The sequence below is a fragment of the Hemiscyllium ocellatum genome, chromosome 24, assembly GCF_020745735.1.
Source record: "Hemiscyllium ocellatum isolate sHemOce1 chromosome 24, sHemOce1.pat.X.cur, whole genome shotgun sequence".
NCBI lineage: Eukaryota > Metazoa > Chordata > Chondrichthyes > Orectolobiformes > Hemiscylliidae > Hemiscyllium > Hemiscyllium ocellatum.
The window spans coordinates 57320366-57897081 of NC_083424.1; the positions used below are offsets into that span (position 1 = coordinate 57320366).

Sequence of the window (576716 nt, forward strand, 5' to 3'; positions counted from 1 at the left end):
AATTTTTATTAATGACTTGGATGAGGGAGTCGAAGGGTGGGTCAGTAAATTTGCAGATGATACGAAGATTGGTGGAGTTGTGGATAGTGAGGAGGGCTGTTGTCAGCTGCAAAGGGACTTAGATATGATGCAGAGCTGGGCTGAGGAGTGGCAGATGGAGTTCAACCCTGTCAAGTGTGAGGTTGTCCACTTTGGAAGAAGAAATAAGAATGCGGAATACAGGGTTAACGGTAGGGTTCTTAGTCAGGTGGAGGAGCAGAGGGATCTTGGGGTTTATGTTCATAGCTCTTTGAAAGTTGCCACTCAGGTGGATAGAGCTTGTAAGAAGGCCTATGGTGTATTAGCGTTCATTAGCAGAGGGATTGAATTCAAGAATCGTGAGGTGATGTTGCAGCTGTACAGGACCTTGGTAAGGCCACATTTGGAGTACTGTGTGCAGTTCTGGTCGCCTCACTTTAGGAAAGATGTGGAAGCTTTAGAGAGAGTGCAGAGGAGATTTACCAGGATGTTGCCTGGAATGGAGAATAGGTCGTACGAGGATAGGTTGAGAGTTCTCGGCCTTTTCTCGTTGGAACGGCGAAGGATGAGGGGTGACTTGATAGAGGTTTATAAGATGATCAGGGGAATAGAGTAGACAGTCAGAGACCTTTTTCCCGGGGTACAACAGAGTGTTACAAGGGGACATAAGTTTAAGGTGAAGGGTGAAAGTTATAGGGGGGATGTCAGGGGTAGGTTCTTTACTCAGAGATTGGTGGAGGCATGGAATGTGCTGCCTGTGGGAGTGGTAGAGTCAGAATCATTGGTGACCTTTAAGTGGCAATTGGATAGGTGCTTAAACTAGGACAAATCTTTGGCACAACATTGTGGGCCGAAGGGCCTGTTCTGTGCTGTATTGTTCTATGTGGTCAACAATGCCCTCCAGCGCATCTCCTCCAGTTCCCATACCTCCACCCTTGAATCCCATCTGAATGCAACAAGGACCAAACCCGCCTCCACCCCTCTCAAGTCCTCACCTTCCACCCCACCCTCTGTGTACATCGCATCACCCTCCCTCATTTCCGCCAGAAAATAGACCACACCACCAAACCAAACAGAAATAGAGATGTATTTCTCCCTAGCCCTCTGGGGTTGGTGCTGGTGTAGCTGTGGAAGATGGACTGTTCCACATACCCCATGAAGAGGCAGACGTAGCTGGGACCCATGTGGGTGTCCATGGCTACCCCTTTGGTTTGAAGGAACTGAGAAGATTGGAAGAAGTAGTTAAGGGTGAGGACAAGTTCAGCCAGGAGGATGAGGGGTCAGTGGAAGGGTACTGGTTGGGGTGGCGTGAGAGGAAGAAATGGAGGGCTTGGAGTCCTTCGGAGTGGATAGATGAGTACAGAGTGAAAATAAGGTGAAGGGAGCCAGGGAAACCAAAGTCTTGGAGGAAGTGAAGGGAATGGGTGGGTGTCCTGAATGTAGGTGGGGAGTTCCTGGACGAAGGGGTACAGGACGGTGTCAAGATATGCAGAGATTCAGTGGGACAGGAGCAGGTTGAGACAATGTTTCCACCAGGGATGTCAGGTTTGTGAATTTTTTTGGTAGGAGGTAGAATTGGGCGGTGTGGGATTTGTGAATGATGGAGGCTATGGATGGGGGATCCCCAGAGATGGTGAGGTTGTGGATGGTATGGGAGATGATGGTCCTGTCCCACTGGATTAATCTCTGCATATCTTCATACTGTCCTATCCCCCTTTGTCCAGGAACTCCCCACCTAATTCAGGACATCACCCACATCCTTCACCTCCTCCCAAGACTTTTGTTTCCCCGGTTCCCTAAGCCTTATCTTCACCATAGACATTCAGTGGATGAAGGCTTCCAACCCTCAGTTTCTTCCTCTCACGCCATCCCAACCAATATCCTTCCACTGACACCCTCATCTACCTGGCTGAACTGCTCCTTACCCTTAAAAGCTTCTCCTTCGAATCCTCCCACTTACTCCAAACTCAAGGAGTAGCCACGGGCATCCAAATGGGTCCCAGCAATGCCTGCCTCTTTGTTGGGGTACATGGAACAGTCCATTTTCAGCAGCTAAACCAGCACTATCCCCCACCTTTTCCTCTGCTACATCGATGACTGTATCGGCACTACCTCGTGCTCCCATGAGGAGGTTGAACAGTTCATCAACTTCACTAATATCTTTCACCCCGAGCTCAAATTCACCTGGACCATCTCGGACACCTCCCTCCTTCCTGGATCTCTCCATCACCATCTCCAGCAACCAACTAACCACAGACATTTACTACAAATCCACTGACTCTCACAGCTACCTGGACTGTACCACTTCCCACCCTGCTTCCTGTAAAAACACCATCCCTTCTTCCCAATTCCTCTGTTGCATGTGTTCCAGGATGACCAATTCCACCTAAGAAAATCCCAGATGGGCCTCCTCCTTCAAAGACTGCGATTTCTCCTCCATGTCCTGCACCTCTACCCTTGAACCCCACCTCTTCCAATGCAACAAGGACAGGACACCTCCCCCACCCTCCACAACCTCCACATACATCTCATCATTTCCCCACCCCTATCAACACTGCGGAAAGACTACTCCCTGCGTGACTCCCTTGTCAGATCCACGTCTCCCAAAAGCCCTCACCCCACTCCCAGCACCTTCCCCTGCCACCACAGGGAGTGAAAAACCCTTCACTTCCATCCAATACCCAAAGGATGCTTCCATATCCAACAGAAATTTACCTGCACATCCACCAATGTTATCTACTGTATCTGTTGCACCCGATGTGGTCTCCTCTACATCAGGAAGACAGGATGCCAACTTGCAAATTGTTTCAGAGAACATCTCTGGGACACCTGTGCCAACTAATCCCACCACCCTGTGGCTAACTCTTTCCAACCCCTCCGCCGCCTCCATCGCCAAACCTTAACCACCCAATGCCTGGAGAAGGAACACCTAACTTCTGCCTTGGGACCCTTCAGCCACACAGGATTAATGTGGATTTCACCAATTTCCTTATTTCCCCTCCCCCCACCTTATCCCAGTTCCAAGCCTCCAACTCGGCACCACCCTATTGACCTGTGCATCGTCTTTCCCACCTATCCGCTCCACCCTCCTCTCCAACCTATCACCTTCTCCCCCACCTTCATCTACCTATTACATTCCTAACTACCTTCCCCTCTGCCCTTCCCATTTATCTTTCAGCCCTGGCCCACAAGCCTCATTTTTGATGAAAGACTTATGCCCGAAACGTTGATTCTCCTGCTCCTCAGATGCTGCCTGACCTGCTGTGCTTTTCCAGCACCACACTGGGGGGCAGGCAGCACAGTGGCTAGCATTGCTGCCTCACAGCACCATAAAATGGGTTCAATTCTAGCCTTGGGTGATTGTGTGGAGTTTGCACATTCTCCCCATGTCTGCATTGGTTTACTCCCACAATCCAAAGATGTGCTGGTCAGGTGAATTGGCCATACTAAATTGCCCATAGTGTTAGATGCATCATTCAGAGGGAAATGAGTCTGGGCTGGTTACTCTTTGGAGGGTCGGTGTGGACTTATTGGGCTGAATGGCCTGTTTCCACACTGTAGATAATCTGATCACTCTTAACTCTGATTTCTAGCATCTGCAGTCCTCATTTTCTCCCAGTGAGGTCAGAGTCTGTCTGTATCCCAATCTTGAGTCAGACTGGTCCTACTTCCAAAGTGGAATTTACAAAATAATACATGTATTCACTGCCTACAGTTTGTGCATTTCTTGAGCAAAGTAGAATGTATCTGCAAATACACATTCACCCCACAGAAGTATGTGTACACAAAAGAGAGACAGTATGAAAGCTTGGTTGTGTGGGTGTGATGGAGTATAAGCCTGTGAAAGGATTTGTGTGAGAATTGGGGGGGGGGGGGGGGGGGGGAAGAAGAGAGAGACAGACAGACACACACAGACTGCATATGTGTGTGTAAGAGGGTATAGTATAGTGGGAGTCACCTACAGTACGACATGAACCCAAGATCCCGGTTGAGGCCATCCTCATAGCCACGTTCAGTACCCATCAGCCTCTGCTGATGTTTACGTTGTTGCCTATCCCAAAGTTTGCCTTGGAGGACAGTCACCCAAAGGTCCCTGATCACTGAAGTGCTCCTTGACTGGGAGGGAACATCCCTGTCTGTTGATTGTTGTGCAGTGTCCATTCATCAGCTTTCGTAGCATCTGCTTGGTCTCGCCAATGTACCAATGCCTCAGGTATTATATTTTCATGGATTCAATTGAAATGATCACAAAACATAAAAAAATAGATACAGGAATTTTATTTAACTTTTTTGTGTACAAACAAAGGTTATAAATGCCTTAGGATTTCTTCAATTATCTTCAAAATCAAATCCCTTTCATATCTAACTAACCTTAGAAAGTGACAGAGACCTAAATCAAGTTATTCAATACAGAACCTAAACACTGCTTCCTCTTTCCTGCCTGGATGGAACTTCTTACACAGAATAGTTTTGTAAAATAAGAAAATAAAGTACATGAATCAATGAGTAAATAATCATAGTAAGCAGTGCTACTGCAGGTTGCGTCAGCTTGATCAGAACACATTCACAAACTTATAGTTATGTCAATTCAACTGACGATCCAAAAATGCAAGGAACAAAAGGCTTCTACACAAGATTTGAATAAGTACTATTTATATAATTTAATCCTGATTATTTCAATAAATAACTAACCCATGTCCCTAGACTGTGCAGGTGGCTTAACAATTACAACAATACATCAAAAGCGGGTTACAATGGTTTACAGTCAGTTGGTGAAGGGAATTATCACTGTTTAACTACTGCATTATAATACAATATTTTCCCATCCAATTATTTCCTCTAAATTGTTACTGGTTATTGTTCCATACAGTACCTGACAAAATCCCCATGGTTTATTACTCAATTGACTTCACAGTAGATCATGATAAGTTGAAAAATAACGTATGAAATCTAGGTAATTGTTATTACGAAAGCACTGACCTTGGAGACTGAAGTTTGCTAATAAGCCTGCAGTCACTTCAAAGGCATCTGCGTTATGTGAAAAATTGAGGTTCCAGCTATTAAAAGAAATACTTTTTTTTCCCTGTTGTACTGACTTGATAATGACTTTCTACCAGTCTTTTAGCATTTCTAACAGTACATTGTAACTCTGTTTGAATACTGTTTAATTAATATCTCCACTCATCTTACTGAAATAATTAATGTGAACGATAGTGTCACATTCTCCATTTCTTAAACTCTGAGAACTAATACAGCAAACTTTGTTTGAACCAGCACTCTCGATAAACCATCAAAAATTATATACCTGAACTATCAGAAGTTTACTGTATTATTGTGATCTCCACCATGTCAAAGTAGTCAGTTAAGGGCACAAGTAAGAAGGCTCTCTGTTGATAAGTTTATTTATTTAAATGATTTAAGTTGTAAATGAAATATTGCAGTGATGTGTGTTCCCCCCGTATTATGTCTCTCTAATGTAGTGCGTATTTTTACGTTAACTATGTGGACCTCTTGATCAACCAGCATGCATTTGGTCCCATAGGTGCTAGTTAATAAAAAGTGATATATATGGAAAATTTATACCAAAGTATGTTTGGAGAGGTTCATGCCGTGAAGATACCCTTTCATATGGAGTTAGAATGGTGCAAGTTGCTTTGCAGAAGATTTTTATTATCAACAGAGAGGATTTGTATTTTATTACCATTATCCAGACTAGTGTGCAACACAAACTCCTGAGAGGGCAGAGAACCCTCATGAACTTAACTGTCATGAAATTCTACTTGCTCTGCTTTTATAAAACACAAATGTTGAAATGTTATGCACGGAGAAATAGTATTGTCTTAACACTACCAGATTAACTGAAGCATGTTTAAGTATGTAATATTCCATATCACACATTTCTGACCTCAGAATATATGGGTGCTAAGCAAGGGATTTCACCATAAGATATAAGGGAACACAACTATATTCAAAACATTAATGTCTTTTCTGTGTTCCATCTCTAGCACTTGTGATCTTTTTAATGATCCTTAATGCTATTTACAGTACTTGGTGCATTGATTACTGGAATGTCTTCTGACCCAATGTCAATTTATTTTCCACAATTCATCAACAATTTGATTCAACGGAAAATGAACCCTTTCCAACTATATTGTGTGTTTTGTTGACTGGAATGACTTTTGTGAATGGAAACATTTTCCCTCTCCCTAGTCAGAGAACACAACAGAAAAGGGGAATGGGGAATCATTCCTTGGATGTTGGTAAATGTGTAAAACATTTGTATGCATTTGCAATTTGAAGGAGGTACACTACTAATAAACAGATGTGTTCAGTATTTTTTGTTAAATATAATTTAAGCATCGAATTAAGTAAAGTAAAATCACAAAGATTTGCATACTGTAGTCTCCTACAAGAACCACAAATTTTATCCTACAACTAGTTTTGAAAAAGTAATCTGTGAAACATCAATCTTTAAAACATCTGCAATGAGCAACTAGTCAGTGTTGGGGAAGTTTGAGTTAATAAATCTCAGTAACTAGCATCCACTGTTTCATGAATTCACTTAGCAGACTGTCAGCACAAATCCAGACCAAGATGTAATTTACTACAGTACTAACTGTATTTATTGGATTTCTAGCTGAAAGATTGAGCCAAATAGACCAACTTTTACTAATCTATTCTTAGACACGACATTCAAACACAGTGCTTCAGGCCTACATGGGGGTGGTCCCAACACTAAATATGCGATGAATCCCATTAAAAGTAATATTGAAGAGTGTGGCTCTGCTGTGATCCTCAACATTGTGTCCCTGTCAATATTTAATATGTAAACTTACATATTAACATTTGGTGGTGCCTGTGTTAATGTAACCCGGAGACGGCCGTGCCCAGTGACAGCAGTTGTGGGGAGCAAAACATCAGTGATGGTCAGACAGCTGTATAGTAGTGGCAATCAGACTCTGGGTTAACAGCTAGACAAGGGACTTTATCCTCTTCATTATCCCATTTTCAGCGGTAGCACCTCACTGATCAGAACCTGACCTTTGATGGGTTAGTTCAAGGTGCAGATAAAATGGATTAGTGCACACTGGTAAATACAACACTTCAATAATTTAACTGGCACAAGAAAGATGTGCAGTTACCAGCTTATGTAGATTTTATATTGACTTTCACACCAATAACTCATTGAAGAGGACATTTGAGATCTGAAATGCTTGTATGATCAGGTAACTAAGTGAAAGAGTTAAATCTTATTTTGCTGATTTTTTTGTTTTTACAGAATTCTGTGCTGAGCTTTATTCTTCCAATTCGTTGGAAACATTTGCTTTAGACTCTGCAATTTTTTTTATAATCTCATTATTTCTAATGAAAAAAAACAGCATTCAGCATCAGTACATCAGATTCCTATGTTCATTTACACACTAAAGGAAACACCATCAGGAATGTGCAGGCCAGTTGAGTTAACTATGGTAAATGTGAGGTTACAGGGATAGGGTGGATACTGTTTGGAGGGTTGATGCAAACTCGATAGGCCAAAGGGCCTACAACTGCACTGTTGGTATTTTATGATGAAGTATCAAAACCAGCAGTTCAAAATCAGTAACCTTCATTCATCAGAAACTTTGAGAAAGATAATGTTATAATCCCAGCCCAAAAATAACCAGCTTCTGGGAAAAATAGAAAAACAATTATAAAGGGAATTTATTACATAAACTTTAAACTTAACATGCCTGCATGTTAAATTCCAGTGCTAAAAGGGCTGGAATATATAAATGTGGCAAAACCAAACTATTGGAAAGTGATCCTCTTGGAAGTTGCATTCTATTGACCATGTCCTGTGGCGACAGTGGAAAAGCTTTTCACTGCATTTTACTGTCTTTCTCACTGTAAAATACACATGACAATAAAATCATTCATCTCAATAACAGAAGCATAGCCACGTATTGCTCAGGGTTTTAAACCTGTACGTAGCCTTCGGCAGATAAGGAAACCTATAGAACACAGAGTTGCACAAATGGCTGCCAAGTACATTCCTGTTAAAAGAAGGAATCAGAAACCTATCATTATTTCAACCAAGCATTCCACAATGTCAGAAAATAATGCACCGTACAACTGACACAAAATATTTTTCTCAGAAGCTTTTCCATGGTCATGGATTTGCTTTGGGTCTTGTATATATTCAATTCCCATTTACATTCCAATCTATAATTGCTAATTACAATAGCAAACTCCAACAGTATTTCTATTTGCTGAGGAAGTGTTAAAGGAATGAAAAATATACAGAATTATCCGTCGTCTTCATACTTGAGTATCATTAAGATATCAAGTTGTAACATAAGAAGTGTTAAATTATCACTGTTATACACTGCCCTCTGGTGTACATGAACAGGGGAGCTTCTATTCGGTTCTTCTCTAAAACAAACAAGAAGCTTGGTTTGTGACCGTGGATTAAACCAGGGACAGTAACCAACAATATGATGTCCCATGTTTAATTAAACAGTGACAAAGGTCAACATTGTACTGTTAATGTTTGCTTGCTGCTGTGTTCATACTTGAATGACTATGTACTACACCTCTGTTGAGAAAAGGATGCTCTGACGTTTACTGTCTGGTGTTGGAATGGTCTCCAGCTGCAGGAAATATAGCAGAACTTGCACCTGGAAACAATAAAGTGAAATTCATATGAAGTTATCTGAATAGTAAATTTATTGTATCTACATTGTAAATGACCAAAAAGCCTCAAGTAGATCAGAAAGACCAGGAGTTTCAATCATTTGATAAGCAGGGAATTAGACTCATTACATAATTTAAACCTGTAGACATGTAATTTTTAAACACAATACATCACTTACTTTACCACAGCTGGAATCGTAGAATGTCAAACATAACAGAGCTATTCAGGTTTACTAAAAAACTAAGAAAAATGCCTACTCCTGATGGCTAACCATGTAATTGAACTTTGTTGAGGTCAGGATTATGTTGTCTTTTAGAAATGCCAGTGTCGGACATAATCCTAGTGAAAAATCTCACAGCACCAGGTTATAGTCCAACAGGTTTATTTGGAAACAATAGCTTTCAGAGTGCTGCTCCTTCATCCCGAAGCTATTGCTTCCAAATAAACCTGTTGGACTATAACCTGGTGCTGTGTGATTTTCAACTAGGATTATGTTGAGCACCATGTCCCCTATTTTCTTTGAATATCTTAATATTCATCATTTAATCATTAGAATGAATAAACGTGCCTGCCAGGTTGAATGGCTTATTGGTGTTTCTGGTAATAAGATACTTGAAAGGAGTGTATTTGTACGTCAACATCAGAAGTTGGATATTGCTAGGGAGGAATAGATTTTAAAAATCCTGATCTAAAAGAGTAGTGTGGTGACAAACTATATTAAAGTGGAATTAGGAAATGTTCATTCATAGGATGTCACGCTGAACTACCCATCATAAAAGGTATATATGAATGGATGGTTTTCAACAGGAAAGAAAAGCATATCATGTCAGTCAACTGTGATTTTCCAGTTTTCTCCTCACACCAGCCCTTGGGATTTGATTATCTAAGAACAGACAGTTCTTTTGTAGATCACCCAAATTCACATTTGAGCTTTAGCATCTGTCAATGGGCTATGTAACCACTGGGCCAAATCAGGCAAACCCGATTGTTTTTTACCCCTGCCCTAGTCCAGAGGCCATTTGGCTAAGTGTACTAAATTTACAGCAACTTCAGCAGCAACCTCTGAACTTTTGCAGTTTAAAGCAATTTATGGAATTTCTGCATAATATCCACCTAGAAATCACAGACTCTCAGAATCTCTACAGGATGGAAAGAAAGAGGCTATTCAGCCCATCGACTCCACAGCAACCTTCCAAAAAACATCCCATGCAACCCCACTTTTACCATGGTCAATCCACCAAGCCTGCACACCCCTGGAAATTGAGTTAATTTAACATGGCTAATCCACTTAACCTGTGCTTCATTGGACTGTGGGAGGAAACCAGAGCCTCTGTAGAAAGCCATGCAGACACAGGGAGAATGTGCAAACTGCACAAAGACAGTAGCCCTGGACTGAAACTGAACCCTGGTGCTGTGAGGCAGAGTGTGGACCACTGAGCCACTGTACTGCCATGTCACTTGAAAGCAGAGTAGAACTAGATGAACTAGTTTGAAACATTGTGAAATTTTAAACCAAAGAACCATTTTACACTGGAGTACACATGCTGGTCCAAATGCTGGCTCAATAGTTAGCACTGCTGCCTTACAGCACTATGGACCCGAGTTCTATTCCAGCCCTGTTTGACTGTCGATGTAGAGTTTCGTGTTCTCCCCATATTTTGCATCAGTATTTACTGTGGAGAAGGATATGGAAGATTATAGCATGTGGGGAAATAGATGGTGACATCTTGAAAAATGTCCACAATGCAGAGGTGGTGGTACTGGATGTCTTAAAACGCAGAAAAGTGGATGAATCTCCAGGACCTGATCAGGTGTACCGTAGAACTCTGTGGGAAGCTAGGGAAGTGATTGCTGGACTCCTGGCTGAGATATTTGTATCATTGATAGTCACAGGTGAGGTGTCGGAAGACTGGAGGTTGGCTAACATGGTGCCACTATTTAAGAAAGGTGGTAAGGAAAAGTCAGGAAACTATAGACCAGTGAGCCTGACGTCGGTGGTGGGCAAGTTGTTGGAAAGAATCCTGATGGACAGGATTTACACGCATTTGGAGTGGTAAGGACTGATTAGGGATAGTCAGCATGGCTTTGTGCTTGGGGAATCATGTCTCACTAACTTGATTGAGTTTTTTGAAGAAGTAACGAAGAGGACGATGAGGACAGAATGGTGGACGTGATCTATATGGACTTCAGTAAGGTGTTCGACAAGGTTCCTCTTGATAGACTGGTTAACAAGGTTAGATCTCATGGAATACAGGGAGAACTAGCCATTTGGATACAAAACTGGCTCAAAGGTAGGAGGCAAAGGGTGGTGGTGGAGGGTTGTTTTTCAGACTGGAGGCCTGTGACCAGTGGAATACCATAAGGATGGGTGCTGGGCCCGCTGCCTTTCATCATGTATAAAAATGATTTGGATGTGAACATAAGAGGTATAGTTAGTAAGTTTGCAGATGACACCAAATTGGAGGTGTAGTGGACAGTGAAAAAGGTTACCTCCAATTACAGTGAGATCTTGATCAGATGTGCAATGGGCCGAGGAGTGGCAGATGGGCTGCATTTTGGAAAAGCAAATCAGGGCAGGACTTACACACTTAATGGTAAGGTCTTGGGGAGTGTTGCTGAACAAAGAAACCTTGGAATGCACACTGATAGTTCCCTGAAAGTGGAATCACAGGTAGATAGGATAGTGAAGAAGGCGTTTGGTATGCTTTCCTTTATTGGTCAGAGTATTGAGTACAGGAGGTAGGAGATTATGTTGCAGCTGTACAGGTAATTGGTTAGGCCACTGTTGGAATATTGCGTGCAATTCTGGTCTTCTTCCTGTCTGGAAGATGTTGTGAAACTTTTTGGGTTCAGAAAAGATTTACAAGGATGTTGCCAGGTTTGAAGGATTTGAGCCATAGGGAGAGGTTGAATAGGCTGGGGCTTTTTTCCCTGGAGCATCGGAGGCTGAGGGGTGACCTTATAGAGGTTTATAAAATCATGAGGGGTATGGATAGGGTAAATAGACAAAGTCTTTTCCCTGGGGTGTTGCTGTCCAGAACTAAAGGGCATTGTTTTAGGGTGAGAGGGGAACATTTGAAAAATGATCTAAGGGGCAACTTTTTCACTCAGAGGGTAGTGCGTGTCTGGAATAAGCTGCCAAAGGAAGTTGTGGAGGCTGGTACAATTACAACATTTAAAAGGCATCTGGATGGGTATATGAATATGACGGATTTCGAGGGATATGGGGGTATGTTGCTGGAAAAGCACAGCAGCTCAGGCAGTATCCGAAGTGCAGAAAAATTGAGATTTTGGGCCAGAGCCCTTCATCAGAATTCAGGATATCTGGCTGACGTGGACGAGTTAGATCGAAGTGTCTGTTTCTGTATTGTACATCTCTATGACTCTATCTCTGTATGGGTTTCCTCCAGCTACTCTGGTTTCCTCCCATAGTCCAAAGATGTGCAGGTTAGGTGGATTAGCAATGTTAAATTGCCCCATTGTGTGCAGGGATATGTAGGCTAGGTGGATTAGCCATGAGAAATGCAGGATCACAGGGGTAGAGTTGGGGCATGGGTGTGGGTTGGTTGGTCTTTGGAAGGTCAGTGTGACTTAGTGGGCCGAATAGCTGAATATGGAATTTCTATGATTATAACGAAATGGCAGGACCCTGAGAACCACCGAAATACATGGGACCTTGGGGTGCAAGTCCATAACTCCCTGATCTTTGCAACACAACTAAATGATTTATGTTTGCCTCATCAATCGAGGCATTGAGTATAAAAGTTGTCCAATCATTTTTCAGTTATATAATACTTTACTTAGGCCTCACTTGGAGTAATGTGTGAAGTTCTGGTTGCCACATTATGGAAAGATGCTGAGGCCTTGGAAACGGTGCCAAAGGGATATTTCAGGATGTCACTTGGATTGGAGCGTATTAGCTATGAGGTTGGACACACTGGGATTATTTTTGCTACAGCATTGGAAGCTGAGGAGCTACCTGAGAGAAGATTACAAAATTATAAATGTGGATAGGGTGAATAATTGGAATCTTTTTCCCAAGGTAGAAATGTAAAGTTCTACGAGGTATAGGTTTAAAGTGAAAGGGGAAAAGTTTAAAGGAGATGTACAGGGAAAGATTTCTTTCCATACAGCTAGGTGCCTGGAATGCACTGCCAGGGGAAGTGGTTGAAGCAGATACGATAGCAATGTTCAAGAGACATTTAGACAGACACAAACAGGCAGGGAATATAAACATATGGACAACGTGCAGACAGATGGGATTACAAAGAACAAAAAAAAATTACAGCCCTCCAAGCCTGCGCCGATCCAGATCCTCTATTTCATCCTGTTGCGTATTTCTAAGGATCTGTATCCCTCTCCTCCCTGCCCATTCATGTAACTATCCAGATATATCTTGAATGACACCATCATGCCCATCTCCACCACCTCTGCTGGCAATACATTCCAGGCACCCACCACCCTCTGTGTAAAGAAGTTTCCATGCATATCTTCCTTAAATCTTTCCACTCTCACTTTGAACTCGTGACCCCTAGTAAATGAGTCCCCCCACTCTGGGGAAAAAGCTTCTTGCTATCCATCCTGTTTATACCACTCATGATTTTGTAGACCTCAATCAGGTCCCCCCTTAACCTCCATCTTTCTAATGAAAATAATCCTAATCTACTCATTCTCTCTTCGTAGCTATTGCCCTCCATACCAGGAAACATCCTCTGCACCCTATCCAAAGCATCCACTTCCTTTCGGTAATGTGGTGACCAGAACTGTACGCAGTATTCCAAATGTGGCTGAACTAAAGTCCTGCACAACTGTAACAAGACCTGCCAACTCTAGTACTCAACACCCCATCTGGTTAGAATGGCATCGTGGTTGGCACAGACATGGTGGGTGTTATGAAGTCGGAAGCATGTATGTTCATTTTAAAATAAGAGTGTCTTTTTTGAATGTTTAAGTAAACTTAAAGTGCAGGCCCAGCTGCCCGCGACAGGCTGTTCCAAGATAGATACATGTAACAATTGGCTATTAAACAGATGCCTGAGTTTTGGTTGCTGTTTTGACAACATTTCAAATTTAACCAATTAATTCAAATTATGCCCAGGATGCCAGAGGCCAGTTGAATTTGTAATATATTGTTTTGACACCTGCAAAACCAATCAAATTCTAAGAATTTAAAGTGCCATTGAGGTACATAAACACAGCATTTTGAAAATTGGACAGAAACTGCCACCGAATGGCAGAGCAGCTGTTGTAGAGCCGGAAAGCTAACTACCCATCTGACATCTTGCTCTCAAAGAAATAAGAAAGCACTCGATATCAAAAGATACCTTTTCCTGTAAAACATATTTGCTAGAAAAAGAAAGACGACGACGGAGATCAGCAGACGGAAGACCGAACCCAGTGGAGAAGACAGAGACTGTGGTCTTGAGTTTAACTTATTGCTTAATAATCATGGTATTGGAACAACACTTTTTTTTAATAGAGCTGGAGTTGGATAATAAGTACATAGGAACCTCAATTATCTGAACAAGATGGGCGGGCACTATTTCGTTTGATTAATTGATTATTCGGTTAATTGATTTAATGCCTCTCCTTTGAAGCTCAGAGTTTTCCTGTTAAGTCTGCTCCCCATTCAAGAGACTGCAGCACACCACATGCGAGTGCCCACTCCCCACCCCCCCCAACCCAGCCTGCCATCAACCCCATCCAACACCACTCCCACCACAGTCCAACCCACCCCTCCCATCACCACCATCTGCGTATCGACAAGAAGCCAATATGACCAACAGGTCTACATCAGTTAGGGGCTCTTATGGAACAGTAGTAGTGTTCATATCTCTGAGCTAGCAGGCCTGCTTCAGCAGCGTGTGATAACATCGCTGAAGTAGTTGATGAAAATATTTAAATCAGACTCTTGCGCCACTGTGCCCCTACCTCTCAGCCAGGGATCTCGAGTATAAGTCCCACCTGCTCCGGGGTGTGGTGATAACATCTCTCAATAGCTTGGTTAGAAAATATCTGTATGATCCACTGATGCATCAGTTGATTAAACCAATATTTAACTAATTTTGATTCAGCACACTCCACGTCATGTTCGATGGTCTGCAGTGCTCTTAATGGGCTTTGGATGTAATTTAATCAATTGGAAGACATGAGTGGTTGACTGATGGTGGTTAAATGATGAAAATAAAAATCAGGTGATTTTGTGATTTAAAAAAATTCACTTGTATCTGAGAGCATTTCGGGATGAAAAAATATATATCCGTTCGAAGGCTCTCGGGTACAGTGGTCATGTCCCTTCCTCTGAACCAAGAGGCCTGGGTTCAAGTCCCAGAGGTGTGCAAATAATATTCTGCACAGCTTGCTTAGAAATTATCTAGATCAATCAACTGAAGAATGATTCACTCCTACTTCTCTTTATGGTGCTGGAGAAGGCCCTACTCAAGTGAGAAACAGATTACAATCATTGAAAGGTTGAGTTGATTCTTGGCAGATTTAATATTTGGCCTTATGCTGATGCCTTGGCATGGATCTTTCATCTCAGCAGAACTGACACAGTGTCCAGTGTATTCTAGGTGCTATTTTATCTTCTGTTTGATCATTTGTGCTCCATGAAGCTCCATGTTCAGGTGGCTTCCTCATTGGTAATTACCACTGCTTTCACAACTCAACTTGTATGTACCTTAGTGATTACTTGGAGTCAAAATATTAATGGCACTAATTTCATAAGGACAAGTAGCTTTGCACTTGAAGAGTGGTCAACTTTTCAACAATTAAAACAACAAGGAATGAACTACCTGTGACATCACCTCCAGTGACCAGCTATCTGCCATGGAGATTGCTTGTGTGGGGTTTGTCGGTATTTTACTGTCTTTTTCTGAGGGCCTTAGCAGTGTGGGTCCAAAGACAGTGGCAAGGTTATGCAATGACATCTTGTTGATCTGCTCTTTCTCTGCCACCCTGTTGAAATAAAAATGACAATGCATTGGGTGTTAAACTCATTAAAGTCAAGACTCCAGGAAGAATTGTACTGTGTAATTTTTATCGCATTAAAGTAGATCTTTTTAGGTGATCACCTTCAAGATGCTCTTTCAGAAAAATGATTTTTGCGTGAACATCACTGACATCACAAAATCAGGATGGAATTGGTTGTTTTACACATTGGAATTAAAATTTGCAATTGAAATTACTGAAACACGAAGTTAATTCATTTCCACTATGGCTTCAGAAATATCTCATTGATGTGATCGGCATTGAAATGTTTAGAGGAAAGTATTGACAGGCTCATTTTGTAAGTCACTCTTTCACTTTTTGTATCAGCCTGGCTCTATGGTATCATTCGTAAAAGCTGTGGGACTAAGCCTAACCTCAGCATTTGAGCCTTTAACTGAGATTACCACAGACTTGCAATAATGAGGGAGTGCAGCACCCTGCTGAGCCTTAATTTTAGATGGGAGTTTAAATAGAGTCTTTCTCTGCCTAAGTGAACTTAAAAGATTCCATGGAACTATTTAAAGAACAGGAAGTAGTTTGGGTTCTTGTTTGGAGTAACTGTTAACCTCAGACAGTGTTTGTAGTTGCTCAGGAGTGACCACAAACTGTCTGTTAGCACCAGCCTTGAAAGGCATTTGCCATAGATCTGGAAAATTAGGAAGCAGGTGTAGGGTTTTTGAATTTCTTCTTGTTAGAATTAAGTGCAGTTAATTGGAAGGAATAACACTTTCAAATTGGCAGACTTACACATAGCCATAGTGAAAGAAAACATAAAATATTTCATAAATACTTCAGATTTTAATGTGACTCAGTTTGTCAATCCCTTGGACTTGAATTCTGTGGCAAATAAATTCCCCAAAACCCAGTGAGTTTGAGCATATGTATAACTATTAGTTGTAATGTTATTCTTATTTGTTATGAAAGTCACCAAATGCAGTTAAATCCTATTGTTTGTCGAACTCTTAATGTACCAGTTCTCTAAACATCCTATCATACATTTCTCCCACAACCAACACCACCAAAAATGATCATTCATTTCATTGCTGATAATGAAATCTTGTTTTGTAAAATTTAGTGTCCACATTTCCTGACGTTTTAACTTCGATTCCACATCAAAAAGTAAACCATTTTGGGAAACAGAGAATTTGATGCAAATCAAAATTGTTTTTAAGGAACTACGACAGGAAACTTTACCTATAACATTGTATAACATTTAATAAAATTCACCCCCTTTTTTAAAAAATATACAAAAATTGAATTTCATATTTCCTTAATTCTACTTTGGTCCATGTCTAGAAATTTAAGGAGAAACCTTTAAGTAAAAAACCTTCTAAGACTATTACTACTCAGAGTTAACTAAATCTGATGAGTTACTTTATCTTAGATGGGCAGCTATCAGTTCACAACCATTATTCTCAACAACGCAGTAGTGGAGGGAAAGAGGGAAAGAAAAATAATCAAATCAGTGAAGCATCCTGTTTCTCCCCAGTGACCAGTGCAGGAAATGTCATTATAACAGGGTTGGGCTAGTCTGCCACTCAAAGTTGAACAGCATTTAGTCACCACTGTCTAGGATGATAGTGGAAAGAAGGAGTAATTGGGTGAGGAACCAGTCATCCATTCTATTTTGGGAAAGATTGCAAGCTTAAGGGAATTGGGAACAATGACAGGAAAAGAGAGCCCATCACCTGCCAAATGGGGATAGGGAAAGTATTTAAAAAATAAAACTCAAGATAAAACAAGTAAACTGAAGAGGTATTCCAGTTAAAGGAAGAGACAAACTACAAACGGGGGCAGAAGCTCATCAGGTCTGACAGCATCTGTGGAGAGAGAATCAGAGCTAATATTTCCAGTCCAGACCCAATGTCTAAAAGTGTGGTGCTGAAAAATCACAGCCAGTCATGCAGCATCTGAGGAACAGCATCCTACTCCTGAGATCTGCCTGACCAGCTGTGCCTTTCCAGTGCCACACTTTTCGACTCTGATCTTCAACATTTGCAGTCCTCACTCTCTCCACATTGGACTCAATGTTAATGGTTTCTCCCTCCATAGATGCTGCCTGACTTGCTGAGTTTTTCAAGCATTTTGTGTATTTGTTTCACATTTCCAGTATTCACAGTATTCACAGTATTACACCATTGTTTATAAACCATAAACAAGACCTGGATGTGAACAGGAAGGACCAATTTCTGTTCACAATGAAGTCAACAACCAGGGATCATGGATTCAAGGTAATTAGTGAAAGGGAGTTGTTTCTAACCAAGAGAATCTGGAACTCACCTTAAACATAGTTAAGACAGAAACACTCAGCACACTTTTAAAAATTTGCATAGACACTTGAGGTTACACACCAAGTCATTAGATAGAATAGCTCTTTGCAGGAAGCAAGAACACTGGGTCAAACAGCCTTCTCATGGTTGTAAATGTTTCCACAGTTCCATGTTTCCAACACCTCTAGTTGAAATATAGGGATGTGATGCCTGACTGATTGCATGCTAACGCTGAAGATCTTGAGGATTAAGCCTGACACTTCCTTTGTTTGTACAGACAACCAACTGAATGTTTGCAGACTGAATGTTTGGGAGCTAAATTTGCTGATGACACCCAAAATAAGTAGGAAAGCAAGTTGTCAAGAAGTAGTACAGAGATTGCAAAGAGATAGAGATAAGTTAGGTCAGTGGATAAAAATTTGGCTGATGGAATGTAATATGGGTAAATGAACTTCTGTATTTTAGAATTTAGAATCCCTACAGTGTGGAAACAGGCCATTTGGTCCAACAAGTCCACACTGGCCCTTCAAAGAGTATCCCATCAAGACCTATTCCCCTACCCTAATGCTTTATATTTCCCTGACTAATGCACCTAACCTACACATCCCTGAACACTATGGGCAATTTACCTAACCTGCACATCTTTGGACTAAGGGAGGAAACCGGAGCACTGGGAGAATGTGCAAACTCCACAGAGACAGTCGCCCAAGGCTGGAATCGAGCTGGGTTCCTGGTGCTGACAGGGAGAAGTGCTGAACCACTGTGCCACCATTTTGGAAGAAAGAATGGAAAAGCAATATATTATTTTAGTGGAAAAAGATTGCCCAACCTGGCAGTATAAAGGGATCTGGGTAGCCTGGCATGAGAATCACAAAAGGTTACTATGCAGATTAACATGTGATTAGCAAGACCATAAGATCAAGGAGCAGAATTAGGCTATTTGGCTCATCGAATCTGCTCTGCCATATGATCATGGATGATATGTTTGTCAATTCCATTCTCCTACCTTCTCCTTGTAATATTTGATCCCCTCACTAATCAAGTACTATCTCTGTGTTAAATACTGTTATGAAGATGTGGGTGTACTCTAAGAGAGTTAAAAGCAGCAGAACTACCAATCACGGCAACAAGTGTTCTTAACAATGTAACACTTGGTTGAACAACTCGATTAGTTTGTTGCCTGGAGACAAAAACAAATTCGAATTTAGCCAATCAATTTAAATTATACCCTGAAAAATACCAAACTCCAATCCAGTTTGAATTTAGTATATTGACAATCTTAAAAGCCAATCAAATAATCTGATGCTTTAAGGGTATAAGACAGGGGAAATTAACAGGAGAACTGCCAAGACCCAGCATGTAAAAGTCTGCCAGAAAAATAGCTCCCTTAGAAGTACCTTTTCCATTCAGTAACCTGTGAAGCAGAATCCCCAAGAAGAAGAAAAGATGATATAGGAAGATCCGAATAGCAGAATCGAAAGCTGCCTGGTTTTCAAATAAGAAGTTTTGTTTTGTAAATCTTAATTGGGAGTTTTAGCGGACTAGTATTATAGAAGGGAAGGTAAAAGATAGGTTAGAGTAAGGACTTGTAAATAGTTGTTAGTTAATTATTCTCTGTTATACTTTAAGAAATAAAGTTGTTAATTTTTACATTAAATAGTTCTTGGCCACTCGAATCTTTATAGATTACTGCACAGGATATATCCTTTCTGTATTGCTAGTTTTAAATTAAGCAGGAGAGTTTGCCCTGTGTCATGAGTACTAATACCTCAGTAACGGGGCCTCCACAGTTTCCTGCGGCAATGAGTTCCATAGATTCACCACAACGTGGCTGAAGAAATTCCTTTCTCATCGCGGTTCTAGAGTGTTATCCATTCAGTCTGAGGCTGTACCTTCAGGTTCTAGTCTCTCTTACTAGTGAAAACATCTCCACATTCACTCTTTAGAATCATAGATTCCCTATAGTGTGGAAACACGCCCTTTAGCCTAACAAATCCATACCGACCCTCCGAAGAGTAGCCCACCCAGGCTCATTTCCTACCCTATTTCTCTACATTTACCCCAACAATGCACCTAACCTACACATCCCTAATCACTGTGGGCCAATTCACCTAACCTGCACATCTTTCGACTGTGAGAGGAAACAGGAGCATCCAGAGGAAACCCACGCAGACATGGGGAGAATGCGCAAACTCCACAGACAATCGCCCCAGCTGAAATCGAACCCAGGTCCCTGGTGCTATGAGGCAGCCCCAAGGCATCTCAGTATTCTGTACGTTTCTTGTCCATCTAAACTAATCACGTACTAACCCAGAGTCCTCAACTGCACCTCATATGACCAGCTCTTCACTCCAGGATCATTCTTGTAAACCTCCTCTGTATCCATTTCAATGCCAGCATGGGCCAGCATGCTCATAATATTCCAAATGTCTGACTAGAGCCTTACACAGCCTCAGCAGTATATCCCTGCTTTTGTTTTCCAGCCCTCTTGAAATGAATGCTTGCTAACTGCCAACTGAACCCCTTAAGAAAATCCTAAACCAGGACTACTGAGTCCTTATGTGCTTCAGATTTCCAAAGCCTTTCCCCAATTAGAAACAGTCCACTCCTCTATTAGGAAAATTAAATTTTAGCTTTTGTTGCTCTTGAAGGATGGGTTGCACTTAAACTGGAGGGGCACCAGTGTCCTGGAGCACTTTGAAAGGGTTTAAATTAGTTTGGCAGGGGGTAGGGAACCAGAGCTACAGATCAGAGGAGAAGGCTGTTGTTGAAGGCAGAACTAGAATGCAGAGAGTATGTCAGGAAGGATACACAGTTGATAGGGCAAAGGGATGGGTTAAAGTGTGTCTGTTCTAATGCAAGGAGTCAGGATTTTTAATGTCAGGAAAAAGAGTGATGAACTTGGATCAGTATTTGGAACTATGATGTTGTGGCCATGTATAATGATGAGACATGGATTTCACAGGGGCAGGAATGGTTGCTGGATGTGCCAGGATTTAGATCTTTTTGAAAGAACAGTGGTGGGGGGGGGGGGGTTGAAAATAGGAGGGGGAAGTAGCATTGTTAATTAGAGAGTGCATCACAGCTGCAGAAAAGGAGGTTGGTGAGAAGGGTTGTCTATTGAGTCAGTGAGGGTGGAAGTCAGTATCAGGAAAGGAGCAGTCACATTATTGGGTCTTTTCTATAGACACCCCAGTAGCAGCAGAGATAGAAGAACGGATTGGACAGCAGATCTCGGAAAGGTGCAGATGTAACAGAGTTGTTGTTATGGGTGACTTCAACTTCCCCAATATTGATTGGAACCTCCTTAGTGCAGATGGTCTGGATGTCAGGTGTTTCCAGGAAGGATTCCTGACTCAATATGTAGATAGGCCGACTAGGGAGAGGCCATATTGGATTTGGTGGCAGGCAATGAGCCAGGCCAGGTTAGATTAGATTAGATTACTTTTTAGATTAGATTAGATTACTTACAGTGTGGAAACAGGCCCTTCGGCCCAACAAGTCCATACCGACCCGCCGAAGCGCAATCCACCCATACCCCTACATTTACCCCTTACCTAACACTATGGGCAATTTAGCATGGCCAATACACCTGACCCGCACATCTTTGGACTGTGGGAGGAAACCGGAGCACCAGGAGGAAACCCACGCAGACACGGGGAGAACGTGCAAACTCCACACAGTCAGTCGCCTGAGTCGGGAATTGAACCCAAGTCCCTGGCGCTGTGAGGCAGCAGTGCTAACCACTGTGCCACCGTGCCGCCCACGGTGTCGGACCTCTTGGTGGTAGAGCATTTTGGAGACAGTGACCACAACTGCCTCATCTTTACCATAGTCATGGGAAGGGATAGGAACAGACAGTATGGGAAGGTATTTAATTGGGGGAGGGGAAATTATACCGCTATTAGGCAGAAGCTATGGAATATAAATTGGGAACAATTGTTCTACAGGAAATGCATGACAGAAATGTGGAGGCTGTTTTAAGGAGCACTTGTTGCGAGTGTTGGATAACTTTGACAGGCAAGGAATGGTAAGGTGAAGGAGCCTTAGATGACAAGAGAAGAGGAGCTTCTTGTCAAGAGGAAGAAGGAAGCTTACTTGAGGTTGAGGAAGCAAGCTTATGTAAGCTCCCTTCCTTCTGGCACAGCTTTAGAGGAATACAAGGTAGCTAGGAAAGAACTCAAAAATGGATCGAGGAGATGCCACGAAAAAGCCTTGGCAGGAAGGATTAGGGAAAACCCAAAGGGATTCTACACATACATAAAGAAGAAGAGAATGATCAGAGAGAGGGTAGGGCCTGTCAGGGATAGTGGAGGGAACATGTGCCTGGCGTCTGAAAAGGTAGGAGAGGCCCTAAATGAGTTTTTTTTTCTTCAGTATTCACTAGAAAGAGGGACCGTGTTGATAGTGAGAACACAGTGGACCAAGTTAATAGGCTTGATATTAAAGGAAGTGGATGTGAAAATTCTGGGAAGCACCAATATAGATAAATCCCTAGGGCCAGAGCGGATAAATCCAAGGTTATTATGGGAAGCGAGGAATGAGATTGCTGCACCTCTGGTGACGATCTTTGCATCCTCACTCTCCATGGGCTTAGTACTGAATGATTGCAGGGTGGCAAATGTTGTTCCTTTGTTCAAGAAAGGGAATGGGGAAATCCCTGGGAATTACACACCAGTCAGTTTTATGTCTGTGGTAAGCAAGTACTGGAAAGGATTCTGAGAGATAGGATTTATGACTATTGGAAAAATACAGTTTGATTAACAATAGTCAGCATGGCTTTGTGAGGGGCAGGTCATGCCTAACAAGCCTTATTGAGTTCTTTGAGGATGTGGTGAGACAAGTTGATGAAGGTCGGGCAACGAATGTGGTGTATATGGATTTCAGTAAGGCATTTACTGAAGGTACAGTGGTTAACACTGCTGCCTCACAGCGCCAGAGACCTGGGTTCAATTCCCGTCTCAGGTGACTCTCTGTGTGGAGTTTGCATCTTCTCCCCATGTCTGCGTGGATTTCCTCCGGGTGCTCCGGTTTTTTCCCACAGTCCAAAGATGTGCGGGTCAGGTGGATTGGCCATGCAAAATTGCCTGTAGATGAAGGGGTAAATGTAGAGGAACGGGTCTGGGTGGGTTGCGCTTTGGCGGGTCGGTGTGGACTTGTTGGGCCGAAGAGCCTGTTTCCACACTGTAAGTAATCTAATCTAATCATTGATAAGGTTCCCTATGGTAGGCTGATTCAGAAAGTGAGGAGGTATGGGATACAGGAAAATTTGGCTGTCTGCATACAGAATTGGCTGGCCAAAGGACGACTGAGTGGTAATATATTCCGCCTGGTGGTTGATGACCAGTATTATCCCTCAGGCATCTGTTTTTGGGCCCCTGCTCTTTGTAGGTTTTATAAATGACTTCGATGAAGACGGAGAAGGGTGGGCTAGTACGTTTGCCAATGACACACAGGTTGGTGGTGTTGTTGATGGTGTTGAGGCTGTTGCTACAACAAGACATTGTCAGGATGCAGAGCTGGGCTGAGAAATGGCAGATGGAGTTCAACCTGGATAAATGTGAAGTGTTTCATTTTGGAAGGTTGAATTTGAAAGCTGAATATAGGGTTAAAGACAGGATTCTTGGCAGTATGGAGGAACAATGGGATCTTGGGGTCCACGTACACAGATCCCTCAAAATTGCCACCCAAGTTGATACAGCAGGAGAATTGACATTTCGGGCAAGACCCCTTCAGCATTCCTGATAAAGGGCTCCTGCCTGAAACATCGATTCTCCTACTCCTCAGATGCTGCCTGACCTGCTGTGCTTTTCCAGAACCCCACTCTTGACTCTGATCTCCAGTGTCTGCATTCTTCACTTTCTCCTTTTTACCCAAGTTGATAGGGTTGTTAAGGTGGCGTGTGGTGTTTTGGCTTTCATTAACAGGGGAATGAGTTTAAGAACCGCGAGGTTTTGCTGCAGCTTTATAAAACTCTGGTTAGACCACACTTGGAATATTGTGTCCAGTTCTGGTTGCCTCATTATTGGAAGGATGTAAGATAATTTAGAGAGATTTACCAGGATGCTGCCTGGATTGGAGGGTCTGTCTTATGAAGAGAGGTTCAGTGAGCTCGGGCTTTTCACACTGGAGGAGGAGGAAGAAGAGAGGTGACTTGATAGAGGTGTACACAGTAATGAAAGGCATAGATAGAGTAGATAGCCAAAACCTTTCCCCAGGGCAGAAGTGCAGAGTGTTGGGTGTGTGGAATGTACAGCCAATGGTGGTGGTAGCAGAGTCAGACACGTTAGAGACATTTAAGCAACTGCTGGACAAGCAAATGGACAGCAGGTACGTTGAGGGGTGTGTAGGTTCAGTTGATCTTACACAACAATGTGGACCGAAAGGCCTGTGCTGAGCTGTACTGTTCTAGAGTCTGAGTACAGGAACAAGGAAACGTAAAATCACGGTGGTTCAGTGGTTAGCACTGCTGCCTCATAGCGACAGGAACCCAGGTTCAATTCCTTGGGCGACTGTCTGTGTGGAGTTTGCACATTCTCCCCGTGTCTGCGTGGGTTTCCTCTGGGTGCTCTAGTTTCCTCCCATAATTCAAAGATGTGAAGATTAGGTGAATTGGCCAAGCTAAATTGTCCATAGAGTGAGGTGCATGGAGAATGGGTCGGTGTGGACTAGTTGGGCCAAAGGGCCTGTTTCCACACTGTAAGGAATCTAATCTAATCTAATCTAGGAGAAGGAGTAGGTCATTTGGCTTGTCAAGTCTATTCTGCCATACAATATGATCATGGTTGATTCTCTGTCTCAATGCTATATTCCTGCTTACTATCTCCATAACCCTTGGTGCCTTTTAAATCTTAAAAACACTTTCTTGGATATGTTCAGTGACTTTGTTTCTTCAGGCTTTGCTGGTCGGGAATTCCAAAGGCTTTTCTCATCTCAGTCCTAAGTGGACTATCCCGTACCCTGAGACTGTTTTCTGATTCTAGACTCCCCAATCAAGGAAAACATGCTCTCTGCATCTCGTCTCTCCAGCCCTATTAGAATTTTATACGCTTCAATCAGCTTCCCTCTCATCCTCAGGTTATGGGGTAGGCCATTTTGTATTGAGAGGTGGAGAATTTTTTTTCATAGCAGTAAACCTGTGGAATTGTCTATCACAGAAGGCCAAATCCCTCAATATTTCAAAGGTGGAAGTTTTCTAGAAGCTAAACTTATTAAAGGTGTGGAGAGAGAGTAGACACATGGCACTGAAATACAGACCAACAATAACATATTGAATAGCATAGCAATCTGAATGGTTTACTCCTGTTCTCTTTTCTATGTTTAATGCCTCTGTAATTTTAAGCCCCTGACTACAATACTTACTATCCCTTTGTGTTTTTGACGATATTGAATATAACACTTTTTTTTTAAAGCCATTGTCAAATATCATGAATATTGAAGCACCAGCCCAACCACTTACAGAACATCATCCTAACTTCCTTCCAATCAGCACTTCTCTATTATTCCCATTTTCTGCCTGCTGCCCAAACACATGGGGTGCATGAAGCTGTACTTTTCGAAATGGAAAGAATTAGGGTAGAGTAATAAGACGACTAATAAAGCACAGAAGATATTTATTTTGACTCACCTCTTCAAATGATCCAGCAGAAATAGGAAGGTAATGAGATTAGGTTCTGGCAGTGAAAGCAGCAGATTCAGCATACAGCTCTCCTTAGCAACTGGATCAGACAGTGCTGGGAAAAAAAACAATAACGTGAGTTTGATCATTTCAGACCTCCATTCCAAAGGCCTGAACTTCAATTCTGACAAAAAACAGAAATACTTTCAAACATAAAGGATGAAATTTTACTCGGTTTTGCAGCAGTACCGCTTAGGATCATGGAGTGGGAGAACGTAGGTCTGATCTCCAATCCCAAATAAGGGCTATCAGACCTTGCTTTTCTCTGAAAATGGTAGGTAAAAATTGCATGGAAAATGCTGACCTGACTTTTGAATACATCTCTTGCAACTCAGCACCAAGGCTGAATCAGTTCTGTAACCATAACTGTAAGAATATCCTGATGCTGTGCTTTTGTTTTTGGTAATGGTCCTACACAATCTATTAACACACGACTAAATGGTTTCAAAAGTGCTTATTCAAATACATTTCTTTTATAGAATCCCTATAGTGTGGAAACAGGCCCTTGGGCCCAACAAGGCAAAAGTGAGGACTGCAGATGCTGGAGATTAGAGTTGTGAGTGTGGCACAGGTCAGACAGCATCCAAGCAGCAGGAAAATTGACATTTCGGGCGAAAGCCCTTCATCAGGAATTTTGATGAAGGTGTTTCACCCGAAATGTCGATTTTCCTATGCTTCAGCCCAACAAGTCCACACCGACCCTCCGAAGAGTAACCCATCCAGACCCATTCCCCCTACCTTACATTTACCCCTGACTAATGCACCTAATCCACACATCCTAGTGGGTTACTCTTCAGAGGGTCGGTTTGGACTGGTTGGGCTGAAGGGCCTGTTTCCACACTGTAGGGAATCTAATCTAATCTAATCCCTGAACACTACGGGCAATTTAGCACGGCCAATTCACCTAACTTGTACATCTTTGAACTGTGGGAGGAAACCCACGCAGACACGGGGAGAATGTGCAAACACCACACAGTCGCTGGAATCAAATTCAGGTTCCTGGCGCTGAGAGACAGCAGTGCTAACCACTGTGCTGCTGCTAACATTTTCCTACCACCCAAGCTATATGATACATTTTACAGAACCACATTGTGTCTATATAAAATCCTGGCCATATATAACAGTTTCTCGATACTTTCGTTTTCCGTATTCCTATATCTCCTGCTAAAGGAATTTTACAGTCTGTGAGGATTTAACACTTTGGCACATGATTTTCGAGAAGATCTGTAGCTCAGGTTTTGTTCAGGTTGTAAGTTTGCTCTCAGGTGTTCCGTCACCATGTTAGGTAACATCTTCAGTAAACCTCTGTTGAAGTGCTGGTTTCTGTCCCGCTTTCTATTTATGTATCTTGGTCTGTTAAGGTGAGTGATATCATTTCCGGTTCTTTTCCTCAGAGGTTGGTAAATGGGGTCCAAATCGATGTAATATTGATGGAGCTCCGGATTAAATGCCTGGCCTCTAGGAATTCCCATGCATGTCCGTTTAGCCTGTCCTAGGATGGATGTGTTGCCCCAGTCGACCTGGTGTTTTTCTTCGATTGTGTGTTTGGATACTAGTGATAGCTGGTCATGTCTTTTGGTGGCTAGTTGGTACTTGTGTAGCCTGGTGGCTAGTTTCCTGCCTGTCTGTCTAATGTACTGTTTGTTGCAGTCCTTGCAAGGTATTTTATATATGACATTTGTTTTGCTAGTTATTGATACTGGGTCCTTGAGGAGCTGTTTCAGTGTGTGGGTAGTTTTGTGGGCTACCATGATACCAAGGGGTCAGAGTAGTTTGGTCATCCTCTCAGAGATGTCTTTGATGTATGGTAGTGTGGCTAGAGTCTCTGGACATGTTGTGACTTTGGGTTTGTGGTTTAAGAATCGGCAGACTGTGTTTATCCGGTACCCGTTTTTCTTAGGTATTTTTCTTCTGCTGCTTGTACCTCCTCGGTGCTGCAGTGTGTTATGATCCATTTAAATAATGTCCTGATGCAGCTCCATTTTTGATTAGATTAGATTAGACCCTCCGAAGAGCAACCCACCCAGACCCATTCCCCTACATTTACCCCATCACCTAACACTACGGGCAATTTAGCATGGCCAATTCACCTAACCTGCACATCTTTGGATTTTGGGAGGAAACTGGAGCACCTGGAGGAAACCCACGCAGACAAGGGGAGAATGTGCAAACTCCACACAGACAGTTGCCTGAGGCGGGAAATTTGTGGGTGTTGGGATGATTGCTCCTGTAGTTGAGTATCTGTACATGTTGCTTTCCTGTAGACGCTTGTCTGTGGTTCTCCTTTGTTCATTCCACTGTGACTTCTAGGAAGGGGAGTCTGTGATTGTTCTCTTCCTCTTTTGGTGAACTTTATACTAGTAAGGATGTTGTTAATGATAATATTAGGTTTCCACTAATTTGTCACATTTCGTGATGACAAAGGTGTGATCCATATTGAGGACCCAAAGCTTGGGTTGGATCATGGGAAGGGCTGTTTGTTCTAGTCTCTGCATCACTGCTTCTACTAAAAGTCCTGATATTGGTGATCCCATGGGTGTCCCTTTGATTTGTTTGTAGGTCTGGTCAGTGAAGGTGAAGTGTGTAGCGAGGTTCAGGTCCACTATCTTGAGGGTGCTGTCCTTGCTGATGGAGTTGGTGCTGTTTGGTGTTTGTGTACTTGGTTCATCTCGCTGTGACTTCAGCGCTTCTTTGGTCAGGCTGATGTTAATTGATGCGAATAGGGCCATTACGTCGAAGGAGATCATGACTTCGTCTTCTTCTATCTTGGTGTCTTTGATGACATTCAGGAATTCTTGGGTGGAGTGGATGAAGTGGCATGAGCCTTCTACCAGGTATTTCAGTTTAGGGTGAAGTTCCTTTGCTGGTCTGTATGTTAGTGTGCCAGGAAGTGAGACTATGGGTCTGAGGGGGGGCCCTGGTTTCGGTAATCCATTGAAATGGGTTGTGTTGGATCCATCAGGTTTCATTCTTTGAAAGTCTATCTTGTTAATTTTGCCTGATTTGTGGAGTTTCTTCAGTTTTGCTGTGATATGGTTTTCTTAGCCATGGAGTCGGGTCCATTGCCAACTGTTCGTATCTGTGAGTAGTGAGTTCACCTTTTCAGTGTACTGTTATGTTTAGGATGACGGTTATGCGCCTTTTTTGGACCCCATTTACAAACCTCTGAGAAAAAGAACTGGAAATGATATCACCCACCTAACAGTCCAAGACACACACATAGAAAGTGGGAGAGAATACCAGTGCTTCAGTGGAGGTTTGTTGATGATGTTACCTGGCATGGTGATGAAATGTCTGAAAACAAACCTACCAGCTCAGTGAGCAAACTTGCAACCTGAACTATGGGACACGTTCAGTCTTAGCTTCGTTGTGCGCAATTTGTTCTAATTTACTCTGAATCTGCTTCCTGAGCCTGAATTAACAAAGACATGTCAAATACATCTTTTGAATTCTTAAATGGAGTTTGTTATCCTAACATCTGTGACTGTACCATGGAACGCTGGTGATGGATATTGTTTAGATTTTGTTCTGCTCACTACACACATTGAAAAGTTAAGGGGAACCTATTTCTGCAACTGCTGTTTCCTTTGCCTCACTTGGAATTTCTGTGATTATAGCTGACGCTGTAAGTTACACTTCAGCCAAGACATACCCAGGAGTAAATTCATTCTGTTTACAGCTAATTTACTAACTATCACTAATTGAGATAACAAGTCACACTCCCATTGGACTTTGTACAATAGAAGCAAGATGTGAGGATCTAAAATCTGGATTTAGGCTTTTGTCAGGAGCAACCATTTAGTGCATGCTTTTACTAACTACAGTATGGCTTCTTGATGCAAGTAACATAAAATAACATAACAAAATGGCTTCTAGAAGCAAATTGACAATTTTGTTCATTACGGCATCTAACTGCTGAAAACCGCATTTCTGAACTCAATGAAAGAGATTTTGGGCGGCACGGTGGCACAGTGGTTAGCACTGCTGCCTCACAGCACCAGAGATCCGGGTTCAATTCCCGACTCAGGCGACTGACTGTGTGGAGTTTGCACGTTCTCCCCGTGTCTGTGTGGGTTTCCTCCGGGTGCTCCGGTTTCCTCCCACAGTCACAAAGATGTGTGGGTCAGGTGAATTGGCCAAGCTAAATTGCCCGTAGTGTTAGGTTACGGGTAAATGTAGGGGTATGGGTGGGTTGCGCTTCGGCGGGTCGGTGTGGACTTGTTGGGCCGAAGGGCCTGTTTCCACACTGTAAGTAATCTAATTAGCAAACAATGCCCTGTTCGTAGTATGAATTAACTAAGTAAGATATAACATTAAAATATCCTAAATTGACCTCTCCATGCATCAAAATTTACCAACACTGTGGCTGTCAATGAACTTCTTGGAGGGAAACTGAATCCTTTCTAGCAAAGAATTTTGAGTTGTGATGATGTTGTGGCTTCAAGAGGTGTGTTTTGACCTGATTTCTTTTAGAGAGATCGGTGGACAAGTGCCAAACAGTCTATGGAAAGATAAATAATTGAGAGGCCTTGGGGGTTTCTTTAAAAGGCTGGAACAATAGAAGCAGCCTGAGTGGGTGTAGTCAAGCTTTCACAGATCCAGGCTTTTAGTTAGCTTTTAGCAATTGTTGCTGGGATTTCAGCAGGGTTGGAAGGCAATGATTCTCTCCTGGCTACTACACTTTCTCTCAGAACTGTCTTTTGATGTTTTGTCTTCTTGGATTGGGAGAACTGTGGCAGTCTGTTTTTTTGAATTTACCTTTATGCTAAGGGTGTGTTTATGGGATGTTACTATATTAATAGAGTTAATTAGTAATAGTTACTGTATCTATTATTCTGTTAAGTTTTCCAGTAGAGTTAAGTTATTTCAAGTTCTTTTTCCTTTTGTTATATTTTAACTGTAGTGTTTGAATTAATTGTGTAGTTTGACCAAGCGAATTAGATCTAGAAATTGCATCTAACATTTACCTTTAAAATAAGATAAAGTTAGGATCTAGGCTACCTTCAAAACATATTTTGGCAGGTCTAGCCTGATCTATAACAGAGTACCCCGCACACATTGGGTTAGTTACAGGTTTGGTTTCCTCATTTTAAGAAAAAGCGTTTATCTTCTGTTTACACAAAAACCACCATCCTCAATACTTTCTGATCTCAGGAGGAGATCCTGGGACATTCCAGCTATTTACTCTTTCCCCTGGAGACTTGTTTATCTTTCTCCTTCTGCCTCACAAACATGATTGACAGAGGACTGATGAGGGCACAGCGATGGACGTGATCTATATGGACTTTAGAAAGGCGTTCGACAAAGTTCCTCATGGCAGACTGGTTACAGACATCTACTTCAAACCAGACTCCCACCTGAACTACACCTTTTCCCACACCCCCTCCTGTAAAAATGCTATCCCTTACTCCCAATTCATCTCCCTCCATGGTATCTGCTCCCAGGAGGAACAACTCCACTCCAGATGTCCTCATATTTCAACGACTGTAATTTCCCTTCCCACGTGATCAACATGCCCTTCAGCACATCTCGTCCACTTCCACACCTCTGCCCTTGAACCCAGCCCTACCCCCACCAGTCCTCACTTTCCATTCCACTAATCTCATCCTCCGCCTCCTACAATCAGACCCTGCCACCACAGATATGTTTCCCTCCCCAACTCTATCCACATTCCACAGAGACCATTCCCTCTGTGACTCTCTTGTTAGCTCCACGCCCACCACCAGCCCATCCTCCACTTTTGGCACTTTCCCTTGCCACCGTAAGAGATGCAAAACGTGAACCCACATCTTTCTCCTCACCTCCTCCAAAACCCAAAAGGATCCTTCTACATTCGGCAGAGATTTTTCTACACATCCAAACATCCACTGTGTCCGTTGCTCTTGATGTGGTCTCCTCTATATTGGGGAGACAGGAGACCAACTCTCAGAATGTTTCTGGGAACATCTTTAGGCCACAAGCACCAAACAACCCCACCGCCCTGTGACTGACTCGCCCTCCCACTCCACCAAGGACATACAAGTCCTGGGTGTCATCCACCACCAAACCCAAGCCACCCAACGCCTAGAAGAAAAATGCCTCTTCTTCTGCTTTGGGACCTTCCAACTACGTGAGTTTACCAGTTGCCTCATTTCCCCTCCCCCCACCTGATCCCAAATTCAACCCTCCAATTCTGCACCGCCCTCTTGAACTGTCCTACCTGTCCATCTTCCTTCCAATCTATCCACTCCTACCTATCACCATCACTCCCCACATGCACGTAACTATTGCCTTCCCAGCTGCCTCACCCCAACCCTCCTATTTATCTCTCAGCCCCCTTCATCCTCCCCACAATCCCAACATTCCTCACAAAGGTCTTATGCCCAAAATGTCAATTGTGCTGCTCCTCGGATACTGTCTGTCCTGCTGTGCTTTTCCAGTGACACACGTTTTGATGTAGACCAGTTAGCAAGTTAGATACATGGAACAGAGGGAGAACTAGCTATTTAGATACAGAACTGGCTCGAAAGTAGAAGACAGAGGGTGGTGGTGGAGGGTTGCTTTTCAGACTGGAGACCCGTGACCAGTGTTGTGCCACAAGGATAAGCGCGAGGGCCACTGCTTTTTGTGATTTATATAGATGATTTGGATGCAAACATAAGAGGCATAGTTAGTAAGTTTGCAGGTGACACCAAACTTGGAGGTGTAGTGGTCAGCGAAGAAAGTTACCTCACAGTACAACAGGATCTTAATCAGATGGGCCAATGGGCCGACGAGTGGCAAATGGAGTTTAATTTAGATAAATGTGAGATGCTGCATTTTGGAAAGGCAAATCAGGGCAGGACTTCTACACTTAATGGTCAGGTCCTGGGGAGTGTTACTGTACAAAGAGACCTTCGTATGCAGGTTGATAGTTCTTTGAAAGTGGAGTCACTGGTAGATGGGATAGTGATGAAGGCCAGTTTGTATGCTTGCCTTTATTGGTCAGTGCATTGAGTATAGGAGTTGGGAGGTCATGTTGTGGCTGTACAGGGCACTGTTTAGACCACTATTGGAATACTATGTGCAATTCTGGACTGCATGCCATAGGAAGGATGTGTGAAACTTGAAAGGGTTCAGAAAAGACTTACAAGGATGTTGCTCAGATTTGAGGGTTTCAGCTAGAGGGAAAGGCTGAGTAGACTGGGGCTATTTTTCTTGAAGCTTCGGAAGCTGAAAGGTGAAATTATAGAGGTTTATGAAATCATGAGGGGCATGGGATAGGGTAAATAGACAAAGTTTTTTCCCTGGAGTGGGAAAGTCCAAAACTAGAGGGCATAGGTTTACGGTGAGAGGGCAAAGATCTAAAAGGGACCTAAGGGGCAGCTTTTTCATGCAGAGGGTGGTGTATGTATGGAACGAGCTGCCAGGGGAAGTGGTGGTGGCTAGTTACAATTACAACATTTAAAAAACATTTGGATGGTTTTATAAATAAGAAGGGCTTAAAGAGATATAGGCCAAATGCTGAGAAATGGGACTTATTTAGGATATCTGGTCAGCATGGACGAGTTGGAACAAAGGGTTTCTGTGCTGTACACTTCCATGACGTTCTCTTACTTTTTAATTTATGAGGGTGGTAGAAAAAAGATGTGGTTTTTTGGTTCAGTTCATAATTTTCAGCCACTGTCTAGAAGTTGCAACTCTTTGGTCCTAAACATGAGTTCTTAAAGAAGGTAGTGAGCTTTTAAACTTGCTTTAAGAGAATAATTGCCTGGATTTTCTGCTGGCCAAAAGTTGTTACGCCAGTATAGTTAGGAATTGGACATAGGGACCCTACCTCACCACCAGATCAGACCTGCTGCACACAGGACCTGAGCTCCCTAAGTCAAAGGCAACACCTCAGGAAACATAATCCAATCTCTCTCAGATTACTATTCGTAGTGTTCAGCTCTTGATGCTCACATCCACTTGTCAAAATTACTTTACTCAACTCCTTCAAATTTGGTGTCGGTTGCCCAGACCATTCTTTCAGTGTCATTGGCTCAAAACCTGGAATATCCCCAACTATAGCGATTCAAAAAGGCAGTTCTCCATTACCACGGATGGCATGGTGGCTCAGTGGTTAGCACTGCTGTCTCACAGCGCCAGGGTCCCAGGTTTGATTCCAGCCTCGGTGACTGCCTTTTGTGGAGTTTGCACGTTCTCCCCGTGTCTGTGTGGGTTTCCTCCGGGTGCTCCAGTTTCCACCCACAGTCCAAAGATGTGCAAGTTAGGTGAGTTGGCCATCCTATTTTGCCCATAGTGTTAGGTGCATTAGTTAGAGGGAGATGGGTCTGGGTGGGTTGCTCTTCAGAGGGTTGGTGTGGACTGGTTGGGCCAAAGGGCCTGTTTCCACACTGTAGGGAATCTAATCAAATCAAATCAATCTCCTTCCTTCCCTCCTTCAGTATCCAGGGTAATCCCATCAGCCCCTGGGACCCATCTACCTTTATGTTTTTCAAGACATCCAACACCTCCTCCTTAATATCGATATACCCCAGAAGAATAACATAGCCTTTCCTAATCTCAGTATGATCGGTATTCTTCACCTTGGTGAATACTATTGCAAAGTGCTCCAAAGCTTGCCACGCCATATGGCAAGCAGTTCCAGTACAATTACAACACTTGCATTTTACCAACAATGTGGAAAATTGCACAAGTACGTCATGTACATAAAAAGCAGGACAAATCCAACCTGGCCAATTATCGCCCCATCAGTTTACTTTTGATCACCAGTAAAGTGATGGAGGATGTCATCAACAGTGCTATCAAGCAGTATCTGCTCAGTGACCACCAGTTTGGGTTCCACCAGGACCAATCCGCTCCAGACCTCATTACAACCTTGGTTCAAATTTGGACAGAAGGTATGAATTCCAGAGGGGAGGTGAGAGTGACAGCTCTTGACATCCAGGCTACATTCGACTGTGTGTGGCATCAAAGAGCCGTGGCAAAACTGGAATCAATGGGAATCCGGAGACATAATCTCCGGTGGTTAGAGTCATACATGACACATAGAAAGATGGTCATGGCTGTCGGAGATCAGACATTTCAGCTCCAGGATATTTCTGCAGGAGTCCCTCAGGGTAATGTCCTAGGCCCAACCATCTTCAGCTGCTTCATCAATGACCTTTCCTCCATCATAAGATCAGAAGTGGGGATGTTCGCTGATGATTGCACAATGTTCAGCACATTCAAGACTCTTTAGATACTGAAGCAGGTCATGTCCAAATGCAACAAGATCTGGACAATATCCAAGCTTGGGCTGGCAAGTGGCAAGTAACATTCGCACCACATAAATTCCAGGCTATGACCATCACAAATAAGAAACAATCTAACCACTGCTCCTTGACAGTCAATGGTGTTACCATCACTGAATCTCCCACTATCAATATCCTGGGGGTTATCATTGATTAGAAACTCAACTGGACTTGCCACATAAACATGGTGGCTGCAACAGCACGTCAGAAGCCATGAATAATGTGACATTATTCATTGGGCAGACCTGGTTATTATGATGGAGCATAATGTTAAGGTAACTGGAGGAAGGTTTAGGGAAGATGTCAGAGGTAGCTTCTTTACAAGGAGACTGGTGGGTGCATGGAATGCACTGGCAGCAGTAATAGTAGAGTAAGATACATTAGGGACATTTAAGCGACTCTTGGACAGGTTCATGGAAGATACTACAATGACGGGTATGTTGGTTAGTTTGATCTTAGAATAGGATAAAAGGTTGGCAGAAGGGCCTGCGCTGGGCTGTACTGTTCTATGTATGTCCAGATTTCCCAGTGAGATGATGGTTGACTAGCACGTCTGAGCCCAGGGCTTGTCTGTTCGGTCCACTTTTTCTTTCCCCAGAGTTCTGAGGAAGGGTTAACAGACGTGAAACAGTAACTCTGGTTTGTCTTCACAGATGCTGCCAGACCTGCTGAGCTTTAACAGCAATGTCCGTTTTTGTTTCTGATTTACAGCATTCACAGTTCTTTAAGTTTTTATTTAGCATTAACTGTAGCCAATTGGAGGGGTGGGCTCGAAGCTGACTCATGATGGCAGTGGAGTAAAATTGGGTCACTGGTGACGTCTGTATTGGCAAATCCAGTGAGAATTTATAACGGCAAGGGCATCGATGGAGAGGAGATATTGTGGAGAGTGGTACTTATGTTCAAGTGGCGGTGACACTGCAAAAGGGACTTGTGCCTGGCCACATGGTGAAGCACTTCACAAGAAGAACTGTAGAGATGAACACTTTCTTTATTTCTTCATTTTTCTGCCTTTATTTTCTATGTTTTAAGATGGCACTTGATGAAGGAGCACTGCTCCAAAAGCTTGTGATTGCAAATAAACCTGTTGGACTATAAACTGGTGTTGTGTGACTTCTATCTTGTCCATCCCAGTCCCACAGTGGTACTTCAACATCATGACCAGCTGCTTGGCCACACATTATCTTGGTATTTCTGGCCTCACGAGCAAGCGGAACAGGGTCTATTTCTGAGATTACATCCCTCAAGGCCCTGCTTTGTAACTTTATATCTAACTCTCTAAATTTCCTTTGTAGGACGTCACCTCTCACTCTGCCTATGTTGTCAGTACAATATGGACCACAACCACTGGCTACTCATTCTACCTTTCAGTATATACTGTGCCTGCTCAGCGATATCCTTTACCCTTGCAACAGGGAGGTAAAACACCATTCTAGAGTCTCAGAAATGTCTGTGATAGGAACTACAGAGTCCCGTGTTATTGTGACTCTCCCTGCTGTATAACAGTGCCAATCGTGGTGCCACTAATGTGGTTGCTGCTGCTGTTGTTGTTGTTGTCCCGTGTACTGCCTGTCCACATTTATAGTTTTCTGGTGGTCACGTTTCTGTCTGTGTAATCCCTATCTGTGGTGCAGGCAGCTTGCCAAGGTGCTGTCCACAACATTTTCAGCATCATGGATACTCTAAACTGAGGCCATGGCACCTCCAGTGCTCCATATGTCTAATCAGGTGTTGCAGATATTCATGAAAAAGCCAAAGGAAGTGCTCCTGAACAGTGCCTAGTTACCTTACATTGCCCTGGAAGCATAAGCAATTTCAAACTTTTGAGCAATAGCTGAAATTTCATGTTTCAACCTACGCTGTTGCAACAGGAGTTATGTTTGCTCCTAAAAGGAAGTTTTCGAGTAAAAAGTGAGGTCTGCAGATGCTGGAGATCACAGTTGAAAATGTGTTGCTGGTTAAAGCGCAGCAGGTCAGGCAGCATCCAAGGAACAGGAAATTCAACGTTTCGGGCCAGAGCCCTTCATCAGGAATGAGGAGAGTGTGCCAGTCAGGCTAAGATAAAAGGTAGGGAGGAGGGACTTGGGGGAGGGGCGATGGGGATGTGATAGGTGGAAGGAGGTCAAGGTGAGGGTGATAGGCCGGAGTGGGGTGGGGGCGGAGAGGTCAGGAAGAAGATTGCAGGTTAGGAGGGCGGTGCTGAGTTGAGGGAACCGACAGAGACAAGGTGGGGGGAGGGGAAATGAGGAAACTGGAGAAATCTGAGTTCATCCCTTGTGGTTGGAGGGTTCCCAGGCGGAAGAGGAGGCACTCCTCCTCCAGCCGTCGTGTTGTTATGTTCTGCCGATGGAGGAGTCCAAGGACCTGCATGTCCTCAGTGGAGTGGGAGGGAGAGTTAAAGTGTTGAGCCACGGGGTGGTTGGGTTGGTTGGTCTGGGCGTCCCAGAGGTGTTCTCTGAAGCGTTCCGCAAGTAAGCAGCCCGTCTCCCCAATATAGAGGAGGCCACATCGGGTGCAGCGGATGCAATAGATGATGTGTGTGGAGGTGCAGGTGAACTTGTGGCGGATATGAAAGGATCCCTTGGGGCCTTGGAGGGAAGTGAGGGAGGAGGTGTGGGCGCAAGTTTTACATTTCCTGCGGTTGCAGGGGAAGGTGCCGGGGGTGGAGGTTGGGTTGGTGGGGGGGGTGTGGACCTGATGAAGGAGTCACGAAGGGAGTGGTCTTTGCGGAACGCTGATAGGGGAGGGGAGGGAAATATATCCCTGGTGGTGGGGTCCGTTTGGAGGTGGCGGAAATGACGGCGGATGATACGTTGTATACGGAGGTTGGTGGGGTGGTAGGTGAGAACCAGTGGGGTTCTGTCTGGGTGGCGGTTGGAGGAGCGGGGCTCAAGGGTAGAGGAGCAGGAAGTGGAGGAGATGCGGTGGAGGGCATCGTCGATCACGTCTGGGGGGAATCTGCGGTCCTTGAAGAAGGAGGCCATCTGGGCTGTACGGTGTTGGAATTGGTCCTCCTGGGAGCAGATGCGGCGGAGACGAAGGAATTGGGAATATGGGATGGAGTTTTTACATGGGGCAGGGTGGGAGGAGGTGTAGTCCAGGTAGCTGTGGGAGTCAGTCGGTTTATAGTAGATGTCTGTGTTGAGTCGGTCGCCCGAGATGGAGATGGAAAGGTCTAGGAAGGAGTCTGAGACAGTCCAGGTGAACTTGAGGTCGGGATGGAAGGTGTTAGTAAAGTTGATGAACTGTTCAACCTCCTCGTGGGAGCACGAGGCAGCGCTGATACAGTCATCGATGTAGCGGAGGAAAAGGTGGGGGGTGGTGCCAGTGTAGTTGCGGAAGATGGACTGTTCCACATATCCTACGAAGAGACAGGCATAGCTGGGGCCCATGCGGGTGCCCATGGCAACTCCTTTAGTTTGGAGGAAGTGGGAGGATTGAAAAGAGAAGTTATTCAGGGTGAGGACCAGTTCAGTCAGTCGAAGGAGGGTGTCAGTGGAAGGGTACTGGTTGATGCGGCGGGAAAGGAAGAAGCGGAGGGCTTTGAGTCCTTCGTGATGGGGGATGGAGGTGTACAGGGACTGGATGTCCATCGTGAAGATAAGGCGTTGGGGACCGGGGAAGCGAAAATCCTGGAGGAGGTGGAGGGCGTGGGTGGCGTCCCGAACGTAGGTGGGGAGTTCTTGGACTAAAGGGGACAGAACCGTGTCGAGGTATGCGGAGATGAGTTCGGTGGGGCAGGAGCAGGCTGAGACAATGGGTCGGCTGGGGCAGTCAGGTTTGTGGATTTTGGGCAGGAGGTAAAAACGGGCGGTGCGGGGTTGTGGGACTATGAGGTTGGAGGCGGTGGATGGGAGATCCCCTGAGGTGATGATGCTATGGATGATCTGGGAGATGATGGTTTGGTGGTGGGAGGTGGGGTCATGGTTAAGGGGGCGATAAGAGGAGGCATCCGCGAGCTGGCGTTTGGCCTCAGCGGTATAAAGGTCAGTGCGCCAAACTACCACCGCACCTCCCTTGTCTGCCGGTTTGATGGTGAGGTTGGGATTGCAGCGGAGGGAGTGGAGGACTGCACGTTCTGAGGGTGAGAGGTTGGAGTGGGTGAGAGGGGTGGATAGGTTGAGTCGGTTAATGTTGCGGCGGCAGTTGGCTATAAATAGATCGAGGGCGGGTAAGAGGCCAGCACGGGGTGTCCAGGTGGATGGGGTGTGTTGGAGGCGGGAGAAGGGGTCGTCAGAGGGTGGGCGGGAGTCTTGGTTGTGAAAGTAGGCACGGAGGCGAAGGCGGCATTAACCGACACCCCTCTCAACCATTCCAACCTCTCACCCTCAGAACGTGCAGCCCTCCACTCCCTCCGCTCCAATCCCAACCTTACCATCAAACCGGCAGACAAGGGAGGCGCGGTAGTAGTTTGTCGCACTGACCTTTATACCGCTGAGGCCAAACGCCAGCTCGCGGACGCCTCCTCTTATCGCCCCCTTAACCATGACCCCACCTCCCACCACCAAACCATCATCTCCCAGACCATCCATAACCTCATCACCTCAGGGGATCTCCCATCCACCGCCCCCAACCTCATAGTCCCACAACCCCGCACCGCCCGTTTCTACCTCCTGCCCAAAATCCACAAACCTGCCTGCCCCGGCTGACCCATTGTCTCAGCCTGCTCCTGCCCCACTGAACTCATCTCCGCATACCTCGACACGGTTCTGTCCCCTTTAGTCCAAGAACTCCCCACCTACGTTCGGGACACCACCCACGCCCTCCACCTCCTCCAGGATTTTCGCTTCCCCGGTCCCCAACGCCTTATCTTCACGATGGACATCCAGTCCCTGTACACCTCCATCCCCCATCACGAAGGACTCAAAGCCCTCCGCTTCTTCCTTTCCCGCCGCACCAACCAGTACCCTTCCACTGACACCCTCCTTCGACTGACTGAACTGGTCCTCACCCTGAATAACTTCTCTTTTCAATCCTCCCACTTCCTCCAAACTAAAGGAGTTGCCATGGGCACCCGCATGGGCCCCAGCTATGCCTGTCTCTTCGTAGGATATGTGGAACAGTCCATCTTCCGCAACTACACTGGCACCACCCCCCACCTTTTCCTCCGCTACATCGATGACTGTATCGGCGCTGCCTCGTGCTCCCACGAGGAGGTTGAACAGTTCATCAACTTTACTAACACCTTTCATCCCGACCTCAAATTCACCTGGACTGTCTCAGACTCCTCCCTCCCCTTCCTAGACCTTTCCATCTCTATCTCGGGCGACCAACTCAACACAGACATCTACTATAAACCGACTGACTCCCACAGCTACCTGGACTACACCTCCTCCCACCCTGCCCCCTGTAAAATCTCCATCCTATATTCCCAATTCCTTCGTCTCCGCCGCATCTGCTCCCAGGAGGACCAGTTCCAACACCGTACAGCCCAGATGGCCTCCTTCTTCAAGGACCACAGATTCCCCCCAGACGTGATCGACGATGCCCTCCACCGCATCTCCTCCATTTCCTACTCCGCCCTTGAGCCTCGCTCCTCCAACCGCCACCAAGACAGAACCCCACTGGTTCTCACCTACCACCCCACCAACCTCCGCATACAACATATCATCCGCCGTCATTTCCGCCACCTCCAAACGGACCCCACCACCAGGGATATATTTCCCTCCCCTCCCCTATCAGCGTTCCGCAAAGACCACTCCCTTCGTGACTCCCTCATCAGGTCCACACCCCCCCACCAACCCAACCTCCACTCCCGGCACCTTCCCCTGCAACCGCAAGAAATGTAAAACTTGTGCCCACACCCCCTCCCTCACTTCCCTCCAAGGCCCCAAGGGATCCTTCCATATCCGCCACAAGTTCACCTGCACCTCCACACACATCATCTATTGCATCCGCTGCACCCGATGTGGCCTCCTCTATATTGGGGAGACGGGCTGCTTACTTGCGGAACGCTTCAGAGAACACCTCCGGGCCGCCCGAACCAACCAACCCAACCACCCCGTGGCTCAACACTTTAACTCTCCCTCCCACTCCACTGAGGACATGCAGGTCCTTGGACTCCTCCATCGGCAGAACATAACAACACGACGGCTGGAGGAGGAGTGCCTCCTCTTCCGCCTGGGAACCCTCCAACCACAAGGAATGAACTCAGATTTCTCCAGTTTCCTCATTTCCCCTCCCCCCACCTTGTCTCTGTCAGTTCCCTCAACTCAGCACCGCCCTCCTAACCTGCAATCTTCTTCCTGACCTCTCCGCCCCCACCCCACTCCGGCCTATCACCCTCACCTTGACCTCCTTCCACCTATCACATCCCCATCGCCCCTCCCCCTAGTCCCTCCTCCCTACCTTTTATCTTAGCCTGCCTGGCACACTCTCCTCATTCCTGATGAAGGGCTCTGGCCCGAAACGTCGAATTTCCTGTTCCTTGGATGCTGCCTAACCTGCTGCGCTTTAACCAGCAACACATTTTCAACCTAAAAGGAAGTTGCCAATAAGCCAAAAAGATGTTCTGCCCATCACACAAATACATAATGTAGTGCAAGGATTGAATACTGTACATCCCAATGACTGGCGAAACATATCAAACATCATTTCCCTTTGGAGAAAGTGAGGACTGTAGATGCTGGAGATCAGAGTCAAAACATGTGGTGCTGGAAAAGCACAGCCAGTCAGGCTGCATCTGAGGAGCAGGAGAATTGACATTTCAAGCATAAGCTTTTCATCAGGAATGCATTTCCCTTTGACTGTTTGAACAAGCAAGGCATTAACAATACATAACCAGCAATACAGTAACCAACATTAGATGTGATTCAGCAACCAGACATTATTTGCTCAATAGTCCTGAGTGTGCTCAAAATTACCTTGACAAATAGTTGAAGACTGTCAGCTAGGTTCAGAATGTGGTGCATTTGCATGTACTAGAAATTAGATTTATTAATATGCATTAAGAACACACGTGCATGGCACCTATTTCAATTTAACAGGTGACAGCCATTTACAAATTTATTTCTCAGCGCTTGACAAGAGTCAACCTGTTTGGTTCAAAATTTAAACAAGTTTGGCACTTCTGTCAGACATCATCTAATGGTGCATTCGTCATGCCAATACCTCAACTGACCAGAGTTCATTTGCCAACCAACCAATCAGCACTCTCTTCTCATACTGCATGCTTTCCCTATACATCAGTATTTCTTGTGAGTTGTCCTAATGAGTGCGAGATGAAAAGCTTCAACAAAACAAGTCTTTTGTCAGCAATACTCAGGTTCTGTTCCATCAAGCGACTTTTAATGTGTTATATATTGGTCAAATCAGTGAGATGTGTAACACATTTATATTTTCCAAACATAATATTCTATTAGATACAGTTCAATACTTAATTATTGAACTGCATCTAATAGAATATTATATTTCTGAATATTATATTTCATGCCCAAAATGTCGATAAGATTCCTGAAGAAGGGGTCATGCCCGAAATGTCGATTCTCCTGCTCCTTGGATGCTGTCTGACTTGCTGCGCTTTTCCAGCAACACATTTTCAATACTTAATTATAGACAACCATCAGATGAAGAAGTGGCATTCCAAAAGCTGGTGCTTCCAAATAATCCTGTTGGACTATAACCTGGTTTTGCAAAGTTTAAGTTAGTATATTTATGCACAGCAAACATTATGTATCAATTGATATATTACAGAAATGCAAGTTCATCAATCTTTACTTTTTAACTATTTCTCTCTTCAAAGATGCTGCCTGATCTGCAGAGTATTTCCACAATTTTCTGTAGTTATTTAAGATTTCCAGAATCTGAAATGACTGATTATCCAACTCAGTACAGGTGCACAATCCTTTTTCCAAAATGCTCAGGACCAGCTGGTTTTCAGAATTTTTGGACTTTTAGAATAAGTGACAGTTTGATTGTGAGATTTTTAAGAAATCTAACTAGAGGAAAACGAGCCTTGAGACAGAATTGAGGCCTGCTACTGCTGGGCCATGCTCCCCACTCCGTCACATCTGAGTGACATGCATCGAGTGGGTGTCGACTTAGGTTAACTGCTTGCACGCCAAACAGCCTTCACAAAAAACCTTCCACCTTTGGAGCTTTTTGGATATCGGGGTTTCGGATAAAGGATTGTCTACCCTACACCTTGTTCCTGCTTTTTCACTATACTCTTTGATTCCTTTAGCCTTAAGAACTATATCCAACTTCTTGACAACATTCAATGTTTTGGCTTCAACTACTTTTTGTGGCAGAGAATTCCACAGGCTCACCACATTACTCATCTCAGTCCGAAATGGCTGACCCTGCACCCTTAAACTGTAACTCCCAGTTTTGGATTCTCTGATCATTGGGAACATCCTTCATGCATTTACCCTGTCTAGTCCAGATAGAATTTTATAGATTTCTATGCATTCCCCCCTCATTCATCTGAACTTCAGTGAATATAGTCCTCACTTATTCATACATGACAGGGGAAGAGTGCTATTGTGAGGCGTTGCGTGAGAATCAGAATAGCATAGAATTGTGAAAAGGAGCTACGTTAACAGCTGTTGGTCAGTTCTCAAACGACCTGAGTTGTTTTCAGGGATCAGGTTGTGTTATCTCCCTCTTAGGTAGGATACAATGTACAGGATATTCAAAGACAATCTACCAAACAGAAAGAAGAGTTTCAGATTCATTTCTAGTGCAAAGCCAATAAGATCAACAATATTTTTTTAAAAAGATCAGCTTTTCCAAGACATTCAGGAAACATTCTAACTGTGACTTACCAATTCCTTCAGCAAAATTAGGGTATAACTCATCTGTGAAGAGGGGTTCAGGCAACTCACGGAAATAAAGTTTCAAAGTTCCCGCAATAGCATTAACATCCATTTCACTCATCATCACAGAGACATCTTTATTATCTGTAACAAGAATTACATTTTCAGGTATGCACAGGTAAATGAACTGAAACATGGATAAACAAACTGTACATGGATAAATAATTTGAACACAAATACACGAATTGAACATAGATCATCTAAATAAATGAGGCAAACACAGATGCAAGCATAATGCACTGATTATATGAGATCCCTTTGACAGGGTCAGAAATGCATTTCTGTAGCAGTCATTGAGAGCTTTGTTTCCCTCTATTCTTTCATGGGACTTGGGTGACATTTGGCAAAGCCACCTGCCCATCCCTATCTACTCTTCAGAATGGCTTGCTAGTCTTTACCAGAGGGAAGAATCATTATTGCTGTTGGTCTGGAGATGCACGTAGACCAGTCCAGAGCGATGACAGATTTCTTTCCCTAAAAATCAAATGGTTTTTCAACAATCGATTATCGTTGTCATGATCACCATTACTAAGAATATCTTTACATTTCAGATTTATCAACTGATTTCAAACTTCACTAGGTGTTTTGGTAGGATTTGAAGCTATGTCCTCAGAACCTTAGTGTGGGTCTCTGGATGACTTATCACCACCTGCATCATATAGTATGTTGCCTTTCTGATGCTGCAGTCAGGAAAAAGAGAGACACAATATTGCCACACATTGAAACCAATGCCATAGAGAAGGCATTGAAATTCTTTGATCAAATTTCAGGAGTTAGGGAGAAAGCTAAAAAACTAGAATCTCAAAAGTAATAATAGATGGGATTACCTTTTATGTCACACGCGTACTAGCAAAAACAGGAATGGGAAGACAGGAGGATCAAGGAGGTTTTGAAGCATGGTTCAGGAGAGGGGCTTCAGATTCACCTATTCAAAAAGTATGAGTTGCATCTCAAAGAATTGTAATCAATGTTCTTGCAAGGGGGTCTGTTACTATGGTTGGGGAGGGTTCAAACTATATTGGCAATACAATGGGCACCAGTATATATAATTGCCAAAGAGAAATAAGATGCATAAAATGGAAGTGTTAAAGTGTAGAGGATAAATTAGCACCATATTTAATAGAAGCAGACATGGAAAGACTGTAATGAATACAAAGGTTTAGAATGCATGTATGAAAATGCACAAAGTGTGGTGAGAAAGGTTGATGAGGCGTCATGCAGAAATATAATGCAATAATAAAATGTGGCTTAGAGATTATAAGAATCAAATGCTTAAAATACAAGGATATAAAATATTCAGAAAAGACAGAAAAGAGAAAAGGGAAGTGATTTGGCAGGACCGATTTGGGAAAATGCAGTTGTTTTGGGAAGAAGGATATTCTTACGAGGTAACAAGAATCCATTTGGTTAGAATGAAAAAGCAAATGGGTATGATCAGACCACCAAGGTTATTCCATTGATCTCAATATAGTAAGCAAGAGAGATAGAAGAGCAAATCATCAAGAAGTTTTAGCAGTGAAAGAATTATAGACTACTGATATTTGAAGACTTTAATGACTCTCATATCAGTTGGAATAATGTTAAAGGTATGAAGAATTTCTAAAATGTGGCAAAAGAATCTTCTTCATTAATTTCTTCATGGACCAGCTGGGAAGGAGGGATTGCTCGATCTTGTGCTGAGAAAGGAGGTGGGCCAGAGGGAAGAAGTGTTTGTAGGGGAGCACTTGGATCAGAATGAATATCGTATCATTAGATTTTGATTTACAGTGGAGAGGAACAATGAAAACTGAGCAAGACCATTCCTGTAGCAGTGAGACAAGAGATCTCTTTCTATCAGTAATGACTCAGTGGGATGGGATATGACACAGCCAGGATAGAATCAAAGACTGACAGGAACAAAATACTGGACAGGAGAAGATGCTTCAGGGATAGGTTAGGTGCATTACAACAAAGGCACAAGCTATCCCTGGAATCAATTTGGTAAACCTTCATTCTCTCCACAGCCAAAACATCCTTCCTTAGATAAGGAGACCAAAATTGCACACAATACTCAAGTGTGGTCTCATCACGGCCCCGTAAAATTGCAGCAAGACATTCCTGCTCCTGTACTTGATACCACTTGCTATGAAGGCCAATATGCTATCGCGTTCTTTACCAGCTAATCCCCTTCAGGCTTAATTTCAGCAACTTGTGTACAAGTCTTGTTCTACTTGCTGTTTTCCTAGTCTTTCACTATTCAGATAAATAATCTACCTTCCCATTTTTACAGTTAAAGTGAATGACTTCACTTTGTCCATATTCTACCTCATCTACCACGCATTTGTCTACTCACTCAACTTGTTTAAATGACAATAAAGCATTTGTACATCCTCCTCACGGTTCATCCTCCCATCCATTTTTGTGCCAACTGCAGACCTGGGAGATTTTACATTTAGTTGCCACATCTAAAGCATTTATATTATGAATTGCTGGGGTTCACAACACAGAACATCTCTGCTTTCATCAACATTTCAAGTGCTGTCTGAAATGTTGGCTTCCAATTCACTTGCTTGTTCAATCATTTGGTGGTATTGGGCTCTTGTGATATTATGATATTCAACACCCTGCTAGTGCATGTACCATTGACAAAAATGTAAAAGAGCAGGCAATACTAATTCAATGTGCCTTCAATACAATATACATAAAGGGTTAATTGCATACTGCAATTCCCTGGCCTGTTCAGGGAGAAACTAGTTTCTCCTCCTACCTTGTTCTCCACAATGCAAAAGCCACGACTAATAAATTCAGTACCTTCTGCTCTTCCTTATTACCTCTAAGCATGAAGGAAACAGAGTGAATTGGACAGGAACATGTTATTGTGCCATTTAAAAAATGTTAGTTAAAGTAGGCAATATCCTAATTTCCAAAAAAAAACATACACATACAGATTTCTTTCTGCTGATTTGACTGCACTGCTGGCGAAATGACTCTGGGCCTCAAACATCAGCATAAATAACCAATTTCCAGTTTCTTTGTGTCAATTCATCACAATCTGCACACAAGAGCAGATTTTGTGATAACGCAGAGGTGGGTGGGCTATAAAAATGTTCATTACATGCTAGTTTTACAAGCACTATCTTAGCCTTTGAACACTTCCTGAAGGTAGATCAGGTTGGGACAAGCAACCTGTCTGCAGTTATTTTCTAATCAAATTGTTCAAAAATGTTATTACACATTTCTGAAGGAGGAAGGGCTTGAATCCAGGCCTCCTGGCTTAGATGTAGGGACACTACCACTGCACTACAATAGCCCGAGCAAGCTCCTTCTGATTTTTAAACAAAATTAACCTATTTTCTAATAAAACTGTTCAGAGATGTTATTACACACCTCTGGAGCTGGTGGGATTTGAATCCATGTCTGCCGTTCTAGCGTTAGTGACACTACCATTACACCACAAAAAGACCGAACCTCCCTCTAAATAATGGGTAGTCAATTGTCAGAACTGCCAAATGCTGGCTAGAAAATAAAGACTGTGGTTACTCTCACAATGTCAAAGAGTGGAGCTAACCTCCTGGTGGCAGATGGTACCAGTGTTTCAAACAAACTTTGAGGCCCTCATGCCTGTCTGGTTACATCTATAGCCAACAGGTTACTATGTGGAAACCTCCCTTAGGTGGGCAGCTATGAGTATTTTTTTTCACTTGAAAGTTTTAAAAATGGATGAAAAGAGTTGTTCAAAATGCAGGTGCACTCTGTCTGCAGTTGCAGCATCTTTCAAGCAGAAATGCCACATGAAGGCACTTCAGCTTTAAACATATATCCCCTGCCTTAATTGGATTATGACCAGTCCTTCTAGCTACTAACTGGCTAATTCATGGTAAATTGCTTTCACTTAGTGTTTTTCCAAAGTGAAAGATTCTAAGATTGCTTTCATATTTAAGAAAGCATATTGTAATATTCCTGGGAAATCACTTGTTTCACATCGGGCTTTCATGTGAAATAACAAGAATTTACTCAAATAAAGAACAAAGACAATTTTCAGCCCAGGAACAGGTCCTCTGGCCCTCCAAGCCTGAGCTGATCCAAATCTACTGTCTAAACGTGTCACCCAATTCCTAGGTATCTGTATCCTTCTGCTCCCGACTTACTCATGCATCTGTCCAGATGCATCTTAAATGAATCTACCGTGCCTGCCTCTACTACCTCTGCTGGCAACACATTCCAGACACCCATCACACTCTGTCTAAAATACTTGCTGCGTGTATCCCCCTTTAACTTTTCACCTCTCACCTTGAAATACTAAGCAATATTTTTAATGTTGTTATTTTATGTATAAGCAGTACAAGGTGGTGATTTGGTGGGTTGAGGCCTTTACTATGAAAGGTTTTCTGGACACATTTCCAGTCACAGTTGACAATATCAGACTCTGGACATAGAAAAATCTGGTCTTGGCAAAACTGAAACAGCTGATGGTGATGGGGGAAACCATAGGGCTGTCATGATCAGGAATGAAACCTTTTTGGGACCAAAGAGACGAGAAGAAAGTGAGAACTGCAGATGCTGGAGATCAGAGTCGGTAAGTGTGATGCTAGAAAAGCACAGCAGGTCAGCAGCCCGAGAAGCAGGAGAATCAACGCTTTGGGCATAAATCCTTTGTTGGTACAGTAGTAGAATTCTCACCTGCCACACAGAAGGCCCGGGTTCAAATCCCGGCCACTGCATGGTGTTCCTTTCCAAAGAGACCAGATCACAGTAGAGGACAATGTATTATTATAGGGAGCAAGAGTGACTGGCTTGAACAAAGGTCCCCATCAGATACTGGCTAAATCCCCCAGGGTAATCCAGAGGTTTCCAAAATGGAGATGTTGATGAAAAGTTATACCTGGCAGCCTGGCAGCCAGGATTGGATTCAGACATACTCGCTTTCGAGTATGTGCCCAGTGCCCAGAGTGCTACCAAGGACAATGATTACCAACAGTAGCTCCTCCACATTCTTGGGAGTGGCCTGGATTCAGTTACACATAGACTATGCAGGTCCTTTCACAGACACAATGTTCTTAGTCACTATGGATGCCCACTCAAAGTGGCCTGATGTGAATGGAGTTCATTCATCAAACACAGGGCCAATGACAGAACTGCGTGATTCCTGATGAATGGCTCTGGCCCGAAACGTCGAATTTCCTGTTCCTTGGATGCTGCCTTACCTGCTGTGCTTTAACCAGCAACACATTTTTCAGCTGCGTGCATCTTTTGTCATACATGGACTCCTGGAAGCATTGGTCACTGATAATAAGCCATCGTTTACCAGCAGGAAATTTGGGTATTTCCTAAAGTTGAATGGCATGTGATATACAGGGATAGTCCACACGGTCCATCAACCAATGGTCTGGCAGAAAGAGTTGTCCAAAATTCTAAGGCAGGTTTAAAGAAACAGCCTAAAGTTTCATTAGATACCAAATTGTCCTGGTTCCTAACTGACTATCAGATGACCCCTCATGCAATTACGGGATAGCTCCAGCTGAGTTGCTAATGGGGAGAAAACGTTGCACCAGGTTAAATCTGATCTTCACAAACATAGTTTGGAGGGTCAAATAGCATCAGGAATGCCAATGCCGGACACAAGATTTTGCGAAGCGAAAGAGACAGTTTACTTCAGGGGATGAAGTTTGGTGTAAAGACCATGGAAATGGCCCTGCATGGGTACGAGACATGGTAGACAATTGTTCAGTCCAGTGGTGTACAAAGTTTGGATAAGTGTGACAGTCCTGAACAAGCACATGGACTGTACGAAAGCTGCAAATTCTCTAACGATGCAGTAGCAAAACGTGCTCTGTTCATCAACAGCCTTTCCAACTGCTCCGGAACTTCTCTGTCAAGTGTAGGTTCTCCCGTTCCATCAAACAATGAAGATATTTTGGAATCTAAGATGTTCATGGCCGATGTTGCCTTTGCTGCCTGAAGAAGAGAATGAATTTCTTCTGAGATGTTTCTGGCACAAGAGGTGAGATACTGTTCCTTATATGCTGTCCGTATCAGAAGCGAAGTTGGAGAAACCTGACTCAACATTAAAACAACGGAGGAGGAGTCACAAAAAAAAACTGCCTATGTCCTTGGACTCAAATGGTGGGGGATACAGTGATTGTAATGACTGCCAGCCAGGTGGACATCATAGACTGTGTTTCCTGATTGGTCTAGATAAACAGCACCAATCTGGAAGTCCTGGCTGACCAATAAGAACAGGAGTGTCAGACACCCTGTTCACTCTGACAATTGGCTCTGAGGAAGCTGGATTGCTGTCAAGGACTCACCATGTATAAATAAAGGGTGACTTGGTGACGGGATACCATCCTCTGCGAAGTTATTTCATTCACAGAGAACAGGTAGTTGAACACTGAAAGCATTGTAATGGAAATTCCAGCAGCATTGACATTTGTACTTAGAGTCATAGGAATGTACAGCAGGGAAACAGACCCTTCGGTCCATGGCATCCATGCTGACCAGATATCCCAACCCATATCTCTCCAAACCCTTCCCATTCATATACCCATCCAAATGCCTCTTAAATGCTGCAATTGTACCAGCCTCCACCACATCCTCTGGCAGCTCATTCCATACACGTACCACCCTCTGTGTGAAAAAGTTACCCCTCAGGTCTCTTTTATATCTTTCCCCTCTCACCCTAAACCTATGCCCTCTAGTTCTGGACTCTCCGACCCCGGAAAAGACTTTGTCTATTTATCCTATCTATGCCCCTCATAATTTTGTAAACCTCTATAACGTCACCCCTCAGCCTCCGATGCTCCAGGGAAAACAGCCCCAGCCTGTTCAGCCTCTCCCAATAGCTCAGATCCTCCAACCCTGGCAACATCCTTGTAAATCTTTTCTGAGTCCTTTCAAGTTTCACAACATCTTTCCGATAGGAAGGAGACCAGAACTGCACACAATATTCCAACAGTGGCCTAACCAATGTCCCGTACAGCCGCAACATGACCTCCCAACTCCTGTACTCAATACTCTGACCAATAAAGGAATGCATACCAAAGGCCTTCTTCACTATCCTATCTACCTGCAACTCCACTTTCAAGGAGCTATGATCCTGCACTCCAAGGTCTCTTTGTTCAGCAACACTTCCTAGGACCTTACCATTAAGTGTATAAGTCCTGCTAAGATTTGCTTTCCCAAAATGCAGCACCTCTCATTTATCTGAATTAAACTCCATCTGCCATTTCTCAGCCCATTGGCCCATCTGGTCCAGATCCTGTTGTAATCTGAGGTAACCCTCTTCGTTATCCACTACACCTCCAATTTTGTTGTCATCTGCAAACTTACTAACTGTACCTCTTATACTCGCATCCAAATCATTTATGTAAATGACAAAAAGTTGAGGGCCCAGCACTGATCCTTGTGGTACTCCACTGGTCATAGATCTCCAGTCTGAAAAACAACCCACCACCACCCTCTGTCTTCTCCCTTTGAGCCAGTTCTGTATCCAAGTGGCTAGTTCTCCCTGTCTTCCATGAGATCTAACCTTGCTAATCAATCTCCCATGGGGAACCTTGTCAAATGCCTTACTGAAGTCCATATAGATCACATCTACTGCTCTGCCCTCATCAATCTTCTTTGTTACATCTTCAAAAAACTCAATCAAGTTTGGAGACATGATTTCCCACACACAAAGCCATGTTGGTTTTGTAGGTTGACTGAAGTTTCTTTGTCCTGATTCCTCCAGTAGAAAGGAAACTGGCTTTTTAGTCTCAGTTCTTGTGTATTTTTTCAAAGGAAAAACATACGTAAAATGTGCCTGCAGTCTGGAAAATAATTCACAAAAGATGGCTTGCTATTGAACAGGGGTTTTCAGCTCTTCCTTGACTTCATAATCACAAGAGATCATAGTCCAGTCCATTTGAAGTTGCTTTGATACTAACCACAGAATTCAGATTAATTATCCTAATTTTTGTGATGGGGAAACTGTTGGAGTCAATAATTACAGGTGGGGTAATCCTTGAGAATTTTCAGTTAATCAGGAAGAGTCAGCATGGAATCGTGACTGGTAGGATATGCCTTACAAACAGAATTGAATATTTTGAAGAGGGAACTAAGGTAGTTGACAGGGGAATACCGATGGATGTTTTTCATCTGGACATCCAGAAGGGATTTTATAAAATCCCACATTAACATGGGACGGCACAGTGGCTCAGTGGTTAGCACTGTTGCCTCACAGGTTCAATTCCAGCCTTGGGTGACTGTCTGACATTCTCCCCGTGTCTGCGTGGGTTTCCTCCAGGTGCTCAGTTTTCCTCCCACAGTCCAAAGATGTGCAGGTCAGGTGAATTAGCCATGCTAAATTATCCATTGTGTTAGGTGCATTAGTCAGAGGGAAATGGGTCTGGGTGGGTTACTCTTCGGAGGGTCAGTGTGGACTGATTGGTTGTTGGCCAAAGCGTCTGTTTCCACACTGTAGGGAATCTAATCTAATTACTGTTAGAAGCCCAAGAATTCAGGGCAAATTACCAACATGTCTGGTGATCAAGTGGCAGGCGGCAGAAAGTCGGGATAATGGAAAGGTACTCCAATTAACAGGATATGTCCAGTGGTGTTCCACAATGATCTATATTAGGGCCTCAATTATTCACATTAATTATTTATATAAAATGGCATAGGAAATCATATACCCAATCTTGCTGATGGCATAAAGTAAGGTGGTATTGCAGATAGCATAAAAGGATACTGATAGATTAAGTGAACAGACACACATATGACACATATGACACACAGAGTTCAATTTAAGCAAGCGTGAAATTATCCATTTTGTACTGAAGTATAAAGTGTTATCCAGATAGTATAAATAATAGCGGATGTCCAAAGAGACTTAGGGTTCAGGCGTAAAGATTTTTGAAATGACATGAATACATGCAGAAAATAGTCAGGAAAACTGATGGAATACTAGCCTTTACATCTACAGGACTGGAGTACAAAGATGAAGAAGTTATGCTGCAGTTGGCATACTGTGAGCAGATCTGGGTACCACACCTCAGGAAGAATATATTGCCCATGGAATGAGTATAACATAGGTTTACAATAATGATACAAAAACAAGTTGCTGGAGAAACTACTTTCTCTCCACACATGCTGACAGACCTGCTGAATTTCTCCAGCAGTTTCAATTTGTGTGTCAGATTTCCAGCATCTGCAGTTTGTTGTTTTTTTTGTTTACAAAAATGATACCTGGGCGAAATGTTAGGAAGCACTTTTACACACTAAGGGTGGCAGATGTTTGAAACTCTCTACCAAAAAAATGGCAGCAACTGCTGATTGAGTTGAGGATAGTTTTTTTTGTTAAGTGAGTTCATTAATGGATATGGGCTAAAGGCAGGTACATATGGAGGTAGGCCACAAATCAGCCATGATATAACTGAACAAACAGGCTGAAGGAGCTGATTGGTCTATTCCTGTTCCTATATTCCTACATAGAACATGAAACTATTTGCTTTGTGTTATTTATTTCTGATTTAATTCAGAACCTATTCTTATTTGACGTTAATTACATACTACACCAATACCAAGATACTTACTGACATCAAAAGCAGCTTTAAGGGCCTGAATGTCTGTTGCAACTCCCGAAACTCGATAAATGCCAATTTCCTCCATTCCACGTCTCTCAATCTCTTCCACACATTGTCGCACTATGTAAGGCACCTTAGATCTTTCCCGTCTGTAAAGGAAAAAGAAAGTGTCTTAACATGAATGGTATTCAGTTCTTAGACCTATAACATATACTCCACAACATTTTCTCCAATACAAGAGCTGTTTTTATGTAATTTTCAGAAAAAGCGCTATGAAATATATACTTTCTAAAGTTCCTTTCTGTCATGTTTTCTGCATTGCACACCACTGTTGCCCAAAATTTGTGGGAAGGCTAGATTTGCTTAGACTAGGTATTCAATATTTAGATACTAATCCATATCATCCTGTAGCTATATTTCTCTAATAGCTACGAGAAAATACTTATGCAGTTCTTGTTTGTTTCGATCTGAATGTTACATGCCTTTGGTTTTATTCCATTGCTGTCTTTGTAATTTCTAATCTTATGTGTTGGTTGACTCTTCTGATTCATATTCTCTATCCCTTCCTGTCACAGTCTGATTTCCCGTCCCTGTGTTAATAACTTGCTCTTCTGGGGAAGGTGGGACCCTTGTATGAAGGACGGGTTGCAGCTGAACTGGAGGGGCACAAATGTCCCGAGTGGGAGTTTTGTTCATGTGGTTTGGGGTTTTAAACTGGTTTGGCAAGGGGGTGGGAAGTACAGCTACATATCTGAGAAGGGAGTAGTTGTGGATGGGACAGTGACAGAATATAGTGAATCTATCAGGAAGGTTTTTCATGTGATGAAACAAAGGGATCGGTTAAAGTGTTGCTTTAACGTAAGGAGTGTCAGAAATAAGAGTGATGAACTTACAGCATGGATCAGTACTTGGGACAATGATGTGGCCATAACAGAGACGTGGGTTTCACAGGGACAGGAATGGTTGCTAGATGTGATTTAGAACGTTTTAAAAAGAACAGGGAGTGTGGAAAAAGAGGGGGTGAAGCATTGCGAATCTGAGAGTTCATCACAGCTACAGAAATGAAGTTGTCGAGGAAGGTTTGTCTACTGAGTCAGTATGGGTGGGAGTTAGGAACAGCAAGGGAACAGTCACCGCATTGGGGGTTTTCTACAGCCCTCCTAATAGCAGAAGGGAGATTGAAGAACTCATAGGGTGGCAGATTTTGGAAAACTGCAGATGTAGCAGGGTTGTTGTAATGGGGGACTTCAACTTTCACAACATTAACTGGAACCTCCTTAGTGCGGATGGCTTGGACGGGGCCATTTTTGTCAGGTGTGTTCAGTAGGGCTTCCTTACAGGCTAAAGAGGGAAGAGGCCATTTTGGATTTGGTGCTCAGCAATGAGCCAAGACAGGTGTCCGAACTCGCGGTGGGAGAACACTTTGGTGACAGTGACCAAAACTGCCTCACATTTACCACAGCCTTGGAGAGGGAAAGGAGCAGTTACCAAGGGAAGATATTAAATTGGGGAGAAAGAAATTATGATGCTATCAGACAAAAGTTAGGAAGTACAGATTGGGAGCAATTTTTCCACAGAAAGGGCACAAAAGACACGTGGAGACTGCTTAAGGAGCAGTTGTGAGTGATGTGCAAACTTGTTCCTCTGAGACAAGCAAAAAGGGTAAGCTTAAGGAACCTTAGATAACAAGAACACAGGAGCTTCTCGTCAAAAGGAAGAAGGCAGCATACGTAAGGTGGAGGAAGCAAGGATCTAATGGACCAAGGAGAGCAAGGAAGGGGCACGAAAAAAGCTTGGCAGGAAGGATTAGGGGGAACCCAAAGGCATTTTACTCATACGTGAGGAATAAGAGAATGATCAGGGAGAAGTTAGGGCTGGTCAGGGATAGTGTAGGGAACTTTTGTGTGGAGTCTGAGCAGATAGGGACGGCCCTAAATGAGTTTTTTGCTTTGGTTTTCACTTAGGAAAGGGACCATGTTGTGAATGAGAACTTTGAGGAGCTGGGAAACAGGTTTGAACAGATCAAGATTGATGATGTTGATATGCTGGAAATTTTGGCAAACAAGAAGATTGATAAGTCCCCTGGGCCAGACCAGATTTGTCCTAGGTTCCTCCGGGAAGCGAGAAAGGAGGTTGCTAAGCCGCTGGTGAAGATCTTTGCTTCCTCACTTTCCACTGCAGTCATATTGGAGGACGGGCGGGAGGCGAATGTTGTTCCTCTTTTCGAGAAGGGGAATAAGGAAATCCCTGGCAATTACAGACCAATCAGTCTTACGTCTGTAGCCAGCAAAGTTTTGGAAAGAATTCTGAGGAATAGGATTTATGACTATTTGGAAAAGCATAGAGTGATTAAAGGCAGTCAGCATGGCTTTGTGACGGGCAGGTCATGCCTTACAAATCTTACTGAGTTCTTTGAGGGAGTGATAAGACAGCTCAACAAAGGTTGAGCAGTGGATGTGGTGTATATGGACTTCAACAAGGCTGATTATGTTCCCCATGGTAGGCTTATTCATAAAGTCAGGAGGTATGGGATACAGGGAAATTTGGCTGTCTGGATTCAGGATTGGTTGGCTGACACAAGGCAGAGAGTGGTTTTGGATGGAAAGTATTCTGCCTCGAGGTGAGTGGTGTCCTGTAGGGCTCTGTTCTTGGGCCTCTGCTCTTTATACTTTTTATCAATGACTTGGATGAGGAGGTTGAGGGGTGGGTTAGTAAATTTGCTGATGACAGAAAGGTTGGAGGTGTCATTGATAGTATCGAGAGCTATTGCAGGCTACAGCACGAGATAGACAGGATGCAGAGGTGGGCCGAGAAATGGCAAATGGAGTTCAAACTGGATAAATGAGAAGTGATGCATTTTCAAAGGTCGAACTTGAATGCTGAACATAAGACAAGATTCTTGGCAGGGTGGAGGAACAGAGGGATCTTGGTGTTCAAGTGCATAGATCCCTCAAATTTTCTACCCTAGCGGATAGGGTTGTTAAGAAAGCACATGGTGACCTGATTGAGTATACAAGGTTATGAGAGGCATGGATAGAGTCAATAGCCAGAAACCTTTCCCCAGGGCAGGATTGACTGGGATGAGGGGTCATAGTTTTAAGATATTAGGAGGAAAGTATAGAGGAGACGTTAGAGGTAGGTTCTTTACGCAGAGTGTTGTGAATGCACGGAATGCGTTGCCAGTGGTGGTGGTGGAATCAGAGTCATTAAGGACATTTAAGCCACTGCTTGACATGCACATGGACTGCAGTGAACTGAGGGGTTAGGTTATTTTATTTTAGATTTGGAATAATCCTCAACACAACATCGTGGGCAAAAGAGCCTGCTCCGTGCTGTACTTTTCTATGTTCTATAGACTTCATTGTACTCATTGATTTCCCACAACTTCCCAAAACTGTCCAGTTGACCTCAACTTTTGGTTAAAGCCCTCTCTAAATCCCTAGTTATATAGTTGGCTCAAACCCCTGTCCCAGCATAGTTCAGTTGAAGATGTCCCATTGATCCAGATTCATTTCCCCAATGCTGATACCAATGTCCCATACTACCCTATGTGCACTTGTACCTTTAAGATTCTGCTTCTCAATTAATAAGGGTACATATATCCTGAAACTGACTCGCCAGACCCTCCCTCTTTGTCCTGCCTATGTTGTTAGTACACACATAACCACAATGACTGGATCTTTCCCGTCCTGCTGCAAATTACTCTGCAGCCATGAATCGTGGCAGCACGTATGCAGCATAGTTGTGTGGACTTGCACGCTTTGTTATAAAAAGTGTCAGCCTCCAACACTCCCCCCCCCCCCCCCCTCCCCTTCCCTTATTATCACTAAATTCCTCCTTCATTCCTATTCTTGAATGGTTTCTTGTACTACAGTGCCATGGTCAGTTAGCTCAGCTGCAGCTCTCACTCATCTAGATTAGCTGAAAAAACCTCAGAAATATTGGACAGTAATGAAATGTGAGGCTCCTGTGTCCCTATCCTTTGCTGTCTCACTCACAGTCACATTCTCCAAATCTGATGCCCCAGCTCTAAGTGTAACTGCTTCCCAGTTCAAAGAATTCAGGTAACATTCCCCTTCCCTGATGTATCACATTGTCTGACTTCAGCTTCCAGCTCAAATTCTGAACCAAAGCTTCTAACACTACATCACACCTAGTAGAATATGCAACACTTGCCCATTGACCTCCTCCCCTTCACTGTCTAAGGCTCTACATACACCTTCCGGGTGAAGCAATGGATTTTACCTGCACTTCACTCAATCTAGTCTACTGTATTAACTACTCCTCTACACTGGGGAGACTTAATGCAGACAGTTTGACCGTTTTGTGGAATGCTTGCACTGTAAAAATGACCCCGAACTTCTAGTTGCTGACCACTCCACATAACAGTGTTCTAATGTCAACATTTCTGTCTTGGGATCTGCTCCTGTGCTCCAGTGAAGCCCAGGCAAGCTGGAGGAACAGTATCCTATTTTCACCTTGCAGCCTCAGGACTCAAGATTGAATTCAGTAATTTTAAAACCTGACCATTTCCTTCCAGGTCTTTTAGCCACCTCACATCCCAGATCCTGTCATGACATGGGTTGCTTTCAGTTCACAAACATACCCACTGACTCATGGGATTACACAGCTTGCAACTAACCAAAATGGGAACGGTCCATTTGGGAAAGCACTGAACTTCACTGTAATCATGCACAAACCGGAGGTGACCTCAACAAGCTGGAGAAGGCACAAACGTCCAAAGAGCTCCTTTATTCAACCTGCTAAGCAGGTTGTGTATAGAATTTAATGGTACCTCAAAACCCATCGAGCAAATCATTTTCAATCCTCAGAAACTGCCTTAGATGATAACAAGGACAGGATCATTCAGCATTCCAATATTTGGTTGGAAGAATTTAAATAGTTCAAAGTCCATCAGAAAGTGTTCTCATATCAATTTTCTACAGGTGTGAGGCATATGAGGCAGCATCATATAAAGCAACAGGATGCATTCCATCTTTGCTGCTGAAGGTTTATCTATGACATTAAGTAGCGGGATAAAATCTCTAACACCAAGATTCTTGCATGTTGCAGCATACCCTGGCATGGTCATCAACTTTGCTGCTTTGGTCATTTGGATTACATGGAATATTGTCACATACTAAACATAGAAAACAGGAGCATTCGGCCTTTCAAGCCCGCTCCACCATTCACCATCATCATGGCTGATCATTCAACTCATATCCTGTTCCCATTTTCTCTCCATATCCTTGATGCCTTTAGCCTTAAGGCTATATCTAACTCCTCGAAAATATCAAAGTTTAATTTCAACTGCTTTCTACGGCAGAGAATTCCACAGGCTCACTACTCTCTAGGTGAAGAAATTTCTCATAAGTCCTAAATGGCTTATTCCTTAAACTGTAACTCTAATTATGGACTGCCAGTTATTGGGAACATGCTTCCTGCATTTACAATGCCTAGCACCTGTTAAAAAGGTACAGGTTTCTCTGAGATCCACCTCAGTCTTCTAAACTCCAGTAAATATAGTCTTAATTAATCCAGTCTCCCTTCATGCATCAGTCCTACTATCTCATCCTAACCATCGGTCTAGTAAACCTGCATTGCACTTCCTCCATAGCCTGAACATCCTTCCTTAGGTAAAGAGACCAAAACTACACATAATACTCAAGATGTGGTCCCACTAAGGGTGATATATTTGCAGCAAGGCAAACGCTCCTGTACTTGAATCCTCTTGCTAATGAAGACCAACATGCTATTTGTCACCTTCACCACTTGCATGCTCACTTTCACCAACTGGTGAACAAGGACACCCAGTTCTTGTTGTAGCTCCCCCTTTCACAATCTATCACCATTCAGATAAATAATTTTCCTTCCTGTTTTTGTTACCAATGTTTCACATTTATCCATGTTCTAGCTCACCTGTTATGTATTTGCTCACTCATTCAACTTGTCCAAGTAACACTGGAGCATCTCTGCCTCTTCTTCACAGTCCAGTTGTGTGCTGTCTGCAAACCTGGAGGCGGTACACTTCGTTTCCTCATCTAATCCATCTTGTGAATGGCTGATGCTCAAGCACTGATGCCTGCAGTACTCAGTCATTGCCTGTCACTTGGAAAATGACCCTACTTTGGCATTTGACAAAGAACTACGTAGCAGGATGCCGAGTTAGAAAAGGGCCTGTGATTTTAGTAGCAAGATACATATCTAAGGAGAGATGAGCTGGCCTTGCCAGGAGTCAAGAGGAGGTATACTAGAATGATCCCAGGGATGAAGGGCTTGTCATATGAGGACTGGTTAAGGACTTTGGGTCTGTACTCGATGGGAGTTTAGAAGGTTCAGGGAGGATTTCATTTAAATTTTCAGAATAGTGAGAGGCCTCGAGAACGTGGACATGTAGATGATGTTTCCACAAATTGAAGACACTAGCACATAACGGTATGCTGTTAATTGCATACAAACGTTTTGTGACACATTCACCAGAACACACATATTCCCTTGAAGTCAGAATTCTTCAAGTGTTCTCCTTTGAAGTAGTACTCTGCTTCTTTATTCTTCCTGCCAAAGTGAACTGCTTCATACTTTCCCACATTATATTCCATCTACCAGAGTTTGGATTACTCATTGTAGCTTTAAAAATGAAATCAGGTTAGAAAACACTAGTGTTAAACAATACTGAATTTACTATTTCACACTTCAATTAGCAGCCTCTTTCAAAGAAAGCAATCTTCTGTAGAAGAATAAAACTGATTTTCTCATATCTCTCTCTATTTTGTGGAAGTGACTGACATACATCTTGAGCAAGTACTTTGTTTATGATCTTGAGCTGACTGCTGGAAGCTACACGGAAAGAGATTGGTTCAAATTGCCTTTCAATTTGACTTGCTGTATGACATAACTCGCACATTTTCCACACAAGCTGATTAAAATCAACAACTCAGGGATGAGGAAAACGTGGCTCCACAATTTTCAGCCAGTTGAATGACTCCCTACCACACGTTTTTCTCCTGACTGTCTGACTCATGCCCCAAAATTGCACAGCACTAAATCAAAAAATTAAGTCCACTGCCTCAAGCGCAGGTTATTTCTGCAACCGTTTGGAGATGACGATTAACATAGAACTTCCTCTCTTCTTTATATACTTCAAAGTGAATTTTTAGAAAAGGATTAATCTGGATTTTTATGAGATTCATTGATTTGTGTTCAGGTTGAGTTAAAGACCTCTGTCTATTTATGTTTATACAAATATGCTACGTCCTTGTTTATGATTCTATCTTGCTTTCAGTTGTTGCTCCATCGTTGACCACCACCTCTTGAAGTTCAAAGAATTGAATTTATATTGAATGACAGTAGCTGCAAATTTCTTTGCCCAGTATTTCAGCAGTACCCATTTGTAAATAACCGAAGAAGTATGTTATGTCACATTACTCAGCCATTTTAATGCCTTTACAGATAATACTTGAAACTGAAGAATATGAAAACAACTGGCGAATCACACTATCTACCGGCCATCATCCAACCTCTCGGCCTTCTCTTTCTCAATCACCCCCAGTCCAAACCTCACTCAGGGCCTTCTCCTGCTCAGACCAACTCTTCACATTCCTAACCTTCTGTTGATGAAATCATGCCCCAAGAAAGTCCAGCTTTCAGCCAACTCCTGCTAAAATGAACTTGCCCCCAATCTCTTGCTCAAATCCCATTCCCTTTGGGTCCACTTTCAAAAGGGCAGATTTTTTTTGAAGTTGGAACTCTGTCAAATGAGAGAAATTCTCTGTACCTGATACGCTAACAGAACAACCTTGCTGGATTATGTCCATGTGAACCAAAGCTATAAGGACCATGGTAGAACTATTTTCCATTGCAATCACACTTTAACTTACCATCATCCTCTCAAAGGTAATTAGGGACAGATAACAAAGGCTGGCCATAGCAACCTCTGCCTGGCCTCAGAAAACCAATACTGAGTTCTCTCTTTAATCCGCCAAGAATTATCACTTGCATTTGACTTACTTTGTGATTGGAAGATGGTACACAGCACCAGGGCATCCCAAACTCAACTGTAAACCAAGCTTGGCTTTAGGCTCCAACCCCAAGGGAAAGGGAGGGAGATTACAAGCAGCCATGGTCACAGCTAAATCCCCTTTGAATGCTTAGGATCCTGCTACCCAATTATCCAGGATGAGGATACCTAACCTGCCAAGATATAATCCTCAATGGCCAGAGTTTCTGTTCCGCAAATAGGTAGCATCTTCCGCAGTAGTGCAAATCCAATTGGTACCAGATGAAATTGAGCCATAGTCACCCACTAACAGTGGAAACAGGGGCAGTGACAAGAATCTAAGTGCATGCAAGGTGCAGAAATTCAGGTTTGGAGTTGGGTGGGGAATAGGAGAAAAAGAATGGGATGAATGAGTCAGTCTAGTTGGGAAGCAAGTCACAGAGTCCTACAGCACGGAACCATGTCCTTTGGCCGAAACTGGTCCATGCTGACAAAAATGTCCACCCATTTTAACTGCATGTGGCCCATATCCTTCTAAACACCTCCAATCCCCGCATTTGTCCAAATGACTTTTAAATGTTGTTCATGTACCCACCACAACCACTTCCACTAGCAGCTCATTCCATATAGGTACCATCCTCTGTGTGAAAAGGTTGCCCCTCAGGTTCCCTTTCATTCTTTGCCCTTAACCTTAAACTGATGCCCTCTAGTCCGCGAAACCCCACCCTTGGGAAAAAGACTGATCACATTCACCCTATCCATGCCTCTCTTGATCTCAAACACTCCTGTAAGATCTCCCCTCAGTCTTTGACACTCTAAAGAAAAAAATCCCAGCTTGATCAAACTCTTCTTATTACTGAGACCCTTTAGTCCTGGCAACATCCTTGTAAGTTTCTTCTGCAGTCTTACCAGTTTAATAACATCTTTCCTATAGCAAGGTGACCAAAACTGAACACAATACTCCAAGTGCAACCTCATCAAAGTCCTATACAACTGCAATATAATTTCCCAACCTCGATACTCAATACCTTGACAGAAGCAGGCCAGTGTGCCAAAAGCCTTCTTTGCTGCCCTGTCTACCTGCAACTCCACTTTCAGAGAACCATGCACCTGAACTCCAAGGTCCCTCTGTTCCACTACACTCCTTAAGGCCCTACCATTCACCATGAAACTCCTACCTTGATTTGAGTTTTCAAAATGCAAGACCTCAAGACTTATATTAAACTCCATTTGCCATTTCTCGGCTCACTTACCCAGCTGAATCAAGGTCCTCCTGCAAATTCTGTTAACCTTCCTCACTGTCCACGATACTGCCTATTTTAGTGTCATCTACAAACTTACTAATCTTGCCCTGTACATTCTCATCCAAATCATTGATATAAACAACAAACAGCAATGGGCCCAGCACCGACCCCTGAGGCACTCCACTAGTCATAGGCCTCCAATCTGACAAGCATCCTTCCACTATCACCGTTGGCTTTCTACCACCAAGCCAAACGTGTATTCAATTTGCCAGCTCCCCCCGGATTCTATGCAATCTAACCTTCGAGAGCAGCCTACCATGTGGAACCTTATCAAAGGCCTTACCACCATCTCAATTACACTCACTGTCTGCCCTCGTCAACCTTACTTGTTACTTCATCAAAGAGCTCTAACAAATTTGTAAGGCATGATCTCCAATGCACAAAGCCGTGCTGACTGTTCCTAATCAAACCCTGTTCTGCCAAACGTGGTTCAATAAATTCAGGATGTGTGGGAGTGGTAGAGGTAGTTGGAAAGAGGTGCTGCTAAATGAATGAAAGGGGTTGTTATTTCGTAGAGTTTTTTATCATATATTCCCCAAAGTGTGGAAAGAGGCCATTTGGCCCAACAAGTCCACACCGACCCTCTGAAGAGTAACCTACCCAGACGCATTCCCCTATCTTATTACTCTACATTGCCCCCGACTAACGTACCTAACCTACACATCCCTGAATACTATGGGCAATTTAGCATGGCCAATTCACCTAACCTGTTCATATTTAGACTGTGGAGAAAACCTGAGCACCTAGAGGAAACCCATGCAGACACAGGAAGAATGTGCAAACCCCATACAGACAGTTGCCTGAGGCTGGAATCGAACCTGGGTCCCTGGCACTGTGAGGCAGCAATGCTAACCACTGAGCCACCATGCCAGGCAACTACTTCTTGATTTTCATTAAAAAAAGCCTCTCGCTGCATTATACCCTTTAGGGAAGGAAATGTTTACCAAATGAGAGTAATGTGCAGTTGACTCTTAAATATCTTCTGGATGAATAGGTATGGGCAAAAAAATGCAGGTTTAGTTAGCAAAGCACACATCATGAGATCACATTTTAAAAAAGGATTTAAATAGAGCATGAGCTGCAAGTGTCATAGATTCATTTCACTGAGTAAGAAAAATTCCAATGGACAGAACCATCATCTATGGTAAGGTAGTATCAAACTTTAAAAAAAAAGCTTGCAATTACAGGTGGCAGGTCAGAAGATTGGACAGATACGAAAAAGAGCAATGAATGACAAGAATAAGGCATCTGTAGCCTGCAATATGCAGTGGTGTGTTTTCATTTGCAGGTTACTGCCCGGATTTGCAGCTAATCCTTTGAAAGAGCCAGAGGCAAAGTAGTTTAATAAGTTAGCCACAGTGACTTCAGTTGGCACTGTCAGCTAATGCAAGGGCAAGGCAAGCAGGGCGATGAGAAATGATAACTACCGTGATAAGGCGCAAATCTCAGTGATCATTTGCTTGGATAGACACACTTTCCTGTCATAATTGGTTCTCTGAAATATTCAGGTAGATCCACATTAAGTTGTAGAAATAATGCTTTCCTGTCCCTCAACTCTTTCTCTTGCCTGGTGCTCTGCATCTCCTACACAGGAACTTGCTCTTTTTTGCTACTAGGGTGAAAATAAAAGGAACACATTCCCAATGCCAGCTGATGACTGTCTTGTCCTCAGCTCTTTTAGCTTCCAGGCAACGTAGGGACATAACGACTCCCTGCACCAGCAGAATGCACAAGCTCCACTTCAGCAACGGGAGTCAGGAAACAGGGAGCAGTCGGGAAGGTAAATTTCAATATAAAATACTTACCATGTGAATTGGCAGAGCGAAGGCTGAACATGGGTGGATGTGGGCACTTGGGACTGCTGGGTAAGTGAACTAATTTGGGAGAAGATTTGTAGCTCGGGTGCTCTTTTGTTGTGGTTCTTTTCGCCGAGCTGGGAATTTGTGTTGCAAACGTTTCGTCCCCTGTCTAGGTGACATCCTCAGTGCTTGGGAGGCTCCTGTGAAGCGCTTCTGTGATCTTTCCTCTGGCATTTATAGTGGTTTGTATCTGCCGCTTCTGGTTGTCAGTTCCAGCTGTCTGCTGCAGTGGCCGGTATATTGGGTCCAGGTCGATGTGTTTGTTGATGAATCTGTGGATGAGTGCCATTATGGACCTGGACCAAATATACCGGCCACTGCAGCAGACAGCTGGAACTGACAACCAGAAGCGGCAGATACAAAGCACTATAAATGCCAGAGGAAAGATCACAGAAGCGCTTCACAGGAGGCTCCCAAGCACTGAGGATGTCACCTAGACAGGGGACGAAACATTTACAACACAAATTCCCAGCTCGGCGAAGAGAACCACAACAATAAGTGAACTAATATATACGGGCAGTGGCTAAACCCGAAACACTACACGTGTAGTGCCTCCCAACTGTCCTCCTTGTCTAACCCCAGAAAAAGATTTTGTGGAGGGTTACTAAGTTTTTTAAAAAATCTCCTTTGGCCAGTTAGAACACAGGGGATGGAAGTTCGGGCTGATGCATGCCCTTCTTGTAGAATGTGGAGATAAGGGTCACCATTAGTGTCACTGCTATCACCTGCGAGAAGTGCACCCAAACATCCAGCTCCTCACAGACTGTGTTAGGGAACTGGAACTACTTTGGATCATTCGGGAGGCTGAGGGAGAGATAGAGAGCAGTTATAGGGAGGTAGTCATACCTAACTTACAGGATAAAGGGAGAGGAAAAGGGAAACAGGCAGACAGTGCAGGGATCCCCTGTGGCCATTCCCCTCAATAATAAGTATACCGCTTTGGATACTGTTGGGGGGACAACCTACCAGGGAAAAGCCACAGTGGCCAGGTTTCTACAACTGAGTGTGGCTCTGTGGCTCAGAAGGGAAGGAGGGAGAACAGGAGAGCAATAACGAAAGGAGATTCAATGGTTAGAGAAACAGATAGGAGATTCTGTGGTCGCAAACGAGACTCCCAGATGGTACATTGCTTCTGGATGCCAGGGTCAGGGATGTCTTGGATCAAGTCTACAAGATTCTTAAGGGTGAGGGTGATCAGCCAGAAGGCATGGTACACATCGGTAACAATGACATAGCTAAGAAAAGGGATGAGTACATGAAAAGTGAATATAGGGAGTTAGGTTGGAAGCTAAAAGGCAGGACAAGCAGAGTAGTAATCTCAGGATTACTACCTGTGCCACGGGCTAGTGAGGCTAGGAACAGAACAAATGCAGTTGAACACGTGGCTGCAGAGCTGGTATAGGAGGGAGGGCTTCCGATATGTGGATCATTGGGATACCTTTTAGGGAAGATGGGACCTGTACAAGTAGGACAGGTTGCATCTGAACTGGATGAAAACCAATATCTTGGGTGGGAGGTTTGCTAGAGTTCTTTAGGAGGGTTTAAATTAGTTTGGCAGGGGGATGGGAACTAGAACCACCGATCAGAGGGTGGGGTAGCTGGTGCAACGTGCAGCTAGGAAGGATAGATAGTTAATTGGGCAAAGTTGCTGTCTGTGTGATGGGTTAAAGTGTATCTATTGTAATGCAAGAAGTGTCAGGAATAAGGATTATAAACTTAGAGAATGAATTAATACTTGGAGCTAGAATTTTATGGTCATTATGGAAATATGCAGGGAAGAGGTTTTGGGAATATTGGAAAGGATGAATATAGATAAGTCTCCTGGGCCTGATGGCATTTACCCCAGGATCCTATGGGAAGCTAGGGAGGAGATAGCAGAGCCATTGGCCTGGATTTTTATGTCGTCGTTGTCAACAGGAATAGTACCAGAGGACTGGAGGATAGCGAATGTGGTCCCATTGTTCAAGAAAGGGAGTAGGGATAGCCCTAGCAACTATAGGCCAGTGAGTCTGACTTCAGTGGTGGGCAAAGTCTTAGAGAGAATGGTAAGGGATAAGATTTATGAACATCTGGGTAGGAATAACGTGATCAGGGATAGCCAGCATGGTTTTGTGAAGGGCAGGTCGTGCCTCACAAACCTTATTGAGTTCTTTGAGAAGGTGACCAAGGAAGTGGATGAGGGTAAAGCAGTAGATGTTGTGTATATGGATTTTAGTAAGGCGTTCGATAAGGTTCCCCATGGTAGGCTAATGCTAAAACTTCGGAGGTATGGCATTGAGGATACATTAGAGGTTTGGATTAGGAATTGGCTGGCTGGAAGGAGACAGAGGGTAGTAGTTGATGGATTATGTTCATCTTGGAGCGCAGTTACTAGCGGTGTACCACAAGGATCTGTTTTGGGACCATTGCTTTTTGTTATCTTTATAAATGATCTAGAGGAAGGACTTGAAAGCTGGGTAAGCAAGTTTGCGGATGACACAAAAGTCGGTGGAGTTGTGGATAGTGAGGAAGGAAGTGGTAGGTTACAGCGGGATATAGATAAGTTGCAGAGCTGGGCGGAAATGTGGCAAATGGAATTCAATGTAGCTAAGTGCGAAGTCGTTCACTTTGGTAGGAATAACAAGATGATGGATTACTGGGCTAATGGTAGGCTACTTGGTAGTGTGGATGAGCAGAGGGATCTTGGTGTCCATGTACACAGATCTCTGAAAGTTGCCACCCAGGTAAATAGTGCTGTGAGGAAGGCATATGGTGTACTGGGCTTTATTGGCAGAGGAATTGAGTTCCGGAGTCCTGAGGTCATGTTGCAGTTGTATAAGACTCTGGTGCGGCCTCATCTGGAGTATTGTGTGCAGTTTTGGTCGCCATACTATAGGAAGGATGTGGAAGCTTTAGAACGAGTGCAGAGGAGGTTTACCAGGATGTTGCCTGGAATGGTAGGAAAATCTTATGAGGAAAGGCTGAGGCACTTGGGGCTGTTCTCATTGGAGAAGAGAAGGTTTAGGGGAGATCTGATAGAAGTGTATAAGATGATTAGGGGTTTAGATAGGGTAGATACTAAGAACCTTTTACCGCTAATGGAGTCAGGTGTTACTAGGGGACATAGCTTTAAATTAAGGGGTGGTAGGTATAGGACAGATGTTAGGGGTAGATTCTTCACACAGCGGGTTGTGAGTTCATGGAATGCCCTGCCCGTATCAGTGGTGAACTCTCCTTCTTTATGGTCATTTAAGCGGGCATTGGATAGGCATTTGGAAGTTATTGGGCTAGTATAGGTTAGGTAGGATTCGGTCGGCGCAACATCGAGGGCCGAAGGGCCTGTACTGCGCTGTATCCTTCTATGTTCTATGTTCTATGGAGATTTGGATATCATATGGCAGGAATGGTTGTTGGATGTTCCAGGGTTTAAATATTTCAAATAGAATAGGGAGGGAGGCAAAAGAGGTGGGGTGTGGCATTGCTAATCAGGAATGGTATCACAGCTGCAGAAAGTGAGGTCATCGAGGAGGGTTTGTCTACTGAGTCAGTATGGGTAGAAGTCAAAAACAGGAAAGGAGCAGTTATTTTAGGAGTTTTCTACAGACCCCACCAATGGCAACAGAGGCACAGAGGAGCAGATTTTGGAAGGCAACGTATCATCCGGGAGTCTCATTCGCGACCACAGAATCTCCTGTCTGCTCCTCTAACCACTGAATCTCCTATTACTTCCGCTCTCCTGCAAAAGTAATAGGGTTGTTGTCATGGGTGACTTCCCTAATATTGATCAGAGCCTCTTTAGTGTAATTGGTTTGGATGGAGCCAATTTTGTCAGAGGTTTATCCAGGAAGGATTTCTGACTCAAGATGTAGATAGGCCAACTAGAGGGGAGGCCATATTGAACTTGGTACTTAGCAATGAACCAGGTCAGGTGTCAGATGTCTTGGTGGGAAACCATTTCAGTGATAGTGATCACAACTCCCTGACCTTTATTATAGTCATGGAGCGAGACAAAAGTAGATGGTATGGGAATGTATTTAATTGGGGGAGGGGGAATTACAATGCTATTAGGTAGGAACTATGGAGCATAAATGTTCTCAGGGAACTGCATGACAGAAATGTGGAGATTATTTAGGAAGCACTTGCTGCCAGTGCTGAATAGGTTTGTCCCAGAGGCAAGGATGGTTCGGTGAAGAAACCTTGGAGGTGTGGAACATCTAGTCAAGAGGAAGAAGGAAGCTTATTGAAGAGGCAAGGATTAGGCAGGGCTCTCGAGGTTACACAGTAGCCAGGAGGGAACTTAAGAATAGATTTTGGAGAGCTAGAAATGGGCATGAAAAAGCTTTGGTGGGTAAGATTAAGGAAAACCCCACGACATTCTACACTTATGTGAGGAACAAGAGGATGGCCAGAGTGAGGGTAGGGGCTGATCAAGGACAGAGGAGAGAACTCGTGCCTGGAGTTGAAGGAGGTAGGGAAGGTCTTTAATGAATACTTTGCTGCAATATTCGCTAGTCAGAAGAACCTTGTCGTTTGTGAGGACAGCGTGAAACAAGCTGATATGCTCAAATGGGTTGATGTTAAGAAGGAGGATGTGCTGGAACTTTTGAAACACATGACGATAAGTCAGTTCCCTGGGCCAGACGAGTTATACCCAAGGTTACTGTGGGATGCGAGGGAAGAGATTGCTGCACCTTTGGCGATGATCTTTGCATCCTCACTGTCCACTGCAATAGTATTAGATGACCGGAGAGTTTGATTAGAGATAGTCAGCATGGCTTTGTAAGGGGCAGCTCATGCCTCACAAGCCTTATTGAAGTCTTTCAGGATGTAACAAAACACATTGATGAAGGTAGAGCAGTGGGTGTGGTTTTTGTGGATTTTAGCAAGGCTTTAGTAAGGTTCCCCATGATAGGCTTATTCAGAAAGTAAGGAGGCATGGAATACGGGGAAACTTGGCTATCTGGATACAGGATTGGCTGGCCCAGAGAAGACAGAGGGTGGTAGCAGATGGAAAGTACGGAGCTCAGTGACCAATGGTGTTCCGCTGGGATCTGTGTTGGGACCGCTGTTCTTTTTGATTTTTATAAATTACTTGGATGAGGAAATGGAAAGGTGGGTTCGTAAGTTTGCAAATGACATGAAGGTTGGTGGAGTTGTGAATAGTGTGGAGGGCTGTTGTAGGTTGCAATAGGATATCAACAGGCTGCAGAGCTAGGCTGAGAAGTGGCAGATGGAGTTCAACCTAGAAAAGTATGAAGTGATTCATTTTGGAAGGTCGAGTTTGAATGCAGATTACAGAGTTAAAGGCAGGATTCTTGGCAGTATGGAGGAACACAGGGATCTTGGGTCCATGTCCATAGATACCTCAAAATTGCCACCCAAGTTGATAGGGTTGTTAAGAAGGCATATGATGTGTTGGCTTTCATTAGCAGGGGAATTGAGTTTAAGAGCCGCGAGATTATGCTGCAGCTCTAAAAGGTCCAGGTTGCACCACACTTGGAATAGTGTATTCATTTCTGGTCGCCTCATTATTGGAAGGATGTGGAAGCTTTAGAGAGGATGCAGAGATTTGCCAGGATGCTGCCTCGACTGGAGAGCATGTCTTATGAAGAAAGGTGGAGGGAGCTTTCTCACTGGAGCAAGGAAGAATGAGAGGTGACTTGTTTGAGGTGTATAAGATGATAAGAGGCATAGATAGAGTGGATAGCCAGAGACTTTTTCCCAGGGCAGGAGCATAATTTTAAGGTGATTGGAGGAAGGTTTAGGGAAGGAAATAGGTTCTTTACACAGAGTGGTGGGTGTGTGGAATGCACTGCCAGCAGTGGTGGTTGAGTCAGATACATTAGGGACATTTAAGCAATTCTTGGATAGGCACATGGATGATAGTAAAATGAAGGGTATGTTGATTAGTTTGATCTTAGAGTACGATAAAAGGTTAGCACAACATCGAGGGCCAAAGGGCCTATACTGTGCTGTACTGTTCAATGTCCTACAAACAGCTGAGCAAGGAACAGGAGGAGGCCATTCAGTCCTTCAGGTCTAACTGTAGTGTCATTTCCACATTTCCACCTTCCCAAATAATTTTTCACGCCCTGGAACCAGTACAAAGTCACTGCCTACCTAAGTTGATGATGTAGCCATGACTGACACCCATAATTGTGCCAGCTCAAAGCAATGGGTACACTTCTGACCCAGTGTGCAACTCACATATCCCAATTAACCCCTAAGCATACCCCAACAAATTCTGAACAAGCTCCTTAACAACTTCAATTGACTTAATTAAAGAATTTCTGATGAAGAGCGTATGCTCGAAACGTCGATTCTCCTGTTCCTTAGATGCTGCCTGACCACTGTGCTTTTCCAGCACAACACTTTTTGACCCTGATCTCCAGCATCTGCAGTCTTCACTTTCTCCTAGTTAATTCTCAAATTGGGTGGTTTGCCTGGGTCCAATATCTCCCATCTTGATGAAGCCGATCAATAATGATGAGGAAGTAAACTAGCACACAGGTCATGAGGAATAATTTTAGCACACAACTGCTTCCCCCCTGCCTCTTCCTGGCAGAATCTAAAAATCCTAACCCTCACCCTTAGTCCAATTAATTTATCTAGCAATACTTTATTAGTACGCATTTAGGTCCCTCATTCTTGCTAGAGCCCTGCTTTTCATTATTTCTGAAATTGTTTTGTCTCTTCTACCAAGAAGATAACATCTCATCATTTTCTGATTCCTGATTATGATTTCTCCTGCCTCTGTGCAACCAATTGACATTCATTCACTTTTTCCAACTTATATACAAATTGAACCACTTACATTCTGTTTTACATCACTTGCTGGTCTATTCTCATATTATCTTATCCCTTTCCTTCAATACCTGGATCCTCCATTGCAGAATACTAAAATCCTCCTCTTAGGTTTATTATTCTTTGAAACATCATAAATGTTTTACTATAAACAATATTATAATTTTATTAAATTTAAGTATTACATTTTATTATAATAAGACAAAGAACTCCAGATGTTGAAGATCTTAAACAAACAAAAATGTAGATTGCTGGAGAAACTTAGCAGACCTGGTAGCATCTAGAGAGAGAGAGAGTTAATGTTTCAAGTTGGCATGACTCTTCTTCAGTTCTGGAGAAGAATCATTCCGGACAGCAGCCATACCAGACTCAAAACAGTAACTCTGTTCCTTTCTCCAGAGATGCTGCCAACCCTGTGGAGTTCCTCCAGTAATTTCTGTTCTTGTTGTTATACATCAAGCACTTTAGATGACTTTCACGCCAATGTAAAGGTCATCTTTTTACCATCTAACACCACATCACTACTTCAGCCAATGGATCAGGGAATCATAGCCTTCTTTAAGGCTTACTATTTACTCCCGACCTTCTCACAAGTAGTCAGGACCACCCAAGATGATGCAACAACCTTAAAGGAGTTCTGGAGGAATTACAACATGTACGATGGCATCAAAAACATTGCAGACTCTTGGGAGGAAGTGAATGGAGTCTGGAACAAATTGCGCCAATTCACAGATGATTTTAAAGAGTTTACAGCTGAGAACATTGACAAAGCCAGGCAAGCTGTTGTTGATCTTGGTAACAATCAACTGCAGTTAGACATCACTGAAGATGATGTCTTAGACTTGCTTGAATCCTATGCTGAAGAACTGACCAATGGGGACCTCATGGAGCTGGAGTAATAGATAGCATTTGAGGAAGGAGGCAGGGACCTAGAAACCCCAGAACGCAAGAAGTTTTTGACGAAGGAGTTAGCTGAGGCCTTTCATCTCATTTGGGCGGCACGGTGGCACAGTGGTTAGCACTGCTGCCTCACAGCACCAGAGACCTGGGTTCAATTCCAGCTTCAGGCGACTGACTGTGTGGAGTTTGCACATTCTCCCCGTGTCTGCGTGGGTTTCCTCCCACAGTCCAAAAATGTGCAGGATAGGTGAATTGGCCGTGCTAAGTTGCCCGTAGTGTTAGGTGCAGGGGTAAATGTAGGGGAATGGGTCTGGGTGGGTGCGCTTCGGCAGGTTGGTTTGGATTTGTTGGGCCGAAGGGCCTGTTTCCACACTGTAAGTAATCTAATCTAAACAGGGATGACAAAGCTCAAGGAGCAAGATCCTAATGCAGAGAGGTTCACCAAAGTTTGCTGGATAGTACCGATGGTCTCAGCTGCTACAGGCCATTTATAATGAGAAAAAGAAAAGCTCTGTTCAAACCACCCTTGATGTTTACTTTAAGAAATTGACTTCAGAAGTAAACCCACACTCTCCAGCAGCAGAACCAGACCCTGACTCTCCAACACCAAGGCCATCTTCTCCAACACCAGACTCATCATCCAATTAACAAAGTCATCTTAATTATTAATTAAGGCCCCTTCCGGCATGCAAGACATCAAATGGAACAACAGTCAGTGTTAACCTTTAATCATTATCTTTTCTTTTCTATCTCAACAGTTTAAGAGATGTTTCTTTAATGCTTTTTATACCTGTACACAGACATTCTCGCTCTCTCAATTATAAATACTGTACTTGAGTTACATTTATTATTACTGTATTATTATATTTAAGATGTTTTACATTAAATATGTACAGGTAGACAATCTGATATCCTCGGGACCAGCTGATTTTCAGATCTTGCAACTTTTTGGATAAAGGATTAAATGACATTTTCATAGTAAAATTAAGAAAACATTACCAAAAGTAAAATTTCTGAACAGCAGACGCACTTTGATTACTATGAACAATGAGACAGCATTGATGCCTGCCAGTACTGGGTCACACTGCTACATCACGCCTGAGTGGCGTGGGTCAAATGGGTGTGGAGTTGAATTAAATGTCTATACGCTTATTGAGAAAAAAAGTTCAAGAAAAAAAACGGATTTCGGAGCTTTTCGGATTTCAGGATTTTGGATAAAGGATTGTTAATTTGTACTATATATGAAGACAAATATTTGACTAATTGATGTTAGATGTGAACCACATGTAACTGTTCCAACTTACACACAAATTTGACTTACGAACAAACCTAAAAACGGAACTCGTTTGTAACGTGGGAACCTCCTATAAATGTCTCATTCCTTGATCTAATATCATGTTTAACACCTCAGTAGCCACAGTTGGACCACGTTTCTCTTGGAAGTTTCAGGTCTCATTTTTATAAACTTATTTATTATTGCTTCATTTATTTTATTAGACTTTCCTAATCTTACAGTCAACATCTTCCCTCGTACTTTACGCAGTTTGAAATTTTGGACTTACTAAATTGTTTTCAAATTCAGTACAATATTTGATCATATTACAGTAATTCTTCTTTAGAAACCACTTTACTACTAAGCAATTAACTCTTTTACATTGCACAATATTAACTTCGAAACATTCTGTTTCCTGTTTGGTTCCACTACATTCTGCTCTCGAAGAATATTTTCCATATACCCTGATATCTCGCCCTCTATGCTATTTCCTCAAATTTCATTAGCCTAGTCTATATGAAGATTAAAGTTATCTAATGTTACCATATTATCCTACGTTACATATGCTGTTGCAACTGTGTAGGCACGTAAAGAACTTCCAACAAGTCTTTTGTCCCTTATTTCTTTTCTCCACCTAAACTAATTTACTTTTGATTTTTCAAGATTTTTCCCTCCACAGTACTTACCCTATCCTTTATTAAAAGGTATTCTCTTTCTTCCATTTCTATCTTGCCTAGCTCTTCTAAAAGTTAAGTAGCTGAGAGTATTTGTTGCCAATATGTCAGTCATGCTTCTGCAACAAATATTCTCAGCTACTTCTGCCTTTAGCTCTCCCTTTTTTCAACTTTAATTGTGGTAACCTCTACTGCTTGACTACTCTTGTTATTCTTTCGACCTTTCCCACACTACTTTGCAACTTGGACAAGGTGAGGACTGCAAATGCTAAAGAGTCAGAGTCAAAATGTGTGGCGCTGGGAGAAGCGCAACAGATTTGGCAGCATTCAAGGAGGAGAGTCAATGTTTTGAGCACAAGTCCTTCATCAGGAATGCTTACCTAAAATCTACTATAGAGTCTTGACATTTCTCCTGTTGATTTTGAACCCTAACCATAATTTTTTCCTGCATCTTCTCACCATCAAACTGCACTCCTGCAACCTCATCCAAATTGATGCCAATCACCAATGAAAACCCCTGCCTCCCACACCATTCTTTCAACAATGCTTTTAATCCTCTTATTTGTTTCTCCCTATACTAATTGTTTTATGGCTCAGTATTCAGAAGTTCCTGCCATTGAAGTTATATTTTTAATTTGGATTCTAACTTCTCAAGCTTTCCCAGTAGACTATCATTCCTAATTGATAGATATACGGATTACAACAATTGGCTTCTCACTTTCCACCCCAGGTACTTCTCCAGCTGGATATTGGGCATGTGGTTCTTTTAATGATTGGAATTAGTTGGGAACTACAGACATCCAAGCAGCTTTAAACCACAAGTGAGTAGTCCAGACCTGGGACCCATGTTGTATGATTTGTATGTCACATTATCTCTTCATATTACACTGTAGAACACTGATGCAAGTGTAATATTAGCATTAATTGATTTGCATATTATAATACCAAACATTTTTGTCTGTGATTCATGAGCACAGTTATTACCACTAGACTAATAGTCTTTTGTTGTAACAAGGAGGAAGAAATTGGCCAACATTCTGCACCAGTAAATGGTATATTGACACGTTCCCAGTGTAAGTTCTGATCTTTATATGGTCTGAAATTTCTGACCACATAAATCTGAGATTATAGTTCTACATTCTTCCCCTTTTCAGCTTCTGCTGGATGCAATTCTTGTTCCCTTCCAACATTTCTCCTTTTCTTTACTGGGGATTGGTTAGCTCAGTTGGGTGGATGGCTGGTTTGGATTACAGACTGATGTCAATGTGTGCGTTTAATTCCTACACTGGATGAGGTCACCATGAAGGCCTTGCTTTCTCAACCTCACGACACACTTGAGGCATGGTAACCCTCACGTTAAACTCTCTCAAATCAGAGAGCAGGCTTATGGTCCTCTGAAACTATGGCAACTTTGTGGGCGGCACGGTGGCACAGTGGTTAGCACTGCTGCCTCACAGCGCCAGAGACCCGGGTTCAATTCCCGACTCAGGCGACTGACTGTGTGGAGTTTGCACATTCTCCCCGTGTCTGCGTGGGTTTCCTCCGGGTGCTCCGGTTTCCTCCCACACTCCAAAGATGTGCGGGTCAGGTGAACTGGCCATGCTAAATTGTCCGTAGTGTTAGGTAAGGGGTAAATGTAGGGGTATGGGTGGGTTGCGCTTCGGCGGGTAGGTGTGGACTTGTTGGGCCGAAGGGCCTGTTTCCACACTGTAAGTAATGTAATCTAAACTTTACGTTTACTTCCCTTTCTCTTTGACCTCCTTTAAGTGGTTGTTCTTCATAGAAGTCAAACATTCAGCTGTTCAATTACAGAGGGCTGTGCAGGCATTCTCTATCTGGTTCTTAATTGATGTCCAAACTTAAGAACACCCTAATCTGGGACATTAAATAGTGATCAGGAGTGGGAAATCCTGCTTGAATTTTCTTCTCCTTAGCCTAAGGCACAAAGGCCAATTCTGGCAAACCTCCTATAAACTGATCAGAAGAAGCACTCAACAACCTTGTAGTTTTGAAAAGTTATGGTCCATCTCTTCACTAAACCGTAGCAGGTTTATAATGTGGAAGTGTACAGTAATATTGACAGGTGATACTTTACTCACTTGGTGACTATTGCAATCTTTACACCAAAGACTCCAGTTTGTTTTCGAGATGGCATCCGTTTCAAACTGAACTCCCGACTGGTGAATTTCATTGATAACTTCACCTCAATCTAAGGAAGAGAAAACATTACTGATCTTCGGACATATTGTAAAAAGCGATACTGCAGAATACTAAGAATACACAAGTTTAATAAACAATCTACACTATTTACTAACTTTTGCGTATATGGAATCATCAGTCTGGTACTACAGCAAAAGAAACAGCTAGACACTGTCTTTTCTTATCCATTACCTGGATTTAATTTCAGCCAATTAGAGAAAATGAAATGAGAAGCAAATCTGTCATACTAATGGTTGACTGCAGGGGTCCGAACAACAGTAACATAGAAAATTTTACTCCTACTCCCAGAATGTTTGATCACGAAGTCTATAGAATTGGGTAGGAACCTGACTTTTTGGGAAGCTAATTTCTGTTAGTGAAAATAGAAATGATACACTAGTATAAACAGAATGTTTGTCTCACTATCAAAGGAGCCTTACTTTGCAGCTATCAAATCAACACTGAACGTAATCTAGGAATGCTGAATGCTAACACTGATTATTAATTATACTGTGCGGTGATTTGGTCTCTTAAATCAGAGGGCTACTTAATAAAAAAGAACACTTCTGTGTATTAGTTATAAAAAGATTGCAGCTAAGGAAAAACCTATTCTACTGAGAGTCAAGAATCATCCAACAGAGTCATGAACAGAGCTTATGTTACAACTGCTGGCAGCGGAGTGGATAGTAAGAATGGAAAAGTAACTGAATAATGGAGGGAGTGTGGGGGTTTCGGGGTGGAAGATGTGGTGAAACCCGAAGGCAAGGACAACCTCACTGGTAATGGCATCCTTAGAGTAGTCCCAAAAACCAACTGCAAACAAGAAAACACATACAAGGGAAGGTGGAGGGAATGCTAAATGGACTTGTTCCCCTCTTTATTCACGACAGATGCTCCATTATTTACAGGGTCAGGCCATTTCTAAAGTACAAGGCTATTTTACCCTTTGTAATTTATTGTGTATCAATTTGGTGAGACATGTAAGATAAAAGCAAAACTTTATCAAGTAAACCCGACCAACAATTGAAAATGTGAGTCAGCCACAGGTCCCACCTCAACTGTCCCAGGAGCAGCACATTTAGTCTGCAAATGGGATTGTCATTTTGAGCGGGATGGCCACCTGACCCTGAGAATTGCTAGCTGAAACAGAGTATCATGAGCTCAGTACAATCATGAGGAGCTAATTGTTTAAATAACTGATTTTGGTTTCATCATAGGAGATACAGTGATCAAGGTGGGAATTATAAATTCCAAGGATATGCAACATTTTTAATAGAAATTTCAGAGTGGTAAAGGAGGAGTAGTAGCCCTGATAGTAAGGATATCAGAAAGACATTAGTGAGGACGATACTGGTTCAGAACATCATGATGCAGAAAGAGTATGAGTGGATATAGGAAATAGTATAAATCAAAAAAAGCTGGTGGGAATAGTTGATAAGTCTTGAACAGTAGTTTTTTTTTAGATTCCCTCAAGTGTGAAAACAGGCCCTTCGGCCCAACCAGTCCACACTGACCCTCCGAAGAGTAACCCACCCAGACCCATTTCCCTCTGACTAATGCACCTAACACTACTGGCAATTTAGCATGGCCAATTCACCTGACCTGCATATCTTTGGACTGTGGGAGGAAACCGGAGCACTTGGAGGAAACCCACGCAGACAAGGGGAGAATGTGCAAACATTGCACACACACAGACAGGCACCCGAGGCTGGAATCGAACCTGGGATCCTGGTGCTGTGAGGCTGCAGTGCTAACCACTGAGCCACAATGCCGCCCAATATAATGATGACAAAGACAATGTTAAAATTATGGGGGACTTTAAGCTTCATATAGGTTGGAAATCAAATTGGCAAGGGTGATCTAGAAGATTAGTTGCAGAATGCTTTTGTGACAGTTTCCTGGAGCAATAATTTAAAGAACCAACTGGGACAAAGATATTTTAGATCCAATAGTGGGCAATGAGGCAAAGCTAATTAGTCATCTTGTCGTAAAAGATCTGCTGGGAAACAGGTGATATGAATGAGCTCCATATTAAGTTTGAAAATGACATATTCCAATGATGAACAAGCATCATGAACTTAAAAGTCAAATGAGGGGAGAGCTAATCAAGTTTGATTGAATGAATAGACTAAAAGTTCCAGTGGCAAATAAAATGTGGGAAACATTTAAAGCAATGGCTCCTTGTTTGCAGTTGATTTTTACACAGTTAGGACTACTCCAAGGATGCCATTGCCAATGTCAATGTCCTCGAGATTTTGTCACACTCACCCACACCCCAAATCCCTGGGCTGCAATGGAAATTGTAGAGAGAAGGTTGCACGGCCTAGAAGCTCTCGTTAGTGCAACCTTGGATCAATGTTTAAATACTGCATGTGCCAATCAGGGATCCCAAAGTGTCCCTTAAGCTCAGAGGTAAGTATCGGGAGGCCAAGGATTATTGTCTTCCTAACTGCCTGTTTTATGAGCTGTTAACAAAATTGTAGTTCATGGAATCGGAAAGTCAGTATCAACTTGGACAAACTGTCAGTTTGAGAGGAGAAAACATTCAATAGTGGTAAATAGTACTTTTTTTGGACTGGCAAATGGTAGACACCTGTTCCTCAGGGGTATTAATAGGGCTAAATGAAAAATGTAAATATTGCAATATTGAGTACAATTTCAAAGTATGGTGAAGGTGCCAAACTTGGAGGCATGGCACACAATGAACATGATACCCGTTCACGTACCTTTTAAATGTTGACTCTATCACTTACTCTGGCAGTTCAGTCCATATAATGCAACACCCTCTGTGTGAAAAATTTGCTCCTCAGGTCTCTTTTAAATCTTTCCCCTCTCACTTTAAACCTGTGCCCTCTTGTTTTGGACTCCTCTACCCGGGGAGAAGACTTGACCTATTCACCTTATCTGCGCCTCTCGTGATTTTATAAACCTCCATAAGACTAGCTCAGCCAACTACGCTGCAGGGAAAAAAAGTTTCAGCCTATCCAGCCTCTCCTGGGCCCTGGGCCGGATGGGATCTATCCTAGGATCCTCTGGGAAGCAAGGGAAGAGATTGCCGAGCCTTTGGCATTGATCTTCAAATCATCATCTCCAGGAATAGTGCCTGAGGACTAGAGGATAGCAAATGTGGTTCCCTTGTTCAAAAAGGTTAGTAGAGACAACCCTGGTAATTGCAGACCAGTGAGTCTCACTTCAGTTGTTGCTAAAGAGTTGGAAAAGGTTATAAGAGATAGGATTTATAACCATCTAGAAAAGAATAATCTGATCAGGGATAGTCAGCACGGTTTTGTGAAGTGTAGGTCGTGCCTAACGAATCTTATTGAGTTTTTCGACAAAGTGACCAAACAGGTAGATGAGAGTAAACCGGTTGATGTGGTGTATATGGATTTCAGCAAGGCATTCAATAAGGTTCCCCACAGTAGGCTATTATACAAAATGCGGAGGAATGGGTATGTGGGAGACACAGCAGTTTGGATCAGTAATTGGCTTGCTGAAAGAAAACACAGGGTTGTAGTTTGTGGAACATGTTCATCTTGGTGTCCAGTTACTAGCGGCGTGCCGCAAGGGTCGGTGTTGGGTCCACTGCTGTTCGTCATTTTTATAAATGACCTGGATGAGGGCTTAGAAGGGTGGGTTAGTAAATTTGCGGAAGACATTAAGGTCGGTGGAGTTGTCGGACGAAGCATGTTGCAGAGAGACATAGATAGGATGCAGAGCTGGGCTGAGAGGTGGCAAATGGAGTTTAATGTGGACAAGTGTGAGGTGATACACTTTGGACAGAGTAATCGGAATGCAAAGTACTGGGCTAATGGTAAGATTCTTGGGAGTGCGGATGAGCAGAAAGATTTGTGTCCATGTTGCCACCCAGATTGAAGGGTTGTTAAGAAGGCATACAGTGTTTGGCTTTTATTAATAGAGGGATTGAGTTCCAGAACCAGGAGGTTATGCTGCAGCTGTACAAAGCTCTGGTGCGGCCGCACTTGGAGGATTGTCTACAGTTCTAGTCACCGCATTATGAGGATGTGGAAGCTTTGGAAAGGGTGCAGAGGAGATTTACTAGGCTGTTGCCTGGTATGGAAGGAATGTCTTACGAGGAAAGGCGGAGGGCCTTGAGGCTGTTCTCGTTACAGAGAAGAAGGTTGAGAAGTGACTTAATAGATACATATAAGATAATCAGAGGGTGAGATAGGGTGGACAGGGAGAGCCTTTTTCCAAGTATGTGGACGGCAAACACGAGGGGACACAACTTTAAAGTGAATGGACGATGGAAGAGGACTTGCCATCTGAGGTAGTTTGGGCTGAGGTTAGAAATAGGAAAGGTGAGGTCACCCTGTTAGGTGTTTTCTACAGGCCTCCTAATAGTCCTAGAGAAGTAGAGGATAATATTGCGAGGATGATTCAGGTAAAGAGTGAAGGTAGCAGGGTGGTTGTTATGGGGGACTTTAACTTCCCAGATATTGACTGGGAGAGCTATAGCTCGAGTTCATTAGATGGGTCGGTGTTTGTACAATGTGTGCAGGAGGGTTTCCTGACACAATATGTCGACAGGCCAACAAGAGGGGAGGCTATATTGGATTTGGTTCTAGGTAATGAACCAGGCCAGGTGTTAGACTTGGAGGTAGGTGAGCACTTCGGGGACAGTGACCACAACTCGGTGACTTTTACTTTAGTGATGGAGAGGGATAATCGTGCGCCGCAGGGCAAGAGCTATAGCTGGGGGCAGGGAAATTATGATGCAGTGAGGCATGACTTAGGATGTGTGGATTGGAAAAACAGGCTTCAAGAGAAGAACACTAATGAGATGTGGGGATTGTTCAAGGAGCAGCTACTGCGTGTCCTCGATAGGTATGTACCAGTCAGGCATGGTGTAAAGGGCCTTGTGAGGCAGCTGTGGTTTAGTAAGGAATTGGAGTCCCTTGTGAAAGGGAAGAAGGCGGCATATGTAAAGATGAGGCGTGAAGGTTCAGTTGGGGCGATTGAGAGTTATAAGGTAGCCAGGAAGGAGCTAAAGAGGGAGCTAAGAGAAGCGAGAAGGGGACATGAAAAGTCTTTAGCTGGTAGGATTAGGGAAAACCCAAAGGTTTTCTATAGGTATGTCAAGAATAAAAGGATGACTAGGGTAGGTATCGGTCCAGTCAAGGATAGTAGTGGGAAGTTGTGTGTGGAGGCGGAGGAGATTGGAGAGACATTAAATCAGTACTTTTCATCAGTATTCACTCAGGAACAGGACACTGTTGCTGATGTGAATATGGAATCACAAATAATTAGAATGGATGCCCTGGAAATATGCAGGGAAGAGGTTTTGGGAATACTGGAAAGGATGAATATAGATAAGTCTCCTGGGCCTGATGGCATTTACCCCAGGATCCTATGGGAAGCTAGGGAGGAGATAGCAGAGCCATTGGCCTGGATCTTTATGTCGTCATTGTCAACGGGAATAGTACCAGAGGACTGGAGGATAGCGAATGTGGTCCCATTGTTCAAGAAAGGGAGTAGGGATAGCCCTAGTAACTATAGGCCAGTGAGTCTGACTTCAGTGGTGGGCAAAGTCTTAGAGAGAATGGTAAGGGATAAGATTTATGAACATCTGGGTAGGAATAACGTGATCAGGGATAGCCAGCATGGTTTTGTGAAGGGCAGGTCATGCCTCACAAACCTTATTGAGTTCTTTGAGAAGGTGACTAAGGAAGTGGATGAGGGTAAAGCAGTACATGTTGTGTATATGGATTTTAGTAAGGCGTTCGATAAGGTTCCCCATGGTAGGCTAATGCTAAAACTACGGAGGTATGGCATTGAGGATACATTAGAGGTTTGGATTAGGAATTGGCTGGCTGGAAGGAGACAGAGGGTAGTAGTTGATGGATTATATTCATCTTGGAGCGCAGTTACTAGCGGTGTACCACAAGGATCTGTTTTGGGACCATTGCTTTTTGTTATCTTTATAAATGATCTAGAGGAAGGACTTGAAAGCTGGGTAAGCAAGTTTGCGGATGACACAAAAGTCGGTGGAGTTGTGGATAGTGAGGAAGGAAGTGGTAGGTTACAGCGGGATATAGATAAGTTGCAGAGCTGGGCGGAAATGTGGCAAATGGAATTCAATGTAGCTAAGTGCGAAGTCGTTCACTTTGGTAGGAATAACAAGATGATGGATTACTGGGCTAATGGTAGGCTACTTGGTAGTGTGGATGAGCAGAGGGATCTTGGTGTCTATGTACACAGATCTCTGAAAGTTGCCACCCAGGTAAATAGTGCTGTGAGGAAGGCATATGGTGTACTGGGCTTTATTGGCAGAGGAATTGAGTTCCGGAGTCCTGAGGTCATGTTGCAGTTGTATAAGACTCTGGTGAGGCCTCATCTGGAGTATTGTGTGCAGTTTTGGTCGCCATACTATAGGAAGGATGTGGAAGCTTTAGAACGAGTGCAGAGGAGGTTTACCAGGATGTTGCCTGGAATGGTAGGAAAATCTTATGAGGAAAGGCTGAGGCACTTGGGGCTGTTCTCATTGGAGAAGAGAAGGTTTAGGGGAGATCTGATAGAAGTGTATAAGATGATTAGGGGTTTAGATAGGGTAGATACTAAGAACCTTTTACCGCTAATGGAGTCAGGTGTTACTAGGGGACATAGCTTTAAATTAAGGGGTGGTAGGTATAGGACAGATGTTAGGGGTAGATTCTTCACACAGCGGGTTGTGAGTTCATGGAATGCCCTGCCCGTATCAGTGGTGAACTCTCCTTCTTTATGGTCATTTAAGCGGGCATTGGATAGGCATTTGGAAGTTATTGGGCTAGTATAGGTTAGGTAGGATTCGGTCGGCGCAACATCGAGGGCCGAAGGGCCTGTACTGCGCTGTATCCTTCTATGAGGGGAGATAGGTATAAGACAGATGTCAGAGGTAGCTTCTTTACTCAGAGAGTAGTAAGAGTATGGAATGCTTTGCCTGCATCGGTAGTAGATTTGTCAAGTTTAAGTGCATTTAAGTCGTCATTGGACAACCACATGGACGTACATGGAATAGTGTAGGTGGGATGGGCTTCAGATTAGTATGACAGGGTGGCAAAACATCAAGGGCCTAAGGGCCTGTATTGCGCTGTAATGTTCTATGTTCCTTTTAACTCAAACATGCCAGCCTCAGTAACGTCCTTGCAAATCTGTTTTGCACCCTTTCCAATTTAAAAAAAATCTTTCTTATAGCAGGGTAACCAGAATTGTTTGCAGTACTCAAAATGTGGCCTCATGAATGTCCTGTACAGCTGCAACATGATGTCCCAGCTCCTGTACTCAATGCTCTGACCGATGAAGGCAAGCGAGCCAAATGCCTTCTTCATCGCTCTGTCTACCTGTGTACCAGCACCCACTGACCTCTCTGTTCAATAATATTCCCCAGGGTCCTACCATTAACTGTGTAATCCTGCCCTGATGTGTCTTACCAAAATGTAACACCTTACTTTATTCTTCAAAGAGATCTAGATCAATTGGGCCTAAGGGCTTTGGAGTAGCAGAGTGAACTTAATTTGGATAAATGCGAGGTATTTCATTTTGATAAATAAAACAAGGGCATGACTTATACAGCTCATGGCAGGGCCCTGGGTAGGATTGTCGAACAGAGATACCTAATGGTTCAGGTACATTGTTCTTTGACAGTTGCATCACAGATAGACAGGCTGCTGAAGACGACATTTGGCATGCTTGCCTTCATCGGTCAGAGCTTTGAGTACAGGAGTTGGGAAGTCATGTTGCACCTGTACAGTGTGTTGCTCATACCACTGAGTATAGAAGTTGGAATGTTATGTTGAGGTTGTACATGTTCGGGACGTTGGTGAGGCCACTTTTGGAGAACAGTGCACAGTTTGTGTTGTTCTTCTATAGGAAGAATATTATTAAATTCTTAAGTTCAGAAAAGATTTGCCAGGATTTTGCCAGGACTGGAGGGTTTTAGTAATAAAGAGAGACTGGATCAGCTGGGACTTTTTCCACTACAGGAGGTTGAGGTGTGACCTTATTGAGATTTATAAAATCCTAAGGGACATAGATAAAGTGGATAGCAAAGATCTTTTCCTGGGGAGGGGCGGGCTCAAAACTTGGGGGCATTTTTAAGATTTAAAAGGGACTTTTCCACACAGAGGATTGTTTGTATATGGAATTGTGGAATAAGTGTCAGAATAGATGGTAGAAGCAGTACAGTTACAGCATTTAAAAGACATTTGGATCGATGTATGAATAGGAAAGGTTTAGAGGGATATAGGCTAAATGCAGGCAAATGAGACTAGTTTAATTTGGTAAAGTTGGTCGGCATGGATGAGTTGGACCGAAGGGTCTGTTTTCATGCTCTATGTCTAAATGCAGCATTATTAGAGAGGTGACTGAAGGTGGTTTAACCTGAGGGTCACCACACCTTGGCGAGGGTAGTGGTTGAGAAGGAGAGTCTTTATGGTTACTTTGTCTGGTGTGGGAATTTAATCCACACTGTTGGAATCACTCTGCATCACAAATTAACTGTCCTAATTGACCCCTGGCTGCTAAGTAGGGTCACATTGAATGGTGGAGCAGGCCTGAAGGGCTTACTCCTACTCCATTTTCTATGTGATGCATTTTTGCAGAAAGAATAGGGAGAGACAATGCAGAGTTAACAGCATGGACCTAAAGCATGTGCAGGAACTGAGGGAGCTACAGGTTCATATGCATAGGTCTTTGAAGGTAGCAGGAAATATTGACAGATGACTGAGTAAATGCACATATGTGATCTTAGGATTTATAAATAAAGCTGTTGAGTGCAAAAGCAAGACAGTAATGCCTAACATTTATAAAGCTCTGGTCAGGCCCACAACTAGAGTACTGCATCCAGTTCAGGAAGAATGCGAGGATCCTTGAAATATTGCAGACAAGGTTTACCAGAAAGATGCGTAGGGAGACAAGATTAGATTGAAAAGCTGGAATTGTTCTCCTTGGAGCAAAGTATATTAAGGAGAGATTGGATTGAAACATATGAAATTATGACAGGTTTAGATAAGATAGACAAAAGTTGTTCTCATTTCCAAATGTTGCATGGAGTAGGGAACAAAGATTTGAGATTTTGGGCAAATAATTGTGAAGAACACCTTTTTACATAGTGTGTGGTAATGACTAGGAACTTGCTGTCTTTGAGACTGGTGAAAATGGATGATCTCAAAAGGAAATCAGATAGGCACTTGAGGGAAATAAACTTGCAGTGACACCAATTAATAGTTGGGGAACAGGACTGACTGGATTGCTCTACACAGAGCTGGCATGGACTTGATTGCTGAATTGCTTCCTTATGTGTGGTTATTACTCTATCTACCAGATGCACTGTTGCAACTCAGAGGCTCCTTTGACTAAAGCCTAGATGGACAAGGACGGCAGGTGCATGGGACGTTCCCATGCAAGTTCCCCTACAAACCGCGCACCAAGCTAACTAGGAACTGTATCGCCATTCCTTTGTTGCCATTGGGTAAAACTCCTAGCACTCTTTCCTTAATATCACTGTATGGTGTACTGCACCACATGAACTGCAGTAGTTTGAGAAACAGCTCAAGGGCAAATAGGAAAGAAAAATAAATGGTAATCTAGATGTGGATGCTTATCCCACAAACAAATGAAAATAAAACTGACAATACTTGTTCAGAGGAGATTTCAGTGTTCGGTTTGATACATTTGACCTTACATTCATAGCTAGCCCAACATTAGCCTATAGACTAGCTCCACGTGTCAAATCAGATCATTAGTTATTTTTAATCTTTAATTTTTAACTTAACTTCCGGATGCTCACCATACAAACACATTTACACCATTTTTGATAAAGAAAAAGAATGTCATACATTATCTCAGTGCTACTACTTTCAATTTAACATAGCAACATACCCCATTCATTGTTATGACAGTTCTTTGCCAGTCCTTGTCCTGCAACACTTGTGGTTCCAGCTGAAAACAGAAAAATAAATTGACTTGCAAAGCGATATATAAGTTACAATTTATTCAATGCCTATACTGATTTTGTGCAGTCACTTTCTGAGCAAAAATATGATTGTCATTAAATACCTGATCACAGAGTCATAGAGTCCTACAGCACGGAGACAGGCCCTTTGGCCCAAACTGGTCCATGCCGACCAAAATGTCCATCGACACTAACCCCATTTCCCTGCATTTGGTCCATAACCTTCTAAATCTCTCTCATCCATGTGGGCGGCACGGTGGTACAGTGGTTAGCACTGCTGCCTCACAGCGCCTGAGACCCGGATTCAATTCCCGACTCAGGCGACTGACTGTGTGGAGTTTGCACGTTCTCCCCGTGTCTGCGTGGGTTTCCTCCGGGTGCTCCGGTTTCCTCCCACAGTCACAAAGATGTGCGGGTCAGGTGAATTGGCCATGCTAAATTGCCTGTAGTGTTAGGTAGGGGTAAATGCAGGGGTATGGGTGGGTTGCGCTTCGGCGGGTCGGTGTGGACTTGTTGGGCCGAAGGGCCTGTTTCCACACTGTAAGTAATCTAATCTAATCTACTTGTCCAAAACCCTTTTAAATGTTGCTAATGTACATGCCTCAACTGTGTCCACTTGCAGCTCATTCCATATGTGTACCACCTTCTGTGTAAAAAAAGTTGCCCCTCAGGTTCCCTTTTATTCTTTCCCCTCTCACCTTAAACTGATGTCTTCTGGTCCTCAATTCTCCAACCCTGGAAAAAAGACTGAGTGCATCACCTTATCCATGCCTCTCATGATCTTAGCTAAAAATGTGTTGCTGGAAAAGCACAGCAGGTCAGGCAGCATCCAAGGTTCCTGACCTCTCCGCCCCCACCCCACTCCAACCTATCACCCTCACCTTGACCTCCTTCCGCCTATCACATCTCCAACGCCCCTCCCCCAAGTGCCTCCTCCCTACCTTTTATCTTGGCCTGCTGGACACACTTTCTTCATTCCTGAAGAAGGGCTTATGCCCGAAACGTCAATTCTCCTGTTCCTTGGATGCTGCCTGACCTGCTGCGCTTTTCCAACAACACATTTTTAGCTCTGATCTCCAGCATCTGCAGTCCTCACTTTCTCCTCTCATGATCTAATACACTTTTATAAAATCCACCCTCGGTCTCCTACACTCTTAAGAAAAAAGTCCTAGCTTGTCCAACTTCACCCGATAATTCAGACCACTGAGTCCTGGCAACACCTTTGTAAATTTTTTCTACACTCTTTCGAGTTTAATAACATCCTTTAGCAAGGTGACCAAAACTGAACACAATACGCCAAGTGCAACCTCACCAATGTCCTGTACAACTGCAACATTCAACTTTGATACTCAATACCCTGACTGACGAAGGCCATTGTGCCAAAAGCCTTCTTCACTGCCCTGTCCACCTGTGACTCCACTTTCAGGGAACCATACACCTGAACTTCAAGGTCCCCCGTTCCACTATATTCCTTAAGGCCCTACCATTCACGATGAAACTCCTACTTTAATTTGAGTTTCCAAAATGCATGACCTCACACTTATCTATATTAAACTCCATTTGCCATTTCTCTGCCCACTTCCCCAGCTGATCAAGGTCCTGCTGAAATTTCTGATAACCTTCCTCACTGTCTACAACAGCAATTACTTGAGTGTCATCTGCAAACTTACGAATCATGCATTGTACATTCTCATCCAAATTATTGATATAGATAACGAACAGAAATGGGGCCAGCACTGACCCCTGAGGCACACCAATAGTCACAGGCCTCCTGTCCAACAAACATCCTTCCACTATTACCCTCTGTTTTCTACCATCAAGCCAATTGTGTATCTAATTTGCTAGCTCCCCCTGGATTCCATGCAATCTAACCTTCTAGAGCAGACTACTATGTGGAACCTTATCAAAGACCTTAATGAAATCCATATAGACTACGTTTAGTGTCCCGCCCTCAACAACCTTCCTGGTCACTTTATCAAAGAACTCTAACAAATTTGAGAGGCATGATTTTTCATGCAAAAAACCCATGCTGCCTACTCTGAATCAAACCCTGTCTTTCCAAATGTATGTACATCTTATCCCTAGAACCTTCTCAAGTAACGTAGCTACTACAATGTTAAGCTTACTGGTCAATAGAGTCATACAGAAATACAGCACGAAAACAGCCCGTCAGCCCAGACTGGTCCATGCTGACCATGGTGTCCACTCAGCTCGTGCCAACTGCCCACGTGGTCTATAATTCTCTAAACCCTTCCCATCCATGTCGTTTTTTAAATGACCCTACTGTATCTACCTCAATGACTTTCTCTGGCAACCCGTTCAATGTATGCATCACTCTCTGCGTGAAGAAGTTGCCCCTCAGGTCCTTCTTTATTCTTTCCCCTTTCACCTCATTGGGGCGGCACAGTGGCTAGCACTGCTGCCTCATAGCACAATGGACCCAGCTTCGGGCGACTGTCTGTGTGGAGTTTGCACATTCTCCCCATGTCTGTGTGGGTTTCCTCCCACAATCCAAAGATGTGCAGGTCAGGTGAATTATCATGTTAAATTGTCCATAGTGTTAGGTACATTAGTTGGAGTAAATGTAGGGGAATGGGTCTGGGTGGGTTACTCTTCGGAGGGTTAGTGTGGACTTGTTGGGCCGAAGGGCCTGTTTTCATACTGTAGGGAATCTAGTCTAGTCTAGTCTAATCATCTTGACCCTATGCCCTCTAGTTTTCAATTCCCCATCCTTGGGAAGATGATGATTGCATTCATCTTATCTATGCCGCTAATGATTTTATACATCTCAATAAGGTCACCCCTTATTCTCCTATGGTCCAATGAATAAAGTGCCATTCTGGCCAACCTCTCCTTATAACTCAGCTCTACTAGTCCTGGCAACATCCTCGTAAATCTGCTTTGCACTCGTTCTACTTTAATTATGCCTTTCCTATAACAGGATGACAAAAACTATACAAAATACTTCAAATGCGGCCTCACTAATGACTTATACAACTGCAACATAACGTTCAAACTCCTATATTGAATGCCTTGACCGATGAAGACAGCATGTGTATTTGTACTCCTAGGTCCCTCTGTTTCACAATGCTCCTCAGGACCTCACCATTTACTGTACAATCCTACCTTGGCTTGACTTTCCAAAGTGTAACACCTCACACTTACCTGTATTAAATTTCATTTGAGGAGAAAGTGAGGTCTGCAGAAGGGCTTATGCCCGAAACGTCAAATCTCCTGTTCCTAGGATGCTGCCTGACCTGCTGCGCTTTTCCAGCAACACATTTTCAGCTTAAATTTCATTTGCCAATCTTCAGCCCACTTCCCCACCTGATCAAGATCCCTCTTTAATTTTTGATAATCTTACTTGCTATCAATGATAACTCCTAATTTTGTGTCATCTGCAAACTTACTAATCATGCCTTGCACATTCATATCCAGATCATTTATGTAAACAACAAATAACAAATGTTCCAGCACCAAAACCAGTCGCACACCATTAGTCACAGGCCTCCAGTGTGAGAAACAACTTGCAAACATTATCCTTTGCTTCCTACCATCGAGCCAATTTCGAATATGATTAGCTCGCTCTTCCTGGATCCCATGCAACCTAACTTCATGACTAGCCTGCCATGTGGGACTTTGTCAAAAGCCTTACTAAAGTCCATACAGACCACACCCATTGCCCTACCCTCATCTTTCCTCTTGGTGACCTCTTCAAAAAACACTAAAAGACCTGACTTCCCGCGCACAAATCTATGCTGACTATCTCTGCTGACAAATGTTGGTTGATCCAACCCCCAGTATTCTCTCAACAACTTGCCGACCACTGATGTCAGGTTCATTAGCCTGCAGTTCTTTGCAGCCCTTCTTGAATGAGCACAACATTCGCTCCCCTCCAATCTTCAGGGACGCCACCCGTGGCTAATGATGATACAAAAATGTCATCCGCAATTTCTTCCTTAGCCTCTTGCAGGGTTCTTGAATATATCTGGTCAGGACCAGGAGATATATCCACCTTCATACATTCTAATACATCCAACACTTCCCCTACTGTGATATGGACTGTCCCAAACTATCACAATTAACTTTCCCAAGTTCCCAAGTCTTCATGTCTTTCTCCATGGTAAACACAGGAGAAATATTCACGGAGGACCTCACTGATCTCCTGCGGTTTCACATTCCTTTGGACTTTGAAGGGTCCTATTCTCTCTCTAGTTATTCTTTTTCCTTTAATATACTATAAGTACTTCTTTAGAATCTTCTCAGCCAAGGCTTTCTCGTGGCCCCTTTTTGCCCTCCAATTTCCTTCTTCAGTAAACTCCTGTATCCTCTTTATGCCTCCAGGCATTCCCTTGATCCCAGCTACCTGTGCCTGAGCCATGCCTCCTTTTTTCTGGTCAAAGCCTCAATATCTCGTCATGCAGGGTTCCCTATTCTTGGCAACTTTGCTCTTCACCCTCACATGAACATACAAACTTTGAACTTTAGCTATCTCACTTTTAAAGACCTCCCACTTGCCAGAGGTCCCTTTGCCTGCAAACAAACTATTCCAATCAACCCCCTGCAAGCTCCTGTCTAATTCCATCAAAATTCCCCTTGCCCCAATTTAGAACTGGAACCTGTGGACCAGTTTTGCCTCTCTCCGTAACTATATTAAAATTAATAGAACAATGTTCATTGATCCCAAACTGCTCCCACACTATCATCTTCACAAGAGTAGGTCGAAGTTTTGCCCCTTCCCGAGCAGGACCCTCTATATAGAATACAGAACATTACAGTGCAGTACAGGCCCTTCAGCCGTTGATGTTGTGCCGACCTGTTAAACCATTCTGAAGCCTACCTACCCGACACTATTCCATTTTCATCCATATACTGCTTGAGGAAACTTTTCTGAACGCACTGAAATTCCACCCCATCTAAGCCTTTAACGCTATGGCAGTCCCATGCTGTGTTAGGAAAATTAAAATCCCCTACTATGACAACCCTATTGTTTATGCAGGTCTCTCCAATACCCCTGCAGATTTGTTCCTCTAGTTCCCATTCATTATTTGGGGACCTATAGTACAATCCCAACAACGCCACTATCCCCTTATTATTTCTTAGCTTCACTCGCAAAGCCTCACTGGCTGATCCTTTAGTTATTTCATCTCTGATTACTGCTGTGATGCTCACCTCAGTCAAAAATGCGATTCCCTTTCCCCTCTTTGCACCACCTCTGTCCTGCTTAAAGTGCCGGTATCCTGGCGCACTAAGCTGCCAGCCCTGTCCCTCCTTTAGCCAAGTTTCTGTAGTGGTTTTAATATCCCCGTCCCACGTACCTATTCATGCCTAGAGTTCAGCAGCTTTACCTATCAGCCCTCTTGCACTGAAACAGATGCAATTTAATCCAACAGGCATTCCTCGCTCCCGTCGTATTCCAGTCCCTTCAATTTTGTATTTCAGATTACTGTATCTCCTTCTAGCCTTACACTTTACTCCCTGCTGCTGAGGATTCCACCCACCCCTGCCGATTTAGTTTAAACCCTCACTTACAGCACGAGCAAATCTGGCCACCAAGATATTAGTCCCCCTCCAGTTCAGGTGCAACCAGTCCCTCTTGAACAGGTCGCCTCTGCCCCAGAAAAGATCATAATGATTTAAAAATCTGAATTTCTTCCCTTGCACCAACTATTTAACCAGGCATTCATCTGCCTAATTGTCCTGACCTTACCCTCACTAGCACATGGCACTGGAAGTAATCCAAAGATTACTATTATCGAGGTTCTGGTTTTTAACTTTTCTCCTAGCTCTCTATAATCACTCTGCAGAACCTCATCCATATTTCTACCTATATCATTTGTGCCAATGTGCACAATGACCTCTAGCTGCTCACACTCCCCTTTGAGAGCATTCTGCAGGCACTCGGAGACATCCTGGACCCTGGGAGGCAAAATACACCATCCTGGAATTGCATTTGCGGTCACAGAATCTCCTGTCTGTCCCCCTAACTATCGAGTTTCCTGTCATTAAGGTCCTGTTTACCTTTACGTTTTCCCGCTGTGCCCTAGAGCCAGTTGCAGTGCCACCAAACTGCCTACTGCAGTTTTTCTTTCAGCGGTCATTCCCCGCAATGGCATCCAAAATAGTATACAAGAGGAATGGGCACAGAGGATTCCTGCCTACTTCCTTGGTCTTGCCTGGTGGCCACCCAGCTACTTTGTGCCTACACCTCAGGTGGGACCACCTCACTAAACTTCTTATCTATGATGTGCTCAGCATCTCAGATGCTGCCTCAGGGACCCAGGTTTGATTCCAGCCTCGGTCGACTGTCTATGTGGAGTTTGCATGTTCTCCCCGTGTCTGTATGGGTTTCCTCCAGGTGCTCCGGTTTCCTCCACAATCCAAAGATTTGCAAGTTAGGTACAAGTCAGGATTTGGAGATGCCGGTGTTGGACTGGGGTGTACAAAGTTAAAAATCACACCACACCAGGTTATAGTCCAACAGGTTTAATTGGAAGCACACTAGCTTTCGGAGTGACGCTCCTTCATCAGGTGATTGTGTAGGGCTAGTGTTACGATCGAGCCCTCCACTACCACCTGATGAAGGAGCGTTGCTCCAAAAGCTAGTGTGCTTCCAATTAAACCTGTTGGACTATAACCTGGTGTTGTGTGATTTTTAACCAGGTTAGGTACATTAGTCAGGGGAAATATAGAGTAATAGGATAGGGGAATGGGTCTGGGTGGATTACTCTTTGGAGGGTCGGTGTGGACTTGTTGGGCCAAATGGTCTCTTTCCACACTGTAGGGATTCTGTGATTGTATGATCCTAAGTACGTCCAGCTCCAGCTCCCTAACATGGTCTCCCAGGAGCTGTAGCTGGGTGCACTTCCCAAGGTGCAGTTATCAGGCACAATGCAAGTGTACCTGAGCAGGAAGTCCTGCAGGACGACCATGCTACTGCCCTAACTGCTATCTCAACTGCTCGAGGACTAACGAGGAAAGTTAAAAAGACTTTACCTGAGCTTACCTGTACGTTTTGCTGTACGTGAGGCACTGCTCACCGAAGCCTTTCGAGCCAAAGCCTTACCACTCAGCCTGCCACTAGCAAATTTTCGAATAATATGTCCCCCTAACCCCCAATTTTATTTTGGTTAGAGGAGGAGGACAGGAGGGAAACATACAGTGATGCGGTGTTGCACATAATGTGCAATTTTGACGTAATGTTTGAAGAAGCAGGAGCTAGGGGGAGAAATGTTTTGGAAAGTGTTGCAATATTGCCTGAACTGTGGTGGTTAATTAATGGCCACTTAAGTGTCTCATCCAGTCCCTGCTTCTATTTTACCAGCAGTGGAAAAGAATAAAATACAACTCCCTAGTTTTCAAAAAAATGAAACTGGCTTTATGACTTGAAAATTGTGGCAAATGTTAATTTAGTTGAACCTTTTATGTCAAGTAAAAATGTTGACTTTTATCAGCAAATGTATCATTTAGAAGACAAGCTAAGGGCTTCATTACAAAATTGAGCAGCTAACTGTAAATATTTTTAAATTGCAAAAGCAGTAACGTTAACCCAAAATGAAGCATTTCCATAACTTGATCGATATATATAAATGAACATGTGTAATGGGCAGCTGCATATAACATAACTAATTGTTTGATTAAAATTACTTCATGACTGAACCACCACAAGGAACGAACATTTTCCATTTAAAAGCAAGTTGTTAAATAGCTTGTAAATGGCAACTACTTGTTACAGGCCGATTCCGCTAACTACAAGTTCAATAATCAAACGAAGATAACTGCACCTAATTTTGGATTGTGTGTAACTGAATTCTCCACAGAACGTGTTTTGCAACATCCTATATGAGATCACTGAAAATACATCTGTGGGCATGTTGGCTAAAACTGCATCTTTTAACACTCCATTATCTTCCCAGACATAATTCAAAGAAGTTATTACCTGCTTTATTAGTCAATGACCATCTATAATACTCAAATGGCCACTAATATGGTTGCTTCGTTTAATGAGCAATTGGATTCACAGGCATTATTTAATCTGGAAACTGTACTACTGTAAAACAGGTTACCCCTCTATTCAAAGATCTGAGATTAAACCATTCAATATTTCAAGACTTTAATGGGATTTTATGTTGAGTCATAATAATAGAGCAATTTTGTTGTGGTGCAAGTAGTTTCCAATCTGGAACAACTGGTCTGTTCTCACAAAGTTAGCACTGCCTGCACCAGAGCGCATTTCAGGCCTGTTTACATGCCATCATACTACTCACTCACTCAGAGTCTCCCTGGATGCTCACAGCATCTCAGCCTTACATTGGCTTGCCTTGCCTTTTTGAGCTTGACTCCCTCAACCAGAACCATCAGACTCAAAATACCTTGCCATTTAGGGGAGACGCAAAACCAGGAAGCGTGTCATCATTATTAACAGTAGACAAGCAGAAGGCTGGAAGAATACAGCAAGCCAGGCAGCATCAGGTGGTGAAGTCGACGTTTTGGATGCAATGCTTTTTCAGGACTGGGGGTGGTGTAGGGGTGAGGATCTATAATTTGAACTTAGGCTGTTGTCAAAAGCAACAAGTACATGTCGATTTTTATTAACTACAAAATGGTTTTTCAATTTAAAACAACATAACAAAATAACTTTAAATTTTTCTTTGACACTGTGAACTTGAACTGATGCTTTGCTGAGTTGGTTAGAGGTAAGAGAAAATAATGTAATTTTTATAATATGATCATAAGACAGTGACTTGGTATTCGAACTAACATTGGACTAGCAAGCATGGGATGATTTTGTGCATGGAACAGTCTGTTTCTCAGGAAATATCATTGGATTAACCTGCTGTAAATCATGTCACCTTATTACATTTGATTGATCTTTTCTGGTAATCAAGGCTGTGCTGTCTCTTAAAAAACATAAATAATGTGTAATTTTCGAATGTAATTGCGTCATTTCTCCACAGAAGAAAGAAGATTTTAACCTCTGTGTCGCTGGACAAATCTGTGCCAGGCTGCCTTAATTTATTAAACCGGTAACTTTGCTTTAAACAGACTGTACTCCTAGTGATTCTTTTGACCGATCTCTAACCAAGGCGCCCCTCTGGAGGGGTCCATATCTTCAGGGGTGCTGCAGATAAAGGGGATGGCAGGGCAGGGTGATGAAATGAAGACAGATGGAGGGTATGACCTGGTTGGTCAATGGGAGAAATAAATCTGGTTAGTGGCAGGGAGAAGTGGAAGGGAGGGAGAGGGATTGGGAAGAGAGTCAGTGATGGAAAGGAAGGTTATTTGAAATTGGAGATCAAAAATAGAATGCATTTGCAAATACAATTCTGCAAATGCTGAGAGTGTGTCTCTCAGACACAAATACATACAGTCCCCACACTCTCACCCACGCACACACACTCTCACAGGCTTATACTCGGTCAGTCACTCACACATTCACGCAAACACTTTCTCTCTCTCTCTCTCTCTCTCTCTCTCTCTCTCTCACACACATATATAAGTCTATGGGGTGAATTTGCATTTGCAAAATTGAATTTGCTCAAAAAGAAAACACAACCTGCAGGCAGTCAATCCATATTACATTTTATAAATTCCTACTTTGGAAATAGAACTAGTCTGACTCAAGACATACATTGTCTGAGCTGAGATGTCACCATTTTTTAAAATAAAACCTCAAGTTATCTCAAGAATGTCACAGAATCATAGAGATGTACAGCATGGAAACTGACCTTCGGTCTCTTTTAACATCTTTCCCCTCTCACCCTAAACCTATGCCCTCTAGTTCTGGACTCGCCGACCCCAGGGAAAAGACTTTGTCTATTTATCCTACCCAATCCCCTCATGATTTTGTAAACCTCTATAAGGTCACCCCTCAGCCTCCAACACTCCAGGGAAAATAGCCCCAGCCTGTTCAGCCTTTCCCTATAGATCAAATCCTCCAACCCTGGCAACGTTCTTGTACATCTTTTCTGAACTCTTTCAAGTTTCACAACATCCTTCCGATAGGAAGGAGACCAGAATTGCATGCAATATTCCACCAGTGGCCTAACAAATGACCTGTACAGCCGCAATATGACTCCCAACTCCTGTACTCAATACTCTGACCAATAAAGGAAAGCATACCAAACGCCTTCTTCACTATCCTATCTAACTGTGACTCCACTTTCAAGGAGCTATGAACCTGCACTCCAAGGTCTCTTTGTTCAGCAACACTTCCTAGGACCTTACCATTAAGTGTATAAGTCCTGCTAAGATTTGCTTTCCCAAAATGCAGCACCTCGCATTTATCTGAATTAAACTCCATCGGCCACTTCTCAGCCCACTGGCCCAACTGGTCAAGATCCCGTTGTAATCTGAGGTAACCTTCTTTCTTAAAAGAAGTTCTGGGATTTACATAATAATGAACTGAAATCTGCAACCTATTCTAAAAGATGAAAGACTCAACAGCAATCTAGGTTTGTTCAATATATTGTTTTAATTGCATGATACTGTTACCTTTTGCTATAAATTCTGTGTCTTATGATCCTGCCCCACTAGTTATTTGATGAAGGAGCAGCACTCTGAAAGCTAGTACTTCCAAATAAACCTGTTGAACTATAACCTGGTGTAGTGTGATTTTTAACTTTGTCCAACCCAGTCCAACACATCATAAGTTAAATCATTCTTTCTTTATTAGGTGTTGTTTGGAATTTTAGAAGGATGTGAAGATTCATCACATTAAATTTAGCCATGTTCATTACTTACAGAATGTAATCTTAAAATTCCAGACAACATTTGGGTTGAGGATATGGTCGGGCTTGGGTGTGATGCCTCCCATTGTTGACTAGCCTGCCAGCACTGTATAGTGTCAGAGGACTGCTGAAGTTCATTGAACCGTGTCCGGGCAAGACTCAATACCTTTAGGTGAGGAAGGGAGAAAATGGAAAATAATTTCAAAATCTGTTCCAAGTACACTGCAACTGCTGTAAGGACATTAGCTACTAATCTTCACTTAAAATGTGGCATATTTGCTTTTATATCACTGTATAGCTATTCATTTGTGTTGAGAGGCTGATGTGAGAGAATCATACAAAAATGTCTTTGCTAAACTTTTACTTTCTAAAACCGCATTTGAAATATCTAATTTGATTAGTCACAAAATGTTTGCATCTTATTTTTCTTCAAAAAACACAACATTTTACATCTCATTTCTTTGACTATCAACAGTCTCTGATACCTTGCTTAGAGGCCTCATTAGTGAGCATTAGAACAAGGAGCAATGGAGTCACGTAATCCTTTCCTCAGTCAACATCAATATCATATTTATAGCAGCATTCACCCTAGTAAGTAATAGGGTTTGATTGTGGTGAAGATAATTACTGCAATCTTAAGTACTGCCCAACTTACATGACTCGAATACAGCTTTTCTTTGAAAGCTGTAAACTGTGAAATCTGAGAGATTCAGTTTCACATTGACTCCATCCAGGTGAGCCACAACTGGGAGTTTCAGGGTGGTTTGTACATTCAATCTTCATCAGTCACAAACCAATTTTTGGCCATCGGGACAATGAACGAATATTGAGATTTCCAATACAACTTTAGCGTTGTCCATTTGACAATGTATAACAGAAAACTGAATTATGTTAGTCTGCATTCTGCTTCCTTATATCATTTTCAATACTTTGTCCAGAGTGAAAGTAAATCCTCTAGGTAGAATTCTTTTCATGCCAGAAAGGTATTGATTTAAAAAGCAGCACTTTTGCTTCTTATTTATTCCTGTCGTATAATCCTGAACAGTAGCAGACATTACCTCTGTTCTTTATCAACCGTGTATTTTTTCAATGAGGTTTTTAGAGAGTGAATGAGAAAGAGCGAGCATCAGGGAGAGGGAAAGGGAAGAGAGATGAAAATGCTTCTTCCTAGGCCTTTGGAAAGTCTTGAGATACTTGATGAATAACTTGGTTTCAGAGGAATTTGTTATGGGTGTGCAACTCAGCAGCATTTCTGGTCATACAAGTTTCTTGCGTCATTAGCAAATTTGGATACATATCTTCTAAAACCATCATGCATACTATTAATAAATATAGTAAATATTGACAAATATTTGTTGACAAAATAAATCCTTGCAGGAACCACATTGTGCCAATTAGAGTATATGTCCATAATCCCCACTTCTTTGTCTCCTGCCCATTCAGGCAATTTCCTCACTAGATCAATAGAATGACAGATTCATAAAGTGCAAAAAAGGCCATTTGACCCATTCAGTCTGCACCACTACAACTACCTCAAAGTGTGCCAATCCCAATTTCCTGCACTCGTCCCGTATCATTGAATGTTATATTTGAAGTACTTATCCAAGTGTTTTTTAAAAGGTTGTAAGATTTCCAGCCTTCCCACCTATCCACTCCACCCTCCGCTCAACCTATCACCGTCACTCTGCACCCACATTTACCTTCAGCCCCAAGCCCACCCTCCCATTTACCTCTCAGCCCCCTTCGCCTATCCACATTCCTGATGAAGGGCTTATGCCTGAAAGGTTGTATCCCCTGCTCCTCAGATGCTGCCTGACCTGTTGTGCTTTTCCAGCGCAACATATTTTGACTGATCTCCAGCATCTGCAGTCTTCACTTTCTCCCAGCCTCCACTATCTGTCCAGGCAATGCATTCCAGATTCCCACCACCCACTGAGAGCAACATTTTTTTTTTCCCCAAATCCCATCAATCTCCTGCCCCTTAACCTAAAACGATGCCCTTTCATAATTGACCCCTCATCCAAAGAGAACAGCTGCTCTCTACTCACCTTTGCCATGCCCCTCGTACCCTCTCAGTCTTCTCTATTCTAAGAAAAACAATCCAAACCGATATAGTCTCTCCTTAGAGCTGAATTTCTTCATTCCAGGCAGCATCTTGGTGAGTTTTCTCTGTGCCCGGTCTAGTGCTATCACATCCTTCCTGTAGTGATGTGACCAGAACTGCAAATAATACTTCAGCTGTGGCCTTACCAATGCTCTGTACACCTCCAACATTACCACCTTGCTCTTATACTCAATGCCACAATTGATGAAACTAAGTGTCTCATATGTCTTCTTAGCTATCCTATTCATGTGCACTGCTGACTTCAGGGATGCATGAATAATTACCCCAAGATCCATCTGCTCCTGTAAGCTATCCAGTGTCTTGCCATTCATTAAATACTCCCTCATCTTGTTTCTTCTTCCAATGTGCATCACCTCACACTTATCAGAGTTAAATGCCATCTGCCACTGGTCTGCCCATATGACTAACCCACCATCTGAAATTTTACTTAACAATCCTCCCACAATTTCATCTATATCATTTATGTATATAACAAACAATAAAAGTTCCAGTACTGATCTTTGTGGTACACAATTGGACGCAGGCCTCCAGTCACCTAAATAGTCTTCTACCACCACCCATTGTGTCCTGTTAGTAAACCAGTTTCTAATCCATTTCACCAGGTTTCCCTGAATTCCATGCACTTTAATCTTCTCTATCAGTCTCCCATTTGGGAACCTGTTAAAAGCTTTGCTAAAATCTATATAAACTACATCAATTGAACTTTCGTATCCACACACTTGATGATGTTTTTAAAAAATTCTCAAGAATTTATTAGGTATGACCTCCCCCTGACAAAGCCATGCTCACTATCCCTCATTAACGTTTGCTTTTGCGAGTGGGTATTAATTCGTTTGTTCTCCAGTAGCTTCCCTACCACCGATGTGAGACTCCTCGGTCTATAATTTCCTAGCTCATCTTTACCACCCCTCTTAAAAAGTGGAACCATATTAGTTGTCTGCCAGTCCTCTGGCACTTCCCTTGTGGCCAGAGAGGAATTAAAAATTTGTGTCAAAGCCCCTGCAATTTTCTGCCTTGCCTCCCACAGCAACCTGAGATGTAATTCATCTGGGATTTGTCTTTTTAAGCCTGATAAAGCCTCCAACATCTCCACCTTTCCCACATCAAACTGTACAAGTTTCTCACAATTCTTTTTCCTGAATTCCGTACCTACATTCTCCTTTTCCAGAGTGAAAAACTAAGACAAGTATTCATTCAAAACCCTCCCATATCCTGCAGCTTCACACACAGGTTGCCCCTTGGTCCTTAATGGGCCCTACTCGTTCATTGTTTAATTTCTTCCCTTTCACATATTTATAAATGTTTATATTTTATTTATATATCTTATATTTATTATAAGGTATTTATTAATATTGATTATATTTATACCCATTCAATTCCATGAGCTTCACCTCTTTATGCAGAATGAATCAAATGCCTTAAAAGCCTCTATACACATTCCCTTGTCCAACTCTTTAGTCATCTTTTCAAAAATCCATTCAGATTCATCGACATCTTTACAAATGCATGTGTTTTTTTCTAATAAGCTGAAAAGTTAAGGTGTTCAAACATTCTGGTCAACATTCTATACTTAATTATAGACTAACAATTTGCTGCCAACAGCTAATATGCCCACATAAGTGGTCTATAATTCTCGGAGATACCTCTGTCACCTTGCCTAAATAGCAAAATTATATGCACAAATACTTTTGATCTTATATTAGATTCTCCTACATGTACTCCAATCATTTTCACTGTAGCCTCTTAGTTCAAGTAGAATACTTTGCATTAGAGAAATTTATGAACAATAATGACTATGTTTCTTCCTCCTCAAATGGTAGTATTTTAAATCCAAAAATGGCATAAACCTGCATAGCATAAACGTTAAACACACGCCTAATATAATATATAAACAGATTCAAAGCCAGCGGTCATTCAAGCCTTCATTTCCCCATCACATACAGATCAGATTGTAAGTAAAGTATGTTTGAACACTTCCATGGTCAGAGCAGTAATTGAACAAGACATATTCTGGTTACATCATGTGGAATTTGTTCTGAACAAGTAGTTGTCACCTCAGAAGAAATAATATGCTTCAACTTTTTGGACAGTGAATTTTGATAAACATCTGCAGGATTGATTGGCATGTTAAACTGTTGTAGAAAAATGTGAATCTACAAAATTACAAACTTAGATTGATATGCCTGAACTCATCATTCTACTAACGAGGTTCCCATTTCAAACAAAATAAACGGTTTTACTGCGAGATCTCCATTGTCACCAAAGCTCACAACTTTACGGAAAAGTTCAAACAAACAGAATTTCATCTCCAATCTAAACTGCAGCTTCGTTATGACAACATATATAGTTCTTATGGCTAAAGAGATCAAAGAGTTTTGGGAGAAATTTGGAACAGGATACCAACTTGGATGATCAGCCATGATCATTTGAATGCTGGAGCAGGCTTAAAGAGCCAAATGACCTACTCCACTTCTATTGCTTACGTTTCTAAGAAACATCTACAATAAAAGTTTCACAACTTATCAAAAATTTACATTGCAATTTAATGGATTATCTTCAGACAAGACTAACACATGTTCACCTGTTACTTGCTCCATAATAGCTACTTTTACAGAGACAAGAGTCAGCCTCCCACATATCCGTTTCACTTATGCAGAGTACAGCATGTCCACAACTAAGCCGCAAATTCCTAGTTCATTGTCAAATGGTTCTGCTTTTGTGAATATGAAGAATGCAGTTGAGCTTCTTTCAGTTAGGTTGGACTTGATAAATCGGAGTACAACATGTCAACAGGTATATCAAATCCAACACAACTCAAAGAAGTTCCACTCCATTCTTCATATCCATAAAAACAGGACCATTTCACAATAAACTAGGAATTTGCAGCACAATATGCAATTGAGGAAATAGCTATATCGGGGAAATGGGCTGCAGACCACACACTAGACTGAAGAAACATCAAATCCACAGTGCTTCAAAACCATAGTGAATGGGAGAAGTCAGCTGGCAGCATCTGTGGAGAGAAATCAGTTTATGTTTTGGGTCAAGTGATCCTTGTTCAGAACTCAAGGGTCATTTGACCCAAAATGTTAATTCTGATTTCTCTCCACAGATGTTGCCAGACCTGCTGAGCTTTTTCCAACAATTTCTATTTCTTGTCTCTAATTTACAGGTTTGCAGTCCTTTTGGTTTTTATTCAACATTTTTCATCAGCTTGTTATTCCTTCAGATGATGGACTTCTAGATGGAAGGACTGACATATGAGGGGTGTCTGGATTGGTTAGTACTTTGTACACTGGAGTTTGGAAATGTGAGGGGGTAATCTCATGGAAACACATAAGATTCTGACAGCAGTGGACGCGATTAACATGGGAAGATAGTTCTCATTGGATGGGGTCTGGAACTAGAGGTTACAGACTAAGTTTATGAGGTAGAGCATTTAAGACTGAGGTGATTTCTTCATCCAGAGAGTGGTGAGCTTGTGGGATTCACTTCCGGAGAAAACAAAAATGGTTTCAAGCAAGAGTTAGATATAGTTCTTAGGGCTAAAGGGACCAAAGGGTATGGAGAGAAAACAGGAACAGGGTACTATTCCTTCTTTTCCATGGACAACATTGCAGGAAAGCAGCATCGGAGTATAGGTTTGGATGATCATGTTCAATGGCAGAGTGGGCTTGAGGGACTAAATGGCTTGGTCCTGCTCTTACATTCTATATTAAAGGTAACTGCTGTTTTCAAAGCAAATTTTACATCGCAAAATCATAATGTCATGTGTCTAAGATTATAATTATTTTTCTCCTTAAAGATGCTGACAAATCCAACATGTTCTGTGAACTTTAATTCTTTATTCAATCAAGAATTGTCCCTACAATCGTACAGAATTCCAAATTATACAGCAACCATAATCATCAAACAGCAGCCAAGAAACCCTGTGCACGCTCATCATCCTCATCTGTGTGCATTCTGATCAGGTTTCTATGTACAGTGCACAGTGTTCAGAGGTTCACACTTGAACAACTAAAATGAATGGAAACATTAAAACAGGATGTGATGGAATTTCCCCCACTTGCCTCGAAGAATGCCGCTCCAACAACACTCACAAAGCTCAAAACCATAAAGCAATCTGCCTGATTGGCAGCAGAGATTCATGAAGAATATAGTTAAAGTGTAAGAGCTGCCACATATGGCACAAGGTTTCTACACCCCCAGGCATCAAAGTTGGCATCTTGCTCATTAATTGGCTTGATTTGGACTTTCTGTCTCCACTTGGAAAGAGGTCTCATCTCCAAAAGGTGCCTTCAACAGCTCCAAACATTGTACAATCAAATGATCATGGCATGATCCTCACCTTCTGTCTCCCCCAGACAGTCATAGTGTGACTGCAGAAAACGATTAAGAGCAAGTGTGACTAGTAATTCAGGAATGGGTAGCATTCTACAGCCAATAAGCAAAGCAACCACAATACTATGGTCCACATGTATATCAACTATATAGGTAGAACCAAGGAAAGGGTTTTGATAAGGACGTAAATGGGTCTAAATTAAAATCCAGAACTATAAAGAAAATAATCGCCGAATCAGGACCTGAACCATAGACAAATATGGAGTAGATAAAATCAAGGAGCTAAGTGCATGGCTTAAAGATCGAAATGGTAGAAATGGGTTCAGATTCATGTGGTACTGGCACCAGTACTGTGGAAAATGTGAACTATACTGTTGGGTTGACTTTCCCCTGAACTATCTGGAACCAAAGTTCTGGCAAATTGTACAATCCAGAAAATCTCATCGTTCATGAGGGGAGATTTGCAAAGTTGAAGAGAAAACATAAGGCAATGCAGAATGTGTCAAAAAGGTCCAAATGCTGGACTACACCAGAAAATGTCAGAGTCTGCAAAAATGGTAAAACTAAAGGCTCTTTCTGTGAACATCTAGCTTGTGATTTGTTTATCTTAGAATAGTTTTGGTTTCAAATTTAAATTGTTAAACCCTGATTGAGAAATTGGTTAAACTGTGGAGTAAATGCAATTCACTTAAAAGATTGGTGTCATATCAACACAAGAAGTTAAAGGATAAGCTGATAAAATGGTAGTTGGGCTTACTTAGTTAAAGAACTGGAGACATGGTGTTTGTAGTTACTCCAGCAAAGGATATGGCATTTATGTAGTTTCCAAGAATTAAGGAAAAATGTCAAAGAATCCCTACAGTGTGGAAAGAGACCATTTGGCCCAACAAGTCCACAACAACCCTCCGAAGAGTAACCCACACAAACCCACTCCCCTACCCTATTATACCTGACTAATGCACCTAAACCACACATCCCTGAACATTATGGACAACTTAGCAGGGCCAATTCACCTAACCTGCACATCTTTGGATTGTGAGAGGAAACTGGAGCGCCCATAGGAAACCCACAACACAGGGAGAACAGTCGCCTGAGGTTGGAATCAAGCCCAGGTTCCTGGTGCTGTGAGGCAGCAGTACTAACCACTGAGCCACCGTGCTGCAGAGAGCTTCGGAATTTAAACAAAAATGGTGAGTAACTGGAACTATGCAGAGAAATGAGAGCGAATTCTGGACAGTGTGATATATCTTTTGAGTTGATGCCAGGAAATGTGAATGAATTTTCAAGATTTTATAAGATTACAGAATTATTGAAGATAAATAGAACTGAGTTTATAGCATAAATTTTCTAAGCTATAATGTTAATACTGCTTATTTGGTTGTAAATTGAAAAAAAAATAAACAAAATCTGTTTTCTTAAAAACAAAATCTTGCAATGCAATTCTGATAGTTAATTTCTCAGTGATCAAAATTCTTTAAATGTTAACAGTCTTTCACAGAATCCTAATAATGGGTTTGCAACACATTATAATCCTAATAAAGCATTTGCAACAAGGTGAACAAATTAATAGAACAAAGAGAAATAGTTATCACAGAGACATAGTTGTGACTAAGGCCAAGACATGAATATTTAAAGGCAGCTAATATTAGGAATGACAGGAGGAAAATGGCGGCACGGTGGCACAGTGGTTAGCACTGCTGTCTCACAGCACCAGAGACCCGGGTTCAATTCCCGACTCAGGCGACTGTCTGTGTGGAGTTTGCACATTCTCCCCGTGTCTGCGTGGGTTTCCTCCGGGTGCTCCGGTTTCCTCCCACTGTCCAAAGATGTGCGGGTCAGGTGAATTGGCCAAGCTAAATTGCCCGTAGTGTTAGGTAAGGGGTAAATGTAGGGGTATGGGTGGGTTGCGCTTCGGCGGGTCGGTGTGGACTTGTTGGGCCGAAGGGCCTGTTTCCACACTGTAAGTCTAATCTAATCTAAATGTGTGGAGCATAATGTGTGAAAATGTGAAGTTGTTCATTTTGGAAGGGAGAGCAAAAGGATATTCTTTCTTAAATAGAGAAACACTGCAGAAAGCTGCAACACAAAGGGACTTGGGGGAACTTGTGCAAAAAACACAGGAAGTTGGTAAAGTGTTGTAGCAGATAACCAAGAAGGCTAACAGAATATTGGTCTTTATTTCAAAGTCTTATTGCAATTGTACAAGGTGGCCGATGACACCGCATCTGGTGTACTGTGAGCAGTAGTTGTCCCCATATTTAAGCAAATATACTATTTCCTTAGAGGCCATTCAGAGAAGGTTCACAAGGATGATCCATGGTATGTAGGTTTGCCTGATGGGTAAAGGTTAAACAGGTTAGTACTCTCCTCATTGGAATTGAGAACAATGAGAGGTGATTTCATTGAAGAATATATGATTCTTAACGGCAGGGACAGGGTAAATTCTGAGAGGATGTTATTCCTCATGGGAGAGTCTAGGGTCAGAAGATATAGTCTCAAAAAAAATGCCAATTTAAGACTTAAGGTAGGAGGAATTTCTCCTCTCAGAGAGGTGAGTGTCTTTGGAACTCCTTGACTCAGAGTCCTTGTATCAATATATTTAAAGCGGAGATAGATAGATTCTTGATCAGTAGAGGGCCATCAAGTGATTTGGAGAAGAGGCAGGAAAGTGGATGAGAGGAAAGTTGGATCAACCATGATCCTATTGAACGGCAGAGCAGGCTCGAGAGTCTGAACAACCTATTCCTGTCCCTATTTCTCATAGCCTTATAAAAGCAAAGTAGAAAAGGATAAGGAACATAGGTATCTCTGGTAATAAAGGATAAGATTAGTACTAGAGTGAGAACTGAACTTGGGTTAAAGGATCAAGATGCAACGTCAGTCTGGATGGAAACAAGAAACAGTAAAGTTAAGTCAAAGTTGATTATCGAGCTCTTAACATTAATTCCACCACAGGACAGAATATACAGTGAAGAGTTGTGTAGGCAGGAACAATCACAACATAGCAGAATTTAACATGTAGTTTGAAAGGGAGATATTTGGTCCTAGAATGCACCCAAAGGGCCCTTTAAGCGTGGAGGTAATTAAAGTCCCCACCCTTGAGCCAGGTGGGCTCGTTAAAAGTCCTACCTTCTCTAGAGGCATGTCATAACATATCTGGACAAGTGATTACTAAGAAAATGCTTAGATATATAAAGGGGGAAAATCTGGAAGAGAATGGGTGAGAACTTTTAGACTAGTATTGTGGATGGTCTTTACTGGCTACAAGAGCATGGTGGTTATGTTATTGGACTGGAGAAAGTGAGGACAGTAGATGCTGGAGATCAGAGTCTAAAAGCTGGAAAAACACAAATCAGTCAGGCAGCACCTGAGGAGCAAGAGTGTCAACGTGTCAGGCATAAGCTCTTCATCATAACCTGATGGCTTCAACCAATGATCCTGAAAGATGAATTCAGATCCCACCAAAGAAGTTGGAAACTGTCATGCAGCTGTTAGTGGGGAGGGAGTAGTGTGTTGGCAATGTCACTGGACTAATAATCCAGAGCCCCAGGCTACTGTTCTGGGAATATAGGTTTGAATCCCATCATGGCAGATGGCGATATCTCAAATAAATTGGGCTTTCTTTTGAAAACAAATGCTGAGTTCTTGCCCTAGATTCTGGGTAGGAAAAGGTATAAATCGATGTTTATATTAAATTATAAATTTACAAATTCCACTTCGGGCACAGGAAAGGTGCCAAAGAGCAGGAGGACAGCCTTTGTGGTACCATTATTCAATGAGGGAGAATGGAACAACCCAGGAAACTACAGGCCAGTCAGTCCATCTTCAGTGGTGGGGTAAACTATTGGAAATAATTCTGAGGCACAGATTCACCTGCATTTGGACAGAGATTAATCAAGAACAGTCAGTATGATTTTGTTAAGGAGAGGCCATATCTGACCAACTTGATAACATTTTTGACGAGGTGACCAGGTGTGTAGATGAGGGCAATGTTTTTGATATAACCCATTTGAGAATCAGCAAGACATTTGATAAGGTCCCACGTGGAAAACTGATAGCAAAGGTTGCCCCACGAGATACAAGGATCTTTTGCAAATTGCATTTACAGTTGGTTCAGTGGCAGTGGCAGAGAATAATGGTTGAGGGGTGTTTTTCTGACTGGATGTCTGTATCCAATGGAGTCCCACATGGGTCAGCATTGGGGCCCTTTCTGTTTTGTGGTTTATACAAGTGATTTAGGCTTGAATGTATGAGGGTTCATCAGTAAGTTCACAGAGGATACAAAAATTAGTTGGGGTAAATAGTGAGGAGGATAACCTTACAGTACAAAAGGATATAGACAGACAGATCAAATGGGCTGATCAGGAGCAAATGGAATTCAGTTTGGATAAATGTGAGGCGATGCACTTGGGGCAGGACAAACATGGTAAAGCAATAAGTGATGAATGGTAGGACCCTGGAAAAAACTAAGGGGCAGGGACCTTCATGTGTATGTACACTGACCCCTTAAAGTATCAGAACAAGTGGATAAAAGACACATGGTATACTTGTCTTTGCTAATCAGGTGTAGAGTTTGAGTGAAGGGAGGTTAAGCTAGAACTGTATAAAATGTTGTTTAGGTCACAGCCAAAATATTGTATGCAGTTCTGGAATCCATATTATAGGTGGGATGTGATATCACTGTTGAGGGTGCAGAGGAGATTAACCAGGATGTTGCCTGATTTGGAGAGATTCAGGCAAGAAGAGAGATTGGACAGACTAGGGTTGGTTTCTTTAGAGTGGAGGAGATTGAGTGGGGACATGATTGAAATGTATAAAACTGAGAGGGGCATAAATAGACAGGAAGAAACTTTTCCCCATGCTGGAGGAGTCAAAGACTGGGGGTTTAGACTTAGGGTAACGGGCTTTAGAGATAAAGTGAATAACTATTTGTAAATCTGTTCATAGCGGGAATCGGCAACTCACTGTCTGTAAGGGTATTAGAGTCAGAAACCCTTATTACATTTAAAAGGTCTTCTGATGTACATTTACAATGCCAAGCCATACAAGTGTGATGATACTATGGCATTTAGAGGTGTATTTTGTCCTTATTTTTAGAGGTACTGACCTGTCTATTGAAACCCCATAAACAGCTTGTGAGGCCTTGGGTTTTTTATTAAAGGAGGAACACTGGAATGATGGAGCTGAGGGGAGACCTGATAGAAATCTACAAAATTATGAGAGGCATAGAAAGGGTAGGCATGGTGGCATAGTGGTTAACGCTGATGCCTCACAGCGCCAGTGACCTGGGTTCAATTCCTGCCTCAGGTGACTGACTGTGTGGAGTTTGCACGTTCTCCCCGTGTCTGCGTGGGTTTCCTCCGGGTGCTCCGGTTTCCTCCCACAGTCCAAAGATGTACAAGTCAGGTGAATTGGCCATGCTAAGTTGCCCGTAGTGTTAGGTAAGGGGTAAATGTAGGGGTATGGGTGGGTTGCGCTTCGGCAGGTCGGTGTGGACTTGTTGGGCCGAAGGGCCTGTTTCCACACTGTAAGTAATCTAATCTAATCTAAGATAGTCAGAGGCTTTTTCCCAACATTGACAATTCAATTACAAGGGGGCACAGGTTAAAGGTGAAAGGGGGGAATATTTAAAGGGAGATGTGCGAGGATGTTTTCCATGCAGAGAGTGGTAGGAGCTTGGAACGCACTGCCAGAAGAGGTGATGGAAGCAGGCATGTTGGTGACATTTAAGAGGCATCTGGATGGTTACAGGTATAGGGAGGGAATAGAGGAATACGGACTGAATAAGGGCAGAAGGTTGGTTTTTTAGTTTAGTTAGGACATGATGATGGGCACAGGCATGGAGGGTCGAAGGCCTTGTTCCTATGCTGTACTTCTCTTTGTCCATTGTAATAATAGAGGCACCCTGAATCAGGAGAACAAGCTCCCATAGAACCAGGATTTTTAGTTTTAGTCTTTCAGTAGCAGCAGCTGTTGGGGCCTGGAAGCTGGTTTGGATGCTGCAGTACATCTCTCCCTGCTATGATTTTATGATACGAAAATCGGTGGAGTTGTTGACAGTAAGGAAGGATGTGGCAGGTTACAGTGAGGTATAGATAAGCTGCAGAGCTGGGCTGAAAGGTGGCAAATGGAGTTCAATGTCGCTAAGTGTGAAGTGATTCACTTTGGTAAGAATAACAAGAAGATGGATTACTGGGCTAATGGTCGGATACTTGGTAGTGTGGATAAGCAGAGGGATCTTGGTGTCCATGTACACAGATCTCTGAAAGTTGCCACCCAGGTAAATAGTGCTGTGAAGAAGGCATATGGCGTACTAGCTTTTATTGGTACAGGAATTGAGTTCCGGAGTACTGAGGTCATGTTGCAGTTGCATAAGTCTCTGGTGCGGCCGCATCTGGAGTATGGTGTGCAGTTTTGGTCGCCATACTATAGGAAGGATGTGGAGGCACTGGAACAGGTGCAGAGGAGGTTTACCAGGATGTTGCCTGGTATGGTAGGAAGATCGTATGAAGGAAGGCAGAGGCACTTGGGGCTGTTCTCATTGGAGAAAAGAAGGTTTAGGGGTGACTTGATAGAGGTGTACAAGATGATTAGGGGTTTAGATAGGGCTGACCATAAGAACCTTTTTCCACGTATGGAGTCAACTATTACAAGGGGGCATAGCTTTAAATTAAGGGATGGTAGGTATAGGACAGACGTTAGGGGTAGATTCTTTACTCAGCGAGTCGTGAGTTCATGGAATGCCCTGCCAGTAGCAGTGGTGGACTCTCCCTCTTTATGGGCATTTAAACGGGCATTGGATAGGCATATGGAGGATAGTGGGCTAGTGTAGGTTAGGTGGGCTTGGATTGGCGTAACATCGAGGGCCAAAGGGCCTGTACTGCGCTGTATTTTTCTATGTTCTATGTTACTCTCTCTCTCTCTCTCTGAGCCTGCTCCACCATTCAAGATGATCATGGTCGATATTTTTGTGGACTCAACTTGACTTACCCGCCTGCTCACTATAAATTTTGATTCCTTTACTGTTCAAAATCTATCTTTGCCTTAAAAACATTCAATGGGGTAGCCTCAACTGCTTCACTGGGTAGGAAATTCCAGAGATTCACAACCCTTTGGGTGAAGAAGCTCCTCCTCAGCTCAGTCCTAAATGTGCTCCCCCTTATTCTGAGGCTATGCCCCATCTCCGCCCCATCCCGGTTCTAGTTTTACACACCAGGGGAAACAAATCTCCCTGCTTCTATCTTATCTATTCCCTTCATAATTTTACACGTTTCTATAAGATCCCTCCTCATTCTTCAAAATTCTAGGAAGTATAGTTCCCTTTCTAGGTGACATCCTCAGTGCTTGGGAGCCTCCTGTGAAGCGCTTCTGTGCTGATTCCTCCGGCATTTATAGTGGTTTGAATCTGCCGCTTCCGGTTGTCAGTTGCTGTCCGCTGCAGTGGCCGGTATATTGGGTCCAGGTCGATGTGTCTGTTGATAGAATTTGTGGATGAGTGCCATGCCTCTAGGGATTCCCTGGCTGTTCTCTGTTTGGCTTGCCCTATAATAGTGGTGTTGTCCCAATCGAATTCATGTTGTTTGTCATTTGATTGTATGGCTATTAAGGATAGCTGGTCGTGTCCTTTCATGGCTAGTTGGTGTTCATGGATGCGGGTTGTTAGCTGTCTTCCTGTTTGTCCTATGTAGTGTTTCGTGCAGTCCTTGCATGGGATTTTGTACACTACGTTGGTTTTGCTCATGCTGGGTATTAGGTCCTTTGTCCTGGTAAGTTGTTGTCCGAGAGTGGCTGTTGGTTTGTGTGCTGTTATGAGTCCTAGTGGTCCTAGTCTGGCTGTCAGTTCAGAAATGCTCCTGATGTATGGTAGTGTGGCCAGTCCTTTGGGTTGTGGCATGTCCTCATTTCGTTGTCTTTCCCTTAGGCATCTGTTGATGAAATTGCGCGGGTATCCGTTTTTGGTGAGTACCTTGTATAGGTGTTCTTCTTCCTCTTTTTATAGTTCTGGTGTGCTGCAGTGTGTTGTGGCCCTTTTGAATAATGTCCTGATGCAACTTCATTTGTGTGTGTTGGGGTGGTTGCTTTCATAGTTCAGGCCACTGTAGCAGACAGCAACTGACAACCGAAAGCGGCAGATTCAAACCACTATAAATGCTGGAGGAATCAGCACAGAAGCGCTTCACAGGAGGGTCCCAAGCACTGAGGATGTCACCTAGAAAGGGGACAAAACATTTGCAACAAAAACTCCCAGCTCGGCGAACAGAACCACAACAACGAGCACCCGAGCTACAAATCTTCTCACAAACTTTGAATAGTCCCAATCTATTCAACCTCTCCTAATACGCCAACCCTCTCAACTCTGGAATCAATCTAGTGAACCTCTTCTGCACCTCCTCCAGTGCCAGTACATATTTTCTCAAGTAAGAAGACCAAAATAATCCACAGTACTCCAAGTATGGTTCACCAACACCCTCTACAGTTGCAGCATAACATTCTTGTTTTTAAACTCCATCCCTCTAGAAATGAAGGACAATATTCAATTTGCTTTCTTAAGTACCTGCTGCACTTGTAAACCAACTTTTTGTGATTCATGCACAAAGACACCTAGGTCCCTCTGCATAGCAGCATGCTGTAATTTTTCACCTTTTAAATAATGGTCTATTTTGCTGTAATTCCTACCAAAATGGATAATCTCACATTTATCAAATTGTACTCCATCATCCAGTCTTGTTCACTCACTTCACCTATCTATGTCCCTTTGCAGACTTTAAGTGACCTCTGCACACTTTGCTCTATCTTAGTGTCATCTGTGAACCTTGACACACTACACTTGGTCCCCATCTCCAATTATGTAACTGTAAACAATAACAAAAGCAAATCAAATCAAAGCAAACTATATCATACCTGTTTATATCTTTTTGTACAACTAATTCAACTACTTTATTGTGAGTATTGTGCACACTAAGACACAAAACTTTAAGGCTTGTCCTTTTAAAATTTAGTCCTGTTTGCATTATTTTGCACTGTGGCCCTGGTTAATTCTTTCCCTTGAGTATTTTGCCCATCACTTTTCTTATTTCTCATTCTGCGTATTCTTGTTGCCTTTGTTTCTGTCTCCCTGTAGAGGCTCCCACACACACCTGCCATTTGAGTTTAAACCCTCCCAGCCATGTTAGCAGATACTCCTCGCAAGGCATCAGTCCGAATCCTGTTCAGGTGCAACCCGCCCAGCTTGTGCTGATGCCACCTCACCCGGAATTGGCCAAAGAATCTGAAATCTCCCCCATTGTACCATCTTTCCAGCTACATATTCACCTGATATTTCCTACTACTTTTACTCTTGACTAGCACATGGCATTGATAGCAATCTTGAGATCACTAAGTTTGAGGTTCTACATTTTAACTTGCATCCTAATTCCTTTTAGGACCATATCCATTTCTTTTTCCTTTGTTGGTGGTACCAAAGATGTTTTACCTATGTTGTTGCTTGGAAGGTGGGGAAACTCCAGCCTCTCAGATTGCCTTGATCCACTACAATTCACCTACCATCACAATAAGTCCGTGGCAGATGCCATCTCGCTGGTCCTACACTCATTCTTGTACATCTGAATAACAAGGAAACCTACAAGTGACTTCTATTTATTGATTTTAGCTCTGCCTTCAATACCATAATTCCAACAAAACCTATCTCCAAACTCTGAGACCAACGACTGTGCTCCCCCCGCTGCAACTAGCTCCTTGACTTAATGACCGGCAGACCAGAATCAGTTAGAATAGGCAATAACACCTACTGAATTGAATTGAATTGATTGTCACGTGTACTGAGGCACAGTGAAAAGCTTTGTCTTGCAAGCAATACAGGCAGATCACAGAGTTAAGTAGCATAGGCAAGTCAATAATAGATAAACAGTGGCAAAAACAAAAGCACAGGTACAGGCGAACGTTAATAGTTTGAGAGTCCATTCAGTAGTCCAACAACAGTGGGTAGAAACTGTTTCGAAACCAGCTGGTGCGTGTTCAGGCTTCTGTACCTTCTCCCCGATGGTACAGATTGTAGATGGTGGGATGGATCTTTGAAAATGCTGGTGGCATTTTATTGACAACGGGCCTGGTAGATGGATTCTACAGATGGGTGGTTGGCCTTTGTGATTGTCCTGGCCGAGTTCACCACTCTCTGTAATCATATATGATCTTGAATGGTACAGTTGCCGTACCAGATAGTGATACATCTAGACAAACCTATAAAAGTTGGCAAGAGTATTTGCCGTCATGCCAAATTTCCTCAGCTGCCTGAGGAAGAAGAGATGTTGTTGGGCCTTTGCAACCAGTGCGTCCATATTAAGAGTCCAAGAAAGCGTGTTGTGGATGACCATTCCCAGGAGCTTGACAATCTCCACTCTTCACAATAATCCTCAACACCAGTGCCCCGGAAGGCTGTGTACTCAGCCTCTTACTATACTCCTTATACATTTACTACTGTATGGCCAAACAATGCTGTAACTCCATTTATAAATTGATGATGACACCACCACCAACAATGACAAGACAGAGTATACGTAAACAATAGAGTACTTAGTGGCATGTATAAAGACAACAATCTCTCCCTTAATATCAGCAAAATGAAGGAGCTGGTCATCAACTTCAGGAATCCGACTGCCTGTATCAATATGCTGAGGTGGTGGTGGTTGAGAGCTTCAACTTCCTAAGATAAATATCCATCCACAGTCTACAGTGAAGAAAGCCCACCAATGCCTTTACTTCCTCAGAAGGCTAAGGAGATTCAGCATGCCCACAATGACACTTAGCAATTTTTATAGATGCACCACAGAAAGCATCCTATATGGATACATCACAGTTTGGTATGACAACTGCTCTGCCCAAGGCCACAAGAAATTATGAAGAGTTGTGCAGCTTAGTCCATCACGAAAACCAGCCTTCCTTCCAGTGATTCAGTCTACACTTCATACTGCCTTCGGAAAGCAGCCAACATAATCAAAGACCCCTCCCACCCCTGTCATATTCTCTTCCACCCTTTTCTATTGGGCAGAAGATTCACAAGTTTAAAACGTGTTAACAAATTCAAGAACAGTTTCTTCCCTGCTGTTATCAGACTTTTGAACGGGCTTCTCATATATTAGAGTTGATTTTCTCTGCACTTTCTCTTTGGGTGTAATACCGTATTCTGCATTTTGTTCGATTACTCTGTTGTACTTATGTAAAGTATAATTTGTCTGGTTAACACACAAAACAGTACTTTTCACTGTTTCTTGGTACATGTTACAACAATAAATCAAGCCAAATTAAATCACTTATGATTCAATGGGTGCCCTACCGCCATCCAACTAAAGCCCTTACGTCGGGAATTAAAGACTATCTGATGGTTTCAGTGCACCACTGTTGACATTTTATCCGGGTCAGTGGTGGGGGGGGCAACTGAATATAAAAAAGCCATGCAGCTTTTTCTGTTTAGGCAAGGAGTAAGGACTTTTGTGGGATGCCTGTATCATTGGCGACAACCTTTTCCCTCTTAAAGAATAGGTTACCTTTACAGCTTCCCACTAGGCTCTTGAACCCGGTTTCCTAAGCCTTCCCCTCTCTCAGATTTACCCTGGGACTTTTTTTTTGTTGTGGAGCTGCTCGTAGTTGTCTGTGCTTTCACTGGTGGGAATCCAGAACTGCCAGCAGATCATACTTGTCAACATCTCTCTAAGACAATGCTTTTTTCTGAGATCGTCATGCCTTAAAACAATTATGCAGAATCATAGACAGGCAGCTCACCAAATTTTCAATCAGAGTGGGAACTGTGTCAAAGGCAGCCCTGAGTTTCCAGTCAATCTAATAGTTCTAAAGATGACTCGCAAAACAAGTTGAGTGAAGGACCTACCTGAATCTGTCCTTTCCCCATGATTTTATCAGTAATTTCAGCATCTTCTTTGGTGAGTTTTGTTTTGTTGTAGCATTTTTCATAGCATAAAATTCGTAGTGTTTGAGACCCTTCCAGTTCTATTTCAAATTCCTGTAAAAGAAGTGAGACTGTTAAAGCAGAAATAAAATGAATGAGTGAGAGAAGAGGGTGAGAGAGAGGGAGCAAGAGAGACAGTGTGTGTGCATGCGCATGCATAGTTGCTGCTACTTTCTTACTCTGCAATTAAATGTAATATATTATACTCACCATAAATATTGTTTGTGTCCCTGTGGAAACATGAATTAGTTCCTTGCCAGATCATGGGTGCCATGGTGACATGTCTGATAGGGAGCACCCATAGCAAAAATTCATATCAAACGTGCACACTTTGCAAACAACGATGAATCTATGAATCTTCTACACAAAACAGGCAAGGCCTTATACTAACCAAAATGGTTCATAGACCATAATTGAACTCAGTATTCCAAAAGTGGCCTAACCAATATCCTGTACGGCCACAATATGACTCCCCAATTCCTGTACACATGCACTGACCAATAAAGGTAAGTGTACCAAACGCCTTCTTCACCACTCTGTCCATCTGCGACTCCACTTTCAAGGAACTATGAACTGTCCACACTCCCCAGGACTTTATCATTAAGTGTATATGTCTCGCCCTGATTTGCCCAATCAAAATGTAGCACCTCATATTTGCCTAAATTAAAATCCACCTATGCCACTCCTTGGTCCATCTGAGAAGGGCTTATGCCTGAAACGTCAATTCTCCTGTTCCTTTGATGCTGCCTGACCTGCTGCGGTTTTCCAGCAACACATTTTTAAGCTACCATCTGATCAAGGCCCTGTTGTACTCTGAGGTAACCACTGCACCACTGATTTTGGTGTCATCTGCAAATTTACTAACCAGACCTCCTATATTCATATCCAAATCATTTATGACATAGTGCAGTGGACCCAGCACCAAACCGATGGTCACAGACCTCCAGGCCAAAAAGCAACCCTCCAACACCACCCTCTGATTTCTACCTTCTAGGCAATTTTGTATCCAAATGGCTCGTCCTCCCTGTATTTCACGTGAAAGTGATCTAATCTTGCTTCGAGGCAGCTCTTTCCATACGTGAACTACTTGCTACATGATTATTTTTTTCTCACACCACTCTTACTTCATTTGCAAATTGATTTAAATTTATGCCCTTTTGTGCTTGTCCCTTTTATGAGTGGGTGTAGTTTCTCCTTATCTACAATATCCAGCCTACTCATGACTTTAAAAACGCCTATCAAATCACTTTCCAGCCTTCTTCTCTCTCTCAACTTCTTCAATCCACCCTCCTAAATGAAGATTCTTACTCCTGGGATCATGCTTGTAAATTACTTCTGCACTCCAATGCATTCACATCTATTCTATAACATATTGCTCACATTGTCCACAATACTTCAGCTGAGGGCTGGCAAGTTCAACATCGCCTCCTTGCTCTTGTACTCCATGCTTTTATTAATAAAGCTGAGGGTACTATGTGCTTTATTAACTGTTCTCGCCACCTGTCTTGCCACCTTCAATGATCTGTGCACATATACGCCCAAGTACCTCTACTCCTGCACCCAATTTAGATTTGGACCCCAACATCTGTCAATGTTTTTCCTGTCATTGTATATCATCTCCCACTTCTCTGCATGAACCTCATCTGCCACCCATCTGCCCACAACATCAGCTGTTGGTGTACTTTTGGAAGTCCACATCATCCTCTCACAGTGTATAATTCTTCCATGTTAGCGAGTCTTTGAGAAGATGTAGGCTTGCTCGCTGAGCTAGAAGGTTCGTTTTCAGATGTTTTGTCACCATACTAGGTAACATCATCAGTGAGCCTGCGGATGAAGCACTGGTGGCATGGCCCGCTTTCTATTTATGTGTTTATAAATGCACAAGTAGAAAGCGGGTCATGACACCAGTGCTTCACCCGGAGACTCTCTGCTGATGTTACTTAGTATGGTGATGAAAAGTCTGAAAATAAATCTTCTAGCTCAGCAAGCAAACCTACATCCAATTATTTTAATGCATTAATATATATCAGGAAAAGCAGAAGTCCTAATACTGGCAACTACAAATCTTCCCTCAGCTTGAAAATTATTTATTGACCCTTCCTCTCCATTTCCTATCACTCAGCTAATTTTGTACCCATGTTACTCTTATCTCTTTTATACAATGATTTCTAACTTTCCACACAAGTCTATTGAGGCACTGCATCAAATGTCTTCTGGAAATCTATGTATACCCGCATTGGGCCTTTCTGTTGCCTCTTCAGAAAAAAACCCAACATGTTAATTAAACATGGTTTCCCCTTTAGAAATGGACCCTGACTCTGCCTAAGCAACCAACCTTTTTCTGTGTGACTACTAATTCTACCTCAAATGACTGTAGAAGGCTCCCTACCATCAAAGTTATACTGATGGGTCTGTAATTGATAGGATTATCTTTACAAACTTTCTTGAGTTAGACTATAATGTTTGTAAATATACAATCTTCTGTTGCTTCCCCCGAGTCCAGCGAAGATTACAGATGATCAAAAAATAACATGAAATATTGAAAAACATCAAAGAGCGGTAAGAGGTCTTTCAACACTTAGACTCACACAATTTAAGAGATCTGGAGAGAGAGCCTGAAAACAGACACTGCTGCATCAAGAAAGTAAAAAGATTGTTTTGTACTCGCCACCCTGCAAAATGCTAGGGGGGGGGGAGGGGGGGAAATTCTCTGTTGTAAGAGATGCGACTTGTATTGAAAGATTTAAGAATCATGGAGTCACACAGTGTGTTGCAGTTGGAGGTCAGTTTGAGAATACACAGATGATTGCACAGGAAAAAGCTGCTTGTTGAAAAGCCAGGAAATGTTTCTGACTTAAAATACAAAACTGGTAAGAACATGGCATAATACATTAACATTGTGAAAAGCATTTTCATTTGTTTCAATTAAGGGGGAAGTGTATTTTCTGTGGTTTTATATATTTATTACTTATCGAGTAGTACTCAGTCTATGTTGATTTTGCTTTGTTGTTTGTTACAGTAAAAGTCTTAAAATGTAAAATCTTCACAGAATCACAAAATTACAACAAGCAGGAGGCAACTCAGCTCAGTTTCACACTGGTTCCTCAAATGAGCATTTCATGTAATGCCATTCTCTGTTCTTTTGTTTTGTGATTCTTTTCTTTAGTCACTGGAAAATGTATATTGGGCTCAACAGAAATCGTAGTAAACGTCAAATAGCATCAAAATATTCAAAGTAATTCATAAAATACTGCATACGCTCTTTTGTTAAAGTTCATTTTAACATTGTGTGTATAATGAAAAATACTCTTAGAAGTCCTGAAAACATTCAAACAGCAAACCTGAAAAGATGTACTTTAAATTCTGCCTTCTTCACCCTGCATTCTCTCCTTACCAAAATATGGTCTTATTAGTCAAAAATCACTACCTTCTTTCAATTCCCGCAATTTTCAGAAAGTCCTGGCAGCCTCTTCCACCCACTCTTAGAAATCTGATCACCGACGGTGGGACAATGATCAGTAACAAGGATGCTGGTTTATTTTAACCCTTCATTGCCAAGGTGGAGACAATACAATTGTAGAGATTTGATGATTGAGAACTACCTCCATTAAACAGACCAAGGTATGATTCTGATACCTGACAGTTTTTCTAAACTGTCCATTAGAGATCCTCTGAGTCATCAGATCTACTAATGCACTGAATTAGAGTCTTAACATATAGAATTAGTTCAGTAACTGATGGTTCAAGTCTCCAGGAAACATACAAGATGTTTCCTCACAGAGCGGGAGGGAAAATTCAGAAGGTGAATGACCCAATTCACAATCAAGCATTTGGTTGCAGTTGCAAAACACTATCAGAGATTAAGTTATCAGACTGTCTTCCAACCTGGAAAATTGTGTTAAACTGCATACATGCAACTGCTTTCAAATGGTAGAGTTAGTCAATATGGTCCACTACATACCAGACCAAAACTCACCTCATTCCAGTTTGGTTCCATTGTGTCCCTGTAGACTCTTGTCTTAGCTTTGTTAACAAAGTAGCCAAATGAATCTACTTCTAATGTACAGTACAAATCTGTTCAAAAATAAGGGAAACAAATGTATGGATAATAACCAGGAGACATTTGGATAAGAATTTCCATTTGTGCAAAAACAATTACAAACACACAAAGAGAAGAAAACAAATCAGACCCACCATCTCTCACTGTATTCATTTTAAATGATAATACACTGCACCAGCTCTCCTAGTTGTCAAACAGTGAATTCTAGAGGTTACAAGGAGGAGAATAAAAACCTGCCACTAAGTTCAGGAGAACCTCAGGAATTTGCTTCTCAATTCCTTGTCCATAATATATTGTGACTACAATTAACTAAATCAATTTCTCTCTCCACCATATATCCCATGTATCTAAAGCCAGAACAACAGAGGGCTGTTCAGGATTAGAATAGACTTACGTTTTTTCAAAGAAGCACTCTTAAAAGTTGGAAAATACCACATTTAGTCTCTATTATCCTCTAGCCCACGCTGCCAAAGTTTGACATTCCTTTAAAAGTTATAATATTGCCTCCTATTGTTCTCGTTTTGGTATATTATCCATGCACTCAGCACACGAAGAAGTTAAATGTTAACTGAGCATTAAATTTTCCTCCCTTAAATGTGGATCCAGGTTGCATTAATGCCGCATTTGTGAACTAATTCGACAAGGTTGTTGAATTTTTATTCTAACCAAAACATCTCCAGAGCCACAAAATCTTTCCTCATACCAGGGTTATTTCAATATCATTTATCAGCTCACCTGTATTTCTTTATAAATTCTCCAAAACCAGGATGTAGTTTCCTTTATAAAAGTCTTGATCAACAATGATTAATGCTTGACAAATGTACAAGGACACAGATTATTTCAGAAAAGACAAATTGGAAGGGATGTGTATTCTGTCCTTGATGTTAAAGGAAATTGAAAGCATCCTGTTTTGGACATCCTACAAACAACATTACATTACCACTGATACTCAGCTCCCTCCCCTTGCCTCACTCTACCGCTTTCAAGCTGAGCTAGCCCACTTAGAGTCATAGAGATGTACAGCATAGAAACAGACCCTTCGGTCTAACTTGTCTATGTCAACTAGATCTCCAAAATTAATCTAGTCCCATTTGGCATCACTTGGCCCATATCCCCGTAAACCCTTCCTATTCATATAGACATCCAGACGTCTTTTAAATAGTATAATTGTGTCAGCCTCCACCCTTCTTCTGGCATCTTATTTCATACGCGTACTACCCTCTGCGTGAAAACGTTGCCCTTTAGGTCCTTTTTAAATTTTTCACCTCTCACCGTAAACCCCTAGTTCTAGACTCCCCCACCCCAGGGAAAAGACCTAATCTATTTAGCATATCCATGCCCCTCATGATTTTATAAACCTCTAAGGTCACCCTTCACACTCTGATGTTCCAGGGAAAACAGCCCCAGCCTATTCAGCCTCTCCCCATAGCTCAAATCTTCCAACCCTGGTGACATCCTTGTAAATCTTTTCTGAACCCTTTCAAGTTTCACAACATCATTCCAATAGGAGGGAGACCAGAATTGCACACAATATTCCAAAAGTGGCCTAACAAATGTCCTGCACAGCTGCAACATGACCTTCCAATTTTGGTATCATCTGTAAACTTACTAAGTATGCCTCCTATGCTGACATCCAAATCATTTATATTCCTGATAAAAAGCAGTGGACCCAGCATCTATCCTTGAGACACACCTCTGGTCACAGGCTTCCAGTCCAACAGACAACCCTCCATCACTACCTTCTGTATCATATCTTCAAGCCAGTTCAGTATTTGTATGGCTAGTTCTCCCTGTATTCCATGTGGCATAACCTTGCTAACTAGTCTACCACGAGGAACTTTATTGAACGCCTTACTGAAGTCCATTTAGATCACATCCACTGCTCTCCCTACATCAAACCTCTCTGTTATTTCTTCAAAAAACTCAATCAAGTTCATGAGACATGATTTCCCATGCACAAAGCCATACTGACTATCCTTAATCAATCCCTGCCATTCCAAATACACATAAATCCTGTCCCTCAGGATTTCCTCCAAGAACTTTCCCTCCACCACTGATGTCAGGATCATCGGTCAATAGTTCTCCGGTTTTCCTTATCAATGTTCTTAAATAGTGGCAAAACGTTAGCCAACCTTCAGTATTCCTGCACCTCACCGGTGACTATCAGTCAGACAAATATCTCAGCAAGGGGCCCACCAATGCGTCCCTAGCTTCCCACAGAGTTCTAGGATACAGCAAATAAGGTCCTGGAGATTTATCCACGTTTATGCGTTTCAAGGCATCCAGCACCACCTCCTCTGTAACATGGACATTTCTCAAGATGTCAACTTCTGTTTCCCCACATTCTGTATCTTTCATGTCCTTCTCCACAGTAAACACTGATGCAAAATATTCATTTAGTATCTCCTGCAGTTCCACAAATAGCTGCCTTGCTGATCTTTTTGGGGCCGCATTCTCTCGCTAGTTACCCTTTTATTCTTAATGTATTTATAAAATCCTTTTGGATTCTCCTTAACCCTATTTGCCAAAGCTATCTCATGACCCCTTTTTGCCCTCCTGATTTCCCTTTCATGTATACTCTTACTGCCTTAATGCTCTTTTAAGGATTCAGTCGATCTCTGCTGTCTATTCCTGACCTGTGTTTCCTTTTTTTTCTTGACCAAAACCTCAATTTCTCTAGTCATCCAGCATTCCCTACATCTACCAGCCTTGCCTTTCACCCTAACAGGAACATCCTGTCTGTGGACTCTCATTTTTGAAGGCTTCCCATTTTCCAACACCCCTAATCAACTTTTGAAAGTTCTTGCTAATACTGTCAAAATTAGCCTTTCTACAATTTCGAACTTCAATTTTTAGATCTGGTCTATCCTTTTCCATCACTATTTTAAAACTGATTGAATTATGGTTGCTGGCCCCAAAATGCTCCACCACTGACATCTCAGTCACTCGCCCTGCCTTATTCTCAAGAGGAAGTCAAGTTTTGCACCTTCTCCAGTAGGTACATCCACATACCGAATGAGGAAAATTTTCTTGTACACACTTAACAAATTTCTCTCCATCTAAACCACTAACACTATGGTAGTCCTGGTCTATGTTTGGAAAGTTAAAAATCCCCTACCATAACCACCCTATTCTTCTGATTGGGGGGGGGGGGGTTTCGATATCCAAATCACTTATGACATCCTTTTCTTATTTCTCTGTTCCATCCAAATAACTTCCCTGGATATATTTCCAGGAATATATTCCTTAAGTACAGCCGTAATCAAAAACTCTAGTCAAAAACGCCCCCACCACCACCCAACAACTTCTATTGTTCCTGTAGCATTTGTATCCTGGAACATTACACTACCAGTATTGTCCATCCCTGAGCCACATCTTTGTAAGTGCTATGATATCCCAGTCCCATGTTCCTAACCATGCCCTGAGTTCATCTTCCTTCCCTGTTAGGCCTCTTGGATTGAAGTAAATGCGGTTTATCAGTCCTACCTCGTTCTCTGCATTGTTCCTGACTGGTTGACTTGCTCCTTTTCCCACTGTACCAGTCTCAGACTGATCTCTTTCCTCACTATCTCACCCACACCACCTTACTAGTTTAAATCCTCCTGAGCAGCTCCAGCAAATGTCCCTGCCAGTACATTAGCTCTCTTCCAATTCACGTGCAATGCATCCTTCTTATACTAGTCAAATATACCCCAGAAGAGATTCCAATAATCCAAAAATGTGAACTTTTCTCCCCTGCATCAGCTCCTCAGCCATACATTCATCTACTCTATCCTCCTAGTCATACCCTCACTAACCCATAGCACTGGAAGTAATCCAAATATTACTACCCTCAAGGATCTCCTTTTTAAATTCCTGCCTAACTTTCTATATTCTCCCTTCAGAATCTCATCCTTTTCCCTTTCTATGTTATAAGTTCCAATGTATACAACAACCTCCTGCTGGTTCCCCTCCCCTTTTTGAGAATATACTGCACTCTGTCCAAGATAAAATTGGAGGTGTAAAGCACAGTGAAGAGGGTTTCCTCAGATTACAACAGGATCTGGACCAGATGGGCCAATGGTCTGAGAAGTGGCAGATGGAGTTTAATTCAGATAAATGCGAAATGCTGCATTTTGGGAAAGCAAATCAGGGCAGGACTTATACACTTAACGGTAAGGTCCTAGGGAGTGTTGCTGGAGTGCAGGTTCAAAGCTCCTTGAAAGTGGAGTTGCAGGTAGATAGGATAGTGAAGGTGGCGTTTAGTATGCTTTCCTTTATTAGTCAGAGTATTGAGTACAGGAATTGGGAGGTTATGTTGCAGTTGTACAGGACAATGGTTATGCCACTGTTGGAATATTACGTGCAATTCTGGTCTGCTTCCTGTCAGAAAGATGTTGTGAAACTTGAAAGGGTTCAGAAAAGATTTACAAGGATGTTGCCAGTGTTGGAGGATTTGGGCTATGGGGAAAGGCTAAACAGGCTGGGGCTGTTTTCCCTGGAGTGTTGGAAGCTGAGGGGTGACCTTATAGAGGTTCACAAAATTATGAGGGGCATGGATAGGGTAAATAGGTCTTTTCCTTGGGGTTGGAGAGTCCAGAACTAAAGGGTATAGGTTTAGGTGAGAGAGGAAAGATATAAAAGAGACCTACAGGGCAACTCTTTCACACAGAGGGTGGTACGTGTATGGAATGAGCTGCCAGAGGAAGTGGTGGAGGCTGGTACAATTGCAAATTTAAGAGGCATTTGGATGGGTATATGAATAGGAAGGGTTTGGAGGGATATGGGCCGGGTGCTGGTAGGTGGGACTAGATTAGGTTGGGATATCTGGTCAGCAAGGATGGGTTGGAACGAAGGGTCTCTTTTCATGCTGTACATCTCTATGACCCTATATCCTTCATCCTGCTGCCAGGGAGGTAACACACCATTGATTTCTCGCTGTTGGCCACAGAAACATCAGTTGACGCCTATGACTAGAGAGTTCCCGATCACAAATGATCTCTTGGAACCTGACGTACCTGTCTTTACAATAAAAACAGTCTCTGTGCCAGAAAATTGGCTGTTCGTGCTGCATTCTCTTGAAATTAAAGACCTTAGAGCCCTGGAAATCTTCTTTCAAAATTGTGCTGGGTTTTAAACATAATATTTGTGACTTATTTCCACTTCCACAATATTTCCAACCTCAACACCAAACTCAACCCAAACAACAATGAAATGTCATGCATCCCTTTGTTACCTTCCAAGTCAATTAGACTTAAATTCTAGTCATCAGTCACTCATCTTCCATGAATCATAAATTTCATTCTGTCAAAATTTTTGTTGGTTTAATTCTGGTTCACATGACTTTCCACTTACCTATCTCCTCCAGTTCATTGGGCTACATTGGCTATCCACATCATGGAAATATAGAAAACAGCAGTGGTAGTAGGCCATTTGGTCTTTCGAGCCTGCTCCACCATTATGAGCAAGGCTGATCATCCAACTCAGTACCCTGTTCCCATTTCCTCCCCATGTCCTTTGATCCCTTCTGCCCTAAAAGCTATGTCTGATTTCTTGAAAGATTCAATATGTTGATCCCAAACACTTTCTGCAGCAGAGAATTCCACAGGTTCACCACTCTCTGGGTGATAAATGTCTCCTCACCTCAGTCCAAAATGGCCTACACCATAATCCTTAAACAGTAACCACAGGTTCTGATTCTCCTGTCATCGGAAATACCTTTCCTGTATTTAACCTCTGTTATCTTGTTAGAACTTTATAGTTTTCTAAACTAGATTTTTTTAAACTCCAGTGAATATAGTCCTAACCAAGCCAATCTCTCTTCATATGCCAGTCCTGCCATCCGAGGAATCAGTCTGGTAAACCTTTGTTGCACTCCTTCCTGCACTAGAAACTCTTTCCTCAGAAAAGGCAACCAAAACTGCACACAATACTCCACATGATTTTCCTTGTACAATTGGAGCAAGACATCTCTGCTCCAGTACTCAAATCTTTTCACTATGCAGGGCAATATACTATTTGCTTTCTTTGCCGCCTGCTGACCCTGCATACTTACTTTCAGCAAGTAGTGTACAAGGACACCCAGGTCTCATTGCACCTCCCCCTTTCTGAATCTAAGATCATTAAGATAAATAATCTGCCTTTCTGCTTTTGCTACCAAAGTGGATAACCTCACATTTATTCACATTAAACTGCATCTGCCATGCATTTGCCAACTCACTAAAATGGTCTAAATCATACAGATGCATCCTTGCATCCTCCTCATTGGTCACCCTCCCACTCAGCTTTGTGTCATCTCCAAACTTAAGAGGTATTATATTTATTTCCCTCATCTAAATTATTAATATATATTGTGAATGACTATGGTCCAATCACTGACCGCTGTGGCATCACCGCCCGTCACTGAGAAAAAGAACTGTTTATTTCTATCTACACTTTGTTTCCTGTCTGCTATCCTACTTTTGTCTCCAAATGCTTTGTGCTTTAATTTCATGTTATTCACTTATTTGGAGACTTACCACAAGTCCAAGAAACTACACTTATCAATTCTACAAGTTACATTTGTGAAAAATTTCTGCAGATTTGTCAAGCATGATTTCCCTTTCTTAAATCATACTGACTCTGTCCAATCTTGTCAATGTTTTCTAAGCACACTACTATTAAATCTTTTATAATGGGTTCTACATGTTCCCTACTACATATTTCAGGCTAACCGGTCTAAACTTCCATTTCCTATCTTTTTTAAATAGTGGGGTTATACCAGATATCTTCCAAACTTTGTACCAAAATCTATAGAATCTTTAAAGATGACCAGATTCATTTGCTATTTCTAGGGCTTCTTCTTTAAGTACTCTAGGATGCAGATTATCAGGCCCTTGGGATTTGTCAACCTTTAATTCCATAAATTTTCTCAGCACTCTCTCCTTCCGTTCCTCCTTCTCACTAGGCTCTGTGCTCCTCAATACTTTTGGAATGAAATGCATGTCTTATTTTGTGAAGACAGGAAAAAAAAGTGTATTTATTTGGTTTGCCATTGTTCCCCATTTTAACTTTCCCTGTCTCTGCCTGTAAAGGACCTACATTTGTCTTCACTAATCTTTTTCTCCTTATATACTACAGAAGCACAGAAGCACTTACAATCTGTTTGCATGTTCCACGCAAGCTTTCTCACATACTCTATTTCCTCCCTCTGAAATAATCTCTTTATCCTCCTTTTACTGAAATGCAAACTTTGTCCAATCATCAGATCTGCTGTTTTTTTGGCCAATTTGTAGCCCCTTCCTTGGATTTAATATGATCCCTAACTTCCCAAACAAAAAAAACTGAGGAAATCTGAAGCCCAAACAGAAGTTATGGAAAACCTCAGCAGGTCTGGCAGCTTCTGTGGAGAGAGAGTCACTGGACCCAAAATATTAACTTCTTCTCTGAACAGAGGCTGCCACATCTGCTGAGTTTAAAATTAGATTAGATTAGATTACTTACAGTGTGGAAACAGGCCCTTCGGCCCAACAAGTCCACACCAACCCGCTGAAGTGCAACCCACCCATACCCCTACATTTACACCTTACCTAACACTACGGGCAATTTAGCATGGCCAATTCACCTGATCCGCACATCTTTGGACTGTGGGAGGAAACCAGAGCATCCGGAGGAAACCCACGCAGACACGGGGAGAACGTGCAAACTCCACAGTCAGTCGCCTGAGGCGGGAATTGAACCCGGGTCTCAGGCGCTGTGAGGCAGCAGTGCTAACCACTGTGCCACCGTGCCGCCCACAGAAGTTTCTTCAGTAATTTCTGTTTTTGTGCCTAATTTCCCTTGTTAGCCATGGCCAGGCCTGCTTTCCCATTTTATTTTTGTGCCAGATAGAATAAAACAATTATTGTAGTTTCTCCATGCACTCTTTAAATGCTTGCCATTTCCTATGCATGGTCATCCCTTTAAGTAATGCTCCCCAGCTTGTGCATCTTTACCTTATTTAGATTCAGAAGTCTGTACATCCCAATACATTGAATTGAAAATGATTTATATAATCTGAAAATCTCTGTATGGCTTTGCTGTGTCTAACATTTATAATCTTCTCCTGTTTTCATCGCCATTCAGCCTTACGTACATTCTCCTCTATTTTGAAGACATTTCTGGCAGAAACCTTAGAAAGGTCATTCACTGGACACAACAGTGGACTGTTCCAATACTTAAGTAAGGAACTCATTGTTGCAAGGTCACACAACAACCAGATGTTATAGCACAAATGGAAAACGGAGCTCCCACCTTTAGCTGAGAGTACCGAACTCCAAAAGCTGTTGAAACAGCTGCACACAAGAATAAGCTTTGTTCAATTGAGCATATTCTCCCTGTGTCTTCATGGGTTTCTTCTGGGTGCTTCGGTTTCCTCCCCTCGTCCAAAGATGTGCAGATTAGGTGGATTAGCCATGCTAAATTGTCCATAATATCCAGGGATATGTAGGTTATGCGGATTAGCCACGGGAAATGCAGGGTTACAGGAATTGGGATGGAGAGTTGGTCTGGCTGGGATACTCTTTGGAGGGTAAATGTGGGCTGAATGGCTTGTTTCCACAGTATAGGGATTGAATGATTCAACGGTTTAATGTTTATTTACACAAGATAAAGGAGTATTTGCATGTTGACTGACAACTCTACGAGTGTTGTAATAACAGAGTTTTAAAAGAACGTTATGGCTGTTGTTTCAAGGTTTCCTTACATGGAACCATTCCGATGGTGAAAAAGCAGACATGGTGTCACCTGTGGGAACCTCACAGAAATGCCTCAACTAATAACACTTGACATGTTAGGTTTGATCTTTTATATACTTGGGTTTTTTTTCAATCACAGGATGTGGATGTCACTGGCTAGGCCAGCATTTATTGCCCATCCCTAGCTGGTCAGAGGCAATTAAGAGTCAACCACATTGCTATGGGTCTGCAGCCAGACCAAGTAAGGATGGCAGTTTCCTTCCTTAAAGGATAATGGTGACAGTCAACAACAGTTTCATGGTCATCATTAGACCCTACATTTCAGAATTTTATGAATCGAACTCAAGCCCCCACAACATGAACCTAGTCTCTGGATTAATAATCTAGAGATAATTGGGCCAATACCTCTCTTGTTAACCTGTCTCAGTTACTCCTTGTTACATTCTCCATAGCAACACCACAACCAATCACAGCCCACCTGCCAAACAATCTATTCCATCTTCTTGGGCCATATAATGTTGTTGCTTCCTTTGAAATTTGGAATTCTTGCATTTGCCCTCTAGAGCGCAAGATGCAAAGTTCAGCAATTCTTGTTTTGCTAAGTGATTGCCATGGATTCTGGACAAAGGGCATACTGAGTGAATATAATGGATGTGCCGTGAGCTGCTGTGGAGGGGTTTGAGGGTAGGTAAAGGGGCATGGAAGGAATGGGTAAAATACGTTTTAAGTTATCTTGAGGGATGGACTTGCATTTGGAGTTTGGTCCAGAGTTGTGAGAATTTGCCTGTGAGGAGAGGGTCTGTAAATTATGTCTGGACCCTGCAGAGTTTAGAAGAATAAAAAGTCAGCTTACTGAAGCATTGAAGATTCTGAAGGGGATTGACATGGTAGACAATATAAGGATGTTTCCTCTGAATGGGGAATCTAGAACATAGGGGGAACAGTCTCTGCATAAGGGAGGAATCATTTAGGATTGAGATATGGAGAAATTTCTTCACACAAAATATTGCAGATCTTTTTAATTACCCTTCTTTAGAAGGGTATGGATGGACCATGATTACTTAAAGCCAAGAGAAACTAAGATTTTGAATCTCTGATGGAATCAACAAAGTGGCAAAAAAGTATAGTTAAAGGCGAAAAGCCAGTCCTGATCATACTGAACGGTGCAAAAGGCTGAATAGGCCCCATGGTCCATTCTAGTTTCTACTTCCTACTTGCTACATACTTAGTTATGTTATAGAAATGCAAGGTTGAAACAAAAGGGAACAGGTAAACCAAATACAAAGGTTTACAGAAAAATAAAAATCGTCGCTGCAGAGTGACCTGCAGTATTTAAAAGTGGACAAATGCAATAAGTAAAAAATTAAAATTTTAAGAGAAATGGAAAGAAGTCAATCTCTGATGATAAGAGATGAGGAGATGTGTAATTCAGAAGGAATATTGCCAGAAAAGGTGGCAATATGGGATTCATGGTAAGAAGAACACTCTTCACTTAAGTGGCATTGGAGAATTCAGTGAAAAGTGAAGTCGTGGTAGAGTAATAGAGAATGTCCCGGTTCCAGGCATACAGTTTACAGGTGCAGGTGATGCCTACTGTGGTTGAAAAGCCAGTGGAAAATCAGGCAACTGAGGTGTTATAGGAAGTATTTCCTGGGATGTTTCCTAACTGTGGTAACAGGGTCACAAAGGCACAGATTAAAGCAGGAGGAGAAATCAAAGAATAAAGATAAGGAAGTTGAAGTTTGATTATCATAGACTATGTTTGATCAAATGGTTGTGAAAAAAAACAAGAACAGGTGGAGGACAAGGTGGCTATTTTTAATTCAGATAAATTAGCTGAATTACAACAGGAAGATGCAAAAGTAAAGCAGTTATATCAAAAACCACACACAGAAGAATCTAATTGTATTCCAGAATGTTACTGTTATGAAAATGATGTCTTGATGAGTAAATGGAGATCATCACATATCCAGGTTGATGAGACATGGGCAGAAGTTCATCAAGTTTTTTGGACTAGTTGGACCGAAGGGTCTGTTTCTGTGCTACTTGTTTCTATAACTCTAAGTTGTATTGCTGATGGGTTATAGAAAGGTGGTGATGCAGGAGCACATGAATTACCAGTAGGAGGTCATTTGCAAGTAAGGCAAACTCAAGCCAAAATAAAAAAACAATTTTATTGGCCTACACTGCAAATGGATATGATTGAATTTTGCCGGACATGTCAGTAATAGGAAAACTTTAGACAGTGATAGCACCAGCATCCTTAATATCCATTTTGCATTTGAAGAACCTTTCACAAAAGCCTTAATTGATTGCACTGGATCCTTACCTAAAATGAAAGTTGGAATCACTAATGAATGTGTCTACTAGATTTCCAAGACCATTCCATTATGCGGTATCAGGCTCTACACAATTGTTTTTTACTAAACACGGACTACTCACAGAGATACAATCAGATTAAGGGTCAAATTTTACATTAAAGTCACTCAAGGAAGTTATGGACAGCATGGGAATAAAACAATTCAAATCCACTGCATGCCATCCAGAATCTCAGGGAGCATCAGAATGCTGGCATCAAACTTTAAAGACCATGTTGAGGGTTTATAGTCAAGACTATCCAGAGGACTGAGATAAAGGAATTCCAAGTGTACTTTCTACAATTAAGGATGTACCTAATGAATCACCTAAATTCAGTCCACTTGAATTAGTTTTTGGGCATGAAGTGAGAGGACCACTGAAATTAATTAAGGAGAAATTGGTGAGTTGAAGTTCAGAGACACCATATTTGGACTGTGTGTCAAACTTTAGGGAAAGATTAAATAGAGCAGATGAGTTTGCTAGACAGCATTTGAAAGTAGCACAGCATCTGATAAAACAGGAAGCAGACAAGAAATCAAAAATTCACAATTTTGCTGGTGAAGATTAAGTGTTACTTCCAGTGGTAGGTGAATATTTATAGGCAAAATTTACTAAGCCTTATCAATTGGAAAAGAGGTTAACTGAGGTGAATTATTTAATAAGGACTCCAGATAGAAAGAAATCTCACAGAATGTGTCATGTGAATCTGCTCAAAAGGTATTTTGATAGGGAAGGAAAGCAAAAGAAGAATGTTTTACTGGTTACAATAGAGACTGAAGAACTAAATTCAGATGATTCTGAATTGGATATTCCTCAAACTAAATTGTGGAAAAGAGGAAATTCACAAAAATTGAGATAAATTATTGAGTTACCTTCCAGAGGAAAATCAAAATGACCTGAAAGGGTTATTACAACCACACATTGGAGATGTAGAAAGCCTGTTCCAGTTAACCTCATTGACCTCTAAATGTTAGTGGGTGGCAGGTGGCACATTGGTTAGCATTACTGCCTCACAGAGACCCGGGTTCAATTCCCGCCTCAGGCAACTTGTGAAGTTTGGACATTCTCCCTGTGTCTGCGTGGGTTTCCTCCGGTTTCCTCCCACAGTCCAAAAATGTGCAGGTTAGGTGAATTGGCCATGCTAAATTGCCTGTAGTGTTAGGTGAAGGGGTAAATGTAGGGGAACTGGTCTGGGTGGGTTGCTCTTCAGAGGGTCGCTCTTCGGAAGGTCGGTGTTTCCACAGTGTAAGTAATCTAATTTTAAATTGGCACAGATTCAAAAAGAAGGTGGGACAAGCAACCTGTATTTTTAAGTTGCACTTACTCAGAGGATACTGGCAGGTCCCTTTATTTAGAAAAGTGAAGACAATTTCAGCTTTCATGGCACTGAATGGACTGTACCAGTTAAAATAATGCCATTGGTATGGGTCAGCCACATTTTAAAGACTAACCAATAAGGTCATTTTGGGATTATCCAACTGTGTGACATATATTAACGATCTGGTGATTTTTAGTCACAGATGGAAGTAACATTGGCAGCATCTGATGGAATTGTTCAATCGACTTCGGGATGTGGGCTTAGTGATGAACCTGGTTTAGAGTGAGTTTGTAAAAACCCAAGTCACGTTCCTAGGCCATGTTATTGAACATGGACAGTTGGCTCCCCCAGGATGTGAAAACAAAGGTTGTTGGGGAGTTTCCCATACCAGCAATAAAGAGGGAAGGATACGAATCCTGGGATTGAGAGGTTTTATTGTAAATTTGTACTGAATTTAAGCAGTGTGGTTGCTCCACTGACACACTTATTGAAGAAGTGCAGAAAATGTCAGTGAATGGAGGAACTTCATGATCATAAAGTCCTACAGCACAGAGACAGGCCTTTGGCCCAAACTGGTCCATGTCGATCTAAATGTCTGTCGACACTAACCCCAATGTCAGAAGGCATTTGACAGCCTGAAAACAGTGTTAACCACTGCCCTAATGTTAGACACGCGCCATTATGCAAAGCCATTCAAGGTGACTATTGATGCGAGTGATACGGGTGTCAGTGCTGTACTCTTGCAAGATGACGACGAGAAGATAGAAAGCCCTATTAGGTATTTTTCTAGAAAACCGAATAATCATCAACAGCAGTATTTCACAATTGGGAAGGAGACCTTGAGTTTGTGTTGGTGTTTATACATTTCTATCGCCAGTAATGCATCTGAAATAACTGTATCATAATCCCTTAAAGTTTTTGGAAAAATTTATGGATAAAAATTCCAGACTGTTTAGATGGAGCTTATTATTGCAGCCATCCTATTTGAAAATTACACAAGTGGCAGGACGAGAGCATGTAATTGCTGACATATTGTTGTGACTTTAATGGTGGAAGACAGTGTTCAGTGGTGGGAAAAATGGACTGATGTGGATTGTAGTAGTGCACGTTTGTATGCTTAGATTCAATGTAATGTACATGTACTGTAGTGTACTAATAGCATATAACTAAAGGTTTTTAAAACTGAAGCCATCTTTGTATATTGGTGGTTCTTTTAAGGGGGAGGCATCACAATACTATGGCTTTAAGAGGTGTATTTCATCCTGAGTGTTTTTTTTAATGAATAAAGGTTTTAAGACAGAGGTAAGAATTGACTATTAGATTCCCTACAGTATGGAGCAGGCCATTTGCCCAACAAGTCCACACCAACCCTCCGAAGAGTAACTCACCCAGACCCATTCCCCAACCCTATATTTACCCCTGACTAATGCACCTAACACTATGGGCAATTTAGCATGGCCAATTCACCTAACCTGCACATCTCTGGATTGTGGGAGGAAACCAGAGAACCCAGAGGAAACCTATGCAGACATGAGGAGAATCTGCAAACTACACAAAGATAGTTGCCCGAGGCTGGAATTAAACGCAGGTCCCTGGCGTTGTGAGGCAGCAGTGCTAACCACTGAGCCCATCAAAAACCCATCAAGTAAACAACCTGTGGGATCTTGGTCTTTTTAAAAGTTGGAACAGTAAAAGCAGCCTGAATGGGTGGGGAAAGCTGACACAGAACCAGGATTTTTAGTTGTATTTTACAAGAGCACCTGTTGGGGTCTTGAAGCTGGATGTGAAAGCTGTTTTTCATCTCTCGGTTACAGCTAAAAGCTAGGGGTTCTCTTCCTGTTGCTAGGATTGCATATGAGACAATCTGTTTCCCTGAATTTGCCTTTTGCCAAGGGTGTGTTTATGGGATGTTATTATATTGGAACAATTACAGAGTCATAGAAATGTACAGCATGGAAACAGATCCTTCAGTCCAACTTGTCAATGCCAACCAGATATCCTATACAAATTTAGTCCCATTTGCAAGCATTTGGCCCATATCCCTCTAACCCCTTTCCATTCATATACTCATCCAAATGACTTTTAAGTGTTGCAATCGTATCAGCCTCCACCACTTCCTCTAGCAGCTCATTCCATACATGCACCATTCGTTGCATGGAAAAAAAAAGATCCCTTAGGTCCCTTTTAAATCCTTCCATTCTCACCTCAAATTTATGCCCTCTAGTTTTGGACTCCCCCCTCAGCCTCCGATGCTCCAGGGAAAATAGCCCAGCCTCTCCTGTAGCTCCAACCCTCCAATCCTGGCAACATTCTTGTAAATCTTCTCTGAACTGTTTCAAGTTTCACAATATCCTTCCTATAGGAGAGATACCAAAATTGTACTCAGTACTCCAAAACTGGCAAAAACAATGTTCTGTACAACCACAACATATCCTCCCATGATACTCAGTGTTACGGTTAGTAGTTAAATAATCTTCCAATATAGATTTTCCAATTATTTTCCAAGCTATTCCAATTGCTTCTTTCTTCTGTTTGTATTTTAACTACAGTGTCTGAATAAAGTGTGCTTTACTTCAAATCTGGTAGTTTGATCAATGGAACTGCATCTGGTATGCAATGCCAAGCACTTGCCTTTAAAATATGACAAGGTTAAGGTCTAGGCTATCTTCTTAATACATTCTGAAGTGTTTGCTCTGGCACATAACACAAAAGTTTGATGGAATCATTGGTTCTGTAGGTTCTTGGCTGTGTAATGACATACATTTGGCATGACAAAATGTTATTGTGTGCGATTTTGAAGTGGCTGACTATAACACTGATTTCTGTGCTCTTCTTCTGCATATTTTAATACCTAGATGTCCCCCATGGAATTTTTGTACAATGTCTCTTTGCACTGATTTTGGTACAACCATTCTATGGCTGTACACTAACAATTCTTCTATAGAACCATAGAGATCTACAGAAAAAGGCCCTTTGGCCCATCAGTCCAGATGAAAAGTTCTGACCTGAAACATTGATTCCCTTTCTCCTCTGATGCTGCTTGACCTGTTGTACTTTATCCAGCTCCACTCTGACTCTCCAGCATCTGCAGTTCTGCAAGTTGCTGAAAACTATACTGCGAAGCAGAGTCCTGATGAAATGTCAATTTCCTTTCTCCACTGATGCTACTTGACCTGCTGTGCTTTTTCCAGCTCCACTCTATATCCACTCCATCAATAGTTGCACCATGGCTGACACATACATTATTCCTCAAACACTTATGCCAACTTCAAGTAGACCTCACCACAGTCAGACCTCAGTAGTCTAAATCTTAATCTTTGTATGGATTAAGACATTTTGGAGATTTGTTTCTATACAAATCATCCCTCTAGAGAATTGACATTTTTCGCTTAGTGTAAGGCCTGCATTCTATCATACTTTTAAAACATTACTGACTATTTGGTTGTGTTTTTTCTTCATTTGATCATTCACTAGGATGTCATCAAAGTGGCAGGTGTCTCCATTTCCCTTCCAGCATTGTCCTTCAGAGAATTTCTGGAGGGAAGAATCCAAATGCTGGATAACTCTGTCAAAATGGTGCAATAAATGTAGTCAGAAACAAAACAAAACTACAGATGCTGGAATCCAAAGTAGACAAGCAGGAGGCTGGGAGAACACTAAGCCAGGGCAGGTAGAAAAATCGACATTTCGGATATAACTCTTCGTTAGGAATGGAGGTGGGGATAAGGGGAGCTGAGATAAAGGGGTCAACTTGAGGGTTTTGGGTGGGCAGGGGGCAGAATGGTGATGTAGTAATAGGTGAATACAGGTGGTGGGTACAATCTGGTTGGTCAATGCAAGGGATGAATCAGATTGGTAGCTGGAAGAAAGGGTTGGTAGATGAGATGGAAGGATGGCAGTGGGGCTGTTGAGTCCTCCAGGCTGTAGGCTGCTCAGGCGAAAAACAAGGTGTTATTCCTCCAATTTGCAGTCTGATTCAAGGCGGCAATGGAGGAGGCCGAGGATGGATATGTCAGAGAGGGAGTGGAAAGACAGATTGAAATTGGTAGTAGCTGGGATGTCAGGCTGCCCCTTGCGGGTCTACTGAGATGCTCAGCAAAATGTTCCCTTAGTTTACATGTGATCTCACCGATGTAGAGAAGACCAGATTTGAAGCACTAAACTAGGCTAAAGGAGATGCAAGTGAACCGTTGTTTCATCTGGAAGACCTTTTGGGGCCCTGGATGAAGGTGAGGGGGGTGGTCTTCCAGCAGGTTTTGCATCTTTTACAGTTGGTGGGGAGAGTGGCGTAAACCAAGGAATGGCAAAGGGAATGGTTGTTGCGGAAGGCATAGATGGGTTGGGAGGGGAAGATGTTCTGGGTGGTGGGGTCTATTTGGAGTTGACATAAGTGTTTGAGGATGATACGTTGGATATGGAGACTGGTGGAGTAGAAAGTGAGGACAAGGGGGAACCTGTCTTTATTATGTTTGGAGGTTGCGGGGGGGGGGGGGGGGGGGGGGGGGGGGGGAGCAGTGGAGTGGGGAATGGAGGATGTTCAGTGGAGTCCTGTCTGAATGACAGAGGGGAGAAAAGCGCATTGTTTAAAATAGGTGGACATCTGGATGCTTGGGAGTGGAACATCTCCTGGTCAGAGCAGGTGCGACAGAGACAGAGGAATTGAGAAAATGGGATGGAGTTTTTGCAGAATGTGGGAGACAGTGCATGCGTAGGCAGTCACGTAAGTCTGTGGATTTTAGTAAACGTCAGTCCATAAACTGTCGCTGGAGATGGAAACAGAGAGGGCAAGAAAGGGGAGAGACTTTTGACATAGGCAAGCATAGCGAGGGCCCATGCGAGTGCCCATGGTACCCTCTGGATTTGGAGAAAATGTGAAGAATTGAAGGAAAAGGTATTGACGGTGAGGACTAATTCAGCAAGGCAAAGGAGGATATTGGTGGAGGGGGACTGGATGGGTCTGTTGGAGAAGAAGAAACTGAAGGCCTGTCGGTTGTCAATATGGGGAATAGACATGTATAAGGACTGCACATCCATAGTGAAGATGAATCGCTGGGGCCAGGGAACTGGAAGTTTTTGAAGGTGTGGCTAGTGTCCTGGATGTAAGTGGGAAATGCATGGACCAAGGGGGAGAGAATGGATTTGAGGTAGGAAGAAATGAGTTTGGTGGGGCAGGAGATAATGGTTTGGTCAGGGTGGTTGGGCTCGTGGATCTTGGACAGCAGACAGAACTGAGCAATGCGGGGCTGCAGGTCTATGAGGTTGGAGATGGTGGAAGGGAGATCACTGGAGGTGATGACTTCAAGGACAGTGTGTGTGATAGTGGCCTGATTGATCATGGTGGGGTTACGGTCAAGAGGGAGGCAGGACAGCTGGCGTTTGACTTCTGCAATACGAGGTCCGTCCTCCTGACTTCCACATCCCCACTTTGGTTAATGGGTTTTATGGTGAAATGGGGATTGGTGCAGAGGGAATGGTGCGCTGCTCTTTGGAGGGGGTGTCAGCAATTGTGACTCTTGGTCTCGTGGTATCTGCCAGAACAAACTGTTGGCATCCAGTGAAATATTTGTTTGTTGCCAAATTATCATCAATAGATGAAACAGATTGGATTTCCTTCTAACTTCTTTGTTTATTTGAGTAAGATGCACATCAAATCTTGGTTCTCAGTCTGACTTGGAAACAGTTGCTAGTCCTACACACAACTGTTAGTTCTGTCATTGGCAATATGACTCTGCTTTCCATCATGCCATTTCACTGAGATTTTACTCCTCTCATCAAAGCATAAAGAATTTTCCTGACAAGCAGATGAGTTTAATATCTTCTGGCAAAATAATGTGATACTGTTACTTCAATTTTTCAAACCTTTATATAGCTGTAGAAATTTAAGCTGAAATGCCTCTCCCACCGTCATTCTTAAGTCCTGTATCCACTCTAAGAGACAGAAACAGGTACATATATTTACACTCAACAATGAAATATAAATGATGTTTAATTCATATATTTTCCTCTGACTGAGCTGCGTCATGATCTGCCCACATGCCTAAAACTTAAATCTCCAAGGTCCTGGAGACACGTTCGCAGGTTTGACTCTCACAAACTTCAACCATGGCAAACTACCAATCAGTATTGAGACAGCTGTTCTTGTTTGGAACTTAACTTTTGTTTCAAGTCCCTGTACCGTAAAAGGTTGATGGTCTATAATCTGTTGAGTCTTTTTTCTCCAGGAGTGTTTTGTGTGTCTTTTGTTCTGTATCTTTAATTTAAACAGCTTCCTTGTTGCATCATTTCCATTTCTCTGAAATTTTTCCCTTTTGCAGAACATTTTCTTTGCTGTTTAGGTGATGATGCTGTTGACTTACAATTTTTCTAATATGCTCCAACTGGCCACTAGCACTTAGCTCACCTGCTGGACATTGTGATTCTGTTTGCACCGACAACTTGTACAACCTAACATAGTCAGTGATATTGATTCCCATTCTGGGCATTTTAAGGACCTGTTGGATGCATGAACAATCCCCAAAGGGGGCTATGAAGTTGACTGTGTCAGAAGGATCTCCAATATTTCCCTGAAATACTGAGTGATTAGGAGCACAGATTTCTGCCTGTGTAGTGAGTTGAATTGCCTGGTGCAACATTAAATCCTCCAATGGATTGAAGGAAGTCTGATAACGTCTCATCCTTCACACACCAACTACGTTATGATCTCTAACAAATTCATTCTTCAAAGCTCCGTAACCACAACATCCCAAATCATAGAGATGTACAGCATGAAAACAGACCTTTTGGGCAATCTGTCCATGCCGACCAGATATCTCAACCTGATTCTTGTAAATGCTGAGATCACTGATTTACTTTTTTCAGTGCTGTCTAAATATCTCTTTGGCCTAAGGTAAACGTCAAATGCTGTAATGATGGAACATACTCTGTAGTGCTTTCTTCCCTAATTTGTCTTACCAGAACACTGTCAGTTACTGATTCTACAGCATATAAAAAAATACAGACTTGATTATACCATTCCTTCAAGTATAAGCCTGAAATTGTTCAATAGCACTGAAACTGCTGTTCCCAGAGTTCCAACTTCTGACCTCATTGTGGGACTTCCATATTATCAAGAAGTTGAGAAATGATTAGATTAGATTCCCTACAATATGGAAACAGGCCCTTTGGCCCAATAACCCTCCGAAGAGTAACCCACACAGACTCATTCCCCTATCCAATATTTACTCCTAACTAATGCACCTAACACTATGTGCAATTTAGCATGGCCAATTCACCTGACTTGCACATCTTTGGATTGTGGGAGGAAACCGGTGCAGCCGGAGGAAACCCAGGCAGACAAGGGGAGAATGTGCAAACTCCACACAGGCAGTCATCCGAGACATGAATCAAACCTGGTCCCTGGTGCTGTAAGGCAGCAGTGCTAACCACTGAGTCAACATGCTGCCCACACAGCCCATAATGTCAAGGTCTCTCAAAGTTGAAATTCTTATAGACTGTCATTGTCTGAATGACATGGTTGAGTAATTAGATTATTCCTTCTTGCCATTGGAAGTTTTCAGATTCTGTGATTTTTCTCTTTGGAGGTTGTGGATTCCTGCTCTGAAACCCAGTAATTGAAGACTTTGGAGATTAGATTAGATTAGATTACTTACAGTGTGGAAATAGGCCCTTCGGCCCAACAAGTCCACACCGACCCATACCGCCGAAGCGCAACCCACCCATACACCTACATTTACACCTTACCTAACACTACGGGCAATTTAGCATGGCTATGCTAAATTGACCTGACCCGCACATCTTTGGATTGTGGGAGGAAACCGGAGCACCCGGAGGAAACCCACGCAGACACGGGGAGAACGTGCAAACTCCACAGTCAGTCGCCTGAGGCGGGAATTGAACCCGGGTCTCAGGCGCTATGAGGCAGCAGTGCTAACCACTGTGCCACCCGAGATCTTCCCCCTGCCTTAGGAGACTCCTCCTTTTCCAGCTCTTTTTTTTTTACATGAGTGTTGAGAGTCTTGGCCGGCCTTCAGTGTCTTCCCAGTTTGTTTTGAATGTAGCTCCATCTTCAAAATCTTCTGAGATTCTGTCCTAAGTCAGATTTCCTTATTAGCAGAGTCCCTTGGACTCAGATTTAGCTTTAGTTTTTGGCTGTTGAGGTTTTTTTTTGTTAACTGTCACCATGCTTTATTTTGTGGTTTATACCAATACTACTACATTGAGATACCCTTCCAAAGGATCTTAGGCTGTGGTGTGTCTGCATGTACACTGTTCCTGAGGTTGCCTGTTCCTTATCACTAAGTCAGGGTCTTCAACTTTTTACGTACTGTACGGTCCTTTACTTAGATCGGTTCGTAACAAATTCTCAAATACAGGTCTCTATTTTATTGTCAAAGATCTCCCTCTTCACATGCTCATTCTCGACTGGTGTCTTCTTTCAGATGTCAGATCATATCGTCAGTGATGTCAGATCATATCGTCAGTAATATCAACATAATTTAGACAAAGCTCATCGATTCCTGAAGAAGAGCTTATGCCTGAAACATCGATTCTCCTGCTCCTTGGATGCTGCCTGACCTGCTGCACTTTCCAGCAACACATTTTTCAGCTCTGATCTCATGATGCAACAATTAAGATCTGAAATATGCCGCCTGAGTGTGTGGTAGAGGCTGAATCAAATGAGAGCTACACTGTTACAGGATCTGAACGAAAGAATGTACAGGGTAAGGGGAGAAAGTGTACTATTAAGGCTTGGTTCCTAATCTCTGTTCTCAATCAGGGTCATAACTGTCAGTGCTGCAAATGACCCCAATGAGGTTGTAATCAAATCTGTCTGCTCTCTGACTGGACAGGAGAGATTATGCTCCTAAACTGTACAGTGAAAACCTACTAAAAAACATAGAATAAGAATGAAACTGGATTTAGCTTTGATGTCTTCCTTAATCAAAAAGTCAATTCACGGTTAAGACTTACACATGAAAAATTACCATCTAAGTAAAATATTCAAATATCCTGTACTGCTGGCATTCATGAAATTGTACACAAATGTCAGTCCTCCAGGATTGAAAGAGGGAAGGGTGAAAAATGATGGTTCAGAATATAGAACAATACAGCGCAGAACAGGCCCTTCGGCCCTCATTGTTGCGCCGACCTGTGAACTATTCTCAGCTCGTCCCCCTACATTATCCCAAAATCATCCATGTGCTTATCAAAGAAGTGTTTAAGACTACATTAGCAGGTAGGGCATTCCACCCCCTTACCACACTCTGCGTAAAGAACCTGCCTCTGACATCTGTCTTAAATCTATCACTCCTCAATTTGTAGTTATGCCCCCTTGTACAAGCTGACATCATCATCCAAGGAAAAAGACTTTCACTGTCTACCCTATCTAATCCTCTGATCATCTTGTATTTCTCTATCAAATCCCCTCTTGGCCTTCTTCTTGCCAATGAGAACAGACCCAAGTCTCTCAGTCTTTCCTCATAAGATCTTCCCTCCAGACCAGGCAACATCCTCGCAAATCTTCTCTGCGCCTTTTCCAATGCTTCCACATCCTTCCCGAAATATGGGGACCAGAACTGTACACAATATTTCAAGAGTGGCTGCACCAGTGTTTTGTATAGTTGCAGCATAATATTGCGACTCCGGGATTCAATCCTTCTATAAAGTACCGAAAACTTTCATGTACTTACCCCCACACTCGTGGTTCCTCAACTGTTCCAGAATCTCCTATCGGCCTGTCGGACGCAATTACACATGTGGCTGCAACAGCGCCCGCGGCACCAACGGCCGCTGCCAACCGTGACGTCACTTCCGCCCCCACCGACCTCGAAGCCTCCGCGATCGCCGCCCAAACAACCGCCCCGGCGATCACCGCACAGACAACCGCTTCCACGATCGCCAGGAAGATCGCCGACGGACTCGCGACCCCCGCAGCTACCGGGAATGACTACGGTTCTTTCGTGGCCACAACCATTTCCGCCCCTTCGGTTGCCGTTGCCGCAGCCACTTCCGCCCCCACTGACATCACTAACCTGCAGGACCACAACGCCTCTGGTTTCTCCGCCCCCACACCGTCTTTCGTCACTACACGTAACCCTGCCCTCACACAAACCTTCGTCACCACGCATAACCCCACCCCCACGCCGACTTTCGTCACCACACGTAACCCTGCCCCCACGCTTATTTCCGTCACGACGCATGACCCCGCCCCCACGCATGACCCCACCCCCACACCAAGCAACGTCACCACGTCTAACCCCGCCCCTACGTCGATCTCTGTCCCCGCCCCTAACCCCGCCCCCACCCCCAGCTCCAGTCCCACACCAGGTCCCAGCTCCCAGCCATGCCGGATCTTCACCATCCCTCCAGACCTCCCCCTCTCTGAGGATGAAAGATCAGTCCTCAGCAGAAGCCTCACCTTCATTCCCCTACGCCCTCGGATCAATGAGTTCAACACGCGGCGAGATATTGAACAATTCTTCCGCCGCCTTCGCCTCCGTGCCTACTTTCACAACCAAGACTCCCGCCCACCCTCTGACGACCCCTTCTCCCGCCTCCAACACACCCCATCCACCTGGACACCCCATGCTGGCCTCTTACCTGCCCTCGATCTATTTATAGCCAACTGCCGCCGCGACATTAACTGACTCAACCTATCCACCCCTCTCACCCACTCCAACCTCTCACCCTCAGAACGTGCAGCCCTCCACTCCCTCCGCTCCAATCCCAACCTCACCATCAAACCGGCAGACAAGGGAGGCGCGGTAGTAGTTTGGCGCACTGACCTTTATACTGCTGAGGCCAAACACCAGCTCGCGGACGCCTCCTCTTATCGCCCCCTTGACCACGACCCCACCTCCCACCACCAAACCATCATCTCCCAGACCATCAATAACCTCATCACCTCAGGGGATCTCCCATCCACCGCCTCCAACCTCATAGTCCCACAACCCCGCACCGCCCGTTTCTACCTCCTGCCAAAAATCCACAAACCTGCCTGCCCCGGCCGACCCATTGTCTCAGCCTGCTCCTGCCCCACCGAACTCATCTCCGCGTACCTCGACACGGTTCTGTCCCCTTTAGTCCAAGAACTCCCCACCTACGTTCGGGACACCACCCACGCCCTCCACCTCCTCCAGGATTTTCACTTCCCCGGTCCCCAACGCCTTATCTTCACGATGGACATCCAGTCCCTGTACACCTCCATCCCCCATCACGAAGGACTCAAAGCCCTCCGCTTCTTCCTTTCCCGCCGCACCAACCAGTACCCTTCCACTGACACCCTCCTTCGACTGACTGAACTGGTCCTCACCCTGAATAACTTCTCTTTTCAATCCTCCCACTTCCTCCAAACTAAAGGAGTTGCCATGGGCACCCGCATGGGCCCCAGCTATGCCTGTCTCTTCGTAGGATATGTGGAACAGTCCATCTTCCGCAACTACACTGGCACCACTCCCCACCTTTTCCTCCGCTACATCGATGACTGTATCGGCGTTGCCTCATGTTCCCAAGAGGAGGTTGAACAGCTCATCAACTTTACTAACACCTTCCATCCCGACCTCAAATTCACCTGGACTGTCTCAGACTCCTCCCTCCCCTTCCTAGACCTTTCCATCTCTATCTCGGGCGACCGACTCAACAGACATCTACTATAAACCGACTGACTCCCACAGCTACCTGGACTACACCTCCTCCCACCCTGCCCCCTGTAAAAACTCCATCCCATATTCCCAATTCCTTCGTCTCCGCTGCATCTGCTCCCAGGAGGACCAGTTCCAACACCGCACAGCCCAGATGGCCTCCTTCTTCAAGGACCGCAGATTCCCCCCAGATGTGATCGACGATGCCCTCCACCGCATCTCCTCCACTTCCCGCTCCTCCAACCGCCACCAAGACAGAACCCCACTGGTTCTCACCTACCACCCCACCAACCTCCGTATACAACGTATCATCCGCCGTCATTTCCGCCACCTCCAAACGGACCCCACCACCAGGGATATATTTCCCTCCCCTCCCCTATCAGCATTCCGCAAAGACCACTCCCTTCGTGATTCCCTCGTCAGGTCCACACCCCCCACCAACCCAACCTCCACTCCCGGCACCTTCCCCTGCAACCGCAGGAAATGTAAAACTTGCGCCCACACCTCCTCCCTCACTTCCCTCCAAGGCCCCAAGGGATCCTTCCATATCCGCCACAAATTCACCTGCACCTCCACACACATCATTTATTGCATCCGCTGCACCCGATGTGGCCTCCTCTATATTGGGGAGACGGGCCGCTTACTTGCGGAACGCTTCAGAGAACACCTCTGGGACGCCCGGACCAACCAACCCAACCACCCCGTGGCTCAACACTTTAACTCTCCCTCCCACTCCACCGAGGACATGCAGGTCCTTGGACTCCTCCACCGGCAGAACATAACAACACGACGGCTGGAGGAGGAGCGCCTCATCTTCCGCCTGGGAACCCTCCAACCACAAGGAATGAACTCAGATTTCTCCAGTTTCCTCATTTCCCCTCCCCTCACCTTGTCTCAGTCGGTTCCCTCAACTCAGCACCGCCCTCCTAACCTGCAATCTTCTTCCTGACCTCTCCGCCCCCACCCCACTGCGGCCTATCACCCTCACCTTGACCTCCTTCCACCTATCACATCTCCATCGCCTCTCCCCAAAGTCCCTCCTCCCTACCTTTTATCTTAGCCTGCTTGGCACACTCTCCTCATTCCTGATGAAGGGCTTATGCCCGAAACGTCGAATTTCTTGGATGCTGCCTGACCTGCTGTGTTTTAACCAGCAACACATTTTCAGCTCTGATCTCCAGCATCTGCAGACCTCATTTTTTACTTGACAAAACCATGTTGACTATCTGAAACCATATTGTTACTTGCTCGATGATTATAAATCTTATCTCTTATAATCCTTTCCAAAACCTTTCCTACAACAGAAGTAAGGCTCACTGGTCTATAATTACCTTGGTCATCTCTACTGCCCTTCTTTACCAAGGACACAACATTTGCAATCCTCCAGTCCTCTGATACTGAACCTGTAGACAGTGACGACTCAAATATCAAAGGAAAAGGCTCTTCCATCTCCTCCCCAGCTTCCCAGAGAATCCTCGGATAAATCCCATTCGGCCCAGGGGACTTGTCTACTTTCACTCCTTCTAGAATTGATAACATCTGTTCATAACTAATCTCGATCCTTTCTAGTCTAATATCTTGTACCTCATTCTTCTCCTCTACAATATTCTCCTTTCCCCGAGTGAAAACCAATAAGAAATGTTCATTTAGCACCTCTCTGATCTCCACAGGGTCCACACTCAACTTCCTACTTCAGACTTTGACTGGTCCTATTCCTACCCTAATCATCCTTTTATCCCTCACATACCTATAGAAAGCTTTAGGGTTCTCCTTTATTCTATTTGCTAAAGACTGCTTGTGTCCTCTCTTTTCTCTTCTTAACTCTCTCTTTAAATCCTTTCTAGCTGATCTGTAACTCTCCATCGCCTCATCTGAACCATCTTGTCTCATCAACACACAAGCCTCCTTCTTCTTCGTAACAAGAGATGCAATTTCTGTAGTAAACCATGGTTCCCTTACCTTATTGCCACCTCCCTGCCTGACAGGGACATACCCATCAAGGACATGCAATATCTGTTCCTTAAACCAGCTCCACATTTCCATTGTCTGCTTGTCCTGCATTTTGCTACTCCATCTATGCATCCTAATTCCTGCCTAATTGCATTATAATTGCCCTTGCCCCATCGATAACTCTTGACCTGTGGCATGTACCTATCCCTTTCCATCGCTAAACGAAGCATAACTGAATTATGGCCACTATCTCCAAAGTGCTCACCTACCACTAAATCAAACACCTGGCCCGGTTCATTACCAAGCACCAGTTCCAGTGTGGCCTCCCCTCTTGTTGGCCCTTTGACATACAATGTCAGGAAACCCTCCTGTACACATTGAACAAAAACTGATCCATCCGACGTACTAGAGTTACAGCATTTCCAGTCAATGTTGGGGAATTAAATGACCACCCTGTTCCTTTCACTCCTACCCAGAATAATTTTGCTAATCCTCTCTTCCACCTCCCTGGAACTCTGCAGAGGCCTATAAAAAAACTCCAAGCAGCGTGACCTCTCCTCTCCTGTTTCTAACCTCAGCCCACATTACCTCAGTAGGCGAGTCCTCGTTAAAAGTTCTCTCAGCCACCGTTATACTGTCCTCGACTAACAAGGTCACACCTCTCCTCTTTTACCACTTTACCTGCTCTTAATGAAAGATCTAAACCCTAGAACCTGCAACATCCATTCCTCACCCTGCTATTTCCATGTCCCCAAAATGGCCACAACATCAAGTCCCAGGTACCTATCCATGCTGCAAGCTCGCCTACCTTATTTCAGATACTTCTGGCGTTGAACTTCAAACCACTTCGCTGTCTGCCAGCACATTCCTGTGACCCTGAAAACCTGTCCCTGTCCTCCCTACTCTCATCCTCCTGTGCACTGCAACTACACCTCCGGTTCCCATCTCCCTGCTGAGCTAGTTTAAACCAACCCGAATAGCACCAGCAAATTTCCCACCCAGGATATTAGTACCTGCCACCATTGCCATCATTCAATAAGAAAACACCAAAAAGAAAACAAAATCTCAATGAAAAAGTGCACTTCGTAGAAATGCATGAGACTATCTAAACACCTCGATTAGATTACTGAAATCCAATCACTCTCCTATGTCTACATATTTTAATGTATCTGTATCTCCCAATAATATTACAATTTCACAGTCATTTATAGACATCCATTGCATGCATTTATTGACTTTTGAAATTTAAAATAGATTCATTTTCCAGATATCCCATGATTGAATCATGCAAACTAGCAGAAGCTCAGAATTCAGAAAGTAACATTGATTTAAGCATCAGTAACAGTAATGTATTTATTGGCTTACTTGATATCTGTTTGAATCCAGTAGCTGAATGGACAATTACATTCAGGAACCCATAAAGGCCAGGGGATTCATCATCTGCGAGCAAAGTAAAAGCATAGTGAATTGTATGACTAGCAATTAATTGAAGTTCCATTGTAATTTGTTCTCATCTTTTGATGCTGTTATTATTTGAATAAAATACTTTCATGTAATTGATTTGTCTGGTCAAATTTATTAAAAACTCATCTGACAAAAGTTACTAGATCATTTTAAAGAGGGTTAAATAAATATGATGACTCTCGACAGCCCTCTGAGCAATTAGGGATGGGCAATAAGTGCTGGCCTAGCCTGTGATGCCTACATCCTGTGAATGGATTAAAAAACAGTGGAATTTTAAAAAAGTCTTCTGCTTACGAGGTACAACAATCAATCAGAAATGATGATGAACCTTTAATAGGAATCAACTTTAGGCTGGATGAGCTATGCATACGAATAGGATAAAAACAATGACTGCAGATGCTGGAAAGCAGATTTTGGATTAGTGGTGCTGGAAGAGCACAGCCATTCAGGCAGCATCCAAGGAGCAGCGAAATCGACGTTTCGGGCAGAAGCCTTTCATCAGGAATAAAGGCAGAGAGCCTGAAGGGTGGAGAGATAGGCTAGAGGAGGGTGGGGGTGGGGAGAAAGTAGCATAGAGTACAATAGGTGAGTGGGGGAGGGGATGAAGGTCAGGGAGGAGAGGGTGGAGTGGATAGGTGGAAAAGGAGATAGACAGATAGGACAAGGCCGGACAAGTCATGGGGACAATGCTGAGCTGGAAGATTGGAACTAGGGTGAGGTGGGGGAAGGGGAAATGAGAAAACTGTTGAAGTCCACTGTTGATGCCTTGGGGTTGAAGTGTTCCGAGGCAGATGATGAGGCGTTCTTCCTCCAGGCGTCTGGCGGTGAAAGAGGCCCAGGACCTCCATGTCCTCGGCAGAGTGGGAGGGGGAGTTGAAATGTTGGGCCATGAGGCGGTGTGATTGATTGGTGCGGGTGTCCCGGAGATGTTCCCTAAAGCACTCTGCTCAGAGACGCCCAGTCTCCCCAATGTAGAGGAGACCGCACCGGGAGCAACGGAAACAATAAATGATATTAGTGGATGTACAGGTAAAACTTTGATAGATGTGGAAGGCTCCTTTAGGGCCTTGGATAGAGGTGAAGGAGGAGGTATAATGACGGCCGACTTGACACTGAGATTTTTTACAAACCCACCGACTCCCACAGCTACCTAGATTACACCTCTTCCCACCCTACCTCTTGCAAAAATGCGATCCCGTATTCTCAATTCCTCCGCCTCCGCCCTATCTGCTCCCAAGAGGACCAGTTCCACCATAGAACATACCAGATGGCCTCCTTCTTTAGAGACGGCAATTTCCCTTTCAACATGGTTAAAGATGCCCTCCAACGCATCTCGTCCACATCCCGTACCTCCGCCCTTAGACCCCACCTCTCCAACCGTAACAAGGAGAGAACCCCCCTGGTGCTCACATTCCACCCTACCAACCTTCGCATAAACCACTAATATCATTTATTGTATCCGTTGCTCCCGATGCGGTCTCCTCTACATTGGGGAGACTGGGCGCCTCCTAGAAGAGCGCTATAGGGAACATCTCCGGGACGCCTGCACCAATCAACCACACCGCCCCTTGGCCCAACATTTCAACTCCCCCTCCCATTCTGCCAAGGACATGGAGGTCCTGGGCCTCCTTCACCGCCGCTCCCTCACCACTAGATGCCTGGAGGAAGAATGCCTCATCTTCCGCCCTGGAAAACTTCAACCCCAGGGCATCAATGTGGACTTCAACAGTTTCCTCATTTTCCCTTCCCCCACCTCACCCTAGTTCCAAACTTCCAGCTCAGCACTGTCCCCATGACTTGTCCGGTCTTGTCCTATCTGTCTATCTCCTTTTCCACCTATCCACTCCACCCTCTCCTCCCTGACCTATCACTTTCATCCCCTCCCCCACTCACCTATTGTACTCTATGCTACTTTCTCCCCACCCCCACCCTCCCCAAGCTTATCTCTCCACGCTTCAGGCTCTCTGCCTTTATTCCTGATGAAGGGCTTTTGCCCAAAACGTCAATTTCGCTGCTCCTTGGATGCTGCCTGAATGGCTGTGCTCTTCCAGCACCACTGATCCAGAATATGCATATGAATAGTCATTATGCATCATAAATTAAAATATAACTTCTCTATCACCAGGCTTTCACATGTTACATCATAACTATTGTAGACCTATAAACACTTACTTTTCTCAATGAATAAGACCAACCTAATATTGATAAGGCCAATGCATTTTGAATGGTTTGATGTTTATTCCAGGTTTTCTCCAAAATGTTAGCAAATTGGGCAATAATACTTGAAATGTAGGTTAATTTTCCTTTGCTTACAGGCTTAGCATACTTAAAATTCTTTCAGCCACAGCAACAGAATTTTCTGACATTAATTTTCTTAATTGGTCATCTTTCTCCTCACAAACAGAACATTCTGTGCTGAATGGTTTCTGTTTCAAGATTCCTGAGCTGTGAATAGCTAAAACAGTAAATTGCTACAGCAACTGGACTTACATGGCAAGCAATCAGAGAAATTTAATTAATTCTAGCTTGGAGAAGCACAAGCAATTGTTGATGTTCTTTGTCAACCTCATTCAAAGGAGTAATGGAGTATTAACACACTGTGTTAACAAGCACAGTGACAATAGTTAGAGGATTCACAATGGTTTATTCATATCAGTATTGGTGCCTGTTTATCTACTGAGAGTTCAAACCTATTAAGTTTTGATGCCTGATGATTTGTATTGACCATCCCCTTTGGGTAAGGAGTGTGTACGGGTTATAAGCAGAATGTTTTCAGAACTCAGTTGGTGAACTGATAATAATTCAGTCAATGTGACATTGTACGAGCAGGTTCAGTAATCTGAGGCTTGTGGATTTATGTTTCAGCATGCTGCTAGTGTTTTATCAAACAAACTTATGAAAGGGCTCTCATTAAAAAAAAGAAAGAGAGGCTGCAATACTTTCCCTTCCGATAACCCTGCATTCAAATACACTGGTGGGTATGGCTGTTCTACTTGTACAAGGGGTAGAAACATTCAACAGTACACAATGATAGTAAAATAAAACAAAGAACTGCAGATGATGGAGATCTGAAACAAAACAGAAATTGCTGGTGAAACTCAGCAGGTCTGGCAGCATATGGGGAGAAAGCAGATTTAACTATCACAATGATAGTAAATTGCATACTATCAACAGACTAACCTCTTGCAGGACTTCTTAGAGAACAACAGCATCAAGGGATATGGAGATCCTGTTGGAAAGTGGCATTGAGGTGGGCAATCAGTCATAGTCTGATTAGGTAGTGGGTCGGTGTCAATAGCTACTCTTATTTCAATTCTCCTAGGCTAATGATGAGTTGGTGGAATGAGATGAACTTCAACTTAAATAAATGTGACATAAATAATTTTATTAGGAAGAACATGAAGAAACAATGCAAACTAAATGATTCAATTTGAAAGAATATGCAAGAGTAGAGGGATCTGTGTGTATATGTGCATTACTCATTGAAGACAGTAAGACAGGTTTCAAGCGTGATGTCAATGCAGTCACAATGGGCTCAATGGCTTCCTTCTGCACTGAATTAAATCTTTGATGCTGTAAAGTTCAGAGATAAGTTAATAAAGTATACAATAATCTAAGCTTTATTAGTTGGTGCAGAGCAGAAGCAGGTTAATTGATTGATTTATTGTCACGTGTAATGAAGTACAGTGGAATGCTTTGCTTGTGAGCAGTATGGGCAGATCACAGTAAGCAAGGATGTACAAATCAAAGAGACTAAGACAGAAGCATACAGCTTACACTGCACAGGGCGTGCGCTAGGCGCGATCAACTTTAGCAAGATCAGCATTATTTGAGGCAAGGGAGTCCATTCATCAATCTAATAACAGCTGAGAAGAAGCTGTTGCTGAACCTGCTGGTGTGTGCATTCAGGCTTCTGTATCTTCTGCCTAATGGAAAAGGTTATAGGAGATTATTACTTTGATGATGTTGGCAGCCCTTCCGCAGCAGCGAGCCACATAAGTGGAGTCCATGAATAGAAGGTTGGCTTCTGTGATGGTCTGGGCCCTGCACATCACCTTGTGTAGTTTCTTACATTCCTGGGCCTAGCAGTTGCTATACCAGGCCGTAATGGACCTGGACAGTATGCTTTCAAAGGCGCATCTGTACAAGTTGGTGAGGGTCCTTATAGACATGCCAGATTTCATGAGCTGTGTGAGGAAGAAAAGGCCTTTGTTGTGCTCTCATCTGTCACATTTACTGTGGGAAGTCCAGGACTGATGGTCACTTATCGTCCCTCCAAGGATACTGACATCGTCCACCCTCTCATGCTCAGTTCTGCTAATATATAATGGGCATGTTTTCGTCCTTTCTTTCTGAAGTCAATGATCAGTTTTTTAGTTTTGCCGACATTGAGAGAGAGGTTGCTCTGACTGCACCATGTCAACAAGCCATCTATATTCCTTATATATTTTGACCAATGTCACTGTGAGATATCCGTCCTGCTATGGTGGTGCGGTCAGTGAACTTGTAGATGGCGTTCATTGGGAGTTTGGTGACACAGTCATGGATGTACAAGGTGTACAGTTGGGGGTTGAGGACACATCCTCTTCAAGTGTTACGTGTTATGAGGTGCAGTTACCATTCTTCACTACCTTACCACCGATTGCGACCTGTGGGTCAGAAAGCTGAGGATACAGTTGCAGAGACCGGAGAGAGATCAAGGTCATGATGTTTTGAGATCAGTCTGGAGGGGATAATGGTGCTCTAGGTGGAGCTATAGTAAATGAGCAGGAGTCTGATGTACATGCCCTTGTTGTCCACATGTTCCAGGGATGAGTGCAGGGTTAGGGATATGGTATTCACTGTAGACCTGTTACGACAGTAGGCAAATTTTAAGGGATTGAGACAGGCTGGGAGACTAGAGTTGATGTAGGCAATGACCAGCCACTCGCTGCTCTTCATGATAATTGGAGTCAGAGCCACTGGGTCATTAAGGCACATTGCATGCTCTTTCTTAGGAAAGGGGGTGATGTGGTCTTCTTGAAACAAGTTATTATATAAGTCACTCATTCAACCACAGGGAGAGTACTGTGTACAATTTTAGGCGGCACATATTAGGAAGGATGTGAAGGCATGAAAGAAAGTGCAGAGAAGATTTATGCAAACAGTTCTAAGGGTGAGGAACTCCAGTTATGGAGATAGTTAGAGATGTAAGGACCATTTTCCTAAGAAAGATGAGAGGAGAGTTAATAGGAATTTTCAAAATCATGAGGGATCCAAGCAGCATAGAGAGAGAGAGAAAAACTCTTTCCACTCCTGAAAGTATTCAGAATAAGAGGGCAAAATTAAAGTAATTCATAAAAGGAGCAAAAAAGCGATGATGAAAAACATTTACAGACTGTGAATAAAGTAGCTAAGTTCTGGAACACACTGTCCTAAAGAGTAGTGGTTCAAGTGAGGCTTTCAAAAAGGAGTTGGACAATTACCTGAAACAAAAGAATGTGAAGGGTGACTGGGTGAAGCAAGCTTTTCCAACCAAACAGTAATTATAGAGGAATAAAATTATTCTCAAACCCAAACCTTACAATGTGCAAAACAGCAAACCAACATGTATTGGGGTCCAGTAAATAATATCACATCTCAGAACATCCTGAAAGATTGTGGCTTAGCACGTAAACTGTACCTGCCAATCTGGTCTGGACAGATTATTTTACAACTGACAGCAATACGTTTAATCAAGGTGAGGTATCCCTAGCTCCCAAGCTGATCTTTATGTAAAATAATTTAAATTCCTTACACAAAAGTGTGGAATGCATGCTGTCTAGGACTAGTGATTGTGACAACAACTTCTTCCATTTCTGAATTAGATTAGCCAATGGTGTTCATCCTGTGTCATTGTGTAATGCCGTAAATAGTCCTTTGTTAATCATACCAGACCTGCTCTGAGCAAAGTAAAGATAACAGAATAGTTTATGAAGTTCTAGAAACTCTGTATCGTTTCCTAGGTTAACAGTTGAGATAGTCTTTCTGCCTGTGTAAAAGAAAGGCTGCTTAATCTTTGAATGAAAATACTCTGTGCTGAGTCTCTATCTAAAAATACTTCACTACACAGAGTTGTGCCACTGGGTGAGTTGCTCACTGAAAGAAATGGTGCAGATATAATGGGTCAAATGGCCACCTTCTGTGCCATTACGATTGCAATCCTACCTTGATTCACTGTTTAGAACTCCCAACAATTAACACACATTTTCAATTAAATTCTCAATGCTTGGCTACTTTAGGTCAGACTGCACATTCCATGGCTGACAAATGGAAACTTTATGTTAATTTTCTAAATTATTTAGCTTAGACTTTTTGAAGACTGGTGCTGGGTTTAAAAAATGTGAACAAATCAATTATCTCTATTTACATGACATCAATAATTTCTTTTAAAAGGATTTTTATGAAGGAGCTAAAAATGAACCACACTTTAAATCATCTCCTCTTGCCAATACTGTGGGCTTCAAATAGTTAAAATAATAAGAACAGAATAATTAAGGAAACCGCATTCAGATTTCACATAACTGATAATTAAAAACAAAGGTTTACAAATAACAAGGTAATAAAGCAAGACTGTGACTATAATTCCCCAAATACCAAGATTTTGTTCCTGCTCACAATTACATCAATAGATGTCCAGCGTTACAGTGCCTAATTGGTCTCTGAAATAAACTTTTTTTATTTTTGTGTATAATGTACTCTGAAGCATCTGAACTTTATCTATAGACATCCTATAATGTTAAGTAAAGTATGCTTATAGCTGATCATTGGCTCATAACAATTTTAAAATGCAATAAAGAGTTCTTCATCATAATATATCATTGGCAAAATGCATTACACAATACCTAGTTACTCTGTAGGTACTGCTGTGATGTGTTTCCAAAGTAATTAATCCTTTAAATAAAGTAATGCGACAACTTAAAAAACTTGCTAAAGGATGAATTTGTATCCTCCAAGCTAGTAGTTTCTTTGAACTACTACTGCTACTATTCCAGCTTTCCTCCGAGATCCAAGTACAATGCCTTGTAGATGCAACGGTCAAGAAGGCCGTCTTCTTCCTCAGACAGTTTAGGAAATCTGGCATGTCCATAAGGATCCTCCCCAATTTACAGATTCACTACTGAAAGCGTACTGTCCAGGTGCAAAATGGCCTGGTATAGCAATAGCTCTGCTCAGGAATGTAAGAAACTACAGAAGGTGGTGTGCACAGCCGAGACCATCACAGAAACCAAATTCCCATCCATGAACTCCATTTACAAGGCTCACTGCCGTGGAAAGGCTGCCATCATCATCAAAGACTCATCGCACCCTGGTAATAATCTCCTATTATCTTCTGCCTGGCAGAAAAGGTTAAGAAGCCTGAACACACACACACACACCAGCAGGTTCAGGAACAGCTTCTTCCGGGCCATGATGAATGACCTTTCTCAAACAATGCTGATCTTGCTAAAGTTGATCTCACCTCGCGCACGCCATGTACAATCTAACCCATATGCCTCTGTCTTAGTCTTTTTGATCTGTCCATCCTTGCTTATTATGATCTGCCTGTACTGCTCATAAACAAAGCATTTCATTGTACTTCAGTACATGAGACAATAAATCAATGTGCCATCACATATACGCTCACTTCCTTACTCCATAGCAGCACCAAATCACCAGTTTATTCTTTGACTCTTTCAGTGCATTAACAAAAAACTTTTGTTCCTTTCAGATCTCGAGCATCATGAGCCTTCACAATGTTCTTTCAGATCATTTCACGTTTCGCCAATTCCATCCCTCCTTCCAATCTCATCCTTTGTCATAATTTTAAAATCTACTCTAGGTATTTCTTTTGAACCCACAACAATGGATTAAGTTTCACACAATGCTCTTCTTTCAGCACCTTTGCATCCCCACTTACATTCTTGGTGTGTTTTTCTCCCTGCAAACTCTTTGTTCTGTCTTCAGAATTGCATCCTTCTCTTCTTTTGTCACTTTCACCAATAACTGCCAACAGTACCGTCTCAACTTCTCTATTCCCACTCACTCACTCTAACCTACCTCCTTTTGAACTTGCAGCTCTCCATACTCTCAGGTTCCACCTTGATACTGACATTCAACCTTTGTGAAAAGATCCAAAGTTACCCACACCTCTGAGAAAAACAAAACTCCTTATCTCGGTCCTAAAAGGGTCAACTCTAATTTTTGAACAGTGCCACTAAGATCTGCACTAGTTCACGAAAGGAAACATCCTTACTACATCCACCTAGTCAAGACCTTTCAGCGCCCATTGACTTCAACCAAGTCATCCCTTATTCCTCTAAACCCAGGTGGAACAAGCCTTGTCATCCAACCTATCTTCGTAAGATACCCATTTCTAGTAAACCTCTTCTGAATCAATGCCCAATGCATTTACATCCTTCCTTAAATAAGATGACCAAAACTGTGCACAACATTCAAGATGCAGTCTCAGCAATGCCCTATCCAAGTTAAGCACAACAATATTATTTTTATGTTCAATTTCTCTCATAATAAAGGATAGCATTTTATGAGCATTCTTAAATCACTTGCTGTGCCTGCATGCCAGCAACTCATGAACCAAAGCATCTAAATCCTTCTGCATTGCAGCTCTGTTTAAATAATGCTTTTTTTTCCTGTATGTCAGCGATCGACTTCACATTTTCACACATTAAACTCTATCTGCCAGATTTCTGCCTACTCACTTCACTTATCTATAATTGGTCTGCATCCTTGATATGACATCTTCACAGCATATTTTCCTACCTATCTTCATATCATCTGAAAGTCTAGCCACCACATATCAATTCCCTCATCACTGATATAAATTGTAAAAACGATGTCCAAGCACATGCCCATTCATCACATCATGCCAATCAAAAAAGGCCAATTTATTCACAGACTCTTTACTGCCAGCCAATCTCCTATCCATGCTAGTTATGTTACTGCCTCACTATGAGTTCCTATTTTGCACAACCACCTTTCTTTCATTGAACTTTACCAAATGCCAACTGGAAATCCAAATGTGGTATAATAATAGGACCTCCTTTAACCACAACACTTATTACTTCTCCAAAGAATTACAATAAATAGGTTAAATGCTACTTCCCTTTCACAAAATCAAAGACTTTTCCCGATTGCTTTGAGTTTTACCTAGTGCATAATCACAACCTCCTTAATGATCGACTCTAACACCATCCCCACAACAGATATCAAGCTGACTGACCTACAAGTTCCAATTTTCTGCCTCCAACCCTTTTATTCAAAGGGCTATATTTTCTACTTTCCAGTCTAATGAAGCTTTTACAGAATCTAGGGAGTTTTGGAAAATTAACACCAAAACATCTCTGCCTCATCAGTCAATTTTTCCAAGATTCTAAGGTGGAGTCTACCAGGACCCAGACAAGTATCAACCTTCAGCCCAATCAGTTTGCTCAGTATCATTTTCCCAGTATTCATAACTTGATCAAGTTCCTCTCTTTTGATTTGATTTATTGTCAATGCATGTGCCTAAGTATAGTGAAAAGCTTTGTTTTGCAGGCAAATCATTGCAAACAAGGACATCACAGATCATAGGGTGCTTAGACTGTGACGCTCCTTCAACTCCAGATTTACCCCTGTTTTCATGCCCTGTATAGTGAAGTTACAAGCAAAATATTTCTTCATTACTTCCACAACTCTTTAATACCTCTCAACACGTTCTCAACCTCTAAAGGATCAACACTTCTTTTACTTTTTTCATTTTGAAGACATATATGAAAACACCTGCTATTTGTTTTTTTTACACACATTTCTAGTCAGCTTCTTCTCATGTCCTGATTAATGTTTCAGTCATTTTTGATGTTTTACATTCTGACAAGTCATCTGACTTATTCCTTATCTTTGTACAATTATATGTAGTTCCTTTAAGTTTGATGCTTTTCCTCAGTTCTTTAGCAGATGGCCAGCTGCATTTATTTTAGAAGTAGAAAGAAATTTTTCTGAGTATTCTCAAATATCCCTTCAAAGGTCTGCCACTTCTTCTCAGCCAATCTGTCTCCTCACCTAGTCTTTTTTCATTCATTTGTGGGACAAAGGTATTAGGGGCCTTATTAGTCCTTCCACTCATTTTTTTATATCACATGGAGTGAGTTGAATGGAGATTGAGACCTGTGACGCTGGGAACCTCTGGAAGAGCCCAAGATGAATCGTTCACTTGGCAAGCCTGACTGAAGTTTGTTGCAAATTATTAAGCTTTATGTTTTCCGTTGATGTGCTGCATTCCCACCATTATTGAGGATGGGGATATCTGTGATGAGTTTTACCTAGTGCATAATCACAACCTCCTTAATGATCGACTCTAACACCATCTAACACCACTATTCCTTCGATGAGTTGTTTAATTGTCTACCAACATTCACAAAAGGGTTTGGGAGGACTGCAAACCTTAATTCTGAATAATTGCTTACAGAATTGCTTAGTTTTACCACCTTTTGCTCATGCTGTTTGGCACATGAGTATTGTATAAGTGCTTCATCAGGAATCAGCTTATGCTCGAAGCTTCCAAACTCCTGCTCCTCAGATGTTGCCTGACCTGCTGTGCTTTTCCAGTGCCACATGATTTGACTCTGATCTCCAGCATCTGCAGTCACTTTCTCCTTATATTGCATATTCACTAGGTTGGCGCCTTTTTTTTGGTAGGCATTCTTGGTGCTGCATCTGGCATTCTTCATTGTACCTAGGTTGACCTCCTGGATTGATGATTTTTGTAGAGTGGGTTTTTTTAAAATTATTCATTCACAGGGTCGTCGAAGTCAGAAGTCACACAACACCCAGGTTATAGTCCAACAGGTTATTTGAAATCACAACCTTTCAGAGCATTGCTCCATCGTCAGATGAAATGACTTTGTCTAATGAAGGGGCAGTGCTCTGAAGGGTTGTGATTTCAAATAAATCTGTTGGACTACGACCTGGTGTTGAGTGACTTCTGACATTGTCCCCCCTAGTCCAACATCAGCACCTCCACATAATGGCATCCATAGGATGTGGGCATTGCTGGATGGCCAGCATTTATTGACCAATCACAGCTGCCCTTGAACTGAGTGACTTAGTAAGCCATTTCAGAGGGCAGTTGACAGTCAACCACATTGCTGTGGCTCTGTAGACAAGACCAGGTGAGGATGGCAGATTTCCTTCCCTGAACAACATTGGTGAGCCAGATGGACCTTCCTCTCAATTGGTAAATGGTTTCATGATCAGGATTCTTAATTCAAGATTTTTTTTTACATACATTGAATTCAAATTTTAGCATCTGCTGTGGCAAAATTTGAACGAGGGTCCCCAGAACATTAGCTAAGTTTCTGCATTAATAGTCTAGGGATAATATTACTAGGCCATCACCTCCCTTTAAATATAACAGACTATGAACATAAAGATTGCATTGAAGGATTAGAACGTAGAACAGTACAGCGTAGGAACAAGCCTTTTAGCACACAACATTGCACTGAATTCTACTGATGCTGATGGCCCACAGCACCTCATGGATACCCAGTCTTGAGTTACAAGATCTGTTTAAAATCTATCTCATTTAGGATAGTAATAGTGCCACATAACACATAACAAAGTGAAGGTAGGATTTCATGTCTAGAATGACTATACAATGTTACTCTTAGTGATACTATCATGGACAGATGCATCTGCAGTGGGGAGACTGGTGAGAAAAGGTCAAGGATGTGTTTCGTTTGTTGGTTTCCTCACCACCAGCCGAAGAACCAGACTGACAGCTATGTTCTTTAGGACTCAAACAGCTCCATCAGTAGTGACGTTTCTGATCTACACTTAGTGGCAGATATTGAAGTCCCCCACCAGAGTACATTCTGTGCCCTTGCCATCCTCAGTGCTTCCTCCAAGTTGTGTTCAACATAGAGGAGTACATTTTCATCAGCCAACACAGAAAAGCATTACGTGGTGATCGGCAGGAAGTCTCCTTGCTTAATGTTTGACTTCTGGCTGTGAGAGTAAAAAGTGAGGTCTGCAGATGCTGGAGATCAGAGCTGAAAATGTGTTGCTGGTTAAAGCGCAGCAGGTCAGGCAGCATCCAAGGAACAGGAAATTCGACGTTTCGGGCAAAAGCCCTTCATCAGGAATGAGGAAAGTGATGATGAAGGGCTTTTGCCCGAAACGTCGAATTTCCTGTTCCTTGGATGCTGCCTGACCTGCTGCGCTTTAACCAGCAACACATTTTCAGCTTCTTGCTGTGAGAGTCAATGTTGAGGAATCGTACGGCAACTCTCTCCTGACTGTAGACTGCTACCTTTGCTGGGTCTTTCCTGCTAGTGGGACAGGATATACCCAGGGATGGTTATGGTGCTGTTTGGGGCATGTAAGGTGTAATTCAAAGTATGACTATGTCAGATTGTTTCTTGATTAGATCACATGACAGCTAGCACTAGCACCCAAATCCTAGTAAAGAGGACTTTGCAGGGTTGACAGCTTTATCTTTGCTGCTAACATTTCTGGTGCTTTAGTTGGCGGCAGGCGTATGTCCGGTTTCAATCCAGTGGTTGATTGTGATGATGCTGCTCCTTTAACAAGGTTATGTTGCCCTTGGTTTTTTCTTCAGCAAGTCGAAAAAACACAGGTTCCGACAAGTCTGAGTTGAAGGGCTTGAGGGCCAGTTTGATTATAGCTAACAGATACTGCCTCATGAAAAAGGCTTTCAATTATTTTTTACACACTATTGTACAATGAAAGGGGAGTGGCCAGTTTTCCCAGCTCAGCTTTTCTCTGGTTTGATTTGTTTTTGTAAGTCTGGCTATTCAATGAAAGCAGTCAGTAGTGTTGCAAAGTTGCAGGACCCAACAAAAGCTGATCCTCTCTCTCTGACTTCGCTCGTGTAAGACCCTGTGTTTGATTTTACCTTTTGTACCAAGGGATATTTATGGGGATTGTTGCAGTATTTGAAATAGCATCATTAAATTGAGATAATCTGCTGGGTTTTCGGATAGGTTAAATTATTCAGTATTCTATTCTCTCTTGTTTGTTTCATTGCAAATAAATTGTTTTATTTTAACCTAAGTGGCTGGGCCAGGCGACTTATTCCTGGAATATTTCCTGCTTAAAATAACTAGCAAAGTTAGGATCCAGGCTAGTTTCTTGAAATGTTTTGAGGGGTTCTGGCCTGATACATAACATGATACAGATGAATGACTTCTAGGCTCTTTCACAAAACAATAAAGAATTAACCATTATGCTTTAAAATCACATGCAGGCAAGACCAAGCGAGGAAAACAGTCTCATTTCCTAAAAGATATTTGTGTTTTGATGGGTTTTTATGACAATGGGTTTTACAACAAAATGGTTTCATGGTTGTCATTAAACTTTTAACTCCAAACTTATATTGAATTTAAAGTCCACCATCTACTCCATTGGAATTTATACCCATGTCTCCAGAACGTAAGCTGGGTCTCTGGTTTACCAGTCTAATGACAACATCACTAGGTTGTCACCTCCTATGCGCCAGGTCTCTGTTCAGCTTTCATACCCACACGTTGCCTGTATTTTAGTTTAATATGCTAGTCTTAGATCTACTTTTCACCCTTTCAAACTGATGTAAAATTCAACCATATTGTGATTGCTGCTACCTAGAGGTGGCTTTACTTGTTACATTACGTAATATCAAGTTTAGTATATCCTGCACTCTGGTCAATTCTAGAGCATGTCGCTCTTAAGAACCTCTCGAAAACATTTTACAAACCTCTGATTGAACTTACTACATGGTATCATGGTAGCCCACAAATCCACCAACACGCTAAAACAGCAGCTAATGAACTTAAAAGACGCTATACAGACAACAAGCAAAACTAGTGTTATTTACAAAATACCATGCAAGGACTCTAAGTATTGGACAAACAGGTAGAAAACTAGCCACCAGAATATACGAACATCAAACAGCCACAAAACGACATAACCCTCTCTCATTAGTATCCTCAATAGTATCCTCATTATATGAGGAAGGACACCACTTCGACTGGGACAACACATCCATCCTAGCACAAGCCAAACAGAGATACACACGAGAATTCCTAGAAGCTTGGCATTCAAACCGGAACTCTATCAACAAACTAGTTGACACCATCTACCACCCGCTCAGAAAAAGAACAGGAAATGACATCACTGCAGGAAATGACATCACCAACTCAAAGAAACCCAAACATAGAAATTGAAATCAGGAATTATTGCCCGGAGGCCCACTGAAAATGTTGCCTAGTAGGGTGATGAAACGGTGATGAAATGAGCCTTCCAGCTCAGCGAGCAGAGCTACATCCTGAAATTACTAGGATAAACAGCCATGATTATTACTGTTCCTTTATCATAAGCACATAATATTTATTTTTGTCTGCTACTTCCTATGTTGTGATAACTGTTACGGAGCCTATAGACCAACCCACTAATGATTTATTTCCTCTACACTTCTTTATCTACCCCCATCCTGCATTCTGATCAAATTGTACGAAACCAGCTTTGATTGAGTGCTAGCCATCTACTGACAACAATTACCTAACTTCCTATTATTCTCACATGATAATTTTTAGAAAACTGTACTATGGGCTCATTTTCATGCCATACATACCGTCCAGTGGTCATGTTTTTGCATAGCACACCAAACTTTTCATGTTATATTTAAGCATACCACACAGGTCCTTTGCCACACTCTGATAGGTGCAGTTCTCAGACTCCTGCCTTCCATCTTCCAGCGCAACCATAATCATTCACAGTTTCTCCCTCAGCATGTTATGTAGCAATGTCAGACTCCCTCACAACTGCTTCTGACTCACTGTTTTCAATTTAAACTGGAGGCTGAGCATTAATTACGAATTCACTTGAGTCTCATCTGAAAGATGATACTGCCCGACAATGCAGCACTTCCTCAATACTACATTTAAGTGTCAGGTTCAGACTTTTGTTTTTAAGTATCTGGATTAGGACCTAGGGTAGAAGGAGATTTGTATGGAACATAAAACCTAAATGTAAACTGGTGGGCTCAATAGGCTGTTTTCTGTTCTGCAAAACATTTTTTAGGGGAAAATATGACAAATCATTCGGAAATATCTAGTTCAGAGCCATGCTCAAAATATCATAAAAACACATTTTGTTTCTTACCTTCTTTATTGATAGTTAATGGAATGTTGTGAACGGTTTGCAGCTTCACACATGAATTTGTGAGCATCTGTAGTTCAACAGAAGTGAGTGAAAAACTCTTAAAACCTGAAAAGAAAACATATTTTAGCCACTGTACCGAAAATGCATGATTACCAGTAGGACTTGGAAAGCAAGCAAGTATTTTTATTTTATATTATTTTTAAAGGCATTGTATGATACAATATTGATAAAATTCACAAACTTAAAAGAGCAAACCACTGAAAAGGACAATGTAAGAGGGTTCAAAAATATTAAAATGCCTGGATAGGAAGGGATTAAGCAGCATTCTGGAAGTTTAGAGAACTGAATCATTTCATTTTGATGAGCATGAAAATACTTCCTGTCCACAAGAAATCTTTTGAACATCAGTTATAATTCTATTTTTAATTTCTTAATTATTTCCTGTTACAGGTCTCAACAGTCACTAGGCTGCAGCTTCATCTAAGACAGTGACAATAATAGCGAGTAAGACTAGAGAGAAAGGGGAATGAATAAAGGACAAGAGAAAGTAGAGAGAGAAAGGGACATGAATGAGAGGGGAGCAAGAGTTGAAAGAGGGAACAAGGAGGAGGGGGGAGAGAAGGAAAGGTGAGTGAGAAGAGGGAGGTCAGAAAGGAAGCGAGTGAAGGGAACAGGAATAGGGAGAATGGAACTGAGAAAACTAAGGGTAGAGAGTGGAGCATAGTGCAGAGAGAAACAGAGGAACTGAATGAGAGAGAGAGAGAGAGATATGATTGAGAATGTGCATGTGAAAGACCCTCTGATTTGCCCATCCCTTCATTTAGAGTTACAATCTTGAGCCTGTTGTGGGGAAAATCACCAGTCTCAGAGCCAGAATTGGAATTCAACGACAGAGCTTATTGTACAAAGATACTGGAGCTCTGGGGAAAGAGAGATATCTGACAGCACGGCTGTCAGCTGTGAGCCTTTTCTTAGCCTCAGACAACATCACAATATTTTATACATTTCATAGTCCAGATATGGAGTGTTTGTTTGTGCAACATGGTTTGTTTACAGAAGACATTACAGAAACATTGTCAATTTCAGAGGAATGTAACAGAGTCATTGTCAGTTTCAGCAGCTACGCAGAAGTCCATTGCAGCAGTAATTGGTCGTGATTGTTCTTCCTGAGAAGGAAGATAGATTTGCAGTAATGGAAAACTAAGGTATTAACACTTGTATACAAGCAGTCTCAGGTCGTTAACATTTCTACTGAAGATGGTGCCTGGGCTCAGACACTTTCGCAGGCAGTAGGCGTGACTGACGTGTATCCTCTCCCCCACCTGCCTTCAACTAATTATTTATGTTGTGTGTCTATTGTACTGGTATCCTGTTGGCCTTAGGCAGTATCTGTGTATAGAACATAGAACATAGAACAATACAGCACAGAACAGGCCCTTCAGCCCACGATGTTGTGCCGAACATCTATCCTAGATTAAGCACCCATCCATGTACCTATCCAATTGCCGCTTAAAGGTTGCCAATGATTCTGACTCTACCACTCCCACGGGCAGCGCATTCAATGCCCTCACCACTCTCTGGGTAAAGAACCCACCCTTGACATCTCCCCTATACCTTCCACCCTTCACCTTAAATTTATGTCCCCTTGTAACACTCTGTTGTACCCGGGGAAAAAATTTCTGACTGTCTACTCTATCTATTCATCTGATCATCTTATAAACCTCTATCAAGTCACCCCTCATCCTTCGCTGTTCCAACGAGAAAAGGCCGAGAACTCTCAACCTATCCTCGTACGACCTATTCTCCATTCCAGGCAACATCCTGGTAAATCTTCTCTGCACCCTCTCCAAAGCTTCCACATCTTTCCTAAAGTGAGGCGACCAGAACTGCACACAGTACTTCAAATGTGGCCTAACCAAACTCCTGTACAGCTGCAACATCACTTCACGACTCTTGAATTCAATCCCTCTGCTAATGAACGCTAATATACTTTGCTAAACTTTTCCAAGTAATGACTTGTGTGCAGCAGCCATCTTGTGTGCTAAGTAACCAACTTATGGCTCAGCAGCCATCTTGTGTCTGTGTGCCTCGTGTCAGCATGCCCCGTATCAACTCACATTTCAAGCCTAATACATAGCAACATATAGAATTTACAGCATAAAAACATCTGGCCATAGGTTCATGCAGTTGTCATGCTCCACATGAGATTCCTCCCATCCTCTACACCTCATCCCACCAAAATGTACTTCAGTTTCTTTCTCCTTATGTGTTTATTCAGCTTCCCTTTAAATTAATCCAAGATATTCAATTCATTGATTCTCTGTTGTGGCTCTGTTCGCCGAGCTGGGAGTTTTTCTTGCAAACGTTTCGTCCCCTTTCTAGGTGACATTTTCAGTGCTTGGGAGCCTCCTGTGAAGTGCTTCTGTGCTGATTCCTCCGGCATTTATACTGGTTTGAATCTGCCGCTTCCGGTTGTCAGTAGCTGTCTGATGCAGTGGCCGGTATATAGGGTCTATGTCAATGTGTCTGTTGATCGAATTCATGGATAAGTGCCATGCTTCTAGGAATTCCCTGGCTGTTCTCGGTTTGGCCTGTCCTATAATGGTCTTATCACCACCTTCTCACAAACTTTGATCATTGATTCTCTTCCACCACTCTGGGAAATGAGTTTGCTAAATTTCCTTCTGAATCTACTATTAACCACCTTAAATTCATCACAGGGGAATTCTGATCACCCCAAACTAGAAACATTCCTATTGAAACCCTACTGCACCCATTCTGAATCTTAAAGGCTCCTACCAAGTCACCTCACAACATTCTCATTTTTAAGAAAAAATCACCAGCCCATAAAGTGTTTATTTTCCTGATGGAATCCTCTTACTTCTGGTATCATCCTTGTGAATCTTTCTTGTATCTTTCCAGGGGAATCTCAGTTCCTTTTATTAGAGAGCGTAGAACTGTGCACAGACTTCAAACTTCACTTGGCATAGTTGAAGAATGCAGTCCGGCTAAATCTGCCTTAAAAGAAAATGAGGACTGCAGATGCTGGAGATCAGAGTCGAGAGAGTGGTGCTGAAAAATCACAGCAGGTCAAGCAACATCTGAGGAGCAGGAGAATCGACATTTCTGGCAAAAGCCCTTTCATCAGGGCTTCCTAAAGGAATTACGCCCGAAGCGTCAATTCTCCAGCTCCTTGGATGCTGCCTGACCTGCTGTGCTTTTCCAGCATCACACTCTTAAACCTGCTTTGGCACAAACTAAATAGAATTACAGTCTCATGCAAAGTGCTAGAAGTCTGAAATGAAAACAGCAAGTGTTAGAAGTATCCAGGCCAGGCAATATCGTGCAGAAAGAAATAAAGTTAACAACAGAATAGAATACCACTCTAATACAGCAGATACAGCAGGAAGTCATCCTCTCACAACATGTGAACATGCCATGTCTAAAGTCATAGTTGATCAGTTTACTTTTGTATAACTAACTCATTCACATTCAGACATTTTAAGCTGTTGGTTGAGAAAAATATGTGTAGTATTGAAATAATCCTTTATGAATGAGTCTGGCATAGTAAAATCATAAATTAAAAAAAATTTAACTCTGCCAACAACCGAGTATACCACAACATTTTAGTGCTACACTATGTGCAAACTCTAGGAAACCTCGTGTTGCAGGTTTGCAGACCCTGTCCAAATGTTTAATATAAATGAAATAAAATTACTTACATTTCTTTTGCTGCTCACGGATGATTTCTCTCCATTCAGCCCTCTCATAATCTGATGATATCAGGAATACATAGCTCTACAGATAGAGGATATCTTACAATGTGCAAATTTCACAAAAGTCACCATAAAATTAGTAGTACAAATTATCCATATAATGTGTATAAAACATAGATCTGACAGCAGCCTTACAAAATCAAAATTTAGCATCTTACTCAGATACAAACCGAAACCGTTATCTCAGAAACAGAAGTGGGGGAGAAATACAAAATAAAGATTTGGTGAATTGATGAGATTAGTTCTGATTTTCTCTCCATGTTCTTTCTGATCTATATCATATCAGCTGTCTGTATTAAATTTAAGACCATAATAAATACAAACAGGAGGAAATCATTTCGTTCCTCGAGCCTGCACCGCCATTCAGCAAGATCATGGCTGATTCAACATTCCTCACACCCACTTTCCTGTGTTGTCTCACTAGCCCTTGATTTCACTACTGATCAAGAATCTATCTCAGCCTTAAATATGCGAAGGACTCTGCCCCCACAGCTTTTTATAGCAAGGAGTTCCAAAGATTCACAACCCTCTACAAGAAGAAATTCCTCTTCATTTCAGTCTTAAACGGGCAGCCCTTTAGTCTGAGACTATGTCCTCTAGTCCTCTGCTCTCCAAAGAGGGGAAACATCCTCTTAGCATTTCCTGCCAAGCCCCTTAAGAATTCTATATGTTTCAACAAAATCATGTCTCATTCTTCTCAGCTCCAGTTAGTAGAGTGCCAACCTGTTTAGCCTTTGTTCATAAAATCCCTCCATACCTTCTCTCAACTGCCTTCAATGAAATTATATCTTTCCTTAAGGGGACCAAAACTGCTTAAATTATTACATATGCAGTCTCACCAGCACCTTGTCCAGTTAAAGGAAGACTTCCCAACTCATATTCCCAATCCCCCCTGAAATCGGGCAATATTCTAATAGCTTTCCTGATTACCTCCTCTGTACCTGTTTGCTAGCTTTCTATGCTTGATGCGTTGTAGCTTTCTGCAGTTTTTCTCCACTTTTGTTGTCCAACTTTTCCAACTTGAAAAATTTTACATTTCCCCACATTATATTCCATTTGCCAACTTTATGCCCACTTAATATATTTCTATAAACTGTACACTCTTTGCAATTCGCCTTTCTACATATTTTTGTGAGACCTGCAAATTTGGCTACAGGACATTTCCCTCCTTCCTCCAAGTCACTGATATACAATGTAAACAGTTGCAATCCCAGCACTGATTGCTGTGAAAACCCAGTTACAGTTTGCCAATCTGAAAATGAACCCCTAATACCCAGTTTCCTGCCCATTAGTCAATACTCTATACTTGCTAAACATTACCTCCAACACTATGATACTGAAATTTGACCCTTTTGAGACATCAGACAGTAGTAAGTAGAGACTTGGAGTAAGGAGACTTAGGCTGTGCTTGCCATGTTGAGTTTCTGTATTCATATATAATGTTGTGGTGAAGGCCTGGTGCTTCAGCCCCAAGATGAAAATTAAGTAATCTTCATACTTGGATTAATGCGACACACACTGCGTAGAGTGCACTATTTTAATTCCCACTCAAAATAATTTAACATTCTTAGGATATCCCAGCCTTTGAGGAAAACATGTTTGAAATACACAATCCTAGTGAATGAATAGGGTGGTAATTACCTTGCCATGCCTGTTATGTACTCTGAAAGCCATGTTTGGAGACATCAGCAGTAACAGAGATTCCTGTTCTGATAGTTTCTTTTTCAGCCGTTCAATCACTTTGCTGCCTTTATTGGCTTTCTGAACAAAAAAAGACAATATTGAAGTTAGTACTTAAAGAGCTTCAAGTTTATATTTCAACGAATATTTCCTTCCTCAATATTCAAACAACATAGATAGAAAAAACTCCATTTCAACTGAAACTAACTCTTCACACAGTTTATCAATAACTATGCTGCATTCGTCCGATATTCAAGTCATTGAGCTAATGATGTCTTCCTGTCCCCTGAAATTAGTAATTATAAGTATTCATCATTGTTCTAGATACTCCATAGGATATTTAGAAATAACAGCTGAGAATCTGAGCTCCCAATAGTGAATATTGCGAGGTTTGGCACAGAGGTGCAACAGAAACCTGGAAGTTGTGTTTCTCCAAAATTAACCTGGATAAGTTCATCCTGATAATCAGCCCTGAATCTGTCAGCATGGATACTTGAGGTGATTGGCCTCAATTGTGCTGATTTATTTAGAGATGGTCCGAATTCTGCTGGCATTCCCACCCTCCCACCTCTGTCTCTGCTCACAATCCCAATCCTCCTCCACCAGTTACTTCCAATATCCACACAGGTTCTTCTATCTCCACCTTTTCGTTTCTGCTTACAAGACCCTCCCTTTCCTTCAGTGTCATTGGTGCACTTCTGGTTTTAATCATAAACCCATTCTCATTCTTTAGGTTTGCCTCATGCCACTCTACCTCTTCCAGGCCTGGTACTGCTCACAATCCGTGCTCCTGGCACCAAAATCTCTGTTTAAACTTCTATTTAAATCTCTCACCCTTATCAAACCTGTGGTTCCTCAGCTTTGCAGCAGGGGACAGGGTTGGACAATGTGGCTAGGTCTTATAGGGCTGGAAGCTGAGCTGTTGGTGAAATGGAGATAGGACTACAGGTTCAGGTCTGTGGAATTGGTGGGAATCAGGGAGCTAGAAAAAAAAAGTTGAATAAAAAAAATTGTTGAAAGAATGAAAATATTTAAAACCAAACATTTATTCGTCACCGAGCTAAAGGCAGACCTCAACACCTTGAGCTCATGACTGCACCTCACCGTTCAACCTCCCTGCCGACATCACTAGATTCACTATTCTCCCATAATAATAATCACTAACACTTGACAACAATATAGGCATTTATTTTTATGACAATCTCTCCTGGTCTTAGTTAAATGTGCAAATTGCTTGTCTGCCCAACAAAAGTTATGCAGAATGGACGGAGTCTCCCACTTCCCAAAGGTTTCAATAGAAACACACCTTGACTTTCACCTTTGAGCTTCCTTCCAATAACCCTACCTTTCACATGATGGGGAACTGATTATTCATTGAGTCATTGGCATGTCTATGACACATTATGTAGGCCAATCTATAAGTTTCAATACAAACAGCTACAGTAAACTGCAAAGTATCCTAAAAGGGAAGGAGTCCATATGACCTTTCATCTTCCCATCAGTAAATTCTAACACAGTGAAATTGTGTTTGAAATAAACATTAATTGTTCAATCTTCTCTGAACAAATAAAGAGTCGCATGATATATCCAGTGTTACAATGACCGGGAGAAGGGTCAGAATAACGTTGCTCAATCTACAAACCTTTTTAAAAATATAGTTTGTTTGAAAATCCAAGATCTAAATCAAATGAAATTAACAGATACAACATACAATTCCATAAGCCTGTGTTTGACATCGCATATTAGATTGCTCTAATATTTAAAATAACTCCTAAAGATGAAAAGTTGAGTGGGAAACTTAAGATAAATTAATCCAAATACAGCTTCACATGATGTCTTGAAGTAGAGACGACAGGAAGTAGAGTCACAAATTGCCTGTGATACAGCACATTGAAATTATTTACATCTTTAAACCCGTTAAATTGTATCAGACCATAATTTTTGGGTCATCCAATAAATCCTTGAATCAGTTTAAAATTGTTCTTAAATTAAGCGCTGTTTTGGGCTTTTTGTCACTGAAAAATGGATTGAACTTGCCCTAGTCATGTATATTTGGACCTTGCAGCATATAAGAAAGATCTCAACTTCCATTTCTAGTGGAAGGCTGGAACTCCCTGTAACCATGTAAACCATTCTTCCACATTGATGGCTCATTTAAATAACAGCTTTAACAGAGCAAAACACAGGGGTAAAAACATAACCAAATAAAAATAAACAGTGGGAACCGAAGTAATATTAGAAAGGATGAACAAAAGCTGTATTAAAGAACTGGATTAAAGATGAGAATTTTCCCAAGGGGTTTGAAAGCAAAGATGTGGGTAGGTTTAGGGAAGGAATTCTAGAGTGTGATACTAAGCTACCAACAATGGGACAATAGCATTCAAAAAATGCAGGGTCAGAGGAATACACATGTTGGCAGGAGAGACTCTTATTCATTTTCTAGATGTGGGTATCACTAGCTAGGTCTGCATTTGTTGTGGTTCTGTTCGCCGAGCTGGGAATTTGTGTTGCATTTATTGCCCATCCCAAAATGCCCAGAGTTAATACTCAACCACTTTGCTGTCGGTCTGGAGTCACATGTAGGCCAGACCAGTTTCCTTCCCTTGAAGGAGATGAGTGAACCAGACGGGCTTTTCTGACAATCAACAATAGTATCGTGTCATCACTAGACTTTTCATTCCAGATTTTTTACTGAATTCAATTTTTATCCAGGCCTCCAGAAATTACCAGGTCTCTGGATTAATATTTTGGCAACAACATAATTAGGTCGTTGCCACCCAGGTTGAAAGATACCGTAGAGGACTAGGCTTCAAAAGTATTTAAATACCGGGATGTCAATTTTAATTTGAGGTATTCGAACACAGGAAATTGAAATCTTTTAGAGGTTAAATAATTAAATACAGCGTCACATACTCAAGGAAACTAAATTACACACATTAAATGACAGACTCATTAGAATATTCTGCATCCAGAACTTTTTTTTAAATGCAGGTGACCAGGGCATGGGCTGCTGACAAGTGGAACTTAATGCAGGACATATTTTACAAGAGCAAATAAAGGCAAATAAAGCCACAGGGTGGTGGGATCGCCAAACCCTAACCATTAAACGCCTGGAGGAAGCATGCCTCACAGAGTCATACCACTTGTCCATGCGACCGGATATCCTAAATTAATCTAGGCCCAATTGCCAGCACTTGGCCCACATCACACTAAACCCTTCCTATTAATGTACCAATCCAGATGTCTTTCAAATGTTGTAATTATATCAGCCTCCACCATTTTCTCTGGCATCTCATTCCATATATGCACCACACTTTGTGTGAAAAAGTTGCCTCTTAGGTTCCTTCCCTTCTCACATTTGAAACATTTACAGAAATGGTTTGTCATTCATGTTTTTGTCATTTGCAAATTCAACATTGTGCAAAGTACTCTCTGCACCATATAATCTACATGATATTAATGTTTGATTATCTATGGTTTTCATGAGACATATCGTTACTTGGAGGTTGTTCCCAGACATATGATTATAAGAGGTGTTTTTATTGTTTTAATCTCCTGCACAATACCCCCAATATACCTTTATCTCAAGAATAAAACACAGCATATAGTCACACATTAACTAGTGTAATTTTTTAGATAAGACCATAAGATGTAGGAACAGAAGTAGGCCATAGGTCCCATCAAGGCCACTGCACCATTCAGTAACGTGGAGGTGCCGGCGTTGGATTGGGGAGACAAAGTCAGAAGTCACACGACAACAGATTATAGTCAAATAAGTTTATTTGAAATGATACAAGCTTTCAGAGAGCTGCTCCTGCACCAGATGCAGTGAGAGAGCAGGACAAAGACACAGTTTATAGGCACAGAGATCAAGAGCAGAGAGATCGAAAGATCATACAACTGGTGTGAGTGGAGTGTCAGATAATACAAGGGTGTTAGACGGTATATAAAGTGTCTATAAAGTCAATGTCAGTGCTGTGCTGTCATGATACTCAGACAGAGAGATAGGAATGTACAAAAGGTGACATCTCAGGTCAGACACGGAGTTGTAGGTGTGAAGCTATGTTCAGAATTTGTCGCAGAGTTTTAACTTGGAATCAGGTTGGTTTTATTCCAAAAGCTGTAATTTATAAAATGCCACATTGGCTGACTTTGACTGCAATTTGTGCGCTGTTTGAAAAAACAGAATATATCTGCAAATAAACAAATATCTTGAATAAAATGATTCATTCCATACATTTATATAGGTGTGGGTGTGTGGGTGTGTGGGTGTGTGGGTGTGTGTGTGTGTGTGTGTGTGTGTGTGTGTGTGTAAGTGAGTGAGTGAGAGAGAGAGAGAGAATAATAAGTAATTCAAAACTGCAAACTAATTAAGGTAAAGAGATCATAATTTATCAAGGTGATGCTGTCAAAACAGAAAAATTGCTTTAATTGCAAAGGTTTGGCAGTGGTGGGCAGGGGAAGCTATCAGTGTTACTGTCTTCAGTGAGTTAAGAAACACTCAATACCAGGTTATAGTCCAACAGGTTTAACTGGAAGCACTAGCTTTCGGAGCTCTGCTCCTTCATCAGGTGGTCTTTAGTGAGGGATGTCATTGATAAAAACATTTCAATCAAGCTCCATTCCACAGATCTTATGAGCCATTTAAAATTAATGGCTGCAGGCAAGGTATTCCAGGGCTCCAGAATTCTGGCAACTGAGGGAGGCAAGATCTACCATGTCTATCGAAGTTAAGCATTTTTCAAGTTTTATAAACCTGGCCCATCAAGCAAACTTTGTCACATTACACAATACCAAAGTTCAAAAATCATCACTCCCCAACCAACATGATCTCTCCCTCATAGCTGTCTGACAGAATTACAGAATTGTTACAATACAGAAGGGTGTCAGTTAACCCATTATGCCTGCATCAGTCCTATTACCTTATACTAACTTTCCCACATTTGCATGCACATCACTGCATCCAAACTAACTGTTGCTAACAGGTTTGTTTTTGGGTCAGGGTGGGGGAGTTGGTAGAGAGAAGAGACAGAGGGAAAATAACAAAGTAAAATGCTTTTCATATGAACTGTTGTGAAAAGCTGCCATACTTTGGTCTTCCTGGCATTTCTCAGTTTCTCAGTCACTGAGAAATGTTGCTGCTCCTAGCCCATAAATATTGGGGAGTACAATGTCAGAAAATGAGAAAGTTTATCAGAGAGGGAAAATATGCTTTCACGTTACCTTTTCTCTCTGAATTTCATTCTTGATTTGAGAGATCTTTATTTTCATGGTATCCAATTCTTCATCTGGTACCAGTGGAATGGTTGGAGTGTTGTCTGACTCATCCAAATTTTGGAAACTCAGATCAGCGAGAGGAATGTACCACTTACAGTCATATTGTTGGTTTTTGCTAAGAGAGAAAATACTATTAGTGTAACTCCAAGATCACTGATGAAAGAGAGATCGAACATAGCACATCTTTTTGCAGATTGGTTACCTTGTTACCCTTTAACTCTGGGTGGATAATTGTGGAGTTACTGCTACTATGAGAATGTCATTGCTTATTTGCTGATATTTCTCAATTAATAACACAGAGGTACTCACTGTTGTCTTCCGGTACCAGAAAAAAAGTAGCTCAGGTTCAAACTCTTCACTGTGATTCTGCAAGTACATATGCAATTTTTCAAATCCCTAGTCTTGTCTGTCTACTACACTTGAGGTAGTTGGATGCCACCTGAACTGCTGTGCTCTTCCAGCACCACTGATCCAGTGTCTACTACACTTGCTTTGCTGGATTCAGATGAACTTGAACATGCATTTCAATTACTGATTTAGTATCGCTCATTAGTAATGGTTCAAACTCTAATTTTCTTTCACGGATCTTGAACTCTTGATCTGAACTGTAGGAAAGGTATATAGAACATAGAAGGATACAGCGCAGTACAGGCCCTTCGGCCCTCGATGTTGCGCCGACCAAATCCTACCTAACCTATACTAGCCCAATAACTTCCAAATGCCTATCCAATGCCCGCTTAAATGACCATAAAGAAGGAGAGTTCACCACTGATACGGGCAGGGCATTCCATGAACTCACAACCCGCTGTGTGAAGAATCTACCCCTAACATCTGTCCTATACCTACCACCCCTTAATTTAAAGCTATGTCCCCTAGTAACACCTGACTCCATTAGCGGTAAAAGGTTCTTAGTATCTACCCTATCTAAACCCCTAATCATCTTATACACTTCTATCAGATCTCCCCTAAACCTTCTCTTCTCCAATGAGAACAGCCCCAAGTGCCTCAGCCTTTCCTCATAAGATTTTCCTACCATTCCAGGCAACATCCTGGTAAACCTCCTCTGCACTTGTTCTAAAGCTTCCACATCCTTCCTATAGTATGGCGACCAAAACTGCACACAATACTCCAGATGAGGCCGCACCAGAGTCTTATACAACTGCAACATGACCTCAGGACTCCGGAACTCAATTCCTCTGCCAATAAAGCCCAGTACACCATATGCCTTCCTCACAGCACTATTTACCTGGGTGGCAACTTTCAGAGATCTGTGTACATGGACACCAAGATCCCTCTGCTCATCCACACTACCAAGTAGCCTACCATTAGCCCAGTAATCCATCATCTTGTTATTCCTACCAAAGTGAACGACTTCGCACTTAGCTACATTGAATTCCATTTGCCACATTTCCGCCCAGCTCTGCAACTTATCTATATCCCGCTGTAACCTACCACTTCCTTCCTCACTATCCACAACTCCACCGACTTTTGTGTCATCCGCAAACTTGCTTACCCAGCTTTCAAGTCCTTCCTCTAGATCATTTATAAAGATAACAAAAAGCAATGGTCCCAAAACAGATCCTTGTGGTACACCGCTAGTAACTGCGCTCCAAGATGAACATAATCCATCAACTACTACCCTCTGTCTCCTTCCAGCCAGCCAATTCCTAATCCAAACCTCTAATGTATCCTCAATGCCATACCTCCGAAGTTTTAGCATTAGCCTACCATGGGGAACCTTATCGAACGCCTTACTAAAATCCATATACACAACATCTACTGCTTTACCCTCATCCACTTCCTTGGTCACCTTCTCAAAGAACTCAATAAGGTTTGTGAGGCACGACCTGCCCTTCACAAAACCATGCTGGCTATCCCTGATCACGTTATTCCTACCCAGATGTTCATAAATCTTATGAATCAGAAGAATCTACCCCTAACATCTGTCCTATACCTACCACCCCTTAATTTAAAGCTATGTCCCCTAGTAACACCTGACTCCATTAGCGGTAAAAGGTTCTTAGTATCTACCCTATCTAAATGTGTGATATCTCCTGACATCACACATTCTGCACCACAAACATTTCAAATTCATTCACAGATGTGGGCTTTGCTTGCTAAGCTAGCATTCATTGCCCAGAAAGCAGTTAACAGTCCACCACATACTATGGTCACATGTAGGCCAGATCAGGTAAGGATAGCAGTTTCCTTCCCTAAAGGGTATTAGTGAACCAATGGGTTTTTATGATAAATGACATGGTCAACATTAGACTCCTTTTCTCATTAAACATCAGATTGTTTTCTTCAAATTCAAATTGCACCATGTGCCAGGGCAGGATTTGAACCTGGATCTCCAGAACCTTACCTGGATACTGCTATACCATCATCTCCTTTATTTACTAACAGGGTATGGGCATTGCTGGCTGGGCCAGCATTTTTTTGCCTATTCCCAGTTGCCCTTGAGAAGGTGGGGGTGAACCGCTTTCTTGAACCACTGAAGTCCATTCAGTTTAGGTTTGCACATAGTGTCATCCGGGAGGAAGTTCCAGACTTTTCACCCAGTGACACTAAAGAAATGGCAATGAAATTTCCAATCCAGGATGACGAGTGGCTTGGAGGCAAGATTACAGATGATGTTTTCATGTATCTACTGTCCTTATCCTCTTCAACAGTAGTAGTTGAGAGTTTGGAACGTGCTGTCTAAGGATCCTTGGTGAATTTCTACAGTGTATCTTATAGATGGTATATACTGCTATCATTGAATATTGATGGTGGAGGTAGTGAATGTTTGTGGATGTGGTGCCAAGCAAGTGGGCTGCTTTACCCTGAAAGGTATTAAGCTTCTCCAGAGTTGTTAGAGCTGCACTCATCCAGGCAAGAGTGGAGTATTTCATCACACTCCTGATTTGTGCCTGTGGATAGACTATGAGGAGTCGGGAAGTGAGTTATTTGCTTCAGGATCTCTGGCCTCTGATCCACTTTTGTAGTCTTATGTATTTAAATTGCTAGTCCAATTCAGTTTCTTGTCAATGGTAACCCCATGATGTTGGTAGTGAGGAAATGTCACTGAACAATGTCACTGGAAGTCAAAGGTCAGTGGTTATGATTTTCTCTTATAGTAGATGATCATTGCTCAACATTTGTGTGATGTGAATGTTACCTGCCATGTTTCAGCCCAAGCCTGGATACTGTATCTGGACATGGAAGTCTTTAATATCTGAGGAGTCGTGAATCATGCTGAACATTACGCAATCGTCAGTGAACATTCACACTTCCAATAGTATGCTAAAAGGAAATGTACTGATGAAGCTGCTGAAGATATTTGGGCCGAATACACAGCCCCAAGGAACTCCAAGAGATGCTCGAGAGCAGAAAAAGATGGGTGACTTCCATTTACCACAACCATCCACCTTAGTGCCAGGTATGACTCTCATCAGTGGAGAGTGTAAAACAATTCTCAAAGACTCCACAAAACCACAAGATCACAAGACATAAGAGCAGAAATGAGACCATTCGGCCCATTGAGTCAGCTCTGCCATTCAATCATGGCTGATAAGTTTTTCAAACCAATTTTCCCATTTTCGTCCCATAACCTTTGATGGCAATCAAGAACTTATCTATGTTTTAAATATACTCAATGACCTGGCCTACACAGCCTTCTGTGGCAATGAGTTCCACAGGTTCACCACTCTCTGGCGAAAGAAGTTTCTCCTTACCTCCATTCTAAAAGATCTTCCCTTTACTCTAAGACTTTGCCCTCAAGTCCTCATTTCTCCTGCCAATGGAAGTGCCTTTCCAATGTCCACTCTGCCAGACATTCAGTATTTTGACAGTTTCAACCACATCCATCCCCATTCTTCTAAACTCCACCGAATCTAATCCCAGAATCCAGAAACATTCCACATATGTTAAACATTTCATTCCTGGCATCATTCTCGTGAACCTCCTTTGGACCTGCTCCAAGGCCAATACATCTTTCCTGGGGTATGGGGCCCAAAATTTCTACATGTGTCTGACCAGAGTCTTATAAAGTCTCAGAAGTACATCCCTGCTTTTATATTCTAGTCCTCTCGAGTTGAATGACAACATTGTATTTGCCTTCCTAACTGCTGACTCAACCTGCAAGGTTACCTTCAACCTGGACTAGGACTCCCAAGTCTTTTTCCACTTCTGATGTCTGAATTCTCTCCCAATTTAGAAAATAGTCCATGCTTCTATTCTTCCTAACAAAGTGCATGACCTCACACTTTCCCACGTTGTATTTCATCTGTTACTTCTTTGCCCACTCTCCTAACCTGCCTAAATCTTTCTGCAGCCTCCCCACCTCCTCAATACCACCTGCCCTTCCACCTACCTTTGTACCATCTATAAACTTAGCCAGAATGCCCTCAGTTTTTTCATCCACATCATTAAAGTATAAAGTGAAAAGTTGTGGTCCCAACTCTGACCCTTCTGGAACACAACTAGTCACTGGCTTGCAGTCTGAGAAGGACCCTTTTATCCCTACTCTCTGCCTTCTGCCAGACAGCCAAGCTTCTACCCAGTATCTTGCCTTTAACACCATGGGCCCTTACCTTACTCAGCAGCCTCCTGTGCGGCATTTTGTCAAAGACCTTCTAGAAATCTAGATAGACAACATACATTGGCTCTCCTTTGACTAACCTGCTCATTTCCAGCTCAAACAATTCTAATAGATTTGTCAGGCACGACATCCTCTTGATGAAACCATGCTGACATTGCCCTATTTTACCAGGCACTTCCAAATATTCAGAAATTTCATCCTTCACAACGGACTCCAAAGTCTTATCAACAACTGAGGTCAGACCAATTGGCCTATAATTTCCATCTTTTGACTTGCCCCTTCTTAAACAAGGGTGTTACATTAGTGATTTTCCAGTCCTCTGGGGCCCTCCCTGACTCTAGTGAAAGATCACTACTAAAGCTTCCACTATCTCTTCAGCTATCTCCTTCAGAACACTAGGATGTAGCTAATCTGATCTAGACAATTTATCCACTTTTACACCTTTCAGTTTTACTAGCACCTTCTCCTTGTTAATGGCCACCATACTCATCTCTGACCCCCACACTCCACAACTCTCATGAAGTTTTGGGATATTACTTGAAGACTGACGCAATGTACTTATTCAGTTCTTCAGCCATTTCTTTGTTCTACATTGCTACTTCTCCAGCATCATATTCCGGCAGCCCAATGTTCACTTTTGCTTCTCTCTTGCCCTATACATTTAAACAAATTCTTGTAATCTTTCATAATATTATCAGCTTGCTTACCCTCATATTTAATCTTCTCCCTCCTTACTTCTTTCTTTGTTGTCCTCTGTTGGTCGTTATACGCTTCCCAATCCCCTTCACCTCATTATATGATTTCTCTTTTGATTTTACCCTGGTCAGCCATGGTTACCTCATCCTATCTTTAGTATGTTTCTTTTTTTCTCAGGATGAATTTTTCTGTCTCTCTCAAATTACTTCCAGAAACTTCTGCCATCGCTATTCCACTGTCTTTCCTACTTGGCTCCTCTCCCAGTCAATTCTGGTCAGCCCCTCCCTCATGCCTCTGTAGAAGGCAGGTCGTGTCTCACAAACCTCTGAGTTTTTTGAGAAGGTGACCAAGCATGTAGATGAGGGGAGGGTAGTTGACATCGTATACATGGACTTCAGTAAAGCCTTTGATAAGGTTCCACATGGTAGGCTGATGGAGAAAATGCAAAGGCATGGAATTGAGGGTGATTTAGCAGTTTGGATCAGAAACTGGCTTTCTGAAAGAAGGCAGCAAGTGGTGGCTAATGGAAAATATTCAGTCTGGAGTCCAGTTACTAAGGTGTGCCACAAGGATCTGTTTTGGGACCACTGCTGTTTTTCATTTTTATAAATGAATTTTAGACGCAGGCATAGGTGGATGGATTAGTAAATTTACAGACAAACTAGATTTGTCTTAATTTTGCTTAACTTTGCTTTTTTAAAACTTCTGTATTAATACTAAATAGTTATTTCTTTTACTTAAGCTATAAACTTGTTGTTTGGTATGGGCTATGCAGAACGACTGGTATTAGATATTTAAAAAGTCTGATGAGAAACTACTGGGGCAATTTTGTGTCTCATTAAATATTTTAATTTTACTGTCTTGCAAATGGAGAGGCTGATTTGATTTGGCTGTCTGTCTTTGTGTGAGAACATCAGCAGGCATATTAAACACCTATGGGACTTACCTCAACTACAGTGACAAGGAACAGTCTCTGCTTAGAATGGAAAAGTTCCAAGCAGGAAAGATTTCTTGCTAGAGGCCCAAAGAACAAATTATATATGCTTAGAAGAGGGAGGAACAGACTACAGAGAGAATATGAAAAGTATATCAAACATGATATAAGATACAAATTACTAAGTTTGCAGATTAGACAAAACTTGGTGGTGATGTTGTTAGTGAAGTGGATGGTGTCAGGTTAAAATCTGATATTGATCAGCTAGTACACTGAGTACAACAATGGCAGATGGAATTTAATCCTGATAAGTGCGAGATGATGCATCTGGGAACTCTAATAAGGATGTACACAATGGTACATCCGTAGGGAGCACTGAAGAACGAAGAGGCATTGGTGTACAAGTCCATGCTCTCTACAGGTGTCAGCACAGGTAGACAGGGTGGTGAGGAAGGCATACAGAATGCTTACTTTCACTAGCCGAGGCATAGAATATAAAGCAAAGGCGGCTTGTTACAACTTTATAAAACATTGGTTAGGCCACAGGTGGAATACTGTGTGCAGTTCTGGTCACCACACTATAGGAAGGACATGATTATGTTCGAGAGAGTACAGAGGAGATTCACCAGGATATTGCCTGGAATGAAAAGTCTCAGTTTTGAGGTGACACTAGATAGGCTGAGTTTGTTGACCTTGGAGTAGAGGATCCTCAGGAGGGGAACTGATTGGGTATACAAAATTATTAGAAGCATAGAATGAGCAGATTGTGAAAAGTTTCAAACAGACTCGAGGAAAAGACTTTCACCCAAAGGATGGTAGATATATAGAATGTGCTGTCTGAGAGGGTGATGGAGGCAAATACTCTCACATGTAAGAAGCATCTGGATAAGTATTTAAAATGCCGTGGTATAGCAGGCTATGGATCAAGGGCAAGTGGATGGGATTGGTGTAGTTTGAGTTCATGGGTCAATACAGACATGGTGGGCCAAAGTGCTTGCTTCTATGCTGCATGGCTCTAAGACGTTTTAGGAGAGATTGGACAAACCTGATTTGCTTCCACATAAACTTCAAAGGATGTGTGGTGACTTAAAAGATTACAAAGTTATGAAAGGCATGGATAAAAAGGATAGTTGGAGTCCTTTTAACAAAGTAGAAATGTTTAAGGTAAAAGTTTAAAGAAGATGTGAGAGTCAAGCTTTTTACACAGAGGATAGTGAATGCTGCCAAAGGAGGAGGAGTGGAGGCAGATACAATAGCCCTAACTAAGGCATCGTGACAGATATATGAATGGACAGGAACAGAGGGATATGGATCGTGTACAGGTAAAAGTTTACAAACGCATCGTGTGTCAGCATGGATTTGGAGGGCCTAAGGGCCTGTTCATGTGCTGTACTGTTCTTTGCCCCTCTATGACTCGAAGGGGTCACAAAAATAGTAAACTAACCCAATGGCATCATACAAAAAGGCCCTCCAACCACAGACTGGTCCCATGTAGCTACATGTTTAATAACCTGTAAAAAAAACCTGAATTCTGGATCACTGAATTCAATTACTAAGTCACCTGGTCAACAAATTCATTTCAATGTCTTTGTAATTTGCTGCGAAGAGAGGTATGACAATGGCAAGCTTGTTATTTGCTAAGGTAAATTTGTGCAATGCCACAAGGGCATACTAAACATGAGCTAGAGTAGGCTATTTGGTCCATCAAGCCATCATTTATAAAGATCATGGTTGATCTTATTGTGGCAATAGCAACAGATAAATAGTCTACAGAAAAAACAGTACTTCATCATTGGCGCTGGTGCACTTCACAGGAACCCCCACAGGGAAACAGAAGTCTAGAAGAAGTCCATTGCAAATGATCTGAAAATTCCTTCTTCAGGAATCTTTCTTTGGGCTCATGCCCGAAACGTCGATTCTCCTGCTCCTTGGATGCTGCCTGACCTGCTGCGCTTTTCCAGCAACACATTTTTAAGCTCTGATCTCCAGCATCCGCAGTCCTCACTTTCTCCATTGCATAGGATGCCAAGGATAATAAGAGTCTATATATGAAGGTGAAATTGCTCCATATTTGTCGAAAGAGTGAGCCTACAAAGATTTTTATCTTGACATAGGTACATCAAAAGAATTTAGAGCTTTACAATTGACCTATTTAGCCATTTTATGGCATGTTTCCATGGCCATCAAATCCTGAAGTTGGACCTGAACCTTGACCACAGATACTGAAATGTTACCACTGCTCCACAAGACACCTCTCAGTCAAAATGTCCACTGGACAAACATAAGAACATAAGACTTAAAAATTAGGAGCTGGCGTGGGTCAATCAGACCTTCAAAACTACTCCATCATGCAGTATATTAATGCAGACCTGACTGTGACCTGGATTCTACTTTCCTGTCCCTACAACCCTCACAAATCCCTTGTCAGTCAAAAATCTGTCCAACTTAACCAAGAATATACTCAAAGACCCACACTACAGAGTGCAATGCAGAAGAGAGTTCTAAGCAAGAACATCATGGCCGGATTTGTTCTTTCATACATGGGATGCCCAAAAGGGGACACGAGTGTGGTCTCACTAATGCTCTGTACAGTTGTAGCATGACTTTTCTACTTTTATATTCCACCTCCCTTGCAAAAAAGGCCACAATTCCTTTGGCTTTCCAAATTACTGGTTGAAAGTAATGCTGGTAGTACTGCAAATGAAAAGTAATACTGCAAATGCTGGAGAGTCAGAGTCGAAACATGTGGCGCTGCAAAAGCACAACAGGTCAGGGAGCATCCAAGGAGCAGGACAGTCGACGTTTCAGGCCTTCATCAGGAATGTGGGGGAGAAGGAAGGAGCTGAGAGATAAATGGGAGGACGGGGGTGGGGCTGGGAGGAAGGTAGCTGGGAAGTTGATAGGTCGACGTAGGTGAACGATGATTACAGTAGGTCGGTGGGAAGAGTGGAGCGGATAGGTGGGAAGGAAGATGGACAGGTCAAGAGGATGGTGCCGAGTTGGAAGTTGGATCTGGGATGTGGTGGGGGAAGGGGAGATGAGGAAGCTAGTGAAGTCAATGTTGAAGGATGCCAAGGCAGAAGATGAGGCATTCTTCCTCCAGTGGTCAGGTGGCTTGTATTTGATGATGGAGACAGCTTAGACTTGCATGTCCTTGGTGGAGTGTAAGGGGGAGTTGAAGTGGTTGGCCACAGGGTGGTGGGGTTGTTTGGTGTATGTGTCCCAGAGATGTTCCTTGAAATGTACAGTGCATTGGCATCCTGTCTCCCTGATGTAGAGGAAACCACATTGAGAGCAACAGACACAGTAGATGAGGTAGATGGATATGCAGGAAAATCTCTGCTGAATGTGAAAAGATTCTTTGGGGCCTTGAACAGAGGTTGGGCACAGGTGTGGATGATGGGTTGGTCCTACAGTGTGGAAACAGGCCCTTCAACCCAGCCAGTGCACACCGACCCTCTGACTAACACACCTAACACTACGGACAACTTAGCATGGCGAGTTCACCTTACCTGCATAGCTTTGGACTGAGGGAGGAAACCGGAGCACAGGAGGAAACCCATGCAGACAAGGGGAGAATGTGCAAACTCCACACAGACAGTCGCCCGAGGCTGGAATTGAACCTGGGACCCTGGTGCTGTGAGGCTGCAGTAAAGGGTGGGGAGGGAAACATATCTCTAGTGGTGGGGTCTGATTGTAGGTGGCAGAAATGGCAGAGGATAATGCGCTATATCTGGAGATTAGTGGGGTGCAAGGTGAGGACCAGGTGGGTTTTGTCCTTGTTGCAGTTGGAGGGGTGGGGTTCAAAAGCAAAAGGTGCAGGAAGTGGAGGAGATACACTGGAGGGCTTTGTTGATCACACGGGAGGGGAAATTGTGGTCCTTGAAATAGAAGGCCATCTGAGATGTTCTGGCGTGGAATTGCTCCTCCTGGGAGCAGATACAGTGCAGGCAGAGGAATTGGGAATAAGGAATCGTGTTTTTAGAGGAGTGAAGGTGGGTGGAAGGTATAGTCCAGGCAGCTACTGAAGTTGTTGGGTTTGAAATAGGCTTCTGTGTTGAGTCGGTTGCTGGGCATGGAGACGGAGAGGTCCAGGAAGGGGAGGGAGGTGTCTGAGATGGTCCAGGTGAACTTAAGGCCAGGGTGGAACGTGTTAGTGAAGTTGATGAACACTTTAACCTCATCGTGGAAGCACGAGGTGGCGCTGATACAGTCATCAATGTAGCAGAGGAAAAGGTGGAGGATGGTGCCGGTGTTACTGTGGAAGAGGGACTGTTCCACATATCCTACGAACAGACAGGCATAGCTGTGGCTCATGTGGGTGCTCATGGCTAACCCTTTGGTCTGAGGGAAGTGGAAAGATTTGAAGGAGCGATTTGAGGGTGAAGACCATTTCTGCCAATCTAATGAGTGTGTCAGTGGAAGGATGCTGGTTGGGTCGGTGGGGAGAGGAAGAAACAGAGGGCTTGGAGGCCTTCGCTAAGACGGATGGAACGTGTATAGGGACTGGATGTCCGTGGTCAAGATGAGGCATTGGGGGCCAAGGAAATGCAAGTCATGGAGGAGGTGGAGGGCTTGAGTGGTGTCCTGAATGCATGTGGGGAGTTTCTGGACTAAGGGGCACAGGATGGTGTTGAGATATGATGAGATAACTTCGGTGAGGCTGAAACTGGGCAAGACAATAGGTCGACCAGGACAGTCAGGTTTGTGGACTTTGGGTAAGAGGTAGAATCGGGCAGTGCGGGGTTACGGAACTATGAGGTTGGCGGCTGTAGCTGGGAGATCCACTGAGGTGATAAGGTGGTGGATGGACTGGGAGATGATGGTTTGGTGATGGGAGGTGATGTTGTCGTCAAGGGGGCAGTAGGTGGTGGTATCCATGAGTGGTGTGCCAAACTACCACAGTGCACCCACACCCCCATCCGTTTGCTGGTGTTATGGTGAGGTTGGCATTGGAGTGGAGTGGAGGGCTGCAGGTTGCGAGGGTAAGAGGCTGGAGTGGATGAAGGGATGGAGAGATTGAGGTGAGTAATGACATGGCGGCAGTTGAAGATAAAGAGGTCCAGGGAGGGGAAGAGGCCCGCACAGGGTTGTACTTGCTTGTTGACTTTGTGTGGTCTATGTACAAGGTCACCCAGGCTCCTCAATTCGGCAGTATCTTTCCACTTAAATAATGTTCTGGGAAATGAACCCATACTGTTGCATCACACATTATTGCAAACCAACTGTCTAGCCAACTGAGCTGACCGTAATAGAAGGGAGTGAACCCAGACCAGTGCTGGATATTTATATCCTCACCCTTTCTGAACAGGAAGTTGGAAAGCTATCTGGGGAGTACTATCATCATTTCTGCATCTATGGAGAGACAGGACTAGTGTTATGATCCCAACTGATGTTACTCATGAAAAAGTCAAATGTAGATTGAAATCTGGCTTGATAGATCATATTTTGTTTCTTGTTGGTTTAATGACATTGTCCTTCACAAATACAAAATGCTGCAGAGTTAATGTCAACAATAAAACAGTTAAATGGAATGAACCAAGCTATTTATATAGCAGGTAAAATAAAGGCAACTCCTACATTAATTTACAAGTACTTTATAAATAAAAGGATAATGAAGGAAACAGTAGGGCCAATGGAGGACCACAGTGGTAACTTGCATGGAGCTAGAGGGTCGGGTTCCAAATAAATACTTTCCACTAGTGAGAGGGACAGTGTGGGTACAGAAATCGGGAAGAAGGATTGTTATATATTTAAAGAAATTAGCATAGATAGAAGGGAGGTTCTGAATGGTCTAGCTTAGAAATACATAAATCTCCAAGCCAGGTGAAATGTATCCCAGGTTTGTTGAGAGAGACAAGGGAGGAAATAGCAGGGGCACTGGCAGTAGTTTTCAATTACTTTGGCCACAGGAGACATGCCAGAGAACAGCCAATGTGGTACTGTTATGAAAGAAGGAAACAAGGGACAAATCAGGAAACTACACACCAGTTGGTCTAAACTTGGTGGTGAGGCAACTATTGGAAGCAATTCTGAGGGGCAGAATTAATCTGCACTTGGAGAGGCAAGGATTAATCAAGTCAGTATAGTCTTGTTAAGGGGAGGTCATGCCCAATTAATTTGACTGAACTTTTCAAAAAGGTAACCAGGTGTGTAGATGAGGGCAACTCACACCTGAAGTTCAACAATGCTTTCAAGGAGGTCCTGAATGGGAGACTGAATATCAAGGTAAAAGCTTATGGAATCAAAGGAGATTTGGCAAACTGAATAAGAATTATCTGGTAGGAAGTAGCCAGTGATAGTTGCGGGGTATTTTTGAGACTGGAAGCCTGCATCCAGTGGGGGTCCGAAGGGGTTAGTCCTTGCTATTTACGGTGTACGTAAATGATTGAGACTTAATTTTACACTTGAATATTATCAATAAGTTTGTGGATGATACAAAAATTGGTGGTGTAATAAACAGTGAAGAGGACAGCCTTAGATTACAGGAGGATATAGGTGGGTTAGTCAGAGACAAATGGGATCTAATCTGGCCAAGTGTGAGGTGAGGCGTAGACAAGACAAACAAGGCAAGAGATTACATGATGAATGGTTAAACCATGGGGGAGTACTGAGGATCAGAGGGACCTTGATGTGTATGTGTACTGGTCCCTGAAGATAGTGGAACTGGTAGACAAAGTGGTTAAGAAGGCATTTAGGATGCCTGCCTTTATTATTTGAGACACAGAATTTAAGAGCAGGGAGGTGATGTAGGAACTGTATAAAAACTGTATAAAAAGTCAATAATCTACAATTACAGTATTGTGAGCAGTTCTGAAATGCACATTTTAGGAGAGCTGCGATTGCACTGGCGAGGGTGCAGAGGTTTACAAGGATATTGACAGGGCTGGAAATTTGTTTTTAATTCACTCATGGATGTGGACCTCACTGGCTAGGCTAGAATTTATTTTCCATCCCTAATTGCTCAGAGGACAGTTAAGAGTCAACCACATTGCTGTGGGTCTGTAGTCACATGTACGCCAGACCAGTAGGCAGGCAGTTTCCCTCCCAAAAGGATGTTTCTTTCCATAATTAACAATGATTTCATTAGACATTTAATTATAAATTCTTTTTCAATGAATTTGAATTTTGCCACCTGCTCTGGCAGGATTTGAACCCAGATCCCCAGAACACTAGTAGAGTTTCAAGATTAACAACACAGTGATAATACCACTAGGCCATTGCTTCCGCTAGTTCAGTTATGAAGAGAGATTCGATACTCTGGGGTTATTTCCCTCAAAGCAGAAAGAGATTGAAAAGGTTTGTGAATGAAATGTCTAGAATTATGAGTGGCAGGAAGGAATTGTCCCTTGGTTTTGGGTGTGGCGGGAGGGTCTGGAGTTTTGCCTATGACAGTAGTAGAGGCAAAAACCCTTATAACATTTAAGAAGTATTTAGATATACACTTGCAACACCAAGGGACACAAGACTATGCGCTAAATGCTGAAAAACAGGATTAGAATAATTTGGTGGTTGTGTTTGACAGGTGCTGACTTGATGGACTGAAGGACCTTTTCTCGATACTGGAGACCTCTATGACTTTGCAATATAACACAACTATTTTGAACCACATGGTGAAGTGCAATCCTGTTAATCCCAACATAGTTTATAGTACCCATTCTACAGAAGATTTAACTGTGGTTTCAATTCCCAGCTGGAGAAATTGAAAGCCTCTTCCTTGCGTCTTTATATAACTTTGTACTGACTTGTACAGCTTCAAATAATCCTTTAAGGATTTAATGAACAACTTCTGGTTTGGAACTTTCAAACTAATGTCTGTCCCTGTGGTGAACAATTTCCTAAATCTTCTAATTTATCTCCCTTCTTCAGGATGTGGAGGTGCCACTGTTGGACTGGAGTGGTCAAGGTTAAAAATCGCAGAACGTCAGGTTATAGCCCAACAGATTTATTTGGAAGTAGTAGTTACCTGATGAAGGAGCTGTGCTCTGAAAGCTAGAACTTCCAAATAAACCTGTTGGACTATGACCTGGTGTTCTGTGATTTTTAACTCCCTTCTTCAGAAGCAACTGTTTTAAGCATTAAGCTTCAGCTAAGACTCCGCAAACCTGCCCAACCCAAGCCTTGGTCAAGCTATGAGTGATTCCTGAAAATCAAAATAAAATAAAATTGAAGGCTAATGCATATCACTGTTCATTCCATTCACTTGTAAAACTCTTCCATTGTAAACAAAACCCAAGAATTCTGCAATAACTCTCCTTCTCATACAGTCATAGAGCAATGCAGCATGGAAAGAGACTCTGCGTCCAACTCATCCATGCCGACCAGATATCCTAAATTAATCTAATACTATTTGCCAGCATTTGGCACATACCCATCTAATTCTTTTTTTCATATAACCATCCAAATGCCTTTTAAATGCTGCAATTGTACCAGCCTCCACTACTTCCTCTGGCAGCTCATTCCATAGACGCAGCACACACTGTGAAAAAGTTGCCCCTTAGGTCTTTTTAAATCTTTCCCCTCTCACCCTAAACCTAATTTTGGACTCCCCCACTCTAGAAAAAAGACCTTGGCTATTCACCCTATCTATGCCCCTCATGGTTTTATAAACCTCTAAAAGGTCACCTCTCAGCCTCTGATGCTCAGGGAAAACAGCCACAACTATTCAGTCTCTCCCTACAGCTCAAATCCTCCAACCTGGCAACAGCCTTGTAAATCTTTTCTGAACCCTTTCAAGTTTCACATCATCCTTCCCATAGCAAAGTTGCATGCAGCATTCCAAAAGTGGCCTAATCAGTGTCCTGTACAGCTGCAATATCACCTCCCAGCACCTATCATCACTGCACTGATCAAAAAAAGGCAAACATACCAAACATCTTCTTCACTACTCTGCACTCCACTTTCAAGGAACTAAGAACCTGTACTCCAAGTTCCCTAATAAATAAATTAATCATCATAGCTACAGAAATATTTACAAATTAATTTCACCTTTTCTCATATTCAGAAATCTCAGGCAGCATTAGTTCAAAATACAAAATTCCTAAATACATTACACTAAAATAAATCACATCCCTACATTACACAACATACAGAAAGCCAATGATGATGTCTCCATTCTAATGTTTTTCATATATTCCACCATTCACAGAATCCCTACAGTGTGGAAACAGGCCATTTGGCCCAACAAGTTGTCAGATTTGTAGATATTGTTAGATTTTGGAGCGCATGTCCAGAAACTGATTCATTATTTTCTTCACGTCAGATGCTTACAGTCAACAAAGGAAAAAGATGAGGGAGTTACTGATCCTTCTCATGTTCAAGCTTCAGTTCCAGTTTCCATCACTGAGAGTGATGTCTCCTAAAACTGAAATGGTGCACAGGCATAGCATTCATCTGCACCCTTCCGCACAGAGACAGTCACATTGGTGAGGGAACAGTCTAGATTAAAGATGGGACCAGAATCTGGAAAGTACATCACGGACATCAGCACAGAGGAAACTATACCCGAGTTCCTGACACTTCAAGGTCTGCTGGAGACCATGCAGAAGCATCTGAACTGAGATATAAGCAACATATTAGAGATGAAGAGTGTGGTGCTGGAAAAGCACAGCTAGTCAGGCAGCATCCAAGAAGCAAGAGAATTAACATTTCAGGCATAAGCCCTTCATCATGAGACTTATGAGCCAAGGGGCGGAGAGGAAAATGGGAGGGGGCTGGGGGGAGGGAGGGGGGCGGAGAAGGTAGCTATGAATGCAATAGGTAGATAAAGTTGGGGGTGTAATTGATAGGTTGGAGAAAAGGGTGGAGCAGATAGGTGGGAAGTACGATGGACAGGTAATACCATTCAAGAGGGCAGTGCCAAGTTGAAACGTTGGGACTGGAATAGGTAGGGGGAGGGGAAATGGGCAAACTGGTGAAATCCACATTGATCCTGTGTGGTCTGAGAGTCCAAGATGGAAGATGAGACATTCTTCCTCCAGGCGTCGGGTGGTTAGGGTTTGACGATGGAGGAGATCTAGGACCTGCACGTCCTTGTCAGATGGGATGGGGAGTTAAAGTATTCGGCCACAGGGCAACGGGGTTGGTTAGTGCGGATGTCCCAGGGATATTCTCTGAAACGATCCGCAAGTTGGCGCCTGTCTCCATAACGTAGAGGAGACATCCGGTGCAACTGATACAGAAGATGACGTGTGTGGAAGTAAAGGAAAGGATGTGGAAGAATCCTTTGGGGCCTTGGACAGAGGTGTGGGTACAAGTTTTACATTTCTTGTTGTGGCAAAGGAAGGGAGGGTGGGTTGGTTGGGGGGACGAGGGTGGGGAGAGGAGGTCGTGGACTTGACAAGGGAGTTGCGGAGGGAATGGAGTCTCCAAAATGCATATGGGTTGGGAGGGAAATATCTCACTGTTGGGGTTGGGTCTATTTGGTAGGTTGCAGAAACGGTGGAAGATGATGCGACATATCCAGAGGTTGGTGGGATGGAAGGTGTGGACCAGAGGAATCTTGCTGCAATTAGAGGGGTAGGGTTCAAGGGCAGAGATGCGGTAAGTAGAGGAGATGTGTTGGAGGGTATCGTCAACCAAGTGGGAGGGGAAATTGCAGTCTTTGAAGAAGGAGGCCTCTTGAGATGTTCTGGAGTGGAATAGTTCCTCCTGGGAACAGCTGCGGTGGAGACGGAGGAATTGGGAATAAGGGATAGAGTTTTTATAGAAGACAGTTGGGAGGAGATGTAGTAATATATGTCAAACACTACAATTACAGATCCCAAAAGCTGACATACTGTATGCAGACAATCTTCTGAGACATCCACGGTGTCATTCACATAGTCCCTCTGACAGATCCAGCTGTAGCATTTCTCATATATTCAGATACTGGTCAAAATTCATCACTGCATCTGGTTCCCTGCATCTCACAGTTCTGCAGGCTATTCTCCTGTAGGCTGTTGCATGCAGCTGCCATTGCAGTTCCTTGATCTTACTGGACCAGCTGTGAGGGGGCTACAGCGTGGTTGCAAATGAGGGGGGACTGCAGAGTTTGACCAGCTAAGTGATGACTATTGTGGGAACAGCCAGGAGGGAAATACAGTGTGGGAGCAGCCAAGAAGGTAATTCAGAGTGGAAGCAGCTCACAGGGGAGTACAGTGAGGAGCAGCTAAGTGGGAGGGGACAGCTAAGAGGGGAGTAGCTGAGTAGAGTACATGGAGTGAGAGAAGCCAAGAGGGAGTGCAATTTGAGTGCAGCTGAAAGGCGAGTGCAGAGTGGCAACAGCCTACAGGAGAATAGGATGCAGGACAATCTGAAAGGCAAGTGCAGCGAGGTACCAGCCAAGAAGGGAGTGCAGGGCGGGGGCAGCTGAGAGGTGCGTGCAGAGCGGGGGCAGCCGAGAGACGAGAGCAGGGCTGGGGCATCCGAGAGGCGAGGGCAGGACGGGGGGCAGCTGAGAGGTGAGGGAGAGGCGGGGACAGCTGACAGGCGAGGGCGGGGCGGGGGCAGCCGAGAGGTGAGGGCGGGGCGGGGGCAGCCGAGAGGTGAGGGCAGCGTGGGAGCAGCCGAGATGCGAGTGCATGTGGAAATGGCCGATAGAGGAGTGCAATTCAAATACAGTTTCGGGTGTTGCTGTATTACGTAGAGATTCCATGTACACTTAATATGACTTTAAAACATCTGCTTCTAAACTATTTTTGCCCATAGCTGTTCGCCCAAAATAATTAAAATGTGAGTAAATACTTATTTTTTTCACAGCAGGAGTTTTTGGCTAACCAGTTCACAGCTTTGGGTGTGCAGCATGTACACAGCCAAACAGCAACTGATACTGTTGCACTCCTGCAGCAAATTCTATGGGTGATCTTTTGTCTAGGTTTTAGTTTCTGTACTATAGGGTAACTTCAAGGATAAATCTAATAACTGTGCAAATCATCCCTTTTCTGAAGGACACACACTACACTGCTCAAATATGAACCACCAGTTGCAGCTCACATTGCTAGTACTGTCAAAATTGCTTCCGTTTGAGGTCTTCTATGCCTGTGGTTTCCCAGCTCTCTCAGCTATGTTGAACCACACTTCCTCTACTTCAAATTGAGATGGATAGGATATAGAATCTTTAACTGCACTGTAAAAATTGTTCCTACTCATACACTGGTTAGTCGATGTGCTACTACATGCATCAGGATTTCTCTTCTTGTCAGTTTATAGGCTCTGTTTTCTTGCTAGTTCATCTCATTTTGGATTTTTTGTGGCTGGATTACATGAAACAAACCAGAAGCAAACCATTTAAAATCTGGACAGTTGGCTAAAGGTGCAAAAACTAAATTGAGCTCATGTGTATAATGTTATATAGCACAAACTTTGAGATAAAAACAAGAATTGCTGGAGAATTTCAGCAGCTCTGGCAACATCTGAGAGAGGAAGCAGAATTAACGTTATGAGTCCACTGACCCTTCTTCAAGAGGGTCTGAAGAAATCACGGGACTTGAAACGTTAACTCTGCTTTCTCTCCACAGATGATCCCAGACCTGCTGAGTTTTCCCAGCAATTTCTATTTTTGTTGTGATTTTCGGCATACACATTTCTGTTACATTTTACAACTTTTGAAAAACTGTGTTATACACTTATATTTTAATATCTATATAAAGTTAACTAAAATTGTAATACAAATAAATAAATCCTTCCTTAAGGAAGGAGCCTTTAATTCCCAGAATATTATCTTTTTCACATTTTTGTCTAATAGAAGAAACAGATAACACTAGTATTCTGGGATTTCCCTGCTCCTCGGATGCTGCCTGAACTGCTGTGCTTTTCCAGCACCACTCTAATCCAGAATCTGGTTTTCAGCATCTGCAGTCATTGTTTTTACCAAGGTAACACCAGTAAAATGACCCTGCTTCTGGTAATGGTCTTTCTCACAGCATGATCGTTAATAAATAGTATAGTAAATAGTTGTTTTTGTTTCAGATTTAGAATAATGTTGAAAAGTACATTTTACACAGAACATATTGTTGATGCTTTTCAGCTTGCACTCATCAGGGCATTTCACAAGGATATAAATTCTAAGTTTCTCCAATCTATCAATGTCATTGAAGTCCTTCATCCTGGAAGCAGACTTCTAAATCAACAACTACCTTCTTTTTAATAGTAACCAATGGTCAGTTATAGTTTTATCTATCATTGATGCCAAATTTATCTGGGGCAGAGTCATTCTTACCTTCTCCCAGTTAATTATTTTTATCTTCTTCTTTTGCCTCACTGACCTAAACCTTATGGTACTACAATCACCGTCACTTAAATGCTACTCTAATTATATTTGATCCTTGTGACACTGTTCCCAAACCAAACAATGCCTACTTTCTCACTGACTGGAAAAAAACTTGAATTTAGAAAAGTTTCCGAACACTGTTTTCCCTTCTCTGCTCCTTACACTATCATCCCAGCATATGACAAAAGACCTCTATTGTAATGATACAATTTCTCTTTTTACCTCTGTCAGTTCCTGTACACCTTTCACACTTTCTGATGACATATAAAATACACCAAGTAATGCAACAGTACCTTAGTTCTAGCGTCTCTCAGCTCTAATCATGATTCCTACAGGACCATCCCTCTCTTCAGTATAGAGTGGAGTTGGAAAAGCGCAGCAGGTCAGGCAGCATCCGTGGAGCAGGTAGATCAACGTTTTGGGAAAAAGCCCTTCATCAGGAATCAGGCTTTTGCCTGAAACATCGACTTCCCTGCTCCTCGGATGCTGCCTGACCTGCTGTGTGTTTCCAGCTCACTCTAACCTTGACTCTAATCTCCAGCATCTGCAGTACCCACTTTTGCCTCTCCCCAGTATGGCAACTTGCTCCTTTATTAATGCTGCTACCCCGCTAACTTACTTTTCTTTATAAATTAATTTCAAGAATTTCAGTTATAATGACATCATATTTTTGCATGGCTATCTGCACTTACAGCTCATCAACCTTATTTACCATAGTCCATGTCCTGAAGAAGGGCTCATGCCCAAAACGTCGATTCTCCTGCTCCTTGGATGCTGCCTGACCTGCTGCGCTTTTCCAGCAACACATTTTCGGCTCTCATCTCCAGCATCTGCAGTCCTCACTTTCTCATAGTCCATGTGCTCATGTACATGCACCGGAAATTAATTTCAACATTGCTGCATTTCCTTTTACTCTAATTCCATCTAACAATTAACTAATTCTTACCTAAGCGATATTGGTCTTTCCCTGCTTTTGTACACCCTTGGTATATGTTGGTTCCAACACCCTTCCCCTGGCCAAATTAAACGCTCATAAAACCCTCAAAAACAAACTGCTCCACAAGGGCATTAGTCCCAGCTCAGTTCAGGCATAACACTTTGAGCCTGTCCTGGCCTCAAAAATGTAAAACTCTCCCTCCAGCCCACATTCATCTCTATTATCTTCTTAACACACTCAAAAAGCAATGGGGGTAATTTGGAGACCATTACTTTTCAGGTCCTGTTTTGCTAATTTATTCCTAGGTTGCGATGGATAATTAAACAGGAGGTGGAAGGTCCACAAACATCACATCCTAAATAATGGTACATGATGAAGGGCTGGAGGAAAGCCAGCAGCAGCACAGCTCAGTGCAAAAGGCAAGAGTGAAATAGTCATCTTCAGCCAAAAGTGCCAAGCTAATTAGTCAATGTGGCCTCCTACCAAAGCACCCAGCATCACAGATGTCAAGTCTATTCAGAAGAAACAGCTGAAGACACCAGATACTGTAAAGGTCTTGACAATATTCTAACAATTGCACTGAAGATTGTGCTCCAGATCTAGCCACATCTTGGCTAAGCTCTTCCAGTACAGCTACGACATTAGATCTATCCTAATGGAAGGGATCATTGTCACTATATCAAGTGGCATTTGTAAAGTAATAATCTGCTGAGTGACACTCAGTTTGGGGTCTACCAGGGCTACTTCGCTGCTGAGTTCATTATAGCCATTGTCCAAACATGGACAAAAATGCTGAACTCAGAAGTGAAGTAAGAATGATTGCCCTTGACAGCAAGGCAGCATTCAACAGAAATGGCATCACCGAGTGTTAGAAAAGCTGGAGTCAATGGGAATCACCAGAAAAGCTTGCCGCTGGTTGAACTCATAACCAGCACAAAGGAAGATGGCTGTAGTTGCTGGAGATCAATTATTTCAGCCGGAGGACAGCACTGTAGAATTTCACAGGGTAGTGTCCTAGCTTCAAGTACCATCTGCTACTTCATCATTGATCTTTTCTCCATCATAAGATCAAAACTGGGATGATCGCTGAAAGTTGCACAATGTGCAGCACCATTTATGACATCTCAAATTCTGTAGTCGTCCATGGCTATCTGCAGCAAGCTCTGGACACGCCAACTACCACCCTCAACATTCACTTCGTTCAACACCAACGCACAATGGCAGGAGACAGTATTTTTCTATAAGATGCACTGCAGCAATTCATTAAGGCTCCTCCAACAGCACCTTCCAAAGTCAATTTCTAATACCTAGAAGAATAAAGTCAGCAAGTTCATGGGAACATCACCATCAGCAAGTTCCCCTTCAAATCTTATACCATCTTGACATTTTGCTGTTCCTTCAGTGTCACGGGGTCAAAATTTTGGAACTCCCTTCCTAACAGCACTGTGGGGGTTCCTACACCCAAACACAAGTTTTTCATCATCACCTACTCCAGGGCATCTAGGAATAGGCAAAAAAAAATCAGTGTTGAAAATGTGTTGCTGGAAAAGCGCAGCAGGTCAGGCAGCATCCACAGAGCAGGAGAATCGACGTTTCAGGCATGAGCCCTTCTTCAGGAATGAGGAAAGTGTATCCAGCAGGCTAAGATAAAAGGTAGGGAGGAGGCACTAGGGGGAGGGGCATTGGAAATGCAATAGGTGGAAGGAGGTCAAGGTGAGGGTGATAGGCCAGAGTGGAGGTGGGGGTGGAGAGGTCAGGAAGAAGATTGCAGGTTAGGAAGGCGGTGCTAAGTTCGAGGGATTTGATGAGACAAGGTGGGGGAAGGGGAAATGAGGAAACTGGAGAAATCTAGGTTCATCCCTTGTGGTTGGAAGAGTCTAAGGACCTGCATATCCTTGGCGGAGTGGGAGGGGGAGTTGAAGTGTTGAGCCACGGGGTGGTTGGGTTAGTTAGACCGGGTGTCCCAAAGGTATTCCCTGAAACATTCTGCAAGTAGGCGGCCTGTCTCCCCAATATAGAGGAGGCCACATCGGGTGCAACGGATGCAGTAAATGATGTGCATGGAGGTGCAAGTGAATTTGTGGCGGATATGGAAGGATCGCTTGGGGCCTTGGAGGGAAGTAAGGGGGGAGGTGTGGGCGCAAGTTTTGCATTTCTTGCGGTTACAGGGGAAGGTGCCGGGAGTGGAGGTTGGGTTGTGGGGGTGTGTGGACCTGACGAGGGAGTAGCGGAGGGAGTGGTCTTTTCGGAATGCTGATAGGGGAGGGGAGGGAAATATATCCTGGTGGTGGGGTCCGTTTGGAGGTGGCGGAAATGACGACGGATGATATGATGTATGTGGAGGTTGGTGGGGTGGTAGGTGAGAACCAGTGGGGTTCTGTCCTGGTGGCAATTGGAGGGGCGGAGCAGCGGGAAGTGGAGGAGATGCGGTGGAGGGCATCATCTATCACGTCTGGGGGTAAAAAATGAGGTCTGCAGATGCTGGAGATCACAGCTGCAAATGTGTTGCTGGTCAAAGCACAGCAGGTTAGGCAGCATCTCAGGAATAGAGAATTCGACGTTTCGAGCATGAGCCCTTCATCAGGAATAAGAGAGAGATGACCTGGGGGGTGCAGTGAGAGAGGGACTCACTGAAATCCTTGTAGAGGGAGGAAGAGAGCTTCTTCAAGGAAGGCATCCTTGTAAGAGGATTCGCAGTAGGTTAAAATCTTCGAGTAAAAAATGAGGTCTCCAGATCACGTCTGGGGGGAAATTTCAGTGTTGTCCATATCCTAAGATCAAAGGAAAACAAAACTCCATGCAATCTACCTCATCCCTATTTCCAATAGTGACAGTAGATAATGGAGCACAGCCTAATATATTAGCTGTTCATTCTGCCCCTTCAGAATGTTGTGCAGCCACTTTGTGACATCCTTGACCATCACACAAGGATGGCAACACACCATTCTAAATTCATACATATGGCCAAAAATGGTTGTCTCTTTCTGTAATTATAGAATCTGTAAGCATTACTATTTTCTTCATCTTGCTCCCAGCTATTCCTGTACAACTGAGACAGCTGTGGTGTAGTGGATATGGCACTGCCTATACTTCCCAGAAAAAATGCCATTCCCGCCAGTATTCAAAACAGAATACTACTTAAAGAGTACAATGTACTCAGGGGTCCTACAGAACCACCTCTTCCTCCATGAGTGTTTGTAAGTCAATTATTCCCACTCTGAATTCATATTCTAAACTGTAGGGTGACCAGATGCAGAAACATTAACCACAAAATTCTCAGCCTCACAGATAATAGAGATGCACAGTACTCTCAAAGTCTGAAACCTGATGTGGGAACTGCTTCAGCACACAAGGGTACCTTGCAGTTCCACATGGATCAGGCAGTGCACAGCACAGAACTGGAAGTTGCCACCCAGGTTGACAGTGCTGTTAAGAAGGCATACGATAAGTTAGGTCTAACTGGTAGAGGGACTGAGTTCCGGAACCATAATGTCATGCTGTGTATAGTTCTGGTCGCCCCATTACAGGAAGGATATGGAAGCATTGGAAAAGGTGTAGAGCAGATTTGCCAGGATATTGCCTAGTCTGGAGGGAAGGTCTTATGAGGAAAGACTGAGAGACTTGGGTCTGTTCTCATTGGAAAGAAAAAGGCTAAGAGGAGATTTGATAGAGACATAGAAGATGATCAGTTGATTAGATCGTGTGGACAGTGGAAGTCTTTTTCCTAGGATGATGATGTCAGCTTGTACGAGGGAGCACAGTTACAAATTGAGGGGCGATAGATTTAAGACAGGTATCAGAGGCAGGTTCTTTACTCAGACAGTAGGAAAGGCGTAGAATGTCCTGCCTGCCAATTTGGTTAGCTCAGCCAAATTAGAGGGATTTAAACAATCCTTGGATAAGCACATGGATGATGATGGGGGATGGACTTAGATTAGTTGACAGGTCGGCGCAACCTCGAGGGCTGAAAGGCCTGTTCTGCGCTGTATTGTTCTATGCCCTGCTACGAATCTATTTATTAAATTACTATCTGACTTACTAGAAAGAAGTTAAATGACAAATGAATTGAGACATCATTCAGCAGCTTCCCTTGTGCTGACATCACCTTATATTATATCATGTTTGCTTAAGTCTTTATATCTGTATTTACAAAATAGTGCAGGAAGGTCTTGACTCAATCTCTGCTGTGTATTAGTTTACTGATCTACAGTAAATTGTAGGGTGCTACAAGTAGCTCAAAGTGAGAGAAATGTGCACATGGCCTGTTGGGTGAAATTATTCCAAAGTACTCAAGTGGTCAAAGTGCTCTCACTAACCAAACTCATGCAGGAAGAATGCTCAGTTTAGTGAGAAACTATGAGCTGCAAACAGCAGTGGAATCAAATCTAGCACCTTCAACAGAGAGGCAGCACGGTGGTTCAGTCGTTCACACTGCTGCCTCACAGCACCCAAGACCCAGGTTTGATACCAGCCTCAGGCAACTGTGGAGTTTGTACATTCTCCCTGTGTCTGCGTGGGTTTCCTCCGGGTGCTCCGGTTTCTCCCACAATCCAAAGATGAACAGGTTAGGTGAATTAGCCATGGGAAATTAACCATAGTGTTCAGGGATGTGTAGGTTATGTGCATTAGTCAGGGGTAAATGTAGACTGATTGGGTAGGGGAATGGGTCTGGGTCGGTTACTCTTCGGAGTGTCGGTGTGGACTTGTTGGGCCAAATGGCCTGCTGCCACACTGTAGGGATTCTATGATCTTCTACAAAAACTGCCAAGAGAGAGTGAAAATAAATATGCATGCAGGACCTCAGAAACATCCTGAATTTTTCAGGGTTATAGGAGAACAACACCATATATTTCACAAATATGCACTCTGTATCTTTCATGCAGAAATTACACTATTTTTAAAGCCAGTAATATTTTAGTCCAATTAGTGACATCACACATCAACACAAAATTTAAGACAATATAGTTTCATTAACATTAAAAATGCACCACTATCTTCACCTCTTACCCAGCTACTTGTTTCTTCATCTTTGCACAAAGAAAAAGATCAGTGAAGAGGAACACATGTCGAAGTTTCCTAGCTCCTTCCACAAGTTCGACCAGAAAGCTGTCCTTTATTAGTTGCCGATGCTGCAAAAATCAGAAGGAAAACATTTTCTTTTCTAATTTTTACTTTGGGTTGATTAATAATGCTACTGTTTGAATAAATCAATGTGTTAATTTTACTTGTGAAGCATTTATCTGTACTTGGGAAAAATCACAAAAAATTTGGCAGAAATAACATCTTCTTAATAAAATTCTGAAGCTATCCAATAATCAGAAGTATATCCCAAAACATTGTTATCTAGTGAGGTCAGTTTTTCCATTGGTTGAGCAGAAATCCAGCAGGGACTGCATTTAAAACAATATTAGGAAGAGAAACCTCTCATGTTTTCTGTTGAAAGAAGGTGTAGAAGAAACCAGGAAAGAATAGTCCTATCCTGTTGACACCAATTTGATCCAGACAAGCTATCCAATCTCTCAACAGTTACAGGCATGTTGTAGTCTGGGCGTTATGGATAGTGATGACAGAGGTGCCAATTTTCTTTCTAAATTTTAATGACAAGAAATCTGTCTTGCTCTTATAAACTATCATTAACACACGTTAGAAAGATTTACAAGTTGATACTCAACCTAATTGACATTGTCATAAACACACCTCTACATAGAACATAGAACATAGAAGGATACAGCGCAGTACAGGCCCTTCGGCCCTCGATGTTGCGCCGACCGAATCCTACCTAACCTATACTAGCCCAATAACTTCCAAAAACCTCTCTTGGCCATCAAGTCCTGGCATGGAATGTGAAACCAGAGATTCCAGCTCAGAGGCAGGGATGTTTCCCATTGGACCATAAGATCCGCTGATGACAAACTAGCTAACACTAATACAGTATGTCATCGAAACCACACAGTGATCATGATATAAGAGGAGGCCATTCAAGCTATTCAGTTGGTGCCATTTCCCTGTAGAACAATCAGTCGCATTTCTCTACTCTAACCATGTTCTTTCTTTGAAGATCTGCAGTCTTATTTTCAGGAATGAGAATGGCTGAGGACAAAAGGTCTGAAAAATTGGTGGCCAAAGTAATTACAACAGTAGCAGGTCATTCCGCCTGGTGAGTCTGCTCTACCTTTCAATTCAATAACTGCTGATATCTGTTCAAGGTTAGTTTTCCCATGTTACTGCCAAATTCCCTGATGTATCTAGTCTTCAGAGATCTATCAATCTCAGTCTTGAACATAATGGTGGAGCTTTCACAGCCTTCTGTGGTAGAAAGACTCTTTCAAAGAAGGAATTGCACCTCAACCTCTAAGGTTTACCCCTTATTCTAGATGCACTAGCCAGGAGAAATAACCAAACCACATCTAGCCTGACACAGACTAAGAATTTTGAAGGTTACAGTGAATCACCTCTGATTCTTCCAAATTCTCACTAAGGTTCTACATAACTGTGACTAGAGTTATTGAATCAAAATTCCCTCTGATGGAAGTAACATGCCACTTGTTTATCTTATTGGTTGTTGCATTTGAATGCAATATTTTACTGACTAATGAAAGAGCCTTTGGGTCTCTGGACACATGTATTTCCCAAAGTCTCTTCCTTTAAGAAATATTCTGTCTCTGCTCTTCCTCATTCACTTTACCTGTCCAAGTACACTTGATGTCTCCTTGCATCTTCTTCATATTTTACATTTCCATTTTGTTTTGTGTTATTAACAAATTTGGAAATATTACAATTGATCAAAATAGTTTGAAACTTTTTGTGATAAGGAATTACATTACAGCAATGCAATAAAATTTCTGCAGCATCAAAGACTGGAAAATGTAGATTTTTTTTAATGAAAGATCATTTTTATTTGTGCATTTGCTAATAGTTAAATACAATTTTTAGTCAAATTACATAATATATAGTTTTTTTTATAACCATTTCATCTCAAAAGACAGCCAGCAAAATCATGGAAACTATTCATAATTGACCATGTTCCATGTAAAGGCAACTTTGTGGTCTGTTCGAAATATTACCAGTAAACATTTACATTCTACCATAGTTACAAGTGATTTGATTACTAGTATCAGACACACTAACTGTAGGCAAATTGGTATTGTTGGACTGACAAACCTCTGAACATTACTGAAAGTAACACGTGACATGCCAAAAATTGTAAAATAATTGGAAAAGTGCTGTGAGATGAACATAGTAGGGCTAATCTTTGGACACTAAAGCTAACAACCACCTCATCTGGCAGGATTGCTGACTTTCCAGTTAGCTCATGTAAAGGAACAGAATGTTACATACCCTACAACCAGAGGTCAAACTTTACTGAGTTTTACATTCATTCACAAAATACAACACAAAAAATGCCAGCTCCAAATTCTACATCTCACCACGAGTGTCAAATAGTGCCTTGTCACTTTTTAGATTAAATCAACTATTTGACTGTTTCTTAAAGGAGCACTGTCATGAAAATCTAAATATCAAAGGATGCCGAAGTTATTATCCAATGGCAGCACCTTAATTTATACAGTTAATACAGAATATAAAGCCTTACCAATAAATAACTGACTGATGAGAACAGGCTATGCCTCCTTCACTTTGACAGATAAGTTTGCCATATTACCATAGTCCAGTCAAGAATATCAATCATGAGGGGTCTTGTGGCACAGTGGTAGTCACCCTATTTCTCAAACAGGAGACCCGAGTTCAAGTCCAACCTGCTTCAGGGGTGTGCGATATCAACTCTGAATAGGCTGATTCGAAAGTTTTTAAAAAAGCCAAAACTGCTGAATGCCAACTGCACATGGATATATACAGTAAATAAAATTCAAGATTTAAAACTGAAATCTCACACTTGCAGAGCTGTAAGTGGTGGTCTCATTTGGAAAAGTTATTTTCAGGGGTGATAGTAGGAGAGATGTGGATACGAGGACTAAACTGCAGGACTAACAAAAAAAGGCAAGCAGTATGGTGGCTTCTACAAATATTTGACTCTCAGCTTCCCTGCCACTTTAAATATCAAGAAAAATTTTAAATGCTTTAAACCCTGGCAGTAAATAGCGGTCAAAGAGTAAATACAAATATGCATGGTTGCTAAAGTGGAGGCAATTATTCAATTTGGCACTGCACTTTTGTAAGGCTGGTAGTGCATTGCTGCACTATGAACATCCCATCCTCAGGCAACTGTCTGTGTGAAGTTTGCACATTCTCCCTGTGTCTGCTTGGGTTTCTTCTGGATACTCCAATTTCCTCCCACAGTCCAAAAGGTGTGCAAGGTTAGGTGGACTGGCCATGCTAAATTGTCCATAGTGTTCAGGGATGTGTTGGCTAGGTGGGTAAGCCACGGGAAATGGAGGGCTATAGGGACAGGTTAGGGAGATGGGTCTAGGTGGATGCTCTTCAGAGGGTCATTGTGGACTCAAAGCTTGTTTCCACACTGTAGGGATTCTACAATATTTAGGAACAAGAAACAAGAGCAAGAATAGACAATACAGTCCAATATGCCAGCTCAACCATTCAATATGGTTCTGTCTGATCTTGGGTTTCAATTTTACTTTCCCACATGCTTCCTATATCTCTTCATTCTCTAAGAAAAATCTGTCTATTTCAGCATCAGATAGGTTTAAGAATGATCAAGTTGTCAGCCTGAAAATTGGAAGAATTTTAGAATTCAGCATAGAGGACCAATAAACTGACAAAGAGACAACAGAATACAAATGTAAAACTGGTAAGAGGGGAAAAAATAAAAGGGAACCTATGGGACAACATTTTTACACAGAGTGGTACGCATATGGAATAAGCTGCCAGCCGAAGTGGTTGAGGTGGGTACATTATGAACATTTAAAAGGCATTTCGACAAATACATATGCACAAAAGGTTTAGAAGGATATGGGCCAAGCGCAGGGAAGTGGGGTTAGCATTGATGGGCATTTTAGTCGAAATGAACCAGTTTGGGCCAAAGGGTTTGTCTCCATGCTGTAAGACTCTATGACTCTATATAAAAACAGACTATAAAAGTTTCTATGGGTATAAAAATGGGAAATGATTTAAAAGATTAGCAAAGGCAAATGTAGGCCTATTCCAGGCAAACACTGGAGAATTTAAAACAGCAAACAGAAATTGCAGAGAAGCTACGTAAATATATATATTAGAGAAGTTAATGGGACAGAAAGTTGATAAATCCCCAGGACCAAATGATCTCCATCCTAGAACATTGCTTAAGATGGTGCACAGATCATGATCTTCAAAATACTATTAATTCTACAATGGTACGTGCAGATTGGAAAGTTGCAAATGTAACCCCATTATTTAAGGATGGACAGAGAAACAGGGATCTAAAGACCTATTAGTCTGACATCAATAGTTGGAAAATATTACAATCTATTATAATAGGTGTGATTACCGAATATTTAGAAAATAATTGTCTGGACACAATGAATATGAAGGGGAATTCATTTTTGACAAAGTTGACAGTTTTTTGAGGATGTTACTAGCAGAGTCAATGAGGAGGACCAATGGGTGTGGTGTTTTTGGATTTTCAGAAGGCTTTTCATGAAGATCAATAGGAAGTTAGTTAACAAAATTAAAGTGCATCGGAATTGGAGGGGTATATGCTTATCTCTCCACCCTGGAGGCTTCTTGCCTCTATTTCTGATGAAGGGCTTTTGCCCGAAACATAGATTTTCCTACTCTTCGGATGCTGCCTGACCTGCTGCGCTTTTCCAGCACCACTCTGATCTAAACTCTGGTTTCCAGCATCTGCAGTCCTCACTTTTGCCTATATGCTAGAACAGACTGAGAACGGAGGACAGACAGAAAGCAGAGTGTTGGACATTCTCTGATTTTAGGACCCGATCTAGTGAAACTTCCCTGTACCACTTCCAATACAAGTACTTTGTTCCTTAGTTGGGCAGCTCAGTGGTTAGCACTAAAGATTCACAGCACCATGTACCCAGGTTCGGTTCCCACCTCGGGTGACTGATTGTATGGAGTTTGCACATCCTCCCCGTGTCTGTGTGGATTTCCTCCAGGTGCTCCGGTTTCCTCCCACAATCCAAAGATGTGCAGACCAGCTGAATTAGCCATATTAAACTGCCCATTAGTAAATATGGGGGGAGGGTAATGGGTCTGGGTGGGTTACTCTTTGGAGGGCGGCTGTGGACTTGTTGGGCCGAATAGCCTGTTCCCACACTGTAGGTAATCTTCCTAATCTAAACAATATATAGAGACCAAGACTGCACTCCATATTCCTGATGTGACTCAAAGCCCACCACAACCGTAGCAAGACATTATCGTTGTACTCCAATTCCCTTGTATTAAAGGCTAACATGCTATTTGTCGTCTAATTGTTTCCTGCATCTGCTATCTGATTTTCTGGATTTCTTGTACATGTACACCAAAGTCCTTCTGAACACTGCCACCATTCACACTCTTTCTGAAATAATTTTTACATTTTGCTTTAAAAGAAAGATTAAACATCAATTGCACAACAACTCTTTTATGCCCACTCTCATTCATGCTGGTGACAGTTCTGGGGAAGCTATGTCAGTTTGCTGCAAGGCAAAAGGGATAGTGTTGATCCATAGCAAGTAGTGATATAATGATTGACACAAGTCTCACTATCTGATTCAGCCTTCACACATTGAGAAAAGCAACTTCACCCTAAAGTGTGTTATTAGTATCCAATGGCCAATTGCAGCTCCTCTGTATCTTGGGGATGCCACATTGCTGTGCACTAGATGCACCCCCTTGGAGTATACTTGTACTCAAAACAAAGGGCAGATAGCTCAGTAGCTATACAGTCCCCATTGCTAGCCTGAAACAGCAAGAGGATCAGCACTGGCAATTTAATATTGAAGCAACTTAAAGAGCAAATGCATAAACAGCCCTGGCATGAAGCTGAGAGCTAAGATTAGATTAGATTACTTACAGTGCAGAAACAGGCCCTTCAGCCCAACAAGTCCACGCTGACCCGCCGAAGCGGAACCCACCCACACCCATTCCCCTTCACTTACCTCCCCAAGCCTGTGCCCAGCCTTGTTATTATCAGAGGTTTTCCAGGTTTTCTCAGCCTGTCTCCTCTTGGCTTAAGCAACGTGATAAACAACGGCAGTCTAGCGCTAGTATAGATTGGAAAATAAAGGACGGAATTCCATGAACTGAAAGTCCGAATTCCACCATATATGATAGAAATTTCTCATTCATGTATTTTCCTTGTATCCATCCAATTTCTTTTTGAAGGTTTTTTTATTTGCTTATGGGACATGGATGTCGCTGGTTGAGCCAGAATTTCAATGAACCTACTGGAAAGCGGAGTGAGCATATTGTTGCTTTGTAAGTGCCACTTGATGGCACTGTTGATGACATCTTCCATCACATTGCTGATTGATGGCACGGTAACTGGTCAGTTTGGATTATCCTGCTTTTTGTGTATAAGACATAACTGAGTAATTTTCCACATTGTTAGACCATTAATAATGACCACTCCCAGCACACCCGCACGGGATCTAAGTTCCAGTTCATTAGTGCTTGGTTTTTAAAAAGATTCATCCCCTCATCCTCCTTGTATCACTTTGCTAAAAGATTTAAACCTGAGTCCTTCGTGCCTGTACTAGTAATGAATGTAACACGCCATTTGTGGTCTGACCAGAACTTAATGATAATTCAGTACAAATTCTGTCCATTTGCTCTCTACACCAGTATTGCATTTGTTAATCATTCTTCCAATATGTCCTGCTACCTTGAAAGACCTATGCACATCAGCTTCCAGGTCACTCTATTCCTGTACGTACTTTAGACTTGTGTATTTCAGTCTCTTTCATCTGTCCTCAGCTATTCTGCAAAAACCCAACACTTCATAAATCTAGAAAATTGCATAGGCCACTTGTTTGTCCAGTCTGCTGACCACGTTCTCGTTGCAGTCGACTAGTATCATTCTCACTGTTTACCACAACCAAAAAGTTTGATTACACTGACAAATTTTAGACTGTATTCCAATGCTCAAGTGATTTATAATAAAAGGTGTGTTGTAGCACTAACCCTTGGGAACACTACTGCCTACCACCCATTTACAATAATCCATTGTTTTCTGTTTTTTTTATCCAATGTTGTGGTCAGAGGGCATGAAGAGAATTCTCAATAAAAGCTGTGTTCTCTTCTATCTTACTATTTATTTCCTCCTCTGGGTGCATTCTTGCCTATAATTGCCATGTTTAACTTCTGTTTCTTTTAAAAACAGACAACTTTGTTGGGCTCACAAAATGGCTGAGGCTGATCACATGGTCATATTTCCAGAAACTTCCAATCCTCCTACATTGTATTGACATTCCAGCTAACGCTTACAGAAAGAACCTAGAGATGAGGCACCTGCATCCAGACATCTCTGGAAAAAGGAAAACATCAAGATCTATTTTGCTTATGTTTGCAGTTACCTAGTCACCTCACTCTGGAAACCCTGATGGAGGAGAAAAAGCTGCATTGTTAGCTCACCAAGTTGGCCTATCAACACCTGAAATGCCCGTCCTTGTTAGATGATTGAAAACAGAACTGGCTGAATTGCTTAAATGTACAATTCTGGGATTCTGAATCAGTTACTGGTTGACTTCCAGATAGGGGGTTGGGGAACAGGATTCCACGGTGAAACCTTTCATCTGTTTCTAAGTTGCTAACAAGAAAGAAACTATACTTCACCTGTAAGAAGGAAAACTACTGGGCCCAGCTTAACGGGACACTATTATTCGACAATGACTGCTGTGAAGTTGTAACTGACGTGAACTATTTTTAACACCTCTATCAAATATCTTTCTGAAAATTTATACTTTATAGTCTGTGCCATCCTCAATTTCCTGGAGTGCTTGTGTATGGAATAGTGAAGTAATTCCTCTGCTTTTCACATATTTTATCAGTAAACCCTATCTTTCATTTTATTATAAAGAATTTTATTTTTAATGTTTACCTTTAGAAACTAAAATTTGAAAGCCTGGTTTTATGGAAAGACTTTCAGCTTACCATGATAAGGGATGGATATAAAAATGGAATAGAACATAGAACATAGAAGGATACAGCGCAGTACAGGCCCTTCGGCCCTCGATGTTGCGCCGACCGAATCCTACCTAACCTATACTAGCCCAATAACTTCCAAATGCCTATCCAATGCCCGCTTAAATGACCATAAAGAAGGAGAGTTCACCACTGATACGGGCAGGGCATTCCATGAACTCACAACCCGCTGTGTGAAGAATCTACCCCTAACATCTGTCCTATACCTACCACCCCTTAATTTAAAGCTATGTCCCCTAGTAACACCTGACTCCATTAGCGGTAAAAGGTTCTTAGTATCTACCCTATCTAAACCCCTAATCATCTTATACACTTCTATCAGATCTCCCCTAAACCTTCTCTTCTCCAATGAGAACAGCCCCAAGTGCCTCAGCCTTTCCTCATAAGATTTTCCTACCATTCCAGGCAACATCCTGGTAAACCTCCTCTGCACTCGTTCTAAAGCTTCCACATCCTTCCTATAGTATGGCGACCAAAACTGCACACAATACTCCAGATGAGGCCTCACCAGAGTCTTATACAACTGCAACATGACCTCAGGACTCCGGAACTCAATTCCTCTGCCAATAAAGCCCAGTACACCATATGCCTTCCTCACAGCACTATTTACCTGGGTGGCAACTTTCAGAGATCTGTGTACATGGACACCAAGATCCCTCTGCTCATCCACACTACCAAGTAGCCTACCATTAGCCCAGTAATCCATCATCTTGTTATTCCTACCAAAGTGAACGACTTCGCACTTAGCTACATTGAATTCCATTTGCCACATTTCTGCCCAGCTCTGCAACTTATCTATATCCCGCTGTAACCTACCACTTCCTTCCTCACTATCCACAACTCCACCGACTTTTGTGTCATCCGCAAACTTGCTTACCCAGCTTTCAAGTCCTTCCTCTAGATCATTTATAAAGATAACAAAAAGCAATGGTCCCAAAACAGATCCTTGTGGTACACCGCTAGTAACTGGAATGGAGAAAAACAAACTATACCTCATTGTCTTGGGCTTATGAATGGAAAAATCAATCATGATCTGAATTCACCCCATTTCCACTCCATCTGTGGCACCAAAGTGACAGTGCAGAGACCACTGACTGCATGAGCCTCACTTGTGTTAACTGGCGTTTTACATGGCATATCAAAGAATTTCTTACAATCCTTTTCCGTTTCCAGTACTTTATCCAAAAATTTCACTTAAATTTGTCAAGCATATTCTGCCTTTTACAAATCCTTGTTGGCTCTTCTCCATTAACTCTAAATTCTCTAAGTGCCTGCTGATTCTTTCCTGACTGTTTCTAAAACCTAACTTTGTTCAATTAAGTAAGTGGTTTATAGTTACAATGAATGGAATAAGAGTGGCATGTTTACCACTCTTCAAATCTATGACATGCCTTTCTGCTATTTCCACCTTTACTTTGTGCAGGTATCTGGGATGAGAGCTATCTGGAAGAGGAGATTTATCCAATCTCACATAACCAGCCTTTACAAAACATGCTGCCTCTATCATAAGCATATGTCATCTTTATTGTCCCAAATAAACCCACCCTGTCTCTTACTATCTATTTAATATTTACATGCTTGTAGGAGGTTTGTTGGTTCCCTTAAATTAACTGCCATTCTACTTTCATCTTTTCTCTTGGCCTGTTTTATTTCCTCCTTTGCTTCCTTTCCCACATTATTGTGTTTGACCTGCTTCTTGCTTGAAGAATTCACCCAACACCTGCTTTATTTATTTCATCATACCCTCTACCCATCATATCATCAAAAAGCTCAGCTTTGGCTTCCCTCGCTTTCCTCTTTGTTGGGATGCACCTATCCTGTAGCCTTAAAAACAAGACGCATTACAGATAGACTTTTTCTTGTCAGTCTTTGGTTGCAATTATTTCTGGCTAGAATCCTTACACTTGTTCTTCTTAGGATTGGTGTGTCAAGGAGTGAGAGGGTGAGCAAGAATGGGGCCATGGGTTGGATTGTCAGCTACAGTCCCATTGGGTGGTGCCACAGGTTTGAGGGGCCGAGAAGCTTGCTCCTGCTCCTATTTTCAAAGTTTCTATGATCAGAAAAAAAAAAGGAGGTGATGACATAGCAGTGAAAACACTGGCTTTGCAGTGCTACAGGTTTGACAGTAGTTTGTCAGGTGAGAGTTCAATTCCAGCCTTTGTTGCTGTCCATTTGTAAAAATAAGCTGCTGAAACAAAGCAAAAATACAGCAGAGAATCCTTGTTCTATACCTGCACAGCCATCTTTCTGCTGCAAAAAGGGAGTGGGGGAAGGAGATTTAATTGAAAGAAGGCAGGAACTGGCCAGAGTAGACTGAAACCGCTGTTTGAGGGTAAAATTACAGCCAGACAGTGGGGGACATTCAAAATGCAATTGGGGAGAATATGAGCCCAACATGTTCCCTTTAAGATGAAATATGGGAACAACAAGCCCAGAGAACCCTCGACATCTAGGAATATTCAGGACTCGACAAAAAGGAAAAGAGGTGGATAACAGGTGGAAAGGGAACAAATCAATTAGGGGGCTGAGTGGAGTATAGAAACTGCAGGGGGAATCATAAGAAAGCAATTAGAAGACCAAAGAGGGGGGCATAAGAAAACAATTTTGGGCAAGTTTAGGATGAATCCCAACTCATTCTACAAGTATATCAAGAGGAAGGGAATAAATAGGAAAATAGTAGAACCCATGAGGAACTAAGAGGGTAATTGTGCATGGAGCCGAAGGGCACTGGTAGGCTGATAAACAAGTATCTCACATTTGTCTTTATCAAAAAGAGGATGATACAGGTACAAAATTTGAGAAGGTGATGGATTGTAAGTGACTTACCACAGGGATCAATGGTGGATCCCTTAATGTTATGTATAAATGATGTAGATGAAAATGTAGAAGGGAGGATAAGGAAGCTTGCAGATGACACGATGATTGTTGGGATAGTTTCAAGAGCATATAAATGGATTGGTCAGATGGACAGATCAGTGGCAGATCGAAGTTAACCCAAATAAATATTCAGTGATGCAAGTTGGAAGGCGTAACAGAAAATGGAAGGAAGCTAGAGGGAACAGAGGGATCATGGGGCGCATATCCACAAATCTCTGAAGATGGCAGGACTGATTAATAGGGTGGTTAAGAAAGGCGAGCGTCCCCTATGCGTTATTAGTCAAGGCACACATTAAAAGAGCAGGGAGGTTACATTGGAGCAATACAGAAATTTAGCTAGACTACAGGTGGAATGCTGTGTGCAGATCTGGTCACTGCACTATAGGAAGGATGTAATTGCTCTGAAAGGGGTGCAGAGCAAATTTATCAAGATGTTAGTTACGATGCAGCACTTCAGCAATGGAGAGAAGCTGAATAAGCTTGGGTTGTTTTCTCTGAAGCAGAGAAGTTTGAGGTGTATGAGATTAGGAGAGCCATGGACAGTGGGGACAGAAAGCAGCCCCTTAGTTGAAAGGTCATTAACAAAGAGGTATAACTTTAAGGTGAAAGGGAAGAGGTTTAGAGGGAATTTGAGAAAATTCTTTTCTTCCTGAGGGTGATGAAGGTCTGAAGTGCACTGCCTGGGTGGGTTGTGGAGGCGAGTAACCTCATAACCTTTAAAAGTACTTGGATAAGTGCTTCAACTATCATAACATTTAAGGCTTTGGGCCTAGAGCTGGAAAGTGAGACTTGTGTAGACTTAAGAAAATAGAACAGAGAACAGTACAGGTGCTTTGGCCCTCGATGTTGTGCCGACCTTTTATCCCACTCTAAGTTCAAACTAACCTACATACCCTACATTTTATTATCATGCACGTGCCTATCCATGAGTCGCATAATTGTCGCTAATGTATCTGACTCTACTGCCACCGTTGGCAATGAATTCCCCACACCCACCAATCTCTGTATAAACAATCGACCTCTGACATCTCCCCTACACCTTCCTCCAATCACCTGAAAATTATGTCCCCGAGTGATAGCCATTTCTGCCGTGGGGAAAAGTCTCTGACTATTCACTCTATCTCTGCCTCTCATATTCTTGTACACTTCCATCAAGTCAGCTTTCATCTTTCTTCACTCCAATGAGAAAAGCCCTAGCTCCCTCAACCTTTCTTCATAAGACATGCCCTCCGGTCCAGGCAGCATCCCAGTAAATCTCCTCTGCATCCTCTCTAAAGCCTTCACATCCTTCCTATAATGAGGCGACTAGAACTGAACACAATATTCCAAATATGGTCTCACCAGGATTCCATAGAGCTGCAGCATAACCTTGTGGCTCTGAAACTCAATTCCCTTGCAAATGAAAGTCAACACACCATAGGCCTTCTTAATAATCCCTTCAACTTGGGTGGCAACTTTGAGGGGTCTATGGGCATGGACCCCAAGATCCCTCTGTTCGTCCACACTGCCAAGATTCCTGCCTCAACCCTGTAATCTGCATTCGAATTCAAAGAGCAGAGGTCCCCGAACTGATCCCTGCAAAACATCACTGGTCACTGAGCCTGGGGATGAATAACTTCCATCAACTACCACCCTCTGTCTTCTATGGGCTAGCCATTTCTGTATCCAGACAGTCACATTTCTCTGTATCCCATGCCTCCTTACTTTCTGAATGAGCCTACCATGGGGAACCTTATCAAAAGCCATGCTAAAATTCATATACACCACATCCACTGCTCTACCTTCATCGATGTATTTTGTCACAGTCACAAAGAATTCAGTAAGATTTGTGAGGTATGACCTGCCCTTCACAAAGACATGCTGACTATCACTAATCAAACTACGCTTTTCCAAGTAATCATAAATCCTGTCTCTCAGAATCCACTCCAATACTCATAAGACTGACAGGTCTGTAATTCCCAGGATTATCCCTATTCCCTTTCTTGAACAGGGGAATTACATTTCCCTTCAATCATCTGGCATTACGCCAGTGGACAATGAGGTTGCAAAGATCATTGCCAAAGGCGCAGCAATCTCTTCCCTCACATCCGGTAGTAAGCTTGATTATATCCTGTCTGGCCCAGGGGACTTAGTTATCCTCATGTTTTTCAAATTTTTCAGCACATCTTCCTTCTTAACATCAATCCGTTCGAGCATATCAGTCTGTTTCACACTGTCCTCACAAACGTCAAGGAGAGGCATGGGGCAGATGGAATGGGAAAGTATCCTCACAAACTCACATTAATGAATACTCAAGCAAAATATTCATTAAGGACCACCCCTACCACCTCCGACTCCAGGCACAAGTTCCCTCCACTATCCCTGATCACCCCTACCCTCGCTCTGGTCATCCTCTTGTTCTTCACATAAGTATGGAACGTTTAAGGTTTGCCTAAATCCTACCCGCCAAGGCTTTTTCACGTCCGCTTCTAGCTCTCCTAAATCCAATCTTCAATTCATTACTGGCTACCCTGTAACCCTCCAGAGCTGTCTGATCCTTGCCTCCTTAAGTAAGCTTCCTTCTTCCTCTTGACAAGATGATCCACATTCCTTGTCACCCAAGGTTCTTTCACCCTACCATCCCTTCCTTGCTTCACTGGGACAAACCTATCCAGCACTATCAGCAAGTGCTCCCTAAACAACCTCCACATTTCTTTCATACATTTCCCTGAGAACATCTGTTCCCAATCTAGGCACCTCAGTTCCAGCCTCATAGCTTGGTAATTTCCCCTCCAGCAATTAGATACTTTCCCATACCATCTGCCCCATGCCTTTCCGTGACTATAGTAAAGGTCAGAGAGTTGTGATCACTATCATCAAAATGCTCTTTCACAGAGAGATTTGACACCTGGACTGGTTTGTAGTCAAGCACCAAATCCAATATGCACCCCCCCCCCACCCTAGTCAGCCTATTTACAAATTGAACAGGACTCCTTCCCGGACACACCTGACAAAATCTGCTCTATCCCAACAATTTCAACCAAGGAAGTTCCAATCAATATCAGTGTTGCATGGGTGGTACAGATAGGATGAGCCAAAGTGCTTCTTCTGTACTGTATGATTCTCTGGATCTCCTCCTATGCTGAAGTCAGCCCTTGTCCAATTTAGAAGTTCTACTTCAGACTGTTCCTTGCTCTTCTCAATTAACTCAAAACCTTTGATTGACACTTCTTGGATGCCTTTTGAATAATAGGAGTGGCAAAATTCTCCTTGTTTTTCAACTCTTAAAATAAATTGATATTTTCCTCACCCAGTCAGGTACACCCTTGCTCTAACATCAGTATTGCCACTCCACCCAAATCTTTTACCTTTCTTCTGGTCACTCTATGTCCTGAATACCAAGGACCCAATCGTCACAACTTTTAAGCCATATTTCTGTGACCATTGCATATATTCCACAAGGCTTGTATTTATACAACATCAAACTCCTTTTTAATTCCACATTCGAAACCTGCATTTGGAAAGGCAAGGACTGATTAGGGATAGTCAACAAGGTTTTGTGAGTGGGAAATCATGTCTCACAAACTTGATTGAGTTTTTTGAAGAAGTAACAAAGAAGATTGATGAGGGCAGAGCAGTAGATGTCATCTATATGGACTTCAGTAAGGCATTCAACAAGGTTCCCCATGGGAGACTGATTAGCAAGGTTAGATCTCATGGAATACAGGGATTCCATTTGGATACAGAACTGGCTCAAAGGTAGAAGACAGAGAGTGGTGGTGGAGGGTTGTTTTTCAGACTGGAGGCCTGTGACCAGCGGAGTACAACAAGGATTGGTGCTGGGTCCTCTACTTTGTGTCATTTACATAAATGATCTGGATGCGAGCATAAGAGGTATAGTTAGTAATTTTGCAGATGATACCAAAATTGGAGGTGTAGTGGACAGCGAAGAGGGCTACCTCAGATTACAAGAGGATCTGGACCAGATGGGCCAATGGGCTGAGAAGTGGCAGATGGAGTTTAATTCAGATAATGTGAGGTGCTACATTTTGGGAAAGCAAATCTTAGCAGGATCTATGCACTTAATGGTAAGGTCCTATGGAGTGTTCCTGAACAAAGAGAACTTGGGAGTGCAGGTTCATAGCTCCTTGCAAGTGGAGTTGCAGGTAGATAGGATAGTGAAGAAAACGTTTGGTATACTTTCCTTTATTGGTCAGAGTATTGAGTACAGGAGTTGCAAGGTCATTTTGCGGCTGTACAGGACATTGGTTAGGCCACTGTTGGACTATTGCATGCAATTCTGGTCTCCTTCCTATCGGAAAGATGTTGTGAAACTTGAAAGGGTTCAGAAAAGATTTACAAGGATGTTGCCAGTGTTGGAGGATTTGAGCTACAGGGAGAGGCTGAACAGGCTGGGGCTGTTTTCCCTGGAGCATTGGAGGCTGAGGGGTGACCTTATAGAGGTTTACAAAATTATGAGGTGCATGGATAGGATAAATAGACAAAGTCTTTTCCCTGGGGTGGGTGAGTCCAGAACTAGAGGGCATAGGTTTAGGGTGAGAGGGGAAAGATATAAAAGAGACCTAAGGGGCAACATTTTCATGCAGAGGGTGGTGCATGTATGGAATGAGCTGCCAGAGGCAGTGGTGGAGGCTGGTACAATTGCAACATTTAAGAGGCATTTGGATGGGTATATGAATAGGAAGGGTTTGGAGGGATATGGGCCGGGTGCTGGCAGATGGGACAAGATGGGTTGGGATATCTGGTCAGCATGGGCAGGTTGGACCGAAGGGTCTGTTTCCATGCTGTACATCTCTATGACTCTATTCCTTGCAGTCATTCTTACTCTGCTCCTATTTTTGGATCATTAGAATCTCTTCTGGGGTATAAGATGAATTGCACCTGAATTGGAACGAGACTAATATACTGACGGGGAGATTTGCTATAAGCCCACAAGGGAGCAGGCTATTCTGGACCTCGTGCTTTGCAATGAACCAGACTTTATAAGAGATTTTAAAGTAAGGGAACCCTTAGGAAGCAGCGATCATAATATGGTAGAGTTCAGTCTGGAGTTTGAAAGAGAGAAGGCAAAATCGGATGTAATGGTGTTACAGTTAAATAAAGGTAATTATGAGGGCATGAGAGAGGAACTGACAAAAATAGACTGGAAGCAGAGGCTAGCAGGGAAGACAGTAGAGCAAAAATGGCAGGTGTTTGTGGGTATAATTGAGGACACTGTACAGAGGTTCATCCCTAAGAAAAGAAAGATTATCCGGGGAGGGATTAGACAACCATGGCTGACAAAGGAAGTCAGGAAATGAATTAAAGAAAAAGAGAGATCCTATAAAGTGGCCAAGAACAGTGGGAAATCAGAAGATTGGGAAGGCCACAAAAACAGAGGATAACAAAGAGAGTAATAAGAAAAGGAGAGGATCAAATATGAAGGTAGGCTAGCCAGTAATATTAGAGCTGAAAATGTGTTGCTGGAAAAGCGTAGCAGGTCAGGCAGCATCCAAGGAACAGGAAATTCGATGCTTCGGGCACAAGCCCTTCATCGGGCTTGAAGGGCTTGTGCCCGAAACGTTGAATTTCCTGTTCCTTGGATGCTGCCTGACCTGCTGCGCTTTTCCAGCAACACATTTTCAGCTCTGATCTCCAGCATCTGCAGACCTCACTTGTTCCTAGCCAGTAATATTAGAAATGATAGTAAAAGTTTCTTTCAATACATAAGAAACAATCGACAGGCAAAAGTAGACATTGGGCCACTTCAAACTGATGCAGGAAGCCTTGTGATGGGAGATAAGGAAATAGCAGGAGAACTTAACAAGTACTTTGTGTCAGTTTTCACAGTGGAAGACATGAGTAATATCCCAACAATTAAAGGGAGTCAGGGGGCTGAGTTGAGTATGGTTGTCATTACAAGAGAGATAGTGCTAGAAAAGTTAAAAAGTCGTTAAAATTGATAAATCTCCTGGCCCTGATGGGATACACCCTAGAGTTCTGAGAGAGGTGGCTGAGGAAATAGCGGAGGCATTGGTTGAGATCTTTCAAGAGTCACTGGAGTCAGGGAAGGTCCTGGATGATTGGAAGATCGCTGTTGTAACCCCCTTGTTCAAGAAAGGATCAAGACAAAAGACGGAAAATTATAGGCCAATTAGCTTAACCTCGGTTATTGGTAAAATTCTAGAATCCATCATTAAGGATGAGGTTTCTAAATTCTTAGAAGAGCAGAGTCTGATTAGAACAAGTCAACATGGATTTAGTAAGGGGAGGTCATGCCTGACAAACCTGTTGGAATTCTTTGAAGAGGTGACAAGTAGGTTAGACCAGGGAAACCCAGTGGATGTGGTCTATCTAGACTTTCAAAAGGCATTTGATAAGGTGCCACATGGGAGGCTGCTGAGCAAGGTGAGGGCCCATGGTGTTCGAGGTGAGCTACTGGGATGGATTGAGGATTGGCTGTCTGACAGAAGGCAGAGAGTTGGGATAAAAGGTTCTTTTTCGGAATGGCAGCCGGTGACGAGCGGTGTCCCGCAGGGTTCAGTGTTGGGGCCACAGCTGTTCACATTATATATTAATGATTTGGATGAAGGGACTGGGGGCATTCCAGCGAAGTTTGCAGATGATACGAAGTTAGGTGGACAGGCAGGTAGTACTGAGGAAGTGGGGAGGCTACAGAAGGATCTAAACAGTTTGGGAGAGTGGTCCAGGAAATGGCTGATGGAATTCAACGTGAGCAAATGTGAGGTCTTGCACTTTGGCAAAAAGAATAAAAGCATAGACTACTTTCTAAATGGTGAGAAAATTCGTAAAGCCAAAGTACAAAGGAATCTGGGAGTGCTAGTCGAGGATTCTCTAAAGGGAAACATGCAGGTTGAGTCCGTGATTAAGAAAGCGAATGCAATGCTGTCACTTATCTCAAGAGGGTTGGAATATAAAAGCAGCGATATGCTACTGAGACTTTATAGAGCTCTGGTTAGGCCCCATTTGGAGTTCTGTGTCCAGTTTTGGTCCCCACACCTCAGGAAGGACATACTGGCACTGGAACGTGTCCAGCGGAGATTCACACGGATGATCCCTGGAATGATAGGTCTAACATATGAGGAACGGCTGAGGATCCTGGGATTGTATTCATTGGAGTTTAGAAGATTAAGGGGAGACTTAGTAGAGACGTACAAGATAATACATGGCTTGGAAAGGGTGGACGCTAGGAAATTGTTTCCATTAGGCGAGGAGACTAGGACCCGTGGACACAGCCTTAGAATTAGAGGGGGTAAATTCAGAACAGAAATGCAGAGACATTTCTACAGCCAGAGAGTGGTGGGCCTGTGGAATTCATTGCCGCAGAGTGCAGTGGAGGCCGGGACACTAAATGTCTTCAAGGCAGAGATTGATAGATTCTTGTTGTCTCGAGGAATTAAGGGCTACGAAGAGAACGCTGGGAAGTGGAGTTGAAATGCCCATCAGCCATGATTGAATGGCGGCGTGGAATGGCCTTACTTCCACTCCTATGTCTTATGGTCTAAGTGCTTGGCAGGATTTAAACTAGTAAGGCATGGTGGGTGGGGGTAAGACAGTGAGATAACAGATCAGTCTGAGACTGTTGCAGTTCAGAAAAGGAGCAACAAACAAATAGGGTAGGCAGGGACAAAGCAGAGAACAAGGTATGACTAGTAAATGAAACTGCATTTATGTCAATCCAATAGGCCTAGCAGGTGAGCTAGATGAACTCAAGGGATGGTTGGGAATATGGAACTGCAATATCACAGCGATTATACAGACATGGCAAGGGATAGACAGGACTGGCAGCTTAGTGTTCTAGAGTACAGATGTTCTATGAAGGATGGGTGAGGGGGGTTGCAAGCGAGGAGGGAGAGTGGCATTTTGGATTAGGCAAAACATTACAGCTGTACATCAGCAGGATTTTCCAAGGAATACGTCCGGGGAAGATATTTGGGTGGAACTGAGAAATAAGAAAGGGATGATCCCCTTATTGGGATTGTAGTACAGACCCCCCCAATAGTCATTGGTAAAATGAGAAACAAATTTGTAAGGAAATCTCAGTTAACTATAAGAATAATAGTGGTAATGGTAGGGGATTTTAATGTGCTAAACATAGATTGGGATTGCCACAGTGTTAAGGGCTTAGTGGGCGGCACGCTGGCACAGTGGTTAGCACTGCTGCCTCACAGCACCAGAGACATGGGTTCAATTCCTCACCGTGGAGTTTGCACGTTCTCCCCATGTCTGCGTGGGTTTCCTCCGGGTGCTCCGGTTTCCTCCCACAGTCCAAAGATGTGCGGGTCAGGTGAATTGGCCATGCAAAATTGCCCGTAGTGTTAGGAAAGGGGTAAATGATGGGGTATGGGTGGGTTGCGCTTCGGCGGGTCGGTGTGGACTTGTTGGGCCGAAGGGCCTGTTTCCACACTGTAGGGAATTTATTCTTATCTAAACTTTCAGAAATTGATTAGGGGTGGATGCTCGCAGGTAAAAGAATGGCTGGAAAACGATAAGCCTTTAAAAATGAGATAATGGAAGTCCAAAGAACAAAAAATGAAGAATATTACAGCATCCAGGTCCTTTATCAAAATCGATCGCCTACTTTCCAAGGATCTGTTTCCTTCCCATTCGTGTTTCTGTCTTGATGTGATTGTGCCCACGTCTACCACCTTCATGTTCCAACCACCCTCTGCGTAAAGAACTTTCCACGCACATCTCCCTTAAACCTTTCCCCTCTCACATTGAACTCATGATGCCCAGTAATTGAGTCTCCCACTCTGGGAAAAAGCTTCTGGCTATCCACCCTGTTGATAGCTCTCACGATTTTGTTAACGTCAATCAGGTCCTCCCCCCTTAACCTCTGTCTTTCTATTGAAAATAATCCTAATCTACTCAACCTCTCTTCACAGCTAACACCCTCCATACCAGGCAACATTCTGGAGTAACTCCATTGCACCATCTCCAAAGCATCCATATTCTTTTGGTGTGGCAACCGGAACCATACACAGTATTCCAAATGTGGCCGAACCAAAGTCCTATACAACTGTAAGATGACCTACCAACACTTGTATTCAATACCGCATCCGATGAAGGAAAGTATGCCGTATGTCTTCTTGACCACTCTATCGACCTGCGTTGCTACCTTCAGGATACAATGGACCTGAACACCCAGATCTCTCTGTACATCAATTTTCCCTAGGACTTTTCCATCTACCATATACAGTAGTTCACTCCAGAACTGGATCTTCCAAAATGCATCACCTCGCATTTGCCTGGATTGAACCCCATCTGCCACTTCTCTATCCAACTCTCCAATCCATCTATATTCCGCTGCATTCTCTGACAGTCCCCTTCAAGATCTTTTCCTCCACCAATCTTAGTGTCATCTGCAAACTTGCTAATCAGGTTACCTATACCTTCCTCCAGGTCATTGATGTATATCACAAACAACAGAGGTCCCAGCCCAGATCTCTATGGAACATCACTGGTCACAGTTCTCCATTTTGAGAAACTCCCTTCCACTACTACTCTGTCTCCTGTTACCCAGCCAGTTCTCTATCCATCTAGCTGGTACACCCTGGACCCCAGGTGACTTCACTTTCTCCATCACCCTACCATGGGGAACCTTATCAAACGCTTATGACATCTACAGCCCTTCCCTCACCAATCAACTTTGTCATTTTCTCAAAGAATTCTATTAAGTTAGTAAGACATGACCTTCTTTGCACAAAACTATGCTACCTATCACTGATAAACCCTTTTTCTTCCAAACGTAAATAGATCTGTCTGTGTGGAGTTTGCACATTCTCCCAGTGTCTGAGTGGGTTTCCTCCAACAGTCCAAAAATGTGCAGGTCAGGTGAATTGGCCATGCTAAATTTTCTGTAGTGTTTAGTGAAGGGGTAAGTGTAGAGGAATGGGTCAGTGTGGACATGTTGGGCCGAAGGGCCTGTTTCCACATTGTAAGTAATCTAATCCTATCCCTCAATACCTTCACCAGCAACTTCCTTATCACTGACGTCAAGTTCCCCAGTCAATAATTAGCAAGGGGACACCATTAGCCATTCTCCAGTCCTCTGGGATCTCACCCATGTTCACAATGTTGTAAAGATATCTGTTAAGGCCCCAGCGATTTCCTCTCGCTTTCCCTAGCAACCTGGGATAGATCCCATCCGGACATGGGGACTTGTCCACCTAATACCTTTTCGAATACGTAACACTTCCTCCCTCCTTATGCCAACTTGACCTGGAGTAATCAAACATCTGTCCCTAACCTCATCATCCGACATGTCCCTCTCCTCGGTGAATACCGAAGCAAAGTACTCATTAAGAATCTCAGCCATTTTCTCTGACTCCGTGTATAACTTCTCTCCATTGAACTCAAGTTACCCTTTTGCTCCTTATATACAAATAAAAGGCTTTGGGATTTTCTTCAACCCTGTTGCTAAATATATTTCATGATCCCTTTTCCCCCTCTTAATGCCTCATTTCAAATTGGTCCTACTTACATGACATTCTTCCAAAGCTTTGTCTATTTTCAAATCACTTAGACCTTATATACGCTTCCTTTTTACTCTTAGCTAGTCTCACAATTTCACCCATCATCCATGGTTCCCTCATCTTGCCATTTCTATCACTCATTTTCACATGGACATTCTGTCCTGCACTTTAATCAACGTCTCTTTAAAAGCCTCTCACATATCACATGCAGATTTGCCTTCAAAACAGCTGCTCCCAATCCACATTCCCCAGAGCCTGCCGAATTTTGCTCTAGTTGGCCTTCCCCAAATTTAGCATTCTTCCTTTAGGACCACTCTCGTTTTTGTCCTTGAGTATTCTAAAACTTACGGAATTGTGATCACTATTCCCAAAGTAATTCCCTACTGAATCGTCAACCACCTGGCAGGGCTCATTCCTCAACACCGGTTCAGTATGGCCCCTTCCTGAGTTGGACTATTTAGATACTGCTCTATACCTCCTGGATGCACCTTATACATTCTGCTCCATCTAAACCTATAACACTATATGAATCCCAGTCAATGTTGGGAAAATTAAAACCCCCATCAGCACCATCCTGTTGCTTCTACATCTTTCCATAATCTGTCTACATATTTGTACCTCTATCTCAAATTCACTGTGGGGAGGTCTGTAGTGCAGCTCCAACATTGTTACCACATCCTTCCCATTTCTGACCTCTGCCCATATACCTCACTACCTCTGAGGTCCTACATTTTAACTTGCTCCTACCTCGCTAAATTCTGCTTGTAGGACCTCATCCCATTTATTACCTATATAATTGATGCCTGTATGCACGACAGCTGGCTGTTCACCCTCCCCCTTCAGAATGTCCTGCAGCTGATCTGAGACATCCTGATTCGTGCACCTGGGAGGCAACATACCATTCAGGAGTCTCATTTTCCGCCACAGAAACGCCTATCTACTCCCCTTACAACTGAATCCCTTATGACTATAACCCTTCCATTCTTTTTCCCACCTTTCTGCACATCAGAGCCAGCCACGGGGCCATGTACCTGGCTATTGCTGCCTTCCCCTGGTGAGCCATCTCCCCCAATATTATCTGAAATGGTATACCTGTTTTGGAGGGAGATGACTGCACGGGACACGTGCACTGCCTTCCTGCTCTTTCTCTGCCTTTTGGTCACCCATTCCCTTTCTCCCTCAGCAAACCTTATCTGTGGTGTGTCCAATTTGCAAAATATGCTGTCTACAACCTCCTCAGCATCACGTATGCTCCAAAGTGAGTCCATCCGCAACTTCAGAGTCGTCATGCGGTCTAACAAGACCTGCAGCTGGACACACTTCCTGCATGTGAAGGAGTCAGGGCCATCAGCTGCGTCCCTGAGCTTCCACACTGAGCAAAAGGAGCATAACATGGGTCTGAGATCTCCTGCCATTTTTACTCAAGCTTAATTTAGTCCAACTATAATATCAAATAATAGATAAATGAAATAAAAAGTTTTACCAATGACACTATTTACCAGCCCACGATAAAAAAAGAAAAGCCTTACTTTATCAAAACACCACAGAGTCTTTTTTTTTTAATTACAGGAGGGTGATGGGTGGGAGACACTACACATATAATGTCTCTGGTTTAGCCACTGCCCAAATATATCAGTTTGCTCACCTTCCCAGAGCGTAATTCAACCACTCCCACTCAGCTCCTCTCTCTCACCGTTCCCGCTGTTGCTGTGAAATGGAGGCCGCCGATTCCACAAGATAAGTACTTAAATGGGAAACATACTTTCCAGCAGCCCCCTGGTCCTCAGGGTCACCACTCCCACTGCTGCTGCAAAATGGAGGCAGCTGATTCCATGAGATAAGTATTTAAATGGGAAATTTAACTTGGTCCTCACTCTCACAGCTCCTGCTGCAGCAAAATGGAGCAGTATGTGCCTGTTAGGGTGAAAGGCAAGGCCCGTAGGTGTGGGGAATGCTGGATGACTAGGGAAATTGAGGTTCTGATCAAGAATGAGGAGGAAGATATAGGCAGAGACAGCAGGGATCGAGTGAATCCCTAGAAGAGTATAAAGACAGTAGAAGTATGCTTCAGAAGGAAATCAGCAAGGCAAAAAGGGGGCTTGAGATAGCTTTGGTAAATAAGGGTAAGGAGAATACAAAAGGATTCTACAAATACATTAAGGACAAGTCAGTAACTTTGGAGAGAATAGGGCCCCTTAAAGATCAACAAGTCGCCTGCGTGCAGAACAGCAGGAGAAAGGAGAAGATGCTAAACAAGCGTTTTGCCCCAGTGTTTATTGTGTAGAAGGATATGGAAGATGGAGAATGTGGGAAAATAAATAATGACATCTTAAAAAACGTCCAAATTAGAGAGGTGGTGGTGTTGGATGTTTTAAAATGCATAAAGGTGGACAAATTCCCAGGACCTGATCAGGTGTACCCTAGAACTCTGTGGGAAGCTAGGCAAGTGATGCTGGACCCCTTGTTCAGATATCTGCAGTCACAGGCGAGGTGCCCGAAGACTGGAGGTTAGCTAATGTGGTGCCACTATTTAAGAAAGGTGGTAAGGAAAAGCCAGGGAACTGTAGACCACTGGCATCAGTGGTGACCGAGTTGCTGGAAGTCATTTCGAGGGTCAGGATTAACATGTATTTGGAAAGTCAATGACCGTTTAGAGACGGTCCACATGGCTTTGTGTGTGAGAATTCATGTCTCACTCACATGATTGAGCTTTTGAAGAAGTAATGAAGAGGTTTAGAACATAGAATAAAGAAGAATTGAAGTAAGACTGATGACAACAGAACGGTGGACATGATCGACAAGTCGTTCTGATATAAAGCGTGTTTTGTCAACACGAATTGACTATAATGCGATTGACAAATTATGGACATTGCTGAAAATGTGTTGCTGGAAAAGCGCAGCAGGTCAGGCAGCATCCAAGGAACAGGAAATTTGACGTTTCAGGCATAAGCCCTTCATCAGGAATGGATGAAGGGCTTATGCCTGAAACGTCGAATTTCCTGTTCCTTGGATGCTGCCTGACCTGCTACGCTTTTCCAGCAACACCTTTTCAGCTCTGATCTCCAGCATCTGCAGACCTCACTTTCTCCTCGAAAATTATGGACGTTGTTTGGATAATGCAAAGTTTCTACTGAATTGGTATAGCGCTTTTCTATTAGTGATCTTCTACAGCGCAATTTTCTATAGTGGTCTGTCATAACGCAATTTACTATAGTGCGAGGTTGCAGAGGAACATAACTGTCGCATTATAGCAGAACAACGTATACATGAACTTCAGAAAGGGTTCTCATTGTTCCTCATGGTAGAAAGGTTAGGAAGATTAGATCACATGGAATACAGGGAGAACCAGCCATTTGGATGCAGAAGTGACTTGAAGGTAGGACACAGAGAAACATAGGAAGTATGGTTAGTAACTTGGCAGACGATACCAACACTGGAGTTGTAATGGACAGCAAAGAAGATTACCTAAGAGTGCAATGGGATGTTGATAAGACGGGCAGAGGAGTGGCAGCTGGAGCTTAATTTAGATAAAAGTGAGATGCTACATTTGGGGAAAGGTTTGATCACTGAATAAAGGTCAAGACGTGGGAATCATGATCTGGCAGAGTGAGGTGAAAAAGAAAATAAGAAAGCAAATTTTGTGAAGTTGATATATGTAAAATTGTAAAGTGGGGAAAATATTGCATGGTCCCTTTAAAAGACGGTGTTTTCTCTACTCTTGCAGATCCAAATAGGCTGTCTATGGGTTTGCAGAGCACAGAGCAACTGAATTAAAACATTTGCACCAAAAAGGCTATACTGTTAGCAGGCAAAGTGGCTGTTTTATGAAAACAACAACATTTTTAAATTCAGCCAATCAGGCTATATCAGGTCATTAGCTAGCAAAGCTCTATTAAATTTAAATCTGATGGTTTTGACAATCTAGGACCAATCTGATTATAGGTCATCAAGGGTATAAAACAAAAGGAGCTGTAAGAGAGCAAACTGCCATCTGCCCAAATTAACAACTATCAGCTCGAAAGAATTATTAGCTCTCACAGAATGTCATAAGCCTCAGAGTAAGCATTATTTAAATAAGAGTACCAAACACTCTGAGCTAATATTCCTGACAAAAGAATTTGAGGGAGAGGGTGTCCCTAACCGAAGAAGTTGTTCCTGATTGAAGATTAACAGGGAAGACACAGAACATTCCGGAAGATGTAATCTAGCTCTAAGCTGTAACTTAGAGGGACTCAATTTTGATCTTTACTTTGGTTCATATAAGGGGGACTTGTATTTATTAGAACAGCATACCATTAGAATCTTGTTTTCTTTGGGAATAGTTAGTGGTAGGAAGGGATTTATTCAGTTTCTTAATAGTTCAGTTAACTTGTGCACTAGAAGAGTTAGATAAATAAATTCTTACTTGTTGATTATAGAGTGAATGTCAGGGGTTTATTTCATTTAACCATTCCTTTATAACAGACTGGGAATGAGAAGCAAGTTATACCACTTTTCACACTTCTTATAAAGCAAGACAGGCCTCCCTGCGTGTTGCAGTTTTAATTATCAGAGGGTCATCACACTCCATTCTATAACAGACTGGGGGCTCCTCCAGGATCTGGCAAGCTCACATCTGGGATTTGGAAACATTTGGACAGCTTGAGTCCGGGATTCAGACTAGTTGGGACATATTGGGTCAGGGATTTTGAAGAATCTGAACAGATCTAGAGGGATGCTGAAAGATTTGAATAGATTTAAGGTACATATCTCGTAGAAATAGAAGGAGTAGGCTATTTGGCTAGTCAAGCCTGCTCTACCATTCATTAAAATCATGGCTGATCTATCCATCATCTCAACTCCTCCTACCTGCATTATCCCCATAACCCTTAATTCCCACCCCCATGCAAAAACCCATCCAACTGTGTCTTGAATATATTTAATGAAGCTGCCTCTACTGCTTCCTTGGGCAGATTCACTACTCTCTGGGAAAAGCAGTTCCTTTTCACTTCTGTCTAAATCTACTCCCATAATCTTGAGTCCACTTCTCCTATACTTAGTCTTACCCACCAGCGGAAACAATTTGCATGTTTTTATCTCATGTAAAATTATGAAAGGGATACATGTTTCTAAAAGATCCCCTCTCATTTTTCTAAATTCTAGCTAGTTCAGTCCCAGGCAGCTCAACCTCTCCTCATAGGGTAACCCTCTCATTCCAGAATCAACATGGTGAACCTCCTCTGCGCTGTCTCCAAAGCCAGTATATCCTTCCTCAAGAATGGAGACCAGAGCTGCGCACCATACTCCAGGTGCAGCCTCACCAATACCCTTTGTACAACTATAGCAGATCCTCCGTGCTCTTAAATTTAACCCCTTTAGCAATGAAAGCCAATATTCCATTTGCCTTCCTGATTACTTGTTGCACCTACACATCAACTTTCAGCAATTTATGTATGAGCACTCCTAAGTCACTCTGCATAACAGCATTCTGAAATCTTTCACAATTTAAATGATACTCTATTTATAGAAGCAAATACCTCATATTTACCAACATTATACTCCATCTGCCAGATGCTTACCCACTCACGTAATCTATCTAACTTTCTCTGCAGTTTGCCATTCCACTCAATTTAGTGTCATCAGCAAACATTGGATACATTACTCATGATCTCCTCTTCAAATCATTTATGTGCATCATGTACAGTCGCAGGCCCAACATCAACCCCGCAGCACCCTGCTCACCACTGACCTCCAAGCAGAGAAACACCCATTTATACCAATTCTCTGGAGTATTATTTTTCCAAGATTTAATTGAGAATTAATTAAGCTTGATGTGTAGCTGTAAGTAGCAGATTGGAGGCTTTCTCACTAGAACATTGATATCCAATCTTGCAGCCTGGGCAGGCACATTCGATTCATTTTCCAGCCAGCCTGCTCCCCAAAGAGAATCAGAAGCCTTATGTTAGGCAACGCTCCCTATCCCTGGTATGGATATGTTTGCTGTTATTGTGTGTATTCTTTTTGTGGAAGGAGGGAAGCATTAAAAGACATTAACAGGGGCACATGAGCATTTGCCTGCATTCAAACCGCCAGGTTGAGGTGTCAATTGCCAGAGCTGTATGACTGTTCATTCCATGACAAGCAAGCAGAATATGAGATTAGGGAGTTCGGTAGTAAAGGCTTCTGAATTAAAAGTGGTTCAGTGTTGAGGAACAATAAGGCATTAGATGACATGTGAGGGAGGTGTAAATCCCAAAGTCATCTTTTGTTGCTATGTCCCTGTCCCATATAAGCTTTGGGTAAAAGCTATCAGATGTATACATTCTCCTAGCTGTGAAGAAAGATCTATGCACTGATACAAGTGCAGAATATCTTGTCTACCTGCTCATAAGTTGTGGCTTTTTATCCATGTACAGGCAATGCACTGTGAAGAATGCTTTTGACAATACAAACTGCAACCTGCTCCAGCCCCCATCTAAAATACCACCTGCTTTTGGATGTGCCTCTATACAGTCTCAAGGAAAGCACAATTCTACCCCACAAAACCATGGTTCTTGGCTTAGGAAGTTTGTATTCAAGTAAATGCATTCACAAGTAAAAGACTGGCTTCCATTCTGTCCTTCACCACCCATCCTTTTCGAAAATAAGAAAATCTTTAAACTTAGCTAATAACCCAACAAGCAAATGAACTTAAAGGCTACCTGCAGGATGATACTGTGACATAATAACATATGACCATAAGATACAGCAGCACAATTAAGCCAATTGGCTACTCAATCACAGTTGATAGGTTTCTCAACTCCATTCTCTTGCCTTTTCCATGTAACCATTGATCCCCATAGCAATCAATACATTGAATGACTTGGTCTCCACAGCCTTTTGTAGCAATGAGTTCCACAGATTAAACACCATCTGGCTGAAGAAAATCCTCCTTATCTCAGTTCTAAAGAGTCATCCCTTCATTCTGAGGCTGTGCCCTCTGGTCCTAGTTGCTCCTCCTGGTGGAAACATCTTCTCTAATCCATGCTATCCAGGCTCCTCAGTATTCTGTTAAGTTTCAATGAGATCCCTCCTCAACCTTCGAAATTTTATTAAGTACAAACCCAGAGTCCTTCACCACTCTTCGTATGACAAGCTCTTTATCCTTGGAATTATTTTTGTAAAACTTCTCTGGACACCTCCAATGCCAGCACATCCTTATTTAGGTATGGAGCCCAAAACTGCACATAATATTCCAAATACAGTCTGACCAGATGCTTATACAGCTTCAGCAATACATCTCTGTTCTTGTGTTCTAGCCCTCTTGAAATGAATGCTAACATTGCACTTGCCTTCCTAACTGCCAAATGAAACTGAACATGTTAACCATAACAGAATCCCAAACTTGAACTTCCAAGTCCCTCTCTGTGCTTCAGATTTCCGAAGCTTTCCCAGTTTAGAAAACAGACTATACCTCTATTCTTTTCCACATTGCATTCCATCTACCATTTCTTTGCCTACTCTCCTAGCCAGCCCAAGTCCTTCTGCAATCCCCAATTCCTCAACACTACCTAACCCTCCATTTATCTTCATGTCATCTGCAAACGCAGCACAACAACCTCAATTCCGATATCCAGATCATTAATGTATCACGTGAACAGTATGGTCCTAACACTCACTCATGCAGAACTCCACTGGTCACTGGCTGCCATCCTGAAAAATACCTCTTTATCCTCATTTTCTGGCTTCTGCCAGTCAGCTAACTCTCTATCCATGTAAGCACCTTGCCCTTAATACTATTCTGATAACCATATACTCTGGCTTAATTCTAAAATAAAAGAGTTTTGCTTTATTTATCTACAAAGGATAAAATAATAATTCAATTTGATTCATATTAAAAAGCAAGACTTTCATTTTCGTGATAAAGTTCTCTATCCAGTCACTTTCATTTTTAGTGCTTTTCTTCTTTTCTTTCCCTCAACTTTTGTATTTCTGATTTTGTTGCTGTCATCCTTTGATAGGCCCAGGCTCTAGCATCTTAAGACATATTTTGGGGTAGTTTAGTCTCACTAAATTCACTCCAATTCATCCAAAAGTGAGCAATATTGGGTTATTGAAATCTAAAGCAAGTATGGAAGTGCCTATATGCACAATAAAAATAGAAGTTTGAAATTCAGGAAATCAAATACAGCTGCAGCTTTAAGCTAGAAATGTACTTTTACTATCTAGCTCAGTTGTTATATTCTAACATAAATTAAATTAAATAAAAATGGCACAATTGAAGCTCTGGAAGCATATTTTCCTGGAACAAAGGACAAATAATTGCTTACAGCTATGAGAATATGGTACTGATTTTCCTACTTTTTAACTTGCCTGCATCGTAATCAACACCCCTAAACAGGCTGACTAAACACCAGCTACAATAGAACTCTTTTCTTTTACATATAAAGATGGTTTTATATGTAGACGTGCATGATTGAAATAATGTGACAATTAAACATTCCTAGTCTCACTGATGTCAATTCAGCTGAGTCTTAAGATTAAATAAGTAAAATGGTGTCTGACTTCAAAAGAGTGCAAATCTTGAAAAATTTCAGATTTACTGGCAATAGCACTAAGTGCAATCTTAGCATAGCATCTGGGAGTTAAAATTAAGAGAGAGAGCCTCTAGCAAATTACTCAACAACAAAAGCAACATCTCCAAAATGGCTACTTTAATTTCTCAATCAGGGCAGGAACTGATTGAGTAGCTGCCAAGTATGGACTTCAGGGGAGGCATAGTAGTCACTGGATTAACAATCCAGAGATCCAGATAACATCCTGAGATCCTGAGTTCAAATCTGATCAGATGGAAAAATTTGAATTCACTGAGAAATGTAGAAGTAATGCAATGATGATCATGAAACCATGGGTGACTGCCAAAACAGCAAAGAGCAAACATAATATTTCCAATTTTGCTGATGACACAAAATTGGGTAGGACTGAAAGTTGCAAGGAGAATGCAAGGAGGCTTCAAGATGATTTAGACAAGTTGAGAAAGTGGGCAAACATATGGCAGATGAAGTATAACATGGCTAAATATGAAGTTATAAACTTTAGTGTGAAAAACATAAAGGAAAAGTATTTAGATTAGATTAGATTCCCTGCAGTGTGGAACAGAATAACCCACTCAGACCCATTTCCCTCTGACTAATGCACCTAACACTATGGGCAATTTAACATGGTCAATTCACCTGACCTGTAGACCTTTGGACTGTGGGAGGAAACCGGAAAACCCGGAGGAAACCCATGCAGTCACAGGGAGAATGTGCAAACTACACACAGTCACCCAAGGCTGCAATCGAACTCAGGTCTGTGGCACTGAGAGGCAGCTGTGCTAACCATTGAGCCACCGTGCTTATTTAAATGATGATATATTGGGAAATGTGAACGTACAAAGGGACCTGAGTGTCCTTCTACATTAATCAATGAAAGTAGACAGACAGATGCAGCAAGCAACTAGGAAGGAAAATGGTATTACAGCCTTCATTGCAAGAGGAGTTGAATTCAAAAGTAGGCACTTCTTATTGCAGTTGCACAGTGCTTGAGGAGACCACACCTGGAGTATTATTTGCAGTTTTGGTCTTACTACCTAAAAAAGGATATACTTGCCATAGAGTGAGTGTGGTGGAGGTTCACTAATTTCATACTGGGAATGGCAGGATTGTCTTATGAGGCAAGATTGGTTCACCTGAGCCTGTACTCTTTACAGTTAGAGTTTGATTAAGTTAGTCAATTGTTGGGATATATAACCTAATATACCTGATATCACGCCAGCGTGAAAGTCATGCACTACTCACTTGTCCAAAAGACAAAAAGTATGTTTGGCTTAACAATAGTACTCTGTTAATGGAGAATATCAGTTGTGTGTTTACTGCAAAAAAGCAGTGAGAAATAGATAGCTTCACCTGTTGCCCAAAATTCTGAGTCAACTTTTTCCAGAACAATCTGAAGGAGGCTGGGCACCTATCCGGACCGAAAACATTGGTCTTATGCATGAACTTGTGCAATATACTGCAAGTGGTGATTTGATCAGGTTAACGATTATTACACAGGATGGTTTTGATATCCATCAAGTTTTCACATGATTATGATTTGGCTGAACTTACAGCAGAGGGAATGGTAGGAACCCCAAAGTATGTTCTGACCACAAGCCTGCACCAGATAACAGTACAAGACCCACTGGCCAACTTCTCAGCCACCACAAAAAGGAAGCTGGCTCATGTGTTTCATTACAAAGATGAGTTTGAGTACAGGATGGAATCTATTAAGATGTGTAAGAAAATATAACTGTGAATTGCAAACATGCCATATACATATCAGAGGTATCATTACTGAAATTAGTTCTCAGTTCCAGATTTATTGATTGAATTCAAGTTCCACTACCTGATGTGGTACAATTCAAATCCATGCTCCCAGTGCATTAGCCTAGGGCTCTAGATCACTTGTCAAGTGACTTTATGAGTACATCACCATCTTTGCCAAAAATTGTGTTTCAGCCCGAATGAGGGCAAGACCACAAGGTTTGATTAAATGTCTCTTCAACAGGGTCAGTAGTCATGACATTAATCACCACGTAACAAACACAAGAGGTTTACAAGAGAATTTCAGCTCCAACATTAAAAGCATTAAACTAACAATGCATTGACCTGTTCCTGTCATGTGACCCACCGTAATAATCTCTGCAATTTTGATGCAGAGACTTCAATATCCAGTGTGTTTTTTGTGTTCAAGTTTTCGGTGCTGAAATTCCCAGAACCTTTGACTGTGAGAATTACAGATAGCCAAACTGTTTCCTCTTAGACAGTCTATATAATCTGCTCATCGTTTCCTTAACTTGTGTCATTATCAAAAATCCAACACACTTGCGTACTAGTTAGCTGCGAAAATGTAGTTTGATATAATTTTTAAAAGTTCATTCACAGGGTGCGGGTGTCATTGCTAGGCTAGCATTTCTTGCCCATATCAGAGGATAGTAAAGCGTCAACACATTGCTGTGGGTCTACAGTCACATGTAGGCCAAACCAGGTAAAGATTGCAATTTCCTTCTCCAAAGGGTCAGGATGGGATGCTCTTTAGAGGGTCGGTGTGGACTTGATGGGCTGAATGGCCTGCTTCCACAATGTAGGGAGTCTGTTATCCTAAAGGACACTTGTGAATCAAATAGGCTTTTCCCAACAATGAACGATGGATTGATGGTCATCATTAGCTCTTAATTTCAGAGTTTTACTGAATTCATAGAGGCAGGATTTGAACACAGGTTCCCGGAACACTATCTTGGTCTCAGAATTAACAGGATAATACCACTAGGCCATTCCCACCATTACCTTCTCTCACCCCTCTCCCCCACCCATCTCCCCTCCCCCCCCCCCCCCTCCCCCACCACTACCACCCCACCCCCACTCCCACCCCCACCCCCACCCCACCCCTCCATCTCCCGCAACTTTTAATTCACTCATGGGATATCAGCAATGCTGCCCAGAATTTGTTACCTATTTCTAGTTGATATCAAGAAGGTGATGTCAAAACAGGTGGTATTGGAAAAGCACAGCAGGTCAGGCAGCATCCGAGGAGCAGAGAGTCAATGTTTTGGGCGTAAGCCCTTCATCAGGAATGTGAAGGTCGTGTGGCGTTGTCTTCTTCAACCACTGCAGTCCATGTGCTGTAGGTAGACTCACAATGCCATTATGGAGGGAGTTCCAGGATTGTTATGTGATTGTAATGCTTGAAAGAAAAATGGTTTGGAGTGGGCAAGGGCAGAATCCATTTGATTAGAGTTAAGAGGCAAGGTATGTTCACACTATTGGGAGCACTCTGTCAGCCTACAAAAAAAGTAAGAAGGAGCAAGAAAAGCAAATCTGCAAGGAAATCACAGAGTGTGCAAGAACTGTATTGTGATAATACTAAGGGATTTTAATTATGCAAATACTGACAGTGTTAGGGTGCTGAGAGGGAGGAATTTCTGAATTATGTCCAACTTGTTCATGGTTCAACTTAGAAAGATGAATTACTGGAGCTGCTTTTACGAAAGAGGTGGGCTAAATGGATCAAGCGTCTGTGGGAGATGCACTTGGTCAAGAGTGTTCATATCATAAGGTTTAAGATGAATAATGGAGAAGAGCAAGGAACAATCTAATGTAGATCATTTACATTTGAACACAGCCAACATCAGTAAGAGAAACAGAGATCCACTCCAGATTAAAAGGAACCAAAGGCGGAATGGAAAACTGTAAGGAAACAACTGATGATCTTTAAGCAGCAGATGCTTCAAGTAATGGGTAGGTGAATTCCAACAAAATTGAAAGTTAGGTGAGGCAAGAAACGCAGGATGAATTGAATGAAAAGGTGAATAGATAATAAAATGGAACAGAAAACAAGAGTGTGTGTATGACACACAGCAGATGAATGCTTCACATAAAAACTAAGTCAAAGTAAGGTGTGAGGGAAAGTAAACAAAAACTAACACAAGCCTTATAAAGTATCTTTGGGTCACAAAAGTTTTCAAAACATCAAATGATTGTTGATATACTGCTAGATGCAGCAGCCAATTTGTGTTTAGCAGAATCTAAAAATTCCAAGTAAAGAAGGGATTTACACTTACAACTCTTTTGTCACATCCTCGTAGCAGCACAATGCACTTTGCAACTGATCTTTGAAACATGAACACTTATTATATAGGATGACTGTGAATGACAATATAAAGTTTATTGCGGTGTTGGTTGAAGGAAAATGCTGGCTGGACATCAGCAGAACTTTATCAGACCAAACTGAACTGAGTAACTGATCTGAAAAGTGACACCTCTATGAGTCCTGCACCAAATACAGAAGGCCTTGACTAGCTCCTCAATCTACAATCTTCTGATTCTGAAGTAAAATTGCTACCATCAGATAATTAAACTGCCACAGCCACTACAGAACACATGTTTCATCATATTCTTTAATCAGACAGAAATTTGGCATTTTGTTACCATGTTACTCTGGTCCAGGATTGTGGAACAATTAAATGCTGGTGTAACCAAATTTTTAAGACCTTTAACTCTCACTTTTCTCACACTAGTGCGTGCAGATGTTGCAAGAATCAAAAGAATTAATATTTCTGCTCTCTACACAACTCCATCAACTCACTATTCATGAGCGTGACCAGAACTGAAAAGAATCAATCACTTCAAAAGGAAATTGCATGGGAACTTGATAGAAATAAAATTTTAAAAATGCAAGGAAATAAGTGAGTGACTGATTTTGCCTGCATTGTTCTGTGAAGTGCCAACATGGACTTAATGGGCCAAATGGCCTCTGCCAGTGCAGCAAATTACTCTGTGACAACATCAGTCTATGAGAAGTGATTTGCTTATTATGATGTTTGTGTCAAATATTCAGAGACACTGGTGAATCATTTCTGAAACTAAATTGAAAGGAAAGATAGAAAACAGAAATTAAAATACATTAGTCTAATTGTGTTTGGATGCTTGCTTAGACCTTTGCAGTCTCAAAAAAAGTTTATACATCTGAAGCATTACCTGATCTCATTCCAGATGTCAATAAAGTTGTAGTGTAACCTTAGCACTTGTTTTTTCATTAGATTTCCATTATTAACTGAAAATACATAAACTATTTCCTGCCTGGTCCAGATAAGAGGTTTAATGTCTCTTAGATTGGCTCTTCCTCATTATTAAAGTTCAGAAAATGTTAATTTCTTTCATGTATTAAAACATGACATGCAGAACTCTTGCTCTTATGAACCTTTTGGTTCCCAAGTTCAGCTTCCTGTTCTACCCAAAGTTTTGTTCATGCTTTGCCTCTCTGCCTGTTTTCTGTTCAGTAAAAGTGACCTTTCAGTGTGGAAGTGAAGCTGAAGTAGCAATGTTTTAAAGTTGGATCAGTGTCAAGTGGTTCCACCCTTCCTCAAACTTTTACTTTCCAGCTGATTTACCTACTCTTTTAACAGTGACAGTATTTACTGGAATTTAATTACATGTCAGAAGCAAATAATTACAGATATAGAAACAGAAAACCAGTAAACAAGAAAATTCCAGTCTGGGTGTGGTAATATGAACAAGTCAAGTTTAAAAAAAAGGGACTTCTTATGATCCATACACACAATAGAAAGGAAGCAAGAAAGCAAACAGTAAGTTTTGCATTTATAGAGTAACTTTTACAATCACAGAACTGTCCCAAATAACCTTACAGACCAAGAAACACTTATGTAGTATTGATGCAATGTCAAGTATTCAACAGCCGTTGTACATACAAACAGGAATGAAATAATGTCTATTGTGACAAAGTGCAATGTTAAAATCAGCCTTTAATAAGAAAGCAGAAAAAAAGGCGAGTATCATACGAAGATCTGTTTTAAGAGATTAGGTGCCAAGCTTTTGAATTTAGAAATTCTGATAAAATTACTTCAAATTAAAATAAACATGTAGGATAATGAAACACAGGTTCCATATAATAAAAAGTAACAACCAACCAATACATGGAATGGACAGAGTACTGCTTCAGTTCATTTTGAAGTCAGTGGGGGAGTCAGAAATCACTCACCGTTATTTTATTTAATTCTAGATTTATTTACAGATTTCAAAATTACAAATGTCTGCCTCCCTTAACCAAGAACAGTGAGCAAGAAGAACTGTCAAGTAATGTAAAAATAGTCAGTAAGAGTGTTTTTAAATATAAAAGAGAGGCCAAATTAAACACAGGCCACTTAGAAAAAGAGATTGGGGAAATAATAATGGGGAACCAAAAAAGGGAAGGAGAGGTGAATAAATATTTTGTGCCAGTCTTTATCATAATGGGGAAGGGAAGAAGAGGAGATAACTCATTAACTACCATATGAGAAAAAGTACAAGGGAAACTTATGAGGTTAAGGGCTGATCAGTCCCCTGGACTTGATAGGTTGCATTACAGGATTTTCAAGAAAGAGCTGCAGAGATAGTGGATGCACTGATATTAATCTTGCAAGAATCCTGAGATTCAGGAAAAGTCCCGGAGAACTGGCTTCCTTATTCCAAAAATGAAGGAGGCCAGAAACATGCAACCACAAAGACAGCGCAGCAACTGAAATGGACCTGGGAGTAAATGTCAGCAGTAGAACACCTTGACAAAACCTGCTGTCATTTGATTGGTGACAGCAGAGCTCCCATAAGAACATAAGGTCTAGATTACTTAACCCTAGAGCCTGCACTACCATCAACATGATGATGGCTGATCTGAAATTCCTCATATCCACATTCCTGTGTGTTCCCCATAACTCTTGATTCAGTTGTTGTTTTACACTCAGAAATATCACGTGCTTCAGGCTTATCAATTTTTGGATCTCCTGATCATTTTCATCAAACCAGTTTTGATGTCCTGGTTGAGTGGCCGACTGAGATTTTGCAGGCATTGATGATACTGGTCTTGAGGGAAGACCAGAGACTGTTGGGATCCTGCAACTCGATGTCGCCAAGAATCACTAGGTTTGTCGAGAGGAGTTGGTCATATGAGATTATTTTTCCGGGTTTGAGAGTGCTTCAATGTTCAATGTCTTGCCACTCGACTTCTGCCGTCTTAGCTGTGGCTTGGCTCTAGTTAACTTGAACCTGGCTCAGGCCAGGTGATGCCCATCCAGTAGTCATCAGCTCTTGTGTCTTTAATGTCTTCCCAATCCCTCGCTGTAGCAAGGGCATAGTCAAGGAGGTGCCCGTGTTTGGAGCATGGGTATGATCACATCCTCTTATATTTGTCCCTTTGACAAGGAGGTTGTGTTTGCAGCATTTCATCAGAAAAGGGTGCCATTGGAGTTTTGCTTCCCTACTCCTGCCTTCCTGTTTACATCGCTCCAAAGATTTGCACTTTTGCCAACGCTGGCATTGAAGTTGCCAAGAATGACTAGTTTGTTGGCTGTAGGGACCCATGAGAGAGATTGGTCAAGGAGTAGAATTCTTCTTTGTACTCAACTGCTGCATCATGTGTTGGTGAATATGCATTGAATACTTTGACATACTGGCTCCAACAAGGGTGAGTCAGTGTGTCACGTATTCCGCAGGGGAAGTCTCTGAATTGGTCCACCAGTTCGTTTTTGATGACGAAGCTGACTCCATGGATGTGGCACTCTTCATTGGCCTTGCCATTCCATAGAAAGATGAAGCTACCAGTTTTCTCTCTGAGCTGTCCTTCCCCTGCCACCTGAGTTTCATTCAAGGTTGCCAAGTCAATAAGGTGTGCAACGATTTCCTCACATTAAAAGAACCCATGCACATGCATCTTCCACATCCTTCAGATGAGGTTTGGGACTTTGAATGTCAGGACTCTTATGGACAGATTGCAACACTACACTGCCACCAATACCCAGGAACTCGCACTATGATACTGACATCACAGCTCTGAGCATCGCTGTGTGACATCGAGCAGATTATGAGAAGGTAAGTTGAGGGAGAGTAGGTAAGGAAGGGAGGACAGGCAGGCCGTCAGCTTTGCATTCAGGCAGTTTTGGGCCAGGTTACCACTACCATCTTGAAACTACCTATCACGGTCTTTAATACAGAAGGTCTCTGTGCCCACAGCTCCCTGTGGCAAGGAGTGCACAACTCTCAACTGTCAGAGAAGAAATCCCTCTCTCAACATGCCTGTCCACCTACTTTTGTTCTCATTTACAACTTGGCTACAGTAAATTCACTTCTATCCTCTGAGTCATTCATAGATCTCTGTGGAATCCCACTGGGTACAAATCACCATTCTGGGAAATAATTCCTTATCCTCACTGGCTGCTTCCGGCCCATTAGTCAACTTTTTATTCGTGTAAATACACCAGCTTCAACACCACAGGCTATTATCTTATGACGTAATCTTTCATGAGGCACTTTGTCAAATGCCTTCTAGAAGTCCAAATACAACACTGGCTACTGGTTCCTCTCTAGTCATTCTGGTTGAAACTTCCTCAAAAAACCTGAATAAATTAGTAAGACGCAACTTTCCTTTCATGAAGCCATGCTGACTCTGGTTGACGAGATTATAATTTTCCAAATGTGCTATTGCTTCTTTAATAATTGCTTTCAATATTTTTCTCCCTTCTTGAATAGTCATATCATATTGACAGTTTTCCAATGACCAAGGACTTTTGGAAAATAATAAGCAATGCATCCACTATATCTACTGCAACTACTTTTAGGATCCTGGAATGCAAGTCACCAGGGTCAGGGGACGTACCTGCCTTCAGCTCATTATTTTGTCTAAACCTATTTTTCTAGTGATGGTGACTGCACTTAATTCCTCCCTCTATATTCTTTAGGATTAATGGGACGTTTGTGTACCTTACACCATAAAGACTGATGCAAAATATCTATTTAACTCCTCTGCCATTTCTTTGTTCCCCATAACAAATGGGCCTAGGTTCACTTTGACCTCACTTTTTTTTATATATTTAAAGAAGCTTATTGTCAATTTTTCTATTCTTGTGGTTTATTTTCTCTCTGCTCGGAATAAAAGCCTGAGGGGCAGGCAAGACCTAGATCACGCATAGTGGAAGAAGCAGTAGGAGCAAAGAGGGGTGGAGTAAACCATAACTGAATCCAAAAGCAGAGTCCTAAGGTGAAATCAGGATTCAAAATGTGACACAGGACAAGAGGAAGCAGCTGACTGAATAAGTAAGATCAGGTGAGTACACTATTTTTATTGATTATAATTTGTAAGTTCTTTATTTGGCTTAATAATTTGTAAGGGAAATACTACGTAGATCGAGAGAAGAAGGGCCCTGGCGTAGTTAATATTATTTGATTTTAAGGGCAATCTCAGGTCTAATTTAAAGGGGATAAGTCAGTAAAGGAGAGCTCAAGGTCTTGGCATGCTCCTTCTGCTCTATAGTTCCAGTGCGTAGCACCACATGTGCAGGAAGTGTCTCCAGTTGCAGCTCTACAAAGTCCAGATTTTGGAGCTGGAGAGGCAGCTGGGAACACTGTGCAGCATCCATGAGACTGAGAGCATTATGGATAGCACATACAGAGAAATGGCCACTTTGTAGGCTAAGACTCCATAGGCAGGGAGGGAATGGATGAGCACAGGAAGATTAAGAGAACTAGGAAGGTAGCATAGGAGTACCTTATGGTCATCCAGTGCAAAATACAGATACTGCTTTGGGTACTATTGGAGAGGGGGGGGGGGGAATGGCCTCTTAGAAGAAAGAAGTAACAGCCAAATCCATTGCGCCTTGGTTGGTTTTACTGAACAAGGAGAGAAGAAATAATTGTAGGAATGCTAGAATAATAGAGGGTTCAACAGATAAGTGGAACAGATAGATGTTTCTGTGGTCACAAACGAAACTCCAAGATGACACAGAGTCACAGAGATGTATAGTACAGAAACAAACCATTCGGTGCAACTCGTCCATCCTGACCAGATATCATAACCTAATTTAGTCCTATTTGTCAGTACTTGGCCCTAAACCTTCTTATTCATATACTCATCCAGATACCTTTTAAATGTACGAGGAGAAAGTGAGGTCTGCAGATGCTGGAGATCAGAGCTGAAAATGTGTTGCTGGAAAAGCGCAGCAGATCAGACAGCATCCAAGGAACAGGAGATTCGATGTTTCGGGCCGAAATGTCGAATCTCCTGTTCCTTGGATGCTGCCTGACCTGCTGCACTTTTCCAGCAACACATTTTCACCTTTTAAATGTAATAATACCAGCCTCCACCACTTCCTCTAGTAGCTCATTCCACACATGCACCACCCGCTGTATGAAAAAGTTGCCCCTTTGGTCTCTCTTATGCCATTCTCTGCTCACCCTAAACCTATGCACTCTAGCACTGGACTCCCCCACCCCAAGGGAAAAAAACCTTGTCTATTTACTCGCCCCCCACCCCACCCTCAGATCCTCCAGAGAAAACAGTCCCAGCCTATTCAGCGTCTCCCTATAGCTCAGGTCCTCCAGCCCTGGCAATATCCTTGTAAATCTTTTCTGAACCCTTTCAAGTTTCACAGCATGCTTCCAAAAGGAAGGAGACCAGAATTGCACGCAATATTCCAAAAGTGGCCTAACCACTGTCCTGTATAGCTGCAAGCTGACCTCCCAACTCCTATACTCAATGCACTGACCAATAAAGGAAAGCATACCAAACGCCTTCTTCACTATCCTATCTACCTGCAACTCCACTTTCAAGGAAGTGTGAACCTACATTCCAAGGTCTCTTTGTTCAGCAACAGTCTCCAGGACCTTGCCATTAAGTGTATAAATCCTGTTCTGATTTGCTTTTCCAAAATGAGCACCTCACATTTATCTAAATTAAACTCTGCCACTTCTCAGCCTACTGGCCCATCGCCTCCCAGGTGCCAGGTCAAGTATGTTTCGGAGGGGCTAAAAAACATTCTTTAGCGTGATGGCATATAGCCAGTTATCGTGGTACACACTGGTACCAAATAGATGGTTGGAAAAATGGAATGATTTCCTAAAATCAGAACACAGGGAGTTAAGAAGCAAATTAAAAAGTTGGACCTCAAAGGTAGCAATGTCAGCCTTGTTATCAATGCCACACACTAGTCAGTGTGTTAGGATATGAGAGATTAATATGTGACTGGAGAAATGGTGCCGGGGAGGGGTTTCAAATTCCTAGGGCATTGAGACAAGTTCTGGCAAAGTTGCACACAGGCAGGACTGAATGGATATCTTAAGGGAAGTATTTGCTAGTGTGGGCTGGAAAGGGTTTAAATTAAACTGGCAGGGGATAGGAACCTACATTGAAAGATAAAAGAGAGGAAATCATGGACAAAACAAAAGCCAGAATGGGAAGAAAGAAAAAAATTCAATGATAGAATAAACAGAGCCATATGCGAATAATGTGAACAAAGAATGCTAAAAAGTCTAATCTTAAGATCTTGTGTCTTAATGTGCAGAGCTTTTGCAAATAGACATAATCAGGTGTGAAAAGGATGAGATTATGGATACTTGGCTACAGGATGACCAGGGAAAGGAAGCGAATATGCAGAGGTATTCAGTTTTAAAGAAAGATGGAAGATGGGGCAGCATTGCTGGTTTAAGAGGAAATTAACACAATACTGTAGTGAGAACGGATAGTAAGTTCAGTAAAGTCAAATCTGTCTAGGTAGATCTTAGAAACGCCAAAGGGTAAATTACATTGATTGGCATTATAAATAGACCCGCAAAATGCTATGGTAATATTGGGAAAGACATTAACAGGAAATTAAAGACAAATGCAATGAAAGTACAGCTGTAAATGATGGGTGACTTTAGTGTGGATATAGATTGAGGGAATCAAATTATTAACAATACCATTGAGCTGGAATTCCTGAAAGTGTATTTGGGGCGGTTTTCTGGATCACAATAGAATGGGCCACTGAATAACAGAAAGGAAAAAGTGGCAGGCTAAGTGCACATAAGATGATAGAACTCTTTATTAAGAATGATATAGATGATTGAGACTAGGGAATCTAGTCTCAAATAGACTAGATTTTATCTAGTTTTTCTTATCTTTCTTTTATCTTTCTCTGTAGGTTTCCATCCCCTGCCAGTTTAGTTTAAACCCTTCCTAGCCGCACAAGCAAATAATTCCATTAAGACCCTAGCATCTAAATAAGGGAAACTACAATGGTATAATGTGCAAACTGGCTTTGATAGATTGGAGAATGTTACTTAAAGAGATGATGATTGCAAACAGTTAGGGGGCGGCACAGTGGTTAGCACTGCTGCCTCTCAGCACCAGGGTCCCAGGTTCAATTTCAGCCTTGGGCAACTGTTTGTGTGGAGTTTGCACATTCTCCCCGTGTCTGTGTGGGTTTCCTCCGGGTGCTCTGGTTTCCTCCCACAATCCAAAGATGTGCAGGTCAGGTGAATTAGCCATGCTAAATTGCCCATAGTGTTATGTGCATTAGTCAGAGGGAAAATAGGTCTGGCTGGGTTTCTCTTCGGATGGTCGGTGTGGACTGGTTGGGCCAAAGGGTCTGTTTCCACGCTGTAGGGAATCTAATCTAATCTGAAGAGCGCATGGAGGAACTGGATAGCCAAAAAAATTTAGGATAGTATTAATTCAGGGAAGGGGCAGTAAAATAGACCAGAAAGAAGCAACAGACTTCATGATTGGGAGCAGTTTAAATTTCAGTAAAAGAGGAAAAAGGGATAGATTAAGAGGGAGGAAACAGAGTATGAGAGTAAACTTGTGGGAACATACCTATAGAAGCTTTTGCTATCAGTTTGTATGTGGAGAGAAAAGGATTAGTGAAAACGCATGTCCGTTATAGTCAGAAACAGGGCAAGTTATAACGGTGATCAAAGAGATGGCAGACAAATTAAAAATATGCTTTGGTCCTGTCTTCACAAAGGAAGACACAAATAATATTCCAAAAATGTTGGGTAATATATGGTCTAGTGAGAGGGAGAACCTGAAGGAAATCAATATTAATAGGGAAATAGTGTTGGGAAAATTTAGGAGATTAAAGGCTAACAAAACCCCAGGGTACAACTCAAGAGTACTTAACGAAATGACCCTGGTAATAATGGATGCATTGGTGGTCATCTTTCAAGATAAACTAGGGAACATTCCCATGGACTGAATGATAGCTAATGTAAGAAAGGAGACAGAGAGAAAACAGAAAACTGGACCAGTTAGCCAGACATTGCTAGTGGGAAAAATGCAAAAATCCATTATAAAAGATCTAACAGCATAATGTTCGCAGAGCTGTCACAGAACTGGACAAAATCAACATGGATTTGTGAAAGGGAAATCATGCTGGACAGATCTACCAGGAATTTTAGAGGATGTAACTCATACAGGTGATATGGGGTGCCAACCAATTTGGTTTAATTACACTTTCAGAAGGCTTTCAATAATATCCGACTTATGAGATTACCGTGTAAAATTAAAGTGCACAGGATTGCAGGTTGGCAGAGAGGAAACAGAATCGAAATAAATGGGTCTTATGCAAGTGGCAGCCAGTGTTTAGTGGGGTATTTCAGGGATCAGCTATTCCTCTATATATTAATGATTTAGAGAAGGAAACTAAATTTAATATCTCCAAATTTGCAGACAACACAAAGCTGGGTGGAAGGGTGAGCTGTTAACACGATGCAAAGATGCTTCAGTATGATTTGGACAAGTTGAGTGAGAGGGAAAATAAAATTTAAAAAAAAGCTATTCTAGGAGATACTAATTTAAGATTTTGTACGAAATATACCATTGGATACACTGAAGGACTTTTTTTGAATGCAGTGCATGGTGATGACCTGGAGCTTGCTGCCTATAAGAGTACTGGAAATTGAGATGAAAAATGAATTCAAAAAGGTAACTGGGTGATCACTTGAAGGGAAAACTTGCAAGCCAACAAACAGAAGAATGGTATTCATTGGCTTGCTCTATAGGGACACTGGAGCCAATAGACCACCTTAACCACCTCAAATGTTACTCCACTCCTGATACCTTACGTTGATTTCAAGACAATAAAAAATCAAATTCACAGATAATGTGAATTAATTGGCTTAATTTTGCATACATTGCTGCACAAATCGGCACATCCCATCCAGTCCCTGAAGATTTGAGTTGGAAAACTATCAAATACGGCTGTGACATAATTTTTACAAGATAATAAACGAGAAAACACCCACATTTGAGAGAAATTATTGCTAGTAATTAAACAAAATCTATAAATGAACAGCAAATGCATTCATGCTTTTGACAAAGAAACTCACCTCGCCTTTCTTCACAGTCATAGACTGTCTCCTGGGAGTGATCTCCTCATTAATGCTTGACAAAAAGTTCTGTGAAATACGGAGGGCATCTTGTAGCAAAGGATGATCTGGGTGACTGACTGGTGTGTGTTTTAATAAATCCTACAGAAATATGAGATAGTTACTTAGATTGTAGCTCAGAACAGAACCAAAAAGACAACATAACTGTATCCCAATCTTGAGTCAGACTGCTTCTACTTCCAAAGTATGAATTTATAAAATGTTATATGGATTGACTGCCTGCAGATTGTGTGGAAGTTGACATTTTATAAATTCATACTTTGGAAATAGAACCAGGCTGATGCAAGATTGGGATAGAGACAGATTAACTTCACACCTTTAATGCATTGTCTGAACTGAGATGTCACCTCTTTTTATAATACCTTTAGTTATCTTGAGAATATGACTTAAAATTAGTTCTGGAATTTACATATTAATTAACCAAAACCTACAACTCTTTCTAAAAGATGAAAACCTTAACAGCAATCTAAGCTTGTTCAACGTATCTTTTTAATTGCATAACACTGTGATCTTCTGCTATAAATTCTGTGTCTTATGATTCTGTCCTCCTAGTTAGTTGATGAAGGAGCAGCGCTCTGAAAGCTAGTACCTTCCAAATAAATCTGTTAGACTATAACCTGGCGTTAAGTGATTTTTAACTTTGTCCACCCCAGTCCAACACCGGCACTTTCACATCATTAACAGAACATAACAGCACTGTTGCCTACTTAAAAAATTAACACTATCAGCCCTTGCATAATTCTGGTGAATCCATAAAGCTTTGAGTCCCTGAAACATGACTTCAAGCCTCTTATACTTTCATTAGAGTCACAGAGATTTTCTGCATGGAAACAGACCATTCAGTCCAACTTGTCCATACTGACTAGATATCCCAACCCAATCTAGCCACACCAGCCAGCACCCGTCCCATAACTGTCCAAACCCTTCTCATTCATACACCCATCCAGATGCCTTTTAAATGTTGCAATTGTACCTGCCTCTACCACTTCCTCTGGCAGCTCATTCCATACACGTACCACCCTCTGCATGAAAAAGTTGCCCCTCAGGTCTCATTTATATCTTTCCCCTCTAACCCTAAACCAATGCCTTCTAGTTCTGGACTCATCCACCCAAAGGGAAAAGATTTTGACTATTTATCCTATCCATGCCCCACATGATTTTATAAACCTCTCTGAGGTGACCCCTCAGCCTCCAACGCTCCAGAGAAAACAGCCCCAGCTATTCAACCTCTCCCCTATAGCTCATATCCTCCAACCTTGGCAAACATCCTTATAAATCTTTTCTGAACCCTTTCAAATTTCACAACATCTTTCCAATAGGAAGGAGACCAGAATTGCAAATAATTTTCCAAAAGAGGCCAAAACAATGTCCTGTACAGCCTCAACATGACCTCCCAACTCCTGTACTCAATACTCTGACCAATAAAGGAAAGCATACCAAACACCTTCTTCACTATCCTATCTAACTGCAACTCCACTTTCAAGGAGCTATGAACCTGCACTCCAAGGTCTCTTTCTTCAGCAACACTCCCTAGGACCTTACCATTAAGTGTATAAGTCCTGCTAAGATTTGCTTTCCAAAAATGCAGCACCTTGCAATTATCTAAATTAAACTCCATCTACCATTTCTCAGCCTATTGGCCCATCTGATCAAGATCCCATTGTAACCTGAGGTAACCTTCTTAGCTGTCCACTACACCTCCAATTTTGGTGTCATCTGCAAACTTACTAACTATACCTCTTATGTTCACAGCAAAATCATTTATATAAATGATGAAAAGTAGTGGACCCAGCACCTATCCTTGTGGCACTCCACTGGTCACAGGCCTCCAGACTGAAAAACAACCCTCCACCATCACCCTCTGCCTTCTACCTTTGAGCGACTTCTGCAGCCAAATGGTTAGTTCTCCTTGTGTTCCATGAGATTTAACCTTGCCCACCAGTCTCCCATGGACAACCTTGTCGAACACCTTACTGAAGTCCATATAGATGACGAGCACTCTTCCCTCATCAATCCTCTTTGTTACTTCTTCAAAATAAAACTCAATTATGATTTCCCATGCACAAAGCCATGTTGACATCCCTAATCAGTCCTTGCCTTTCCAAATATGTGGACATCCTGTCCCTCAGGATTCCCTCCAACATGCCCATCACTGACGTCAGGCTCACTGGTCTATAGTTCCCTGACTTGTTCTTACCACCCTTTTTAAACAGTGGCACCACGTTAGCTAACATCCAGTCTTACGACATCTCTCCTGTGACTGTGTGCTGTGATACATTGATACATATCAATGATACAAATATCTCACCTAGGGGCCCAGCAATCACTTCCCTAGCTTCCCACAGAGTTCTCGGGTACACCTGATCAGGTCCTGGGAATTGAACCACTTAATTGCGTTTCAAGATATTCAGCACTTCCTCCGCTGTAATATGGACATTTTTCAAAGTATCACCATCCATGTCCCTGTATTCTATATCTTCCATGTCCTTTTCCACAGTAAATACTGATGCAAAATACTTGTTTAGTATCTCCCCCATCTCCTACAGTTCCACACAAAGGCCACCTTGCTGATCTTTGAGAGGCAATATTCTTTCTCTAGTTACCCTTTTGTCCTTCATGTATTTGTAAAAACCCTTTGGATTCTCTTTAACTCTATTTGTCAAAGCTATCTCATGTCCCTTTTTTACCCTCCTGATTTCCATCTTAAATATAATCTGCCTTTATACTCCTCTAAGGATCCACTCAAACTATCCTGTCTGTATCTGGCATATGCTTCCTTCCTTTTCTTAATCAAACCCTCAATTTCTTTAGTCATCTGGCATTCCCTATAGCTATCAACATTTCCTTTCACCCTAACAGGAATATACTATCTCAGGACTCGTTATCTCATTTCTGAAGGCTTCCATTTCCAGCCATCCTGTTTCCTGCCGATTTTGAAGAATGGGCAGGAAAATGGAAATGAGGCAGAAGATTAGCCAGGATTGAGTGATGGAGTGGTCTTTTCCAAGCCAATATCATTCTTCAAGCAGTATAGTGCCCAAATTTAAACACAATATGTGAGGCACTCCATAATTGGAACTTCAACTGGCCATTGTATTTAGTAGCTGCTTAAATTATGGAAATGAAAGCCACATATAGCAAGGCCTTTTGACAAGGTAGGTTGATGAGTCAGGATAAATCTCATGAGATCCAAGGAGAGCTAGCCAATTGGATGCAAAATTGGCTTGACGATAGAAGACACAGGGTGGTGGTAGAGGGTTGTTTCTCAGACAAGAGGCCTGTGACCTGCCATGTTCCACAGGGATTGGTGCTGGTCCACTGTTATTCATCACCTGTAGAAAATGATTTGGATGAGAATTTAGGATGTTTGGTTCCTAAGTTTGCAAATGACAAGATTGGTTGTATAGTGGACAGTGAAGGAGGTTATCTGAGAATGCAGGGAGATCTTAAGCAACTGGACCAGTTGGCTGAAGAATGGCAGATGAGGTTTAGTTTAGTGGGTGGCACAGTGGTTAGCACTGCTGCCTCACAGTGCCAGAGTCCTGAGTTCAATTCCCGCCTCAGGCAACTGTTTGTGTGGAGTTTGCACATTCTTCCCATGTCTGCGTAGGTTTCCTCCAGGTGCTCCGGTTTCCTCCCACAGTCCGAAAATGTGCAGGTCAGGTGAATTGGCCATGCTAAATTGCCCGTAATGTTAAGTGAAGGGGTAAATGTAAAGGAATGGGTATGGGTGTGTTGCTCTTCGGAGGGTCAGTGTGGACTTGTTGGGCCGAAGGGCCTGTTTCCATGCTGTAAGTAATCTAATCTAGATAATGCAAGGTGGGTCAGACCAGGCAGGACCTACACAGTCAACAGTAGCAACCTGGGGAGTGTTACAGAACAAACAGATCTAGGAATACAGGTGCATAGCTCCTTGAAAGCAGAGTCACAGGTAGAAAGGTTGGTGAAGACGACTTTTGGCACGCTTGCTTTCATTGGTCAGATCACCGAGTGTAGGGAAGTCTTGATGCAGCAGTACAGGATATTGGTGAGGATACATTTGAAGTTCTGCTGAGCTTTTTCCAGCAATTTCTGTTTTTGATACATCTGTATCAAAATATTTTGGTTCATAGTATTCCCTCGCTTTAACGGTTATCAATGACTGGAAACAAAGGACAAAGAAATAATGCGAAGTCATGACAAATTATCAATTTATTGTAAACCAATGCTGCACTTACATGGAGAACAAGTGTGCTTCGGGTGACACGGTCAACAGGTTTATACAGAAGAGCTGGAGAAAGAGACAACAGTAAAGTAAGCAAGACTTTCAAAACAGTCAACACTTAAGAAAAATAAATCCTCAAAATGCAATTTCTTGTCTTTTTACTTAACAATTCAATTTTTCTTCAACATTTCATTTTCCAATATTTATCCCCCTTGTAACTGAAGCACCACTTCAGAGGCATTGCAACCTCTGCAATCTTGACAACGAGGCCATCATTCACGCATGCATCAAAACAATAAATATTGGCAAGTTATGTGACAAATTCATTTCTGCCCATCAGCCAGGAGCTACACATGCACACTATGCAGCACTCCACAGGAAGCAGAAATACTGACAAAGTGCAGTACAATCAGAAGGAAGCAAAAATTTAGAGTAAATCATAGAATCACGCAGTACAGAACAGGTCCTTCAGCCCACTGAGTCAGTATCATTAAAGATATAATACCCACAGTAGGACCACTTTCCCACACTAAGCCATTGAATGTTACAACACTTCAATGCTCACCCAAGTACTTTTTAAAGATTGTGAGCATTTCTGCCTCAACTGCCATCCCAGGCTGTGCATTCCAGGTCCCAATCACACTCTGGGCGAAAAAGCATTTCCTCAAATTCCCTCTAAACCTCCCACCTTCCACTTTAAAATTACGCCCCCTTATTACTGACTAAAGGGAACAGTTGCTTTCTGTTCACAATGTCCATGTCCTCATAATTCAACCTATCTCTACATGGACCCTTTCAACTTCTCTGCTCCAAAGAAAACAATTCAAACTTATCCAGCTTCTCTTCACGCTGAAATGGGCCACCGTAGGCAATATCCTGGTGAATCTGCTTCGCACCCCCTACAGTGCAATCACATCCTTCCTATCGTCAATGACCAGAACTACATAACCAAAGTTCTGTACAGCTCCAACATGACCTCCCTGCTCTTATAATTTATGCCTTGACTGATGTGCCTTTTTAACTGCTATACAAACCTATCCTGCAACCTTCAGGGATCTGTGGACAAGCACCTCAACATCCTTCTGTTCCTCTGAGTTCCCTAGTATCTTGCCATTCATTAAGTACTTCCTCATTTTGTTCCTCCTTCCAAAGTGCATCACCTCATACATTTTCTTTTCATTTCTATCCTCCTGTAGCCTAACACCTTCCTCCATACTATCATTCACCCAGCCAATCTTTGAGAGATCAAAGTACTTGCTTATCATCTCACACATATTCTCATCTACATCATTTACAAATATCACAAAGAAAGACCTAGAACTGATTCCTGAACTTAGCCATTGCAATCACGACTCCAGTCACACAAAGAGCCTTCTACCATCTACCACTACCATTTGTCTCCTATCACTAGGCCAATTTTGGATCCAATTCACCAATTCATGAAAACATCCAGTACCTGGCAACATTTTTCTTACTGTTTAACATATTGGTAGATCAGTAATGAACATCATTGAGCCAAAAGCTTTCCATACAGTGTTAGTATTTGAAGGTTAGATAATTTGAAGTAACCAAGACAGACCTGGTTTCAAAATGTTTCGAAAAATGAAAATCAAAAATCATTGCTTTCCACTTGTCTCTCTCAAAAGTACTGGAATATCCTACCTTCCAGAGAGTTCTTAGTGCTTTGATCTTTCAAGTCTTTTGTACTCCTGACTTTTAAATTCTGAAATAAAAATAACAATATGCTTTTAATGATTAGAAACGTTTAACTTTAACATAGATTAGGAGAGGCAGGCAAGCACCTGTCAGAAAGGTAATGAATTTCTGGAGTGTGTCCAGGATATTTTTCTCTAGCAATATGTCATAGATGCAACAAGAGGTCAAGCTATACTGGATTTAGGAATAAGTAATTAGTCAGATAAAATTAGTAATTGTGCATGAATACTTATCAAATAGTGAACATAACATGACCGAGTTCAATGTAGCTTTTGGAAGTGAAAAGCATGAATCAGCTATTAAAGTTTTAGGTTTAAGCAAGGTTGACTTTAATGAGATGAAACAGACACTGTCCACAGTAAACTGGGAAAATTTGCTAATGGGTAAACAACCAAAGAACAGTGGAGGATGTTTAAAGTACGTAGTTCTTTGAAAATAGTGTCAAAGGTGGATAGCATGGTGAAGAAGGCATTTAGCATGCTGGCCTTCATTGGTTAAGACAGTGAGTAAAGGAGTTGGGACGTTACGTTACAGTTGTATAAGTCGTTGGTAAGGCTGCACTTGGAATATTTATACAGTTTTAGTCACCCTGTTACAGTAGAGACACAGTTAAGCCGTAAAGAGCCCAAAGATGATTTATAAGGATGCTGCCAGGTCTAGTAGATCTGAATTATATGGAGGGTTAGCCAGGATGGGACTTTATTCCTTGGAACATAGGAGAATGAGTAGCAACATTATTTAGGTGTATAAAATCATGAGGGGCTTAGATAGGATGAGTGCACATAGTCTTTTCCACAGGATGGGGAACTGAAAACTAGACAGCAAAGGTTTAAGTTCAGAGGGGAAAGATTTAAGAAGGATGTGAGAGATAACTTTTTCACGCAGAGAGTGGTGCGTTTATGGAATGGTCTGCCAGAGAAAACAGGTTGAATCAGATATAATAGCAACAGTTAAAAAACATATGGACGGTACATGGATTGGAAGGGTTTAGAGGGAGACGGACCAAATGCAGGCAATTGGAACTAGCTGAGTGGGCACCATGGTCAGCATGGACCAGTTTGGACCAAAGGGCCTGTTTCCATACTGTATTACTCTACAACTCTATTTAACACAACACAAACCAGTTTATACCCCTGAGAAGGGAAAGCTCCACTTCATAGGAAAAAAGCAGCCAGGACAACTAAAGAGTTAAGGAACAGCATAAAAGTCGAAGAAAAAACAGTCACTGATCCCACTGAATGGAAAGGGACAAAGATCAGCAGAAGGCAACAATGCAGCTTATAAGAGCTACTGAAAGGGATTATAAAAGAACATCATAATCAATAAGAGAAAATTTCATAATGGAAGGCAGAGGTCGGGAGCAATTAGACTGAAGACTAAAAGATGGGCCATTGCCAATGACTTCTGGGAATGGCAGACATGATGAGTAATTACTTTGCCTCAGTATTTACAGTAGAAAAGGAAGATAGCCACAGGAAATTAAAAGTGAATTAGGAACAAGGACTGAATAAAATTAACTGAAGTAAAACACTGGTAATTAAAAACGTGAGGAAATTAATGCAATAAAAAAGTGACAACTTCTTGGGACTTGATGGTTTCCATCCAAAGCTGTTGAAGGAAACAGGGAAGCACATTGTAGATGCCCTAACTATAATTTTCCAAGTTGAAAATCACACAACATCAGGTTATAGTCCAACAGGTTTATTTCGAAGTACTGGAGTTCCCTAGTCAGAAGTCAAAGAGTGCGGTGCAGGAAAAGCACAGCCAGTCAGGCAGCATCCACGGAGCAGGAGAATTGACGTTTCAGACATATGCCGTTCATCAGGATTCCCACCATTCCTGACCAAGGGCTTATGCCCGAAACATCAATTCTCCTGCTCCTCGGATGCTGCCTGACAGGCTGTGCTTTTCCAGCACCACGCTCTTCGACTCTGATTTCCAGCATCTGCAGTCCTCTGTTTTTCCTTAGATAGAAGGCTCACTTCTCTGGATTGGAAAATTGCAGCTGTCACTTTTTTTTTAAGAACAGCAAAAAGAAGAAAACCAGAGAATTACAGACCAGTTAGCCTAAAGTCTGTGGTGGGGAAATTGTTAGAATATATAATCAAGAACATACATAATTAAGGAGTAATAGAACACCCTGAAAATTTTCAGTTAATATTTTTTGAAGAGGTGACTAAGGTAGTAATCAAGGGTTGTCTATGAATGTTGCTTATATGGACTTCCAGAGGCATCTGATAAAGTCTCACACAAGAGACTATTCACTAAGGTAGATGTCCAGGGAATTTAGGATAAATTATTGACACGGCTAGCTAATTAGTTGAGTGACAAGTGCCAGAAAGTAGGGACAATGTAGATGCTCAAATTGGCAGGATGTGACCAGTGGTGTCCCACAAGGATGTGTGTTTGGGCCTTAATTATTCACATTATTTATTAATGACTTCGAAAATGGCATAGAAAGTCGTATATCCAAATTTGCTGATGACACAAAGTCAGGCAGCAATGTAGGCAGTGTAGATGATAGCATAAATTACAAAGGGATATTGATAGACTAATTGAATGGGCACAACTGTGACAGATGGAGTTCAATGTTGGCAAGTGTGAGGTTATCCATTTCATACCAAAAAAGGAGAGATCAGGGTACTTTCCAGACTATATGAAGTTAAATACAGTGGATGTTGAAAGGTACTTGGGAGTTCAGGTGCATAGATCTTTAAAATGCCTTGAAAAGGTGAAGAAAATAATCAAGAATGCTAAAGAAATGTTGATCTTTATTTCTACAGGACTGGAGTATAATGACACTGAAGTTATGCTGCTGTTATACAAAACCCCACTTGGAGTAGTGTGAGCACCACACCTTAGGACAGATATATTGGCCTTGGAGGGAGTACATATAAGTTTACAAGAATTATACCTGGACTTCAGAGATTATGAGGAGATATCATACAAATTAGGCCTGTTGTCTCTAGAATTTAAAGGTTATGGGGTGACCTGATTGAAGTCTTCCAATGTATTAACAGGAAACAATAACAAAATACATAAACTATTTCCACTGATTGGGAATTCCAGTACTAGGGTGTGTCGTGATTGTAACGAAGCCAGACAAGTTGACCTCATAGAATGAGCTTCCTGATTGGGACTGTTAACCCATCTGACAAAAAGGAAAGGAGTGTCATAAGTATTGCCCTTTTAATCTAACCTAAAAACAAATCATCGGGGTTTGCTTGATACTATTTCATTGGAGACATGAGTGTTTTATTGGTTGTGGAAGTTTTTTGCACACGATGTCTTTTTACTGAGTCACTGCATATACACACGGACATCACATGTGATGTGGGGAGCAAAATAAATGAATAAATAAATAAACAGGCAAAAAGGGAAAAAAGAACAGGAGATTCAAAGAGTCGCCTGAATCTAGGAAGTGTCTCTGAGCTGGCTGGTCAGAGCCCATGCACTTCGAAAAAAAAGAACAGAACAGAGTGTTAGACATCCTCGTCATCCTGAGCGCTAGCTCTGAGGGAGCTGCATCAGCGTCAAGGATTCGCCATGTGCAAATAAAGGGTGACTTGGTGATGGCTTCAGTGGAGTTATTTCAGTAGTCATGGTAGTGGGATTAATGATATAACCATACAAAAGTACCTGCTAGCTGAAGTCCAAATGAAGTACAACTGACTCTATCATTGGAATACGCAGCAAACGGAGCAAATGAGTTGCAGGGTATTCAGATGGAAGAGGACACTCTCGCCAATCCAACTGAGCTTGGGAAACATCCCTTGAGTGAAGGTAATTGCATAGCCTTACACAGGAAAAGTCCTGAACAGAGGGACTCTAGGTCAGCCCACAGCAAAACTCCAAAACAAAGCCAAACCTCCACCGAACAGTCAAAATTTTCTTCAGGACCCAGACTGGCAAGCCATTGTAATTGCTGCTAGCATGCAATTCGTGACAGCAGAAGAGCCATTCAGACCTAAATTGAGTAAAACAATTATAACCCGATATTCAAGACAGTTCACATGCTGGGAAGTCCACCAACAGCTAATTTGGAACAGTTAAATTGCTTAGCAACATCCAAATCAGAACCAATCAAAATAAACGTCTGCTAAAGTGGTCACCCAGTGCTAATGAAGGTTGATACCAGCACGGCCATTTCAGTGACTGCAGAACTAGTCTTTAACAAAATTCGCACTGGACTCCATCCCTTAAGTTTGCATAAGACCGCGGCTAGACTGGAAACTTAGGCAGAAGAACCTTCATAGATTAAGGCAAAGCTTTGGTTCCAGTCTCTTATGAGAAGTAGCTGATTCAGCTACCTTTAATTTTAGTAAAAGGCTCACGCCCAAGCTTCAGAGGAAGAAACTGTTGAGAAAGAGTCACCGAGACTGGCTCAACACTTTTCAATTAGAAAATGGCTGCCTGAGTGAAGTCCTAATGAAAGACCCGGATGTTCTTCAGGAAGATCCAGGGACGATCAAAGGAGCCAAACACACGTTGCATGTTGACCATGAAATAAACCCATGATTCTGCAAGGCCCACGCAATGCCATTTGCATAGCAGGCAAAAGAGGCAGAAGTCAGTGAAAGTGAAGGAATCATCAAATCAATCCAGTTTGCAGAATGGGCAGCACTGGTCATACCAAATGTGATGGGTCAGTTTGCTTTTGTGGAAAATGGACAAGATCTAGATGATGTGTTAGTAACTTGGAAGACCAATAAGGAGCATTTACACATGGACATACCCTTAGATGTTTCTCCCAGATGGGTGTGCCTTGAAAGGGAAAAATTTTTGATCCAGGCAGCCGAAGTGACTTACGTGGGCTAAAGACTTGTCAAGACTGGCTTACACCCATTGGAAGATAAAGTGAGGGTGACCAAAGGTGCCGCAGCTCTCACATCTATACTGGTGCTTAGGTCTTTTCTCAGGTTGGTGAATTAATACGGATGATTTGGAGATGTTAGTGTTGGACTGGGTTGTATAAAGTTAAAAATCACACAACACCAGGTGATAGTCCAACAGGTCTATTTGAAAGCACTAGCTTTCGGAGCACTGCTCCTCCCTGCCAACTACCTGAGCAGCGTTCCAAAAACTAGTGCTTCCAAATGAACCTGTTGGACTATAACCTGGTGTTGTGTGATTTTAACTGAATTAATACGGAAAATTCATACACATCCTGGCACCTTTGCAACTATCATCCTCTAAGGTGTTGGTCCACCATGATTTCAAACAACATGTGGTATTGACATGCGATGCCTCCCCAAACGGCATCAGGGTAGTTTTAGCTCATAGGGAGCCCAATTGAGAGGAATGCCCAACAGCATTGGGGGCATATGTTTAGGATGAGAGGGGAAACATATAAAAGAGACCTAAGGGACAACTTTTTCACGCAGTGGGTGGTGTGTGTATGGATTGAGTTGCCACAGGAAATGGAAGAGGCCAGTACAATTGCAACATTTAAAAGGCATCGGGATGGGTATATGAATAGGAAGGGTTTGGAGGGATATGGGCTGGGAGCTGGCAGGTGGGACTAGATTAGATTGGGATATCTGGTTGGCGTGGGCGAGGTGGACTGAAGGGTCTGTTTCCGTGCTATACATCTCTATGACTCAATGAGGTTTTGAGAAACAGTTGAACATACGAGATACAGCAAAGGCATTGACAACACATCAGCAATAGTACTGGAGCACAAATCTTTAGAATGGGCCAGGCAAATATCAAGCTACTTTACAAGAGCTTTATGGCTAAGAGGATAACTAGGGGAAAAGTAGGATCCATTAAGGACTACAATGGTAATTTGTGGGGGTGGGGGGTGGGGGGGTCAGAGGATGGTGACAGGGTTCAACATGAATACTTTGCATCAGTATTTACTAGTGAGAAGGATGATTTTGGGTAGAGAAATCAGGGAGAAAGATTGTGATATACTTAAATAAATTAGCACAGACAGAGAGGAGGTCGAGTGTGGTCTGGGAGGTTTACAAGTAGATAACCTGCAGGGATGGATGAAATATATCCCAAGTTGTTGAGTGAGGCAAGGGAAGAAAAAGCAGGAGCACTGGCAATAATTTTCAATTTCTCTCCTCCACAAGAGACATGCTAGAGGACAGGAGGACAGCCAATATGCTACTTGTATTCAAGAATGGAGCAAAGGATAAACCAGGAATCTACAGACTAGTCAGTCTAACCTCAGACGTAGTGAAACTACTGGAAGCAGATTAATCTGCACATGGACAGGCAGAGATTAATCAAGCACAGTCAGCATGGTTTTGTTAAGGGGCAGTCATGTCTGACCAATTCGAATAAATATTTCCAAGAGGTGGCCAGATATGTAGATGAGGACAAGATATCTGACAATCTACCTGGACTGCAGGAAGGCTTTTGGTAAGATCCCACGCTTTTGACATGGGAGACTGACAGTGAAGGTAAGATTGTGAGACTGACAGGCTGCCTACTGTTAGTGCTGTGAGGAAGGCATATGGTGTACTGGGCTTTATTGGCAGAGGAATTGAGTTCCGGAGTCCTGAGGTCATGTTGCAACTGTATAAGACTCTGGTGCGGCCTCATCTGGAGTATTGTGTGCAGTTTTGGTCGCCATACTATAGGAAGGATGTGGAGGCATTGGAAAGAGTGCAGAGGAGGTTTACCAGGATGTTGCCTGGAATGGTAGGAAAATCTTATGAGGAAAGGCTGAGGCACTTGGGGCTGTTCTCATTGGAGAAGAGAAGGTTTAGGGGAGATTTGATAGAGGTGTATAAGATGATTAGGGGTTTAGATAGGGTCGACACTGAGAACCTTTTACCGCTAATGGAGTCAGGTGTTACTAGGGGACACAGCTTTAAGTTAAGGGGTGGTAGGTATAGGACAGATGTTAGGGGTAGATTCTTTACACAGCGGGTTGTGAGTTCATGGAATGCCCTGCCAGTAGCAGTGGTGAACTCTCCTTCTTTATGGTCATTTAAGCGGGCATTGGATAGGCATTTGGAAGTTATTGGGCTAGTGTAGGTTAGGTAGGATTCGGTCGGCGCAACATCGAGGGCCGAAGGGCCTGTACTGCGCTGTATCTTTCTATGTTCTATGTTCTATGTTCTAAGGCCAGCCGACCCCAACCCTCTAACCCTAACAAGGACAGAACGCCCCTGGTGCTCACCTTCCACCCTACCAACCTTCACATAAACCAAATCATCCGCCGACATTTCTGCCACCTCCAAAAAGACCCCACCCCTTTCCGCCTTCCGCAAAGACCGTTCCCTCCATGACTACCTGGTCAGGTCCACGCCCCCTACAACCCACCCTCCTGACACCTTCCCCTGCCACCGCAGGAATTGCGAAACCTGTGCCCACACCTCCTCCCTCACCTCTATCCAAGGTCCTAAAGGAGCCTTCCACATCCAAAGTTTTACCTGCACATCCACCAATATCATTTATTGTATCCGTTGCTCCCGATGCGGTCTCTCTACATTGGGGAGACTGGACGCCTCCTAGCAGAGCGCTTTAGGGAAAATCTCCGGGACACCCGCACCAATCAACCACACCGCCCTGTGGCCCAATATTTCAACCTCCCCCCCCCCTCCCCCCCCCCGCCCCCACCCACCCACTCTGCTGGGGACATGGAGGTCCTGGGCCTCCTTCGCCACCAGACGCCTGGAGGAAGAACGCCTCATCTTCCACCTCGGAACACTTCAACTCCAGGATATCAATATGGACTTCAACAGTTTCCTCATTTCCCCTCCCCCCACCTCACCCTAGTTCCAAACTTCCAGCTCAGCACTGTCCCCATGACTTGTCCAGACTTGTTCAACCTGCCTAGCTCCTTTTCCACCTATCCACTCTACCCTCCTCCCTGACCTATCACCTCCATCCCCTCCCCCACTCACCTATTGTACTCTATGCTACTTTCTCCCCACCCCCGCCCTCCTATAGCTTATCTCTCCACCCTTCAGGCTCTCTGCCTTTATTCCTGATGAAGGGCTTTTGCCCGAAACGTCGATTTTACTGCTCCTCGGATGCTGCCTGAGCTGTTGTGCTCTTCCAGCACCACTGATCCAGTGAAGGTAACAGTCCATGGTACCTAAGGAAATGTGGCTAATTGGGGTATACATACACAATTTAAACTTGAATATAGGAAAGTTGATCAGTAAGCTTGTGGATGACAAGAAAATTATAGTCTGATAAATAATGGGCTTTAGATTACATCTCTGATCAGTGGCAAATGGAATTCATTTAGATAAGTGTGAGGTAATGCATCTCAGCAAAACAAATAAGGCAAGAGAATACTTGATGAACATAGGACCCAGGAAACCAATGAAGATCAAGGCATGCATATCTACCGGTCCCCGAAGGTTGCAGAACAGGTAGATAAAGTGATATGGGATACTTGCCTTTATTAGCCGAGGCAGAGTTTAAGAGAGGGGAGGTAATGCCAGAACTGTTTAAAACATTGGTTAGGCAGTACTTGTTTGGTGCAGTTACGGAATCCACATTACAGGAGGAATATCATTTCACAGGAGAGGATGCAGAAGAGATTTAGCAGGATATTGCATGGGCTGGGGGGTTTCAGCTATGAAGACAGATTGGAATGACTAGGGTTGTTTACCTTCGAGTCATAGAGATATACAGCATGGAAACAGACCCTTCAGTCCAACTTGTACATGCCGACCAGATATCCCAACCCAATCTAGTCCCACCTGCCAGCACTCGGCCTATATCCCTCCCTATTCATATACCCATCCAAATGCCTCTTAAATATTGCAATTGTACCAGCCTCCACCACTTCCTCTGGCAGCTCATTCCAAACACATACTACCCTCTGCATGTAAAAGTTGCCCCTTAGGTCTCTTTTATATCTTTCCCCTCTCACACTAAGCCTATGCCCTCTAGTTCTGGACTCCCTGACCCCAAGGAAAAGACTTTGCCTATTTACCCTATCCATGCGCTCATAATTTTGTAAAGCTCTATAAGGTCACCCCTCAGCCTCCGACGCTCCAGGGAAAACAGCCCCATGCTGATCAGCCTCTCCCTACAGCTCAAATCCTCCAACCCTGGCATCATCCTTGTAAATCTTTTCTGAACCCTTTCAAGTTTCACAACATCTTTCCCAGAGGAAGGAGACCAGAACTGCATGCAATATTGCAACAGTGGCCTAACCAATGTTCTGTACAGCTGCAACATGACCTCCCAACTCCTGTACTCAGTACTCTGACCAATAAAGGAAAGCATACTAATAGAGCAGAGGAGATTGAGGTGGGGGTCATGTCAGAGATGTATAAAATTATGAGGCATAAACAGGGTAGAGGGGAAGAAATACTTCAGCTTGGTGGAAGGATCAATGACCATGGGCACAAATTTAATGTAAAAGGCAAAAGGGGATGTGAGGGAAGATTTTTTAAAATCATGGAGCGAGTGGTGAGAATCTGGAACTCACTGTCTGTAAGGTGGCAAACGTAGAAATCCTTATAACATTTAAGAGGTATTTGACATACACCTACGATGCCATGGCATACAAAGATGGCGATGATACAGACAACAGAGGGGAGGTGGAACACCTGGAAAATGGTGCACTGAGAACAACCTAGCTCTCAATGCCAGCAAAACCAAGGAACTCATTACTGACTTTCAGCGGGATGCTACTCATGTCCTCCTCCACATTAACACCACAGAGGCAGAACGAGTGGAGAGTGTAAGACTCCTGGGAGTGGTCATTAACAACAAGCTTTCTTGGACTCATGTGGACGCACTGGTTACAAAGGCCCAACTACATCTCTTCTTGCTCAGGCAGCTGAGAAAATTTGGCATGACAGCAAATACCCTTGCCAACTTTTAAAGGTGTGCCATCAAGAACATTCTGTCTGCATTTATCACTACCTGGTCTGGTAACTGTACCAGTCAAGATGGGAGACGGTTACAGAGAGTGGTGAACTCAGCCTAGACAAAGGCCAACCTCCCATCTATAGAATCCATTTACCAGGCCCACTGTCAAGGAAAGGCTGCCAGCATTCTCAAAGATCCATCCCATCCTGACAATGCTTTTCTGCAACCTCTGCCATCTAGAAGGTACAGAAGCCTGAACACATGCACCAACTGGTTTTGAAACAGTTTCTACCCTACTGTTGTTAGAATACTGAATGGACTCACAAACTCTTGGCATTCACCTGTACCTGTATATTTCTTGTTTTTGCCGCTGTTTACCTACTATTTACTTATCTATGCTATTTAACTCCGTGATCTCCCTGTATTGCTCACACGTGACAATAAATTCAATTCAATTCCATTCAAAATGCTAGAAGATAGATTAGAATGCTAGGTGATTATTTTTGACCAATACAGATTTAACAGACAAAAGAACTTTCTCTGTGCTGATACTAAGAGCGACTGCCCGTGACATCAAGGTAGTACTCGACCAAGTTTGGCATCAGGAAGTCAAGTAAAACTGACATCAGTAAAGATGAGGGGGAGAATTCCACACTGGTTGCAGTCGTAGCTAACATAGTAGAAGACGGCCATGGTTGTTGGGAGTCAATCTTAGCTCCAGGACATCACTGTAGGAATTTCTTAGGGAAATAGCCTCAGTTCAACTGTCTTGAGTTACGTGGGGTGAATTGAATTGAAGTTGGCATGTGACACTGGAGACTTGAGGAGATGCTGAAATGGATTATCCACTTGGTACTTCTAGCTGAAGATGGATGAAAATACTTTATCTCTGGTATTAACGTGGTGAGCTACCCCATTACTAAGGTCATGTTTATTTGCAAATCCTCTTCTTCCTGTTAGTTGTTTAATTGTTGATCCAACCACCATTCACAACTGGAAATGGCTGGCCTGCAGAGTTTAAATCTGTTCCGTCAGTTGTAGGATCATTTACCCTTTTAATATATGCTTCCATTATTTGACATGTTTCAAACTGATATATATCCTCTGTTTTCCAAGAATGACGCGAATCTCATTTAAACATTGAAGGTTGGGAAAGGCCCTGGCTGGGAAATGCAAAACAAGTCAAGCTCCATATCCAAAAATTGTGTTATCATTTAGGACCAAGATAAAGAGAAATATTAAAAGGGTTGTGAATCTTTGGAATTCTCCACCCTAGAGGTCTGTGGAATTCATTACCACAGAAAACTATGGAGGCCATGTCGCTGAGTATATTTAAAACAGAGGTAGATACATTCCTGATTCAAAGTTTGGGAGAAGATTTGTAGCTCGGGTGCTCGTTGTTGTGGTTCTGTTCACCGAGCTGGGAATTTGTGTTGCAGACGTTTCGTCCCCTGTCTAGGTGACGTCCTCAGCGCTTGGGAGCCTCCAGTGAAGCGCTTCTGTGATCTTTCCTCCGGCATTTATAGTGGTTTGAATCTGCCGCTTGATTACCAAAGGGATCAATGGTTACGGGGGAAAGCAGGAAATGGAGTTGAAAAACCTATCAGCTACATTTGAATGGCGGAACAGATTCGAAGGGCCAAATGGCCTAATTTCTGCTCCTATGTCTCATGGTCTTAAGGCCTAAGGATACACAATATTTAAGGCTGAGATAGGTGAAACTTTTGGTCTCTCAGAATCTGGGAATCAGGCAACAGGGAGAAAAGTAGAGTTGAAGCTCAAGATCATCTAAGATCATAATGAATACCAGCATGAAGGGCCATATGATCACTCTCTGTTCCTATTTCTTACGCTCTTAGAACGACAAGGGTAGCAAATGCATGGGATAAGACTGTCAGAAAGTGACAGTAACACACAATCATTTGAGTTTTAAATTGCTCTATCAAAGAACTGGTATTGACCAAATACATTAAAGATCTCAATTGGTGCTGGTAACCTCATTCTTTCAGTCTTTTCTCTTCTCTCAAGTACACTGACTCATGCTTCCTCACAACTCATGTTTTTCTTTTCTGCGCTTGAATGGTTCAAATTATAAATAAAATGTATCTAATAATTAATTGTAGACAGTACCTCGGAAATTTCTGAAAACTGCGTGTTGGCTTGGCAACACTTCTCTGCTGTCTCCACAGCGACTTCATAGTTATCCACAAATGCTCTGTATACCCCAAGTTGGCTGGCCTGAAAAAATATATAACAAAGTTGATCACGATTTTAAACAGCTCTATTTACCAGTTAGAATGAAATAATATGCACTTATTTACAATATCTCAAAACATGTTACATTTTCTGTTCATATTTCAGATTTCCGGCCCCAACAGAATTTTAGCTTTGTCAGTCACATTACTTCTTTTGAGTCACAAAGTGCCAAGTTCAAGTTCTGCTCCAGGATTTCAGCGCAAAAATCGAAACTAACACTCAGTGTTGCCCTGGCAAAGATGCCATATTCCCATTAAAGCCCATCTGACTGTTTTGGTAGTCAGCACTATTCCAAAGAAAGGCATGGGAATTTTCTCCACTGTCCTGGCTAATATTCATCCCTTTATAAACATTATAAAAACAAACTGAATTATCATTATACAAAATATAGCAGATGCTCAATATCAGAAATAAAAATTTAAAAGTGTTGGAAATATTCAGCAAGTCTGGCAGCATCTGTAGAGCCAGAAACAAACACAGTTAATGCTCTGAGTCAAATATATGCCTGAAAAGTTATCCCAATCAATCATACTTGACTTGAAATGCTAAATGCTACTCTTTCCACAGATAGTGCCATAAACTGAGTTTTCTAGCACAATCTGTTTTTATTGCAGTTTATGGGAGCTTGCTGTACCAAAGTGGCTGCTATTTCCTCCATTAAAACAGCGGCTGCACTTCCAAATAAATTTCATTGGCTGAAACACTAAAATATCCTACCGCTGTGAAACCCTTTACTACAGGTGCAATCTTTTTACAATCACTATCGTTCGATTGAGAAATGCGGCAGCCAAGCAAGGAAGGCAAATGCAACTTTGGGCATTTATTTTGAGAGGACTTGAATATAAAAGCAGGGATGTACTTCTCAGGCTCTATAAGGCTCCAGTCAGGTCACATTTGGAGTACTGTGTGCAGTTTTGGGCCCCATATCTCAGGAAGGATGTACTGGGCCTGGAGAAGGTTCAGAGGATGGTCACGAGGATAGTCCCAGGATTGAAAAGCTTTGCATATGAGGTACATTTCAGGACTCTGGGTTTAGAAGGATTGCGGGGGGGGGGGGGGGGGAATGACCTGGACAGAGTGGATGTTGGGAAGATGTTTCCACTGGTAGGAGAGACTAGGACCCAAGGGCACAGCCTTAGAGTAAAGAAAGACCTTTTAGAACAGAGATAAGGAGATACTTCTTCAGCCAGAGATTGGTGAATCTATGGAATTCATTGCCACAGAAGGCGAGGGAAGCCACGTCATTGAGAATATTTAAGACAAAGATAGCTAGGTTCTTGATTTTCAAAGGAATCAAGGGTTATGAGGAGAAAGTGGGAGAATGGGGTTGAGAAACTTGGCGGCACGGTGGCACAGTGGTTAGCACTGCTGCCTCACAGCGCCAGGGACCTGGGTTCAATTCCCACCTCAGGCGACTGACTGTGTGGAGTTTGCACGTTCTCCCCGTGTCTGCGTGGGTTTCCTCCGGGTGCTCCGGTTTCCTCCCACAGTCCAAAGATGTGCGGGTCAGGTGAATTGGCCATGCTAAATTGCCCGTAGTGTTAGGTAAGGGGTATATGTAGGGGTAGGGGTATGGGTGGGTTGCGCTTCGGCGGGTCGGTGTGGACTTGTTGGGCCGAAGGGCCTGTTTTCACACTGTAAGTAATCTAATCTAATCTAAAACTTATCAGCCATGATTGGATAGTGGAGCAGATTCGATGGGCTGAATAGCCCAATTTCTGCTGATATGTGGTATTGTATAAAATAAGATAATGTGATGAATAACTAATTGCTGTATACTGGATGAATTGGTTGAGGAATAAACATTGGCCCAATGCTGAGAGAGATCTCTAACCAAGTGATATTTATGCCTACATAACCAATCTATAGTAGTTCAATATGATACCTGAAAAATGGCATTCCCAGCAATGCAGAACACCTTACTATTTGACTGAACTGTCAGTCTAGTTACACCATTTGCAATACAAGTTAGGCTATTAGTGGAATCTGACACAGCCCTCTGAAATACAAGCAATAACTGCGTTGATAGCAATTTTAAAGATAGTTTTGAAATGTATGGTAAGCTTCAATATGGTCATATGTTGGTGAGAGATAGAAGCAATCCATGTGGCTCTTAGTTTTGTTAAATATATATGCTATATTTAGCATGAACTAGAGCATATATATTATGAGTAAAAGTATCAATATTCAGCTTCCTTCATCAGAGCTACAATAAAATGCAAATATTATGTACAATAAAGGCAGGGAACAACATATCAATACAAGAATTCATCAAAGAGAAAATAACAGCATTTAAATCTTCTTCAGATAAACCTAATATATTTTGGATAGTTGTTTCTTGTATATATTTATTCTTTTTATTACATCTGTTTAATTCTGTAGGACATTAACACTTTAAAGTTCCAAGTGTTTACTTAATCTAACTTGTTCTGCAAAACAAAAACAGTGTAAAATTACTGTTAAAAAGCTGGGTAGAATAATCATGAATTGAACAGTAGTATGTGGCTCCTTTAAGAGGTGAAATGCTTTTTATACTTTTTATAGTTAAACAGAGAAGGGTTCGGTGAGCAGATGGGGAATAGTACAGATAGCTTGAAAATGGAAACATGTAACAATTGGATTTGTTAATGGATACCTTAAGGCTTGTTTTGACAATGAGTTTTAATTTGGCCAATTAATTTAAACCAAACACTCAGCAATTCAAAGCCAATTGAATTTTAAAACTGATGGCATTGACAGCTGGAAACCAATCATATTGCAAGAATTTGGTCCATCATCGGTAGCATTTAACAAATTGTTTTTGTTTGAAAACTGGGGAAGAGCCAACTGTCATCTGAAGAGGAGAGACCAAACTCACCATCTGAGAAAGAAATCGCCATGCTCTCAAAAAAACACTATCTATAAAGGTTAAAAATCACACACTAGGTTATAGTCCAACAGGTTTATTTGGAAGTACAAGCTTTCGGAGCGCTGCTCCTTCGTCAGATAGGTATTGGAGCAGGGTTTGTGTCCTATGATCCTGCTCCACTAGCTAACTGACGAAGGAGCAGCGCTCCGAAAACTTGTACTTCCAAATAAACCTGTTGGACTATAACCTGGAATTGTGAGATTTTTTAGCTTTGTCCACCCCAGTCCAACATCGGCAACTCCACATCACATCTATAAAGGTATATGGTACATCTAGCAAACATTCTTGACATTAGAAAATGACTGAGAAGATGACAGAAGAAGATACAGAAAGTTCAGAAGGATCCATTCCATGTGATCTTTGAGAGACTAAATTTTAATTTATTGTTCTTATTAATGTTCTCATTCAAATGGGATCTGTATTATAGAAACAGCATACCAACGGAATTTTGTTTTATTAGGGAAGTAGTGGTTAGAAGAGACTTATTTTGTTTGTTAGTAATTCTGTTAATTTGTTCTCTATTGGAGTTAGATAAATAAATTGTTACTTGTTAATTGTAGAGTGAGTGAAAGGATCTCATTCCATTTAACCACTCCTTTATAACAGATTGTGGGAGTGAGAGGTGGGTTATACCATTTGTTGCACTTCTTTATCAGATTATGAGGCAAGGTACTCCGCTCTGAGTGTTTCAGTTTTAATAATCAGAGGGGTGTCAACCTCCACTTCATAATGTTTCACAACCTATCCATTGTTTTGTCCTTATCGAGTGAAGATCTCAATTTGTCTAAAAGTAAAAAATGCTGCGCTAGAACTGAAAAAAAGATGAACGTGATGCACTTTAAAATACTGTTACAATCTATTTAATGATGGTCTCTCTTATTTACAGCAAAATATTATCCACAACCATAACAGGAGAGTTTTCTAATGCAATTAAATAATATTCCATCCTATGTTGCTAAATAGATGAAGGTCCATTCACAGGGTCTAGGTGACTTCTTACAGAACTACGTAGAGTCTCAGAGATCAAATCAAGGAAATGAGTTGAGTTGATGTTTACAAGTGGTAGAACTGGAGCATGGGACTGGAAAACTAGCTTTCCTGCAACTGAAGTGATCACTTACGCCTCTGAGAATTTATATTTTGCTGGTCCATCAGAACCCGAATTGCCTCAAGATTGTTTTTTTTTAAATTTCTGACACTTTCAAATTAGGAGTGAGGGGCTGAAAAGGAGTGAGATGATACTGTACCTCTAATAACAGACTCTAGCGTCACCAGGATGGATAGCATTTCTTGCCCACCGTTAATTGCAGAGTGGCTTGCTGAGCCATTTAACAGTCAACCACCTCATGTGCATGGAGTCATGTAAAGGCTTGACCATGGAAAAATGGCAGATTTCATTCTCTAAAGCATTTTAATCACTTTCAGCAAAACATGATTATCCTTCATCACCTCATTTTGAAGTTCCCAACTGATTTGCAACCAAAGTTAGAGCTCATGGAACAGAAGCATCCCATGAATAATCTATTTTATAAAACTGAGAAATCCACTTCCTCCAGTGTCACTCAGTTAACTTTATCTCCATGTACTGTCCTTTTCACTCCATAGGCTTTGCTGTCATCTATCATTTTATCAATCTTATTTTTGAAGTTCATATTATTAACATTGTTAACATTTTCAAATTGTTAACAATTTCAAATTTGGCTAACTGGCTATTAACATTGCCCCAGATTATCATTTCTCAAAACTTTCCCACCATGAACCAACAGACCCATAATCACTAGGTTTATCTTTACGTCGATTTTTTTAAAAAGGGATTTTGCGAAAATTCAACCCGCTGGCACTTCAGGAAGTTTGGAAGGTCATGACAAGTGCCTCCATAATTTTCATTTTTACTACGTTCAGTAATCTCAGATGCATATGATTTGTCATTGTTATTCCTTATTGTTTATTAGCTAAGTAAAGCTAACCTTTCTAATATCTCTTGCCAATTTTTAGCCCATCTAATTTCTTAACGCCTTGCTCTCTCACGATGACTTGACAGCATGTTTTTCCTTGGTAAAGACTGATGCAAGGTATTTATTTAGTACCTCAGCCATACCTTCTTTGTAAATCCCTTTGCCTCTACCTTTTCAGAATCCCAAGTGGAACTTTGTGAAAGGCTTTGTCGAATTCTATATAAACTACATCAACTGCTTTACACATCTATACACGACATCACATCCTCAAAAAATTCAATCCAATATGTTAGGCATGGTCTCCCTTTGACAAAGCCAAGTTGATTATCCTTAATCAATTCTTAAGTCTCTCCAAGCAGAGACTAATTCCCTCCTTCAGAATTTTCCTCAATAATTTTCCTAGCACAAACGAGAGCCTCACTGGTCTGTAATTCCCAAGTTTATCCCTACCATCCTACTAGAGAAGTGGAACCAAATTAGCTGCCATGCAGTTCTCTGGCACCACTCCTCTACTCAGAGGGGAGTTAAGAATTTAGGTCAGGGCCCCTGTGTTTTCCTTCCTCGCCTCCCAATGGCAGCCTGGGTTACAATTCATCTGGACCTCAATTGTCTATTTTTAAGCTTGCCAAAAACTCCAATATATCTTCACTCCCTATGTCAATCTGCTCAAGAACCTCATAGATCCCCCTTCCCAAATTCTTAGATTAGATTAGATTCCATTCTTAGATTAGATTCCATGATAACAGGCCATTTGCCCAACAAGAACACACTGGCCCTCTGAAGAGTAACTCAGCCAGACCCATTCCCCTACCCTATATTTACCCCTGACTAATGTACCTAACACTATGGGCAATTTAGCTTGGCCAATTCACCTAACCTGCACATCTTTGGATTGTGGGAGGAAACTGGAGAACCCAGGGGAAACCCACACAGACACAGGGAGAATGCGCAAACTCCACACAGTCGCCCAAGGTGGGAATCAAACCTGGGTCCCTGGCACTGTGAGACAGCAGTGCTAATGACTGAGCCACTGTGCCACCCGAAATTCTGCACCTACATCCTCCTTCACCCGAGTGAAGACAACACTTTACCGATGTCCTCTTGGTCCACACACAGGTTGCCCCTTTGGTCCCTAATAGGTCCCTGGTTATCCACTTAATATACTCACTAAATGTCTTGGGATTCTCCCTTATTTTAGCCACTCATGTTTAAGCATGAACTCTCTTTGATCTCCTGATTGTGTTCTGAAGATCCACATTGCACTTTCTATATTCCACCAGGTCCTCCAATTATTTGCTGCTAATAGCTTCTCTTTTGCTTCTTATCTAGCCGTGAACATGCTTAGACATTCAGGATTCTCTGGGCTTGCTGCTTCGACATTTCATCCAAAAACGAATGATTTTGGGCCTGCATTATACCCATTTCCTTTTTGAACCATCCCTCACCTTGGTTTTCCCCACAAGTCACTTAGTTGGGCCAAATCTTGTCTCATTTTAATGAAATCTGCCCTTCCCCCAATCCAAAACCCTTTTTTTTTGCAAACTACCTACATCTTTTTCCATAATAAGCTTAATTTGTATGGTGTTATGCTCACTATCACAAAAATGCCCCCACAATACCACCGCAACCAGCTGTTCGTTTTGCTCTTCAGAATTAGGTTCAGCACTTTGCCACCCCTTGTTGAACCTTCTCTACATTGACATAAAAGGTTCCCCTGAATATATGACTAGAAATCTGTCCTCTCTAAACTCTTTCAACTATAACTGTTCCAATTAATGTTTTGTAAATTGAAAACCCCAAAATAATTCCCTTATTTTTATTATTACGACACACCACTGTAAAATAATCAAATATATACATCCCTCTACTGCCATGACTGTTTAGAAACCTACAATAAACTTTCAGCAATGTGACTGTTCATTTTTATTCCTAAGCACTACCCACTAACCTTCATTTTAAGTATCTCCCAAAATACTGTGCCTCCTTACCGCAGTTATTGTGTCCTTCATTAGTTATGCAACACCACCTCTCTTATAACCTTCCCGTCTCACCTGAAGATTCTACACCCTGTAATGCTGATTTGTCAGCTCTGCCCCTCCCTCAACTAGATATCAGTGATGGCAACAAGATCATAATACCATGAGTCCATCTATGCCAATCCCAAAATGCTATAGAGGTGGTGAGTGACTGCCTTCTTGAATGCTGCAGTCCTTGGGGTGCAGGGAGATGCATCATGTTGTTTGGGAAAGAGTTCCAGGATTTTGACCGTGTACTAAAGGAATATGGATGATGGGCAGGCAATGCAGACATTAATGAGTTACTCAGTGCAGAACTCCCAGTCTCTGACCTGCTATTGTAGCCAACCGTCTTAATTAATTTCTAGGTAGATAGCTGGCCTTGTTGCAAAATGGTAGAATCCTTAGTTCTGGACAGAAGGTCTGGATTCATGGAGCTGGAGCTGCTTCTGAACATCTGATCAAGTTGATTGAAAATATTTGTTGAGGGGGGAGAATTGGTAGGACTGACATATGAAAGAAGGGGCTAATCAACTCAATGCACAAAGAAAGGTGTCTGGTTTCTGTCTCACCAACTACCTTGGATCTAAACTTATATGTCTGGTGTAAATCTATCTAGCTGCCCGAACTTATCAACTAAAAATTTATATTAATTGAGATGGGTCAATCAGCTGTTTAAGGTGTGAGCAAAGCACTGATATTGTTATGAAGTTGAAAGAGAGTATGTTCACTTTTGAGACAGAATGTGTTTTCTGAATTTTAAAGTATAGCCTGAGTTGTCAGGACAGAACAGTTAAGTGACGGGCTGTTCCAAAATAGATACATGTAACAATTGGCTGTCAAATGGATACCTGAGTTTTGGTTGCTGTCTTGACAACAATTCAACTTTAACCAATTAATTTAAATTATTCCCAGGATACTACAACTTGATTGAACTTGAATTTATTGTACTGACAACATCAGACCAATGAGAGGGAACTATGTTGGGGATATAAAACCAAGGCATTTTGAAAACTGGTCAGAGCAGCTGCCACTGAACAACACAGTAACTGCCATTGAGCTGGGGAGCACAAATAAATATCCTGCTCTCGAAGAAATTTCAGAAGGCACTATCTACCAAAAGGTACCTTTACCAGCAAAAATTACGTACTAAAAAGTACAGAAGCAGCTACCCCAACATCCACAAACAATGCTGCATCAGAACATTATTTCAATGAGCCCACACAAACTGCAGCACAGAGGAACTTCGCAGAGCAGAGGAAAATCACCTACACAGTGTATTCAAAACGAATGGGTACCTAACGAACACAGTCCACCGATTTCTCAGCAACAAACACAAACAAGCAGACAAAACACATCCAGAAACCCGAGCCACCATCTCGGAAATGACTGCCAGATTACTCAGACCCCTTGGCATCTGGTAGCCCACGAATCCACCAACACACTAAAACAGCAACTAATGAACTTGAAAGACCCTATACAGACAACAAGCAAAACTAATGTCATTTACAAAATACCATGCAAGGACTGTAGCAAACACTACATTGGACAAACAGGCAGAAAACTATCCACCAGGATACATGAACACCAACTAGCCACAAAGTCACTAGTCACTAGTATCCTTACATACGGATGAGGAAGGACACCACTTCGATTGGGACAACACATCCATCCTACGACAAGCCAAACAAAGACACACATGGGAATTCCTCGAAGCATGCATTCCAACCGGAACTCTATCAACAAACACATCGAGTTAGACCCCATCTGAGAAAAGGAACAAGAAGTGACTTCACCACAGGAAATAACATCACCAACTCAAAGAAACCCAAACATTTAAACAGAATGCAGGTAATTTCAGCAGTGCTTCGACTGAGGCCCACTGAAGATGTTACCTAGTAGGGTGACGAAATGTCTGGAATTGAACCTTCAAACTCAGCTTAAGGGATAGCGGTTAGTTAGGGGAAAGAGTGTACAGTTTGTTAATAGTTCTGTTTAGTATTTACTATTAGAGTTAGGAAAACAAACTGTTATTTTTCTTTAAACAGTGGAAATTAGGAGTTCTCTTTCACTCACTCACAATTGCATTTTAACAGATTGTGAGGCGAGGCAAGGTGAGCTTTTCTGGGTGTTTGGTTTTAGTTAACAGAGGGGTTGACCACTGCATCGTAACAATATTATATATCTAAAGGTATGTTCTTTGGATTTTCACATTTAATCACCAACCACTTTCCAGTTACTTCACAGCTTTAAAGGACTACTTTTTCTTTTATTCCAACTTGACAATAACTCTTAAACTGTTTACTGAACTCAACTAGACTTCTTCAGATAGGTCAGTGATCCTGAAGTGGTAACTATTTCCCTCCTCACTTAGAGCTGCTTAATATTTCTATCATTTCAGTTTCTATTTGAGAATTCCAAAACCTGAGATATATTGCTTTTGTAGCTAAGCCCTTCGAGGTGTGCAAAAATAATAATCCATCTGTTCACTGTGCTGGCTCCAAGGCAAAATCAGCTGGGAAAGTATTGAATAGATGGATCCAATTTGAGGTTCAGAAGCAGAACAGTAGGAACAAAGTCAGCATTTACAGCCTTATTCAAATTCTAGTGACTTTAACTTGATCAATTTCATCACTAAGGTTAACACATGATGTAACTGTGAGTGTACAAGACATTTAATTACATCAATGGAAGTATGTGGTTGTTGATCTGTGAGAAAAGCTCCACCAAACTGCTGACCATTCAGCTATTTTATCTCTGAAATCTGTACACCACTAAGTAATAGATCTCAAATGAATATTTCTCATCTGGATTCACAAAAGAGAAAAACATTACAGTAGGTTATGGCAAAAATGCAGGTAAATGGGATTAAGATTGTTTGTTGAGTGAAAACAAAAAATGCTGGAGTTTGCAGCAAATCAGGCAGCATCCATGGAGAAACAGCAAGCTAACATTTCGAGCCTAGATGACTCTTCATCAGAACTAAAGTGGTGTGGAGGGAGACATATTCATGCAATAGTGGAAGGAGGAAAGCAAATCCATAAGTTGCTGGAGCTTGCGTGTCTTGATGCCTAAAAATAAAGAGACTTTTGTTGAGGTGGTGGATGAGACAGAGGATGAAGTGAAACCGGGGAACAGAATAGCTTTGCTGTCGAGTCAAACATGCACATATAATGGCTTTCCATTCACTGCTAGCGTTCAATAAGATGTTTGCCAAAACTCACTATCACAGTCACGTTTCCTTTCTCAGCAACTGCCAATGACTCAGATTTACCTCTCATGGATTACAATTCAAGTTTCACCTTTCGTATTTCGAATCCACCCAGGATTACAAGCATCTTCAGGACATACAACATTCCTCAGACTGCTGTCCCTGCCACATCCTGCAATCCACGATCAGTGTCATACGCCACCACATGCACACAATCGACTCCACTCTATAGCAACATCAACTCATCCTCTCCTAAATCTGTGCCATTCCCCAGTTTCACTTCATCCTTCATCTCATCCGTCACCTCAACAAAAGACATTTTATTTCAGCATCAAGTCGCACAAGCTCCAGCGACTTATGAATTCCAATATCCAACCTCTGCCACCCTCCTGTTTCATCTTCTCAGATCCCATTCCCTTCCATCACTCAGAGCCAATCCCTTTCTATCATCCAAAGTTACTTCACCCCAAACTTTGCCGTGTTTGCACAATACCTCCTGACCATCCCCTTTCTGAGACTGAACATACTGTCCTTGGCAAAGGACTCAGCTTCATACCCACACACCCCGACCTTAACGAATTTCGAGCTCGCCATGACGCTGAACTGTTTTCCTGCTGCATCCATCTCCACGCTCACTTCTTCAGACAAAATTCCCTCCCCATTCCACGGATCCCTTACTCACTGGCAGTATTCACCCTCCACTTAGATCCCTTCCCTGGCCACTTATCTGCCCTCAATCTTTTTGTTGAAAACTGCCAGCAAGACATTGGCCATCTCAATTTCTCTTTTTCTCTCACCCACTCTAACCTGTCCCCTTCAGAAATTGTCACACTTCACTCTCTCAGGTCCAATCCTGACTTTGTTATCAAACCCACCAACACCAATGTCGTCTGGTACACTGATCTTTATCTTTCAGTGACTCAATGCCAATTCTCAGACACTTCTTCCTACCTCCCCCGGACTATGTCACCACATCCAAACGGCAAGTCATTGTTGTCACCAGGACCATCACCAACCTCTTTACATACAGTGATCTTCCCCCAGAGCCTCCAACCTTACAGTCTCCCAACACCGGACAGCCCGCTTCTACCTCCTTCCCAAAATCCACAAACTAGACTGCCCCAGTAGGCCCCTTGTATCAGTCTGTTCCTGCCACACTGTGCTCATTTCCTCCATCTTTTCTCCACTTGTCCAGACCCTGCCCACCTACATCTACAATTCCTCTGTTGACCTCTATCATATTTACAACTTCCAGTTTCCCAGCCCTAATTGCCTCCTGTTCACCAATGTCCAACCCTCTCTCTATACCTCCATTCTCTACCAGAATGGCCTGAGAACTCTCGGCTTCTTACTCGATCAGAGGCCTGAACAATTCCCATCCACCACTACTCTCCTCCACTTGGCTGAATTTGTGAACAGTAAACTTCTCTCACTGAATAATTTTTCTTATAATTCACCTCACATCTGCCAAGTCAAAGGAGTGACTATGGGCACCTGAATGCATCTTTATGGGGTATGTGGAACAATCCTTGTTCCAGTCCTACCCTGGCCTCCTCCCACAACATTGACGACTGTCGCAATGCTGCTTCATGCTTCTGCCTTGAAAAATTTGCTCATTTTGCTTCCAAGTTCCACCCCTCTCTAACTTTCACATCATCTATTTCTGACACTTCATTACCTTGATGGCTCAGTTTCCATTTCAGTGAATACACTGTCCAGTGCCATCCACAACAAATCCACTGACTCTCATCGCTAACTTCACTACATCTCCTCCCAACACACTTCCTGCAAGGATTCCATCCCATTTTCCCGCCGTCTACATCATACCTGTTTGGATGCTGCCATCTTACAAAACAGTGCTGGTAGGATAGCTTCCTTCTTCCATAATTGTGTTTCCTGCTCGCTGTGGTTGACAAGGCCCTCAACCACAACCAACCAGTCACCCGTGTTTCCACTCCTGTCCCTTTCCATCACTCACAATAGCATGATTGTGCCTCCCTTGTTCATACTTTTCACCTTACCAGCCTCCGCATTCAAAGGATCATTTTCTGCCATTTCAGACAACTCCAACAGAACGCCACCACCAAGCACATCTTACCCTCACTCCCCCATCTGCATATTTCAGGGATTATTCCCTCTGGGAAACACTAGTCCATTCCTCAACCACCAACACCACCCTCTTTCCCACTGCACCTCCCCATGTAACCAAAGGTGCAACGCCTGTCCTTTCACCTCTTCCCTGCTCACCATCTAAGGGCCTAAACAGTCTTTCCAGATGAAGCAACGTTTCAACTGTATCTCTTCCAATCTTGTGTATTGTATTCACTGTACCCAATTAAACACAGACTGGGTGACTGCTTTGTAGAACACCTCCTGTTTGTGTGCAAACAAAACACCGACCTTCCCGTAGACAGTCATTTTAATGTCTTGCTCGCATGACCACTGCAAACTGGAGGAACAACATCTTCAAACCAGGCAGTTCACAACCTTGAGTTGAAATTGTGAATCCATTCCTTCTCTCTCTTTTATATTGTCCCCCCCCCACTCCCCAATCCTTTGCTTGCTGCCCAACCCCCTACCCCTACTAGCCTCACAGCACCAGGTTCCCGGGTTCAATTCCAGCCTCGGGCGACTGTCGGTGTAAAATTTGCACGTTCTCCCTGTGTCTGCGTGGGATTCCTCCAAGTGCTCTAGTTTCCTCCCATAGTCCAAAGATGTGCGCGTCAGGTGAACTCGCCATGCTAAATTGCCCATCGTGTTAGGCGCATTAGTCAGAGGGAGATGGGTCTGGGTGGGTTCCGCTTTGGAGGGTCAGTGTGGACTTGTTGGGCCAAATGGCCTGTTTCCACACTGTAGGGAATGTAATCTTTAACTTTGCTCCGTTACATTGTCTGTCACCCTCTCTCCCCTTCCCCAATCCCAGTGGGACTTTCCTTTCCAGTCTGGCAGTTAGACACACTATTGTTCTGCCCTTCTCACATTTGATCACGTACTCTGAACTATCAACATCCTCTCTCCCCCCAGCACTCCAACCACACACCCCTCCAACCACACCTCCCCCCAACCCCAATTACTACTGCACCCTCTACATTTCACTTTAGCTCTGATGAAGTATCATTTAGACTTGAAACGTTAGCTTGCTTTTTCTCCATGGACACTGTCTGACCTGCTCTGTGTTCCAGCATTTTTTGTTTTCAGCTCAGATTCCAGCATCTGCAGCAATTTGCTCCTACTTCATTTAGTTGGTCAGTATAGACAGGGTGGGCTGAAGGGATTGATTCTATGCTGTATAACTCGAGGGCTTATGACTATAAGAGTCATAAATTTCTTTGCTCTGAAGAACACATTTTCCCTTTATAAAGGGTTATTGGGTCTCCACTAGTTTGAAGCTAATTCAAGTTAGTATTGCTAGAAAAAGACACGTCAATAAAGCTTTTCATCTTGCATTCCTCAGGACATTGCACAAGAATACAAATTCCAAGGGAAAAACCAACATTTCTACATGAGAGAACAGTGCTGATTGGTCAGCAAGTGGATTCTGATTGCTGGAGACAGTGCCATGGAGTATACACCAATTAATATTAAAAGCTTCAACAATATTTGATGGTATGTTCACATGCAATTTACCCAGTATCAGACAGGACCGTGTCCATGAGTCTGTATGAAGGACGTCAAATGAAGAAAATTCCAAAATTTGAATTACCAACATGTGATGGACAATAATTGTATTGACCCAAGACACACCTGGTTGCACTGAAAATATTCAACTTACATATCCATCTATTCCTTCATCTTTGAAAGATGCTGGCATAGTTAAGGCACGCAGCTATACTCAACTATGGTGAACTTTGGTCAGCTGTTCGACATTCTATTGTAATCTTGTATCAAATGCTTTGATACACGTGATTGGCATACTAAGTCCACTAAACTATAGACAGCTGCAGTTAACAGATGTACAATGTATTTAGGTTTTATTTCCACAACTCTCAAAACAGAATTAATGTGTTTCAAGCCAGTTTGTTTCAGATTACAATTGCTTAACATCCATTATAAACTGACTAAAATCATACCATAATTCTTAATTTTAAGTGCAGATTGAAATTCTGTTTATTTTCAGGTTTGCATTAATCATCCATTTAAAATCTCTTAGCTTCTGGAAGACTGTTCATGACAATTACTGTTTTGAAATGACTTACCAGGTGTATGCAGTGGGGCCCAGGTCTCTGGCACAGAGCCTGTTCCTGTTGCACAGAAGGGAAGGAGGGAAAGGAGGAGTGTGTTAGTCATTGGGGACTCAATAGTTGGAGGGTCAGATAGAAGGTTTGTTGGGAATGAATGAGACTTGTGGTTGATGTGTTGCCTCCCAGGTGCCAGGGTCCGTGATGTCTCGGATCATATCCTTGGGGTCCTGAAGGGAGAGGGTGACCAGCCTCAAGACGTGGTCCATGTAGGTACCAACGACATAGATAGAAAGAGGGATAAGGGTTTGTAAGGCAGGATTTCAGGAAGCTAGGGTGAAAGCTGAGAGCTAGAACAGAGTTGTTACCCATGTCACATGATAGCGAGGCAAGAAATAGGGAGAGGTATCAGCTGAACACGTAGCTGCAAGGATGGTGCAGGAGGGAGGATTTCAGGTTCTTGGATAATTGGGGTTCATTCTGGGGAAGTTGGGACCTCTACAAACAGGACGTTCTTCACTTGAACCAGAGCGGTACTAATATCCTGGGTGGGAAATTTGGTGGTGCTAGTAGGGTGGATTTAAACTATTGTGGTGGTTCTGTTCGCCGAACTGGAAATTTGCGTTGCAGACTTTTTGTCCCCTGTCCTCAGTGCTTGGGAGTCTCCTGTGAAGCGCTTCTGTGTTATTTCCTCTGGCATTTATAGTGATTTGTCTCTGCCGCTTACAGTTATCGGTTCCAGCTGTCCGCTGCAGTGGCCAGTATATCGGGTCCAGGTCGATGTGTTCATTGATAGAATCTGTGGATGAGTGCCATGCCTCTAGGAATTCCCTGGCTGTTCTCTATTTGGCTTGTCCTATAATAGTGGTGTTGTCCCAGTCGAACTCATGTTGCTTGTCATCTGTGTGTGTGGCGCTACTAAGGATAGCTGGTGGTGTCGTTTCGTGGCTAGTTGGTGTTCATGGATGCAGATCGTTAGCTGTCTTCCTGTTTGTCCTATGTAGTGTTTTGCGCAGTCCTTGCATGGGATTTTGTACACTACATTGGTTTTGCTCATGCTGGGTATCGGGTCCTTCATTCTGGTGAGTTGTTGTCTGAGAGTGGCTGTTGATTTGTGTGCTGTTGAGTCCTGGTGGTCGTAGTAGTCTGGCTGTCATTTCAGAAATGTTCTTGATGTATGGTAACGTGGCTAGTCCTTTGGGTTGTGGCATGTCCTCATTCCATTGTCTTTCCCTTAGGCATGATGAAATTGCAGGGGTATCCGTTTTTGGCGAAAACATTATAGAGGTGTTCTTCTTCCTCTTTTTGCAGTTCTGGTGTGCTGCAGTGTGTTATGGCCCTTTTGAACAGTGATGCAACTTCTTTTTGTGTGTGTTGGGGTGGTTGCTCTCATAGTTTAAATTAGCTCAGCAGGGAGATGGGAACCTGAGATGTCTTTGCAGTGCAGAGGGGGATGACAGCAGCGAGGACAGGGACAGGATTTCAGGGTCATAGGAATGTGTTGGCAGACAGCATGCTGGTTTGAATTGTGTCTATTTCAACACCAGAAGTATCCAAAATAAGGTAGGTGAGCTTGTGACATGGATAGGTACCTGGGACTTCGATGTTGCGGCCATATCGGAGACATGGAAATAGCAGGGTAAAGAATGGATGCTGCAGGTTCCAGAGTATAGATCTTTCATTAAGAACAGGCAAGGCGGTAAAAGAGGGGGAGGTGTGGCCTTGTTAGTCAAGGATAGTATAATGGTGGCTGAAAGAAGTTCTGACGAGGACTCGTCTACTGAGTTAGTGTGGGCTGAGGTTAGAAACAGGAGAGGAGAGGTCACACTGCGTGGATCTTTTTTAAAATAGGCCTCCGCAGAGTTCCAGGGAGGTAGAAGAAAGGACTGGCAAAATTATTCTGGGTAGGAGTGAAAGGAAAAGGGTGGTCATTATGGGGGACTTTAACTTCCCCAACATTGACTGGAAATGCTGTAACGCTAGTACATTGGATGGATCAGTTTTTGTCCAATGTGTACAGGAGGGTTTCCTGACAGTACGTCGAAGGGCCGACAAGAGGGGAGGTCACACTGGATCTGATTCTTGGTAATGAACCGGGCCAGGTGTTTGATTTAGTTGTAGGTGAGCACTTCGGAGAGAGTGATCATAATTCAGTTCCGCTTAATTTTGTGATAGAAAGGGATAGATACATGCCACAGGTCAAGTTACCGAAGGGGCAAAGGCAATTATAATGCGATTAGGCAAGAATTAGGATGTATAGAATGGGGTAGCAAAATGCAGGGGATGTAAACAATGGAAATGTGGAGCTGGTTTAAGGAACAGATATTGCATGTCCTTGATAGGTATGTCCCTGTCAGGCAGGGAGGAAGTGATAAGGTAAGGGAACTGTGGTTTACTACAGATATTGCATCTTTTGTTGAGCAGAAGAAGGAGGCTTGTGTGTTGATGAGACAAGCTGGTTCAGATGAGGTGATGGAGAGTTACAGATCAGCTAGGAAGGATTTAAAGAGTGAGTTAAGAAGAGCAAAGAGAGGACACGAGCAGTCATTAGAAAATAGAATAAAGGAGAACCCTAAAGCTTTCTATGGGAATGTGAGGAATAAAAGGATGATTAGGGTAGGAATAGAGCCAGTCAAAGTCTGAGTGGGAAGTTGAAGGTGGACCCTGTGGAAATCGGAGAGGTGCTAAACATACACTTCTCATCGGTTTTCACTCAGGAAAAGGAGAATATTGTAGAGGAGAAGAATGAGGTACAAGATATCAGACTGGAAAGGATCAAGGTTAGTTACGAACAGGTGTTATCAATTCTAGAAAGAGTGAAAGTAGACAAGTCCCCTGGGCCAGATGGGATCTATCCATGGATTCTCTGGGGAGCTAAGGAAGAGATAGAAGAGCCTTTTCCTTTGATATTTGAGTCGTCACTGTCTACAGGTTCAGTATCAGAGGACTGGAGGATTGCAAATGTTGTGCCCTTGGTAAAGAAGGGCAGTATAGATGACCAAGGTAATTATAGACCAGTGAGCCTTACTTCTGTTGCAGGAAAGGTTTTGGGAAGGATTATAAGAGATGAGATTTATAATCATCGAGCAAGCAACAATTTGATTTCAGAGAGTCAACATGGTTTCGTCAAGGGAAGGTTGTGTCTCACAAACCTCTGTGTTTTTTTGAGAAGGTGACCAAGTACGTAGACGAGGGTAAGGCAGTTGACGGGATATACATGGACTTCAGTAAAACCTTTGATAAAGCTCCCCATTGTGGGCTGTTGGAGAAAATGCAGAGGCATGGGATTGGGGTAATTTAGCAGTTTGGATTAGAAACTGGCTTTCTGAAAGAAAGCAGTGAGTTGTGGTTGATGGAAAATATTCAGCCTGGAGTCCAGTTACTAGTGGTGTGCCACAAGGATCTGTTTCGGGACTACTGCTGTTTGTCATTTTTATAAATGACTTAGACACAAGCATAGGTGGATGGATTAGTAAATTTGCAGATGACACAAGTCGGTGGAGGAGTGGACAGTTTGGAAGAATGCTACAGATTGCAGAGGGACTTAGATAAACTGCAGGATTGGGCTGAGAGGTGGCAAATGGAGTTCAATGCAGCTAAATGTGAGGTGATGCACTTTGGGAAGAATAACAAGGAAGGCAGAGTACTGGGTCAATGGAAAGATTCTTAGTAGTGTGGATGTGCAGAGGGATTTTGGAGTCCATGTATACTGATCCCTGAAAGTTGCCACCCAGGTTGATAGTGCTGTTAAGAAGGCATACGGTGTGTTAGGTTTCATTTTTAGAGGGATTGAGTTCTGGAGCCACAATATTATGTTGCAACTATACAAAACGCTAGTGTGGCCGCACTTGGAATACTGTGACAGTTCTGGTCGCCATATTTCGGGAAGGATGTGGAAGCATTGGAAAAGGTGCAGAGGAGATTTACCAGAATGCTGCCTGGTCTGGAGGGAAGGTCTTACGAGGAAAGGCTGAGAGACTTGAGTCTGTTCTCATTGCAAAGAAGAAGGCTAAGAGAGGATTTGATAGAGACATACAAGATGATCAGAAGATTAGATAGGGTAGACAGTGAAAGTCTTTTTCCTAGGATAATGATGTCAGCTTGTACAAGGGGGCATAACTGCAAGTTGAGTGGTGATAGATTTAAGACAAATGTCAGAGGCAGGTGCTTTACTCAGAGTGGTAAGGGCGTGGAATGCCCTACCTGCCAGTATAGTTAACTCAACCACATTAGGGAGATTTAAACAATCCTTGGATAAGCACATGAATGATGATGGGATAGTGTAGGGGGATGAGCGGAGAGTAGTTCACGGGTCAGCGCAACATCGAGGGCCAAATGTTCTATGAAATCATGCCAGACATGATGGAAAAATATGTAGAGCAATTGAGGTGATATGACCTGCAAGATAAACTGACCAGAGTGAGAGGACAGCCTTACATTTTTGGATATATTATGTGGTGAGTTTTGATAGGTCCTTATTGGGTGGCTCCATGGAAAAACAGCTGAAATGTCTCTCATCTCTGGAAGGAAACTGCTACAAAAATAGACAATAAGGTCAGCAGGGTGCTACTGATCAGAAATTTTCCCTGAATGGATTAATATAACCCAACGGATTCCAGGAGACAATATGGATAAAAGAGAAATTCTTGGGTCATTTTCAATTAAGAGTTTGTAGGATCAGTAAATTTATCAGTGGTTGAATAGGAAGAATAAAAAAGACAGGTCAACTATTTGTAAAGATATTAAGGGATCATTATTGATGCTCTTTACTGTCAGTCATTCACATACCAATTAAAGTAAGTTTAGAAAATAGAAAAACCTAACAGAAAAACAGAGCATTTCTATGTAAGACAGGAGGAAAGAAATGCTTCATTAAAATAGATCATAATCAGATTCGTTAAGGGAAGTAATAATAAGGAAATGATAGCTAATGGCAGGATAAAATCACTTCTCACAAAGTAGTCTATGGGCAATCCCCAGGTTGCAAACCGTTTCTGTACTGGAGTCAGTTTATAAGTCAATTTGTACACAAATGAGAACACAATGAAGGACAACATGAAGCAGTTGTTCGTAAGTACAGGAAATGTTTATATGTTGAGTCCTTACCACTATGAATGGGATCACAATCATTAATACAAGCCTTCATAAGTTGCATGTTTACAAACTGCATGTTTGTTAAATACATGAGCTGTATCTGCGTACTTCAGCATTCCAAGGATGCTGTCCTGGGCAAACATTTTGAGGAACAAAGTCCTTGTGGAATGCTGTCAATTATGAGTTGTTTGTTTTTACATAATTATTATCAATACAGATCCTGGATCATACATCAAATTTTGAAAGCTGCTGCAATTCATTATTGATGCAACTACATCTGTAGACATAATTACATAATTATGATCAGAAGGCATTCAGGAAACTGTATATGGAGTCTTTTAAAACTAAAGTAATAAATAGAAAAGGCTTCTGCTGTGACTATTTGATTAAAAATTGAGAAATTTTGCAGGTTTTTTTGTTATGCACCTTCCAACGATCACAATATTTACTGATTACATGGAAATAAATCCTAACGCCCTTTTGGGAAGAAATCTATCATTCTCGTTTACGTGCAAATCCAGATCTACAGCAATGTGACTGACTCTTAACTGCCCCCTGAAATTGACTAGTAAGAACAATTTGGAGTGGACGAAAATGTTGGCTTTTGCCATTGACACATTGAACGAAAGAGTAAAATAAAAGCTGTACAATTAAAATTTTCATCTGGACCAATCAGTGGATGTACTAAAGAATCTCAAATGGATGTTAACGTGGACAAACATGCAGATGGTGAAGTCCTCCTACTTTAAACGCTGGTAGTTATGCAAACATATTTGGACGTATTCGCTGAAAAGTTTTCAGTTCATGTTAAGTTCAATAAAGCTAATTAAATGTTTGGGAACTCACTGTAAGTACCTTATGAGTTCAAAACAATTAGTCTTAGGTTCACATAAAGCCACATATTGAACATATCTCATAGCTTTGGACATTTACTTCTGAAAGGACATCAAGGAACAAGGAACTTCTGAAAGGACATCAAGGAACTGCAACTAACAAGGATGCAACATGAACACTTTGCAGGTAGAAAATGGATGTATGTTTAGAAACACTTTGAAAATAGGGAAAGGGAGACTTTAGAATTCCAAAGGCAAGAATAATGCTTGAAATACAAGTTTCAAATTTCACAAATTTCCACAATTTTCACAATCTCCAATTTCCCTAGCCCGCCACTCGTCGCTGGAGTCTGGATAAAAAGGATACCTATGTCCAGCTCCTACTTATTGACTCCAGCCTGCCTTCAACACTATAATCCCAACCAAATTAATCCCAAAATCTCGAGAGCTAGATATTGGCTCTGCCTTCTGCAACTGGATCCTCAGCTTCCTGCCTCTCATATCACAATCAGTGAAGATAGACAACAGCACCTCCTCCACAATAATCCTCAATACCAGTAGCCTGCAAGGATGCACACTCAGCCCCCAACTCTATTCCCTGTACTCATGACTCAGAGTACAGGAAGGAGATAGTATTTGATGTCTCTCCCTCTCTCACTGTCAGCTAAACAAAACAACTGATCATTGAATTCATGAAGAAACGAGGACATGCTCCTATCTACATTAATGAAGCTCAGGTGAAAAGGTCAGAGAGCGTCAAATTCTGAGGAGTGATGATAACCAAGTGTGTCCTGGACCTTCTCATGTATCAGATGGGCCAATGGGAGGAGAAGTGGCAGATGGAGTTTAATTTAGATAAATGTGAGGTGCTGCATTTTGGAAAGGCAAATCAGAGCAGGATTTATATACTCAATGGTAAGGTCGTGGGAAGGGTTAGTGAACAAAAAGACTTTGGAGTGCAAGTTCCTTGAAAGTAGAGTCACAGGTAGATAGGATAGTGAAGAAGGTGATTGGTGTGCTTGCCGTTATTGTTCAGTGCACTGAGTATAGAAGTTGGGAGGTCATGTTCCGGCTGGACAGGACATTGGTTAGGCCACTAATGGAATACTGCATGCATATCTGGTCTCCCTGCGTTAGGAAGAATGTTATGAAATCTGAAAGATTTACAAGGATGTTGCCAGGGTTGAAGACTTTGAGCTATACGGAGAGGCAGATTAGACTGGAGTTGTTTTCCCTAAACGGTCCAAGGCTGAGGGGTGACCTCATAGAGGTTTATAAAATAAAGAGCAGCACGGATAGGGTAAATAGACAAGGTCTTTTTCCTTGGTTTGGGGGGGGAGGAGTCCAAAACTAGAGGACATAGGTTTAAGATGAGAGAGAAAGATTTAAAAGGGACCTAAGGGGCAAATTTTTCACACAGTAGGTGCTGCGTGAATGGAATGCTCTGCAAGAAGTGGAGGAGACTGGTATAATAACAACATTTAAAACACATCTGGATGGATAGATCAATTGGAAGGATTGAGAGGGATATGGTCCAAAAGCAGGCAAAAGGGACTAGATTTATTTAAGATATCTAGTTAGCATGGCCAAGTTGGACCAAAGGGGCTGTTTATGTGCTGTATATCTCTATGACTCTACAGAAATGTGGTGGTTAAAAAGGCAGCGCCTCTTGATCGTCAGGAGGCTTAGAAAATTCGGCACATCCATAAGGATCCTCACTGGCTTTTAGAAATGCACCACAGAGAATATTCTATTAGGGCGCATAACAGCTTAGTATGGCAACTGGTCTGCTCAGGACCGTAAGAAACTACAGAAAGTTGTGCACACAACTCAGATCACCACAATAGCCATCCTCCCATCCATGGACTCCACCTCGTTGCTGTCGAAAGGCTGTCAACATCATTAAAGACCCCTCCCACTCAGGTAATACTCTCTTCCAATCTCTTCCATCAGGCAGACAATACAGAAGTTTGAACATGTACCAACAAGTTCAAGAACAGCTTCTTCTCTGCTGTTATTAAGAGTGCTGAATGGACTTGATCTTGCTATTGTGCACCTCCTGTGCATTTATAACCTTGTCTGGCTTGGTCTATCTAAACACTCTATGATCTGAGCTGGGAGGTTCAACCCTACATCCAGAACCTCAACCTGAGCTACAAATCTTCTCAAAACTCACTAACCCTATGATCTGCCCGTACTATCTGCAAATCAAGACCATTCCACTGTACTTAGGTACATGTGACAACAATAAATCAAATGAAATCAACAAATAGAATGGAGTGAAATGAAAACTAAATTTGAAAATGAGGTTTAAAATCAAAACTAAGTTGGCAGGTAAAAAAGCCAGCACAGCTAGGCAAGAATGGAAATAATGCACTTTTGGAACTTTGCTTGTATGGAAAGGAATTCAGTATGCAGGATTTGGGCTGAGCTCAAAAATGAAGATGTACAAGCTGTTTAAGAAACGTTTCAAGAAAACAAATTAATATTGGACAACATAACTCATAAACCCCTCTCAGGCAAAGACAGATCAATTTCAATGGTTGTGAGACCACCACATCCAGATTAATTAGCATAATTGGAAACAATCATGCCAGATACATTCTACTTCCACAGATATTTGCTCCATCAACTTGATTTTTAATCACAGAAATATTCTTCTCAGTGAGAAACAATCACAAATAACAGAGCCACCACTCCTAAACTAGGAAGAGGAAACGCAGATTGGGCAGTCATTTTGGGGAACACCTACATTCTGTTTATAAAAATGTCCCTGAGTTACCTGCACTTCAACACGCCAACACGTCCGTCTCATGCCTGCAGCAGGGCTCCAGCAAGGCTAAGCGCAAGCTATAAAAATATATTTTCCACTTGGAGATCCTACAATGCTCAGGACTCAATACTAAGTTCAATAATTTTAGAACCTGAACACCATCTTCTATGTCCTTTACTCACCCCTACACCCAGGCCGTGTCATGACGTGCTATCAGCACAGCCAATCTATTTTCACCAATTTCTGGTCCTCATTGTCAAGTTTTCTTTTCCTCTGGCAGACTGTCATCCACCTCTTTCTCTATGTCATTCTCTCTCTGATATCCATCATTGCACACTTCGTGCAAACCACCTGCATGCCCCGGTGCTATCCCTTCAGGTTATATATGACTTTTTCCTAGCTACTGTAAGTTCTGCAGAAGGGTCATTGGACTCAAACATTTAACTCTACTTTTTCTGCTGTCAGACCTGCTACATTTCTTTAGCAATTCCTGTTCTTAGTTCAGAACATCAGCAAGCACAGTTAGCGTCCGAATCATAGGGATGTACAGCAAGGAAACAGACCCTTCAGTCTAACTCATCCATGCCAACTAGATATCCTAACCTAATCTAGTCGCATTTGCCAGCACTTGGTCCCATATCCCTCTACTAAACCCTTCCAATGCATACACCCATTCAGATGACTTTTAAATGTTGTAATTGTACCAGCTGCCATTACCTTCTCTGGCAGCACATTCTATACGGCTACCACTCGCTAAATGAAAAAGTTGCCCCTTAGGTCTCTTTTAAGTCTTTCCCCTCTCACCTTAAACCTATGCCTTCTCATTCTGGTCTCCCCCACCCAAAGGGAAAAGGTCTTGTCTATTCACCCTATCCATGTCCCTCATTATTTTATAAGTGACTATAAGGTAACCCCTCAGCCTCCGACACTCCAGGGAAAATAGTCCCAGCCTACTCAGCCTTTCCTTATAGCTTAAACCCTCTAACCCAGGCAATATCATTGTAAATCTTTCTGAACTCTTTCAAGTTTCACAATATCCTTGCTATAGCAGAAAGACCAGTATTGCATGCAATATTCCAAAAGTGGCCTTGTACAGCTGCAACATGATCTCCCAACTTCGATACTCAATGCAATGATCAATAAAAGCAAACATGCCAAAAGCCTTCCTCACTAATCTGTGATTCTACTTTCAAGAATATATGAACCTGCACTCTAAAGTCTCCATGTTCAGCAACACTCCCCAGGACCATACCATTAAGTCCTACCCTGATTTGCCTTTCCAAAATGCAGCACCTCACAATTATCTAAATAAACTTGATTTGGCACGCCTCAGCCCATTGGCACATCTGATCGAGATCCTATTGTACTCTGAGGTAATCTTCTTTGTTGTCCACTACTCCAGCAACGCTGGTGATCATCTGCAAATTACATCTCCATACCTCCTGTGTTCACATCCAAATCATTAATACAAATGACGAAAAACATTGGACCCAGCATCAATCCTTGTGGAACACCACTTGTTACAGGCCTCTAGTCTGAAAAGCAACCCTCCACCAACATTGTCGGTCTCGCACCTTGGAGCCAGTTCTGTATCCAAATGGCTGGTTCTCCCTGCATTCCACGTGATCTAACCTTGCTAAACAGTCTACCATGCTGAACCTTGACCATGGACACCTTACTGAAGTCTATATAGAGCATGTCTACTGCTGTTCTCATCAATCCGCTTTGTTATTTCTTCAAAGTTCAATCAAATTAGTGAGACACGATTTTCCACACACAAAGCCATGTTGACTATCCCTAATCAGTCCTTGCCTTTCAAATGTAAATCCTATTCCTCAGGATCCCTTCCAACACCGCCCACCACTGATGTCAGGCTCACCGGTCTGTAGTTCCCTGGTTTTTCCTTACCAACTTTCATAAAGAGTGGCATCACGTCAGCCAACCTACAGTCTTTTAGCATTCACCTGTGGCTATCGACACTACAAATATCTCAGTGAGGAGACCAGCAATCACTTTTCTAGCTTCCCACACAGTTTTAGGGTATATCTGATCAGGTTCCAGGATTTATGCACCTTTATGAGTTTTAAGACATCCAGCATCCTCCTACATGATATGGACATTTTCCAACATGTCACTGTTTATTTCCCTAAGTTCTATAGTTTCCACAATAAACACTGAGGCAAAATACTCATTTATTATTTCCCCCATCCCCTACAGGTCCACCTATAGGCACCCTTGCTGATCTTAAAGGGGCCCTATTCTTGAGTTAATACAACCTCATATGGTTCTCCTGACCAGACATTTGTTAGTGTCCCAAATGATTGAGGTTGACAGTTATTATTCCCTACCATTTATCTAATACAGCTGCCCATTCCTCTCAAAATCACACGGATTCCAACTACAATTCAGAACTGATGGGCTTCGCAGTTCATAACATGCATCATTGACTGAATTTTGCCAAGGGTTCTGTTCAGGTTTTCATGTAACGGATCATGTCAAAATTTAATAAGCAAAACTCAGATGAAAGTATTGACAGGTATAAACAACAAAATGGTTAGTGCAACAAGAAGCCCGTCACAAAACCCATAGGCAATGTCAAGAATCATTGAAGAGTTCAGCATCAATATTTTGCAAGGCTTTGGGTTAGTTTGGAACCTATACAGTCTAGCATTAAAATAGGGACAAACATCATCTACACACTGTTGTGGTTCTGTTCGCCGAGCTGAGAATTTGTGTTGCAGGTGTTTCGTCCCCTGTCTAGGTGACATCCTCAGTGCTTGGGAGCCTCCTGTGAAGCGCTTCTGTGATGTTTCCTCCGGCATTTATAGTGATTTGTACCTGCTGCTTCCAGTTGTCAGTTCCAGCTGTCCGCTGCAGTGGCCGGTATATTGGGTCCAGGTCGATGTGCTTATTGATTGAATCTGTGGATGAATGCCATGCCTCGAGGAATTCCCTGGCTGTTCTCTGTTTGGCTTGTCCTATAATAGTAGTGTTGTCCCATTCGAATTCATGTTGCTTGTCATCTGAGTGTATGGCTACTAAGGATAGCTGGTCGTGTCGTTTCGTGGCTAGTTGGTGTTCATGGATGTGGATCATTAGCTGTCTTCCTGTTTGTCCTATGTAGTGTTTTGTGCAGTCCTTGCATGGGATTTTGTACACTACATTGGTTTTGCTCATGCTGGGTATTAGGTCCTTCATTCTGGTGAGTTGTCTGAGAGTGGCTGTTGCTTTGTATGCTGTTATGAGTCCTAGTGGTCGCAGTAGTCTGTTCAGAAATGTTCTTGATGTGCGGTAGTGTGGCTAGTCCTTTGGGTTGTGGCATGTCCTCACTCCGTTGTCTTTCACTTCGGCATCTGTTGATGAAATTGCGGGAGTATCCGTTTTTTGCGAAAACATTGTAGAGGTGTTCTTCTTCCTCTTTTTGCAGTTCTGGTGTGCTGCAGTGTGTTGTGGCCCTTTTGAACAGCGTGTGTTGGGGTGGTTGCTTTCGTAGTTTAGGACTTGGTCTGTGTGTGACTTTCCTGTATACCTTTGTGGTGAATTCTCCGTTAGGTGTTCTCTGTACCATCACATCTAGGAATGGGAGTTGGTTGTCCTTTTCTTCCTCTCTAGTCAATCGGCTTCCTTTGAGTGTGGCATTGATGAACTGGTGTGTGTTCTCTATTTCTGTGTTTTTAATGATTACAAAGGTGTCATCCACACTTCTGACCCAGAATTTGGGTTGAATTTGTGGTAAGACTGTTTGTTCTAATCTTTGCATTAGATTAGATTAGATTAGACTTACAGTGTGGAAACAGGCCCTTTGGCCCAACTAGTCCACACCGACCCACCGAAGCGAAACCCACCCATACCCCTACATTTACCCCATACCTAACACTACGGGCAATTTAGCATGGCCAATTCACCCGGCCTGCACATCTTTGGACTGTGGGAGGAAACCGGAGCAAACCCATACTGCTTCTGCTCTGAGTCCAGAGATGGGTGAGCCCATGGGTGTGCCGTTGATTTGTTCATTTATTTGGTCGTTGAATGTGAAGTGTGTTGTGAGGCACAGGTCCAGTAGTTTAAGTATGCCGTCTTTGTTGATAGGTTCAACGTCCTGTTGTCTGTTCTGTATGTCCAGCAGGTTGGCTTTTGTTTCCCTGGCTAGGGTTCTGTTGACAGAGGTGAACAGTGCCATTACATCGAATGAGACCATGGTTTCTTCCTTGTCTATGTATATATTTCTGATGATGTCTAAGAATTCCTGTGTTGATTGCACAAAACACTACATAGGATCCACATCCATGAACACCAACTAGCCACAAAACGGCACGACCAGCTATTCTTCGTAGCCACACACACAGATGACAAGCAACATGAGTTCGGCTGGGACAACACTATTATTATAGGACAAGCCAAACAGAGAACAGCCAGGGAATTCCTCGAGGCGTGGCACAAATCACTATAAATGCTGGAGGAAACATCACAGAAGCGCTTCACAGGAGGCTCCCAAGCACTGAGGATGTCACCTAGACAGGGGACGAAACGTCTGCAACACAGATTCGCAGCTCGGTGAACAGAACCACAACAATGAGCACTCGAGCTACAAATCTTCTCCCAAACTTTGATCATCTACATACTTCGGGACTGTCAATTTCACAAGGTGTTGGACCCTTGCTGTTTGTGGTGTATATAAATAATTTAGATCTGAATGAGAAGAATTGATCCGGAAGTTTGCAGATGATATGAAAATTGGTGTGGTGGTAACTAGTGAAAAGGACAGCCTTACATTTACAGACTGATAAGATGGGCTGATCAGTGACAATAGAATTCAATTGGATAAATGTGATGTGGTGCACTTGAGAAGGTCAAAAGAGGCACGGAATACATGATGAATGGTCACATCTTGAGAAGTATTGAAGATCAGAGGGACCTTGCCCATATTCAGAATTACTATAAGGTAATGGAGTAGGTAGATATTGTAGTTAAGAAAGGTTATGGGATACCTGCCTTTATTAGCCTGGGCATAGAGCTTAAGAGCAGGAAGGCAATGCTGGAACTGTATAAAATGTTGGTTAGACCACTAAAGTACTGTGTGCAGTTCTGGAATCCACAATATAGGAGGAACATGATTGCACTGGAGAGGTACAGAGGAGATTTACTAGGAGGTTACCTGGGCTGCAGAGTTTCAGTTATGAACAGAGATTGGATCGACTATAGCTGGTTTCCTTGCAGCAGAAGAGACTGAGGGGTACATGATTGAGGTGTATAAAATTATTAGGATAGACAGGTACGAACTTTCTCCATTGTTGGAAGGAGCAATGAACAAGGGAATAGATCTGTAGGAGGCAGAGGGTTAAAGGGGACACAAGGAAAGATTCTTTTCATTGAGAGAGTAATTGAACTCTGGAACACACAACCAATAACAATGGTAGAAACATAACATTTAAGAATTACTTAGAGGTGTACTTATTATGAAAAATAGAATTAGAATACTTAGGTTGTCGTTTTCGTCAGGCACAGACTAAATGGACTGAAGGGCCTTTTCTGTGCTGCAGACCTCTATTACTCAACCACAATGCAGCTTCTGAAAGGCAATGTCCATTAAATATTAATTACTATTGAAGTTTAACTAGTTTGTCGTCTCAGCTTAGCTTGCCTCTATTTAAAACAGGATCTGTTGAAAACACACAATCAGGAAGCTTCAAACAATCAGAAAGGAGAGATCCCATCCAGAGTAAGGCATTGCTGAAGCGGCTGTATATTTGTAAGATTTTGGATCAGAAGGGGAATTCAGTGTAGAAAGAAAGAGGTGTTTTTTGCTTCATTTCTTGGTTCATTGTTTTTAAGGTCTGCTAACAGGATAAACTGAAGCTTAGGGTCGAGAACCCAAAACAAAACAAAGGGTGACATCACAGGAAAATCATAAGGTCATTGGTTGCTAATAGTTGCTTATCAACTATTGTAAGCTACTGTCAGATTAAAGGTAAGTAGAATACATATTTCATAGATGAAAAACTAAATTTAAAAAAAAAATGAAGAACTAAGAACGTAAGATAGAGATGTGGGCTTCAACTTTGTACCTGCATGATATGGGAGCCGGAGGACCCCACCATAGTTATTAGTGACCACATCTGTAGCAAGTAAGCTGCATTAGGAACTCTATTTCAGAATTGATGATCTGGAATCCAAGCTTCAAAGACTGCAACATGTTGGGGAGATGGAGAGTTACCTAAACACCCAATTCGGGAGGCAGTCACCTCTTAAATTAACTACCCAGAATTTGGTCACAGATCATGGACAGGAGAGTCTGATTAGAAGCGAGGCAGGAGAGGGATATAGGAGGTAGTGCTACAGGAGCCTCAGCCCTTGAGCTTATCTAACAAGTTTGATATTTTTGCTTCCTTGTGTGGATAGTTTAGGCAAGGGAATACAAACTATTCCCCATGACCAGGTTTGAGGGACCCAAAGGCTGTTTGTCTGGTGCCCCAGTTCAGAATACCTCATCTGGGCTGCAAAGGAACGTGAAAGCGGGAGAGAAAAGATCCAATTGTCATGGTCCAAGTTGGCACCAACAACAGAAGTTGAACAAGGAAAGAGGTTTTCCTGAGAGAATATGAATAGCTAGGGGCTAAATTTAAAAAAGCTGAGCCAAAAATCTAGTAATTCCTAGATTACTACTGAGCCACAAGTTAATTGACACAGGGTCAATAAGATTAAAAAAGCAACCATATGGCTCAGAGACTGATGCTGGAGAAACGGGTCTAAATTCATGCAACATCAGCACTAGTATCTGAGAAGGAGGGAGCTGTTCTAATGGGACAGGAGCACATGAATCTTGCTCAGACTAAATTCCTGGTGAATCACACAACCAGAGCTGTAGATAGGGCTTTAAACTGAATAGTGGTGGGGTGGCCTCAGTTGCATGAAAGAGTAGAAAATCAAAGGTAAACGAGAAGGTAGGATTGCAAGTTCATAATAGGGCTGTTGTTACCAGATAATAAAAGTAAGGGCCAGTATGTGTAAAAGTTGTATTACACCAAGGAAACACAAAAGTGTAGGAAAATTTGATCATAGAACAAAGTTAAAGACTTTGAATCTTGATGCATGAAGCATTTGGAATAAGGTAGACCAACTGACAGCATAAATGGAGATAACTGAATATGATTTCTAAGTAATTATGTGGTTCCAAGGAGATCAAAATTGAGAACTTAACATTCAGGGATATTTGACGTTTTGGAAAGACAAGTGGGTTGGGAAAGGTGATGAGGTAGCACCATTATTAATGGGTGATACGAGGACAGTTGTGAGAGATGATTTAGGCTCGGACGATGTAGACTCCATTGGTGCAAAAGTAAAAAAAACAGCAAGGAAAACATTGATAGGAGTAGTATACAGTTCCCAAATAGTAGCTACTCCATAGGAAAGACTATAACTCAACAAATAATTGGAGCCTGTAAAAGGAAAACAGCAATAGTTAGACCTTAATCTTCATGTTGATTGGGTTAATCAAATTGGAAAAGGCAGCTACAACAACAAATTCACAGAGTATGTTATGGATAGTTTCCTAGAGCAATATGCCATGGAGCCAACCAGGGAAAGCTGGCCATCTTCAATCTGGTGATGGGTATCGAGACGGGTTTAGTAAATGAACTTGCATTTAAAAAATCCCCTGCATAGTAGTCATCATAACATGGTAGAATGTAATACTGAGTTTAAGAGTAAGAAGCTCGGATCAGAAACAACTGTGCTTAGCTTAAATAAAGGAAATTACAATGAAATAAGGATTGCGTTAAAGTGAATTGGGCAAATAGATAAATAGAAGTGACAGTAAGCAAGCAGTGGCAGACATTCAATGAGGCAAATCATGAACCTCATAAAAATACATACCAATAAGGAGGAAAGATTCTAAGAGAGGGATAAACCAACCATAGCTAACCAAGGAAGTTAAGTAGAGTGCTCAGTGGAAAGAAAAAGCATCAGGAGAGAAAAGTCAGTGAAAGTCCTGAAAATTTGGATAAATTCAGAATCTAGCAAGGGAGGACTAAAAAGGTAATAAAGAGAGAGAAAGTAAACTACAACAGCAAACTAGCGAGGAATATAAAAGCTGACAAAAGTTTCTTAAAAGATATAAAAAGAGAGAAGTCAAACGGAGTATCGATCCCTTCCAAAACTGAATCTGGGTAGATGGTTGTGGGAACAAGGAAATGGCAGAGGAATTAATCTGATCATTTGCATCAGTCTTTACAATTGAAGATACTTCAAACATTCCACTAACACTGTAAAATATTGGGGGGGGGGGGGGGGGGGGGGGGGAATTAAGTACCATTACCATCACTAAAGATGATGACAAATGAATGGGGCTTAAAGCAGATAAGTCCACTGATCCTGATGGCTTGCATCCTTGGATCCCAAAGGGTAGGGGGGGTACAGAAACAGTGTATACATCAGTTGTAATTTTCTAATAATCATTTTTTCTGGAAAAGTACTGGAGAACTGGAAAACTGATGTAACACACCTTATGAAGAAGGCAAGCAGGCAAAAAGTGGACAACTAGACATCAATTTGCCTAATATCTATCATTGGCAAAGTATTGGAATCAATTATTAAGCAAGTAATCGCAATACATTTGGAAACTCAATCTAATCAAGCAAGCGTCAGCATTGTTTCATGACAGGGAAACCATGTTTGACTAATTTATTAGAATCTTTTTTCAAGGAAGTTCCAATCAGAGTAGATAGAGAGGAAGCAGTGGACTTGTTATACCTGTACTTCCAGAATGTGTTCAAACAAAATACTTCACAAAAGTAATAAGATAATAGCCCACGGGGTTGGATTATTATATTGACATAGATAGGCTCATGTTTTTTCTAGCAATTATTGTTGTTGTTTCAGACTTCCAGTATGTACAGTTTTTTTTTTGTTTTGGTTTAACTTAGAGATATTGATAGGTTAAATGTGCAAAACGTTGGTAATGGAATATAATGTGGGGAAATGTGAAGTTGTCCATTTTGGAAGGGGTAAAAACAATGACTGCAGATACTAGAAACCAGATTCTGGATCAGTGGTGCTGGAAGAGCACAGCAGTTCAGGCAGCATCCAACAATCGGCGAAATCGATGTTTCGGGCAAAAGCCCTTCATCAGGAATAAAAAAGGGCTTTTGCCCGAAACGTCGATTTCGCTGCTAGTTGGATGCTGCCTGAACTGCTGTGCTCTTCCAGCACCACTGATCCATTTTGGAAGGGGATACAAAAGAACACTTATTTAAATTGGGAAAACTGTAGAAAGCTGTAACACAAATTGGATTTGGGGGAGTACTTGAGCACAAAACACAGAAAGCTAGCACACAGGTACAGCACGTAATCAGGAAAGCTAATAGAAAGTTGGGCCTTATTTCAAGGGGTTAGAGTATAAGATGAGGATGTTTTAATGCAGTGTACAAAGCACTGATGAGACAGCATCTGGAGTAAAGTGACAATTTTAATCATCTTATTTAAGGATAGAAATCATCGAAGGCAGTTCAAAGAAGGTTCACAACGATGATCCTCAGCACGGAGAGACTGTCTTACGGGTAAAGGTTCAACAGGAGTCTACTCATTAGAATTTATAAGAAAAAGTGGTGTTCTCATTTAAACATGTAGAATTCTGAAGGGGCTTGACATGTAAAATTCTGGGAGGATGTTTCCTCGCATGGGAGAGCCTAGAACCAGACAGCATAGTCTCAGGATAAAGACTATGATGACAAGCAATTTTTTTCACTGAGAACTCTAAGTCCTTGCCACAGGGAGCTGTATATATTTAAGGCAGATGTAGATATCTTGATCAGTTAGGGATTGAGAGTTAGGGAAAGGCAGGAAAGTGGACATGAAGAGTGTCAGATCAGCTTTAATTACCTTGAATTGTGAAGCAAGCTCAAGGGGCTGAATGACCTACTTCTATTCCTATTTCTTATGGTCTTACAAACCCTGTTTGATTAATACATAATTAGAATCTTGACAAAATATGTTGAGTGGCAACAACACAGGTTACAATACTGAAAATCTTCTGCTTCAACATTCTGCAAGTGAAGTTGTTTATGTCCTGCAAAGCCTCAAGCATTGCAGCTCACATTTTCAAATCCAGCAGCTTCAGAACAGAGGCCATGCTGAATTTCAGAACTTGCCGGTTTTCAGAGAAAAAAACACAATCAAAACATGTTAATTCAAATCAGAACACTTTAATCCAGAGAATAGGGATCCCTGGAAAACCAAAAGAGATGATTTTTTTTTAAAAATCATTCCTGTACATGTTTCCATCATAATCAACATTTATTACTCATCCCTAGTTGCCCTTGAGAAGATGGTGGTGAGCTACCTATGAATCACAACAGTCCATTTCATTCATTAAAAAGCACTTAAGTTATCAGGCAAGTCAATTCTCTTGCACTGGATTTAACAATTCTTTCATGCATCCTTCACTTCCCAATCAGCACTCAGCAACACTCTGGCATTTTCTGAATTGACTCAGATGGGGGTCAAGGTTTGTATTAACACGGGAAACATCAAATGCACCAAGCCAATTAATACTCAGTAAGTTCCCAAAGTTGAGAGGGGGTGCTTAAATTGGATGGCCATGAGAAACCATCAGATAGCAGCAGCAAGAATTAAGGGAGTTGGCAACATAGTAGTAAAATCACCAGACTGGTAATCCAGCCTGATGCTCTGGTCACATAGATTCTAATCGCATCATGGCAGCTGGTGAAATTTAAACTTGAATGACCAGAATTGTAAAACAACTACCAGTAATGGTGTCCATTAATTGCCAAAAGAAATCATCTGGCTCACTAATATGCATTAGGGAAGGAATCTGACATCCTTATCTGGTCAAACTTTCACCTAACTCCAGACCCACAGTAACATGGTTGATTCTTCACTGCAGTAAAGATACATTACAATTAATACAGCACTTCAAGAAGATGGCTAATAATGAACATTTCAGGAGCAATTAAGAACAGACAATAAATAGGTGAAAGTGAGGATTGCAGATGCTGGAGATCAGAGTCAAGATTAAAGTGGTGCTGGAAAAGCACAGCAGGTCAGGCAGCATCCGTGGAGCAGGAAAATCGACGTTTCGGGCAGGAGCTCTTCGTCAGGAATTCCTGATGAATGCTGCCTGACCTGCTGTGCTTTTGCAGCATCACTCTAATCTTGAACAGACAATAAAAGCTAAACTTGTCAACTAAGTCCACATCCCACAAAAGAATAAAACAAAAATGGTATTGGAAACATACTGAGCGATATATAAATGCATGTCTGCATGTGCTGGACATTTCATCTCAAATATCACAACCCGAGGCTAATTCCAAATTTTACCTTCTAGGTATATGGAAATGCAACAAGTAAAATGCTGAATGTGCACCAGTACTATTCTTTAGATACTTGTAACATTGCCTTAGCTTCTCTTCTTCAGAGACTTCAGAGTCAACTATTGAACTATTGTTAATAGTTGTTTTTTTTTATTTTTTTCATGGGCTAGGCCCGCATTTATCAAAATGCAGTTAAGAATCAATCACATTGCTATGGGTCTGGAGTCACTGATCAGATAAGAATGGCAGATATCTTTGCCTAAAAAGACATGAGTGAACCAATGAAGATATTGTGACAGCTGACAAATGGTACGTAGTCGCCATTAGGCTAGCTCCTAATTCCAGATTTTATTAAAGTTGAATTTCACCACCTGCCATGGTTGGATTTGAATCCATGTCACCAGAACACTGACCTGTGCTTCTAGATTGCTAGCACCTCCATGTCACCACCTCCCCCCCAAGTGTACTGACAGTTTGATTCCTCCTGCAGAATTTAATTAAACATTGGACGTAGTCACAGAACAAAATACTTAATCTACTCTACTGTCAAGTAAAAAAGAACTGGGAATTAGAGGGAAGCAAATACTGCACTAAATTAATTTAAAAATTAAATCATTACTATAAATAAAATAATAATGGACAGTTGACTTAATTAGTGAAAAATACTCAACAGTATTTTGCTTGATCCCAATGTTTATCTGAAGAACGCGCAGCTGTTTAAAATACAGTGTATGTTTACATATAGTTGGTCAAAATTGGTGAAAATGTCCTTTGAGGAATAGTTATTCACTGCTCAGAAATGCAGTTGATATAATTCTATTAATATATTTAGAATAATTAAATTTAGTTTCAAATCTGAGAATAGCAAAAGTCATCATTAATGTTACCAGTTTTTGAAAGAGGTCTCCAACACACTGATGGTGACTCCATTGCTGAACTCTGGGGAAAAGTCCATCATAGAAATCTTTGTGTATCTCATAGAGCTCAGGCACTTTGAAGAAGATGGTTTCTATTTGTTGGCTCGTGAGGACAGGCTGAGATGTGGTAGCAGCTGCTTTAAGAGGTTTCATAGGCTGTAACAAAAAGATAAAATGAAGGACCAAGTTCACGTAAAACTCAAGGATTACAAAATACCAACAAACATTTCTGTAACTGCAGTAGGTATTACAACAAAACATCACTTTTCAGCACAAGTTAGAATAAAGCAGTTATTCCAATATAAGAAATTCCAGTTTATATAATTTTATTATACATTGTAACGTGATCAAGACTGCTTTCTTACAACTTCCATATATATAGACCAAGTCAGAGATTTTTGGATTATAGAATGATATCGGAGTGCTTAACCACAAGCGAATAAACCAGAAAACATTGCAGACACAAATACTTAACTGAAATATAAAAGTGAGAAGATTATAAAGTAGTTAATAACAATTGTTTAACTTATTAAAATACTGTAATATTCACATTTCCACTTCCAAAGTACTGTACTAAAATAATGCTGTGACTTGCTTGCATCTGCTCAATATATTTCTGAACAATTGATGCTTCCAAACAATAGATTTTTAGGTTACACAGATTGCAGTCTATTACCATTAACAGAAAAAAATTTAGGAAACTTTTGAAGGAAAGCACTTGGCAGGCAAAGTAATCTGGAAGGGAAATGTAGAGGCTCATGAAAGTCACTGTGGCACAGTAGATAGCCATTTAGATCATCAAGACTATGATGGATCTCTATAAAGCAAACCAGTCAATAGCACCACACCTCTCTATTTTCTTAATCCCACAAATTTATTTCTCTCAAGTACTGATCTAATTTCCTGCTGAAAGTATTGATCGACTTCATCTTAACCACTGTATAAATAACATTCCACTTCCTGCAAAACATTCCTTCTTCACATCCTTCTTGAATCTCTACCCCAAAACTGTAAATCTTAGAATCTGTACTGTGTGGAAACAGGCCACCTACTCCAACAAGTTCACACCAATTCTCAGAAGAGTAACCCAGCCAGACTCATTCTCCTATCCTATTACTCTACACTTCCCCTAACTAATGCATGTACCCTCCACATCCCTGAACACTATGGGCAATTTAGCATTGCCAATTCACCTAACCTGCACATCTTTGGATTGTGGGAGGAAACCACACAGACGCAGGGAGAATGTGCAAACTCCACACAGTCACCTGAATCCGGAATCGAACCCAGGTCCCTGGCACTGTGAAGCAACAGTGAGCCACTGTGCTAACCACTGAGCCACTGCGAACCCATAATTAACTTATACCTCTCCATGTGCCTGAGATTATCATTTCTAAAACCCAACTCATCACTGATGTTAAACTAAAGGGATATGCATCAAACACAGGCAAGTTGAACAAGTTTAGCTTGGGAAACTTGGTCAGCATGGATGTGTTGGACTGAAGGGTCTGTTTCCGTGCCAAATGACTCTATTACTTGGATAGGTTATTTTGTCAGGTTAAGTCCATAGCAAAAATGGAGACAAAGTGATCGGGCCTTGCCTCTGAGCAAGGCAATAGCTGCAGATCTTGCCTTTCAAGCATACCAGGTCATTGATGAAGCAGCCAAAGATGGTTGCGACTCGACCAGCATCTGAAGAGACTCCTGCAGTGATGACCGAGAACTGGAATGATTGATCTGCAACAAGCACAAACATCTTCCTGTGTGCTTGGTTTATTTCCAATAAGCAAAGAATTTTCCATGATTCTCACTGATGTCAGTTTTGAGGACTCCATGATGACATACTCAACAGCTGCTTTGCATCACGGACAGTTATGCTCACTTCATCTGACAGTCAACAAAAAGAACAAAGAACCTTTCAGCACAGAAACAGGCCCTTTGGCCCGCCAAGCCTGCACCAATCCAGATCCTCTATCCAAACCTGTCATTTATTTTCTAAGGATCTGTATCCCTTTGCTCCCTGCCCATTCATGTTTCTGTCTAAATACATCTTAAATGACGCTATCATTCCTGCCCCTACCACCTTGGCTGGCAACACACTCTAGGCACCAAATACCCTCTGCATGAAGAACTTTCCATGCATACTTCCTTAAACTTTTCCCCTCTCACTTTGAACTCATCACCCCTAGTAACTGAGTCCTCTCGTCTAGAAAAAAGTTTCTTGCTATCCATCCTGTCTACACCTCTCATGATTTTGTAGGCGTCAATCAGGTCCCCCCTCAACTCTCTTCTTTCCAATGAAAATAATCCTAATCTACTCAACCTCTCCTCATAGCTAGTACCTTCCATACAGTCAACATCCTTGTGAACTTCCACTTCATCCTCTCCAAAGCATCCACATCCTTTTGGTAATGTGGCAACCAGGATATGCAGTATTCCAAATGTGGCCAAACCAAAATCTTACACAAAGGTAACATGACCTGCCAACTCTGGTGTTCAATACTCCGTTTGATGGAAGAAAGCATACCATATATGCCTTCTTGATCACTTTACTGATCTGCGTTGCCACCTTCAGGGAACAATGGACTTGAACACAGAGATCTCTCCGTACATCGATTTTCCCCAGAACTTTTCCATTTACTATATAGTTCACTCTTGAATTGCGTCTTCTAAAATGGGTCATCTCACATTTGTCTGGAATGAACTCCAGCTACCATTTTTCTGCCCAACTCTCCAATCTATCTATATTCTGCTGTATTCTCTCAGTCCCCTTCACTAACTGCTACTCTACCAATCTTAGTATCACCTGCAAACTTGCTAATAGGGCAACCTACACCTTCCTCCATATATGTTTATCACAAACAACAACTGTCCCAGCACAGATCCCTATGGGACATAGGTCACAGGTCTCCATTTTGAGAAACTCCCTTCCACTACTACTCTGTCTCCTGCTGCCCAACTAATTCTCTATCCATCTAGCTAGAACACCCTGGACCCCTTGCAACTTCACTTCCTTCATCAGCCTATAATGAGAAACTTTATCAAAAGCCTTACTAAAGTCCATGTATATGACAACTGCATCCCTTCACTCATCAATCAACTTTGTCATCTCTTCAAAGAATTCTATTAAGTTTGCAAGACATTACCTTCCCTGCACAAAACTATGCTGCCCATCACTGATAAGCCCATTTTCTTCCAAATGGGTATATATCCTATCCCTTAATATCTTTTCCAGTAGCTTCCCTACCACTGACATCATGTTCACAGGTCTATAATTACCTGGATTATCCCTGCTACCCTGCTTAAACAAAGGGACAACATTAGCAATTTTCTAGTTCTCAGGACTTCCCCAATGTTCAAGGATGCTGTAAAGGTATCTGTTAAAGCCCCAGCTGCAAGCTGGGATAGACCCCATCCAGACTTGGGGACTTGTCCACCTTAGTGTCTTTTGGAATACACAACAATTCCTCCCCATCCTTATGCCGACTTGACCTAGAGTAATCAAACATCTATCCCTAACCGCAACATCCGTCACGTCCCTCTCCTCGGTGAATACCAATGCAAAGTACTCATTAAGAATCTCACCCATTTTGACTCCACGCATAACTTTCCTCCTTTGTCCTTGAGTGGGCTGATCCTTTCCCTAGTTACGTTCTTGCTTCTCATATATGAAAAAAAGGCTTTGGGTTTTCCTTAACCCTGCTCGCTGAGGATGCCTCATGACCCCTTTTAGCCCTCTTAATTCCTCATTTCAGATGGGCCCTACTTACTCGATATTCTTCCAAGGCTTTGTCTGTCTTCAATCGCCTAGATCTTACGTATGCATCCATTTTCCTCTAAGCTAGTCTCACAATTTCACCTGCCATCCATGGTTCCCTAACCTTGCCGTTTCTATCCCTCATTTTCACTAGAACGTATCTCTCCTGAACTCTAATGTAAAACTCTTTAAAAGCTTCCCATATACAGAATGTGGATTTCCCTTCAAATAGCTACTCCAATCTACATTCTCCTGCTCCTGTCGAATTTTGCTTCATATGGTCTTCCCCCAGTTTAGCACCCTTCCTTTAGGACCACTCTTTGTCCATGAGTATTCTAAAACTTATGGAGTTGTGATCACTATTCCCAAAGTAATCCCCTACTGAAATTTCAACGACCTGGCCGGGCTCATTTCCCAACATCAGGCCCAGTAAGGCCCCTTCCTGAGTTGGACTATTTACATACGGCTCTAGAAAACTCTCCTGGATGCTTCTTACACATTCTGCTCCATCCAGACCTCTAACACTAAGTGAATCCCAGTCAATGTTGAGAAAATTAAAATCTCCTATCACTACCACCTTTGGAATTGTTGTGTATTCCAAAAGATACTAAGGTGGACAAGTCCCCAAGTCTGGATGGGGTCTATCCCAGCTTGCAATTGGGGCTTTAACAGATACCTTTACAGCATCCTTGAACATTGGGGAAGTCCTGAGAACTAGAAAATTGCTAATATTGTCCCTTTGTTTAAGCAGGGTAGCAGGGATAATCCAGGTAATTTGTACCTCTATCTGTCACTCACCATTGGGAGGCCTGTAGTACAATACCAACATTGTTACCGCACCCTTCCTATTTCTGAGTTCTGCCCACATTGCCTCCCTGCTCGAACTTTCCATAATACCCTCCTTCAGCGCAGCTGTGATATCTTCTTTGATCAATAATGCAACTTCTCCACCCTTTTTACCGCGCTCTCCATCCCACCTGAAGCATCAATATCCTGGGATATTTAGTTGCTAATCATGCCCTTCCCTCAACTAAGTGTCAGTAATAGCAGCAACATCATACATCCAGGTACTAACCCAAGCCCTAAGTTCATCTGCATGACCTACTATACTTCTTGCATAAAAATAAATGCACCTCAGACCACCAATCCCTCTGCGTTCATCCTCCACTTCCTGCCTACTCTTCCCCTTGCTCACACTGACTTCATTATCTAGTTCCTTACAGACTTTATTTCCTACCTCCTTCCTGACCACCAACCTCCTCATTTGATTCCCATCCCTCTGCCACATTAGTTTAAGCTCTTCCCCAATAGCGTTAGCAAAAGCACTCCCAAGGACATTGGTTCCAGTCTGGCCCAGGTGCAGACCATCCACTTTATAACAGTCCCACCTCCCTCAGAACCGGTTCCCAATGTCCCAAAAATCGGAACCCCTCCCTCCTGCACCATCTCTCAAGCCACGCGTTCATCTTGATTATTCTATCATTCCTACTCTGACTAGCATGTGGCACTGGTAGCAACCCTGAGATTACTACCTCTGAAGTCCTACTTTTTAAACTTGTTTCCTAACTCCCTAAATTCTTATCGTTAAAAAACATCCTACATGCACCACGACAACTGGCTGTTCACCCTCCCCATTCAGAATTTTCTGCAGTCAATCCAAGAGAGCCCTGAGCTGTGCACCTGGAAGGCAACATACCATTTGGGAGTTTCGTTTACGACCACAGAAACGCCTACCTACTCACCTTACAATTGAACTCCCTATGACTATTGCCCTTCCACTCTTTTTCCCACGCTTCTGAACAGCAGAGCCAGCCACGGTGCCATGAACTGCTGCATTCTCCTGCTGAGTCAACTCCCCCAGTACTCAAAACAATATACCTATTTTCATAGAAGCATGGAATCTCACAGCCTGGAAACAGGTTAGCCCAACAAGTCCACATCTCTAAAGAGTAATTCACGAGACCCATTCCCCCTACCCTATATTTAACCCTGGCTAATGCATCTAACCCACACATGCCTGAACATTATGGGCAATTTAGTTTGGTCAATTCACCACCTGGCAGAAACCCACACAGATACGGGGAGAATGCGTAAACTCCACACGTGCTCCCTTCTTCTGCAGTGCTTGTGTATATGTCCCATGTATTCGTCCTTCCTGCTGTGTAGTAATGGGGTTTGAAGTTGGACTCTAGCATAACCAATGCTGACCAAGAGGTCCTCACACTTTTCCCATACTAATCTACCTCTTTAATTTTGTTGACCCTGTGCTAATTAGCTTATGGCTCAGGTCGTAATCTAGATATTATCTTTTTCGTTCTGATTTCAATTTAGCCCCTAATTGTTCATACTCCCTCAGCAAAACCTTTTTCCTCCTTCTACTCTGCATGATGCCTACATGGACCATGACAACTGGATCCTTATCCTCTCAATCTATGTTCCGCTGCGGCCCAGATGAGATGTCCTGAATCGGGGCAAAGGACTTGAATTTAGCCTTCAGGATTCTCGATCATGGCCAGCAAGAACAGTGCCCATTCCTGTGATTACGCTAAAGCTGATTACAACTACATTTCCTTCTCGCACCTCTGCCCCCTTGAATGACTATGGTCAGGTTGGTCATCCTTCAGGCCCCCGAACTTGTCCACACAGTAAGCAAGAATCTCAAACCTGTTAGACAATCCCAAAAGCTGAGATTTCTGAAGCACTACCCCCTGGATCCCTCTGCCTGCCTCACTCAATCATACCTTCCTGTCCCTGACCACTGACCAAATTTGAGATGTGACTGCCTCCTGAAACACAGCATCCCCCTTCCTGCTGTGTAGCAATGGAGTTTGCAGCTTGAACTCTAGCTCATCAATGCTGACCAAGAGTTCCTCAAGCAACTAACACTGGCTGCAGTCTTACAAGTCTTGTATTAGAGCCAGAATGCTGTTAGGGCCATTGCATTTGAAATATCCAATACTTTTAGCCATGCGACATGGGAGTGAAGTGAATCACCCAAAAGCTGACATCTGTGATGCTGTAGACTTTAGAAGTAACCCAAGATGGATCATCCACGCAGAACCTCTGGCTGAAAGTCAGCCTGGCCTTTTGCACTGATGAAATGGGGTTCCGCAACATTGACGAGCATGATTTTTGTTGAGCTTCCTCCAGTGAGCTGTTTAACATATATCCCCATAACTGATAAGGTAGAACTGCAGAGCTTGCATCTAATCCACTGGTTGTGGGATTTTATCATGTCTATTGCATGCTGCCTCCAATGTATGACATGCAAATAGTCCTGTTCTGCAGATTCACCAGGTTGACACTTCACTTTTAGGTATACATGATGCAATGACTGACAAATTCTCCTGCACACTTCATTAAACTAGGTTAGTTCCATGGCCTGATGGTTGCAGTAGAGTGAGGGATATGCCAGGCGACAAGGTTACAGATTGCCATTGAATGCAATTCTGTTGCTAATGGCTCACAGAACAACACTATTACCCAATACTGAGGTACTAGGTCCGTGCAAAATCTCTCTTATTTACTGCAATATTTCCTCTAAGTTGTGTGGCCACGAGGATATCTCATCATACCAATCAGCTTCTGCATGCATAAGATGCTGTCGTACACAGTCCTCAGAGATCTGCGCAGTGGAAAAATAATTAGGGGGAATCATAAATGAAAGGTATCTTCAATGGTCATTTCTACCAATACTGTCACAGACAGATGTATTAGTAACAGGTTGATTAGTAAGGATGAGGCCAAGTTGGTGTTTCCATTTTATTAGCTTCTTCACCATCTACTGCACACACAATCTTGCAGCTATGTCCTTTAGAACATGGTCAATTCCTTCTATAATGATACTACCAATCCACTCTTGGTGCTGAATACTGATGTTCCTCACCCAGGGCACATTCTGTATCCCTGCCATTCTCAGTGCTTCTCCCAAGTGGTAGGGTGAAGTGTAAGTAGGTGGTAATGAACAGCAGATTTGTTGCTTGTGTTTGAGCTAATGTTATGAGACTTCATGGCACCCACAGACAACTGAAGACTCTGAGGGCAACTCCATTCCAACTTCTAAACACTGTGTCTCTACCTCGGCAGGTGTGTTCTGCGGTAAGACTTATCCACAGATGGCAATAGGGACATCTGGGACACTGTCATGCTCACGGAATCATACCTTGCAGACAAAGTCAGGCTATTATGCAACTGGTCTGTGGGCCAACTCTCTCAATATAGTCAAAAGGCTTCAGATTCTAGCAAGGAAGACTGTGCAGGATCAACAGCTTTCTATTCTCGTTTTAAGTGTCTTAGACAATGCAAAATCGTCTGCCCGTTTCAGTGTTTTCCTTAGACATTGCAATACAATGAATGGCTTGCTAGGCCATTGCAGAGAGCACTCTAAGAGCCAATCACATTGTTGTGGGACTGGTCAGCAGATTTCCTTACCTAAAGCGAAGATAAGTTTTTACAACAATCACTAATGGTTCCACAAACAAAGATAAAGAAAATCTTCCAGGGTTATTAATTGGTAGAATTTTCTTTTTTAGACTACAGTTGAGGCTGGATTGTTGAATTTATTTATGGCTAAGTTGGATAGATATTTGATAAACAAGGGAGTCAAGTGTTGGGGGAGCAGAACAAAAGCGTCATAAGTTCATAAGACAGCAGAGCAGAATTAAGCCATTCAGCTCATCAAGTCTGCTCCTCATCTCCATTTTCCTGCCTTCTCTCATATGCCTTCAACCTATTACCAATTAAAAATCTGATTAACCCCTCCTTAAATTTACTGATTGTCCCAACACCTCGAGGCAGCAAACTCCACAGATTCACAACCCTTTGGGAGAAGTAGTTTCTCCTCAACTCGGTTTTAAATTTGCTACTCCTTACCCTAAGACTATGACCTCTCATCCTAGAAAGCCCCACAAGAGGAAGCATCCGCTCCATGTCTATTTTATCTACACATTTTAACATCCTGAATAGCTCAATTTGATCTTCCCTCATTCTTCTAAATTCCAGATCATATAGAACTAAACTGTCCAACCTCTCTTCATATGACAAACCCCTAATCTCTGGGATCAATCTAGTGAACCTCCTCTGAACGGCCTCTAAATTTTCCTCAAATAAGGGGAAGAAAACTGGAAACAATACTCCACGTGCAGTCTCTCAGTTGCAGCAATGCTTCCTTACCTTTACATTCTATTCTCTTTGCTATAAAAGCCAACAGTCTATTCACTTTATTAGTTACTGTACCTGCATACTAGTTTACTTGGATTCATGAACAAGTACACCTAGATCCCTCTGCACCGGAGTACCTTCAAATCTCTCCCCAAGATAACAGGTTGCCTTCACTTTAATCGACCAAATGCATGACCTCGCACTTATCCACAATGAACAACATTTTGGCCCACTCTTCTTATCTATCCATATCCATTTATAAGGTTATTTCTTCATTGCAATTTACCGTCCCACCAATTTTTTTGTGTTGTCTGCAAATTTGGCAATAGAGCCTTCTATCCCAATGTCAAAGTTGTTACTGTAGGTTGTAAATAACTGGGGTCAAGGACCAAACCCTGTGGCACACCACTAGTTACATCTTGCCATCCAGATAAAAATCCATTTATCCTGACTCTCTGTCTTCTGTCCATCAGCAAGTCAGTCAGTCATTTATCCAGACTAATAAATTACCTCTAATCCCATACGATCCAACCTTGTGAATTAACCTTTTGTTTGGCTTCTTATCAAATGCTTTCCAGAAGTCTAGATAAATTACATCTACATTATCCTCAACTATCTACTTTGTTTGTTACTTCTTCAAAGAACTCTAGCAAATCAGTGAAAATGATTTTCCCTTCATAAAGCCGTGCTGACTCTGATGGATAGTGTTTTGACTTTCCAAATGTCCTGATATTGCTTTATTGATAACTGATTCCAACACATTCCCAACAGATGTTAAACTAACTGGTCAGTAATTTCCCACATTTTGCATTCCCCCACCCACTGCCTTTTGGAATATGGCATTATATTAGCCATTTCCCAATCCACTGGAACCTTTCCTGTGTCGAGGGAATTTAGGAATATTGTAACCAATGGATCTACTATCTCTGCTGCCACTTCCATTAACACCCTAGGACATAAGCCATCACACCCAGGTGACTTGTCTGTCCTCAATCTTAATTTGCCTAGTAGTTTTTCTCTATCGATGTTGATTCTTCTATGTTCCATCTTATTTTTGCCTCTGACTTGCCTTTTCCGACAGGAATCGCACTTTTGGTCTCCACCATGAAAACTGAGGCAAAGTGTTGATTCAGCATCTTTAACACCGCATTGAGAGCAGAATCAAAAGGCCATTCTATAGAAGGGTCACAGGACCTGAAAAATGAACTCTGCTTGCTCTCTACATATGCTGCCAGACCTGCTGAGTTTTTTTCCAGCATTTTCTGTTTTTGTTTCTGGCTGCTTTTTTTTTGGTTAAATGGCTTACTCACATTGTTAAGGTTTGACTCGTGTCTTGTGGAGGTAATGCGAGGGTGTACATTGTGACACAGACTGCTACTCAAGCTAAAAAAGGTAGAATTTAATCACCAGGTAAGGAGGCACTGCCATAACGGTAATATCACCAGATTAGTAAATTGGAGCAAGGGCTAATGCTGAAGGGACATGATCAGAATACCACCATGGCAGACAGAGAAATTTGAGTTCAATTAAAACCTGGAACTTAATGACCATCATGTAATCATTGTCAATTGTCATAAAAACCTATCCGTTTAATGATGGCCTTTACAGAAGGCAATTTGTTATTCTTATCTAGTCTGGCCTACATACAACATAACAGCATGATACAGGCCCTTCAGCCCACGATGTTGAGTCGAACTGTGCAACCAATCTGAAACCCAACGAATAAACACTATATCATTTTTATCTTTATGTTTATGCAATGACCATTTAAATGCCCTGAAAGTTGGCAAGTCTTAACTCGGGTTGTTAAGGCGGCATACAGTGTTTGGCCTTTATTAATCGAGGGATTGAATTCTGGAACCAGGAGGTTATGCTGCAGCTGCACAAAGCTCTGGTACAGCCACACTTGGAGCATTGTGTACAGTTCTGGTCACTGCATTATAAGAAGGATGTGGAAGCTTTGGAAAGGGTGCAGAGGAGATTTACTAGGATGTTGCCTGGTATGGAAGAAATGTCTTACGAGGAAAGGCTGAGGGCCTTGAGGCTGTTCTCGTTAGAGAGAAAAAGGTTGAGAGGTGACTTAGTAGAGACATACAAGATAATGAGAGGGTTAGATAGTCACCCTTTTTCCAAGTATGGGGACAACAAATACGAGGGGACACAACTTTAAAGTGAGGGGAGATAGGTATAAGACAGATGTCAGAGATAGTTTCTTTAATCAGAGAGTTGTACGGTTATGGAATGCTTTGCTGCAATGAAGTAGATTCGCCAAGTTTAAGTGCATTTAAGTCGTCATTGGACAGGCATATGGACATAGATGGAATAGTGTAGGTGGGATGGGCTTCAAATTAGTATGACAGGGCAGCGCAACATCAAGGGCCAAAGGGCCTGTAATGCACTGTAATGTTCTATGTTCTACCTCTGACATCTGTCCCATATCCATTACCCCTCAATTTCAAGCTGTGTCCCCTCAAGTTCATCATCACCATCCAAGGAAAAAGGCTCTCACTGTGCACTCTATCTAACCTTCTGATTATCTTAAATGTCTTAAATTAAGTCACCTCTCAACCTTCTTTTCTCTAGTGAAAATAGTCTCAAGTCCCTCAACGTTTCCTCATAAGACCTAACCACCATACCAGGCAACATCCTAGTAAATCTCCTCTGAACTCATTCCAACACTTCCACATCTTTCTTATAATACGGTGAACAGAACTGTACACAATACCCCAGGTGTGGCCGCACCAGAGTTCTGTACAGCTGCAGCATGACCTCTTGGCTCCAAAACTCAATCCCTCTACCAATAAAAGCTAACACAGCGTATTTCGTCTTAGCAACCCTATCAACGTGGGTGGGAACTTTCAGGGATCTATGTAAATAGACAAGATCTCTCTGTTCATCTACACAACCAAGGATCTTACCATGAGCCCAGTACTCTTTATTCCTGTTGATCCTCACACTTTTCTGCATTAAACTCCATTCACCACCTCTCAAACCACTGTCGCCCCATTCCTCCCCTTCCCCCACCCCACTCCTCAATTGAAGCAAAATGCTCAGAGACACAGTATAGTTTTACCTCCTTCATCTTTATTCCAGAGAGAAAACGATCACCCATGTGCACAGGGACATGAGTTCCCTGCCTTCTCTGAAACAGCAGTTTCTCAATGAAGTATTTAGTTATTTTACAGAGCATCCAGATAAGGTAACACACATATTAATTGGGTGACCGTTACAATGAACAAGTATCAATAGTAAAGATTAGGGATCTAAGATGGTGGCGATCTGAGAAGATCACACTGCAGAGCTTCGCATTGCAGCAGGAGCAGGACAGTCCTTTAACCCACCCAACCCAGGTCATCAGCATTTCTTGGGGCGTTGGAAAGACTGTGGAGCCCCAAGAAACATTTCAAAATTGACTTACCTGTATTTTCAGCTGTCCAGAAATGCCTAAAAAGGGAGGATGAGCAGCAGAGGCCGGGTCTGCAGCTCAGCCTGCAGCAGCCTCGGAGCAGATTACTCTCCAGAACCTGGTGAACCAGCTCTCGAAATCTCGTAAGATATGGGGAAACAGATTGAAGAGAAGCTGGCTCCAGTCTCTCTCGTGCTGCAGAAGCATGAGCAGCAGCTGGGAGACCTGGAGAAGAGGATGGATGAGGTGGAGCACAGGGGCACAGTGGTGGAAGCTGATGCCAGTTCATTCAAGGATGAGATCCAAGTCCTGAAGACGCAGGTTCGTAATTTGCGTGACCAAGTGGATTATCTTGAAAACAGGGGCAAGAGAAAAAAACATTTGTATCATCGGTCTGCCTGAGGGTAAGGAAGGTGAGCGGCCTACGGAATTTGTTGAAGATTGGCTTCCGAAATTCCTTGACTTGGAGACTGGCATGAGAGGATTGAAGATAGAGAGGGCTTATCAGGTCACAGCGCGGAGGTCGGGTCTGGGTCAATGTCCTCATCCTTTCCTGGTACAGTTCCATCATTACCAGGATAAGGAGAGTGCCATGGAGGCTTCCAGACTCCAGAGGAAGGATCCAAAGGCCCTAATTTATGAGGGGTCTAAGATCATGTTTTACCAGGACTTTTCAGCGGCAGTGATCCAGAAACAAAAACAAAAAAGAGAAGACTGAAGGAGCTTGGGATTCAGTACTCCCTGAGATATCCGGCAGTGCTTTGGATCATCTTAAGATGGATCCATGCATCTCTTTGACACATCGGAGAAGGCAAGAGACTTTGTGGACAAACTAACCTAATTTAAGCAATTGTAGAATATATAAATATTATTGCTTGGGTATGTGTTTATCATTCCGTAAAGGAAATGGAGGAAATCTGATCGGAGCTTTGTTTTTCCCCTTTTTTTGCCTCTATTGATAATAATTTGGTTCAAACTATGTCTGGCGGTGATATAGATGTACATTTTAAATATCTAAGTTAGGACATACCAAAGGATGGATTTATTCCCCTTTTTTTTAAATAAAAGAATTTTTTTATTGATATTGATATTTAATGGGGTGTTTATTCTTTTTAGCTTGTGCTTGCGATGCGGCTCTAGCTGGGAGAAGTGAAGCTGGTTGAGATGTTTAGATGCTTATTTATGGGCAGTTCGGGACGGGTAGTTGCCCCCTCTGGGCAGGGGGTGAGTTCCCCTACTCAGCGCTATTGGTACTTTATATGTTGACTTGTTTTCTGGTTTTTGTTGTTATTTATTTTTAATAATTTTGTATGTTTGTTAAATGTAGTGGCTTCAGTTTATGTAGTTTTTATATTTGGTGGACCATGCAACATAAGGCTCAGCAATTTGTGGTTCAGGTTCCTCCTCTCTGGAATTTAAATATAATTGCAGAAGATTATACCTAATGATTTGATTAAATGGTATACCTGGAATGTCAAGGGAAGTCACTCACCAATTAAGAGGAAGAAGGTACTCTTGAGTCTTAGAAAGGAGGAGGTGGATATTGCTTTGTTACAGTAGACACATTTGGATGACAAGGAGCATCTGAAATTCCAGCAGAATGGCTTTAACCAAGTTTATTTTTCATCATTTAATACCAGAAGTAGGGGAGTGGCTATATCGGTTAGGAAAAATCTCTCATTTAAATTGTTGGAATGTGTTAAAGACACATACGTGAGGTTTGTAATTCTTAAAGCCTTGATAAATGGGGAAGAATATGGTATTTTAAATGTTTATTGTCCCTCAGCTCATCCTCTTAAATTCTTGGTAGATGCTTTTTCAAAACTGATAAGTCTCAAGTCTCGGCACATCATTATAGGGGAGATTTTAACTGCCTCATGGACCTCACAATAGTCAGGTTGCCTAAAGGTCCCTCGATACCCTCTGCACAAACTAAACAGTTATTGGGTTTGTGTGGGGAATTAGGGTTGGTGGACTTCTGGAGGTGTCTCCATCCTACAGGTAGGGATTTCACATTTTTCTCCAATCCGCATAGATGTCACTCGAGGATTGATTTTTTTCTGACCCCTGCGGTAACCCTGGATCTGGTGGCATCCTGTACGATTGGTAATATTGCCATCTCTGATCATGCTCCAGCGTACCTCATGGTTAAGATTAAGGATGTTACAGTGGATTTAAGGTACTGGCGAATGGACCCCTTTATTCACATGGACAGTAAGTTTGTGGAGTATTTCTCTAGGGAATTTCAGGCATTCCTAGACATCAACATAGGCTCGGTTGATAGCTCATCTGTTCTCTGGGAAACTACCAAAGCTAATGCCATGGGGTTAGTTATTTCATATTCCACCAGTAGGAAGCGGCAGAAGGGTGAACAGCAACGTCTCCTTGAAGCACGGTTGAAGGCAGCCGAGAAGGCCAATTTTGACAGACCCTCGTTGGTCAAACTACAGAGGATTACGGCACTGCGGTCTGCACTAAATTCCGTGCTCACGCAAACGGCTAAGAAGGAGCTGGCTTTTGCAAAGCAAAGGTTATACGAGCATGGTGACAAGCCAGGCAAATACTTAGCATACCTTGCCAGAAAGAGAAGTGCCCCACAAACCATCACAGCGATTAGGAAAGGGCCTGGGAACCTAACATGTGATTCTAAAAAGATTAATGTGGCGTTCCAGAGATTCTACCCTAAGTTATATCAGTCTGAGAATTGTGAAGAGGGGCAGGCCAAAATGAAATCCTTTTTTTAGAGGTCTGAAGCTCCCGGATGTGACTCCCGAACAACAGTCCTTTCTCAATGCCCCATTATCAGAAATGGTGGGCGGCACGGTGGCACAGTGGTTAGCACTGCTGCCTCACAGCGCCTGAGACCCGGGTTCAATTCCCGACTCAGGCGACTGACTGTGTGGAGTTTGCACGTTCTCCCCGTGTCTGCGTGGGTTTCCTCCGGTTTCCTCCCACTGTCCAAAGATGTGCGGGTCAGGTGAATTGGCCATGCTAAATTGCCCGTAGTGTTAGGTAAGGGGTAAATGTAGGGGTATGGGTTGGTTGCGCTTCGGCGGGTCGGTGTGGACTTGTTGGGGCGAAGGGCCTGTTTCCACACTGTAAGTCTAATCTTATCAGAGCAAGAAGTGCTGGAAGCTGTGAGGCAGCTTCAGAATGGAAAGGCACTCAGTCCTAAGGAACTTCCCAGTGAATCCTATAAGGAATTTATAAGTATACTGTCAGGCCCAATGCTGAATATGTTTAATGATTCATACAGTCATGATTGTCTCCCACCATCTCTGAGAGAGGCCAATATCTCACTTATCCTTAAAAAAGGGAAGAATCCGGAAGACTGTGCTTCTTACAGGCCCATCTCACTCTTAAATGTGGACTTTAAGATCCCCTCTAAGGTTCTCGTATTAAGGCTGGAGACTGTGTTACCCTCTATTATTAAAGAGGATCAGACTGGCTTCATAAAGGGTCGCAAATCATCCAATAATGTTAGGAGGCTGCTTAACAGAATTCAAGCATGCCAGCAGCAGTAAATACAGGGATTGGTGATTTCTTTAGATGCAGGGAAGGCATTTGACCGAGTTGAGTGGCCGTATCTTTTCTATACTCTAGACCGTTTGGTCTGGGCGAAGCATTCATAAGATGGGTAAAGGTTCTCTCGTGGCGGTCATTACCAATGAGGTACAATCAAGCAATTTTAATATTTCTAAGGGCAGTTGGCAGGGCTGTCCCCTTTCGCCATTACTTTTTACATTGGTGATTGAACCGTTGGCAGAGGCCATTCATGGGGATCTCAATACATCAGCTCCAGAAGTGGGGTCAAAATTACATAAGATCTCACTGTATGCAGACGATGTTCTAATTTTCTTGACAAATCCAGCAGTTTCAGTGCCTTGCCTGATACAATGCATTCACGCGTTTGTCGCTTTTTCAGGGTAGAAGATTAAATTGGCTAGATCAGAGGCTATGCCTATGGGTGGTCTTACGAAAGAGTTGGCTCTTGAGAGTGACTATAGATTCTCATTTTGGTGGTCACAGGGGGAGTTGTGTGTATTTGTGCATATTCCAGTTCATTACTCCAATTCTGGATTGGCTGTTCAAAGCCAATTTTACTCAATTATTTGAAAAAATTAAACAAGATCTCCAAAGATGGGAGGCACTTCCAGTATCATGGTTGGGTCTGATGGCGCTTATTAAGATGAATATTCTCCCTCGTTTGCTATACCCTATACGGATGCTCCCCCTGATTTTCAATAAACACTCAGGAGACTGAACAGTTGGTTCAGCTCCTTTATCTGACACCGTAAACGGCCCCTCATTAAATTAGCCAAATTGCAGTTGCCTCAGATTGGGGGGAGTAGACCTTCCGGACATTAAAAATTACCAATAAAGCTTTTGACCTACGTGGGTGATTGGGTTTATGTGGACTCTCTTTCAATATAGCTAGATATCGAAGCCTCCCAGGCAAGGTGCCCCCTTACCAGTTTGCTGTTTTTGGACAAGGTGAGGACAGTTAGGGAATATTGCCATAACCCAATAGTCATCAATACTGTTAAAGCATGGAGGGCAATTCGGTAGAGGGAAGGTAATATTGGCAAAACATCTTTGTTTACACCTTTAGTGGGTATGCCGGGTTTTCAACCGGATATGATAGATTCAGGATTTAAAAGTTGGGCAGCTAGGGGTATATCTTGCACGAGTGATTTATTTGAGGGAGATGTAATGACGTCCTTCGATCAATTAGTACGGAAGTACGAGTTACCCAATAGAGACCTCTTTTGTATTTTTCAAGTTAGGGATTTTATTCAAAAAAAGACCATACTTTTGACTTATCCCTACAAATCTGACATAGAAAGAGGGGTACTAAGGACTAAAAGTGCACACACTGTCAGTGGGAAGGTGCCACCTCAGATGAGTCTGATCGACTCTGCAAGATGTGGGAAAGAGAGCTGGGTGTTAAAGTTTCTTCAGAGGTATGGGAGGATATCTGGAAGAATGCAAGGAAGATATCAATTTGCAATAGGACCCATGCTTTACAGTTGATGATTTAGGGTGTAGGTTTGCTCACTGAGCTATAGGTTTGATATCCAGATGTTTCATTACCTGGCTAGGTAACATCATCAGTGGCAACCTCCAAGTGCCTCCTGCTTTCTATTTATATGTTTGTCCTGGATGGGGTTCCTGGGGTTTGTGGTGATGTCATTTTCTGTTCGTTTTCTGAGGGGTTGATAGATGGCATCTAGATCTGTGTGTTTGTTTATGGCATTGTGGTTGGAGTGCCAGGCCTCTAGGAATTCTCTGGCATAACTTTGCTTAGCCTGTGCCAGGATAGGTGTGTTGCCCCTGTCAAAATGGTGTTTTTTTTCATCCATGTGTAGGGCTATGAGGGAGAGGGGGTTGTGTCTGTCTGTGGCTAGCTGGTGTTCATGTATCCTGGTGGCTAACTTTCTTCCTGTTTGTCCTATGTAGTGTTTGTGGCAGTCCTTGCATGGAATTTTATAGATGATGTTGGTTTTGTCATGGGTTGTACTGGGTCTTTTAAGTTTGTTAGTTTTTGTTTGAGAGTGTTGGTGGGTTTGTGTGCTACTAGGATTCCGAGGGGTTTCAGTAGTCTAGCTGTCATTTCTGAAACTTCTTTGATATATGGTCAGGTGTTTAGGGTTTCTGGCTGTGTTTTGTCTGCTTGTCGTGGTTTGTTCTTGAGGAATCTGCGCTCTGTGTTTTTTGAGTATCCGTTCTCCTTGAATTTTGACTGGGACAAAACATCTGGCCTGGGACAAGCTAAGCAAAGACATGCCAGAGGATTTCTAGAGGCCTGGCACTCCAACCACAACGCCATAAACAAGCACACAGATCTAGATGCCATCTATCAAACCCTCAGAAAACGAACAAGAAATGACATCACCACAAACCCCAGGAACCCCATCCGGGACAAACATATAAATAAAAAGCAGGAGACAACAGCTTCACTTCACTTGGAGGTCCCCACTGATGATGTTACCGAGCCAGGTAATGAAATGTCTGGATATCAAACCTACAGCTCAGCGAACAAACCTACACCCTAAACCTCAACCTGAGCTACAAACCTTGCGAGTTGAAGATCCTCCACAGGGTCCACTTAGCCCCAGGCCGTTTGTCAAAATTTAAATCAGGTGTATCTTCAGCATGTCCCAAGTGCAAGGTCTGCACAGGCACTCTTACTCATTGTCTTTAGTCCTGTGACAGGCTTCAAACATATTGGAGCACTGTGATGGGTGCAATGGAGAGGATTTTAGGTGTAGGGGTGGAGGAGGACCCTATTTCTCTCCTTTTGGGCCTACTCATTGTATTTCCTGCAGACATGCACAAGAAAAAAACGTTTCAATATCCTTACGTTCTGTGCAAGCAATATCTTGCTAGGTTGGATATCTGAAAAAAACCCCAGGCCTGTCAGGTTGGCGGAAGATTGTTATGGACATATTCCCCTGGATTTTCTCACAAATATGGTATACCACAAAACTGAGAATTTTTACAAGACATGGCAACCCTTTTTGAAATACCTGGACAGAGATTTATCTGCCACACTAACAAGGGCTTTTATATAGCTGTAACGATTGTGTTTCATGAGTCCAATATCCAGGGAGGAGGAATTGTGAATGTATGAGTGTTTTGTTTGGCTGGGCTGAGTTATTACTATTTGCTTGTTTGTTGTTAGGTATTTATTTATTTAGTTAAATAGCTAGTTTAGGTTTTTTTTAAATTTTATACTTCTCTATATATGTTTATACATTCGTATAGGAGGGTGGGTTGAGGAATTTCTTTTATTATTTGGGTTTAGTTTTGTATTATTTTTGTACTGTTTTGAATTGCAATGTTTTGTATTTGTTGTAATATTTAAAAATATATTTTTTCTTAATAAAAATATGTTATAAAAAATGTAAAGATTAAGCCATCTGCTATTACACAATGAATAACTAGCTTCACATAATGAATACTTTCACCTCGTTAAAGTGACCTTGCAATATTGTTAAATGGCTCTACATAATGAATGCTTTTCCACCTTGTTAACCCATTACTCTTGCCTCCAGCACTTCACTGTTAACTGCAAGTTATCTGATCTGAGTCATGCTCAGCTGAACCTCTTGTTTAATAAAACACAGAACTTTACTCTTTCCCTGCCTGCTTATACCCTATGCACAGTCTCACCAGCTCTGCAGTTTATCTACACCCCTCTGTAACCTGCAACATCCTTTGGCACTATCCACAACTCCACCGACCTTAGTGTCATCTTCAAATTTACTAATTCATCCTTCTACACCTTCATCTAGGTCATTTATAAAAATAAAAAACACCAGTGGCCCCAAACAGATCCTTGCAGTACACCACTAGTAACTGAACTGCAGGATGAACATTACCCATCAACCACCATCTGTCAACAACCATCTGTCTTCCTTCAGCTAACCAATTTCTGGTCCAAACCGCTAAATCACCCTCAATCCCATGCCTCCGTATTTTGTACAATGGCCTACCATGAGGAACCTTATCAAATGCCTTACTGAAATCCATATACACTACATCAACCACTTCACCCTCATCCACCTATTTGGTCACCATCTCAAAGAACTCAAGAAGGTTTATGAGGCACGACCTACCCTTCACAAAACCATGGTGACTATCCCTAATTAACTTATTCCTTTCCAGATGATTATAAATCCTATCTCTTATAATCCTTTCCAACACTTATTCCATGCAAGGACTGCCACAAACACTACGTAGGACAAACAGGAAGAAAGTTAGCCACCAGGATACACGAACATCAGCTAGCCACAAAAAGACACGAGCCTCTCTCCCTCGTAGCCCTACACACGGATGAAAAAAACGACCAATTCGACTGGGACCACATTTCTTAGCCTGTCCAGGATAGATAAGACATGCCAGAGAATTCCTAGAGGCCTGGCACTCCAACCACAACGCCATAAACAAACACATAGATCTATATGCCATCTGTCAACCCCTCAGAAAACGAACAGGAAATGACATCACCACAAACCCCAAGAACCCCATCTAGGACAAGCATATAAATAGAAAGCAGGAGACAACAGCTTCGCTTCACTTGGAGGTAGCCACTGATGATGTTACCTAGCCAGGTAGTGAAATGTCTGAATATCAAACCTGCAGCTCAGCAAGCAAAGCTACACCCTCATTTAGTGTTTCCCCTATCTCCTTGGATTCCACGCACAACTTCCCACTACTATCCTTGATTGGCCCTAATCTTACTCTCATCATATTTTTATTCCTGATATACCTATAGAAAGCTTTAGGGTTTTCCTTCATCCTATCTGTCAACAATTTCTCATTTCCCCTCCTGGCTCTTAGCTTTCTTTCTTTCTTTCCTGGTTAACTTGTAACTCTCAAGCGTCATAAATGAGCCTACACGTCTCATTCTAATATAAGTCATCTTCTTCCTTTTTGACAAGAAATTCAACTTCTTTAGTAAATTATGGTTCCCTCACTCGACCACTTCCTCCCTGCCTTATCGACAGGTACCTACTTATCAAGGACACGCAGTAACTCTTCCTTAAATAAGCTCCACATTTCAAGTGTGCCCATCCCTTGCAGTTTTCTTCCCCATCCTCCGATTCCTAAATCTTGCCTAATCACATCATATTTTCCTTTCCCCCAGCCATAACACTTGCCCTGCAGTATATACCTATCCCTTTCCATCGCTAAAGAAAACTGTAATCAAAATGCTCACCTACCTCCAAATCTAACACCTGGCCAGGTTCATTACCCAGTTCCAAACGCAATGTGGCCTGGCCCCTTGTTGCCCTGTCTACACACTATGTCAGAAAACTCTCCTGCACACACTGGACAAAAACTGACCCATCTAAAGTACTCAAACTGTAGTATTCCTTGTCAGTATTTGGAAAGTTAAAGCGCCCATAACAACTACCCTGTTACTCTCACTCCTATCCAGAACCACCTTTGCTAACCTTTCCTCTCCATCTCTGGAACAATTCAGAGGCCTACGGAAAACTCCCACCAAGGTGACCTCTCATTTCCTGCTTCTAACCTAAGTCCATACTACCTCAGTAGACAAGTCCTCAAATGTCTTTTCTGCCACTGTAATACTATCCTTGACTAACAATGCCACATCTCTGAAATGGTCACAACATCAAAGTCCCAGGTACCAACCCATGCTGTTGGTGTCCTCTTGCAAACTTGAAAACTTATTTCTGACCTCACTACTCTCAACCTCCTGGGCACTGAAACTACAATGTAGTTTCCCAACCCTTTGCTGAATTAGTTTAGACCCTCCCGAAGAGCATTAGCAAATTTCATGGTCCAGGTACCCCTCTGGTTCAGGTGTAGACTGAAGATTCCTGAAGAAGGGCTTATGCCAGAAACGTCGATTCTCCTGCTCCTTGAATGCTGCCTGACCTGCTGCGCTTTTCCAGCAACTAATTTTTTAACTCTGTTCTCCAGCATGTGCAGTCCTCACTTTCTTTAAGGTGTAGACCATCCTGTCTATAGAGGTCCCACCTACCCCAGAATGAGCCTCAATGTGAATCCAGACATGTGAAACAAGACTTTTAACAGCCTCCTGGGCTAGGAATGGTCAATAAATGTTGACTGAGCCAGAGGTGCCCACATGACATGATTTTTTTTTTTGTTGCTCACACATGAGATGTGGGTGTGTTAGGTTGGACCAGCATTTATTGCCTGTCTCAACTTGCCCTCGAGAAGATGTTGATTAACTACCTCTTGAACTGCTGTAATCCATGTGTTGCAGACAGACCCACAATGCCATTATGGAGGGAATTCCAGTACATCAAACCAGTAGCATTGAAGGAATGCCAAAATGTTTCCAAGTCAGAATGGTGAGGTGGTTGGAGGGAACTTGCAGGTGATGGTGTTCCCATGCATCCGCTGTCCTTACCTTTCTAGATGGAAATGGTTGTTGGTTTGGAAGTTGTTGTCTAAGGCACATCCCTGTAGGTATCAATGGTACTGAGATAGTCAACAGCATCATGTTCCTGGGAATGATGATCACCAACAATCTGACCTGGTCCACCCATGTTGATACAATGTCAAAAAAAATCTCTACTTCCTCAGGAGGCTAAGGAAATTCAGTATGTCCAACAAGGACTTTTATCAATTTTTAAAGTTCACCATAGAAAGCATTCTATCTGAATGCACCACAGCGTGACTTGGCAAATGCTCTTCCCAAGGTCATGTGAAACTACATGCAAATCATGAACATAGCCCAGTTCATCACGCAAATTGGCCTTCCACTCACTGACTCCATCTATACTTCCCACTGCCTCGGGAAAGCAACCAACATAATTAAAGACCCCTCCCACCCTGGTTATACTCTCTTACTCCCTCTTCAGTCAGGCAGAAGACAAGCAAGTTTGATACACATACAAAGAGACTCAAAACAGCTTCTTCCTCACTGTTATTAGACTTCTGAATGAACCTTTCAAAATTTAAATGTAATGCTGATCTCAACCTCTTTGTACCTTGTCCACTGGTAGCCACGGGGAAGGTGATGGAAGCGTGGAGGTCGGCTAACGTGATGCCATTATTTTAGAGAAGTGATAAGGAAAAGACAGGGAACTATAGACCGACGAGACCGACATCAGTGGTGGGTAACTTGCTGGAAGGGATTCTGAGGGAAGGATTTACATGTACTTGGAAAGGCAAGGTCTGATTAGGGATAGTCAACATGACTCTGTGCATGGGAAATTGCGTCTCTTTAACTTGAGCTTTTTTGAAGAAGTGATGAAGAGGATTGATAAAGGCAGAGTAATGGACTTCAGTAAGATGTTCTACAAGATTCCACATGGTACACTGGCTAACAAGGTTAGATCACAGGGCATACAGGAAAAACTAGTTATTTGGATATAGAACCGAATCAAAGATAGGAGGCAAAGGGTGCTGGTGAAGGGCTATTTGGACTGGAGGCCTGTGACCAGTGGTGTGCTGCAGAGATCGGTGCGAGATCCACTGCTTTTTGTCATTTATATCAATAATTTGAATGTGAATATAGAGGGTATGGTTAGTAAATTTGCAGGGAACACCAAAATTGGCAGTGTAGTGAACAGCGAAGAAGGTTACCTCAGAGTAAACAGGACCTTGATTAGATGGGCAGATGGAGTTTCATTTAGATAAATGCGAAGTGGCAGTTTTTGGGAGGGCAAATCAGGACAGGCCTTATACACTTAATGGTAAGGTCCTGGCAAATTTTGCCAAACAAAAAGGACCTTGGAGCATAGGTTCATAGTTCTTGAAAGTGGAGTCGCAGATCGACAGGGCAGTGAAGAAGGCGTTTGATACGCTTGCCTTTATTAGTCAGTGCACTAAGTATAGGAGTTGGGAGGTCATGTTGCAGCTGTGCAGGACGTTAGTTAAAGGTCACTTTTGAAATGTTGCATTCAATTCTGATCTCCTTGTTATAGGAAAGATTCTGTTAAACTTGAAAGGGTTCAGGAAATCATGAGGGGCATGGATAGTGTGAATAGCCACGGTCTTTTTCCCCTGGGTAGGTTTAAGGTGAAAGGGGAAAGACTGAATAGGGATCTAAGGGGCATTTTTTTCACGCAGTGGGCGGAGTGTGTATGGAATGAGCTGCCAGAGGAAGTGGTGGAGGCTGGTACAATTACAGCATTTAAAACACATCTGGATGGGTACATGAATAGGAAGGGTTTAGACAGATATGGGCCAAACACTGACAAATGGGACTAGATTAATTTAGGATAACTGGTTAGCATGGACAAGTTGGACCGAAGGGTGTGCTATGTATCTCTATGACTATGATTCTGCAGCTATAATGTTGTATTCTTAGCTTTGTTCTATTACCCTCGGCACTTTGTATGGTATGATCAGTCAGCACTGCACGCAAAACAAAACTTTTCACTGTACCTAAGTATGTATGACAACAATAAATCTTTTGCAAATTTCTGCAATGCATCTTTAGACAGTATACAGTGTTGCTTCTGTATTGTTAGTGAAGTGACTGAATGATCGTGGATGTGGTGCCAATTTCAATGAATAATAAAAAAGGTAACCTCAAAACAACTACTACTTCTGTGATGAAGCTTTATTTCAGAAGAAAGTAACCAAAATTTTTTTTTGTTATCCTCATCAATATAGCTCAGATTTTACTTTCTGCAATATTCAGAACCCTTTAGTGTGACTGTACTTTATTATTTTACTTTTAATATCAGCTAGATTTAATTAACTCCACACTGTTTGCAATTATATAAAAAAGATCGAATTTGCTTTAGTTTTTATACCAATTGGTTAACCTAGTACACGACATATTTTGGATTTCAACATTAAAGTTGGTCCCTGCAGCCTTAAAAATACTTGCCTAAAATGTGGGTCAACTTATTCACTGAGAAATACAAAAATATTTTATTTGAGGCTGAAAGATGGAGTTGTCTTCTATGTAGGGTCAAAACATACAAATTAGGCATACAAGGTGGCCACTTGGTTCTTTCAGTCAACTCTACCATTCAATAAGATCATGGCTGATCTGATAATTCCATATTCCCACCTACCCCTAATAAACTTTCCACCCCTTTCTTACCAAGAATCCAATTACTTCAGTTTTAAAAATATTCAAAGGGTCTGCCTTGACCACCTTTCAAGAAACAGTGTCCAAAAACTCAGCACCACCTGAAAGAAAACATTTCTCTTCATCCGTCTTAAATAGACAACTTCAGATTTAATAGTTGTTTTGTTTAGATTACAAAATCACTGAAGAGTTCAGGCACAGAAGGTCCATCATACCTGCACCAGCTCATTAAATGAGCATCATTACCCAGTGCCAAACCTACCATTATCTCATATCCTTGCACATTAAATTAGAAGCTTTATGGTATACTCACCCACCTGACTCCCTGATCTATGTCATCACTTCATGATTATTTTTCTCTCACTGGGTTCAGCCTCACAGTCCAGTAAAAATAATGCCTGTTACAGGACCTTCAATATTTTTCTATTCAATTACAACAGCTTTGGATATCTTAGAGCCAACAGCTCAGAAAAAGACCTTTCAGCCCATTGCATCCACATCAATCAGAAGCAACCACTTACCTAATCTAATGCCCTTTTACAGTACTTGGCCTTGTATGCCTTGGCATCTTAAGTGATCACCTAAATACTTGTTAATTGTGTTTGTGCATCTGCATCGACCACCCTTATGGGCAGTGAGCTCCAGATTCTCACCATCCTCTGGGTGAAAAAGCTTTTCCTCACAGTTCCCCAAAACCTTCTGCCCCTTATCTTAAATCTCTGACCCTGGTCAACAATCCTTCCATCAAAGGAAAATGTTTCTTCTGTCAGTGCCTCACATACTTCTGAAAATTTTCATCACGTCCCCTCTCAATCTCCTTTGCTCACAGGAAAACAAAACTGGGTTGTCCAATCCCTCTTCATAAAATTCTCCAACCCAGGCAATATCCTGGTAAATCTTCAATGAAACCTGTCCAGTGCTACCACATCCCTCCTACAATGTGGATTCCAGAACTGCATTAATACTATAAGATTGTGGCATAACAAATATTTTATTCTTTTCCACCATAACTTCCCTGCTCTTAAATTCTGTATTTCAATGCTTCTTCTTCCTCAGGCAGCTCAGGAATTTGGCACCTTCGTAAGGATCATCACCAACCTTTACAAATGCACCACAGGAAGCATACTGCCTGGGGCATAATGGCCTTGTATAGCAACTGCTCTGCGCAGGACCGTAAGAAACTACAGAAGGTTGTGTACATAGCTCAGATGCCAACCTCCCGTCTCTGGACTCCACTTACATGTCTCGTTGCCACAGAAAGGCTGCCAGCATCATTAAAGACCCCATCTCACCCTGGTAATGCTCTCCTACAACCTTTTCCATCAGGCAGAAGATACAGAGGCTTGAACATGTGGACCAGCAGGTTCAAGAACAGCTTCTTCCCTGCCATTATTAGACTGATGAATGGACTCTCTAGCTTCAAATAATGCTGATCTTGTTAATGTTGATCTTGCCTAGAGCACATTCTGTGCAGTGTAACTTGTATGCCTTACTCTGTCCAAGTTTTTCTTTCAACCTATGAACTGTAGGCCCTTGCAGGCTAAGATAACCCCCATTAAACACACCACCAATTTTTGTATCATCTGTGAACTTATCAATCAACCTTCCTACATTAGAGTCTGAACATTTACATAAACCACAAAAGAGCAAGGACTTCAACACTGACCTGTGCATAACCCCACAGGACACAGCCTTAGAACCATAGAATCACTATAGTGTGGAAGTAGGAAATTTCGCTCTCCGAAGAGCACCTACCCAGAGCCACTCCTCCTCGCCTATCCCTGTAATGTGCATTTCCCATGGCAAATCTACCTAGCTTTCATATCTTTGGACAATACAGGCAATTTACCATGGCCAATCCACCCAACGTACTCATCTTTGCACTGAGGGGGGAAACCAGAGCACCTGGAGGAAAGCCACACGGAGAATATGCAAACTCCACACAAACAGTCGCCGGAGGCTGGAATTGAACCTGGGTCCCTGGCACCGTGAGGCAGCAGTGCTAACGACTGAACCACCATATCGCCACTTTTTAAGTTCTAGATTTAAAAATTCCCTTAATTATCACTCTATACTGACTGGGACTCACTTCGTGCTAGGGGCTTCGATGGGGCAGAATTTGTAAGGACCATTCAGGAGGGTTCCTGTTTTGGGAAATGAGCCCATCCAGGTCAGTGAAGTTTCAGTCGCAGAGCATTTTGGGAGAAGTGACCATAATACCAAGAGTTTTAAGATATTCATGGATAGGGATAACAGCAGTCCTCAGGTGAAGGTAATAAAAAAAGGGAAGGAGTACTACAACAATATTAGGCAGGAACTGGAGAATTTTGATTGGAGGCAGCTGTTTGAGGGTAAATTTACATCAAACATGCGGGAATATTTCAAACAGCTGATCATAAGAGTTCAGGAGCAGCCATATTCTTGTAAGAATGAAGGATAGGTATGGCAAGTTATGTCAACCTTGGATAATCAGGGATGTTATGGCCTTGGTCAAAAAGAAAAAGGAAGCATAAGCAAGGTGTAGGAGGATGGAAACTGACGAAGCCCTTAAAGTACGTAAGGAAAGTAGGAAAGAACTTAAACAAGAAATTAGAATGGCTAAAAGGGGTCATTAAAAGTCGTTAGCAAATAGTATTGAAGAGAATCCTAAACATTTTCATACATATACAAAAAGTAAGAGGGTAGCAAGGAAAGGGTGGACCCATTCAAGGACAGGAGGGAATCTGTGGATCCAGAAGATGCAGGTGAGGTCCTAAACAAATAATTTGAGTCAGTATTCACCAAGAAGGAATTGGTAGAGGATGATTTCAGGGAAGGGAATGTCGAATTTCTAAGCCAAGTTGTTATTAAAAAGGAAGAGGTGTTGTGCATCCTCAAAAGTACGAAGGTAGATAAATCCCCAGGTCCTGATGGGATCTATCTCAAAAGATTGAGGGAAGCAAGAGGACAAATTGCTGGAGAATTGATAAACATTTCTGTATCCTCTTTGAGGTCCAGGAGGAGTGAAGAATAGCCAATGTTGTCCCATTGTTTAAGAAGAGGAGGAGGGATAACCCAGAAGATGACAGGCCTGTGAGCCTCATGTCAGTGGTAGGAAAATTGTTAGAAAAGATTCTCAGGGACAAGATCTATACGCATTTAGAAGCAACTGCTCATTAGCGATAGACAGCATGGCTTTGTGCAGGGGAGATTACGCCTCACTAACTTGATCAGGTTTTTTGAGATGACGATGAAGATGATTGATAAGGGAAAAGCAGTTGATGCTGTCTAAGTAGACTTCAGTAAAGCCTTTGACAAGGTCCCTCATGGCAGGCTGGTATAAAAGGTAAAGTCACATAGTATAAGGCGTGTGCTGGCAAGATAGATACAGATTTGGCTTAGTTGTAGGAGATAGAGAGTAGTGTTGAAAGAATACTTTTCAGAATGGAAAGTTGTGACTATGATGTTCCATAGGAATCAGTGCTGGGACCATGGTCAACATAAATGATTTGGAGGAAAACATAGTTTGCGGATGACACAAAGATTAGAGGAGATGCAGATCGTGAAGAGAATTGTCAGAGGATATGGATCAGTTGCAGGCATGGGCAGAAAAAAGGACAGATGGAATTTAATCCAGACAAATGAGAGGTGATGCTTTTGGAAGGTCAAATCCAGGTCTAAATTATACAGTGAATGGCAGAACCTTTAAGAGTATTGCTATGCAGACAAATCTGGGTGTGCAGCCCCACAGATCAGTGCAGACGCCAGCACAGATAGATATGGTAGTAAAAAAGACCTATATAGCATGCTTGCCTTCATTGGAAGGGGCATTGAGGATAAAGATGGACAAGTTATGCTGCAGCTTTATAGAACTTTAGTTAGACCACACTTGGAGTATTGTGTACAGTTCTGGTTACCACACTACCAGAAGGATATGACTGCTTTGGGGAGGGTACAGAAAATGTTGCCTGGTATAGGGGATTTTAGCTATGAAGAAAGGTTGGATCAACTGAGCTTCTATTCACCGAAATGCAGGACGTTGAGGGGGTGACCTGATAGAAATGTTTAAGATTGTGAATGGAATGGATAGAGTGGAAAGCATAATGTTTTTTCCCCGGGGTGGAGGGGTCAATTACTAGGGGACACAGGTTCAAGGTTTGGCGGGGCGGGGGGGGCGTTTAAAAGAGATGTGAGGCATGTTTTTCACACTAAGGGTGGTGACTATCTGGAGCACACAGCTAGAGGTGGTGGTGGAAGCAGACAAATAGCAGCATTTTAGAAGAACTTGGACGAATACATGAACAGGAGGGAATAAAAGGATATGAATCCTGCAAGTTAAGATGGTTTTAGTTCAATGCTATTTGTTCTATGGGCAGTAAGTAAAGTCGCCATAGTCCCAGAGGACCATAGGGCTGCTCTCTCATTAAAGACAAACAACTGGCGTGGAGTTTAATATAAGGGTCACCACACCCCAGTCAAGCAGTAAGATTGAGAAGGCAGGACCTTCAATGACAGGGCAGTAATCCCGGGAGAAATCACATCTATTGCATGTTTGCCACTTTCATAGTTTCTGTTCAGGGTTGAGTGTGTATAATTATGTGTCAATTATTTTACTATGCAACATCCCTCCAATTGGGTAAGTGGAATTAGTAGAGCCAGTGTAGTGTTCAGAAAGCCCAGAACATGCTTTTGAATTGGCCTTGTATAGTCTGTTGTGTACAGTGCTTCAATTTACCCACCCTTTTCTCAATTTTTCACTGGACTATATCCTTTGAAATGTAAAGAGATTTGTCTGACAGAGATAGGGTACTCTTATACATACCAATAAAAGTGCCTCTAGATGATTCAAGTATATTTCCTCACTGGCTAGGATTCCAGATAGAACCCATTTTCGCATCTCCAGGCCCTTTTCCAAATCTGGTTCGCTCTGTTGAGAAATAGAAATAATATCATGTTTCTATTAGAATTTATGGACATAAAGTTGACCTCACAGATAAAGTCAAAGAAAGCTATCGCTAAGTTACGAGGAAATATGATAAATACATTGAAATACCTTGAATCTGGTATTTCTTTTCATTTCAGATGCCAAGTAACAATGATAGCTTACCATATTCAATGCAAAAAAACACTGCGGCGCTATGTTTGAACTTATGATTCTTGTTTTAGAGAGATGAACCTATCAAATATCCTATACTGTCTCGAAATGCTGCTCACTCCGAGTTATAGGATGCAGAGAGTACATGTAGTCTAAGCTGCAATATCCCAAGATTCAATAACCTGCTGCTGTTCGTTGTGGTGCTTCATGGAGTTGGTTGGATAAAGTAGGAAGTGCTCATTGCCAAATACAACATTAAACAAAATGTATAGTAAAGGAGGGCATAAGAAATTTGGTACAAAGATAGCTGTTGTTTCAGTCTCCAACAACTGTGACTCCATCCATGCTGGCAGATGTGGTGAATTTCTAGCAGTTTACTTTCACTGCATACACTTGTAAAATCTGTAAATTGAGGCTGTGAACCAATCAAATGTTCACTGCCATTTTCTTTCTTTATTACTCGTGCAATGAAAACAGCTCTGTCACTAACTACTGGAACTCTTTTACAAGTTCTGGAATAGCTTCAATAGGTTGCAGAATGCTAACAAGGTCCCTGCAGAGAAAAAGCAGGGGCCCTCAAATTTTCCATAAGTGATGTTTATTCAGACAATGAAGTCTCCCTCAATTAAGACACTTTTGTCACGTTGGGTGGAGATCTACCCTAGCAACACTACTACCTAAATCTTGCTCCAATTCCACAGCAACTGAACTAAAAGTGTGAATGGGGGAAAAAAAACACACTATCATCAATGAGTCCTAAATTACATAGATAGATAGAACATTGCATAGATCATTACAGTGCAGTACTGGTCCTTTGGCCCTCGATGATGTGCCAATCTGTGAAATCAATCCGAAGCCTATCGATCCTACACTATTCCATTTTCATCCATATGTCTCTCCAATGACCATTTAAAACTTCTAAAATTCTAACTTCTCCTGAATGAGCTGCCAGAGGAAGTGGTGAAGGCTGGTACAATTGCAACATTTAAAAGGCATCTGGATAGAAACATTAATAGGAAGGTTTTGAGGAATATGGGCCAAATGCTGGCAAATGGGACTAAATCAATTTAGAATATCCAGTCAACATGGACTGAAGAGTCTATTAGCATATCGTACATGATTCTATGACTTTAAGAATGTTAAGCATAGTTGATGAGCTGAAATCAGAGCTTCAGACACTGTGGCATATCCAGGAGGGGGAGAGTTAACATGATGCTGGGTTCCTATTAATGATATCCTGTAGCTTAAATATTTCAACTTTGGCCACTGGTCAGGGTCTGGAGGATGTGACAATAAGTGAGGCAGGGATCCTGAGCACAAAATTGTGGAGTGTCAGCTCTTGACCTTGTCCAATAGGTATGAGGTGCTTGCTCCTTATATGGATAGAAAAGAATCTGCAGGAAGGATAGTTAAACTGACCACTGTGATCCAAGAAGCCATTCAAACAGGGGAGCACAAAGTGACAGTGGTGGGGGATTCTATAATCAAGGGATCAGATGCAGAATCGTGAGACGTACATGTGTGTTGCCTACCTCAAAACCTTCCTAATCATGTTTCCATCCAGATGCCTTTTAAATGCTGCCAAGGTGAAGAATGCCTAGAATCTCTCAGGAAGGAGAGGGAGAATCCAGCTACTGGGGTACCTACTGGCACCAATAACACAGACAAGAGGTCTAACTGGGGACTATCAGGAATAATATTTAAAAATAAGAACCACAAAGGTTGTAATCTAAGCATTATTGCCAATTTGCACATAGCTCAGATAATGTGATAAGTAGCTGAGGGAAATAAACATGTGACTAAAGGAGTGATGCAGGAAAATGGGTTCCATTTCGTGGGGCACTGGTATCAGTATTTGGACAGAAAGGAACAGTGCTCTTGGGATAGGCTCTGCCTGAACAAGCACAGGCCAGGATACTGGTGGAAAGTCTAAATAGGGTGGTCATGAGGACTTTAAACTAGGTAAAAGAGGGGGAGGGTTCTGAAGAGGTTATTAAAGTTTCCAGAACAAGCAACAGGACACACAGCATGCAAAGGGTCAGGAGTCTAATTTCTGGTACAGCACATAAGGGAACTATTTTGAGAAGCCGGTGGGGGCAGTTTATGCAGGATTGAGACTGATGTATTAAATGCTTGCAATATACAAAGCAAGGTAAATAAGTTTGTAGCATAGATTGAAATTGGCAGATAGTGTGTTGTGGGCATCACAGTGACATGGCTGCAAGGGGATCAGGCTGGGAACTAAACATGCAAAAATACACATCCAAACGAAAGGGCAGGCAGTTTGAAAGTGGGGGTGGGTAAGAAATGAAATTAAATCAATAGCACAAAGATATAAAGGTTGGAAGGGGTAGAATCTGTAAGGGTAGATTGAGGAGCAATAACAAAGAAAAAAAAGAAACAAAATCAGAAAATCCTCTTCAGAGAAGGGTCACTGGACCCGAAACACGAATGCTGCTCCCTCTACAGATGCTGTCAGACCATTTCCAGCAATTTCTAATTGTTTCTAATATGCAGCAACCATCATTCTTTGTTTAACGAAGAAAAGACCCTAATGTGAGTTATGTATAGACTCTCGAGCTGCAGTCAGAATGTGGAGCAGAAACTAAATCAGGAGATAGAAAAGGCATGTAAGAAAGGCATTATTACAAGGGGATTTCAATATGCAGGGGGACTGGGAAAATCAGGTTGTTGCAGATCGCTAGAAAATACATATATGGAATGTTGAAGAAATGGGTATGGGGGGGGGGCATCAGCTTAGAATTACATATAGTGTACAAGCAGGCTCTTCGGCCCATCAAGTCCACACCAACCCTCTGAAGAGCATCCCACCCAGACCCAGATTCCTTACCCTATCCCTTTAACCCTGCAAAACCACCTAACTTGCACATCCCTGACACTACAGGCAATTTAGCATTGCCAATCCACCTAACCTACTCATCTTTGCACTAGGGAGGAAAACCGGAGCACCCAGAGAAAACCTATGCAGACACTGAGAGAATGTGTGAACTTCACACAGTCGCCCGAGGGTGGAATCAAGTCTGTGAGGCAGCAGTGCTAAGCACTGAGCCACCGGGTTACCTCTTTTCTTGTTTAAACAAAAAACACCCCTCAACTATCAGCCTTTGCTTCCTGTCACTTACTGACAATTCTAGATTCAATTTGCCAAATTCCCTTGAATGCCATGGGCTCTTACGTTTGCTACTAGCTTCCCAACTGGGACCTATTCAAAAACTTGGCTGAATTCCAGCTAGACTACATCAAAAGCACCGCCCTCATCTACATACCCGGTCAGCTTCTGGTAGAGTCCACTAAGGAACAGGCAATTCTGGATTTGGAGATGTGCAATGAGGCAGACTTGATTAGGGAGTTTAAGGTGAAGAAACTCTGAGGGGGCAGTGATCACAAAATGAACAAATTCACACTGCAGTTTGAGAGCAAGAAACTTGAATCACATGTAACCATATTCCAAGTGAGTAAAGGTAACTATAAACACATGAGAGAGTAGCTGGCCAGTGTTGGATGGGGAGTCTAGTAGGGAACATAATGGGGTAACAATGACAAGAGTATCTGAGGATAATTTGGAGGTACAGCAGAAATTCATCCCAAGGAAGAAACAGCTTACTAAGGGGAGAATTAATCAGCCACTGCTAACAAGGGGAGTCAGAGACAACATAAAAGGAAGAGGAAAAAGCATACAATCTGGTGAAGACTAGTGGAAAGCCAAAAGATTGGGAAGCCGGGGGAGACTGGAGAGGTGGCTGGTGAGGGAGCAAGGGTCTGGCAGATGGAGTACAATTTTGTAGTTAAAGCATAGGTCACAGTATTATTTAAATGGTGAAAGATTGCAGTTTGATGTCATGCAGAGGGACTTAGGAGTCCTTGTACATGAAGCACTAAAAATTGATTTGCAGGTGCAACAAGTAATCAGGAAGGCAGATGGAATTACTAGAGGGATTGAACTTCAGAGCAGGGAGGTCCTACTGCAATCGTACAAGGTGTTGGTGAGGGTGCACCTGGAGTATTGTGTGCAGTTCTGGTCTCCTTACTTGAGGAAGGATATACTGGCTTTGGGGGCAGTGTACAGGATGTTCACAATATTGATTCCAGAGATGAGGGAGTTACCCTATGAGGAGAGGTTGCACCATCTGGGACTGAACTCGTTAGAATTTAGAAGAATGAGAGGGAATCACATAGAAACATATAAAATTATGAAAGGAATAGATAAGATAGAAGCAAGCAAGTTGTTTCAGCTGGTGGGTGAGACTAGGACTAGGGACATGGCTCAACATTAGGGGAGTAGATTTAGGACAGAGATGAAGAGGAATTGCTTTCTCTATAGAGCAGTGACTCTACGGAATTCTCTGCTCAAGGAAGCAGTAGAGGCAGCTTCATGAAATATATTCAAGACACGGTTGGATGGGTTTTTGCATGGTAGAGGAATTATGGGTTATGGGGATAATGCAGGTAGGAGAAGCTGAGACAATGGATAGATCAGCCGTGATCTTAATGAGTGGCGGAACAGGCTCGATGGGCCAAATGGCCTACTCCTACATCTGTTAATATGGAACTATGAAGGCTCAGCAGCAGCAAGTGTCTGCGGTGGCAGCGTTGAGAAATGATATTAAGCAGAGGACTCATCAAAGACTGTTGAACTTTTAACTTATTCCTTTTCCTATTTTAAACTATTTTCTATTATTCTATGAAGTAATGCTTCACTTTTTAACTCTCGTTACAACTTTTTTTGTACTTGTGTGCCTAAGATGGTGTCACGTGTGGCAACATTATAAACTTTTCACTGTACTCCTGCGAGACTCTCGGATGGTTTGTTGCCTCCAGGGTGCCAGGGTCCGAGACGTTTCGGACCATGTCTTCAGAATCCTTAAGGGAGTGGGTGTGCAGCCAGAGGTCGTGGTGCACATTGGCACCAACGACATAGGTAGGAAGAGGGGTGGGGTGGTCATTCAGGAGCTCAGCGAGTTAGGCTGGAAGCTAAAAGCTCGGACGGACAGAGTCGCCATCTCTGGGTTGTTGCCACTGCCACATGACAGTGAGGCAAGGAATAGGGAGAGAGTGCAGTTGAACACGTGGCTGCAAGGATGGTGTAGGAGGGAGGGCTTCAGGTATTTGGACAATTGGACTGCATTCTGGGGAAGGTGGGACCTGTACAAACAGGACGGGTTGCACCTGAACCAGAAGGGCACCAATATCCTGGGGGGTAGGTTTGCTAGCACTCTTCGGGGGGGTTTAAACTAATTTGGCAGGGGGATGGGATCCGGACTTGTAGTCCAGCAAGTAAGCTAGCTGTTTGTCAGGATGTCCAAGAATGTAGGGAGGCTGTGGAGAAGATAGCGCTGACAGGGAATACTTGTGGACACAGAGATGGGCTCAAGTGTGTATACTTCAACGCAAGAAGTATCAGAAATAAGGTGGGTGAACTTAAGGCATGGATTGGTACTTGGGACTACGATGTTGTGGCCATCACGAAAACATGGATAGGAAAGGGACAGGAATGGTTGTTGGAGGTTCCTGGTTACAGATATTTCAGTAAGATTGGGTGGGGGGGGGAGATAGGTGCATGCAACAGGGCAGGTTTTACAATTGGGGGAAGGGTAAATACGATGCTGCAAAACAGGATCTGAGGAGCATAGGCTGTCAGGGAAGGATGTCATTGAAATGTGGAACTTTTTCAAGGAACAGATACGACGTGCCCTTGATATGTATGCACCTGTCAGGCAGGAAAGAGATGGTCGTGTGAGGGAACCTTGGTTGATGAGGGAGGTTGAATGTCTTGTAAGGAGGAAGGAGGCTTACATAAGGTTGAGGAAACAAGGTCCAGGCAGAGTGTTGGAGGGATACAGGATAGCCAGGAGGGAGCTGAAGAAAGAGCTAAAAGAGGGCATGAAAAATCTTTCGCGGGTAGGATCAAGGATAACCCCAAGGCCTTTTATGCGTATGTGAGAAACAGGAGGATGACGAGAACGAGGGTAGGTCCGATCAAGGACAGCAGAGGGAGACTGTGTATTGAGTCGGAAGAGATAGGAGAGGTCTTGAATGAGTACTTGTCTTCAGGATTTACAAATGAGAGGGACCGTATTTTTGAAGAGGAGAGTATGAAACGGACTGGTAAGCTAGAGGAGATAGTTATTAGGAAGGAAGATGTGTTGGGCATTTTAAAAAACTTGAGGATAGACAAGTCCCCTGGGCCTGCCGGGATATATCCTAGATTATGTGGGAAGCAAGAGAGGAAATTGCAGAACCATTGGCAATGATCTTTTCGTCTTCACTGTCAATGGGGGTGGTACCAGGGGACTGGAGAGTGGCAAATGTTGTGCCCCTGTTCAAAAAAGGGAATAGGGATAACCCCGGGAATTACAGGCCAGTTAGTCTTACTTCAGTGGTAGGCAAAGTAATGGAAAGGGTACTGAGGGATAGGATTTATGAGTATCTGGAAAGACACTGCTTGATTAGGGACAGCAGCACGGATTTGTGAAGGGTAGGTCTTGCCTTACAAGTCTTATTGAATTCTTTGAGGAGGTGACCAAGCATGTGGGTGAAGGTAGAGCATTGGATGTAGTGTACATGGATTTTAGTAAGGCATTTGATAAGGTTCCCCATGGTAGACTTATGCAGAAAGTCTGGAGGTATCGGACAGTGGGAAGTTTGGCCAGTTGGATAGAGAACTGGCTAACCAGTCGAAGTCAGAGAGTGGTGGTAGATGGTAAATATTCAGCCTGGAGCCCAGTTACAAGTGGAGTTCCGCCGGGATCAGTTCTGGGTCCTCTGCAGCTTTGTAATTTTTATTAATGATTTGGAAGAGGGAGTCAAAGGGTGGGTCAGTAAATGTGCAGACAATACGAAGATGGGTGGAGTTGTGGATAGTGAGGAGGGCTGTTGTCAGCTGCAAAGGGACTTAGATATGATGCAGAGCTGGGCTGAGGAGTGGCTGATGAAATTCAACCCTGTCAAGTGTGAGGTTGTCCATTTTGGAAGGACAAATAAGAATGCGGAATACAAAGTTAACGGTAGGGTTCTTAGTAAGGTGGAGGAGCAGAGGGATCTTGGGGTCTGTGGTGGATAGAGCTTGTAAGAAGGTCTATGGTGTATTAGCGTTCATCAGCAGAGGGATTGAATTCAAGAGTCGTGAGGTGATGTTGCAGCTGTATGGACCTTGGTAAGGCCACATTTGGAGTACTTTGTGCAGATTTGGTCGCCTCATTTTAGGAAAGATGTGGAAGCGTTGGAGAAGGTGCAGTGGAGATTTACCAGGATGTTGCATGGAATGGAGAATAGGTCATATGAGGATAGGTTGAGAGTGCTAGGTCTTTTCTCATTGGAACGGCGAAGGATGAGGGGTGACTTGCGGAGTGGACTCGATGGGCCGAATGGCCTTACTTCCACTCCTATGTCTTACGGTCTTGATAGAGGTTTAGAAGATGATCAGGGGAATAGAAAGAGTAGACAGTCAGAGACTTTTCCCCGGGTACAACAGAGTGTTACAAGGGGACATAAATTTAAGGTGAAGGGTGGAAGATATAGGGGGGATGTCAGGGGTAGGTTCTTTTACCCAGCGTGTGGTGGGGGCATGGAATGTGCTGCCTGTGGGAGTGGCAGAGGCAGAATCATTGGTGACCTTTAAGTGGCAATTGGATAGGTACATGGATAGGTGCTTAAGCTAGGACAAATGTTCGGCACAACATCATGGGCCGAATGGGCCTGCTCTGTGCTGTATTGTTCTATGTTCTATTGAATACATGTGACAATAAAACCTAAAATCTAAAAAAAAAGCAATAATGAGAAAGCAGATGAAATATCAGGGAAACCACTAGTAATATAAAATACGTGAGCCACACAACAATAGACATTGCACGAATGGAAAATGAGGCTGTGGAAAGACTACTGATGATATTGTGGAAGCGTTGGTGATGTTTTAAGAATTACTGGAGTCAGGGAGGGGTCCCAGAGGACTGGAAAATGACTAATGTGGCACTCCTGTTTAAGGAGGGAGGCAGAATATGGGAAATTATAACAGTTGTTACTAAGACTTTAGAGTCCATTGTCATGATGAGATTGTGGAGTACTTGAAATGCATGGTAAAATAGAGTGAAGTGAATATTGCCTCATCAAACAAAGGTCATGCCTGACAAATTTGTTAGAATTCTTTGTGACTGGAATCTGGAGGCTTTGGAGAATGTGCAAAGGAGGTTTATCAGGATGCTGCCTGCACTGGAGGGCTTGTCTTATGAGGAGAGGTTGACTAAGCTCGGACATTTCTCTCTGGAGAGTAACTGATCACCTGATTGAGGTGTATAAGGTAATGAGAGGCATGGCTAGAGTCGATAGCCAGAGACTTTTCCCCAGGACAGGATTGACTGCCACGAGAGGTCATAGTTTATATGGTGTTAGGAAGAAGGTATAGAGGAGATGTCAGAGGTAGGTTCTTTACACAGAGTTGAGTGTGCATGGAATACATTGCCAGCGGTAGTGGTGGAAGAAGAGTCATTCGAGACATTGAAGCGACTGCTGGACATGCACATGGACAGCAGTGAATTGAGGTATGTGTAAGGTTAGGTTATTTTCTTTAAGATTAGAATTAATCCTCGGCACAACATCGTGGGCCGAAGGGCCTGTACTGTACTTTACTTTGACAAGGTGCCAGGAGGCTGCTAAATAAGATTAAAGTCCATGGTACAAGGGGGAAGGTATGGGCATGGAAAGAGGATTGGTTAACTGACAGGAGGCAGAGAGTGGGGATCAAGGTTCTTTTTCAGGATGGCAACTAGTGACTACTGGAGATCTGCAGGGGTCAGTACTTGGGCCACAACTATTAATGTTATATACTAAAAATTTGGTTGAAGGAACTGAAAGCATTTTTGCAGATGATACAAAGATATGTTGAGGGACAGGTAGTGTTGCGGGAGCGGGGAGTTTGCAGAAGGACAGGCGAGGAGAGTGGGCAAAAAAGTGGCAGATGCAAAACAATGTGGAAAGTGTGAGGTTATGCACTTCAGTCGTGTGACAATACTGTCACCCTAGTAAGGTTATTTTGACATTGGGGCTTTTTTTTCAAGTGAGGTCATAAAGGCAGAGGTGGTGAAATGTTTAAAAATATCTACATTAACAATAGCAGGGGAGTGGCCAGTTCTCCCAGTTCAGGTTTTTTTTCTAGTTTGGTTTTTAGTTGTTGCAGAGAAGCTGTCGGCAGATGTAGCATAAACTACTACAGTGAAAAAAGGTTCCAAGCTTCAGCAGATGAAACCTGGCTGACTTTTCTCTCAAATCTCCCTGCCTGTAAAAACCTGGATTTGATTTTATCTTTTGCCAAGGGATGTGTTTGTGGGATATTACAAGAATTGGAACAGCTCCGTAATTAATTTGTAGCATTGAGTCGGTTCAGTTTTCCAATAGCTAAGTTATTCTAAATTCTGTTTTCTTTTGCTTGTGTTTTGACTACAGTGATTAAATAAATTGTTTTTCTTAAAGCTGAGAGCTGCACCACACCTGGAATATCCACTACATATTTGCCTTTGAAATAAGAAAAGGTTAGGGTCTAGACTACCTTCTTAAATATTTTGAGGGGATCTGGCCTGGCCCATGACAGATAGGAAAAATACAGGTGTAGACTATTTCTAAATGCATTAGACTTAGGAAAACTGAAGCACGAAGGGGCTTGGGAGTCCTAGTTCAAGATTCTCTTCAGGTTGACATGCAGGTTCGGAAGGCAAATGCAATGGTAGATCAAAGCGAAAGAATAGTAGATGCTGTAAATCAGAAACAAGAACTGGAGTTGCTGGAAAAGCTCAGCAGCTTGGGCAGTATCTGTGAAGAGAAATCCAAGTTAACGTTTTGGGTCCAGTGATCCTTCCTGGAATATTGCATATAATTCTGATCACCAGAAGGATGTGGATGCTTTGGAGAGAGTACAGAATTGTTTACCAGGATGTTGCTGATATGGAAAATTTTAGCTATGAAAAAGGTTGGATAGACCTCATTTGATTTCAGTGGAATGCAAGAGGTCGAGGGCAATCTAACTGAAGTTTATAATTCTATAAATGGTATGGACAGAATGGAAAGTATGAGGCTTTTTCATAGGGTGCAGTGGCCAACTACTAGAGGGTACAGGTTCAAGGTGCAGGCAGCAGAGAAGTTTAAAAGAAATGTATGAGGCAAGTTTTTCCACATGAAGAGGGGTGAATACCTGGAACATGCTGCCAGATGTGGTGGTGGAAGCAGACACAATAGCAGCATTTAAGAAGCACCAAGACGAATACATGAATAGGAAGGGAATAGAAGGATACAGATCCTGTAAACGAAGACAGTTTTAGTTTGGAAAGGCAAAATAGATTGGTGCAGGATTGGAGGCCCTCAGTGCCTGTTCCTGTACTGTCTTGTTCTTTGTTCTAACCGAAGAAAATCTTTATCAGTCAGGAAATTATATTTAGGAAATTGATGGGATTATAACCAAGTCCCCTGGGCCTGATGCTCTGCATCCCACAGTACTTAAGGAAGTGACCCTAGACATCACACATTGGTGATAATTTTATAGACTCTGGAGGAGTTCCAATGGATTGGAAGGTAGCTAATGTAATCCCACATTTTAAAAAAAAAGGGAGAGAAAACAGGGAATTATTAGCAGGGAGACAAGTGAGAGGCTCAAACGAGGTACAGTGATCAGAAATAATAAGTTAATGTGACAGGTCAGGCTGGAACAAGACAAGGAGCAAGGAATGACTGTTGGATTAAAATGCATCTACTTCAATGCAAGAAGGCTGACAGGTAAGGCCGATGAACTCTGGGACATTATCACCAATACAGAAACATGGCTAAGGGAGGGACAGGACTGTCAGCATAATGTGCTTGGGTATAGGTGCTTTACGCAGGATGGGGGGGGGGGGGGGGGGAGAAGGGAGGGAGAGTTGCATTTTTGATTAAGGCAAGTATGACAGGAGTAGTCAGAGATGAAATAATTGAAGGATTATCCAGTGAGGCTTTGTGGGTGGAGCTATGAAATATAAAGGGGATGGTGACATTATTGGGATTGTACTATAGGCCACCAAATAGTCAAAGTGGAACAAATATGCAGGGAGACTTGCAGAAGAAATAGGGTTGTCATAGTATGGGATTTTAATTTTTCTAACATAGACTGGGACTCCCATAGCGTTAAAGGGAGTGGCATTTGTTCAGTGCATTCAGGAAAGTTTCCTCAAGCAATATATAGAGGGTCTTACTCAGGAAGGGGCAAAATACGACCTATTCTTGGGAAATAGAGGAGGGCAGGTGACTAGGTGACAGTGGCAGAGCACTTTGGGTCCAGTGACCATAGTCCTATTAATTTTAAAATAATTATGGAGGGGGACAAAACTGTTTCACAGGTTCAAGTTTTAAATTGGGGCAAAGCAAATTTTGATTGAATTACATAGGAGCAGCTTGTTTGCAGGCAAAGGGACATCCAGCAAGTGGGAGGCCTTTAAGAGTGAGATAGCTAAGAGTTCAAGGTCTTTATGTGCCTGTAAGGGTGAAGGGCAAGGTTGGCAAGAATAGGGAATCCTGGGTGACAAAAGACTTTGAGGCTTTGACCAGAAAAAAGGAGGCAGCATGGCTCAAGTACAGGGAGTTGGGATCAAGGGATATCCTGAAGGTATTTAGGGGATATAGGAGTTTAGTGAAGAATGAAATCAGGAGGGTGAAAACAGGCAAAAGATAGCCTTGGCTGAGAAGTTTAGGCTGAATCCAGAGAGGTTCCAGAAGTATATTGAAGGAAAATGAATAACTAGAGACAGAATAAGACCCATCAAGGGCCAATGTGGACATGTATGGCTGAATCCACAGATAGTGAAGGAGACTGTCAGAGAATACAACAGAATATAGACAGATTGGAGACTGGGTAAAGAAATTCAGGCAAATGCGAGGTGATGCAACTTGGAAGATTTGGAAGATCCAAATCAAGAAGGAACCATACAGTAAATGGAAAAGTCCTGGGAAAATTGATGTACAGAGATATCTGGGTGTTTAGATTAGATTAGATTAGATTACTTACAGTGTGGAAACAGGCCCTTCGGCCTGTTCAGGTTCGTTATATCCTGAAGGTAGCAACGCAAGTCGATAGAGTGGTCAAAAAGGCATATGGCACGCTTTCCTTCACCGGACACGGTATTGAGTACAAGAGTTGGAAGTTAAAGCGCAGCAGGTCAGGCAGCATCCAAGGAACAGGAAATTCGACGTTTCATCAGGATTCATTCGTCTAATTTCCTGTTCCTTGGATGCTGCCTAACCTGCTGCGCTTTAACCAGCAACACATTTTCAGCTCTGATCTCCAGCATCTGCAGACCTCACTTTTTACTACAAGAGTTGGAAGGTCATGTTACAGTTGCACAGGACTTTGGGTCGGCCACATTTGGAATAGTGCATACAGTTCTGGTCGCCATATCACCAAGAGGACGTGGATACTTTGGAGAGGGTGCAGAGGAGTTTCACCAGGAAGTTGCCTGGTTTGGTGGGTGCTAGCTCTGAAGAGAGGTTGAGTAGATTAGGATTATTTTCATTAGAAAGACTGAGCTTGAGGGGGAACCTGATTGAGGTCTACAAAATCATGAGGTATAGACAGGGTGGATAGCAAGAGGCTTTTGCCCAGAGCAGGGGACTCAATTACCAGGAATTGAAGGGGAAAAGTTTAAGGAAGATATGCATAGGATGTTAGGTGTCTGGAATGTATTACTAGCAAAGGTGTTAGAGGCGGACACGCTAGCATCATTTAAGATGTATCTAGACAGATACTTGAATGGGCAGGGAGCAGAGAGATACAGAACCTTAGAAAATAGATGACATATTTAGATAGAGGATCTGGATCAGCACAGGCTTGGAGGGCCGAAGGGCCTGTTCCCGTGTTGTAATTTTATTTTTTCTTAGATATGGCCACAACAGAATCGATCTTCATTCAAACCGGATGACCACTCAATCAGACATGTGTAAATGTTTCTGAATTTGATGTTGCTAAGCAATATAACTGTTTCAAAACAAATGTAGGAAGATGATATGAACTTTGCTGGATCCAGTTTATGATTTCTCTTACTCCATCGATGCCTAGTGAGATTCGTTCACTATCTCAAGTCCACGTACAAACAACAACTACAACGGCTTGCAGGCCAGGAGTCTGAAGTAACTTTAACTGTTTGGCTGAGGCTTGGTTTTGCTTGGCTGACCCACAGTCCCTCTGATCAGCATTTGTCCTGACTGAGGTTATGCAATTGCCTCCACTAAGTGGTGTTCCACAAGCTCTGTTGAACTAAGCTCCCCTTGCCACATTTTTCCAATATAAAGCCAGTTATAATGTCTGGGTGAAGTCCAGTTGGGCTTCAGCTAGTAGGCATTTTTGCAGTTACATCCATTCATCCCGTATACCAAACAAAGTCTAAGCATTTCATTCAGGATTAAACAAAGTACCTTGCTTCTGCCACTCATCTTAATCTAGTCAAAAATCTCGATAAGGATTCCTCTGGTTCTCAAACTGTTAATAGAAGTGATAGTGCCTCAGAATTGGAGGTGGCTTGGGGTCATAATATTCCTCAACATCAATTCTTAAAAGGTTTAGCATCTGGTGCCTCAGGAAAAGTTAAGCTCCTAATGAGAAAGCTTCAGCTCAACAGGCTGTCAAGACTAGTATCTGTTGGTTTTCACCTAAAACAATGTCATTTGCCTGGGAAAACTTTCCACATACTGGGCTCAGCCCTTGATGACAGAGTTGAACAAATCAAATTTCCCAAACGAAGACATGGTGTAAGAAGTGCTTACTCCAACTCAAAGGTGACTGTTGCGATTGATTATCTTCAGGATTGTACTTTACTATCATCATCACTGAAACAACTCCACAGAGGTCACCAAGTCGGCTTTTATTTACGAATGAACAGTCCTTGACTATATTACTGCCTCATTCAGAGTCAGGTATCACAGCCAGTATATTCCTTTCTGTGGTCAGCCAGGGATTCCTGGACCAAATTAACTGAGCCGATCAGGGAACACATATTCTAAGACATCCATCTTGATGAAATTGCTATAATCACCAAACGATCAATCATTAATTTTATTACAAAATATTTCAATTAATTATACAATCATTTTTATTGTTATGTTTGTGTACATAAGTACCTTCACCAAAGAAAAAGAGAGGAAGAGTCATTATTTGGGGGTGGCACAGTGGATCAGTGGTTCGCATTGCTGCCTCATAGCTCCAGGGACCCAGGTTTGATTCCAGCCTCAAATGACTATCTGTGTGGAGGTAGTCCATTCTCCCTGTGTCTGTTCCTGTTTCCTCCCACAATCCAAAGAGATGCAGCTTAGGTGAAATAGCCACAGTAAATTGCCCACATTGTTCAGGGATATGTACAGTCAGGTGCATTAGTCAAAGATAAATGCCGGATAATAGGATAGGGGAATGGGTCTGATTAGATTCCGTACAGTGTGGAAACAGGCCCTTCGGCCCAACAAGTGCACACCGACCCTCCAAAGAGTAACCCACCCAGAACCATTCCCCAATATTTACCCCTGGCTAATGCACCTAACACTACAGGCAATGATCCTTCAGTTATTTCATCTTGATTACTGCTATGATATTTGCCTTAATCAAAAATGCAACTCCCCCTCCCCTTTTTCCACCACATCATACCTGCCTAAAGCGCCTGCACCCTGGTACATTAAGCTGCCAGTCCTGTCCCTCCCTTAGCCATGTTTCTGTAATGGTTATAATATCCCAGTCCCACATACTTGTCCATGCCCTGAGTTCATTAACTTTACCTGCCAGCCTTCTTGTAGTGAAATAGATGCAATTTTGTTTTAGTTTTTAGCAAGCAATCGGTTTGAAGTTGCTGATCAAAGAAAGTTGCTAGGGAAAAAGATTCCCTGATTCAACAGATATTCCTGGCTGACTCACTCTCTCTAATATTTCTCATATAAGAACCTGTGTTTGAATTTACCTTCTTTGCCAGGGGTTATGTTTATTGGGGTGATGCAGGAAATTAGAACAGCTCCTTTGTAAAGTTGCAGGAATATCTATTGGTTGGGTTTTCAAATAGTTGTTATTCTAAATTCTGTTTTCTTTTGCTTGTGTTTCATTCGGTGGTGTGTAAATAACTTGTTTTACTTGAAGCCAAGTGGCTTGACCAGCTGCATCACTTATGGAATATCCACCTTACATTTGCCTAAAATAACTAAAATGTTAGGGTCTGAGTTACCTTCTTAAAATGTTTTGAGGGGGTTTGGCCCAGCCTGCAACACACCCCACTAAAACTCTTGTCCATGATGCGCTCAGCAACTTGGATAATCCTGAATGCATTCAGCTCCAGCTCTAGCTCCCTAACATAGTCTCCCAGGAGCTGTAGCTTGGTGAACTTCCCACAGGTATAGTCACCTGGGACAATGGAAACCTCCCTGATCTCCCACATCCTGCAGGAAGAATATGTGACTGCCCTAAATGCCATATCAACTGCTTTAAGACTAAAGAGGAAAGTTAGAAGTACTTTACCTGAGCTTACTTGTACTTCTTGCTGAGCCACTGCTCTCTGAAGCCTCTTGAGCCAAAGCTTTATTACTCACCTTGCTACCAACCATTTTTCCAATAGCATATCTATCTACCCCACCTTTTTTCTTGGTTAGAGGAGGGGAGGAGGGAAACTCTACAGTGATATAGTGTTTGGTCCTTAAGTACTCCTTAATACCAGGCCTGAGACAATCACTCTTCAGTGCAGGTAACTGCTTCAAGGTTGCAACGTATGTGCCGAAGTGATGCCTATCCGTCTCGGTCACCCTCTGCTTGATTTCAAGGAGGTGACAAAAGTGACTGATGAGGATAGAGCTGTGGATGGCCATAGATATGAATATCTGCATAGATTTTAGTAAGACTTCCCACAGTATCCCTCATGGTAGGCTCATCCAGATGTGTAAGATGCATGGGATCCATGGTGACTTGGCTATGTGGATTCAGAGTTGGCTTGCCCATAGATGGCAGCAGGTCGTGGAAAACTGTTTTTCTGGCTGGCGGTCCATGATTAGTGGTGTTCCACAGGGATCCATACAGGACCTTTACTGTTTGTAATATATGTAAATGAGTTGGACAATACAAAGAGTTGTGGTTAGAGTAGAAGGTTGTCAAAGGATACAATGGGATATAGATCGGTTGAAGATATGGCTGAGAACTGGCAGATGGAGTTTAATCTGGGTAAGTGAGAGGTGCTGCACTTTGGAAGGTCAAATGTCAAGGCAAAGTACAAAGTTAGCGGTAGACCCTCAACAGCATTAATGTGCAGAGGAATCTTCAGAATCAAACCCATAGCATCCTGAAAGTGGCCACTCAAATAGTTCAGGTGATAACAAAAGCATATGGCATGCGTGCCTTTATTGGTAAGGAAAGTGAGTACAAGAATCAGGACGTCATGTTGCAACCTTACAAGACTTCGGTTAGGCCACACTTAAAGAGTATTGTGTTCAATTCTGGTTTCCACATTACTGGAAATATGTGGAGGCTTTGGAAAGGGTGCAGAAGAGGCTTACCAGGATGCTACCTGTCATTAGAGGGTATGAGCTATGAGAGGCTAGAAAAATTCAGGTTGTTTTCTGGGGTGGTGGAGGCTGAGGGGAGACTTGATAGAAGTCTATAAAATCATGCAATGCATAGACAGACTTGATGGTCAGAATCTTTTTCCCAGAGCTGAAGTGCCTAATAATACGGGGTATGCATTTAAGGTGAGAGGGGGAACATTCAAAGGAGATGTGAGGGACAAGGGTGTAATATACAGAATGGCAAGAGTGTGGATCACACTGCCAGGGGTGGTGGAGCAGACAGATATTGGGATAATCAAGGCACTTTTAGATAAGCACATGAATATGCAAGGAATGGAGGAATATGGACGAAGGGCAAGCAGAAGGAATTAGTTTAATATGGCATAATGTTTGGCACAACATCATGGGCTGAAGGGCCCATTCCTGTGCTGTAAAGTTTATGTTCCATCGAAAGTTTGTGGCTTCACAAAAATTGGAATACTTCTAAGCTCACATTTGGGTAGTTTAAACAACAAAATAATGTGAGTTAATTGGAATACCCCAAGAAACAAATTTGTTGCAAATAAGTATACATGTCACAGCTCCCTCAGCATCAGCAGGTATCGATTTTTTGGCCTTTCTTTGAAAGGAACTAAGTCGTTTCAATATCAAAAGAATTCTCTCAACTTTTATTGAATGAATTGACAGATACTTCTATCTCAGAGTTACTCTTCATTTAGCAGTGGAAGGATTGAAAGATCAGTTGAAAGGGGCAGATAGGTGGCACAGACAAAATCAGATTACAGTCTGAATTCTGCCATGGATATTAGAAAAACACTCACATTTGCACATAAATTCTACTCCAATTCTCTTAGTTTACAAATGCATATGTTAACAATTATGGTCACATGTATTCCACTTCAAAGCCAAGTTAAGTTACATAATAAGTAGTAAAATTCAAATACTAATAAGTTTAAGATAGGCTTAGCTTTGCACCAACATCAAATTCTACCTCAAAACACTGTACATTAGGCAACAAATACAAACCTAAGTCAAATTCAACCAGATTGTTTCAATAATCTACAGAAGTTTGTAACAGTTTTGCATTTTGAACAATATGTATTTTCTTTCAACAGAATAAAGACACCTAAATAGTGTTCAAATCTATATTTATTTATTCAAAATATACATTTCTACATATAAGATTAAAATGTAATAGTAGCATAAAAAGGTAGCGCTTGTACTTGGAATAGAACCCTTGCAAGGATAAGAGTCCAGTGATGACAATGGCCACAAAAGTTTTCAAATTGCAATTCTGCAAATTGGACCTACACCCTGACAACCCTGAAGCTCCAGTTTCAGACCAATATGAACACAGAGCCTTGAGTGAGAACATAGGTCCTGAAACCCCTACCCTGGTGGCACTGTAGCTCTCATACTGATAGTAGGGTTCAGGAAGGGAAAGCAACAAGCAGCAGAATTGGGAGCACGAGGATTAGAATGAAAAAGGATCAGCAAGAGAGCAAGACTGGCAGTGGCAGACACTGAAAGCTGGAGAGTCAGCAGCAAAAGGGTAGGTTAGGGTGCGAAATTGTATCAATTGGTTCATACAATCTAATGTTATATCAACACAAAACTACTTAAAATCAAATTGCATTTTCAAATGTTTCAAATGACCCCAGTTTCTGAACGATGGTGAAATGAAATAACATTAAATAAGGCAATGTCAATCTTGCACTAATGGTCATGCACACATACAAAAAAAAGAAAATCATTGGAAAGCAAGTCATTTTCAGCAGTCATCAACCCAAAATGACCTGTCTTGCAACACAGATTTCCTTATGTATGATATTTTATTAGCAATAATCTGAAAATGCCAACATTGCATTGCTTTAACTGGCTACACTACAGTATGCAATGTTAATTAACATTTATTTGATCTCAGTTATTTTTGATTCATTATGTAGTGATGCTAAGAAGCTACCCTACTCATTCTCTAATGCAACAACATATTCTTTCACAGTTTAATCCCTTCACATCTTTGCATTCTTCTCTAGGCATTGTATTGGGCTTTACCATTTCAGAATAAATCTACTCACGGACTTGGTGGATTCCAAGGATCCAGATGAGATAGTGTCCCTGCTACCCCGACTTTTGGAGCTGAGCTGAGGTGATGACGAAGGTGAATCATCTATGTAGGGCATGCTTTCCTGGTTCCGTCTTTGTTCTTCAACTCGATCGGCATCATACGCATAGATTGGCAGTGTGCTGCTGTAGAGTGTGTCTAAAGAATTGTAAACACAAAATGGGAAAACTTCATTGAAGGAGAGCATCAGGCAACTGATTCAACATACAACATACAACATACAGTTTAGGACATGTAGGTAACTTGGTCCCTTGAGCTTGTTCCACTATTCAATAAAGTCATCATGGCTGATCTGATTACACCACTTTCACATCTACCCCAGATAAATTCTCACCCCTTGGTCACAAAAAACTACCAATCAATATGACTCTTCTTCGTTTCTCCAAAGTTAACTTGAAGCATTAACTCTGTTTCTTTGTCCACAGAGGATGCCACACTTGCTGGGTGTCTCCATCATGTTGATTGCTTTTCAGACTTTCTTTTATACATTTTCCCTCAGAATAGACAATAATATTCCATTAGCTTTCCTAATTATTTGTACTTGCATACAAAGCTTTAAAATTCAGGCATCAGAACACCCAGACACCTCTGCCTCTCTGAGCTCTGCAATCTCTCACCATTTAGCAGACACACTTCTTTATAATTCTCCTGCTAAAATAGACAATTTCACAACTTTCCACATTATACTCCATTTGTCTGATCTTTGCCCATTCACTTAAATGATTTATACTGGTTTATAGACTCCATGTCCTTTTCAATATTTACTTTCCTATTATTTTCATCATCAGAAACTTTGTCAACATTGCCTTCGATCCCTCCTTCCAAGTTATTTACATAAATTGTAAACAGTTTGACAACCCAGCATTAATCTGTGTGTGATACGCTACTTATTACTTCTTGTCTACCATAAAATGACTCCGTTTTGCCTGATTAACTAGCATATTCTATCCGCTTTAATGTGTTACCCCTACACCATGATCTTTTAGTTTCCCTAATGTGGCACCTTATCACACGTTCTCTGGAGATGTAACTATAGTACATCCTCTGGCTCCCCTTTAGTCACAAAACATGTTAGTTCTGAAAGAATGCAAATAAATTGGTTCAACATGATTTCCCTTTCACAAATCATGTCAGCTGCCCCTGATTACCTTGACTTTAGATAAGTGGCCTGCTTTTACTCCATAAGAGCTTTAAAAATCTTCCTTATGACAAATGTTAATCTAAATTCCGAAAAGACCACTCCCTCCATGACTCCCTCGTCAGGTACACACCCCCCCCACCAACCCAACCTCCACTCCCAGCACCTTCCCCGCAACCGCAAGAAATGCAAAACTTGCACCCCCACCTCCTCCCTTACTTCTCTCCAAGGCCTCAAGGGATCCTTCCATATCACAAATTCACTTGCACCTCCACACACATCATCTATTGCATCCGCTGCACCCGATGTGGCCTCCTCTATATTGGGGAGACAGGCCGTCTACTTGCGGAACGTTTCAGGGAACACCTCTGAACACCCGGACCAACCAACCCAACCACCCCATGGCTCAACACTTCAACTCCCCCTCCCACTCCACCACCAAGGACATGCAGATCCTTGGACTCCTCCATCGCCAGACCATAACAACACGACGGCTGGAGGAAGAGCGCCTCATCTTCCGCCTGGGAACCCTCCAACCACAAGGGATGAACTCAGATTTCTCCAGTTTCCTCATTTCCCCTCCCCCCACCTTGTCTCAGTCAAATCCCTCGAACTCAGCACTGCCTTCCTAACCTGCAATCTTCTTCCTGATCTCTCCGCCCCCACCTCACTCCGGCCTATCACCCTCACCTTGACCTCCTTCCACCTATCACATCTCCATCGCCCCTCCCCCAAGTCCCTCCTCCCTACCTTTTATCTTAGCCTGCTGGACACACTTTCCTCATTCCTGATGAAGGGCTTATGCCCGAAACGTCGAATTTCCTGTTCCTTGGATGCTGCCTGACCTGCTGCGCTTTTCCAGCAACACATTTTCAGCTCTGATCTCCAGCATCTGTAGACCTCACTTTCTCCCCATCCAAATAGCCTGTAAATTCCGACTTTCTGTCTCCCTTTTTGACTAAAGGAGTAACATTCATAATTTTCATATTAAAGATCCAAAGAATTTTTAACATTTAAAACCATTGCATAAATTACCTCACACAACACTTCTTTTAAGACCCTAGGACGTAGACAATCAGGATCCAGTACGTGTCAGCCCACAACTCCAACAATGTGTTGAATACTACTTTGCTAGTGATTCTAATTTCCCCCAATAAGTTTGTATTATGAAAGAAGCCAATTTAACCAAGCTTGAGTTTACAAAAGAATGACCTTATTACTTATTAGATGCCAGAAAAAAAATTATATTGCAACAAACTTGCACACAGAGAAGACAAGTTCAAAAAGAGATAAAAGTTAAAAAAAAAATATGGATCAGTCTCAATGGGTAAAGGTAGATAGTTTACCATTGTGGCAGTTACCTTGCATGTTACTGGTAGTACTGACATTGAAGTACAGAAAGGAGGTAGTGCACTTAACAGCATGATGTAAAAACAAATATCTCTCCATCTACAACATCAAAACAAAGGAGCTGGTCATTGACTTCAGGAAGCAGAATGGAGAGAAGTGGAGATGGTTAAGAACATCAAGTTTCTGGGACTGCTGATCACCAACAATCTGTCCTGATCCACCCACTGACACACTATGGTCAAGAAAGCACAATAGCACCTCTAATTCCTCAGGAGGCTAAAGATTTTTAGCCTATCCATAAATATTCTTGCAATTTTTTATTGTTGCACCATAGAAAGCATCACATTTGGAAGCATCACAGTATAGTATGGTAACTGCTCTCCCCAAGACCGAAAGAAACTAGAGTTGTGAACACAGCCCAATCCATCACGCAAACACGTCTTCCATCCACTGACTTCACCTATATTTCCTCCTGCATCGGGAAAGCAACCAACATAATCCCAACCTGGCCATACTCTTTTCCATGCTCTTCTATCAGACAGAAGATACAAATGTTTGCATACACATATGAATAGATTCAAGAACACCTTCTTCCCTGTTATTAGACTTTTGAACTGACATCTTTAACATTGATGTTGATTTCTCTGATTTGGAGGTTGGACTGGGTGTACAAAGTTAAAATCACGCAACACCAGATTATAGTTCAACAGGTTTATTTGGAAGCACTAGCTTTTGGATCACTGCTCCTTCGTCAAGTGGTGGTTGATCTCTGTCTGCACCTTCTTGCAGCTGTAACATTGTATGCTGCACTCTGCTCTGTTACCCTGATGCACCATAGTATGATATGCCTGTAAAGTATGTAAGACAATATTTTTCACTGTACCTCAATGCACATGATAATAATGAATCAAAACAAATCAATGACAAGACTCTGCTTACTGACTGAAATTAATTTGACCTGGTTGCACTCAACAGTGCCTGACTGGCAGCATTCATTGGGACATAATGTTTTCCCTTTCTTTAAGGTTGTGATACTTGCAACACACCAGTCCAGACACTAGGACTTAAGGCACAAAACAGCAAGTGCTAGAGAAACTCAGCTGGTTGAATAGCATTTGTGGAGAGAAAATCAAAGGGTTCTGATGAAGAGTCACAGGATTACAAGAGAAGAGGAGTACAGTGAAAACTGTACAATGTCACCATCACATGGCACTATTTCAGATACAACCAGTACCCAACTACAAAAAAAAATCAGAAAAATATAAATGTTACACTACATGACAGACATATATATAGTATAAATTAGGAAAATAAGAAATAAAGCTAAAAAGATAGACATTACAATCTTTCTAAGAGACCCTCCAGGTGGTCTGCCCGGGCTCCACTGGATCCCAAAAAGTAATCGTCTTCATTCCAGGCTGTTGGCTACTGTCCATCCTGCTCTCATCCAGACCGCTGACAGAAGAGGGATAAAAAACAGAGGAGAAAAAAAATCTAGAGAGAATAAAAAGAAAAGGAATGGATGGAGCAGACTTTGCCGAATCTCAAAAGGGTACCTTTTGACTGGATATCCTTTTGTAATGAAAAGTTTCAAATGCCTGCAGGTGATCCAGGGTTGTGATCCCAGCCATGACACTTTCCCCAAAGTGAAGAATAAAATGAAACTTATTATCATTTGATTACAAAAGGGAAGTACATCTCCTTAAAGGCAAAAAAAACAACAGACTTGGGAACATGGGGAAGTTAGTGGTGATATCTTGGGGACAGTCCACATCACAGTAGAGGAGATGTTGGATGTATGAGAAGGTGTGAAGGTGGATATCCTGGTCCTGACCAGATATATCCAAGAACACTGTAAGAGGCTAGAGAAGAAATTGCAGGGACCTGGCAGATATTTTTGCATCACTGTGAACCACAGTTGAGGTCCTGGAAGGCTGGAAAGTAGGGAATGCCGAATTTCATTCAAGAAGGGCTGCAAAGAAAAACATGGGAACTATAGAGCAGAAAGCCTAACATCTGTGGTCGGTAAGTTACTTGAGAAGATTCTGAAAGATCTTGTGGTGGAAGAACACTTTGGTGGCAGTGACCACAACTGCCTCACATTTACTGTAGCCTTGGAGAGGGAAAGGAGCAGTTACCAAGGGAAGATATTTAACTGGGGAAAAGGAAATTATGATACTATCGGACAGGAGTTGGGAGGTACAGATTGGGAGCAATTGTTCCACAGAAAGGGCACAACAGACATGTGGAGACTGCCTAAGGAGCAATTGTTGCAAGTGATGCACAAAGTTGCTCCTCTGTGACAGGCAAGAAGGGTTAGGGTTAAGGTTAAGGAGCCTTGGATGATGAGAATAGAAGAACTTCTCGTCAAAAGGAAGAAGGCAGCACACATAAGGTAGTGGAAGCAAGGATCTAACACAGCTTTAGAGGAGTACAAGCTTACTAGAAAGGAGCTCAGAAATGGACTAAGGAGAGCCAGGATGAGCACGAAAAAAGGCTTGGCAGGAAGGATTAGGGACAACCAAAAGGCATTTTACTCAAACGTGAGGAATGGGAGAATGATCAGGGAGAAGGTAGGGCTGGTCAGGGATAGAGTGGGGAACTTGTAAGCGGAGTCTGTACAGATAGGGAAGCCCTAAATGAGCTTTTTTGCTTCGGTTTTCACTAAGGAAAGGGACTTTGTTGTGAATGAGAACTTTGAGGAGCTGGGAAACAGGTTTGAACAGATCAAGATTGATGTGCTGAAAGTTTTGGCAAACATTAAAATAGATAAGTACCCAGGGCCAAAACAGGTTTGTCCTAGGCTGCTCCGGGAAACAAGAAAGGAGGTTGCTAAGCCACTGGCGAAGATCTTTGCTTCCTCACTTTCCAAAGGAGTCATACCAGAGGATTGGAGGAAGGTGAGTGTTGTTCCTCTTTTCAAGAAGGGGAATAGGGAAATCCCTGGCAATTACAGACCAGTCGGTCTTACATCTGTGGTCAGCAAGGTTTTGGAAAGAATTCTGAGTGATAGGATTTATGACTATTTGGAAAGCAGCCAGCATGGCTTTGTGAGGAGCAGGCTATGCCTCACAAATCTTACTGAGTTCTTTGAGGTGGTGATGAGACAGGTCGACCAAGGCCGAGCAGTAGATGTGGTGTATATGGACTTCAGCAAGGCATTTGATAAGGTTCCCCACTGTAGGCTCATTCATCAAGTCAGGAAGTATGGGATACAGGAAGATTTGGCTGTCTGCATTCAGAATTAATTGGGTGACAGAAGGCAGAGAGTGGTTGTAGATGGAAAGTATTCTGCCTGGAGGCCAGTGGTGAGTGGGGTTCCGCAGGGCTCTACCCTTTGTGTTTTTTATAAATGATTTGGATGAGAAGGTTGAGAGGTGAGTTAGTAAATTTGCTGATGACACAAAAGTTGGAGGTGCCATTGATAGTATCGAGGGCAATTGCAGGCTGCAGCGTGACACAGGCAGGATGCAGAGCTGGACTAGAAACGGCAGATGGATTTCAACTTGGATAAATGTGAAGTATTGCATTTTGGAAGGTCGAACTTGAAAATTGAATATAGGATTAAAGACAGGATTCTTGGCAGTGTGGAGGAACAGAGCAATCTTGATGTTCAAGTTGCCAAGTGGACAGGGTTGTTATGAAAGCAAATGGTGTTGTGGCTTTCAAAGTTGCCACCCAAGTGGATAGGGTTGTTAAGAAAGCATATAATACTTTGGCTTTCATTAACAGGGGGATTGAATTTAAGAGCCATGAGGTTTTGCTGCAGCTCTGCAAGACCCTGGTGAGACCAGAAAGGAAATTTCTAGGATGCTGCCTGGACTGGAGGCTTGTCTTACGGAGAGAGGTTAACTAAACTTGGACTTTTCTCTCTGGACAGAAGGAGGCACAGAGGTGACCTGATCAAGGTATACAAGGTAATGAGAAGCATGGAGAGTGTCAATAACCAGAGACTTTTTCCCAGGATTGACTGCCACGCGGGGTCATAGTTTTAACATATTAGGAAGAAGGTATCGAGGAGACATCAGAGGTAGGCTCCTTAAGCAGAGAGTTGTGAATGCATGGAATGCGTTGCCAGCAGTGGTGGTGGAAGCAGAGTCATTAGGGACATTTAAGCGACTGCTGGATATGCACGTGGACAGCAGTGAATTGAGGTGTGCATTTGGTTATTTTATTTTAGATTAGGAATGATCCTCGGCACAACATTGTGGACCAAAGGATCTGTTCTGTGCTATCCTTTTCTATGTTCTATAAGATACACACAAATTGGTGAGGCATTTGGAAAGATAGCATTTGATTAGGAGTAGTCAGTATGGCTTTGTGCATGACAGATCATGCCTCACCCATTTGTTAAAGTTCTTTGAAGTGACCAGGAAGGTTGAATTCCTGTACTCCTTCTTAGACAATACTCTCCAGGAGGTTACCATTAAATCTATAAGTCCTGCCCTGATTTGCCTCTCCAAAATGTAGCACATCATATTTATCTAAACTTAACTTCATCTGCCCATTTGCCCAACTGATCAAGGTCCCACTGTCCTTAGAGATAACCTTCTTTGCTGTCCATTACACCACCGTTTTTGGTGTCATCTACAAACTTACCAACCACACTTCCTACATTCACATCCAAAACATTTATATAAATGACAAAAAGCAGTGGACCCAACACCAATCCTTGCAGCATACCTTGGTCACAGGTCTCCAGTCTGAAAAGCAACCCTCCACCATCATCCTCTCTCTCTTGCTTTTGAACCAATTTTGCATCCAAACAATTAGTTCTCCCTGTATTCCTTGTGATCCAACCTTGCTAACCAGTCAACCATGAAGAACCTTGTCAAACACCTTACTGGAGTCCATATAGACAATATCCATTGCTCTATCTTTTGTTACTACTTCAAAAAACTCAATCAAGTTAGTGAGACAATTTCCCATGCACAAAGCCATGTTGACTATCCCTAATCAGTCCTTGCCTTTCCAACATGTAAATGCTGTCCCTGAGAATCCACTCCAACAACTTTACACCATTAACATCAGGCTCACCGGTCTATAGTTTCCTGGCTTTTCCTTACCAACCTTCTTATATAATGGCACCATGTTAGCCAAACTTCAGTCTCCCGGCACCACCCCCATGGCTATCAATGATATACCAATATCTCAAGAAGGGACCCAGCAATCACTTCCCTAGCTTCCCACAGAGTTCTAGGGTATACCTGATCAGGCTCCGGGAATTTATCTACCTTATGGGTCCAGCACCTCCTCTTCTGTAATATGGTCACTTTTCAAGATATCACTCTGTCATCCTAAGTTTTCCATCTTCCATAACTTCCACCACAGAAAACACTAATCCGAAATACCTGTTTATTATCTTACCATCTCCTGTGCTTCCACACATAAGCGGGCTTGTTGATTTTTAATAGGCCTTATTCTCTCCCTTGTTACTCTTTTGTCCTTAACGTATCTGTAAAATCCCTTTGGATTCTCCTTTTAGTGGGCGGCACGGTGGCACAGTGGTTAGCACTGCTGCCTCACAGCGCCTGTAGACCCGGGTTCAATTCCCGACTCAGGCGACTGACTGTGTGGAGTTTGCACGTTCTCCCCGTGTCTGCGTGGGTTTCCTCCGCCGGGTGCTCCGGTTTCCTCCCACAGTCCAAAAATGTGCGGGTCAGGTGAATTGGCCAAGCTAAATTGCCCGTAGTGTTAGGTAAGGGGTAAATGTAGGGGTATGGGTGGGTTGCGGTTCGGCGGGTCGGTGTGGACTTGTTGGGCCGAAGGGCCTGTTTCCACACTGTAAGTCTAATCTTAACCCTATCAAAGATATCTCATGTCCCCTTTTTACCCTCCTGATTTTCCTTGAGTATACTCCTACTACCTTTATACTTTTCTAAGGATTCACTCAATCTCTGCTGTCTATACCTAACACATGCTTCCTTCTTGACCTAGAGTTTCAATTTCTCTCATCATCAAGCATTCACTATACCTACCACTTACCCTTCACACGAACAACACACCGTCTCTGGTCTCTCGTTCTCATTTTTGAAGGCTTCCCACTTTCCAGCTGTCTCTCTGCCTGCAAATATTCACCTTCAAATAACTTTTGAAAGTTCTTGTCTAATACAGTCAAAATTGGGATTCCTCCAATTTAGAACTCTGACTTTTAGAACAGGTCTACCCATTTCCATAACTATTTTAAAACTAATAGAATTAAGACCACTGGGCTGAAAGTGCTCCCCCACTGACAGCTCAGTCACTTGGCCTTCCTTATTTTCAACAGGAGGTCAGGTTTTGCTCCTTCTCTAGTAGGTTCATTCACATACTGAATGAGAAACTTTTCTTGTACACACTTAACAAATTCATCTCCATCCAAGCCCTTAACACTATGAGTGTCCCAATCTATGTCTGGAAAGTTAAAATCCCTGACCATTACCACCCTATTATTCTTAGAGATAGCTGCAATCTCCTTACAAATTTACTTCTCAATTTTCCACTGATTACTGGCAGGGTCTATAGTACAATCCCAATAAGGATTCAATTCTGGCCTCGAGCGACTGTCTATGTGGAGTTTGCTTATTCTCCCCGTATCTGTGTGGGTTTCCTCCGGGTGCTCCTATTTCCTCCCACAATCAAAAATGTGCAGGTTAGGTGAATTGGCTGTGCTAAATTGCCCATAGTGTTCAGGGGGAATGGGTCTGGGTGGGTTACTCTTCGGAAAGTCGGTGTGGACTTGTTGGGCTGAAAGACCTGTTTCCACACTGAAGAGATTCTATGACTGGCTGTACTATTAGTAAATGCTATAATTGGCGCTTATGAGTTAGTGCATTAGTCAGGGGTAAATATAGGATCAGGGAATGGGTCTATATGGGTCACTCTTCGGAGGGCTGGTGTGTTCTGGTTGGACTCTATAAACTCAGAACTTATTTCTTAATTCTACCTAAATAATTTCACTGGACATACGCCCCAGAATATTCTAAGTACAGCCATAATGTTCCTCTTAATCAAAAATGCCATTTGCCTTGCTCTCTTGACCCCCTTTCTATCTTTCCTATAGCTTCTATACCCTGAAGTCCTATCATCCCTGAGCCACATTTCTGTAATATCTATGATATCCTAGTCCCATGTTCCCAACAATGCCCTGAGTTTACTTGCCTTGTGTCAGACCTCTTGCATTGAAGTAAATGCAATTCCCACCTCACTCTCTGCATTGTTTCTATCTGTCTTGACCATTTGACTGTCTCGTATTCTCAACTCATTCACTCAGATGAGCTAACCAGTGGCAAACTGAATTCAATCCAGATAAATGTGAAGTGATACACTTGGGCAGGGCAGGGCAAACAAGTTAAGGGAATACATAATGAACAGTGGGATCCTGGGAAACACTGAGGGTCAGAGGGACCTTGGTGGGCATGAAAATTGGTCCCTTAAGATATCAGGACAGGTGAATAAAATGGGTAAAAAATGAGGTCTGCAGATGCTGGAGATCACAGTTGAAAATGTGTTGCTCGTTAAAGCACAGCAGGTTAGTCAGCATCCAAGGAATAGGAAATTCGACGTTTCGGGCATAAGCCCTTCATCAGGAATTTCCTGATGAAGGGCTTATGCCCGAAACGTCGAATTTCCTATTCCTTGGATGCTGCCTAACCTGCTGTGCTTTAACCAGCAACACATTTTCAAAAGGTGAATAAAATGGTTAAGGTGACATATGGGATACTCAAACCCTCCATCCCCAGCAACCCTCTCCAGTTTAATAATATCCTTCCTATAATAAGACGACCAGAACTGCACACATAACTCGAGAAGAAGCCTCATCTGTTATTAAACTATACATCTACATTTCTATGAAAAGGTTGATAGGACTGTGTAGAATTGCACAAGTACATCTGAAACTTCCCAAACCAGAATGAAAGAGTGGGCAGATAAACATACAACTATAAATTTCAAAGCAGCTAGTGAAATGTTGGTACAGCATTTGTGGTGAAGGCATAGAATTTAAGAGCGGGGGATTATGCTGGAACTGTATAAAAAGATGGTTAGATCACAGCACATTACAGGAGGGATGGGATCACACTGGAGAGGGTATAGAGGAGATTTACCAGGATGTTACTTGGGCTGGAGGGTTTTAGGTATGAAGTGAGATAGAATAGACAAGGGTTGTTTTCTTTTTCCTCAGAACAGAAAATTGACAGGGGTCAGGATTGAGATATATAACAGGGGCACAGAAACGGTAGACAGGAAGAAACTTTTCTCCTTGATAGATTTAAAGTAAGTGGGGGCAGATGGTTTAGAGAAGATGTGAGGAAAAACATTTTTTACCCAGTGGGTGGTATGAATCTGGAGCTCACTATCTGTAAGAGTGGTAGAGGCAGAACCTCTCAACATTTAAGTATTTAGATGTGCACTTGCGATGCCAAAACCCACAGTTAAAGTTCACTTCAGAGTGTAACTTTAAGAAAGTTTTGGAATTTACATATGAAGAACTGAAACCAACATGCCCATTGTAAAAGATGAGAGACTTGAATAAACAATCCAGGTGTTTTTCAATGTATCATTTCAGTTACATTATACTGTAAACTTCTGCTATAAATTCTGTGTCCTACGATCTTATACTCCACAAGCAGTGCTCCGAAAGCTAGTGCTTTCAAATAAACCTGTTGGGACTATAACCTGGTGTTGTGAGATTTTTAACTTCATACATTCCAGTCCAATGCCGGCACCTCCGAATCATGACTACCTGAAAACAGGACTAGAATAGCTGGAGAGTGCTTTTAACCAGCACTAGTGTTAACAAGCCAAAGGGTCTTTTACTATCCGTCTCTGACTCAAAATGAATCGACTGGCTTTAGCCCATCTGAATTAGCACATGGCCATGAAACAAGAGGATCATTTAAATTGATTAGCAATAAACAGTAAAGCCAGAAAAATGAATCTTAATTATAAAGTCATACAACATGGAAACTGATCCTTCCATCAAACTAGTCCACACTACAGTGTTCCCAAATTAAACTGGTCTCATCTGCCTGCATTTGGCCCATAGCCCTCCAAACATTTCCTATTCGTGTGCTTACCCAAATGTCTTTTAAACATTGTAATTGTAACTATACCTGCATCCACTATTTCCTCTGGCAGTTCAGACCACACACAAACCACTGTGTAAAAAAAGGTGGACCATGTGTCCTTTTTAAATCTTTCTCCTCTCACCTTAAAAATACACCTCCTAGTTTTGAACTCTCCTACAAGAGGGAAAAGATCCTTGCTCTTCACTTTATCCACATCCCTCATGATTTTATAAACCTGCATAAGGTCACCCAATTTCCTACTCTCCAGTGACAAAAGTCCCAGTCTATTTTTATAATTCAAACCCTCCATTTCCAGCAACATCCTGGTAAATCTTTTCTGCACCCTCTCCAGTTTAATAATATCCTTCCTATAACAGGATGACCAGAACTGCACACATAACTCGAGAAGAAGACTCACTTGTTCTTAAACTATACGTTTACATTTCTATGAAAAGGTTGACAGAACTGTGTAGAATTGCACAAGTACATCTGAAACTTCCCAAACCAGAATGAAAGAGTGGGCAGATAAACATACAACAACTATAAGTTTCAAAGCAGGTAGTGAAATGTTGGTACAGCTGCCTTTACAAGGTCAACTATTAAAAGTGAAGTTCAATGGTTTTCCATAAAACGATTAAAGGGGTGTATCTAATTGATACTCCGGATTATGGGAAAAAGAATCAATTATGTCATGTGAATGTGTTAAAACAGTACTATCATTTAGAAGACAATGGGAAAGTACAGGTATCAGGTTTTAACTATAGTAGAGGAAAACGGAGGAAAGAAGGATGAGAGCAAAAGAAAAAATACACAATTCCCAAAGCAAACTTTATTACATTAACAAATTTGGAGATAAGAGGCTTTAGACACTGTTTTCATATCTGGAAAAAAATCAACAGGGATATATAGTGAGATTACTTAGGAAGTACAGAAGAATTTGCAAAGACTTGGATTTACCACATTAACTAAACATAATATTGATGTAGGTAATTTGAACCTGATAAAACAAAACTTGCATTTGTTAAACCCAGAGAAACAGGTCCAAGCAACAAAAGAAATTCAATATATGTTGGAGAATTATTTGATCGAACCAAGCCAGAGTTATTAAAGTTCTCTGGTAATAGACAGTAGCCAGACGGTTCAATTAGATTATGTGTAGACAATGAATGCAATCACAAAAACAGATTTGTGTCCTGTTCGCAGACTAGAAGATTACATTGATCAGGATGGCAGTGTGCCATTCAAAACTAAAATTGATTTTTTTTTAAAAATGGGTACTGGTAGGGACTATTGACAAGGGCTGGGGAAATTTCTGCTTTGGTCACATGCATCAATGGTTCCTGATGAAGGGCTTATGCTCGAAACGTCGAATTCTCTATTCTTGAGATGCTGCCTAACCTGCTGTGCTTTGACCAGCAACACATTTGCAGCTGTGATCTCCAGCATCTGCAGACCTCATTTTTTACACATGCAATGGATTGTATTAATGTCAGTTATGCCACTTGAATTTAAGAATGCCCCAGCCATATACCAACAATTGATGAATAGAATTATAGCCAACGTATCTAATCGTTTAGTTAACTTGGATTATATCACAATGCAGGTTGTTCTGTTATAACACATTTCATTAATGTGAATTCACTATAACACAATTGACGAATTGGGAACTAAAGTGCAAACTTTTAAAACCTGTTGGCTGTAACGCTTGAAACGCTGTTTGTAATGCTTTTTCCTTAAGGCAGGGTTACACAAGAACACAACCAACACGTTATAGAAGAAATGACTGTACATGGTAACATGGGAGGAACGTGTTGAGCAGCTAGATAACGTACTTAAACAATTGCAGTTAGCTTGGTTGGTGTTAAATCTAGCAAAAAGTCAATTTGCAAAAGCAATATTGAAATATTTGGGACATATTGTAGGTCCAGGACAACTGTTACCCACAACAGCCAAAAGATCTTTGACTGACTTCATAACCCCTAAAATGAAACAAGATATAATGAGGTTTTTGAGAATGTACAGCTTATCAAAGGCTTATCTCTAATTCCAATACAATTGATATACCCTTAACTAACTTGCTATAAAAATAGGTGCAGATGGCATGGTCAACAGAATGCCAGACAGATTTTGAAAAGCTGAAAGGAATCTCAACAAATGAACTTGCATCAACAGCACCTAACTTGAGCAAATAACGAAGAAAATTTACAGCTGAGGAGCAGGCCCTTCAGCCCTCCAACAATGAGCTGATCCAAAACCTATCACCCAATTCCTAACCATCTGTATCCCTCTGCTCCCCACCTACTCATGCATCTGCCCAGATGCACCTTAAATGAATGTACTGTGCCTGCCTCTATCATCTTTGCTGGCAACGTGTTCCAGGCACTTACCAGCCTCTGTGTAAAGTACTTGCTGCGTGTATCCCCCTTAAACTTTTCACTCTCGCCTTGAACACTTGACATCTCATTCCTGAATCCCTCAACATGGGGAAAAAGCTTATTTCTATCTACCCTGTCTATTCCCTTCGTGATTCTGTAGACCTCAATCAGGTCCCCCCTCAATCTCCTTTTTTCTAATGAAAACAATCCTAACCTACTCAACCTCTCTTCATAGCTAGCACCTTCCATACCAGGCAACATCCTCGTAAACCTTCTCCACCCTTTATGTCATGTGGCGACCTGAACTGTACATCGTATTCTAAATGCAGCCGAACCAAAGTCTTGTACAATTTTAACATGACCTGCCAGCTCTTATACTCAATACCCCGTCCGATGAAGGCAAGCATACCAAATACCTTCTTGACCACTCTATACACTTGTGCAGCAACCTTCAGTGTACAATGGTCCTGAACTCCCAGATATAATTGGCCTTGACCCAGTTTAGTACTCACCCCTTAGGACCACTCTCATCTTTGTCTACGACTATTGTAAAGCTTAGAGAATTGTGGTCACTATTCTCAATGAAATCACCCACTGCAACTTCTACCACTTGGCTTGGCTCATTCACCAACACCAGGTCCAAAATGGCCCCTTCCCTTGTTAGACTATTGACATACTGCTCTCGAAAACTTTCCTGGAAGCTCCTCACAAATTCTGCCCCATCCAGACCTCTGACACTAAGTGCATCCCAATCAATGTTGGGAAAATTTAAATCTCCCATCACCACCACCCTGTTGCCTCTACATCTTTCCATCGTCTGTTTACCTATTTATTCTTCTACCTCATGCTCACTGTTGGGAGGCCTGTAATACAGCTCCACCAGTGTAATTGCACCCTTCTTATTTCTCAGCTCCACCCATAATGCCTCACTGCTCAAGCCCTCCTTCCTCCTCCAGCACCACCATGATATCATCCCTGACCAGCAATGCAACTCCTTCCCCCCTTTTACTTCCTTCCTGTCCTGTCTATATCCTAGAACATTTAGTTGCCAATCATGCCCTTCCTTCAACAGAGTCTCTGTGATCGCAATAACGTCATACTCCCAGGCACCAATCCAAGCCCTAAGCTCATCTGCCTTATCCACTATACTCCTTGCATTAAAGTATATGCACTTCAGGCTGTCAGTTCTTTTGCAAACCATTTAAACCAGTAGTAGATGGTGGTGGTCTGGGGACTGGAGTAGTTCTCTTTCAGGTTAACAAGACCAGATTGTTGAACCAGTGGGTTATTTTGCCAAGAAGCTGAATCAGCATCATAAAAGGTATTTCACTATAGGAAAGAAATCACTGACAGTATTGGCAGCTCTTCAGCACTTCAAAGTTTATATTCAACATGGAAACTATGAAACTTTAGGTTTTAACTAATCATAACCAATTAACTTTTATCAAGAGATTTATGACTAAAACTCCAATATTGTGTAGCTGATGTAATTGGCTTGCTATATCCCTATTTCGTAACATAACTCATGGCCTGTCTTCCAAGTGCCTGTCTATCACCAACAAAGAACAAGAGAAGAGTGTGATGGGCTACAATGCCCTTACCTGGATGTGTGTACCTTCAGCAATAGTCAAGAAGCTTAACATCATCCAGGTCAAATCAGTCACTTGATTGGCATACCCTCCAACACCTTCAACATCGACTTCTTTCACCACTGATACACAGTCGCAGCAGTCTATACCATCTACAAGATGCATAGCATCCAGACTCCTTCACCAATAACTTGAAAACCCACAACTCAGAGGACAAGGTCGGAAGCATGGCAGCGCCACCACCCGCAAATGTCATTTCAAGCCACAAACCATCCTGACTTAGAATAAGTCCATTCCTTAATTGGATTTGGTACCATAACCATGAACAGCATCTTGTGACAAAGTAATCAGTGAAATTACTTGTCATCCCTCTATTTCTTCTTGACCTTTGCCCAAGATTGAGTGAAACACTTATTTCAGCCTAAACAAGGTTTGTTTAGTATCACCACTCAGGGCAATAGGATACTTAGTTTTCAATTTCCCCAAATTTGAGAACAACTTTGAGCACTCAATGCAAAATCTGTTTGCTTGCTCTCATCTGCAAGCTCATCAACTTTACAGATTAATCTCAGCTTTCAGTATGCTTTTTTTGATTCAGAAATGCAGGGTTTTAAGTGATTTCTCTTCCCTTACACATAAGCTTTGCTATGACTTAGCCATCTACTATTAAAAATGTTTCTCCAGGAACGAGCAACTTCACAAATACTACTTATAATTTGCCTTTATCTGTTTGAACCATTTAAACTACCCCAACAGTATCAAAATGACAGTTACTGCACAGTCTCAATTGGTGTTCATTTACTTCCAGGTTCTCATTCCACTGTTTCTTTTTTCAGCATCATTGACTCTCCACAAGCTTTTTTCTCATCTTGTGGTTTTTAAATCATTTACATGTGACATTTCTTGAAGAATTGTTCCTTTTACTTTCCATTCTATTTTCTGCACTTTAAATAATGATCTACTTTAAACTGATCCAAATTAGGGGAGGGAAAATATGTCTGCATTAGTCGGGAGCACCGGTTATCAGGCAAGTCAAATGTGGGAGCTGTTTACGCCAACTGATCAGAGTTCAGGATGAGCATGTTCCAATAAGGAGGAAGAACAAAAATGGCAAGGTCATCCTTGGAGGACGAGGGAGATTGTGAATTTCATCAAAAAGAAAAATGATGCATATATAAGGTTTAGAAAGCCAGAAGAGGACAAGGCACGTGAGGAATATAACAAAAGCAGAAAAGAACTCAAACAAGAAATTAGGAGATCAAGGAAGGACCCTAGCAAGTAGAGTAAAAGGGGCAAGACATTTGTACATACATTAAAAATAACAGGAAAGCTAGGGAGAGGGAAGGACCACCCAAGAATAAAGGAGGGAACTTGTGTTTGGAGACAGTGCATATGGGCAAGATCTGAAATCAGTACTTTGCGTTGCTATTCACCAAGAAGAACATGGAGAATGCTGAGATTAGTGTGCAGTACACCAATATCCTAGGGTATTTTGACATTAAGAAAGAAGTGGTGTTGGGTCTCTTGAAGAGCATTAAGGTGGATAAGTCCCCAATGCCCGAATCTACCCCAGATTATCGAGAAAAGAAACAGAGGAGATTGCTGAGGCTTTTACCAAGAGTCAAGTGTGTGATGCTGGAAAAGCACAACAGGTTAGGCAGCAACCAAGGAGCAGGAGAATCGATACTTGGGCCTTTGTATCCTCACTAGCCACTGGAGAGGTCTCGGAGGACTGGCGAGTAGCTAATACTAATCCTCTGTTCAACAAAAGAAATAGGGAAAATCCAGTGAGTCTCACATCAGTGACTGGGCAGCTACTGGGGGGATTCTTAGGGATAAAATTTACGTGCATTTGGAAAGCATAGGGGCAATCAGATGGCTTTGTGCAGGGCGACTCAGCACCATCCTCATTGCCTGTCCTACCTGCCAATCTCCCTTCCCACTTATCCACTCCACTCTCCTCTGTGACCTATCACCTCCATCCCCACCCCCATTCACCTATTGTACTCTTTGCTACCTTCTCCCCAGTACCACTGCCCCCATTTATCCCTCCAGCCTGGAGGCTCACTGCCTCCATTCCTGTTGAAGGGCTTTTGCCCAAAACATCGATTTTCTTGCCCCTCGGATGTTGCCTGTGCTGTTCTTTTCCAACACCACTCTAATCTAGACAGTGTCTTTTGGTGGCCCGTTGGTGTTCATATGGCCTGGTGGCAAGTATCCTGCTAGTTTGTCCAATGTAGTGTTTTTTTTTAAACAGTTCTTGCGTAGTATCTTGTAAATGACATTAGTTTTGCTGGTGGTATAAACTGGATCCTTTAGGCCCATTAGTCGCTGTTTACATATGTTGGTAGGTTGTGGGCTACCATGGTGCCAAGGGGTCTGAGTAGTTTGGAAGTCATTTCTGATACGTCTTTGATGTAAGGTAACGTGGCTATAGTTTTTGGTTGCGTTGTGTCCGCTTGTTTGGGTTTGTTTCTGAGGAATCAGTGGATTGTGTTTATTGGGTACCTGTTTTTCTTGAAAACATTATATAGATATTTTTCTTCTGCTTTTTGTAGTTCTTGCGTGCTGCAGTGATGAAAATGTTACCTAGTATGGTGATGAAACGTCTGAAACGAATCTTCAAGTTCCGTGAGCTAACTTACATACTTATCATCAACCCTGAGCTACAAATCTTCTCAAAAATCACTATCATTATTATATTATGTATGCTAATGTTAAGTCCATATTGCAGATCACAGTAAACCAGCATTTCCATTGAGGAGAAAGTGAGGACTGCAGATGCTGGGGACCAGAGTTGAAAAATGTGGTGCTGGAAAAGCGCAGCAGGTCAGGCAGCATCTGAGGAGCAGGAGATTCGACGTTTCGGACATAAACCCTTCTTCAGGAATGGAGCTGGTGTGCCAAGCGGGTTGTGATAAAAGGTGTTGTAGGGCGGGGGGAGGAGGAGGTGTAATCTAGGTAGCTGTGAGAGTCGGTCGGTTTGTAGTAAATGTCTGCGTTGAGTCGGTAGCTCAAGATAAAAATGGAGAGGTCTAGGAAGGGGAGGGAGGAGTCTGAGACAGTCCAGGTAAATTAGAGGTCGGGATGGATGGTGTTGGTAAAATGGATGAACTGTTCAACCTCCTCGTGGGAGCACAAGGTAGCACCAATACAATCATTGATGTAGCGGAGGAAATGGTGGGGGATGGTGCCAGTGAAGCTGCGGAAGGTGGACTGTTCCACATACCCAACAAATAGGAGGCATAGCTGGGGCCCACAGCTACCTAGATTATACCTGTAAAAACGCCATCCCATATTCCCAATTCCTTCGCCCCCGCTGCATCTGCTCCCAGGAGGACCAATTCCACCACCGAACAGCCCAAATGGCCTCCTTCTTCAAAGACCACAATTTCCCCTCTGACGTGGTTGACGATGCTCTCCACTGCATCTCCTCCACCTTTGAACCCCGCCACCAGGACAGAACCTCACTGGTCCTCACCTTCCACCCCACCAACCTCCGGATACATCGTATCATCCTTCGTCATTTCCGTCACCTCCAAACAGACCCCACCACCAGGGATATATTTCCCTCCCCACCTCTATCAGTGTTCCAGAGAGACCACTCCCTCCACGACTCCCTCGTCAGGTCCTCACCCCCCACCAACCCAACCTCCATTCCCGGCACCCTGCCCTGCAACCGCAAGAAGTGCACCTTCCCCCTCACCTCCCTCCAAGGCCTTAAGGGATCCTTCCTTATCCATCGCAAATTCACCTGCACCTCCACACACATCATTCACTGTATCCACTGCACCCGATGTGGTCTCCTCTACATTGGGGAGACAAGCCGCCTACTTGCGGAACGTTTCAGGGAACACCTCTGGGACACCCGCACCAACCAACCCAATCGCCCCATGGCTGAACACTTTAACTCCCCCTCCCACTCCACCAAGGACATGCAGGTCCTTGGCTTCCTCTATCGCCAGACTCTGGCCACACGATGCCTGGAGGAAGAGCGCCTCATCTTCTGCCTAGGAACTCTCCGACCACACGGGATGATTTCTCCAGCTTCCTCATTTCCCCTCCCCCCACCTTATCTCAGTCTCAACCCCTGGATTCAGCACCACCCTCTTGACCTGCAATCTTCTTCCCGACCTCTCTGCCCCCACCCCCTCTCTGGCCTATCACCCTCACCTCCTTCCATTTATCGTATTCGAGCGCTCCTCGGCCCCCCATCCCTCTTTTTATCTCAGCCCGCTTTGTACACCAGCCTCATCCCTATGCCCGAAACGTTGATTCTCCTGCTCCTCGGATGCTGCCTGGCCTGCTGCGCTTTTCCAGCACCACACTTTCAACTCAGCATTTCCATTGACAAAAACAAAATACTGGGCATACTGGAAATCAGAAATAACAACATAAAATGTTAAAAATATTCAACAGATGAAGCAACATCTGCGGACTGATTGATCCAAATGTAAAAAGGGTCGACCAACTGTGTTGTACAATCAAGCCATTTGGCATGAAAAAGAGGCCGCTTTAGTTATATAATCACTATAATCACAAATCACAGTATTTGCTTCCCTTATTCTAAATAATTCATTTTGATGATAATAATAATGACTCTTAAAATTTGATTTTTACCAAAAATATATCTTTGCTTACATTTGCTTAATATTTTGAGCGCTCATATCCAGCACCCCACATCACCTATACAACTTCCATATCCAGAGATGGTCCTCCAGTCATTTTCTTTTTGCTAATCCCGTTCCATTTCATGGTCTTGTACCAACACTGACATCTGCTGAAGATGTATTTTAAATATCCAAAAACAGAGAACGCTGATCAAATTGCTCAGCTACTGATTCTAATGGTTTAGTCAAATTGTGCCAAATAAATGACCTTTGATGCTTGGCAAGATCAGTAGCTTCAAAATGACAAACATGTTGGAACAGGTTGCTACAGTGTTTTCTCCTTTGTGGAACTGTGTGTTCTTAATCAATGTGCCTGAGCCAAAGCAAACTTAAAGTAAAGGCTCTTTATTGAGTTGTGCAGACAGATGTGGCAACTTTGGTCTCAAATCTAGCTCTGAGAAATGAAAAGCTGCCAGTCATGACTAATTCACTCCATCAAGTCAGGAAATTTAGTTTAATGAGAACGAAGACTTTACTTCAATGGTAGAGACATTGCAGTGACAGTCTAGGGATCCTTGTCTAACAAAATGCACAACAGAATACATTTGTCATTTTTATTCATTAGGCAGAAGTTGAACATGATAGAGCCATTCTCAAATTCACAGATCATATAAAAATGTGATTCAGTACTTGGATTCAAGTCTCATCAGCTCCAGACATCTCTTAACAAGTTGATTGGAAAATATCTGCCCTGACGAACCATGGGGGCTCTTTTGTGGTGCAGTGGTACTCTCTCTACCTCTGACATGAAAGGACTTGCTGCTACCTGAGGCTCTCCTTGGACAGTAGTTACTGCTGCTGGTTGGAGCTCCTCTTGGACCACTGCTGCCGCTAGCTGAAGCCTGCTAATTGAGTGGGAGATGCAGACAAAGAGCAAGAGATTGATCCAGCCATCTGACTGCCATCCAAAGACACTCAGCTATAGTGAAGCAAAAACAGAAATTGCTGAAGAAACTCAACAGGTCTGGCAACATCAGTGTAGAGAAAGCAGAGTTAATGTTTCAGATCGAGTGACTATTCTTTAGAGTTACATAGTAGCTAAGTGAAGATGGTTTATATGCTGAAGACAGTAATTCTGGGGGGAGGTTTAAAAGGAGCAAATTATAGGTGGAAACAGCCTCAAAACAGAGGAAGATAGACAGAAACACAAAGCGATGGAGATTTGTAAGCCAGGGAGATAGAAAAGCTGACAACGGGGACCAAAAGTGGGTGAAAATGGGCTGACTGTGCTGAAAGTAGCCCATGTGTGACAAGGCCTATGTAGTGAGTAAAACATATAGGTGGTGGGTGTTCAGGTCCTAAAATTACTAAACTCAATATTTAGTCCTGAAGGCTGTAGGGTCCCCAAGCAGAAGATTAGATACTATTCTTGCAGCTTGCATTGATCTTCGCTGCAGCAAGCAGTAGAACATGGTGGTATGAAGTGAAAGGCAATCAGAAGGACAAGAACATTTTTGTGGATAAAATGCAGGTGTTCCACAAAGCAGTCCACGTTTAGTCTCCCAACAGTAGAGGAGACCAGGTTGTGAGCAGTGAATACAGCAGACAAGATTGAGTGAAGTGGGGGTAAATCAATGCTTAGCTCAAAGGTGTGTCTGGGGCCTTCAATAATGAGGAAGGAAGAGATAAATGGGCAGTATTACATCTTTTGCATTTACGTGGGAAGCGACCATATAGGCTGTGGGGAGGTGTTAGGAGTGAAGGAGGAATGGAACAGGGTGTTCCGGAGGCAATGGTCCCTGTGAAAGATTGACAAGGGAGGAAAGAGGAATGTGTGTCTGGCAGTGAAATGTGCTGGAGGTGACAGAAATAGCAGCTTATGATGCAGATGCTGGTGGGTGGAAAGTATGGAACACTGTCAGCCATGGTGGTAGGGAATCCTTAGTTGAGGAAAACAGTGATCATTTATGAGACATCCCCCTGCCCTTGCAGAGGGCAACACCATCAGAACAGATGCAATGGAAAAATTAGAAGAATAGAATTTAGTCTTTACAGACAACCTAGCTAAATAAAAAAACAAAGCACAGATGGCATCAGGGACTTGGGTTCAATTCTAGACCCGTGCGACTGTCTGTGTGAAGCTTGCACATTCTCATTTCTGCATGGGTTTCCTCCAGATGTTCCGATTTCCTCCCACAGTCCAAAGATGTGCAGGTTAGGTGAATTGGCCATGTTAAAATGCTCACAATGTTCAGGGATGTGTAGGCTAGGTGCATTAGTCAGGGGAAATGTAGAGTGATAGGGGTAAGGAAATGGGTCTGGGTGGGACTCTTGGAGGGTCGGTGTGGGACTTGCTGGGTCAAATGGCCTGTTTCCACATTGTAAGGATGCTATGATTCTATGATAATAGAAGTTGAGGGAGAGAAGAGAGGAGCCAGATGTGGGCCAGATGAAGGGAAGAATAGGTTAGAAATTGACAATGAAATTGATAAATGTTTCCAACACAGGCAAGAACAGGGAAGCAGCACTGTTTTTGTCATTGATGTACCAGAGGAAGAATTGTGGGAAGGAACCAGAATAGGATTTGAACAAGAAATGGTCCTATAACCCCACAAAGTGATAGGCATAACCTGGGCCCATGCAGGTACCCATAGCCACACCTGTGACCCTGAAGAAAGAGTAATTAAAGGAGTTGTTGTTCAAAGTGAGGATGCTCAGCCAGATGGAGGAGGATGGTGACAAATGGGAACGGTTCAGGCCTTTTTCCAAATAGATGTTAAGAGCCCTGAGACCATGCTGATTGGGAATGGATGTGAAAAGCGAATGCATATCAGTGATCAAGAGCAGGCAGCTGGTGCTCATGAAGCAGGAATTCTGAAACTAATTAAAGCTTCAGAAGAAGCATGGCTGAAAGTGGGGAGGGACTAGACAAGGAAAAAGTAAAAGGGGATGTAGGAAGACATAAATTTCAATGAGGCAGAAACATTAGGTCTGCCCGGGCAGTCTTGTTTAAGGCTTTTGGGAAGAAGGCAGAGGCAGCTTATACGAGTTTGGTGATTATGAGCTTGGAGAGGTAGAGGTGTGTGTCATCAGAAATAACCACCTTTTTCCTCAACCAAGAATTTCCTGACACTATTGTTGATGGGATGCCCCTCTCCTCTGTGTCAGGGAGACTAAACGCAGTTGGGCGGCCGCCTTGTGGAACACCAACTTTCTGTCCACAAAAATTACCTCTACCTTCCAGTAGCCTATGACTTCAACACACCCAAAGTGTTCCCCAGCCAACATGTATGTCTTGGGCCTGAGGCAGTGCTCCACGCTTCAGGCCCTGTCATGACATGGGCTGCTTTCTGCACAACCATTTTCAAGGTTCCCCTAAGCACCTCTTTTTTTTTTGCCTGCATGATTGTTTTTCTCTCCCTCTGGCTCTGTCTCCATTTATCATTTACTTATTTACCACTGCCGCTCCAGTTTTAGCAAATGTACTACCCTTCCCTAGCTACTATCTAGCTCTGAAGTATGCTGCCAGACCTGATGAGTTCTCCAGCAATTTACATTTTTGTTTTAATGTCTAGCATCCACAGTTCTTTGTTTTATTCCACACTCCTGGTTGAGGAGGGACAAAGAGAGAGAGCAGAAGAATCATAGAATCCCTTCAGTGTAGAAGCAGGCCATTTGGCTCAACAAGTCCACACCGACCCTCTGAAGAGTAACCCACCCCAGACTCTCTTTCCCTACCATATTACTCTACATTTACCCCTGACTAATGCACCTAACTTACACATCCCTGAACACCATGGGCAATTTAGCATGGTCAATTCACCTAACCTGCATATCTCTGGATTGTAGGAGGAAACCGGAGCACCCAGACAAAACCGACACAGATACAGAGAGAATGTGCAAACTTCACACAACCAGCCAGTTGCCCAAGGTCCCTGGCACTGTGAAGCAGTAGTGCTAACCACTGAGCCACCATGCCTATCACTGTCAAGAAAGAAGAAAGAAATGGGTTGCAAAAGTTTTTGACTGGAGCTGGAGCTGCTGTTGCTGTCGGCTGCTGCCTGAAGCTGGAGTTTCTTACTACTTGGGATCTGCTGATTGGGAGTGAGTGGCCACTGAGTGCTGGGAAAGAGGATTGTTGGTTTAGGAGGGAGAAGAAGAAAAAAAAGGAGCATCAGTGAAAGCCTTTTGATTTTGAGTCTGTTGCTGTGAAAGGAAGGAAGAAAAGCACTACAAAGGTAGGTGTTGTTCCTGCTTGATATTAACACAAAGCTTTGACAAGAGAAGGTCAACAAAATGATGGAGAACAACATCATCCCACTCATTCTCCCCTCCCCCCCACCACACACATATGTACATATGCGCATGCATGCACACACACATATATACACACACACACACACACACACACACACAATTGATTGATTGTCTAGAAATCCGGCGCTGAAGACCAGTGAACTCACTCAACACTCGGAATACAATTAACATACTCTATCTTGTCTTTGACCTCTATCTCGTTCCCTTTGAACTCAGAGGTCCAGTATTTGATACTCTCTTCATTATCTTCTTGAAGAGATGGGTATCACTCTGCAAAGACCCATCCTAGCCACACCATATGGGTGACATGAGCTCCGAAAAGGTTGATGGAGCCGATAACATTATTTCGTGACTCTATCAAAGGGAGGGCTGAAGCGTGCTCAGTGCCCATCAATGACGTTAGTGTCTGAAAACAGAACTGTATGAAGGCAAATATATAGTTAAATGCAACTCAGTACTGGAAAAGGAAGATCAACATTAGACAAAAACAAACTGTCACACTTCAAATGCAACAAGAGTGAAAAGCAGCAATTATAGAGTGATTCCTACTTCACTACTTAAACAATGGAATTTCACATCACTTTATAATCCACTACTATATTGAGGAACAGCACAACCTTTTTATGCCTTCCACTCAAATGTTCATTAGGAAGTTCTTTGTTCCAACATTTGGTTTCCAGTTATTCAATCAATTCTTTACCTTGTTGTTCATTTTTTTTGACTTATAGAACAACATGCATGTATTAAACCACTTGGAAAAAAGTAAACCATATTAAAGGTCTCACAGGTGCATTATTGTATAGAATGTGACATGGAAATGTTAGAACCAAGGCTTCTTTAAAAATGGAGGTTGTGAAGAGCACTTTAAAAAGAGCAGCAAAGAGACAGAGAGGTTAGGCGGATAGCTCCAGAGCTTATTGGTTACACTGACAGCTGATTCCTCTCCCACAAATGTCAGAGCTATGACTATCAAATATGCACAAGAGGCCAGCGTTGGAAGAGCATAAATATCAGCATGTTTAAAGATGGGCGGGCATTACATAAAGGTTATTTAGTTAGCGCAGAGGATGGGGACGTGGGGTTAAAAATGGACTAATTGCCAAATTAGGATCCAATACAATTAAGCATCATAGAGGAATTTAATTTCTCTCACCAAGACTGTCTTCCATGGATTGGCATTCATCTCCACCCCCTTAAGTTGAATAGAAGGATACTTGAAGGGAATATGAGCAACAACTGGTATAGCCATCCACTGTCAGATCTGACTGGACCACAAAGCATTGTCAGCACTCACCTGCTGAAATTGCTCACTATTCAAGGATAATCCTGGAAGAATGCAAAGATATCCTAGATTCTTTTTCTATTGCAAACTGTCTTCTTAAAACTTTCTCCCCTCTCTTGTAATCTCAGCTCCAACAATTGATCTAAGGAACATAAGAACTTGGAGCAGGAGTCGGCCATTTGGCCTTTGGAACCCACTCCGCCTTGCAATAAAATCATGGCTGATCTTTCTGTGGCCTCAGCTCCACCTTACTCTCACTATAACCCTTAATTCCTTTACTGTTCAAAAAATTATCCATCTTAGCTTTAAAGACATTCAATGAGGAAGCCTCAATTACTTCACTGGGCAGGGAATTCCACAGATTCACAACCCTCTAGGTGAAGACGTTTCTGCTTAATTCAGTCCTAAATCTGCTTCCCCTAATTTTGAGGCTATGCCTTCTTGTCTTAGTTTCACCTGCTCGTGGAAACATCCTCTCTACTTCTATCTTATCTATTCCCTTCATAATTCTATAAGTTTCTATAAGATCCCTCCCTCATTCTTCAAAATCTCAATGAATATAATCCCAATGAATAGACTCAGTCTCTCGTCATAAGCCAACCCCCTCAACTGTAGAATCAACCTCATGAGTCTCCTCTGAACCACTTCTAGTGCCAATACATCCTTTCTCAAATAAGGCGACCAAACCTGCACGCAGTTCCCCAGGTGTGGCCTCAATAGGACCCTATACAGCTGCAAAATAACCTCTCTGCTTTTAAGCTCAATCCCTTTAGCAATGAAGGACAAAATTCCATTTGCCTTAATTACCTGTTACACCTGCAAACCAATCTTCTGTGTTTCATGCACAAGGACAGCCAGCTCCCTCTGCACAGCAGCAAGCTGCAATTCTTTACCATTTCAAGTAACAGTTCTTTTTACTGTTATTCCTACCAAAATGGATGACTTCACATTTATTAACATTGTACTCCATCTGTCAGATCTTTGCCCACTCATTTAAACTATGTCCATTTGCAAACTTTTACAGTCTTCATGGAGCTCATGGATTTCTTCTTCATTAAGGTCAAGGTGCCTCAGCCTTTTATTTAACTAGCCCACTAGTACAAGCTTCCCTGCACTTTCTCTCTTTGTTGCAGCTGATCAAGAGTTTGACGAAGAAGGGAAAAGAGGTTCATAGAATATTTAACTGAGAAAAACGGACATACACACGAATGCTGATATGGTATTAGCTGGCATTTAGTTGTACCAGAGCTGAAAAATATGTTGCAGGAAAAGCACAGCAGCTCAGGCAGCATCCAAGGAACAGGAGAATCGACATTTCGGGCATAAACCCTTCTTCAGGAATGAGGAGAGTGTGCCAAGCAGGCTAAGATAAAAGGTAGGGAGGAGGCACTTGGGGGAGGGGCGCTGGGAATGCAATAGGTGGAAGGAGATTAAGGTGAGGGTGATAGGCCGGAGAGCGGGTGGGGGCGGAGAGGTTGGGAAGAAGATTGCAGGTCAAGAAGGTGGTGCTGAGTCCAAGGGTTGGGACTGAGACAAGGTGGGGGGAGGGTAAATAAGGAAGCTAGAGAAATCTGCATTCATCCCTTGTGGTTGGGGGGTTCCTAGGCGGAAGATGAGGCGCTCTTCCTTCAGACGTCATGCTGCTATGGTCTGGCGATGGAGGAGTCCAAGGACCTGCACATCCTTGGTGGAGTGGGAGGGGGAGTTAAAGTGTTCAGCTACAGGGTGGTTGGGTTGGTTGGTGCAGGTGTCCCAGAGGTGTTCCGCAAGTAGGCGGCCTGTCTCCCCAATGTACAGGAGGTCACATCGGGTGCAGTGGATGCAGTAAATGGGATGTGCGGAGGTGCAGGTGAATTTGTGCCGGATATGGAAGGATCCCTTAAGGCCTTGGAGGGAAGTGAGGGGGAGGGTGTGGGCACAAATTTTGCATTTCTTGCGATTGCAGGGGAAGGTGCAGGGAGTGGTGGTTGGGTTGGTGGGGGGGTGTGGACCTGACGAGGGAGTGGTCTTTCCGGAACGCTGATAGGGGAAAGGAGGGAAATATATCCTTGGTGGTGAGATCTGTTTTGAGGTGGCGGAAATGACGAAGGATGATACGATGTATCTGGAGATTGTGGGGTGGTAGGTGAGGACCAGTGGGGTTCTGTCCTGTTGGCAATTGGAGGGGCGGGTTCAAGGGCGGAGGTGCGGGAAGTGGAGGAGATGCGGTGGAGAGTATCGTCAACCACGCCGGAGGGCAAATTGCAATCTTCGAAGGAGGAGGCCATCTGGGTTGTTCGGTATTGGAAATGGTCCTCCTAGGAGCAGATGCGGCGGAGGCAAAGGAATTGGGAATAAGGGATGCCGTTTTTACAGGGGGCAGGGTGGCAGGAGGTGTAATCTAGGTAACTGTGGGAGTCAGCTGGTTTATAGTAAATGTCCGTGTTGAGTCGGTCGCCTGAGATAGAAATGGAGAGGTCTAGGAAGGGGAGGGAGGAATCTGGTCCAGGTAAATTTGAGGTCAGGATGGAAGGTGTTAGTAAAGTGGATGAACTGTTCAACCTCCTCATGGGAGCATGAGGTAGCGCCGATACAGTCATCGATGTAACGGAGGAAAAGGTGGTGCCAGTGTAGCTGCGGAAGATGGACTGTTCCACATATCCGATGAAGAGATAGGCACAGCTGGGGCCCATGCGGGTGCCCATGGCTACTCCTTTGGTTTGGAGGAAGTGGGAGGATTGGAAAGAGAAGTTGTTCAGAGTGAGGACCAGTTCAGTCAGTCGAAGGAGGGTGTCAGTGGAAGGGTACTGGTTGGGTCGGCGGGAAAGGAAGAAGCGGAGGGCTTTGAGGCCAACGTGAAGGGGGATGGAGGTGTACAGGGACTGGATGTCCATGGTGAAGATAAGGTGTTGGGTGCCGGGGAAGCGAAAATCATGGAGGCGGTGGAGGGCGTGGGTGGTGTCCCGAACGTAGGTGGGGAGTTCTTGGACTAAGGGGGATAGGGCCGTGTCGAGGCATGCAGAGGTGAGTTCAGTGGGGCAAGAGCAGGCTGAGACAATGGGTCGGCCAGGGCAGTCAGGTTTGTGGATTTTGGGCAGGAGGTAGAAACAGGCGGTGCGGGGTTGTGGGACGATAAGGTTGGAGGCAGTGGATGGGAGATCCCCTGAGGTGATGAGGTAATGCATGGTCTGGGAGATGATGGTTTGGTGGTGGGAGGTGGGGTCATGGTCAAGGGGACAGTAGGAGGAAGTGTCTGCGAGCTGGCGTTTAGCCTCAGCTAAAGATTGGTGCGCAAAACTACCACCGCGCTTCCCTTGTCTGCCAGTTTGATAGTGAGGTTGAGGTTGGAGCGGTGAGAGTGGAGAGCTGTATGTTGCGAGGGTGAGAGGTTGGAGTGGGTAAGAGGGGTGGACAGCTTGAGGCGGTTAATGTCGCGGCAGCAGTTGGTTATGAAGAGATCGAGGGCGGGTAAGAGACCAGCACGGGGTGTCCAGGTGGATGGGGTGTGTTGGAGGCGGGAGAAGGGGTCGTCAGAGGGTGGGCGAGAATCCTGGTTGAAGAAGTAGGCGCGGAGGCGAAGGCGGCGGAAGAATTATTTGGTGTTTCGCCGTGTGTTTAGTTGTACATTTATCCTACGCATCCAACACAAACACATCTCTCCCTGCTCTGTTGCACAACTGCATTGAGAATGCTGTTTCCTGGTTAAACATATTCAACATATCTTTTTCAATGGCTCCCCTACGACCACCTCAAGAATGTACTTTTGGCCCTCTGTCATTCTTCATTCAGATCCTTTTAGAAAAAAGAACGAAGAAAATTACAGTTCAGGAAGAGGCCCTTCGGCCCTCCACGCCTGCGCTGATCCAGATCCTCTATCCGAACCTGTAGCCTATTTTACAAGAATCTGCATCCATCTGCTGATTCATGTATCTGTCTAGATACATCTTAAGTGCCGTTATCGTGCCCACCTCTACCACTTCCGCAGGCAATGCATTCCAGGCACCCATCACCCTCTGCTTAAAGAACTTTCCACGCATATTTACCTTAAACTTTTCCCCTCTCACCTTGAATGCACGGCCCCTAGAAATTGAGTCCCCCATTCTGGGGAAAAAGCTTTTAGAGCTGAATAATTTTTTAAGAAAAACATGTACACAATCCAAAATAAAAACAAAATCACATTTTAAGACCTTCACTTCAATGAACAACAATTAGTACCAACTTAACATTACTTAGAAGGCAACTAAGATATTTGTGACGATTCCCATAGAGACCGATAACAGCACATTGAAATTTTCAGTTGATAGCTGAAAGGATGTACAATAACTACTCCAGAAACCCAACTGGAAAGGATCATTGTTTATATTTGAACACCAAAATAGAGACATTACTTGTAGTGTACAGGTAGCTCTCCTGGAACGCCACAGTTCCTTTGCTATGAGACATCATGTTATAGAAAATTATACAATAGAAAATGACAGGCCTATGGAAAACAGGGTTAGGGAAAACCACCAAAAATACCAGTAAAAATCAAAACAAATACAGTAGTTAGCCCAACACAAACAATAGTACAGTCCAAGTGAATTTGGACTTGTTGTAATTGATCTATTGAACAGCACTGTGTAGTGCAATTCATCAGAATCTTTTAACTGATTGCTCTTGGCTGGCATCTATACCTGTTGACTGCACCACATTCTAGCCAGTCTCTTGTTCCTATCCAATGTTAACACTGCTCAAGTCAGATCCCTGGATATGAAACCTATCTGGAAAGATCAAGTGTTGAATGTTAATTTCTTTTGCTAAGTGTCAGTTTTGTTAAGTTTTTCAGAGCATTTCACAGAATGATGCTTGGGGACGTCTATCACCTTATCTTAAAAAAGCGTGCCTGACTTATTTCCTGATGAAGGGCTTTTACCCGAAACATCAATTTTACTGCTCCCTGGATGCTGCCTGAACTGCTGTGCTCTTCCAGCACCACTAATCCAAAATCTGGTTTCCATCATCTGCAGTCATTGTTTTTACCTTATTTCCTACCCCACCTTTTGCCCCCTCACACATTCTAGCACCATCATACCATGTGCCATTTCCAAAACAACTCACCACTTCCTGGATATCCCAGAATTAATCAATATCTGTAGTGCAGCACCATATTTAAAAGGTTATAGCTGCCCTACATGGTTCCTGGTATTGGCACTGGATGTGGCAAACAATGGTGCATCTTATTGTGGACAGGGACATGGAGATGCTGATGGGGATGGGGTGATGCAGAGGCAAGACATTCTCTTCTCCCAGGCCAGAGGGTGCCACTCTACTGGAGCTACGCCATACATGGTTACCATCCAGGACTGTGCAGTCCCAAGGTGAGGGTGATAGGTCCTGAGTTCGAGGGATTTGACTGAGACAACTCAGGACCGCCTTCCTAATCTGCAATCTTCTTCCTGACCTCCCAGCCCCCACCCCACTCCGGCCTATCACCCTCACCTTGACCTCCTTCCACCTATCGCATCTCCAACGCCCCTCCCCCAAGTCCCTCCTCCTTATCTTTTATCTTAGCCTGCTGGACACACTTTACTCATTCCTGAAGAAGGACTTATGCCCGAAACGTCAAATCTCCTGTTCCTTGGATGCTGCCTGACCTGCTGTGCTTTTCCAGCAACACATTTTCAGCTCTGATCTCCAGCAACTGCAGACCTCACTTTCTCCTCGAAGATCTTAACCTACTGCGAATCCTCTTGCAAGGATGCCTTCCTTGAAGAAGCTCTCTTCCTCCCTCTACAAGGATTTCAGTGAGTCCCTCTCTCACTGCACACCCCAGGTCATCTCCTCTGCACAGAAGCTCTTCAGCCACGTTCTCAAACAGACTCGCGACCACAGCTACATCTCCTTCCTCAGCACCTGCCTATACCTGGACCAACCAACCCAACCACCCCGTGGCTCAACACTTTAACTCCCCCTCCCACTCCACCAAGGACATGCAGGTCCTTGAACTCCTCCATCGCCAGACCATGACAACATGACGGTCGGAGGAAGAGCGCCTCATCTTCCGCCTAGGAACCCTCCAACCACAAAGGATGAACTCAGATTTCTCCAGTTTCCTCATTTTCCCTCCCCCCACCTTGTCTCAGTCAAATCCCTCGAACTCAGCACCGCCTTCCTAACCTGCAATCTTCTTCCTGACCTCTCTGCCCCCACCCCACTCTGGCCTATCACCCTCACCTTGACCTCCTTCCACCTATCGCATCTCCAACGCCCCTCTCCCAATCCCTCCTCCCTACCTTTTATCTTAGCCTGCTGGACACACTTTCCTCATTCCTGAAGAAGGGCTAATGCCCAAAACGTCGAATCTCCTGTTCCTTGGATGCTGCCTGACCTGCGCTTTTCCAGCAACTCATTTTCAGCTTATTTAAAAAAAGGCCAACAATCTACAAATTGCGTTACAGACAAATCACGTTTAATAAATGCACGTTACAGAAGAACTACCTGTACATAATGCAGACCCGGCCCAGGACAGTTGGTTCTACAGATCCATCCCTGGGTTGCTTAACGTTTTCTCCATTTTTTTTCTATATCCAGAAGAAGTGATCACACACACAACCAAAAGACTTTCCACCATAAATCAACATTACTTTTTTTTGCTTTCAACTATTAACTGCCACCAGTAAATCACCCATGTAAATCACCCAATTAGAAATTTATTTTTATCACTATCAAAAGGAGGGACAACAGGAAGAGCTCTGGATTTGCTTTATCTTATTTTCTCATCAAGATGTTCAGAAATTCAATTACACACCTTTGCAACAGGATGGAAACTTGAACCTGGACATCTTGGTTCAGAGATAAAGATACTATCTCAGTCGTACAAGAACCATCTGGGTCAGCCTAATACATATTTTCTAATCAACTTGATCAGATATGTTAGTACACACCTCTGGAGCATGTAGGATTTGAACCCAGGCCTCCCAGCCAAGTGATGGGGAAACTACCACTGAACCACAAGGGTCCTGCCAAGTCTGCTTATTTTTCCAAAATGGAGTTGGAAGGAATCTTCCTTTTTTTTTGGTTTTTAGTATTTCTAATGATACTGTTCAGAGATACCTCTGGAGTAAGTGGGACCAGAATCAGAGCTTCTGGTCAAGAGACAGCAACATTACCACTCCACCACATTCATAACAGTGGAAGAGGGGCAGACATGACTCTCTCCACAGCCCAGTGCCTGGACCTGTTTATAACCAGCCTGGCCAGGCCCAATAGCAAATCCACTGGTTCTCTCAGCTGCCCACACCCATCCACCAGATGCCCACAGATCAGGAGCATAAGGCTGAAGTGCAACCAAAAGCACGACAAAAGATTTTTCAAATAATACCCATAAATATGGTCCAAAGGCAGCAGAAATAAGCAGCTTGGCTGGGAGTCTGTGAACCACTGCAATCTGCAGTTCTAAGGGACTGTTGCATGCAACACCCTCCACTCCAGGACCCCAATGGAAAATGGGAGGACTTCCATACAGAGTCTCCACTGGACTTTCCCAGCCCTCAACAACAAATAAACACACTAAGACATGGTAGGGCATTGGATGAAGGAGTCAAGGTGGATGCAGTACAAAAAAAAACACCTTTTTGCAAGGCGAAACGGAACACTACATATACCCAACAGGTGGCTCAGATTGTGGGGTGCAAGCTCCCAAGCAAGTGTCAGAACCTTATGGTCGACGTGAAATTCCATCCAAGCAGGGTTACACATGATGGGATTCCACCGCATACCCAAGCATCCACCAAACTGGTGCACAATGCCAGGTCCGAGCACCACTGTTTTCAGGTGACAGCCACCTGCACCCAGCCCAGTCCTCTGCTACGCAGCACATCCCCACGTGAGGCAGCTCCCCGTGGGGTGGCACGGTGGCTCAGTGGTTAGCACTGCTGCCTCTCAGAGCCAGAGTACCAGGTTCAATTCCCGCCTCAGGCAACTGTCTGTGTGGAGTTTGCACATTCCCCCCGTGTCTGCGTGGGTTTCCTCTGGGTACTCTGGTTTCCTCCAACAGTCCAAAGATGTGCAGCTTAGGTGAATTGGCTATACAAAATTGCCCATAGTGTTAGGTGCATTAGTCAGGGTAAATACAGGGTAGAGGAATGGGTCTGGGTGGGTTACTCTTCAGAGGGTTGGTGTGGACTTGTTGGGCCAAATGGCCTGTTTCCACACTGCAGGTAATCTAATCAAATGAAAAGAGTTTACACTCAATGAGATGCAGGAGTAGTGGTTCCCTATGGACTTTAATGGGGTTATCACAGGATGACAATATTGCCCATTTAAAGATTTTTACTGCAATCAACAGACTGAAAGCACTAATAAGTCAACACTATTTTCGAAGGTTACACATACCTCAAACTGCAGGTGTACCTCAAGTTATGTACAGACTCTTTACCCAGAAATTTTTAATCAAGTATGCACGCAAGTCTGAACACAATATCAGGACAACGTGCAGGTATTTGTACTGTTGTGGAATTGTCTGTATACAGTATTGTTCACTAGGTTATAAATCTGAAGTCAGAATACAATATTTAATGTTATGTACTACATATAATATCAAGAAATACAGTACAGGAACAGGTAAAGAAATCAGTTTTGCTTGCACTTGCTGATTCTGGCTTGCACATGGGAAGCAGATCAGAGGGTGATTGAGAGTCATCACAGCCGAATTCTGGGAGACATGCCCACAGTCATCACTCCTGACCTGCTGTACAGTCAAAACCTGGTGTCAAGGTCTGGTTAAATCTGACATTGGTATTTCTCACCCTCCCTCAGACCAAATAAAATGGCTGTATGAAGAGGACGACTGGTAAGGGAAAAGTGGACAACAGAGTATCTGTTAAGAGAGTGGGCCAGTGTCAGAATGGAGGTGCTCATGCCTTTGCTCAAGAGATTTTGGCATGATGCGGCCAGCAGGGGTTTAGGTAAGAGAAGGCAAGGGCTCTTTAACTCTCTTTCTATCTAAACTGAAGGCAGTATGGATGGCAGTTAGGGGAGTGGCATGCTTCTCACCAGTGTGAAAAGCCCTAGCTCACTCAACTTCTTCTCATATGACAGGCCCTCCAATCCACGCAGAATCCTGGTAAATCTCCTCTGCACCTTCTCTAAAGCATCAACATTCTTCCTATAATGAAACGACCAGAATTGGACACAATATTCCAAGTGTGGTCTAACCAGGGTTTTATAGAACTACACCAAAAGCTCAATCCCTGTTAATGAAAGCCAAAAAAAAATGCCTTCTTAACAAACCTATCAACTTAAGTGGCAACTTTGATGGATCTATGTACGTGGACCCTAAGGTCCCATTGTTCCTCCATACTGCCAAGAATCCTGACTTTAACCCTATATTCAGCATTCAAATTCGACCTTCCAAAATGAATCACTTCACATTTATCCAGGTTGAACTCCATCTGCCACTTCTCAGTCCTGCTTTGCATCCTGTCAATGTCTTGTTGGAGGCCTGCAGCAGCCCTCAACACCATCATCGGCATCGGCAAAATTACTAATCTGCCCTCCCACTTTTTCATCCAAGTCATATATAAAAACTACAAAGCACAGAGGTCCAAGAACAGATCTCTGTAAGCACAAGTCACCGACCTCCAGGCAGAATACTTTCCATCCACTCCCACTCGCTGTGTTGTTTAGGCCAGCCAATTCTGTATCTAGACAGCCAAATTTCCCTATATCCTATACCTCCTAACTTCCTGAATGAGGCTACCGTGGGGAACCCTTATCAAATGCCTTACTGAAATCCATATACGCCACATTCACTGCTCGACCTTCATCAACTTGTCTCATCACATCCTTCAAGAACTCAATAAGGCTTATTCGGCATGACCTGCCCCTCACAAAGCCATGCTGACTATCTTTAATCAAACTATGTTTTTCCAAATAGTCATAAACCCCATCTCTCAGAATCCTTTCCAGTACCTTGCTTACCACAGACGTAAGACTGACTAGTCTATAATTCCCAGGAATTTCCCTATTCTCTTTCTTGAACAGAGGAACATTCACCTCCCTCCAATCATCCAGTACTACTCTCGTGGAGAGCGAGGATGCAAAGATCATCACCAGAGGCGCAACAATCTCATTCCTCATTTCCCATAATAACCCTGGATATCTCTAGTCCGGCCCTAAGGACTATCTATTCTTCCCAGAATTTGCAGCACATCTGATTTTTAAATATCAATCTGTTCAAGCTTGTTAACTTGGTCCACAGTGTTCTCACTATCAACAAGGTCCCTCTCTCTAGTGAATACTGAAGCAAAAAAACTCATTTAGGGCCTCTCCTACCTCTTCAGATTCCAGGCACAGGTTCCCTCCACTATCCCTGATCGGCCCTACCCTCTCTCTGATCATTCTCTTACTCCTCACGTAAGTGTAGAATGTCTTTGGTTTTTCCCTAATCCTTCCTGCCAAGGCCTTTTGGTGCCCCCTCCTAGCTCTCCTCAATCCATTTTTGAATTCTTTCCTAGCTACCTTGTAATCCTCTAAAGCTGTGCCAGAGCCTTGCTTCCTCAACCTTAAGCTAGCTTGTTTCTTCCTCTTGATAAAAAGCTCCTCTTCTCTCGTCACCCAAGGCTCCTTCACCTTACTATTCCTTGCCTGCCTCAGTGAGACAAAGTTATCCAACACTCACAACAGATGCTCCTTAAACAGCCTCCACATTTGTTGTGCATTTCCCATAGAACAATTGTTCCCAATTTATACGCCACAGCTCCTTCTAATAGCAGATTAATTTCCCCTCCCCCAATTAAATACCTTCCCACATTGTCTGTTCCTATCCCTTTCCATGGCTATGGTAAAGATGAGAGAGTTACAGTCACCGTCACCGAAATGCTCTCCCAACCATACTGACTCAGTAGACAAACCTTCCTCAATAACTTCCTTTTCTGCACCTGGGTTGCACTTTTTAACAATACTACTCTTCCTCCTCTTTTACCACCCCCACCCCGTTCTTTTTAAAAGAACTAAACTCTGGAATATCCAGCAACCATTCCTGTCCTGTGAAATCCATGTCTCCATTATGGCCACGACATCGTAGTTCCAAGTCCTGATTTATACTCTAAATTCATCAGTCTTATTCCTTGCATTAAAACAGACACATGTTAACCCATCTCTTTGCCCTATCAACTGTGTATCCTTCCTGACAGACTCCCTGCATTCTATTTCTACCCATTCAACAATTATCCTCTCCTCTGATCTGTAGCTCTGGTTCCCATTCCCCCTGCCAAACTAGTTTAAACCCTCCCAAAGTGCTCAACTAATCTCCCACCCAGGACATTGGTGCATCTCCTCCCCTAAATGTAACCCATCTACTTTTTCCTGTACCTGAGGTGAGTTTACCTCCCTATAACTCCTCTTTTTACTTCATCCCTCCACCTCCCGAATGATCCAAAGTTCATCCAGCTCCAGCTCTAGTTCCCTAATGTTTCTGAGGAGCTGGAGTTGGGTGCACTTCTCGCAGATGAAATCAGTGGGGACACTAGTTGGTGACCCTTATCTCCCACACCCCACAGGAGGAGCATGCAACTGCCCTAACATCCATTCCCACTGTTCTGAATTCCCAAACACACTACTGAAAAAACGAGTAACCTTATCGAATCAGCGCACAGAACTTTTTTTTGGTTTAGAGGCGGAAGGTGGGTGGCAGACAATACCTAAAATAATGTTTCAGGTAAAGCAACCGCCTAAACATAATACCTCATTTACTCAGCAGTCCCGTGTCAGCTCCGGCTCTGTGTGCGCTCTGCCTATTCACGAGATAAATTATTAAAGGATTAACTTACTTTCCCAGTAGCTCCCTGGTACTACTCTCATAAAGAACGATAAAGGATGGTGTATCTGGTAGTGATGCTGATAAAGATATTACTGAAGTTGTTGGGACTAATTCTGGCTGCCATTCAAACTTCTTTTAAGAAAAAATGAATATTGAACTGAAATTGACTTTCTTTTCTTCATATATTTCCTTAGCGCATAGCGGACACTCACTGACAACTCTATGGATCTTTATGTACCTTACTGAGTTTGGTCTTGTTCTTCAAATTTACTCACTCCTTCTTTGACAAGCCTGAAAAGATCTGCTAGTTATTCAGTTTTTTTTGTGTTTGGTTTGGTTGTGAATCACTTTGGGTATGGAACCTCTGCTTATGTTTCCTCTCTATCTAAAATCATTTGGTGCTCCAATTCAGTCAAGCCCTCATTACTTTGCTTTTGTGACTGAGATTCACTCCTGACCATCATCAACATCGAGCTCAAGTTGATTGCCAAGGTCAACCACTTTCTTCACCACAGCCACAATAGTTTCTTCAAAACCATGGAAGTCTTCAATGAACAGAGAGCAAAGCTTTCTTCCAGACCTCAATCATTTTGGTTTGCTTTCCTCATCCCATTCCTCTAATTTTCTCTACTACTTGTTAGATGTTATAGGACTTACAAAATTCTTTTTAAGTTGTTATCTCCTCCTCTGTCTATTACTTTAATAGTTTGGGAAAGTATCCTACAGACGTAGGACATAATGACACTCAAATCCATAGGCTGAAGTTCAAAGGCGGCAGGATCACACCTTTAATATTGGAATGAAAATCATCCAAGTATGTCCAGGAGAATTTTCTAGGATTAATAAAACCTTCAAGGATAGATTTTTGGGGACACTATATACTTTTTATTTTATTTTACAGCCATATGACTAAGCAATACCTTCCTGGTTCCGTTAAAGCACTAGGGTTGTGGCATAAAACACAAGCATAGGCTTAAGCTTGCAGTCAACAGCAGCATCACCACTAAGAAACATGGTAAACCCATCTTTGGCAGATTTGTGCTCTGGAATGTACATTTGTCAGATATCTTCTACCGAAACAGCCCATCAATATTGAGTATTTGTTTAGCCCTATATCCCACACCCAACCCTGATTATTTCAGCCAACACATCAGAAAAATTATCAAGATCAGCATTAGCAGTTTCCCCTTGTATTATTACGTGATGCAAACTTGCCCTCCCTTTAAGTCTATTAAACGAACCTCAACTGGCAATGAAATCTTCACTATTACTTTCATCTCAATGCTTAAACTTTAAGTCTGCATACAAGGTTTTTGCTCTCTCAGATAAGCTTTAGGCTAACCAGCATATGACACGGATACTGAACCTCAAGCCAAACCATTAGCAGTTTTTCGATTTGAACAATTTATCCATTCCTTTGCTAGATAATTCCTGTTGTGTTCATCAGCACCAAGCCCTTCACATCTTCCAGAATGTGGACTGTCTTTTAAAATAGCCATGCCACAGCTGGAGCTAAGATCTAATTCTTTTCCAATGTTCATAATTGTTGCCATTTTCATATCACTTGATTATGTCAACTGTCACCTCCACAGGAAAGGCCGTGGTCTTCTTCGATGCACTGTCAGATGTGCATTTGGACGGTATGATAACTAGCTTATTTTTACTTTTGACTCAGTCGGCAAGTGCTTTGGAAGGCCTTGTCTAATGCCAGTTATCCAGTGCAATTTATCAACATCCTCCACCATCTCCACAGCACGATATCAGCAACGGTCCTCACCAACGGTAATATCTCAGAATCCTGAGGTCATTTGAGGGGTCAAGCAGGGATGTGTCACAGTCCCCACCCTTTTCTATGTCTTGTCAAGATCAAGCCTCCCAGTGAAGTTGGACATCGTCTACAGTAGAGACAGAGAACCTCAAATCCTCCTAGAAGAAAAAAATACCAACCTTACTTGTGAAACTTCAGTATGTCAATGACAATGTCATCGCTGCTCTCTTGAAAGAAAACTTTTAAGCCTCACTTAAGGTGTTCATGGAAACAAACCAAAAATTTAGTCTCAGCCTCAACTTAAAGACGACTCAAATCCTTTACTAACCCTCGCAGGTCAAATTCTGATCCATCCCTCCATCCCTCAAATCAATTTAGAAATCGTCCCAAATGTGCAACACTTATTTAAGGATGGCATCAATGCTGAGATTTAACATTGCACCCAATCTGTAAGCACCACCTTTGGACACCTAAGTATTAGAGTCTTTGATGACCGTGACATTGGTGCCAAGATCCTTGGAGATAAGGCAATCCTTCTGACCCTTCTGTATGGCTCCAAAACTTGGTCACCTCAAGATTCTTGAGAAGTAGCAGGATTAGAGTGGTGCTGGAAAAACACTGGCACCACCTCGTGCTCCCGCGAGGAGGTTGAGCAATTCACCAACACATTCCACCCTGACCTTAAATTTACCTGGACCATCTCGGACACCTCCCTCCTCTTTCTGGACCTCTCCATCTCCATTAATGACAACTGGCTTGACACCAAATTTTTTTTTTTTTTATAAACCCACCGACTCCCACAGCTACCTGAATTACACCTCTTCCCACCCTACCTCCTGCAAAAATGCCATCCCGTATTCCCAATTCCGCCGTATCTACTCCCAGGAGGACCAGTTCTGCAAGAGAACACACCAGATGGCCTCCTTCTTTAGAGACCGCAATTTCCCTTCCCACGTGGTTAAAGATGCCCTCCAATGCATCTCATCCACCTCCGCCCTCAGACCCCACCCTTCCAACCATAAAAAGGAGAGAACCCCCCGCTGCTCATCTTCCACCCTACCAACCTTCACATAAACCAAATCATCCGCCGACTTTTCCACCACCTCTAAACGGACCCCACCACCAGGGATATATTTCCCTCCCCACCCCTTTCCACCTTCCGCAAAGACTACCTGGTCAGGTCCACGCCGCCCAACTACCCACCCTCCCATTCTGGCACCTTCCCCTGCCACCGCAGGGGAAAATTGCAAAACCTGCGCCCACACCTCCTCCCTCACCTCTATCCAAGGCTCTAAAGGAGCCTTCCACATCCATCAAAATTTTACCTGCACATCCACCAATATCATTTATTGTATCCGTTGCACCCGATGCAGTTTCCTCTACATTGGAGACACTGGGCGCCTCTTAGCAGAGTGCTTTAGGGAACACCTCCAGGACACCCGCACCAATCAACCACACCGCCCTGTGGCCCAACATTTCAACTCCCCCCTCCCACTCAGCCAAGGACATAAAGGTCCTGGGCTTCCTTCACCGCCGCTCCCTCACCACCCAGATGCCTGGAGGAAGAACGCCTCATCTTCCACCTCGGAACACTTCAACCCCAAGGCATCAATGTGGACTTCACCAGTTTCCTCATTTCACCTTCCACCACATCACCCCAGTTCCAAACTTCCAGCTCAGCACTGTCCCCATGACTTGTCCTACTTGCCTATCTTTCTTTCCACCTATCCATTCCACCCTCCTCTCTAACCTATCACCTTCATTCCACCCCCATTCACCCATTGAACCCTTTGCTACCTTCCGCCACCCTCCTCCCTGACCTATCACCTTCATCCCCACCCTATTCACCCATTGTACTCTAGGCTTCTTTCCCCCCACCCTTCTCCCTGACCTATCACCTTCATCCCCACCCCCATTCACCTCTTGTACTCTATGCTACTTTCTCCCCACCCCCACCCTCCTCTCATTTATTGCTTCACCCTTCAGGCATTCTGCTTGTATTCCTAATGAAGGGCTTTTGCCTGAAACATCAATTTTCCTGCTCCTCAGATGCTGCCTGAACTGCTGTGCTTTTCCAGCACCACTCTAATCCAGAATCTGGTTTCGAGCATCTGCAGTCATTGTTTTTACCTTGAGAAGTAGTATCAATGCTATTTGCAATGTTTTTCTGGGAAGACAGGCATACTAACACTAGCATCTTGGAAGATAAATAAACAGTACAACACAGGAACAGGCCCCTTGGCCCAATAATACCTGTGCAGACCATGATGTCATTTTAAACTAATCTTATCTGCATGCACGTAGTCCATATTTCTCAATTCCTTGCCTGGTGAAGGAGCTAACAGTACTAGCATTGAGGTCATTAATATCCAAAACCAACTCCACTGGACCAGCCATATGTTTAGGATGGCTGAGTTCCAAATGCCAAAGCAAATCTTTGTGCAGCTCAAGAAAGGCACTCAAACAATAGGAGGACAAAGGAAGCATTTCAAAGGCTCCATCAAGGTTTCCCTCAAGAAACACAACACAGATGTTAACTTGTGGGAGATACTCATCAAAAGAAACTGACTTGGAGGTACTTTCTGTAAGAAGAGACACGATTCTTCAAGAACACCTTTCGGTAAGAGAAAGTACAGAAAGGAACTGGAGAAAGGAATGCCAGCGACTTCAAGGCCAAGGACCACCTCCATCTCCCAGAAACACCTGTCAAATATGTGGTTGGAAATGCAGCTCTAGGTTCAGGCTCATCAGCCTCAAAAAAACACTCAGAAACAATGATTAACGTCACTGAATTTCCTAGGTGGATAATCATACTCATTAGCCGACAATGACAAACTATGCTACACAAACCGAGTGGGATGTGCATGATATGAATTTCTGCAGAGTTGCAGAGCGGGAGATTTCTAAAATTTTTGAACAGGTTGAGTACCACTCCCTAATATTGTACCACATCTGATGGACAAACTCGGTTCATACACAACACCTTCAGAGATTATTTTAGTCTTTTTGCTGACCTCAGGGGAGACAAAGAAGGAGGGTCAGAAGCCACTGTCAAAGACTGATGCCTTGTTCGCTAAGCTATCAAGCTGTACTCAGAGGTGGGGTTCCTCATGAAAAGGATCTACACAAAATTGCATCACACAGTTCAAAAGATGGAGCCGCTTTTCTTTTACTGCATTCCTAAGTATGAACAATCGATCACATGCCATAGCCTGTATCTTAAAGGGATCTCATCTAAATACAAATGTACGTATGTCTGGGACTTCCATTCTTTTCTTTTGAGTCAGGTAACCCCAGAGCCACCCTTTCATAGTAAGTCATAATCATAGAGTCAGAGTCATACAGCATGGAAACATGCCCAAATAGTCCATGCTGACCAATGGCCCATATCTCTCTAAACCTTTCCTATTTGTCCAAATGTCTTGAAGACTTTGTAATTGCACCTGCATTTACCACTTCCTCTAGCAATTAATTCCATATATGAAAAGGTGTGAAATAAATTAACCCTCTTGCCTTTTTTAAATCTTTCTCCTCTCATCTTAAAACTATGCCCTCTACTTTTGAACTCCCCTATCCTAGGGTAAAAGGAGCTTTACAATTCATCTTATCCACACCCCTCATGATTTTACAAGCCTCTATAAAGGTCACCCCTCAACCTCCTCCATTACAGAATAGCAACAGATTAGGACCCTCCAGCCAGAGCTCATCCGCTCCCCCCATTCTTTCTTCTTCCTTTTCTTCTCTTTTCATTCCTCTCAGCGCTTTCCTTCTCTTCTTCCTCTTTTTCTCCGGCAAGTGACAATTCCTTGCCTCCTGGCATGACATGGCGTCCTCCTGGTGTGGCAGAGTGTGTCGACAGCACAGTGTGGAGCCAGGGTCCGATGTGGACTAGAAGCTAGGTGCCAGTGTGATCTACTGTACTTAACTTTTACTTCTGCAACACTGGACATTTTATTTTCTGTCTTGTCTAAAACTTCTAACAAAAGGAAGTGTGTAGAGGCACTTTTGCATCTAAATCAGCGCTGTAATTAGGACGTATAAACTTTTCACGATACTCATCGAGTATGTCGGACAATAAATTTTACATTCTAGTGAATAAAGATCCAGCCTATCCAGCCTCTCCTTATAACTCAAAACCTCCAGTCCCGGCAACATCAGTGTAAATGTTTCTGAACACTCTCCAGTTTTTTTCCCTGCCATGACTCCCCCTCTCTAAGGCAAGGTAGGCATATCTTTCATGCCTTGTTTCAACTCAAGGCTGATCTTTTCAATCGAAGCAAAAGTTCACACCTGCATTCCTGTGGGGTCAGGAATGTAGCTTTTGTCTCTAGCTTCCCTCTCTCCACACCCTTCACTCCAGACCCAGGCAGACTGTGTGTCTGACAGTCTCAATGATATTTCAGAAATCCTTCCCCTCTCATAGCCCATTATAAACCGCACGGACCTTGTCTCCAGTTAGAAATACTGATGAGCAAGACCTCAACTGTCTTGACTTGGAAGTGTGAAGTGCAATTATTTATAATTCTCGACTCTTTCATGGAACCTCAGACACTAGTAGTCGAACCAAATTTCGGGTCTTAGGGTGACCATCCTCAAATGTGAACTTCAGAACATGCAACAATGCAGAGCGGCTGAGCAGAGGCTGATAGCCAAGTATGGGACCCGTGAGGATAGCCGCATCTGACACCTTGGGTTCATGTCACAGGACAGGTGACCCCACTACATTATACACTCCCAGACACACACACACATTCACACATATATCTACCCCCACACTCTCACCAAATCTCACACCCTCTCACAGGTTTATACTCCATCACACTTTCTTACACACTCTATCAAACATGCACACAAGGAAACGCAAAGTCCCTCACGCACGCACACACTCACTCGCTCATGCACACGTGCGCACCCACACATGCTCACACCAGTTTTATGGGATGAATTTGCATTGCAGAACTGGATACATTCTATTTTGCTCAAAAAGCATACAATCTGCAGGCAGTCAATTCATATAACATTTTATAAATCCCAATTTTGGAAACAGAACCGGTCTGATTCAAAATTGGGATACAGACACACTTTAACCTCACACATTGTCTGAGCCGAGATGTCACTTTTTTTTATAAAACCTTAAATCATCTCAAGGTGAAATTTTAGGATTTACATATTAATGAACCGAAACCTGTAATCCATTCTACAATATGAAAGACTGACAGCAATGTAGGTTTGTTCAATATTTTGTTTCAGTTGCATGACACTAATCTTTTGCTATAAATTCTGTGTCTTATGATCCTGCTCCACAGCTACCCGATGAAGGAGTAGTGCCCCGAAAGCTAGTGCTTCCCAACAAATCTTTCAATATAACCTGTGCTGTGTGATTTTTAACTTATCCACTCCAGTCCAAAACTGGCACCTCCACATCATGGCAACCAAGTTAAAAAGAGGTGCTGCCACCACTGGTTCCAAGTGTAAAACCCTTGGACCTTCTTTCCAGCAAAACAATCCATTAATCGTCAACCACCACGTCATCAAGGCCTGCTGAAAGAAAGATTTCAGAATCTTTCATTTCATCTTTAGTTATGATTTATGTTTTGATTTCTGTATTAGATCTAGGTCTTATATAATGTCATTTGTAACAGTACACTAGAGTTAGGTAGGTATTTACTATTAACTTCTGAACACAACTAAACGACTGCCAGCAAGGAAGGATGGCTTCTCTTCCTTTTTTCCATATACTGATTACGCACTAAGATGTGCTTCCATACATATTTAACAGTCTTTCAGTACTTTGACAAAGTCACAAATCTCCATTTTTAATTTCAAACTTAAGCGGCAGAAATATGAAGAAAATTGTGCTGTTAATCATTTTCTAATATGACTTCCAAACAGATTAGCGAGTTCTGGAGACTGTATCCGTAGGAATCGATCAAATTTCCCCTCAGTTTTCTACAAGCAGCAAGATCAAATCTGCCCATTCTTCAAAGCTACAAGTTAGCCAGCAAACACCTAAAGAGAGAGGTAAGAAGAGCCAGGAGGGGAGATGAGAAGTCATTGGCAGGTAGGATCAAGGAAAACCCACAACTTTTCTATATACATATCAGGAATAAAAGAATAACTAGAGGAAGATTAGGGCCAATCAAGGATAGATGTGGAAAGTTGTGTGTGGAATCTGAGGAGATAGGGGAAGCGTTAAATAATTATTTTCCGTCAGTATTCACACTGGAAAAAGACAATGTTTTTGAGGAGAATACTGAGATACAGACTACTAAAATAGACGGGATTTACGTTCTCAAGGAGCTAGCGTCAGCAATTCTAGAGAGTGTAAAAATAGATAAGTCCCCTTGTCCGGATGGAATTTATCCTAGAATTCTCTGGGAAGCCACAGAGGAGATTGCAGAGTCTTTGGCTTTGATCTTTATGTCGTCATTTTCTACAGGAATAGTACCAGAAGACTGGAGAATAGCAAATGTTGCCCCTTGTTCAAGAAGGAGAGTAGAGACAACCCTGGTAATTAGAGACCAGTGAGTCTTTCTTCAGGTGTGGGTAAAGTGTTGGAAAAGGTTATGAGAGATAGGATTTATCATCTATGCAGTCGGTCTTGGAGCCATTACCCTTTAGAGCACATCTATTAACAAATTATTTTTTGTCCAATTGCAATGAATATACACTGCTAATGACGCCATGAAACATGAGTTCAAGCAGAATAAAACTGGTTAAGCAACAATGTTGAGTTGTTCTCAGCAAGAATCTTAAGAAAAAAAAAATCACTGGAACTTGTGCATTCTTAATTAAATATTAGCTCTTAATCCAAAAAGTATGTATTTTGATATATAAGGTGCTTTCTTTACAATCTTACTGCTAAAATAACTATCAAGGTTAAAAGTATTAAATTAGATAGCACCTGAAGTATTCCTAAACTGAAAGACTAAAATGTTTTAACATGTTGTAACGGTAATATAACGTGTCACTCAATTTTCAACTGTATCTGTAATGTGCCTCTGAAATAAAGGGAAACAAGTTTTTGTCTACAAATACAATGCATACTGATAGCACATTCATGTATTAAAACAGTTGACCAGTTTTTAAACCTATAGTGAATGGCACCTCACAGCCTTCTGGCCTCAACATGAAGTTCAATCATTACATACCACTGTCACTCACTGCCATTTTGTTTCCTTTCCTTTGCATGCTTCAATTTTTTGCTTCTATTTGCTTCTGAAAGCAGCACACCTGTATAGAGAACATCTGATTTCTTTTCCTGCATTGTCATCATTTCCTTTGACTCTTAAAGCTACCATTTCTGTCATTTAATCTCCCAAATACACCCCCTACCTTACCCATCTTTTGCCCTTGTCCTGCTCACTGCTCATTTACCTTTCCCCTATTATGCAGGAGGCAAACTTTCTGTACGCTCATACCTTGTACAGGTTAAAGTCACCAAGTTAATGGCTGCATGTCTTTCTGCAATTATATTACTGATTATTTTAATTTCCATAACTTAACTCATGAAAATCACAGAGAAACTACATTCTGAAAATAACTTAAAGGTATTCATATTCCTTTAATTATAAAGCAATACTCTAATCAATTATGTCCTAAGTGGAAACAAACTGTTTTCTGGTTATCTCTGTCAATGTTAGAAATGCAGAATCTGTTAAAGGTCAAACAGAATGGTGAGAGCTGTTTGAAAACTGGTAATTCTCGTTGGATCATTTGTTAAAAAAAATTCCCCTTCCCTTTTCCTTCACTTGTAAGTGTCATTACACTTCCACTGACAGGCTTGGCATATAATTTGGTAGCTTAATTAGAAACACAGGTGATTTGACAGCAAACAAAAAAATCACTCGTACATCAAAGCATCTCTAGATATTAAAAAAAGAAGCTAAGGGCATTAGCTAAGGCTAATGTTACCATATGAGGAATTGAGAAACCCAAGCTAATGCTCGGTGACGTGGGCTCAAATCCCACCATGGATAACAGCTGGTAGAATTTAATTTTAATTTCAAAAAAGTAAAGAAAAAGCTGTGGTGGGCCCTTCAGGTGTGGTGGTAATGTCCCTACTTCTGAGCCAGAAGGTCTGGGTTCAAGTTTCTTCTGCTCCACATGTCTGAACAGGTTGACTTTTAAAAAATCAACAATCATAACGGGCACTTTAGACTAACTTTCCAAACCAAAAGTTTGTTTTGTTATTTGATAAGGGGGGAGTTGCAAATCAGTTTTAAATCCACAGTAGGGAATTTGCTCCTTGACAGGGTAAGAATTCAAAAGGAAAACATGGAAACTGGCATGTGTTAAATTTGTCTTTTTTTTAAAATAGAGAGGGGTTGAGGCAAGGCACTGAGCAGTCTGATCCAAGCCAATAAAGTAAAAACAATGACGCAGATGCTGGAAACCAGATTCTGGATTAGTGGTGCTGGAAGAGCACGCAGTTCAGGCAGCATCCAAGGAGCAGTGAAATCAACATTTTGGACAAAAGACCTTCATCAGGAATAAACGCAGAGAGCCTGAAGCGTGGAGAGATAAGCTAGAGAAGGGTGGGGTGGGGAGAAAGTAGTATAGAGTACAATGAGTGAGTGGGGGAGGGGATGAAGGTGTTAGGGCAGGGAGGAGAGGGTGGAGTGGATAGGTGGAAAAGGAGCTAGGCAGGTCGGACAAGTCCGGACAAGTCATGGGGACAGTGCTGAGCTGGAAGTTTGGAACTAGGGTGAGATGGGGGAAAGGAGAAATGAGGAAACTGTTAAAGTCCACATTGATGCCCTGGGGTTGAAGTGTTCCGAGGCAGAAGATGAGGCGTTCTTCTTCCTGGCGTTTGGTGGTGAGGGAGCGGCGGTGAAGGATGCCCAGGACCTCCATGTCCTCGGCAGAGTGGGAGGGGGAGTTGAAATGTTGGGCCACGGGGCAGTGTGGTTGATTGGTGCGCGTGTCCCGGAGATGTTCCCTAAAGCGCTCTGCTAGGAGGCGCCCAGTCTCCCCAATGTAGAGGAGACTGCATCGGGAGCAACGGATACAATAAATGATATTAGTGGGTGTGCAGGTAAAACTTTGATGGATGTGGATGGTTCCTTTACGGCCTTGGATAGAGGTGAGGGACGTGGTGTGGGCACAGGATTTACAGTTCCTGCAGTGGCAGGGGAAAGTGCCAGGATGGGAGGGTGGATTGTAGGGGGGCGTGGACCTGACCAGGTAGTCACAGAGGGAACGGTCTTTGCGGAAGGCGGAAATGGGTGGGGAGGAAAATATATCCCTGGTGGTGGGGTCTTTTTGGAGGTGGCGGAAATGTCGGCGGATGATTTGGTTTATGCGAAGGTTTATAGGGTGGAAGGTGAGCACCAGGGGCATTCTGTCCTTGTTACGGTTGGAGGGGTGGGGTCTGAGAGCGGAGGTGCGGGATGTGGACGAGATGCGTTGGAGGGCATCTTTAACCATGTGGGAAAGGAAATTGCGGTCTCTAAAGAAGGAGGCCATCTGGTGTTGTCTATGGTGGAACTGGTCCTCCTGGGAGCAGATAAGGCGTAGGTGGAGGAATTGGGAATACGGGGTGGCATTTTTGCAAGAGGTAGGGTGGGAAGAAATGTAATCCAAGTAGCTGTGGGAGTCGGTGAGTTTGTAAAAAATGTCAGTGTCAAGTCGGTCGTCATTAATGGAGATGGAGAGGTCCAGGAAGGGAAGGGAGGTGTCAGAGATGGTCCAGGTAAATTTAAGGTCAGGGTGGAATGTGTTGGTGAAGTTGATGAATTGCTCAATCTCCTCGCGGGAGCACGAGGTGGCACCAATGCAGTCATCAATGTAGCGGAGGAAGAGGTGGGGAGTGGTGTCGGTGTAATTACGAAAGATCAACTGTTCTACGTAGCCAACAAAGAGACAGGCAGAGCTGGGGCCCATATGTGTGCCCATGGCTACACCTTTGGTCTGGAGGAAGTGGGAGGATTCAAAGGAGAAATTGTTAAGGGCGAGGACCAGTTCGGCCAAACAAATGAGTGTGTCGGTGGATGGGTACTGTTGGGGACGTCGGGACAGGAAAAAACGGAGGGCTTGGAGGCCCTGGTCATGGCGGATGGAAGTGTAGAGGGATTGGATATCCATGGTGAAGATGAAGCGTTGGGGGTCGGGGAAACGGAAGTCTTGGAGGAGTGGAGAGCGTGGGTGGTGTCTCGAACGCATGTGGGGAGTTCCTGGACTCGGGGGGATAGGACAGTGTCGAGGTAGGTAGAGATGAGTTCAGTGGGGCAGGAGCATGCTAAGACAATGGGTTGGCCAGGGTAGTCAGGCTTGTGGATCTTGGGAAGGAGGTAGAACCGGGCAGTGCGGGATTCCCAGACTATGAGGTTGGAAGCTGTGCCCGGACTATGAGGTTGGAAGCTGTGAGGTTGGAACCCCAACCCCCATCATCTCCCAGACCATACAGAACCTCATCACCTCAGGAAATCTCCCACCCACAGCTTCCAACCTCATAGCCCAGGAACCCCGCACTGCCCGGTTCTACCTCCTTCCCAAGATCCACAAGCCGGACCACCCTGGCCAACCCACTGTCATAGCATGCTCCTGCCCCACTGAACTCATCTCTACCTACCTCAACACTGTCTTATCCCCGCTAGTCCAGGAACTCCCCACATACGTTCGAGACACCACCCACGCCCTCCACCCCCTCCAAGACTTCCGTTTCCCCGGCCCCCAACACCTCATCTTCACCATGGATATCCAATCCCTCTACACCTCCATCCGGCATGACCAGGGCCTCCAAGCCCTCCGTTTCTTCCTCTCCAGACGTCCCCAACAGTACCCTTCCACCGACACTCTCATTCGTTTGGCTGAACTGGTCCTCACCCATAACAATTTCTCTTTTGAATCCTCCCACTTCCTCCAGACCAACGGGGTAGCCATGGGCACATACATGGGCCCCAGCTATGCCTGCCTCTTTGTTGGCTACATGGAACAGTTGATCTTCCGTAATTACACTGGCACCACTCCCCACCTCTTCCTCCGCTACATTGATGACTGCATTGGTGCCACCTCGTGCTCCCGCGAGGAGGTTGAGCAATTCATTAACTTCACCAACACATTCCACCCTGACCTTAAATTTACCTGGACTATCTCTGACACCTCCCTCCCCTTCCTGGACCTCTCCATCTCCATTAATGACGACCGACTTGACACTGACATTTTTTACAAACCCACCGACTCCCACAGTTACCTGGATTACACCTCTTTCCACCCTATCTCTTACAAAAATGCCATCCCGTATTCCCAATTCCTCTGCCTCCGCCGTATCTGCTCCCAGGAGGACCAGTTCCACCATAGAACACATCAGATGGCCTCCTTCTTTAGAGACCACAATTTCCCTTCCCACGTGGTTAAAGATGCCCTCCAATGCATCTCGTCCACATCCCGCACCTCCGCCCTCAGATCCTACCCCTCCAACCGTAACACGGACAGAACACCCCTGGTGCTCACCTTCCATCCTATAAACCTTCGCATAAACCAAATCATCCGCCGACATTTCCACCACCTCCAAAAAGACCCCACCACCAGGGATATATTTCCCTCCCCACCCTTTTCGCCTTCCGCAAAGACCGTTCCCTCCGTGACTACCTGGTCAGGTCCACGCCCCCCTACAATCCACCCTCCCATCCTGGCACTTTCCCCTGCCACTGCAGGAACTGTAAAACCTGTGCCCACACCACGTCCCTCACCTCTATCCAAGGCCGTAAAGGAGCCTTCCACATCCATCAAAATTTTACCTGCACATCCATTAATATCATTTATTGTATCCGTTGCTCCCGATGCGGTCTCCTCTACATTGGGGAGACTGGGCGCCTCCTAGCAGAGCGCTTTAGGAAACATCTCCGGGACACCCGCACCAATCAACCACACCGCCCCGTGGCCCAACATTTCAACTCCCCCTCCCACTCTGCCGAGGACATGGAGGTCCTGGGCATCCTTCACCTCCGCTCCCTCACCGCCAGACGCCAGGAGGAAGAACACCTCATCTTCTGCCTCGGAACACTTCAACCACAAGCAATGTGGACTTTAACAGTTTCCTCATTTCCCCTTCCCCCACCTCACCCTAGTTCCAAACTTCCAGCTCAGCACTGTCCCCATGACTTGTCCGGACTTGTCCGACCTGCCAACTCCTTTTCCACCTATCCACTCCACCCTCTCCTCCCTGACCTCTCACCTTCATCCCCTCCCCCACTCACCCATTGTACTCTTATGCTACTTTCTCCCCACCCCCACCCTCCTCTAGCTTGTCTCTCCATGCTTCAGCTCTCTGCATTAATTCCTAATGAAGGGCTTTTGCCCGAAACGTCAATTTCCCAAGCCAATAAGGTCAACAGCTTGTGGGGCCTTGGGTGTTTGTTTAAAAAGTTGGAACGATAGAAGCAACATGAATGAGTGGAGTTAGGCTCCCCAGATCCAGGGTTTTAGGTTAGCTTTCAGGAGCTGTTGGGGTTTTGAAGTTGGCTGTAGAATCTGTATTTTTCTCCCCACTCCCCCCACCCCACTCTCTCTACACCAGAATTTTCTCTGTTACAGTTAAAAGCTGCCGTTCTCCCTGCTGCCAGAATTACATGTGAGGCAATCTATTTTAATGTATTTGCCTTTGGCAAGAGCATGATTATCGGACGTTACGATATCGCAACGGTTTCTGTTTAGTGGTTAAGTAATCTACTATTCTGTTAATTTTCCAATACAGCTAAAGCTTTACCAATTAATTTTCTTTTGCTTGTATTTTAACTGAACAGTAAGAATAAAGTGTTTTTTGCTTAAAGCCAAGTAGTGTAACCAATGTACATCTGGAACTTGCCCTTAAATAAGAAAAAAGCCAAGGGTTAGATCTCCTTGATATTCTTGAAAGCAGTTTGGCCTGTCTCATAAGACAATAATACTTTATAAATCTCAAAGTTTTTAGCTGCCTATTTCAATATACGGATACCACACCAGTTTGTTAAACAATTCTCTGCATCTCAAAATTAGATTATTTGATGTCAGGTGGTGATTGTTATTTTGTTTCCAATCTCTGTTACCCATTTCTCAGAGTCTCATCATTCTCACCAGAGTTTAGGCTGCCTTTTAGGAAAATGCTGATTCACACACTGATCTCAGTGGTTAGCACGGCTGCCTCATAGCACCAGGAACCCAGTTCGATTCCCAACTCGGGCGAATGTCTGTGTGGAGTTTGCACATTCGTGTCTGCAATGGTTTCCTCCCACAGTCCAAAGATGTGCAGGTCAGGTGAATTGGCCATGTTAATTTGCCCAAAGTGCAATAGTCAAAGGTAAATATACAGTAAGGGAATGGGCCTGGGAAGGTTATTCTTTGGAGGATCGATGTGGACTTGTTGGGCCAAATGGCCTGTTTCCATACTGTATGGAATCTAATCTAATCTGAAATAAAGAAAACCCTTGCTTGCACAGCTCAGAGCACAATCTCTTTTTTTTTGCAATTGGACTGCACCTGAACTATCCCAAGTGCGCCAAGAACTGCACGAACAACCAATTTAAAATTATCAGTCAGATTCACAATGTGACTACATACGTTCAAACTCATGACTGTCCTCTGCAGGAAAAAGGAACGTGTGTCACTGATTGATTGTTTAAGTAAGAGCATTACAAATGATAATTTCCCTGGTAATTCTATACAGCAACACCTCAATCATTGAAACTCATTGCCACAGAAGGTTGTAGAGGCCAAGTCATTGAATGTATTTAAGAAAGTCATAGAGTCACAACACAGAAACAGACCCTACTACCCAACCTGTCTATGCCAACTAGATTTCCTCAACTGAATTAGTCCCATTTGCTTGCAGACAGCCCACATCCCTTTAAACCTTTCCCAATCGAAGGACAGGATCAAAGTTTTCAAGGAAAAAAGCAGAAGAATGGGGTTGAGAAACATATCAGTTATGATTGAATAGGGGAGTAGAATTGATGGGTCAAACTGCTGAAATCTGCTCCCATATATTGTGCTTCAGAGTTGACTTGCCAACTAATCAGCACCTTTTTGTACTGCAGTATAAATTGTTACTTACTTTGAAAATTGCCATTGATAAATGCAAAACAAAGCCCTTCAATGAGTCAACTTTATCAGGAATTCTCAAAGTCTACTGCCAAATAATTATTTTTTAGTCATTTCCATTTGTGTGAGACAGCGCCAGGAGGAAAGCGTGAACAACAGACAGTGTATACATCAGAGAGTAAGACAGACAGGCAGACACCTAAGAACAAGCTGAGTTGAATGAACACTTAATTAAAAAAAGGCCAAACTGGAGAAGGAATGTGTGCTAAGAACAAGCTGCCTAACTGATCTCTCTCATTTCTGAAAAGTAAACCACTTTGTTCCATTCAGGATAAAATATATATTTGATCTTTTGAAAATGTGATTGAAAAAACATCAAGAGTGTATTTCCTGAGCAAGTTATATCTGTAACACTTCAGAGGCAGTGCATGATTAGTGACTTGATCACATCAGCCAGAACATCACAGCAACAGATTCTGCAACAGTATATGCTTTATCCTTTTACTTTCAAAAATAATTCATGGGCAAAATTGTTCTCTTTTCAGAAAGCCAAATTCTGCAAAGAATTTTTTTTTCTCTTTTACTGTGTCTTGAGATATTGAGAAGGAAAAGCATTTACACATCTCTAATAGACTCTACCTTAAATTATTGTACCCTTCTTGAATACATTTTTATTTTGATAACAAATCAATAACTGTGTTTGTGAAAAAGACATTCGTAGTTTAAAACCTAATCATATGCATGGTATTTAGATATTTTAATAATTTGAAATAGCATTTTATGTTGCAAACCATGGTATAGTTGAATTGAAGCAATTGTGTAATTGTTTGTAACAATACCATCGAAAATAATTTGAAACATGCAATGAATAGTTACTTCCGCGTCATAATGAAGCCCTCTGAATAGAATAGTTGAGCATCCAAATCAATTAAAAGGATAGTAGAGTTTGTTAATCTACCAAAATACTCTGAAATCCACAAGAAGAGTGCACCAGTTTACAAATCAACACTTGTACACAATTTAATTATTGATAGACAATTATTTTCATCACAGTGAAGTATTAAAGTTGAATTAGCTAGGTCAAACACAAGTAAAATTGGAGGCACACAGAGATCTCTGGTGATTGGAGGGCTGGATGAGGCTGGAGATAGGGAGGGTTGTAGCCAGGATGAATTTGAATTTGAAAATCAAGACGCTGCTTAAGACAGAATCCAATGCAGCAATTTTGGCCAAAAGAGGCTTCTTGGATGTAAAGGGAGTTTGGTCTTTACTACTTTACAAATCTGCCTGCCAGCTCTGAAGAGAGTTATGCTTATTATCACTTCCATTATACAGTGCTGCAGGGCACAACTGCTTCAAATTCACCTAAAGACAGAGGAAAATGAAAGGATGCAACAGAAAAATGACCTGTTTTAGCAATTCATCTAACCCACTGAAAGGATTCTTCACATTATTTAGACAATATTTCTGCCCCCGGTGAGCATTAGTGTGCTCAGGCCTTTTAAACAGAACCACTGTATTTTCCATCTACCAAAAGAAATTCTGCAAGTATAAGTCTGCTGACAGTAGAAATTTATTACCAGATGGAACAAAATTCACTTTTCATTTCATCAAAGTCTCTCAGGCATCTCTCTCCATTAAAGTCATATTTATCTCTTTGTACTAACTCAATAAAGTGCTGTTGAATTTTTCTTATTTGTTCCATGAGGCTGCTTCCCTTCTTCCTCCCCACTCTTTTTCTTAGCTATTCAAATCCATTTGATTACCTTCTAAACATAAAATGGAGCAAATAGATTACAAATTTAGGTATTGAGTTATATGCAACTAAATCTAAAAATGTATTATGATTTGCTTTTGTCCTATTATTTTTAATGGAAAGCACATATATGGGATACTTTGCTAATACTTAAGTACACACTTGTATAGAGTGGAAGAACCCTCTCTTTAAAATAAATGGAATTAGTTCAGCACAATGCACATGTTTTAATTTTCTGTCCACAATCAAATTGGAACCAAGTTACTGTGCACTTTGGTAAGAAAAAGAGAGAAACAGAAAAATGAGAGGGGGAAAGATTTTTTGTACACACAGGGGTATTACATTGTATTAAATAATAAGCACTGAGCTGTATGTCCAACTGCCAGTTTCAAAATTTGGGACCAAAAGTACATTCCAGGAAGGTTAAAATACCATATTTTTGCATATATTGGAAATATACTTGAAAAATGGGAACAAAGTTACTTATTCCCATCTGTCCCACAATTCCATTTTTGAAATACTTTCAATCAGATTCCAACCCTATCACAGCACAAGAACAAGGCTGAATTAAGCAGCAAAAGATTTCCAGAGATTTACAATTAGAATTAGCTATATTGTCACATGTACTCATCAGTACAACGAAAAGTTTACAAGTAGTCACTTACATGCCACAGAGTCAAAGATGTACATTACATAAACAGACCCTGCCATTCAACTCATCCACGCTGACCCGATATCCTAAATTAATCTAGTTTCATTTCGAGTCAGAGTCATACAGCATGGAAATAGACCCTGTGATCCAACTAGTCCATGCCGAACATAATCTCAAACTAAACTAGGCCCACCTGCCTGCTCCTGGACCATATCCCTCCAAACATTTCCTATTCATGTACTTATCCAAATGACTTATTTTATTAGAAACCTTTATAAATATTTTACAAAACATCTATATACAAAATAAAAGAGTAATATCAAATATAGAAAGATCGAGGCAGTACAACAATGTCATATCACAAAACTATTAATAATGAACTACCTACTATTCTAGCATAGAACATAGAAACATAGAACATAGAACAGGCCCTTAGGCCCACGATGTTGTGCCGAAACTTAATCCTAATGTAAAATAGAGTCACTTAACCGACGCACCCTTCAACTTACTGCTATTCATGTGCATGTCTAGCAGTTGCTTAAAATGTCCCCAATGACTTCGCTCCCACCACCTCAACTGGCAACGTATTCCATGCATTCACAACTCTCTGTGTAAAGAACCTACCTCTGACGTCTCCTTTATATCTTCCTCCTAATATCTTCAAACTATGACTTCTCGTACCAGTCAATCCTGCCCTGGGGAAAAGTCTCTGGCTACTGACTATCTATTCCTCTCATTATTTTGTACACCTCGATCAAGTCTCCTCTCTTCCTCTTTCTCTCCAGAGAGAAAAGTCCAGCGGCACGGTGACACAATGGTGCCTCACTGCTTCAGGCGACTGTCTGTGTGGAGTTTGCAGGTTCTCCCCATGTCTGCGTGGGTTTCCTCCGGGTGCTCTGGTTTCCTCCCACAATCCAAAAATTTGCAGGTCAGGTGAATTGGCCATGCTAAATTGCCCCTAGTGTTAGGTGTGGGGGGATGCGTCTGGGTGGGTTGTGCTTTTGCAGGTCGGTGTGGACTTGTTGGGCCACACTAAATAATCTAATCTAATCTAATCTTATTCAACCTTTCTTCATAAGGCAAGACCTTCAGTCCAGGCAGCATCCTGGTAAACCTTCTTTGCACCCTCTCCAAAACCTCTGTATCTTTCCTATAATACGGCGACCAGAACTGGACACAATATTCCAAGTGTGGTCTCACCAGGGACTTCTAGAGCTGTAGCAAAACCTCGCGGCTCTTAGACTCAATCCCCCTGTTAATGAAAGCAAAAACAACATATGCTTTCTTAACAACCCCATCCACTTGGGTGGCAACTTTGAGGGATCTATGTACTTGCCCAGCCAGATTCCTCTGATCCTCCACACTGCCAAGAATCCTGTCTTCAATCCTATATTCAGCATTCGAGTTCGACCTTCCAAAATGCATCATTTTGCATTTATCCAGGTTGAACACCATCTGCCATTTCTCAGCCCAGCTTTGCATCCTGTTTATGTCGCAATGCAGCCTGCAGTAGCCCTCTATTACTACTGACAACACCTCCAACCTTTGTGTCATCTGCAAATTTACTAACCCACCCCTCAACCTCCTCATCCAAGACATTTATAAAAACTACAAAGAGCAAAGTCCCAAGAACACAGCCCTGCAGGAGACCACTAAACATGGTCTTCCAGAAATAGTTTCCATCTACAACCACTCTTTGCCTTCTGTCAGCCAATTCTGAATCCAGTCAGCCAAATCTCCCTGTATCCCATACCTCCTGACTTTATGAATGAGCCTACCATGGGGAACTCTATCAAATGCCTTAGTGAAATCCACATACACCACATCCACTGCTCGACCATCGTCGACCTGTCTTGACATCTCCTCAAAGAACTCAATAAAATTTGTGAGGCATGACCTGCCCCTCACAAAGCCATGCTGGCTGCCTTTAATCACACTATGCTTTGCCAAATAGTCATAAATCCTACCCCTCAGAATTCTTTCCACAATTTTGCTGACCACAGACATAAGACTTAATCGTTTGTAATTGCCACGGCTTTCCCCATTACCCTTCTTGAAAAGTGGAACTACATTAGCCTCCTTCCAATCCTCCAATACAACTCCCGTGGAGAGTGAGGGGGCAAATATCCTTGCCAGCGGCTGAGCAACCTCCTTTCTTGTTTCCTGGAGTAGCCTATGATAAATCTGGCCCTGGGGACTTATCAATCTTAATGTTTTCCAAAATTTCTAGCACGTCATCTTTATCAATCTTGATCTGGTCAAGACTGTATCCCAGTACAACAAGTTCCTTTTCCTTGATGAAAACCGAAGCAAAAAACTCATTTATGGCTTCCCCTATCTGCTCAGACTCCACACACAAGTTCCCTCCGCTATCCCTGATTGGCCCTACCTTCTCCCTGAGCATTCTCTTATTCCTCACATATGAGTAAAATGCCTTTGGGTTCTCCCTAATCCTTCTTTTTCATGCTCCCTCCTAGCTCTCCTCAGTCCATTTCTGAGCTCCTTTCTAGCAAGCCTGTAATCTTCTAAAGCTATACTAGATCCAGAATAAACGTATCTACTTAAACTAAACTACAAACAAATTAAATAAAAATTAAACTAAACTGAATTCAAATTAACTTTAATTAAATTATATCTCACTACTTTATTCAATTTCATTCATCACACCGCCACTGAGTCTCCCATCCATGGGAGCACCAGTCATTGTACCCGTATTCTTTTCACCCAGCCTCCACCTCCCAGGGCCCCACGGGCGCCCAGACTGATTCCCATGGCTCTAATTAATATTGCTGATACGGCTAATTTAAAAATGGCCGCCATGTCTTGTAACATTCTTCCATTTTGTGGTGCACCATATTTGTGAGGTAGTCTTGGGAAGAGATGCTCCATCACCAGCCTACACCACCCCATAAGACCTGGTGGTTTTTCCAATGTCCAATTCATTAAAATGTTCTTCCTCGCTCAGTGGATAAGCATGTGATACAATCTCTTCCTGTGCTCCCCCAGAGGGGGCAAATTTGGCAACCCCAGAAGAAATACCGGATCCACTTTAACTTCAATCTCCCTTATTATAGCACTCCAGTGTCTCTGGATCTTACAACATGACCAGTAGCAGTTTGTAAGAGTGCCTATACTAATTTTACATTCAGAACACCCTCATGATGCTCCTCTCTTGAACTTAGCTAGCCTCTCTGGTACCATCTTCAATTGCTTGGCCTGCACTCGGTTACATACTGAAATTTTCCTTACATTTTCTCATATATCTTCCCATACCTCCAATGAGATATCCTCTCCTAGCTTTCGGTTCCACATGCTACAGAGTCCCTCCATGTCCCCTAAGGCACGTCCTTTCTGTAAATGATACAAAGTACACTGGAGCACTCTTTTCTCCACGTCTGACTTGTAAAAGTGAGCCAGAAGCGTGGTCTTGCTCTGTACATAATCCCTTATCTGAAAGTACACGAAAAGGTCCCTTTTAGACAATCCACATTTCCCACTTAGCTAGCTAAATGACATCAAGACTTCCCCCTCGAATAAACATCCCAGACAAGAGATTCCCTTATTCTCCTAATAACTTAAAGGCGGAGTCCATTGCCTCAGGTTTAAATCCTTGGGTTCCCACCAAGTTAAACGGTGAGGTTTTATGCTAACTGCCCTAGTCTTGCCTCATTATCCTCCAGGCTTTCGCCGTATTTGAAGTGATTGGGCTCTTACACTGCTTGGTCACGGATTTAATCTTATCCATGAATAATATATTAACTAGGGAACTTTTTGGCTGAGAGGCTTCAACGTCAACACAAATCGACTCAGAATTCCCCTGTAACCAGTCACCGGGCGCTAACAGGCGCTTATTTGATATCTCTTCAAGTCCAGAAGATCCACCCATCCCTCACCTGCAAAAGCTACAATTTGGTAAGTGTAATTAGAGGGTTCCTGCAATGCCAAGTAAAAGAACGTAGCCAACCATTGCGCCTCCGTAATACTTGCCTAGGTAGCAACAATGGGAGCATTCTCATGGGGTACATTAGGGAAGGAAGAACATTCATTTTGATCAGGACTATTCGGCCTAACCATGATAACGGTAATCCCTCCCACTCTCCAATAGTTGTACATAGTTAGCTTTACACACCTTTTGACGACCTTCTAAACAGGAACCGCATTCCATCCTTCAGATCAGGCACTTCCACTAATCCCCCCACCAACATGGCTTCTGATTTTGTAAAGTTGATCTTGTAGCCCGAAAAACTGCCAAATAAATTAACTGTTTGAATCAAGTGAGGAACAGACTCCTCCAGATTGGCCAAAAACAAAAGGCTGATATCAGCATTTAGGGTGATCTTATGCTTCCCCATTCCCACCCCGAGGCCATTATTTCAAGATCCCTCCTGATAGCTAGAGGCTCAATTGCCAAGGTAAATAGCAGAAGTGAAAGAGGACACCCCTGTTGACCACCTCTCCCAACATTAAAGTTATCTGACTTAGTGCCGTTTGTGATGACTGCCGCCTTCTACCCATCTGGCAAAGATTCCTCCCAGACCAAAGCACTCTAGGACCCCAAACAGTTCTATCTGGTCAAATGCCTTTTCTGCATCTAGCAAGACCACCAAAGCCGGGATCAAGCTTTGCTGGCATATCTACACTATGTTCAGTACCCTCCTGATATTGTTGGAGGAGCTACGGCCCTTGACAAAACCTTGATCTTCTTTTATAATATAGGCCAACACCTTTTCCAACCTCAGGGGCAGCATCTTGGATAGAATTTTAAAATCTACATTCAACAGTGAAATTGGTCTGTATGAAGCACATGCTTCGGGATCTTTCCCCTTCTTTAGAATGAGGGAGATATTAGCCTCCCTAAGGGGTGGGGGGGGGCAGACAATCTGGGCACATGAATAGCTACACATGGCCCAGAAGTGGCTCCACCAACACATTTATGAATTCCTTATACAATTCACTTTGGAATCCATGTGGCCTCGGTGCTTTGCCAACCTGGAGATGCTTTATTACTTACTTCACTTCCTGTACCATCACAGGTGCATTCAACAGGGAAACCTGTTCCATGTTTATACTGGGGAGGTCCAGGTTCTCCAAAAAGGACTGCATTCTCGCTGCACAGTGTTCGCCTCCCTCTGACCGATATAAGTCTGCAAAGTATTCCCTAAATCTAACATTGATCTTCTTCAACTCACGGGTAACAGACATAATAGATTGGGAAGCATTTTTCTTTCTAGCCAGATATCTACCTGGCTTATCTCCAGATTCAAATAGCCTTTTTTTAGTGAAGGGGACCTTTTTTTTGCCACTTGTGTGTGTGCAATGAGTCGAGAGCCGCCTGGAGGGCCGTGACCCGCTGCTGCTTGACCAAAGAGGACGTATTATAATACACTTCCTCAGCTATCTGCAGTTGGGTCTCCAGCATTCATTGTTGCTCCTCCTCTGCCTCCTTCTAGTTGCTGAATACGAAATAATCAGGCCTTGTAAATATGCCTTAGTGACCTCCCAAAGTATGGCCGGATTACTGGCCATACCAGAGTTGATATCCCAGAAGGCAGTGACCTCGCTTGTGATGCACTCAACGAATTTGCTATCTCTCAACTGGAATGGGTCCTTGGGCCAGTGCCGTGCATCCATTCCACCACCCTTGATTTTAACATCTAAATACACTGGCGTGTAGTCCGAGGCTAATTCTGCACGCTAATGTTCTGTCCAAACAATCCGATGGCAGAAAAAAACGTGTCAATTCGCGCAATGCATTTGTGCGGGTTGGAATAGAAAGTAAAGTCTCTTCCATTAGGGTGGAGGTGCCTCCACACATCCACTAATCCCAACTCCTCACATATATCCACCAACTGCTTAGATTGTGCCAGTGTGCCTGCCGGGCCCCTTGACACGCTGTCAACCTCAGGATCTATCTGGTGATTAAAATCCCCTCCGATTATCATGCGGGACACCCCAAGACTCATTAATTCAGCGACTCCATCAATTAGAAATTTAAGAGGTTGTGTGATAATACATATTCAGGACACCATACGCTTCTCTATGTATTAGAGCTTTAAGAATGATGAACCGTCCACGTTCGTCCTTAATTTGTTCAGTTACCTTGAAAGGGAGGTCCTTCTTACCGGTATAGCTACTCCTCTACTACTAGTGCTACAGGAGGAGAAGAATACCCTGTCATAACTCCCCTGCTGCAGTTTCAGATGTTCCTAATCAGTTAAATGCATCTCTTGCAGTAGGGTGGTGTCCACCCTTTCCTTCCTAAGGCTTGACAGCACCTTCTTTCTTTTAATAGGGGAATGGGGACCTTCTACATTCCATGTGCACCACCTGAACAAATCACTATCCATGGTCACCCAGCACAGCCGGTGTTTCCCAAGAGGAGGAAGTTTATCTGAGGTGCGGCAAACGACAGAGACATTAACTCTAGAAAGTCTAAAAACTACTCCTATAAAAACTACTACAACTAAAAAAACTAATCACTACATTTAACTTAAGCAAACACCCAAATAACACCCAATTCACTAGAAATCTCCCCCCTTGCCACCATCCCAACTCGCCCTAGCTGACGCCGTGCCCTAGCCCCAGGCAATTCACAAATGAAAAAAAAATGTTATTAACATTCTGAGAGTTAACAATGGATGCCCACTACCCCCGCGCAACCCCCCACCCCACCTACACACACCTTAACCACAGATATAGTCAACCCCAATCCAAAAACAAAAGTACAGCAGTTAAAAAAATGCCCTGATAATACCAAACCAACCAATATATAAAATAATTCCGAATTTACAGCAAGGCAATATGTATAAAGCCAATAACCAAAAAAGGAGAGAAAGGAGAAAATAAAAATAAAAAACCCACACCCCATTGTCCATAACGATGCCCCCTCCCCTCACACCCTCCACCCCCTAATCTAAGTGCTTTAATGCAGAGAATTCACAAAGTCCTTCGCCTTTTCTGCAGAATCATAATTACATACCATCCCTCCATGAGCAAAACGCAATACGGCTGGGTACCTCAAGAAATATTGAATGTTCAAAATTTTCTCTTAACGTCATCAAATGCCCTTTTATTTTTAATTAGGGCTCCTGAGAAGTCCTGAAAAAATATTATTCTTGAGCCTTTGTACATTAAAGCCTGTGAATCTCTTCCCAGTAGTCTTGCTGTTTCAATCACTAACCGTTTTTCCTCATAATGCAGGAGTCACACCCCAGGACCACGCAGAGGCACGCATCCAACCTGGACCTGCGCATTGCAGTCCGGTGGGCCCACGCCACACTCAACAGGTCTGCCTCCAACTCCAGCCCCAGGTATGTCTGGAGCTACTTCCCAGGAAGCCGACAAGGTCTTCGCCCTCCTCGCATTCCGGAAGGCCCAACAGCTATAAGTTTTTTTCTTCTATTTTTATTTTCCAGGTCATCCACTTGCTCCTAAAGGACCCGAACCTGGTCTTCCAGGGTTCGGATCCTTTCTCCCAAGACTTCTGCCACGGTCTCCGATGCCACAGTCCTCTCCTCCAATACCTCTACTCTTCGGTCCAACAACTGAACTTCCTGCTCATGCTTTTTCAGCATGGCAGATAATGCTTTCACTACTACTTCAATCTTTTCTCGGAGTTTGGCAAACAGAGAGTAACTGCTGGTGTCCCATTAAATCCAAAGGGGCTGCCCCAGGAGTTTGAACAATGGCCGCAGACACCCCCGATGCAGTAGGGAAGTGCCTGACTGCTGTACTCCTTTAGGTCCCTTTCCTTCATTTGTTTTCATTCTGGTCTTAAAGCTGTCACATCACAATTTTAGCAGCTCCAGATATTCAGTAAGTTTATATTAGCAATTTTTTCTCCTAGGGGTGGTTAATGAGGAAGGCAAAGGTCCACCTGTGCCATACTGTGTACGGCACACAATATGACCACTCAGACCACCACCATCTTGAATCTCTCATCCAAATGACTTTTAAATGTAGTAATCGTCCCCACATTCACTACTTTCTCAGGAATTTCATTCCAAACATGAACCACCCTCTCTGTTAAAAAAAAATTGCCTCATGTCTTTTTTAAATCTCCCTCCTTTCACCTTAAAAACGTGCCCCTAGTCTTGAAAACCCCCATCCAAGGGAAAAGACACGACCATTAATTTCATCTATACCCCTCATTATTTTATAAACTTCTGTCAGGTCACCTCTCAATCATCTACACACCATTTAAAAAAAAAGTCCCAGCCTATCCAGCCTTTTTTTGTAATACCTCAAACCTTCCATACCCAGCAACATTCTAATAAATCTCTTCTGAACCCACTCCAGCTTAATAATACCCTTTCTATAACTAGACAACTCTCCACAATAATCCAGAAGAGGCATCGCCAACGTCAACATGACTTCCCAACTCCTATACTCAAATGACTCAGCAATGAAGGCAGGTGTGCCAAACGCCTTCTTAACCGCACTCTCCTATAAGTGAATCAAATTTCAAATAATTATGTACCTGAATCCTTATGTACCTCAGTTCTACAACACCACCCAAAGCCCTACCAATAGTTGTATAAGCCCTACCCTCACATTTTTCCAGATTGAACTTCATCTACCATTTTCAGCCCATTGACTCTTTGATCAAGATCCCTTTGTAATCTTAGTTGACAGTGAAGAATGTTTTCTACATCACCAATTTTGGTGTTGCCCACAAACTTACAAACTATGTCTACTACATTCCTACATTCTCATCCAAATTATTTATAAAAATGGCAAACAAAATAGGAGTCAGAACTGATCCTTGTGGAGCTCCACTTGTCTCAGGCTTCCAGTCCAAAAAGCAACATTCCATTATTCTCAGCCTCCTGCCATTAAACTAATTACATATCCAATTGGCAAACCGGCTCCAAATCCCAAGCGACCTAACTTCTTCGGAGGGCTATCTCCAACTCTTTTTTTTAAAAACAGTAGAGTCACCCAACTATTTTCAACTCCTTTCCTGCACCGAAAAAACCTGGTAGTCTGTACATATTTCTATCCCTTCAACTGTCTGTGATTCCTGAACTGTCCTCAGTGACCTATGAAAATCCTTGCACTGTCCCTATCGCATGGCAGAATTGAATGGTGCCAACTATCTATTCTTGGATCACTCTACCCATGAATGCTATAATGTTGTAATTTTCACAATGCTGGTTTCAGCACAAAGAATGTCTTAAAACAGAAGGATTCCTCACAATAGTCACACTTGTGATTACCTTCAGCTCTATAACCTTTCAAAGTAACTGTGCTCCTTGATTTTGGGCTTCTTGACCACCTTCAATACTACTGTACTTATTCCATCACCACCACTAACAGCCATGTATTCAGTTGCCTCCATCTCAAATTCTGGATTTTCCTCTCTATACCTTCCCATTTCTCTATCTCATTTCCTTCCTTTACAACATCTCTTAAAGCCTCTCCCTTTGAATAAGTTTTGATTATTTGCTCTAATATCTCATTATATTTTGTTGTGTAATGCTTCTGAGAAATATCTTCAAACATTTAATCATTTTGAAGTGCTATGTGAATGAGTAGTTGTTTTTGATCAGTATTGTTACAGTATGGGGAAGGCAACGGCTGAGTGATATTATCACTGAATGGTTAATCCAGAGACCCAGATAATGTACCAGAGACCTGGGTTCAGATTCTGCCATGGCAGTTAGTAGAACATGAATTCAATAAATATCTAGAATTAAGCGTCTAATGATGACTATGATTTTATTGTCAATTGTTGGAAAAACCCATCTGATTCACTAATGTCCTTTAGGGAAGGAAACTGCCATCCTTACCTGATCTGGCTTACATGAACTCCAGACCCACAACAATTGTGGTTGAATTTTAATTGCCCTTTGGGCAATTAGGGCTGAGTAATAAATGCTGGCCCAGCTAGTGATGCCCATATCCCTAGAATTCTGAAGAAAATGGAGAACAATTCAAAATAATGGGCGGCACGGAGGCACAGTGGTTAGCACTGCTGACTCACACTGCCAGAGACCCGGGTTCAATTCCCGCCTCAGGCAACTGTCTGTATGGAGTTTGCACATTCTCCCCATGTCTGCATGGGTTTTCTCCGGTTTCCAAAAATGTGCAGGTTAGGTGAATTGGCCATGCTAAATTGCCTGTAGTGTTAGGTGCAGAGGTAAATGTAGGGGAATGGGTCTGGGTGTGTGAGCTTTGGCGGGTCGGTGTGGACTTGTTGGGCTGAAGGGCCTGTTTCCACACCGAGTAATCTAATCTAATAATACTGAAATAATTTTGAATAAGTTGGTCACTAGTATTTTTTTCTTAATTGATCATTGTTAGAACTCTTGCTGATTTGTAAAATTTTTATCATTTTGGTTTGGTGCTCTGAACTGAGAACTGAAGGTAACATTTGCATTGTGAACACCAGCTTTCTTAAAAACCAAATCAAACAAACTGATAGTTGCCTATGAGGCCAGGCCTGGAAGTTAATTGCAGGTTGATTTTTGTTCAAAATAATCGAGAAAGATTTTAACTTCGGAGAGGCGTTATGCTCAAACAGATGGTAGATGTTTAAACGTTAACAGGTGCTAGTCTGACAGAAAATGTTGGAGAGAAAAAAAGCCCAAACTTTGACTGGTTTTAAACCATCAGTGCTCACTGGCTTCTTCCATACTGCTCAGCTCCCCTGAACAGACTTAGCAACCTTCGCACTTTGACAGCCCCTCAGGACTTCTTCTGAGGGCTGTCTCCAACACTTTCTAAGTCTTCTTCTTAGAAACAGTACAGAGTCATCCAAGTATTTCCAACTCTTTTCCTGCTTTGAACTGTGTTGCTTTTGTCAGAAGCTACAGGACAGGTGTTTTGATTGCTCTTTGGTTATCCTTCTATTATCAACTTATTGAAAGTTCGGAGAATAGAATTGCAGGTATAAGAATTAAGTGAATATTCCTTGAAGCTGTTAAGAAGTATGTACTTTTAAGAAAGTTAAAAGCTCGCAAAACTACCTGACAGCACCAAGAGTTCTGAACAAGATACAATGTAACCTTTTGGTCCAGCAGCTAGAGTAATTGGTTGCCTGGAGACAAAAACAAATTTGAATTAGACCAATCAGTTTAAATCATACCCCCAAAAAAAACTCCAATTAAGTTTGAATTTAGTAAATTGACAATACTAAAAGCCAATAATACAATCTGATGCTTTGGGGGTATAAAGACTGGGAAAACTTGAACAGTTGAAAAAGAACTGCCAAGTCACCAACAAATGAAGACTGCCCACAGAAGATACATTTAACTAACCAGAATTCCCCATCAATAAACACATCCATTTAGATCCTATCTACCTTCCCTTGAAAGAAGTAGTGGAAATGACTTCAGCCACCTTCAGAAACCAAGACCTATAAATTGAGAGGCGGGACATACCACCAGCACTTCACTGGAGACTCCCACTAATGATGTAACCTAGTATGGTGACAAAACTTCTGAAAACTTAAGCCTTCAACTGAAGCAAACTAACTTACATACTGATCATTAACCTGAGCTACAAATCTTCTCAAAACTTGCTGGTACATTTGTCTATCAATCACCTGTGAAAGAGAAATCCTAAGAAGAAGAAATTCTACAGAGGAAGATACAAAGGGAAGGTTCAACAGCTGTCTGGTTCTGAAATTTGAACTTTGATAAGTCTTAATCAGGGGTTTTGTCAGACTCGTATTATAGATGGGAAAGTAAAGATAGGAGTTATTACTTTTTACTTTAACTAGTTCTTGGCCTCTCAAATTTTCACAGATTACTGCACGGGACAAACCTTTTCTGTGCTGCTGGTTTAAATTATCAGAGGGGGTTACCCCAAGTCATAACAGTTTAGGGGTTCATCGTCAGGAATTGAATGGCTTAGGGGGCTTTTGTCTGCATTTTAAACAGTTTGGGTCTTGGATTTGTGATCTGAACTGGTTTAGACAGATTTGAGAACATTTGGGGGTACGAAACAACCCAGCAGATTTAAACACTTGCAGGTTTGTGTCTTAGATCTTTAAATAAAATGTGAGAGAGACAATTTGTTTAATTTTGGTGACTTGTGGTTGATTAAATTAAAAGTGAGAGACTTGCTGAAGAGGTTCTAGAATTTGAAGATGATTCTCAAATATGCCAATAAAGTTTAGAAACAAAGAAAAAGGCCATACTTTTAGAATTAGCAAAAAAGTTAGATTTGGGTATAACAAAGGACAAAAGTAACGCTGAAACTACAAGGGAATTACTCAAACGTTTAGGTGTGTCAGAGAAACAGACAAGCACAGTAGAGTTGGAAAAACTTAAATTACAAATGAGGAAAATGGAGTTAGAAGATAAAGAGAGACCGGGAGAGGAAAGAGAAAGAGAGGGGGAGAAAAAGAGAGAAGGTTCTTAGCTGAGCAAAGAGAGGAAGAAGAAAGGAGAAAGGAGAAAAAAGAAAGAAAGAGAAGGTTCTTAACTGAGCAAAAAGAGAACTCGAGAAGTTGCGACTCAGCAAAGTTAACAGGACGGAGATTGAAAGAGAAGGTAGTGATATATACAAATATGTTAACACTTTGCCACATTTTGATGAAAAATACGTTGAACCCTTCTTTACGTCATTTGAAAAATTGGCTAGGCAGATGGAGTGGTCTGAGGATTTATGGATAATGCTAATTCAGACTAAACTGGTAGGCAGAGTAAGTGATGCATTTGATGCGCTGTCAGATGCAGGGTCAAGAGATATGAAGAGGTTAAACAGGCTATTTTAAGTGCTTATAAATTGGTACCAGAAGCATATAGACAGCAGTTCAGAAACATAAGGGAGGAACCAGGTCAGATATTGTTTAATTCTTTCAAACTCAACATTAGTTGTTTTGATAGATGGGTATGTGCTTCAAAAATAGATAAGACCTTTGAGGATCTACTGGAAGAGTTTAAAAACTCAGTTCCAAAGATTGTAAGAATTCACGTGGAGGAACAGAAAGCTCAGGAAGTGAGAAGGGTAGCAGAACTAGCAGATGAATACACGTTGGTGCATAAGACAAGCTTCCAGCCAGAATTTCATCCTGTGAGGGATAGAAGTTGGGAGAAAGAGAGATCCGACACTACAAAACCAAAAGTAGAGAGCACTGGGAAGAATTTCCTGGATAAAAAAGAAGCCCAAGAGAGTGGAAAGCAGTTGAAAGGCCTCAGATGTTTCCACTGTGGTAAAATGAGACACGTAAAGTCACTGTGCTGGTTGTTAAAGAAAAGCACTGTGGAAAAAGATGTGTTAAAAGTGGCATTAGTGAAGATTGTAAAGGCGACCCCAAGAAGAGCTGAGCAGCTGCAGAAAAGCCTAGGCACAGCCCAGGCAGGGGCTGGTTATGGAGCTAGTACCTGATTTCTACAAAGAATTGTTCTCTGTGAGTAAAGTTTACTCAGAAAGAACAGGAGGAAAATAACAAGCAGTTTTAATTTTGAGAGATATAGGGTCTCACCAGTCACTGATCCTAAGGGATGAGTGAATATGCACTCTTTCTGATCTGTTATCCAAGAGTGTGGTAATTTGTGGGATAGATGGACAGAAATTTAGCAATCTGCTATGTAAGATCAGACTGGAGTGCCAACTCAAGAAAGGGAAAGTTGCAGTGGGAGTGATTGACAGAGTGTCAGTTCCAGGAATTTAATTTGTTCTTGGGAATTTGTTCTTCTTCCTGGCCTCTCCGCCCCCGCCCCACTCCGGCCTATCGCCCTCGCCTTGACCTCCTTCCGCCTGTCGTGTCTCCGGCACCCCTCCCCCAGGTCCCTCCTCCCTACCTTTTGTCTTGACCTGCTGGACACTTTCCTCATTCCTGAAGAGAGGCTAATGCCCAAAACGTCGAATCTCCTGTTCCTCGGATGCTGCCTGACCTGCTGTGCTTTTCCAGCAACACATTTTCAGCTTGGGAATGATTAGGCAAGATCCAAGGAGCAAGTGACACAACTTGTTGTGGAGAAGACCAAGAAACTTTAGAAGAGTTAAAACAGAAATATCCTGGTATTTCCCCAGACTGTGTGGTGACCAGATCTCATGATCATAAGTCACAGCACGAAGCAAAAAGTAAAGAGAAAGGTGAAGGAGTTGAGGTTCAGTTAGCGGACACCCTGTTTGACGCAATGGTGCAGCAAAACCCGAACAGGCAGAGGGTCTGACAGAAGTGCTCAGTCCTGAAAGGCTAACAGTCTTGCAACAGCAAGACAAGAAGATAAAAGATATATGTGCAGATGCGTAATAGAAAAAGGAGGTAGAGAATATTCTGGAGGGTTATGATCTGAAAGATAGAATCCAAGGACGGACATGGAGACCAAGGGTATGAAAAACTCAGGCTAAGGTACAACAACATTTTTATGGTCCTGGACTCCACAAGGATGTGGTTAACTTTTGCCAAACGTGTCATACATGCCAAATGGTAGGTAAAGCCACAGGCGATAATACAACCAGCACCTTTGTTGCCAATTCCCACATTCAAAGAACCTTTCACACAGGTTGTAATTAATTGTGTAGGTCCCCTCCAGAGAACTAAAAGTGGGAACAAGTACTTATTAACCATAATGGATGTGTTTACCAGACTTCCGGAGGCAATTCCATTATGGAGTATCAAGGCAAAAAGGGTGGCAAATAAGTTAGTAGCTTTCTTCCCAGAGAGATTCAGTCAGACCAAGGTCAAATTCTACTGCTAGGCTGTTTAAGGTGGTTATGGATATCTTAGGTATACAGCACCTTAAGTCCAGTGTGAATCATCCTGAATCCCCCCAAGAACCTTTAGAAAGGTGGCATCAGATCTTGAAGACCATGTTGACAGCATACTGTTAAGATTACCCGAATGATTGGGATAAAGATATCCCATACCTATTGTTTGCATTAGAGATGCCCCAAATGAATCTACTCAGTTCACTCCCGCTGAGTTAATATTTAGAAATGAAGTGAGAGGTCCTTTGAAATTAATTAAAGAAAAATTGACAGGACCAATGTCAGATTATGTATTAGAAGTGAGGGAGAGACTAAATTGAGTAGGTGAGTTAGCCATACAGCACCTAAAGAGGGCACAGGGTAGAATGAAGCAGATGGTAGATAAAAGCTCTGAGACTCTGACATTTTCATGAGGGAATGACATGTTCATACTGTTACCAGTGATAGGAGATCCCTTCAAAGCCAGGTTTAGTGGTCCCTATCAAATTGAGAAAACAGAGTCAGGTGAACTATCCAGTAAAGATACCAGATAGAAATAAAAAGGTATCAGTTATGTCATGTTAACATGTTGAAATCATATTATACAAGAGGGAAAGAACTGGAGAAACAGGTGTTAGTTACTGCTCTGCAGAGTGAGGAATAAAATCCAGATAATGTGGATTTTGATGTGCCTCAAAATCCATTAAAAAATGAAGACAACCTTGAGTGGAATAGGTTCGTAAATTATCTGTCTCAGGAGCATAGAACGCAGTTGAAAGATCTGCTACTGCAGTATAAGAATATATGTGAGAATCGGATGGGGAGGACTAATGCTATTGTACATGAAGTAGACGTAGGGCATACTGCTCCGACTTTTAATTTAAAAATCGTACATGTTGCTGGTTGTAAGAAAGTAAGCACAGATACGTTATTGCAGACTTAACTAATAAACTTTAGATGAGATTTGTATTTAATGTTTTCCATATATCACATATATATACATACACACAAGTATATGAAAGTTAAGGTGAACTTACATTAAAGTTATCTGTATGTTAGGATAAGGCGTTTAAAGAATAGAAAAAAGCCATCCTTTTATTATGATGGTTCATTTTTTCTTAAGGGGACAAGTGTTATGAAATACAGTACATTTAAGAAAGTTAAAAGCACACACAACTACTTGACAGCACCAAGAGTTCTGAACAAGATACAATGTAACCTTTGGGTCCAGCAACTAGAGTACCTAGTTGCCTGGAGACAAAAACAAATTTGAATTCAGCCAGTTTAAATTGTACACCCCAAAAAAAAACAAACTCCAATCAAATTTGAATTGAGTATATTGACAATATTAACCGCCAATGACACAATCCGATGCTTTGTAGGTATAAGACTGGGAAACTCGAACAGTTGAGAGAGAACTGCCAAGCCACCAACAAATGCAGACTGCCCACAAAATAGGTCTCTTAAAAAGATACATTTATCTATCAACCACCTGCGAAAGAGAAATCCTAAGAAGAAAATCTACAAAGGAAGATACAAAGGGAAATGACAGCTGCCTGGTTTTGAAATTTGAAATTTACCATAATTCAATCAGGGTTTTATCAGACTAGTATTATAGAAGGGAAAGTAAAGATAGGAGTTGTAAATAGTCATTAGTTAATTATTCTCTGTTATACTTCGAATATATATTCATTGAAAATGTTTTACTTTTTTTGCAAAAACGAAAACAAAAAGTTATAAAAGCACAAAAATGCAAAGAAGTAAAAATAATAGCACATTATTGTATTCCAGTAATGTTAACAATAATCTACCCACTACTCTTTAGGATACAATAGTCTCATATTTACTTAACCCAAGTTAAAATAAACTTAAATTAAATGAAATAATTTTATTGGATTTGATTCAATACTAAGTTACATTACACTACCCTACTCCACTCGCTACACCTCCACCGAAGCTTCAGTCTACGGGAGCAACAGTTATTATTCCCGTATTTGCTAGGTCTCCTCCCCCCAAGGGTCCCCAGCCCACCATTTACAGCTCTTACGGCAATACGAAGGCCCCAATCAGTACCGCCGATAGGTCCATGTCATCGTAATTTAGAAAAGTCCGCCACGTCTTATAAAATTGCTCTGTTTCATGGTGTACCATACCCGTCGGATAATCTTGAGGTCGTGCACCACCCCACAAAACCTTGAGGTTTTTCTGATATCCAATTTATTAAAATGTTCTTCCTCGTGTGTAAGAATGTTAAATAACCTCTTCCCATATTCACCCAGAGAGGGCAGATTCAGCAGTCCCAAAAGAAGCAATACCGGATCCGCCTTAACTTCAATTCCCAGGATCCTCTCCAGCTCATTCCCTATGGCACCCCAATATCCACAAATCTTGTAGCAAGACCAAAAGCAATGTGTGAGGGTGCCTATGCTGATTTTACATTTGGGACATTATGGAGAAGATCCTTTCTAAAACTTTGCTAACCTCTCCAGTTCCATATCGGCCCTGCGGGGGAATCTTCAATTGCATTGCTTGTGCTTTACTGCATATTGAAATTTTCTTTACATTCCCACATATATCCTCCCATGTTTCCAATGAAATTTTTTCCCTAACTCCTAATTCCAGATCCCATGGAGTCTCTCCGTATCCCCCAAGGTGCTCCTTCTCTGCACAGTACACTGTTATACTTGAAAAGATAAAAGATAAAGCTTTTACTTGTTACTTTAATTAGTTCTTGGGCTCTCGAATTTTCACATATTACTGTACAGGATAAATCTTTTCTGTATTGCTGGTTTAAATTAACAGAGGGGGTTCAGCCAGTGTCGTAACAGAGCCTATTGAAAGCTGTCAGCTTCAGAAACCAAGATACAATCTCATGCATCTGTGATATTAGAGAGCATGGAGACTGCTAAAGTGACTGGACAGTTACATCTCATTTATTTTTTCTTTTGGTTTGTCCCTTCACTGTCTTTATTTATGTCTGTCTTTGAGAATGAAGGCTCGAAGCAAAGATTGAGTTTAAAATCATGACATTAAATAGATTATCTTGTTGCATAAATTTGCTCTGCTAAAGCTACTGTATTGATAATAAATTGTTACCTCTTCAATAAACTTGGTGTCTTAATATCAGTTATTCAAAATGTCTGGTTAAGAACCACTGGTGTCAACTTTGAGGGCCTTTATAGGTTTTAGTTTTACTGTGTTGTGAATACAGGGATTGGGATGCTTATTTGATTTGCCTATTTTTGTGTCGTAACGCCACCTGTTAGCTTTCCTGGTACCTTGCTATTTATTAGTAGCTATAAGGATTTAATAATCACCACTTAGACAACCAGCAATCATAAACACTTTATTGCTTATTTTAATGAATGGAAACATTAAAAGTTGATTAATATTTTCCGATGTCCTATAGGTTATGAAAAGCCTTGATTTTAGACACAGAGACCGACACTCGGAGCACAAAATAATCAAGTTACTAAATGAGAATGAACGTAAAATAAGCAAACTTATGTACTTAAATATAGTCTTTATTGATAAGCATAATTCTGCATTGTACTGTAGCTTTACCTGATCGCAGAACAATCATTACAAATATCACATTAATTGTTAATTAGTTGGTCCTATTAATGGGAGAAGCCAGTGACACCACACCCCTTAAATGAATAATAAAAAGGTGAGTTCTGAAGAAGGGTCACTGGACTCAAAGCATTAACTATTTTCTCTCCACAGATACTGACAGATCTGTTGAGTGTCCCCAGCAATTTCTGTTTTTGTTGAATAAAAAGGAGGTCATTGGTGAAAACTATTCCATAATTTCTATTTAGTTACTTATACTGAGCATCAATTCACTGATTTCTTTCAAGCAATGATTATGCCCAGTTACTAGATGAATGCATTATGCTCTTTTCTTTATATATTCACTGTTGTGGTTCTGTTCGCCGAGCTGGAAGTTTTTGTTGCAAACGTTTCGTCCCCTGGCTAGGCGACATCATCAGTGCTTTGGAGCCTCCTGCGAAGCGCTTCTTTGATGTTTCTTCCGGTATTTATAGTGGTCTGTCCTTGCCGCTTCCTGTTGTCAGTTTCAGCTGTCCGCTGTAGTGGTTGGTATATTGGGTCCAGGTCGATGTGTTTGTTGATGGAGTTTGTGCATGAATGCCATGCCTCTAGGAATTCCCTGGCTGTTTTCTGTCTGGCTTGCCCTATGATAGTGGTGTTGTCCCAGTCGAATTCATGTTGCTTGTTGTCTGCGTGTGTGGCTACTAGGGATAGCTGGTCGTGTTGTTTCGTGGCTAGTTGATGTTCATGTATGCGGATTGTTAGCTGTCTTCCTGTTTGTCCTATATAGTGTTTTGTGCAGTCCTTGCATGGTATTTTGTACACTACATTAGTTTTACTCATGTTGGGTATCGGGTCCTTCATTCTAGTGAGTTGTTGTCTGAGCATGGCTGTTGGTTTGTGTGCTGTTATGAGTCCTAAGGGTCGTAGTAGTCTGGCTGTCAGTTCAGAAACGCTCCTGATGTATGGTAGTGTTGCTAGTCCTTTGGGTTGTGGCATGTCCTCGTTCCGTGGTCTTTCTCTTAGGCATCTGTTGATGAAGTTGCACGGGTATCCGTTTTGGCGAATACCTTGTATAGGTGTTCCTCTTCTTTTTGCAGTTCTGGTGTACTGCAGTGTGTTGTGGCCCTTTTGAATAGTGTCCTGATGCAGCTTCGTTTGTGTGTGTTGGGGTGGTTACTGTCATAGTTTAGGACTTGGTCTGTGTGTGTTGCTTTCTTGTGTACCCTTGTGGTGAATTCTCCGTTCGGTGTTCTCTGTATATCACGTCTAGGAATGGGAGTTGGCTATCCTTTTCTACTTCTCTCGTGAATCGGATGCCTGTGAGTGTGGCGTTGATGATCCGGTGTGTTTTTTCTATTTCCGTGTTTTTGATGATTACGAAAGTGTCATCGACATATCTGTCCCAGAGTTTGGGTTGAATTTGTGGTAGGGCAGCTGAAACTGACAACAGGAAGCGGCAAGGACAGACCACTATAAATACCGGAAGAAACATCAAAGAAGCGCTTCGCAGGAGGCTCCAAAGCACTGATGATGTCGCCTAGCCAGGGGACGAAACGTTTGCAACAAAAACTTCCAGCTCGGCGAACAGAACCACAACAACGAGCACCCGAGCTACAAATCTTCGCACAAACTTTGAATATATTCACTCACTGGACATGGGCATCACTGGCTGACCAACATTTATTGCTTATCTCTAGTTGCCCTTAAGATATCATGAGCTGCCTACTTGAACTGCTGGAGTCCACATCCCAAAATGCCCTTAGAGAGTGAATTCCAGGATTTTGATCCAACTACTGTGAAGGAACAGTGATACATCCAGGCAAGTGGGGAGTATTCCATCACATTTCTGATTTGCACCTCAAAGATAGTGGACAGACTTTGAGGAGTCAGGAGTTGAGCTACTCAGTACCGAACTCCTAGCCTGTGACCAGTCACTGTATTTATATGGCGAGACTAGTTCAGCTTCTGGTCAATAACAATCCCCCCAGGATGCTGATAATGGGGAATTCAGTAACGGTAAAACCATTGAATGAGGGCGCAATAGCTAGATTTTCTCTAATGGGAGATGGTCATTGCCTAGCAAATGTCACTTGCCACTTTTCAGCTCAAGCCTGGATGTTGTTCATAAGCTGTTTAGCCCGAGTTTGTTCTGTCGTTTAATAGCATCATGGTTGATCTGGCATCACTCAAGTCTAATTTCCTGCATTATTCCCTTAGCCCTTAATTCCTTTACTGATATGGAATCCATGCATCTCAGCATTAAATATACACTAGTACTCTGCCACTACAGATTCTGGGTAATCCAAGATGAAGGACAGGACAAATTTCTGGCTATAATAGCTGCTCCTTTTTTGAGGTATTTTAGGTGTTGGAGGTGATTTCCTTGAATTCCAGGAGCAACAATTACTATTTTATATGCTGTTGCAAGGTTTTGGAACTTTAGAGAGAGAAAAAAATCAAAACAACAGCACTTTTTAAAAAGGGAGAAGAACAGACAAAGGAAGCACATGGTGAGGTCAGTGCAGGGGAAGGGAGGAAGGGGGAGAGGGAGAGGGAGGGAGAAACTTACATTGCTAACTGACTGAGTTAGCAGTTAGGGAGATCATGAGGAAAGATTTGTACTGGTACAGTGGAGAACAAAGGTGAGTCAAACAGTCGGGGCAAGCAGGGACAAAGGAGACAACAAGGTAGGGCTGATGAATTAAACTGCATTTATTTCAATGCAAGAGGCCTAACAGGGAAGGCAGATAAACTCAGGGCATGGTTAGGAACATGGGACTGGGATATCATCGCAATTACAGAAACTTGGCTCAAGGATGGACAGGACTGGAAGCTTAAATGTTCCAGGATAGACAGAAAGGGAGGCAAGAGAGGAGGGGGAGTGGCGTTTTTGATAAGGGATAGCATTACAGCTGTACCTAGAAAGGATATTCCAGGAAATACATCCAGCGAAGTTATTTGGGTGGAACTGAGAAATAAGAAAAGGATGATCACCTTATTGGGACTGTACGATAGACTCCCTAAGAGTCAGAGGGAAATTGAAAAACAAATTTGTAAGGAGATCTCAGTTATCTGCAAGAAAAATAGGATGGTTATGGTAGGAGATTTTAACTTTCCAAACTTGGACGGGGACTGAAATGTGGACAAGAATTTTTTCTGATTCAGTATTTGGATGTACCTACTAGAGAAGGTGCAAAACTTGACCTGCTCTTGGGAAATAAGGCAGGGCAGGTGACTGAGGTGTCATCGGGGGAGCACTTTGGGGCCAGTGACCATAATTCCATTAGTTTTAAAATAGTGATGGAAAAGGATAGACCAGTTCTAAAAGTTGAACATCTAAATTGGAGGAAGGCCAATTTTGATGGTATTAGGCAAGAACTTTCAAGAGCTGACTGGGTGCAGATGTTTGCAGGTAAAGGATGGCTGAAAAATGGGAAGCCTTCAGAAATGAGATAACAAGAGTCCAGAGACAGTATATTCCTGTCAGGGTGAAAGGAAAGGCTGGTAGATATCGGGAATGCCGGATGACTAAAGAAATTGAGGGTTTGGTTAAGAAAAAGAAGGAAGCATATGTCAGGTATAGACAGGATAGATCGAGTGAATCCTTAGAGTATAAAGGCTGTAGGAGTATACTTAAGAGAGGAATCAGGAGGGCAAAAAGGGGACATGAGATAGCTTTGGCAAAAAAAGTTAAGGAGAATCCAATGGGTTTTTACAAATACATTAAGGACAAAAAGGTAACTAGGGAGAGAATACAGTCCCTCAAAGATCAGCAAAGTGGCCTTTGTGTGGAGGCGCAGGAGATGGGGCAGATACTAAATGAGTATTTTGCATCAGTATTTACTGTGGAAAAGGTCATGGAAGATGTAAAATGTAGGGAAATAGATGGTGACAGCTTAAAAAAAAGTCCATATTACAGAGGAGGAAGTGCTTGAAACGCATAAAAGTGGATAAATCCCCAGGACCTGATCAGGGGTACCCTAGAACTCTGTGGGAAGCTAGGGAAATGATTGCTGGGCCTCTTGCTGAGATATTTGTACCATCGATAGTCACAGGTGAGGTGCCGGAAGACTGGAGGTTGGCTAACGTGGCGCCACTGTTTAAGAAAGGAGGTAAGGACAAGCCAGGGAACTATAGACCAGTGAGCCTGACGTCGGTGGTGGGCAAGGTGTTGGAGGGAATCCTGAGGGACAAGGATGTACATGCATTTCGAAAGGCAAGGACTGATCAGGGATAGTCAACATGGCTTTACTTGTGGGAAATCATGTCTCACCAATTTGATTGAGTTTTTTAAAATAGTAACAAAGAGGATTCATGAAGGCAGAGCGGTAGATGTGATCTATGTGGACTTCTGTAAGGTGTTCAACAAGGTTCCCCATGGGAGACTGGTGAGCAAGGTTAGATCTCATGGAATACAGGGAGAACTCGCCATTTGGATACAGAACTGGCTCAAAGATAGAAGACAGAGGGTGGCGGTGGAGGGCTGTTTGTCAGACTGGAGGCCCGTGACCAGTGGAGTTCCACAAGGATCAGTGCTGGGTCCACTACTTTTCATCAATTATACAAATGATTTGGATGTGAGCATAAGAGGTATAGTTAGTAAGTTTGCTGATGACACCAAAATTGGAGGTGTAGTGGACAGCAAAGGTTACCTCCGATTACAATGCAATCTTGATCTGATGAACCAGATGGGCTGAGAAGTAGTAGATGGAGTTTAATTTGGTGAGGTGCTGCATTTTTGGAAAGCAAATCTTAGCAGGACTTATATACTTAATGATAAGGAGTGTTGCTGAACAAAGAAACCTTGGAGTGCAGATTCATAGCTCCTTGAAAGTGGAGTTGCAGGTAGATAGGATAGTGAAAGCGGCATTTGGTATGCTTTCCTTTATTGGTCAGAGTGTTGAGTACAGGAGCTGGAAGGTCATGTTGCGGCTGTACAGGACATTGGTTAGGCCACTGTTGGAATTTTGCATGTAATTCTGGTCTCCTATCGGAAAGATGTTGTGAAATTTGAAAGGGTTCACAAAAGATTTACAACGGTGTTGCTAGGGTTGGAGGATTTGAGCTATAGAGTGCGATTGAATAGGCTAGGGCTTTTTTCCCTGGAGTGTCGGAAGCTGAGGGGTGACCTTATAGAGGTCTATAAAATCATGAGGGGCATGGATAGGATAAATAGACCAAGTCGTTTCCCTGGGGTGGGGAACTAGAGGGCATAGGTTTAGGGTGAGGGGGGAAAGATATACAAGAGATGTAAGGGGCAACTTTTTCACTCAAAGGCTGGTACGTGTATGGAATGATCTGCCAGAGGAAATGGTGGAGGCTAGTACAATTGCAACATTTAAAAGGCATCTGGATGAGTATATGAATACGAAGGGTTTGGAGGAGATGGACCATGTGCTGGCAGGCGAGGCTAGATGGGTTGGGATGTCTGGTCGACATGGACGAGTTGGATCACGAGTTGCTGTACATTGCTATGTCTCCATGATTCTATGACTCCAGGTCTCTGTGGCACGGAGAAGAAATTCCTCCTCATCTCACAGTTGAACTAAAGGGATACCAATTTAATACTAGACTCCCACGAGGGATAACACCCTCTCAGCATTTGCCCTGGCAAACCACTTAAGAATCCCATATGTTTCAATGATGTCACCTGGCCACCATATTACAGGAAAGATGTAGAGGGCTTTAGTGAGGATGTAGAAAAGACTTACCAGGAAATGTCTGAGTTAAAGGCTAAGAGCTATAAGGAGATGCTCGAAAAACTAGAGTTGTTTACACTGGAGAAACAGAGGTTGAGAGGAGACCTGATAGAAATCTATAATATTATAAGACGCATAGATAGGGTTTTCAGTCAGAATCTTTTTCCCAGTGTTGAAATATCTAGTACTAAGGGGCATGCATTTAAGATGAGAGGGAGAAAGTAAGGAAATGTGATGGTCACCTTTTTTGCACAGAGAATGGTAGGTGTCTAGAACGTGCTGAAAGGGAAGATGGTGGAGGCAGATACAATAGGGGTGTTTAAGGAGCTTTGAGACAAGCACAAGTATGCAAGGAATGGAGGGATGTGGACCAAGGGCAGGCCGAAGAGATTAGTTAAACTTGGCATCATGTTCACCACAACATCATAGGCCAAAGTACCTGTTCCTGTGTTGTCTTCTATTTTTACTCCTCCTCCATGTTTAAGTATATACCTGAACAATTTTGTACATTATCAAGTGGATGCCAATGTTATCACCGTACTAGTACAGTACACCTTAGAGGGTGTGGCAAGTTCCAAAGCAGAAGTGTCCAATATTATTACTGCAATGTTTCAGGACCCATAGTTCTTGTAGTTTCCAGCACCTCCAGTTGTTTTTTTGATATCACATGGAGTGAATCAGAAGAGCTGAAGTTTGGCATCTGCAATACCTGGGACCTCTGGAGGAGGCTAAGATGGATCATCCAGTTGGTCTTCTGGCTCAAGGTTGTTGAGAATGCATCAGATGCCACCAGCAGTACACCTAATAATCAACAGCAAATTGTGCAATGCACTTCTCATTATCATGGTGCGAACCTCTTAAATTCCATGCTGATTTTAACTTATTATAGATTGCGCCAGTTATATTATTAGCATTTCAAATATACTTTTAAATACTTATTACTGCTATCTCCTCTTTGTTCATTCCTTATAAAGCTTGAGATAGAAGACCACAGAGTTGGTTGTATGGCACCCATATTCTCCGCACTATAGATATCACTCCAGTACCAAAACAATGACTGCGTCACTCTCAAACACTTCTGATACATGACATGTTTGTCAGTAATGTGGGCAGGTTGTTGGCTAGGTAATGGGACTTTGCATGAAATATGCACAGAAGGCAAAGTATGACATAAGTCAACATGTAATGCCATCTTGACATGAGCAGTTCTATTTTCAGTCTGAGTGCTCCAGCTCTTAACCTCACACATCTGAAGGTACCTTTGGCAAAAAGAGGTCATGTTACCGTCACTTCTCAAATTACTAAACTAATGGTCAGATTCTTGGTAGTGTAGATGAGCAGAGAGATCTCTGTGTCCATGTACACAGATCCTTGAAAGTTGCCGCCCAGGTTCACAGAGTTGTTAAGAAGGCATACAGTATTTTAGCTTCTATTAATAGAGGGATGGAGTTCCGGAACAATGAGGTTATGCTTCAACTGTACAAAGCTCTGGTACGGCCGCGCTTGGAGTATTGTGTATAGTTCTAGTCACCCCATTATAAGAAATGGAAAGGGTGCAGAGCAGATTTACTAGGATGTTGTCTGGTATGGAGGGAAGGTCTTACGAGGAAAGGCTGAGGGACGAGGCTGTTTTTGTTAGAGAGAAGATGGCTGAGAAGTGACTTAATAGAGACATACAAGATAATCAGAGGTTTAGATAGGGTGGACAGAGAGAGCCTTTTTCCAAGTATGGTGACAGCGAGAACGAGGGAACATAACTTTAAATTGAGGGGTGATAGATATAGAACAGATGTCAGAGGTAGTTTCTTTACTCAGAGAGCAGTAAGGGTATGGAATGCTTTGCCTGCAACGGAAGTAGATTCGCCAACTTTAAGTACATTTAAGTCGTCATTGCACAACCACATAGGCGTACATGGAATAGAGTAGGTTAGATGGGCTTCAGATTAGTATGACAGATCAGTGCAACATCGAGTGCCAAAGGGCCTGGACTGCACCGTAATGTTCTATGTTCTTAAAAATAATCATCTACTTTCAGGTTAGTTGCTGCCTGGCTTTTTTCAAACTTAGGGTGCTCCATTTTGTGAAGAGTGACAGCAACCTGACATGGTTGACCAATACACAACAGCAAGGGTACCTGGAGTGACTGTGAAGAAAGGACAAAAGTTGTCATCAAAAGGTGCAGAAACAGAAGTAAGCCATTCAGCCCATATCTGCTCTGCCATACAATAACATAATTCTCAATGCCACCTTCTTGCCTTTTCACCATAAACCCTGATGCCCTTACTGAAAAAGATTTGCTCACCTCAGCCTTGTAAACCTCAATGATCTAGCCTCTACCACACACTGTTGTAAAGAATTCCACAGATTTGAAAACTTCAGAACAAATTCCTCTTCACCTCTGTCCTAACTGGGTGACTCCTCACATTAAGGCTTCTGGTCCTAGATTCTCTCTACAACTTTGCTGCATCCACCGTTTCAAGCCCCCTAAGAATCTTTTATGTTTCAAAAACGTTACTGCTCATTCATCAGAATTCCAATGAGTCCAGGCCCAACCTACTCAACCTGTCCTCATTAGAGGATCCCTCTATACCCAGGAAAAACCGAATGAACTTTCTCCGGACTGCCTCCAAAACTAGTAAAATTTCCTGAGATAAGGGGTCCAAAACTGTTCACAATATTCTAGGTGTAGCCTAACTAGTACCTTGTACACTCTGAGCAACATTTGCCTATTTTTATACTCCATGTCCTTTTAAAAAAAATCATTCCATTAGCATTCCCCCATTATTTTGTATGAATGTGGGTGCTAGTCTTTTGCAATTTATGCATGAGGATTCCCAAATCCTCATTCCGCAGATTTCTGCTGTTTTCCTACATTTAAATAATATTCAGATCTGTTAACCTTCCTAACAAACAGCATAAACCCATATTGTTCCACATTATATAGATGAATATTTAGGAGTTAGTTATCATTGTATGATAAAGCTCACAATGGTGTTGAACGTGCAACAATCTAACGCAAGAAAAATAAACTGGAGGAGATTTTACTTTAACGGGGCAAGAACAGAGCTGAGCGGGACTGATTGGAATTAGAGGGGTGGTCAGAGAAAACAGTAACTGAACAATGGAACATTTTCAAAAGAGCAGATGGTTTGTGTACAGAAAAGATGTAGTCTTGCAAATGGTAGGGCAAACAAATCCAGAATTTGCTGGAAGACAGGAGGTAGAAATGAATGAACATTAGAAAGAAAAAAAATGTGCTCATCACAGAGGGCAGAAAATGCAATTGAGAAACAACAGGAATAGAGGTATGTGAAAAAGCAGATAAGAGAAGCAAACAAGAACAATAAGAAAAAAGTAGCAGCTAGAGGGAAATTCCAAATTCTTCTACAAGCAAGCATGTCTGCTTGATTAGATAATGATTTTCCAAATGTGGTGCTATTACTTAGTTAATAATTGATTCCAACAATAGATGTTAGGCTAGTCAGCCTACAGTTCACTGCTTTTTGCCTCCCTCTCTTCTTGAATAGGGATATCACATTGACTGTTTTCCAAACTTCCAGTACTTTCCAGACGCCAAGAACCTTTGGAAAATTATTAGCAATGCAGCCACTGTCTCTGTAGCTCCTTTTAGGATCCTAGCATGCAAACTATCAGGGCCAGGGTACATATCTGCTTTTAACTCCATTAGTTTGTCCAAAACTTCTTCCATGATTCTTGACAATCCAAAATGGAAGACGAGAAAAAATTGTGACTGTAAAGAGCTGCTCCTTTTTTTTAAGTATCTTAGGTGTTGGAGGTGATTTCCTTAAATTCGTGGAGCAATAATTACTGTTTTATAAGCTGATGCATTGTTTCCAAACTTTGGGGGAGAAAAGATCAACACAACGGCATTTAAAAAGAGGAACAGAAACGAATAGTAGAGACTATATTGTCAGAGAAAGAAACCAACAGCAGTGAATCTGCACAGCCACTGCCTTTGCTGTTTGAGTTCAAGATGTCAGAGTGAATCTAAGAAAAATTAATAAACAGCAAAATTCACAGCTGATCTTGGAGGAATCTATGTGGGAGACCCCACAGCCCAGAAGAACCTAAGTGCATAGTTTTTAAGTGTAACCTTGCTATAAATCGAAAATTGTGTGTGGACTGGGTTCTTTCTGATTATATCTTCCATCGAGATCCCTCTCTTAGTTAAATTATAAAAATATAAAACGTAGGTACTAAGTTAGCCTGGAACAGTGCTTTTTTAGAACAGTAAAACTATGCCTTGGGTAGAGTGGTGTGCTCTTTCTAATAGATGTGAGAGATTTTAGGGGCAGTTTCTACATTACTGATGATTATGTCTGCAGAAAGTGTCTTTGGTTGTGAATCTTATCAGACCGCATGGAAAAGCTCAGACGGCAATTGGTGGAAATGAGGAATTTACAGGAGCTACAGGGTGTGATGGATGGCAGTTAAGCAAAGGAAGAAAAACCACAGATATAGTCAGGTAAATGGGCGACCTCCAGAAAGAGGTAGGAAAAGGAGGCAGGTAATGCAGGAGTCTACTGTGGCTATCACATCCCAAATAATTATGCTGTTTTGGAAAACGTAGGGGGTGACAGACTCTCAGTGGATTGTAGCACGAAGAGCTAAGTTTCTGGTACCAAGACTGGGTGTAATGTAACCAGAGTATGTCAGGTTCCAAGAGATCAATTGTGATAGGGGACTCGCTAGTCAGAGGCACAGACCAACGTTTTGCAGCCAACAGCGAGAAATCAGAATGGTGTGTTGCCTCCCTGGTTCCAGGATCAAGGATATCTCTGATAAAGTGCAGACTATTCTCAAAGGGAAGATGGTCCAGCAGAAGATCTTTGGAACTAATGACATAGAAAGGGAAAAGGATGAGATTCTGAAGGGAGAATATAAGTTAGGCAGGAATTTAAAAAGGGGTATTAATATTTGGATTACTGCCAGTGCTATGGGCTAGTGAGGGTAGGACTAGAGAACAGATGAATGTGTGGCTGAGTAGTTGGTGCAGGGGAGAAGAGATCACATTTTTGGATCATTGGAATCTCTTCTGGGGTATAAGTGACTTGTATAAAGATGGATTGCACCTGAATTGGAAGGGGGTCAATATACTGGGAGGGAGATTTGCTAGAGCTGTTCAGGAGGATTTAAACTAGAAAGATGGGGTGAGTGGGACCCTAGAAAATAGTGAGAAAAGTGATCAGTCTGAGACTGGTACAGTTGAGAAAAGGCGCAAATTAAACAGGCAGGCAGGAACAATGCAGAGAACGAGGTAGGACTGATAAATTAAACAGTGTTTATTTCAATTCAAGAGCCCCAACAGGGAAGGAAGATGAACTCAGGGCATGGTTTGAAACACAGGACTGGGATATCATAGCAATTACAGAAACATGGCTCAGGGATGAACAGGACTGGTAGTTTATTGTTCCAGGATACAAATGCTATTGAAAGAACAGAAAGAGGGGCAAGACAGGAGGGGGAAGTGGGATTTTTGATAAGGAATAACATAACGGCTATACTTGGGGAGGATATTCCTGGAAAATATGTCCAGGGAAGATATCTTGGTGGAACTGAGAGAAAAGGAAAGGGATGATCACCTTATTGGGATTGTGCGATAGACCCTCCAATAGTCGGTAGGAAATTGAGAAACAAATTTGTTAGATCTCGATTATCTGTAAGAATAATAGGGTCGTTATGGTAGAGGATTTTAACTTTCCAAACATCGACTGGGACTGCCATAGCGTTAAGGGCTGAGGAGAAGAGGGATTTGTTAGCAGTGTACAAGACAATTTTCTGATTCAGTATGTGAATGTATCTACTAAAGAAGTTGCAAATCTTGACCTACTCTTGGGAAATAAGGCAGGACAAGTAACTGAGGTGACAGTGGGGGAGTATTTTGGGGCCAGAGACCATAATTCTATTAGTTTTAAAATAGTGATGGAAAAGGATAGACTGATCTAAAAGTTAAAGCTCTAAATTGAAGGAAGACCAATTTTGACGGTATTCGGCAAGAACTTTCAAAAGTTGGGGGCAGATATTTGCACGGAAAGGGATGGCTGGAAAATGAGAAGCCTTCAAAAGTGAGTTAACGAAAGTTCAGAGACAGTACTTTCCTGTTAGAGTGAAAGGCAAGACTGGTAAGTGTAGGGAATGCAGGATGACTAAAGAAATTTGGTCAAGGAAAGGAAGGAAGCATATATCAGGTATAGACAACAGAGATCAAGTGAATCCTTAGAGTATGAAGGGAGGAGGAATATACTTGAGAGAACTCAGGAGGGCAAAAAGCAGACACAAGATAGCTTTGGCAAACAGGGTTAAGGAGGTCATGGAAGATCAAGAATGTAGGCAAATAAATGGCAACAGCTTGAAAAATGTCCATATAACAAAATGGTGGTTGTCTTAAAATGCATAAATGTTGATAAATCCCCAGGACCTCATCAGGTGTACACAATAACTCTTGTAATGATACTTCATTCAGCCTCTGTATTCTTAGCATTAACAGCTGTGTGAAGTACCTTCCACCATAAAGGCTGATGTAAAATTTACATTAACTTCTCTGCCATTTCCTTATTCCTCATAACAAAAACATAAGAAAGAGGAGCAAGTATAGGCAATTCAGCCCCTCCAGCCTGCTCCACCATTTAGTACGACCATAGCAAATCTCATCTCTGCCTCAATTCCACTTTTCTGCCTGCTCTCCATAATGCTTCAACACATTACTAGTTAAAACTCAATCGCTCTCCTCAAATTTACTCAAATGTCTAAGCATCCATCACACTCTGGGGTCGCGAATTCCTCTAATTTTCCTGCATCTCTGTTTTAAATCTACTACACTTTAAACTCATCCCAGATTGCCTGACATGAGGAAACATCCTTTCTCGGTCTATTTTATTAATCCTCTTTAGCATCTTATCTACCTCAATTAATCTCCTCATATCCTTCTAAACTCCTGAGAATATAGGCCTATCTGTTCAATCTTTCTTCATAAGACAAACCTTCTCATCTCTGGATATGAATCTAGTAACCCTCCTCAAAATGCAACTACATCCTTCCTAAACTAAGAGGACAAATACTATACAAAATACCCCAGCTGCAGTCTCACTAATGTCTTTTAAGGTGCAGCAACACTTTGCTACTTTTACATACTATTCATTTAGCTTTAAGTGCCAAAAATCCATTTGCCTTCCTTATTATTTGCTTTACCTACATGCTAGTTTTCTGCGAGTCATATACATGGCCACCAGATCTTAAGCTCAGTTTCTATTCCTCTGACCAAAACAGATAACACACTTAGCCATGTTAAATTTCATCTGCCGAATTTTGGTCCATGCACCTAACCTATCCATAATCCATTTATCTTGCTCATCTCTCTACTGTAGCTTACTTTCCCACCTCGTTTAGTGTCATCTGCAAATTTGGCTACATACTTTCTATCCCTACATCCAAGTCTATTAATAGAGATTGTAATAGTTGGGGCTGAGGATCGAATCCTCTAGCACCCCACTGGTTACATCTTGTCAACCAGAAAAAGACCCATTTATCCCAACTCTGCTTTCTAACCAACTCTACTGGTTAGCTAATAAATCACCCCTAACCATATGTGATCTTACATTATGCATTAACCTTTTGAATGGCACTTTATTAAATGCATTCCAGCAGCCCAAAGGTACGATATCTACAGAATTCCAATTATCCACTTGATTTGCTGCATCTTCAATGAACTCCAGCAAACTAAGGGCATGTGGGTGGGTATATAATTGGGAAGGATTGAGAGGGATATGGGCAAAGTGCTGGCAAATGGGACTAGATTAGGTTGGGATAGCTGGTTGGCATGGATGAGTTGGACTGAAGGGTCTGTTTCTGTGTTGTACATCTCTAATGACTCTATGACACTAGTCTTCATAAAACCATGCTGACTCTGATGGACTGCACTTTGACTTTTCAAATTTCCTGTCAATAATTTCCATAATGGTGGATTCTAACAATTTAGGAACAATACATTAAACTAACTGGTCAGTAGTTTGCTACTTTCCATCTCCCTCTCTTTTTGAATACAGATGTTATATTAGTATTGTTTCAATTCACTGGAACCTTTCCTGCATCTAGGGAATTCTGCATTATAACCAATGAATCCAATATATTTGCTGCCATTTCCTTTAAGACTCTGGGATGTAGGCCAGCAGGGCATGGGAGCTTGTCTACCTTCAATTTCAAAAGTTTTTCCCTATTAATGATGATTGCTCGGAGTTCTTAACTAGCACCTTAGAAGAAATTTAGCTGAAAATTAAACTCTTTTGGTTGGAACATATTTCTAGGGGATAGCAGTATTGAACAAGGACAACATTACTGTTCCACAGAGGGATGAAATGCTCAAAGGTCTACAGAATAATACAATAGTATTATTCAAGAGAATGAGCTATTTAGCTGACAGAACTGGCACAGATTAAGTCAAAGAACAAACCAGCTTCATTCCCATATCTCTTAATATATTTTTTCATATTGATTACATTTACATTTGAAGGCCACTGTTGAAGTTCTTTGTTGCATTAACAAGGTTTTCTTCCTGTTCTCCAGCTTCTTAAGTCAATCTAAATCCTTCAACCCTCTGAACAAACGGGAACAGTTTCTCTAAATTCTTCATTACATAAGCACTCTTAACCAAATCATAGCATTGAGGAAATGCTTCTTTAAACCAACAGTGACTCCAATTCCTGGAAACATTCCGTTCAATTTCTTCTTTACTCTGTGCACAATATTCACATCCTTTCGGAGTCGTCATGCCAGAATTGGATACAATACTTAGGCTAAAGTTGAACTACTGCTTTATATCGGCATCTTTAATTAATTTCTTCAGGGATCAAACAAGGCACCCCTAGGGCAGGTGGGACTTTAACTTGGGTCTTCCAGCCCACTTACCACTCAGCCACAACAGCCTCTATTGCTTTATATACATTTAACATAACCGCCTCAATTTGTCCTCCATGCCTCCATTTAAGAAGTCTAGGATTCCACATGCTTTACTAACTGTTTTGTTACCCCATCCTCCCACTTCTAAAGATAACTGCACAATTTTCCTTTCATTATTCTTGTAACTGAAAAGAAATTGAAGGGATTTTTCTTATCTATTTTACTGATTCCTGAGACACCCTACAAGAAGAGTTTGTTATCATTCAATCTAAACAGGTAAAAATTATGGCTTTATTTTGCAGTCTTAATTTTTCCTAAGTTACCAGGTTCCATACACTGCATTTTTGAAACTGCACCACTCCTGGATGTACAAACACATGCTCGGTTAGTGCTTTTGGTGACCCTTCAGTGTCTTACTCAGGTGAAAGTCTATTCATGCTTGAACAGAAAGGAGCTGTTCCATTTGAGACCAGTTTACTACTGACTTCCAAATAGTGAAGGAAATTTCATAGAATTTCATCGTAATAGGAGGAGTAGGCCATTTGGCCCATCAAACCAGCTCTGCCACTCATTAAAATCATGGCTGATAAATCCATTGTCTCAGCTCCTCCTACCTACATTCTCCCCATAACCCTTACTTCCCCCACCAGGCAAAAACCCATCCAACTATGTCTTGCATATATTTAATGAAGCTGCCTCTACTGCTTCTTTGAGCAGAGAATTCCACAGATTCACTACTCTCTGGAGAAAGCAGTTCCTCTTCATTAGTCCTAAATCCACTTTCCCAAATTTGAGGCTATGTCCCCTAATCTTAGTCTTACCCACTGGTAGAAACAACTTGCCTGCCTCTATCTTGTCTATCGCTTTCATTATTTTATATTATATTTATATTTTTCTATAAGATCCCTCTCATTCTTCTAAATTCTAGCAAGCACAGTCCCAGGCGGCTCAACCTCTCCTCATAGTGTCACCCCCTCCTCTTCGGAATTAATCTGGTGAACCGCCTCTGTACAGCCTCCAAAGCCAGTATATCCTTCTTCAAGTTACGAGACCAGAACTGCACACAATACTGCAGATCGGCCTCACCAACACCTAGTACAATTGCAGCAGAACCTCCCTGCTCGGAAATTCAAACCCTCTAGCAATGAAAGCCATTATTCTATTTGCCTTCCTGATCATCTGCTGCACCTGCAAATCAACTTTTAGCGATTCATGTACAAGCACTCCTAAGTCCCTCTGCACAACAGCATGCTGCAATCTTTCACCATTTAAATAATACTGACGTAATATTCTTACTTCCAAAGTGGATCACCTCACATTTACCAATATTGTACGCCATCTGCCAGACCGTTGCCCACTCACTTAACCTAAATCTCTCTGCAGACCGCCTTTCCACTTAATTTAGTGTCATCAGCAAACTTAGATATGTTTACTCTGGCTCCTCTTCCAAATCATTTATATATAACATGAATCAACACTGACCCCATGGCATCCGCTCACCACTGATCTCCAACCAGAGAAACACTCATTTATCTCAAATCTCTGGTTTCTATTGGTTAATCAGCCCTTTATCCATGCTAGAACATTCCCTGCAACTCCATACATTCTTATCTTATGGGTGAGTCTTCTATCTTCTGGAAATCCAAGTATATAATATTCACCTGTTCCCCTCCATCCACCATGCTTGTTATATCCTCAAAGAGCTCCAATAAATAAATGAAGAGGCAAATTTGAAAGAAAAGGCTTTAAATAAACAATAATAGTCAACGTTAATTACCCTATTACATCCTCGGGAGAAACAGCAAAAGGGCAAGGAAGGGAACAATTTGTAAAATGTGTGCAGGAAAATTTCCTCAAAATCAGTACATTTCTCAGCCAACAAGAGGTAATTTGTGTTGCACTGAGTCCTAGGAATGACATAGATCTTTTCCATTGAATTACACCTAACCTAAGTATGAGTGATCATAATATTTATCAGTCTAAAATTGCAAGGAAAACGCAGAAGGTAGAAATATTTAAATGAAATGGAGCCAATCTCAGTGATTTTAGAGTTGTTTTAACTCTAGTAAACTGGAGATACAGATTAGTCAAGAAAATAGCACCCAAGGAATGGCAGACCTTTAAGTAGAAAAGCACCTGATTGGATTGATACTGGGGCCATTGTTTTTTTGAAAATACCTATTTTTCTGTATTTTTGATTATGGTCTGAAATGGGCAAAGGGCAGTTTCGAAAGTCAAAGGACTGTGAAAGGGAAATTTAAATGTTAAAAGCAAGGACACTCAATGCTTTAACTCCTGTTTACATAGCTATTTGCTTAATTGGCTAAGAAGTTTACTACAGAGGAGCTGAGCCAAGGAGTCAGCACAAAGGGAGATTTGGATGGAAAGAGGTATTTGATTAGGCGGTGGAATGGTGATCAGCTGTCAATGAAAGGCTTTCTACCTGTCAGAAGCTATGGGATTGACTCCCAGGTAGCTAAACTGCATTTTTTGGGGGACAGGGGAGACCACTTGGTCAGAAGGACCTTTTGTTCTCTGCAGTAAAAAGAAAACCCTAAGCTTGACGAAAACCAGGTTATTTTTCCTTATCATTTGCAATAAGTTGAACTTTTATCCATTATTATAAGTATGTACCAGTTGCCCTGTGCATCCTACAAGAAGATGAAAGTACATAGAGAAGGAAGATCAAGGAGCAACACGTCCTAAAAAAACCTAAAAGATAATCTTAGCAAACTATGGACAAGGCCATTGAACTTCCTTCCCAGTTTTTCACTCCGCCTATAACACTGTTTTCTTTCTTACTCTCTGTATGTGTAAGGGGAGTTTATAAGGGAGCTAGAGTTTTAACAAGTAGTTATAAAGTCAATGGCTCAATTGTTCAACTGTAACTAGAATCTAATTATTTATAATAAGTAGTAATCCTTGTTCAGTACAGACACCTGGTCAGATTTAACATCAACCTGCATCTAAAAGGTAGGTAAATTGGAGACTTTTGTGCACTTTCATAAAATCTTTAACTTGAGTGTGACAACTCAAGGAACATAACAAGTGCATAAGGAGTTCAATTTGAAAGACTGCAGATGATCCAGAAACTAGAAACATAGTACAGGCAGTGTCCAAGGTTGCAACGGGTTCTATTCTAACGTCCATTCACAGGTCAATTTGCATTCAAATCGGAAGACAATGCAAGACAATATAGAATAGCCTTTCATAAGTACAGGAAACATTCATACAACAGATCTTTAAAATTTCACCCCTACACAGAACAATGCTAATAAATTCACAAGTCAGATGTTTGTAAATTGAGGACCCCTGCACATAGAAAAGTAGAAATAAATTATGAAACCCAAGGCAACTTTTCAGTCTGGACACATATGAATGGCAAGATAGATAAAAATTTATTGACATTCAAGTTAGACAAATTGTTGAAATGGATGTAAATCTGGCAAATGCAATTTCACCTGGATAGGTGTGAAGTGATGCGCTTTTGAAGAAAAAGCATCAAGAAACAACATGATCTAAATATTCACAGGTTTGTGAAAAGGGTAGAAGTTGGCAATGCAGTTTAAAAAAAACATACAAGATACTTGTCCTTGCAAATAAGGGCATTCAATACCAAAACAAGGAATTGAACTGAAATAATTCCAAGCATTACACTTAAAGGAAAACGTCAAGCCCTTGAGGAGGACAAAGGTGAAATTTACTAAGATGACACCAGTGACTTTTTTCAAAGGCAATTAGGGTGTATAAAAAACACTAGCCCTGCCATCAATGCCCAAAATCCATGTGTGGTTTCTGAGAAAAAAAAATCAATAACTTCATACTCAGAGAAACTAGAAAGGCAAATTGTTCTCCAAAGAGGATATACAAAAAATTAAAAATAAGCTGGTGCTGGAATCACTTTTCTAAGCAAAACATCTTCTCCTGTCTGTAATACATTCACCCCTCCACCAATGCAATGGCAGCAGTGTACACCCATCCACATTACGCACCATAATAGCTCACCAAGTCTCTGCCAACAGTACCCTCCAAATTCTCAACCTTCAACAGCTAGAAGAACAAGGGCTGCAGATCCACGAGATCACCACTATCTAAGCCACACCACCTTGGTACTATATCATCATGCCTTCAGTCGCTGGTTCAATACCTGTAGCTCCCTTCTGAACAGCATTGTGGGTGCTCCTACAATCCAAAGACTGCATTATTTGATCATTGCCTTCCCCACAATAATTAGGGATAGGCAATTAATGATGGTCTAGACAACAGTCATATCCAATGAGTGGATAAAAGTAAAAGATTGATATTTTATTAGTACTGCTAATAAAAATGCTGCCAAGAACCTCCACCAACAGCAGCAGCAATACCAATTAGATAAAAATGTGAAGTCATACAATTATTGTTATCAGATCAGTTCACATAATTCATTAAACAAGAAACAAACTGCCAATCTTGGAAATGTGAAACGAAAACAGAAATGGTTGGAGATTCTCAGCAGGTCTGGCAGCATCTCGAGACAGAAAGCAGAGTCAACAGTACAGTAAGGAGGATCTCACTGGACCCGAAACATTGACTCTGCTTTCTCTCCACAGATGCTGCCAGACTTGCTCTGATTTTTCTGCTATTTCAATTTACGTCCCATAATTATTTCTCATTTTAAATCTTTATGAAGACATTCACATACTGAAACTATCAAGGGCAATTAAGACCCTTCAAAACATCAGATGCTCAGAATTCCCTTCATTCCATTAGTCCCCCACCTTTAATGTTGCATTAAATGCTGATGTTACAGCCAATGCAGTTAGGTTCCACTACAATAGGTATGACATGGAATAAATCACTAGAGTCAGTGCTGAATCCATAACAGCCAGAGTTTAATGACAACTGGAAAAAGAAAACAAAAGAGGCATTCTCATCTGAACCCTGGTAAACTTTGACCTAGCACCACTGTATAAATGAACTTCTTACAGCTTGTCTGTGTTGACTATCTTTCGATACGTACACATTCGGCTTCAAAGAAATTCATCAGTTTCCCATTCAAAGTATCAGTCAAAGAGAGTTGCAAAACAAAAAGCCAAACCTTCCGGTTTCTGAATTACTGAACGTCAGATCGAAGAGGTAAACAAAGACCCTACAGAAATCTAAACATGTTGAGCTACATGGAAACTGCTAGGACAATTGAAGACTCCAGGACCTTCCATAAGTGTCTCCAACTCCAAGTCAGAGAAGGTGATTTTAAGCAATTCCAATTCAGCTCATCTGAAAAACTACCCAGGAAATATTAGACAGAAACCACAATTTTACTATGCCACCACCTCCCCAGGAGTTATGTTACTGCAATAATGCAGAACATGAAGCTAATGTTCAGATGTTAGATGTTCAAATTTCACCAGTGAAATCTGAATTCAATAAAAATCTAGAATAAAAAAAAACTCACCCAATGGCAATCATGTAACCACCACCAATGTAAAACAAAAACCCATCTGGTTAGCTCGTGTACTTTGGAAAGGAAATCTGCCATTCCTGCCTAACCTAGCTTAAATGTGACTCCAAACCCACAGCCTAATGAAGTTGAGTCATTAAATATCGACAATAAATGCTGGCCTCATTTGTCAAACTAATGGAATTAATTAAACCTCCACATAAGAGAAATAGAGTAACACAGCATGGAAACAGGCCCTTTGGCCCAAATTGGGCCATGCTGACCACGGCGCCCAACGCTAGTTCCGTTGTGCGCGCATTTGGTCCACATTCTTCTAAACCCTTCTCAACCATGTAGCTATCCAAATAATTTTTTGGATGTTGCTATTATACCTGCCTCAACTGCTTTGTCTGGTAGCTCTTCTTCTGAGTTAATAAAAACAAACCTTTTCCACAACTAATTCCTTCCTGCCCGCCAAACCTGACAAGCACCAACATATAATAAGTACTGCCCAGCGTAATAAGTTTGAATAGCCAGTTCAGAGTCACTCTCAGATCCTTGACCACATTGGAGACAGCTGCAGCTAAGGAGATATTGAGGTGAGGAAACATTAGAAAGGGGAGAATTCCACCAAACAGCAGAAACATCTCACTCCTATTCTGTCTCAAAAATCAGCTGTCCTTTCTCTGCAAGTTATTGTAACAAAATAGGAGAGCAAGAACGGGCCATGAGGTGACCGTGGCAAGAAGGGTTAATGAGAATCTCAAGACATTTTATAAATGCATTAAAAAGAGGATAACTAGGGAGAAAGTAGGACCACTCAAGAATAAAGGACAGAACTTGTGCTTGGGTACAGAGGATATGGATGAAATGCTAAATGAGCTCTTTGTATCGGTATTCACCCAGGGGAAGGATATGGAAGATAGTGAAATTAGTGTGGAGCATGCGAACATACTAGGGCATTTTGAGATCAAGAAAGAAGTGGTGTTGGGTCTTTTGAAGAGATTTAGGAGGATAGTCCCCAGGGCCCAATCTACCCAACGTTATTTGAGATTGTGAAGAGATTGCTGGGGCTTTGACCAAGACCTTTGTATCCTCATGAGCCACTGGAGATGACCCAGAGGATTGGCGAGTAGTTAATGTTGTTCCTCTATTCAAGAAGGGATAATCCAGGAAACTATAGACTGGTGAGTCTCACTTTGGTGGTTGGGAAGTTATTGGAGAGAATTCTTAGGGATAGGATTTACATGCATTTGGAAAAGCATGGCCTAATTAGGGACAGTCAGCATGGCTTTGTGCAGAACAGGCCATTTCCTATTAACTTGATTGATTTTTTTTCAAGGAGCTGATGAGGATGATCGATGAGATCACAGCAGTGCATGTTGTCTGCGTGGATTTTAATAAGTTTTTGACAAGGTCTCGTGGTAGGCTCATTCAGAAGGTTAGGCTCATCCAAAAGATCCACGGAAACTTGACCATTTGAATTCAGAATTGGCTTGCCTACAGAAGGCAGAGAGGGTGATGATGGAAGGGTATTTTTCAGGCTGGAGATCTGTGACTAGCAGTGTTCCATAGGGATCCATACTGGGACCTTTGCTCTTTGTGATGCTAAATTGCCCGTAGTGTTCGGTGAAAGGATAAATGTAGGGGAATGGGTCTGGGTGGGTTGCTCTTCGGAGGGTCGGTGTGGACTTGTTGGGCTAAAGGGCCTGTTTCCACACTAAGTAATCTAATCTTACTGAGCATACCTCATATTTACATCCAAATTATCTATATAAATGACAAAGATCACATTTTTTTAAAAATCTCTAACCTGGAGACCAATGAATGTCTTCTACAATTTGATGAGGGTCTTATATTGCTCCATGTGGCCTCTATAACATTCTCAAACAAGGTACAAAACAAGTAACTCATTGATTCCCAACAGGCTTATATAAAAAGAACAAAAATACTCAACAACCCAGTTGATGTTCACAGAAAGGATATGCACTCAATCACACTGGTCCAATACTGCAACAGCTTTCTCTGTCCTTAGCCTTTTAGAGATTGATGGTTGAGTTGATAAGGATCAGCAATAGGTATAAAATGCAATTGACAATAAAAAATTACTATAGATGTTATATACATGGGTGCAAAACATCTGAAAAAGAGTACATCTTTCAACATAAATCTATCTTTAAAATCAAAATAGCTGTGTAAAATAAAAAGAACCATTCTTGTAACTGCTTTTTTTTAAAACAGAGAAAACTATGATTTATTTTAATTGATGACAGAATTGCCAAACAACTGAACAATTAAATTCTGTTTGCCTAATAAAATGCTATTTTATCAGAATAAAGCCGATAAGAGGTATAGTTTACCGACTTGTCAAAGTTGCAGAGCAACAATGAACTACAGCACCCCGCTGATCATTTAGGGTCACAGGAGCAATAATTTGAAACCATCCATCCAATGCCTAATCTGAATCAGCACAGAGGAAAGTCCATGCTTACTAAAAATAATCACAAAGACAAACCACTTTTGCATGGGTCCCCAAGCTCATTGTAGGCAATGACAAAGCAGCAGTCTCTGAAAACATCACAGGGTATTACAAGTACTTCAAGCATGTGCTAAGTTACCTTCCAGGCTTCAAGCTACCAATCTCTCCCATTATCAAATTCCAATTCCCCTGTGGCAAAGACATTTCTTTAATCACATCCACCTAGATTGGGGGGGGCATTAAATTAAGACATAGAAGCTGAAATAGTCCTTTTGGCCCATTAGTTTGCTCTGACATTTAATGAAATCATGGCTGATCTAAGGCACAAGTTCCAGTCTTTTCCCTACAACTCAATTCCCTGATAGGCAAATTTTTAATCTATCACAGCCTTGAATATACTTAATGACCCAGCCTTAATAGCTCTCTGTGGTAAAGAATTCCACAGATTCATAGGCCTTATTCTCTGTCCTCCTGGGGACCCTTCTTCTAACTCAGTCTTATGCACTGTGGTCCTAGACTCTCTCACAGGAGAAAACAATCTCTCGATACCTATCCTACCAGGTCCTCTAAGCATCTTGCATTCTTCAATAAGGTTACCTCTCATTCTTCTAACCACAAGTACATCCTCTACTCAATTACTCGTCATAACATGCCTCCATATCCAGGATCAACGTAGTGAACCTTCTATGGACTTTCTCCAATGCCAGTACATTTTTCCTTTCATTAGGGAATCACAGCTGTGGCCTGACTAGTTCCTTCTGTAGCAGACTTCCCTATTTTTAATGCTCTATTCCCTTCGAAACGAAGGCCAACGTTTCATTAGCCTTGATATTACCAGCTGAACTTGGATGGCGGCTTTTTGCAGTTCATGCATGAGGGCTCCCAAATCTCTCAGACTGCAGAAAGCTGCAGCACATTCTCCATTTAAGTATCCAGTTCTTCTATCCTTCCTGCCAAAGTCCATAACCTCATTTCCACATAATATTCTAGCTACCACTCACTCATTTAACCAGCTTAATGTCTCACTGCACATTGTCATCCTCAACTCACCCATCTTGGAGTCAGCCACAAATCTGGCTACAATACAATAATTTTCTTCATCCAAATCATATATAAGGTACCATGAATAGGCCACTTAAGAACTCATTAGTTTATTAGCATTGATAGAGTGTTGGCTAACTTATGGAAGACAAAGATTGCATTTTCAGGACGGTAACATGTAACTAATACAGTGCCACAGAATTAGTACTGAGTATATCCACACACACACACATATCTATTGCTCCAGCACTGATCCTACGGCATTGTACTAGTTACAGGTTACCAGCCTGAAAATGCAATCTTTAGAACATAGAACAGTACAGCACAGAACAGGCCCTTCAGCCCACGCTGTTGTGCCAACCACTGATCCTCAAGAATGCACCCTCAAATTTCTGTGACCATATGCATGTCCAGGAGTCTCTTAAATATCCCCAATGACCCTGCCTCCACAACTGCTGCTGGCAACGCATTCCATGCTCTCACAACTCTCTGTGTAAAGAACCCGCCTCTGACATCCCCTCTATACTTTCTTCCAACCAGCTTAAAACTATGACCCCTCGTGTTAGTCATTTCTGCCCTGGGAAATAGTCTCTGGCTTTGTCTTCTATAAGTTAGCCAACCTTCTACCTATGCTAATTGACTAACCACGACTTCTTATCTTAAGTGGCCTATGCGTGCCTTATCAAATACCTTCTGGAAATACAAATATATTAGATCCACTCTTCCCTCTTTAGCTACCATGCTGGTTACCTCCTCCAAGAATTCCTATACATTTGTCAGGCATAATTGTCCCTTCGTGATCAAGCAGAGCAGCATGGCTTCATATTACATATTTCTAAATGCTTTGTGATTTCATCTTTTATACTGGATGTAATGCTTTCCAGTATAACAGATATTAAACTAACTGGTTTACAATTCTCAATTTTGTTGGCCCAATCCCTTTTTGAAAAAAGGTGTTACTTTTGCAGATTTCTAACCGATTGGGACATTTCCAGGTTCTAAGGATTCTTGAAATACAGATCTGGCATCCTTTATACCAAATCCAAGAAACAAAAAGACTAAAAATCCCCAAACATCTTTTGAAAATGAACCCAAATAGACCTGTCATTCAGTTCAGGCCCAAATAAACCTAAGTGTGGAGACTTCCCCACCCCCTCACCCCCAAAAAGGGCCTGAACAATTTAAAAATACCCATAACAGTAAGTATATCCTAAAACATCTTTTATCCAGAAGCCAACTGGCCCCAAACTTTTTCAGATAAAGGATTCCTACCAGTATCATTACCAGTGTATCTATTATCTCTAGATCTACTTACAGTCAGAGCATGGAAACAGACCCTTCGGACCAACTCATCCATATTGAACAATCACCCCAACCCAACCTAGTCCCACCTGCCAGCACCTGGCCCATGTCCCACTAAACCCTTACTATTCATATACCCATTCTGATGCCTTTTAAATGATGCAATTATACCAGCCTCCACCACTTCCTCTCGCAGCTCATTCATACGTGTACCATCTTCTGCGTGAAAAGGTTGCCCCTCCGGTCTCTCGTATATCTTTCCCCTCTCACCGTAAACCTATGCCCTCCATTTCTGGACTTCCCTACACTACGGGAAAAGACCTTGTCTATTTATCTTATCTATGCCCCTCATGATTTTATAAACCTCTAAAGGTCACTCCTCAGTCTCCAACACTCCAGGGAAAACAGCCACAGCCAGCATGCAGTCGTAGCCATGGGGTTACGGCGGTGGATTAGAAATCCGTTGGGATTTCCCTGCGCAGGTTTGAATCCCGTCAACTACGTTTCCTGAAATTGCCAATTTTGAATAACATCTGGCAGGATGAATTCTTGATCAAACTTCAGAAAACCGGTCTCAACCGTCCGTTCATTGTTTACATTTAGGGTTGACATGATGGCTCAGTGGTTAGCACTACAGCCTCACAGCACCACGTACCAAGGGTTCTTTTCCAGCCTTGGACTGTCTGTGTGGAGGTTGCACATTCTTTCCGTGTCTGCGTGGGTTTCCTCCTGGTGGCCCGGTTTCCTCCCACAATCCAAAGATGCACAGGTTAGGTGAATTGGCTATGCTAAATTGCCCAGAGTGCTCAAGTTGGTGTAGGATAGGTGCATGAGCCATGGGTAAATTTAGGGGGATTGGTCTGGATGGGATACCCTTGAGGGTTGGTATGGACTTCATGGGCCGAAAGGCCTGTTTCCACATATCAGGGATTCTAATTCTAATTCTAATTCTATTCAGCCAATCCCTACAGCTCAAATCCTCCAACCCTTGCAACTTTTTTGTAAATCGTACGTGCACCCTTTCAAGTTTCACAACATCCTTCCGATAGAAAGGAGACCAGAACTGGACGCACTATTCCAGAAGTGGCCCAATCAATATCCTGTACAGCCACAACATGACCTCCCATCTCATGTACTCAATACTCTGATCAATAAAAAAAAAGCATACCAAACACCTTCTTCATTATCCTTTCTACCCGTGACTCCACTTTCAAGGAGCTATAAACCTGCACTCCAAGGTCTCTTTGTTCAGGAACACTCCCGAGGACCTTACCAATAAGGTATATAAGTCCTGCTAAGATTTGCTTTCCCAAAATGCAGCACCTTGCACTTAACTAAATTAAACTCTGTCTGCCACTCCTCAGCCAATTTGTCCATCTGATCAAGATCCCATCGTAATTTGCTGTCTACTACACCTGAGCTGAAAATGTGTTGCTGGAAAAGCGCAGCAGGTCAGGCAGCATCCAAGGAACAGGAAATTCGACGTTTCGGGCATAAGCCCTTCTTCAGGAATGAGGAGAGTGACACACTTTCCTCATGCCCGAAACATCGAATCTCCTGTTCCTTGGATGCTGCATGACCTGCTGCGCTTTTCCAGCAACACATTTTCAGCTCTGATGTCCAGCATCTGCAGACCTCACTTTCTCCTGTCTACTACACCTCCAATTTTGGTGTTATCTGCAAAATTATTAACTATACCTCTTATACCCACATCCAAATTATTTAAATAAATGATGAAAAGTAGTGAACCCAGCAGCGATTCTGGTGGCGCATCACTGGTCACAGCCCTCCACCACCACCACCACCCTCTGTTTTCTACCTTCGAACCAGTTCTGTATCCAAATGGCTAGTTCGCCCTGTATTCCATGTGATCTAACCTTGTTAACCAGTCTCCCATGGGGAACCTTGTTGAACGCCTTATTGAAGTCCATATTGATCACGTCCACCACTCTGGCATCAACAATCTTCTTTATTACTACTTCAAAAAACTCAATCAAGTTTGAGAGACACGATTTTCCATGCACAAAGCCATGTTGACTTTCCCTGATCAATCCTTGCCTTTTCAAATACATGTACATCCTGTCCCTCAGGATTCCCTCCAACAACTTGCCCACCACCGAGGTCATGCTCACCGTGAGAATGTGTTTAAGGTATGCTTCCAATATTGTTAAATGGCTCTACATAATGAATGCTTTTCTACCTTGTTAACCCATTACCCTTGTCTCCAGCACTCCATTGTTAACTGCAAGTTCTTATCTGATCTGAGTCATGCTCCACTGAACCTCTTGTTTCATGAAACTCAGAACTTAACTCTTTCCTACCTGCTTATACCCTTATACAGGGTGAACTAGCTCGAATGTAGACGACAGAGGGTGGTGGTGGAGGGCTGTTTTTCAGACTGGAGGCCTGTCACCAATGGTGTGCCACCAGAATCGGTGCTGGGTTCACTACATTTCATCATTTATATAAATAATTTGGATGTGAGCATAAGAGATATAGTTAATAATTTTGCAGATAACACCAAAATTGGAGGTGTAGTGGACAGCGAAGAAGGCTACCTCCCAATTACAAAGGGATCTTGACTAGATGGACCAATGGGTTGAGGAGTGGCAGATGGAGTTTAATTTAGTTAAGTACAAGGTGCTGCATTTTGGGAAAGCAAATCTTAGCAGGACTTATATTGAACAAACCTAGATTGCTGTTAAGCCTCCCTCTTTTAGGATGGGTTGCAGGTTCATTAATATGCAAATCCCAGAACTTCTTTCAAGTCACATTCTCGAGATAACTAAGGTTTTATCCAAAAAAGTGACATCTCAGCCCAGACAATGCATTAAAGGTGTGAGGTTAGAGTTTGCATCCCAATCTTGAGTCAGACTGGTTCTACCTCCAAAGTAGGTATTTAAAAAATGTTACATGAATTGACTGTCTGCAGATTGTATGCTTTTTGAGCAAATTAGAATGCGTCTGCAAATGCAAATTCATCCCACAGACATGTGTAAAAGAGAGAGAGAGTGCGAGTGCGCATGAGAGAGAATATGTGCGTGTCTGCTTACTCGGTAGAGTGTGCGCCTGAGTGTGACGGAGTATAAGCCTGTGAGAGGCTGTGGGTAAAAGTGTAGGGGATGTATTCATATGAAAGCGAGTGCATGTAAGTGTGCTTGTGTGTGCACATGCATGTGTGTGATATAGTGTATAGTGTAGTGGGGTCAGCTGTAATGTGACATGAACACTGCAGGTGACCCAATACATTATACACTCTCTCTCAAACACACACGTTTACATATTCACACACGTTTACATATTCACACACACACACACACTCTCGCTCTCTCACCCAAGCGCACACCCTGACAGGCTTATACTCCATCACATTCATGCACACACACGCACAAATCTATGAGGTGTATTTGCAAACACATTCTATTTTGCTCATAAAGTATATAATCTGCTGGCAGTCAATCCACTTAACATTTTATAAATTCCTACTTTGGAAACAGAATCAGACTGACTCAAGATTGGGATACAGACAGATTCTGACCTCACACCTTTAATGCATTGTCTGAGCTGAGATGTCACCTTTTTTAAATAAAATCTGAAGTTATCTTGAGAATGTGACTTAAGTAGTTCTGAGATTTACATATTAACAAACCAACACATGCAACCCATTCTAAAAGATTAAAGACTTAACAGCAATCTAGGTTCGTTCAATAGATCATTTCAGTTGCAATACACTGTAATCTTTTGCCATAAATTCTGTGTTTCATGATCCTGTTTTACAGCTACCTGATGAAGGAGCAGTGTTCCGAAAGTTAGTACAGGTACACAATCAGTTATCTGCAATCCTGAAAAGCTCCAAAATCCGAAGTTTTTCCTCATTAACAAGGTTGTTTGGTGTGCAAACAATTAACCCAACTCCACACGTACTCGATCCATATCACGGTGGGGTTGTGGCCCAGCACTAGCAGGCATCAATTCTGTCTCAGGGCCTGTAGTACTCATGCATTTGCTGTTGGTAAGATTGTTTTAAATTTCACTGTCAAACTGTCACTTATTCTGAAATCCAAAAACTTCCGAATTCCAAAAGCTAGCTGGTCCAGAGGGTTTTGGATAATGTACCTGTACTTCCAAATAAACCTGTTGGACTATTTCCTCGTGATGTGTGATTTTTAACTCTGTCCACCTCAGTCCAATACCAACAACTCCACATCTTAGTCAAAGTATCACTGGCCAACATTGCATTGAATTTCCATTTGAACCAGACTTCTAATTCACTCACTCAGCCTTTATCTCTCTCAGCTAAAGTCTCCTTCACTTGAGTCCTTACTGACCATGTTGTGCAAAAAACCCTTTCTTACGTGGATTTGTTTCAAAATGAATCTATCATTGTGTTCAATGCATACTGAAATGCCTTTCATTTCCCCATAGTGGTTTCTTCCATCTTTGTCCCTGTTCTGCTTCTCATTTACTTTTTTTTTTAAAAAGTGTCATCAATAAATTGAACAGCTTTGAATTTCAATTTAACCCCATATTGCTCATATTATCTGAATATTATCACATTTTGCAAACATCGTAGCAATGACAGGTTGAGTCAACATTCATTGAACTGTCCAGAAGAAGTGCATTCGCTGAAGAACTCTGTTCTGAAATTCAGCCTGTTGTATGTATCAAAAAGATAGAAAGTCCATTCCCAACGAGCCACTGAAATTCCCTATATCAGGGATTTGCTTATTGAGCAAACAATCAAACATGTTCTAGTTTTCATTTCTAGCAGTTACACACAGATTCATATTACATCACACAAGGTGACCATTTTTGGTCTGTCATGTCAGTGTGAACTTTGTGCAAGTAATGTTCACATACACAAATGGAACAAGACAGTGGATGCTGGAGATCAGAAATAAAAACCTTGATCAGGAAACTCAAATAGGTCTAGTATAATCTGCAGTGTGGCTCAGTGTTTAGCACTGCTGCCTCGCAGCACCAGGGTGTCTGCGTGGGTTTTCTCTCACAGTCCAAAGATGTGCAGGTCAGGTGAATTGGCCATGCTAAAACTGCCCATAGCGATAGGTGCATTAGTCAGAGGGAAGTGGGTCTGGGTGGGTTACTCTTCGGAGGGTCGGTGTGGACTACAGTTTCCACACTGTAGGGAATCTAATCTAAAAATCTAAACAATTAATGTTTCAAGTTTAATTAATTTTTTTCGTAACTTACACTCTCACCTTTTGTCTGCACCAATTTCCTCTGCCTTTGGTCCGTTACCCTGGAAATTTTTCTCTTCAGATAATTATCAACAACCTTTTAAGGTTTTGATTGAACCTGTCTCACCATACTGCAGGCAATACATTCCAGATCCCAAACACATTTCATAAAAATGTTTTTCATGTCACTATTGCTTGCTTTGTAAGTAACCTTTAACTGCTGTTCACTGATTCCTTTTGCCATTGGGAATAGTTTCTCCATATTGACCCTCCCAGACCACCTCATCATTTTTTTAATACTTCTTTCACATTTCCTCCAAGTTTCACTCTCCCAAAGAGACAGTCCCAGCTTCTCTCATAACTGAACTTCCTTCCTGGAGTCTTTGCTATACTCTCTCCAGTGCCATCAAATCCTTTCAGAAATATGGTCTCCATTTTACTTCAGCTAAGGCAAGAGCAATGTTTAAAGGAGATTTATCATATTCCTTGCTCAGTGTCTCTTAGAGAGATATTAAATTCAGCCATGAAAAAGTCACACCCATTCCAATAAACCCATAAAGTATTTCTCATTAACATCTAAGGTCAAAATCAAAGTAGTCATTCCTGTTTTATTCTTAATACAACTTCTCTCTGGCACTTCAACACAATCAAATGGTTTGCTAAGCCATTTTAGAAGCCACTTAAGAACCATTATTCTGGATCAAGGGGTCACATATCAGACCAAATTGGATAAGGAGATATTTCCTTTCCTAAAAAGGGTATTTATTTCTAGACAACCACATGTGCAGGAAGTGTTAATTGCTGCAGAAACTTGAAATTGTCATTTCAGAGCTTAAGCAGCAACTGCAGTGTATCCACAAAGCAGGGAACAATGTAAACAGCACATTCAGAGGTAGTTACACCACAGCTGAAGAGCCTGGACACAGAAAGGGAAAGAGATAATTGGCAAGCAATTTAAGAGAAATAGGCAGACAATGCAGAATCCTCAAAACTGTTAAGCTGTTTTGAAAACAGATGAGGTGCTAGTTCCTCAAGGGAGGACAGTCAGAGCCACATTTATGGCACCAAAAGGAGCTTAGATGTACTGGACAGAAGGAAGAAAAAAAAACAAAGAGCAGAAGTAACAGAGGCTTTGTTAGAGGAGCAGACAGCCATTTCTGTGGCTGTACATGTGACTACAGGATCATCTACGCAGACCATTTTTCTTCGGATGGTGGAGGGGGGAGGGGGGTTGGAAGGTATGATCGAAGGTTCAGGTTGGTACCATCGACTCAGGTAGGAAGGGTGATGCAGTCTTGCCAACAGAACTTAGGAAGCTCTGTAGAAAATTAACAAGCATAACTTCAAATGTCGTCATCTCCAAATTAGTCGATTAAGTTCAGAAATAGAAGGAGAAGGCAGACAAACCTGTAGTTGGAAAGATGGTGCAGCAAGGAGATTCCTGGGACAGGGTCATGGAAAAAGGTTTCTGTAAGAAGCCAGGCAGATTGCACTATTCAGGACATTTTGTTTGTGCTGTTGGATGGGCTTTAGAATAATTAGGCAGGGGTATAGAAACCAAATAAGCATATTATAAAAGAATATCAGTATTCACAACATAGTTGGAGACACAGATAGCACTAACATACAGGATACTAGCAGGTGAATTTGAAGGGATAAAAAGAATGGAGTCTAAATCAGGGTAACTCTGCATGTACGTGAATACTTCAGTGCAGTAACTAAGACTGGGAAGTTTAATGGCATAAATTGCCATGTGGAAGTATGATATTATGGTAATGACGGAAATTGGCTCAAGGAAAAGCAGGTCAGAACGGTAAATATACCTGCATTGAAGATGTTCAGAAAAGGCTGAATAGGAATGAAAGAAGAGGGGGTGGCAGTACAGTTAACAAGAATATTGTAATGATGGAGAAAGAGGAGATACCACGAGGTATAAGGACACAAGCAATTTGGCTAGATCTAAAAAAACAAGAAGGGCACAGTTATATTGCTCAGTGTAACATATAGACTATCATCTAGAGGGAGGGATGCAAAGAAAAAAATCTGCAGAAAAATTAGAGAGATGACAACATTACAGAGTTCTAACAGGGGACTTTAATTACCCACATTCTGATTGGTGTCAGGGGCAAGTATTCCTAGATTGTGTACAGGAGAGTTTCCGATAGTTTATCTCCAATCTAATATGGAAGGGTACACTGTTAGACCTGGTTCTTGGAAATCAAATGTGCCAAGTAGATTAAATGGGGAAACAATTAGGAAACATTGATTGTGCAGTTTAGGAGTTTAGTGAAAATTGACAATAGTCGATTCAGAATTAGTAAAAACAATTGGGAGAACAGACTTAATTTGACAAGAATGGAGCTGGGCTGGATAAACTAGAACAAAAAGTTGATAGGAAAATACCACACCTGAGCAATGGGCAACCTTTAAAGAGGAAATGGCTTGGGTACAGTCAAGGTATATTCCCTCAAAAGGAAAAGTTAGTACAAACAAAGCCAGAATGCCAAAAGAGATAGAAATTAAGCACACTTTTTTCTTATTTATCATATGCCAAGTTTAAGGTTAAAAAAAAATAAAATGGAGAACCAAACAGGAGTACGGACAGTTCTAAGGGGAGCTGAAAATGAGTTGCAAAGCAAGAGCATAAGAAAACAGTGGCAAAGACTTCTACAGGCATATAACAAGCAAAAGAATGGCAAAACTGAAGTGAAGTGCAGATTGGGGAACAAAAAATTATAAAAAAAGAAGTAGGTGGCCAAAGCTGTGGTTTTAAATGAATACTTTGCATCTGTCTTTAACAAGGAGATAAATCCTATTCAGGCTGTGAAACTAAGAAAGAAACTCTGCCACTGGAAAGGTTCAAAACTGACGAGGAAGAAGTGTCGAGTAGAGTGGTAATATCAGGTGATAAGGCATCAGCACTGGATGAGCTGCATCCAAAGATACTGAAGGAAGTGAGAGGGGAAATTTCAGGAACATTGGCTTTAATCTTTCAGTCTTCCTTGGACTCCATTGGAGCTGCCAGAAGACTGGAAAATGGTGAATATCAACAATATTTGTTCAAATACTTGATCAAAAATATTTCTAAGGACAAGGCAAGTACTTACAACAGCAGTCATTTTAACTTCAGTGGTAGAAAGGTTTCTCGAAAAAAAAATTTTCAGGATTGGATTAGTAGACACATGCAGAAAAAGGCATAAAGGGAATTCTAAAGGGGAAATCATGTTTAATCAATAGTTCTTTTTGAAGAGTTAACAGAAAGGATCAGTAAGGGAAATGTTGTTGATGTGGTATATTGGATTTTCAGAAGGTGTTCGATACAAACCCACACAATGAACCTGAAAGCAAAGTTATAGCTCATGGAATAAAAAAGAACAGTCACAACATGAATACATAATTAGCTGTGTGACAGGACACAAAAGATTAGTTGTAAATTATTCATGGACAGTCGGTCCAAGTGGGATGCTCTTCTAGAGGCAATGCAAATTCAATGGGCCTAAATGGCCTCTACCTGCACCATAGGGATTCTATGAAATGTAAACTGTGAAAAGAACAATGTAGAACTTCAAAGGACAGAAAAGTTGGTGCAGTGAACAGATTGGTAGCAGATGAAGTTCATTGCAGAGAAACGTGTGGTAGGAAGAACATGAACACATAATAAAATTTGGGACACAATTACAAAGAAAATGCAGGAGCAGAGGGACTGGGTGCATTTGTGCACAGAACAGGTAAGGTGAAGAGAGCAGTTGATAAAGCAGACAGTATATTCTGGTTTATTAACAGGGTTAAACAGCAAGGAAACAATCTTGAATTTGCGTAAGTGCTTGACTCAGTGAGCACCACATTAGAGGAAAGATGTGAATGCAAAGGAGATTTACAAGAATAATCCCTAAGATGAAAATTCTCAGTAATGAAGCTAGATTGGAGAGGTTAGGATTGCTGTCCTTGGAGGGGAGTTTTAATAGAAGTTTTCAAAATCATGAGGGCACGATGATGGAATGGATGTAGGTCTGCTCGCTGAGCTGAAAGGGTCATTTCCAAACATTTCTTTAGCTTTCTATTTATATTTTTGGGTTTCTTTAGGTTAAGGATGTCACTTCCTGTGGTGAAGTCACTTCCTGTTCCTTTTCTCAGGGGGTAGTAGATGAGGTCTAACTCGATGTGTTTGTTAATAGAGTTCCAGTTGGAATGCCATGCTTCTAGCAATTCTCGTGCTTGTCTTTGTTTGGCTTGTCCCAGGATGGGTGTATTGTCCCTCTTCATCCGTATGACCCTCTCTCACTAGCATCCTCACATACAATTGAGGAAGGACACCACTTCAACTGGGACAATACATCCATCCTAGGACAAGCCAAACAAAAACATGAATGAGACTTCTTAGAAGCACTGAATTCCAACCGGTACTCTATCAACAAATACATCGAGTTAGACCCGATCTATTACCCCCTGAGAAAAGGAACAGGAAATGACTTCACCACAGGAAATGGCATTCACTAACCCAAAGAAACCCAAACATATAAATAGAAAGCAGGTATTTTCAGCATTGCTTTGCATGAGGTCCACTGACGATATTACCTAGTAAGGTAACGAAACTTCTGGAAATGAACCTTTCAGCTCAGCGAGCAAACCTACATCCAAAACCTCAACCTGAGCTATAAATCTTTTCAAAAACTCGCTAATAACTATGATGAAATAAATAAGAAATAGCTACCTCTCATAAAAGGATCAAGAATGAAAGGGTACTGATTTGCAAAAAAAAACAAATGTGATGTGATTAAAAAAATCACACAGTAAGCCGTTCAGATCTGGAGTACACTGCCTTGAACTGTGGTGCAGGAAGATTCAGTTGAGGCAATTGTTATGAAGTTGAAAGAGTGTATGATCACTTTAAGACAGAAAGTGCTTTTCTGAATTTAGGGTGTAGCAACAGCTGCCAGTATACAGAACAGCTAAGAGACTGGCTGTTCTAAAATAGATATATGTAACAATTGGCTGTTAAATGAATACCTGAGTCTTGTTTGCTATTTTGACAACAATTTAAAATCTAACCAGTTAATTAAAATCGTGCCCAGGATAAGAAAACCCAACTGAGTTTGAATTTATTGTATTGACAACATCAGACCAAATGAGAGGGTACAATGCTGGGGGTATAAAACCTAGGACATTTTGAAAATTGGTCAGAGCAACTGCCATCCAAATAAATAAATAAATATCTTGCTCTCAAAGAAATCTCAGAAGGCATTATCTATCAAAAAGGTACCTTTTCCTGTAAAAGCAGTAAAAACTAATATGACAACCCAGGGAGAATCAGAAGGATGAAAGGAAGTAACAGAATCGGATGACTGGAAGGAAGACAGCATAAGAGACTTAACGGACTTTGAGAGATTAAGTTAATGAAATGGTTAATAATTGCGTTATTGGAGCAACATTTTTATAGAGTGGGGTCAGATTGTGATTACTTAAAAAGGGGCTCGGATTTGTTAATAGTTTTTGTTTAGTGTTCAATGTTAGAGTTAGGAAAATAAAGTTTTTTTTAAAACAATGGAAATCGTGGATATTCTTTCATTCACACTTTTAGCAGATTACGAAGGGAGGCAAGCTTTTCTGGGTGTTTTAGTTTAAATTAGCAAAGAGTTTCAACCTCTGCATTGTTACACAATCAAGAAGGCAATAGATGATTGCTTAAATAGAAGCAATGTGCAAGGATATGGGGAAAAGGCATTTAGTTAAATGTACTTTTGGAGTGCTAGTGTAGATACAATGGGGCGAATGGTCTCCTCCTGTGCAACTGCATTTCTATGAAGTGTGTTTCTGATATGGTAACCATAACCTAGAGTATAAAGTTACTTTCATTATACTTAAAACTGAATTTAAATTCAGTAACTATATGAACTGATAATTTTTGACGAATACTTCAGGCCTCTCAAATTGTCAGTTCAGAAACATAGCATTAAAAAAGACCTCAAGAATTTACTCACATGATTACTCACGAGACCTAACTGCCATAGCTGCCAAGTGACCAAGAATGGGAACTGAATGCTCAAGGATATCCAATATTTAGGGAGGATAGGTAAAAAGGAAAATGAGGCACTAATAGTAAGGCATGGGTTCAGTATATTATCTCAAATAAGAGAAAAAAATGTGGAGCCTATTTGAGTTGAGACAACAGACATTGCTAGATATGTTAACAGGCCAGCAAAAAGTATGATATTAATCAGGAATTTAGAAAATCACATAGAACAGTGAATACAGTAATCATTGTTGAAAATCACACACCACCAGGTTATAGTCCAACAGGTTTAACTGGAAGCACACTAGCTTTCGGAGCGACTAGCTTCCGAAAGCTAGTGTGCTTCCAATTAAACCTGTTGGACTATAACCTGGTGTCGTGTGATTTTTTAAACTTTGTACACTCCAGTCCAATACCGGCATCTCCAAATCATGACTACAGTAATCATGGGTGACTTAAATCTGTATATAGGCTGGGTAAACCTAAACAGCACTAATGGTATCGCTTGTGATCCAAGATTCCAAATCTTGCCATCTTATCTTTCATCCTAGGATTTTAAAATTACTCAAACAATCCTGTTGTTTTTATATCTTTCCATGAACTACCTACATACCTGTTCTTCTATCTTCCACTGGCCAGTGGGAGGCCTACAGCATAACCCCACTACAGTGACTGCATCTTCCTTATTATTCCTGAATTTTACCAGTCCATGGTCTCCCTGGACAAGACCTCAAAGATGGTCTCTCAGCGTGACATTCTTTTAATCAGTACTGCAACTCCCCCATCTCTTTTACATCCCTCTCCATCATGTCTGAAACATCTAAATCTTGGAATGTTATATTGCCAGTCCTACCCTTCTCCCAATCAAGTTTCTGTAACATCCTAGCTTCATATACTCATCCAAGTTCTAAGCTCATCAGCTTTACCGGTTTGCATTACCCACTTTGCATTAAAATAGCTCAGGAAAAAGTATTGTATTGTGCAGCATGATATTAATCAGAAGATTAGAAAATCAAGCAGAATTTCTAATACAGTAATCATAGGTGACTTAAATCTAGGATAAACCTAGAGCACTCCCCTTTCAGAATGTTCTGTATCCTCTTAAGAGACATGCCATTGCTGACATCCAGGTAGTCAGCACTCCATCCGGGAGTCTCACTTGTGGCCACAGAAATGCCTGTGCCTCTGACTAAAGAGCTCCCCATCACTACCAATCCACAAAACTTCTCCTAAACTAGACCTCATGTAGCCCGTCCTGCAGTGTTTGTTAACCTGCCTGCTCTTCTTTATTAGACGTACTTGATTCAAACGTCTTCACTCTCCTCAATCACTCCATGTGCTGACCCATTTTTTCTGTTCCCATCCCTTGCCACACTAGTTGATTTCCTCCCAAGTGGCATAAACAAACTTCTCTGCACGAATGCTGGTGTCCTTCCAGTTTAAGTGCAACCCATTCTTCTTGTACAGGTAATTCCTATACTGGAAGAGTGATCTGGATCAATGATACAAATATCCTAAGCCCTCCCACTCACATCAGCTCTTTAGTCACATGTTCTACTGGTTATCCTCTTATTTCTGGCCTATCATGTGGCATGTGGAGCAATCCCGAGATTACAAACTAGAGGTCCCACTTTTCAACTTGCTATCTAACTCCCTAAATTTCCTTTGCAGGATCTCATCTCTCTTCCTGACTATGTCATTAGTACCAATACGCACCATGACCATGGCTGCTCACACTCCCCTTTCATAATGCCCTGTGACCCCTTAGAGACATTCTTGACGCTGGCACCAGGTAACGAGCACATCATCCTAGAGTCTCGCTTGTGGCCACAAAAATGCCTGTGCCCCTGACTATCAAGTTCCCAATCACTCCCAGTCCACAAAACTTCTCCTAAATTGGCAACTTCAAGTGGATATTGTAGGAAGCTTGTACATGATCATTTAGTAACATCCTAGCAACATGGTTAAGCATAAAACAAATTAGCGTTATAAATATATACGGCAACACAATAAGTGAGATTATTTGGAGGATGGTGACTGCAATATTCTAAAGAATCTGCTACTATTTAATATATGCACAATGCTTTTAAGTAGATCAGTAAATACTCACTAATCATCTATTTAACCGTTAATTCCACCTATCTCTGTGGACACAATTTAAAGACATGCAACTGCAAATAATTTTGGTCAAAAGCAACTGCAAATTTCTAGCTCCAGATCAAGTGAGTTGTCACATAAATAGAATCAAGGGTCTTCATTCCAGAGTATCTGCTTCCATTCAAACAGATTTACATCTTAAATTCATCCATCTACCTTGGTCAGCAGCCCTAAATATCCTCTTTTTTTTTAAAAACTCAGTTTTGAAATACTAAATTCCTTCCAACCTGGAAGTAACTCCAAGAAGAAAAACAAGAGAGTTTCAGATCTTACTTTATTTTGTGTGACATGTGAACAATTAAGTTTAATTTGAAGTTATACACCCTTATTCTAAATGTATCCATCCCAGCACATAATAACTTTTCTTTACCCCTCTTTACCCCTTCTGTTGTCAAATTCCACTGCTCTCATTCAGATATTGATTAGTTTTCCTATAGTATGGAAACAGGCCCTTCAGCCCAACAAGCCCACAGTAACCCACTGAAGAATAACCCACCTAGACCCATTTCCCTACCCTACACTTAACCCTGACTACTGCACCTAACACTATGGGCAATTGAGCATGGCCAATTCACCTGAACTGAATATCTTTTGGATTGTGGGAGGAAACCTACGCAGACATTGGGAGAATGTGCAAACTCCACACAGATAGTTGTCCGAGGCAGGAATCAAACCGGGGTCCCTGGCTCTGTGAGGCTGCAGTGCTAACCACTGAGCCACAGTGCCACCCACAAACTGTGTGGGGCTCAATCGGGATTTGAACCCGGGACCTCTTGCACTTACTGCATCAGTCCAAAGTGAGAGTCATACCCCTAAACCAACAGGCAACTTCACCAACCCAACAGGCATATTCTACCAATCCAATTCTCAAATCTGATCTTCAGTATTCCACAACCTTCCCACTACCTTTCAGTAGTTTCAGACATGACTCCTCCTTGGAACAGCCTCTCTTGGCATCTTCAGGAAGGCTCACTGAGAATACATAGTTGTGGCTTATTACAAGCAACAACCTCAAATGTTCATTCCACTCTTGCCAAGTTTATCAGCCAAGGTGCCCACTGGGGGAAAACCTTCCCAATTTCCTTCATGTCCAACTAAACCTTCCCACTGAAAACTCTGTGGACTCTATTGGATCCACTGTCACAGCCCTCTTCACACCTGCATCCAGACCAAAGCTTTTGTTGACTTTATTGTAGATGGTAATATCAACATCATAGCTTTGACAGGAACTGCTGAGATGCTGATGCCATTCCAGACCTAGCGTGGCAATGAAACAGCACTTATTACCAAACTGTACCTTGACCTGACCCTGCTCCTCTGGCATGTTTTTTGTCCTTTAAGCATCCCCTCTCTTTCTCCCAGCTCCTCACCAGAGTTAAAATTCACATTCTCTTCCACCCATCCAAAAATGATAGAGGTATCGTTGAGGCATCTTCATGCTCTCCTCTCTTGGCCTCTGCACCAAATGACATTTTATCCTCAGTGAACTCAACTTCCATCTCAACTACTCTGAGCTCACAAACCTCCATCCACCCTAAATCTCTCTCCCAAGTAAATTCCAACTCCTCACGATATATCTACAATCAACTTCTTGACCTCATCATCTCACATGGCCTTGATATTCCCACTGTATCCATCACAGACAAAACTATCGCTGATCACTTTCTTCTACAATTCACCACCCACATCCTCCAGCTTATCACTTTCTGTATCGATGCTTAGAAGAAAGTTATTCCCCAATTGATATACAGTTGCACTTTCAAAACTACACCAACTGGCCACCAGTCCTCTATGCATCAAAATGTTCCCATTGTAACAGGTACATTCAATTGAACCTTTGTTTTTGATGCCCCTGTGAAAACCGCTCACTATTCTGGGATCTTCCTGCAAAAGAAATGCAAGATCACTTTTTTTCTGTACATCCTCTAATGGTCCCCCTGCCACAAACTCTCACCTCTTTCTAGTTTCTCTTGCAGCTTCTCCTTGCTCATCTTGTCCAGAAGACCCACTTCCTTTATTCCTTACCCCATTTTCAATAAACTCAACACCAAACAACTTACTAACCTGGTACAGATAATAAATAACTGGCAGTGCTAATGATTTCCTCTCCCTTTAAAGTAGGAGTCATTATCCCTCTCCACAAAACATTCACAATTACAGCATATGTTGCTTTAATTGGCACCTTACGAACCAGCAAAAATTATATACCTGAAATACCGGAGGTTTACCATAATACATGATCTACCACGATTTTCAATGTACCATAAGTAGCCAGTGGAAAGTGCGAGTGAGAAGGCTCTCTGCCATTAAACCTTATTTAAGGCAAAGTTGCATTATTATTTAAGTGATTTATTCCATAAATGAAGTATAACAACAGTGCCGTGTATACTCCCTACATTATGTTTCTATTATTTAGCATATGCTTTTACATTGGTTATGTGGGCCACTTGATCAAACTGAATATTTGGTCAACCTGCACACCCCTGTCCCACAGGTGCCAATTAATAAAAGTTTTGCTGTATTCCAAGTCTCTTGATAGCTATCACAGCACCACTTCCTTTCCACTCAAAATCCTGGAATATGCTGTTGCTCCCCCCCCACCCCCAGTCTGATCCTATTTGTCTCAATAATCTTCCAAGAATCCTTGGGGAAAAGAAACATCTGAGAGGATTGGAGAACTGCCAATGTAACACCTTTTTCAAAACAGGGGGACAAAAAAAAACTGGTAACCATCAACCAGTTAGCTCAACTCGTCACTGTTATAGAGGAAGTCATAGTAAAGCATTCAGAAACACATAATACACAAAGTCAGCATGGCTTCATTAAGGGAAAATCATGTCTGACAAATATACAGAGGAATCTCAATTATCCGAAGAACACAGGCTGGGAGTATTTCATTTAGTTAATCGAATGCTGGATAATAGTTTAGCTAAGCATCGGGATCTTGCAATCTTGCCAAATAATCCAATATTCAGATAAATCAAATGCCAGATAATCGAGATTCCTCTGTAATGGCATTCTTTGAGGAGGCTAACAAGTAGAACACAAAGGTGAACCAGCAGATGTAATGTATTGGAATGTTCGAAATGTGCTTACTAAGGCACCACAAGATTAGACTGCTTGGATATGAGCCCATGGTGTTGGAGGTAGCTTATTTAATGGTTAGAGGATTAGCTAACCTATGGAAAACAGAGTTGAAATTGGGGGTATTTCCAGAATACAACCTCTAATTAATGTGGTCTTTACAAGGTTCAGTGTTGGGACTACAATTAGTTACAAAATATATTAATGCAGTGGATAACACAAGTAAACATACTATAGCCAAGATTGCAGATAGCACAAAAATAGGTGGGAAGGCAAGCGGAGAGGATGAAACAATATCTTCAGTGGGAAAGGTTAAACAAATGGGCACAAATTTTGTAGGTGGAATACAATGTGGAAAAATGCAAGATCTTACTCTTCAGCATGCAGGAATAGAACTGAATATTATTTAAATGGAAAAATTTGTAGAAAGCTGCAACAGAGGGAGTTAGGAGTTCTCATGCATAAATCACAAAAAGTTAACATAACTTCAGCAGGTAATAGGGGTGGCAAATGGACAATTGGCTTCCTTTATTTCAAAGAGAATGGAGTATAAGAATAGGGACGTCTTGCTAAAACAATAGAAGCTCCTAGACAGACCACATCTGCAATACTGTGAACAGTTTTGGGCCCCTTATTTGAGGAATGTTATACTGGCATTTGAGGAAATCCAAAGGTTCACAAGGTTGATTCAAGGTACAGAGGGATTTTCTTATGGGTATGTTGGGCTTGTACTCATTGGTATTTAGAAGAATGAAAGGTGACCTTACCGAAACATACAAAATTCTTAGGCTTCAGAGTGGATATGGAGAAGCTGCTTTCGCTTTTGGGAGAGTCTGGGATTGGAGGCTATAGCCTCAGAGTAGGGATCACCAATTTGAAACAGATGAAGAATTTTACTCTCTCAGAGGATAATAAATCTGTAAATGTTTTTATCATGGAATACTACCAAGGCTTGATGGTTAAGTATATTCAAAGCTGAGATAGACAGGAATGTGGAGTTGAGGATTATCTCACTGAATTGCAAAGCAGACTCGAGGGGCTGACTGGTCTACTTCTGCTCCAACATCTTATAGTCTTAAAGAACGTTGTGCTCAAATCTCTCCAAACATGTTTCCACCCCAACAAAATCCAAAACAGCTCTTATCAGTTACAAATGTGACAGTGACAAAAGGTAAACTACTCCCCATTATCCATCGCAACCTGTCACCACACCACATCATCCTCATCTAATGTATCATCATGCAGTTGAACAGGACTCCCTCACCTGTTCCACATTCTTATCCAATCACAACTGCATTATTTACAATGGTTCCTTTTCCTGCTCCTACATCAACACCTCTGATATTCCCAAGTATATAGCTTGCTCGTCTCCTATATTTTATCTACAAGCTGTTCTTGGTCAACTCAATTGCACGGTATTAGTTTTCATAACCATACTGACAACATTCAGTTTTACCTCAGCACCATCTTTCTCAAAATCTCCATAACTGCTAAATTAACAGACTGCTCATTTGGTCCTGATGTCTGATAAACAAAACTTATCTCCAAATAAACATGGAAACTACCAAAGCCATTGTCTCTGGACTATGTTCCCAGCTACAAACTCCGGCCCTCTGTCAGTCTGGACTGTTCGAAACTTTGATGTCATAAATTACACCAAGAGCTCAAACTGCAATTGTTGAGAAAATTTGTAGCTCAGGTTGAGATTCAAGTTGTAAGTTTGCTCACTGAGCTGGTATGTTTGCTCTTAGACATTTCGTCACCATGCCACACAACATCATCAACAAGCCTCTGCTGAAGCGCTGGTGTTCTGTCCCGCCTTCTATTTATGTACTCTGGTCTGTTAAGGTGGGTGATATCATTCCCAGTTCTTTGTCTCAAAGGTTGGTAAATGGGGTCCAAATTAATGTTCTTATTGATGGAGCTCCGGATTGAATGCCTGGCCTCTAGGAATTCCTGTGCTTGTCTCTGTTTAGCCTGTCCTAGGATGAATGCGTTGTCATAGTCGAACTGGTGTCTTTCTTAGATTGTGTGTAAGGATATTAGTGATTGCTGGTTATGTCTTTTGGTGGCTAATTGGTGCTTGTGTATCATGGTGGCTAGTATTCTGCCTGTCTGTCTGATGTAGTGTATGTTGTAGTCCTTGCAAAGTATTTTGTATATGACATTTGCTTTGCTAGTTGTTGGTACAGGGTCCTTTAGGATCATCAGTAGCTGTTTCAGTATGTTGGGAGGTTTGTGGGCCACCTTGATGCCAACAGGTTGGAGTGGTCAGGTAGTCACCTCCGAGATATCTTTAATGTATGGTATTGTGGCTACAGTCTCGGGGCGTATTGTGTCGTCTTGTTTGGGTTTATTGTTTAAGAATCGGCGGACTGTGTTTATCGGGTACCCGTTGTTAAATACGTGGTACAGAACATAGAACATTACAACGCAGTATGGGCCCTTTGGCCCTAGACATTGCACCGCCCTGTGAAACCAATCTGAATCCCATCTAAACTACACTATTCCATTCTCGTCCATATGCCTATTCAATGACCATTTAAATGCCCGTAAAGTTGACAAGTCTACAACTGTTGCAGGCAGTGCATCCCACATGCAGATATTTTTCTTCTGCTGCCCATAGTTCTTGGGTGGGCTGCAGTATGTGGTGGCACATTTAAATAACGCAGCTCCATTGTAGCTGTTGGGATCATTTCTCTGGTAGTTAAATATCTAGTCTGTGTGTGTTGCTTTCCTGTAGACACTGGTCCATAGTTCACCATTAACTGCTTATTCCACTGTGACATCTAGGAAGGGGAGTCTGTTGTAGTTCTCTTCCTCTTTGGTGAACCTTATACCAGTAAGGATGTTGTTAATTATATTGTAGGTTTCCTCTAATTTGTTCCATTTCATGATGACAAAGGCATCATCCTTATAGTGGACCCAAAGTATGGGACGCATCATGGCGAGAGCTGTTCGCTCGAGTCTCTGCATCACTGCTTCTGCTAAGACTCTTGATATTGGTAATCCCATGAGTGTCCCATTGATTTGTTTGTAGGTCTTGTCATTGAAGGTGAAGTAGGTAGTGAGGCACAGAGGCACAGATCTACTAACTTGAGAATGCTGACCTTGCTGATGGAGTTGGTGTCTGGCGTTTGTGTCCTTGGTTCATCAAGTAGTGAGGTCAGTGTTTCTTTGGTCAATGGAAACCTGCAGACCAGCGTCTACAGAAAAGCAACACACACAGACCAGATACTCAACTACAGGAGCAATCATCCCAACACCCACAAACAGAGCTGCATCAGGACACCATTTAAACGAGCCACAATGCACTGCAGCCCACCCAGGAACTATGAGCAGGAGAAGAAAAATACCTATACAGCATCTTCAACAACAACAGGTACCCAATAAACACCGTCCACCGATTCTTAAACAATAAACTCAAACAAAAAGACACAACACACCCAGAGACTGTAGCCACACTACCATACATCAAACACATTTCAGAGATGACTACAAGATTACTCCAACCTTTTGGCATCATGGCAGCCCACAAACCTACCAAACACACTGAAACAGCTACTGATGATCCTAAAAGGACCCTATACCAACCACCAGCAAATTGAACATCACATACAATATACCCTGCACAGACTACAACAAACACTACATAGGACAGACAGGCAGAAAACTATCCACCAGGATACAACAGCACCAACTAGCCACCAAAAGACATAACCAGCTATCACTTGTATCCTTACACACAGTCGAAGAAAGACACAAGTTCGACTGGAACAATGCATCCATCCTAGGTCAGGCTAAACAGAGACACGCATGGGAATTCCTAGAGGCCTGGCATTCAAACCGGAACTCTATCAATAAACACATCCATCTGGACCCCATTTGCCAACCTCTGAGAAAAAGAAGCAGAAATGATATCACTCACCTTAACAGACCAAGATACATAAATAGAAAGTGGGACAGAACATCAGCATGTCCATGGAGGCTCACTGATGATGTTACCTATCATGGTGACAAAATGTCAGAGCAAACCTCCCAGCTCTGCAAGCAAATTTACAACCAGAGCTCAAAATTATGTAATCACTAAGACAGTCTTTTATCGCCTCTATAATATTTCCCCATTAACCAGGTCTTGCCTCAACTCACCTGCTGTTGAAACCCTTATTCATGCCTTTGTTATCTTTGGCTGACCATTGTGATGCAGTCTTGACAGACCTCCAACATTCTAGCCTCTGTAAAACAGAGGTAACTCAAAACACTGCTGCCTGAGTTCCTACTTGCGCCAAGTCATTTTCACCAATTAGGCATGCTACTAACCATGTTTGAAAAATTCTCAACTTTGATTTTGAATTTCTATTCGGACTCTTGTAATCTCCTCCATCTCCACAATTTTCTATGAGGTGCCCTAATTCTGGCTCTTCCTGAGCATCCTAGATTTTTTTTTCACCAATAGTCAAGCTTACTGCAGTGAAGGCCTGACGCTGTGGAATCCCTTACATCAACCTCTCCACCTCTCTATCTTTCTTATTTTAAGACATTACTTACGACCTAGTTCTTTAGCCAAGATTTTGACTGTCTGCCCCACTAACACATTTCATAGCTTCACATCAAATTTGCTTTGTAATATTTCTGTAAAGTGTTATGTTCAAGTTTATTATATTAAATACATTATATTAATTAAATGCAAGTTGTTTTTTAAAAAAATTGTTTCACATATGCAACAATGTGACACTTTAAAGCACAACCTTTGTGGGGCAGATGAACTATTTCCCCCAATGAATTAATTTTGGGTACGAGTAAGAAGCACTACTGAATGAAATTAAATGAAATAGATGAATGTAGTTTAGCCAAGACCAGAAATAAACTAAACGTTTAGAATCAATAAGCCCTGTAGTGGTAATAGTGGTATTCATAAAAATATGCAATGTAAAAAAAATACATTAATGTCAATGCGCTAGATTTTAAATGTAATGAAAAGATAATTCAAACACTTTGTAGGATTAGAAAAGAAGAATTATAAAACTTGGGTTTATAAAACTTGAGAAAGACCACACCCTGGTTGAAAAGCTCAAAAACACATACCCTTAATGCAACCTCATACTGCCAACTCAATTTGTAAACATTTACACTGTAGCAGAAATGACAGCTTCCTGCACACGTATTTCCAAAGCAGGACTAACACTTACAATCCTTTGGAAATAACAGTGCCTCCTTAACTGACAAACAGATTATGGAAAAGGTAACTAATAATCTTCAGGGAAAGCAGTTGCACAATCACATCTGCTCCTTGAATTATGTAGTTATAAACATTCTTACATTAATACGTACTTGAGAATATCTGGTATTATATTTTACTTGATGTTTATTTCCAACACATAATTAACCAGATTTGAATTCAATGGCTCCGAAGTCCATTAGTTCATGTTAACCTACAGAATCCCACCAGCAATAACTCAATATTTGAATTTTACTTTTCCCTTACAGATCAGACACTAATCTTAACAATTCATTCAGTTACAAAACACATTTGTAATTCGTGCGTTATAGATTACGGCTGCCCATATTTCCTCATGCATTTGTTTGGTTTCAAGACTGATGCTAAATTGAAATAGTTAAAAAGATTTCTTATGTCAATAAACCTATACTAAAGGCAAAATATTGCTGATGCTGAAAATTTGAAATTAAAACAGAAAATGCTGGAGAAACTCAGTAAGTATGGCAGTATCTGTGGAGAGAGAAACAGAGTTAACATTATGACTAGGTGGATTCTCTCTACACAAACCTGAACACTATTAGAAAAATAGTTGTACATTGAATTGCAAAATACTAAATGTTACCAGTAGTGTAAAAAGTACAATAATCTGTGGCTCACCTTCAATGGTTTGTGTGTTTATTACCTCTATTTTTAAATTTCTCTCAGAAAACAACAGTTGAAAACATGATTACCTGGGTCTCCATGGAAACTGTCCTCTTCAGTACTCCTGTGGGCAAGATCAGCTTCAGTTGTCCAAATTTGTCCCGACTTCCTGAGACCAACCACCATTGCTTCCTGTACAGTAACTTGGTGTTTGTGTCTCTTTTGTGACTGTGGGGTGGGTGGACTGCTACTATCAAAAGATTGTTGCGAGTTTTGAGAGGGAGACCGACTTTTTTCCCGAAAAGTATGATAGGTGGTGGGGCTGGGAGAAACATGACTCGACTGGCCAGAAGAAAAATCATCCTCACTTGAAGTTAAATTTTCGTTTGAACTGCAGTCTGGAGTATACCCTCCACCAATATCATCAGCACCAGGTGAATAGGACCTCCGAGGCCATGTTAGATGTTTCTCATGATCTCTAGTGCTCTGAAATCTTCCACAGTCTCTCAAGACACCACTGGGTTTACCATCACTATCTTGCATCATTCCACCAATATAAACACTTTCATATGGCTGGAATTCTTGCTGCCAAGGTTCCTTGTCAGGTTTGCCTCCATTGGCAGTGGCACGAATAAGATTATCCTTCAAGAATCTAGGATTCAGATCCATGTCATCATACTCTGGGTCGTACCCAGAGTTGCTGTCTGTTGACCTACCTCTGTATGTGGGCTTGCGGTAGTCCACTGATCCCACAGTACTTGGGAAAGAGTGTAATGATCTCTTCCGCTCCATCTGCATGGCCTGACTCCCAATTGTACTGATCTTATCAGATACCTCCTTGTCATTGACTTTCACCAATCCTTTTTCATGATGGTACTCTACATTGACATACAGAGGTTTTTCCATGCCTTTGCCATCCCCAGCAGAGTGTGAATTGGTTCTCTTGATTCTTTCAAAATTGGACCTCAATGCAGCCACACTTGTGCCAGCTCCGGCTTTATCTTTTTTCTCAATCTGTTCACAATCTTGGCTGAAACCTCGTCCTGGGTCCCTCTCTGGCGTTGCTATCGCCCTCCTGGTTGAGGACGCCCTCTGCCTGGTTGGTGAGCTTTCTATCTCACCTCTGGTGTCTATCATCCCCTCTACCCCTTCGGTTTGCCTCTTTGGATTGCCCTCTCCGGGGAGGCACGCAGGTTCTTCCCCTTCCCCAGAGGCAGGATGATGGTGCAAAGAGTCCTGAGGCATCTCATCGTCTTGTTCCATTAGGACCGTGGACTTTCTGAAACCCCACCGTTGCTTGTCATAGCTCTTCTTCTCCTTGGCCAGCAGCGTCTGGAGGTAAATCATGCGAAACCGCTCCTTGTTTACCTCCAGCTCCAGTTTCCGAATGCTGCATTTACAGCTCTCCAGCTCTTGCTCAATGTCGCCGACGCTCTTTAGCTCCATCTTGGGCGGCTCAGAGTCGGGGAACTGAGCCTTCCAGGCTTCCACGAATCCCACTGGTTCCACCATTTTCATCGCAAGGGGACGGCCAAACAACGACGGCGAAGGCGACTCATCCACCCCGGGCACAACGAGAGCCAAGCGCAGGGCAGAGCGCCCTTCCCCCACTCCTGGCGAACGCGCGCTAACCGGTCACCGTTACCAGCGACGGTTCGCGGCCGCTCGCGCCGCCTCTCACGCCCATTCCCCTCGCGGGACAAACAAAGCGCCGCCCCCACCCTCTCGCTCGCGCCCAGCGGAAAGGCGGGCTCACAAACTGCGATTGACGTGGCAAGCAACCAATCACCACCTCGTTGTCCTTCCCCGACCCCCAACCTCTTTGTAAATGATGTGGAGGTGCTGGTGTTGGGCTGGGGGGGGACATCATCACACAGCACCAGGTTATAGTCCAACAGGTTTATTTGGAAGCACTAGCTTTCGAAGCGTTACTCCTTCATCAGATAGCTGTGGATCAGACCATAAGACACAGCACTTATAGCAAAGATTACAGTCATGCAACTGAAATAATGTATTAAATAAACGTGGATTTCTGTCAAGTCTCTCTTCTTTAGAATGGGTTGCAGGTTTCCGTTTATTAATAATGTAAATCCCAGAACTTCTTTTAAGTCACATTCACGAGATAACTTAAGGTTTTATTTAAAAAAAGACACCTCAGCTCAGACAATGCATGAAAGGTGTGAGGTTAGAGTCTGTCTCTATTGCAATCTTGAGTCAGACTGGTTCTATTGCCGAAATGGAATTTACAAAATATTACATGGATTGAGTTCCAAATAAACCTGTTGGATTATAACCTGGTGTTGAGTGATTTTTATCTTTTAAAATGACCTGCGCCTGGGCCATAGGCCAGGATGTGGGTTGTTTTTCACACTGTGGGCTATTTTAAGTGGTCTGCTTTTAATTTTTCTGAATGTGTCTATCCTTGGCGATGTTTGCCCCCCCGTATGGCAGAAGTTTATCGGCCATTCTTCACATGTGAATCTGCCCACTACCTCAGGCATCATGGCTGCCCCAACCGTGTGTGTTTGGTGTAAGGCATACATTTATGTAGCCCCATTCACAACCACCTAAACGAATTCACAGCCCATGATGTGCTTTGAGAGTCTGGTGGTTTGTTACAGAATGCAAAACACAGCCTAATTTGCCAGCGTCAACATCCCAATAACATCAATAAGACAAATGACCAAATAAAATGCCTTAATAATTTTGAATAAATATTGTCTGGGACGTTGGTGAGTGTGCCCCTGCTCTTGCTCAAATTGTGTGAAAGCAGATGTGTTAATGACTGAACTTTCTATTTCAATCAAAAGACAGCACCTGTGACCATGCTGTACTCAGTTTCAGCTACACAATATACACCCTGAATTTCTGGAATATAGTTGAACGTATAACTTTCTGACACAGACGAGAGCAGCAAAATCTATCAACTGAGCCAAGGTCAATATTAAATATTTTTTACATTGAAATTTATCATGTAACAACAAACATTTTACCAGAAGTTGTAGTTCGGTGTAGAATACCAAAGTTTTGGGGATTACAAGTGTCTCTATGCAGTCTGTAAAGGTTTTAAAGATGTTATTTTTCTGAGACAGGTATCTGACTGAAGGGTTTTGACAATGTTTAGAATTGGATTGAGGATTATAGTGAGGCATTGTATAGCTCATAGTTGCTGAGTTGACTAGACTATCAGATCCCCAGTTTATTAGAGGGAATTTATGAGTTTAAGTGGTCAGAATAACTACACGCAATGGTGTTGATATAGTTAATCAGAGAAGTTATGACTCATCTGGAATAAATGGAAGTTAAACCCAGGCCTCCTGTCTCAGGAGATGTGGCAATACCACAGTACCATGAGACTTCGTATCTGGACCATGCAGATGATGTATGGTCCAAGAAATGTGGTCTCCTTAAATTTGCTTGAATAACTTTGGAATTGGAGAGGAAATTTCCAAGATTTTCTAGTCATGATGTTCCTGAAGAGTGTTGTCATGGGTTGTTAGAAAACATGCAGACTGCACAGGACAGGAAGATCAGCTAAGCGTTGCCCGTCCTTTAACAAATAAAAGCAGACATTGCTGGAAAAACTCAGCAGATCTGGCAGCAATTGTAAAGAGAAAACAGTTTTAATTTCAAAACCACTGACTATTGTTTTTTGGCTGTTTCAGACCTCCAGTATCAATGGTTCTTTGATTTATTTTACCTGTCCTTTGTTCTGTTCATTGTTTTTTTTCCCCTTGTTTGTAGTAAATTGAACTGTCTCACCCAACAGCACTAAAGGCTGAATTTGCTGTAAATACCAGTGAAAGAAACTTTGTTATTGTTGAATTTTCTTTCTGGGAAGTACCAACAGGACCATATGCGTTAGTTAAGTACTGTATACCAAAACTCTCGTCCCTGGGCACACAAAGGGTCCCAAACTCAAACTTTGCAAAACCACGAGAAACTGGACTTCAGCAAAAATCAGTCTTCGAGAGAGAGAGAGAGATGAGGAAATTGGGAAAATGACTATGCAAAGTAACAAGAAAGTGTTTTCCCGTGATTTAATACTGCGGCTGGACAATTTGCTAGACAGAACGCCATCTGGTGTCAGAGTTACAAACTGGGAATCGTTCGTCAGATATTTCAGTAAAATATCTCCGAAGCAAACGATTTTGCATTCAAAAAACTAAAACGCGCTCTGTTTGAAAAGCTTGGTTCGTGATCTCAGCCAAGTGAGCTCTATTTCAATCGTCACATACTTCCAACTTCTCTTAGAAACATTCAATCCAGAAAAAGTCAACTTTCAACTGGGAGAGGGATGTGAGTAGCTTACTAAAACAACATCTATAACACGAAGTGTTTGAAAAAGCCCAGCATTGAAATATTTTCTGATTGCTCCCTTTACAGTGCTGAAGTGGTACTATTTCAGTATTTGACCGTGCTTCCTCCAAATTTTCAGGTGGGTGCCTAAATGAAAATACAGATTTTGTGTCCTCAGGTTGTGGGCTGGAGCTCTCTAATCTTTTGAAGCAGGAGACCAGACTTCGCTAAGCAAGGTGTATCTCCAAGTCACACTGTGTCACCTGTATTTAAAAAAACTGTGGCATTGTCAAATTTTCTCTCAGCAAAAGTACTTTTGGTCAAAGACCGCATCACACTCAATGGTTAAGAGTCAACTCTCAGCATTCAGGTAACACTAGAGTACTAATCCCCAGCTTTGTGTAATAATAAGCAAACTGTGAAATGGAATCACGCAAAAATTGAAGTGTTTCAGTCATTCATTACTGGGTCAAAGCATTGGAATTTCCTCTCTTAAATCATTCTGGGTGTTTTTGCACACATTGACTTCTGTGACTGAAGTATTTTATTGTGTTTTAATGTGGGGTTCTCCAGGTCTTGATATATGCTCAGACTAGACTTCTTAGTAACTGTTGAAATATTTTCATTATGACCTCAGAAGGTAAATTAAGTAAAAAGAAATACTGTACTTAGAAATGAACATATTAAAACTCCATTTTTATGTCCACAAAAATACTCAGATTAGTATTTGTCAGATTTACTGGACTGTAGATGATGGCAATGCCACCTATTGAACACAATACCTGTTCAGCAGAACAAAGTCAGAAGCCACATGACACCAGGTTATAGTCCACCAGGTTATAGTCCAACAGGTTTATTTGAAGTCACAAGCTTTTGGAGTGTTGCCCCTTCATCAGGTGAAGTGGAGTGGAGCACTTCCCTCCACTTCTCCTGAAGAAAGAGCAGCACTCCAAAAGCTTGTGATTTCAAATAAACCTGTTGGACTATGACCTGGTGTCATGTGACTTCTGACTTTGGCACCTCCATACTTTAGCAGAACACTAACACATAATTATTGAGTTCACAATACAGCTAACCTTAGAGGGTCATCTATATATTCAATAAATTTTAGCTCTATGTTCAGTTGAAGACCCATTAACTTCTCAGAGAACAAGGAATGGAGAATATCTGCCAAGTTGATGTCAACATCATAAGAATAAATCTAGTTGATAACATGTGAACTTCACCTGATAAAATCCCCTTTTGTCTATGTACCTATTTATTCCTCTTAGATACATCATCAACCTTTGCCACATCACCTTGCCATCATATGCCTGACAACCTATCCTCTGTTTCTCATTCTCCATTCAACTTCCTACTCCTCTCTCCCTTTCAGTTTACTTTTGTTCCTTTCTGTTTCTTTTCCCCAATCCATTTTATTTCATTGTTTTCATTTCTGCTTCTCTATTTCCGCATGGTTGTCTGTTTCTTCTTTCACTGCCTTGTCTCTTTTGTCACAACAACATCAAACATGTCCTCAGAAAAGTCCATGAATGAGGAACCTGCGTAGACTCATGTGGCTGTCTTCTAGATTTAAACTTTTTGAGTATTTCAACTTAAAAATGATTAGCAGCAAAGCTTTAATGCGTTGTTATTGCAAAGCTACTGTGATATTTATTCAAGATAGCTCTGAAATAGTATTACCAAGAAGCTAAGTTTCAAAGTAGGTAAACATAAAAATTAGGTAAAAACAATGACTGCAGATGCTGGAAACCAGATTCTTGGTCAGTGGTGCTGGAAGTGCACAGAAGTTCAGGCAGCATCCAAGGAGCAGCTGCTTCTTGGATGCTGCCTGAACTGCTGTGCACTTCCAGCACCACTGATCCAGAAACATAAAAATTAGTTGTGAAAATAAAAGTTTAAGTCAGATGCTCATTTGGAGAGCTGGTACAAATATAATGCATTGAATGCCTTCTTCCTATGACGTAAAATTTCTGTGAATATATAAAAATGATCAGTTTTTTAAATCAGGCTTATTGTTACAAGCAAAACTTGCTTGAACATTCTTCTTTAGTGAAGGGTCTGAAAACTTGAAGTCAAATTACAAACCTGCAATGGTTTCTGTAGTCGCTGGAGAATGCTCCCTCAGATGGACTGAGTAGAACAAATCCTGGGTGTGAATGAAAGCCCCTTAAGTTTTGCTTTTGTGACACTGCAGATTGTGGCTCTTGTTCGATACAGCAATCATGGACATTTTTCTCTCTTGTTGAGAGGTATTGACTGGTTCAAGATATTTATCTGATGGTCTCTGCACAAAATGGCTTTTGCAGTTTGGCTTTATCACAATCAAAACAAAATTGCTGGCCACTTAATTTCAAAAGCTATTGTTCCTCAAGGCAAACCATTATGTTGAGGTCCTTTCTGTCTCTTGTTCTCCCAAAAATGTAAATTCTCACACTTTCAGAAGGATCCATTGTACTTTCCAAAAGGGTTAAACAAGTTCTAGATGTCTTGATTTGTCCTTTCTGCAAAGGTAAGTTTTTTAGGCTTTGAACCAGCCCAATATAACACAGTTGACTGCTAAAATGTCCAGTTTGTAAAGACATTAAAATATTTCAAGTTGCAATTTTTCCTTAAAAGTTTCCTAAATTGGAATTGCAGAGTCATGACACTCCTCTTACTTTTCTGTTTGAATTTTCCTATTCTCTTTTACTTTCCATTTTAACCTCTGTCTCTCAATATGGTTAGAAAGAGACAGCAACTCCAGGTATCAACTGAGCACATGGCTGCCAATGCTGTGGGCCAAGTGCTGGAAAATGGGATTAGAATACAGCAGGTTTATGATTTATGAACGACTAACTTACAAACATGATCCCATACAGGGGTGTAATTATAATGATCTAACAAAGGAACATTTCCTGTACTTACAAATGGCTATTTTATATTGAACAGACTGAGGTACCCCATTCACAGCCTGATATAATGAAGTTGAAGGCGTGTACTGTACCTTTAATAGAAAATGAATCTGGCAAGCACTTGTCATGTGACTGTCTAGCAGGCACAGCGTGTGATGGAGAATTGAAAAATGTAACCTTAAGATATAACCTTTGGCTGTAATCTAGATACCAGCTGTTTACGCAGCAGTTCGAATTTAACCAATCAAATTACGCCCAAGATACTAAAGTCCAATTGAATTTGAATTTTGCTGTTTTGATAACATTGAACCAATGAGATGATCCGGTGTTTGGGGTATAAAAACACGGGCATTTTGGACAGTTAGCTGGAAAGAGCACCACTGCCATTGTCAGATAGACTGCCTGAAAATACTCTTTATCAAAGGTGCCATTTTTATATGACAAAAACTGAAACAGAAGATTGAAGATGATCGAGGGAAACTAAAATCAGAGGAAAATTGACATCGAGATGACAGCCGCTGCCTGGTTTTGAAAATTGAATTGCTGTAAATTTAATAGATGTCTTATTGGATCAGTATATTGTTACAGAGTGGGAGATAGATATCAAACCTTTAAGAGAAAGGAGGCTTAGAGTTGTAAATAGTTGTTGTTTAATATTCATTTTAGAGTTAAAGGGTAAAATTTATATTTTTTGTTAAATAGTGGAATTTGAGTAGTTCTCTGTCACTCATACTTTAACAGATTATGAAGCAAGATGAGCTTTTCTCTGTATTTGGTTTAATTAGCAGAAGGGTTTACCACTGTGTTGTAACACTGGACACCGTCTGTAGTTAGGCGGTTGTTTTTAACTGGTATAGACTTGATGGGCCAAAAGGGCCTTTTTGAGCTGTAACTTTCCATGACTCCATGAATTTATAGGGTATTGAGCATAAATAACTGCATCTAGTTCCTCTATTCCACAACTCACATTTGTTATTTCAATTCAACCTCGCGTCCCTCCCCCCAGTATGCACTGCCTCACCTCCTCTCAATTATTTAGCCTTGATGTGGAGGAGGCAGTGTTGGACTGAGCTGGACAAATTTAAAAATCACACAACACCAGCTTTATTTGGGAGCACTAGCTTTCAGAGCACTGCTCTTTTATCAGGTAGCTGTGGAGTATAAACATACGAGATAAAGAATTTATAGCAAAAGATTACAGTGACATACAGTGATAAATTGAACAAACCGAGATTGCTGTTAAGTCTTTCACCTTTTAGAATGGGTTGCATGTTTTGGTTCATTAATATGTAAATCCCAGAACCTCTTTTAAGTCACCTTCTCAAAATAATTTAAGGTTTTATAACAAAAGGTCATATCTCAGCTCAGACAATGCCTTAAAGGTGTGAGAGTCTGTCTGTATCCCAATCTTGAGTCAGACTGGTTCTATTTCCAAAGTGGAATTTACAAAATATTACATGTATTGGCTGCCTGCATTGACAGTCTGCAGATTGCGCATTTTTGGGCAAAATACAATGTATCTGCAAATATAATTCTGCACATACAAATTCACTCCATAGACTTATATATGTGTGTGTGTGTGTGTGTGTGTGTGTGTGTGTGTGTGTGTGTGTGTGTGTGTGAGAAAAAGTGTGCCCGCGCATACGTGTGTGCATGTGAGTGTGAGTGTATGTGAGAGACTGTATGTTTGCGTGTGTGAAAGCTTGGTGAAGTGTGTGTGGGTGGAATAGAAGCCTGTGAGAGGGTGTATGCAAGTGTAGAGTGTGTGTATGCGTGTGTGTGTGTGCTTGTGTGTGCACGTGTGTGTGTGAAACACCGTCTGTATGAGAGAGGGTCTGCATGAGTGTGTCAGTATATAAGAGTGTGTGCATATTTGTGCCTTGTGTCAGTGTATGTGTGAGAGGGTATAGTGTAGTGGGGTCACCTGTAGTGTGACGTGACCCAAGATCCTGGTTGAAGCCATCCTCATGGGTACCAAACTTGGCTATCAGCCTCTGCTTGGCCACTTGTGTTGTTGCTTATTCCAAAGTCTGCCTCGGAGGACGATCACCCGAAGATCAAAGACCAAATGTCCCTAAGCGAATGTCCCAGCCAAGCAAATGCTTCAACAACAGATGAATGGACATTGTGCAACAATCAGATACATGATGCCTTTTTAAAGTAAAAATCTTTTCTTCTATGATATTCGTATCCTGCTATTCCCTGCTATTCATATATCTATAAAGCAACCACTTAAAGGTTTGCAATAATATCCACGTCCAGCACCTCTGGCAGCATGTTCCAGGAACCTACCACCTTTTGTATAAAACACCTGTCTCTCACATCTCCTTTAAACTTACACCCTTTTACCTTCAATGTATGTCCCCAAGAAAAAAACTTCAACAATCCATTCTGTCTATGCCTCTCATAATTTTGTAAATTTCTATCAGGTCACCTTTCCCTCCCCAACCTTTCAATACTCAAGTAAAAACAAACCAAGTTTATCCAATAGCTCTAAACCAGGAAAAACTTTTCTGTACCATCTCCAAAGCCTCCCATCTCTCTGGTGACTAGAACTGTATACAATATTCTAAATGTGGTTTAACTAAAGTTCTATGCAGCTGCAACATGACTTGCCAATTTTGATACTCTATGCTCTGATCAAAGAAGATAAGCATGCCATATACCTTGACCACATTATCAACTTATTCTCTCTGAGGATTGCTACCTTGTTGTGGTGCAGAGGCTCATGTGTACATAGAAACCTGGAGTTAAATTGCCTGGAGCTTTTCTTCTGGCAGAGTCACCCATGGGGACCCATGAAGACCTCGACAAGAAGCAGTTGGAGGAAGATAGCTGAACGTAAATTAAACCATCAGACAGTTGCTGAAGCAAATGAAGGATGCAATAGAGAAGGGGCGCTAATTGACTTGGTCTCTGTGCCACTGAGCTTAAACCCCTATCTGCCAACTTCCATTTGGTGCACCAACCTCCCCACATTATAAGACATCACGCACAGGCAACCTCCAAAGAGGTACCAGCCCTACTTACATCCCAGACAAAAGTGCGATCAACTAGAAGCAGAGGGGCAGGACTATAATATCTGTAAGCCCCTAGTCACAAACTGACACATTAGGCAGTGGGTGTCGGATTCAGTCATCTGGTACATGGGAGGAGGCACAGTGATTATTTTGGCAACTGTGCCCACAACTGAACAGCCATGCTTAGGATCCACTCTGCTTACCCCAGTAGTGAGGGGGGGAGTTGGAAAAAGTGCCCTAAAAATAGCCTGCCTTGAATCCCCTGACTACAGCGTCCAGAGGGATCACCCACGTGTGGTCAGAAATGAAGAGTACCAAGCTTTGGGGCCTGGAATGTAAAATCTCTGATGGACCCAGCTAACAGTGACTAACCTGAAGAAGAAATGAATCATTGTCAGAAAACTGAAAACTGCCAGATTGACCTAGCTGCTTTTTCTGAAACCAGCCTTGCAGACGAAGGGTGGAAAATCTGTAGTGCATTTTGGATGGTTTTGCCAAGGCATATGAGCGCTTAGGCCTTATCCTTAACATAAAAATACTCAAGTACTCTATCAACCATCAGCTAACAGTACCGCCACCCCTCCAACAGAAGTATTCAACACTATCCTCTCGAAAGTATTGATCACTTCTCATATTTTCGCAGCCTTCTCTCCTCTAAGAAATACAACACCATCTGAGCTGTGTCAGTGGACGTCATGCCTATCTCAGAAGAAGAATGTTTGAAGACCATGACCTACATGCCCAAACTAAACTTCTGGTCTACAAAGTCGTTGTCCTTCCCACACAGCTATATGCAGCTGAAACATGGACTACCCACAGTAGGTACTATAGAGCACTGGAAGAACATTACCTGTGATCCCTGCAAAAAGTCCTGCGGATCATCTAGGTAGATAAGCGCACTAATATCAGTGTCTTGGAGGAGGCTAACATCAGACCAACATCATTCAACAACTCTAATGGACTGGCCATGTCATCCAAATGTCCAACTCATGCCTCCCAAAACAGATCATGTACTCCCAGCTGAAGGAAGATCCATGAGACCCCAGTGACCAAAAGAAACAGTCCAGAGGTAACATTTGAATCAACCTCAAGAAATTCCATATAATCACCAACAACTGTGGGGACATGCCTACAAACTGGAATTACTGGAGAAACGTCATGGAGCAGGGAGCTATGCACCACAAAAATGATCTCCCACTGTGCTGTTGAACAGAAGCGATTCTTGTGCAAGGACAGACAGAACACCAGGATGGCCCACCATCATTACCACCTATCAATGCCCAAACTGCAATAAAATCTGTAGATCCCAAACTGGCCTCTTTAGCCATCCGAAGATCCACAAATAGACATCCTTATGGAGGACAATCATACTCGACTAGAGTGATCACCGATATATATGACATGATACCTACTTGCGTTGCCACTTTCAGGGAACTGTGGACCTGTATGCAGAGATACCTTTATATGTTGATGCTATTAAGCGTTCTGCCATTTACTATATACTTTCATCCTACATTAGATCTCCCAAAATGCATCACCTTGCATTTGTTCAGATTAAACTCCATCCGCCTACATTTTAAGCCTACCTATATCCTGCCAAACCCTCCAGCAATCCTCCTCACTGTCCACTTCTTTCCAATCTTTGTGTTATCCGCAAATTTACTAATCAGGTCAACTACGTTCTCCTCCAAACCGTTTATATATATTACAAACTATAGGGTCCCAGCACTGATCCCTGCAGAATACCAAGGGTCACAGACCTCCAGTCTGAAAAATACTCTTCCAGTGCTACTCTCTGGGTTCTATAACTCGATTCGACTAGTCTGTATTCATGTTACCAGGTCACCATGGACTTGACCTTTTGTATCAACCTGTCACTGAGGGACCTTATCAAAGGCCTTACTAAAGTCCACATAGATAACATCTACCATCTTGCCCTCATCAATTATCTTTTTCATTTCCAGAAAAAAATGATCAAGTTTGTGAGACACACCTTTCCCACACAAAGGCATGCTGCCTATTGCTAATAAGTCCATATTTTTCAAATGTGAGTCAATCCTAAGAATCTTGTCTAATTATTTCCCTACCACTGATGTAAGGCTAACTAGCCTGTAATTTCCCAGATTATCCCTGTTGCCCATCATAAACAATGGAACAACATTGGCTATTCTCTAGTCCTCTGGGGCATCTCCTGTGACCAAAGAGGATACAAGGATTTTGTATAAGGCCCCCAAAATTTTCTTACCTGCCTCCCTCCATAAACTGGGATCGATTCCATCAGGTGCTGGGGATTTCTCTCCCTTAATACTTTTCAAAACATCCAACATACCCCTCCCATGACTCACCATCCAACATGTCCTTCTCCTTTGTGAATACCAATGTGGAGTATTCATTAAGGACATAGTAGGAGACAGAGAGTGATGGTGGAGGGTTGGTTTTTCAGATTGGAGGCCTGTGACCAGTGGTGTTTCACAGGTTCTACTTTTGCTTGTTATTTACATAAATAATTCAGATGAGAATATAGAAGGCATAGCTAGTAAGCTTGCAGATGATACAAAATTGATGTATAATGAATAGTGAAAAAGATTACCTAAGATTATAAAGAGATCTTATCAATTAGGTCAATAGGCTGAAGAGTGGCAGATGGAGTTTATTTTGGATAAATGTGAAGTATTGCATTTTGATAAACCAAACAAGGGCAGGATTTATACAATTAAAAGTAGGGTCTCGGGTAGTGTCATAGAACAGAGAGACCAAGGATTCAGATATGTAATTCTTTGAAGTTTACATTACATATAGATAGGATGTTTAAAAAGACTTGCCTTTTAGCACACTTGCCTTCCTTGCCCAGACCTTTGAGCATCGGAGTTGAGACATCATATTGAGGTTGTACAACAGGTTGGTGGACTCTTCTGGACGACTGTGTCCAGTTCTGGTTGCCCTGTTATATGAAAATATTATTAAGCTGGATAAGATTCAGAGGAGATTTACCAGGATGTTGCTGGGAATGGAGGGTTTGACTTATAAGAAGAGGCTACATAGGCTGGAATTCTTTAACTGGAGCATGAGAGGTTAATGGGTGACCTTACAGAGGTTTATAAAATCATGAGGAATGTAGATAAGGTGAATAGCAGGTGTCTCTTCCTTGGCGTAGAGGATTTCAAGACTGAGGGACATAGTTTTACAATGAGAGGTGAAAGATTTAAAAAAGACTTAAGGGCTTTTTTCCACATAAAGTTGTTCATGTGTGGAATAAACTTCCAGAGGAGGCGATGAATGTGAGTACAGTTGAACATTTTTTAAAAATTTGGGTAAGTTCATGAATATGAAATGTTTGGAGAGAAATGGGCTAAGCGCAGACAGGTTGGACTAGTTTAGTGTGGGATTATGGTCAGCATGGATTGGTTGAACCAAAGGGTCTGTTTCCATGCAGTATGACTTTATGATCTCACCCATTTCCTTCGGCTCCATGCATAAAGTCCCTTCTTTGTGCTTAAGTGGACCTACCCTTTCCCTAGCTACCTTGTTGCTCCTTATACTTGGATAAAATGCCTTGGGATTTTCCTTAATGCTGTTTTCCAAAGACATTTCACAACCCCTTTTAGCCTTTCCAATTCTTTGTTTGAGTTCTTTCCTGCTATCTTTGTATTCTTCAAGGATTCTGACTGTTTTCAGTTTCTAAACCTTACACATGCCTCCTTTTTCTTTTTGCCTAAGCTGTCAATTTCTCATGTCATCCAAGGTTCCCAAATCTTGTCATACTTACCATTCATTTTCACAACACCATGTTGGTCCTGAACTCTAAGGTTTGCTAGAGCACTTCGGGAGCACTTAAACTAGTTTGGCAAGGGGATGGGAACTGGAGCTATGGATCAGAAGATGGGGGAGCCGGTAAACAGGCAAATACAGCTTGCAGAGAAGCTGTGAGGAAGAAGGATGTAGAAGTTTTAGAGATGGTACAGAGGAGATTTACAAGGATGCTGCCTGGACTGGATGGCATGTCTTACGAAGAAAGGTTGAGGGAGCTAAGGTTTTTCTTACTGGAGTGACTTGATAGAGGTGTACACGATGATGAGAGGCCTAGAGTGGACAGCCAGAGACCTTTTCCCAAAGCAGAAATGGCTATCACAAGGGGGCATCATTTTAAGGTGACTGGATGACGGTTTAGGGGAGATATCAGAGTTAGATTCTTTACTCAGAGAGTGGTGGATGTGTGGAATGCACTGCCAGGAGTGGTTGTAGAGTCAGCGATTTGGATAGGCACATGTATGTTAGTAAAATTAAGGGTATGATGATTAGTTTGATCTTAAAGTAGGATGAGAGGTTGGTACAACATTGAGGGCTGAAGGCCCTCGACTGTCCTTTTCTCTATGTTCTATGTTCTAATCAACTGGTTTTTAAAAGCTTCCTACATGCCAGATGTGGACTTATCCTCAAACAGCCACCCCCGATCTACTTTCCCCAGTTCCTGCCTAATATTGTGGTAGTTAGCCTTTCCCCAATGTAATACTTTCATCCAAGGACTTCTCTTGTCTTTATCCATAAGTAACTTAAAACTTATAGAATTATGATCACTGTTCCCAAAATACTGCCCCATTGAAACTTCAATAACCTGGGGCTCATTCACCAGGTCTAGTCGCAAGCCTCTTTCTTGAGGCTTTTCCCTGTATGGCTGATGCTTCATAACTAAAATCCTGAAAAATATTTATTTTCTTCTTAAGTCAATTATGTCTTTAGTTGAGCAGGGCTGTTTTTCACTATAAAATTGAGGTTTTCCATCTCAGGGGTGTAAAATGGTCCTGCATTGTATTAAATGTTTCTTTAAATATCCTCCATTATTCTTCAGTTGTTATACCCATTAGCAGATTTTCTCAACTTACTGGGGACAGACTCTGTGTCGTCTCATCAAAGTCAGTCTTACCTAAATCAAAAATTCTCATAATTGGTTTGCGAGTGGGATGGGAAGCAGAAAGTTTACAGCTGCACCATCAGAAACTTGATCAGCACTCAGAAAACAGGACAATGGTGTCCTGGCAATCCTTAAGGGCCAGGAGGCATCTTCAGTGTTGACCTTGTCACGATGCCCTAGGGTAGTGCACTGAAAATCAAGTCCTGCTATTCTCAACTTTGTCACAAAAATTAAAGATTGTTAAAAATATGCAAAGATTCCCAATCTGTTTGTCTAACGATTGCAGGATGACACAAACATGGATCAGCTTTTGTACTTAATAAAAATTACTACTTATTACAAGTCTACTTATTATCCATAGACTCTGACTACAGATAAATTGTTATCCAGCATCAGCATATAACTGCAAACTAAAAGTATAATTCTGTTCTAGACTTCTTCTTACATACACACGCACACTAACACACACACACATGCACACGCACATACAGAGGAGAAAAATATGAGTTATAGGTAAAATTTGGAAAGCAGTTCAGTGTTCACAAGAGTTGCTGGGATGATTCTTATGATTCGTGTGCTGGTCAGAATGCTGCTTCTCAGTCCTTCTTGTCGGATTTGTCACAGGGAAACCAGTTTACTTATAAAGGATCACTGACTTATTGACTAAAAGTTATAACTAACAGCAAATGCTGAAGGAAATATTAAGTTGTTTTCTACAGCTTAAAGTGGCTTACTACAGAGAAAACAGAGGCAGAGCACCTATGCAGTGGTGCTCTGAAAACTTTTCTGTATCATATTCAAAGCTCCAAGCTATTCAGTAACTTGAGAAACAATCATAAGGTAAAAAGACACAACACAAAATCATATTGCGAGGGTCCCATCCCAGATGGCAGAATGATGTGGAAAACCACTCCTGGATAGAGGTCTGGAGATATAGGTGCACTTGACCCTGCCAGTTCTGTTCTAATTCCATCTGTTACGCTGCATCTTGTTGTAACCTGGCTGGATAGTCAGTTCAGATGGGCAGAGGCAATGATTTTGTCTCCAGGTGTTATTCGGTTTATCTTAAATAAGAGATCTCAAAAACTGATGGTTGGAATTCAACAAAACTAGGTCCACAGATCAGGTATGGTCCAATGAACATCTATTTAGTTTTTGGCAGAATGAGCAAATCCAGATCAATCCTTGAATCTTGAAGAGATTGATTAAAAATGAGAGGTCAGGTAAAGTAACTTTTTCTTCATGCTTTGTGGGTAATATTGTGCAAATTTTATGGATTGGCTGAGTTGTTGTGGTGGCATTTGTCACAGCTGACAAATGCAAACATAATTTTCAGAATGGGCTATTGGGCGTGGGTTGGCCTGAAGACTCATTCGAGGAATGGGATGTCATCATAAAGACTGCAACAATCATTTCCAGGTGGTGCAAAGGGCTCGCATTCACGAAGAGATATCCAAATTCATTCTGAGATAATTGGAAGTAGAAGCTGGTCTCAAAGACGGCACTCCTGCAAGTTCTGTGTGATCCAGAACTTAGAATCAATAACAGTACAGGACAGGAAATGGCCCCGTGATGTTTTGCTGAACTTGACACCAAATTAAACTAATCCATTCTACCTGCCTTTGATCCATATTCCTTCATTCCTTGCATATTCATGTGTTGATCTAACATTCTCTTAAATGCCCCTGTCATCTCTGCCTCCCCCCACCACCCCTGGCTGTGCCTTCCAGACTCCTACCATTCTCTGTGTAAACAACTTGCCCCTCATGTCTTTTTTCAACTTTCCTCATCTCATCTTAAATGTGTGCCCCCTAGTTTTAGACATTTCACCTCTGGGAAAAAGATTCTAATCATCAACCCTATCGATGCATCTCATAATTTTATTGACTTCTATCACGCCTCCCCTCAACCCTGCTCCAGAGAAAACAAAGTGTGTTTTTTGAACCTATCCTGATAGTTTATACCCTCTAATTCAGACAGCATCCTGATGAACCTCTTCTGCACCCTTTCCAAAGCCTCCACATCCTTCCTAGTAGCCAGAAGAATTGAATGCAATGCTCTTTAGTGTAGCTTAACCATAATCTTATAAAGCTGAAATATGACATCCTGACTCTTGTACTCAGTCCCTTGACCAATAAAGGCAAGCATGCCATATGCTCTCTCTACCACCTGATCTGCTTGCATGGTCACTTTCAGGGAGCTATGGGGAATTGAACCCCAAGATCTCTCTATACATCAACGTTCAGGGACCTGCCACTAACTGTATACTTTTCCTTAACATTGGATTTCCCGAAGTGCAGCACACTTACCCAGGTTAAACTCTATCTGCCAATTCTCCGCCCACATCTGCAACTGATCTATATCCATTGACACTATCCACTGAAATTTGTTTCACCTGCAAATGTATGAACCCCCATATTATATATATATAAATATATATGTGTGTGTAAATATATATATCACAACAGCAGAGGTGCCAGTAAAGATCCGTGTAGAACATCACTATTCACAGACTTCCAACCAGAAAAGCACCCTTCCATCACTACCCTCTGCTTTCTATTGGCAAGGCAAGACAATTCTCAATCCAAGTGTCCAAGTCACTTCATACATCTTAATGAGCCTACCATGAAGGGCCTTGTCAAAAGCCTTAGTAAAATCTAATGTAAACAACATTTACTGCTCTACCCCCATGTCGAGAGGATAGGTGGGAAGGAAGATGGACAGGACAAGCAGTTCAAGAGGGCAGGCGGGTGAACATGATGAAAAGAGTTGTGGCTGCAGAGACCTACTTGCTAGAGATGCCACCAGGCCTCCACCTTGTCTCTCTCCTCAATCTGCATTTCTGCCTTGTTCCCAGCCTACTCCTAACTCCACTGAAACCACTGTACCGGGGCATGTCCTGGTGCTGATATCACTGAGGAGGCGAAGCTGAGGACTGCAGATGCTGGAGATCAGAGTCAAAAAGTGTGGCACTGGAAAAACACAGCAGGTCAGGCAGCATCCAAAGAGCAGGAAAGTCGACATTTTGGGCACAAGCCCTTCATCAAGCCCTCCCACGAGGAGGTTGAACAGTTCATCAATTTCACTAACACCTTCCACCCTGAGCTTAAGTTCATCTGGACCATCTTGGACACCTGCCTCCCCTTCCTGGACCTCTCCATCTACATCTCAGGCAACCGACTCGACACGGACATTTATTTCAAACCCACTGGCTCCCACAATTGCCTGGATTATTTCCTCTCATCCTGTAAAAATGCAATCCCTTATTCCCAAATGCTCCACCTCCAATCCCAGGAGGACCAATTCTACTCCAGGACATCCCAGATGGCCTCCTATTTCAAGGACCACAATTTACCCCCCCCCCACATGATTAATCATGCTCTCCTATGCATCTCCTCCACTTCCTGCACTTCCGCCCTTTAACCCCATCCCTCCAACCACAACAAACATAGAAACCCCCTGGTCCTCACCTTCCACCCCACTAATCTCTGGATACAGTGTATTATCTTCTGCCATTTCTATCACCTACAATCAGATCCCACCATTAAAGATATATTTCCCTCCCCAACCCTATCAGCATTCTGCAGAGACCAATTTCTCCATGACTCCCTCGTTAGGTCCTTGCTCCCCACCAACCCATCCTCCACTCCCGGCAACTTGCCTTGCCTCAGCAAAAAGTGTAAAACCTGCACCCACAACTCCCTGTCAACTCAATCCAAGGCCTGAAAGGATCTTTTTACATCCAGCAGAGACTTTCCTGCACATCCAAACACCTCATCTACTGTGTCTGTTGCTCTCAACGTGGTCTCCCCTACATCAGGGAACAGGATGCCAACCTGTGCAACATTTTGGGGAACACCTCTGGGACACACGTACGAAACAACCCCACCACCCTGTGGTTGACCACTTCAACATCTCCTCCCACCCCACCAAGAACATGCAAGTTCTTGGACTCCTCCACTGCCAAATCCAAGCCACCTGACGACTGGAGGAAGTATGCCTCATCTTCCTCCTTGGGACCCTTCAACCACATGGCATCAACGTCAACTTCACCAGTTTCCAAATCTCCCCTCCCCCACCTCATCCCAGATTTAACCCTCCAACTCAGCACCACTCTCTTGAACTGTCCTACCTGCCCAGCTTCCTTCTCACCTATCTGTTCCACCATCCCCACCGACCTATCACAATCACCTGCAACTGGCATCTACCTATGCCTTCCCAGCTACCCACCCACCTATTTATCTCTCAGCCCCCTTCCCCTCACATTACTGATGAAGGGCTTATGCCCAAAATGTCAACTCTACTGTTCCTTGGATGCTGCCTGACCTGCTGCGTTTTTCCAGTGCCAATTTTTTGACTCTGATCTCCAGCATCTGCAGTCCTCACTTTCTCCTCCTCAGTGATATCAGCACCAGGACATGCCCCGGTACAGTGGCTTCAGTGGAATTAGGAGTAGACTGGGAACAAGGCAAAAGTGCAGACTGAGATGGGAGACAAGTGATTGATGGTGGATGTTTCCTATCTCTGGTGGCATCTCTAGGAAGTGGTATTCCGTGACCACAAATCTTTCATCAGATTCATCATCCTGCCAATGATCCTTACTTCATCCACATGATGGTAGAGCAGTGATAGTGTAAACTTATCACAGAGCATGGGATGCTGCTTCTACTGGAAAGTTGTTGAGTGGTAGTTAAATAATATACAATTTTTAAAGTATTTTGATAGTGTTAAGTTTGTGCCAATTCTCCTTATTCTTGTATTTTAATTATAGGGTAAGAATAAAGTGTGTTTTGCTTAAAGCCTACTGGTTTGATAAATTGAATCACATCTGGAATACAGGGGAACCTTGATTATCCGAGTGAAATGGGCGGGCACTATTTGGTTTGGATTATTTGGTTAATCGATTAAATGCCTTTCCTCTGGGGCTCGGAGTTTTTAAAGTCTGCTCCTCATTCAGGAGACGAGGCAGCAGCACACCATGCACGATCCCCTGCCCCCCCCCCCCCAACACCGCCCCCCCAACCCTGTCCAACACTGCCCTGCCCCCATCCAACACCACCCTCCGCCCGCCCCCACTCCCCAAAACTGTCCAACACCAACCCTGCCCTCCCCGCCCCCCCAAAACCATCCAACACTGCCCCCCCCCGCCTGCCCCATCCCCAAAACCGTGCAACACCACCCCCAGAAAAGGTGGTAACAGATTTTAGATTAGACTCCCTACAGTGTGGAAATAGGCCGTTTGACCCAACAAATCCACACCAACCTCCAGACAGTAACCCACCCAGACCAATTCCCTTCTGACTAATGAACCTAAAACTATGGGCAATTTAGTGTGGCCAATTCACATTTTGAATTATGGGAGGAAACCCACGCAGACACAGGGAGAATGTGTAAACTCCACACAGACAGTTGCCTGAGGCAGGTTTCTGGCACTGTGAGGTAGCAGTGCTAACCACTGAGCCACCGTGCTAAATGTTATGGTGCTTGGAGCTCATGGTGAGAAGAGTAGTGTTCCATTATATAAAGTGAGGTTGGAGAGTCCATTGAAAAGTGGTGAAGTTATTGTAGGAGTAATAGAGAAATTCTCTATTCCATCAATACAGCTTATCCTCAGGAATGACATAGCTGGATCGTAGGTGGGAGTGATGACTACTGTGGTTGAAAAGCTAGTTGAAAATCAACTGGGATGCTACAGGAAGTATATCCTAGACGTTTTCCTAACTGTATGGTAAAAGGGTCACAAAGCCACAAGTTGAAACAGGAAAAGAATTCAAACAGGAAAGAAGAAAGTTGAAGTTCAATTTCACAAAAACTATATTTGATCAAATAGTTGAGAAAAAAAAATCCAAGAACAGGTAGAGGATAAAGTGGATATTTTTTATTAGGAAAATTAGCTGAATTACAGCAGGAAGTTGAAAAAATAAAGCAGCAGTATGAACAAGCATATACAGAAGAATCTGAGTGTATCCTAGAATGTTACTATCTTATAAATTAAGTCTTGATGAGGAAATGGAGACCAACATATATTCAGGTGGATGAAAAATGGATAGAAGTTCATCAAGTTGTATTATGGTGGGTTATAGAAAGGAGATGTTGTGGGTTGCACATGAGTTAGCAGTGGGAGTGTGGAAATACAAAAAAATGTTATTGGCCTGACTTGCATGAAGATGTGGTAGAATTTTGCTGGGCATGAAACTTCCGGCAGTGATAAAAACCAATATCCATAATACCCAATCCAGCATTTGAGGAACATTTTACAAGAGTCTTAATTAATTGCGTAGGGCCCCTTCCTAAAGCAAAAAGTGGGAATCAGTATTTGTTGACTATATTGGATGCATCTATGAGATTTCACGGCCATTCATTGTGCAATATCATAGTTAAAAGGATTGGAGAAGAGTTACTCAAATTTTTTTATTAGGTATGGACTACCAAAAAAAATATAATTGGATGAAGCATCAAATTTTATAAAGTTATTCAATTATGGATAACTTACGAATATAACAATTTAAATTTACTGCATCCCATCCAGGATCACAGGAAGTATTATAATGGTGACATCAAACTTTAAAGATTATGTTGAGGGCCTAAAGTCAAGCATATCTACAGGATTGGGATAAAGGAATTCTATTTGTACGTCTTGCAATTAGGGATGCACCTAATGAATCACCTAAATCCAGTTCACTTGAATTAGTTTTTAGGCATGAAGTGAAAGAACCACTGAAATTAATTAAGGTGAAATTGGTGAGCCAAAGTTCAGGGGCTACACATTTGGAGTATGTGTTAAATTTTAGGGAGAGATTAGGGTGGGTGGCTTGGCTAGACAGCATGTGAAAATAGTACAGCATGTGATGAAAGAAGAAGCACGTAAAAGATCAAAATTTCATATTTTGCTAGTGGAGATAAAGTGTTAGTGTCATTACCAGTGTTAGGTAAACCTTTAAAAGCAAGGTTTTTAGTGGGCCTTATCAAATTGAAAAGAAATTGAGTGAGGTGAATTATTTGATAAGAATGCTAGATAGAAGGAAAACTCACAGAGTGTGTCATGTGAATATGCTCAAAAGGTATTTTGAAAGAGAATGAAAACAAAAGGAGACTGTGTTGCTGGTTACAACTCAGAGCGAAGAACCAAATCCAAATGATTCTGAACTTTATATTCCTTACGTTAAATTGGACAATGAGGAAGTTCTCAAAATTTGAGATAAATTATTAAGTTACCTTCCAAGGGAAACAAAAAATGACCTGAAAGAGTTATTACAATCACATGGAGAGATATGTTGAAATAAGCTCGGAAGCACTAAACTTGATGTTGACAAAGGAAATGGTGTTCCAATTAAGCAACATCCTTTTTGGCTTAACTCTCTAAAATTGGCACAGGTTGAAAACATGTTCAGACACAAGATAATCAAAGTGAGTTATAGTGGATGGAGCTCACCCACAGAGATAGTACAAAAGACAGATGATTATGTGTGAACTATCACAAAGTAAATGCTGTTATGAAATCCAATTAGTATTGTATTCTATGTTTGGAAGACTGCTTTGAGAGGGTAAGACAAATAACTTATATTTCTAAGTTTGACTTATAGGATACTGGCAGGTACCTTTATCTGAAAGAATGATACTGAATGGGCTTTACTAGTTTAAAGTCATGCCATTTGGCATGAAGAATATGCAGCCACATTTCAAAGAATAACCAGCAAGGATGTTTTGGGATTTCCCAATTGAGTGGTGTGCATCGATGATCTGCTGATTTTTAGTCATACATGGAAGGAACGTTTGAAGCATCTAGCAGAATTAGTTGATCAATTTCAGTAGTGGGCTTGGTGCTAAAGCTGGCTAAGAGGGAGTTCACAAAAGCCCAAGTCACATTCTTAGGTCATATCATTCGAAATGCATAGATGGTCCCTTGGGATGTGAAAATAAAGATGACTGGGGTGTTTCCCATACCGTCAATGAAAAGGAAGTACTACAATTCCTGGGACTGAGTGGAGTTTATCGAAAATTTGAACATAATTTTCACATTCCTGATGAAGGGCTTATGCAGAAAAAAACGTCGACTCTCCTGTTCCTCAGATGCTGCGTGATCCTCTGCGTTTTCCCAGCACCACACCTTTTGACTCTATCTCTCCAGATCTGCAGTTCTCACTTTTTCTCACCTAATTTTCACTGTGTGATTCACTGACTAATGAAGAAGTGCAGAAACTTTCAATGGACAGACAAGTGTTAAAAGGCATTTCACAGTCTGAAAGCTGTGTTGATTACCATTCTGGTGTTAGCAACACCTAACTATGCAAGTCATTCAAGGTGGTTTTCGATGCAAAGTGATATGGGTGTCAGTGTTGTGCTTAAGAAGATAACAAGAGGATAGAAAGACCTATTAGGTATTCCTCCCAAAAGTTAAATATTCACCAAAACAAATATTCCACCATTGAGAAAAAGACCTTACTTTGGTGTTGGTTTTGGTTGCCAGTAATATATCTGAGACAATTGTATATACTGATCATGACTCCTTAATACTTTTTTTAAGTATTTAAGGATGAAAGTACCAGACTGTTCAGACAGCCATTCAATTTGAAAATTATAAGCATGGCAGGATGACAGAATGTAACTGCAGACACGTTGTCACAATGTTGATGAAGTCATGATTTGGAGATGCCGGTGTTGGACTGGGGTGGACAAAGTTAAAAATCACACAACACCAGGTTATAGTTGTTTAATTGGAAGCACACTACTTTCGGAGCGACGCTCCTTCATCAGGTGATTGTGGAGGGCTTGATCGTAACACAGAATTTATAGCAAAAATTTGCAGTGTGATGTAACTGAAATTATGCATTGAAAAATTGATTATCTGTTAAGCCTTTCATCTGTTAGAATACAGTGATAGTTTCACTTCTTTCATGTGTAAATCACAAAACCCTTTTTTTAAAAGTTGCATTGTCGTGTTAGCTGTTAAAAATGGTGATAGCTAGAAAATATGTTGAACGTGTAAGCCCCCTGTGTTCTCTGTCTATGACCTGATGTTTAGATTGATTCTAATCTAAAAAGTGAGATAACAGAGTTTTACATAAATTCATGCAGTTTTTGAGCTCAGAGTTCTACATGAATGTATGCAGTTTTTGAGCAAAGTGCAATGTAACTCTGCAAGTACAAATTCACCCCACAAAATATATGTGTGTGTGTGTGTGTGTGTGTGTGTGTAGTGAGTGCAGAGTGTCTTAAGTCTGTGAGGGGGTGCATGTGTGTGTGTGTGTGTGTATGTGTGTCTATAAGGGTGTGTGTGGGTGTCTGTGTGCACGTCTGTGTGTACCTGTGTCCATGTGTATGTGAGAGTGTGTGTGTGTGTGTGTGTAGGAATATCTGTGTGTGTATGTGTGTAGTGCAATGGTGATCACCTGTAATGTGACATGAACCCAATGTCCCGGTTGAGGCCCTCCCTATGGGTACCTTCCCCATACCGCCTTTAAACAACCCGCCAAACCTCAAACAGATCATTGTTCATAGTAAATTGCCCGGCTCTCAGGACAACTCCATACAACCCTGTCACAGTGGACGCTGCAAGAAGTGTCAGATTGTGGACATAGGTACCACTATTACGCGTGGGAATGTGGCAGGTACTCATGTGACTCAGCCAACGTTGTCTATCTTATATGTTGCAGGCAAGGATGCCGGAGGTATGGTACATTGGGGAAACCGGGCAAAGGCTACGACAACAGATGAATGGGCACCGCACAACAATCAACAGACAGGAGGGTTCCCTTCCAGTTGAGGAACACTTCAGTGATCCAGGACATTCAGGCTTGGACCTTCGGGTTACCATCCTCCAAGGTGGACTTCGGGACAGGCAGCAGAGGAAAGTGGCCGAGCAGAGGCTGATAGCTAAGTTCAGTACCCATAGGGAGGACACACACACACACACACACACCCATATGCACACATATATTTTGTGGGGTGAATTTGTACTTGCAGAGTTACATTGCACTTTGCTCAAAAACTGCATACATTCATGTAGAACTCTGAGCTCAAAAACTGCATGAATTTATGTAAAACTCTGTTATCTCACTTTTTAGATTAGAATCAATCTAAACATTAGGTCATAAACAGAGAACACAGGGGGCTAACACCTTCAACATTGTGGGTGGCACAGTGGTTAGCACTGCTGCCTCACAGCGCCTGAGACCTGGGTTCAATTCCCGACTCAGGCGACTGACTGTGTGGAGTTTGCACGTTCTCCCCGTGTCAGCATGGGTTTCCTCCGGGTGCTCCGGTTTCCTCCCACAGTCCAAAGATGTGCGGGTCAGGTGAATTGGCCATGCTAAATTGCCCGTAGTGTTAGGTAAGGGGTAAATGTAGGGGTATGGGTGGGTTTCGCTTCGGCGGGTCGGTGTGGACTTGTTGGGCCTGTTTCCACACTGTAAGTCTAATCTAATCTAATATTGTCGAGCTATCGCCATTGTTAATAGCTAACCCGAGAATGCAACTTTAAAAAAAGGATGTTGTGATTTACACATGAAAGAAGTGAAACTATCACTGTATTCTAACAGATGAAAGGCTTAACAGACAATCAATTTTTCAATGTATAATTTCAGTTACATCACACTACAAATTTTTGCTATAAATTCTGTGTTACGATCAAGCCCTCAATCACCTGATGAAGGAGCGTCGCTCCGAAAGCTAGTATGCTTCTAATTAAACCCGTTGGACTATAACCTGGTGTTGTGTGATTTTTAACTTTGATGAAGGGCGACAGATGTGTTCAGTGGTAGAAGAAATAGACTTTGTCTGTGGCATTGAATGTTTGCATATATATACATATGATATGCAGCATACTAATAAAGTGAAACTCACCAAAAAAAGCATGAATGGGTGGAAGCAGGCTCACACAGACCCAGAGTATTAATTTTGGCTTCAGTTGTTGAAGTTGGGGTTTTGGAGTTGAAGCTACAATTCTCTCTCTCTCTCTCTCTGTGGCTGCAAAAGTATAATTTCTCTCTGTATTGCTAGATTCATTGGCAGTTTTCCTTCTCCTGGACTGGAGGGAATAGTTAGTAAGGGAAATCTGTCTTGCTGAATTTGCTTTTGACAAGAGTGTGTTAATGAGATGCTGCTATATTGGAACAATTGTTGTTAAATGTTATATTATTTTGTTAGGTACTTTCATAGAATTAAAGCTATGCCACTTCTTTATTTAATTTATATTTTAACTGAGGTGTAAGAATAAAGTGTGACTTGCGTTTAACCAATCAAATTACATCTAGAATGCAGCACCTTAAAATTGCCTTTGAATAAAATAAAAGTTAGAGCCTAGACTATTTCTTCAATATGTTTGAGGGGGTTTGGTATGGTCCATAACATATATTTTTAAAATGCCATTGTGTCATAGAGGAATACTGCATGGAAACAGACCCTTCAGTCCAACTCATCCATGCCAACCAGATATCCCAAATTAATCTCGTCCCATTTGCCAGCATTTGGCCCATATCCCTCTGAACTCTTACTATTCATGCATCCATCCAGATGTCTTTTAAGTGTTGTAGTTGTACCAGCCTTCACCACCTCCTCTTGCAGCTCATTCCATACATGCACCAGCCTTAGGTCCCTTTTATATCTTTCCCCTCTCACTTTAAACCTATGTCCTATAGTTTTGGACTTCCCTACCCTGATAAAAATGACCTTGGCTATTCACCCTATCCATTTCTCTCATAATTTTATAAATTTCTTTAAGGTCATCCCCTCAGCCTCCAATGCTCCAAGAAAAATAGCCCTGGCCTATTCAGCTCAAACCCTGGCAACATCCTTATACCATTTCTGCACCGTTTCGACTTTGACAATATCTTTCCTATAGCAGGGAGACCATAAATGAATGCACTATTCCAAAGGTGGTTTAACTAATGCCCTGTACAGCCATAACATGGCAAACCAATTCCTATACTCAAAGCACTGACCAATAAATGGGTAATTCCTAAGTCTTAGTCAGGAGTCTGAGACAATTGTTTGTTGCAACCTGATGCACTTTTATGCTGTATTGTTAAAATGGTTGAAGGATAAAAAAAAGCAGTAGATTACAATAACAGTATAGGCTGTAATCATTGCATCCACTGGCATCGATTTGGAGAGGGCAGCAGACAATACAACCCACAAGCCTCTGGATCCAGAGGATCATAAGTTGCTCTTTGCAGCACATCTAGCAGAATGCCACCACCAGGTACACATTTCCCTCCCCTAAGACCATATGAAATAGGAACGGAGTAGGCTGTTTTGGCCCCTTGAGTCTGCTCCATAGCTGATCCAACATTCCTCATGTCCACGTTTCTGTGTTTTCCCTGTAACCCTCGGTTACCCTACTGATCAAGAATCTATCCCTCTCAGCCTTAAGTGTACATGAGGACTCTTTCCCCACTGCTCTCTGTGACAAGGAGTTCAAAAGAGACTTAACCCTCTGGGTGAAGAAATTCCTCCTCACCTTAAATAGGCATCCCTTTATTCTGAAACTATGTCTTCTGGTCCTAGACTCTCCCATGAGGGAAAGCATCTTTTGGCATTTTCCCTGTCAAGCCTCTTCAGAATCCTATTTGTCTTGATGAGGTAATCTCTCATTCTTCCAAGCTTCTAAATTCTGTAAAGACTGTTTCCTCTGGGATTCCCGAGTCCACTCCTCCTCCACTCCCAACATTTCCCCACAATCCCACAGCACCTTCCATGTCATCAGAAAATGCAATACCTGCTCATTTACATCCTCCCTCCTCATTACCCAAGGCCTTAGACATAACTTCCAGGTGAAGCAGTGATCTACCTGCACTTCATTCATCCTAGTCTACTGTATTTGCTGATCACAATATGGTCTCCTGTACACTGGGGACTCCAAACACAGACTGGGTGACCATTTTGCTGAACATCTATGTTCTGTAAAAATGATCCCTAGCTTCCAGTTGCCTGCCACTTCAACACGCTACCATGTTCCCATACCAACATTTCTACCTTCGGCCTGTTACAGTGCTCCAGTGAGGCTCAATGAAAGCTGCAGGAACAACTCGTCAACTTCACTTTCCAGCTTTCAGGATTCAATATTGAGTTTAATAATTTCAGAACATGATTCCCCTTGTCTATGTTCATTACCCTCCCTGTTTTATATGGGCTGATCCCAGCACAGCTAACCCATTTTCAACAATTTATACTTCTCATTAGCATCCTACCCAGCATTGATCTCTCTCTTAGATTATCATCAGCAATGTCTTTGTTTGCTGATCCCTTTTTCTCTATTTTTCTGTGGGCACCATTTCCATATTCTCCATTCCTTACTCTGACTCATCAGTATAAATGGCACCCCTTCCCTGCCATTTTCAGTTCTGATGAAGTTATAGACTCAAAATGTTACCTGTCTTTCTCTCCAGGGATGCTGAGTTTCTCCAAAACTTTCTGTTTTCATTTCAGATTTTCAGCATTTGCAATTCTTCACTTTTATTTCCCTTGTAAGGTCTTGCTTTCATACCCTCCTGAATTGCTACCTGCCCAAGAAGAAAGAAAGGGAACAAAAACATAACGTTGATGAACAGGCTCTGACACTGATAGCCACGAGTTCATACACTGGCACTATATTTGGTTTAGAGACTAATATGGATAGGATTAGTAAATGTTAAGTCACTAGGCACGAACCGGCTATAACCAGTCCAGGGAAAGGATGGTTTGTTTACCAACTCACCAGAGGGTAACGTGGTCAACACTGCAGAAAACTGCAGACCTCTGAGACAAGACACAAGAGGAAGCTGAATGGAGACACCAAGAAGCTGGGTGGATTGCCTGGAGACCTGACAGAGCCCTGTCACTCAGAAAATGGGTGAATCCAGTTCCAATTCGTCTGAAGGCATTATATGGACCTTGTCCTCTTCATTGTCTCTGCACGATCTCCTTGCTGTCCTTCAGGTCCAGAGTCACTGCCACTGCTGCCCCATTACCTGCTACAGCCTTTGTGCCCCCAGATAGGCTACTCCTCTGCCCTCCCTGTGAGGGCAGTCTCCAACAAATGCAGAGTTTACCAAGCAGTTACAAAACTATTCCAGAGTACTGGTGGCACAGCCTTATGCTTTAAACAAGATAAAAGATTGATTTATTTTACAATTATTGTTGAGAGTTATTTGAGGTGATAGTCATTAGTTAAAATGCCAATAGTTATGAGTTATTTATTGTCAGATATATATGGAAAGATAAAGTGAAAATTGTTTTGTTGCCACAATCTGCCACCATTTTGAGTTACAAAAAGAACAAAAAGAAATTATAAAAATAGAGTTCAAGGGTCTTCAAACCCAGCTGCTGCAAGATCTCTGCAAGGTGACTCAAGGAGTCCCTGTGCCAGGCACAGCAATGACAACCCTGCCAAGAGTCCACACTTGAGGCCTAACGCAGCCAGGACTCGCTGCCCCAGGTGCCACCTCCACTGCCAAGTGTAACCACTCTGGACACCACCACAACAGCAGCTGATGGCACCACCAGAGATGAAGGCCCGCCCAGTCCATGAATCCACAGTCCAAGCCTATTGCAGCCAGAAGTCCTCACTTTGGGAATTGCCCTGCTGAGTCCGTGAGTCATGACAGTAAATATGAATAAAATACAACTTTTGAAAAACTGAGATCAGTTAATTCTCAAAATTCATTGCAATACTGCCTTACTTGAAGATTTCCGTTTCTGAAGTGAAGGGTTTGAAAGCCTAAAACCAGATTCAACTGGCATAATGGCTTCTTTAGTCAAGTGAGTGGACGTTGCTCCCTTGGATGGCCTGAGCATAACATTTTCATTGATTGAGGGAAGATTCTTTTGTTTTGATTGATGTTTGAGTCCTTCATAGGACATATGTATGGCTGGCTAGGTCACCTTTTATTGCCCATCCTAAATTGTTCTGGAGAGGATGGTAGTGAACTACCTTTTTCAAACACTGTAGTCCTTGAGTATAGGATACCCAGAGTTCTATTAAGAAGAGAGTTACGAGATTTTAAACCAGTGACGGGGTGGAGAATGGCGTCGTATTTCTAAGTCAGGATGATATATGGCCTTAAGGAGTACTTGCAATCCGTGGTGTTCCCAAGTGGTAGTGTTCCCAAGAATCTGCAGACCTTGTCCTTCTCGGTGATAGAGTTTGCAAGTTTGGAATGTGCTGTCAAAGGAACTTTTGTGAGTTACTATAGTGTACACTACTGTCACCATGCATTGATGGTGAAAGGAGTAAATGTTGAAGTTGGTGGATGAGTGCCATTCAACTGGGGTGTTTCATTGTTTATGGGATCAAACTTCTTGAGTGTTGCCGGAGGTACACCCATCCTGGGAAGTATATTCCATGACACTCTTGATTTCTGCCTTATAGATGCTCAACAGTCCCACAAAAACCCACAGAACCCATGACCATAGAATATCCTTGGTGGATATCATATTAATAGTGAGTGATTGTTGACAATGTTGAAGAGGTGATGTGGTTACAGGAGGTGAGTTATTTGCTATAAGATTCCTAGCCTCTGATCCGCTATTGCAGCCACATCCAGTTTCTGATACTGGCCACCCCCAGGATGTTGACAATAGGGGATTCAACAATGGCAACGCCATTGCTGTTTAGATTCTCTCCTATTAGAAATGGTCATTACCTGGCACTCTGTGACATGAATGCTACTTGCCACTATAAGCGCAAATCTGAATGCTGCCCAGGTGTTGTGGCATTTGGCATGGATTGCTTCAGTATCTGAGGAGACATGAACAGTGTTGAGCATACGTGTACATCCCCATCCTTATTATAGAGCATCTGAAGAATGTTGGGCCGAGGACACTATCCTGTGAAATTAATGTAGTGCTCACTTTCTCCTCCTTCATGTAGTGATATCCTTGTACAGGGATGACTGACCTCCAATATCCAAAAACATTTTTCTTTATGCTAGTTATGACTTCGACCAACTAAAGATCTTCCCTGGTTCTCATGGACTCCAGTTTCCCCAGGATTCCTTAATGCCATATTCATCGAATCTTACCTTGAGGTCAAGGGCAACCCCTCTCATGTCATTTCTGGTGAGTAGCTCTCCTGTTCATTTTTGGACAAGGCTGTCATGAGGTCAGGATAAGTGACTCGGGGGAACCAAATTGTACATCAGTGAGTGGGTGAGTCCTTTTACTAGTACAACTTGATAGCACTATCATTGATTCCTTCTATCACTTTTTGATGATCAAGATTAGACTAAAAAAGTGGTAAATGGCTAGGTTGAATTTATCCTGCTTTTTGTGCATAGGACATACCAGGACAATTGCTGGGTAGCTGCCAATGTTGCAGCTCTACGAGTAACACATGATTATGGGCATGGCATGTTCAGGAGCTCACATCTTTAGTACTATTGCCAGAGAGTATTATCAGGATCTATAGCTTTTGCAGTGCCTTCCACCCTTCCTTGATGTCACAGGAAGTGAATCGAATTGGTTGAGGTCTGGCACCTATGACACTGTGGACCTGAGGTCCAGGTGGATCATTACCATGGCACACCTGGCAATGGATGCAAATATTTCATCTTGCCTTTTGCATTGATGTGCTCGACTCCCCTATCATCGAGAATGGAGATTTTGTTGTAACTTCCTCCTCCATTTGGTTAAATTGTCCACCACTGTTCATGACATGATGCAGGAACTGCAGAGCTTTGATCTGATCCCTTGGTTGTAGGATCTCTTAGCCCTGTCTATTGCATGCCCCTTTCACTCTTTAGTATGAAATAGTTCATGTTGGATGAAATAAGCCAGGTTGATGCCTCATTCTTAAACATCCATTGTGCTGCTTCTGGCATGTTGTCCTGTACTCTTCCTTGAACCAGGGATGATGATCATCAGTTTGATGGTAATGGTAGGGTGGGTGATGTGCTATTCCAGGAGCTTACAAACTACGGTTGAATATTCTGCTGATGGTCCACAGCCTCATGAATACCCAGTTTTGAGTTGAGAAATATCTCTGCTCCAATTATCATGGTAGTAGTGCCACACAACATGGTGTAAGGTATTCTCAATGTGAAGACAGACATTTGTCTCCACAAGTGCAATGGTCACTTCAACCAATACTGTCATGAACAGACCCATCTGCAGCAGGTAAATTGGTAAAAACCAAGTATTGCTGACTCCTTCGCCACCTGCCATAGACCCAGTTGAGCATCGATGTCATTTCAGACTCAGCCAGCTCAGTCACTACTGGTGCTACCAAGCCCCTGATGAGGATATTGAAGTCCCCACCCAGGGTATGTTTTGTGTCTTTGCCATTTTCCGTTCTTCCTCCAAATGGTGTTCTAATGGCGTACTGATTTATCAACAACAGGGTAGATGGGGATCAGCAGGTGGTTTACTTGCCCATATTTGATCTGATTCCATCAGACTTCATACAGCCTGACATCAATGTTGAGGACCCTCATACAATCTCCCTCCTGACTGTATCCCACTGTGTTCTCATAGGTGGGTCAACACATATCAGGGCTGGTAACTGTAAGGTGTGGTTTCATGGCTAGGTCAGGCTGTTGCTTGACTAAATAAAAACCATCAGAAACAAAAACAGAAATTGCAGGAAAGGCTCTGGCAGCATCTGTGGAGATAAATTAGAGTTAGCGAGTGACCCTTCCTCAGTTCTGAGAAGAAGTTAGATAAATTTGGGATGTTTTCACTGGAAAGACGGAGGCTGAGAGGTGACCTGACTGAGAACTACAAAATTAGCAAAATGCATGGGACACAGACAGTGGAAATCTGGAGGTGATTTAAGGAACAGATATTGCATGTCCTTGATAGGTATGTCCTTGTGAGGCAGGGAGGAAGCGATAAGGTAAGGGACCTGCGGTTTATTACAGAAATTGCATCTCTTGTTAAGCAGAAGAAGGAGGCTTATGTGTTGATGAGGCAAGATGGTTCAGATGAGGCAATGGAGAGTTACAGATCAGTTAGGAAGGATTTAAAGAGAGAGTTAAGAAGAGCAAAGAGAGGACACAAGCAGTCTTTAGCAAATAGAATAAAGGAGAACCCTAAAGCTTTCTGTGAGGAATAAAAGGATGACTAGGGTATGAATAGGGCCAATCAAAGACTGAAGTGGGAAGTTGAAGGTGGACCCTGTGGAGATCAGAGAGGTGCTAAACAAACATTTCTCATCAGTTTTCACTCAGGAAAAGGAGAATATTGTAGAGGAGAAGAATGAGGTACGGAATATTAGACTAGAAAGGATCGAGGTTAGATACGAACAGGTGTTATCAATTCTAGAAGAAGTGAAAGTAGACAAGTCCCCTGGGCTGGATGGATTCTATTCGAGGATTCTCTGGGAAGCTAGGGAGGAGATAACAGAGCCTTTGGCTTTGATATTTGAGTCGTCACTGTCTACAGGTTTAGTACCAGAGGACTGGAGGATTGCAAATGTTGTGTCCTTGTTCAAGAAGGGCAGTAGAGATGACAAGGTAATTATAGACCAGTGAGCCTTACTTCTGTTGTAGGAAAGGTTTTGGAAAGGATTATAAGAGATGAGATTTATAGTCATCTAGCAAGCAACAATTTGATTTCAGATAGTCAACATGGGTTCGTCAAGGGAAGGTCGTGTCTCACAAACCTCATTGAGTTTTTTGAGAAGGTGACCAAGCATGTAGATGAGGATAGGGCAGTTGACGTGGTATACATGGACTTCAGTAAAGCCTTTGATAAGGTTCCACATGGTAGGCTATTGGAGAAAATGCAGAGGCATGGAATTGAGTGTGATTTAGCAGTTTGGATTAGAAACTGACTTTCTGAAAGAAAGCAGTGAGTTGTGGTTGATGGAAAATATTCAGTCTGGAGTCCGGTTACTAGTGGTGTGCCACAAGGATCTGTTTTGGGACCATTGCTGTTTGTCATTTTTATAAATGACTTAGACGCAGGCATAGGTGGATGGATTAGTAAATTTGCAGATGACACTAAAATCAGTGGATTAGTGGACAGTTTGGAAGAATGTTACAGTTTGCAGGGGGACTTGGATAAACTGCAGAATTGGGCTGAGAGGTGGCAAATGGAGTTCAATGCAGCTAAATGTGAGGTGATGCACTTTGGGAAGAATAACAGGAAGGCAGAGTATTGGGTCAATGGAAAGATTCTTGGTGGTGAGAATGTGCAGAGGGATCTTGGAATCCATGTACATAGCTCTCTGAAAGTTACCACCCAGGTGTATAGTGCTGTTAAGAAGGCACACAGTGTGTTAGGTTTCATTTTTAGAGGGATTGAGTTCCGGAGCCACAATATCATGCTGCAACTATACAAAACGCTAGTGCGGCCGCACTTGGAATACTGTGACAGTTCTGGTCACCATATTTCAGGAAGGATGTGGAAGCATTGGAAAAGATGCAGAGGAGATTTACCAGGATGTTGCCTGGTCTGGAGGGAAAGTCTTATGAGGAAAGACTGAGAGACTTGGGTCTGTTCTCATTGGAAGGAAGAAGGCTAAGGGGGATTTGATAGAGACGTACAAGATGATCAGAGGATTAGATAGGGTAGACAGTGAAAGTCTTTTTCCTAGGATGATGATGTCAGCTTGTACAAGGGGGTATAACTACAAATTGAGGGGTGATAGATTTAAGACAGATGTCAGAGGCAGGTTCTTTACTCAGAGAGTGGTAAGGGCGTGGAATGACCTTCCTACCTGCCAATGTCGTCAACTCGGCCACATTAGGGAGACTTAAACAATCCTTGGATAAGCACATGGATGATGATGGGATAGTGTAGGGGGACGAGCTGAGAATAGTTTACATGTCGGTGCAACATCGAGGGCCGAAAGGCCGAAGGGCCTGTTCTGCGCTGTATTGTTCTATGTTCTATGTTCTAAATATGACCAGATATTTGCCAGCACTTACAACTGGAAATAATCAGATGCTAGCTTTGACTTCCATCTGTACATGATAGAGTAAGGAACTTTAATTAGAGAAAGAGGTTACTGGGTACGCATCAGCTCGTAAAATGTCTCCCGAGGTCCTCCCATTTGCCACCCCTATCTCTGTAGCCCTTTAAATTTGGGACTTACAAATATATATCCAGTTCCCTTTTGAATCTTCATCCACAATTTTCCCAGGCAGGAAATTCCAAACCCTAACAACTGTTTCAATAAAGAACTTTTTCCTTATCTCACTTCTGGTTCTAGTGCTGACAATTTTGAAACTGGGCATCTGTGACACTAACAGAAATGGAGTATTCTTATTTTACCCTGTTTTTGTTTTTCATAATTCTGAGCACTGCAATAAGTTCACATCTTTGTCCTGCTCAATGAAGAGTAAGCCTAATTTCTCGCATCCTACCATTAACTAAATCCTTCATTCCAGTTATCATTCTGATTATTTTTAAGGTTACTGGTATTCTTCTACAAAGGGGTGTGTGTGTGTGTGTGTGTGTGTGTGTGTGAACAATCCTATATAATGTCTGAATTACATCCAGTGCCACGTGGAAAAGAGGTAAGGACTAGGAAGTTCGTATAGCTTTACATATGGTTAAACAGCTAGTTCAGGAGTTTCACATTTTTGGGTCATTGGAATCTCTTCTAGGACAAGTGGGAACTTTAAAAAATGGACAGGTTGCATCTTAACTGGAGGAGCACCAACATCCTTATAGGAAGGTTTGCTAGTGCAAATCGGGTGGATTTAAACTAAAAAAAATCAGGAGGCTGGGAATCAAAGCAGCAGATGAGGAACTGAGCAGAAAGTAGCGGTGAATAGGACATCAGGCACGGCCAGTCTAATGATCATCCTGAGAGAAGGAATCCAATCAGTCCAAAATGTGAGTTGGAGGTTTGAATAAATGATAGAGATGTTTATTCGAGATTATCAAATGAAGATGGAGAGGGGGGGGCGTGAGGGAGTGAAGTTTGTGAGATTGGGAAGCTAGTACACAAGAAAATATTAAAGGGGAAAGCCAAATCAATAAAACTTGTTTAAAAATCGTGTGCCTAAAAGCACACAGTATTTGGAATAAAATTGATGAGCTGACAGTAGATACAGAGACAAATAGGTATGACCTGGTAAGGATGAATGAAACATGGTTACAGGGAGATCAGGGCTGGGCAATGAAATGTCCATGGGTACTCACTATTCTGAAAGGATAGACATGAAGGTACAGGAGATGGAATTGGTGTTTTAGTTAAGGATGATAGCAAGGCTATATTAAGAAATAATATTGGCACGAGGGAACAAAATGAAAATCAATCCAAGTGCCAATAAAAAGCAAGGAAAGAAACCTCTTGGGAAGAGTAATTTTCAGCCACTGACCCCCAAAGTATTTCTGAGGTTGAAAATAATGAGGGCTTGTGACAAGGGCAAAATGGTGGGATGAATGTGCATATTGAATCAATTAATCAACTTGACAAGGGTAGGCTCGAAGAACAATGCATAGAGTTTATGAAGGATTGTTTCTGAGAGCAACCAGAGAACGGGTTACTTTAGATTTGACATTATGTAACAAGGAAGGAATGAAAAATGATCTTACAGTTAAGGATCCTCTTGTAAGGAATGACCACAACATGCTGTAGTTTCAAATTCAGATCGAAAGAGTGAGGACAGAGTCACATATAAGAGTCTTAGTGTTGGCCAATGGTAATTACACTGTGCTAGTGAAGGAATTGGTCTGTGTGGGCTGGGGGTTGGTGGGGACGGAGCAGTCAAAGGCAGGACAGATGAACAAATTTGGCAAATACTTAGGGAGATACTAAATACCTCTCAATTAAAGCATTATCGTGAGAGAAGAGAATTGCATAATGGAGAAAAATCATCCATGTCCAGACAAGGAAGTTAATGACAGCATGAGGGCAAAAACTAGGGCAAATCAAACTGCGCAAGTTAGTCACGCCCCGGGGGATTGGGTAAGGCTGAACTGTTAATCGAGAAACCCAGATGATATTCTGGGGAGCTGGGTTCAAATCCTGCCATGACAGATAGCGGATTCTATCTGGAATTAAGAGACTGATGGTGGACATGAATCGATTGTCAGGAAAAGCTCACCTGTTTCACTAATGTCCTATTGGGAAGGAAACTGCCATCCTTACGGGGTCTGACCTGTATGTGGCTCCAGACCCACAGCAATAAACTTAACCCCTAACTACCCTCTGGGCAGTCAAGGATGGACAATAAACGCTGGTCTACGCAGCAATGCTCTCTTCCTGTGAATTAATGAAAACAAAAAAAACTTTAAATGTCAGCAAAGGGTTACCACACACAACATTAAAAGAAGCTATGACAGGAAACGCACAGAAACATAAACACTGATACCAGAAGCTTCCACCAGTATATAAAAACGAAGTGAATAGTGAAACTAAATGCTGGCTCTTTGCAGGATGAAACTGACAAGGTAACATTGAAAAACAATGACAGGGGTACAAAACCAATGCTTTCTGTTTTCACAGACTACCCCAAAAACTATAGTTCCTACAGCAGATCATGTTGGGATCACTGCTGTTTGTCATTTTTATAAGTGACCAGATGAGGGCATAAAAAGATGGGTTAGTAAATTTACAGATGATATTAAGGTCGGTGAAGTTGTGGATTGTGCTGAAGGATGTTGCAGGTTACAGAGGGACATAGGTTACCCTGAGTCGTAACAACAGTGAGAGCCTTTTTCCTCGGATGGTGATGGCTACCACAAGGGGAAATAGCTTCAAATTGAGGGGTGATAGATATAGGACAGATGTCAGAAGTAGTTTATGTGATTAGACAGTAGTGGGGACATGGAATGCCCTGCCTGCAACAATAGTAGACTCACCAATTTTATAGGCATTTACTTGGTCATTGCATAAATATATGGATGAAAATGGAATAATGCAGGTGAGATAGGCTTCAGATAGGTTCAACAGGTCAGCGCAACATCCAGGGCCAAAGGGCTGTACTGCGCTGTAATGTTCTATGTTCTATGACGGGCATAGATAGGTCCATAGTCAGAGGCTTTTTCCCAAGGCGGGAAGGTCAACTGCAAGACGGCACAGATTTAAGGTGAGATGGGGAAAGTTTAAGGGGAGAAGTGGGGGGAAATTGTTTCACACAGAGGGTGGTGGGTGCAGGTAAGTTAGCAACATTTAAAGCCTATCTTGATAGAAACATGAACAGGAGGCAAATAGAGGGATAGAAACTGTGCATGGGTAATAGGTCTAAATAAAGACAAGGAATCAATGCAGGCTTGGTGGACTGAAAGGCGTGTTCCTGTGTTGTAGTGTATTGTATATTGAAATAAAATGGAAAAGTACATGGAAAACATGCCTAATGCAGAAACAGCCTGTTTTGGCTGAGAGGTAAACAGGTGACATTGAACTGTCTGTGAGAACTTTTATATTGGGCTGCCACATAGGGTCACCTGGAGATGTTTTTCTGTATAATTTAATCCGGGTGCATGTGAGGTACTGCATTTTGGCTGATCAAATGTTAAGGGTGGCACGGTTAGATTAGATTACTTACAGTGTGGAAACAGGCCTGTTGGCCCAATAAGTCCACACCGACCCTCCAAAGCGCAACCCACCTAGACCCATTTCCCTACATTTACCCCTGCACCTAACACTACAGGCAATTTAGCTTGGCCAATCCACCTAACCTACACGCTTTGGAGTGTGGGACGAAACCAGAGCACCCCCACACAGACACGGGGAGAACGTGCCAACTCCACACAGACAGGCGCCTGAGGTGGGAATTAAACCTGGGTTTCTGGCGCTGTAAGGCAGCAGAGCTAACCACTGTGTCACATAGCACCAGGGATGTGGGTTTGATTCCAGCCTCAGATGATTCCCTGTGCAGAGTTTCCACTTTCTCCTCATGTTTGCATGGGTTTCCTTGCATGGGTGCTCTGGTTTTCTCCCACAGTTAGGTGGATTGCCCATAGTGTGCAGGGATGTGTAGGCCAGGTAGGCTAGCCATGGGAAATGTAGGATTACAGGGATAGGGTTATGGGGCAGGGTGTGGTGTGGTTGGGATACTTTTCAGAGGGTTGGTGTGGACTGAGGCTGAATGACCTCTTTTCACACTTTAGGGATTCTATGAAAAATATTCTATGAAAAATATGGCAGGACCCTGAACAGCATTGATATACAGAGGGATCTTGGGGTTCAAGTCCATAGCTCCTTGAATGTGGCCATGCAAGTAGATAGAGTAAGTATAGACGGTGTGTGGCATGCTTGCTTTTATTGGTTGGGGAATTGAGTGCAAGAGTCAGGACATCATGTTGCTGCTTTATGACTTTGGTTTGGCCACATTTAGAGTATTGCATTCAGTTCTGATTGTTTCACTACAGGAACGATGTAGAGGCTTTGGAGAGGATGCAGAAGAAGTTTACCAGGATGCTCCTGGATTCAAAGGTATGATCTTTTAGGATTGGCTAGAAAAATTCAGGTTGTTTCCTTTGGAACAGCAGAGCCTAATGGAGACTTGATAAAAGTTAATAAAATTATGAGATGCAAGCATAGGTTTGATGGTCAGGATCTCTTTCTCAGAGTTCAAATTTCTAATAGCAAGGGGAGTGCATTTAAGGTGAGGGGGGATATTTCAAAGAAGATGTGAGGGCAAGAGTTTTATACACAAAGAATGGTAGGAGCCTCGCAAGTGAAGCCAGGAAATGGTAATGGAGGCAGATATAATCGGGTGTTTAAGGGACCTCTGGACAAGCACATCAGGAATGGAGGGATGTGGATCAAGGGCAGGCAGAAGGGATTAGTTCAATATGGCGTCATGTTCAGCACAACATTGTGTGCCATAGAGCCCGGCCCTGTGTTGTATAGTTCTATGTTCTACAATGGAATGTTTGGAAAAGTACTCAAAGTAACCAGAAATGGTGATACAGTATGTAATCTTAGATTCAGAACAGTACTAATATTTCATGGCCTTCACATCGAGCTAGGGTTACAACTATAAGAAGACAGAGAGATTTGTTGTCAACTTAACGCATGTGTTACTTGCTGTTGAACATCACCTTCGACCGGATCACAAAAGGTGTCATGAACCCTGTGTACTTGCCGTCATAAATAGATTAGATTACTTACAGTGTGGAAACAGGCCCTTCGGCCCAACAAGTCCACACCAACGCACACCCACCCAGACCCATTCCCCTACACCTCACACTACAGGCAATTTATCATGGCCAATTCACCTGACCTTAACATTTTTGGACTGTGAGAGGAAACTGCAGCACCCAGAGGAAACCCACACAGACATGTGGAGAATGTGCAAACTCCACACAGTCAGTCACCTGAGGCGGGAATTGAACCCGGGTCTCTGATGCTGTGAGGCGGCAGTGCTAACCACTGTACCACCGTGCTGCGGGATCCCTAACAGGTGGAAGCCAGTGAAACTCTTTCCTGCTTTATATATACATTTACAGCTGAATATATATTTTTGGCTTAATATCGAAATTTACTGCTTGATTTATTTATCGCTACTTAATACTTATATATTACCACTGATAACGTGTTAATTTGGATCACTTAACCCATAGACTTTTTTGTTATATCTCACTGAATGCACTGAACATTAATATCCATAGAAACTCAATTTTGAATGACTCCCACTGATTTTCATGGACTTTGCTTCAGGCAGTTGTCGCCAGTCCATTTTTGCCATATCAGCTCTCCGCTTTATAACATTTGTCTTCCCCAAACTTCTATTACTGTTCCATCTTTTTCCTTTCCATAATGATGCTAAATCCAGCTGTGCTATGATCACTATCTCCAAAATGGTCACCCACTGCCACTTAATCCACGTGCCCAGCATCATTCCTAAGACAATCTAGAAATGCACCTACAAGCCCAACAATTTATTTGATTAGATTTCCTACAGTGTAGAAACAGGTCCTTCAGCGAACAAGACCACACTGACCCTCTGAAGAGTAACCACCCAGACCCATTTCCATCTGACTAATGCACCTAATACTATGGGCAATTTAGCATGGCCAATTTGGGAGGAAACCAGAGCACCCAGAAGAAAACTGCACAAACACGGGGAGAATTTGCAAACCCCACACAGGCAGTCACCCAAGTCTGGAATCAAACTTGGGACCCTAGTGCTGTAAGGCAGCAGTGCTAACCACTGAGCCACCGTGCCCCCCCCCCCATACTGTTTATATTCCAATAGATAGTCGGATAATTCAACTCCCCAACTATTATCACCCTATTGTTTTTACACAGAAATTTGTCGACATATTTGCTCCTCTAATTCTTTCCCACTACTTAAGGATCTAGAACATAGAACATAGAACAATACAGCACAGAACAGGCCCTTCGGCCCATGATGTTGTGCTGAACATCTATCCTAGATTAAGCACCCATCCATGTACCTATCCAATTGCCGCTTAAAGGTCGCCAATGATTCTGACTCTACCACTCCCACGGGCAGCGCATTCCATGCCTCCACCACTCTCTGGGTAAAGAACCCACCCCTGACATCTCCCCTATACCTTCCACCCTTCACCTTAAATTTATGCCCCCTTGTAACACTCTGTTGTACCCGGGGAAAAAGTTTCTGACCGTCTACTCTATCTATTCCTCTGATCATCTTATAAACCTCTATCAAGTCACCCCTCATCCTTCGCCGTTCCAACGAGAAAAGGTCGAGAACTCTCAACCTATCCTCGTACGACCTATTCTCCATTCCAGGCAACATCCTGGTAAATCTCCTCTGCACCCTCTCCAAAGCTTCCACATCTTTCCTAAAGTGAGGCGACCAGAACTGCACACAGTACTCCAAATGTGGCCTAACCAAAGTCCTGTACAGCTGCAACATCACTTCACGACTCTTGAATTCAATCCCTCTGCTAATGAACGCTAATACACCATAGGCCTTCTTACAAGCTCTATCCACCTGAGTGGCAACTTTCAAAGACCCCAAGATCCCTCTGTTCCTCCACATGACTAAGAACCCTACCGTTAACCCTGTATTCCGCATTCTTATTTGTTCTTCCAAAATGGACAACCTCACACTTGGCAGGGTTGAACTCCATCTGCCACTCCTCAGCCCAGCTCTGCATCATATCTAAGTCCCTTTGCAGCCGACAACAGCCCTCCTCACTCCACCAATCTTCGTATCATCTGCAAATTTACTGGCCCACCCTTCGACTCCCTCATCCAAGTCATTAATAAAAATTACAAACAGCAGAGGACCCAGAACTGATCCCTGCGGAACTCCACTTGTAACTGGGCTCCAGGCTGAATATTTACCATCTACCACCACTCTCTGACTTCGACCAGTTAGCCAGTTTTCTATCCAATTGGCCAAATTTCCCTCTATCCCATGCCTCCTGACTTTCCGCATAAGCCTACCATGGGGAACCTTATCAAATGCCTTACTAAAATCCATGTACACTACATCCACTGCTCTACCCTCATCCACATGCTTGGTCACCTCCTCAAAGAATTCAATAAGACTTGTAAGGCAAGACCTACCCTTCACAAATCCGTGCTGGCTGTCCCTAATCGAGCAGTGTCTTTCCAGATACTCATAAATCCTATCCCTCAGTACCCTTTCCATTACTTTGCCTACCACAGAAGTAAGACTAACTGGCCTGTAATTCCCGGGGTTATCCCTATTCCCTTTTTTGAACAGGGGCACAACATTCGCTACTCTCCAGTCCCCTGGTACCACCCCCGTTGACAGTGAAGACGAAAAGATCATTGCCAACGGTACTGCAATTTCCTCTCTTGCTTCCCACATAATCCTAGGATATATCCCGTCAGGCCCGGGGGACTTGTCTATCCTCAAGTTGTTCAAAATGTCCAACACATCTTCCTTCCTAACAAGTATCTCTTCTAGCTTACCAGTCCGTTTCACACTCTCCTCTTCAACAATACGGTCCCTCTCGTTCGTAAATACTGAAGAAAAGTACTCATTCAAGACCTCTCCTATCTCTTCCGACTCAATACACAATCTCCCACTACTGTCCTTGATCGGACCTACCCTCGTTCTCGTCATTCTCATGTTTCTCACATACACATAAAATGCCTTGGGGTTATCCTTGATCCTATCCGCCAAGGATTTTTCATGCCCTCTCTTAGCTCTCCTAATCCCTTTCTTCAGGTCCCTTCTGGCTATCCTGTATCCCTCCACTGCTCTGTCTGAACCCTGTTTCCTCAACCTTATGTAAGCCTCCTTCTTCCTCTTTACTAGACTTTCAACCTCCCTCGTCAACCAAGGCTCCCTCACATGACCATTTCTTCTCTGCCTGATAGGTACATACATATCAAGGACACGTCGTATCTGTTCCTTCAAAAAGTTCCACATTTCCACCACATCCTTCCCTGACAGCCTATGCTCCCAACTTATGCTCCTCAAATCCTGTCTTACAGCATCGTAATTTCCCTTCCCCCAATTGTAAAATCTACCCTGTTGTGCGCACCTATCTCTCTCCATAGCCAAGGTGAAAGTCACAGAATTGTGGTCACCATCACCAAAATGTTCACCACTAACAAGCCCATCACTTGTCCCGGTTCATTACCGAGTACCAAATCCAATATGGCCTCCCCTCTGGTTGGACAATCTACATACTGAGTTAGAAAAGCTTCTTGGACACAGAAGTAGTACAGGCCGAGCAGTGTGTCAGCCCTTTTTCCTATTTGTATGCTCAACTCATTAGGCCTCATGCAATATTTCATTTAGTACATCATAACACCCTCACTGTAATTAGTTCTTGCACCAATAATGCTGCTCCCACCATTGTTATCCCCTTCATTATCCTGTCTGAAAATTCTATAACGAGGGACGTTGAACTGCCATCTTTGCCCCCTTTAAGCCAGGTTTTGTTACAGCTATTATATAATGCTGTTGTGTGTCTACCTGCATCTTTAGTTCATCCACTTTATTTGCCATACTCTTTATATTTCCATATGTTAGCTATCAATACTGCCAAATTCTTATACGACACATTTTTTAACCTCTGCTTCTTTTGTCTTTCAAAGTAACTTGCTAGGTTTCTGCTTCCCATTTCTTGCTCTCAATCTGTCCTCAGGTTTCCAATCCTCAACAATCCTCCTGCACAGGTTTCAAGTGATGTGTTCAACTCTCCTGTTATGGGATTCTGCCTTTTAATCTCCTATCTAACTCCCCGAAGTCTGCTTCTAGGAGCTCATGCTAATTTCTACCCACATCCACATTGGTACCAATGTGGACCATGATCTGATTGATCACAGCTCTCAAAGAATGTCCTGCAACCAAAATCGTTCACACTAACAGGTGGGCAATGTACCATTCTGGAGTCACATTAATTGTCACAGAAAATCCTGCCTGATCCCCATAATATTGAATCTCCTATTATTATTTTTCCTCCTATCCTCTTCCTTCTTCTTAAAGGGCTCTGTTCAAATAGTAGCTCACAATGAAACTCAATGGCTCCAGTCCTAACATTGCTGTTCCATGCTTCCATATTAAGTATTGGGTTGCCCTTGGCCTGGGTCACAGACCCATCTACTGTCTTTTTGCTGAGAGGTTTCACTTTGAGATGACCATCAGTGACAGATTATGGTGATCTCGGAATGGCTGTTCACACCTCCAAGTGAATCATACAGTCATAAGATCGACAGCGAGAAAAAAAGCTCTTTGGCCCCTGACATCCAGCCCAGTCAAAAGAAATCACCTGACTATACTCTAAGTAAAAAATGAGGTCTGCAGATGCTGGAGATCACAGCTGCAAATGTGTTGCTGGTCAAAGCACAGCAGGCCAGGCAGCATCTCAGGAATAGAGAATTCGACGTTTCGAGCATAAGCCCTTCATCAGGAATAAGAGAGAGTAGCCAAGCAGGCTAAGATAAAAGGTAGGGAGGAGGGACTAGGGGGAGGGGCGATGGAGGTGGGATAGGTGGAAGGAGGTCAAGGTGAGGGTGATAGGCTGGAGTGGGGTGGGGGCGGAGAGGTCAGGAAGAGGATTGCAGGTTAGGAGGGCGGTGCTAAGTTGAGGGAACCGACTGAGACAAGGTGGGGGGAGGGGAAATGAGGAAACTGGAGAAATCTGAATTCATACCTTGTGGTTGGAGGGTTCCCAGGCGGAAGATGAGGCGCTCCTCCTCCAGCCGTCGTGTTGTTATGTTCTGCCGGTGGAGGAGTCCAAGGACCTGCATGTCCTCGGTGGAGTGGGAGGGAGAGTTAAAGTGTTGAGCCACGGGGTGATTGGGTTGGTTGGTTCGGGCGGCCCGGAGGTGTTCTCTGAAGCGTTCCGCAAGTAAGCGGCCTGTCTCACCAATATAGAGGAGGCCACATCGGGTGCAGCGGATGCAATAGATGATGTGTGTGGAGGTACAGGTGAACTTGTGGCGGATATGGAAGGATCCCTTGGGGCCTTGGAGGGAAGTGAGTGTGGAGGTGTGGGCGCAAGTTTTACATTTCCTGCGGTTGCAGGGGAAGGTGCCGGGGGTGGAGGTTGGGTTGGTGGGGGGTGTGGATCTGACGAGGGAGTCACGAAGGGAGTGGTCCTTGCGGAACGTTGATAGGGGAGGGGAGGGAAATATATCCATGGTGGTGGGGTCCGTTTGGAGGTGGCGGAAATGGCGGCGGATGATACGTTGTATGCGGAGGTTGGTGGGGTGGTAGGTGAGAACCAGCGGGGTTCTGTCTTGGTGGCGGTTGGAGGAGCGGGGCTCAAGGGCGGAGGAGCGGGAAGTGGAGGAGATGCGGTGGAGGGCATCGTCGATCACGTCTGGGGGGAATCTGCGGTCCTTGAAGAAGGAGGCCATCTGGGCTGTGCGGTGTTGGAATTGGTCCTCCTGGGAGCAGATGCGGCGGAGACGAAGGAATTGGGAATATGGGATGGCGTTTTTACAGGGGGCAGGGTGGGAGGAGGTGTAGTCCAGGTAGCTGTGGGAGTCAGTCGGTTTATAATAGATGTATGTCGCCCGAGATAGAAATGGAAAGGTCTAGGAAGGGGAGGGAGGAGTCTGAGACAGTCCAGGTGAATTTCAGGTCGGGATGGAAGGTGTTAGTAAAGTTGATGAACTGTTCAACCTCCTCGTGGGAGCACGAGGCAGCGCCGATACCTGCACTTGGCCCACAGCCTTAGATGCCTTGACATTGCAAATGCACATCTAAATGTTACGAGGTTTTCTGCCTCTACCACCTGTACAGATGTTGAGTTCCAGATTTCTAAAACCCTCTGGGTGAAAAAGCTTTCCTTCACATCCCCCCTAAACCTCTGCCTCTTACCTTAAATCTACACCCCCCGGTCATTGATCCCTCCATCAAGGGGAAATGTTTTTTTCCTGTCTGTCAGATCTACACCCCTTATAATCTTTTACGTCTCAATCATGTCCCCTGTCCAACTCCACTGCTCTAAGAAAAACAACCCCAATCTGTCCAATCCAGCTAAGTCTCCTCTGCACCTTCTCCAGTGAAAGCACATCTCTCCTGTAATGTGGAGTCCAGAACTGCGTATAGTACTTGAGCTTGGCCTAACTAAATTTTTATCCTGTTCCAGCATAACCTCCATGCTTTTCAACTCTATGCCTCAACTAATGTTCCATATGCCTTCTTAGCCACTTTATCCACCTGACCTGATACTTTAATGACCAGGATCATCTTGGTGTACATGCACACCAAGTTTCCTCTGATCCTCGGTGCTTCCCAGGGCCCTCATGTTTATCATGTATGTTTCCACACTGTAAGGATTCTATCACTTCTACGAAGAGGATATTTGAATAACTGGAGTTTGGTGTCTTGTTTTAAGTTTTAAAGGTTTTAAGGTTTTAAGTTTTCTGATCTCCACTATCTTGCCCAGTCAGTGCATTCCAGATTTACACGACCCGATGAGTGAAAACCGTTTTTTTCCCAAATTCCTTCTGAATCTCCTGCCCCTTACCTTAAAAATTATGCCTGCTTACGATTGACCCCTCAACCAAGGGGAGCAGCTGCTCTCCATCCACCATGTCGTTATCTTACATATCTCAAAAATGACCCCTCAGTCTTCTCTGTTTTGAAGAAAACAATCCAAACTTGTCTCATCTCTCCTTAGAGCTCACGTTTTCCATTTCTGGCAATATCTGGTGAATCCCCTCTGTACCCCCCCCCCCTAGTGTTATCATATCTTTCCTGTAGTGAGGTGGCCAGAACTACACAGTAGTCCTGCTATGGCCTGAACAATTCCAACATTATCTCCTTGCTCTTATACTCTATGAAAGCAAGTGTCCCGTCTGCTTTCTTAACTATCCTATTCACGTGCTCTGCTGACTACAGCGATCTGTGAATAATTACCCCAAGATCCCTCTGTTCCTGTAAACTATTCAATGTCCTGCCATTCATTAAGAACTCCCTTATCTTGTTTCTTCTCCAAAGTGCATCACCTCACACTTGTCAGGGTTAGATACCATCTGCTACTGGTCTGCCCATCTGACCAACCCATCTATACCTTCCTGTAACCTACAATCATTTTCTTTGAAATTAACCACTCTACCAATCTTGGTGTCATCTGCAAATTTGCTTAATGTTACCCCCGTAGTTTCATACTGATCCTTGTGTTACACCGTTGACACCAAACTCCAGTTATTCAAATATCCTCTTTGTAGAAGTCATAGAATCCTTACAGTGTGGAAACAGGCCATTTGGTTCCTCAAGTCCCCAGTGACCCTCTGAAAAAGCATCCCAACAGACACACCCCTACCCTGTATTTCCCATGGCTAATCTGCCTGGTCCACACATCCCAGGACACTGCAGGCTATTTAGCATGGCCTATCCACCTAACTTACTTTGGACTGTGGTAGGAAACCAAGCACCTGGAGGAAACCCACATCCAAAGCTGGAATTGAATCCCAGCCCCAGGTGCTGTGAGGCAGCAGTGCTAACCACTAAGCCACTACACCACCCACTAGTCCCAGTATTCTTTGTATCCTGTTACTAAGCCAGTTTCTGATCCATTTTGCCAAGCTTCCCTCAATTCTATGTGCTTTAAACTAATTTTCGTTATTGGTATCTCAGCATTTTCTCCAGCTAGTCCTTAACTATCATTGTGAAACAGGTCTTGCAACTGCATGAAAATTCTCAAATCTCCCCACCAGCAAATGCCCAATGCCCCAGTGTTTTTCTCTGTTCTCTGGTACCATTTGGAGCCATTTCCCCATCACACACAAAACCCTGATAGGTTGTGTGTCCAATTCCTTCATGACTGCACAAGAGTTACGACTTTCATCACTATGGGTACAGGCTGTGTTGAACCTGTGGCTTTGTTTGTATGCTTACATTATTTCTTCAGTAATTTGATTTGCTGGGATTGGCCTCCCCATTCTCTTTGCCTTTATTATCTAGTTCTCTTTGTCCCTCTTTTTTCTGCTGATACAGATTATTTAACACTTGCCTGCTGTAAATCTGTGGGTTAGCTTATCGTCCTCAATCTTCCTGGTGGCTGCCCATGTTGAGGCTATTTTTTGAGCTGAAGGTGCATGATAACATTGTTAGGGAGACCATTTTTGAATTCCTGTGACACTACTAATTTGTTTATAACCTTTAATTATGCTTGTAGACATTGAATGGTTTCAAGCAGTTTAAACTTCAGCTTTCAATTTACTTACATTTCAAAATTTGACTCTTTTCACAACCAGTTAAGTCCGGCTGTTAGTACAATGTGACTGACAGGTTTTGTAATGGCTGCAATCCGGACACAAGACCCCATTTGAAATGATCACACTGTCACATCCCCAGAATTAATTTGTGTAGCTTTATAAATCCCTTTTAATTGTCAAGTGTTTCAATTTTAGAATAACTAGCACTGCAGTTTTATGTTTGAAACAGACAAAGGATTTGTTTATTGCACAATTCTTCCTGAAAGTGATTTAAATAAAAAAACACATAAAAAAACTACAAATTTAAATTTAAAAATTCTAACCAAGAATGAATGAAGATTGAAAGCACGTGCAATATCACCCCCTTGTGGCTATTTGTCTGAGAAACAAAGAAAATCACCAAAGTTCCAAAGGAGCACAGTCTGTTCTCTCATGATCAGTTTAACCTGGGGGTTACAATGTCTCACTCACTGGGGGAAGAGGTTGAGAAGGCTAGGCCTTCATGGTAATTTCAGCAGATACAGGAATTGAAGTTGTGCTTTTGGCATCTGTCTGCATTGCTAACTGGCCCTCTTTGTGTGTCGCAGAATAAACATTTTGGGATTTGACTTTTCAAATATCTAATATGTATCCTGCAAGGGCATAACAATTAACAAGAATGGGATGTACCAACCATTCCTTTGAACCAGCAAACTGACAGAGCAATTGAGTCTTTCTTTACTGAGAAATAGTTTTAAAAATCAGGTTTTCATGAAAAGCTTGTTTACACTGACCTTTTCAAGAAGATTGTACCATGAGGCCTAATTGGGAATAGAGTCATCGAATCCTACAGCACAGAGACAGGACATTTGGCCCAAACTGGTCCACGCCAACCAAAATGTCCATCCACGCTAACTCCATTTCCCTGCACATGGCCCTTATCCTTTTAAACCTTTCCTATCCATGTATTTATCCTTTGACATGTCATTAATGTACCCGTCTCAAACACTTCTGCTGGCAGCTCATTCCCTATGCATACCACCCTGTCTGCAAAAACACTTTTCATCAGATTCCCATTTATTCTTTCTCCTCTAACATTAAACTGATGCCCTCTAGTCCTTGATTCCCCAACCCCGGGCAAAAGACTGAGTGCAATCACCCAATCCATGCCTCTTATGATCTTATACACTTCTAGAAGATCTCCCCTCGGTCTCCTATGATGTAAAGAAAAAAGTCCTAGATTGTTCAACCTCTCCCTATAACTCAGACCCTTGAGTCCTGGCAACATCCTTGTGAATTTCTTCTGCACTCTTTCCATTTTAATAACATGCCTCCTATAGCAAGGTGACCAAAACTGAACACAATACTCCAGTGTGGCCTCACCCTGTACAACTGCAACATAACGTCCCAACTTCTATACTCAATACCCTGACTGATGAAGGCTGGTGTGCTAAAAGCCTTCTTCACTGCCCTGTCAGCCTGTGACTCTACTATCAGAGAAGTGTGCACCTAAACTCCAAGGTCCCTCTGTTCCACTACACTCTTTAAGGCCCTACCATTCACTATGAAACTCTACCTTGATTTGACTTTCCAAAATGCAAGACTCACACTTATCTATATTAAACTCCATTTGCTATTTCCCGGACCATTTCCCTAGCTGGTCAAGATCCTGCTGCAATTTCTGACAACCTTCCTCACTGTCCACAATACAACCTATTTTAGTGTCATCTGTAAACTTATTAATCATACCTTGTATATTCTCATCCAAATCATTGATATAGATAACAAACAACACTGGACCCAGCACTGACCCCTGAGGCAATCCACTAGTCACAGGCCTCCAGACCAACAAGTATCCTTCTATTACACTCTGCTTTCTACCATCAAGCCAATCGTGTATCCAATTTACCAGGTCCCTTTGGACTTGGTGTGATCTAATCTTCCACAGCAGCCTACCATGTGGAACCTTATTGAAGGCCTTACTGAAATCGACTAGACCATGTCTACCACCTTGCCCTCATCAACCTTCCTGGTCACTTCATCAGAGAACTCTAACAAATTGGTGAAGCACAATCTCCCATACACAAAGCCATGCTGACTACTCCTAATCATACCTTGTCTTTCTATATTCTTGTATACCTTATCGCAGAATCTTCTCAAGTAACTTACCTACTACAGGTGTTAGGCTGACTGGTCTATAGTTCCCAGGTTTTTCTTTGCAGCCCTTCTTGAATAATGGCACATCATTCACCACCCTCCAGTCTTCCGGGACCTCACCTGGGGCTAATCATGATGTAAAAATATCTGCCAGGGCCGCTGCAATTTCTTCTCTAGCCTCTTGCAGTGCTCTTGGATATATGTGGTCAGGACCAGGGCATTTATAAGACCATAAGACATAGGAGTGGAAGTAAGGCCATTCGGCCCATCGAGTCCACTCTGCCATTCAATCATGGCTGATGGGCATTTCAACTCCACTTACCAGCGTTCTCCCCGTAGCCCTTAAGCCCTTAATCAACCTTCATACATTTTAATACATTCAACATCTCCTCTACTGTGATATGGACTGTCCCCAAGTTCCCAAGTCTTCATGTCTTTCTCCATCGAGGATCTCTCCCATCTCCACAAATACATGTCCTCTACAGTCTTTGAGGGTTCCTAATCTCTCTCTAGTTTATTCTTTTTCCTTTAATATAATGAAAGAACCTTTTTGGATTCACCCTAATCTTCGCAGCCAAGGCTTTCTCCTGGCCCCTTTTTGCCCTCCAATTTCCTTCTTCAGTAAACTCCTGTATCCTCTTTATGCCTCCAGGGATCCCCTTGATCCCAGCTGCCTGTGCCTGAGCCATGCCTCCTTTTTTCTGGTCAAAGCCTCAATATCTCTTGTCATCCTGGGTTCCCTATTCCTGCCAACATTGCCCATCGCCCTCACAGGAACATACAGACTTTGAACTCTAGCTATCTCACTTTTAAATGCCTCCCACTTGCTGTAGGTCCTTTTCCTGCAAATAAATTACTCCAATCTACCCCTGCCTAATTCCTGTTTAATTCCATCAAAATTTGCCTTGCCCCACTTTAGAACTTTAACCCGATGGAGTTTTGTCCCCCTCCATAACTATTTTAAACTTAGTAGTCTCTGGTCCCAAAGTACTCCCCCACTGTCATCTCAGCCATCTGTCTTGCCCTACTTCCCAAGAGTAGGCTGGGTTTTGCCCCTTCCTGAGTAGGACCCACTATATACTGCTTGAGGAAACTTTTCTGAATGCACTTAACAAATTCTACCCCATCTGAGCCCTTAACCCTTTGGCAGTTTTGGGCTGTGTTAGGAAAATTAAAATCTCCTACTGTGACAACCCTACTGCTCCTACAATTTTCCCCAGTCTTCCTGCAAATTTGTTCCTGTAATTCCCGTTTACAATTTGGAGGTCTATAATACAACCCCAATAACGTCACCATCTCCTTCTTATTTCTTAGCTCCACCCACACGGCCTCACTGGATGATCCTTCGGTTATTTCATCTTGACTACTGCTGTGATACACACCTTAATCAAAAATGCAACTCCGTCTCCCCTCTTTCCACCATCTCTGTCCCACCTAAGCACCTATAATATCCCACGTATCTATCCACGCTCTGAGTTCATCGGCCTTACCTGTCAGCCCTCTTGCATTGAAATAAATGCAATTTAATACAACAGGCATTCCTTGCTCCCTGTCGTGTTCCAGCCTGACCCGTCTCTTCAACTTACTATTTCTGATTACTGCATCTCCTTCGAGCCTCTCCCTTTCTTCCCTTCTGTTGAGAATCCTATCCCCCTGCCAATCTAGTTTAAACCCTCCATGAAGCTCTAGCAAACCTGGCTGCCAAGATGTTGGTCCCCCTCCAATTCAGGTGCAACCCGTCCCTCTTGAACAGGTCACCTCTGCCACAGAAAAGATCCCATCGATTTAAAAATCTGAATCCCTGCCCCCTGCACCAATTCTTTAGCCACACATTTATCTGCCACATCTTCCTGTTCTTATCTTCACTAGCACATAGCACTGGATGTAATCCAGAGATTACCATCATCAAGGTCCTGGTTTTTAACTTTTTTCCTAGCTCTCTATTATTGTGCCACAGAACGTCATCCCTATTTCTACCTATGTCATTTGTGCTATCATGTACAATGACTTCTGGTTGCTTACCCTTTCCCTTGGAATTGTCTTCTCCAGGGTTTCCATATAGGCCCCAGCATCTTCCACCAATGCATAGCAAATTGTTTAAAGGACTTCAGCAGGCCCCATCAGCTAAAGCAGTACAGTATTTGGATGACCTGCTCCACTTGGGAGGAGCATGGCCCACTGCTGGCTGAGCTACTGGAGGAGGAAAGGTTCAACATGAACCCAAAGAAGGTCCAGACTGGCCAAAAGGAACTGAAAGTTCTGGGGCTGACTATGTGGCAGGAGAAAGGGCCATAGATGAAGCTAGGAGGAAGGCTATCTAGGACATCCCTGCCCCAACCACCATCCTGGGGTAAATTCCTTCCTGGGGTTCATCAGATACTGCAGAGACTTCATAGAGCACTACGCACCCAAAGCAGCTCCCCCGCTCCACCTTCTCCATTGGGGTGGAGAGGGAGTTAGAACAAGGGCTGTGAGTTGGCATTCTGTCAGCTCAAGGAGAGCCTGCAGACCATGCCGGCCTCGGGACCATTGATGGGGGAGCAGAGTTTTACCTGGAGGTGGCTGCAAGTGGGGACAGCCTGAACATGGTACTGCTTCAGGAGCAGCATAACCAGCTCAGGCTGATGCTCACACCTCCACAATGCTCTCAGATGTGGAGAAGGTGTATTCAAATTGTGAGAGGCATCTGCTGGCGACTCACTGGACAGTGAAGTCACAGATTTTCACCAGGGTAATCCCAATAATCCTCCTCACTCATAATACGCTCACTCAGATGCTTCTCAATAGAAGAATTAAGGATATGATAGTGAGCAGCTCATGCATTTGTGACGATGCTGCTCCTTTAACAAGGTTATGTTGTCCCTGGTTTTTTTTAGAAGGGATTGTACAAGCAGAGGTTCCAATTTGTCTGAGGTTAGACCACTTTGATTCTGGCTAACAGATACTGCCTATGGCAACAGTCAGGGAAAAGAGGTTTTAGGTTTTTCTTTAAAATACTTGTGCGGGGAGATCCAAGATGGCGGCGACTCAGCAAGTCTGAGTTCACAGAGCTCTTCCCAAAACCTGGGTAAAGTGAGTTACTCAGCCCCACCACACTTACCAAACCACCCAAAAACATTTTCTAACCTTAATTAGCTGCTTACTATTATATTTAAGCAGTTTAATATTAAGTGGATAATGAGTAAACCAAAGGGATCCCGCAGCTCTCAGAAAACAAAGACCCCTCCCCCACCCTCCTCTCCTCCTCCGGCTGCAGCTGATGTAAAAACAGGCCTTGAAGAGATGATTGCCAGGCTGGAAACGACACTCGTCAATTTCATCGCAGAATCCAGACAGAGGAATGCATTCGAAGAAAAGCTACAAAAGCACAGCCAGGCTCTGGAGGAATTACAGGGCCGAGTGAAGGGGGCGGAGCTAAAGGCCACGACCTCCGAGGCTGCAGCACAAACAGCTGCAGAACAGGTGCCAGCTCTGGAGCAGAGAGTCCGGGCCTTTGAAATCTACATGGATGACCTGGATAATAGAAATCGGAGAAAGAATATCCGTCTTCTGGGCCTCCCTGAACAAGAAGAGAAGGGACAGTTAGCAGTATTTCTGGAGCGATGGCTGCCCCAGCTTTTAAACCTGGGGGCTGAAACTGACCGGGTAAGGGTGGAGTGGGCCTACCGGGTCGCAGCACGCGGATCTGGCCCAAACCAGCGCCCACGCCCGGTCCTGTTCCGGCTGCAGAGTTATAGGGAGAGGCAGATACTCCTGGATGCCTCCAGAAAGCTTGGAAAGGATCCTAAAGCCATGATCCATGAAGGATCCAAGATTATGTTATTTCAGGACTTCTCCCCGGCTTTGGCACGAAGGAGGAAGGCGTTTGATGAGGTGAAGAAATGTCTAAGGAACTTAAATATTCAATACACCTTACGCTACCCAGCGACGTTATGCTTTACCCACGAAGGATCCGAGTATAATTTTAGATCACCAGAAGAGGCTAAGGAACTTTTAGACTCGTTTAAATAAATCGTAAGAGACAATTTATGTTGGCTTGCCTCTTCCACATTCCGTGGGGAGAAGTGGATACTTTACTTTACTTTTGCTTCTGGGAGCAGGGTTGTCTTCCCTTGCTATTTTATGTTATTATACTTAACTGTAATCTGTTGGAGTTGTAATTTTATAGTTATGTGTGTTTGTACGTGGCATTGATGCTATCAGATATACTCAGGTGTGGGTGGGGAGGGGTGGGGGTGGGGCGCTCACTGTTAACTCTAGCTCGGTATTATATTTAAATCCTATTAAGGAGCGCCCGGGTCAAGGGTGGGACACTGTTTGGGAGAGGATATGGTGGACCTTTAGAAAGGAAGTAAGGCCCCCTGAGAACAAGGGGGAGGATCTCCATTCAAACGTGTTTTTTTTTGTTCTTATTGTTTGGAAATAGTTTCCTTTTTATTATACTGTTATGAGTGTATTAGAGAACATTTTCTCTTGTTTGAAGGATGTAAGTGACTCAACTATACACTCTGGATAATTGTGGATTAGATTAGTAGTTAACTGAGTTTCATTGTTTTTCTTTCTTCTTTAGTATTATTCCTTTGAATTTTGATGATTATATATTTAAGATCTATTTTTATATTAATGTTTGTGCTTGAAAGTTCTGTTTATTTTTGTAAATCTGTCAAAATATTAAATTTCTAATAAAAATATCTTTAAAAAAAAATACTTGTGCAATAAAAGGGGAGCAGCCAATTCTCCTAGTTCAGGGATTTTTCTAGTTTGGTTTAGTATTAGCTGGGAAGCTGCTGGGGAAAAAAAGGGGTTCCATGTTTCAGCCAATGATCCCTGGCTGATCCTCTCTGCAATCTCTCTCTCCTATAAGAACCTGGCTTTGAATCTACCCTTTTGCCGAGGGGTGTGTTTATGGGATATTGCACGAAATCAGAGCAGTTCTTCGTTAGTTTGTGGGGATATCGTGTCAGTCAGGTTTTTAAACATTTGTTATTCTAAATTCTGTTTTCTTTTGCTTGTGTTTCATTCTGTAGTCTGTAAATAAATTTGGTTTTGTTTAAAACTGAATGGTTTGACCAGCTGCATCCCTCCTGGAATATCCACTGTACACCTACTTAAAGCAACTAGAAAATCTATGGTCTGGGCGATGACCTCAGAATGTTTTGACGGTGCCTAGCCTGGTTCGTAACAGATTGGAGTCTCTTCCAAGATTTATTCTATGGTTCCAATTTGGGATTAGGGATTTTGGACTGAATGGCGGAGAGTACCAGGTGTTGAATTTGGTTGGTTTAACAGTGCTGATATAGTAAAGGTTCTTTCAGTCACCGAGAGTTTTCTGGGGGTGGACAAAGTGACTTTAGGGGTTTTACAAAAGGTGAACCAAGAAAAGCTGCTGAAACTGACAAATAAACTGGAGCCTTTGAGTCCGAAATGAGATGTGGTTATTATTACAGCAATAGCTCAACATTTAAACTTGCTGGAAAGGACATCAGAATCTTTAGAGATGGTTAAAATTCAATTGAAAATGAAGCAGCTTGAGTTAGAGGCAAAAGAAAAAGTAAAAGAAAAAGAAATAAAACTGTTGAATTATGATTAAAAACAGAGAAAACACAAAATGAAAGAAAGAGGGAAGAAAGGGAAGAAGAGAGAGAGTTTGAACTTCATAAATTGGCACTTAGGCAGGAAAGTCGTCTGAAAAGATGGAGATGAAAGATAACCTTAGTGAGGAGAGAGTGGGCATGAGCAAAGCCATTGTGGTCAAAAGCCTGGTGAGGATTTGTTTAAATATACCTAACCATTGCCTAAAGTTGATGGAGAAGGATATAGAAGGTTTATTCCATCTCATTTGAGAAGTTGGCTATACAAATGAAGTAGACAGTGATCATGTGGGTCTTGTTGATCCGAAGAAAGCTGGTAGGTGAGCTAGTGAGGTATTTGCATCACTATCCGAGGAGATATCTAGGGAATATGAGGAGGTGAAGAAAGTCCGTCCTAAATGCATATGAGCTCCTGCTAGAAGCCTCCAGACAATGGTTCAGGAATCAAAGGAGGGACCCTGGTCAAACCTATATTGAGTTTCAAAGAATCAAAGTAATTTTGATAGGTGGATAAGGGCATTAAAAATAGATCAAACATATGACACTCTTAGATGATTATTTTGGAGGAGTTCAGAAATTCACTTTCTGAGGGTGGTGAGAATTCATGTGGAAGAGCAAAGAGTTAAAACAGCAAAGTTAGCATCTGAAATGGTTAATGATTATGTGTTGGTCAATAAATCAAGCTTTGGCTTTCAACATCAAATTCCACCCATGAAGGATAGAAATTGGGCAAAAGAGAAATCTTCACATGGTAGGGGAAAGGTAGATCTTGGTGAAAATTGTCAGGATAACTTGCCACAGGGTAAAGAGGAAACCCTTGAAGTAGAAAGACAAATTAAAAAGCACCGGTGTTTTCACTGTAATAAAGTAGATGACTTTAAATCACAGTGTTGGTGGATTAGGAAAAGCACTGAGAGGACAGATGTTGGAGAACAGGATGTTATGAAGATGTGGGTATACTGTATCTTTAAGAAAGTTAAAAGCTAGCAGAACTACCTGATGGCACCAAGAGTTCTGAACAAGATACAATGTAACCTTTTGGTCCAGCAACTAGAGTACCTGGTTGCCTGGAGACAAAAACAAATTCGAATTAGGCCAATTAAATTATACCCCAAAAAATACCAAACTCCAATCAAGTTTGAAATTAGTAAGTAGACAATATTAAAAGCCAATGACACAATCTGCTGCTTTGGGGTATAAGACAAAAATTGAATGGTTGGGCGAGAACAGCATGTACAGACTGCCCGAAACACAGCTTTCTTAAAGGTACATTTAAGGAAGGTACAAGAAGAAGAAAATCTCCAGAGGAAGATACAAAGGGAAGATTTGACAGCTACCTGGTTCTGAAATTTGACTTGTTTGGTAAATCTTAATCAGGGTTTTATCAGACTAGTATTATAGAATGGAAAGTAAAAGATAGGTTAGAGGAAGGAGTTGTAAATAGTTGTTAGTTAATTATTCTCTGTTATACTTTAAGAAATAAAGTTGTTAATTTTTACTTTAAACAGTTCTTGTCTCTAGAATTTTAACAGATTACTGCACAGGGTAAATCTTTTCTGTGTTGCTGGTTTGAATTAGCCGGGGCGGGGGGTGGGGGTGAGGGGGGGTTTCTCTGTGCATTAAAAAGGATAACCCAGTGAATTTTATTGGAGGAGTAAAGGAAAGCACAGCAGAGGCTAATAAACTGCACCAGAATGTATAACCTGGTCAGAGGTTGGTTAAGGAGGAAGTGCCAGATCTCCTTAAACCATATGCTTGCAAAGGTAAAGTTTATTCACATAGGCCAGGAGCAGCGGGTAAAGAGGTTACAGTATTAAGCGATACAGGATCGTCTCAACCTTTAATGTCTAAAGACGAGGAGATATGTTACGTCAGAAGGATTGCTGCCAGAGAAAGTTCTAGGAATCAGTGCTGGCATGTCCTCAAACATGTGAGATGTAAGCATTGTCATGATTGCTCTGTGCCGTCGTGACATTGTTTCAGAAACTTTCCATACCTTGTTTATTATTTTTTTTTAAAGCACTAATCTTTCCCAAAGTTTAGTCAAACTAAAAGGGCATTGCTGGGTTGGTGGAGGTTGGGGGAGGGAGTGGGGGTGTTGTAATTTTTAAATACCTTTGTGATCAATTATGTTCCACCTTACAACTCTAATCTACAGATAGGCGGTTTAGATCTTTTCTGAATGAGGCTTAAATCATTGTATTACTGTGTGATGGTTTAAGATATTGATCCAGTTAAAAGTTTTCACTTTGGAAAGATTGATTTCATTAGAACTGCAGATGATAATACCGGATGCAAAAAATGGAAACTTGTATGTAATTTGTAGTAACTCAACATTAGTAGAAATTCCCAATTTTTAATTATTCTCTGGCATTCAGAATGATCTGCAAAATCCACCTGATTTTGTATTATCGTTTTGCTTATTTGATGCATAAAAGGATCTATGAAGTGTGCATTACAGTATGACATCATCCCTTTAAGATTCAAATTGCCCAATAGCAATTACATTTTAATTTGTTTCAGCATGTTGATACCATCCTGTTCAATGACAAGCTCCTGTGCTAGCATGCATGATTGAGTGTGTCAAGAAGGAATTGAGGTTTTGGGGAGGTGGGGTAGTAGAGAATTGAGTTTAGTTGAAGAAACTGTGTACTTAATGGGTTTAAAGTGAACAGAATGGAGTTGAGTGCTGTTAGATTTTCCTCAGCAAGTCCTGTTGTGGGATATCCATGAAGAATAAAACTAGAATACATTTTCAGAAAGAAACACAAGGTTTAATTCTGCACATCACTGAGGTGCTGTTTCTCAGTGATGCATTGGATTTGACTCCAGATTTCATTTCAAGAACAAGGTGTGCTTTGAGAAGCTGCCTCTCTGCATACAGACAACACTCGTAAATTGGCTGTCTGATAGGGTCCCAGTTCAAGACTACTCTCAAATGTTCTTGTTAAAGCAGCATCTTGTAATATGGTTTCATATTTCTAATGCTTTTTAGCATTTTACGTGGCCATTCAGCCATGTACCTTGAGCAAGATCTAATCTAGTAAAAGGGGCAAAGCCCTTTCAGTCCTTTCCTGGGGCAAGTTTGAGCAGATCAGGGAAATCAGAAGCAGGAACGCTGACCTCTCTTTTCCCAAACTGACACTGGCTGTGGGATGAATTTAGTCTGCCCTGCATCCATTCTATCTTTACCACAACTATCGTGGTAGACTAGTAAATATTTCTGTTTTTTTTAGCTGGAATTCCTCAGTGATGTTGTGTTCACAGACCAATAGCCTGCAGTGACAAAATCTTTGTGAAAGGTCATGTAGCTCTTTTATCTGTTAACCTTCAAATCATTCTTTTACATCCTTGATCCTTTTGTCTGGAGCCCATCTCACTGGCAGTATATGTGGTCAACAGGTGGAAAACAGAATTTTGTACAGTGTATCGCAACTAACTCTTCCAATACTTGAGAACAGTGTTTTGAAGGGCTTTTTCTTCTTCTCTTTGGAGTTGCAGGATCATGTCAAGTTGTGATATCATGGGTATTGGGGATTTATTCTCAAGTGGCCATTCTTCATGAATGAGCCTGGATTCATGGGAAGTGCACAGCAAAAACTGAAATGACCAGAGTGCCCTTCCAGTTGGAATCATGAGATAATAAGCTGTGGAATCTGTCCAGATTCAGCCTAAGGGGAAATAATGTTGGCTATAATATTTGGAGTTATTCTGTTCAGTTCCACTAACCGAACAAGCGTCAAAGATCAAAGCTGGGATCTACCTTGTTGGCTTTGGTACGGTTCCTGCCAGGCTGTTTACTTGGAAACCATGCTAAAGAGTGAACTAACATACTCTAAGAGTTTATTCAGTTTGTATTTTGAATCAGTGAGCCATAATTTGACGTGATTTCAATGACGTTACTAGTCATCCGCTACCATTTCTAAGGACCTGTTCTTCCCTCGCAAGCCTGGACTGCGAAATCATCATAATATGGGCGGCACGGTGGCACAGTGGTTAGCACTGCTGCCTCACAGCGCCAGAGACCCGGGTTCATTTCCCGCCTCAGGCGACTGACTGTGTGGAGTTTGCACGTTCTCCCCGTGTCTGTGTGGGTTTCCTCCGGGTGCTCCGGTTTCCTCCCACAGTCCAAAGATGTGCAGGTCAGGTGAATTGGCCATGCTAAATTGTCCGTAGTGTTAGGTAAGGGGCAAATGCAAGGGTAGGGGTATGGGTGGGTTTCGCTTCGGCGGGTCGGTGTGGACTTGTTGGGCCGAAGGGCCTGTTTCCACACTGTAAGTAATCTAATAATAACGTACAGTCTCTGCATGTGCACAATTTCTAAACAGGGGTCTCTGTCCATTATTCTGTGTTGAGAAATATGATGAATTTGGGGCGGCACATTGGCTCATTGGTTCGCACTGCTACCTCATAGCACCAGGGACCCAGGTTGGATTCCAGCCTTGGGTGACTGTCCGTGTGGAGTGTGCACATTCTCCCCGTGTCTGTGTGGGTTTCCTCCGGGTGCTCCAGTTTCTTTCCATAGTCCAAAGATGTGCAGGTGAGGTGAATTGCCCATAGTGTTAGGTGCATTAGTCAGAGGGAAGTAGGTCTAGGTGGGTTACCCTTTGGAGGGTCAGTATAGTCTTGTTGGGCCAAAAGGCCTGTTTCTACAATATAGGGAATCTAATCTACTTTCCTCAGATGAAATTAACCCAGTGAAAACCCAGAAGCCATACTTGGGACCTTATTTAAATTGTTTTTATTTCAAGAAAAATATTTAATTTGATGTTAAGTTACTCTGTTTGCACTGATGAATTTGGTCAGTTACCCAATAGTGTTTAAGCAACTGTTGTAAATTCCACTGTTGGAAAATTGGGGGCTGATAGAATTGCTGGCCTAACATTTATTGACAGGAAATTGCTAACCTACAATCAAGCAGAATGTGAATGATCATCTTCTTAAATGTTCAGCTGATTAAAGAACCAGCATACACCTGTAAAGATGTAATATACTTGTCTGATACAACTGATTACTTTGTGCATGATTTTCATTACTTCATAAAAAGTAATGTTTACTCATGTTATTTACTAAAGGCTTCTGGAAGATGTATGATTTATAAAGTCCCTCATGTTAAAGTTGAAGTCCATGAAACTGCCCACAGTATATTGACACAGTAAGGAAATTGGCTGAGCAGAAAGAGACAAAACAGAGATAATGGGCGTGCGCTCTTAATTGGCAGGATGCCACCTTCAAGGATCTGTATTAGAGCCTGAACTACTTGCCATATCCATAGTAATTTCAAAGATGGGATGTAAGGCTATATTACTAAACTTTGCAATGTCGCAAGATAAGCAGCATTTATATGCAGTGTAGGTGGAAACGTAAAGTTAAAGATTGTTAAAATGAATTGGTAAAACTCCTCTGGTAAATTGATTTTCAATGTGCAGTCATCCACTGATGGAATGGGGTACTTGCCATAAACTAAAACACTACAAACGTTTGGTGCTCCAACAGATTTGATAATGAAGTGAGAAGAACAAACTTTTTCCCTGGAGCATCAGAGGCTGAGGGGTGAGCAACTCACTGGATGTGGGATTTATGTCCCCAGGCCAGGATTGCCCTGGCGATTAATCTCCCCAATACCAGGAACACCCTGCATGCCAAGTTGGGTCGAGGGAGTGGTCCTGTAAGAACACTGGAGCTGGCCCAAGAGAGTCCCAAAGCTGGGAATCTCAGGCAGCAGTGGAACAGGCAGAGTGATGGCACCAACTGAGGGAAGATCTCCATGATTTTTGTGTAGCTTGCTGAGTGCATCTGGCAAAAAATCCTGATCTCCAGAGAAGAAAGGCGGTGATGGGGCATGTTAAGGGAGTATGGCAGTCTATACAGATAGATTATATAGGCCTACTGCCCTCTGTGCTGGGAGTATACAATTACTGCCTGCTCCTCATAGATGCATTCTTATTTGAATTGAAGTCTTTCCATTTTGAACAGCCACAGCAATAGGTTCTGTGAGAATCCTAGTGAGGAAGGTATTTTCTTGGTGAGGACTACTACAGTATGTGGAGTCCAACCAGGGCAGCCACTTTCCAAGGCAGGTTACACAGGCCAACTTTAAAGTTCTCGGAGTAGAGGGGAAATGGTATGTCACCCACAACCTGCAGTCATCGGGTATTGTGGAATGGATGAACAGGCTTATTAAATAGAAACGGCCAAAGGAAGTGAGAGACCCACACAAGAAATGGGGCTCTGAGTCAGCCAGTCTAAAAGAATGGGGTACTCCCCATACAAGATCTTGCTTGGGAAGGATCACGAATATCACCATGTGTTAGCCCCAATGTTCACAGAAGGTCAGCTGAGAGGTGAACTGGGACTTGTTTGTCAAGGATCTGTATGAACACCATCAGCATATCCACTGGTAGTCTGCTAGCAACATGGGAAAACAGCACAGGAGCAACCAATTGCTGTTAGAAGTTCATAGACAACAGGAGTGGGGGTGGGGGTGTAGGCAAGTTATGGTCTGGAATTTTATTCCAGTGGGTGTCCTTGAGCTGCTGTACATGGGACCACACAGCATTATGAACAAGGAGAGCCCAATGGTTTATGCAGTAAAATGGCACCCATCAAACCAAATGGTTCCACATGAACCAGTGCAAGCTAGTTGATCCTGAGAGAACCACGACATGAATAAGGCAGCCGGGAGCTATGGGCCGCTGTAAGGCAGCAGGCCAACAAGCAACAGCCCTGGACTGTGGACACTGCACGGCTAGGCTCAGTGAACTGCCTCACAGGATAAGTTATCCCACCCACAGTTTGGAACACGGGAGGTTCCCCGATAAGAAAAGTGGGAGCGCTGAGGAAAACTCCTTGGGTTCCGAAGCTGAGAACACCATGGTGTTCAAAGTTTGTGAGAAGATTTGTAGCTTGGGTGCTCGTTGTTGTGGTTCTGTTCGCTGAGCTGGGAATTTGTGTTGCAGACGTTTCGTCCCCTGTCTAGGTGACATCCTCAGTGCTTGGGAGCCTCCTGTGAAGCGCTTCTGTGATCTTTTCTCTGCCATTTGTAGTGGTTTGAATCTGCCGTTTCCGGTTGTCAGTTCCAGCTGTCTGTTGCAGTGGTCGGTATATTGGGTCCAGGTCGATGTGCTTATTGATTGAATCTGTGGATGAGTGCCATGCCTCTAGGAATTCCCTGGCTGTTCTCTGTTTGGCTTGTCCTATAATAGTAGTGTTGTCCCAGTCGAATTCATGTTGCTTGTCATCTGCGTGTGTGGCTACTAAGGATAGGTGGTCATGTCATTTCGTGGCTAGTTGGTGTTCATGGATGCGGATCATTAGCTGTCTTGCTGTTTGTCCCATGTAGTGTTTTGTGCTTTTCCTTGCATGGGATTTTGTACACTACATTGGTTTTGCTCATGCTGGGTATCGGGTCCTTTGTTCTGGTGAGTTGTTGTCTGAGTGTGGCTGTTGGTTTGTGTGCTGTTATGAGTCCTATTGGTCGCAGCAGTCTGTTCAGAAATGCTCCTGATGTATGGGAGTGTGGCCAGTCCTTTGGGTTGCATCATGTCCTCATTCCGTTGTCTTTCCCTTAGGCATCTGTTGATGAAATTGCGCGGGTATCCGTTTTTGGTGAGTACATTGTATAGGTGTTCTTCTTCCTCTTTTTGTAGTTCTGGTGTGCTGCAGTGTGTTGTGGCCCTTTTGAATAGTGTCTTGATGCAACTTCTTTTGTGTGTGTTGGGGTGGTTGCTTTCATAGTTCCGGACTTGGTCTGTGTGTATGGCTTTCCTATATACCTTTGTAGTGAATTCTCCGTTAGGTGTCCTCTGTACCATTATATCTAGGAATGGAAATTGGTTGTCCTTTTCTTCCAGGTAAAAACAATGACGCAGATGCTGGAAACCAGATTCTGGATCAGTGGTGCTGGAAGAGCACAGCAGTTCAGGCAGCATCCAACGAGCAGCGAAATCGACATTTCGGGCAAAAGCCCTTCATCAGGAATAAAGGCAGAGAGCTGGAAGCATGGAGAGATAAGCTAGAGGGGGGTGGGGTGGGGAGAGAGTAGCATTGAGTACAATGGGTGAGTGGGGGAGGAGATGAAGGTGATAGGTCAGGGAGGAGAGGGTGGAGTGGATAGGTGGAAAAGAAGATAGGCAGGTCGGATAAGTCCGGACAAGTCATGGGAAGAGTGCTGAACTGGAAGTTTGAAACTAGGATGAGGTGGGGGAAGGGGAAATGAGGAAGCTGTTGAAGTCCACATTGATGCCCTGGGGTTGAAGTGTTCCAAGGCAGAAGATGAGGCGTTCTTCCTCCAGGTGTCTGGTGGTGATGGAATGGCGGTGAAGGAGGCCCAGGACCTCCATGTCCTCGGCAGAGTGGGAGGGAGAGTTGAAATGTTGGGCCACGGGGCGGTGTGTTTGATTGGTGCGGGTATCTTGGAGATGTTCCCTAAAGCACTCTGCTAGGAGGTGCCCAGTCTCCCCAATGTAGAGGAGACCGCATCAGGAGCAACGGATACAATAAATGATATTAGTGGATATGCAGGTAAAACTTTGATGGATGTGGAAGGCTCTTTTAGGGCCTTGGATAGAGGTGAGGAGGAGGTATGAGCACAGGTTTTACAGTTCCTGCAGTGGCAGGGGAAAGTCCCAGGATGGGAGGGTGGGTCGTAGGGGTGTGTGGACCTGATCAGGTAGTCACAGAGGGAACGGTCTTTGTGGAAGATGGAAAGGGGTGGGGAGGGGAGGGAAATATATCCCTAGTGGTGGGGTCTTTTTGGAGGTGGCAGAAATGTCGGCGGATGATTTGGTTTATGCGAAGGTTGGTAGGGTGGAAGGTGAGCACCAGGGGCGTTCTGTCCTTGTTACGGTTGGAGGGGTGTGGTCTGAGGGCGGAGGTTCGGGATGTGGACGAGATGCGTTGGAGGCATCTTTAACCACGTGGGAAGGGAAATTGCGGTCTCTAAAGAAGGAGGTCATCTGGTGTGTTCTGTGGTGGAACTGGTCCTCCTGGGAGCAGATACTGCAGAGGCGGAGGAATTGGGAATACGGGATGGCATTTTGGAAGAGATAGGGTGGGAAGAGGTGTAATCCAGGTAGCTGTGGGAGTTGGTGGGTTTGTAAAAAATGTCATTGTCAAGTTGGTCATCATTAATGGAGATGGAGAGGTCCAGGAAGGGGAGGGAGGTGTCAGAGATGGTCCAGGTAAATTTAAGTTCAGGGTGGAATGTGTTGGTGAAGTTGATGAATTGCTCAACCTCCTCGCGGGAGCACGAGGTGGCACCAATGCAGTCATCAATGTAGCGGAGGAAGAGGTGGGGAGTGGTGCCGGTGTAATTACGGAAGATCAACTGTTCTACGTAGCCAACAAAGAGACAGGCATAGCTGGGGCCCATACGTGTGCCCATGGTTACCCCTTTGGTCTGGAGGAAGTGGGAAGATTCAAAGGAGAAATTGTGAAGGGTGAGGACCAGTTCGGCCAAACGAATGAGAGTGTCAGTGGAAGGGTACTGTTGGGGACGTCTGGAGAGGAAGAAACGGAGGGCTTGGAGGCCCTGGTCATGGCGGATGGAGGTGTAGAGGGATTGGATATCCATGGTGAAGGTGAGGCGTTGTGGGCCATGGAAACGGAAGTCTTGGAGGAGGTGGAGGGTGTGGGTGGTGTCTCGAACGTATGTGGGGAGTTCCTGGACTAGGGGGGATAAGACAGTGTTGAGGTATGTAGAGATGTGAATCGGATTCCTGTGAGTGTGGTGTTGATGATCCGGTGTGTGTTCTCTATTTCTGTGTTTTTAATGATTACAAAGGTGTCATCCACATATCTGGCCCAGAGTTTGGGTTGAATTTGCGGTAAGACTGTTTGTTCTAATCTTTGCATTACCGCTTCTGCTATGAGTCCAGAGGTGGGTGAGCACTGAGGATGTCACCTAGACAGGGGACGAAATGTCTGCAATACAAATTCCCAGCTCGGCGAACAGAACCACAACAACACCATGGTTCCCAGTGTACCTGCTGCCCGGGGTCACAGAAAGTGTACACCTGGTCAGACAGAGAAGAGCCCCAAGCCCCAGGTCAACCAGCAGCCCCAGACTGTGAAGTGTTCTCAGGGGAAGCCACAGGCCACAGGGCCAGGGTCAGCAAAGACCCTGCCAGGACATGTTAGCCCGTCCATAGTTTGGGACTTAGGAAGTTCCCTAGAGTCCCCAGGGAAGCTACAGTTCCACAGTCTGCAGACCCATGGCCAGCAAACTGCCTCACAGGCCAGGTCAGCCTGCCCATGGCTTGGCACCCAGGAAGTTCCCTGTCCAGTAAAGTGGGAGCACTGCGGAGGACCCTCCAAACTCTGAAACTTCAGGGTACCAGTCCCCCAGAGGCTGCAGAAGGCACAGAACCATCAGGTTTGAGCCTGGCCACTTGGAGATAGGTAACGTTGTACAGATCTCAACTGTATACAGCCTCATCTAGAGTTAGCGTTAGAATTTGTGTATTGTGCTAAGATATGTGAATGGTAGAACATGGGGCAAGTCTGAGACTAGCTGAAGGGCGAGGCTATGTTCTATGTTTTCCAGGGAAGGATGGTCAGAATGAACAAGGTGTTGGTGCTGATCGCTCTAATGGGGACAAGTACAGGTTGCAGGGTGACACAGAGGAGTCCCTCACCTACAGGTGCTCAGGGGGGAGAGCACCCACTGTCATCACCGGGCAGGAAGGGACCATCTCCTACTTCCATTGAGGAAGCTGGACAGCGTGGCTGGGGTCGAATTTGGCTCAATATTCCAGCCACATCAGGGTTACCTCTAGGGAGATGTCCCTCCCATGCTCGAGAATTAAGATCACCACTTCCTGGGTTAGGGTGACAGATAAAAAATGCCTCAGCTGTAAGGAAGTCATTCCATTAAGTAGATGGTGGTTACTCAGGAAACTGAGCCAGGACACAAGGGACCAGTCAGCTGCCTGGGAGCAAGTGGACTACAATACCTAGCAGATGATCACTTGGAGACAGGGATGAGTGAGTGTGTGCTGAGTCAAATGGTGGAAATCCGAACAGGGGTTGTATGTGTGTATATAGAGGTCAGAGACGATCTGTCCTGCGGGGGTGTCCATTGCATTTAGCAGGCAATGACAAGACACTGGGGATGGGAATCAGGTGAGATTGGAGAATGGAATCCTGCATGGCCCCACGACATCCAAACACTATCAATGCCATCAAATTCATCACAATCCCCAAAAAAACCACTGCCCACCAACTTGTCAGTAGAAACTGACATAGATGGGTGTTTTTGTTTCAAACCACAGATGGAAGTTCAAGTGGCTGGGGAACACATTAGTTTGATTCTTGAACCCTCCATGATTCACCTCACTGTGAAGAACAACCTGATTAACCTGCAAGATTACCTGACCCATTTCAGATACACCATTCCCCATCTGCAAGAACACCTCACTTCCCTACTCAAAGAATGTCCAGAAATGTCCCAGAAACATTTTTTACACAATAGAACAGAAAATTGTGAAAATAGGGAGAGAAAAAACAGAGCTAACAGCACAGCAATGGTGGTATCTGGGGTTTGATATGGAAATTCCTACTTATATCCGGTTAATCTCCCACGGTTTGGTTTTTATGACAACTAGGAATCGTTACATACTTACTGTGGGCCAGTTGTAAGGCAAGGTATCGAGCCTGCTGGTCCTGACAACAGACAGTATACAATGAGCCAGGAGTGTAAATGTGTTTGTGCGAATTATGTTTCTGTGGGGACCTTTTATGGAGGCGTACATTGTTTCCCTATGTAAAGGCCACACCTTACTGTCTCCCCATATTTAAGTATAGTGATGAGCATGTGCACTGTGTACAGCATGTTTTGGTTTCCCTGAACCTACCCTTTACATTTCAGGGGACAATGCAGTGTCTCTGAAGTGAAATGTGGGTGTTGGGGTTGGGTAACTTGAGGAATTGGCTTCCTGATGAAGGGCTTATGCTCGAAACGTCGAATTCTCTATTCCTGAGATGCTGCCTGGCCTGCTGTGCTTTGACCAGCAACACATTTGCAGTTTTGGGTCTTGAAGCTCACCAAAAGTGATACTCTCAGAAGTAGAGTACCAAAGGGAGATGGAGCAAAAATTCCCAATATTATGAATTTTTGGGCAGGAACCTGGACTGTCAAAACTTTTGAAAGAAAAGGGACAGCTAGACTGAATTGTACAGGAAACACACAACACAATCAGCAGAATGGAGATTGTTGTCTGGGATTATTGGAATCCCAATTTACAGCTCCTCTCTAAAAGGACAATCAACTGAAAACAACAGACCCTAGTCTGAGGAGAAAATGAGGACTGCAGATACTAGATATCAAAAGTGTGGCGTTGGAAAAGCATAGAGGTCAGGCAGCATCTGAAGAGCAAGAAAGTCGATGTTTTGGGCATAAGCCCTTCATCAGGAATGTTGGGGGTAAGGGGCTGAGAGATAAATAGGAAGGTGGGAGTGGGGGTGGGGTAGAAGGTAGCTGGGAATGCGATAGGTAGGTGCAGGTAGGGGTGACAATGATAGGTCGGAGGGGAAGGTGGGCAGGTAGGACAGTTCAAGACGGCAGTGCTGAGTTGGAGGGTTGGATCTGGGATGAGGTAGGGGGAGGGGAGATAAGGAAACTTGTGAAGTCTCCCCTAAACCTTCCTCCAATCACCTTAAAATTATGCCCTCTCGTGATAGTCATTTCCGACCTGGGGAAACGTGTCTGGCTATCCACTCTATCAATGCCCATTATTATCTTGTACACCTCTATCAAGTCACCTCTCATCCTTCTTCACTCCAATGAGAAAAGCCCCAGCTCCCTCAATCTTTCTTCATAAAGTCCGGGAGTGGTAATAAACACATAGTGGTAATCTAATTAACAACTCTACTGTTCTTCTGTATATCACTTATGTTAATCTCCTTGATTTGTTGAATTACCTATTTCTTGGATTATAGTTTCCTTTTGTACCTTAATAAATGTAGAGATCCGTTTGCTCTTAAACACCTGCCTACTGCCTCTTCATTCACATCCCCATAAATAAGTCCAGGGTCCAGAACCAGGGTTCTGGGACCGATTTGAAGTGCTTAAAGATCAGGAAAGTAGTTGATTGCAAACCAGACCCCTACAGGGATGTAGTGCTAATGTCACTAGACTGGTGTTAGGCTGAATGTACCTTGTGGGTTGTCTAAATTCTGATGAAAATGATTACAAGACATGTGCATTTCAACGTATAGCTAATTTATGGGTTAAATAATTAATACATATATAAATTAATCGTTGTTACTTTATACTATAAATAAGGTTACATAGTTAGGTTAGCTATTGAGATATATTTAAACACGTGAATCTCACTGAAGTAACTGCGTAGAGGCCAACATCCTGTAACCAAGTCACTCTTTATTCACACAAGCACAGTGCTGGATTCTGACATGCTAGCTCAAAGCCAGTCCCTGGAATGAGCAGAGCATCTGACACTGCCACTTATACATTATTTTTCCTTTTTCTTTTTTTTCAAACCCCCACACTACCACCACACAGCGGTAGTGCTAATTTTTCCCAGCATAGATGTAATGTGAGTGCAGGTATGGGATACAGTGAAGAACAACAAGTGCAGAAATCTTTATTGACATTCCACCACCAGGAAGAAAAGAAACACCTGAGTGGCCAGTGACAAACCAAAGGTCAATCCTGCTGTTTATATATCTCTGCTGGAGCTCCTCGATTGCCCCGGGTTAACAGCCCCGATCAGGGAATTCATATTCAATGAGATATACCTGACCAACCTCATTCCAGTCAATACACTCACACTGCCTTCCTCCTTGTCGGGTACTTGATCGAGGCAGCAATTGGAACCCTACCTCAGATTCCACGGCACTGGTCTCATGAAGCCAGGCTGATGATCAAAGTTCAACGAGTGGGATAAAGTCCCTGATGTTAATACTATGCTGAATCTGAGACTAATGCTGCATTGCTGTTCTGAATACTTTCCCAAGCATTCCTTTGTGTTTGGTGGTCACAAACAAATCTGGGCGTTGCTGCAAAAACAGCCTGTTCCCAAACAGGTCAAGGTCCTTGCAGTTACTTTCCAGCCAAACCCAAATACTGAATCTGGGTTTATTTTTTTTCCCTACAGTTGCTTATTGCCATCCAGTTAATACTTAACAATTAACTCTTAATGATGTATGCCTAGTAATCCCTATTTACATGCAGCCTCTTACAGAGATCAGCCACTCTCTGCTAAGGAATTGAAACCTGATCTCCTGCATGATGGTCAGGGATATTAATGTGGACCTTCCTAAGATTAACAATACAGAGGCTGTGGCTAATATTCTGCAGCTAGTGGAATTTAAATTCAATTAATAAATAAGACTATAAAACATGTAAACAGAAATTAGGCCATTCGGCCCATCAAGTCTACTCACAATTCAATCATGGCTGATAAGATTTTTAATCCCATTCTCCCGTTTTGTCCTCATAACCTTTGATCCCTTCACAATTAAGAACTTATCGATCTCTGTTTTAAATATACTCAATGACCTGGCCTCCACAGCCTTTTGTGGCAATGAATTCCACAGGTTCACCACTCACTGCTGAAGAAGTTTCTCATAAGCTCCGTTCTGAAAGGTCTTCCCTTTACTCTAAGGCTGTGCCCGCAGGTCCTAGTCTCTCCTGCCAATGGAGACATCTCCCCAATGTCCACTCTGTCCAGACCATATTCTGTAAGTTTCAATTATATCCCCCTTCATCCTTCTAAACTCAAGTATAATCCCAAAGCATAACCCCAGAGTCCTCAAATGTTTCTCATAAATTAAGCTTTTCATTCCCGGGTTCATTTTCATGAACCTCCTGTCACCGGCTCCAGGGCCAATACACCTTCCCTGAGGCATGGGGCCCAAAATTGCTCACAATACATTAAATGTAGTCAGGCCAGAGCCTTTTAAAGTCTCAGGAGTACATCCCTGCTTTTACATTATAGTCCTTTTGAAATGAATGACACCATTGCATTTGCCTTCCTAACTACCGACCCAACCTGCAAGTTTACCTTGAGAGAAACCTGGACTTGGACTCCTAATTCCCTTCACACTTCAGATTTCTGAATTTTCTCCCCAGTTAGAAAATATTCCATGACTCTACTCTTCCCACCAAATTGCATGACTTCACATGTTCCCTCGTTGTATTTCATTTGCCACTTCTTAGCCCACTCTCCTAACGCGTCTAAATCTTTCTGCAGCCTCCCTGCCTCCTCAATACTACCTGCCCCTCCACCTGTTTTTGTATCATCTACAAACTTAGCCAGAATACCCTGCATTCCTTGATGCAGATTATTAATGTATCAAATGAAAAGTTGTGGCCCCAATACCGACCCTTGCGGAACATCACTGGTCACCGACTTCCATCCCAAGAAAGACCCTTTTATCCCCCTCTCTGCCTTCTGCCAGACAGCCAATCTTCTATCCATGCCAATATCTTTCCTTTAACACCATAGGCCCTTACCTTACTCAGCAGCCTCCTGTGCAGCATCTATCAAAGGCATTCAGAAAGTCCTGATAGATAACATCCATTGTCTTTCCTTGGTCTAACCTGCTCATTGTCTCCTCAAAGAATTCTAACAGATTTGACAGGCATGCCCTTCCCTTGATGAAACCACATTGACTTTGCCCTATTTTACCCTACACTTCCAAGTATTCAGAAATCTCATCCTTCACAATGAACTCCAAAATCTTACCAATGACCAAGGACAGGCTAATCATTCTGTCTTTTGCCTTACTCCCTTCTTAAACTTGGGGGGTTATATTAGCGAGTTTCCAGTCCTCCAGGACCCTATCTGACTCCAGTGGTTCCTGAAAGATCACTATTAATGCCTCCACTATCTCTTCAGCTATTTCTTTCAGAACTTTAGTGCGTAGCCCATCTGGTCCAGGTGATTTATCTACTCTCATACCTTTCAGTTTTTCCAGCACTTTCTCCTTGGTGATGGCCACCACCATCCTCATCTTTGTCCCCTGACTCTCTTGATATTACTCATGTCTTCCACCACAAAGTCTGATGCAAAGTATCTACTCAGTTCCTCAGCCACTTCTTTGTTACCCATTACTGCTTCCCCAGTGGCCTAATGTCCACTTTTGCCTTTCCTTTGCCCTTTATATATCTAAGAAACTCTTACAATATTTTCTTTTTAAAAATATTTTCAAATTTTTAAAAATTATTGAAAAATAATTTTCTTCATTAAATTATAACATTACAAAAATATGAAAATATAACATTTTAACAACAAGAACAACAATAAACAATAAACCAAATACTATACTACCCTACAAAAGAAGTCACAACCACACTCATTACACATCAATAAATAATGTCACTCAGTGTAACAAGACCTCAACCTTCAAGAACACCAACTATTCAACCCATGTTTGCTCAAAATCCTTCCTCTCAGGAAACTAGGCTTATTTAATCAAACCACCACAGCTAGACAAAAGCTCTAATTAAATGGTGGACAGATCTGTTTCCAAATAATTCAAAAAGTGCTGCCATGTCTTGTAAAAGTTATCTGTTTTCTGATGCACCATATTTATAAGAAAGTCTAAAGGAATGTATTCCATAATTAACTTACGCCACCCCGACAGACCCAGGGGTTCTCAGACACTCAGCACATCAGGATGTGAGAATATTAAAAATCTTTTTCCCATGTACATCTAAGTGAGGTAATTTCGGCAGACTCCGGAGCAGATAGACCTGGTCCACCTTGACTTCAGTCCCAAGACCCTCTCTATAACTCCTGCCATGGTGCTCCAGTACGCATGGAGCCTGTGGCACGACACAAACAATGAGTGAGGATACTCGTATTTATTTTACATTTGGGGCACATTGAAGATGCTCCCTGCTTAAATTTTGCAAGACAATCTGAGGCCAGTTGAGCTCTATTAAGAATCGTTAACTGTGTAGCACGGGTCCTATTACATATCAAAATCCTCTTCACATTCTCACAAATGTACTCCCAAGTTTCCCAAGTGATCTCAACTTCTAACTCCGCTTCCAACCTCACGTAGACGCTCAGTGTCACCCGAGGAACCTCCCCCCAACAAATGATAGAGAGTACTCACTGAAAGAGTGTTCTTAGCCTAAAGCACCATCTTTTCTGTATCAAGTCTATACCCTCAGTCAGTAGTGTAGTCTCTTTTCAGATAAATTTCTGATCTGAAAAAAAAATCAGAAGAGGTCCCTGCTTGATAATCCATACTTATGAGTTATTTGATTAAATAACATTAACGTTTCAACTTCAAACAGGTCATCCAAACAAAAGACTCCCCTATCCGCCCAGGACTTAAACCTGGGATCCATTGTCCCTGGCCGGAAACCTGGCAGACCAACTATGGGAGTATGGAAAGATGTTTTACACATAATACCCTCCATCTGTCTCATTGCCCTCCATGCTTTGACAGTATTAATAACTATTGAATTGTGGCAATGTTCACAACTGTCCTCATTTTGTCCAGAAACAAAAGGTTAATGAGAGGACACTTTGCCTGGGAGGCCTCAACGTCCAGCCATATTGACACCGAGTCCCCCACGGGCCAGATCACTCACAAAAGATAGAAGGGAGCTCAATTGATATCTTCTGAAATCTGGGAGATCCACTCCTCCCAACCACTGGGGCATTTTGCAATTTCGTTAGCTTGGTAAGGGGCCGCTTATGGTGCCAAATAAAAGAACTAAACTAACCATTTAATTTCTGAAACATTTCTCTAGGAAAAAGCAAGGGCAGCATCTGCAGAGGGTTCCTTCCTGGCTATTTGGATTAATATGGGGTTTATGGTGGATCAGAGAACTGTGATCCACTGCAGCTTAGTCACTGACTGTAATACCCCATCTCAGCTGCCTTCAGTCCTGCCTCAAACAGACATTGCTGCTCTCCCTCCTGTTGCTTCTGGCAGAGTATGAGGTAATTATCCCTCGAGCAAAGACCTTAGCAGTTTCCCAAAGAATGGACAGATTACCAGCTGTACCTGAATTGGTGGCCAAAAAAGCTTCAAATTCCTGAGAGAAGTATTCTACAAACTTGCTGTCGCCAGTACCATGAGCCCATTACATCATCTTTACTATTAACCATTAAATACACCGCTGCATGATCCGAGATGACAATATTCCCAATCGAACAGGATACTATCAAATCTAAACAAGCCGTAGGAAATAATCAAACCCACCTGGCTGTAACTTCAAGTGTTCCTTGTCATTAAGATGGGTCTCTTCCAACAGGGCAACATCCTGCTGCTAACCATGATCCTTTACAATCACCTTTGACCTGCCGAGAGGAAGAATTCATCTTGTAACACACTGAGCATACTCAAAAGAAGACTTATAGAGCGTATTTACAAAAAAAACCCCAAAAAACTAACTACAAAACACAAAAGCCACTAAATGGGGGTCTCTACCCCTTGCCCACAAAGAGCACTTACATTTCCCCCACACACACCTCCATCCTCCCCTTCCAGCTCAAGCTGCCCCCAAATTCAAGCAATGGAAGAAACCAAACAAAGGACATTGTAAACATAAAGGTATAACAAAAACAGTGAGCACTCTACCCACCCCCCACAATATATCAATACTATTCCAGCTCTGAGAGAAGAAAAACTACCGACAACATCTTTGAGAAAAGAGTGAAAGTACAAGAAATAAAAGCAAGACAAAAAAAAACACTTTTGTCCATGTCAGGGCCCGAATGTGTTTCTCAAGGGCATGGATCTGTCCTACCGAGGACTCGACCTCTGTCTCCGACAACGCTCAATCTCTTCAACTCATTTCCCGAGCCCTTCCAACTCCTTCTCACGCTTTTGCAGCATGGCTGAGATGGGCTCCAGTTGATTACGAGTCTCTTCACTCATCTCCTGGATCAGCTGTCGGATCGCTCTGAGTTCCTCCACGATGTGGTGCTGTGCAGGCACTGCTTCCACAGCTGCAGAAGGAGCTGCAGCTGAGTCCCCAGTTGCAGTCTCGGGCCTGCCTGATGGTTTTAAGTATCCTATGTGTTGAGAGTTGACCATTTGCTTGCCTTAGTCATTCTCACACATTCAAAAATGGATTTAAATAGTTGTATTACTGTTTAACAATAATATCCTCCAATAAAAAGGTGGGGGATGAAAAATTATTACTACCCTGGGTTGGGTTGCAGAGCTCAGCAAGGCTGCTTTATTCAGTTCACTGCTACCTTGAATCCACGCCTTACAATCTTTTCTAACATTACTGGTTAGCTTACCCTCATATTTAATCATCTCCCTCTTTATTTCTTTCTTTGATGTCCTCTGTTGGTCTCTGTAGGTTTCCCAATACTTTGGTTTCCCACTGCCCTTTGCCACATTATATAATTTCTCTTTTGCTTTTATGGAGTCCCTGACCTCCCTGGTTAGCCATGGTTGCCTCCTCCTCCCTTCAGTATGCTTCTTTCTCCTCGGGATGAATTTTTGTTGTCTCCTGGATTAATCCCAGAAACCCCTGTTCCAGTCAACTCCCTCATGCCTCTGTAGTTGCCTTTAGATTAGATTACTTACAGTGTGGAAACTTCAGCCCAACAAGTCCACACCGACCCTCCGAAGAGCAACCCACCCAGACCCATTCCCCTACATTTACCCCTTCACCTAACACTAAGGGCAACTTAGCATGGCCAATTCACCTAACCTGCACAGTTTTGGACTATGGGGGAAACCGGAGCAGCCGGAGGAAACCCACGCAGACACAGGGAGAAATGTGCAAACTCCACACAGTTGCCTGAGGCGGGAATTGAATCCGGGTCTCTGGCGCTGTGAGGCAGCAGCGCTAACCACTGTGCCACCATGCTGCCCATATTTATTCAACTGTAATACATTCCATATGATTCAATCTGCTCCTGCTTGAATTAGCGTTTAAATTCTATCATATTATGGTCACTGCCTCCTAGAGGTTCCTTCACTTTAAGCTCCCAGAACAAGTCTGCCTCTTCACACAACACTAAATCCAGTATTGCCTGTTCTCTAGTGGGCTCACCACAAGCTGCTCCGAAAAGCCTTGTGTTAGATATTCCACAAATTCCTTTTCTTGCGATCCACTACCAACCTGATTTTCCTGGTCCACCTGCCGATCGAAATTCCCCATGATTGCTGTAACCTTGGCTTTCTTACATGCCTTTTCTATCCCTTGATGCATCCTGTGCCCCAAATCCTGGAGGCCCGTACATAAATCCAACTATGATTTTCTTACCTTTGCGGTTCCTCAGCTCTACTCACACAGGTTCTACATCATCTGACCCTGCTTCATTTATTGCTATAGATTTAATTTCATTTCTTACTAATAATCCCCTTCTGCCAACCTGCCTAGATTTTCAATAGGATGTATGTCTTTGGACATTTAGCTCCCAGTCCTGAACACCTTGCAGCCACGTCTCTGTGATACTCACCACATCATACCTGCCAGCTTTAATCTACACCACAAGCTCATTTACCTTATTTCATATACTCAGTGCATTCAGATACAACACCTTCAGTCCTGTGTTGACTGCTTGTCTGCTTAGTGACATTCATTTATCCAGTCTGTTTGAAGTCTGATTCCTAACCCTTCCCTTTGTCCTTTTTTGTGCACTGGAGACTTCAATAACCTCTCCTGAGTTCTCCTTTATTTTAATGTTTTTCATATTTTTCCATACAGTTGAATCCACTCCCACACCTGCTGCTTCACTTCCCATTATATTTCTTGGAGCTTTACCTTTCCCTCCCACCCCCAACATTGTAGTTTAAAATCCTGTTCACCATCCTATTTACCTTTTTCGCTAGAACACCGGTCACACTTTGGTTCAGGTGGAGGCTGTCCCAGCGGTACTGATCCCTCCTGTTCCAATAATGATGCCAGAGCCCCATGAAAAGCAACCCCTCTTTCCTGCACCACTCTTTTAGCCACTTATTTACTTCCCTTATTCTCGTGTCCCAAGCCAATTTGCATGTGACTTGGGCAGTAATCTGGAGATTATAACACTTGAGGACCTGTTCGTTAATTTAATACCTAGTTCCTGATAATCCCTAAACAGGCTCCCTTTCCTAGCCTTGCCTATGCTGATTTTCCCAACATGGACCACAACAACTGGATTCACCCTTTCCCTCTCCAATATCCTTTCAAGCTGGTCAAAGATGTCCCTCACCCTGGCATCAGGCAGGCAATTTACCATGCAGGACTCTCAATCCTGCTTAAAAAGGATATGATTTATTTCCCCAATTATAGAATCCAATACAACTACCACTTGTCTTTTTGCTCCCCCTTCTTGAATGGCCTCCAGTATCGCAGTGCAGTTGTTAGCTGTCTCACTTGCAACCACACCCTGCTGTCCCAGGACACTGACCGAATATGGTACATAATCCACCAGGTGTGACAGCCCCTAAAACAAAGTCTCCAAAACAAAGCCCCTTATTCCTAATGAAGGGCTTATGCCCAAAACGTCAATTCTTCTGCTCCTTGAATGCTGCCTGACCTGCTGCGCTTTTCCAGCACCACACTCTCAACATGAATCTCTGCGCCCTGTATTCTTTCCTCTGACTTCACTCCCTGAAAACCTACGCTATTGAAAGCTGGCTTCAGTAATGGCAATGAAGTTTCAGTGATGATGAGCATTGATCGATGTAAGAAAACCCATCTTGTTTACCAATGCCCGTCAGGGAAGGAAGTTTGTTTTCTTTACTCCAAATGTGACTTTAAATCCACATGAAAGTGATTGACTGCTAACAGCCCTCTAAAACGGTCAAGAAAGCCGCAAGTTCAAGAGCACTTGCATTGGGCAACATATGGTTTTGTTAGTGGTATATACCAAATGAGTTGAGATACTAAAGGGTTGCAGTTACCCTGTAAATTTGTCACTCTCAGGTCAGCTAAAGATTTCTGTAAAGTTCATGTGGCTATACTGCAGGCAATCTGCAGATGGTGCTGATTACAAGTGAAGTGAAACTATCACTGTACTCGAACAGATGAAAGGCTTAACAGACAATCAATTTTTCAATGTATAATTTCAGTTACATCACACCGCAAATTTTTGCTATAAATTCTGTGTTACGATCAAGCCCTCCACAACCACCTGATGAAGGAGCGTCGCTCCGAAAGCTAGTGTGCTTCCAATTAAACCTGTTGGACTATAATCTGGTGTTGTGTGATTTTTAACTAATTACAACCAATCTTGAGAGGTTGGGACTGGTTGATAATGTCTAAACTTTGTTGTTTGTATAATGTCAGCTCATTTTGGTTATTCTACTAACACCAGGACAGGTATGATGCAGCGAGTCATAGAGTCCTACAGCATGGACACAGGGCCTTTAGCCCAAACTAGTCCATGCTAACCAAAATGTCCATCCATTCTAACCCCATTTCCCTGCACTTGGCCCATATCCTTCTAAACCTTTCCTATTCATGTATTTTTCCAAATGCCTTTTAAATGTTGTTGATGTACCCACCTCAACCACTTCTGCTGACAGCTCATTCCACCCTTTGTATAAAAGAGTTGCCTCTCAGGTTCCATTTTATTCTTTCTCCTCTAACCTTAAACTGATACCCTCTAGTCCTCGATTCCCCAACCCTGGGAAAAAGATTGAGTGCATTCACCCTGTCCATGCCTCTTATGATCATATACACTTCTACAAGATTCCCCCCTCAGTCTCCTATGCTCTAAAGAAAAAAGTCCTAGCTTGTCCAACCTCTCCTTTTAACTCAGATGCTTGTGACTTGGCAACATCATTATAAATTTCTTCTGCACGCTTTCCAGTTTAATATGATCCTTCCTGCAGCAAGGTGACCAAACTAAGTGCAGCCTCATCGATGTCCTGTACAACTGCAACATGACTCCCAACGTCTATACTCAGTGCCCTGACTGATGAAGGCCAGTGTGTCAAAAGCCTTCCTCACTGCCCTGTCTACCTGGGACTCCATGTTCAGAGAACCGTGCACCTGAACTCCAAGGTCTCTCTGTTTCACTACACTCCTTAAGGCCCCTCCATTTACCATGAAACTCTTTCCTTGATTTTGACTTTCCAAAATGCAAGACCTCGCACTTATCTGTATTAAACTCTATTTGCCAATTCTCTGCACTTTCCCAGTTGAGCAAGATCCTGCTGTAATTTCTGTAACCTTCCTCACTTTCCATAATACCACTTATTTTAGTGTCATCTGCAAACTTACTAATCATGCCTTATACATTCTTGTCCAAATCATTGATCTAAATAACAAACAACAATGGGCCTAGCACCAACCCCTGAGGCACTCCACTAGTCACAGGTCTCTAGTCTGACAAGAATTCATCCACTATTACCCTCTGTTTCCTACCATCAAGCCAATTATGTATCCAATTTGCCAGCTCCCCCGATTCCATGCAATCTCACCTTCCAGAGCAGCCTACAATGTGGAACCTTATCAAAGTCTATATTGAAATCCATATAGACTATGGTTACTGTCATGCCCTCAACATTCTCAGTCACTTCATCAAAGAACTCAACAAGTTGGTGAAGCATGATCTCCCAGGAACAAAGCCATGCTGACTACTCCTAATCAAACCCTATCTTTCCAAATGCTTGCATTGCTTTTCTCTCAGAATTTTCTCAAGTAACTTACCGATCACAGATGTTAGTTAGACTTACTGGTCTATAGGTCCCAGGTTTTTCTGTGCAGCTCTTCTTGAATAAGGGCACAACATTCACCACCCTCCGGTCTTCTGGGACCTCACCCATGGCTAGCGATGAAGCAAAAATATTAGCCAGAGCCCCCGCAATTTCTTGTCTAGCATCTTGCAGAGTTCTTGGATATATCTGGTCAGGACCAGGAGAATTTATCCACCTTCATACATTCTAATATGTCCAACACCTCTTTTTTAGATTCCCTACGGTGTGGAAACAGGCCAATTAGCCCAACAAGTCCAGACCGACCCTCCGAAGAGTCACCCACCAAGACTCAGTTTCATCTGATTAATGCACCTAACACAATGGGCAATTTAGCACGGCCAATCCATTTAACCTGCACATTTTTGGACTGTGGAAGGAAACCAGAGCACCCAGAGGAAATTCATGCAGACATGGAGAGAATATGCAAACTCCACACGGTCAGTAGCCTGAGGCGGGAATGAACCCAGATCGCTGGCGCTGTGAGACGGCAGTGCTAACCACTGAGCCACCGTGCCGCCTACCTCTTCTACTGTGATAGGGACTGTCCCCAAGGTATCACCGCCTTGGTGCAATCAACGTTCCTGTAAACCTTTCTGCCATCTTTCCAAAGGCCTTCACATTCTTCTTGAAGTGTGATGAGCAAAACTGAACACAGTTCATCTACTGAGGACTAATCAGTGTTTTATAAAGGTTTACTATAACTTCCTTGTTTTTGCAATCTGTGGATAGAATTTAATGAGCGCACCAGGGTCTTACCCACCAGTTAGAGACTGTAGGACTCACATGTTACTTCATTCTGGGATGCCCAATAAAAATTCCAGGTAGTCAGGACTTTACTGGGATGGCATTGGAACTCCCACTCAATTAAGGCATCAGTAGGATAGCGATTCCACCCCTGAAACGATGGCACACTTGTCTACCAAAAGTGTCACTAGAAACAGTGGCCACTATTAATATTACTCTTGAGCAGATGGATCTGTAGGCAGAGGTGAGTGTGTTGTGATTGAGGTTGTGGGGAGGAACTTATTGGTCATGGAGGAAAGTGTGATCAAATGTAATGACAAGCAGGTTGGTTACAGTGGGGTCTGACATCCTGGGTCCATTGATGGTTGTCCACCATTGGGTGAATGCCAACAGGTTTGGAATGATATCCTAAAGGGGACGCTAAACGATTAGTTAAAGACCTCAATTAGCCTCAGGAATGAAAGGTCATTCTCTACCTTCCCACATGGGACTCATTTGGAGATGGAGCCAGTAGATTCAGGAAAACAACAAGCTTCTACCTCACACCATTCTGTCTGATCTATTACCCCCTGACCTTTTGACCTACATTGGGAAAGGTGTGGGCATTACACTTTGCCCTAAGTGTCCATTAATAACACCAATGACCTTGTTTTTAGCAGTCTCCTCAACTTGAGCTGCCACCTTCAAAAATTTGTGTTCTTAGACTCAGAGGTCTCTCTGTTGCCGCATCCCCAGAGAGGTGCTGAAGGTCTGAGGTGTAAATAGTTCTACTGTTAACTTATAGTTTATTTCTAAAATGGAAGACTTGAGGCCAGGAATAGGTCATTGGTATTTCCATCTGAATACAGTGTTCTGAAGAAGAGTCCCACTGAGTTTGAAACATTAATTCTGTTTCTCTCTCCAGACCTGATGAATTTCTCCAGCATTCTGCATTTGTTTGAAAAAGAAAATAATGCTTAGTCAATTTTACCATCAAAGTTTTAAAACATGACAGTTTGTTGTGTCATCCTATTCAGTTATTAATAGGTTTAAATTTCCCATTAAATGTTATTGGTCTCCATGGCGATTGTAACAGTTGTCCCTATTTTTGTTATCTCGGCCCCTCACTAGTCAGTGTCCTCTGTTTCAAGGAAAATACCCCCTTTATCCAATTGGCTCTCTTTGCGAGAATTTCCTGACCTGTCAATGTCCAAAAATCATCTCTACAATGGCAATAGCCTTGTGGTATTATCACTGAACTGTTGATCCAGAGACCCAGGCAATGCTCTGGGGATTCGGGTTTGAATCCTGCCATTGTAGATGGTGGAATTTGGATTCAATAAATATTGGAATTAAGTGTCTAATGATGACCATGTTGATTGTTGGAAAAACTAATGTCCTCTAGGGAAGGAAAAGTGCCATACCTACCTGGTCTTGCCTGCATGTGACTCCAGACACACAACAATGTGATTGACTTTTAACTGTCATAGAATCATAGAGATGTACAACATGGAAACAGACCCTTCGGTCCAACCTGTCCATGCCGAACAGATATCCCAACCCAATCTAGTCCCACCTGCCAGCACCCACCCCATATGTCTCCAAACCCTTCCTATTCATATACCCATCCAAATGCCTTTTAAATGTTGCAATTGTACCGGCCTCTACCACTTCCTCTGGCAACTCATTCCATACACGTACCTCCCTCTGTGTGAAAAAGTTGCCCCTTAGGTCTCTTTCATATCTTTCCCCTCTCACCCTAAACCTATGCCCTCTAGTTCTGGACTCCCTGACCCCAGGGAAAAGACTTTGTCTATTTACCCAATACATGCCCCTCATAATTTTGTAAACCTCGATAATGTCACTCCTCAGCCTCCAACGCTCCAGGCAAAACAACCACAGGCTAGTTAGCCTCTCCCTATAGCTCAAATCCTCCAACCCTGGCAATGTCCTTGTAAACCGTTTTCGAACCGTTTCAAGTTTCACAACATCTTTCCGATAGGAAGGAAACCAGAATTGCACGCAATATTCCAACAGTGGCCTAACCAGTGTCCTGTACAGCCGCAACATGACCTCCCAACTCCTGTACTCAATACTCTGACCAATAAAGGAAAGCATAGCAAACGCCTTCTTCACTATCCTATCTACCTGCAACTCCATTTTCAAAGAGCTATGAACCTGCACTCCAAGGTCTCTTTGTTCAGCAACACTCTCCAGGACCTTATCATTAGGTGTATAAGTCCTGCTAAGATTTGCTTTCCCAAAATGCAGCACCTCGCAATTATCTGAATCAAACTCCTTTTGCCACTCCTCAGCCCATTGTCCCATCTGGTCAAGATCTTGTTGGAATCTGAGGTAACCCTCTTTGCTGTCCACTACACTTCCAATTTTGGTGTCAACTGCAAACTTACGAACTGTACTTCTTATGCTCACATCCAAATCCTTACATTTCCAAATACATGTACATCCTGTCCTCAGGATTCCCTCCAACAACTCTCCCCCCCCCCCCCCCCCCCCCCCCCACCCACCAATGTCAGGCTCACTGGTCCATAGTTCCCTGGCTTGTCCTTACCACCCTTCTTAAACAGTGGTACCACGTTAGCCAACCTTCAGTCTTCTGGCCCCTCACCTGTGACTATCAGCAAAAGGCCCAGCAATCACTCCTCTAGCTTCCCACAGAGTTGTAGGGTACACCTGATCAGGTCCTGGGGATTTATCCACCTTTAAGCGTTTCAAGACATCCAGCACTTCCTCCTCTGTAATCTGGACATTTTAGAAGATGTCACCATCTATTTCGCTACTTTCTATATCTTCCATATCCTTTACCACAGTAAATACTGATGCAAAATACTCATTTAGTATCTCCCTCATTTTCTGCGGCTCCACACAAAGGCCACCTTGCTGATCCTTGAAGGGTCCTATTCACTCCCTAGTTACCATTTTGTCCTTAATGTATTTGTAAAAACACTTTGGATTCTCCTTAACTCTATTTGCCAAAGTTATCTCATGTCCCCTTTCTGCCCTCCTGATTTCTTTCTTAAGTATACTCCTACTTCCTTTATGCTCTTCTAAGGATTCACTCAATCTATCCCGTCTATACGTTACATATGCTTCCTTCTTTTTCTTAACCAAACCCTCAATTTCTTTAGTCATCCGGCATTCCCTATACCTACCAGCCTTTCCTTTTACCCGAACAGGAATATACTTTCTCTGGATTCTCATTATCTCATTTCTGAAGGCTTCCCATTTTCCCTTTACCTGCAAACATCTGGCCCCAATCAGCTTTTGAAAGTTCTTGCTTAATACTGTAAAAATTGGCCTTTCTCCAATTTAGAACATCAACTTTTAGATCTGGTCTATCCTTTTCCATCACTATTTTAAAACGAATAGAATTATGGTCACTGGCCCCAAAGTGCTCCCCCACTGACACCTCAGTCACCTGCCCTGCCTTATTTCTCAAGAGTAGGTCAAGTTTTGCACCTTCTCTCGTAGGAACATCCGCATACTGAGTCAGAAAATGTTCTTGTGTACATTTAACAAATTCCTCTCCATCTAAACCCTGAACACAATGGCAATCCCAGTCTATGTTTGGAAGTCTACCATAACCACCCTATTATTCTGACAGATAGCTGAGATCTCCTTACAAGTTTGTTTCTCAATTTCCCTGTGACTATTAGGGGGTCTATAATACAATCCCAATAAGGTGATCATCCCTTTCTTATTTCTCAGTTCCACCAAAATAACTTCCCTGGATGTATTTCCAGGAATATCCTCCCTCAGCACAGCTGTAATTCTATCCCTTATCAAAAACGCCACTCCCCCTCCTCTCTTGCCTCCCTTTCTATCCTTCCTGTAGCATTTATATCCTGGAACATTAAGCTGCCAGTTCTGTCCATCCCTGAGCCATTGCTATGATATCCCCCATTGCTATGATATCTCAGTCCCATGTTCCTAACCATGCCCTGAGTTCATTTGCCTTCCCTGTTAGGCCCCTTACATTGAAATAAAGGCAGTTTAATTTATTAGTCCTATCTTGTCCCTGCCCACCCTGACTGTTTGACTTGCTCCTGTTCTCAACTGCACCAGTCTCAGATTGACCTCTTTCCTCACTATCTCCCTCAGTCCCACCCTCCTTTATTAGTTTAAATCCTCTGAGCAATTAAGGATGGGCAATACATACTGTCCTAACCAGCAACTCCCTCATCCCATGAATGAATAAAAAGAACTCTGCATTATATTCATATCTTCCCTGTATTGAATGATCAGTAAAATACCACAATACCCAAGCTGAATTCTACTTAAGTAATAGTTGATCCCATGTATAAGTACACCCCCTAATTTTAGCCAAGAAAATCTGGAATTTTCCATATATCTCGTGTAAAAGTTGACCCTCGTTCTTTGCAGATAACAGGTCAACATTTATGAATGCATGTGCAGGCCATCACACACCAATCCGGGTCTTCCAATCTCCCGGTTGTTCTGCTCCGCTCTGCTCTGGGTCTTCCAGTCTGATGGCTGTCGTGCTCCGCTCCGGATTGTCAGAATTATCGTAATTCATTTTTTTCCCCCATTCATTTAGAGATCAGTTGGGCTTCTGCTAATGATACAGTATGAATTTTGATGGGTATGAATTTCTGTCACTCAGAAGTAGTATCCATGTCATGATTGACCCACAAATTTATCCGTAAAATGCAGCCAAAAAAGTTCAACTATTACTCGAGTAAATACGGTTATTTACTGTTCAAACATAATGTCCCGAATCTTACAATTTCTGCCTCAGCCACTAATGAAGAGCCTTGTCAACCAACCTACTGACCTTTCCTGCTACCTTTAAGGATATGTGGACAGACAGTCAAAGGTGGCTCCATATTCGCCAAGATTTCCACATTTGTTGTGTGTTCTCTCACCATAATGCAATTTTTAAAATGCATTATCAAATAAAATGGTAAGGCATGATCTCCCAGAAACAAAGCTACACTGAATTTTCCTTATCAAACCCTATCTTTTCAAATGCATGTACAGCTTATCTCTCAGACTTTTCTCAAGTAACTTACACAGAACATAGAACATTACAGCGCAGTACAGGCCCTTCGACCCTCGATGTTGCGTCGCCCTGTCATACTAATCTGAAGCCCATCTAACCTACACTGTTCCATATACGTCTATATGCTTGTCCAATGACGACTTGATTGCACTTAAAGTTGGCGAATCCATTACCGTTGCAGGCAAAGCATTCCATACCCTTACTGCTCTCTGAGTAAAGATACTACCTCTGACATCTGTCCTACATCTATCACCCCTCAATTTAAAGTTACGTCCCCTCGTGTTTGCCATCCCCATACTTGGAAAAAGGCTCTCTCTGTGCACTCTATCTAACCCTCTGATTATCTTATATGTCTCAATTAAATCACCTCTCAACCTTATTCTCTCTAACGAAAACAGCCTCATGTCCCTCAGCCTTTCCTCGTAAGACCTTCCGTCCATACCAGGCAACATCCTAGTAAATCTCCTCTGCACCCTTTCCAAAGCTTCCACATCCTTCTTATAATGTGGTGACCAGAACTGTACACAATACTTTAAGTGTGGCTGCACCAGAGTTTTGTACAGCTGTAGCATAACCTCATGGTTCCGGAACTCGATCCCTCTATTAATAAAAGCTAAAACACTTTATGCCTTCTTAACAACCCACAGTCCAAAGATGTGCAGGTCAGGTAAATTGGCCAAGCTAAATTGCCTGTAGTACTATGTGCATTAGTCAGAGAGAAATGGGTCTGGATGGGTTACTCTTCGGGGGTTGGTGTGGACTGTTTGGGCCGAAAGGCCTGCTCCCACACTGTAGCATACCTAATCTAAAACAGTCAGATGTGTCTTAATATATAAGGGCGCATTTTAATTCAAAGATTTCTGTAAACATTCAAATGAGAAAAACGATAGTAGATTCGCCAAGTTTAAATGCATTTAAGTTGTCATTGGACAGACATATGGACGTACATGGAATAGTGTAGGTGGGATGGGCTTCAGATTAGTATGACAGGGCGGCACAAAATCGAGGGCCGAAGGGCCTGTACTGCGCTGTAATGTTCTATGTTCTATGTCCTATGTAACCCTGTCAACCTGGGTGGCAACTTTCAAGGATCTGTGTACCTGGACACCAAGATCTCTCTGCTCATCTACACTACAAAGAATCTTACCATTAGCCCAATACTTTGCATTCCAGTTACTCTGACCAAAGTGAATCACCTCACACTTGTCCGCATTAAACTCCTTTTGCCACCTCTCAGCCCAGCTCTGCAGGTCTCTCTGTAACCTACAACATTCATTGTCACTATCCACAACTCCACTGATCTTAGTGTCGTCTGCAAGTTTACTAACCCACCCTTCTACGCCCTCATCCAGGTTGTTTAAAAAAATGACAAACAGCAGTAGACCCAACACCGACCCTTGCGGTACACCACTAGTAACTGGACTCCAGGATGAACATTTCCCATCAACCACCACCTTCTTTCAGCAAGCCAATTACTGATCCAAACTGTTGTATCTCCCACAATCCCATTCCTCCACAGTTTGTACAATAGCCTACTGTGGGGAACCTTATCGAAGGCCTTGCTGAAATCCATATACACCACATCAACCGGTTTACTCTCATCTACCTGTTTGGTCACCTACTCAAAGAACTCAATAAGGTTTATGAGGCACGACATACCCTTCACAAAACCGTGCTGACTATCCCTAATCAAATTATTCTTTTCTAGATGATTATAAATCCTATCTCTTATAACCTTTTCCAACACTTTACCAACAACTGAAGTAAGGCTCACTGGTCTATAATTACTAGGGTTGTCTCTACACCTCTTCTTGAACAGGGGAACCACATTTGCTATCCTCCAGACTTCTGGCACTATTCCTGTAGACAATGATGATTTAAAGATCAATGCCAAAGGCTCAGCTACCTCCTCCCTGGCTTCCCAGAGGATCCTAGTATAAATCCCATCCGGCCCAGGGACTTTTCTATTTTCACACTCTGCAGGATTTCTAATACCTCTTCCTTGTGAACCTCAATCCCACCTAGTCTAGTAGCCTGTATCCCAGTATTCTCCTCGACAACAGTGAACGCTGTCAAAAAATATTCATTAAGTGCTTCCCCTATCTCCTCTGACTCCACACACAACTTCCCACTACTATCCTTGATTGACCCTAATCTTACTCTCGTCATTCTTTTATTCCTTAAATACCTATAGAAAGCCTTAGGGTTTACCCTGATCCTATCCACCAACAACTTCTCATGTCTCCTCCTGGCTCTTCTGAGCTCTCTCTTTAGGTCTTTCCTGGCTACCTTGTAACCCTCAAGCGCCCTAACTGAGCCTTCATCTCATCCTAACATAAGCCTTCTTCTTCCTCTTGACCAGAGATTTGACTTCCTTCGTAAACCACGGCTCCCACGCTCTACAGCTTCCTCCCTACCGGCAGCCCTCGCTTTCACCTCTGGCAAAATGGAGCGAAAAAGTTACCTACCATAGATGTTAGTTAGGCTTATTGGTCTATATTTCCTAGGTTTTTTCTGTGCAGACCTTCTTGAATAAGGCCAAAACATTCATCACCCTTCAGTCTTCTGGGACCTCACCCATGGTTGACAAAGATGCAAAAATATCAGCCAGAGTCCCCATAATATCTTCTCTAGCATCTTGGAGGTTTCTTGGGATATAGCTGGTCAGGACCAGGAGATTTATTCACCTTCAAACGTTCTAATGTGTCCAACACCTCTCTATTTTCAGATTTCCTACAGTGTGGGAACAGGACATTTGGCACAACGAATCCACACCAATCATTTCTCTGGACTGATTTCCATTTTCAATTCTTCTGCTTATTCATTGGACCATCTGTATCTTTTTGAAGTCAACCACAAAGCTAATTTTGTGTTATCTGAAAATTCCTTTGTTGTGCTATCTATACTTAAACCTAAATAATTAAGATAAACTACAAAAAGCAAGACATTGAGTACTGAGTCGTCTGCAACTCCAGGAATAACAGCCTTCTTAACACAAAACACACAACAATCTTTATTTACTTTCACTAATCCAATTTTGGATCCAATTACAGATAACAATATCATCATTCATTTACCAGAAATGAGGTCTCAGACTTCCTCTGTGATTTTTTTGGGAGCCCCGTACAATCCAACTGAAATATTATCTGTGGGTCGAGATCTTCAAGAGCTTTGAGAACCCGTTTCATTGTTTGCCCCCTTTGATCAGTTAAACTGGTGAAAAAGTTGGATTTCTCATGAAGCCTTGATGAATTCATATACCCAGAGTATCATGTAAGCAACAGATTTGAATACTTCATTGAGTCGCTAACATTTATTACTGAGCCACCATTTCCTTATTTTTAAGCTAAAACAAAAGGGCAAGCCCTTTAACTTCAACCATTTCTTCAACATCCTTTTGAGCGACTGACTAACCTCCCTTCATTTCGCTTCTGGGATGAGGACATGTCACTTTGGATGGTCATATCAAGTCACCTTTGCTCAGTGTTCCTCCAACAGAACATGAGTCTCTCTCTCTCTCTCTCTCTCTCTTTCTCTCCCACTAAGGCTTCAGGACATTCATGTGAGACCTTCTCAGCCTTCCTGCTCTGAGATTTTCCTTTGGCTCCCAGGTTTCCCCATACCTGTAACCTCACGTGATTAATGCCACCTGCAAACAACAGGGACCAATATTTATTGGAATCTAGAAAATTGAGAGGTGACCTTTTTATTCATTCACGGGACGTTGGCATCATTGGCTTGGCCTGCATTTATTGCCTGCTCCTATTGGCCTAGAGAAGATGATGGTGAGCTGTCTTCTTGAACTGCTGTAGTCCGTGGTAGATAGACCTACCGTGATATGAGGGAGGGAATTATTAATAGTGCCAGATTCTTAGAGGACTTGACAGGGCAGCTGTGGAAAGATTCTTTCCCTTCGTGGGAGAGTCCAGGACCAGAGGGCATAACCCCAGAATAAAGGGTCACATTTAATAGAGAAAGGAGGAAGAATTTATTCTCTTAGAGGGTTCTGAATCTGTGGCATTCTGTACCACAGAGGGCTGTTGGGGCTGGGGCAATAAATATACGCAAAGCTGAGATTGACACATTTTTAATCAGTAAGGGAGTCCAGGGTTATGGACAAAAGGCAGGAACGTGGAGTTGAGGATTATTGGATCAGCTACTTTCGCATTGAATGGTAGAGCAGAACTGAACGGATGAATGGCCTACGTCTGCTCCTATGTCTTATGGTCAGAGGGTGTGATACGAGGACACAGCCCAATGGTTGGACTCTTCTAACTGGAGTCTCTATTTTCCTGGAATTTCTTCTTTCCCTGCACCTTCTGTAAATGAGCCCTTACAATGGGCATAGTCAGAGTCAAGATCAGGGTGGTGCTGGAAAAGCACAGCAGGTCAGGCAGCATCCGAGGAGCAGGAAAATCAACGTTTTGGGCAAAAGCCCTTCATCAGGAATGGAGGCAGGGAGCCTCCAGGGTGGAGAGATAAGTAGGGGGGTGGGGCTGGGGAGAAGTTGGCAAAGAGTACATTAGGTGAATGGGGTGGGGGTGGAGGTGATAGTCACCTTGATCCTATTCCTGATTTTATGATTTTACACTGCACGTTTCATGATATTTTTAATTTAATTTAAATCTGAGAAAGCTTGTATTAGTGATGGATTATCATGATTTTCAACTTGATTCTGAGAAAAACATACCTGATTCACTAATATCCTTCAGGCAAAGACAACCTATCACCCTTACCACATCTGATACACACCAATAGCAATCTGTTCTTTGAAATGGCCTCACAAGCTGGTTGTGGTAAATGCTTGGAAGTATTGTGAACTGGGAGGAGGATAGTGTTGACTTTTGAATGGAAAGAGAAAGATTTGTGAAACGATGTTGACCTTGGTTTTCAAAGTACAATTTCAAAATTTGCAGATCATTTAAAACTCAGAAGCATTATGAAGTATGAAAAGGATATTGTTGAACATCAAAAGGACACAGACAAATTGGGCTAGTGGATGGGCCAGTGGCAAATGGAATTTAATGCAGAGACTTGAAGTAATTCATTTTAGTGGAAAGAACACAGAAACATTGTGCAGACCTGATTTTCAGTATCATTGAAGACCGGACATAATCCAAAGGCACGAATTGGAATCCCTCAGAAGTCCCGATATAGCTATGAGGTAATTGCCTACAAAGTTTAATTGACTGATGGGTTATTACTCTGCATCTGGAACCCTCTGAAAATGACTCCAGCTCGAATTAGAGTCAGGGACTTCAGAATCTTATCTGGTTGGCTACCCAAGACCACCAGGCATTTTACCTCATCATCCAAACCACCCCTTTAACCCGAGACACCCTCCCCCAGTCCCCTCACTCATTAATCTTACTGTTCTTCTCTCAGTAGCTTATCAAAGAGGCTTTGGGATTTTAAATCTGTGTTTACAGCAGTTAATGCTGTAAAAAGGGTTGAAAATTGAGGTCTCTTTAAAACTGAATTTTTATAGCATTTTCTGTGTAGCGTTCTGTGTAGACCTCATATATTAGCTGTCTTCATAACTAGTCTTTCCCAAATCTAACCCACTTTCCAATAAATATAGACAAAAGGATGGGACAAAAAAAAGTCCCAAGAATCACCAGGGTCACCCAAAGTCAGAATGTGCATTGAACTGATGTCAAAGAACTATACAGCAGGGTACACATGTTCAGGAAATGTTTTGTTCACAAAAAGAATGAAAACTAACCTTCATATGAAGGTGGACAAATGGGGAGCAGTTATCCAGACATCATGGCTGGAAGGAGTCAAATGGGTGACTGACACAATGTAAAGTATCAGCCTCTAGATACAGCAGATATTAACAAATGCTCAACTTCAGTGTCTTATTTATTTTGTTACTTCTTCACAAACTTATTAACCAACTGAAAATTCCTTATGATTCACCAGCTGCCTATATCATTACTGTGATCACAAAGTCCCATCATCTAATAGGGGTGTGACTTCTCCCAAGATTCTATCAATGTGGTTTGCTGCCCTGCGACTCTTGGGATTGAACTTGCATCAGAAATGGGGTCCAAAAAAATGTTGTAAGGCTAATTGATGACTTTCTGTCTGTGCTGTATCATAAATTAGAGATTCTGATCCAGATCAGAAGATCGGGCCAGGGTACAAGTCTTAGGGAGGTTGAAGAGCAGAGGGACCCTGGACATTTATGTACATAAATTGTTGATGATTGCAGGACAGATTGAGACAGCACTTAATTAAGCAGGCAGCATTCCAGGGTTTATCAACAGGGACATAGAATATAAAAACAAGGAATTTATATTTAATTTGCATAGAATGCTCAACTAAAGCAAAGCGCACTTCTGGGCATCGCACATTAAGAAATATATGAAGGCATTAAAGAATGCCCAGAAAAAATGAATGAGAATGGTCTCAGGGAGAAGGAAGTTCAATTAGCCTGAAGAGAAGGTTGAGAAAGATTTTTTGAAGCATTCAGAATAATGAGGCAAGGCAGAGTAGTTTGGAAAAAAAGGTCCCCAATGGTAAAAGGTTTGAAAGTCTAGAATATCAGTTTAAGGTGATTGGCAAAAGAGCTAAAGGTAGCATGTGGGAAAGCATTTTTACATATTGTTATGGATGAAACCAAACTTCCTCAAAATATGTTAAAAAGGTAACCTAGACCCTAAATCTTTCTTAAAGGTAAATGTAAGGCATTGTGTTCTGGGTGCAAATCGATTGGTCAAACTACCAGGCCTGAAAGAAAACACACTTCGGTCATACACAATGAGTAAAATACAGACAAAATAAATATAAAAGAATTGGCTTAACTGTAGCACTATTGAAATGAATAACAAAATATTATATTATCTGTATATATAACTGTTCCAATATAGAATATCCTGTGAACACACCTTTGGCAAAGGCAGATTCAGTAAAAATAGATTGTCTGGCATGCAATTCTAGCAGCAAGAAGAGAACCCCAGCTTTTAATTGGCAGAGAAATAAGAGCTTCCACATCCATTCAAGACCTCAGCAACTACTACTGAAGAATAAAACCAAAAAGAAATCCTAGTTCTGTGGGAGTTTGACTCCACCCATTCAGGCTGCTTCTATTGTTTCACTTTTAAAAATAAACAAGGTATCACAAGCTGTTCACTTTGTTGGTTTTGGAGCAGACAGCTTGCCACCTCTGTCTCAACCATTCTTCACAAAAAAAAGGAGAAATAAATTTTTCAAAGCCATAGTACTGTCATGATATTGAATGGTTAGGGTCTGGAATGCACTGGCCCAAAGTGTGGTTGGAGGCAGACTCAATCAAAGCTTTCAAGGATAATATTGGAAGAGATCATTTCTGGGTTAACCTAGGAAAAGATTGATAAGTGGGATTGGGTGAGTTTTGTGAAGTTGGTGTCTGTAAAATTACAAAAATAGGGGAAAGCATTGTGTGGTCCCTGTAAAAGATTTTTGTTTGGTGCTTAGAGTTAAAATGGATACCTGAACACCAGTTTAAAGTGCAGGTACACAGGGAGCACCCAAATTGAAGCATTTTGTATCAAACAACTGCCAAGCAACATTTTTTTTTACCAAGACAACAATCTTTTTTTTAATTTAGTGAATCAATTTAAATCAAGTCCTTAGATATTAAAAACCAATTAAATTTAAATCTGCTGGTTTTGACTATGTAGTACCAATTCAATTGTAAAGAAATTAATTGGTCATCAAGTGTATAAAATATCAAGGCATTTGGAAAATGACTGCGAGCCAAATGCCATCTGCCAAGTGATAACAACTTTCAGCTCTCAGAGAAAGCACCATCTAATTAATAAACATACCACAGCATTCTTAACTAATATTCCAGACAGCAGAATTCACAGAGAGAACATTGCTGACAGAGAACTTATACAAGAATTTGACAGAGATAGATGTTCCTCACTCAAAAGTTCAAAGGAGAAATATGTTCCTGAAAGGTCAGCAGAAAGAGCCAGACCATTCCAGAAAATGTATCCAAACGACAGTTTTGATAGACTAAATTCTATTGTTTTGTTATATAAATGGGACTATAGTTTATTGAAACAGCATACCATTAGAATTTTGTTTTATTAGAGAATAGTTAATAGTTAGAGGGGAATAGTTTGATTTGTTAGTGGTTCTGTTCACTGCTGGAGTTAGATAAATAAATTATTACTTACTGATTACAGAGTGATTGAAAGGATTTCATTTTATTTAACCATGTCTTTATAACGGATTGGTGGGTGAGAAGCAGGTTGTACCACTTTTCACACTCCTTTAACAGCCTCTCTGGGTGTTTCAGTTTTAGTTTGGACTGCATGCGGGTTGACCTCCTAACAGTGAGCTACTCAGATAGAGAGCTGGCACAGTTTGTCAGATCACCCATGCTTGCTGTAACCATTCCACGAAATATGTGTTTGCACTGGGTCAAGAAAAATGGCCAACTTCTCAAGGGAAATTTGGAAGAACGATAAAAGCTGGCCTTGCCATGTTAGATTACTTACAGCGTGGAAACAGGCCCTTCGACCCAACAAGTCCACACCGACCCGCCGAAGCGCAACCCACCCATACCCCTACATTTACCCCTTACCTAACATTACAGGCAATTTAGCATGGCCAATTCACCTAGCCTGCACATCTTTGGACTGTGGGAGGAAACCGGAGCACCCGGAGGAAACCCACGCAGACACAGGGAGAACGTGCAAACTCCACACAGTCAGTCGCCTGAGTCGGGAATTGAACCCGGGTCTCAGGCGCTGTGAGGCAGCAGTGCTAACCACTGTGCCACCATGCCGCCCACAATATCCCATGATGGAATATATTTTAAAACTACCCTGTTAAAGGGTGATGTCAGGGAACAATTCTTCACAACAGATATTCTGGCACCTTTCTTTCACAAAAAAGCCACTGATTCTCAATGAATTGGGTGCCACGTCAGAACTGGATAAACTTTTGTAGTGACACATAAAGGAAGACCATGTGAGGGAGGAACTTGAAGACTGCCAAACCCAGGAAGAATTTTCAGTTGATCAGAGATGGATATTTATAAGATAGAAAGTAAATCAGTCAGCACCAGCAAGGGAAGAGCCAGTGTAGGAAGAGGGCACGTCCTGCTATTGAACAACCCGATACTTCATTGTTATATCTCCAATCTCAGCTTGGATATTCTGGTCACTGGAATGAATCAGTCAAAAGAAGAGAGAGCAAAATCAATTGGAAAGAGACAGCGTTTATTTTCTGTAAGGGATTAGATATTGAGAGTTTTGCTGGTTCAACAAGTGCTGTGTGTGATCTGCTACCTCAGCCAAATGTGAGCCTGTGTTAGAACAATTCTCCATTCACCTCACCTTACCCCAATCGGAGTCTCAGTGGGCAGTGGCCTCAGGGAGAGACAAAATGAAATGAAACTGCCCTTTACCAAGGGCTGCTATTCAAGGCTCATACACAAGCACATCAACCCTGAATTCTTATCTGTTGAGCTAAGTGTTTATTGTCAGTATATAAACCTGCTGCTACGAGAATCACTGACATCTGTCTGGAGTATTTGGGATTGGTAAAAGTTCTTACTGATGGCTCTGGTTCACTGACTCTAACAGACAATGTGTACTCATCACTCTGACTTTCCAGCTGATACCATCAGTCTGCATCAAAGCAAACAGCCTTATCACTACATCCAACAATTGAGAGCCTCCAGCCCACTCGAAAGAAATGTGTGCAATCATCAAATTCGGGGAAACATGACCTTGTTTTAAGCTTTAAACAGCTATAGCATTACAACTTACGTCAAATACTTTGTGAATTCAAGCTTTCTCAACTTAATGCATTAATGCATTCACTAGGGGTCCACTGCCATTGAGTGGAACATTAACTGAATGGAATGGGAGGAGGCCATTACACCTTATTCTGGTATTCACTTAGATTGTGGCTGATCCACAACTTCAGTTCATTTACCCAACTTTGTTTCATTCTCCTAAATACACCTTGATGAACTTCAACTGAAAATCTCATTTGTCTCCAGCATTCATGATTTTTTGCAGAGAATGTTTCAGATTTCATGATCTTTGGTTTATAAACATGCTCCCAGATTTAATTCCTGAGCAGACCAGCACCTGGATGCTACCAACTGAGAAATTGGCTTCTCTGTATTTATCTTAGCAAATCCTTTGATATTTTATACTTAAATTACCTCATTCCTCCATCTTCCAACCTGAATGAATGCAAGCTTCATCTGTGCAACAGTTTTAATTTACTCATGGAATGTGGGGTTTGCTGGCGGGTATAGTATTTATTCCCTATCCCTAGTTGTGCTTGAGAAAGTGTTGGTGAGCTGCCTTCATAGAATTCCTACAGTGCAGACTGAAGCTATTGGCCCATCTAGCCTTCATGGACCCTCCAAAGGGCATATCCACTCCTCCACCTTATCACCATAAACCCACATTTACCCTGACCAATCTAACCTGAACATCTTTGGTCTGGGGGAGGAAACCGGAACACCTGATGAAAATTCTGCACAGACAATTTTGGAGAAGGGGTTAGAATGAACAGCCCTTCCCATGATCCAGCCCAGGTTTTGGGTCCACTATATGGGTGACACCTTTGTCATCATGAAACGCAGCAAATTAGAAGAAACCTACAAACTCGTTAACAACATCCTTACTGGTATAAAGTTCACCAAAGAGGAAGAGAACAGCAACAGACTCCCCTTCCTAGATTGTCACGGTAGAACGCAAAGCCAATGGAAAGCTACGGACCATCATTTACACAAAATCCACACACACTGACCAAATACTCAACTACAGAAGCAATCATCCCAACACCCACAAACAGAGCTGCATCAGGACATTATTTAAATGAGCAACACACTTCAGCACCCAGGAACTAAAAAAAATGGAGGAAAAACACCCATACAACGTATTCAGGAACAACAGGTACTCAATAAGCGCAGTCTGCTGATTGCCACACAACAGACCTAAACAAGAAGACACAACACACTCAGAGACTCGAGCCACTCTGCCAGACATTAAAGAGATAATGGAGATGACGATCAGATTACTCCGGCCCCTAGGCATCATGGTAGCCCACAAAACTACTATCACACTGAAACAGCTCCTGGTTAATTTAAAGGACCACGTAGCAACAACCAGCAGAATGAACATCACATAAAAATACCCTGCAAGGACGACAACAAACATTATACAAGACAAATGGGCAGGACACTATCCACCAGGATACATGAGCACCAACTAGCCACCAAGGACCTGACCAGCTATTACTAGTAACCAACACACAGACAAGGAGGGACACCAGTTCAACTGGGACAATGCATCCATCCTGGAACAGGCTCAACAAAGGCATGCACAGGAATTCCTAGAGGCCTGGCATTCAAACTGGAACTCCATTAACAAACATATCCATTTGGACCCCAATTACCAATCGCTCAGAAAAAGGACTGGAAGTGATATCACCCACCACAACATACCAAGACAGATAAATGGCAATTAGGACAGAACACCAGCGCATCACCAGAGGCTCACTGATAATGTTACCTAGCATAGTGACAAAACGTCTGAAAGCAAATCTACCAGCTCAATGAGCAAACTTACAACCTATTCCACACAGACAGTCACCTGAGACTGAAATGAAATGCAGAGGTCCCTAGTGCTATGAGGCAGCAGCGCAAACCACTGTGCCATCTTGGACCACTATAGTAGATGCCTTTAGGAAGGAAATTCTAGGATTTTGATTCAGTGACAATGAAGGAACAGCAATATATTTCCAAGTCAGCATTGCGAGCACATTGGAGGAGTACTTGCAGATGTGGCTTGGTTAGTAGCAATCATACTTCAGAACGCTGAAGGGTTAAGCCCACTGAAGCAACTTGTGCACAAATGGAACCTAAGGTGATATTGTGTGCCCCTAGGATGAGATATAAATTGAGGCTTTGCTTGCTCTCTCAGGTGGAGGTGCATGGCAGTATATGAAAGAAGAGCAGGGAAGTTTTCCCCACTGTCCAAGTCAAATCCCATCACTACAGAAACAGACTTGTTGTTGTTCATTACACCTTGCTATGCCTGGTCTGCCCTGAAGATCCCTCCGACTGCCTACCTACAGTTGACAGGGACTGAATAGGAGCCTGCAGTGACCATTGGCAAAAAGAAAGTACTCAGTGACGCCTCCCTGCTCCCTCCTCCAGGCTGTAAGGGCAGGATAGGATGTCCCCTTCCCCAAGGATGGGAAGAAGACATTGGCCACCTGACTAACTCAGTTTAGACACAGTTTGCAGAGGGCCTTGGCAGTTGTGTGGTGATGTCTGGATGCAGATTCAATGTCAAAAATCGGTCACATCGTACCCTTTTACACTCCAACCACATAGATACTCCCATTGTAGTGATTGTAAGGAGATCAGCCAGTTGAATCTCATAGAATGAGTTCCCTAATTTGACATTGTTAATCTGGTCCAATCAGAGAGTCCTGGCTGATATAAAAGGATGAATGTCACAGATATTGATGCCCTGAATGCCTGATTCAGTGAGATGCAGTGTTATTGTCAAAGGCTATGCTTTTGTGAATTTTTAGATTAGATTACTTACAGTGTGGAAACAGGCCCTTCGGCTCAACAAGTCCACACCGACCCGCCGAAGCGCAACCCACCCATACCCCTACATATACCCCTTACCTAACACTACGGGCAATTTTAGCATGGCCAATTCACCTGACCCGCACATCTTTGGACTGTGGGAGGAAACCGGAGCACCCGGAGGAAACCCATGCAGACACGGGGAGAACGTGCAAACTCCACACAGTCAGTCGCCTGAGGTGGGAATTGAACCCAGGTTCCTGGCGCTGTGAGGCAGCAGTGCTAACCACTGTACCACCGTGCCGCCCAAAAAGGGTGATGGGATGCCAGTCTGTGAACAGTTATTTCAACCATGATCATGACCTGATAAGAACATCATAGGTGCAACCATACAGCTGACAGTAGCTCCAATCTGGAGGCATCTGGAGGATTGTGGGAGGTAAAAACTATGAGGTAAAAACAATGACTGCAGATGCTGGAAACCAGAGTCTGGATTAGTGGTGCTGGAAGAGCACAGCAGTTCAGGCAGCATCCAAGGAGCAGGGAAATCGATGTTTCAGGCAAAAACCCTTCATCAGGAATAAAGGCAGAGAGACTGAAGCGTGGAGAGATAAATGAGGGGAGAGTGGGGGTGGGGAGAAAGTAGCATAGAGTACAATAGGTGAGTGGGGGAGGGGATGAAGGTGATAGGTCAGGGAGGAGGGTGGAGTGGATAGGTGGAAAAGAAGGTAGGTAGGTAGGACAAGTCATGGGGACAGTGCTGAGCTGGAAGCTTGGAACTGGGGTGATGTGGGGGAAGAGGAAATGAGGAAACTGTTGAAGTCCACATTGATGCCTTGGGTTGAAGTGTTCCAAGGCGGAAGATGAGGCGTTCTTCCTCCAGGCATCTGGTGGTAAGGGAGCGGTGGTGAAGGAGGCCCAGGACCTCCATGTCCTCGGCAGAGTGGGAGGGGGAGTTGAAATGTTGGGCCACAGGGCGGTGTGGTTGATTGGTGCAGGTGTCCCAGAAATGTTTCCTAAAGCGCTCTGCTAGGAGGCGTCCAGTCTCCCCAATGTAGAGGAGACCGCATCGGGAGCAACGGATACAATAAATAATATTAGTGGATGTGCAGGTAAAACTTTTATGGATGTGGAAAGCTCCTTTAGGGTCTTGGATAGAGGTGAGGGAGGAGGTGTGGGCACAGGTTTTTCAATTCCTGCGGTGGTAGGGGAAGGTGCCAGGATGGGAGAGTGGACCTGACCAGGTAGTCCAGAGGGAACGGTCTTTGCGGAAGGCGGAAAGGTGTGGGGAAGGAAATATATCCCTGGTGGTGGGGTCTTTTTGGAGGTGGCAGAAATGTCGGCGGATGATTTGGTTTATGCGAAGGTTGGTAGGGTGGAAGGTGAGCGCCAGGGGCGTTCTGTCCTTGTTACGGTTGGAGGGGTGTGGTCTGAGGGCGGAGGTGTGGGAGATGTGGGATGTGAACGAGATGCATTGGATGGCATCTTTAACCATGTGGGAAGGGAAATTGCGGTCTCTAAAGAAGGAGGCCATCTGGTGTGTTCTGTGGTGGAACTGGTCCTCCTGGGAGCAGATACGGCAGAGGCAGAGGAATTTGGAATACGGGATGTCATTTTTGCAGGAGGTAGGGTGGGAAGAGGTGTAATCCAGGTAGCTGTGGGAGTCGGTGGGTTTGTAAAAAATGTCAGTGTCAAGTCAGTCATCATTAATGGAGATGGAGAGGTCCAGGAAGAGGAGGGAGGTGTCAGACATGGTCCAGGTAAATTTAAGGTCAGGGTGGAATGTGTTGGTGAAGTTGATGAATTGCTCAATCTCCTCGCGGGTGCACGAGGTGGCGCCAATGCAGTCATCAATGTAGCGGAGGAAGAGGTGGGGAGTGGTGCCGGTGTAATTACGGAAGATGGACTGTTCTACGTAGCCAACAAAGAGACAGGCATAGCTGGGGCCCATATGGGTGCGCATGGCTACCCCTTTGGTCTGGAGGAAGTGGGAGGATTCGAAGGAGAAATTGTTAAGGGTGAGGACCAGTTCGGCCAAACGAATGAGAGTGTCGGTGGAAGGGTACTGTTGAGGACGTCGGGAGAGGAAGAAATGGAGGGCTTGGAGGCTCTGGTCATGACAGATGGAGATGTAGAGGGACAGAATATCCATGGTGAAGATGAGGCGTTGGGGGCCGGGGAAACGGAAGTCTTGGAGGGAGTGGATTGCATGGGTGGTGTCTCGAACGTATGTGGGGAGTTCCTGGACTAGGGAGGATAGGACAGTGTTGAGGTAGGCAGAAATGAGTTCAGTGGGGGCAGGAGCATGCTTAGACAATGGGTCGGCCAGGGTGTTCAGGATTGTGGATCTTGGAAAGGAGGTAGAATCGGGCGGTGTGGGGTTCCCGGACTATGAGGTTGGAAGCTATGGGTGGGAGATCTCCTGAGGTGATGAGGTTCTGTATGGTCTGGGAGATGATGGTTTGGTGATGGGGGGTGGGGTCACAGTCGAGTGGGTGGTAGGAAGAGGTGTCCTTGAGTTGGCATTTGGCTTCAGTAGAGGTCAGTGCATTAGACTACCACTGCACCCCCTTTATCTGCTGGCTTGATGGTGAGGTCAGGATTGGAGCAGAGGGATTGGAGGGCTGTGCGTTGTGAGGGTGAGAGGGGAGGGCAGGCCTCTCCAGAGCTCCAAACTGAAATTCTCTGGATTAATTGACAATCCAGCAACTGCTAGAGCTGCAATGAATGATGAGGGGACATCTGGTGCAGCTTCCAGAGGCAGTGAAGGCCCTTCTGCAGATTGTGGAGGACACATCTTGACCATTTCTCAGATTTGTGGGTGCATGACTCCTTCCATCAAGAGATAAACAATTCTCTTGGAGAGCCAGATTCAGAAATTCTGTCTTGAATTTGAAGATGCATATGGGTTTGCACACCATTGCTTTGCCCTTGATTTCCACACAGCAATGACAAGTTGAGAGGGGGACAAATTGGACTATAGTCTCCAGTAGGGACTTGTGTTACTTTAACCGGCTGGAAGATGCAATCATTGTTTACAAGGGATTAGTTGCCCTCAAGAATGTAATGGAGAACTGCCTTCTTGAACCACTACAGTTGGGGAAGTTCCATGGTTTTGAGCCAATGGCACTGAAGGAATGGCAATATATTTTGAAGGCTGGTGATTGGTTTGGAGGGAACTCGCAGATATAAGTGTGCCCATGTATTGTATCTGATGCCCTTGTCTTTCGAGATGGAAGTAGTAGTGGGGTTTGGAAGATGCTGTCTAAAGATTTTTGCTGAATTTCTGCAGTGCATCTTGTAGATATTACACATCGCTTCTATTGAGCATCGGTGATGGAGGCAGTGGATGCTTGTGGATGTGGTACCACAATCAAGTGAGCCGTTTTGTCCTAGATGGCGTTGAATCTCTTGAGTGTTGTTGGAGTTGCATCCATCCAGACAAATGAGGAGTATTCCATCACATTCCTGACTTGTACGTTATAGATGGTGGACAGGCTTTAGAGACCCAAAGGTGAGTTACTCGCTCAGGATTCCTAGCCCCTGATCTGCTCTTGTAGCCATTGTATTTCCAAGTGCAGTTCAGTTTCTGGTCAAATGGTGGCCATCAGAATGTTCATAGTGGAGGGTTTAGAGATTATAGCACCATTCAATGTCAAGGGTGGAAGTTAAATTCTCTTATTGGAGATGGTCTTTGCAAGTCACTTGTGTGGTACAAATGTTACTTGACATTTAAGGTATTAGGCAGAAGGTTTAGAGGAGATGTGAGGAAGCATTTTTCACCCAGTGGGTGGTGGGAATGTAAAATTCACTGCTAGTAAGGGTGGTGCAGTCAGAAACTCTCAAAACAGTGAAATAATATTTAGATTTGCAGTTGCGATGCCAAGACATATAAGACTATTGGCTAAGTTTTGGAAAGTTGGATTAGGTGATTGTTTTTGAACAAATTCAATGGACCAAAAGACCTTTATCTGTACTGTAAATCTCTATTTCTATTTCTATGTCAGCCCAAGCTTGGATATTGTTTAGGTCTTGCTGCATTTGAACATGTATTGTTTCAGCATCTGAGGAGTCATGAATGGAGCTGACCATTGTACAATCATTGGCTAATATCCCCACTTCTGACCTTATGTTGGAGGGAAGGCGATTGATGAAGCAGCTGAACATGGTTGGGCCTAGGAAATACCCTGAGGAGCCCTGTATATGTACTGGAGCTGAGATAACTGAACTCCAACAACCACAACCATCTTCCTATGTGCCACATATTAGTCCAACGAGCAGAGAATTTGCCTTGGGTCCCCATCGATTCATGTTTTGCTCTGCCTCTTTGATGCCACACTCTGTTGAATGTAGCCTTGATGTCTCGTGCTGTCACTGTCACCTCATCTCTGGAATTCAGCTCTGTTGTCCATGTTTGAACGAAGGCTGTAAGGAGATAGGAGCTGAGCAGGCCCTGGTGGAACCCAAATTAGGTGTCAGTGAAATGGGGCTCCTTGATAGCACTGTTGAAGACACCCTCCATAACTTTATTGATGATTGAGAGTAGATTGGCTGGGTTGGACTTGTTGTGCTTTTTATGTACGGGACATACCTGTCAAAGTTTCCACATTGTCAGATAGATGCCAGTGTTGTAACTGGACTGGAACAGCTTGGCCAGGGAGCAGCAAGCTCTGAAGCACAAGTCTTCAGTACTTTTACTGGAATGTTGTCAGGGCCCATTATCTTTGTAGTATCCAGTGCCTCTAACTGTTTCTTGACATCACGTGGAGTGAATCAAATTGGCTGAAAACTGGCAGCTGTGATAGTGTGGACCTCTGAATCACCCACTTGGCATTTCTGGCTGAAAATTGTCATGAATGCTTCAGCCTTATGCACTAATGCGCTGGGCGCTCCCGCCATTGAGAATGCAGATACTTATGAAGCCTACACTTCCAGTGAGTTGTTAAATTGTTCTTCACCATTCACAACTGGATGTGGCAGGATTGCAGAGCTTAGATCTTATCCATTGGTTGTGGGATTATTTAACTTTGGCTTGTTGTTTGGAGCACAAGTAGTCCTGTTTGTAGCTTTGTCAGGTTAACACCTCATTAAATGTGACAAAATAAAATACAGCAAAAATGTATGTCTGGTGCTGCTCCTGGCATACCTTCCTGCACTCTTTCTTGAACTGACTTGATAGTAATGGTAGAATAGGGCATACTCCAGGCCTTGAGATTGTAGGGTGTGCTGAAGTATAATTCTGCTGTTGCTAATAGATGGGTGTCGGGTCTTAAGTCATTAGACCTGTTTGAAGGCATGGAGATTGTGCCACACAACACAATGGAGGGTATTCTAAATATGAAGGCATAACTTCATCTGCACAAGCAGAAAAGATTTACACAAATATTGCCAGGGTTGGAGGACTTGAGCTATTGGGAGAGGCTGAAGAGGCTGGGGCTGTTTTCCCTGGAATGTCGGAGGTTGAGGGGTGACCTTAAAGAGTTTATAAAATCATGGCATGCATGGATAGAGTAAGTGGGGTGGGGGAGTCCAAAACTAGAGGGCATAGGTTTAGGGTGAGAGTGGATAATTTAAAAGGTACCTAAGGGGCAACTTTTTATGCAGAGAGTAGTGCATGTATGGAATGAGCTGCCAGAGGAAGTGGTGGAGGCTGGTACAGTTACAGCATTTAAAGGGCATCTGGATGGGTTTATGAATGGGAAGGGTTTAGAGGGATAAGGCCAAGTGCTGGCAAATGGGACTAGATTACGTTAGGATATCTGGATGAGTTGGACCGAAGGATCTGTTTCCATGGCTCATTCATCAAGTCAGGAAATATGGGATGCAGGGAGACTTGGCTATCTGGATTCAGAATTGGCTGGCTGACAGAGGGCAGAGAGTGGTTGTAGATGGAAAGTATTCTGCCTGGAGGTCAGTGTTGAGTGGGGTCCCGCAGGGCTCTCTTCTTGGGCTTCTGCTCTTTGTAGTTTTTATAAATGTCTTGGATGAGGAGGTTGAGGGGTAGGTGAGTAAATTTGCAGATGACACAAAGGTTGGAGGTGTCATCGATAGTATCGAGGGCTATTGCAGGCTGCAGTGCGACATAGACAGGATGCAGAGCTGGGCTGAGAAATGGCAGATGGAGTTCAACCTGAATAAATACGAAGTGATGCATTTTGGAAGGTCGAACTCGAATGCTGAACATAGGATTGAAGACAGGATTCTTGGCAGTGTGGAGGATCAGAGGAATCTGGGTGGGCAAGTACATAGATCCCTCAAAGTTGCCACCCAAGTGGATGGGTCATTAAGTAAGTATATGGTGTTTTGGCTTTCATTAACAGAGGGATCGAGTCTAAGAGCTGTGAGGTTTTGCTACAGCTCTACAAGTCCCTGGTGAGACCACACTTGGAATATATAGTCGCTCTACTATGGGAAAGATACAGAGGCTTTGGAGAGGGTGCAAAGAAGGTTTACCAGGATGCTGCCTGGACTGGAGGTCTTGCCTTATGAAGAAAGGTTGAATAAGCTCAGACTTTTCTTTCTGGAGCGAAGGAGGAAGAGAGGAGACCTGATCGAGTTATGCAGGATAACGAGAGGAATAGATAGAGTCAATAGCCAGAGACTTTTCCCAAGGGCTGGATTGACTGGTACGAGGAGTCATAGTTTTAAGATATTAGGAAAAATCGTTGGAAGATTCTTGATGCAGAGAGTTGTGAATGCATGGAATGCGTTGCCAGCGGTGGTGGTGGAAGCAGAGTCACTAGGGACATTAAGCGACTGCTGGATATGCACATGGATAGCAGTGAGTTGAGGGGTGTGCAGGTTAAGTTGTTAAATTTTATATTGGGATTAAACCTCAGCACAATATCATGGGCCAAAGGACTTGATCTGTGCTGTACTTCTCTATGTTCTATGTTCTCTAAGGACTATGCGATGGTCATTCTTACTGATACTGTCATGGACAGATGCATCTGCAGCTTGCAGATTTGAAAGGATGAGGTCAAGGATGATTTTACGTCTCGGCAAAATGATGGTGATTCAGTAGAACTGCCATGGACAGCTCTGCCTAACAGCCAAGACATTTGGTGTTTTTTGCCATCCCTGGCTAACTCCTAAGAGAGAATTGCTCATTTAAAGCCTTGGGAACACATAATTGTTAGTATTTGACAGTGGGAAGGATGCCAAAGGGAAAGGGAGCAAGCAAACAGCAGCAGGGAGGACACTCCCCTCAGCACTGGGCACACCAGACGCTGCAGCAGCAGCCTCTCCCAAGCCCCTTAGGGACTTAATGGACTCACAGGAATTGGCGGCAATGATGGGGAGATTTACTGTGAAGGTTGAGGCTGTGATCGAGGAGATGCAAAAGCATGAATGGGAACCCGACAGCCTCGGTGATTGGATGGAGGAGGTGGAGGGTTGAACCAAGGCCTCAGAAACGATGATCGAGTCCACGTCCGGATGGATCCAGGTATTGGAGTAGCAGGTACGGGCCTTGTTAGATCAGGAAGAGAAAGTAATGGGAGGATTGGAAAGAAAAGTTGTTCAGGGTGAGGACCAGTTCAGTCAGTCGAAGGAAGCTGTCAGTGGAAGGGTACTGATGTTAGATCAGGTCAACCACCTCGAAAATCAAGGCCTGAGGATGATCCACAGATTGTTGAGCTCCCAGAGGGTGAAGAAGGTGGGCAGTCAGTCAGCTTTCTTGAACACAGGCTGCCGCATTTCCTGGCCCTTCAAGTCAAGTCTGGCCAGCTACAAATTGAAAGGAACCTGTCGGGTGGCGGTGCGCACGTCTGGGCCGATACAGCGCTCCCACCTGGTCCTAGTGCACTTTCACACATACAGGGACAAGCAAAAAGTGATAGAAACTTCCAGATCATTGGGGAAAGATCCACAGGTACAGCTGCTCAAGGATCAAAAAGTTTGTTTTTTCAAGATTTCTCAGCAGCTGTAATTCAAAAGAGTAAGTCCATCGATGTAGCTAGGAAGAGGCTGAGGAACCTGGACATCCAGTATTCCATGAGGTACCCCGCAGTGCTCTGTTTCAGTCACAAGGATTCAGTTTATACATTTGACTCAACGGATAAAACCAAGAATCTTGTGGACACTTTAAATTAGACCAATTGGTTAATATTTGTCCTCTTTTCCTTCTTTACCCGTGTCTTCCTTTTTCCCTTTTTTGCTCTTTCCCTAATAATTTTCAAGAAAAATCTTGGAATATGTTGTTCCTATGATAATTTTATAACTGGATTTTATCATGGGAATTTTTTTTTGGTTGTTTTCCCTTTTTTTATTCTTTTTCTCTTTTAGTCATACTTGGGCTGACATGGAGCCGGGAATGGGCAGAGTGCTAATCCTGACTTTGTCTTCTTTTGTTGATTTAAGGATCATGTCCTTGTTTATTTGTTTATTTTTGCCTGAGGCTGTGGCACAGTCCAGGCTTGAAGGAGCTGTGAAGGGGGGGATGGTTAGGGTCAGTGCCACTTGTAGACAGAGGGGAGAGACTCCGGTTCAAGGGTTTACAATTAGTTCTCATACAGTCATAGAGTCATAGAGATATACAGCATGGAAACAGATTGGTCCAACCCATCCATGCCGACCAGTTATCCCAACCCAATCTAGTCCCACCTGCCAGCACCCGGCCCATATCCCTCCAAACCCTTCCTATTCATATACCCATCCAAATGCCTCTTAAATGTTGCAATTGTACCAGCCTCCACCACATCCTCTGGCAGCTCATTCCATACACGTACCACCCTCTGTGTGAAAAAGTTGCCCCTTAGGTCTCTTCTATATCTTTCCCCCCTCACCCTAAACCTATGCCTTCTAGTTCTGGACTCCCTGACCCCAAGGAAAAGACTTTGTCTATTTATCCTATCCATGCCCCTCATAATTTGTAAACCTCTATAAGGTCACCCCTCGGCCTCTGACGCTCCAGGGAAAACAGCCCCAGCCTGTTCAGTCTCTCCCTGTAGCTCAGATCCTCCAACCCTGGCAACATCCTTGTAAATCTTTTCTGAACCCTTTCAAGTTTCACAACATCTTTCTGATAGGAGGGAGACCAGAATTGCACACAATATTCCAACAGTGGCCTAACCAATGTCCCGTACAGCCACAACATGACCTCCCAACTAATGTACTCAATACTCTGATCAATAAAGGAAAGCATACCAAATGCCTTCTTCACTATCCTATCTACGTGCGACTCCACTTTCAAGGAGCACTCCAAGGTCTCTTTGTTCAGCAACATTCCCTCAGACCTTACCATTAAGTGTATAAGTCCTGCTAAGATTTGCTTGCCCAAAATGCAGCACCTCGCATTTATCTGAATTAAACTCCATCTGCTACTTCTCAGCCCATTGGCCCATCTGGTCCAGGTCCTGTTGTAACCTGAAGTAACCCTTTTCGCTTTCCACTACACCTCCAATTTTGGTGTCATCTGCAAACTTACTAACTGTACCTCTTATGCTCGTATCCAAATCATTTATGTAAATGACAAAAAGTAGAGGACCCAGCACCGATCCTTCTGGCCACAGGCCTCCAGTCTGAAAAACAACCGTCCACCACCACCCTCTGTCTTCTACCTTTGAGCCAGTTCTGTATCCAAATGGCTAGTTCTCCCTGTATTCTATGAGATCTAACCTTGCTAATCAGTCTCCCATGGGGAATCTTGTCGAACACCTTACTGAAGTCCATATAGGTCACATCTACTGCTCTGCCCTCATCAATCTTCTTTGTTACTTCTTCAAAAAGCTCAATCAAGTTTGTGAGGCATGATTTCCCACGCACAAAGCCATGTTGACTATCCCGAATCAGTCCTTGCCTTTCCAAATACATGTAACATCCTGTCCCTCAGGATTCTCTCCAACAACTTGGCCACCACCGAGGTCAGGCTCACCGGTCTTTAGTTCCCTGGATTGTCTTTACCGCCGTTCTTAAACAGTGGCACCACGTTTGCCAAACTCCAGTCTTCCGGCACCTCACCTGTGACTATCGATGATACAACTATCTCAGCAAGAGGCCCAGCAATCACTTCTCTAGCTTCCCACAGAGTTTTTGGGTACACCTGATCAGGTCCTGGGGATGTATCCACCTTTAACTGTTTCAAGACATCCAGCACTTCCTCCTCTGTAATCTGGACATTTTACAAGATGTCAGCATCTATTTCGCTACTTTCTATATCTTCCATATCCTTTTCCACAGTAAATACTGATGCAAAATAATCATTTAGTATCTCCCCCATTTTTTGTGGCTCCACACAAAGGCCGCCTTGCTGATCTTTGAGGAACCCTATTCTCTCCCTAGTTACCCTTTTGTCCTTAATGTATTTGTAAAATCCCTTTGGATTCTCCTTAATTCTATTTGCCAAAGCTATCTCATGTCCTCGTTTTGTCCTCCTGATACTCTTTGTAGTTTTTTGTTAGCAATAGTCATCTGTACTTATGATAGAGTAGTTTTTGTATACACAATGTTACGACTCTGTGAGTCTTCATTTACTTGTGCCGGGCGCATTGTAAGCAGGATTTACATCCTGGGAGTTTAAGTGTCTCTGAAAGGAGATCTGGCTAAGAGTCTTGTTGCATCTAGAATGGTGCACCTAGAACATCAGGGGTGGGGGGGTCATTCGCCTGTTAAAAGGAAAAAAGTGCTTTATAGCCAGAAGAGGGAAAGGGTTGATATCATCCTATTGCAGGAAACCAATCATGACGATGGGGAACACCTGAAGTTACAACAGGAAGGTTATGACTGGGTATTCTTTTCATCCTTTAGTATGGGAGTGGCTACTAAAAATCTTCCATTCACATTATTAGGGCAGGTGAAAGATGAGCAAGGGCAGTTTGTGATACTTAAGGCCTTGATACATGGAGAGGAATATGGCATCTCAAAAGTATACTGTCCTCTGGCGCATTCCCTTAAATGTTTGTTAGTGCCCGCTCTAAGTTGAGTGCTTTTGGAACATGGCACATTATTATAGTGGGGGGGATTTCAGTTGCCTTTGGATGTCCACTGCCAACAGTGGACAGGATGCCTAGTGGGCCCCCAACTATTTCTTCACAGGCCAAGCAGGTGGTTGACTTATGCAAGGAGTTGGGGCTGTTGGACATTTGGAGATGTCTTCACCCTACCGGCAGAGACTTCACCTTTTCATCAAACCCACATAAATGTCACACGAGGATTGATCTTTTCCTGGCTCCCTCAACCCTTCTGGATTCGATTATGGGTTGTAAAATTGGGAACATAGCTATTTCTGACCACGCGATGGTGTATTTGGAGGTTAAGGCCTGAGTGAGGGGTTAGGTTCATGGCAGTGGCTTCTGGATCCTTTTTTCCTCAAGGATTCCAAATTTGTGGAATACTTTTTGAGGGAGTTTCAGGAGTTTTTGACTATTAACTCAGACACGGCTGTTAGTCTCTGTATGCAATGGGAGACTGCTAAGTCCTTTGCTGGGGATTAGCTATTTCCTATTCGGCTGGCCGGAAACGACAGAAGGGGGAACAGCAGCACCTACTTGACACCTGGCTGAAAGCCACTGAGGCGGCACATTTTGCGAGGCCTTTGGTGACCAAGCTACAGCGAAGCACAGCCCCCTGGGCTGCCCTGAATTCAGTACTTACACAAACTGCAAAGAAAGAACGTGCTTTTGCTCGACAAAGGCTGTTTGAGTATTGGGAGAGGCCAGTGAAGTATTTAGCTTATCTGACAAGATTCGCTCTGCAATCCATTACTGCAGTTAGATACAGTGTCGGGGTCCTTACAGATGATGCCAAAAAGAATAATGAGACTTCTCAGAGTTTTTACTCTGAATTGTATCGGTCTGAAAGTTGCGAGGATGGATGGGCCAAGATGGAAACCTTTTTAAGAGCCTTGACCTCCCGGGAGTAACCTTGGAACAGGTCTCTCTCTCTCTCTCAATGCCCCTCTGACAGTTCAGGGAATACAGGAGGCAGTTAGGCAACTTCAAAGTGGGAAAGCGCCTGGCCCTGATGGTCTCCCGGGTGAGTTTATAAGGAGTTTATAGGGGTTCTGTCAAGGTTGATGTTCAAAATGTACAATCACTCCTATAAACCTGAACGCCTACCACCATATCTGAGAGAAGCTAATATTTCCTTCATCCTTAAGAAGGGGAACGTTCTTGAGGTTTGTCCTCTTACAGGCCCTTCTCTCTACTAACTTCAGATTTTAAGATGCTGTCTAAGATTTTGGCACTGAGATTGGAAAAGATGTTGCCCTATATTGTCAAAGAGGACCAGACAGATTTTATAAGGGGCTGTAAGTCCTCTAATAATATTAGAAGGTTGCTGAATATGGTCCAAGTATGTCAGCAACGATCGATCCATGGGTTGGTGATGCAGAGAAAGTATTTGACTGCGTGGAATGGCTGTATCACTTTTATGTCTTCGAGTGGTTTAGGCTGGGTGAAGGCTTTGCTAGATGGGTGGAGGTTTTATATCGCCACCTTCCGGCCGTGGTCATCACCAACGGGGTGAAGTCTGGGAACTATAGGATTGGCAGGGGTAGTCAGCAAGGTTGCCCCCCCTTCTCACCGTCGTTGGTGATAGAGCCACTAGCAGAGGCCATTCATCAGAATGTCCACATAACCGCTCTGGAAGTGGGATCGAGGGTACATGAGATTACACTGGATGTGGATGAAGTCCTTCTCTTTTTATCAGACCTGATGACCACTGTACTCCATCTGATACAATGTATTAATTCTTTTGGGGCTTTTCAGGACACAAGATCAACTTTGCAAAGTTGGAGGCTATGCCTTTGGGGGACCTTAAGGAAGTGCCAGAGGTTAAAGGTGGCCTCTAAGTGGTTGTGGGCGGGTTTCCATTACCTAGGTATTTTTATTACATCCGCGCGCCCCCCCCCCCCCTCCCCCCAACGTTTGATTGGTTATTTTGGTGTAATTTTTGTTCACCTGCTTCACACTGTTAGGCGGGATCTCCAGAGATGGGAGGCTCTTCCAATTTTGTGGTTTGGCCGAGTAGCCCTTATTAAGATAAAGGTCCTTCCTGGTTTGCTTTACCCCATGGATAAATTCCCAATAATGTTTCCCAGGTCAACGTTGCAGAAGCTTATGGGTTGGTTTAGTTCTTTTGTTTGACAACATGGGTGGCAACTTACTAAATTGCAGTTGCCTCAAGTATGGCGAGAAGTTGATTTCCCAGACATCAGGAGGTATCAATTGAGTTCCCTGCTGTCCTTTGTGTGTGATTGGCAGGTAATGATCACAGGCTCAATATGGCTGGATATTGAGGCTTCCCAGGCAAAGTGCCCTCTTATTAACCTGTTGTTCATGGATAAGA

General features: G+C 42.5%; 1 protein-coding gene across 3 annotated transcripts; it reads right to left on the bottom strand.

Annotated features, from left to right (window-relative positions):
* Positions 1-4279: 4279 nt before the first annotated feature.
* Positions 4280-466837, bottom strand: LOC132827226 (breakpoint cluster region protein-like). 3 transcript variants are annotated; one of them, XM_060843847.1, is made up of 24 exons: positions 465223-466837; positions 344042-344226; positions 325143-325247; positions 295436-295621; positions 260129-260236; positions 248147-248207; positions 246498-246550; positions 242221-242361; positions 198111-198232; positions 172652-172820; positions 167390-167509; positions 165695-165770; positions 161973-162077; positions 146718-146792; positions 119311-119408; positions 115257-115388; positions 96923-97075; positions 86107-86166; positions 76131-76240; positions 53252-53391; positions 43650-43784; positions 25580-25685; positions 15487-15649; positions 4280-8675 (listed from the first exon to the last, which is right to left on the bottom strand). In XM_060843847.1, the coding sequence occupies exons 1-24, from the start codon at positions 466649-466651 to the stop codon at positions 8586-8588; spliced, it is 4122 nt and encodes a 1373-aa protein (XP_060699830.1). In that variant the 5' UTR covers positions 466652-466837; the 3' UTR covers positions 4280-8585. The 3 variants fall into 3 exon arrangements, with proteins under 3 accessions (XP_060699830.1, XP_060699832.1, XP_060699833.1); XM_060843849.1 differs by lacking the exon at positions 96923-97075; XM_060843850.1 differs by lacking the exons at positions 4280-8675; positions 15487-15649; positions 25580-25685 and adding an exon at positions 42427-42506.
* Between the last annotated feature and the right edge of the window lie 109879 nt (positions 466838-576716).

Bases quoted from the DNA above. Each gene is read 5' to 3' on its own strand.
- LOC132827226 (XM_060843847.1), bottom strand. From the start codon at position 466,651: ATGAAAATGGTGGAACCAGTGGGATTCGTGGAAGCCTGGAAGGCTCAG. The intron at 97,076-115,256 runs GTAGGTCCTTCA...CCTCACCTAAAG, and splicing joins TGGGGAAAGGACAGATTCAG to GTATTGAGTCTTGCCCGGAC. The intron at 43,785-53,251 runs GTAAGTATCTTG...TTCTTGTTACAG, and splicing joins TAAAGCTGCTTTTGATGTCA to ATAATAAAGATGTCTCTGTG.